The sequence below is a fragment of the Nycticebus coucang genome, chromosome 11 (assembly GCF_027406575.1).
Source record: "Nycticebus coucang isolate mNycCou1 chromosome 11, mNycCou1.pri, whole genome shotgun sequence".
NCBI lineage: Eukaryota > Metazoa > Chordata > Mammalia > Primates > Lorisidae > Nycticebus > Nycticebus coucang.
This window is the reverse complement of record NC_069790.1, coordinates 121175067-121699789: the sequence shown is the minus strand read 5'-3', so window position 1 is coordinate 121699789 and position 524723 is coordinate 121175067. Positions and strand designations below refer to the sequence as shown.

The 524723-nt window shown below is 46.8% G+C and overlaps 7 protein-coding genes, 2 long non-coding RNA genes, 1 other non-coding gene and 1 pseudogene across 26 annotated transcripts; 7 read left to right on the top strand and 4 right to left on the bottom strand.

Annotated features, from left to right (window-relative positions):
- Positions 1–4756: 4756 nt before the first annotated feature.
- On the top strand, positions 4757–9346 carry LOC128598823 (uncharacterized). Its single transcript, XR_008383711.1, has 3 exons — positions 4757–4894; positions 5439–5518; positions 6803–9346. It is a non-coding gene; the product is annotated as an uncharacterized LOC128598823 (long non-coding RNA).
- A 7488-nt stretch (positions 9347–16834) lies between these two features.
- Positions 16835–26337, top strand: LOC128560180 (uncharacterized). Of its 4 annotated transcripts, none has more exons than XR_008372898.1 (4): positions 16835–21346; positions 21787–23803; positions 24686–25682; positions 25989–26337. It is a non-coding gene; the product is annotated as an uncharacterized LOC128560180 (long non-coding RNA). The 4 variants fall into 4 exon arrangements; XR_008372896.1 differs by having other exon boundaries at positions 21787–24776; positions 25080–25682; XR_008372895.1 differs by having other exon boundaries at positions 21787–25682.
- Positions 26338–43680: 17343 nt separating this feature from the next.
- Positions 43681–309408, top strand: PRKAG2 (protein kinase AMP-activated non-catalytic subunit gamma 2). 8 transcript variants are annotated; one of them, XM_053609114.1, is made up of 17 exons: positions 43681–44269; positions 126745–126816; positions 131701–131980; positions 221104–221306; positions 248073–248142; positions 276954–277063; positions 286169–286250; positions 287599–287657; positions 290018–290063; positions 294366–294420; positions 295443–295569; positions 298350–298515; positions 298962–298999; positions 300327–300473; positions 304271–304364; positions 307427–307498; positions 308157–309408. In XM_053609114.1, exons 1-17 carry the CDS (start codon positions 44156–44158, stop codon positions 308186–308188), a joined length of 1767 nt encoding a protein of 588 aa, XP_053465089.1. In that variant the 5' UTR covers positions 43681–44155; the 3' UTR covers positions 308189–309408. The 8 variants fall into 8 exon arrangements, with proteins under 8 accessions (XP_053465089.1, XP_053465095.1, XP_053465088.1 ...); XM_053609113.1 differs by lacking the exon at positions 43681–44269 and adding an exon at positions 44704–45017 and having other exon boundaries at positions 276957–277063; XM_053609112.1 differs by lacking the exon at positions 43681–44269 and adding an exon at positions 44705–45017.
- On the bottom strand, positions 83403–83509 carry LOC128560501 (U6 spliceosomal RNA). The gene has a single exon (XR_008372999.1). It is a non-coding gene; the product is annotated as a U6 spliceosomal RNA (small nuclear RNA).
- On the bottom strand, positions 290197–294326 carry LOC128598574 (nuclear speckle splicing regulatory protein 1-like; annotated as a pseudogene). Its single transcript, XR_008383662.1, has one exon. The product of XR_008383662.1 is annotated as a nuclear speckle splicing regulatory protein 1-like (transcript).
- LOC128598422 (uncharacterized) lies at positions 309062–343127 on the bottom strand. The gene is made up of 6 exons (XM_053608752.1): positions 342945–343127; positions 342611–342712; positions 313712–313771; positions 312731–313537; positions 310837–310914; positions 309062–309663 (listed from the first exon to the last, which is right to left on the bottom strand). The coding sequence occupies exons 1-5, from the start codon at positions 343125–343127 to the stop codon at positions 310888–310890; spliced, it is 1179 nt and encodes a 392-aa protein (XP_053464727.1). The 3' UTR covers positions 309062–309663; positions 310837–310887.
- Positions 343128–343626: 499 nt separating this feature from the next.
- On the top strand, positions 343627–395061 carry RHEB (Ras homolog, mTORC1 binding). Its single transcript, XM_053609132.1, has 8 exons — positions 343627–344109; positions 368639–368710; positions 375653–375720; positions 384152–384234; positions 390099–390155; positions 390268–390315; positions 391273–391354; positions 394555–395061. Exons 1-8 carry the CDS (start codon positions 344058–344060, stop codon positions 394645–394647), a joined length of 555 nt encoding a protein of 184 aa, XP_053465107.1. The 5' UTR covers positions 343627–344057; the 3' UTR covers positions 394648–395061.
- Positions 395062–413538: 18477 nt separating this feature from the next.
- CRYGN (crystallin gamma N) lies at positions 413539–422293 on the top strand. Its single transcript, XM_053608751.1, has 5 exons — positions 413539–413559; positions 414355–414432; positions 415209–415457; positions 417344–417489; positions 422104–422293. The coding sequence occupies exons 1-5, from the start codon at positions 413539–413541 to the stop codon at positions 422237–422239; spliced, it is 630 nt and encodes a 209-aa protein (XP_053464726.1). The 3' UTR covers positions 422240–422293.
- Positions 422294–439770: 17477 nt separating this feature from the next.
- LOC128598576 (C-terminal-binding protein 2-like) lies at positions 439771–441087 on the top strand. Its single transcript, XM_053609124.1, has one exon. It carries the CDS (start codon positions 439771–439773, stop codon positions 441085–441087), a length of 1317 nt encoding a protein of 438 aa, XP_053465099.1.
- Positions 441088–444577: 3490 nt separating this feature from the next.
- On the top strand, positions 444578–467516 carry WDR86 (WD repeat domain 86). 6 transcript variants are annotated; one of them, XM_053609125.1, is made up of 7 exons: positions 444578–444685; positions 445306–445593; positions 453351–453492; positions 456563–456983; positions 461628–461763; positions 464940–465043; positions 465130–467516. In XM_053609125.1, exons 1-7 carry the CDS (start codon positions 444646–444648, stop codon positions 465292–465294), a joined length of 1296 nt encoding a protein of 431 aa, XP_053465100.1. In that variant the 5' UTR covers positions 444578–444645; the 3' UTR covers positions 465295–467516. The 6 variants fall into 6 exon arrangements, with proteins under 6 accessions (XP_053465100.1, XP_053465101.1, XP_053465105.1 ...); XM_053609127.1 differs by lacking the exon at positions 444578–444685 and adding an exon at positions 444998–445123; XM_053609128.1 differs by lacking the exon at positions 444578–444685 and adding an exon at positions 445019–445123 and having other exon boundaries at positions 445309–445593.
- Positions 467517–469115: 1599 nt separating this feature from the next.
- NUB1 (negative regulator of ubiquitin like proteins 1) lies at positions 469116–499956 on the bottom strand. Its single transcript, XM_053609111.1, has 15 exons — positions 499833–499956; positions 499230–499374; positions 495883–496000; positions 491905–492072; positions 489879–489937; positions 488825–488895; positions 487382–487656; positions 485310–485416; positions 478435–478621; positions 477611–477718; positions 476346–476498; positions 471694–471840; positions 470367–470462; positions 469582–469759; positions 469116–469350 (listed from the first exon to the last, which is right to left on the bottom strand). Exons 3-15 carry the CDS (start codon positions 495997–495999, stop codon positions 469172–469174), a joined length of 1845 nt encoding a protein of 614 aa, XP_053465086.1. The 5' UTR covers position 496000; positions 499230–499374; positions 499833–499956; the 3' UTR covers positions 469116–469171.
- Between the last annotated feature and the right edge of the window lie 24767 nt (positions 499957–524723).

The following is a 524723-nucleotide window of genomic DNA, read 5'->3' as shown; positions in this document are numbered from 1 at the left end:
GACAGTTCCTCAACCACAACAGACAGTGAGGAGCCCCTAGTGACCTTACACCCAGCTGGGCCCATTGGGCTTATTAGCATGTAATTAAACTTGCAAATTTTGACCCTTAGGCATTTTTTTCCGGAAGGTTTGAGGCAAAAAGGGACAGGTATTGTCACAAAATATAGACCAATACATTTGATTCCGACCCTGGACAACATTCTAGAAGAAACTTTTAAAAGACACAAATTATGATAATATTCACATAATGAAAAACTCTGTAATTATTATAAATTTTATTGTGAAGTCACATTAATGACTAGGAAGAACGTTTTCAGTATAGTGAGGTATAAAACTGAGGGCATAACAGTATGTATGGCAGTATCTTAATTTGGATGAAAAAGGCTGTAAGGGCATCTCTGACAATAGGGTGCAAGGGTCCAAGGCCATCTCTCTTCACTCCTGCTGTGGTCCAGCCTTTTCTTTTTCTTGTTTGCACTAAGTTGGGCCAGGCTTTCTCCCTCCTGTCCTGACCAGGCACTGGGAGAGAGCAGCTGGCTGCCTAGGTGATCTTTGGTCTCCACTCCTGCCTAGTCAGTTATGGTAACTTGGTGTAAACACGGGACTGGACCCACCTCTGTGATTTGGGGGATGGTCTTCAGGGAAAATGTAGAGTCATGAGTTAGCCACACACCTCCCCCACCCCACCCCCACGGTGATTGTTACAGAAAACTAGCAACACACAGTGAGAGAACAACAAGAGTGACCCAGATCTCACAAAACAGATGTCCACTCCTCAGGGTTCTGGGAGGAGATGGCTGACACTCACCAGTCAGGTAATTTGAGGAGAGATTAATAAAGACCCTGTTTATAAGGGTGTGGGCAGAGACGATGCAGAGCCCCGGAGTTGGTGACAATGAGCACTGTTGGAGCAGTGATGGGGACAGCTCCCAGAGCTGTAGGTGCTAAGGGCAGTGGCCAGGAACCCAGCCCAGCTGAGGTGGCCATGGTGGGGGATGGGAAGAACACATTCCTGACTCCCCTCTCCTGCCTTGGCCCACGCACTGGGTGTTGTGGCACACGCCTACAGTCCCAGCTACTCAGGAGGCTGAGGCAGGGGGATCACTTAAGCCCAAGAGTTTGAGGCTACAGTGAGCTATGATCACCCCACTGCTCTGCAGCCTGAGCAACAGCCTGAGCAACAACTCTGCAGCCTGAGCAACAGCCTGAGCAACAGAGTTGTCTCTAAAAACTTTAACAAATCTACCTCTTGGAAAAATCTTGATTCACCTGAGGAAATCTTGCCTAGTGAAAAATTTTTATATTTCAGGCTTAACTATCATAAAGCAAGTGAAGAGTTGGCAGGCCCTTAGAAATATTAGGCTGGGAGCACATCGTCACTGGTTTTGTGATGACAGTAAATTATTGGGACCCTGTTTCTGTTAACTGTGCCTAGCTCCTCGGCTCCTGCTCTCCTTCCCACCTCAGAGTGAATTGCAGACTCTCTAAGAGCTGGTGTTTCCAGTTGGCTCTTCCCCCAGATAAGCTTAGGTGTCTCCCAGGCCCCTCTTCCCTGGCAGGTTCACAATTCTGGCTTCTTGTCCTCCCAGCTCCTGCGCTGCTGGAAGGCCTGCTGGACTTCTTTGCAGCTGCTTCCACGTGGTTTCCTGGCTTCTTACCAGCCCCTGCAGGTAGGAGTTAGTAAATGCCTTGGAGCCTGGAAGGTGGATAGACGGTCAGGCTCACCTCCCTGGCCTCTGGATCTTGGTGCTTCCAATCCTGGCAATGAGAGTTAACTTTCTCTCCTCTACTGTTTTATTTCCCACCATTTGGGCTGGGGCAGAGGGGAGCCAAGTGGATCCTGCGTGCTGCCTTGGCTCATGGTCCTTCTCCTCCTCAGTCCCACCTGCCTCACCCACCCACTCAGGAGACAAGAGACTTTGTTACAACCAAACTGTCTTGCTCCAGCCCCTCAATTTCAACATGTGTGGGCTGCCACCTTCTGTCCTCCAGCTCACTCTCTCCTAAAATGTCCTATTCCCAGCTCTCAGCTGATGACTTCAGCAAAGTTGACAGATACAATGTGTGCAGTGAATTGAGAACTCATCATCCCCCAGCCTCAGTGCCCCCACATCCTGTGTGTCACCAGGCAGCTCTATAGCTTCTCTCTGTCCTCTGAGCTTTGGGACTTCAATGTCCTCTACTTGAACTTAGCTTTCATCTCTATCTCCATGCTACCTCCAGGTGACTGGCCTGGGTTGAATAGTGTCTCTCCAAAATTCCTGTCCACTAAAACTTTATTTGGAAATAGGGGCTTTGCAGATGTGATCAAGTTAAATGAGGTCAGAATGGGTGAGAGTGGGCCCTAAATCCAGTGACCAGTGTCCTTATGAGAAGAGACAGGTTTGGACATAGATACAGAGGAAAAGGCCACTTGACAATAGAGGCAAGATGGGAGCCATGCAGCTGTGAGCCAAGGGATACTGCTAAAGGTGCAAAAGATTGACAGAAGCTGGAAATGGCCAGGAAGGATTCTCTCCTTGAGCTTTCAGAGAGAGCATCATCCTGTTGACACTCCATCATGGACTTGTAGCTTCCAGAACTGTGAGAGACTAAATATGCCAGTGTGTGCTTTGTTATGGCAGTCACAGGAAACCAATGTGGTGATCCCATGACTTCATCTGCCATCTCTGCACCAGACAGGACTACAAACCTTGTATCTGAACTCCAGACAGGACTACAAACCATCTACTCCGTATCTTCCCTCGGATGCTAAAATACATCTCGAACATGACGTGTCCCAGAGAGAATTACTGAAATGCCCCTGAGTCTGCTCCCTGAAGACCTTCTTCTACTCAGGAAATGGAGCCCATGCAACTTCCCAGCCAAAACTCATGAGTCCTCTTGCTCTTCACCTCTACCATCTTTAATCCAGGTCACCAAAACCCCTGGCCTGGATTATCACCTACCTACTCATGGCCACTTCCTGGGTCCCAGCTTCTGCTTGTATCCCTGAGAATACAGGGCACCCCACATGCTGCTGCCGGGGGGGGGGGGTTGGTGAGGAGGTGGGGCTGTTCCACAGAGGAGATCAGGAGGTCCCTCCTGAGGCCTGGCAGCAGAAGCAACACCTGAGGACAGCAGGCCCTGCCCTGCCACCTCCTGCCATCCCCCCACCATCCTGGCTTTTTTTCCTCTGTCTCTTGCCCACGTTAAGCTGGTTCTGGCTACAGGGCTTGTGTAGGGGACAGTGCTCCTGTCCACTTGGGTGGCCTGGCAAATGTTAATTGAGCATCTCTTTGGACAGTAGCAGCTATTATTGTTGTAGTACTTATAATTCACAGACTGTTTTGCATACATTGCTTTCTTTTGAATCTTAAAGCAACACTTTGTCCTAAGAGTTGGTTATCTCCACTTGACAGATTAGGATCTTGACACTGCTTTGGAGAAAGGCAAGTGTGGCTCAGGAGACCCTCCCTATGCTCCTCAGACACCCACTTGGTTTGTTTTCATGGGAAGCTTTGGCCTTTGTCCCACCCCCAGTGGCTCCCTCCTCTTCACTCTGTCTCTTCTGGCCCATTTCTGACCACCAGGCTACAGCAGCATCTGTGTGCCAGGTTCCACGTATCCTCCTCACAGCCCTGCATGTGCCTCCCACAGTTCACGTGTTAATGCTATTAGTGTCTCCCTCTCCTGGAATGTTTCCCTGCGGCACCTCCACCCTCTAGGTCTGCGGTCCCCAACCCTCCGGCTGTGGACCAGTACCCATCTGTGGCCTGTTAGGAACGGGGCTGCACAGCAGAGGTGAGCAGCAGGTGAGTGATCGCAGCTTCACCTGTATTTTCAGCCACTCCCCATCTCTCACTAATTCTGCATTATGCTGAGTTGTATCGTTACTTCTTTATATGTTACAGTGTAATAATAATAGATGTAAAGCGTATGATAAAAGTAATGTGCTTGAATCATCCTAAAACCATCTCCCCCTAGCCCCTGTCTGCGGAAAAACTGTCTTCCATGAAACTGGTCCCTGGGGATTGCTGCTCTAGCTCATGGCCTCATGTCCTGGGCTGTTGGATCGAAGGTTCCTGGTGATTTATTTATTCACTAATGGACAGACCTCAGAGCCCATCATGAGCAAATAAAACAGAACCTACTTACCCATTGAACATACAGTTCAATTAGAGGAACAAGAAGAAAAAAACTGCTTACTAACACTGTGTTTACCCTGGACCCTGACATCAAAAAGTGGTGCTTTCTGAGAGCCTCTCACAGCCCAGGACTGCCCACAGTTCAGCTGCCCAGCTCATACTGTCTCCACCAGCACCAGGGATGGGTTAGAATCCAATAAGAATTCTTGTCCTGGGCGGCACCTGTGGCTCAAGGAGTAGGGCGCCGGTCCCATATGCCATAGGTGGCGGGTTCAAACCCAGCCCCGGCCAAAAACCACACACACACACACAAAAAGAATTCTTGTGCTATGAACAGACCATCTCTCCTAGGCTGAGCAGAGAAGCAGGGTCACTCCCTAGAATTTACAAGGTGCTTAATGTGTACACAGTACTTTGTTCTATTTTACTGGAGGTAGAAAGGTCTAGAGCAAACATAGACACACAGATATGAACCCTGAATCGGAAAACCTTGGGTCTGTTCCCAGGTTTGCTGCTGACTTATGGGAGTTTTGTAAAAAGGCCATTTGATTTCCTGATGCACATTGAGTGAAACTTTCCCTTGCTTTACTACACAGGGAAGTTGCAAAACCAAATGAGACTGTTTGTGAAATGTCTAAGATATTTATAACGGTGGGATGTGCTTTCGTTCCCCAGTGCAGGGATACTCTCCACTGAGAGGAGGAAGGAGGTAACTAACCAGGGTGGGACTTCAGCCTGGAGCGCCCTTGGCACCTTGTCACCTGGAGGTATAGGGCTCACTGTCATATTCCTCTGCCGGGACTGTCAGAAGGGCTGCCCGGTCCCTTACTTCTGACAACACTTCTGTAGCTGTCCCGACTCAAATATTTGGATACAGTCTTGGTGCATCCCTGTTTCTTTTTCTGTGCGAGTTGCCCTTCCTTTTCGCCTCACTCTGCTGGGCTTCTCTTTGCTGCATACCTGGACTTCTGATGCTGTCTCTGAAACAGGCCCCCTGTCTGCAGTTTATTCCTTCTCCATGTCCTGCATATCACCCCAGATGAATATTCCTAAAGTATATTTGGTGTGCTCCTCCCCTGCTCTAGAACTTTCTATGGGTCCCCATTTCTCAAAGATTAAAATCCAAACTTCTTAAGGATGACCCTAGTCTGGAAATGAGATTGCCTTTCCTACCAATCACATTCTAATTCCCCGTTTGGGGCCCTCTGCTACCTTCTATACGCCCTGTCCTCCCTGTGTTTACACTTCCTTCTCTTCTCAATGACTTTCCTCGGCTCCACCTGCATGATGTTGGTCCATTCTGTACTTCAGGGTCCAGCCATTGACAACTGCTGCCCAGTCTCAATTCTTCATGCACCCAGCTCCCTACAAGTCCTCTTGGAGTCCATCAGGTAAGTGCTGCCAGTTGTTACCGTGTGTGTGTGTTTTCTCCCCAGTGTGTTCATGGCTCTTCAGAAGGAGACATGCTGACTTGAACAGTATTTCATCACTTCTAAGGCACTCTTCATTTGTTTGTTTTTTTTTTGTTTGTTTGTTTTTTTTCAGTTTTTGGCCGGGGCTGGGTTTGAACCTGCCACCTCTGGCAAATGGGGCCGGCGCCCTGCCCCTTTGAGCCACAGGTGCCGCCTCTTCATTTGGCATTTTAAGAACTCTGAAATCAGGACACATCTTAAAATCCAATATATGTCATAGTTTGTGTCAGCATGTTTCTGTCTTGGCAGTGTCTGAAATAATGGCTCACATGCTGTCAGTCACCTCCTAGAACAGGTCTGGCACACAGCAGGTGATTTTCCCCAAGTCTTATTGATCATTTGCTGAGCCCAGTGCCTTCGGGAGGCCACACAGAAGCCGGCCCTGGGTGTCTGAGAGCCCACTCTGCAGCTGCTGTGCAGCCCCCAGGGCTCCACATGGAGTGAGAGGCAGGGGGGAGTGGGGCTCTCTCAGCACCTGCCTGCCCGAGACACCTCCTGGATCAGACACACGCTTGGACAGAGGTCACAGAGAAGGGACTGTGACACCCTAGTGTGGGAGACACATCACAGCAGGTAGGACAACACAGAAGGTGCAGCTAAGGGAGTGGGTTCCCCTAACAGATGGGTCCTTGGATTCAGACTGGTCCAGGAAGGCTGGAGGAACATGCTAGCAAGACACAGTGTGCGTGGTGCCTCTGTCTGTAGCTGTGATCACCATCAAAGTGTTCAGGGGGTGAATGAAGCCAGGGGACAGTCTGATAAGCAAAAGGCCTCGGGATGGATTCTTACTGTCTTAAAGGAGAACTCAGCAAATACAGGTTTAAGAAAGAAAAGTCCCCTGGTTCAGGGCTGTATGATGGCCTGAAAGGGCATCTGGCCCCTGTGGGGGGACAGCTCTCCTATCCTGGCGGGTGGGCCTGACTGTATGATGGATGTGACCTTCCTGTTTAAATGTGATGCCACATGAAATATAACTGGACAATAGGAGCTGTTATTTTCATGGTACTTGACGATTTACAGGTCACTTTCACAGCATTGCTTTCTTTTGAATCTTAAAGCAACACTTGTGGTAAGATGTTGTTATCTCCACTTGACAGATTAGGAACCGGAGGCTCAGAGAGGGAGCAGAGGAGAAAGGTGACTGTGGCTTAAACCCTCACTGTGCTGGGCACATCACACACCACATTTCATTTTTTTCCACAGGAAGCTGTCTTGGTGTTTGTTATCGCTGTGGTTCAGAGGAGGATGCTGAGGTTGGGGCAGTAAGTTATTTGCTTACTTGGCACGATGGACCCAGGGCCTGTACCCTGGAATTCAGACTCCTTTTAATCCTCTTTCACCCTTAGCATACGAGGCTACATACACTTGTTCTGGGGACACAGAGGTGCAACACAAATCATAAGACACCCTGCTCCCGGGTGATGGGTGTGGCCATTTAGGTCCAGTGGCTCTTCAGCTTCTTGGCTACACTTGGGACCTGGGAGCCAGCTGAGTGAGAGGCTGATCCCGGATATCCAGTTACCGTCTTCTCTCCTGGCCTCTTGTTGGCTCCCTGGCCGTGCTGCTTGAGGAAATGTATTTTTCAAGTCTGGAAGGAAGCCCCTATGTGCTTCCTACTTCTGGCCGAGCCATCTTGTCCACATCCCAGTGTTTTTGGGTTTCCAGAAAATACAGACACCAGAGGGGTTACTGACTCTCCCATCCCTCCCCTGAAGCAAAAAGTAAACAGATTTTCTGCTTAAAGGGGAGTGAGGTGAGGAGGGAGAGTGCTGCAGGTTGAACTGTGTCTTCCCAGAAGGAGGTGCTGAATTCCTAACCCCTAGGACCTCAGATTGTGTCCTTGTCTGGAAATGGGGTCACTGCAGGTGTAATTAGTGACAATGAGGTCCTCCTGGAGTAGGATGGGCCCTTAATCCATGACGACCAGTATCCTTGTGAAGACTGATGTGAGGATCAGCACACGGGGACGAAGGGATGACCCAAAGCCAAGGACTGCCAGGGCCTGCCGGCAACCACCAGAGGCTGGAAGGGGTGAGAAAAGATTGACTTAGGTTCCAGAGGGAGCGTGTCCCCGCTGACATATTGATGGGGGATTTGCGGGCTTCACAAGGAAGAGACAATACACTTCTGTTGTTTTAAGCCACCCAGCCTGCAGGGCTCTGTTGCGGCAGTTTGGGGAACTAATGCAAATAGGTATGTAAAAGCACAAATTATGCCTCGAAATACCTATCCTGAGTTTGGATTTTAGTCTTTGAGAAACCCATAGCAAGTTCTAGAGCAGGGGAGGAGCACACCAAGTATACTTTAGGAATATTTATTTGGGGGTGATATGCAGGACATGGAGAAGGAATAAACTGCAGACAGGGGGCCTTTTTAAGAGACAGCATCAGAAGTCCAGGTATGCAGCAAATCACCCCCACCCTTTAGTGAATCATGCACTAAAAAATGTCACTGAAGTTCCTAGTAGTTGGTTAGCAGAGAGGGGCTGGATTCAGACTGTGAAGAGGAGATGGGTATAAGGGCAAAGGGTTAGGGAAGAATTGGAGGTGGCTTTGGGATGACAACAGGGGTGTGCTTGAGGGGAGGTGCGGCAAAGAGGCTGGTTGGGCAGGCAGAGCCCTGAATGCTGGAGGTCTCTAGACTGACTGGTCTAGGCAATGGGGAACCAATTTAAGTCTTAAAGCTGAGAATTGTTATAGTGAAAGCAATTTAATATCATGTAGTGGAAAAAGTAAGAGCTGTGAAATTAGAACCAGGTTCCAATGTGAGTTTCACAACTCACTAGCTATGTGACTTACAGTAAGTTAGTTAACCTATATTGGTGAGTTCAGGGGACATGCATGGGTTGGTGATGGCATAGTCTTTGATCCTCTCAAAACTCCAAGTGAAAACAGGGTAACCAGATAGCAAAAAACAAAAACCCATGCACAATATTCACAGGATGATTAGGTGTCAAAGTATCTCCATAAGCCCCCCAAAATACTAGCAAGTGGTACAAATCACTAAAGCCACAGGGCCCATGTGGTGTTAGTATCTGTGGAAGAACATGTGGGAGTGAAGGGGCCTCTAACAGAACAACAGGCAGAGCCTGGCTGGTTGGTGTGAGAACTGAGGACAGTGGCTACAACGGGAAGGGGATACACTCATCCCAATAGGGAGAATAATATGAGGGTCCTGCTGCAAAACCTTTGGTGGGGGGGCACCTGTGGCTCAAAGGAGTAGGGCACTGGCCCCATATGCCAGAGGTGGTGGGTTCAAACCCAGCCTCAGCCAGAAACTCCAAAAAAACAAAACCCTTCAGGAACTGGATCAGTCCAACTTCTGAACTCTTGAAGCTGGCTCACTAGGGCCCCTGCCTGATAGGACCCCACGCTAAGAAGATGGGAACCAAAGATTTTATATCAAGCAAAAATTCTTTTAAGCATAAAGAGCACACATTTTTATCAGCATGGAAGAACTCAGGAAACATTGTTCTCTTGACCTTTTTAAAGGAATCTACAAGAGAATAAACTTCAGATGACTTAGTGTCTACAAATATTAACTTAAGAACTGGTGGCAAAAATTAAATATATAGTTACTTGTAAAGTTGTGATAAGTAAGGATTTAACGGAGAGAGATTAAAGATGGCAGCTGAGTAACAGCTTCCCTGCAACTGGGAACAGCCAGTCTGGGGAGACAAGACTCCAGGCATCTCTGGCCGGTGGTATCTGCCTATAATCATCCCTTTGAGGATACAGGGAGCCAGCAAGGGACTTCTGGACCCCAAGAGGAGGACAAAAACAGTGGAAAACTGGCAAGTGGTTGCGTGTGTTCCATCGACCTAATCACGCCGGCAACCGTAAGTACAAGCAGCAGTGAGACTGCAAACCGGAAAGGCCTTACCTGTGAACTGTTTCGTGTTCTTACACTTGGCACTCAGTTGAACTGCCTGGGGAGAGCTTGAGCAAGAGTGTGGAGAACTTTGGGCATTGTCTGGGGCTCCAGACTGAGCCACTGAGCTGGGCGCAGGAAGCCATTGTGAAAGAACTGCCCCGTAAAGCTCCGCCCTCAGGGTCTCAGAGCAAGGATTGGGCGGGTCAAAGTAACCTACTGACTGAGCAGCCTAAAGGCGCGGACTGAGCTGCCTTACAGCTTTAATCCCTAGGGGCAGAGTCTGCCGGTTTTGGCACACTGGAGCCTTGGGCTTTTGCCCTGGGTAGAGTGCCCTGACGTCACAGCTCATAGTAACCTCAAACTCCTGGGCTTGGCACCGCCCAGACCTCCATAAGAGCTGTGCAGCGACCCCCGACTGGTGACCCGCACAGAAATTCCAAAAATCCTTAATGAATACTACAAGAAACTCTACTCTCACAAATATGAAAATCTGAAAGAAATTGACCAATACCTGGAAGCACGCCACCTACCAAGACTTAGCCAGAACGAAGTGGAAATGTTGAACAGGCCTATATCAAGTTCTGAAATAGCATCAACTATACAAAATCTCCCTAAAAAGAAAAGCCCAGGACCAGATGGCTTTATGTCAGAATTCTACCAAACATTTAAAGAAGAACTAGTACCTATACTACTAAACCTCTTCCAAAATATAGAAAAAGAAAGAATATTACCCAGCACATTCTACGAAGCAAACATCACCTTGATTGTCTCCATTGCTCTTTAACATTGTAATGGAAGTTTTAGCCATTGCAATTAGGGAAGAAAAGGCAATCAAGGGTATCCACATAGGGTCAGAAGAGATCAAACTTTCACTCTTCGCAGATGATATGATCGTATATCTGGAAAACACTAGGGATTCTACTACAAAACTTTTAGAAGTGATCAAGGAATATAGCAATGTCTCAGGCTACAAAATCAACACCCATAAATCTATAGCCTTTATATATACCAGCAATAACCAAGCCGAATAAACAGTCAAGGACTCTATTCCTTTCACAGTAGTGCCAAAGAAGATGAAATATTTGGGAGTATACCTAACAAAGGATGTGAAAGATCTCTACAAAGAGAACAATGAAACTCTAAGAAAGAAATAGCCGAATACCATGCTCATGGCTGGGAAGAATCAACATTGTTAAAATGTCCATACTGCCCAAAGCAATATATAATTTTAATGCAATTCCTATTAAAGCTCCATTGTCATACTTTAAAGATCTTGAAAAAATACTTCGTTTTATATGGAATCAGAAAAAACCTCGAATAGCCAAAACATTACTGAGCAATAAAAACAAAGCAGGAGGAATTACGCTACCAGACCTGAGACTGTACTATAAATCCATAGTGATCAAAACAGCATGGTACTGGCACAAAAGCAGAGAAGTAGATGTCTGGAACAGAATAGAGGACCAAGAGATGGATCCAGCTACTTACCGTTATTTGATCTTTGACAAGCCAATTAAAAACATTCAGTGGGGAAAAGATTCCCTATTTAACAAATGGTGCTGTGTAAACTGGCTGGCAACCTGTAGAAGATTGAAACTGGCCCCACACCTTTCACTATTAACTAAGACAGACTCTCACTGGATAAAAGATTTAAACTTAAGACATGAAACTATAAAAATACTTGAAGAAAGTGCAGGGAAAACTCTTGAACAAATCAGCCTGGGTGAATATTTTATGAGGACTCCCCAGGCAATTGAAGCAGTATCAAAAATACATTACTGGGACCTGATCAAACTAAAAAGCTTCTGCACAGCCAAGAACATAGTGAGTAAAGCAAGCAGACAGCCCTCAGAATGGGAGAAAATATTTGCAGGTTACACCTCCGATAAAGGTCTAATAACCAGAATCCACAGAGAACTCAAACATATTAACAAAAAAAGAACACGTGACCCCATCTCACGGTGGGCAAGGGACTTGAAGAGAAATTTCTCTAAAGAAGACCGACGCAAGATCTACAAACACATGAAAAAAAGCTCATCATCCTTAACATCAGAGAAATGCAAATCAAAACTACTCTGAGATATCACCTAACCCCAGTAAGAGTAGCCCATATAACAAAATCCCCAAACCAGAAATGTTGGCGTGGATGTGGAGGAATGGGCACACTTCTACACTGCTGGTGGGAATGCCCACTAATACGTTCCTTCTGGTAGGATGTTTGGAGAACACTTAGAGACCTAAAAATAGACCTGCCATTTGATCCTATAATTCCTTTACTAGGTATATACCCAGAAGACCAAAAGTCACAATATAACAAAGACATCTGTACCAGAATGTTTATTGCAGCCCAATTCATAATTGCTAAGTCATGGAAGAAGCCCAAGTGCCCATCGACGCACTAATGGGCTAGCAAATTGTGGTGCATGTATACCATGGAATACTATGTGGCCTTAAAGAAAGATGGAGTCTTTACCTCTTTCATGTTTACATGGATGGAGCTGGAACATATTCTTCTTAGCAAAGTGTCTCAGGAATGGAAGAAAAAGTATCCAATGTACTCAGCCCTACTATGAAGCTAAATTATAGCTTTCACATGAAGACTATAACCCAACTATAGCTCAAGACTATGTGGAAAGGGCCAAGGAAGGGGAAGGGAGGGGGGAGGTTTCGGTGGAGGGAGAGTAATGGGTGGGGCCACATCTATGGTGCATCTTAGAATGGGTACAGGCGATTGCACTAATGTACACAGCTATGATTTAACAATAAAAAAAGTAAAAAAAAAAGTAAGGATTTAACTGGAGAGATTGTCATATTTGATGAATATATATGATCAGATAATACTATGTATACAGTATAATCACAACAAATAAAGGGCAAATGGAGATGGCATATGCATGAGTATTTATGGGATATTTTAATTCTATTAGGCTCCATGTCTTTGAGAAACAGGGTCTCAAAGAAAGAAGAAAGAAATGGAAGGAAGAAGATGCAGATGGAGCATAGAAGTGGCTAAAAACCCTGTCATTCCCCATTTGAATTGGAAAATCCTCTATGAACTCAAGCTACATCTCTAGCTTATCATTCTCATCAGTCTAGCGTTCATAGAGAATTTTTAATTTCAAATGGAGAACAACAGGGTTTTTACTTAGCCATTACTAGATACAGTAGGTATCATCTGTGTATGATTCGGATATCTAGGGGATAGATACAGATTGAGTAGGTTTTTGTAGATATTTATCTATACCTATTGGTTGTCTCTGTACATCTCTATATCCTGTTGGCTCTGTTTCTCAGGAGATCCCTGATGGATACAGGCATAAGGATTTCTGTAAACTTAATTTCACTTTATTCTGTGAATTGGAAGGAGTGGGCAAAGGCATCGTGGAGCATGATTACTCTTGGGCTTTAGCTCATTTGGGGAGGATTGCTTGGCAAGCTGCTTCAGCTTCTGGTGGGAAGGCTCAAGGGCAGACAGGAGGAGAGCCTCACTTTGTTACAACCCTGCTGCTCTCACGGTAACTAGTCCAGTCCTATGAGAGTGAGAACTCTCCCCAAAGACCCTAAATCAGGCACCCTCAAACTGCGATCCGCGGACCACATGAAGCGGTGTGAATTGTATTTGTTCCCTTTTTGTTTTTTACTTCAAAATAAGATATGGGCAGTGTGCATAGGAATTTGTTCTTTTTTTTTTTTTTTTTTTGCAGTTTTTGGCGAGGGCTGGGTTTGAACCCACCACCTCCGGCATATGGGGCCAGTGCCCTACTCCTTTGAGCCACAGGCGCTGCCCTCTTTTTTTTAAACTATAGTCCGGCCCTCGAACGGTCTGAGGGACAGTGAATTTGCCCCCTGTTTAAAAAGTTTGAGGACGCCTGCCCTAGACACACCACTTACCTGTTTATGAGGGATCTGCCCCAGCCAAAACACTTTCTAAAGGACACATCACCTCTCCACACTGTTATATTGGCAATTTAATGAGTTTTAATGGGGATGAACCACTTCCAAACCATAGCAGCCAGTTTGCCTGGAGCAGAGCTGAAATATTAGAGCCAATATCTGGGAAGGTGTATTTAAAATTCTTTCTTAAAATGTTGCCTTTTTGCACACTTAAAATACTCCTGGCCATAGTATTTGTAGCTTTCAGGATGAGAGCACTCCTTTAAGACAGTGCTTGAAATACTCAGCAAAAAGGGTGCTGCCTTGGAGTATGGGGCCCCATAGCCTACGCCAGAGGTGTCTTGTATTTCTTCAACACTCTGATTCTTCAAAGGAGGGAGTAAGGCTGTTCACTCAGAGCTGGAAATGACTTTCCAGGGGTCCTTTCTGCAGATTCATTTTAATGGAGGAGAAGTGCTTGTGTTCCCACTGGGATGTCTGTTTCATCTCCCTGGGCACCAGAAGTTTCATGCTCTCTCCTTCCCTCCCCAACCCACGTTGGAAGGAGTTGAAGATGCAGTGTCAGCCTGAGAAAGCTGCACCCCTCTCTGCCATGTTGTAACACATACATAAATGATATGAATAATTTTATATTGTAACCACACTACCAAATAACCATATAAGTTATACAGCATCCATAATTTAAAGTGTCACAATCATCCCCGACTACACAAATGTTTGAGGTTCGGTTGGCCCAACATCTTTCCTCATTACACACTTTCCCACCAAACCATGAATACCTTTTCTCTGATACTTAACCTTCTGAAGGAACTATAAAAGTATGCATTCAATAAAAAAGGGGTGGCGCCTGTGGCTCGAAGGGGTAGGGCGCTGGCCCCATATGCCGGAGGTGGTGGGTTCAAACCCGGCCCCAGCCAAAAACTGCAAAAAAAAAAGAAAAAGAAAAAAGTACACACTCTAATTTTTAAAAATCCTGTGAGGGTGCAGCCCCTGTGGCTCAGTGAGTAGGGTGCTGGCCCCATATACTGAGGGTGGTGGGTTTGAATCTGGCCCTGTCTAAACTGCAACAAAAAATAGCCGGGCATTGTGATGGGCTCCTATAGTCCCAGCTACTCAGGAGGCTGAGGCAAGAGAATCGCCTAAGCCCAAGAGCTGGAGTTTGCTGTGAGCTGTGACACAACAGCACTCTACTGAGGGAGACTCTGTCCTAAAAAAAAAAAAAAAATCCTGTGGGTATGACATGATTCGCCCTGTGCACATCAGATAATCTGCCTTGTTTTGTGAGTCAGATCTTTTCCCCCTTCATTTTCTAGCTGAGTTGTTATTGTATTTTCTAAAAGCTTAAGTTTGATGTATTTATTTTCCAGCCAGCCACTTATGAAATTACCTTACTAGTTCTGAGAGCTTTTTGGTCGATTTTAATGTCTTTACAAGGTAGGTGATTACATTATCTAACAGACAATCTTGACTCTTATTTCAATACTTAATAATTCTTCACCTACCCAAAATTTAATGAGAATACCTCCCTTGCTTCAATGACTTTGTGGGGTATTTTTTATTAGGTGAAGGAAATAACATTTGTTTACTGTTTCACTGTGAGTTTGTTTAACTCAGGGAAGAATGCTGGGTTTGGTACAGATGAAGCCTCTGTTGCTAGGAGGAATGGTGGACCTCAGACTATGAGTCTGTTATCAGCATGGAAGGGATTGAAGTCTGAGGATGGAGACAGGGGACCAGCCAGGTGGAGCCTCCAAGGAGAAGTTAATAGACAGCTATGTAAACTGGAATTCCAGGAAGAAAACACCAGAGAAAGAAAGAGAAACTAGATGAAAGAAAAAAAATAGTAAGAACATTTTTTAACTGGGGGAAGCCTCATCTTCAAATTGGAAAGAACCCCTGAGTCCTGATTAAATAAAAAACAAGTAAAAGAAGTTTTATCCTGGTCAAAGTTTTTAATCTTAAGGATAAAGAGGAAAAAATCCTATATCCACAAATGAAAAAAAATTGCCTATGAAGAGGAAAAAATCTAGGTATACATTAGACTTCTCTATAACATAAAATGCCAAATGGAGCCACATCCACAGAAGTTGAGGTCAGTAGATTGTCGTCTGTAATCTAAGACCACCAGGGTTACTCATCTGTAAAATGGCAGCCCAAAGACACTCTTAGATATACAGACCTGTGACTATGACAATCATCTTCTATTTCTGAAAAATTACTCAGCCAAAATCTCCAGGTATCAATGTTTATTATCAAGTGTTTATGCAGTTGTAATGAATTGTTTGTAAATAATGGTGTATGCATGGTAATAAAAGCTTTGATTGTACAGAAAGCATGAAATGGAAAGAAACATCTTTCTCCTTGTAATGCATTTATAGTCTCTGAGTTGGCCAATTTTCACAACTTTTGTTTTTGTTCTTCCTAACTATAAATATGCCTTATCCCTTTTTCCCCACTAATCGACTTTAGATAGGATTGCTATCACAAACGAGGCTTTAACAACCTTCTCTCCTTCTTTCCACCCCTTTCCAAGTTTTTTATTATATTTTTACTTGTAGTTTCTCCATTGATGACATCTGTACTATTAAAATGTAAAATAAACCAGAACATCTATTTTTGATTTATGAACTAGGCACACCTGTAGTTAAGCTTGGGGAAGTTACACTCACACTTCTCTCTACCTCCTCTCACCTTCCTATATCATCAGCTCCTTTTATAGTCAAGATTTATGGTATATGTATCCTATAGCTTTAAAAATCTTTGTCTATAGGTTAATTCTAAATATTAAACACCAATTTTATCAATCGGAGTTCATTTGCAAGTAAATTAGCCACCGTGGCTATTTTAAGCAGAAAAGGATTTACCAGAAGAAATGAGATGCTTCCAAACATGTCCAAAGGGCTGGCGCCTGGGGCTCTAAGTAGGGCTTTCAGGAAAGACTCCAGGGAAGGGAATTGAGAAGTGCTGTGGGCTGCAGGAAGCCAGTTCAGGTGTGACACAGGAATCAGGGAACTGTCCCTGCTGCATTTACTGGCTCCCTCACCATCCAGCAAGTTCTATATCAGATTAAAAAAAAGCTTTATGGGGTGGCGCCTGTGGCTCAGTGAGTGGGGCGCCATATACTGAGGGTGGCGGGTTCAGGAGGCTGAGGCAGGAGAATCGCAGGAGCCCAGGAGTTGGAGGTTGCTGTGAGTCCTGTGACGTCATGGCACTCTACCGAGGGCGGTAGAGTGAGACTCTGTCTCTACAAAAAAAATTAAAAAAGCTTCATACCTCGCCTCTCGGCATCATGATACTGTTAGCACTGCTTACAGAAAAACGGTAACAAAACGACCCAGTACCTCCATGACCAGGCTTGTCAGCAAAAAGAGCAGGAGCCAGACAAGTACACATTCGGGGCCCACTTCTGCCTTCTGCAAAGCACATCTAGAGCTCCAGCTGGGGGGTGTCTGGAGATGGAAGGTTTGCTGTCCAGCGTCTGCAGAACAGAGAGGAAGACTAGGAAAAAGGTGGAAACACAGCAAGAACCCCCCGACACACACACTAGGCCTGTGATTAGTGTTGACCAGGATGGAAGATGGGACACACCAGCAAGGAAATGGACTCGTCTGTCTGCTCCTGGTATTCCCAGGATTGAGCTCAAATGTAATCTCTCTCCTACGTCTTTCAAGTCCTCGAAAATCATGCAACATTTAAGTTTGCTTCTTTTTAGACTATGAGCTTCTCAGACAGACTTTTATTTTCCTGGAATTACCAATTGACTTTTTCGTGTGAATTTGACAAAATATAATTTGAGCACACCTTACCACTAGATCACTCAGCTTCCGAACAGTCCGTCATCTATGTACCCAACACATTCATCTGGAAGTCCTCTGAATTTCTGTTCTAATTTAGATCCTTGGAGCAATAACATTTTTAACTTCTAAGAACTTGTTCCTCTCCGATTGCTACTTTTATAACAACCTCTTCTTGTTCTGGGAACTAACATCTTGAATCTCCTGCGTAAAACCCGTCTGAAGTGGGAAAGCCCTCTTCTATCTCCTAATTCTTGTTTTCTCCTGGGTTACTTGTTTTACTGGTTCGCCTTGATCCATGCCTTCTGCACTATCGGTTTTTCTCAGATGCCTGGTAACTCTTGTCTGGTAAGATTTCTTAATGAAGAGCGAGGCTGGCTGACATGACGCTGGCACGTCTCTGAAACTGTCTGGACTTGCTGTCCTCCTGGGCCTCTCCAATGGGCACAGGCTGTGTGTGCCGGGGGGCAGGCTGCCCGTGGGGTCTTGGGTGGGGGATGGCAGCCTGATCTGTCCTCAGCAGCCGTGGGTGTCCCGTTCGTCTCGTCCTGGCAGTTCCCTTCTGCACCCTGAATGCTGCTGGCCTCAGTTGGTGCTCTAGGTCCTGTGGCTGCCATCACATGGTGGGGGGGGGGGGTTTGTTCCATGCCGTTCTCATATTCCTGGTGTTGCCAGAAATCCTGGGGTCCTTGCTGGCGTCTCTGCCTGCACCATCATACGGCCTCCTGTGTGTCTTTTTTTCCTCTTCCTGTAAAGATGTCAGCCATATTGGATTAGGGCCCATGCGAATCAAGTGTGACCTCATCTTACTCCCATCTGAAAAGACCCTATTTCCAATAAGCTCCCGCACACAGGTACTGGGATTTAGGCCTTCAATGTGTCTTTCTAGAGGATACAACTCAACCCACAACAGTCAGCTCCCTAGAGGTGGCCCCTGAGACAGGCATTCAAGTGCACATGATTATTCAGGAAAAACCTCTAAGGGAGTAAAAGAGGTGCAGGATGGTGTGAGGCTGTCTCAGGTGAAGCCGAACCTGGACCAGCCTTGGTTGGGGGAGGTGGTCTACAGAGTTGTCCAACCTTAGATTGAGACCTGGGCTTCGTTTCCTGTGCCAGTCAATCATTGCCCCACGTGGGGGAGTGTGATTTCCCCAGCAGGGTGGCTCTCATGGGCCCAGCACACATCTCTAGGGATTTTAGACGTAAGGCCATCAGCCTATTACTCTAAGCAGCACAAGGAGGGAAAGGGAATCTTTCCTTCTGGAACTCCTATAACATGTGCGTTTTACCTTCTTGTGCTTTTTGTCTCACTCTTGCATTTTCCATCTCTTTTTTGTTTTTCTGGGCTGCATTCTAAGTTCTTAATCCCCTGGTGCGAGTGTGTGTGTGCTTATGTTGGTGGGGGGTGGTCAATCCCCTCGTAGAAGAGGATCCCTTCTGCCTGCATTTTATAATCTTCAGTGTGAGGCACCTTCTCTTGACAGTGGTTTCCTCTGTGGGAGCCCAGAGTATCTGAACCGTGCGATGGAACCCACAGAGAAGTTTGCTTTTGTTTCTGCCATTAGGTTTTAGGGTTTTCTCTGGTCTGAGGCCAGTTTGTACATAGGTGTCAATTTCTTAGGTTCTTACATCATAAGGGTGACTTGGAGCACATGCTTCACCTACAGGACACTTAGGCTTTTTGTTTTTTTTAATCCATCCAGATCCTGATGTGGGAGCATCAGGGGACAGAACTCTGTCTTAGGAGAGAGAGAAGACTTCTGGGGATGCTCTGCACAGGGGTTCCACGTCAGCTCCCCATATCGTGCAGACCCTTTACTCCCTCCATGGCCCCGTGCGAGCTTTGAGACCCCTCCCCCGAGCAGGTGTGACCTCTCTCTGGCTCCCCGAAGCTGCTGTTTGGACCTTGATCCTTTTGGCTCTTGTTAATCTCTACTTTTTCTAGCATCTAAGGATTGCTCTTTCCTCCTTTTAGCTAGATGTTAAAATCATTTCTCATTATATTTTAATCCAGTATCTCTACCTGGAGATCTTCAATGGTTCTACCTATCATGTTTTTAAATCTGGAATTCTTTCCTTTAGAAGTTCATCAAAGTCTCTCATCTGCTGAAGTCCATACACGGTCTCCCTCCCCACCCCAATATTGGTGCTGTTAGGGATTTATTCCCGATTGTAATTCTTTTACTGCTAAGCCCATAGAATTTTGTCATGGAGAAAAGCTACACATATGCAACTGAGGTGTCTTAAACTGAGAGCTCATAAAGTTGTCTCAATTTCCTCCCAGGGACACTTAAGTTCATTCACTAGCACTCCACACAGCACTTCTGCTCAGAAACACCACGTTCTATTTGCTTTTATAGTTATTTAAAAGTTTACCTTGCTCCCCCCCCAAAAGGTTGTAAGCTATTTAATGTCAAAGCTTATATTTTATTTGTCTTTATATCTTCTGAGCATCTTGCCCAGTATCTTGCAAACATTGGGTATTTCACATGGAATAAGGGAGCTTGGTTAGACTCCAGCCCTGACCTTCCCATGTGACTTTGGGAAACTTATGCAACCTCTCTGAGCCAGTTTTCTTATCTATTAAATGGCAACAGTCAAACCTTTCCAGGACTGTTTTAAAAGTGAAATGAGATTGCGCATAGGAAGCACAGCCCCTCCCAGGCCTGTGCAAATATGTATAAACTCTCCCAGGTGGTTTATTTAATGCCTCTGCCAGTTGCCACGTTCTCCTTTCCCAGCAGTTTCCTACCTGAAATGTGGGGCAGGGACTTTTCTGGCAAATTGGTGAATCAGAACTTACAGCGGGGCTCTTTCTGTTGACATCAGCTGCAATCCTGAAAGGCTGAGGGCAAAACGGCCCCCAGACAGTTCGATGACTCGTCACTCAAAATCATCTTAAGAGTCTGAAAGAATTGAGATTAAAAAGGCTGAGAGAAAAATCTTTTTGGTGACAGCTGTCATGTTGACAAACCTGGGAGGGGTTGGGCAGAGGGAGCTGTGAAATGGACAGTGTTTTCCCTTCATTTCAGGCCTCATGAGAGGGCATTGAGAATAACACTCAGAGCTGGAGATTTGCCCTCTGGGGTGGAGGTGGGCAGAACGGGTACTATTGGTCCACCCTGTGGGTGTGACGCTTGGGGCAGGAGCCAGTATCACACAAAGCAGCCTGAGAGAGCCCGTCACCAGAAGCAGGTAGGTCTCTCACTGGCAGAGTCCCCTGGGAAGTGCTGGTGAGAACTCCCTGTGCCTCTCCTAGCAGGGGCTGCAGTACTGGCCATGAGGGCAGAGCCCTGTCTTCCAGCTCTGCGTCTCCCTGGCGTATGCTCTGGAAATTGCCCTCAGCCAAAGACGGCTGCCTCACCCAGCATCACGACCCCTCCTCAGGGACCACACCATCCAGTGCTGAGTCCACAAGGGGTCCTGGCAGGTGCCTGGCCTCTGTAGGGGTAACTCTGAGAGGCCCCCAGCTCCACAGCGTCTCACAGCACTGACCAAAGCCTCTGTGGCAGCTGCCTGGACCCCTCTGCCCAGCCTGCTGATCTCAGCCCTTGGCAGGACTGTTCCCAAGGGCATTTCTCACTACACCTTGGGCTCTCCAGCCTCAGTGGAGGTTTCCTGATGCTGTATCCCCCTGGAAACAGCTCTCTTCCCTCCCACCCTGCTTGGAGGGGTCCAAAACCATGAGTGAGCTTGGGAGGAAGAGAGAGAGACATGGGCCGGGGGAGCAGAGGGGCTGGCCATTCCCTGCCCACCCCAGGCTACACTGTGAAGGCTCCTGGGCTAGCTAGAGAGATGCCGTCATTCTGAATGAAGCTGAATTTGGACCGTTTCTTTTCTTCTTCTTTTCATCATTTTTTGTTTGTGCTACCCTTGGCATTTTTAACTTTTTTTGTTTTTCAGGTTAATGTGAGGGTACAAACAACTAGATTACAATATCTGCATTTGTTAGGTAGAGTAGTTGTGTGCGGCAGCCAGGAGGTGTCCACAGACCCTTACATTGTGCCCATTAAGTGAGAGCAGACCAATCCCCCTCCCCAAGTTTTGGCTGTTCCATGAGACTGAACGTCTTAGCTGTTGACATGAGGCTGCTCCTGTGACTAGTAGTGACTGAAGGATGAAGATGGTGATTCTGATCCAGCAGTACCCAGAGATGCTTTGGGGCCACCCATGTTTTCATCCAAGGGTAAGTAAACAACCAGGTCAGGTGGCTAAGGAAGGAACATGCCCCAAATGTCACGGGTCAGTGGCAGAGCCAGGGCCAACCCAAAGTCCTTCCTCTTCAACACGCTCCCTGATGTCTCCATGTGTCCCAGTCCAAACTAAATTTCCAGAACAATCCATGCTGTTTCATTTTTCAGTTTCTTCGTCTATATACTGTTCTTCCTGGTGCATTTATTAAATGGTCAGTAAATGTCGTGGGCAAAAGTGAGGTGGGTGTGGGCGTAAGGAAAGGGAAGAGGCAGGAGGGTGGGGGCAACCGAGGGAGCAATTGAGTGAGCAACTCAGTGGAGCGCTGGAGATGGTTCTGAGAAGGGCTGCGAAGATGCCCCCAGCCTTTCCTCTCGTGAAGGTGGAGCTCTGGCTGTCTAACGGGGATCCTGAGACCAACCTTTATGGTTTCAGCATTTCAGATTGAGGTTGAAAACTACATACAGCATGTCTGCCTCTGATGGACTTGAAACCAGCATTATCCAGCCGAGGTGGTTGTCATGGCAACGCAGGATTACCAGGGCTTGACTGGAAACAGGAGCAGCAGCCCAATCACTATTGGTCAGTACCTCTTTCGTTTCTTCCCTACACTGGATTTCCCTTACAGACAGGTAAGAATGAGAAACCCGGATGAGAAACCACTTTGGGCCAGCCACATTCATCGCCCGCAATCTAAATCATCATCTTGACTGGGACCAAGGGAAGAAATTTTGATACCACAGGCAGCTTATGACAGTGACCTAACAATGTGTGTGGTGCCCAGACATCCCAGGAACCCATGCCTTGCCTCCCCGGGCTCGATTTCATACCCTGCTGCATTAACAGTCTGGTGCCACACCCCCAACTTCCTGCCCTTACCTTGGGTTTGACTTCTCTAGAGTTTGCCCTTCCCTCTACCTGAGCCCCTTGAGAGTGGGGCTCGAAGAAATAGTTCCTAGGATGTCACAGGTCTTATAGTTCATCCTACAATTACTATTGTTGTTATTCTTTAACCTTACCCTGAAGGCTCAAGTCTCCTTCGTGAAGCACTCTCAGCACCTAATGTTAATAATCATAGTTTTAGAACTTAACACCTGCCTTCCTCCTTCACGGCTGCCCACAGTTCTGGGGCTGCACCACACTCCTTCATGCAATAAACCCTACCGACCACCTACTAAGGGCCAGGCAATGTACTAGATCCTGGACAAAACAGACGAGCATCTCTGCCCTCACGGGGCTTAACACCTCATGTGGAGCAGACAGTAAATACATATATAGGTAGGTCAGACAGTGTTTTAGACGATGACGTGTTAGAAAAATAAGCAAAGGAGGAGACAGGACAGTTAGGACAGAGAATTTGATTTTAAAGGGCGGTCCACGAAGGATGTGCTGAGAAGAGACTTTTAAGAGGAGAGCTTTGGCTCAGCGCCTGTAGCTCAAGTGGCTAAGGCACCAGCCACAGATACCAGAGCTGGCAGATTCGAATCCAGCCCAGGTCTGCCAAAAAACAAAGACAACTACAACCAAAAAATAGCCAGGCATTGTGGTGGGTGCCTGTGGTCCTAGCTACTTGGGAGATTGAGGCAAGGGAATTGCTTAAGCCCCAGAGTTGGAGGTTGCTGTGAGCTGTGATGCCACGGCAGTCTACCCAGGGCGACAGCTTGAGGCTCTGACTCAAAAAAAAAAAAAAAAAAAAGGAGCGCTTTGGGTATCCAGAAAAAGAGAGACCACCAGTGCAAAGGCCCTGAGGTAGGAGGGGATGGGCAGTGGAAGGCAAGGTCAGAGAGGAGTTGAGGGCAGCTTCAAAAGGCCTTGGAAGTCCTCATGGGGATGCCGGCTTTTCCATGAGCGAGATATGGAGTTTTTGGAGGGGTCTGGCAGAGAAGCCTTCTAATTGTTGCTTTGAGAGGAGATCAGAGAGGGGCAGAGGTGGAGGGAGAACCTGGCTACCAGGGGACAGCTGCTCCAGGCTGGCACAGAGAATGGGGTGAGGAGTGGCTTCTGGATGTGCCTGGGCACCACCACCACCACCTGGGTTTGCTGAAAATGAGAAGCAGCTATTCGGTCTTGGCTCCAGTGCCAGGAAGGCTGGAAGGGCACGGCAAGAGGGGAGGTGGAGGGGAAGGACGGGTATGGGGTATGGTGGGGGATAAGGACACAGTCTGGGGTGTTTATGAGACATCCAGGTGGGGATGTCAAGCAGGCATTTGGAGATTCAAGTCTGAAGTTCACGGAGAGACGTCCAGACTGGGCTGTCACCTCAGGAGTCATCACTGAAAAGGTGATTTATGAGGCCACAAAACTGGATGAGTGCAGCACGGGAGTGAGTTTACACAGAAGAGAAGAGGTCCAGGGCAGGACCCCAGGGCCACTGACCCCAGCAGGGGAAGGGGAACCTGAGACAGATGGAAGAAAACAGCACAAAGGAAAACCACAGAGTGATGTCAGGAAGGTGAGTGAGGAAAGGGCTTCAGGAAAGAGGGTGCTCAGTCCCCTGTGCTGCTGGGATGAGAAGCTGAGGCTGAGTCTGGGGGACGCTGCCAGGACAGACTGATTGGAGGCAGGTCTGGAGGAAAATCAGAGAAACTCCAGGGACAGTAAGGTTAGATGGCGCTTAGTAGGGGTGCTGCTGTAAAGGGAAGTGGAGAAAAGGGCAGGAGCTGGAGGGGGATGTGGGAGTCAAGGAGGAATTTGGGGTGTGGGAAAGGAGCAGCACGTGACTGAGCGGGGCTGTGGGTATCATCTGGGAAGGCACGTTCTCAGCCATGGCTGCACGTTGGAATCACCTGGGGAGCTTTAAGTCTCCCAAAGCCTGGATGGAACTTCACGTAAAATAAGTGAGCATCATTGGCAATGGTTCCCAAGGGGAAGAGCCACTGCATTAGAGAAGGAAACACAGATGGAGCCGGGAAGCCGGGTCGGGGAGGGCTGGGCTCCAGGGAAGAGAAGAGGGGGGCCTTTCCAGGGAGCGTGGGGTGGTTGCCTCTGTTGGTGGGAGAGAAAGCGGAGTCTTTGGGGGTTGATGCTGGTGGAGTGGGGGCCTGGAGAAAGGTCCCATCTGGTTGTGCCTTTTGTTAGAGAAATAGCACCACAGGGCATCCGTGAGCAGTGAGGAAGGGGAGGAGAGTCCTGGGAAGCAGGTCCTGGGGTGGGGGGTGTGGTCTGGGCAGCATAGGGGCCACTTAGTTTTGGGGTCAGTTGTCCAGAGTGAGGCTGCTCGGCCTGGCCCCTCACAGCTCCAGTGCTGGGCATCAGCCCTGCTCATTGCTGGGCGATCTCCCCACGTCGTTTACTCTTGTTGAGTCTCCATTTCTTCACCTATGAAATGTGACAGTACCTACCACTGAGAACAAGTCCCAGGTCAGAGCTGGATGCAAAGTGCCCAGAGCAAGAGCTGCCCCCAGCAGGCGGGCGTAAAGGGACTGGTAAGTTAGGGACCGTCTTCCTGCCTTCTCCCCTGTCCTGCTGTGGGACTGAGTTTTTCCCTTGGCATCCTCTAGGGAACACAGTACTTACATGCTGCCCATGTGGAAATTACACCTCGATAGATGCCTTCTGGGCTGAATAATTAACTACTTAGAGAGCATTTGTCTTTGTGTGAGTGATGATCGTGAGAACTCAGTGGAAGGCAAAAGCCAGGCAAAAGTGCCTGCCTGTTCCTCCAGCAGAGCTTCTTCCTCCACAATCCTCGCTGTTTTAAACACTCTGATTCTGATCTTTAACTGCAGAGTTATAAATAAAATGCGTGATTTGTACTTCTGCTGCCTAGAAGAAAAGAAATCGTGTGAGATTGTGTACAAGGAGAGGCACAGATACAACACAGCCATTCAGATGAAGATGAGAAATAGGTCTGGACACTGAATTGGGGCAGCACTCAAGCAGGGGGTACTGGGAATGGCCTGAGAGCCTGGGTGGGTTCACTGTACCCCCCCAAAGCCCACTAATGGGAAGGAGATGGGGGACCCATCCTACCCCTGGGCTAATAAGGAGCCACGTCCTGGGAAGGGGGCACCGAGCACCCATTCCAGATGGCAGGAGGACGGGAGGCCAGGCTTCAGGGGCCTGCCAGCACACCTTGTGAGGGGTTTGCCTGAAGTTGGGAGCCCTTCCTACATAAGGAGCCCCAAAGACCCCTTCGCTGCATAAGGAGTCCTCAAAACTGTGCGCGGAGAGGCCCCCCCCAGTGCCTGTGACTGGGCTGTGACTCCACTGCAGCTTCTACAGGTGGCAGGATCACCCAGGCCACACACCTCTCCTTCCTGTCCACATACCCCTGTGCTCCTGTGGATTCTCCACCTGCCCCAGGAGCTCTGAAGTGCCTGTCCCAGCAGGTATGACAAAGTGAACGGGACATCCCCACAAAAGACTCGTGTCCTTTGTTCTGTAGGCTCCTCTGGTGTGTGGGAGGTAGTGGTGACCGGAGATATACTTCATATTTATAGAGGGATTTGCCTGTGTCACACTGCTGTCTCATGTACTTCCTAGCTCCGTAGAGGCTGGCAGTGAGCAAGCCCTGCCCCGTGACTTTGAACAAGTTATCTTGAAAAAGGGAGGGAGCATGATAGTAGGGCCCCTGAGACTTCCCTGGGATCCTGCGACAGGATCACTATTCTGAACCCTTGACTCTTCCATCACAGGTCAGAACGTGCCTCCCCAGGCTGGCAGACAATGGGCGCCCCGCGTGCCATTGGCCGTAGTCCGGCTGCTCACACCCAGCAGCACCGGTAACACCATCCTGCCAAATGGCATGATGTGTCATGAGAACCTGGTGATTCTCCAGCCTTGATTGGGGAGGAGCTACTCTCTGTCTTAATTAAAACTGAAACTCAAAAGTTCGTGGGTACTAAACGTGGCTGTTAAAATGCTGAAAGCTGATAGTCTCCGATTTACATTTGTAATGGGTTCTCATGTTCCCTTTCTGTGGGTAACTTTCATGTGACATCATCTGGAATTTAATTACCAACCACTATTAAAGGACTTGGGGAATTTAAAGGGAATTTAAAGCTTGGATGGCTTTCACTTTGGGGCCCCACCCACATCTCACCTGTCATTCTCATAGCTTTTGCTTTGGTCTGTATAACGCTTGGCTGGTCAAGTGACAGCGGTCATGTCCTGAAGATGGAATGTCCTCTGAAACCTGTGAACAAGCCTTGCAGAGGTGTGGTCTGCTGGCGTGGTGAGGTGAAGTGGGGTTGGTCCTGTTTAGCTGGGTTTCTCTGAGACCTGCCCATGTGCAGGCTCGGGGCCTCTCTGTGCAGACCTTAAAAACCTCATGTTGGGGCTTGTTGTATGCTCGATGTCTGAGGTCTGAGACTAGTTAGCACCACAAATAAACAGTCAAGTCAGTCTTGGGAAATTGAAACAGAGTCAAACCTCTCGGCAAACAATAGGAGCAGTCGTTGCCTAAAATCCGCTCCTGGAGCAAGGTGAGTTTATAAGATAAATCCAGCAGGGCAGTTTATAATTAAGTGCTGGTGGGCATGGCAGAGACTAGGACTCCTGGGAGCTCAGCAGGGCAGAGGAGGGGGGAGAGCTGCAGCCCCAGGCAGGAGAGGGCTTGGATCTAAGGTATGGAGGGTCAGCCCAGAAAGGCCTGTGCATTTGTTTTCAGGCTGTTGTGATAAAGGTCTGCACACTGGTTGCCTTCAGACAATGGAACTACTTTTGTACAGTTCTGGAGGCCAGAAGCCTAAAATCAAGGTGTCCTCAGGGACAGGCTCCCTCTGAAGGTGTGAGGGCAGCAGCTTTCCTGGCTTTGTCCTACTGGCAGCCCTCAGTGTCCCTTGGCTTGCAGGTGTCTCATGCCAGCCTCTGCCTCCATCGTCCTCCTACGCTTCCTATGCTTGTGTCTGAGTCTGCTTTTTTCCCCTATGACCAGTCACTATGGATCAGAGTTCGCCTTCATCAGGTCTGACCTCATCTTGCTATGATTACACCCACAAAGACCCTATTTCCAAATAAAGTCCCATTCCCAGATACTGGGGGTAGGGCTTCAACATACCTTTTTTTTGCAGTTTTTGTCTGGGGCCGGGTTTGAACCTGCCACCTCAGGTATATGGGGCTGGCGCCCTACTCCTTTGAGTCACAGGCACCACCCTCACCATGCCTTTTTAGGGGACACAAATTAACCTATGACATGTATATGGCCAGAGAGGCCAGCCTGCCTGAGTCTCGAGGGGAGGCACTGCTGAGCGAGCAGCCCTGGGGACTGAGGCTGGTGGGTCTTGGAGGAGGGTGGCCACTCAGCTGTCTCCTAGAGAAGCGATGCAGTGTTGACTATGTTAATGGGTGGGGGAGATGCAGGGTGGAGGAGGTCATGGCCAGCCCAGGGGAGAATCCCTGAGCAGGCGTCAGTGGTCTGGCACCCTTGACTCACAGCCCAGAACTTCCCTTTGGTTTTTCACACTTTTCCCAGCTGTCCCCAGGCAGGGACGGGACCTGGTGATGTCCCAGAGAAGGCCCATTTCTTCCTTTCACAGGATCCTCTAACTCAGTGGTTCTCAACCTTCCTAATGCCGCGACCCTTTAATACAGTTCCTCATGTTGTGGTGACCCCCAACCATAAAATTATTTTCATTGCTACTTCATAACTGTAATTTTGCTACTGTTATGAATCCCAGTGTAAATATCTGATATGCAGGACGTATTTTCATTGTTACAAAGGGGTTGCGACCCACAGGTTGAGAACTGCTGCTCTAACTGAAGACTGTCTCAGAACCGAGCTACAGTCTAAGGCTTTTTCTACCCAATCCTTCCTTCCCCCCTCCACCAACGTCCTGCCCTTTCTCCCTTCATGGGCACTTCCAACATTTAATCTCCCTTATATCTAATCCCATCCTGGCATCTCCTTCTTCAAGGGTCCTAGCTACACAGACATAGCAGGAAGCGGGGGGACAGTGGAGCTATCTTTTGTCTGTACAATGAGAGGGTGAGAAAGAGGGACTGAGTGATTCCTGTGAGGTGAGGGTCTCAGCCTGGAGCAGACCCAACTTTTCAGTGATAGGGTAAAACTGTCTGGAGTGCTGTGGACACAGACTGGGACGTAGGGATCACACCTTGCCCTGTAGCAGAAATCTCAGCGGGATCACGTATGTGCCCACCAGTGATTTGCCCACTACAGATTTATTGACATTGGCATTTGGGAGTTTTTCTGGAAAAAAAAAAATGTTTTGCAAAAGCACTTCACAAGCTTGCCCTAAATTAATTTTTTAAAAAGGGAGTTCCACAATATTTTGAGCATAGGGAAAATCGTCAGAATAAATGCAGACCTTCCCAGCGACATGTTATAATGCCCTTGTTGGTATTGTTACATTCTCTCCCTCACTTTCCATGAAAGTAAATGGTAGCAGTGAATGTAAGGGGGAAGTGGCTGTGCAATCTCACGTAGCCCTAGAAGCACCATTTTGTGAATCTGAATTTTAAAATGGAAAGAGGTACCAGAGTCCAAACAAGTAAGAAACGGGTAAGAAAACACCAAGAGGAAAGTGGGTTCTTTTTCCTCCCTCCTCAGCCGTCCTCTCAGCCCAGAGTTATCTGGTTACAGTGCCCTGGGAGTTTAATCACAAATGAATTGAAGCTAAATTATGCCTGTCAAAGCAAATAACCAACATATGCTGATGGTTCTGAGTCTTGGTTCTGTAATCACTGATTTTTTTCTTGCCCAAATAACTTGAAAAATTACTAATGGACATTGCTAATCCCAGTCATTAGTAAGCTTTACTCAATTCCAAAGGAAACATTCTTTTCCTATAGAAGATTTACACACTCATGTTTCACCAGTTATTCATCTAAATCCCCAGAGTAACAAGAATATCCAACACCTTTGCTTTTCTTGTGCGGTGAAACAAGCCTGGCATCCCACAGCACTGGGAGGAGTCAGAAGGCCGCCCATCCGTACAGGGTGGGGTCTTAACAGCCACCAGACCTTCCATCCCCATAGGTGCTCAGAATGGGCTTGGTGGGGAAACTAAAGTTGCTCCCAGTTGGACACAGCTCCCACTTTGATGTTGTAGGCCAGGAGTGATCAGTGGCCAGGAGTGCAGGGCTTCCTGCAAGGAGGTGGGAGGTGTCCATGGGCAGAGGAGCAGGTTGCAACAGTTAAATAACAAATGTCCATATTAGCTACTAACTCTGCCTACACAGCATTTCTTTCCTTTGCTTCTCTCCTCCCTGCCCCCCTTTTATCCTCTCCTGCTTATTCCAGAAAGAATAAATGACAAGGGGACAAAAACCACAGGGCAGAAGGGCAGAAGATCCGCCCTTATTCTGACGATTTTCCCTATGCTCAAAATATTGTGGAACTCCCTTTGTAAAAAATTAATTTAGGGCAAGCTTGTGAAGGTAATTAAGTTAATTCAAAGTGAGCAGTTTATTAGTTAGAAGTCTTACACTGCAAGAGACAGAAATCCAACTCTATCTTTTTTTTTTTTTTTTTTTTTTGGTAGAGACAGAGTCTCACTTTATGGCCCTCTGTAGAGTGCCGTGGCCTCACACAGCTCACAGCAACCTCCAACTCCCGGGCTTAAGACAACAGGCGCCTGCCACAACGCCCGGCTATTTTTTTTGGTTGCAGTTCAGCCGGGGCCGGGTTTGAACCCGCCACCCTCGGGATATGGGGTGGCGCCTTACCGACTGAGCCACAGGCGTGGCCCAGAAATCCAACTCTATCTTAAGAAAACCAGAACTGTTCTCACCCCATGGGGAGAAGCAGAGGAAGGACTGGTTTCAGGGACAACTGGGATCAAGGCTTTGCTGTTCTTCCCATCTCTGAGCTCTGTACTAAGGCTTACAGGCTGGCTGACCCTGGAGCCTCTGAATAAGAATGCACAGGGATTTGTCAGTTCCAGTAAGAGTCCCAGGGAAGGGCTCCTATTGGCCACCCAAAACCACACGTCTAGGTGGGGGCAATTATGATTGGCTGAGCCCTGGGAAGCGGAATAATGGCATCTCCTACAGATCCAAATATTGCGCTAGGGGAGGTTAAGTTCCCCCAGAAGGAAGATAAAGTAATTAATGTACACCATATATGTGGCCATGTCAAGCCAGAAATGTGCACTTGCTATGTGTGGGGCATGGTGTGACTGATCTATGTTCTAGTCAGTTCTAGTGTCCAGAAGGTTCAAGAGCTCAGGAGAAAGACAACTATTCTCCATTTTAAGACCAAACTGAAATTTCTCTCTGGGGATCTTAGTATATGTCATTTCTTTCTTTTCTTTTTTTTTTTTTTTGAGAGACAGTGTCTCACTTTATGGCCCTCGGTAGAGTGCCGTGGCCTCACACGGCTCACAGCAACCTCCAACTCCTGGGCTTAAGCGATTCTCTTGCCTCAGCCTCCCAAGTAGCTGGGACTACAGGCGCCCGCCACAACACCCAGCTATTTTTTTGTTGCAGTTTGACCGGGGCCGGGTTTGAACCCGCCACCCTCCGTATACGGGGCCGGTGCCTTACCGACTGAGCCACAGGTGCCACCCAGTATATGTCATTTCTATGTTTCAAACTATCAAGTCCCCACTTTGTCCAGCAACCACTTAGACTGAGCCCTTCCCAGAAGGGTTTTAGACAGCTCTGGCTGGAACAATTCTAGATATAAATACCCTGTTTCCCCGAAAATAAGACAGTGTCTAATTGATTTTTGCTCCCAAAGATGTGCTAGGTCTTCTTTTCAGGGGATGTCTTATTTTTTCATGAAGAAGAATACGGTACGCAGTTATTGTTAAATGAAAATAAAGGAAATTTATAACCTGTATACAGTATGGTAGTTGTCAACACAAACCAGACAAACTGTGAATCCTACCTTCAGTCATCATGAGGGCGGCTGCGAGCATCAGGCGGTGTCACCAGAGACAGACCAGCACTCACCACCTTCGCCGCGTCCCGTCCGCTCTGATCCTCCTGTTCTTCTACACACACTGCGAAAGTCTCCTCCTCTCTCCCGCCCCGCGCTCACCGCTCACTCCGACCTCCGCTCAGCCTCCACACAGCGGTGACGTCAAGACTCCACGTAAGGTCACTGGTTGCTAGACGCCAGTCGGGGAGGCCCTAGTAACCAGTTTACGGTAAATTAATTTTCATTCCGAGACAGAGCCTGGGGGGGGCTTATTTTCGGGGGGATGCCTTATATTTCACCCAGAAGGAAACCTGTAAGTAGGTCTTATTTTTGGAGGATGTTTTATTTTTGGGGAAACACGGTAGTACTCTCCACCGTGTCCTTCCTGTTGGAGCCCTACACAAACAGCTGTGTCCCTTCTTCCTCCAGAGTCCCTGGGCAAAGCCCAGCACACTAAGCAGCTCCCTTCTCAAATCCCACGTGACCCCTCTTCTGCCTGAATAAGAATCGCTTCTTTGCGCCTGGTCCTGAGGGAGTCTTGAATTTACAGGCCTTGAACCCATCTTCAATAACCTGTAAGTCACTCAAGAAAGACTTAAAAAATCAGCAACTCTTATAGAAACCAGCACACCCACCATTACTTCTCATACAGCATAATCTCTCTTATGCAAGGATTGAGGATATTTGCAAATACCTTCAAATATGCGAATATGTTAATAATGGTCCAAATGAAAGCAAATATCACTTACATAAAATGGGAATGGTTAGTAGGCTGGCATGCCCTCCCCACATTCTCCTTCCATGGCATAGTGGGGGGCAGGGGCCCCTTCTCCACAGCCCACACCAGGGGTGACATTAGAGTCACCTGGCATCTGCAATCCTCTTGGTAGGAAAGAGAGAAGCAAAGTAAGTGATTGCTTTGTCTCTGGTTCTCAAAATACTTTCCAGGAGGATCAGAGGAAGGTGCAACCAGTGGATCTCAAACTCCACACACACAAACTCTCTTGAACCCCCCCTCCCCCATATTTCCCATCCAGAGCCTGGGGAAGGAACCCAGGAAACTCTGGGTCCCTCTGAAGCAAGTGCCTGAGGACCATTCTTAGAAACGCTGCTGCATCATGGGGTGCTGGGCCCCGGGCTGGCCTGGGTCCTGGGTACTGTGCTTCTAGGACATGTGCCGTCTTCTGGATGAGGGTGGCCTCTGGGTGCAGGCTGCATGGACTTCAGAGAGCAATAGAGCATGTGCCCAGGAAATTGGGGTCTTTCTACGGTTTTCCAAAATTCTGGAAAGCAAACAGCACCTGACCACACTACTGCTGTGTGTGTTTTTGGACTGACATTAATCGCTGCAGTCACCCCAGCAAGAGCTGAGCAGGTCTGGCTGCTGACCTTGCTTCTTCCTCCTCCTTCCTCACACCTCTTTGAAGCCTCAAGCCCCACCTCATTAGCAGTAGAGGAGCAGATCCCCCAGTGATAGCCCCAGGGCAACAACCAAAATTGCTCAGTCCTACTGCTACTCTGCAGGTGGCTGAAATTCCAACACTGGTAATTTATTCCCTTGTTCTAAACACTGTGAGTAAGCCTGGGAGGATAACGGACTAGGGTTTGCCAAAGAAACGGAGGTATTAGTGTGTATGTGTGTACGTATATTTGTGTGTGCATTTTATATACATATATGTGTGTACCCACACAGAGGAGAGCAAGGTAGATGAGACTGATTTACTTTAAGGACCACGAGCTTTGACTGGCTCATGTGGTTGTGGGGACTGGCAAGTCTGAAACTGAAGGACAGGCTGGAAAGTCAGGTGGGGGCTGAGGCTTCAGTTTGGGGTCAGAGGTAGCTGGAGGCAGAATTCTTTCTTCCTTGAAGATCCTAGTCTTGTCTTCCAAGGCCTTCAGAAGGCAACTTGCTTCATGGTTCCCAAATTTAAATATTAGTCTCATCTTAAAAAAATAACTGCACAGAAACATTTAGACCAGCTTTTGACTAAAAATCTGAGCATGAACCATCACAAAGAGCCCATTGAATCAGCACGTGGGGCATGATGCAGTCAGAAAAACCAGGCTCCAACCCGCCCTTGATGGTCGTCAGCCTTGTGGTCTTAGACAGAGTGTGAGTCACTCGGCCTTCTGAACCTTGTATTTGTGTGTGTGGGTATAAAATGGTTATTGTAAGAATTAAATGAGATCAGATCCATGAATGCACTGTGAAAACAGAAAATACTACATATTTTCCTGTCTGTGTGTCCCATGTGATCATTCCCAAGCTCCTATGGGGGACTGGGACAGCTGACTTGCTGTCAATAGGACGGGCATTTGACATAGTGCAGATGGTTTTTGTTGATTCATCACATAATACACACTCAATAAATATTTATTGCCTAAATTCAGGAAGAAAAGACAGCTGTTCCTTGTATTTGCCACACAATGTTGGTGTCCAACTCAGTTCTCCAAGAGCCCAGAACGAAAGGAATAGAGCATCTTCCCATCCTTGTGGACGGTCTGACGCTGAGGACCTAGAGACCACCCAGCCAGGCTGTCTGACCTCCCCGATGAGACAGGAGATGTTGAGGGAGGCATGTGCCAGCCGAGCCTGGCACGTGCATGTTCACTGATCAGGACCAGCATTCAGGTCTCCTGCTCAGCTTCAAAAGAAGGACAAAAATTACTGTAAAAGCACATCCTCTCTTCCACTGTTTCACATTTTCTAAAGTAAATGCCAGATGAGGCAGCACCTGTGGCTCAGTGGGTAGGGTGCCAGCCCCATATACCAGGGGTGGCAGGTTCAAACCCGGCCCCAGCCAAACTGCACCAAAAAAACAGCCAGGTGTTGTGGAGGGCGCCTGTAGGCCCAGCTACTTGGGAGGCTGAGGTAAGAGAATCACTTAAGCCCAAGAGCTGGAGGTTGCTGTGAGCTGTGATGCCACGGCACTCTACCAAGGGAGACAAAGACTCTAAAAAAAAGAAAAGAAACAAAGTAAATATCAGATGGATCAAAGATTTAAATGTAAAATGATTTATGTGCAAATTTTTTTTTAAAAAACCCATAACAAAATGCAGAAGTAAATATGGGAGAGATATTAAAAATAATTTTTAAGTAGGAAGAACTTCTTTACATATGACAGAAAACCTCAGGGAGCCATAAAAATACTAATAAAATAAACCATATGGAAACAAAAAGACCTGCATAGAAAAAGCACAATGAACAGTCAAAAAATAAATAATAAACAGGGAAGAAATATTTGTGACTCACATTTAGCTCTACCAAGCAGCTAATTTCTTTCATACTAAGTAGATAGAGAGCTTCTGTAAGAAGATGGGAAAATGACCTATAACCCAGTAGGGGAACAGACAAAAATCATAAACCATGCACAGAAAAGACAACGCAAAAGAAACACAAATGTACAAAAGATTGCAAAGTAAGAATATCATTTTCTTCATTTTTGTTTTTGAGACAAAGTCTCACCTGTAGCCCTGGGTAGAGTACTGTGGCATAATAGTTCACAGCAACCTCAAACTCTTAGGCTCAAGCCGTCCTCTTGCCTCAGCCTCCTAAGTAGCTGGGACTATAGGTGCCCACCACAATGCCTGGCTAGTTTTTCTATTTTTAGTAGAGACGGGGGTCTCGCTCCTGCTCAGGCTTGTCTCGAACTCTTGAGCTCAGGTGATCCTCCTGCCTCAGCCACCTGGAGTGCTAGGATTATAGGCACGAGCCACAGCCTGGCCACAAATATATAAAAAGATATTCATTCTCATTCATAACACAAGAAATGCACAGGAGAAGTACAAGACACTGTTTTCACCTGATAGATGGGCAAATAGCGAAAAGTCAGAAATAGGCTCGGTGCCTGTGGCTCAAGCAGCTAAGGCGCCAGCCACATACACCCGAGCTGGCGGGTTCGAATCCAGCCTGGGCCTACCAAACAACAATGACGGCTGCAACCAAAAAATAGCCGGGTGTTGTGGCGGGCGCCTGTAGTCCCAGCTACTTGGGAGATGAGGCAGGAGAATTGCTTGAGCCCAGGAGTTGGAGGCTGCTGTGAGCTGTGATGCCATAGCACTCTACCCAGGGCAACAGCTTGAGGCTCTATCTCAAAAAAAAAAAAAGGCAGAATTAAATTAGTGTCTGTGTATATATAGGGAGACAGGCACACTCACACATCAGAAAATGCAATTGCTCAGGAGAGAGGCTCCCTGCCTGCCACTGGGTCCCTTCCTGCCATGTGGTGGGCTGTCCCACTCCCACCCAGGCCAGTCAGTTTGATCCTGTGGCCTGTCCTTCTCTTGTTGCCATCATCAACTCCCTCCCCAGAATGTTACAGGGTCACTGGCTCATGAACACGCTGTAATATCCCCCATCTTGGCAACAGAGGCCCTCTCTTGACCTGTGTCTGCCTCAGCCTGCCACCCCATGTCTCTGCTTCCCTGTACGGCAAAGCTCCTAGGGACGGTCACCCACACTTCCCATGTCCCCTTGCCTCTGTCTCCTGAGCCCACGCCCACCAGGCTATTGCCCTCCCACTCTCCTGCTCCTGGAAGCTTACCAGTGGCCTCCCTGTCACCCAGTGCCATGGCCAACTGAGTCCTCTTCTAACTCACAGCTCCTTCCTTCTGGAGACCCCTCTCTCCTCAAAGTATGAACGCGGCTTTCTCCTGATTCTCTTATGACACTGTAGAGGCTTCGGGCTACAGTATTGGCCTTTCTCTTTGCTGTCTACACTCTTGCCCCCTGGCTTTAAACACTGTCCCCTGGCAGGCTTCTTGAATTTACTATGTCCCAAAGCAAACCTCTCATCCCTAGGCCTCCTTGCTTCTCCCACACTAGTAAATGGGGTCACTCCAGTTACTTAGGCTAAAAACTTTAGAGACAGATGTCACTTTATCTTTTCTCAGACCCTACATCCCATCTGTCAGCAATTTATGGGCATTCTGTCTTCTTCCAAACATATCCAGAAAGAACCACTGCCGGCCACCCTGCCTCTCCTTTGCTGCTCCGAGCCTCCCTCATCCATCCTTGTCACCTACACAACTAGCTTAGCAGCCAGGCTGATCCTCTGAAAACTTAAACCAGGAGTGTCATTCTGCTAGATGACATTCCTCAAAGTTGCCTCATCTCACACAGATACGTGTACAAGCTAAAGCCCCACCACTTTCTTTCTCACCCAACTTCCAACAGCCCAAGCCCCCACTTTCCATCTTCTAGGACTCTTATCCCCAGCTACCCCCATGGTCCACTTAGTCACATCCTTCAGATTTCTGTTCAAATGTCCAGTGGACTCTGGAGCCATGGTCAGGGCTGTCCGGTCTGGCTGTGGGGTGAGGGCCTTGGAGGAAGGACACACTGCCCACGAGGCTGCCCAAGGCCAGACAAAAGCAGCAGACACCCCTGGCTCTTGTCTTCCTCCAACCCTGTCACCCCCCATCCCACTCTCTGGCCATGCCTGTTGGAGTTCCTGGCAGTACAGAGCAGGGTAAGGCAGGGAGCGGATCTGAGACCAGAGACGGACAGCCACACAAATATAACCCCCCCATGCAAACAGACTGGGAAGTCGGTCTGTCCTGAGGGATTAGTTCCAATATCACGGTTCTCTGGAGACATGATCGTGAACGTCTTGGTGAACAATTCACAACAGTTTAATATGCAAAGGTAAAGAACAGACTTGGAGAGTATAGCCTTAGAGCGGGTCCCACGGAGGCCGACTCTCCTTGATGCTTTACGAGGACAGCTGTTCTCCTTGCGTCCTAACTGTAAGACTCAGGGACAAATATGCCAGCCTCAGTGCCAACCTCGGCGAAATACTGTGGGTTGGCATCGAGCCCTGCCCAGCCCTTCCCTGCCCACGGATATCCTTCAGTTCCCCAGAGAAACTCTGCATCCTTCCCTGGAAGGTGTTGGGAACCCCTCACAGGAAAAAGTTCTTTCACTCAGGTCAAAGAACAATGAAGTGTAATCATGCTTTATTTATTTATTTATTTATTTTTTGAGACAGAGTCTCACTATGTCACCCTGGGTAAACTGCTGTGGCATCACAGCTCACAGCTCACAGCAACCTCAAACTCTTGGGCTTAAACGATTCTCTTGCCTCAGCCTCCCAAACAGCTGGGGCTACAGGTGCCTGCCACAATGCCCAGCTATTTTTTTGTTGCAATTGTCATTGTTGTTTAGCTGGCCCAGGCTGGGTTTGAACCCGCCAGTCTCGGTGTATGTGGCTGGTGCCGTAACCACTGTGCTACAGGCACTGAGCCATCAAGCTTTATTTTTTGACCTTCAGAGTAAAAGGCTACAATCAGTGGAGGTAGGAAAGAACATGGCATGGCCTTTTGCACAGTGGTGCCACCGGGAGTATGTGCCACAATGACCTGGTGCACCCCCGTACTCCACAGTCCTACTTGGAAAGATTCTCTCCCCGTATTCTCTCTTCATGCAATCCTTAGAAGCTATATTTAGGGACATCTTATAAAAATATCTTTTGACCCACATGGTCCAAGGAGAGTTGTCAAAATCCTCTATGTCCTTGAGACCTACCCTGTGTGCTAAGCATCTCTGCGGGCTTTGTCTGTGCACCAAATGGGCACTTATTGATTATGGTATAAAGTGCCAGGGCACAAGGACAGAGATTGAGTCTGGCAAGGTCATGCATGGGTCCAGTGGACTCTGGAGCCATGGTCAGAGCTGCCCAACTAAAAGTTGGTTAGGCCCTTCCGGGAGGGACGCAGCTTCCTGAGAGTCAGGATGACACTGTGCCTCTCCCCTGGGGCTTGGAGAACAACAGGCCTACACCTAGGCACACCTAAACATCCAGATCACAAGCTGACACTTTGCTCTCCAAATGCTGCTGATCCCCAGGGCATAGCATGCAAATGTATTTTTTCTAGAGTCTGTCTGAAAAGCCACATCTGGCATTCTAGAGGAAGTATCAGCTGAAAGTCACCTGGATGGGTGGTGTTTGGCACTGCTAAGCCAGAGCTTCAGACAGACCCTCTCTTTCTGACCATAACTTAGGACCTTTGAGGCCAGTATAATTCCCCAAGTAGTATTATTTGTTCAGGAAATTATTACAAGTAATTTGCATTATTTAATCATATGCCAACATATGGGTGAGAGGGCATAAGTCAGTCAAGAGCCATATGTGGGTAACAGTGGTGTTCAAATATTCTCAAGGTTAACTGGTATGTTTATCACATGTTCAAAGCTATAACAAAGTTAAGAACCAACACACACAGAACTTTAGTCAAATTCTGCAACCCAGGAAGTCCAAACCTTCCACCCCAATGGGAGGTAGTGGCAGATCACTAGGACAAAAGTCACATGGGATACTCTGCAAAACAATTATGATGAAAGCAGCTGTTGGCAGAACCAAAGACTTTATCCCCAACTAATGCTGTTTACATGACTACAACCCTTAGTCAGGATGGGGGTATCACTGCTGGGATTATCCATTCTTTTTTTTCAGAACTCCCCACTGCACAGTGCTCCTGGTCACACACACCTGCTTGCTGAATATTATTCTGTAGAACTGCTGACTGGGTGCTTAGGCACAGAACTGGTTAAGATGCCAGGCTATTCTCTAGGGAGAAGATACCCATGGCAAATCATCCCTTGGGAGCACATTGCTGCAGTGTTCACCTTTGCCTTAATGCAAAGCACTTCTTGGGTTTTGTGATCAGAAATGCCTATGGCTAACTGGCTTTATGGATGAAAAGCGATCTGAAACACAGATAAAGGAGGTGGCTGGCATAGGTGCCCCTGAAAACTAAAACAGACCCAGAAAGAAACAGTCAGGAGATGTGCTGTCCCAAAGCAGTGTTCCTGCTGGCCCTGGGCCCCTGCCTCCACCTCTCTGCACGGATCAATATTAATGGCACCATCTGCACCAGGGAGCAAAAACTATCACAGGTTACACAATCATTGCCCAAACTTAAAGGAAATAAAAATGGGAAGGTGACTCTTTGCCCTGGTTTTCATGATTAGATAACACCCCTCATCTTGGTATTCAGTGTGTTATCAAAGCATTTGCAGAAAGTCCTGAGTCCAGACCTTGTTTAGTTTTTCCAAGAATTGTTTTTTTTCCCACATAATTAAGACACCGCTTTCCTGAGTATACATATCATTGTTCTCCCAACTCTGGGTCACACAGGGAAACAGATCAAGGCCATTGAGACGTTCTGTGGTGTGTCCAAGGTCACAAGAGTCTTGTCTGTCTTGAGCAAAGCATTTAAAAGAGGACAGGGCCACAGTCTTTATGTTTTCCCAGAAGGCACAGGCAATTAAGACCAGCAGACAGAGTGGAATCAAAGCACTTTCTAGCAACCTGGCTTCCAGTTCCTCCAGATGTAAGAGGGATGTGATAGTTCTTATAGGGGATTTTAACAAAAATTAGGTGTGATAATTAATGTGAAGTAACTAACATGGTGCCTGACATGTCACTGGTGATCCTGTGGAACATGCTGTCACCGAGCATGGGAACTCTGCAGACACAGATCACCAAGATTCCTTCTAACTGCAACATTCTGAGAGCCCAGGGCAAATGTGGACTTCAGACCCGTAAGGACAACCCCCAATTCTAAGACTTTCTAAGTCTAAGACAAGTAAGTTTGGAAAATTAGGTTACATGAAATTAAACACAAGTTTTCCCTTCATAAGCTGTCAACTGAAGATTTTCTTTATGTTAACACTTATGGTCTGTGTATTTCACTTCTCAACTGTGCTGCAGGCCCCGGGTATAGCATTTTAAATTATCATCTTGGGAAAAAAACGCTGCCCTGGCTGGGGGAGAGGTGGCACTGTTATGGCGGGCCAGTGTGTGGGATCCCGAACCCTGGCAGGTAATAGCATCAATATTGGCAGGGTACATCCCCCAAATAAGCAGGGGATGTCAGTCTGGGATGCTAAGCAATAAAAAGTCACATGTGTAGCATAAAACAGGGCTAATCATACCCTCATTAGATGTGCTAAACCATGTACAACATCTCAGCATCGTCACAGACTAGATGCTACATATTATTAACTTTCACCATCATCAGCCTGGGCTAACTATACCCAAGAAGGGAAGCCTTTTCAATATGCTCCCTTCCCCTGAGAAGCTCTATTCCAAACCATCTGTGGTGAAGGACCTGTGGGTTATTTGGGTGTTGCTTTGTTTTTAAATTCCATTTCATTGTGGAATGACACTTTTGTAAAATTCAATTAAAAAGAACTAGATAGCCGGGCATTGTGGCGGGCACCTGTAGTCCCAGCTACTTGGGAGGCTGAGGCAAGAGAATCTCTTAAGCCCAAGAGTTTGAGGTTGCTATGAGCTGTGACACCATGGCACTCTACCCAGGGTGACATAGTGACAATCTGTCTCAAACAACAACAACAAAAAACTAGAGCTATAAAATTACAAAGACATATATAATCAGGGTAAAATACAAGCCCCCATAAAAGAGACCTTGGAAATATTCTAAAGACCATCCTGTTTCTCTTGCAGATGGAGAAAGTGAGTGACTTCCTCTTGGTTGCATGGCTAATCAGTGGTAGCACTGGGGGTGGGCTCAAGTATCCCTCCTGGGGCATTCCAGGTAGTTCCCACCAAAGTCTGTGGTCCTGGTCAGGCTCTCTTTCTCGTCCTGACATTAATAGATGAGGGGGAATAAAGTTCTGGCCTTGGATGAAAAATTTTAGGGGGTTCCCAAAACTCAGACATCAAGGGAAATAATATTTTAATGCAGTATTTTTCTAAAAACCAGAATTTAACATAAAGACAGGATCAGTCGTAGTGCTGCATTATCTTTTTGATATTTTGTTTAGCACATATCTTACCTCGTTCATTTTGAAAAGAAGGACATATGTAGGGCATTCAGAAGCAATGGATATCAGGAGTCCCATGTGGGCACACCACATTTGGCTACCAGCCAACACAATGACGGGCATGCTTAGGTGGAGGGGAAGATGAGAGTTTTCACTTTTTTTTTTTTATTAAATCATAGCTTTGTACATTAATGTGATCATGGGGCACCACACACTGGTTTCATAGACTGTTTGACACATTTTCATCAAGGATGAGAGTTTTCAAAAAGTGCCTCAAAGCAAGACAAGTACTATGTTCCCTCCACTCTAAGACTCCACTGATTAGAAGACACATGATCAATTTATTAGCATCATTTTAGAAGAAAAAATGGCTAGTAAGTTTCTTCTGACATCATCTATAAGAATCACCCAGATTTCAGAAATATTATCATGTAGGACTGATTGTTTTTCCTCTGCTCTTACACCACAATCGCCAACATAATCAGAAAAACCAGGGAGTCCTGTCTCAGGCTGGTGAAAAGAGGGCAGGGGCAGGTCAGACAGAGGTGTCCTGTTTTCTGAGGCCTAAAGCTCCCCAATATTATAATAAAACACTGTAACAAGGAGTTATGGGCCAGGATCTGTGGACAAAAACATATGTGGATCTTTATTTCTATATCTCATCACAAGGACCAAAAAACAAAACAAAACACCCCCAAAATACCAAGCTCTTAAAATGCAGTAAAATGTTTATTGGGAAGCACTAAAGTCTGTACTCCAACAAAATAAGCCCAGAGAACACATTAAATTTATTGATGAATGACTTTACATATTAATATGCAAATCTATCGATAAAAGCACACATTAGAACCATTGCTAAAAATTGCCCCATAGAGCAAATATTCAGTTACTTCTCAAATGAGAAGTAACATTGTGCCCCCCTCTTGATTGCTTCCCTGGGAAGGCCCTGCCCAGTGGCTGCGCCTGGACACACACATCCCAGCCACCCACCACTTGCTCCCTTCTTATCATTTCTCCTTTCAAAGTCAGTTCTCATCAAATGCAGTGATTTATGCACTCTGGAAAATCATCATTTTAACAGGGATTAAAATTTTAAGCTAAAGAGATGACATAATGACAACGGAGAGTAATTTTCATTGGGTGAGGGTAGTATCCCTTCATCCTTTCAACTAAAAGTCTAACCTCTTCTATCTCTAACCAGTGTCTTGAACATTCTGTGGAATAAATCCCCTAACAAGGAGCCACCAGGGAAGACCAAGATATCCTACACCTGTGGGACTGGGATGGCTACTGGATTGCTGAACCCAGACAGGGACCCTCCAGCACATCTGCCCCTGTCAGCACTGCTCTGGGACTGTAGGCATCATCCAGGCTGGCTTCATTCTGGATTAGAGAGCAGGGGAGAAGGAGAAAGAATATTAACCCACTCCTGTGAACCACCAAGCCACCCACACTGTAGAGATTTTGCACAAGTTGCTGGAACAGGGAAAGATGGCTGAACCAAGCGCTGCTTCTCTCCCTGGGAGGCAGGCCCTTTTCCTACCAGGTGCTCCCTAAAGTGGGCTTACCATGCCTCTTCTAAGAACAGGGCCACAGCACAAAACTAAAGAGGAGTTAAGACCATCTCCCCACTGCCCCCCGACCTGTGTTTCCAAAACAACCCTGACCCCTTCATTTTCTTTCTGTAGTGGACTCCCTGCATTACTGATTACAGAAGCAGCTGACCTGACTCAGCATTCGGGTGGCTCAGGTGACCTTTGGGATCATCACATCCTCAGAAATTTGAGCGGGTGGGGGATAAGAGTCCGCGAAACCAGCACTCACCCTACGTCCAACCCTAGAACCACCGAGAGGCCATCAGGGGCCGCATCTAGGGGTGGAACCAGACCCCACCTCCATCCCTCTGAGGCTCTAGCCACTGGGCGGTGCCAGATCCTCTGCTGGCGGCCCCAAAGTGCCTCGGCAGCACGTGGCGCCCTTGCGCGGTTTTCGGGCCCTGTCCCTCACCTGCATCTTTCTGCAGTCTTAGGAACCCCGAGTGTTTCCAACGTGGGGACACGCACTTTATCGCGGATCCACTGCGTAACTCGATAAACCTGTAAAAAGCTGGGGGCGAAGGTTAAGCCCTCACTCACCCAGCGCCAGAGACCGCTGTCTGGGAGGGGCGTGATCCCAGAAGCCACGGTTTTCCTGCCAGCACGTGCCGGCCACCGCGCAGCCCGCCGAGAACGCGATTTCCACCGCTGGGGTGCGGGGTGCAGTGCCTGTGTACCGGGTAGGGCATGTACAGACACTGGGCCACGACGTGGATCAGAAATCGGCTCCGGGCGTGCCCCGAGCCGGCGCGGCAGCGGCGGACAGCGTGCGGGGACCCGAGCGGCGTTCGTGGCGGGGAGCGGGACAGCCGCGCCGCACGCCGCGCACTTCCTGTTCAAGGCGCGCCGCCTTCCACCGCGCGGCGCTCCAGGGGCCTGCGTCTGTGCCAGGCCCAGCCCTTGCCCAGCCCCGGGTGTCCCCCCGTGGCGGCGCGGCAAGGGGCGAAGAGCAGGCGCCTTGAGGTGCTGGGTCCGCGGGGCTCCGGCCACAGCCAGAGCGTGAGCTCGCAGCCCTGCCACGGCCCAATAGCTAGGAGGGCTCGCCCTTGCGCCTCCTCTCCCCCCGCCTCCCTCTCGCCCAGAAAAGAGGACGGACCTGGTTCCCGTCTCCAAGCTGGCTTATTCTGCGGCCGAGGATTATATTTATATACGAACTGTCCCGTTGTCGCAGAGGCTCCACTCGGGCACTGGCACCGGAGGGTGGTTTTCCAAATTACAGGTTTTAATTGCACCTGCCCTACAGATTACCTCTGGGAATCTGTGGGAGGAGCCAAGAACGTGGAAAATGTTGCTTCGCTTTGCAAAAGGAAGAAAACTTTGTCACCCAGCGGGAGACCTCGGCCACGCGTAACCGGGCGAGCGCAGAGCGGGGAGCGGCGCTGGCGGAGTTCGCATCGATGACTCCGTAGGAGAACGAGGACTCGAGCTACCTGTTCCACCCTCCCTCCCGCGGAAGTCCCCACGAGGTGTCTTCAGGGAGAAGGACAGTAAAAAAGAGCGCGCGGCCCCAGTCCGACGGCAGCGGCGGGGGGAGGGAAGGAGAGGACCGAATCCCAGGGACTAGTCACCCGGAATTAACTTCTGCTTAGAGTTATGGGAAGCGCGGCCATGGACACCAAGAAAAAGAAAGATGTTTCCAGCCCTGGCGGGAGCGGTGGCAAGAAAAACGCCAGCCAGAAGAGGCGTTCGCTGCGAGTGCATATTCCAGTGAGTCCCAGGCCCGCGGGTCGCCGCTCCCCAACCCTACGGTCGCTCCCGATCCCGGCGTCCAAACGGTTAACGCGGACGCCCCGCGCGCCGTGCGTGCCCCTCCTGTCACTTCGGCGGCTCGGCGGGTGGAAGGCAGGCCCGAGCCGGGCCACCGAGCCGGGGCTGGATCTCGTTCCCCAGCCGCGTGCAGCGGGGGCTGGGGCTGTGCGGGGCGGCTCCAGACGCGAGGGGGCGCGGGGCTCGCTGCCGGCAGGGCGCGGCGGGTGGGCGGCTGGGCGTGGCCCGGATCCCTCCGGGTGCGGGTGCGGGGGGCGGTGCGCTGTGTTGTTTTGCTGAAAAAGGACGGTGTGGACTGTGCTCCGGGGAGGTGGAGCCCGTGCGCCACTGCCGGAGACCGCGCTGAGGGAAGGGGAGGGGCGGGAGGTGGGGACAGCAGCCGGGCCGGGGACCTGTGTAGCTGCTCGCTGGACCTCCTCCCAATTTCCCTTGGGGTGTTTTTGGGTCTGGCTGGGACTCCGCTGCAGCCGCTCCTTTCGCGGTTCCCGGGAGCGTATTTCTGGCCTTCATGGTATTTGGGAGCTTGGGGTTTTCTAACCCGTGCAGGGCTGCGCTGACTTCAGCCCCAGCCACGCCGGCAACGTGCGCTTGGACTTTGGCGACTTCAGTGGGCCTGCGGCTTGACTTTGTCCAGCTGGAGAGACCGGTGGGCTGGGTCTGGTGTGCTGCCTTCAGATGGCCCTCCCAGGTAGCCCTTAGTCCCTTATATTTCCGGTAGGGGGATCGGGTAGGAGGACCTTTCCCGGAAGGGAGCCCCCAGCTGTGTCACACCTAGTGCCTCATCCCACCAAGTAAATGTTTGTACACACATAAAACACACACACACACACCCCACATACATAACGGATGGAATAGAAGGCTCCATGGATAATGTTGTTATGCTCTCTGTGCCGGACGGCGGGTCTAGGGGCAGGATGGGAGTCGCAGTGAGTCCCACCCTCCTGCAGGGCTGCCCGGACACCTCATTAAAGCTAATCCTCCCTACAGCGGTGCCTGGCCGCTGATTTTCCACTGTGAATCCCGCAGGAGCACTTTCCTCCTCCGTGTGTGCTGAGTGCAGCTCTTTCTTTTCGAGTTTCCCCAAAGTCCTCCAGTGTATGTGTATGAGAAGGTAGAGTCCAGGGATTGAGTCCTAGACGCTGCTGGGGAGCAGCCTGAAGTGGGAGCCTGGGCCAGCCCTTCCTGGGATGGAGAGCTCAGGACAGGCTAATGTGGACCCCTGGTTGTTGTGTGACCACTGTGGTGGTGGCGGAACAGTAGAGAATATGCGTTCTGTTTGAAAACTAAATATTCCTATTTATATCTCTCATGTAGGACATTTGAAAGGTACATTCCCAAATGAAAAGTTAGACATTGCCACTGCAAACCTCTTTTTGACAGTGGTCACTTTGAGTGAGCCATTTAACCAACCATTCGTCCCATTCATCAGCTGGAGAAAATGATACTCATTTTGCCTGCTTTACAGGGATGTTTAAATAAAATAATTTATGGGAAGGCATTTATAGATTTAAAGTGTTACATAGATGTATGGCCATTATACAGCCACCAGATTACCTAATTAAACGGAGAGGGATGGGCCATTTGGTATTGAGGCCAAATGGTGAGGCCAGTCCCAAATGCTGTGTGTGAGGGTGTGCTGTCCAGGGTGGTGCCAGTGGTGGTGTAAGACAAAAATCCAAAACCAGAAAAAGGATCGAGAGTCAGGCTGTGAACATTGAAAAACCATGTAATAGTTGAGATATTTGGACCACCCTTCTTGCTGCTAGTGGTGACTTTGGCAGCTTTTTACAACATTCCTGGCATGATCTAGCCCTTACCAAGTAGCATTCTTTCAGTTATTTAACAGCAGCTAACCGAGTGTGACTGTGTGCCCAGTGCTCTGGTTATGGTGAAATCTGGTTGGGGGTGTGTGGAGGAGAGGGACTCAGTCTAAGTCCTCACAGGGTTTATGGTGGTTGCTGGGACCAGGGAGTCCTCTCAGCTGCCAAATTGCCTATTGATAATTGTGCTGGGCTAGGTGAGAGTTACAACTGATCTGGGAAAATAAGGCTTCCGGTCAGATGCTAGCAGGTGAGCCAAGGTCGTAAGATGAGCAGTACAGAGAGCACCTGCTTTTGGAGGTGGAAGAAGGGGAGTGATGTGTTCAGAGAGACTTTAGACCCAGATGTGATAGGCAGGAGAGGGGCACTTGGGAGTGTGTAGAGTACTTCTAGCAGGGAACCAGCTTGAGCACCCCATGGGCCACCATGGAACCAGGGCTTTGGACAGCTGCTTCCAGGTACAGTGAAGAGCTGCTTCTCATGGAGACAGGAGTTTGCAAATCAGGATAATGGGAAGTGGACTGAGATGGGATCAAGCAGGGCCTTGACACAGGGTTGCCAGATTTAGTGACTAAAAATACAGGATGCTCAGGTAAGTTTGAATTCTAGATAAACAATAAGTAATTTTTTAGCATAAATATGTTCCACCCAATATTTGGGATATAGTTATACTAAAAAATAATAATTATTTATGTGAAATCCCAGTTTAACTGGATTGGTAATAGGCTCTGGGACTGAGGACTTCCTTGCAAAGAGATGGAGAAGCTATGGCAGAGGCTGTTGTGGCCTGCCCTTGAAGCCCAGGCCCAGCCTGAGGGAACCTGCAGCCTTAGCGGACAGCTTCTCACTTGTATCTTTCTCTTGCCTGAAAGAGTCCTGTCAGACCTCAGTAGGTGCTCAGCATAGTTCAGGGACCTCTGAAAGCACTGGATTGTGCCCAGAGGGGCATCACTCAGCCTAGGAAGGCTGTAGTTGTTGGGATAGCCCAGCCTCCTCATTCCTCGGAAGGACAGCTCTGATGTGGGCTCTGCAAAGTACCTTAGAGTCCCTCCCAGGGTCAGCCCTTGTTCTCCACAGCAGTGGCTCACTCATTAATGTCCCTTCCTGACTTTCCTGGCCAGTTCCTGTCTCACTTTACCCATTCCCTTACTGGCACTCTCTGAAATAAACTGCTGAACCTGAGTCCATGTCTGGGCATTGTTTTATATGCCTGGTGGGGGTGGGGCTGAACTAAGAAATTATTAAGGGTGATGAAAACAATGCTTCATGAGAATTACCCTGGGATGTGTGTGAAGTGGAGTTATGGGAAGATGGCTAGTATTGAGGGAGCCAATTCAAATGCTTTGGCAAGATTCCAAGGGTAAGGGTCTAGGAGGGCCTGAACAGTGGTCACCAGAGAGAAGCAGAGAAGGCAGACACAAGAAGGGACAGTGCTGAGCCCCTGTCTGGCTCATGGCTATGGAGACATGGCTTGAGTCAGCAGGAACTGATTTAGAGAGACATGGTATCGGACTGTTTTGGGGTGAGGTGGGGGGGAATGGTGAGTCCAGTCATAGGCCTGACTTGCCTGAGCTGGGGACAAGTACATCCATCCTCCTGCGTCAGAGAATTGTGGTGTCCAGGGAGTGCCATTGCCAAGGATATCTTGGACGCTAAGGAAATGCTCCTGAGACACTGTGGTTCTGGCAGTCCTGTGAGTAGTGTCATTTTGCGGCCCCCAGGGTCCAAGCAGATTGTTGAATTGGATCAAGTTTCTTTGGGGACATCAGCCTCTACCCTGTATTTAGTGTGTAAGCAGAACCATAGCCTAGTGTGGGAGGTATCACTGCAGACCCTGTCTCTCGGCTCTGATTATCTTTAACTGTCTTTCTTCCCTTCTTGCCAGGCACTAGAATAGAGGAATCCATTTTAGGGGATACCCTAAAATGGTTGATGGGTAGCAGGTGATGGAGACCCAGAAGTTTCCAGAAGTACTAAGCAATCTGTAAGGTGAATTTCCCTTCCCGGAAGCAGAAGATTGCCCTTGGGCCTACTGAGGACATGGCCTAGCTTGAGTTCAGCCTCTTTCTCAGGCATAGGTCTTGTCAGAGGAGAAGGGAGGACCCAAATGAGATGATAAGGAAGAGCTGAGAGCAGATTCCTTCTGGGGTCTGTGAGGCCAGGTGTGGTGCCTCATACCTATAATCCTAGCACTGTGGGAGGTGATTGCTTGAGGTCAGAAGTTAGAGACCAGCTGAGCAAGAGTGAGACCCTATCTCTACCAAAAATAGAAAAAATTAGGTGGGCATCCTGGTGCATGCTTGTAGTCCCAGCCCCTGGGAAGGCTGAGGCAGGAGGATAGCTTGAGCCCCAAAGTTGGAGGTTATAGTGAACTAGGGTGATGCCACTGTACTCTACTCAGGGAGTAAGACTCTATCTTGAAAATAAATAAATAAAAATAAATAAAAGCAGTGAGCGGGTGTAGTGTTTGATGTCATGGCTGGCTAGCACGCAGCCTTAGATCTGCTCCCAGCTTCCATGCCTCATGGAAAGCAGGGATAATGAAGGTGGTGGGAATGGTTTTGGAAGATAATTCATTGGAAGCATTATTTGTTGGAACCATTTCCTTGGAAGCACCCATAGTGGCTGGGACTATAAGCATGCACCAGGATGCCCACCTAATTTTTTGGAAGATAATTCTTTGGAAGCATAATTGGGAGTGGTGTTCAGAGAACAAGCGGGTTTTTTCTCCTTTTTGCCTAAGAAAGCAGCATCCCTCTAACCCCGGAATCCATATATCTAACACATGTGCTTTAATCAGTGACAGGTGGCTGGCATATCGTGGTTTACAAGCCAGTGGTGAAGTAGGAGGCCTAGGGCAGGGAGGGCTTGGTGAGAAGAATGCGAGGCCAGAGCCTGTGGGGACAGTGAGGCAGGCGGGGAGGGCTCAGGTGTTTGCTGCTGAGTGGGGCCTTTCTACATTGTACATGCGCCCCTGGCCTCCTTGGGAGAGGTGCTCCAGAAAACCTTCACAGTCTTGGAGATAGGCTAAAAATAGAGCCAAGAGGAACTAGCCAGTCACAGAAGGTTGTGAAGATAGGACTTGGGTGGGCCATTGACTCATGATGCCTTCTGCTGCTGGGTGGCCTTGGGGGAGGCCTCCTGCTGCCTGAGGCCTTGCACCTCTGTGCTGATGATGGGCCTAGACCTTTGCATCCAGCTCTTGCCTGGTAGCCTCTGTCCAGCCAGATGTGTCTTGCTCTGGCACTCCGGGAGTGACTTCCTGCCCCACGGGCATCCAGGACAGTCCTCTCTGCCTCAATACCATCGAAACACCCTGAATTAAAATCTCAGCCAAGGGAAAATGGAGGTGTCAGCTTTGATGTTGACTTTGGCCTTTGACCTTGATCCAGGTCAGTTTGTACCACACTGAGCAAGATTTGTTGGGTTAAGGTACAGGGCAGTGTGGTTCCTGGACTGGCTTAAGTGGAATCACCCAGTGTTTGTTTAAAATACAAAATCCTAAGACTCAGCAGGCCTGCTGAGTTGGAATCTCTTAAGAGGGTGGGATCTGTGAGTCTGTGTTTCTTTTAAGTTCTCCAGGTGATTCTTATGCCTGCTGGGGTTTCAAAACAAATGGTTTCCAGTCTGCCCAGTGTAAAACTCACCCATCTCTTCTATCCCCATGAGTTATTCCTTCTGTCTGTCCATCATCTTTCTGTACTTTTTCAGATGTCACTGTGAAGGGTATCCTTGGCTACTGGCTGTTCAACAAAGGCAGAATATTTCTGTCTTCCAAATAACAGTTATCACCTAGATCAGCCTCTAGCCAGAGCAGCCCAGGGAGCGAGCCTGACAGGCCCTGCCGTGGGATTTCTCAGTGGCTGCGCTGCTTGGTGAGGGGGCCCCAGAATTGCTCTGTGGTTCTAGGGTTTATTTATGGCATATTGCAAAGCCAGTGTCCTGGCTGTGAGATGGCTGACCAGCAAGGGGACATCCTGGGTAGCACTGGGCACCGTCCAGGGATGGCCTGCGGCAGGACCACACAGCCAGAGAGTAGATGCAGGATTCTCCTTCTTGGAAGACTCTATCTTGCGGAGGTGGCAGGGACATTGGGGGCAGCTCCCATGGGAACGGGTGCGGAGCAGGCCCAGCGCCAGGCCCTGCAGAACTGCATGTTGGGTGGCAGAGGCGTAACCCCAGAGCTGAATTCCTGTCACATCTTCTGATCCCTACTTCACTGATGGCCCAACTGAGAAAAACACCCTCCCCGTTCCATGGTGGGCTACACAGATACTTGCGATGGAGGTGACATCTGCACCTTCACGCTTGTGTGGCCACTACCCCTCACCCTACTCCTACGTGGGCCCAGTACTGGTTTGTGGGGAGTTTCAAGATTGTTGTATAAATGAGGTTCTAAGTACTGCAGAGTAGCCTAATGACGAGGGCAAATGCTTAAATCCTGGATATCATTTCACCCATTACTGAGGTGACATAACAAGCAGTGGCCTGACATAGTTTGTGGGTTCAATATTGCATCTTTTTTTTTTTTTTTTTGTAGAGATAGTCTCACTTTATCACCCTTGGTAGAGTGCCGTGGCCTCACACAGCTCACAGCAACCTCCAACTCCTGGGCTTCTTTTAGGGTCTCCAGGCTTTCCTATACCTTTCCCTGCCCCCCTCCAGTAAAGCCCAGCAAAACTCTGTCACTAGTCATCAGTCTGGGTTCACAATCTTTGACTGGGCTGAGTGCTAGAATGACTAAAAAAATCATTTGGAAGTCCTTTCGACTTGCTAACACCTCCTCATCTGGCTCTGACTTCGTTTATGTAACTTCTAAATCAGCTTGTATCTTCTAAAACCTTCAGAAAAATAAATGTGCTTTTAAAAGATGCTGTCTCTGGACCATTTGTTTTCTTTTACTTTTTCCATTTTGAGTTATTCAGCTCACTGCCGGGACTTCAGTCTTTAGGAACCTTTTTACTTTGGGGTTACAAAGGTTACTGAAGGGAGCCAGGGACACCGAAGAGATGGATGAGGGTCGGCTGTCCCCTTCTGCCCCAACCGCCCTCCCTTCTCAAGCACTGACCAGGATCACACACGGAATGCTGCTGTCTCCCATCCCTTTCAAGATAGTGGGCCTGCCCATCTTGATAACTGCCCAATTTTGATGTCTTTTAAAATGTGAAACAAACAAAGGCCTGTAAAGTGCTGAGCTGCTTAGTTGAAACAGAGTCTTGGATTTGCTTGGTTCATTAACCAGATTTGAGGGAATGGTCTTGTAGTAACCGGCAGCTCTGCCCTATAGCGGGAGAAGGACCCTCAGGTCCTGTTTGTTTTAGCCCTGCCTTGAAGTGGTTAATCAGAATCTCACTCATCTCTTTCTTCCACTACCTGCTTTGAAAATAATTTGATCTCCATCCTTTACTTCCTGTTGACAGGAAGCCCTCTCTGCCAACCCATAGCTTGTCATAGACCAATGGGGCGTCACCCAGGCTTTGGGGCTTCTACCAGGGCCTCTTGCTTTGATATACTCTGACCCTGCTGATGAGCGTACAACAAAGACCGGTTTGCTTTCGCCACCCCCAGGGTTCCAGACTCCTTTCCACAAGACAGAGGCTGGATCTGGTCCTCCCTGTGGGAAGCCCTGCCGCTCTGCTGTCTCTCTGCAGGGGGGAGCCCTGCGGGGTGGGTAGCACTGAGTGATCTTCAGTTGTGCTGGAGAGGTAGAGAGGAAGGACACAACAGGGTGAGGGGAGAATTTGGAAAATAGGCACAAACTTTTTGATTTGTAAATAAAGCAATGGAGAGCTGAAGAATTGCTGAGAATCATGTTTATAGTTCGACAGGGCAGTTGTGCTGGGACTAGGTCAACTCATCTGGGTACAAAGGTGCACAATGTTAGGGGTTGAATTGTATTCTCTGAAAGAATATGTTGAAGTCTTAGCCCCCCAATCTCATACCTGTGAATGCAACTTTAATTCCAAATGTAATTAAGGTGTAAATTAAGATGAGGTCATTAGGGTGGGCCAAACACCTGGTATCTTTATAAGAAGAGAGAAATTTTGACACAGAGACAGGTGAGAAGGCCCCGCCAAGACAGAGAAAGCTGGGAGCAATGTTGCCACAGGCCACGGAAGGTGGGGCCACCAAAAGGTGGGTGAGGTGAGGACGGATCCTTCCTTGGGGTTCCAGAGCAAGCCTGTGACATTTCAATGTCACACTTCTGGCCTCCAGAGTGAGGAGACAATACATCCTGTTGGTTTAGGCCAGACCCCAGTTTGCGGTGCTGTGTGTGGCTGCCTCAGGAACCTAATCGGCAAGGTCCCTGCCCCCCAGGGTCCCTGCCCTTCAGGTGTAGCTGGAGCAGCAGCCTTCCTTTTGATGGAGCTGCCGGGTGGGGGATGCAGTGTGTGTGTGTGGGGGGGGGTGGTGTTGCCAGCCACAGGAAGAAGTTACTGCTGTCCACTGTCCATGGCTTCTTTTTTTTTTTTATCGTTAAATCATAGCTGTGTGGTTTTTTTTTTGCTTTTTTTTTTTTTATTGTGTCCATGGCTTCTTGACTGCATTCTTCCCGATATCCGGGTCTTTGGTGTCATTCCCTCCCCTCCCTGCTGGAAATGGTACAGCGGGGCCGGGAGATAACTGAGGAGGTGGTGGAGTCTGGTGCGGCAGCTCTAGGACCCAGGCCTGCTCTCTGCCCCACAGCACCTCTTCTTGGCTCTGCTCTTCCCTTCTATGTAGCCACTGAGACTCAACATCCTGTGGCCAAGAGAACAGAGAGGTGAGGAATGCAGCTGTGACCTGTTCAGTTTCCAGAAGAGCAGCAGACAGGCCCCAAGCAGCTACTTGTCTGTCGGGCTATCGGGGAAATCTTCCACTGCGCCCCACCTGCTCTCAACATCAGCCATGCAGACATCCCTGGGGTCGAGGGCTTGAAGCTGTCACTTCTGCCCCATTCTGGTGTACAGCCTATTGAGTAATAAGCACCAGAGAGTGTTCTTTTCTGTGCAGTTTAGATACTGCTTAATGGGGAGTTGCATTCATGGCTATTCAATATTATTGATTGTTGGATACCATCAGGGTGGCACAGTTGTCATCAGATTTAGCTAATAGTGATGGAGCACTTGCTATTTGCCAGATGTGTGCTTTTATATAAGCTATCTCTTGTTATCTCTAAAACAGTCCAGAGAGGTTTCATTACTATTGTTATTAGTCTTGGTATCCTTATCACAGAGAAGACATTTAGACCATGTAAGGCTCACAGCCCTTCTCACCCTACCTGTCAAGAAAAATCTCTGCTGCATCTTAGTTGGGTGTTTGGTATCTCTGCTCCCTGAGTAGTCAGGCCATTTAGGGGTAGGGTGGATATGTCAGGGTGGGACAGAAGCCCCACAGGACAGTGCGACTCTCAGTGGTGTGTCTTTGGGGAGAGAGGTCAACCCTTCATTCTCTTTGTCTGGCATCTTTTTAGATGAAGGTCCTAGAAGGTTATTCTTTACTCTCCTCATCTCAAAAACAAATAGTGTGTCTTCTATCAACTCTTTGGCTCATTCTTCTTATTTTCTGTTTTTGTTTTTTAAATAATGGGCTATTGGATTAAGCACTAAACCAGGAATCAGGAAATCCTGGCTGGCTCCCCTGTCAGGTATCTGGGGGCTTCTTCTTCCAGAGTTACCCAACATTATCCACAGTTTGGGGTGTGCCAGGCATGGCGCAAGGCCCACAGGCATCATGGTGACCAAGCTGGACATGGCCCTTCCCCCATAAGACTGAGCCTCGGGCTTGCCATCACCCTGTCAACTCACTGCTGCTGCTACCAAAACACCAAAACCAAAGTGACTTATAACTATAAGATTTATTCTTCCTTACAATTCCCTAGGTCATTTGGGGAGTTCTTGTGGCCCAGGCTGGCTCGACTGAGCTCTGTGGTCAGCTGGTGGTTTGGCTAGGGCAGGAGGGCCCAGAACAGCCTCACTCACATGTCTGCCCACTGCCTGGTTGGCTCCATGCCAGCTGGGCCAAGGTGACAACTGGGCTGTGTATCCATCAGGCAGTCCAGGCAGCAGCAAGAGGGCAAGCCTGAAGCACAAGGGCTACTCAAGCCTCTGGCCACAGCCAGTCACACAGCTCAGAGTCCACGGACAGAACAACAGTCTCTGTATCTTTGTGGGAAGGGCTCAGGGTCACATTGCGGGGTCGTGAACCCAGGGCCCAGAGACAGACCAGTCAGCTAAGCTCTCCAGCTCTGCTTGCATATGTACACATTAACGTTGTGTAGTTAATAGTATCTAATTATGTTATGTATTGTTTAATGATAGATTATGTGTAATATGTAGAAGATGTGATATGTATACATTAAACAAGGGTTGGAATGTAGGTTTCTACTTGGGTGGAGCTTTGTCACAGGGACGGTGGCTTTTGAGGGGGTGAGGAGTGCATAGAGGTCAGTGGAGCTGGATCCTTCTAAACCTGGGCTTTTGATAGTGTCACCAGAATTCTCCTGTTTCTGCCACCAAAGATGAGTAAGTGTCCTGGGAGATATTCTTCCCTTGGGAAGCAGCTAGTGTCCAGAGAACAGAGGTTCCTTGTCCCCTCACCATTCTGCTTGTTAAGTGTATTTCAAGATTTCTGAAATGACCTTGGGCACAGGTAACAGAATATTCTCGGCTCAGAGACAGAGGGAAATGTCAGGCAGCGATACCAAACTGGCCTCGGCGAGGAACCTGGCCAGGTGACATCTGCGCTGGCCTGCTGGGTGCCGCTAGGTATGGCTGTGGCCTAGAGGACTGATGGTGGCTCCAGGGAGCCAGAGAGGATGGAAGCTATCTCCTGGGCCAGTACACAGCAAGGAGGTTTAAGAGGGACTAAGTGTTAGATCATTAAATATGAAGTATTTGACTTGAAGTCAAAAGTGTAGTTTATTTTGTCTCATACGACTAATAAAGTAAGCACCAAACTGTCGGCACTGTTCTACCATCTTAATGGTAGCTCGTTTATGCCAGCAGGGAAGAAGCCTGGAGAGCAAGTGGTGATGAAATTGCAAAAGACATTCTCAAAAGCTTGCTGAGAATTGAACATTTTTCCTTGCAAGAAGTGGTCCAAAGTCTGGAAGAAGTGGCAGTCAGTTGGTGCAAGGTCTGGTGACTATGGTGGATGACACAGTTTCCAAGTCCAGTTTCTCTAGTTGGAGCAGTGTTGTTTGTGTGAAATGTGGTCGAGCATTGTCTTACAAGAGGTTTGGCCTGTCTCTGTTGACCAAACTCAGCTGCTTGATTGCAAGCATCCTTATCATGTTGTCTGTTGGTTATAGTAGACCTCACGGTCCTAGACTGACCAGGTTTCATGAAGTCGTAGTGGATAATACCAGTTCTGGACCACCAGACAGATACCATTGGCCTTTTTTGATGATTATTTGCTTTTAGACTATGTTTCAGTGCTCCATCTTTATCTAACCAGTGTGTCAAAGGCTTGCAATTGTCAAAAAGAATCCGTTTCCCATCACATATAGCAATACAGTAAATGGTTCCCATTTATACTGTGACAGCAAAGCAGGCAAGCTCTGAGTTGTTTTCTCTTTGAACACTCATTTAATTCATGTGGAACCCATCTATCAGGCTTCCTGACTTTACTGATTTGTTTCAAATGCTCCAATACCACTGGAACAGTAATATCAAACCCTGCTGCTACGTCATGTATAGGGTGAGATGGACTCTCTTCCACTACAGCCTTCAGCTCGTCTTCATCCACCTTGGTCTTAGGTCACCCATGTGCCTCATTTTCAAGATTAAAATCACCAGAATGGAGCTTCTCAAATGGTCAATGTACTGTGTTCATTAGCCATATTCTTCCCAAATAGTTCATTGATATTTTGGCTGTCTATGCTCCATTGATTCCATGATGGAACTCATATTTGAAAATAGCACGATTTTTTTTGGCTCAGCGCCTCTAGCTCAGTGGCTAGGGCACCAGCCACATATACTGGAGCTGGCAGGTTTGAATCTAGCCTGGGCCTGCCAAACAACAATGACAACAGCAATAAAAAATAGCCGGGCATTGTGGCGGGCGCCTGTATGCCTAGCTACTTGGGAGGCTGAGGCAATAGAATTGCTTAAGCCTAAGAGTTTGAGATTGCAAAGACAGCACTCTACCCAGGGCGACAGCTTGAGACTCTGTCTCAAAAAAAACCAAAAACAAACAAACAACAACAAAAAAACACATTTTTGACTTACCCATGGTTTCACAAAAATTGCTCCAAAAAAAAAAAAAAAAGATTTGAAAGATAATCACAATCCAAAACATGCATTTGAAAAAATGAGGATGTACCTTTACAATAAAAGTAACATAAAAAGTGTCAAAATTAAATGTCAGAGATACCAACTGTCAAACTTAGAACTTGAGGAAATCAAGCATTTCATACTTAATAACCTAGTACCTGCTAAAGTCGCAGGGCTGCCAGTGGCAGAGCAAGTTTGGGCTCCGAGGTTTCCACTAGAGGAGTGACAGAAGAGAGGACACCCTCTCTGGCAGGCAAGTGTCCAGGTGACAGGTCAGTCCCATTCGTTCTTTTGTCTGCCAGAGATCAGGACACCATGTCCAAGCAGTTCTGGACGGCTGTTTGTACAGCTCAAAGCAAGGGCTGTGGGCAGTGCAGAGTGCATTCTCTGTCTTCCCTCTCCTGTCTTCTCCAGATGAGGCAGCACTGGTTTTCAGAAGGCTCACGTTGAAGTTCTGCAGGCTTGGCACATGGGTGCAGGGTTTACTGTGGCCAGATACAGCATGAAGTCAAGTGGATGTTCTTGGCTGTTTTCCTCCGTCAGTGGTGCTCTGGCCCTGAAATGATCTTTGTTACCTTCACCCGTAGGAGATTCCGGTTTTTATTATTTTTTTATTTTTTGAGACAGACTCTTACTTTGTCACCCTAGAGTGCTGTGGCTTCATAGTTCATAGCAACCTCAAACTCCTGGGCTCAAGCAATCCCTTTGTCTCAGCCTCCCAAGTAGCTGGGACTACAGGCACCTGCCACAACGCCTAGCTATTTTTTTAGAGACAGGGTCTCACCCTTGCTCAGGCTGGTCTCGAACTCCTGAGCTGCAGCAATCCACCCACCTCAGTGTCCTAGAGTGCTAGGATTACAGGCATGAGCCACCGTGCCCAGCCCTGCAAGTGATTCTCAGCCAAGGATCTTGTGCCTCCAGCTTTGGGCCCTCAGCAGTTGGGAAGGAAGGCAAGTGGGATTGGGCAGAGGAAGAGGTTGGGCTGTGACACACTCACAACAAAGGCCCCAGCTGTCTCTCCGGAACGTCCTGGGACTGGGATAGCCCTTCAAGTTGTCTCAGATTGCTGCAAGGGGCCAGGCTTCTGTACTCCCACACTGGCCCTGGGAAGGCAGATCCTTCTGCAGAGGGCAGGCCTTAGCCAGGGATTCAGCTGAGCGACGGTGGCCAGCCATACCCTGCATCCACGGCACCACCTCTCTGCATCTTATAGATTTAATTTTGATGTGTCCAGCCTGCATCCTTAATTAAGCCATGAGCTGCCTTAAGGATGGCATAAGTCTATAGCTTGTTGCATCCCAGTCTTGGGAAGCCCCCTCCCACACAGCCGACCCTAGCATTGGTGTTGATCAAGATGATGGTAAGGAAATGCAGAAGCCAAACCAACAGCGTGGGGAGGAAGGCCATGTGGCAGTCTTTGAGATGCCTAGTCAACTCCATGAACTGATTTAGAAAAATCTGGGTGAAATCAATTATTTACAAATCTTAGGGTAGCCACATATCCCAAAGAGAAAACGTTCAGATATGTCATGTTGGTTCAATTAAAGGGCAAATTTGGCTGGACACAGTGGCTCATGTCTATAGTCCTATGTACGCTGAGGACCATGTGAGCCCAGGAGTCCAAGGGGTAGAATTTATGTGCCACTCATCTTTATGGTCCCTCACACGCCCCATGCCGTGCATAGTAGATGCTCCCTAAATACCTCCTAGCTCCCACCGAGGAAAACAAACCCATCTCACCTTTAAAATCTCAAATTACAGGGACCCCAGAAGTGGGCCAAGGAATTATGACACTGCCTCTTCTAGCATCAGTGGCACCAGGCATCACATGGCGCAGGGCCACAGAGGAGGAGGACTTCCTATTCCCCTGAAACTTCCCTCTTTCTTCTTTGAAAGCAGGGGAGCAGGGAGAAGAGGAAGGGAAAGGGGCAACTTAGGATTTCAGAGTTGCCAGAGATTTGTGTACTTAAATGTCCACCAAGGCCCACCTAGTGCAATCCCTGAGCAAAGATCTTTATGCTACGCAGGTACTGAAAACAGCAGGAGGTTCCAGGTTACACATAAACAAAAGTCTAAAATAATCTCATATTTCCTAAAGCTATAAGAAGACAGTAGTTTCAACTGCCTTCTTACCAAAATCTTCATTAGCGCAGGAGAGCTTAGGGTCAGCTCCTGGAGCAGGTAGGGATTGGGCAGGGAGTGGGCTGAGGTGGAAGGAGAAGCTGAGCCACCACATGGCGCCTCAGTCCACCCTGCAAAGTTTCTCTGGGTTGTAGTAGGGGTTTGGGGCAGTGTTCATAGATGCAGCTGTCTGTGAGAAGGGCTGTGACCTTGGGCAAGGTGCTCCCTCGTCCTGGGCAGTCCTTCTGCAGCACTGTTGGCAGCCAGGGGTGGAAGGGTTGGAGGAGGCCGGGGTGTGTTTGTGTGTGTGTGTGTGTCCTGGCATGCTGGGCCCCTTACGGGACGGCCAGAGGAGCTAGACCCATTATTATTCGCATCCTCCAACCCATTCCTTCTTCCTGACGGGCAGCAACAGTTCAGCACTGCACAAGGTGGAGGGAACGGTAGTGCCTGCGTTCTGGTATTCCAGCGAGGTTCAGATGACTGTCAAGGTTAAGCTTGAAGGGAAAGGGACAGCCATGGTCGCTATAGCAAGAGCTGGTATTCTGGGCTGGCACACCTTCAGCACACATGGGTGTTAGACACACCCCACCCCGCCAGCCCCACAGCAGCCACGTGAGTCCCCATTCCACAGATGGGAACATCTATGCAGCTGAGACCACTGAGCGGGTGGGCACAGGCAGGCATCAAGTGGAGCCGTCTGGCACCCGAGCCCACACACTGCACCGCTGTGCCAAGCAGACAGATGGTGCCGGAGGCAGCGTGCACTGAGAACATGTGTGGAAGGAGGGGCTGTTTTATTTCCAACCACTTTCAAGGGCTAGTTACAGTCACATTAGTCTAAAACCTTTTCCCCCCTTCATATTGGTGCCTCTAGCTCTGGTGGGCCCACCTCGGGCACAGCTTCCACACCACCATCCTCCATATGCTGTCCATACACATCACTGGCCCCAGCATTTGCCTCCTTCCTTAGAGGTCCGGGATCCAGGAGCCAGAAGGAGAGAAAAAGTCCTGGGTGTCATCCAGCAAAATTCACTGACCTTCCCCAGCCCTGACCTCTGACACTGTCTGCCATCCGACACTAGGTATTTGCTGCTTTCTTGGCCCAGGACAGCCCTTGTATGCCAGCCACACCCTCAAGTTCACACTGGGCATTTGTTACAGCAATGATCAGCCGTTAGCCAACTGAGAATTGATGGGTCTTAGGATTTTTTTCTAATAATGCTTTCAAAAGTTATGCTGGCTTGTGTCTTTGGAGCCCTAAACGATACCTCCTTTTATATGAAGCTGAAAGAAAGACTTTGGGCTGCCCGCTCGTAGTTTGTCATCTGTTTTCCTTTTTTTTCTCTCTTCTTTTCACACTTTCTTCTGTCCTCTGCCCCATGTCTCTTCTCTGCCTTTATTTTGTCTCTTTAGAGCTGGATTTCACTGGGCTTGAAAGACCTGCCTTCTGACCCAGTTCTCTTCCCTGTGGTGGCCACAGTGGTCAGCAGGCCCAGGCATGGCACAGGTGTGGTGAGCCATGCTCTGGAGGGTCCGCCACTGATGCGTGCATGGTTGGCCTGTGTTTCTCAGACGTGGCGTTCACTGAGCACTCTCTCTGGTTCTGGGACTGTGCCTACCTCTTCCACACATTCTGTTATTGAGCTCATCATCACCTCTGCCTGGTGCCATTTTTATAGCCAGGAAAACAGGGACTTGGGTAGGATGAGTAGTTTTCCCGGTGGGCATAGCTGGTGAGGGTGAGGCCAGCATGTGAGCCCATGTGGCTGTCTCCAAAGTCCATGCTTGTTACCTGAAATATGTCTTTTCACTTCCTTCCACTTCTTCACTTCCTGACTGGGGGAAGTGAAGATACCTCCCCAGGAGGCCGTGGCTGGCCATGCCTGCACTGGCATCCTTGGTACTGAGGGCCTGGCTTCCCTCTTGCTGCATCTCACTCTGGCTGTGTGACCTTGGTCAAGCTCCTTGATGTCTCTGAACCTAAGTTGCTTCCTTTGTAAAATAGCAGTAAGAATATTGATCTGCAGGTTGTCACACAGAATTAAATGACATCATGAAAAGCTTAGCACGTAGCAAACAAGAGAATTACAATTTTTTTCTTTTTTTAATTTATTTATTATTAAATCGTAGCTGTGTACATTAATGCAATTATGGAGCACCATGCACTGGTTTTATAGACCGTTTGACATGTTTTCATCACACTGGTTAACATAGCTTTCCTGGCATTTTCTTAGTTATTGTGTTAAGACATTTATATTCTACATTAGTAAGTTTCACATGTACCCTTGTAAGATGCACCGCAGGTTTAATCCCACCTATCACCCTCCCTCCGCCCATCATCCCCCCTCCCTCCCCTTCCTCTCCCCATATTCTTAGGTTATAATTAGGTTATAGCTTTCATATGAAAGCTATAAATTAGTTTCATAGTAGGGCTGAGTACATTGGATACTTTTTCTTCCATTCTTGAGATACTTTGCTAAGAAGAATATGTTCCAGCTCCATCCATGTAAACATGAAAGAGGTAAAGTCTCCATCTTTCTTTAAGGCTGCATAATATTCCACGGTGTACATATACCACAATTTATTAATCCATTCGTGGATCGATGGGCACTTGGGCTTTTTCCATGACTTAGCAATTATGAATTGGGCTGCAATAACATTCTGGTACAAATATCTTTGTTATAATGTGATTTTTGGTCTTCTGGGTATATACCTAGTAGAGGAATTGTAGGATCGAATGGCAGGTCTATTTTTAGATCTCTAAGTGTTCTCCAAACATCTTTCCAAAAGGAATGTATTAATTTGCATTCCCACCAGCAGTACAGAAGTGTTCCCTTTTCTCCACATCCACACCAACATCTCTGGTCTTGGGATTTTGTGATATAGGCTAATCTTACTGGAGTTAGATGATATCTCAAAGTAGTTTTGATTTGCATTTCTCTGATGATTAAGGATGATGAGCATTTTTTCATATAGAATTACAATTGTTAAAAGGATCCTCTTTCTTTGTTGGAGAAATCCCAAGAGCAGAATGTATGGCCTGTATCTGGCAAAGTTGTGGGACTTGGGGGTTTTGTGTACTAACCTCACTTGAGCCTCTGCCTTACTTTCTTTTGCTCTTGCTACTGGTTTTCCTTCTTTGAAGATAGTTTATCTTCCTGCCTTGCAAGCATCCTTTTGGTAATGAAGACAGGGTGTAAATGAGTATGCCTGGAACTTAACAACTTCTTCTTAAGCAAGCAAGAAAAGCGGTCTCCCTTCATGGGATCCCTATGGTGTGGTTCTGGCTGGTTCCCTCCCTCCGGTTTCTGCCCCTAAATTCTTCCCTCGTGTTTCCCTCCACCCTCCCTCCTGCACACCTGCCTGCCTGTTGTCCCTCTGTTTGGCAAGGACATCTCATGTCCATTGCTGTGGGGGCCGGGTGGTTTATGTGGACAGTGTAGTGTGTGTGTGCATGGTGGTGTGGGTGGATAGTGTGACACATGGGTGGCACCCCCAGCCTCGGTCCTGGAGTGGAATCTGAAGCCACATGTGCTGGGCAGCGAGGCTGTCCCCTGCTCTGAATTGTCCTTCCTTTTGCCATGCTCCTGCCAAGCCCCCTGGCTCCATGGCTCCCTCAGTATCCCCTCCCTTGAGGTGGAGGTGTGAGAATCACAGGAGGTGTGCCCTGAAGACCAGGCACCCTGATTCTGTGGCTGTTATTGTGCCTTGTGCCCCAGGGCCTGGACCCAGATGCTGAGCTCCCGCCCCAGTGTAGCTGTGCACGTGGAGAGGATGTCATTCAAGCCTGCCCTCTCTGCGATGGCCTGTAACACTCGCCAAGCTCCCAGGCTTCGTGTGTCAGTGCACTGGGCGGCTGGGTTTCCACTGTCAGGCCCTGCAGGGACGTCACCAGCTTCCTTCCGCCCTAGGCTACCCCAAATCTGCCTGCATGTGTCTGTGATGTGCCAGAGGGAGCACCCAGTGGCACTCAGGGAGGACTATAGCCTGGGAAGAGGCTCCCCAGCCACGGGCCTGCCATGAAGCCCTGATGGCGGCTGAGGACCCCTGCACCCTCACAATTCACAGGCAGCGATCTGGGATGTGTGCTTCTTAAGTGCGGGCAGGTTATGTGTGCACCTGTGTGCACCAGTGTGGAGGGAGACATGTAGGTAGAGATACACAGACACTGTACAAGCTCCTTGGAAGGTCATTTTTCAGGTGATTTTTAGAGAAATAAACAGTAGCAGCTGGGGACAGAGGCCCACTGTCTGGCCCAGGTTGGACCCATCGTGGTGGAGTCACAGGGAGGAGGGTTGCTGGGGTGAAAGGAGGGCGTTTTGTCTTTGGGGTCTTGACTAGTTACCCCAGTGTCCCCAGGCCTGGCCCCGATGTTCCAGTTTTCCTCGTCTGTATGATAAGGATGGGCTGAGGCTCTGTCCTAGCATTTCAGTGGGAGGCAGAGGATGGTGTAGTAGAAAGAGCCTGGGTTTGGGATCAGGAATCTCCGGCTGAGCCGTCCCTGTCGTTTTCACTTTTCTGTGCCCTGTTTCCTTGGCAGGGAAAAGCAGTTGATCGTATCAGGTTATGAATGTGGAATATCCAACATGTGACTCTTTTTAATCTCAATAATTATAATGTTACAGGGTTCAAACCAAAATCCGACTCATCCATGACATAAACTTGTCAAAATTCACATGTGAAAATACATATTTAAGAGTCATTTTTAAACAGCTAAGTTTAAAAAATTGTCATTTCTTTTAAGGACAAGCCTGCCATTTTGACTCTTTCCCCTTTGCTGAGACCCACTGCTTTCTCTGCCCTTGTCTGGGCTCTCACTGGGTTAGACCTGCGGCTGCCCTCCATCCCTTCTTTAAGAGGCAGAGCTACGGGACAGCAAATTGCTGCCTTGCGTCCCCGTTGGCCTTGTCACAGTCATTGCCTACTTTGAAAACATTTAAGAGAAAAAGTTAATACCTCAGCATCCCAGGCTCCAAGCTCTGTGAGGGACACAGGAAACAGTGACCCGATACCGGGTCTGGAGACACAAGATTTATGCACAGAACTCTTGGGGATCCACTGGGCCAGCTGCGCCCCTTTGGAGGGTGGAATTACAGTTAGTCCAAGCTGGAACAGCCAGTCCTGGGGTGTCTGCAGCTGGGCTGGGCAGGGTCACTGTATAACCTGTGTGGGTCACAGGTGCCCCTTCCTCCCCAACTGCTGGTGAGTGGGGGTCATGGTGGTCATCAGGTAGAGGAGAGGGGTGAGCTGGGGGGAGGGGAGGGTGTGTCAGATCTGAGCCTGCTCTGGAGGGAAGGGGGCAGGGTTAGGGCAGACGGCCATGGGGACAGCATCCCGACACCCTCTTGTCTTTCTATAGGACAAGAGCACGCACAGGGGGCTGTGTTCCTGTAGGACCCGCAGGCATCTGGGATTTGGCTCTCTGTACTCCTGGGCCAGTTGCTTATCTACAAGCTGTGCTCTCTGCCTGTCCTGCGGCTTCTCAGGGCTCGTCCTAATTAACGCCCTTGCACCTGGCACTGGTCCAGGCTCTGGGAATGCCATAGCCGAGGGCATACGAACCCACTGCCCACCGAGCTTATGTTCATAAGAGTTCTGTCCCCTCCTGCCCCCAGGGAGCCCCCGAGCGCTATCTTAGTCTGTCCTGGCACCTCTCAGGGTACACAGGCTCTGTGTGGGAGTTCGCCCGGCATATACCATTGCTCATGCCTTCTTTGAACAATATTTATCGGTGGTTTGTGTCCAGGCAAGTGTTCTTCTAGGCATGGGGAGTAAGGGTGGAGGACACAGGCGCGAGCCTCTGTTTTCAGTCCTGGCCCTGCAGACAGCTCATCTGGCCCTGCAGCCTTGCTTCTGGCCCCCTTGAGTGTTGACTCACCCAGGGACAGGGCGTTGGAGGGGAGGGAGTGTGACCTGCGGGCTCAGGACTGAAGATGCTCATGGGTCACAGAGGGGTTGGTTGTAAATGAGGTGTCTGGCTGAGCTGGGTGGAGGGCTGTCCCTGAGGAGAAAGGCTGGGAAGCAGCATCTACTTCTGGTAGTTAAAGAGCTCACCAGAGGGCAGAGCCAGGGGCCCAGGAGTGTGCCCTGCTTGGTGTGAAGGGCTCATGGTTAACATCTTGACAGTGGTGATGAAACCGAAAGCCTGTGATTTTTGCTGAACAGGGGAATATGGAAATTTCCATTTGTAGCAGGCTCTGGGCAGACATCATCTGAAAGAACAGCTTACCCACTCTGAACTGTTGTAATGCATGTCTCAGAACCCAGGACCCAGGCACGGGGACCTACTGTTGCTTCTAGAAAAGGGGAAGCTGCCTGGTGAAAGCAGAAGCAATTTGTTGGCCAGAGGCCCCACAAACCGGGAAAATTCGTTCTTAGCAAAATGCCCAAGTGCATTTTGACAGCAGGAAAATTCACTCCAGTTCCGGAAAGTTGTGGTTTTGGCCTCTCATAGGAAGAGGCACCAATTCATTGTCACAACCAAGCTGAACTCTGGCACAAGCTGTGTTTCTTTTTTCTTTGCCTTGTGTGTGTTTGTTCTGTGATCTTTCCTTCCTGGACCATTAGGAAAATTGGATGACTCTTGTCTTGGGAGTGAGGATGGAAGTGACTTGTTTCTCAGCTAAAGAGGCTCAGGCATGGAGGAGACAGATCCCCCAGGAACTTGGAAGTTGGGATCCCTCTGTGGGCGCAGCCTTAGAGGACCAGTCACTGGCTTAAGGTCAAATTATGATAGCTCATTGTTGAAATCTTCTGTGTCATCAGACTTGGCTTTCAGTGAGGCCGTCAGCATCTCGGGGCAGGGTTCGGGGACTAGATCTTTGGCATTAAAATTGACACTGAGTTAAAACTCACTAAATTGAAGCAATTTGTCCAACTGCAAGCTGACACTGAGAGAACTGGTTTCTAGCCTTTGGTAGAAACCAGGGGAGGTGGGTTGTCAGTGGTGGGACACAGGGTACATATTTCCTGGACATGGTGGAGGTGGGGCGGGTGGGAAGGAGTGTAGGAGAACTTAGGGGTACTGGGATCCGTCCACCTGAGTGAAAGTGTAGGTTCAGGACTCCTGCACTGGGTGCGAGGTGGTGTTGGTTTGCCCAACACAGACAAGGACTGAGACTCAGTTTCCCACCTCCATGATGACAGGACTGCTACCAAATTAGGTTATTCTAAGGGACAGCATAGAACAAGTTACCCTTCTGTCTATTACTCATTTCTTCCCTTTCTAAGATGAGGTGATATCACAGTAGCTTATCAGTTACTTCCCAGTTTAATTCAGCAGGCAAATTTGATTACATTTTCTGGGGGGGGGAGCCCTCCAGTGGTTTCCACACCCCAGGCTTATCATGGAGCAGCTACCTGTTTGCACCCACTGCCCAGGGGCCTTGTGAAAACTCACTACAGTTTCCAAGTTCCCTTCTCTTACCCCAACTTGCGTTCAGGCCCCTCAGTTCGTGGGGATGTGGGTGCTCAGCCTCAGTGGAGCTGCTTGCCCAGGGCCTGCCCACTGCCCTCCTGAGACCGGGGTCCCCGTGCCTGGGCACCTGCAACCCTGCAGCGCCTCTGTAGGCACAGCTACAGAGCCCTGTGGCACACAGCAGAGTGCTGGGGGCCGAAGTGGGAGCTGGTTCTCCAGGCTGCAGGACACAAGTGAGAGCTGGTGTTCTGAGCTGAGTTGTGTCCTCAAAAAGATACATGGAAGTCCTTATCCCCAGAATAGGCTTTTACTTGAAAATACGGTCTTTGCAACTGCAGTTAGCTACAATGAGGTTATCCTGGAGTGGGGTGATCCAACCTGACTGCTGTCCTCACAAGAAGAGGGGAGGCAGGCACACGGGGAGTGGCCATGTGGCGGCACAGGTGGAACTGCGGCACAAGGATCCCCACAGGAGGCTGACCATCGCCAGCTGCAAGGGGCCGGGAAGGGTTTCCCTGCAGGTTTCAGAGGGAGCGCAGCCCTGCCCACACCCTGACCTTGGACTTCTGGCCTCTGGGGCTGTGAGATGTTGGATTTCTGCTGTTCTGAGCACCTCCATTTGTGGGACTTTGTTCCAGCAGCCCCAGGAAGTGAGTGCAGCACGGTTTCGCGTTTCTTTTCACTCTATCCTTTGCCGTCCTGTCCTTCTGGACATGGAGACAAATAGAGACATGGAGAGTTGACTGCGACCTTCCCCGTCAGTCACCCTGATATCACTTGGACTCTTGCAGAAGTGGGGGAAAGTTCCAGGAAAACGGCGTGTGGCTGGCATTGCTGTCACGCCCACGTGGGAGAGCCCAGGCCAACCTGAAACTTTCTCCAAAGAACCTTTACTAGAAAACCCTGTCCCCACCCAGCTGTGTCTCGAGGCCGTGGCGTGCCAGGGCAGGGGCAGCACGCCTCTGCTTGTCCCTCAGCCCTAGCACAAATAGAGTTCTTGTGGTTTCCACCATGGCCCTTTATTCTGGGATCACAACTTCCTAAACAGTAATTAACTTTCAGTCAGAACGCCCTGCAGAAGCCATTGGGAAGGGAGGGAGGCAGTAACCTGGGCCTGGGCCTGCCTGGGCCAGCTCTTGGGCTCAGCCAGCCCCACCCACCTTCCTCTCTTGCCTCACGGCCTTGTGGGCTGGGAGGATCACATGAGATGACGTACGGATGCTAATGAATTCCAACTTAAGTTTTAAAGTTCTTCAGTACCCTTCGTTTTGTTTTTTCATGTTTAGATAGATAAAAAGATGTGTGGTGTTTGTTGTTAGTCTGTCTGTGTATGCTGCTATAACAAAATACCGGAGACCAGGTAATTTAAAAATAATAGAAAATGATTTCTCACAGGTCTAGAGAATGGAAAGTCCACCATCAAGGTGCTAGCACATTTGTTGTCTGGTGAGGGCCTGGTCTCTGCTTCCAAAATGGCTCCCTTAACTCTGTATGCTTATGTGGCAGAAGGGGCAAAGGAGGCCCGGCCAGCTCCCTCCAGCCCCTTTATAAAAACACTAATCCCTGCCCTCACAGCCTGATCACCTCCCATCCCACCTCTTAACACTGTTGCGTTGGAATTTGAGTTTCACCATGAATTTTGGAGGGGACACAAACATTCAAACCATAGTAGTATTTATCCCCAGTTTCTTCTGCTCTAGGCATGAAGGCTGAATTAATCAGCCTGGTCTTTGCAGTTTGACCTCAGAGTCCAGGAGGGTAGGGTAGAGCGATCCCTGGGCTTTAGGGCCTCTGAGCCAAGGCAGTGGGGTGCTGGCAAATGTTGAACAACCAGTTCTCTAGAAAATCATCCCTGATTTGTAGTGTTGCTGATTGCTACAGTGTAATACTCCACCATGGAAGGTTTCAACATGACATCAGTTAATGGAGCTGGAAAGAGGCACCGAGTCAGCACCGGGGAGCCCGTGCGAGCTGTCGGCCTCACCTATCTGAATGGGTCCTCCCGGGTGCCAGCCTCAGAGGGGTGACCTCCTTCTCTTGGCCTGAAATCCCAGAGGAAAAGAGTATTATGTCTAGAAGAAAGAACCATTTACAAAGACCCGTATGCCTGGGCAGGGAGTGGGGCTGGGCCAGCACCCAGACCGCTCTGGGGCTTTGCCTCTTGGGTTTGCCCGATGAGCTCACTGTCCAGCTAGGAGAAAAAGGGATCTGAGTCTTCAGAGGTTGAGTAAAGGTCCAGGACAGGGGTAGGGACAAGCAGGTCAGGATCCAGCCTCAGTGGGGAGCTTCTCAGGGTCTCTGGCTTCAAGGGTACAAGTTTCTGGAGAGGGAGATTGAGGATCAAGAGCTCGGAGGCCACCCTCCTGTGAGAATGTGGCTTGACAAAAGGGGCAGAGCTGGTCATAGGAGAAGTCAGCTACGAGCGATCCAGGCGCTTCCTGACTGGCGTCTTTGCCCTGGCAGGACCCCATCGCCCCGCTAGCTAACCACACCCAGTCCATGGCCACAGGAAACCACCGGTGGCTCAGGCCTCCTTTTAGATGAATGGCCAAGGAGGAGTGTTTTTTCTAGCACTATCTCAGCCATACAGCCAGGCAGGTGTCTGGGTGTGGATGCTGCTGTGTGTTCAGAGTGACACTGGGTCCCAGGGCCAAAAGCTTCCTGTGAGGTCCCAGTGGAGTCACTAGGAGGTTCCACAACCATTTCTTCCCTTCCAGACACTCCCCCTGCTGTCACCACATTTACCTAGCAGCCCCAAAGCCACCTTGCACCCCATGCCATGTTTATTATTAAGAGCCTTGGTGATCTTGCTGACCACAATTTAATAGGCAGGTGGGGACTCACATTTGTATTTTAATGAGAGCTCCTTTGCTGAACGAGTGGCTCTCATTCCCAGCTGCAGGCTCTGGTGGGCCATTCCCCTCTGCAGTACAACCGAGTTGACAGAACAGTCCTGGAAAAGCCTAGAATCCGGTCATGGAAAAGTGTACTAGAACATGCTATTTGTTGAATCTTACAGTGATTGTAAGAGTAGCATTCGTTTTACAAAGATAACCATAAAAATACCCACCTGTGCACACAGAGAGAGGAACACACATCTACGTGTGCACACAGGGTCTGAAATGCTGTACGAATAAATAGCAGCGTGTGGAGAAGAGCCCCGGCTGGGCCAGGCATGTCAGCTCCTAGAAAGTGGCACCGTCAGGGGTGACTCCTGGGCCCTGTGTGAGCTGAGCTGTCAGGGTCCCCAGACCTGATGGTGGTCACTTTATGCCAGGCACTGTGATATTGTCTATTCTGTTTCTATTTCGTTTTTCAAAAACTTGAAACGAGTTTCTTATTCATTTGTGGGACGGGCTCGGAGTTTGAGAGCACTTCTCTGACAGCCTCCTCAGCGAGGCTGGTTTCTTACTCTCCTTTCTATCCTGTCCCTGTCCCTCAGATCCTGCTGCCCCTTCCATCGTGGGGGTGGAGGAAGCCGCTCTTACTTCCAGCCCACATGGCTTTCCAGAATGGAGAGGTTGTTAGAGATGACATAACCCAGTACACATACAATCTTCCCATTTCACAGAGCAAGCTGAGGCCCAGAGAGAGCACTGGCCTGATGGGGTGGGGGAGTCATCAATATTGAGGGGCTGGTCTCTGAGGATGCCCCGTGACCTCCAGACTCGTCCTCTTCCTCCATCCTACAGAGCGTAAGATGAGAGCGAACTGAGGCCCAAGGGCTTCCCAGACCCTCGGGAAAGGGCCGGAGGAAAGGACTCTAAATGCTTGCTTCCTCCCTGTGCTTCCCCTGCCTGCACCCCCCCCCCTTCTGCAACCCTGACTGGGAGTCAGGAGGCCCAGGAGGAGGCCTAGGAATCTGAATTCTTAAAAGCTTCCCAGTGATTCTTCTCCGTGGCCTCAGATGGGACATAGCCATGCGATTTCTTGCTGTCCCCTTCCCTAGTGTGCTTTCGATGGCTCCCACAAACTTCCTCCTCACACTCCCTGACCTTGCTCTGAGGACAATGGAGCCTTCTGCTGTGGATGGCAGAGGTAAGGAGGATGAAGACTTTCTGTCCGTCCGTTCTTAACTGAAGAACGGTTTTAGTCCACATGTTTTGAATTGGGTCCTAGTCTTCCTAATTTGAGTCAGCCAATTCCAAACAAATTGATTTTGTTAATTAGTTTGGTAATAAGTGCTCTGGAGTTCCTGCCTGAGCTTCCTTGGGAGGTGTGTTAGTCCCCTTGTGTTGCCATGGAGAAAATACCAGAGGCTGAGTAATTGATTAAGAAAAGAGGTTTATTGGGCTTGTGGTCCTGCAGACCGTACAAGGAGTGTGATGCCAGCACCTGCTTCAGGGAGTTTCCAATCAAGGCAGAAGGTGAAGGGGGAACAGGTGTGTCACCTGTCAAGCGTAGGACCAAGAGAGGGAGGAGGTGGTGCCAGCCTCCTTTCAACAACCAGCTCTTGTGTGAATCGACAAAGTGAGAACTCACTCTTTACCACCAAGCCATTTCTTAGGGATCCACCCCCTGACGCAGACTAATCCCACCAGGCCCCACCTTCAACACTGGGGATCAGATTTCTTTTTTTTTTTTTTATATATATATATATTTTTTTTTTTTATTAAATCATAACTGTATACATTGATATGATCATGGGGCATCATACACTCGCTTCATAAACCATTTGACACATTGTTATCACAGTGGTTAACATAGCCTTTCCGGCATTATCTCAGTTACTGTGCCAAAACATTTACATTCTACATTTACCAAGTTTCGCAAATACCCCTGTAATATGCACCACAGGTGTGATCCCACCGATCCCCCTCCCTCTACCCACCCCCCCCTTTCCCATTTCCCCCTATTGTTAAGTTGTAGCTGGGTTATAGCTTTCATGTGAGAGTCCCAAATTAGTTTCATAGTAGGGCTGTGTACATTGGGTACTTTTTCTTCCATTCTTGGGATACTTTACTAAGAAGAATATGTTCCAGCTCCATCCATGTAAACATGAAAGAGGTAAAGTCTCCATCTTTCTTTAAGGCTGCATAGTATTCCATGGTATACATATACCACAATTTATTAATCCATGCGTGGATCGATGGGCACTTGGGCTTTTTCCATGACTTAGCTATTATGAATTGGGCTGCAATAAACATTCTGGTACAAATATCTTTGTTATGTTGTGATTTTTTGGTCTTCTGGGTATATGCCCAGCAGAGGAATTACAGGATTGAATGGCAGATCTATTTTTAGATCTCTGAGTGTTCTCCATATATCTTTCCAAAAGGAATGTATTAATTTGCATTCCCACCAGCAGTGCAGAAGTGTTCCCTTTTCTCCGCATCCACGCCAACATCTCTGGTCTTGAGATTTTGTGATATAGGCTAGTCTCATTGGAGTTAGATGATATCTCAAAGTAGTTTTGATTTGCATTTCTCTGATGATTAAAGATGATGAGCATTTTCTCATATGTCTGAAGGCCGTGCGCCTGTCTTCTTCAGAGAAGTTTCTCTTCAAATCCCTTGCCCAGCCTGCGATGGGATCCCTTGTTTTTTTCTTGCTGATGCGTTTGAGTTCTCTGTGGATTCTGGTTATTAAACCTTTGTCAGAGATATACCCTGCAAATATCTTCTCCCATTCTGAGGGCTGTCTGCTTGCTCTGCTTACTGTGTTCTTAGCTGTGCAGAAGCTTTTTAGTTTGATCAAGTGCCAGTAGTGTATTTTTGAAGCTGCTTCAGTTGCCCGGGGGGTTCTCCTCATGAAATACTCACCCAGACCAATTTCTTCAAGGGTTTTCCCTGCATTCTCCTCTAGTATTTTTATAGTTTCATGTCTTAAGTTTAAATCTTTAATCCAATGAGAGTCTATCTTAGTTAATGGTGAAAGGTGTGGGTCCAATTTCAGTCTTCTGCAGGTTGCCAGCCAGTTCACCCAGCACCATTTGTTAAATAGGGAATCTTTTCCCCACTGAATGTTTTTAATTGGCTTGTCCAGCTAAACTGAGTTTCATCTATGATGGAGAAATTAAGTACTTCAATGACATTCATATGTTGAAAACATTTGCCATAAGTAAACCAGCTCTTCAGGATGTTCTCAGACCTATCCTCCACAATGACTAACCCAATCCTATACCACAAAAGTAAACTCACTCAGAAACTTCGGATCAAACTCCAACTTCCACACTGGCGAAAGGATTAAAAATGTCCACTGGACCTTTGAAAAACTCGATACTCAAAATTCCACCAGACTTATCAATACTCTCCATCAATGTGAATGGCTTAAACTGTCCTCTAAAGAGGCATAGGTTAGCTGACTGGATACAAAAACTCAAGCCAGATATTTGTTGCATACAAGAGTCACATCTCAACTTGAAAGACAAATACAGACTCAGGGTGAAAGGATAGTCATCCATATTTCAGGCAAATGGTAATCAGAAAAAAGCAGGTGTTGCAATTTTATTTGCAGATACAGTAGGCTTTAAACCATCAAAAGTAAGGAAGGACAAGAATAGTCACTTCATATTTGTTAAGGGTAATACTCAATATGATGAGATCTCAATTATTAATATCTATGCACCCAACCAGAATGCACCTCAATTTATAAGAGAAACTCTAACAGACATGAGTAACTTGATTTCCTCCAGCTCCATAATCGTTGGAGATTTCAACACTCCCTTGGCAGTGTTGGATCGATCCTCCAGAAAGAAGCTGAGCAAAGAAATCTTAGATTTAAACCTAACCATCCGATATTTAGATTTAGCAGACATCTACAGAACATTTCATCCCAACAAAACTGAATACACATACTTCTCATCAGCCCACGGAACTTACTCCAAAACTGACCACATTTTAGGTCACAAGTCTAACCTCAGTAAATTTAAAGGAATAGAAATTATTCCATGCATCTTCTCGGACCATCATGGAATAAAACTTGAATTGAGTAACAACAGGAATCTGCATACCCATACAAAAACATGGAAGTTAAATAACCTTATGCTGAATGATAGCTGGGTCAGAGATGAGATTAAGAAAGAAATCACAAATTTTTTGGAACAAAACGACAATGAAGACACAAACTATCAGAACCTCTGGGACACCGCAAAGGCAGTTCTAAGAGGGAAATTTATAGCACTGCAAGCCTTCCTCAAGAGAACGGAAAGAGAGGAAGTTAACAACTTAATGGGACATCTCACGCAACTGGAAAAGGAAGAACATTCCAACCCCAAACCCAGTAGAAGAAAAGAAATAACCAAAATTAGAGCAGAATTAAATGAAATTGAAAACAAAAGAATAATACAACAGATCAATAAATCAAAAAGCTGGTTTTTTGAAAAGGTCAATAAAATAGATAAACCTCTGGCCAACCTAATCTGGGGATCAGATTTCAACATGAGGTTTGCTTTTAGAAAACATCCAAACCGTAGGAGGAGGCCTTGCCCCAGCTGGGTAGAGACAGGGCTGTTTGACCCCTGATCCCAGAACATGCCCTTCAGATGTGCTTTGGGAAGGGAAGTGGAAGCAGAGATGTGTTCCTTCTTTTTGGGAACACGCCAACAAGGTATCATTTCAACTGTCCTCCACAAATTAGTGTGGGTTTTTTTTTTTGTTTTTTTTTTGGTAGAGACGGAGTCTCACTATACCGCCCTCGGTAGAGTGCCGTGGCGTCACACGGCTCACAGCAACCTCTAACTCTTGGGCTTACGCGATTCTCTTGCCTCAGCCTCCCGAGCAGCTGGGACCACAGGCGCCCGCCACAACGCCCGGCTATTTTTCCGTTGCAGTTTGGCCGGGGCTGGGTTTGAACCCGCCTCCCTCGGCATATGGGGCCGGTGCCCCACTCACTGAGCCACAGGTGCCACCCTAGTGTGGGTTTTTTTTTGTGTGTGTGTGTGTGACATGATTTATGAAACTTTGGGGAAAACAATGAACCCAACTAATTTGAATAACTTAGCAATAGCTATAGTGTGTGCTGCTGCAGCCTGACGGAATACTTTTCAACACCGTATTCCTTAGGAATGACGGGCCTACCAGTTCCTTACAAAAGCTACAGAACAGTTTCAGGAAATTACGACATGAAACACAGCTCCACTGCTTGGCTCCATTTGCTTTTTTTAGAAACAGAGTCTCACTTTATCACCCTTGGTAAAGTGCCCTGACATCACAGCTCACAGCAACCTCCAACTACTGGGTTTAGGTGATTCTCTTGCCTCAGCCTCCCAAGTAGCTGGGACTACAGGCACCTGCCTGCCACAACACCCAGCTATTTTTTTTGTTGCAGTTTGGCCAGGGCTGGGTTTGAACCCACTACCATCGGTATATGGGGCCGGCACCCTGCTCACTGAGCCACAGGCACCGCCCTCCATTTGCTTTTTCATATGCCGCCTTTATTCAGGTTCCAGCCATGTGGGCCTTTGAGTTTTGTCTCTGTGGACTGCGTGTCTGTACATAAGTTTACATCAAAATTTGTAGGTACACTGAGTCTTGGAACGCATAAATCCAAGCCCAGAAGTCTGTGCACACAGGCAGGTGTAGACGCATGTGTGTGCATGTTCCTGTGTGTGTTTCGGACGCCTCGAAGGTATGGGCTTCCAAACCTGCACAGATGCCCAGATTAGCGAGTCCCACTGCTGGGTCAGCCACCCTCCAGCAGGGCCAGGGCAGAATCGGACCTAATTTGGAACCCCAGTTTACCCACTTTCTGCCCTGAACACCTGTTTCCACCTGCATTCGGGAGATCAAAGAATGGTTCAGGAGGGACATTTTCAGATAGGGAGCTAGTCAGTGAGCTTCAATCATTTTTAGCAGCTAAACTAGTTTTTGGCCAGGACTGTGGGTGAACAGACTATACTTCTTTTGAAATTGACTTAATGTTCCCATTTGATGGATGAGGAGACAGAAGCTTAGTGAGGGCAGGTTCTCGCCAGGTGTGTGGCCTGGCACCTGGAACAGGCCAGCGGGGGCAGAAGTGCTGGGGCATCCCACGGGGCCTTGCTGGGGACTGGGTGCTTGGGTTCATGCTTCAGAGAGCACTGAACTGGCCGTTTGGGGAGGGCCTCCCACGCCTACTCTTGTTCCTGTCTCAGTGAACTGGCGGGAGCCACATGGCATCTGTAGGCAGGAGGCTGTGGTGGCTGGGGGTTGGGTAGGGGCTAGAACAGGTGCACAGTGAGTGGCCTTGGTAGCCAGGGCTGCTGGGCCAGTCTGGGGAATCTCAAGGTGGCTCCGCCTGGCCTGTTGCTGGCTTCTGGGTCCTGTGCACCTGTCCCCTGAGGGCTGCACTGCTCAGCTGCTTTATCAAACCACTCCGAGGGTCCCTGACAGTGTCTGGGAGGAGACAGATCTGCCCTCGCTTAGCCAAATAACTTAGATGAATGGTGTCTTCTTTCTAAATTCTACTTTTCTGACAAATGTAATAGAAAATGTAGTGCTTGCAAAGACTGGTGCGCGTTGAGGGTACCAGCACAGTCTCTCTTCTTTCCACGTCCCTGTATGCTGAAGCCCCGCCCCCCTGGCCAGGAGGAAGTCAAGTCTCTTCTAGAGCCCCATCCTCCTTATCCAAGAAGCCTTGGGCACATGTGCGCCTCCCAGGGAGGCATCTGCTCAGCTTCCACACCATGTCATGGGAAGGCGAGTCGCTGCCAGGTTGAGCTGGCTGGTCAGGTCCCTGCCAGGCTGCATGGAGGAATGACAGGCCTCTCTCCGAGCTCAGTGACACTGCAAGTGTGATCCCTTGAGGTCCAGCACCCTCAGGCTATGGACAGAACTATAGCCAGAAGCACCACATCCCAAACCAGGACCAGGACCAGGTCTTTACTACCTTCCTCCGCCAGAGGTTACAGGCCTGGGGCATTGTTTCCCTGATGTGCTCATTCCCTGTTGCAACCTCCCAGGGAGGTTGAAACGTACAGTGCCCGAAGTGTTTGGAATTATGGTGCTGCTGTTTGTGTACCTCTCGGGCACTGGCTGTGAGTTTGCTGACTGAAAAATAGCAGATTTCATGGACAGTTACCCTTGTCCTGCAGACCCGTAAGAGAATTCTACTTTGCCCGAGGTGCCAGGCCGCCCCGCCTCTCTCTCAAGTGGCATGTGATTTCTTCTATTTTCCTTTCTCCCTTTGGTCAGTGTCTGTACTTGGCTCAGGACTTAGAATATTAGTACTTTCCTGATTCTTGCAAAAAACCAAACAAACTATGTTTCTCCAAATAGCTTTTGGTGCAGGGAGCCCTGGTTGGGTGGGGTTGGGGACAGTGGAAGCACAGTGCGTTCCTGGGTGGCAGATTAGGAAATGGCCTGATTAATATGTCTGGCAGCTGCAAGTCTGGAAGAACCTGCTAACTTGGTGCTCTTGTCCGGTAAGTCAGGTGAGTCTTGTCCAGGAAGCCAGGATGACAGCCTGAGGCTGCCCAGGCAGGGTGCTGGGGGGCCTGGCCAAGTTCAGGGGACACCAGGCCTGGCCTCCTCAGAGTCCTTTCCATACCAGCCCTGCCCCCAGGACTGGTCTCTGCCCTTCTCTGATCTTTTTATCCAGAGAAATGCACCATTAGCACCCCATTGTGTTGCAGTGGGTGGGAACTCTTGGTTAGCTTTAGGAAATAATCCCTCCCTACTTGGAGACAAGCCGGAGGAGCCCAGGGATAAAGGGAAGTTAGCCAGCAGCAGTGACTAATAGGTCATTAGCCTCTTACAGGGGAATTATACAGGTGTTAAGGCTTACGATCCTAACTCTGCACCTTCTGCCAAGAAGGTGGAGGAAAGTGCTGAGGTTGGAATTTTACATTGGGAACATTCTAAACTCTGCTGTATCATTGCCCCCTTCCCCAACACAGCTTCTGATCTTTAAAAAGGTATTTATTTTAGCTATATGAAGTACAGCTAGGTCCATGCTAACCATTTCTCTACTTTTGCTGCTAAGCACTATAAATGCTCAGGGAAGGATGTTTGGATCCAGATGAGGAATGAACAACTTTTCCCTTTATTCCCGACACTGTTGGAGTTGGCCCTAATATGGAATTGAAGGCCATTTCCAAATACTTGTGATATAGTTGCTGGGCATAGTGCCAGGTGCCTCTAGTCATGGCCATGGGGAGGCTAAGACAGGAGGATGGCTGGCTTAAGCCAGGAGTTCGAGGCTGCAGTGAGCTATGATCACAGCACTGCGCTCCAGCCTGGGAGACAGAGCAACACCCTGTCTCTTAAAATATATATATATATATATATATATATTATTGGAAGAAAGTGAACTTTGTCTTCTCAGTTAAAAACCGCAAACCTAACTAATGTGCTTTCTGCTGTGATTGATCAGGGTGGATGGAGGTAAGCTGGGGCTGCCTGACTCACCCTCCGCCCTGGCTGCAGAACTTCATGCTTCATGTGATGTGGCTCTTCGTCCTCCCGTGTCCCTAGGTGGGGTGTCTCTCTGACAAGAGCGCCAGGAGGGCTGTGCAGGGGCATGGTGTGGTCTTGTAGACCTCACAAGCCCAGACAGGGCTGAGCTGAGATGAGGTTCAGGTTGAATTTAACAAATAGCAGCCTCAGCATTGGCTGGCCATTGTAGCAAACTGGCTGAGCTGGGCCTTTAACATCTGTAGAGTCACCTTATTCTGTTTCCACTTCTGTGGGTAATCCAAGAACTATACCGAGTCTCTCCTCAATGCTAAGTGAATTTGTCACAGGACCTGAACCGCTGAAAGGTAGAGAGGCTGCCGGGAAAAGAGGGCAGGGGCCCAGGGCTGGGTCCCACCTACACAGTTCTCTAGTCCAGGGGGAGCGGCTTGAGGACCCTGAGGACCAGCGTACACCCGTCCTGTGCCCTGCAAGATGGAAGGCCGAGGTACAGCTGGGGACAGCCTGGAGCCTGTACCCCAGCCTCCTCACAACATCCTTGGGGGTTGGGGAAGGGGCTTCACCCTGGGAAGGGGGCTGAGGCCTGAATCCCTAGAGATGGAGGTGCCAGCCTGGGCTCCAGCTTCCCTCCTTTTATTTTGTCACAGAATGAGAGGAATTGACCCTGGTTCTGCCAAGCTGGGCTAGAGCATTGCTGGGGAGAATCAGGGAAGATGCCCAGGGCTGCCGGCCCGGGGGAGGCTGCCACCTCACTCATTGGCACCTCTAGTGGTTGTCTGCCTGCTGGCCTGTGGCCTCTGTGGCAGAGTCAGCCTCAGGCTGGTGCTGGGGGTGGAGGTGGGCGGAAAGGGGGCTGACCCAGCCCCTGCTGGCCAGAGCCCCTCCGTCTCATGGGGAGAGACGGCATACACAGCCGAGGACCAAACTTATGGCCTGTGGGGGGGGGGGGCTGTTGTAGAAGTTCATTTTAACCACATCTCACTAGGTAAAACAAAACATGTTGTCTCGGGATGAGTTAGATGGTGTGATCTGCCCTGGGCCCTGTAAGTCCCCAAGGTTAGGTGCGTTTGCAGGCAGCTCAGACGGGTGCCTGGAGCAGCACCAGGGAAGCCCTGTTCTTGGGTGCCTCCACTGTGCCCCTGAGTGTGCCTGCACTGTGCCCCACTCACGAAATAGAAAGGCTGCCCTTTGCGGGACAGACTCGCTTTGGTCACAGTGAGCAGCCTGCTCTCCTGTCATGGCGCTGAGCCTCCCCGGTCACCCAGCAGCAGCATTAGCCGCTGGGCTGCCCAGAGAACCACTGGGGAGCTGCTGACACACAACATGCCCCATGCTGTCCACCCCAGACCAGTGGGAGCCCGAGGGTGGGGCCAGGGGTCTGGGCTCTGGTGGTCCTAGCCTGCAGCAGGGCCACGGTCACTCTCCTGTGAGTCTGTCCATGTAGCAGTACTGCACCGACTTTTAAAAAACACATCTAAGCAGGAGGTGTGTGCGGCACCCATCTGAATGTGTGCTCTGAGTTCAGCCATAGCATTTTTATTTGTTTTAAAAAGAGCTGTGTGCCTGGACAGAAAGTACTGCCTGGCTCAGCGCCGTAGTTCAATGGTTAGGGTGCCAGCCACATACACCGGGGCCGGAGGGTTCAAACCTGGCCCAGGGCCTGCTAAACAACAGTGACAACTACAAGAAAAAAATAGCCAGGCATTGTGCCGGGTGCAATGTCCCAGCTACTTGGGAGGCTGAGGCGAGAGAATCACTTAAGCCCAAGAATTTGAGGTTGCTGTGAGCTGTGATGCCACGGCACTCTACCGAGGGTGACATTGTGAGACTCTGTCTCCAAAATAAAAAAAAAGAAAAGAAAAGAAAAAGAAAAAGAAAGTGCTGCCCAACTGTAAGGCGCTGTGGCTGCATTATTGTCATCTGAAGGATCTGCAATTAAATTTATTTTAGTTCCTCTCCTGGAGCCAGGGCGACATGATCTCTGTGCAGCCACAGACAGAGCTGCGCCTCTCGTGCTGCGCCAAGGGCATGGTGCTCCCGGGCAGGCCTGCAGGCTCACAGCACCCGGGGGTGACTGCCTCAGAAGGGCGAGGGGGGGAGACAGAGAGAAAAGAATTGGTTAACAACTCCCAAGGGCACCATGTTAGGGATGAATTGTGTTCCCAAAAGATGTGTCTACTGACCTTACGTGGAGATGGGGTTGTTTCAGACATCGGCAGGCAAGCTGGGGTTCCTCGGGAGTAGGGTGGGACCTGGCACAGACACTCACTCCCGGAGAGGCCATGTGCAGATGAAGGCAGAGACTGGGGTGATGCTTCCACAAGCCACAGAGCACACAAGCCCGCTGCCTCCTTGATCTCAGACTTCTGGGCTCCAAACTGTGAAAGGAAACATGTCTGTTGTTTGAAGCCCCTGGTCTGCGGGGTGGTGCCCTGGCAGCCTGGGAGATACACACAGAAGAGCCCGGGAGGAGGCTGCACCTGCACCTTGATGTAGCCTCTGTCCCCCTTACTCCTCGGAGACCTTCAACTCCTCTGGGGCTCAGGAGACGCTTTCTAGGGTCCCCAAATTGCCTAAATTCTGGCAAATGGAGGTAATGCTTTGTGTTCAGCTGGTTTTCTTCACTCCTGCTCTGTGGAGCTGGGGCACTTAGTCCTACAACTCCCTCCCCAAGGGTACCCTACACAGTGCAGACCGGGAGTCCTGTGACTCTGCTGAAACAGAAGCACACGAAATGTCGTGTGTGGGTCAGTTGACAAAGAGATTGTAACTAGAGGCTCAAGGGAACCTACCCCTGGGTGTCCCGCTGTGGTTCAGTCCTCCCTAATTCAGTGTTGGTGATGACTTTTTAGCAGTGGTCCCCAACCTTTTTGGCATCAGGGACTGGTTTCATAGAAAACATTTTCCGCAGACCCAGGGAGGAGGCATTAGATTCTCATAAGGAACGTGAAACCTGGATCCCTCACAGTGTACAGCAGGGTTCGCGCTCTTTTGAGACTCTCAAGCCACTGATGTGACAGGAGGCTGGGCTCAGGACACGGTGAGGAAGCTTCATTCCTCACCCACCACTCACCTGCTGTGCAGCCCAGTCCCTAACAGGCCACAGACAGGTATCAGTTTGTGTCCCAGAGGTTAGGGACACAGAGTTTATAGAACATAACTGCCTTGGATAATGAGAATTGACTATAATTCATCATAGTACTTGATTTATCAAAAAACTGTGGCTCAGGTATCCTTGGGCGTACTTTCTCATGCTCCCGCCTGCTGCTGTCTTTCTCTTCCATTTTGTAACTTGGGACATTGGCACTAAGGTAAAGCGCTAAGGCTACAGAGTAGTCTTACTTCCTGGCAAAGGTAACTTCCAGGCATAGGTTCTGCTGGCCCTGCCTACCTGGCCCCCGCAGAGGCTGGGCCCCCAGGAAGGAGAGACAGGTCGTCAGGCAGAAGTGCTGGGAGCTTGCCCAGGCTCTCCGTGGGGATGGGATGCTTGTGCACAGGGCACTGGACATCCCATAGGACGTCCCTGCCCTCCCTGTCTGGGGAAGGCACAGTTGGGAGCCACGAACTTTCCCCTCACTAGGGACTAGTTCTTTGTACTGCTGTGTTCTGGGGCTTCCCTTGGCACCACTTTCCCCTGGGGCTATTGCTGAATGTATTGATCACAGGCAGTGTTATTTCTCCAAACTACCCCCACACATGTTTGAAAAGCACACTGGAGTCAGAAGGAGCTTGGCTGGTGCAGGGTGTGGGGGTGGGTTAGGACTACAGAGGTATCTGGGGCTCCCATGGGATGTGGGGGTCATGGCAGATACACATGCTGCCCTGCTGTGGCCCCCCTGCTTCCACCACAGAGTGGGTGACAACTAGTGCCTATAAAGCTGTCTCTTGCATACACCACTGTTTCAGGCTTCCTGGGGACCTCCCTGCCACTTCCCCTGTCTGCTGGCCTGTCCACTCTCCACTGAATAGCCTGTTAGAATTGGCAGTCACACTGTGCCTTGACACAGATCAGGGTGTCTTCCCTGATCTGTGCCCCCCACAACTACTTTCATTCTGATAAGACTTTCCATTTCAACATGAGTCTCTCTTGCTAGAATATAAGCTTCACAAAGGACTCTGTCTGTCACTTTATCTCCCACATCTGGTACACTGTAGGTGCTGGCACAGAGTGAATGCCAGCAACCACTCACGTTTCTTCTGCCCTCCTCTCCTGAGATGCCACCTGCGCCTCTAGCAAGGACATGGATGTGCTAAGAAGTCAGTCTTGGGTGGCAGGTGTGTGTGAGGGTCCTGCAACATGAGGTCAGGCACTGGCAGCTCCCTCTCAATCGGCTGAATTGGCCTCTAACTGCTTGCCTGGGATAAGGTCTCTGGCAGGCTTCCGTAAAATAAATGCCCTTTTATTAACTAGAGAAGACAGGGAAGACCCTGCCTCAGGGGTGAGCTCACCACTCTGTCCTTAGATGGCACCTGGAAAATAAAAGGGCGGCCCTCTGGGAATGGCCACAGAACCGGCATTTCCTTGAGGGTGTGGAGGCTTGTGCTGTGGGAGGGACCAGAGTGGGCCCCTCAGGGAGGTCAAGTGCCAGTATCTTCAGCCTCCTGGGGTCTCTGCTGCAAGCCAGGCTCATCCTTCCCACAGCTCCCCTGCGCTTTAGGCCTCTGCCCACGAGTAGCCCCCCCCCGTTGAGTCTCTACTACCGAGTGAGAGAGCCCACATTTGCCCCAACAAGCAGGTCTGGTAGGTGTGAATTTGCATCCACAAACTCAGTACAAGCAGTGTCAGCGAACTCCCTTCCTTCCTTCTTCCCTCTCTCAAATCCGTAACCCAGTTCCACCCTCCAGCTGACAGGAAATTCAGTTTTGAGTGTCCTGGGAGGGACCTACCCTTCCTCAGGCCCATGACTGGTGGCCCTTGCATTCCTACAGCCCAAGCTCTTGAGATACCTGTACCTCGGTGGGTCTGTTTCCCGGCTGGACCTGGGTTCGAGACTCCGGGTGGAGCCCGCTGTTGTGTGGGCTCATTCTCGTGGCCCCTCCTGAGAAGCTGCCTCCGGTTCCATTCTGGGCTCTGGGGATGTGTCCTCAGCACCTGGCCACAGTCTGCCCTCTGAGGAGCCCCAACCCCGAGTATGCGCAGGGGATGGGACACACGCCCTTGCCAGGTGTGGAGAATTGCCTGGGCGAGGCGTGAGCAGGACAGGAGCCAGCTCGGAGTAGGGGCAGGTCTGCGCAGGGGTGAAAGGCCCGTGGACCCTGTACCACCTTTCCGTGCCGCGTCAGTGTCTGCCTGCTGTGCACGCTGTTAAACCTACTTCACTGGCCAGCACAGGACCCTGCCGCGTGTCCCCATTAATCCACACCAAGGCGTCAGGGACCAGAAACTGCTTTCATGGGTCACATGTCAGTCATGCCAGGAGAGGGAGGCTATCTCTGAACCCAGAGGATGGAGTATGAGGTTGCTGTGAGTGAGGATGAAGATGCCACTGCTCTCCAGCTGGAGTGACAGAGTGTCTCAAAAAACAAAACACCCCAAACTCTGAAAGGCAGCTCTGCCTCTTTGTTCCCACTCCCCATGGCCTCTCTCCCCTTCCCACCCCTTTCCTCCCAAGCCCTGTAGGGAACTAATCTCTTTAGTTTCTGGGTTATTTTTCCTGTATTTGTTTTTTGCACTGAGCAGATGCATGTGTATTTTCTTTTATTCCCGTCTTTGTCACATGAAGGGTTGCGTACTGTAGATTATAGACACTGCCTTTTGCTTTTTCGTGTAATCGTAGATCTTGGAAAGTCAGTCCTGACAGATGTTTTGGGTTTTCTCTTCAGCTGTGTAGACTCCACGTATGGGTGTATTGTCCTTTCTCAACCATCTCTTGTATATTGACAATTAGGCTGTTTCTAATATTTTGTAATTATAAACACCACTACAAGAATAACCATGGGTGTGTAGGTATTTTTGTATTCTTGACAGTGTCCTTCGAAGCAAAAAGTTTCGATTTTGATGGAGTCCAGTGTCTCTACTTTTTTTGTTTGTTTGTTTGTTTGTTTGTTTACCAGGCCCTGACTGGGTTCGAACTTGCCACCCCCCATGCACAGGGCCGGTGCTCTACAATGTCTCTACTTTTGAAAAATATGGAACGCTTCATGAATTTGCGTGTCATCCTTGCGCAGGGGCCATGCAAATCTTCGCTGTATCGTTCCGATTTTAGCATGTGTGCTGCCGAAGCGAGCACCAGTGTCTCTACTTTGTTGTCTGTGATTTTAGTGTCCGAAGAATCCTCCCAACACAGCAAGTGAACACAGGTGTTGGCATTTTGATATTGATATCTTAGTGAAACAAAGACCCTTAAAAGGAGGGAAGAAGTGATGTGGCAAGGCTTGAAGGTTTCTTTTTTTTCCTTTTATTAAGTTATACACATAGATCATGAATACTTTTATGCATATGTGGGGTACAGTGTGTTGAGTTTTTTTTTTACAAATTTGGAGTGCTTAAATCAAACTAATGGCTTGTAGGTTTCTAAGGCTATGCACATTCCTTCCTTTCTCTTCTAAGTTTGCTTTGCCAGACTTTATAGCAGCATCACTTCAGAGCGATGGCTTTTAGGGTTGTTCTTTTTTTTTTTTTTTTTTAGTATATTAAAATATTCATTCTCTATTTCAGCAAATATTTGCTGAGTGTCTACTGTTTACCAAGAACTGTGCAAAGACATAAAACGGTGAATAAAATGTAGGCCCCACTTTCAAAGAGAGCCCTCCCCACCTCTGGTGGGCCAGGATTTGATATCTGCATCCCAGTATTCTTTCAAGACTCCTAAACTGCTGTCTGACCCCAGTGGCCTATGCCAGGGCTCTGTGGGATGGAGGTGCAGCTCTTCCTCACGGAAGGATGCAGACCCCTGCAAGGGCTGCACTCACTCCAGGGCCAACCTGGGATCAGGGCTCCCCTCGGATGGCAGGTGCTCACTGTGTCCTTCTGGGGTGAAGGGGGCCCCCGGTGTACTTGGACACACCTGTGGTCCCTTCTATGTTCCCCGACGAGATCAGACCCAAGGCTCAAGTTCACTTGGATCGTTCCCCTGGAAGGTTTCTACACTGGACACAGAAGGGTGAATCTGTGGCATCTGCTGGGAGGCTGGAACCAGGGCAGCTTCATAGAGTGTGGGTGGCCCTCTGGGGGCTGCCCTCAGGTACGTGCAGGGTCAGCACTGGAAGCCAGGCCAGGAGAAGCTACAGCAGTCCAGTGTTTGTCCTGGTAAAAACAACCGAAGGTCAACGGTCTGTAAGCTAGTGAATGACGCCCCATGATTATATCAATGTACACAGCTATGATTTAATAAAAACAAAAACAACCGAAGGTCATCTCAAGAAATGCAGGTTGGAATATGTGTTTGGAAAATGCATGTTTCTATCTGGGCTCTGGTATATTTTCTCTTTATGTGACGTGAGCATCCTATAACCCATTGTGTTTTCCTTCTTTCTTGGTCTAGAATCACCTGAGAAGCATTTAAAATGTAGTACCCACTGCACCCCAGATCAGTTACATTAGAAACTCTGAGACCTGGCATGGGATGGCGGTTTTGTAGACTCCCTGGGTGATGTCAGTGTATATCTGAGGCTGAGAGCCTGCACAACGGCGTCCTCTGCTTCTCCAGCTTCAGTTTTCCATCTGGAATTTTCTCTGAACCTGATTTCCACTGGCTGATGGTCAATCAAGGTGGCCTTTGTTTAAACGTGACATTTCCGTGACGTACATGTGCAATACAGGAAAACGTTCTGTTGAGTCAATGAATAAATGAATTCAGTTACTAAGGAGCAGGAGAAAGTGGGATTGTGATGGTGTTTTGTTGGTCTCAAAAGTGGTATTTTATGAAAAGTGCATTTGATTAGAAGAGGAAAAAATAAATGGACAATGTTAGGGAAATTTTATAAACGGCCTTCTAGATATTCTTCATATATTGGGGATATGTCAGCCCTGATTTTTATGTTTAACTTTTTTAAAATTGTTTTATTAGTATTATTATGTTTTGAGACAGAGTCTTACTTTGTCACCTTCAGTAGAGTGCTGTGGAGTCATAGCTCACAACAACCTCAAACTCTTGGGCGCAAGCTATTCTCTTGCCTCAGTCTCTGGAGTAGCTGGGACTACAGGCGCCTGCCACAACAGCCGGCATTTTTAGAGATGAGGTCTCATTCTGGCTCAGGCTGGTCTCAAACTCGTGAACTCAGGCAATCCACCCGCCTTCGCCTCCCAGAGTGCCAGGATTACAGGATTGAGCCACCGTGCCCGGCTTTTAACTTCCCTTTAAAACTTTTATTTTCACTTACAGTAACCTTTATTTTCATTTATAGTGATTCCTTTTTCTTAATACACAAGCACATCTTTAGCTCTCTTCTTATTCAATGATCAGGGTAAATTTTCACCTCATTAATGAAACCAAGAGAGAGGAAGGGAAAGGTGGGTGGGAATTTCCTTCTTGCCAAAGAGCTGGAAAATGGAAAGAGGACTTGGGTGAGATGAGTGGAGCCGGAAGTCGGGAGGGTGGCAGGGAGGGCAGGGTGGTGGTGGATGCACAGCCATGCACACCACCTGATGGGAAACGTCCTGTATCTGTGATGGTGACCAAGCTGCCCGAGTGTTCCGAGAGGGAGGGGTGTCTCAGCATGGGGGACTTTCTGTTTTAAAACCAGGACAGTCCTGGGCAAACCCAGACTAGTGGGTCACCTGGCTGCTGGCCAAGGGCCTGCTTGCTGCTCACTTACTGATTTTTGTTTGGAGGCAATTGGGGCCAGGAGAGGGTGAAGGAGTGTAAGGATGTGTCAGGAAGCTTGTTTTAGTGGTGACTTGGATTCGAAGCTCCAGGGTCTATAATGCTAGGTATACCTTCACCTACTGCTTTTATTTTTAGGAAAGCGTCAGCTGAGCCAACACCCAGCTCGGAGGGTTGGGAGGTGAGAGAAGAAATAGGCCTGAGGACCACTGCAGGCAGAGTGGGGCAGAAAGCTCCCTGTTCTGAGACAAAGCTTTGGCCTTTCAGACGTATCTCCAATGTATTCTTCCCACTGAGTAGGAATTACTCGAAGGGCAGGGACTGCCCGTCATCTTTGTGCCCTTGCTGCCCAGCACGCCTGTTGCATGGGGGGCTGGGAACCTGTGGCTTTAGGGAGAAATGTGGCTTTCTAGGTTGTTAAGTATGGCCTTTTGACTGAATCCAAACTTTGCAGAACAATTCCTTTTTATTGAAAGGGGTGCAGCAGAGAAATATGAAGCCTTTCTTGCCTCCTTTGGTACTTAAAAAAGAAGACTCTTCCCCACCCCTGTAACATATTAATAATCAGAGAATCATATAAGACGAATTTATTAAAAAATGTATCATGATGTATTTGGGTTTTGGGCTCAAACTCAAAGGCCCCTTCAATTCAAACTTGATTCAGATAGCAGTATCTGGGTAAGTAAGTGGAGAGAGGGAATGACTTTCTGAGGCACTCCGAGTTACACTGAGTTTACTTAGGATTAGGGAAGGGAAGGAGTCAGAAGAAAGACAGGAAGGGAGAAGGAGGGAGAAAAATATCGAGCAAGTCTCGTCTGAGTCACAACGGAATAACAGGTGACCCCAAATTCTCACTGGTGAGCAGTGATGGAGGTTAATTGGGTCTTGTGTCATCTGTCCACCACAGGCAGCTGCAGCTCTGCTCCACGCCCTGTTTATTTTGGGAACCCAGGGCTGAAGGAGTGGTGCCTGTCTGGGTCCTTGGTGTGAGGGGGGCAAGACAGCGGTGGTGTCAGACACAGCCCAGCTCTTAAAAGTCCCACTGGGGAGTGGCCCCAGCATTTGTGGGAAATGTAAGCCACGTGGCCTACTGGAAGACCACCAGGATGGCATCACAGCCTCATCGCAATTTAGAGCATGGCGGCCTCTGCTACTCTCAGGACTTCTTGCATTTTTCTGTAGTATCATCTTCCAGACTCCAACAGTCTAATCACACGCATATCTCCTTGGAATTTGGAGATCAGGACATAGGCAGAATAAAAGGAAGAGGGAAGAGCAAAGTAGAGTGAAGTGTGGCCCAAACTGGGATCTTTCATCCCAGCCAGTTACGAAGCTCCCTTCTAAGAAGCTTTCTAAGTCAAAGAATATCACAAAAGTCTGGACCAAGGGCAATTTACTGTCTGCCCTTGAATAACCAAAGTCCAAGTGATTGCTTCTCAGTTTGCTTTAAGTTAATAACTGATTCCTTCTTAAAGGAAAACCTCAGATTTCCCACTTCTCATTTCCCTTCTGAAAGGCACCTTCAATTTCGACTCCATGAATGAATGATACTGGGAATAACTGGGAACCTTGAGCCTGGCTTTTCCCCTTGCTTGTTTCTCCATGTCTGTAGGGAGGTGGTTGGGAGATACCTGTGGTTCTTACTTAGGGAATATTTCAGTCCTCCAGTTCTTAGCCCCAGGAAATTTTTTTTTTTTTGAGACAGAGTTTCAAGCCATTGCCCTCGGTAGAGTGCTATGGAATCACAGCTCACAGCAACCTCAAATTCTTGGTCTTAAGTGATTCTCTTGCCTCAGCCTCCCAAGTAGGGCCTGCCACAATGTCTGGCTATTTTGACTGTAGTTGTCATTGTTGTTTGGCTGGTCTGGGCTGGATTCGAACCCACCAGATCCAGTGTATGTGGCTGGGGCTCTTAGCCGCTATACAGATGCCAAGTCGCCCCAGAAAGTTTGATTCAGCCGTTCGTTCTTTCATTTTTTTATTTTTTTTGAGACAGTGTCACTTGGTCACCCTTGGTAGAGTGCCATGGCATCTTAGCTCCCAGCAGTCTCAAACTCTTGGGCTCAAGCGATTCTCTTGCCCCAGTCTCCCAAGTAACTGGGATTTCAGGCACCTGTCACAGCACCTGGCTATTTTTTTAGAGACAGGGTCTCACTCTTGCTCAGGCTGGTCTCGAACTCATGAGCTCAGGCAATCCACATGCCTTGGCCTCCCAGAGTGCTGGTATTACAGGCATGAGCCATTGAGCCTGGCCTGAAATTTTGATTCAGCAGTTCTTAAGTGGGATCTGTTTTTTTAAAAAGTGCCCCAGAGACTCCAGTGTTCCCTGAAGGTTAAGAGCTATTAGAGGAATGATTTAGCCAGGGATGGACCTGACCTCCTTCTAGCCCCCCTCTCTAGGAATGGCTCTGGACCCCATGTCCCTGGGCTCATCCTTAGTGAAGACTCAAGAAACAAACTGAGGGTGTCGTATCTTCCCAGCCCCCAATGGGGTGGAGTTGAGGAGTTTCCATAGGAGATGAGGTGCCGGACAGTCTGGGGAGCCAAGGCTGGCTAGGCAGAGGGGAGGTTTCAACTCCTTCCGTGCTACTTTCTTGCCCCTAGACCTACTTGGCAGAGAGATCCGCACCCACCACAGTGCCTGGCATACTATGAGCGCTCACGAATGGGGCCAAATTCAATAACCCCCATTTCAAAATAAGGTCACATTCTGAAGTGCTGGGAGTGAGGGCCCCAGCATGTCTTTTGAGGGGGGCATGTGATTCAATCCATCACAGCAGGAAAGAGTGTAATCTGTTCTAAGAGACTTCTTTTAAAATTGTTAAAATGGATGGAGTTCACTGGCTCATGCCTCTAATCCCAGTACTTTGGGAGACTGAGGTGGGAGGATCGCTGAAGGCTGAGAGTTGGAGACAAGCCTGGGCAACATAGTGAGGCCCCCGTCTCTACAAAAATAAAAAGGAAAATATAAAATAAAATCTTTAAAATGTTTAAAAGTTTAAGTTTTAGTGTTTATTCAATTTTCAGAAAAGTCTGTTGACATGAAAGCCAACAAAATTGGATACACGTTTTTCCTGTTCTTGCTGAGCTTCACAGAGAATGTCCCCAGGCAGCTTCTGGAGAGGGGCCACGCCTGGCCGGCCTGTGGGGAGGAGACTGGGAGGGGGTGCTGGGCCCTCAGCCCCACCCGCTGCACCACACCAGCTGTGGGCGTGGGGTGGGTGGAGGGCAGGAGGGAGCAGACACCCAGCTGCTGAGAGGCATTCCGAGACCTAGATGTTCATGGTGATACTGCCAGGCTTGGTGGCAATGCAGCTTCCCCAAGCTGATATAATGCTGGAGAGTTTTGTTTTGTTTTATTTTGTTTATTTTTTAAATCAGAGCTGAATATTTTCTGTTGTGAATTTATTGTGCAACCACCCCCCACAGCCATTTGTGAGAAGGAAGGAGTCTGACCCAGGGTGTCCACACAGGTTTGCTGCCGGGACTCCAGCGGTGTGTGCGGGCCGGGCTCAGGCCTTGTGGCCTGCTCACCCCTTCCCCTCAACTTACCCCTGGCTCTTGGCCTTCAGCCTTGCACAGTGCCACCTGTGTCAGCCCTGCCTTCTGCTCAGCCCAGCTCGGGCCCCCAGACCTTTGCTGCCCATTGACCACCTGAGTGTTCCAAGTCTTGTGGCTATGGCTGGCTCAGACCTTCCTCAGGGTCGGGCCCAGTTTTTATTCCTTTTTACTCCAGTATTTGTTGCTTTTGAAAAGTGAGTGCTCAGTTAGTGGTGGTCAGCTAGTTGATGGAAGCAGGCTGAGGTCACATGTCACTTGGCCCTCCTCCCTGACCCATTGCCCCTTTGAAGTCACCTCATCCTGGGCTAAAGGCTTCTGGGGTAAGCCCCGCCCCATCCAAATCATCATCCCACCCAGAGATGACTGCAGGTGTCTGTGTCTGGAACTCTCTATCATTTATTTTCGGCCAGTTTCTACTTGGCCTTAAGGTTCAGAGTCTCTGTGCTCTGTCCAGTGTCATAGGCGAGACCCCCACGTGGGATTCTCTAACACTTGCGTCACACATCCCCAGGGTGGGCTGTATTACCTCCCGGCTGGTTGGTTCATCAGCTCCCAGGCCTCATTAAACCTCTGTACAACTCAGAGAAGAATACAGATGTGCACGTTTGAGCCTGTGCGTCTATATGTGTGTGTGCATACGTGGATGTATATGTGTACACATGCACATACACACATACTGATTTAATCCTCACACTAACCCTGTGGGGTAGGCATGATGATCCTTAATCCCATTTGACAGATGAGGAAACACAGTGCTAGTAAACGGCAAAGCTGGAATTTTAACCAGTGGAAAAGTAGCCCCAGTGTATAAGGATGAGTGAAGACATTTTTGTCCTTCACAGTATGTTCAGGAAGAGCAATCCAATTTGTCTAAGAGAGGACCTGCTTGGGGGCATTGTCATAGAGGGCAATCTAGAAAAAAATTATGTGTTGATTTCCATTAAATTGGGGAGCCTCGTGCATGCTAAGCAACAGCTTGGCCACCTCCCACCAGGCAGCCCGGGGCCTTCTGTTCAGTGTGCCATTGAGGCGGTTTTAGGTCACGGACACTCAGAACTGGAGCACCTGCCCGAGAGTAGCTGGGCTTGCGCATCAGCCCATCCGCCTGCTGCTCGAGATGAGGCAAGCCCCGGCCCCGCCCTGGCTCCCAGCTTAGGAGGAAAGTAGAGCTGCTGCAAGCCTTCAGAGCCTTCCAGAAAGAACCTTGGTGATATGTGGAGGGACCAACGGAGCAGAATGCGCTAGGGCTTTACAAAATGTGTGGACTCTCCAATGTCTCTCTGGTTTTGCATAATTCTGCTTACTTTAGCCTTAGTCTTACTTCTTTTGTGAAGCTCTTCTTCTTCTTCTTCTTCTTCTTTTTTTTTAATTACTTTTCCCAAAGCATCCACTTGCTTCCGGAAACTTCTATGGTGGCTGCTGTGTATACTACATGACACTGCATTGATTCAGCCTGGTTATTCCTTGTCTCCACAACTTCTCACGAGGCTGGCTCTCTGCTATTTTTCTGTATCAAGTAACCCAGCGCGAGGCTGTACATAGTGGGGGTTCTACAAATACTTGTGCAGGGGAGGGGGCACTGAGAGACAGCAAGCACTCCGAGGACTGAGTGGGCACTCATGTTAAGGGAGCAGCCTGTCTTGGTTTTATGTAAATAAAAAATGAAAGAGGGAAAGGGGGGCTTCCCATGTGCCATGTTGTTTCTGGCATGCCGGCCCAGATCCTGGCTCTTGCTTCCCAGGTATGAGGAACTGTCTCCACTATCAGCCGATGATGGTGTGAGACACGTGCCCTCCAGAAGCTGCAGGAGCTGGAAGCCAAAGGATCCCATACCAGCGAGTCGGGAGAGTCTCTGTGACAGGTTGTGGGGCTGGGGTGGGCTCAAGAGCAGGTGAGGTTTGGCAGTACTTGAATGTGTTTTAGTTGCCCTAAACCCACCATTGCATCTTCTTATTTAAGAGGGTTCTAGCTGCCTGCGTGGACGGCAGGTCCTTCCTCCGCTCACTTCTGCTCCTAGGTTATGCACACACTGGGCTTGTTCAGACTGGAGTCACAGAAGCCACTGTGGGGTCATGTGAAAAATGGAGACAGGCCTTTCTCTTCCTCGTCAGGTGCATGGGGTGAAGACTGGGGCACCTGGGTCTCAGCACCCAGCTCCGTGAGCTTGGGCAGGACATTTCCTCGTTGTGTAGCGGAGGGGGCACCGAGAGACAGAGCAAGTGCTCCAAGGACTCCCTAGTTGGTCACATGTGATTTGAGTTTACGGATGGATCTGTTGGCTTATTTGATAGGGGTGGTTCCCTGATTCGGCAGGTGACATGCTCCAAACACAACTGCAGGTACCTGGGGTGCACACACAGCGCTTCTTTGGACAGAGGGACCCAGGACCCTGGCCTACATTCAAGGCCTAGGAGAGTCTGTGGCTGTAAGTGACTCTACCTGGGGTCTCTCGGGAGACCTTCAGGTAGTCAGAATTTGGCTTTGAAAGATGGAAAAACTGTTACCTTTAGGAAGTTTGAGGTTGTTTTTGTTTCCTGTCCATTAAACTCGGGGCGTAAGATCTTAATGACTGCAAATGTCTTTATAATGCGGGAGAACTGCTGGTTCTACCTGAATAGGGGTGCCTGGGGGAGGCTGGTGGCAAACTGTTTTCAGCTAATCTAATCTCAACCCAGCTGTTCAGTGGGCATCTAGTTACTTTGGCAACTATTGGCAGTCTCCAGTGACGGGAGGTGGATGAGGCTGTATGTCCCCAGTGCCTTGGGACTAGGTGGTCTGCTAAAATAAAGGGAAATTTTAGACTAGAGTTTGCCAGTCTCAGCAGATGATTTTAGGTGGCAGGTCCCACCGTTCTCGCAGCTCACTGCTTGCTGCTCAGAGGATGTCTCCCTGCTGCTTTCTGGCAATGCCCTGTGAACAGGACTCAAAAGTATTCTTAGGACAGGACTAGTCAACAGCACAGCTCAGTGGCAGGGTCCCCTGTGGGGAAGATGCAGGACCAATGGTGTCTGGACCTCCGGGACTGCAGCTGGGTGGGCTGCGGGGCCGGCCAGATGCTCTAGTTATTCCAGGGGCTGTAGCCTGCGCCATCCTCCTGACTTCAGCACTGAACCCTGAATGTTGCTCATGTCACTGGTGAAAAAGTGTTTCTAACTTTTCTTGAGCTGACACATAAGCCTTTTGCTGTGGACTTCAGGAAGAATGTTCTCCAATCGGACCAGCCCTCAGCCCTCCGTCCTAGTTGGGGTCTTTCGGAAGCAACCACACTGCCCGGGCACAGTACAGAGGGTTCGTGAGTAGAGGGGCACTGGCCTCGAGCTGTTGTAGGAATGGCGTGCCAAGTAATGTGCCACCCCATCAACATCCCACTGGGTCTGGGAGATTCCCAAAGGGTCGCCCAGCCAGCAAGGCCATGTCCCCTCACCCTGACTACCCAGCTGAGTGAAATGCAAATGTGGCCAGTGAAGCCAGGAGCCAGGCCCTGAGCCCAGGTGACCCCTCTGGCTTCAGTGCCTCCAGCTCTGCTGCCCTGGCCTCTGGCTTTCCTATGCACAGATCTTGCAGCCCCAGGGTTGCCAACTGTGAGAGCAGGGACATCGTGGCCACCTAAAAAAGGTGCTTGGGGTGGGATTAAAGGATTTTGGGGGCAGCCTCTCTCTGCTCGGGGCAGCAGCTGTGAGCTCTCGTACCAACACTCTGTGACCTGCATTTGTAGCCCTGTGCTGTGGCTGGCTCTGGACATGGGGTGGGGTGTGCTGCGTGGCGTTGCTGTGACCGTGCAGTCCCAGCAGTAGTACCGGCTCGCAGGCGGTGAGCTTGGCACGCAGCACTTGACTTTTAGGTTCATGGCTGAAGATGACATGGGATCTCGCAGGGATTTGTGCTGGATTCCTGGCTTGCTGAGAAATGGAACCCAGGTCTGTTATACAGGGGTAGGGCCAGAAGGCACCCGTTTCATCCGTGTATGCTCATGTGCTTCCAGGCTTCTGGGCCACTCACGCAGCCCAGGCAATACCAGGCATGGTTTAAGATTTCCTGTTGCATCTACCAGGTCCTTTGTAATTGTTTGAAATCCCTGTTTTGCTTTGTTACGTGATTTCCTACCACCTCCTGCGTGGCTCTGTCAGAACACTTGGTGATAGCAGGTGTTCTACACATTCCAGTGGAATTGGGCCCTTCCCTACTGCTGCGGAGATGGCGTCCTTCCCTTCAGAGGTTCTCAGAAGGACCCTAAGGAGGGAACTGCCAGCTTAGAGCATGTGAGCAGATTCCTCTTATTTTTAGTTATACAAGTAATAATCAAGGATGGGCAACAGAAAAACTAGACGATAGAAATAAGCAAACATAAATAAATAAGGGGGGGCCTGTTAGAATAGGGTGGTACAGAGCCAGCTTTGCAGGGGAAACAGCGATGACTGGATCCTCGCTCTGTGACGTACCTATTTCATAACCTTGGTGACTCAGCTTCTCTCAGCTTTGATTTCCTTATTGATCAAATAGACAATATCTTGTGCAGGTTGAGATGGCATTGGCACTAAAAATACAGTAAAAAATCAATTCTAGGAGAGGGGCTGGCAGTAACTGACAGCTGCCGGGGAAAGGCTGTTGGGGGTGGGGCGGACCTTCTAGTGGTGCGAGTTGCGGAGTCAGCAGGGCACTGCTAGGGGTGCCAAGAAGCCATGAGGACCAGCTGACCGCTCTGAGCAAGTCTGAGAGTGTGGAAGGGCGACCGTGGGCCCCCAATACGGAAGACTTAGCATTGGTTCTGCAAGGAGTATGGAGCCAGGGAGAGCTTTTTGGTTTGGCTTGGTTTGGTTACTGCTCTGGCTGTTTTGGTCTGGTGAGGGTGCCAAGAACAAGGCTTGGAAAACAGTGTGAGGAGGGTTAATGGGGGGGGGGGGCGATGAGTCAGAGGAGACGCCCTCAGGGAGGGTAGCTTTTCTTCTGCTCATTCCAAGCCCGGCACCAGGCACCAGCCTCGGTCTTCTGGCTTTGCCAGGTACCTGCCATCAGCAGGCCTCTGTCCTTGCAGACAGCTGAGGAGAGTCTGCAGGAAGCTGAGAGCCCGGAGGGTACAGGAACCACCTCCACACAGCTGAGAGGGTGGGAGAGGTTTGGAAGCAGCAGTGAGTGCAGATGAAGACAGTAACCATGCTTGCGGGTGGCAGCTTGCAAGCAGGAGCAGGGCTATTTTCCTTAATCTCCAGTGAAAGGTACCGGGTACCTCAGACGTGGCATCACCGCCCGCCAGAACTGCAGAGTCATCACACCCCGTGCATCACTCCGGGAACTTGCCTCCGAGTGGGGCAAACCTTTGCCTCCTTTGGATGGTCGCTTCCATGTCCCTGACATTTCCAGCTTTTCCAAGCAAAACTAATTAGGCTTTTTATCCTCAGCCTTGTTTGTGTGCTTTGGAATAAAGCATGCAGAAAATAAAACAAGCCCAGCTCACCCAGCAAGGCTAGTTCCAGAACCGGCAGGAGAAAATATTGAGATTGGCAAGATCTCAGGTCGACCACTGGCATCAGTGCCCAGGGGGCTGGCTGCGGGAGGCCGGCCATTCATGCGACACTGAATGGTGCCAACCTTCTATTAAACCCTGAGTTTATGCTAGCTCTGCCCTCCGGTTCCAGAATAATCCTGCACATCCCAAGCTGATGCATATGTTTGTCCAAATGCTTATTCGTCCATTATCCCAACAGCAGCCCTGGGAAGTGGACGGAGCAAGCATTTTCACTCAGATTGTTTTTTTTCAGAGGAAGAACTGAGGTTCAGAGAAATGACTGAGCCATGACTTGGACCTTCGTTGTTGTCACAAAGTATTAGCGCCAGGGTCTGTAAAGGACCTTGAGGTACATCATGGAGTAACTTGCTCATTCGACAGACAAGAAAAGAGAGTTCCAGCTCCAAGCGACTTTCTCAGGTAGCCAGGTGTTAGGGTGGCCAGAGCGAGGCCAGGCCTTGGGAGCTGCTGGTTCCCAGAGAGAACTGGCCCCGGTACACCATGCCTCTTTTTCTCCAGTCTCAGAATGGACTGTTGGAGGAACAGTGACTGCCTGTTACCCTCCTGGGCTGAAAATAGCCTTAAGAAAGCCACACACTTCCAACCTTGTTAGAAATCCCCCACAGCACCAGGCTGTGACTCTGTTGCCTTTTTGTTCCTGACCTTGGCAGACAGTTACGCCGTGTTCCTCCATCACCACTCTGCGGAGCCCTCCTGCCTGTGATGCCCACGTTTGTCTGCCTACCTTGAGCCGCCCTCAGCTGAACAACAAATCTGCCCTCTAAGTCATAGCCTTTGAATCCTTCAAAGAATCCTCCTCTTCTTGAATATCTTTAATGACAGGTCACTGACTATCTTTTAAAGCAATTTCCCCATTGCTGAAATGTTCAAGGCATTAGCAAGGTTGATTTAATAAGGAATATGGCAGGGATCTGAAATGAGAGACCCTCATTTTCTCCTAAGGATTCAAGTTCATTTTCTTCCCAATCAGCTTTTCACTGCATGGGTGTCCAACCTTTATTTTTTTATTTCCTTTGTGGCACACTGGAAGAGTAAGAGTTGTCTTGGACCACATGTTAACTATGTAAACACTAACAAAAGTTGATAAGCAAAAAACAAAATAAAAGATCGCATCATGCATTTTATGATATCAGGTACCACAGATAAGCACAAAAAATCCTGACAAAATTAGCACATGCCCTGTGGGGTCACAGGTTGGACACCCACTACGAGCATTGTTTTAAGTGTTTCCAGGGATGAGGTGGCCCAGCTGTTTGAAAGGCTTAGATAAGAGGATTCCTTGATACCAATAGTTCAAGACTAGGCTGGGCAACTGAGGGACATCCTCATCTCTACAAAAAAAAACTTAAAAAAAAAAACATTAGCCAGGCGTAGTGGCGTATACCTATACTCCTAGCTACTTGAGAGGGAGGCCAAGACAGGAGGATCGCATGAGCTTAGGAGTTTAAGGTTGCAGTGAGCTGTGATTGCCCCACTGCACTCCAGCTTGGGCAACAGAGTAAGATCCTGTCTCAGAAAAATAAAAAAATCAAAGAAGGTTTCTGGGATTTGTTTTAAATAGGTATGGTAAGATGAGCAGACACAGGGATGACTGTCATGAAGGGAGACAGTTGTGATACTCCTGGGTCTCTGGAAGTGGGAGGCTCCGTACACCATGCAGGGCCACGTGGGGGAACCCCTGTGGGGAGAGTGTCAGGAACCAGGGACGCGATGGGGAATGTGGGCAAGAGCCTTTGTTGAGGTTTCTGTGGATAATTTCAGGGACCTCTAGGGTGTCTCTAGCTGTGTGGTACCTGACCTGGGTAATTAGGGCAAGGGAATAAGACTGGACATAGGAGCCCCATAGAGGAGGTGGGTAAGGCTCTGGGTTAGTAGCTTGCACAAGGGAGCTCACAGGTGAGCTACTTTCCAGCTCTAGGACTTGGCTACCCTGGGAGGGGCAGTCCCTTGGGGTCAGCAAGGCTGCAGATGTCAAAGCCTCAGAAAACAGAAAACATAATACATGGTTAACACAGGCAGAGACCATGCCACCTGGGGGTGTGGGCCATCTGGAGCTGGGGGACCAGGCTGTGCAGCAGAGCCCTGGGGAAGCCACCATCATCTTTCTTGCCAGAGGAAAAACTGCATCCTTTATACTCCAAGGACAGGATCTCCAGGGAGTCCAGGTTGCCGAAACCAACAAGCTATTTTCCTCTGAAGTTGCCAGGCTTTGCAGTGTTGGTCAGAAGGCCTGGGAGCCACAGCGGTCACCTGCTGCATCACTGGCCCAGCTCCTGCCTGCTTTGGTCCTGCTGCCTGTCTTTTTAAAAGCTGCAGCCCAGCCCTCCCTCCCACTGACTGGCTGGCTGGCTGTGTGCTGAGGAGTTTCCTCCCCAGCAGCCCGACACAGGTGGGAATGACAGTTTGCTGCAGCCCTGTCAATGAGGGGGTCTGCCCGGGCTCTGCCTGCATTTTGAGCAGCAGACTGGCTGTGGCCAACAAGCCTGTCGCCTGCGCTCTCTCAGGCCAGCTCATGCTGTCTGCCAGCCGCTTGTTGCGCTGCTGTGGGGACGGGAAACACACCCAGTCCCGGCGCCCATCTGTTGCAGGCACGCAGTGGCAACAGCTCGGGGAGCAGCCGAACCCCAGACGCTGCCTGTGCTGAGGGGCTGGGCAACCCTTCACGGATGGGCCTTTCAAGTGAGTCGGCAGGATTTGTCAGAGCCGGGAGCACCGCTTGTCCCTGTCATCACTGGCATCCTGTCATCCAGCATCTTACAGTCCTGCACTACTTATTAGATCCAGGAAGAGGAGATCTGCAGGACCCCTTGGGGCTGAGTAAGCAGAGCTCTGGGAGCCCCCGTGCGTGGTGGCCGTGTGTCCCGGGTGTGCGCTGTTGTCCTCTGTGCTGCTTTGTCTCCTCGTGTGCAGGACGGATGCTGCGTTGTCGCTTTGTTCTACAGAAGCCTCTTATTACGTTAAATACCCCAAGGCTGAACAAAATGTTCCTTCCCTCCATCGGAGCTGTGTGTTTTCTCCTTACATAACTTTTTCCTGGTGATTTAAAGAGAATAAGTCATGGAGGTGGTGCGTGTGTGTGGATGTGTTCATCTGTGCTGAGTCTGACTTCCCTCCAGGCTGCCGGGGCCTGGCAGGACTGCCACAGGCCACGCCGGGTCCTGGGTGCCGGCCCCCCAACCTTCCTACCCTCCAACCTTCCTACCCTGGCTTAAAGTTCCCTTGCTGAAGCAAAATCTTAACGAAGTTGTCATTCTCTGCCTTTCCTTTTTCCATTTCTGAATCATCATTTATTAAATGCAACCAAAAAGGAGAACATTGGGGATGACATAGGGGCCTTTGGGTGTGGGCCACAGTGTCCTTGGGACTCTCTTGACCACATGCCCACTGGAGAGTGGCCTGGCCTCCTGCCATAGGGCAGAGCTTTCCAAAGCTTACTTGTTGTTCGTTTATCTTTGTATGTACATGGCAGACCCAGGAAAGGGAGAGGAGGGGGGACAAAGCAGGGGCAGGGAAAGATGATGGAAGATGGGAGAGGGCGCTGGGAGCCAGTGGCCCCATCCGGTGACTCTGCAACCACACGTAGAGCTGCAGGCTGGAAAGTGCTAGATTCAAGACAGCATGGCCTCCCCCACCTCGCCCTTCACTGACCCTGCGCCTGGCACATTGGCAAACCACTCAAGCCAGAGGCTGCACCAGTGGTGTCTGATTCAGGGTCCATGAGTTCCGGTGACTGCGAGTGGCCCACGGGCTTTATAATAGAAGCATGAGGCTTGACTCTGAGCATCAGAATTTATAATCCAGCTGCAGAGAAAGGTGATATTAAACAATTCAGGAATCATGAGCTATCAGGGAGGGCCTGAGAGGCAGTGGAGAGGCGTGGGGGCACAGCTAGGTTGCAGACATGAGGTCCCCTCTGAGTGCAAAAGAGGTCCCAAAACACGAGCAGAGAGAAATCCAGGGACCGTAGGTTTGGGTAGGTAGAGTCACGCAGGAGAGAGGAGGAGGGGCTTCTAGCCCAGGGAGCTTCGTAGGGCCATGATAAGCAAAGGAGTCAAACCGAGTCGGTGCCCTGAGGTGCCACTCCCCAGACAGCTCTGCCAGAGAGTCTGACTGCACATTGTGATGGGCCAGTCAAGGTCTAGGGGCTTCTTGACTTCATTGCTCCCCAGTTGGTGTGAGAAATCCCAGGACTAAGGTGGTATTTTTGGTTTGGATTCTTTTTTTTTTTTTTAAGCCCAGCATTAGATCCTGAAACAGGTGCAAATTCCTTTTTACAGAAGAGGAAACTGAGGGTGAAATGGTTAAATTTCACTGAGTGGACATGATTGACAATCTAGGATACTTAGTCTCCTTGGCTTGCCTAAAGTGACAGAGGGGTTGAAATGGGAAGAGAAGCCAAGTGTCCCAAGGTCAAACCCAGTCTTCTCAGTGGGGAGTAGCCTAGGAGGATGGAGGCTGGTAGACTGGGCTGGGTGGATCATCCCTTGGCCATGGGCTTTGTCCATTTGTTACACCCCCTGTCCAGCTTCTCTTTGGGCCCTGTCCCCAGGCTGGTATTTAAATCAACACTTCAGCAAGGCAAACTCTTGAGTCCCATGTACTAGTCACTGGCCTTTCCAAGAAGAGTAAAATGCTTGGTCCTGACCTCGGTTAAAGGTGCTGGGTAGCCAGACAGTCCTGGAGATGCTGGTACCAATTTTGGGTTCTCACTTCTGCTCAGCTGATAGCTAATGGAGCCCCCTTGGATTTATCCAACCTGCTCACTGCTGTCTTTCAAACTATAGACCTTTTTCTTCTTTTAAAAGTATTCAAGTTGCTCCTCTCACAAGACGCCACGGAGACCTGTCACACAGACAGCCTATAGCTAACATAGCTCAGTGCCTATACTTTTTGTTGTATGCATTAGTTTTTATAAACGTTTAGTTAGTTTTTGTAGGTTGATTCAATGGCTCACTCCCTGTGTAGTCAGCTAGGTTCTTAACTTCTTACCAGGACCATCTCCATATTACCTGTTCTTAGCTGTCTAAATTTCATATTTCAATAAATATTTATTGACTGCATTAGGCACCAGGCACCATGCTTGGCATTTTCATGGCTGTTAATTCTCATGACAATCCTGGGAAGTTTTCCTTCTTTTACACAAGGAAAGCGAGGCTCCATGAACTTGAATAATTTACAAGTTGAGATTGCATAGCTAGTAATGGCACACCAGAGTTCAAGCTCTGGCCCCCAGCACCTCCAAAGTCGTCCCTCCCATGGCACTGTGGGGGCCGTGTGGTGAGGGTCCAGCAGTGAAAACTTGTACCTGAACCTGTCATTGTGGTCATGGTGACTTGGCAGGAACCCAATTGGGGCCTCTAGGCAAGTGCCTTGCTTAAGGCTCGATGTCCCCCCAACCTCCTTAGGTTCCCAAGTCCAAGCAGGCTGCCCTGTGGCCTCAGCTCCCATGGCCGGAGTGGAGAGTGCTCACCTAGCTGCTCTGCATGCTTCCCAGCCAAGCTTTTGCAGCCTGAACAAAGCATCTTTCCAGAGAGCATGACACAGGACCCTAAGCCCTGCAAGGGGTTTATTTAGTGTGAGACTACAGGACTCTAACCCCAGTTACTAAAATTTGAGTTCAGAGAAAAATACTATTGAATCACAAGCACCCAATGCTTAAGAACCCAGCGATGTCCCCTCTTAACCCCCGAGGCCTTTGGCACAGCACTTGGGAGAGAGTGTTGTGTTGTTCACGGGCTGGGAGCCACAGGGGAGACTATTGTTTTCCTGAGGCGGATTTTCCTTCTGAAAATGGAGACCGTGATACCTGCCTCACAGGACCAAGGGCCAGTTCTCAGCACATAGTAGATGCTTAATAAGCAGTAAGCCCCTCTCTTCAGGTGGGTGTTCAGTTGTGGCCAGCCCCCTGGGGCAGCAGAACACCTTTCCAAAGCAGAGCCTTGAAGCAACTGAGTTTTCTGATAGAATTCTTGGGTCTTGTCACTGACTATACATCTGGCAGTTGAGGCGGAAGGGCTTTGGGTTCCACAGGGTCCCTGTGGTCCCTTAGTTGCCTCAGTCCCCACCAGCCCCCCTGCTCTCCACCTGTGCTTGTGGTAGTCAAGTCCCACACCTCTCTGTATATCACTTGGGGACAAGGTTGCCCTCAGGTATCCCTCTGTGCTTCTGCTGTCCTGAAGGTCACGGGGTAGGCTGGTAGGATTTCCCTGGAACTGTAAATCCCCCCTTCCCTTGGCACCTCCCACCTGAACTGTAGCCTGGGGGCCAGGGTAGGGAGAAAGCAGAAGAAAAGCAAAGCCAGACTTAGGTGTTTGTTTTGATTTTACTTTGCGGGTGACACACGTAGTGGCATTTTATTGTTTATCGTCTGCTTTTCAGGGAGTCTGCCATCTGCCTGGTAATAATGGCTGCGGCTTGTTAGGTTAGTCACCGTGAGGCAGAACCATGCTGTGCAGAGTCTGGAGAGTAGGATGCAGACACCCGTGGCCGTCTGGAGGTGCTGCTTTCACTGCCCACTGCCCGCTACAGCATTGGGAGCAGCAACTTGGTGGGGGAGGAGGGGTCCAGGCAGCCCGAGGTCTGGCCTCTGGACAGTGAAAGGCCATGAACGGGGATGCCTTATCTGCCTCCCACTCCGCTGCTTCCCTCTTTTTTGTGGTCAAGGTTCTCCTGTAGTTTGGGTGCTCCTAGGACAGAGTCTTACTGCTTCTTGGAGAGAGAGCCAGAAACAGAATCGGGGTCAGGGAGTGAGAAGGGGAAACACCAGCCTCAGAACGTTTTGTGGGGCTTTTCTTTTTATCATAATCTGACAGCTGACGCTTTGACCTTAAATGCGGATGTTCTCCTTACTTGCAAGGTTGCCTCATCACATTCGGAAGCAGAGTTGGGGCTCACATGTCAGCATTCGGGGTATTGGTATTCTGAGCCTTCCCTGGAAGGTCTGGGGCCCACCCAGACAGGGGAAGGGTGAACAGGGGTGGCTTGTGTTTGAGAGGAGATGGGAAAGAAACAAGATGTCATCCCCAGTGTAAGGATGGTGCATAAAACTCCACCTAACCAGGGGCCCGCAAGTGGCATCCTCCATAAGCCTTAGGAGATGCGGGGCTCGTGCTGTCTGTCCAGGAGAGGAGGGGTCTTCTTTGGGAGGAGAGCAAATCTGGCCCTCGACCCGTGGCTGTGGCTGTGGCTTTGACCCTGCTTGGCTCTGGGGCAGCTGAGGCAGGGGCTTTGACACTTTGCAAACACCGCAGCCATCAGAAGGTTAAATCCTGCCCTCCTGCTCTTCTTATCAAAGCAGGGAATGTGCTGAGCCATTTTTAGAAATATTTCACCAATAAGCATAAGCAGAGTGATCTCTGCTTATCCATAAAAGTAAGTGAATAATAGTCCTGTAACTGCTGTTCCCCAAGGTTTCCTGCTCAGCTTTGGGAAGGAAGCAAAGGTGAACTTGCTGGCAGCAGCACGTGCCCCAGTAAAGGGTGCTCAGTTTGGGCTGAGACCCCAGCACAGATTCCTATTTCAGAGTCGAGGGTGAGCTGGCAGGAATCTGGGGGTGTCCTTGGAGCAGGGTTGTGTTTGAGAGCAGGAATGATATTCGCAGCCACCCTGTGCTGAGAAGACGGTGAGAGAGACCGGCAAGCTGGTCCACATAGACTCCTCCATACAGGCCCGGTGGAGCTGCCATCGATCTTGGAATGAAGCCACAGTGATGCCCAGATGATGCTGGATCCCTTCCTGAGGCACAGGGCACGGGGCTGCAGATCCTGCACTCTTTTGAGGGTGGGTGGGTAGGTGGGAAGAGGCCCAGCTGGGATTCATCTGTTTTGAACAGAAACTCACTCAGATTCTGGAGCTCTCTAGTCCTTGGTGGCATTCACCCTTAATGTCAGGCTGAGCCCCAAGCCAGTCATTTGCCCAGAACCTGCCATGCCTGGCTCAGAGCCAGCTGCAGGCATCTGCCACCACCCACTCCCTCTGAGTCATACCACTCTCTTCTGCTCGAATCCCAGAGCCTTGAGACACGCTTGTCTTCACACACGAACTCCAGGGGGGTGACTGCAGAGAAGGGCGGGCCCTGGGGGCTCTGGGGGAGGCACCAGGGAGCATTGTGCTGCTCTCAGCCTGGCCCTAGGGTGCTCTGCCTGGTCACTCAGGATCACCTCAGAGATCCATTCCAGGCTTCCCCCAGGCCCCCCAAAGCCTGGCTGTGGCCTAGAGCCAGAGCCCTGGCACCCCCCCAACTCCCATGGTCACCAGGTTCAGCCTTGAGAAGAGACTTTAGAGGGAGGGGTGTTCTGAGGCCTCTGTTTTTTCCTGCTCACCCCTTCTTCCTTTTCAAAGCCCTATGTGGTCTATGGGGACCATTTCCCCACTTCTTCTAACCGGGAGAAAAGACTTCAGTGGCCAAAGCCACTCTCCAGCCTCACCTGCCACCTGCACCAGAATCTCCCTGTCACCCTAGACACTCCTGAGTCCTGCTCAGGCTTGCACATGGGCACCCCCAGGTTCACAGCAGCTTTGTTGGGGGAGGGAGCTCCTTTCCCCTGCTTTATTATCTGAATAGAAGATTAGGGAACTTCTTGTCACTGAGTCTAGCAGTTTCCCCCAAAATCACTTTCACTCAGGAAGAGAGATAAGGAAATTGTCATGCAGTTGCAAAAAATCCTTAGAGTATTTTTCAATAACCACAAATGCCCAGGTACTGTGGTTAATCCCCTATGCCTTATCTGGAAAGCTGTCAGAACACTAGAGTACTATCAGATATCACACGCACTTGACCGTGAAGCAAACCTGAGCATCACCCAGTGTCTGGCGCTGCAGGTGCTTTGGGGCTGGCGCTGCACTTTGAGAGTCTGGGATGCAGGGAGTAAGAATACCAGGTGGCTGTGGGCCTCATGTTTTAACATCCACCGCCTTGTGTGTGCTCAGGGGTCCCTGTACTTCTTCCTTGGCTGAAGGGAAAGGAGGGGGCTCCTCTTTCCCTTGAGTCTTGGGTCCCCACTGTGGCGCTTCCCAAACTGGCCTTCTCTGAGCACTTTTTCTGTTTGACCGCATCTCCATCTCATCCAAAATTAACTCTTCTCTCCCATAAGCTTTTAGGGTCATCTTTTGAGATTAGCTAACCCAATAGCCTGATAATTCAGAGGAGGGCTCATATTAATGGATTCTCTCTCCTAGTCACCTTTGAAATACTGCCTTAATCCACAAAAGGGGTCCAGGAAAAGGCAGGGTAAGCACTTATTAAGTTTGTGATATCTCACACTGCTGGGGATTTTCCTTTGGGAGAAACTGGGCTTTTGGAGTCTAACAAATCATTCTTCCTAGGTCTGTAGCAATGGTGCCTCCAAGCTGGTTCTGGAAGGTTACAAAGGCCCTTTCCAATCGTAGTCAAGGAAGAAGGGTCACTCCCTCTGCCCTGTCTGATAGGAGTACCAAGCCATGGTGATTTGGCACCAAGGGGCTACTTGAAACTGGAGAATTTTGCTAGAGAATAAAGTATAACTATCACTCACAGCACAGAAGCTTCCTAAAAATTGAACTCCTACTGCCTGAAAAACACATTCAATGTTCCAGGATTAATAATGTAGATGTTTTCCTCGCTTTCTGTGGATTGTTTGTTCTTCTCCTGCTCCGTGGGAATGGTTGACTGATCGCTTTCTGCTGGTTTTTTTTTTTTTTTGAGGTATAATTTGCATACAATGAAGCCCACCATTTTTAAGTGTACAGTAGGATGGATTGTAATAAATGTACACAGTCATGCCTCCACCACCAAACACATCATGATACAGAACGTTTGCATCACCTCCAGAAAGTCCCTGGGTCCCTTTGCAGTCCAGTCTTGCCCCATGTTAAGACTCTACTGGGTGGGTCGATGCCTTATCTCTGTCTTAGCTTTGTGTGCCCTGTTTTCCAGGCACAGTGTGGATACTTAATGGATGTTTAAGTGAACAAGTTCATCCATAGCTTTAACATACTATTTTTAAATACCTGCAAGACTCCTGTTTCCCTCCACTCATCCTAAGTTTTGAAAGGTTGTCTAAGAAGCATTTGTTAATTAATAATTTCCTCATTTAGTTGTTCCTAATACCAGCCTCCCTGATCAGCATCAGATAAACAACATAACCAGAGCTGATAACATTCCAGCCGCAAGCAGTGGCTGTGTTCTTGGCCACCTATGCTGTCGGTCGGGAGCGAATGTGTGGCTCTCTTCATTCTGTGAGTGCTGAGCTCACTGCAGAGAGATCACCACCTATATCACCTTCTGCTCCCCCCCCCTTTTGTAATTAATGAAGATGCAAGCTGTAGGAGCTTACCCAGAGAGCACTCCAAAAGGTTTTACAGGAGCTTCTCTATGTCCCTAACTTTGTCACCAAGGATTTGAATGTCTGTTCACTCTGCCTGCCTGAACTGCCCTTTTCACTTGTACATTTGGGATGGATCTTGGCAGATATGAGGGTGTGTTTGAATCTACCTCTTTCCTCTAGTCAAAGCTCTGAGAAAGAAGAGTCTATGGTCTACCCTCTGGGCTCAATAAAGCATCTTGCCCCTACAATCAGTCAAGTATTTTAAAGAACCAATTGGCATTTTTCAAATGATTACCGTCTGCCATAGTAATCTCTGTGCACGTTAATCATACGTATTATGTTTTATGTACTTCTTAGGTGTTAACTCATTTTTGGTAGGACGGTCTATGATTCTTTTTTTTGGATTAGTAAACAGAAATTAAGTAACTTTCATATGAGTGTTCTGGTCACCTATTGCTACGTAACACACCACCCCAGAACTTTACAATAAGATATGAAATCATGCCTCATGGATTGAGGAGTGGCCTGGCTCAGCTGAGGAGCTATCACTGGGGATTCCTCTGGTTTGAAGAGTTGGATGGCAGAGGAGCTGGGTACTTTCTAAAGGCTCCTTGGCATTCACATCTGGTGCCCGGGCCAGTTGGGCAGTGATTTCGCCACATGGCCGGGGCACGTGGTGGTCTTGCAGCGGTCAGATTTCTAATGTGGTGGCTGGTTTCACGTAGGGAGAGTGTTCCAGGAGATCCAGAGCAGCTGCAAGGCTCCTTGTCACCCAACCTCAGAAGTCGAGGGCTGGCACTTCTGCTGTCGAGCCCAAACTCAAGACTGGAGGCATAGACTCATTCCGTCAATGAGAGACATGGGCAACGGGGGGCGACATTCCTGGTGGCTGCCCCCACAGCAGCCTGCCACACATAGCCAGCAGTGTACACCGTGCCTCAGACATTTCTCCAGTGGCTTTCAAACTCGGTGAGCCTCGGTGAGGACATCGCGACCTGGCTGGATATACACACACAAGAGAAGTTTCCGGAGCATTGGTTCTATTCTATTAGCAAACTAAACCTGTTACTAAACCTGTTTGGCCTGAATTGCTGTTATGACCTATGTCCTTTCAGTTTGGGAAATCATGTCACACACAGGCACTTTGAGTGCTTGCTGTGTGCTCTGATGGGCCACACGGACTGAATAAAATGGATGTCAGTGGGTTACACAGCAGCCATTTCTCACACGTCTGGCAAAAGTCCAGAAGTTTGACATCAATAATCCATTGGTGAAGCAGCAGGGAAATAGACCGGCTCTGATGTCATGGCCAGGAGAGCAAAAAGGGCCACCCCTGAGGCTGGCACGTGGGGATATCCACAGACATGCGGACTGCACCTGGCCTGCAGGCAGCGACCACATGTCTGGGAACTTACCCTTGCAGGATGAAGTATGTGCAAACCTTACATTGCAATATTGATTATCTATAATGGCCAAGGATGGAAAAAGCCTGTGTCATCTACAGAAACCTGGTTAAACTAGAGCAGCAGTTCTCAATCTGTGGGTCGCGACCCCTTTTTAACAATGAAGATACATTGTGGCATTAGGAACGTTGAGAACCACTGAACTAGAGTGTTCCAGAAAAAGAATAAGCTGCGGATTCCTGAAAAAAAAAGTCTATGTGCTGATATTGAAAGATCTCCCAGCTATGTGGAGTGATAAGCAGGGTGCAGGGCAGAATACAGAAGATGACCCGGACCCTTAGCATCGGAGAGAGGGGACCTACTTTATATCTACACTTGCATAGAGAAACCCTAACTGCAGAGGCGACTAGAAGTGGTTCCTGGCGGGGGACATGGCAGGGCCAGGCTGAGCATGGAAGAAGGATTCTTCAATTATTTTTGTGCGGTTTTCACTTTTGAATCCTGTGAATTTCTTACTAAATTCAGTTCTTTTCTTACCAAAAAGAAAAAAAGTTGGTCAACATAGCTATTGCCTTCTGAGTACTTACAATCTGTACAGAGTAACATTTATATGAAAAAAGCAAATGGTACACTGACTCAATCCATACAAATACAAAGCATATAAACAAAACGTGTACCCCCTAACATTCTGAAGTAGAAATAAAATAAAGCAAAATAAAAATTAAAATAAATAAAAATAGCAAATGGGCAATATGCGAGTGAGTGGCTTTAAATTCTTAGCGGAGTAAGAGACCATTTTCAACTGGACTGTCAGAAAGTCAGTGTAAATTTGTGGGAATAGAGCTATTTTGGGAAGGATGAGTAGTACATAAATGGGGATGAGAAAAAGGGTGAGGTCAGTTCACCTGGGGGAGCACAGGATAAGCAACACGTCTCAGGTTGTGTGATGTAGGAGGCCTCTTTACTGGGAGAAAACTCCTTGCTGACTCCAGCTGTGCCCTTGAACTCCAGGGTGATGAATACCACCTTAAATTCCTGTCCAATCAAAGTATTGCAGATCATCACTGTGAAGGAATTCTGGCTTTCTGTTACCTAGAAAATTGTATATAAATAACCTCTTGGCTGGGCACACAGACGGCCAAGGGAGAACTGACCATGGAAACAGGGCAGTGTGTAGACCTAGAGGGGACAACGTGGGCCCCTGGGAATGTCCCCAGGGCAGCTCCAGTTCTCCCTCTGCCTGTGGAGTTTCCTTTTCTTCTTCATGGATCTTTCCAAGGATGAGCCGTTCTTCCAGATGGGAGAACAGATCTTTAAAAACAGATCTTTGGAAAATGTCAGCTCCTTTCAGCCATCCTGAAAGGTCACAGTCTGCTCACCATGGGCACATGGACCTGGGATGTGGTGCCCCATGCTGTGACAGTGGGGGAAGATGTCTCCAGGACCTCATCGACACAGGGCAGAGGGGTGTGATCCAGGAGCCTCTAGGATGCACTGATGAGGGCCATGAGTGAGCACAGGAGGGCTAGAAATGCTGGGCACAGACATCCTGAGGGACCCTCTGGCTCTCCAGATACCCCTCAGGACCTGCCCCAGAATCTTCTGTGCATTTTCAGTGAGAGAGAAAGATCCCAAACCACTCTTAACAGGGAGCGGATGACAAATGCTGAGGCCACATTTCTTCCTGGTCCCATCTAGAAGTTAGGCAGGCAGACACCTGGGCTTCCACCTGCATGAGAGGTGGGAGACCAGGACGCCTCAGGGACCAAGCCCTACTCACCAGAGGATCTCCCCTCTGTCCCAAGAGATGATTCCCCTCTGTCCCAAGAGATGACTTTGGGACTTTATTCCTGAAGTGGGAGAAGCAGGCTTTTTTCTTTTTCTTCCTTGAAAAAGCAAAGCCACAAACAACCCCCTGTTTTCTGCCTTCCCAGGGGAGCAGCAGCTGATCAGAAGTCTCTGCTCCTCTGGGGACTCTCAGCATTTTTCTTCCCTGTCCTTCTATAACAAGCCCATCCAGAACAGAATGGGTTTGCCAACAGCAGAAAACCAAAACTCAGGAAAACCTAGCGGACACTCTTGTTCGGATTCATTAGTACCATGTTTTGCAGCCTTGAAAATGTAAGTTATTCTGCACCTGCTTGGTCTCCCTGAATACCCAGCTGCCCGGTAGGCCTGGTGATGTGTCCTCAACTGCAGACCTCTGAGGCCACACTGTTACTCCAGCTGGTGTGTAAACTCTATCTGGAGCATGGAGGCAGGAGCCCTCAGCACATGGTCCTCACGCCCCTGCCTGGGAGCCGAGGGGCTGGGTCCTAGAGATGGGGACTTGTATGCTCAGGTCCTTCTCTTGGCTCACTTGTTGCCCAACCCTGGCATGGCGGATAATTTCTGAGCCTCCCTTGCCTCAGTTCTCTTCTCTGCCTGAACTCTGAGCCCTGGACCAGATCCCATCATGAGCCTGAACAGGGAGCCTGTCTGCTCCCCTATGTTCTGGAAGGACCCAGAACTGTGAACACTCTCATTCCCGGGTGGACCGATGACCAGGGGTGTCTCAAGAAACCCCAGGCAGGCCCTTGGTTACATCATGGGCCCCCTTTTGTCTCCTATGGTCAAGACCCGGTGTGGTGGGCCAGGCTTGGTCTGATGAGAGATTGGTTGGCAAATGGAATTGAGAACATCTCTGGCCATTGGGCACTATTCCTTTTTTTGGTAGGGGAGGACACAGTCTCACTCTGTGTCCTGGGTAGAGTTCTGTGGCATCATCGTAGCTGACAGCAACCTCAAACTCTTGGGCTCAAGTGATCCTCTTGCCTCCACCTCCCAAGTAGCTGGGACTACAGGCACCACCATGCTTGGCTAGTTTTTCTATTTTTAGTAGAGATGGTGTCTCACTCTTGCTCAGGCTGGTCTTGAACTCCTGAGTCCTCACCCACCTTGGCCTCTCAGAGTGCTAGAATTACAGGTGTGAGTCACTGCGCCTGGCTTTACTGTTACTTAAAAAAAAAAAAATAGCTTTTGTTCCAGCAGTTTTAGGTTTACAGAACAATTGAGCAGAAGGGACAGAGAGTCCCCATACCTCCCTTTCCCCTCCCATTTCCCCATTAATAGGTCTTGCGTCAGTGCAGGGCATTTGTTACTCTCCATGAGCCTTGACCGATAGGTCATTATTAACGAGGTCCATGGCTTGTATTAGGTTCACTGTTGGTGTTGCACATTCTGTGGATTGACAGATGTATGATGTCCTGTGTTCACCATCACAGGGTCCCACAGAGCAGTCTCGCTGCCCTGGACGTCCTCTGTGCTCCACCAACTCATCCTCCCTTCCTTACCCCCCTCCACTTACTCCCTGTGGGGTTTGTCCTGCTGTCGCCCTGGGACTGCCTGTGCCCCAAGGCCTGAATGCACAGTGCACCTGTCAGGGTGTGTATGAAGGCGTAGTGTAGTTATAGTCCTGGGAGGAGGGAAGGCTTTGGGGGAGCTCTAGGGACCGAGCCAAACCCTGCCATCACAGGTGGGGAAACGGAAGATCAGGGGTGAGAAGTGAGTGTGCAACTGACACAGCTGGGGAGGGGCAGAAATCTATATCCAGGCCCAACTCACAGCAAGGGCGCAGGCTCAGTTCATCTTCTTTGTAACAACAGAAACTAAATTAGTAAAAAGGCCTAAAATAAAAAATTTAAAAAGAGTCATGTGACCATGTTGAGTGTCATTAACCTGCCCCAAGAGGGATTCTGGCCCAGAATCACAGGAAGCACCTCATGCTCCCAACTGCCTCCATGTTCCACCTGGGAGCCCCCTGGAGTGTGGCCGGCAGACCTTGGAGGCCCCTCTCCTGCACCTGGCTGGTCTGTACGCACCTGCTGCAGTTTGGGTTTTGGCTGGCGGCACCTGGTGCCCCTCTATGCAGAGTGTCTGCCTACCTTCAATCCAAAGGAGGACACGACAGTTCCTATGGGTCCCAGAGGGAGTTCTTGGACCAGCTGTCCACCCTCATGGTTGTGATCACAGGGTAAAGAGTTCTGGGAAGTAACAAATTCACACAAAGTCAAGAAATGACAAGAGTCATTTGCAGCATGGGCTTTGTCCTGTCCCTGGAAAGAAGATGCAAAGGTGCCAACAGAGCCTGAATCAGAGGACGGCCCTGTGTCATTATGACTGACAGTCACTGTGTGCCCACGGCAATCAGACCTGAGCTGGGGACAGAAGATCATTGTCGTTATCAGCTCATGCAATGGAAACAAATGTGAGCTAGAAAGTCAGACCCGCTAGAAGGAGCTGGGCTACAAGCTGCAAGTAAGGATTTGGTTCTGGGTGAGTCACGACTCACCCGTGGCTTTGAGCAACGTGCCGAATCTCTTTGGGCATCTGTGACCCACCTCTATCTTAAGGGACTTGGAGGATTTCCGAGACCATGTCCACAGTATCATTCTATGACTGCTGGAGATGGGAGTGGGCACAGACGCTAACAGGGGCTGGGGTGGGTGGTCATCCCCAAGAGAATAACTGCTGGTCTAGTTCTGGGGTGGCCTGAGGAGGCTGGAGGTGGCAGGAGCTCCGTGGGCCAGAGAACTGGGGAGGGGCAGCTGGGGTGAGGGAAAGGTGAGGAAGTGAGGGGTTCCACATGCTCACGGTGGTAAGGAGGTATGATGCCACCTGTTCAGCTCTGTGCGTACTTCTGGGCCTCAGGGTACAAAAAGGGATCAGAGGGCTTCAGCCAGGAGAGGAAGCAGAGCTCAGCATCCTGCACATCTGGTGACATCTTGAAACAGAGGGCTACTCCCCTCTGTCCCTGAAATTCACCTGCACAATTTCAAATGTCATCTAATGCAAAACTGCTCAGGCTTTGTTATCTTCAATGCAGTGAAAAGTATATTTGATTCTACACAAGTGTGTGTGTGTGTGTGTGTGTGTGAATTGTTGAGACACAATCTATTGTTTACACAACAATAGATGCATTCTTATTTTATTCTGATTCAGTTTTTGGTGGCCGTGCAACCCACTAAATTGATTTCATAATGCACCAATGGGCTGGGACTGTTAGTTGGAAGAGCTGTGGCCAAATGCTCCTGGAGTAGCCAGTCACCCTGGGATGGAAGTGCAGGTGAACTAACAGCAGCACCTCTGTTCGCTGTGCTGCAGGCGTGAAGCCTGGCTTTCATTTTCTGTCCTTGGTATTTCCTTCTTCCTCTGAGCTCCTTGTGCCTTTTGATCTGCAACGTGCCTGGCACAGAGCAGGTGAGTGAAACAGCAAGAAGGGGTGGGAGGAATCCCTGGGCACCTGCAGGAAGTGTTTGGGAACACTCTTGATTTATGGCTGTATAAATACGGACATGGATGTTCTCAAAGCACTGAGCTGAAAACCATTGCAGACTTCAGCTCCAGGCCAAGTCCCAAAGCCACAGATAGGTGGGTGGGTGGAAGCAAAAAAGAGGTGTCCCTGAGCCCTGGTTTAAAGGTGCAGGTTCTTGCACAAGATCCTCTTTAGTGGAGCTGGGTGTGTCTCTGGGCCAGCCAGCGACTCTGTGACCTTACAAAAATGTTCCCTGGATGCCCAATTTTATTCTAGTTTGCGGTGTCCCTCCTGTGGTTTGTCTTCAGGCATAAACAAAGACCATCTGATTTTCCCCTGTGGCGGCCATGAGCAGGGCAGGTGGGAGGCTGGCTGTAGGGAGCCTTATATCTGACCCAGGAGGGGTCTGGGCAACAGGGGTCAGACCCAGGACATCTCCATGGTCCCCGTTGTTGGCTTTTCCCTCTAGGGTGTGGGAGGCCCTGAAGACTGGACATGCCACTGCGGCCAGCTGGCCGGGTGTGTGTGGACTCTTGTGTGCCTGACCCCATGTCCGGGGTCCCAGAGAGGGCTCAACATCACAGTGAGCTGGTGGCTTGGCATTTTATTTGTGGGTAAATAAACCCTCTGCAGAAGGCCGGAGCTGGACTTTTCAGACCCTGTCTTAGTAAAATCGTAGAATGGCAGAACCAAAAAGAGCCCTAAAAATTAAGGGCCATCTCTCCTCTTACAGACACCTCACTTACGCTGTCCATCCTTGTCTTCAGAAGGACTCAGCAACCCACGGTAGCCCACTGGGACATCACTTGTTTACTCCTCAGCTTATACCACTTTCCCAGTGGCAGTTATTTATTTATTTATTCATTTATCGAAACAGAGTCTCACTTTGATGCCCCGGGTAGAGTGCCGTGGTGTCATAGCTCTCAGCAACCTCCAACTCTTGAGCTCAAGTGATCCTCTTGCCTCAGCCTCCTGAGTAGCTGGGACTACAAGCACCTGCCACAGGCCTGGCTATTTTTAGAGGTGGGGTCTCACTCTTAGGCTGGTCTTGAACTCCTGAGCTCCAGAAATCCACCTACTTCAGCCTCCCAGAGTGCTAGGATTGCAGGGGTGAGCCACCACACCCAGCCCAGTGTCAGTTTTGTTAAGGGAAAGACAGAGTCTCCTTGGGGTCCCTGTGAATTTGGCACCATGGAGGAGTGAGTGACCAGAGGTGACTGAGATGTGGCTCTTACCGTCTACCTTCTGGCAGGGTGTGGAGGAAGGAAGGTGCTCAGGTATCGTCACACAGTGTGACGAGACTGTCCAGCTTCTGCCCAACATGTGGCATAAGAGCGACCCCCCCATTTTACAGGTGAGGCTGAAAGAGATTAGGCTGGAATGTGATTGTGGTACTTTTCTCAATCTGCTGTTCCCCTTCATGTGTTGTAAATGTTCTTCCATGACAGTAAAAATAGGCCATTTGTCCATTTCCTGTTTTTCACTAAATGCTGCCAGGATGGACAACCTTTCACATCCGTCTTGGTCCTCTTGTCCAGCTATTTCCTTTGGGTATTTCACTGGCCCTTGGCAAAGTGACAGCTTCTCAGTGTGGAGAGCCCATCTACCTTCTTGGGGGAGGTAGCCTTCCTCTGTGCTGGACTCTCCGCACTAGCTCAGCTGAGGGGCCCTGGGGGTCTGAGTTAGATGGGATCTGCAGAGAAATATAACAAAGAGGAAATGTATGCAAAAAAAAATATGTATCTATATCCTACTTTGTTCTTAATATCTATTAAAAAGATAATAATGTAATATGTTGGTTATATATTATATATATATATACTATATAATTAATGTGTTTAGATGCACATGCATGTTAACACATTTGAGAGGCGTGTTTCCAGAAGTTGCTCATGCATCTCTTTGCACTGGAAAGTCCTGAACTCGCTGGGCAGACTGGTAGTCTGGGGGCTCTGGTAGTGGGTCCTGCAGGCTCAAAGCAGAGTTTCTTTTTCTGGAAACTTCAGTTTTGCTCTTCAGGCCCTTGGCCGAGGAAATGGGGCCCGCCCACATTATGGAGGGTGGTCTGCTTTACTTAAAGCCCATTGGTTGTAGATAGTACTCACATCTGGATGAGTGTTTGATGGCATCAGTAAGTGCCATGGCCTTGCCAAGCCATGACGGAAGTGGGCAGTGGAGCCCCAAACTCCCTGTTCCATAACCACCACCCCTTCTCTGACTGGGGCCTGCAGCCTCCCCTCTTCTTGAGGGGAGCTGGTAGCTCATAGGGAGACAGCTGCATAGACTGTGTCCTGGAGCCACATGAGCTGACCCAGAGCCCTACAGCCTCCACCCAACCTGCCTCTCTGGGCAGTGCTCCTGCCGCATTCTCCATTCTTCCAGGGGACTCCAACAGGCTGGAGAAGACCCGGAGCTTCAGTGGTTAGTGGAGGCTGGACTCAGCCTGCCTGGGAGAGGCTGATCCAGGGTCTGTGCTTAGGAGGGGTGGGGAGAGGGCCCTGGGATGTGGGTGGGGCCCTCAGGCATCCACAGACCCACCTCTAGAGGCCAGGACAACCAACCCAGACATACCCTCGTTGCCACAGACAGGATCCCTCTGAGCTTCCATTCAGCTCTGCTGGAGCAAAGGCTGCTTTGATGGCAAGGAGAGGCCCAGCTGCCTCTCAGACGAGCAGCGCCAGGCCAGGAGCAGCCAGCCCTGTGAGATCCCCCTCTGGGACAGCCATGCAAGTCGCTAATCATCCTTTCTTCTGGCTTGGGAAAGGGATTAGGACAGCTCTCTAATTATAAAAGGGGGCAGCCAGTGTCTTTGCCTTTAACCCGGTTCCGGCCCAGTCGTGTGTGCAAGAATGCCCTTCCCCCTCTCCACAGGGTCAGCATCGAGTGCATCCTCATGACCCACAGAACAGTGACTCATGGTGTCACACCCACCACCCTGTGATCCAAAGGGCACAGTGGCTGCCTTTCACAGAGTGTGACACTGAGGCCCTGGGCCACTAAAGTGGCTTGCTACACATAAGATGTCATTGCAGAGCAATACGTCTTGGGGAGAATCAAGGTCTCCTGATCACGATGGCCTAGGGATTCTGTAGCAACTTGGTTTTGAGAAAACAAAAGAGTTTAATGTCTGGTGCTGTCTGGGTGGCATTTGGGCTGGATGAGGACCTGGGAATATCAGTGGGACAGGGAGGATCAGGCTGCCAGGCCAGGGTCTGTGGCCGTGCAGGGCAGGGCCAGGGCCAGGGAGGGGGCTTGAGCATGTGAATCAGGACCACCAGGTGGGGGCTGGTGGGGAAGAAAGAGTGGCCACAGGGTGAAAAATAGAGTTTTTTTTCATTTTTTGACATCAGGAAATCTCTTGACTGCAGTCAGAAATCATGATGTCCTCTGTGGAAAATGAATAATTCTGGAACTTCTCTGACAGTTAAGTTTAGGCTTTCCCTAATTTGGCCTCTGTCCCTCCCCTGTTGCCTAGTTCCAGTGATTCAGTATTTGTTCCTTATTTTTCTGAGAGTGGTTATATAACATGAATGTTTTTCAAAGGCTCCAACTGACCAAAGCCCTGGCCACCTCCCGCTACCCATCAGCAGTAAGAACTGCCCATTTGGTGGTGTTTAGGGATTGCGAAAGATGGGCCTATCTGCAGACGCCTCCCTCACACTCCCCACCTGAGGGGCTTGCCAAGGCCATCACCACGCAGGGTGAGCTGTGAGCATCAGTAATAGCTTAGACTCAGACACAGTCAGAGCTGCGTCAGCAGTGACCACAGGGTGGGCAAGGCAGGCAGGAGGGGTCTGGGCAGACCGCAGCTCTTTGGGCGCTGGTGCTGAGAAGGCCCCATGGCTCTCCCCACATGACACCTAGTGTTCATACTGACTTTGCACTAGCAGGTCCTTGAGATTGAGGGATCTGGGAAATCCACAGAGAAATTGGAAGGGTTAAAATCTGACGTAGATCAAGATCCACTTTGGACAGAAAGCCAGACAGGCAGCTGGGCCATGGCCACTTCACCTACGAAGTTCTGTGAAGGAAGCCAAGGAAACACCTCCGTTCCTCCACGGTGTGGCCCATGGTCATCCGTCCAAAGGTCCCACAGCTCTGGGGGCAGTGGAGTTCATCTGGTGGTTTGAGAGTGGGATAACATGACTTTGAACACTAAGATAGGAGATGAGAAGCTGCATTTTATCTGGAATCTAGCAGCATTCTTTTGAAACCTTCCTAATCCCACCCGATATTGTTCACTTCAGTGGATGAAAACAGAATTTGTAAGCGGAAAAAGCATCTTCAGAAATTACCTAGTTAAACCCTCTCATTTGACAGTTGAAAGACTGAAGTTCCAACATGTCCAAGGCCCCCCAGGTAGAAAATAACAGAGCTGGGGTTTGAACTCAGCCTTCTGGCTCTGTCTTTGTGAAGGTTGTGTTCTCACATGCCTTTGGGTTGTGGGGGCTCGTAGATGCTGACCCTCGACTCAACAGATACCCGGCCCAGGGTCCGTGCAAGTGGTGTCTTGCCCACTGCAGTCTTCCCAGCAGGAGCGCAGGATGAAAAGCACCCTAGATGTGTTCCTTTCTCGGTCAGAATCAAACAGGAATGTTCTACCATGACCCTGATGTTGACTCCCCCGAGTTTGCCCAGAGGTGGGAGCCATGGGCTCCGGACACTGGCAGCCTTTTTGTTTGCCCTGGATTTGCACTTTTGTCAGTCTTCTTTCTGGGGTGTCCCAGCTGCATCAACAAAGAAGTTCTGTAGGGCAAAGCCTCAGAAATGCAGAGAGGTCATAACTGCGACTGACTGATAAGCACTTAGATCCCACGGTCAGGCCTAAAACTTGGTGCAGCCTAAAATGACTCCCATCCTTCAAGATTTCACAAATCAGCTGAGTGTAAACATGAGAAAGTCCACTATCTTATGGGGAAATATGGGGATAAGTCGTGTATATAGGATTCTAAAGTATGCAACATGTAGATAGTGCTAGAATGCAAACTGACTGCGTTGGCCATGGGGTATTTTATACTTTTCAATTTACTGAAACATCAGCATGAATTACTTTTAGTTAAGAAGAGCTTAAAGAGAAAGTTAAGGCCTGGTACTGTGGCTCATGCCTGTAATCCTAGCACTCTGTGAGGAGCCCAAGGAGAGAGGATTGCTTGAGCTCAGGAGTTTGAGACTAGCTTGAGCAAGAGTGAGACTCTGTCTCTACTAAAAATAGAAAAATTAGCAGGGCAACCTGGTGTGCACCTGTAGTCCCAGCTACTCAGGAGGCTGAGGGATATGGATGCCTTGAGCCTTGGAGTTTAAGTTTGCAGTGAGCCATGATGGCACCACGGCAGTCTAGCCTGGGGTTGACAGCAAGTCTCTGTCTCAAAATAAAAAAAAAAAGAAAAGAAAAGAAAAAGAAAGCCCAGATGGCTTCACGTCAGAATTCTATCAAACCTTTAAAGTGGAATTAGTACCTATATTAATCAACCTGTTCCAAAATGTAGAAAAAGAAGGAAGACTACCCAACACGTTCTATGAAGTAAACATCACCCTGATTCCCAAACCAGGAAAAGACCCAACTAGAAAAGAAAATTATAGACCAATATCACTAATGAATATAGATGCAAAAATATTCAACAAGATCCTAACAAACAGAATCCAGCAACACATCAAACAAATTATACATCATGACCAAGTTGGTTTTATCCCAGGGGCTCAAGGCTGGTTCAATATACGTAAATCTATGAGTATAATTCAGCACATAAACAAATTAAAAAACAAAGACCGTATGATTCTCTCAATTGATGCAGAAAAAGCTTTTGATAATATCCAGCATCCCTTCATGATCAGAACACTTAAGAAAATTGGTATAGAAGGGACATTTCTTTTTTTTTTTTTTTTTTTTTTTTTTTTTTTTTTTTTTTTTTTTTTTTGTAGAGACAGAGTCTCACTTTATGGCCCTTGGTAGAGTGCCGTGGCCTCACACAGCTCACAGCAACCTCCAACTCCTGGGCTTAAGCGATTCTCTTGCCTCAGCCTCCCGAGCAGCTGGGACTACAGGCGCCCGCCACAACGCCCGGCTATTTTTTATTTTTTGTTGCAGTTTGGCCGGGGCTGGGTTTGAACCCGCCACCCTCGGCATATGGGGCCGGCGCCTTACCGACTGAGCCACAGGCGCCGCCCAGAAGGGACATTTCTTAAACTGATAGAGGCCATCTGCAGCAAACCCACAGCTAATATCGTATTGAATGGAGTTAAAATGAAATCATTTCCACTCAGATCAGAAACCAGACAAGGCTGCCCATTGTCTCCACTGCTCTTTAACATTGTAATGGAAGTTTTAGCCACCACAATTGGGAAGAAAAGGCTAGCAAGGGTATCCATATAGGGTCACACAAGAGATCAAACTTTTGCTCTTCACAGATGATATGTTTGTATATCTGGAAAACACCAGGGATTCTACTACAAAACTCTTAGAAGTGATCAAGGAATACAGCAGCGTCTCAGGTTACAAAATCAACATTCATAAATCGGTAGCCTTTATATATACCAACAATAGTCAAGCTGAAAAAACAGTTAAGAACTCTATTCCATTCACAGTAGTGCCAAAGAAGATGAAATATTTGGGAGTTTATCTAACAAAGGATGTGAAAGATCACTATAAAGAGAACTATGAAACTCTAAGAAAAGAAATAGCTGAAAATGTTAACAAATGGAAAAACATACCATGCTCATGGCTGGGAAGAATCAACATTGTTAAAATGTCCATACTATGCAAACCAATATACAATTTTAATGCAATCCTTATTAAAGCTCCACTGTCATACTTTAAGGATCTTGAAAAAGTAATGCTTCGTTTTATATGGAATCAGAAAAAACCTCAAATAGCCAAGACATTACTCAGAAATAAAAACAAAGCAGGAGGAATCACGCTACCAGACCTCAGACTATACTATAAATCGATAGTGATCAAAACAGCATGGTACTGACACAAAAACAGAAAGTAGATGTCTGGAACAGAATAGAGAACCAAGAGATGAATCCAGCTACTTACCGTTATTTGATCTTTGACAAGCCAATTAAAAACATCCAGTGGGGAAAAGATTCCCTATTTAACAAATGGTGCTGGGTGAACTGGCTGGCAATCTGTAGAAGACTGAAACTGGACCCACACCTTTCACCATTAACTAAGATAGACTGTCACTGGATTAAAGATTTAAACTTAAGACAAGAGACTATAAAAATCCTAGAAGAGAGTGCAGGGAAAACCCTTCAAGAAATCGGTCTGGGCAAGTATTTTATGAGGAGGACCCCCCGGGCAATTGAAGCAGCTTCAAAAATACACTACTGGGACCTGATTAAACTAAAAAGCTTCTGCACAGCCAAGAACACAGTAAGTAAAGCAAGCAGACAGCCCTCAGAATGGGAGAAGATATTTGCAGGTTATGTCTCAGACAAAGTTTTAATAACCAGAATCCACAGAGAACTCAAACGTATAAGCAAGAAAAGAACAAGTGATCCCATCGCAGGCTGGGCAAGGGATTTGAGGAGAAACTTCTCTGAAGAAGACAGGCGCATGGCCTACAGACGTATGAAAAAATGCTCATCATCTTTAATCATCAGAGAAATGCAAATTAAAACTACTTTGCGATATCATCTAACTCCAGTAAGATTAGCCTATATCACAAAATCCCAAGATCAGAGATGTTGGCGTGGATGTGGAGGAAAGAGAACACTTCTACACTGCTGGTGGGACTGCAAATTAATACATTCCTTTTGGAAAGATGTTTGGAGAACACTTAGAGATCTAAAAATAGATCTGCCATTCAATCCTCTAATTCCTCTACTAGGCATATACCCAGAAGACCAAAAATCACATCATAACAAAGATATTTGTACCAGAATGTTTATTGTAGTCCAATTCATAATTGCTAAGTCATGGAAAAAGCCCAAGTGCCCATCGATCCACGAATGGATTAATAAATTGTGGTATATGTACACTATGGAATATTATGCAGTCTTAAAGAAAGATGGAGACTTGACCTCTTTCATGTTTACATGGATGGAGCTGGAACATATTCTTCTTAGTAAAGAATCTCAAGAATGGAAGAATAAGTATCCAATGTACTCAGCCCTACTATGAAACTAATTTATGGCTTTCACATGAAAGCTATAACCCAGTTACAACCTAAGCACAGGGGGAAGGGGGAGAGGGAGGGGAGGGAGGGGGGAGGTGTGCAGAGGGTGATTGGTGGGATTACACCTGAGGTGCATCTTACAAGGGTACATGTGAAACTTAGTAAATGTGGAATGTAAATGTCTTAACACAATAACTAAGAAAATGATAGGAAGGCTATGTTAACCAGTGTGATGAAAATGTGTCAAAAGGTCTATAAAACCAGTGTTTGGTGCCCCATGATTGCATTAATGTACACAGCTATGATTTAATAAAAAATAAATAAACAAGTAAATAAAAAGGAAGTTATTAAACTAGCTTAGGAATGAATCGTGGAACTACCCTGTTTCCCCGAAAATAAGACAGTGTCTTATTTTCAGGGGTGCTCCCAAAGATGCGCTAGGTCTTATTGTCAGGGGACGTCTTATCTTTCCTGTAAGTAGTTCTTATTTTCGGAGGATGTATTATTTTCGGGGAAACAGGGTACGCAAGTCCTTATCCATTCACTCTTCCTCCTTCCCCTGAGGTTGCACTGTGTCAAGATATTCTTTTTTTTTTTTTTTTGTAGACAGAGTCTTACTATGTCACTCTTGGTAGAGTGCTGTGAAGTCACAGCTAACAGCAACCTCCAACTCTTGGGCTTAAGCGATTCTTTTGCCTCAGCCTCCCAAGTAACTGGGACTACCGGCGCTGGCCACAACAACTGGCTATTTTTCTTAGAGTCAGGTCTCGCTCTTGCTCAGGCTGATCTTGAACCTGTAAGCTCAGGCAATCCACCTGCATCAGCCTCCCAGAGTGCTAGGATTACAGACGTGAGCCACCGCACCTGGCCTTTTGCCTGGATTTCTAAAGGGAGAGGATACCTGAGCTGCTTTTAAGGTCAGCTTCCATCTCAGGAAATCCTTCAAGCCTGGTGGAGTTGGGGTGGGGGACTTTTCTCTTTTGTCCTGACGCTTTCCTGACAGGTGACTTTATCAGTCCAAATCCTGAAAATTCTCCAGACATGCAGATAGTCATCTCCAGAACATGTGGTCAAGGTCTAAAATGAATTGTGTGCAGCTGACGAAAATCAGAATGCGAAAGCTGTCTCTTGGCAGAAATCACGTCTTCAGCATTTCTCTGTCTCAGCATGGCCCTGTGGATGGTCCCTTAGTGTGAGGGCCCACCTGGCAGGGATCAGGGGGTGAAGGGATTTGGGGCAGGGAATGGATGACAGGCAGTGAGGAAGGCAGAAGTTTAAAATGTAGGAACCATGTGAATAGTGCAAGCACCAGGAGCTTGGGCATTCTGGAATGTCAGCTGAGCTAAGGGGCAGGTCCCAATAATTCTACAAGCTAATAGTTTCGTTGCCATAGTTGCCGTTAGAGATTTTCCCACACTGGGTCCCCAAGGTGCGTAATGTTTCTTGGTGAGCTCTGGGAGATGAGAGCCAAGATTAGGATAATGGAATGTGGAACAGGGAACCTTTCTGCAAGGCCAAGTCGGGCTGCTTGACTGCACAGGCACGCGCACCTGGGCTCCACAGCCGAATGATGCTTTCATGCTCGCGTTGGCCAGAAGTCGCTGTGTGAGCCTGCAGGCTACCTGAGCCAGGAGTAGGACCTGAGTCTGTTCTCGGCTCCTTCCAGAGCATCCGGCCATGAGTCACTTGACCTCCTTGGACCCGTCGCTGGAGCATGATGCTTCTCAGGGCTGCCATGTGAGGAAACACATGAGTGTTTGTGGAAAATCTGCTGTGGAAGCTGCCGGTGCTGGACAAACGTTAGAGGGTAATGATTATTTGAAACCAGGCAGGAATGTGCTCATTAAACGTGGCAATGAGAGACCCACCCTGCTTCCTCCTCGCTTCCCAGCAAATTGCAACTGCTTGGGCCCAGTTCCTGGCTGGCGCATTGGCACAGGCTCTGCAGCCCCCATGCCTGCTGCTGGGGTCAGAGGGCAATTGGCTGAGGAGTTCATCCAAACACACTTGCAACCCACTGCCTACTGGGGCACAGTGTGAGGCAGAGAACAGCAAGGTAGACAGCCTTCCCCTTGCCTTGATGGATTCAGAGCCTAGTTAGAAAAATAAACTGCTAAATCAGTGGTTCTCAACCTTCCTAATGCTGTGACCCTTTAATACAGTTCCTGTGGGTCACAACCCATAGGTTGAGAACTGCTGTGCTAGATGATTATAAACCACTGCAACAAGTCCTATAATAAAGATATGTCTAAAGTACTGCTGATGCAGGTGAGTGAGGAATTAATGCTGCCTGAGGGCCAGTCCAAGCCAGAGCAAATATTTGAACTGGGCTTTGCAGGATACATGGGAGTTCAGTCTGTGAGTTAAGTTGAAGGTCAGGGAGACCATGTGGTAAGCCCAGAGGAAGGACAGGGTTGGAGTGTTTGGAGAATTACACCAGGGTAGCTAATTCCTGCATCTCCATGGACCAGACTCCATGCTTGGGGCTGGGACATGACTCAGGGCTATCCCTGAGAGTTTGAGGGGCAACAGGGTCAGTTCATCAGAGAGGGTGGACAGTGTCTTAGAACTGAAGTGCTTGAAGAGTTGAGACAGTGTCCCAGACAGGTTGTCCACAGACACAGCCATGTTTAGAAAACCAGAAACAGTCTATCTGGGCTATTGCTAAGAGAATGAGCCAGGCACCGAGCACATCAGAAACAAGGCTGCAGAGGTCAGCTCATCCGTGGGGTCTGGACTGTAGCCTCCAGGGGGGTTAGTGGCCCTCAGACTGGGTTGCCTCACCCCACAGGCAGAGTCATCCCACCCAAGTGCCCCAGGTGAGTGAGAGGCAGGTCTGAGGATGAGGAAGTGAATGGCAGCAGAGAGGCTGGGTCTGTTGGCCACACAGCAGCCAGGCCTGGGGCTGTGGCTAAGGCTAGGGCAGAGCCACCAGGGCTTAGGGGAGGAGCTGGCATAACAAGGCTTACATTTTCAGCGGCCTGTCTTCAAGCAGAGACTTGGAGGACAGATTCAAACAGGGGAAGCTGAGAAGTCTGGAGCATAAGCAGGTGGCACAAGAGAGAATAGGCCAGAGAGGGTGCAGGTCTGGACCCCAGGGGTGAGGCAGGAGAGAATGGGTTGGAAGAAAGGCTAAGTACTCAGGAAACTACAGACATTGAAAGGAAATGAAATATGATACCAATGAAAACACATCCTATTTTATGAGTTGGAAGATGATGTTGTTAAGAGGTCAGTACTATCCAAATTGATCTATAGATTCAGTGTAATCTCTATCAAAGTCCCAATGACATTTTTTGCAAAAATAGAAAAATGAGTCTATCCTAAAATTCACATTGATTCTCAAGGGACCCCAAATGAAAAAAAAAAAAAATTAAAAAAAAAAAAGGAAAAAGTTGGAAGTCTCACATTTCCTGATTTCAAACTTACTATAAAGCTATGGTAATCAAAACAGTGTGGTATTGGCCTAACACACACACACACGCAGACTAATGGAACAGAATGGCAAGCCCAAAATAAACCCTCAGAGATATAGTCAAATGACTCTTGGTAAGGGGTGTCAAGGCCACTTGATGGGAAAAGGACAGTATTTTCAACAAATAGTGCTGGGGAAACTGGACATCCACATCAGAAGGGGATTAATTAGACCCTTACCTTATACCATACACCAACATTAACTCAAAATAGATCAAAGATCTAAATGTAAGAGCAAAAACTGTGAAATATAAAACTCTTAGGAGAAATCTTAGGGAAAAAGCTTCATGACATTGAATTTGGCAGTGATTGCTTGGATACAACACCAAAAGCACAGGCAACAAAAAATAGATAAATTGGACTACTTCGAGTCAAAGACTTCTGTGCATCAAAGGACATAGTCAACAGAGTGAAAAGGCTACCCACAGAATGGGAGAAAATATTTGCAAATCATGTATCTGATAAGGAGTTACTATCCAGAATATATAAAGAATTCTTACAAATTAACCATGAATAACCAGGTTAGAATGTGTGCCCAGATCTTGAGTAGAGACTGTTCCACAGAAGATATGCAAATGGCCAGTGAGCACACGGGAAGATGTTCAACATCACAAGTTATCAGGGAAATGCCAATCAGAATCACAGTGAGACACCACCTTACACCCATTAGGATGGCTATCCTAAAAAGCAACACAAGAAATTAACAAGTGTTGGTGAGGACTATGGAGAAATTAAAATGCTGTATACCATGGATAGTCACTGTGGAAAACCGTATGGGGGTTCCTCAAAAAATTTGCAGTAGAATTGTCTGATGTTCAGTAGTTCCACTTCTGGGTATATATTCTAAGGAATTGGAAGCAGAGCCTTGAAGAGGTGTTTGTATACCTATTGTATTAGTTATTGGGGGCTGTGGTAACAAAGTCCCATCGACTGGGTGGCTCAAACAAGACATACTTGTTTTCCTGGGCAGCGTCTGTGGCTCAGTGAGTAGGGCGCTGGCCCCGTATGCCGAGGGTGGCGGGTTCAAGCCCAGCCCCGGCCAAACTGCAACAAAAAAATAGCCGGGTGCTGTGGCGGGCGCCTGTAGTCCCAGCTACTCGGGAGGCTGAGACAAGAGAATCGCTTAAGCCCAGGAGTTGGAGGTTGCTGTGAGCTCTGTGATGCCACGGCACTCTACCGAGGGGCATAAAGTGAAACTCTGTCTCTACAAAAAAAAAAAAAAGAGATACTTGTTTTCCTACAATTCTGCACTTGATTTTAGCCAAAAGGCTGAGAAGCGATGTTTTCCTACAGTTCTGGAGGCTGGAAGTCTAAGATCAGGGTGTCAGCGGGGTTGGTTTTTCCGAGGCCCCTTTTCAACTTGGCTTGTAGGTGCCTGCCCCGCCTTCTCTGTCTTTATATGGTCTTCCTTCTGTGTGTGTTTGTGTCCTGCTCACACACACACACTCTCTCTCTCTCTCTTTTTTAGACAGAGTCTTGCTCTGTCACCCAGGCTACAGTGCCATGGCATCAGCCTGGGTTACTGCAGCTTCAAACTCCTGGGCTTACACGATCCTCTTGTCTCAGCCTCCCACGTAGCTGGGACTATAGGCACCCACTACAATGCCTGGCTAATTGTCCTATTTTTAGTAGAGAAGGGGATCTCACTTTTGCTCAGGCTGGTTTTAAACTTCTAATCTCAGTGATCCTCCTACCTCAGCCTCCGAGAGTGCTACAGGGTTACAGACAAGAACCACCTAATCTCTTAAAAGGACACCAGCCCTATTAAATTAGGGCCTACCCTAATGACCTCATTTTAACTTAATTACCTCTATGAAGACCTTTTCTCCAAATACAGTCACATTTTGAGGTCCTGGGGGCTAGGACTTCAATACATGGATATTTTGGTAGTGAAGGGGACAGAATTCAACCCAGAACACCTGTACCCACAGCAGCATGGTTCACAGTAGCCAAAATGTAGATTCACCCCGGCGTCTACTAGCTGAGGAGTAGATAAACAAAAGGTGTTATAGTCATAAAGTGGACTGTTGTTCAGGATTAGAAAGGAAGGCAATTCCTTCCTGCTGCAGCATGGATGAGCCTGGAAGACGGTATCCCCCGTGAAGTAAGCCAGTCACAAAAGAACAACCAAGTTCATGTGCCCCAGGTCACTGCAGTGACCATTCCCAGAGACAGAATGTAGAATGGCAACGTCAGGGGCTGAGGAGAGGGGGTGTCGGGGACCAGCATGGGCACAGAGTTCCAGTTTGGGGAGGTGAGAAAGTTCTGGAAATGGATGGTGCAATGCCGCACAGCAGCCTGAGTACATTCAGTGCCGCTGAACTTAAAATGGGTGCCAAGGCAAATTTTATGTTAGACATATTTTTACCACAACTTAAAAGTTAAAAAATAAGTTAACAGGAAAGGTTAAGGATGCAGGTTCTACGGGACTTGCGGTCGGGCAGGTGGGCGTCTGTCTGCTGTGGAGGTGTTTTCCCCGACGTTTCAGACATGATGAGTTTAGGGTGAGCTACTCCCGCCCTCCCCCGCCCCCCCCATCTTGTTCAGGTTCCCATCCCACGGTTTGGCCCAGCCACTGCCCCGTCACTGCCCTTTTTGCCCCCACCCTGTCATCTTCCCCAGTGGACACACACCCTGGTCCCACCTTCTGTGTCCTGGGATATGGTCCTATCCACATCTGCTCCCCAAACATCCGAGATGCGACCGTTCTCCCTCTTCTCTCTGCCTTCCTTCCTTGGTCTCTTTCCCTTCATTCCCCTTTCCCAGCTTCCTTCCTTCCTCCTTCCCTGGGGTGATGGCAGGTCACGTTGTGGCAGCTACTGGAAATTTGACTTCTCCCTCGGAAGGGAATGTGGAGGGTGGTCAGGATCTTGGGTGGGGGAGCAAATACACCTACCTCGCTCCTTAGTGGTTGCTTTGGAGGAGGAAGACAAAGGAAGGGGGGTGACACTCACTGAGGGCCGCGTGCAGCCCCTGGACCTGAGGCCCCCTCACTGACCACACGCTTGCTTTCTGTCCTAGGACCTGAGCGCCTTTGCCATGCCGCTGCTGGATGGGGACCTGGAGAGCTCAGAAAAGCTGTCCTCCCGTAAGGTAAGGCCTCCTTTCCCGAAAGTTCTCACAGCTCCCTGGAGGTGCTACCTAGGCAGGCAGAGCCTGAGACACACTTCCAGCTGTGCAGTCATCTGGGCTCTCACCTGAGCGCCCACCTGCACACATGCCTGTAGCCAACCCACCCTGATGCTCATCTTACGTGGCTGTGCCCTGCACACCTGCTGTGCTGTCCAGCTTCAGGGCCCCCCAGGCTTCACACCTTCAGTTCTCCTCACTCTGGGCTGACTATGGCTGCCCAGGTCATCCAAAGTGGGCAGGTGCAGGGGAGAATTGACAGTAACAAGGCCTGGTGCAGGTAGCCAAGGGGTGCTGAGAGTGTGGGCTGCTCAGATCACCATGGCTCTCAGCCGCCATCTCCTTGACAGATAGGAATGTGTCCTCTCACCTGCCCCCCAGGCTTTGGGCTCTCCTTTCCCCTCACCTTGCAACCCCTCCACACCACCCACAGTTCTGCACACCTTTTTCTTTTCTTCCCACTCATCCTTTCCTCTCTTTAGCTCATGGCTCCACCCCACCCCCCAGCATGTCTACAAGTCTGTTGGCTGAGAAGGATGCTGCGGTTGGGAGGAGTCTACGGCTTCAGGAGAGGGGTTGGGGTGGCCATGGCAGGGGAGCAAGAGGTCCCAGTGAGCCAGGGGTGGGGCAAGAGGTGCTCCCTGGCACCCTGCCACCCGCAGCCCTGCTGCAGGCCGTGCGTGGGGGGCTAGAGCAGTGGTACCACATGTAGGATCTGGGAGTGCCTGGGAGCAGGGCGGCAGTTCCGATGCTGGGAAACGCTGATCTGTGCTCTGAGCACTCTGAATTACATACACTGGGTCAGCAAGTTGGCCTGGGCCTATGGGGCTCAGTGGGCATCACACCCTGCTGCTCCCTGGCCTGAGCGAGCAGCCTTGTTAGAGCTGCTTTGCCAATCAGCAAAGACTGCCAGGAGGGCTTTGGGACCAGCAGAACAGTGGAGTGGCAGCAAGGACCTCCTGGTCTGGGCCTGTGCAAGGCTGTCGGTGGTGGCCCTGCAGGCCTGGGCCACCCTCCTGTGTGATTGGCATAGCCCTTTCCTTCTCGTGGAAACCCAGGAAGGCCCTGAGACTGTAGAACTTCACCCTGGCCCACCTGGCCACCCTCTGGGGGCTCCAGAGGGTTTCAGAGTAAAGTTGTTGCCCTGAATAAATCATATCTGAACAGAAAAGGGCCTTGGATGGAGGTGCTCCTGCCATCTGCATATGAGCTTGATGGTGGTAGTGACATCAGAGAAGGTGGGGACATGGGCATTACTGACCCCACTGGTCAGGCTGGGGCAAGGAGACCTGACTCACGAGAAGGAACCCCTCCTGCCGGGTGGTGGCTGGCCAGGTGGTGGAACAGCCTCAGGTGCTGAAGGTGACAGAGCAGCTGAGGACACACTCCCCCAAGAGGCGCTTGCTCTCTGCAGAGCATAAACTTCCTCCCTGAGTTGTCCCCTACCAAATTCTGTTCTTGGTTTTAGCTCCAGACCCAGCTGCACGCAGTGGAGAGCGGGTCAGAGGGTACTGACATCTGGCCCTTTCTGAGGATCTTATGAAGGGAAGTGAAAGAGTGACGGGAGAGAAAGAAAGGCAAGGCGGGGCACTCTAGAGTCCCTGCTGTCCCCAAGAAGGTGGGAGGACAGGCATCCCCCAGGAGACCCGGGATTTCTGAGGCACCATCTCATGGGATCCTCACGTACATAACTGACAGAGAGGGTGGCTGGCACGGGGCTCACGGGTGGGGTTGGGATGCTGCGTGGGCTCAGGCCACTAACTAGATGCACTCTCCACAGTGCCAAGGGGCACTCTGATGCCTCCTGGACCTGCATCCTAGGGACATTTCACCAGGCAGGCTGCAGACAGACACTGTGGACTGCCCCGCTCCCCTGCAGGGTGCCATCCCCACTCTGTCCGTTTTGTGGGACCCCCCCCAGTTCTCAGCTGCATCTTCCTTCTCCCTACACTGAACCCTGAGTGAGCTGGATGCCCCTGGACTCTGGAACTGGCCTCTGCACACCTGGGCTGAGAGTTGCCCCCATGCTGCCTGCCCCAGACCCTCCCCACCTCCTACTTCCTTTGTGCCATTCCCTCCTGGTGCTGGAGGTGTCTGATGTCCACTCTGTCAGTCCCTTGCTGATCCTGGGGCCACCCCTCCCACACCTAGCTTCAAAGGAAAGGGACAACATGTCTAAGGCTGGAGCCGCAGGCTCGGCCCAGGCCTCGGTTTCCTCTCTGGCAGCTGCATGACAAATGGCCCCATCTGCAAAGCTCTGCTCGGCAGGCGGCCTGAGTGTCCTCTGCCCATTAGCTCCCAGAGCCAGGCACACACTGGGAGCCACATCCCCATGCCAGGGTCACCCAGTCACATTTACCAAAGCACTATCCACATGGCTCAGCTGGTAGTGAGGGCTGCGGCCCTGCCCCTAGTGGCTTCACCCGGTGCCCACTGGTCTGCACTGCTGACACCGCAGGAAGCTAAGTGGCATTTCCCTCCACCTACTGTCTCACACTGGGGAGTGTGGCCAGGCCCTTGAGGCTCCTGTGGGAGGGACTGAGCAGGGCTGTTTTCAGGGGACAAGAGTGGAAATTCGGTTTTCTGGGGCTCCCTCCTTGGGTGTGATTGTGGTGCCTGGCTCCATTGGCCTGGGATTCTGCACAATGGAGTCCCAGTCAGATGAGTCCTGGGGTCCCCCTGGCCTCTGTGACTGGTTTACATGGCATGGGGTTCAGCCTCCCCCTGTGGTGGCCTCAGAGGGCAGCCTTCTGTCTCTGGGCACTGGGACCTCCCCAGCCCTGTCCATCGGACTGTCCAGAACCTAGCCAGCTTTCTGAGTCTGGGCCTCCGTGAGGGGTAGTTGTGTACCTCTGGACACTTTTGTGGGCATCATGCTCCTGGTGCTGTGGGCTTGCTGGCTGCTCCCCACACTCTCCTGGGGCCCCCAGGCTTCCCTGAACACCTTTGTCCCCTCCAGAAAACTGGATGTCAGCATGTGCCAAGGCAGAGGGTACAGTGGAGCAGGTCTTTGGGGCTCACCTTTTCAGGGCTCTCCCCCTCCCACATGGCCTCTCCCCCTCTTTTCCTTTCCCACTTCCCAAGTGAGTCCCTTGATCCCACCACTGGAAACAGAGCTGGGATGCAAACTCCAGCCTCCGTCCAGAGTTCTTGCTGGTCATACCACCTTGCTATGGGGCCATCCTCTGTTCCCTGTACCTGCTGTCCCCACCTCACACCCCCAAACATGACCACCACTGGAAGAGCCTCTTGTTTTTCAGTTTATTCTCTGGACTTACCCTGAGTCCCATGGGAAGGAGAGTGGGTCCCATGGGTAGGAGGGAGGGTGGCTAAATTGAATACTCAACAGTCTACAGGTTTTTTGTTTGAAGTAGTCATTAAAAAAAAAAAAAAAAAGAACTTGAACTTCCCTACAATGAAGAGAGCTTGAGTCACGTGCTCCTGGTGGCACCCTGTGCCCTTTGCCTGGAAAGCCCACTCAGCCGAGGGGTTGGCACAAGCCAGAGCCATCCCTGCAGCCCCATGTGACATGTGGCAGTGCCGTATCTTTAGTTGGAGACTCTATGAGGGATGTCGGACTCTGTGGCAAGCGGTCTCTGGTCACTGCAGGTGGTGTCTCCAAAGGCATCCTACCTTTTAGCGTACGTAAGCTCAGAGTTTGTTTGGGGTGCCCTCTAGTGCTGGAAGAACTTCTCCCAGCAGCCTCCCCAAAGTGGACCAGACAGAACTGGACGCAGAATGTGTGCCAGGACCCCTTCTCAGCACAGCCCTGGGCATCAAAGCACGGCGTGTCCAGGGTTTCCTCTCATTCTTGTCAGCATGAACCCTGTGCACAAGTTCCTTTCCCTTCTTGCTGCTGAACCAGGTATCTCCGGGGTCTTTTGGCTGCAGTGTTGCAAGTTCCCAGTGGGAAGGCGGCCACAGCGAGCCATGCCTGGTGTCATCACTGTGCTTTAGGTCCTGTGCCCTGGTCCGTGCACGTCACATGACATTCAGATAGTCCCACAAGGCGAAAGTACGACTGTCCTCATTTTACAGATGGGAAATCGAGGCTTAGCGACACTAAGTGACATGCCTGGGATGGCACAGCCAGACGCAGAGCAGGGCCACTCCAGCCTGCAGGCCGAGTGATCCTTACCCACACGGCAGGGGCACAGGCTCCTGGGCACACTGGTATTTCTCAGAGTCTGTGTGTCCTGTACCTTGTCCCATAGGTATGGGGTCTGATAATTTTTCGAGCTGTAACTATGATTTTAAGTCATGAACGAAGTGTCTCAGAGGTTTGGGGCTTCATTAACTTAACCTCCTCACCTCTGTCATTCAGCTGCAAAGGCAGGTTGGGAGTGGAAATTCCCCATCTCCTGGTGCCAGGGCCCCCCAGGATGGAGCCCTAGGCACTGTCTGTTCTGGTTTGTAGGGGTTTCTGCTTTTCCCTTGAGGTGGGCAAGATCACCATGTTCCCGGGTGGTCAGACCACTAGGAGGATAAACCTGAGGTCTTAAGGCAGAGCCACCTGTGGGTTAAGGAGAAGGCCATCTGTTTCGAGTCTTTGCCACTGCCTTCTTCCTGTCCTCCCCTTTGCCTCTAGGGAGCCCCTTTAGAGAGTGGGACAACGTGGCCTCAGGCCTTCAGGATGTGGTGCTAACCAGCCTGTGGTGGACTGGGGCAGGTGTCTCCAGCCTGCTCAGTGGCTACCTGTGTGGCAGCTTAGGGCTATTTCTGGGGCAGGGAGCTGTGGAGGGTCAGCCTGGTGAGAGGGATAATGATGGAAGGCCCCAGTGCAGGGCAGAGGTCAGAGTGTCCAAAGTGCGCTTGGAGTGACCCATCTGTTTGTCTGTCTTTCTGCAGGTGGACAGCCCCATCAGCTCGGGAAGCCCCTCCAAAGGGCTCTTCTCCAGAGGCCCCCAGGCCCGGCCCTCCAGCCCTGTGTCTGCTCCCGTGAGGCCCAAGACCAGCCCTGGCTCTCCCAAAACTGTGTTCCCGTTCTCCTACCAGGAGTCTCCTCCGCGCTCGCCACGCCGCATGAGCTTCAGTGGGATCTTCCGCTCCTCCTCCAAAGAGTCTTCACCCAACTCCAACCCCTCTACCTCTCCCGGCGGCATCAGGTTTTTCTCCCGCTCCAGAAAAAGTAAGACATTGATGCTATTGTTTCAGGTGGGTGCCACTCGGCTGCCGGGTGGCTGTGGGTGACATGGTGCTGAGTGCCAAGGTCTGTTTCTGCCCCATCTCCTCTCAAACAAATCAGAACACTGTCAGTTTCCACCCATCATTGTCTTCCTAACTGATCCATCACAGCCTAACCCTTCTGGAGCAGCCTGGTCTGTGGGGTTAGCTGTGAGCATCCTGATGCCCACAGTATGATTTGTCAGGAAAACCAAGTGATACTTTTGCCTCCAGCCTTCTCTGCAAACCTGCGGCATGGAGCTATGGTTAGGCCCATCCCGGGCCCCTCTCCCAGCTCTGGGCACCACCAGCATCCCTGGTGTTCCCCGGCTTGTAGATGTGTCTCTCAGATCTGTGCCTCCCCCATCACGTGTGCTCTCCTGTGTGTCTCTCTTCTTGCTAGGAGATCATATGAGGCCCTTCGGACTCCAGTGTGACCTCCTCTTAACCTAATTACATTTGCAACAACTCTGTTTCCCAAAACGGTCACATTTTAAGGTTCTGGGAAAAACATAAATTTGAGGGGACACTATGCAACCCAGTACTTAGGTTATGCAGGAAGGTCAAGGTTTACAACTCAGACCACCAGTCCAGATGTGGAGGACTTGTGGTGTGGCTGGTCAGCCTGTTGGGATCAGAGACATCTCCAGAAGCAGAAAGGAAGATACAGGAGGTCCGGGAGAGCCGCAGGTGGGTGCCGGGGAGCAGGACAGCCAGGCAGTCTTGATTCTAACAGCCCTCCCTCCCTGGAGAGGTGCTGGGCTCGAGGGGGCTGTCATAAGCAGCCAAAGGTTAGCCCTACAGACCCATTCCTGCCCATAGTGATGGCAGAGGTTCTGGGACCCCCAGGAATTTAACAATTGAGCAGCAGCTGTGCTGTTGATTTGGAAACCAGAGATGCCCAGGCAGGGCTCCAGCCACTCTACTGGACCAGCCTTGGACATTGTGCCCACATTTGAGGGTTTGAGCCCAGGAAACTCCCACTAGGCCAAACAGTCCCCAGGAGTGGACAGTGGCCCCACCCTGCTGAGCTGTGTCCCTCTCTGTGCCCGTGCCCCCAGGACCAGATTAGCCACTCAGTTAATTCTGACATTTCCACATGGCTTTGTGATCCGTGGATCCCCTCAGGGAGGCTCACTGTGGACTCAGACATGTATCCGCCAGGAAGTCCAGCAGAGCGCGAGTGGGTCTCCCACTCCTGGGCTCCTGAGCCTGCTTGGGACAGGAAGCCAGGTCTGTGCCTCTGTTCTTCCTCCAGGAGGGCTGGTGTGTTACAGTCCCCACATGGATGGAGAAGGTTTGTTACTCAGGGAGATTCTGTGTTTCTTCTTTCTATAGAAAGCAAATGAGGATTCTTGTGCTAGGCAGGGCAGCACTGAAGCTAACCATTCTCAAGACACTATGAGGCCGCGGGACGTCACACTTTCCCTTTAGTGCTTTCGCCTTAAGATGAGCCTTTCTTCTCCTTGTCTCCCATGTAAGTGCCATCCAGAGACTAGGAAAGGAAGTCAGGTGTGCCCCTATGCAGAGAGGCACGAGGCTTCTGTCTGTGGGGATGAAGACATGTCTGGTTGGAAAATTGTGACGTTGGGAAAATCAAATGTGCTGGACTTGGTGTTGAAAAGGTGGGGTTTCTACCTTCCAGAGCCCCCAGTAAGGGGCACACAGAGGCTTTGGAGAGGATGAGGGCGTTGCTGTGATGAGGGCTGGACCTAGTTAGGATGGGGCAGCCTTTCTGAGTGAGGACGGGATGGGTGTCTGAAGCAGGCACAGGAGGAGCTTGTGAGCTGGCTGCAGATGGGAGAGGCCGAGTCTTGGTAGGAGCTGTCTTCCTCCTGCAAACAGGGTGCAGAGTCCAGATTAGGGGGGAGAGGGGACGGGAAGGGGAGGAGGAGAGAAGAGGAGAGGGGAGAAGAGGAGGAAAGGGGAGGGGAGGAGGGCCCTTGCAAGCTGGGAGGTGGGAGTACCCAGGGCCCAGGGCAGCCTGGCGCAGGCTTCGTTCACCGTCTTCCTCTGTGTTTGGGGCTGCCTGCTCTGGACAGCAGCTGTTCCTTTAGAAACTGAGCCCCAGAAAGATCTCTGAAATCATGTCAGCTTCCTGAAGTACTTCTCCTTTTCATTGTCTTAGATTTTTTTTTTTTTATTGTTGGGGATTCAATGAGGGTACAATAAGCCAGGTTACACTGATTAGATGTTTTTTTTTTTAATTATTTTTTATTGAGATGGCGCCTGTGGCTCAGTGAGCAGGGCGCCGGCCCCATGTACCGAGGGTGGCGGGTTCAAACCCAGCCCCGGCCAAACTGCAACAAAAAGATAGCTGGGCGTTGTGGCGGGCGCCTGTAGTCCCAGCTGCTCGGGAGGCTGAGGCAAGAGAATCGCCTAAGCCCAGGAGTTGGAGGTTGCTGTGAGCTGTGTGATGCCACGGCACTCTACCGAGGGCAATAAAGTGAAACTCTGTCTCTACAAAAAAAAAAAAAAAAAAATTATTTTTTATTAAATCATAACTTTGTACATTGATGCCTTTATGGGGTTCAGGGTCCTGCTTCGAGTCTTAGATGTTATTTACAATTTTTAGATGTTCACTGTTTTTCAACTGTTACCTTTCAGTCCCTGACAGCCTCGCAGACTGACAGACAATTGGAGCTGGAAGGGGCTAGAAGGGAACCACTTACAGGGAGGGAAGCAGGTGCGTGTAACTGAACACATATGCATCCTGCATGCGTGTGTGTGTACACGTGCGTGCGTGTGCCTGCGTGTGTGATGTGGGCACTCACGCACACCCCTCTTCCTCTTTTATTTTTACAAAAGGACACATGTCAGACTGCGATGGCCTCTGAGTGCAGAATTAGGGCTGGATGAGTGGGCTGAAGAGAAACTTCCTTTTATCTGAGACATTCCAACTTTCTGAGGCGGTATTCGTTTATTGGTAACTAAAAGTGAATTTGTCTTGAAAACATGTTAAGCACCCAGCCCTGAGCTTTGGGGTAGTTGCGTGACATGGAGCAGAGGTAGTGGGTGTTGATGGAGCAGGAGAGAGAAGTCAGAGCCACCAAGAATGCCTGGAGCAGCGCCCAGCACTGGGCTCAGGCTGGCTGGTGGTGGGGAGTGGTGGTCAGGGAGAAGGAGCCGGGTGGAGAGGTTCAGGGCAGGATGGGATGCAGGTCTGAGGCTGATGGCGCTCTGGAATCCGGGAAGCCAAGCAGAAGGGAGTGTGGTGATGAGGGAGCTCAGTCTCGGACCTGGCTGGCTTTGCCCACGTCTACCTGGGCTGCTGCAGCTGGACCGGCTAGACCTTGGTGCCTGAAGCTCCCAAAGGCCTCGGTGCTCTATACACTGTTCTCCCAGCCCATGTCCCAGATGCATATGTGTCCTCAGCCACCAGAAACCTAAAGCTGCTGCCTCTTCAGTGAAGGGCCTGCACAGACCTCTCCCTAAACCTTGGGTGTGGTCCTTGAGCTTAGCGACTGGGGGCCTCTTTTTCCTAAGGCAGAAATGCAGGCAGCTGGGATGCAGGGATGTTGAGAGCATCACTGCATCTTCTTTACAGAGACAAGAAACCCTTTGCTGATAGTAACGATATAAATTTTCCTTTTTGTATACCAAAAACGTAAAGTAGAAATAGTGATTTTTAGCTTAAAGAAAAATATAAGGAATGACATAGTTGGAATGAAGATCAGGGAAAAAAATCATGAATGTGATCAGATTATTTTCTCTTCTTTTACAGTAGTAGAAATCAGATCTTAGAGCCTGTGGTAAGGAACAGAGGACAGCAGGTATTCTTGTGGACAACCTGTTGGGCAGGTGATTTGATCATACCTTGGCTCAATTTTCACAATAGTAAACGCATGGATCGGCGGCCCACAGTACTGCTTAGATCTTACGCTAAGGAGCCTGTGGTTGCATTAGAAAATGGTCCACACAAGACATTCACCTGGGTTGAAGCCCTACCCTCAGCTCTGCAGTGCTTAGAGTGGGGGCTGTTCAATAGAGCCCTTCCAGTGCTGACAGGCATCCCTACAGCTCCAGGTCAATGTCTTGAAACCTGACTTGTCTCCAACACTCATGCTGTTCATAATTCACTCTGCAAGAATCAAGCTCCCCAGAAAACCTGAGCACCCTCACTCTTGCCAGCATACCCCAACATGGCCTCTGTGGTTACAGCAGTGGCTGGGCACACTCTGGGGCCAGCAGGAGAGGTGCCCACCTTGTAGGATGGGGGTACAATCTTGGCCACATCAGCCCAGCACCCCCAGCCATTACAGCAGTCTGACCTGTTTGCCACAAATTTCAAGGTTAAACCTCCCCCCTGCCCCACATACCTGCAACGTCGTCACCGCCTTTGTGGTCCACGGACCAGTTTCCTAGGGCTGCCGTACAAAGTATCCCAGGGTGGATGGCTTCATTTATATCTCACAAGTCTGGAGGCTGTGAGTGTGAAATAAGGTGTCAGAGGGGCATGCTGCTTCTGAAGGCGCCCAGGAAGGGTGTGTTCCAGGCCACTCCCAGCTTCTGGGGTTGCCCACACACCCATGTGCTTCGGCCTGCAGACTCTAACTTCCGGCTTTGCCTTAGTGTCACTGCCTTCTCCCCGCTTGTGTTTCTTTCCTTTTCTTAAAAAGACACCAGTCAAATGAGATGACGAGCCCGCCCTACTCTGGTATGACCTCGCCTTAAGTAATTATGCCTGCAATGACTCTGTTTCCAAATAAGCTCACATTCTGAGGTTCTGGGGGACACCGTCCAAGCCAGCGCCGTCCCCGGCCAAGCACCCACTGCAGCCACGTTCCCCGAGCTGTTCTCTTGGGTGTTTACTTTTGCTTATCTTCTCTTTGTTTGACTGAGGCTGTTCTAGCCTCATTGCTGCTAAATGCAGTGAAGTGCTATGGATCATGCTGTCCACACTGGGGGGAGCGTACCCCACACAGAGCTGTCATGAAGGTCAGAGTGTGCTGGCACTCCAGGTCCTTCCAGGTGGGGGCAGCATTAGGATTGAGTAAGCATCATGACACAACAGCCAGGATAGGTGGGAAGAGCAAGGCTCAGGCATCCGTATTCTGCCCATGGGCTCTCCCAGGAAGCCCTGAAACGGTCAGCATTCAGGCCTTTCTCTGGGCCTGCAGGAGCAGCACAGCACCAGGAGGACGGAGGAGCAGGCAGAGGTGGTGCCAGCTGAGCATGGGGTACATGGCAGACAGCTTAAGTTCTTACACATTCTGGCTGTTCTGACCCTGAGGGTGGGGTGGAGAAAGGGTGTTTCTGCCCCTTGGTGAGCTCCTACAAGCAAAGGGCAGGCCAGGCTCCCCTCTGGCCTTCAAGCAAAAGAGAACTTGCAGCAAACACCAAATCTTTGGCTCCTCACAGCCATCCAGCTATGCCAAGTTTTAGTGACCTTCTGTCTACCACCAGGAATCCCCTAGAGGGTGACATGGATCCCACACGGCCCTGGTGGGGGAAGACTCCTCCACCAATTCTACCAGGCTCCGTCGTCAGCCCTGGCCATGGTGTTCTGGTCACCTGTGATGAGCTCTTTGGAGCACCCCTATATGTTCTGTGTCCGTGTTCCCCCCCAAAGACTGTACCTGCACAGACCAGCACCAACCCCGCTGTCCCGTCTGTGATGCTCATATGTGCCCATTCCACCTTCTGTAGCCACAAGTGGTGAGTGTCACCTGACTTCGCAGACTCTGCGATCTTTTCCAGGAGTCCTATCTTCTTCTAGCAAAAGAGACAGGCTTTTCTCCTGGGAGTACGTCCTGGGTAGGGAGTGCTGGGGAGTCTGTCCTCAGGATTCATTCTTCTGCTACAGCCAGGGAAAGCCATCGGGGTGGCCACAGACGCAGGAATCAGCCCTGCCTACCACAAACCCAGGTGGATGATGTGTAGACCATCTGTGGCGTGAGACCTTCCCATCCAGGCCATGCCCCAGCCCCCTAGGTCTCCCATCTGTGCTGTCAGCCCAAGGTGACTTACACGATCCAGGTGTAGTCTGCGTGTCCTTACAAAGTGCCTTAAATTCTTTGGAAAATAGAAGGCCATGAATTATGAGTCCATAAACTAATATGCTTTTGATACTGGGTGAAATTCATTCATTCCCATGGGGTCTACAGGCCACTCCACTTGACAGAACATTACAGAATTAAGTCGATCCTCTCACGCTATGGAAGCTTTGATGTTGGTCATTTTTACTCATAAAGCTCCATTGTCACCTCCCCTGGCATTTTTAGAACTCCCCCCTTTCATCGCTGGGCTCAGGATTTTATCTCCTGGTCTCCTTTCCACACCTGCCGGGACAAGGGAGAGTGAGCGTCTTGTTCAGACAGAGATGTGAACAGCATTGGTCTCTCAGGATATTTACGTCTCTGTTGGAAACAAAGACCTTCGTTTTGACTTAATCCCAAAGAATGATTTTCTGATTGGGAAATTGAACATCATAGCCCTTGTGACCCAGTCTCTGAATAGTCAGCCAGCCTCCGTGTGAACCCAATCCTGCTTACTCATCGCCAGGATGGGGCCCTGATGAGGGAGCCAGGCAGGTCATCTGAGCACCCACAAATTGAGCAGCGTCATGTAGGGTAGTTCCAAGAGAATATGAGGGAGAGTGGGGCACAAGTCCCCTCTCCTGGGGTGTGGTAGGCAGAGGAGGAACAAGCTTGCACCAGAAGCCAGGGAGGAAACTAGTCTTGAAACAAGGAAGTCTATATGTGTAGTCTGGACAATTCATTCTTCCCTAACAAGGGCCAGTGATTCCTCATGTCTTCAAAAGTCCTTTTTGAGAATTGCCTTCAGAATGTAATGCATCCTAGCGTAGAGCAGAGCACGGTAGGGAGTGTGTTTTCAACTTGGCCCTTCTTCCTTTTCCTTCCCTTTGAGTCCCCATGAGCAAAGTGTGTTGCAACAGAAAAGCTGGAGCCAGGAGAATGGGAGGATGCTGCCCATCTCAGACAAGCTCGTCAGCGTTGACTGGCTGCTGTGTTTAACGCATGGAGAACTTGGAACCAGCGCAGCGTTGACACATGGCCTCCAGAGCTGAGGGAGTTGTACTCCCGGCCCTGTGTGCATTTGCCTTCTGGCCAGCAGGGCCACCCCAAGCCCTTTCCCTCATGACTCTTCAACTTGGGATGGCAGTCAAAACTCTCAACAGCCAGGAAGGCCAAGGGTCTAACCCTCCTGCCCAGGAGTTTCCTGTTTGGTCACTCTGTGCTTGGTAGTGGGCTGTCAGGCATCCCAGGAGGGACAGTCAGAGGTGTCCGGCAGTGAGTTGTCACTGACTGGTGCACAAGTATTTCAGTATTTTTAATTGGCATGGCCTTCGTGGCACGTTGCTAACTGAACATTGGCCTTGCTAACACATTTTGCCCAGGCTCTTTTTAGCAAAAGACTCTTAGGAAAATCACAGGACCATTTGCTTTTCTCTCTGAATAGGTTTGTGTCAGAGGCAGTCCGTGGTCAGCAGAGTCTCTGCACAGACACGCAGAAGGGCCCTCAGCTGTGCTCCGCCCTGGCCAGGAGCTTCCGTGTCCCCCCACTCCTGGCAGGCATCTCCTCTGGGGAGTCTGTAGACATGTTAATGAGTACTTGGGCTGCAGCCATGCTGACTCACCTGTCCCCAGACAATCACCCGAGACCCGATTTGGAAGAGAATCACATGTAAAGCATCCAACAGGTGCCAAGTCCTGACAGCCCTGACATCTGGGAAGGAGAGGCTGGTTTCTGGAAGCAAACCCAGCCTTTCCAGTTTCCTTCCTTCCATGGCAGCTCCTCAGCCATGCCCTGTGAAGCATTTACATGTACAGCCAGCCCTCCTGCCCTGGTGGCTCTGTGTGGCTCCTCCCTGTGGGCTTCCTATCCTGCTTAGCATTTGCCTTCTGGCCAGCAGGGCCACCCCAAGCCCAGTGCAAGGCTGGCCATGAAGCTTGGAATCCTTCCCATGCCAGAGGCAGACCCAGGTCTGACCACTTAGGGTAGCTCATGGGCCCAGGGAGGACCCCAGCAGCAGAAAGTTGGCCATGAGAGAGTGCAGCTTGCAGCCCCCCACTTTGGCTCACATGTGACCCCTGGCCATTGGCGGGGGCAGGGAGAAGGGCCAGTGGGGTGGAGCCTGGTACTTGAGCTTCCTGGTCATATCATTGCTTTGGTCATCTTTGTCCTCTCCCATAAGGCAGAGGACACGCAGTGGACCTTTACAAAGGAACATAACAAAGGGCCACAAGGGAGCAAAGTAGTACAACTCCCTCAGCTCTGGAGGCCAGGAGTCCCCAGCCAAGGTGTGGGCGGGGCTGTCCCTCTAGGGGAGTCCTTCCTTGTCTCTAGCACCCAGTGCCCCAGTCTCTACCCACCTCGTCATCTCTCTGCCTCCACGCAGACTTCTTTTGAGGATGTCAGTCATACTGGACTAGGGACCCACCTTAATGACCTCATCTTAAATAATTACAGGGTGGGTAAGACTTGGACATAACACTTTGGGGGGGACACAATCAACCCAGTACAGTGACTGTGAGGATTAAATTGTCTTTTTAAAAAGTCTATCCAACAGTGCCAGACACACATTGTTTATCTCGCCCAATTCCCTAGCTAGCCCTGGCCTAATCACTGGACTTTAATTCCTACATGACCCCGGCATTCCTGACCCACGAACTTGATGCCAACCATGGGACCCTGTGCTGGCAGGCTGTCCGTTCCATCCTGGTCCTGAGCATCTGTTGTGTGCACAGCCTGCGGGGGCATCCGAGCACCTCTAGGAGCTACAGTGAGCACAATTTCAGATGACCCCATCTCCTTTTTCTGTGTGAATAAAACACTGGAGTACCAGGAAGAACCCCCAGCCCACACCAAAGTCTTCTGAAAGGATATAGTCACTTCTCACCCAGCCCTGTCTGAGGACAGGGGAAGCAGCTGCAGACTGAAGCCTGTGTTGGTCCCACTCCACTTCTGGCAATGAAGAGCAATGATCAAAATCCATTTCCGCTAACAGGGCTGGGGGTGAGGTGCTGCAGGAAGATCTGTTAAAAGGGGAAATTTTGGAGTAAATAAGGTTGGGTGGGAGATTGGGAGGGTGGTATGGAGGCAGGAAGTGAGGCCCAAACAAATTCCCTCCACAATTTGTACATGGTGACAAGAGATATGATCACCTCATTTAAAACAGAAGACAAAGGACAAGGAAGGAAGATTCCGGGTAAGTGATGTGGGACAGTAAAGGCAGCGTGTTCGGGCCAGCTGTAGTTCTGATACAGAACAACTCCACAGGGCCACCAGAGTGGCTGAGGTGACTTTGGGAGGGGGCACAGGAGATCACCTCTCCCGAGAGGCCAAAGGAGCCCAGAGACGACAGTGGGGTGTGCTCTGTGTGGAAGACTTCCTCCCGTCCATCCTTCCAGGCCTGGCCAGCGTTTCCTTCTCTCTGGATACCTTTCCTGGCCAGTCTGGCCCAGAATGACCTTGTCCCTCTCCACCTTCTCTACACATAACACCTGTGTTCTTGATTCAGAACACTGATCGTTTGCTGAGAAGACATAACCTATCTGATAATTGCAAGAAGGCCTGTGTTGTGCCCGGGCTGAATTCTGTCCCTCCAACATTCATATGTTGGAACCCTAACCCCCAGAACCTCTCAATGTGACGGCATATGTTAAAGACGCATTTAGTTAAGATGAGGGTCATGCTGGAATGGGCGGTCCCCTCCTGTATGTCATGGACAGGGGCACTCTTCAACCAGATGGCCTTCAAGCAAAGGTGGAAGTGCTGATCTGGAACCTTCCAGACAGAAGGCCGGAGCTGGGGTGGGCGCAGAAGCACAGACCAACTGCACCTGCCCCTGTGCGGGAAGGGAAGGGCAGCTGGTGGACAGGTGGCTGTGGAGTGCTGTTTTGGGGAGAGAGTGCAGGACGTCACTCTAAGGAGGAAAACGATGACAGAGCCAGGGAGAGCCCTGAGAGGCCTGGAGGCAGAGGACACACTTAGCGTACGTTAGCAAAAGCCTTGTCACACGTGACTGTCCCCGGCTGTCCTCAGCTTCTCTCTGCCCCAGTGAAGTAAGTCGGCAAGCAAGCTTATTTGGGCAAGCTCCCAACCAGATCTAAGCTGGGATCTGAGCTCTGCTTTCTGTAAATTCACTTTTTGTCCATGTTCTCTCAGCACTGCCCCTCCCAGCTTGAAGTTTTTGCTGAGTCCCTTCATGGTCTAAGATGCCCTGAGAGGCCCTTTGGGAGCAGCTGGTTGGCCTCCTCTGGATTCAGCATCTTGGGACAGCCAGTCAGCCCAGAGCCTACTAGAAGGAAGAAAGTAAATAGTAAATCTCTTCCACATTCAATACGAAGTAGCCTTAATATGTGCCCCTTCTCACCTTTATTTGCTGAATGTTGGTTACATCTGATTTCACCTATAAGAAAATGTGGGTGGGACATTAGGTCTGGGTCCCAGAGGTCCTGGGATCAGCAGAGAATTTCTGGGCCTTTTTCTGGCTGTGTGGCTGAGTGACCACTAGGGGGTGACACAGCCCCACACACTGAGCCTCCTCTCGCGAGCAGGGTAGCCTTGCCTAGGGGGAAGGAAGCAAGGACGATTCCGGGAATTGAACTTCAAATGTACCCCCCAGGCAGGAGACAGCTGATGCTACAGAGTAAACAGAGTACTCAGAGCTGACCAGGCCTTGGACAGGGCAGTCATCGAGCCCTGAAGACATTTACTTGGCTCCTGCTTCACCAAGTGCTAGGCCCCGGGTGGGGGTCAGCAGTGACTAAGCTAGTCCCCATGCTTGTGGGGACAACATTCTAGGGATAGACAAGAGAGAGGTGCTGTGGGTAGGAGAGTGTTGTGTGGTACCAAGTGCAACCAGGGAAAAGGATGAGCTTCATTGGAGTGCTGCTTATGTGGGATGTCAGCAAAGGCCTCTGAAACCAAGACCCTGGGCAGAGAGGGGCCAGGGGTCATCTCTGGCAGCAAGGCACATGGGCAGAGTGAAGATCAGTGCAGATGTCCTAAGGCAGTTGTCAGGGAGCACCTGGCGGCCTGAGGGCAGGGCCTTGCGGGTGGAGGTCAGGAGCCCAGGTTTCAATGGAGGATGCAGGAAGCCATCGGAGTTGACTGAGGGAATGACTTGCACTTCAGAGGCAACTGTGCGAGGAAGAGATGGTAGAGATGGAAGTGGGGGGCCAGAGAAGGGGTTGCCAAGATAGACCTAGAGATGAATTATGATGGTCTCCTGCCTTCTTGGAGACTTCCTTTCATCCTACCTTCTTCAGAAAGCCTTACCAGACTATGCCAGCCTTGAGCAATCTGCCAGGGCCCTGAAATGGAGCTGTTATTTTAGGCATCCTGCAGCCTGCGTTCTCTTGTGATGAGCTGTGCTGCCTTCTCTTTGAAAATCACCACTGAGCTTTTCACGCACTTGCCTCTTATTTCCCCAGGCTCTTACAGTTCTTGGCTCTTCACTCCCTGGGACCCGTCGGTGCTTCGGGGTACACAGATGGTTACCCCACGTGGGAAGAACACTTCATCTCCAGGGACCTCAGATCTCCCTGCTCTGTCTCCCTCCCTCTGTGAGCTCCCGGCTCCATCCTTTTCCCTCCTCTGTCAGATCACAGGTTCGGCAAATGTATCCAGGGCAGGCATTGTAGGAGTTAATGGTACACTCCCGGGGTAATTGACATGTCCAGAGTATAACTGAGAAGGAATTTCTAGTGTCAGACCAGATGCAGATACTTTTTTGGAATTGGTTGTCTTCCCAGAGCCCCACACTCATGCAGTGGTGGCTCTAGGGGAATGAGACAAGGTGAGCTTCTGACCAGATGGCTGGACCCCATGGAGCAAGAATTGGTGCCCTGTCATATGTGGACAGCAGTTCAAACCCAGCAAGCTTACTGAGAGGCAGCACTCTGGGCATTGGGACAGCATCTTTGTCTTGCTAGAAAAAAGGAGGTGAAAATCTGCTGAGCTGAACAGCCACCTCCTCTGATTATACCAAAGGCTACTCTAGGTCATGACCATAGTATCTGGTAGGACAAGTAAATAGCAAAAAGTGGAGGATATACCTGGTACCCAGGGTTTTTATGTTCATCAAGTGAAGAAAATTTATAGTACTGAGCTCCATTAGGGCAGAGTTTGAGAATTTCGGTGAGTGCAGCCCACAGTAAGAAATACATTTGATGCTGCAATATGGTGCATGCATACGACTAACCCATTTTTCAGGGAACAGTGTTACCCAGGACTAGGTACAATATTGTCTTTTTTATTCTTGCGGTATGCTTTGCCCGGCCCACACCCTTGATTTTACCACAGGGGAAGGGTAGAGGGATTGCAGTTTGGAAAATGTCACCATAGATGGTCCTAGAATAACAGGATGAGTGTAGAATGCCTGAGGTGAGTCTGGCTTGGGGAATTCTCATGGCTCAGAGAATCAGCTGTTGGAAGAAGTGCTGGTCTGGGCCTGAGACATGCAACAGAGGTGTCCCGTCGGTCTCCAAGGCTAGCCCACTGTTGCGTGACCGGAGACGCAAACAAACAGCAGCTTTGCCGTGGGTGTAAACTCGCTCCTGTAATTATTAAGTCAAGAAACAGACTACACGCACTTAGATGAGATGAAATGGTATGTAGCGAAAATCTTTATTCCAAATTTTGGTTTTATACTCTTCCAGTCACTACACACTTCATCTATTATCTATTAGCTGAAATTTAACTTGAAAGGAAATATTTATCATATCAATGCAATCACCTGTGTAGTAAATCTCTTCTTCTAAACAGTGACTAATTTCTGAGCAGGTCACAAAGATGAAAATAGCCACAGGGGAACAGAGTTAATAGGAGAATATCTTCAAGCGTTCACTCAGTTTACTCAGTACGAAGTAACAACTATGTCCTTCCCTCAGGGCAGAGCACCTATAGACCTCTGACAATATGTTGTTTTGTTTTGTTTTTTTTTTTTGTAGAGACAGAGTCTCACTTTATGGCCCTCGGTAGAGTGCCGTGGCCTCACACAGCTCACAGCAACCTCCAACTCCTGGGCCTAAGCGATTCTCTTGCCTCAGCCTCCCAAGTAGCTGGGACTACAGGCGCCCGCCACAACGCCCAGCTATTTTTTTTTTTTTGGTTGCAGTTCAGCCGGGACCAGGTTTGAACCCGCCACCCTCGGTATATGGGGCCGGCGCCTTACCGACTGAGCCACAGGCGCCGCCCGACAATATGTTGTTAACATATGTCAACCCTCTGGCCCGTATCTCTGAGGAAGGGCGTCATGCCCTTGGATGGGGTGTACAGCTTCAGAGAAGAGGCCTAAGGAATTTTACAACTCCAAAAAAGCCTAACTCTGTGAGTAACCCAGGGGGGTCCAAGCCTCTTAAGCCTCTGGAAGAAAAGCATGTCATTTTAAACTCACACTGAATTTACTTTGTGTGCTTGATGTAGGATATGTTTATTTCTAAATATTATCCTACACCCACAGCCAGGACTGAGGTCGTGTGGACTTTGAACATTCAAGCACACATCTCTGTTTCTAGTTAAATTAGATACTTGAATTGCACCTTGGACGGCCCCACCCCAGAGCAGGTCTGCCCCCTCTCAGGGGTTCTGTCTGCTTCTGTAGGGTGTTTGGGGATCTTCTGCAGAGGATCTGTCTTGAGAGCTTTTTAAAATTCGAATGTGCTTTCTGGAGAAGTTTATTTAACTTGGAAAACTTCAGGCCCTTTCACACCATGTCAGCATTGGATCACAGACAGCTCTTCCTTTATATCCCAGCAATTTGAGTTTATTTTTCAAATAAAAGTCTGTTTTCTCATTAAATGCCAAAGGTTTTGTACTTTGTAGAGAGGAATGAAGTTGAGTTTTTAAGACTTTAATTTAGAGTCTCCAAGTCTTCAATCTCCATGCCAAGGGCCTCCCGGGGCTGAGAAGAGCCCACTCCAGCTCGCCCCACAGAGCAAGTGCCAGGCGGTGGGGCGGCTGGTGGGCATCAATGGGCCCTTTGTACCTAGGGCCCTGCAGGCCCAAAGCGCTGAGGTCAGACTTGAGCTGTTTCTGTCCTGCCGCCTTTGGGCTGGCTCCTCCATGTTGCCGACACCTTCCGAATCTTCTCCTGAGGATGGCCGTGCACTTGCCATGCCGGTCAGCGTCCTGCCAGCAGACAGACCCCTCTTAGGCGCTTAACGCTGATGGAACTTTAGAGAAAGACTACATGGTTATAATCATGTGATTTTGTGTTTATAAAGGTGAGGGAAGAGTTGAGATGTCAAACAAGAGTCTGGGAAGCAGCCCAGAGATTAGTAACAAAAATCCTCCCCCACTCCTGGAGGGAGAAGGATGTGGGCCATGTGGGGAGCCCGGTGGGAGCTGGAACCGGAGCCACGGTTGGTCTGTCTGGCAGGAACAGAGCCAGAGGGTCTGCAGCTATGCCTGGGACACCAGCCAGGGGCCCCTCCCAGGAAGGGAGCCTGGGTGTGTAGCAGCAGGGGTCGGGGGTCAGGGCTCAGCTCCTGCCTACAGATAGCGAGGGAGGGTGAGGAGTGGACATGAGGTGAGCACACCCAGGCAGCACCACTGAGTCACTGCGTGTGCCAGAGCCATGAATGGAGCTGGTGCTTGGGATGCAATGGCAGATCCATCTGGGGCGCACCTCAGCCTTGCAGGACCAGGAGCCCTTCTATTTGAGTGCATCCAAGGCAGAGAGGTTCACAGTGAGACACTAGCCGCTCCTCTGTTCAAAGGAACCTGAGTGTCCTTCATCCTCAGAGGCACACGTGTGATGGGTGTCCTGTGAGTGCTGAGTGTGGCTGGAGGGCCAGCTCTGTCCTCCTCTTCCAGCAGGACCCTGGGCTGCCTGGCTGGGGCCGATGTTGGTTCGCATGATGATGTGACAGGAGGGGTGCCTGAGAGGAGGGAGGACCAGTAGGTGAGGGGAGGAGAGGCAGGGGAGAGGACGAAGGTGCCCCTGAAACAAAGGGGGTGCTCACTCCCTTGCTCGGAGAAGCCTCATCTAAAAGAAACATCCTGGGGAGTGATAGGAAAGCCTTCCCAGGATGTGGAGGAAGTGGTGAGCAGGAGCGTCCTCCTACAATACCAGCCCCAGATCTCGTGGGCTCCAGCCAGGCCTCGCCCTGCTGAGCTATCTCAGCAACTCTCACTCTGCTCACCCTCCCTCAGGCTCTGGTCTGAGTATGTGGGCAGGCACCCTCCCTCTAGGGCTGCCACTCATTTAGTTCTCTTCCCAGTACCAGAGTGGCCACTGGAAGGCAGGGAGACCAAGCAGAGCCTTGAAGATAGTGGGAACAGGCCAGATACCAGTGGGAGAAGGCCTGGGGGCAGCGACGTAGGGGGAGCTGTAAGCCCAGTCCTTCCTCAAGGCTGTGCCCAGAAAGAGGGCCCTGGCTCTGTCCCCAATGTTACCATAATCCAGAATTACTATCTGGTTTGCTCTAGCCTTTGACCAGCCAACACCAGCACCCTCAGTCCCAGGCTCACTCGCCCGCAGCAGAGCCTTCCAGAATGGGCCAGCTGATGAGGTCTGAATCCTGGGGCTGAGCAGACTCCAGAAAAACGTGACTCATCCTGCCTGCCCACAAAGAAAGGAAAAGTATTTGTGGTATCCAAGTTTCCTGAAAAGTTCAGCCAACGCATTGCAGAGCTATGTGGCCTGGCACCCGCTGTGTCCCTGGGGAGAGCGCGCCCTCTGGCGCCTGCTAGGCAGATGTCCTCGGGAAGGAGCCAGTGTCTGCGCCACCAGAGTCTGCGCCAGCCGGGCTGGGTAACACGTGTTTGGGGCAATTATTATTATTTGAGAGAATCCAAGGAAAAATTCCCAGAAGGGTCTCCTTTCTCTCCAGGAATCGTAAGCGTTCTCGAGCCTACTATGGGCCTGCTCAGGTGACAAGCCTGTCATAGGACACAGTAAGAGTGATGCTGAACAGCTCTGCATTCCTGCCCTGACCATTTTATTTCTAAACTCATTTGCGAAAATACCATTTTATTTTGACAATTTCACACTTCAGAAAAATTGCAAAAATAGCACAAAGAGTTCTCGTGTCCTCTTCACCCATATTCCATTTTACCGCATTTGCTTACATCTGGTCTTTCACACTCTGTACGTGCGTGTGTGTTTAGATGAACTCAGAACAGATGATGGTAAGTCGCAGGCATCATGTCCCTTTACCCCTAAATATTTCAGTGCATGTTTCATGAAAGCAAGGTCACATTCCTAACCGCAGTGTAATTACCCAAATCGGGCCAGCATCACTGATGCAGCTGCCGGCTTCAGCCGCGTTTTGCAGGTGGTCTTAGTAGCACCATTTCTTCTAAGAGGGATGCAGATTGTGCATTGTGCTTTGCTGTCCTTCCCCTTCGTCTCTGAGTCTGGAGCAGCTCCTCAGTCCTGTCTCGTCTTTCATGACCTTGGCATTTCCCAAGAGCACACAGGCCATTTGTGCAGCCTGCCCCTGGCTCTGGGTCTGTCTGACGTTTCCTTGTTCCCAGAGTCTGCTTTTGCTGCTGGGTCGGTGCTCCCGTGGGTGCTCCCCACCCCCACCTGCGCCTGGCATCCCAGCAGGGAGCACGTGACGCCGCCAACACCCTCCCGGTGGAGTTAACGCTCTGCACTTGCATAAAGTGCCTATTTTTCCCTTTGTCATCACTCACTATTTCAGGGGGAGCTACTTTGGAATCATGTAAACATCCGCTTTCTCGTCAAACTTTCACTTGCTAGTTTTAGCACGGATCAGTGATGATTCTTGCCTGGGTTACTGCTGTGGTGGTTACCAAGAGGTGGTTTTTCTAATTTTGTCACTCATTCTACATGAACTGGAGTTCTACCCAGAGGAAGAGCTTTTCCTTCTCTCTCTCTGTCTGTGTGTATGTATGTCTGGACTCATGGGTTTGTGCTCTGTTCTGTGGGTGGTGGTTGTCTATTTTGATGATCAGATTGTCTTCGGGCTGGTTCCTGTGCCCTGTGACTATCCCCGTTGTGCTTTTGGCACTTCCTGACGCCCAGACACATCTTGTGTTTATCTTGCCTCAGCCTTGGATTTAGCCATTTCTCTAAAGAGCTCTTGTTACTTTTCATGGCAAATAGGGCTTAGGTATGCTCCTTGCTCCTGGGTCTCACAGCTTCCAGTCCCTCTCAGCAGACATGTTGAAGACAACTGAAATGATCATCTGTAGGAGATCAGGGGAAGAAAATAAAGAATGTGTATCCACACAGTGAAGTAGCGTGTTAGCTGTAAAAAGCACGATCTCTTTGCATCGGTTCAAGAGACGTGAAAATGGCCTTGGACAGCAGCGTGAGCACACTTAGTTATCACTGCAGAGCCAGACTGTAGTGCAGTTTATCCATATGTCCCTCTAGTGTCCATATCAGTGGTTCTCAACCTTCCTAATGCCTCCTAATGCCGCAACGCTTTAATATAGTTCCTCATGTTGTGGTGACCTCCCAACCATAAAATTATTTGCATTGCTACTTCATAACTGTAATTTTGCTACTGTTATGAATCATAATGTAAATATCTGATATGCAGGATGTATTTTCATTGTTACAAAGGGGTCGCAACCCACGGGTTGAGAACCGCTGATCTATAGGTTTAATCATCTTTTTATCTTGATAAAATACAGGTAATATCAATTTACCACCTTATCATGTTGAAGCGTGTAATTCTGTTGTATTATGTGCATCACTGTATCGTGTAACCATCCCCAATATCTAGTCCCAAACTATCTTGTCACCCCAGACGGGTGTCCATTAGTCATCACTCCCTCCTTCCTGTCCCCACCGCTCCTGGCAAATGCCGATCTGCGTTTTTTCTCTGTAAGTCTATAGATATTCTGGGTATTTGGTATAAATGGACACATATGATATGTGACCTTGTGTCTCTGGCTTCTTTTACTTGGCCTATCGTTGTGAAGGTCCATCCACATTGTAGCATGCGTCAGTACTTATTATGGCCAAATAGTATCAGTTGCATGAATGTGCCACATTTTGGTTGTCTATTCATCCACTGACGGACATTTGGGTTGCCGCCACCTTAGGCTTTTGTGAGCAGGGCTGCCATGCACATTAGTATACAAGTTGTTTTGACCACTTATTTTCAGTTGTCTTGGGCGTTTGACTAGGAGTGAAGTTTCTAGCTCATATGGTAACTCTGTGTTTAATTTGCTGAGAAACGGCCACACTTTTCCACAGTCACCGTTTCCTATCCCCACCAGCAGCGTATGAAGTTTCCAGTTTCTCTGCACCCTGGCCAGCAGTTATTTCTCTTTTGTTTTCTAGTAGGACTATCCTCGTGGATGTGAAATGCGAGCTCGTTGTGGTTTTGATTCGCAGTTCCCTAATAAGGGTGAGCGTTTTTCCATGTATTTGTTTGCAATCTGTGTACCTTCTTTGGAGAAATGTTTAATCAAGTCTACTGCCGCCTTTTTAATTGGATAGTCTTTTTGTCGTGGAATCGTAGGAGGTCTTTATTATATTCTGGACACTAGACACTTCTTAGATATATGATTTGCAAATAGGTCCCCCCTTCTGTGAACTGTCTTTTCATTCTCTTCATAATGTTGTTTGTGTACGAAAATGTTTAATTTTGATGACAGCAAAAATACCAAAAATACCTTCCTGTGTTGCCCCTCAGTTTTTAGCCCACGGAGACACCCAGAGTGTCTGAAATGAAGGGGAGGAGGCAAGGGAGGTGGGTCCTTGGGGACCGCAGCTGTCTCATTCAAAGGAATGACTCTCACGGGAGAGAGAGTCACGATAGGCCGGTGGACAAGGGGACTGTGTCACTGCCCCTCCAATTGCCTGCTTGCCGCAGCAAAGGCTGACTCAGCCTGATGCCTTTAGTGAGGGGAGGGGAATCAGCACGCTCTCGGGAACATCCGGGTCAGTCTTGGTGAGATGATAATCAAGCGTTCTCTCTTGGCTGCAGTCTCTTCTGCTCTGCAGTGTGGCCAGATTATTTTTGGTCTCTCTTTTCCCCTAGAGACATCCGAAGAGCTCCTGGGCCTCTTGTGAGGAGAAGACTCAGCCTCTTCTTCCTCACCCTCTGATGTTCCAGAGGATAAGGCCAGCCTCCTGTTGCCTACAGGCCTGGGTTCTAGAACTGGTTTAGAATCTTAACTGTCTTTCACTGAGAGGAGCTTGGCATGAGTGTTCCCAGCGTCTTTCTCTGTCCAGGCAGAGACAGCTAAAGCCTCAATGACATGGCCGAGACCCTCTTTCCTCATGTGGCAGGGCCCAATGTTTTCTATTTTTATTTTAGCCTTTGCCAAAGAAACCTATTGAGAACGTACTTGCTGATGTTTTCTGCTATAGACACTAATCACCATTTACCAGATTTATTTGTTTTGTTTTCTCCACTTCACATTTGAATTTTCGGTGAAGTAGTTTAATCACATGGTTTACAAAAAAAGCAAACAATACAAAATAGTGTATTGCAAGCAGTAATCCCTGCCCTACTCCACCAAAATCCAAAAGGAACCATTGAAAATTATAAGTGTAGTCAACTCTCTTATGGTCTGTCAATGTTAAGCCTTGTATTTTGACATCCTGTTACAAGGAGTGATGAACTCACTCACTGTCCCACCCAGCATCTTCCAAACCCCCCCCCCGCTCTAATTAATTAATCCCTTTTATTATCCCTCAAAAGCCTTTCTGAATTTTTCTAATAACCCCTGTGACATATTAACAAAACATGTACTATTTATTGTTTATGTACCATAAGTATCTCTGTGCCTTGTATATAAAAAGTAAGTTTATTTGCCCCCCCTGCTCCCCCACAGAGCCAATTTTCACCCCTTTAGGGGTAATATCATGCCTTCTAAGAAGTCCGCTTTAAACAGAAAAGAATTTGAGGGGAGTAGTGTCAGTGAGTATCGTAACGTCTGATTCATTTGAGGGGAAGCCAGTCTGAATAAGTGTAAAATCTGAATTACAGAGTTTTTTAAATATCTTGCCAATCTCAGGAAATGAACCAGCCACATAAGTTAATTTTCTAGATATCTGGAACTGAAGTCATCAAGAACTAAAGCATAGATCTTTTTAAGTGTTAACTGAATTACACATTTTGAGGTTTTCTTATTCCCTGGATACCAAATATAAGTTCACCCTTTACAGATGCTTTTAGGTCCTTGTTAGACTACCCCACCTCACGTGACGTATCCAGCAAACCCTGAGTTATGGAGACTGTGTTCTGTGCCACCCAGGACTTCTGCCCACCCTCTGCCGGAGTTCTCAGACTTCCTGTCTCTGTCGGCTCCATGGCAGCCGTGTCTCTGTCTTGAATAGCATCCACCCTGTCCCATCACAATTTGCTGCTAAGAAACCAGTTTCTTTGTGTGTGTGGTTAAAAGAGAAAACTGTCAGTAGAAAAGTCCCTTGGCTCCTCATTCAAGTCCAAGTGCTGCCTGGCACCCTCTCCCGATGCTGCAGCCGCGGCCTCTGGACTCAGGCCTGGGGCCCAGGTGCAGACTTTGGAGCAGGTGCCTTTTGCTGCCTGAAGCTTCCCAAACTTTTCCACACAAAGTGCTGTGAGGCACACTGAATCCGAGCCAGTGGAGCTCACTGGGGGCTGCTTTAGGTACAGATGACAGCATTGTTCTCTGTAAAATGTTCTGAAGCTTATAGGATTTTTTTGCTATCCCATGTGATCCCCTTGAACCCCCTGCTAACCACCTTATCCTCCTGGGCTCAAGCGATTCTCCTGCCTCAGTCTCCTCGGTAGCTAGGATTACAGACAAACACCACTACATCTGGCTGATTGCCAGATTTTTTTAGGGGCCTTGTTGTATTGCCCAGTCTGGTCTTAAACCCTTGAGCTCAAGTGATCCTTCCATCTTGGCCTCTCAAGTGCTGGGATTGCCAGCGTGAGCACTGCGCCCAGCTGGTATATCTCACTACTATGAAGAAACAGACTGAAGGCAAACTTCTGCTGGTATCGGAAACTAGGGGGTTCCTAATGAGTGCAGCCTCAGAGTCCAGAAAATGGAAATCCCGCCTAGCTTTCTGGCAGGTGAGACTGTCAGGCCAGGCTCTGGCTATCCGCTGAGCCCAGGAGTTTCCCAGGGCTTCCCCTGCCAAGGCTGGCGTCCATTCCCATCTCTTTTTGGCATTTCTGAGGCATCAAGAGAGAATTAAACAAAAAGTCCATGTGGCTGGTTTTCGGCAACTCAAATCTGGTGTTTGGAAGCCTTTGCTCTGTGGCCTCTTTGAGCCCAGGGTCCACTGAACAACTGGAGGTGGTGGCCGGTTTATGTCATTCCTCACACTTGTCTGGGAGCCCTCGGCCAGGCACACTCTTAGGGAGACCTTGACAGGTGGGTACCTAGAGACCTCAGGGATGCCAGGGACCGGGAGAAGGGATCAGATGAGACCCCCACCGAGAGCCTTCCTCAGGGCATGAGATGCTCCTTCAAGATTTTAAGGATATCTTGGGATTTCATACTTTTGGGGTTCTGTGTTTTGGCATGCTTAAAATCTTTTCATTGTTTTTCATCTTTTCAGTCCTTTTCTGTGTTTTTAAAATCAAAATGCCCCTATTGTCTCTGCCAAGTCTCCATGGGTTTAGGTATCACTGGTGTGAGTTGAGCTGTTTGAGCTGAGGAGGTTTGTCTTTGCCAAAAAAATCACCCTCTTGTCACTCAGAGTCTCTAAACTCCAGTCCCCGTGGGCACCACGAGGTTGTGCGTGACTGTGAATGTCAGGCTGACTTGGTGCAGTGGCACAGGGGCCAGGTCTGGGGACGGTGCCTGCCCAGCTGCGGACTCATGAACACACCGGAGGAAGGCTGGGGAGGCCCCAGCGAGGCGCGAGGCAGCTCACTCAGAGTCAAGTGCAGCAGTGACCTTTAGAACTTTCCATGAAATATGACACAGTGTTTTGCAACCAGCAGGGAGCTCCAGCAAATATGCGAACCGCAGCTCCCAGGCAGAGGGGACCTGCGCCCTCTTACATAATGAGCTTTGCCTTGGACGGCCGCCGTCCAGGGATCTGGGTGCTTTTCAGGTACTGCCTCACGATGCCCACAGGTTCAGAATGAATTTTCGATTGGTGTGTCTTCATCTGCTTTTCTAACATTCCAGCGGCAGAAAAGAGGCAACCTGGGGTCCTCACTACCTGGTATGACGGAGCAGCAGGGCCAGTGTCCAACCCCAGCCCTCCCACAGGATCTTGGGCAAGTCACTGAGTGCCTGTGAGCCCTCATTTCTTTTAATTTCTTTTTTTTTTTTTTTTTTGTTATTTCAGGATATTACCGGGCTACACACACTTTGTTTACATAGTTTGCTTCTATGCATTTTAAGCCAAAGTCATAAGCGTGCCCTTTACCCAGAATATGTGCATCGCAGCAGGTAGGGGTGAGTCTACCCAGCCCCTCCTCCCTCCACCCACCTGCTCGTTTTCCCTTGAGGTTTACTTCCCTTTGTGCACACAGGTGTTGACTGACAAGTTCCGATTTAGTGAAGAGTATGTGTGGGGGTTGGTTTCCCATCTTCAGATACTTCACTGAGAAGAATGGTCTCCAGTTCCATCCAGGTTGTTATGAAAGATACCAGATCACCATTATTTTTTATGGTGAGCCTTAAAGTTAACCACAAAGTGCTATCACATCTGGGATGTCCGCTGACTGGGCCCCATGCCGCTGCTCCAAGTCAGCCTGACACTCTCAGTCACACAGGGCCTCGCGGTGCCCAAGGGAACTAGAGTTGAGAGACTCTCTGAGTGACAAAAAGTGATTTTTTTTTTCTTGGCAGAGACAAACTACCTCTGCGCAAACAGCTGGGTGGTACTCCATGGTGTACATATACCACATTTTGTTAACCCATTCGTGTGTTGATGGACACTGGGGTTGTTAACACATCTTTGCAATTGTGAATTGTGCATTGTGAATTTGTTTAATTCTCTCTCTATAAACAGTTGAGGGCAAATGTCTTTTTTTCCTTTGGGTAGATACCTAATAGCAGAATTGCTGGATCAAAAGATAGGTCTACTTTTAGTTCTTAAGGTATCTCCGCACTATTCCACAGAGGTTGTGCTAGTTTGCAGTCCCACCAACAGCGTGTAATGGTTCCTTTCTCTCCGCATCCGTCCCAGCATCTGTCGTTTGGGACTTGTTGATGTGAGACATTCTCACTGCCGTTAGGTGTGATCTGTACCTCGCTGTGAGTTTGACGTGCATTTCTCTGATGATTAGAGAGGCTGGGTGTTTTCTCATGTGTTAGTTGGCCGTTCGTCTCTATTCATTTGAGAAATGTTCATGTCTTTTGCCCGCTTTATAATGGGGTTGTTTGATGTTTTTCTTAATGATTTGCCTGAGTTCTTTGTAGGTTCTGGTTATCAGTCCTTTATCCGATGTAGAACATGCAAATATTTTTTCTGATTCTGTAGGTTGAGGTTGTCTATTTACACTGTTGATCATGTCCTTGGCTGTGCGGGAACTTTTTAAGTAAACTGAACAGTAACACCGCTTCTCTGCCTCAGCATGGGCGAGAACTAGGAACATGCTTTGGAGAGAATCAGCTGTGTACACAGGTGACTGTGCACGCAGTGGGGGCACCCCAGGCCCCTGCTCAGGCCGGGCAGTCCCGCTGCCCCTTCCCTGCCCCAACCGGGGCGAGAAGTGCCTGTCTCAAATGGTGAAGGTGCATGGAGGGAGGGTGGCTGAGACTTGGCCACTTTGCTCTCATCCAGATCCCTAGTGACAACCTCAGCTGCCCCCAACTCAGTACCGACAGTGGCTCATTGATGAGGGAGGTTCAAGGTCTTTTCTAAAATTTGGGTTTCATGTAGTTGGAAGTCCAGAGAAGAGTGTGGCCATCACAGCACTGAGCCTGTGGGTATTCTAAAGACTGCCTGGTGTGGGGAGCTGGGGCCTGTGGGCCTGATGGGGGCCTCTGCTCTCAGAACCCCCTGCTGCTGCACAACTGTGCATGCATGGGGTGGCATCAGATGTGGTGAATGAAACAGAGACCAAGACTCACACCATTGAGGTGACAGGCCTGGGTGGGGCTCCAGCCTGCAGTCTGGAATAGAGCCATGTTGAGGGACAACAGGCATCTTCATGCCTTAGTGCTTCCCTATGCTGAGGGGACATGGCCTCCTGGGCCACCAGCAGAGAACCTCTGGCAATTAAATGGTTTACTGGCATATTTTGGGTCACTGAGAGACTGTGCAAGCCCAGCATGGGGCACAGGGCCTGAGTGCCCTCCATCCCTGCACGCAGGACATGGGGGTCCTGGCGATCATTCTGCAATCCACCAGTCTGCTCTTTCCTTACCTCTGCCTGCAGCTTTACCATATGACAGACAGTCAGGCTTTTGCATGTTTTGCAGATGTGGGGAGCCTGGCACACCTAGCAAAACCTGATCATCAGGGTGAACTAGACCCATTCTGGCAGGGCATCTTATTGCCCTGCCCTCAGCAGGTGTACCTTGGGCTGGGTGTCAGCTTTGGCTGGCCAGGCTGGAGCCCTGTGCAAGGCTGGGAAGTGGTCAGCAGCCACCTCTCCTGGCTCCAGGACAGGCCATGCTACCCCTAGAGGACAGTAGAGCAGAGGGCAGCAACCCGGCCTACCTGAGTGGCCTGGAGGAACTCACTCAACAAGTGGATATTCTACCCCTCCATAGGGTGAGGTTCCTGCCTCAGGAGCTTCCAGTCTAGCCAGGGAGGGAATTAATAATAATTCTTACAAATGAAGCAAGCTAGTAGTATGAAATATCTCAAGGTAATTCTCTCCAACACCATGTTATTTGTCTAGTTGTCAAATGTAGGTTTATAGTTGAAAATCTGGAAGAACACCACCCCCCCCAAAAAAAAACCTACATAGAAGGAACACAATTTGAATTCAGTATAATTCCATCCCTCTCCAAATCTTATAAACCTGGCATCAGAATGGTGACCTGGAAGCTGTATCCTCGTGTTGTAGGTAGAAGCATTAAGAGGGGAGGGCATAGGCTGCACTGGCTTCTGGTCCTGTTCAAGGTTTGGGGCATGGCACCAATTGGGAGCATGAGCTTTAAAGTATGATCCAGAGAGGCCTGGGCCTTTTTTGTGTGTTCTTCCTTGGGAGCCATTAGTTCCTTCTTTTTTCAGCCCTTCCCTTAAAAAAAAAAAAAAAAAAAAAATTCCCGAGGTGGAGGGCATCGGAACATACTTCTGTGAGCTGAGTCACCGTCACATGAAGGGTTTCACCTCTGCTCACATGGGACCCTCGGCTGGTAGGACCTGCAGAAGGGAATGTCCAGTGCACTGTCCTCCTGGGAGTGTCATTTCTCCCCAGCCCACGAGTCAGATGTGCAGAAGCAGGGGCCCTCAGCCCTGGCACCTGTGATGTGAGTGTGCATTTCTAATTGGGTAAAAAGCATTGTCCCAGTTTGCGGAATTTCAGGCATGCGTGAATCCAACAGGAACACCCCAGGGGAAGCGCTTTCCAGGATGCTACTGCTTCAGCACCTCTGTATCCGGTGTCACCAGCAGCCCTCCTGGTAAAGCTGGCCCTGGGAAGAACATTTGGATCAGGGTACAAGCATTTGTTGGTGTGGTTGGGGTTTCTTGGGGAGCCTCCCTCCAACTCATGCAGGTTGCTGAGTTGGCCAGCATCTGGCTTTTCTGAAAGCTGTATTGAGCCTGCTACCCATCCCCTCCCACCCAGGGCCTTCCAGGGTCCACCCTGTTCACAGAGAACTGTTTTGGGTCCAAAACAACTTCTGGCTGGATTAGGCCAACTCCACTGGCTCTTTTCCTCAGTAAGGCAGTAGTGATCCAAATGATCCAACTAATAATCTCTTTCTTCTCTTTGCCTGAGTTGCCAGGTCCCCACTTCCCTCTACAAAAGCACTAGATGTTACTATTGAGGAAATTCATAGAGTGTGGCACCCAGAACTGGGCATCAACAATGAGTTCTGGTCTGCAGGGTAGGGGAAGCTCCCCCACTTCTGTGCTCAGCAACTCGTGACTGGGCTCCCCACTTGCCCGGTCTGTTCAGCAAGGTGGACTTTGAGGCAAACAAGACTTTTAAACATGGTTCTTCTTTTTGCTTTTAAATTTCCCAACCTGAAGATTAAAATTTTGAAGAATGTAGAAAGGAACTCTCCTTTCCAGATCCCTTCAGCCACAGTGATCCCCGGCACCCCCGTGGGAGTTTTTCTATGTGTATGAGAAGGGTAGTGCTGTGGAGTTAGATAAATGAGGGTTCAAGTCCACGTTGAACTTGGACTTGTCAGTGGTCTGATCCTCTAACTCTTAGTTATTCATCTTTAAATGAAATGGTATTAATTATACCCGCCCCTTTCACTTGTGGGAAGAATGAAATAAAAAAATAACTGTGGGGGTTTCCAGCACCTCACCTGGTATATGATAGGTGCTCGATGAATGGGAGTTATTGTTTTACTAATTAAAATATAGTTCTTAGAGGACAAGAATATCTTTGAATTATTTGTGGCACCTAATCCCTTCAGTCAACACATGTCCTGTGCGTTTGCTAGAAGTTTAATAACTACTTGTTGAATGAACAGCTATATAACTATTAAGCACAAAACCATTAAGCCTGCCCAAGTGGCTATTAATTTTCTGTACAAATTTAAACTAGTTCCTTTTAGACACAAAACTTTGAAATATTCTTTCTACCTATTGTATATGGTAGAAGAATATTACATTGGCTTAGACAGAAACTTTTCATTTTCCTTTTAATCAAACATGCGTCTTTCTTACTGGGATATTTGTCTATTTGTCTAGTGGTCCTTTCCTAGAGGTGTTTTGTTTTGTTATTTTCTTTTTACATGGGGTGACCATTTTAATTTTTTGTCAGAAGCTCATTTTTTTTGAAAGAGTCTCTCTATGTCACCCTCAGTAGAGTACTGTGGTGTCACAGCTCACAGCAACTTCAAACTCTTGGGCTTAAGTGATTCTCTTGCCTTAGCCTCCCAAGTAGCTGGAACTACAGGCGCCTGCCACAACGCCCGGCTATTTTTTGGTCGTACTTGTCATTATTGTTTGGCAGGCCCTGGCTGGGTTCAAACCTGCCAGCTCCGGTGTATGTGGCTGGCACCCTAGCCGTTGAGCTATAGGCACCGAGCCAGAAGCTGAATTTTTTTAAAAAGGAAATCCAAGACCAGGCGTGGTGGCTCACTCCTGTAATCCTAGCACTCTGGGAGGCCAAAACAGGTGGATTGCTTGAGCTCAGGAGTTCAAGAACAGCCTGAGCAAGAGCAAGACCCCATCTCTACTAAAAATAGAAAAACTATCTGGGCTTGTGGCAGGTACCTGTAGTCCCAGCTACTCAGGAAGCTGAGGCAAAAGGATAGCTTAAGCCCAAGAGTTTGAGGTTGCTATGAGCTATGATACCACAGCACTCTACCCAGGGCGACAGAATAAGACTCTGTCTCAAAAAAAAAGGAAATCCAAACATTAAGAGTTTGATCATAGTAAGCCTGGGCTACTGTATTTACCAACTGAGATAGTACATTGGTTTATAGGGTGCCTGGCTGGCAGAGGACATGCTGGCTGGAGGCCCAACTCAGCTTCCTCTTTTCCAGGCATAGGCACACAGACCTCAACCTCTTCCCTCTGCACCCACGGACAATGCACTCCAAGGTTTTTCATGCAGTTAGTATCACATAGCAGACTAACTCTGTCAGTGAGTGGTTTATACCTATAATACCTGCACTTTGGAAGGATGAGCCAGACGAACCGCTTGAAGCCAGAAGTTCAAGACCAGCCTGGGAAACATTGTAAAATCCTATCTCAACAAAAAATGTAAAAATTATTCAAGACCAGCCTAGGAAACATTGTAAGATCCTATCTCAACAAAAAATATAAAAATTAGCCAGATATGGTGGCACATGCCTGTGGTCCCAGCTGCTCAGGAGGCTGAGGCAGGAGGACTGCTTGAGTCCAAGAACTAGAGGCTGTAGTAAGCTATGACAGCACCACTGCCCTCTGGGCTGGGCCACAGAAAAAAATAAGATTATCTTTGTCTGTCCAACTCATTCACAGGTTCCTTAAGAGCAAGACTTGTTCTGTTTGGTTGTTCATGCTTCCTTGCTGCAACTATGTGATCACTGTATCTGTGGGTCAGTCTCAGCAGGAAAAAGGAAACAAGGATCTGAACACTGAACTTAGGCTCATTAGAGGAGAGATGAACAAAGAAACTTTTTGTTTTTTTGAGGCACTTTGTCACCCTTAGTAGAGTGCCGTGGCATTATAGCTCACAGCAACCTCAAACTCTTGGCCTCAAGGGATCCTCTTGCCTCAGCCTCCTGAGTAGCTGGAATTATAGCCACTACCCGCCATGACACCTGGCTAGTTTTTCTATTTTTTGTAGAGATGGGGTCTCGCTCTTGCTCAGGCTGGTCTCGAACTTCTGAGCTCAGGCAGTTCATCCTCCTTGGCCTCCCAGAGTGCTGGTTACAGGTGTGAGCCACCAGGCCTGGCCTAGAAACTACTTTCAAAGGTGTGGGCCTGCTGCCAGGGTGCCCCGGAGTGGTGCAGTGACTATCATTGCGGGTGAAAAGGTTTCTGGAAAGTAAGGGTTTCTGGACTAAGACAGAAGGCTGGGGGAAGGTGTGCCCCTTCTGATGAGGGATGACACATCTTACCCAGAGTGACCCCGTAGAGTGGTGGGAGGGATACAAAACCAAACCCAGCCTCAGCTCTCCCCTCCCACTGGGGCCTGCCGGGCTCCACTCGTGCAGCAGCCGGGGAGCAGTAGTGTGTGGATGGGGTGAGTCCAGCTGGAGCATCAGGGAGTAGCCTGCAGAGGGCTGGGGGGCCCAGGGGAGCTGTCCAGCACCTCCTACTATAATCCCTGCCCTCTGGGGCTCCCAGTCTTCCCTGTGGCAAGGGCTGCATAGACATATAGACCATAAAGTCTCTCAGGGAAGGGGCGGCAGAGGACTCGTGGGGAGGGTGTGATTTCTGAGTTGGCCCAGGAGCATTTCACAGGGTTTAACAGGCCAAGATGGAAACCAGGGCCATAGGAGATGAACAGTGTGCACGGAAGCTGGCAGATCAAAAATTTCTAAGGATGGAAACCAGAGCCGGGAGTTCATGTGGGGCCGTCGTGGACAACCTGAACATAATTTTAAGGGCTGGGTTGGCCTTAAAGGATTTCCGGGCCCTGTAGCATCCAGCATAGCATCAAGCAAACAGTTGTCACTCAAAAAGTCATTAGTTTGGTGGGAATGCTGTGAGAGAAGCTGGGACTGTGGATTCTTGATCCACTAAGCAATGGTATGACTATGGGGCCACTCAGGCCAGAGAGGGGCCGGGTCTCTAGGCACGTGTGGCAGATGGGCGCACCTGGCAAGAGGGGACATCACGTGCTGCTCTTCGGGTCAGTAGGGTCTGAAAGGTTAGGACCAGCCAGAGCCACACCTGAGCCCAGCAGGCTTCTAGAGAACTGGTGGGTATAGCCTTGGCTTCCTGCATGGTGGCCGAGGAAGGCCCCATGGCGATGGCAGATGTGGGACAGGAGCTGAGATTGCAGGGTTCCCTTTCCCTGGGCTGGAATCATCCACTTCCCTGCCTGGGCTGGGCTTGCCTGGCCGGAGCTCCCACGTGGAGACACTGCCCTTGCTGCTTATTCCTTCTCTACCTGTTGCCCTAGTGTGGGGGCTTCTTTGTCTCAAGGATCTACAGTGAGTGAACACTGGCAGTAATGACACTGAGCTCTGTGAGTGAAAGATACAAGAGAAAAGGTGTGAAAAGCAGAAGACTCGGGCAGGTGGCTGGACTGTCTGACTCCTGAGCAGAGGCACAGGCTTGAGCGGCATTGCCGATTCCAGGCGGGCTGTGGTTAATGCCAGTTACGCTTAGGAAACAGATGGCCTGCAGTTTTGAACGTTATCCCACCCTAATGGGCAGCCAGGAGAATCCAGGCTACTAATCTTCAGTTCGCGAGTTATTTAACTGGTCTGACGTAGCCTCGTCCTCATGTGAAGTGTCACTTGGGGACAGTCTGCACAGATTCCCTTACTGCTAGAAGTTCAGACTATTGGAACTAGATTAAATCTTAAAATGACCTGGTCTTTCACAGAGGGGAAAACTGAGGCCCAGAGATGGGAGGTGACTTTTTCAAGGTCACAGATCTGCTTAGTAGCAAAGCAGGTAACTAACTTCCTTTTATCTAGTGAAGATATAAGGAAAAAAGGTGAGGATTGTTTATGCTGTCTTGTGCTTCTAAAGAAGGTCTTTTTAGGTACAAAACACATACAAACTGAACGTTTTATTTTGTTTTATTAGATCAGAAGTTCAGCTTAGGTGTTGAGGACACTAGAAATGCCAGTCCTGGTTCTGCCATCAGCTGCAGGACCTTGGGCAAGTCACATCCCCATCCCCAGCCTCAGTTTCCCCACCTGTAAGGGAAGGGGGTTGGCCTCACTCCTCTCTGAAATCTCCTTCAGCTCTATCGTTCTGCAGTCCTCAGCAAGTCCAGAGATCAAATTACACACTGGCTAAAGTCTTCCGTTTAGTCCCAGTGAATTGTACCCCTCCTTAAAGACGACCTTACTGTTTTCATCAAGCTAGCTGAGCCAGGAGCCAAAGTAGCCTCAGCGATTTCCAGCCCGGGCACTTGTGGCTTCTTCACCAGGCAGCAGCCGGAGCCTTCTGACCCTGTGGGGCCCTGGAACCCATGAATCAAAATAGTTGTGTGATGTCATGTCACAATGGGAGAGTGTGCTCTGGCCAATTGGTGCCAAGAATTGCCCGTCCAGGGTGGTTTCCTTTTACAGTCTTGTTAAAGAGACATCATGCAGAGCTGCACGTGACTCGTGGGCTCGGGCTTCCTTTGCCTATTTGGTCTTCCCTCCTTTTTTAATTTTAAGGAGAGGGGAAAAAAAAACCTAAAGAGTATCAGTGAGCAGCTGACCTCAACTACATCAACAAATCCTCTGTGAAGTTGTGTCGGTGCTTCCGGCAGCTTCTTGCTTACTTAAGGACAGCCGGGCTGACACTCCAGCAGCTGTGCCCGGAGGTGCAGCTCCGCCAGGACTGCTGGGCTCCCTGGAGCCTCACAGGCGCCAGAGGAAGGACTGCGGTGGTGTTGCCCTGCGTGTGCCCGCAGCTGCCGGCCCGGAGGGTGACCCCCAGCCTGCGGTGGTCTGAAGGCCCCCCGGTTGAGGACACGCAGACTCATAGGCTGCCACCCTGAACTGCTGGGGAGCCGCAGTGGCCAGGGGGCCCGTGCCCGCATGCAGATGCCGCGTCCCTCCTGGCTCCCTGCCTTCTACGGCTTACACCAGTTCTGCAGGTCCTGAAATGCTCACCTGTCACCCCTCCTGTGACCACAGCTACCCATGAAGCGCTTTGGAAGTCTCAGGGGCAACAAGAAACACAAGGACCAAAACCGGAGCACGGAGAGGCGCCAGTCGGAGCCCCGTGGCCTGTTTGGTAGGACACTGCCCCTTCCCCGTCCTAGGATGGGCGGCGCCTGTGTGCACACCCTCCCCAGGGATGGCTGGTTTCAGTCTGGGTGTGATAGTAGGCAGTAGCTGGAGGAAAAGATGGAGAAGTGTCCCCTTAGGGATGGTGATGCTGCTGTCCTGGGCTGCCCCACATCACTATTTCTGAAGCTACTTTCTTTCTCTTGCCCCAGCGAGAGGTTAGTGGTCAACTGGATGGTCATTTAGGCAAAAATAATAGCTCAGAGGAAAAGAATGGATGGAAACTGTTGCTTTCAGCTGTTAAATGAAATGTGCATATGTATGTATGGAGGAAATTATTGTCAGAGGTCAGGAAGAAGGAATTCTGTTTCCCTTGGTTGTGCGGCTGAGTCCTCTGACAGGTCAAAGTTAATGTGGGCAGGGAAACACCTGCCTAATTTTGTGTCCCCTGGAGAAGAGCTTGCTTTGTGGTCTCCCTGGCTTCTGGGACATTCTTCCACGTGCAGGGATCGGGGCAGTGCAACTGGAACAGGTGGTGAAGCATCTGTGATTCAGTCTTTCCAGGGACCTGCAGACTTGGGGTGGGCTTTAATTCCATCTGCAGCCACACAGTGGATTCCAGAGCTTTCTTAGCTTCTCATCTGGTTAGGACCTGCCCATTCAAAATTAGATGGGAGATGCATTTATTAAGAATCAGAGTTAGCCCTTTCCTGGTGTTACTGCTCGCATGGCCTGGGAGATTCCTGCAGAGCCCATGATAAGGTGGAACCTCAGAGGCCCTACTCTAATGCCTCTGTGTATCAGCTTAGTCACACCAGCCTGGAAGACATGGCCCAGGGATGAGTCAAGGTGGGGGTCTGAGGGGCGCATGAGACTGTGTCCTCTTGAGTGGCTTGTGATGTGAAGTGGTAAAATGTCATCGTGATGAATAAGAGGGACATAACTGACAAAACAGCTAGGCAGTAAATGAAAGCTGGAATAGTAAGAAAAGAAAAAGGTAAATATAAAATCTGTGCATGTCTGTTGCTATGTCGGGTTCCCAGCACTTCTGGGCAGCCTCTGGTGGGCTATGAGTATTCAGGGGAGTGCAAGAGAAGAAGACAGTAGGTTGTGAGTTTAGGGGTTTTTCAATCTCATGAAGGAGAAAATCCCAGAAAACAGACTAGAGAGAAGCATCTAATTTACCAAGTACAAGGCGAATTTACACAGGAATAGGACGCCCAGCCCTGGCCAGGAGGGGAGGGATGGACTTCTTAGACATGGGAGTCATTGACGTGGTCTAAAAAGAAGACTCTTATTTTAAATAATGAAGTAATAAGCACTCATTTACTATAGAATTAGATCTGAACCTACTATTTAACTAAAAATCTGGTTTTGCTAATGGAGATGGACGAGTCTGTTATTAAAAGCCTATATTATATGCCAGACAGTGGTTTCTCCCTTTGCGTTTAAAAGTTGCTGTCATCCTTTCTCCTATCCCTCTGAGGTCAAAAATAATATTTACATCTCAAAACTTTCATAGGCGCTCATATGCAAATGCCAGGTCTGACCACAGGTTCAGGAAAATCAGCCCCTCCCCTCACCCCCCCAGCCCCCACTCCCGTCCTCTGGGATTTGATAGTAAGCAGACACTCTGCAGCCCCTGCCGAGGCCAGTCAGGAGGCTGGAGCCCAGGTGTCTGGGTGCACAGTACAGTAGAGCCTCTGTAAGTTGACCACCCAGGGACTGTAACAAACTGGTCAACATGTGGAAGTGGTCAACGTAAGGAACTAGGCCGACTGTATTGATGTGTACATATAGTGCATGTCTGGTCTATGGAAATTAGGTCGATTTGTGTAGGGAGGGGGTCAGCTATGGAGGATGTACTGCATATCTGACTCGAATCAGAGTCAAGGGCAGACTTGACAGCCTGAATGGGCAGCAAGAATCCCCAGATGGTGCAGGGCTGAGATACATTGAGTGAGGAAAACAGAGTGTCGAACAAGTCTTCACACCACCTCTGCCTCTCTGAACCTCATCCGTTTCTCAAGACCCAGCTTAACTCTCTGTAAAACCTGTTAGCTATCTGTGGCCTCCCGACTGCTTGAGAACAGGGGCTGTGTCTCCTCAGCCACTGTGCCCACCGCTCCAACTCAACAGCCTGGCAGTGTCTCAGGGACTCCAGAAACATGTCTCGGTGATGTGGCAGCAGGAAAATACTCTACCTGGGAGGTAGAAGGGTAGAGGAAGGATCTAGGAAGGGTCCAGGAAGGGTCATCTCAGGGTTCTGAGTTTTAGATGCCCCCTCCGCAGTGCCTGCTCCTCCGGGCAGCCATTCCTGGAGCTGGAAGAACTTCAGATGGGACCCCTGTGTGGGGGCTCCTGTGCAGCTCCTGGAAATGCCTTTCACTCATCCTCTGTTTCTCCCCATGTAAGACACACTTCAGCTGTTGGCAGGGACCCTCCCAGCCTCCTGGTTCTTCCAGGGCTGTGTTAGGCTCACCCAGGAACCACTGTCTCTTCCAATTTAATTCAGGGAGCAGCTGCTCCCCACAGGGACGAGATGTGCCTCGTTTCACCTAGCAGCTTGCCTGGGACTCCTCAGGTCAGGAGACACATCTTCTTTTTATACACGCACCACATGCATGCACACGTATCTTTACCCACACACATGCACATTCACACACATACATGTATTCACACATGCATGCGTGTACACTCACACATACATGTACACACATTCATGAGATACACTCACATATACGTAAACGCATACACACACAGCTGTCCCCAGAGCCTTGACTATCCAGAACAATAAAAAGAGGGAAGTAAGGCCCAGCAGACCAGCAGTCACTGAGTCCATTTGTATTTGCCCTTGGGTGGCATTTTCATCTGGAAGTTCACGTCAGCCTTGATAGAAGGCCTAGACGCACTGACTCACTCACTCACCTGTCCGGCTCTGCCTGCCCTGCTCCACCTGCACAGCACCAGGGAGCCTGCACCCTGCGCATAGGGGAAGCTTCTGCCTCCAGTTTCAGGCTCTGGGGCTAGACATGTGATCAGCTTGACTGAGCCTTTATTTCAGCCATTTGGTAAAGAGCAATCCAGATGATGTCTACAAAGAGTATGTGTCAATAATAATAAAAACGTAAAAAGATTAGGTTAGGAATGGATTATGCTAATCAGACAGAAGAGTCTATTCTCTGCAATGACAGGGGTGTAACTGAATAAAAACTAGAATCCTAAGAGGTCCTTTCTGGGGGCCAGCTAGAGACAGGCCTGTGTCAGGGTGTGAGTGAGGCAGGAGGCCACACCTTGGACCGCTCTGGCTCTCACTCTCTGCCTCCTGAGCCTGTGACTGTGTGACGACTTCTTGATTAGAACGTCAGCCTCCTTCATTGTCCACCCAGGTACAATTCAGGTCACCCCAGTACTGGCCGTAGCTCTCTCATCCCCTGTAAATTCAAGCAGAGCCCTTGGATGCGTGTGGCTCTAGGGGCAGCGTCAGGTGCCCTCAGTCCCAGCAGAGAGCAAGGCTGCAAAGTGACAAGTGACATCTGTGGTCTCTTTCTTCCAACCCTCATGGTTCTCATACTGCCTCTGGCTGCCCATCTGCTGGCCTGGATGCTGGTGTCCCAGTTTGGTTTCCTTAAAATATCCCAATTTTATGACAGAAATTTTCAAATGTATTCCGAAGTGGGAGGATAGTAGGATAGCATCCAGCTTCCAGGTGCCACCGAGACCAGTGTCCTGCCAATCCCACCTGTGTCTGTGGCTGGCCGCTGCAGGTACGCTCAGGAGCCGGTGGTCTGGAAGGGGTGGACCAAGGAAAAGGAGGAGATTTTTATTTTTATTTTATTTATTTTGTTTGTTTGTTTGTTTGTTTGTTTGTTTGCAGTTTTTGGCCAGGGCTGGGTTTGAACCCGCCACCTCGGCATATGGGGCCAGCACCCTACTCCATTGAGCCACAGGCGCCACCCAGGAGGGGATTTTTAAATTGTGGTAAAATGCACATAACACGAAGTTTACCATCTTTGCCATTTTGAAGTGCACAGTTCAGTGGTAGTAAGCTCATTTCTGGTGCTGCACGTCCATCACCACTGTCCATCTCCAGCTCTTCCATCATCCACCACTGAAACTGTGTCCCCATCAGACACTAACTCCCACTCCCCCTCCTCAGCCCTGGCAGCCACCATTCCACATCATTTGTGTCTGTGACTTTGACAACACTGGGGACCTCGCAGAAGTGGGGCCGTGAGGCGTTTATCTTTTGTGTTTGGCTTGTTTCAGTGGATGATCGTTGTAAGGCTGGTGGTGGAGACACTGGAGGCAGGACAAGGGGTGGCTCACTGGGCAGGGGTGGGGAGGTGGGGGCGCATCCCAGCGAAGGCGTGGGCAGTGGGAGGGCCACACGGACACCTGTGCTCCAGCCCAGCCCTGATGTGGGAGCCTAATGTTAGGGACACTAGGAGCAGCTTTCCTCTGGAGAGCCCAACTTCTGAGCAGAGAAGCTGGATGCTGGACATTTTCTGCTAGATAGCAGATGTCTAAAAGTATCAGAGGATAATAGGGCAAGATTGTAGAACCTGGTGGCAGGAATAAGGAAACAGGGTAAGAAGATTCATGTAAAGCAAGAAATTTAAAAAACAGTGACTCTATGAAACCAGCACATTGTATCCCTTGATTGCACTAATGTACACAGCTATGATTTAACAATTAAAAAAATAAAATAAAATAACAGAGAAGCCTCCCATGGCTTAGTGGCTCAGGGCTGGGGCGGGAAGCTAGGCTGGGTATTAGCCAGCCCCTGCCATTCTGTGGTCCACACCTGGGAGAAGATCTGTGGGTGGGTCCAGGAAGCCTTAGCACCCCAGGGTTATCATCTGGGCCTCCAACTTCTAGCTGGGATCCAGAGCTGGGTACAGTTAGAGCAAGATAATTCTGTCCTGCAGGAATAATTTGTCCTCTGGCGGATGAGAGGAATAAAGTATGCCAAGTCCAAATGCTCTTATGAGCAAATCACCATGCTTGCTCTCCGAGGGCCACGTGGCTTCTGCTGCCACTCAGCCAAGCGTGGTCCTGGGCACTGCTGGTCTCCAACAAGGATCCCATGATGTGGTGTGGTCCAGGGCAGAGCTCCTCCCAGTAAGGCCCCTGGTCAGACACTGCTTGGCCTGGACAAACCCAGTGAGGAAGGTCCCCGTGGCTGAGTGTGCAGTGGCCTATAGACAGAGGCTGGGCTGGTGTGCGGCTGGGCGTCCAGTTTCAGGTGCCCTGGACTGAGAGCAGAAGGAGGAAGGTCAAGAGTTCAAAGCAGACCCAGCAGGAAGGTTTGGTGAGACAGGTAACTGCAGTGCCTGGCCGGGCTACACTTGTGGCTGGAAGAGAGGACACACGTTGTCTGATCCCTGTGATTTCATAAACAAAGGACAATGAGTGGGAAAGTGACGAGGGCTGGGCTTAGCCTAGTTTCAGCCTTCCTGTTCTCCTGTCTAGAATCCAAATAATTTCTAGTTCCTTCCTTCTAGGAACCTGCAGTTTTGCTAGGAGATAAGCCTGAAATAAGCAGAGAAGGGCAGTGGGACTGCTGAATTGTGAGGGTCAGACTCTGAGGCCTAGTCTGTCTGTCTGTGCTTGGCGCCCCTGAGAGTGAGGCCTTGGGGAACCCCTTCAGGGAGGGCAGTTCTGAAGGTTTCTGAGAGGTTCTCCAGCAGTCAGCACTGAATGCACGTTTTCCTTGAAGCATTTATGGTGACAGATAATTTATTGAGTGAAGGTACATGTGTGTAAATATACGGAAACCTTTTAGTGTCTCCAAGTAAGGAGCAAAGAAAAGGGGAGGTGCCTGGCGTAGACAGTGGGGAGATGTGTTTTTAATAAATGTAGGTTTATTATCATTCGATGGGTGGGGCCTACAGATCAGGATATGGCTGCCATTAACAAGAGTGTTCCCCAGATTGCCGTGGGGTGGAGAACAGGGTGGTCCAGAGGCAGAGGGAGCGAGGGGAGGCAAAAGTGTAGGCAGAAGCCTTTGTCTGGTTTCTGTAGGAAAGAGAAGGCAGGGCAGGGGCCTTAGGGTTGCTGGCTGCATAATCTCCACAGGCTGGGGCCCTGGGGGCGCTGGGGCTGCCTGGGCACCTGGCCCCAGGATGATCCAGGGGAATACGGTCTCCTGGAGTATCAGAGTCTGGTAGAGAAGGTGGGTCCAAGCAAGGGCTTATCGATTACTTTGCATAAGAGAGATGGGCTCTCCCTTTTCCATCTCTAAGAATCAGCTGACCCCAGAGGACCAGTCTGCAAGGCCCTAGATTCCACAGCATCAAGAATACAGAAAATAGTTAATGCAAGAGTTTGCTCTCCCAGTTCTCACTGACTCACCCTTTAATTTCTAAGTGTTTCCCACTCACTTGGTGGGGCATCTGCCTTCCTCCCTCCAGGGAGAAGCCGATTGAGGTTCCAAGTAGGGCCAAGCTGCCTCCCAGCAGGTGGGGTCTAGGAGAAAGGGCTGGTGTCTTTGGACCCTCTCCTGGCCCTTCAACACCCACAGCTCTGGCTTCTCCATGACTCACTTCCCTCTGGGGATGTGTTTCGCAGCTGAGATGAGACCAGTTCCCTTTCTTTAAAGGACACCTCTGATACCAGAGGACCAAGGTAAAGTGCTGTCAGTTGCAGGCAGGGTTTGCCTCAGCTCCTTCTCCACTCCAGCTCCAGGCTGGAGAAAACGCCATTGTGGGTGTCAGTAGACAAATTCATGGCCTCACATTCCTCCCGCTGGTTGCTCTTGGAGGGGCTGAGGACAGTTGGCAAAGGGGCGGTGCTCTAAAAACACTCAGCTGCTGAGGATACTTACAGGCAGTGTTTCCCGGAGTTTGGGGCTCACCCAGTTGTAGCCTTATCTCTGGATGAAAGTGTCAGGAAGGTGTGGCCAGGCTGTGTCCAGGGCCCTTGAGGATGGGCATGGCCTGGGGAGCCCTCTGGAAATGCAGAGGAGACCTCTGATAGGGAGGCTCCTCCAAGCTGCTGCTGTCCTGACCTCTGCTGCTGGGTTCTTCCCGAGGTTCCTGCGCTGGCCCATCATCCTAACCCCAGCACCTAGACCCGTGTCCCACAGCAGGTGCTTTGTGGAAGGTAGAAGGAACCTTGGTTCCTCTCTGTGTCCACGAACACGTGGAGAGAGAGAACCACGGAGACAGGAGAGGAAGTAAGAGCTAGAGGAGCCAGTGAATGTCCCCCAGTCCTAGGCCAAGGAGAAGGGGCCCTGACAAGAGCTGGCCCTAAAGAGGGATTGGCCAGGCCTGGGAGGGAGGAGCAGGAAAGGTCCAAGAGGGGGACTGGAGGGCAGGAACAGCTCAGAGCCACTTCAGGAATTGCCCAGACTGCTCAGGTATGTTCTCTGTGGGCACCTGGACCAGCAGCATCCCTCTGTGGTATTGGGAGGAAACGCGATGGCTGTGGCTCCAGGAATTGCCTCTGCTCCTGACTTCCCTGGAAATAAGTCTGGGCCTTGGCAGGAGGAGCTCCCTCCCATAGAGGGGTCTGCCTGACTAGGGCTGGTTTGTGGGCAACAGATGAAAGAGAAAGTGGGTTTCCTCCCAAACAGCCAACAATGGGACCCTTGCAGCCACCCTTCTGCAGATTTCTATGGCCAGCATTTTCAGACCCTAATCCACCTCTGTGTGGTTTAGGTGTTGAGCATGGAGGCCTAGGTGCCAGTGCCCTTGAGGGGGTTGCAGGAAGCTCCCAGGATGACTGCTCTGGATCAGGCACTGAGAGGAGCCTCCAGCTCCACGGCTGACCTGGAAGATACAGTACAGAGACTGGGATTATGTCTGCCTTTCCTGCTGCCTTTCTCCTCCAGGTCCATTGCCCTGGCAGGTGTTTTCCAGACGCTTCCTGGACTTCCCAGAACCTGCAACTGTCCCACCCATTTTTTCAGTGAAACACTGACTCAAGGCAGCATCTGATCAGTCTGGAGGGCATCTCATTAAACACCTTGAAGTGGAGCTGATCCTCATTCTTCTCTCTGCTGGTGACTGCTGCCTGTGATTGCTAGTTGTTACCCATATTTATGTCCCTCATCTTCCTCAGTAACAAAATCCTAGTTTTCATTGTGTGGCAGTGCATGTGGCTTAGTAGGCCATGTGACCAAGTTGTTCAGCAAGCTGTGAGTGAAAATATTCAGACATATGGCAGAGCCTCTGTAAAGAAGGGGGAAGTAAATCTCCCTTTGTCACTTTTTCTTCCTCTTGCCTTGAATATAGATGTGATGGTTGGAGCTCTGGCAGCTATTATGGGCTCTGAGGCCACTGCTGAGAATGACAGGCATACACTGAGGATGGGGACAAATAAAGATTGAAGTCTGGGGTGCCCCTGTCAAGTTGCCACAAGATGCTTATCACGCATCTTTTATGTAAAAGAAAGTGAACCTTTCTCCATAAGCCCTTATTATTTTTATTTCTCTGTTAGATGCAGACAAACTTAATCCTAATTGACATAGCCTAGCACAGAACTTGATCCATATGAGGCACTTCATAATTTCTAGTTGATGGTTTGAGCTCCTCCCCAGGTGTAGACGTGACTCAGCTCCTTTCAGCTGGAGACAGAGAGGCATGGGGTGTGGGCTGCCCAGGGCTGGGACGAGGACTCTGTCTCTGAGGTCATCCTAGAGGCCTCTGTCCACCTCCACATTCCCTTGCGTGGTGTGTCTGCTATCTCGCAAACTGACTTTCAGAAAACTCTAATAATTCTAAATTTAGACTGAAAAAATTAGACCTGTTGATGCTTCAGTATACAAATAGGTCATTCTCTTGAAATTGCTGTTTCCCTTTTGTGGATTTTTAAGTATTACTTAGTTTGAGGAAAGCCCACCACTTAGAGGGGTGGACCATTTCAGCGGAGAGTGCACAGACTGCACAGAAGTGGCGGTGAGAGGTGGGCTCTTCGCCACTGGGCACGCTTCTTTCCTGCCGTGTGTGCTGCACACTGGCAGATCAGTCAGTCTGATGAGTGCATTTATTACGCCTGTACATCATGCCAGCCCCCACCATGTGGTGAAGACGCACTCAGGCAGGCTATCCAGTCGGAGGGTCAGGGGCCTGGCTCAGAGAGGGCCTTGGGCAGTGGCTGCTGGCGCTAGATGTCTGGGGTGGCAGGTGCTGGACCCTGTGGGTGAGGCTGGATTGGTGGAGACCTGGAGGCAGGAGACAGTCAAAGAAGAGTCCAGAGAGAGAGGACAGGGCCAGATTTTAGAAAACCTTGAATGCCAGGCTGGGGAGTGCAAGTGTGAGAAACTGGCCCTCTCTGAAGCAGGGTAGGGGTGTCCTGGGAGTGTGGCACACGGAGCAGGCTGAGGGCTACAGACTTTGCCATGTGTGGCCAAGAGCAGCTTGTCCTGAGTAAGCAGGCGTCTTGCAGGGGTCCGGCTGCACCATTTCCTTCTGCTCTGAGAAGGGGGCTGCAGGTGTTCCGAGGCCCTGAGGCAGGACTCTCCCACACCTCTGCCACTTGGCAATGGCCACCCCATCCTTGTGAGCTGCTGTGACTCCCCCACACAGAAGCCACATGTGGGGCACTGTGTCTCATTCTTGAGAGACAGATGTGGGAGGTAGGAGGCCACACAGCAGCCCCAGCAGGAGGGCCCTGGGCTAGAGAGAGCGCATTGCCCAGTGATGCAGAGGCAGCCAGATGGGGAAGGGAGGCTGGGGCAGGAGGGCGGCCTGGACCCTGAGTTCTAGCCTGGTGGGTGGGATGTCACCATCAGCTACCAGTGATGATGTCATATAGAGTAGCTTCTACGATGTTTTTACATTTGATAAAAGGCAGGTAAAGCAGGTGGTAGAGGTGGTGTTCCCTCTCACAGGGGCAAAATGGTCCCAGAGAGGCTAAGAGTTGTGTTAGTCACACGTGACAACTTGCAGCATAGACAGGTCTCTCAGCAGGTCATCTCCAGTTAGGGTGATGCCCTGGAGAGATGGGTGCCTGCCGGTGAACACCCGTCCCTCCCCTGCATCCACAGAGGGACACCTTCTCTCGCAGGGATGTGGTACCCACAGCCCCCTGGGGCCTCCCTGCTTCTTATTCCTGGTGGCTCAGCCTGGCCAGCCCTGCTTTTGGTCACAGAATAGCTACAGCTAATGGAAAGGAACAAAGGAGTGTCCTAGAGATGACCTCAGAGCAGCTGTGACCAGTGACCCTGAGGAGTGATATCTGGTTGGTGCCACAGAAAGAGGAGGTGACCAGTGCAGCTCCAGGCTGGCTCCTGAGGGCCAGGCATCCCCCAGTGTGCCCAGCCTGGAGTGTGATTAACCTCACCTTCCAGAGCCTTCCAGAGTCCACTCAGAGGCACCTTAGCTCTGGTCTCCTGCTATCCCAGCCTACCTTTCCCAGGCTCATCCCCCACTTCGGAGCTCCCATGGCTACTTCTGGACCATCTGGAATCCATTCCACCCTGGTGGCCTGGACGGGCGGTTCTGCCCTGTGCTCAGGACAGCCCTGAGGAGTTGGGTCCGGCCTTGTCTGGAGGTCCTGATCCCCATGAACATGTCTGCCTCAAACACCTGCGGTGGCTTTTAGTACCACCTTTTAGATACTTGACTACAAATGCAATGCTCCCTTTTAGTTACGGATGTCTAAGGCAAAGTTTACTAAATATAAGCACACAGGAAAGAGTACAGTCATCACTGGTAAATTTGCACACACTGAATGCACTTCTGTAGCTAGCATCTCAGAAGCCTCCCTTCTTACCCTTAAGGTCCGTGTTGTCTGGATTTGAACTTTACGTGACATTTCCTTGTCTGCCTTCTTTCACTTGTACGTGGTGAGATGCAGCCATGTTGGCACATGGGGCTGAAGTCCATCCACTTCCTTCACTGCAGGATGCTCCGTTGTCCCCACAGACCACGACTCATGCATCTGTCCAGTTGTTGCTGGACATTGGGGTTTCCGGGTTGGGGCTCTGACAAAGGGTGCTACTGTGTGCATTCTTGTACCTGGGTGTGACTTCCTGCTGCACTCATACTGGGACTGCCAGCGTAGGAGACGCACACGTACAGCCGCAGTAGTTAATGCGGTGGTGGCAGCTGTGAGTGTGTCCCGCCTGCCTGGCGATTCTATAAGCAGGTGCCATGTCTTCTCTTCCCTGTGCTCCCCGGTGCCTTGTACTGCACACCCAGCGCCCCCTGCCCCCACCCGCCCACTCTCCACTCGGCAGAAATGCGGGTGTTTTTTTCTCACCTTGTAGTTGAAGTTCAACATCCAGACCCAGCGAAGCCCCCAGCTTCCTGTGACAGACTGCCACGTCCTGATCTGCCTCTCCACTAGCAAGACTCAGGCTCAGCCTGTTAAGGCAACACAGTGATGATAGCAGGTGGGGAGCCCCGGGTGGGGAAGCTCCATCTTCCAAAGCCACATGCTTCCCTGGGCTCAGGGCTGGGATTCATTTATAACTGGGAACTATAGCAGGACCTGGTTTGTAACCACCAGCGGTCGCCATAGCAACTCCTTACTTACACCAGCCTCTACACTAAAAATAGATCACCTTCATCCCAGGATAGAAAAACCAAAGAAAATAGAAGTGGAGGAGGGCCCCCATTCAGCTACCGGCCCCCAGAGGGATTTGATGGCCTGGTTCACCTCTCCATCAGCAGAAAGGGCCTGGCAGGTGCAGCCCGCACTTCGAGCTACCTTGGAGCCCGGGACAACGAGGTCCCCCAAGCTCTAGCCTCATCTGTCTTCTCCTTCCTAGTCTAAACCATGGAATCTAATACTAAGTTATTATAAGCAACCTTATTTTATCTGGGGTTTTTTTGAAGTTTTTTAATATTAATTCATCTATGGGATTGTAAATATTTTCAAGGGCAGGGATTTAATTAGCGAGGTGGTATGAGAATTCCAAATCATGGCATATGAACAGGAGTTGAAAGACTCAGAAATGTTGGCATGGATGGGCGTGGACCTGCAGGGTGGGGTGTTTTCAAATATTTGGAGGGTTGACCTACTGAAGAGGGGTCACCTACTTTGTTTTTGCTTTCCATAGGAAGACAGAGCTTAGCTCCTCAGAAGGAAAAATAACCCCCACACATGATAATCTGTATATTAATACGTTTTATAGCATTTTTTAAATCATAAAAGTAAAATAACATTTCAAAAGGTCTAAAAGCTGGAAAAGCATTCAGGAAATGGCTGTTTGGGGAAGGAAGACAGTGCAGCGGGGACCCGGTTACTGCTGGACCACATCTTGGCTCTGGGACCAAGGCACCCCTCCACTTTGCCTGTGGGTCGGGGTGACAGTGATCTTCTTCCTCACCCTAGGAGGCGATGAAGACACAGTATGGTGAGGACCATCCTGAACACCTACGCTGCACACAGTGGGTGCCTTGCAGCTTCCCTTGCTCTGGGTGGGTTTTTAATCCTGAGATGGGAGATGTACTGAGTCACTCTCTGAGGTCCTGGCTCCAAGAATAAGCTGGGACAGAGTGCAGGTGCAGGTGAGACTGACCCCTAAGACTGAAATGAGACAGGTTAGGTCCTGGGACGGCCAGAGGGCACTAGGATTTGTACCTTTGGACCTGGGGAGCCCCTCTCTGCTCCAGTAGAGCCCTCTCTGCCCCGGAGCACATGGGGATACATCCAGTCCTTTTTCTTAGGCATTTGGTTTTACTATGATAAATATACATAATATGAAATTTACCACACTAGCTGTTTTTAAGTGCATAGTGGCATTAAGTACCTTCACATGTCATGCAGCCATCAGAACTTCATCTTCGGCGGTGCCCATACCTCAGTGGGTAAGGCGCCGGCCACATACACCAAGGGTGGGAGGTTCTAGCCCAGCCCCGGCCAGCTGAAACAACAATGAAAACTGCAACAAAAAGAAATGGCCGAGCATTGTGGCGGATGCCTGCAGTCTCAGCTGCTTGGGAGGCTGAGGCAGGAGAATTGCTTGAGCCCAAGAGTTTGAGGTTGCTGTGAGCTTTGACACCAAGGCACCCTACCAAGGGCGACAAAGTGAAATTCTGTCTCAAAAAAAAACAACAAAACTTCATCTTCCCGAATGGAAGCTCTGTTCCCATTAAATAGTGCCATCCCACCCCCTCCCTTAGCCCCTGACAACCTCCTTTCTACTTTCTGTCTCTACTTGTTTGCCTATTCAGGGCTCACACTGGGTGGAATCATACAGGGTTTGTCCTTTTGTCACTGTATTGTGTCACTGAGCATATCACCCTCAAGGTCCATCCATGTCATAGCACATGTTGGAATTCCCTACCTTTCTAAGGCTGAGGAACCCTCCGCTGTGTGTGAGGATACATTTGTTTATCCATCATCCCTCAGCAGGCACTTTCCCCTCTACATCCACTCTCTCCATCCCCGTGCCCAGCGGTAATGTCCTCGTGAGGCAGCCTTCTGCCTCTGGGCCAAGGATGGGGTACAGGGTGCTCACCTCACAAGCAGTAAAGATAATCAATGCACTTTGGGCCGAGATGGCCTCAAGACACCTATCATGTCCCAAGGAGGGTGCTGAGCCCGGAGCTCTGGTCTGGAGCGGTGGTACAGGCCCCTGTGGTCTGCCTGCTGTGAGACCTGGGGACACCGTGGAAGCCCAGGCTCTGGGGTGCTTTTTGGTCCCAGTATCACCCTGTGGAGGCCTTATGCCTCTTGGAACCCCGAAGCCTGGATAAGCTCCCCCATGCAGACAAGGCACAGAGACAGGTGAGCGGGAGCTGCTCTAGGTCAGCAGATATGCAGGCTCTGGAATCCTGGGCACACCCTGGGCAGGGACTGAGGGCACAGGGTCGTGAGGGAAGGGAGCAGTGAGGGTGCCCAAGAAGGCCGGGAGCTTCCAGGAGGGAGGCTGTTGGACTCAGACAAGCCCTGCCCTCTGAGAGCTTGCCTGGGTATCCCTATCCCAGGGGCCCTGGACAGCATGGCTCGTGGAGGCCTCCCTTCCTCAGGAAGTTTCAGGAGTCATTGCCTTCCCAGAGAGGGTGGAGGGGAGCAAGTGCAGTGTCAGACTCACCACAGAGACACTCACCGCAGGCTTACGAGGTGGCCCTCTTCACAGTCTGTCTGTGTGGTGGCTGACACATGGATCTCTGCCTCAGAAAGCTACAGGGGAAGGCGTGGATGGCTTGGGGAGATGGGAAAGCTCCTGCGGATTCGCCCTTTAAGGTCTACTCCCCCTCTGCACGTGCCCCTCCCTGGGTCAGAAATCCCAGTGGGACCTGCTGCCATGGACTAGGATCTTACTGCAGTGGGAATAATTGGGGCCCTGGGTGGCAGGGCCACATGACAACAGTCAGTCACCAAAGGCAGGTGGCAGGAGTGGTTACCGTCAGACTCGTAGTCTGGCTGGTGGAGACCTGTGGCAGGGGCTGATTGATTGTGGCCTTCCTGGAAATGAAACAGACACGGAGCCGCTGAATTCTGACAGCCTCTGCATAAGCAGAAGGGTTCTTAGTCAAGCGAACAGAAGTCTGACTTAAATCCTATAAACTGACAGCCCCAACCCCTGAGTCAATTTCCAGCCTTGAGCCAGTTTACAGACCCAGAGCCCCTAGAATGGACAGGACCCCAGCAGACTTCTGAAAATGTGTACTGTTTGTCTTCTCCCATCCTTCCCCCAAAGGACCTTTACGGGGCAACTGTGCACTGGGGTAAGGGAAATAAAGAGATTCCAGAGATGAGGGGGCAACTCCATGAGGCCCCTTGCATTACTGCGGCCCCCACTGGGGCGGGGCCTGTGAGGGAGCCTGAGACAGGGGCTCTCTAGCTCTCTCCTGGGAGGGGAGTGGGCAGCACGGGTACAGCCCCTCCCTTCGCAGGGGCAGAGGACCAGGCATGGCTGCAGGGCTGACTGGGCGACTGGGCTGGAAGAGGGAACCAGCTGCAGGGTGAAAGGAATTTGGGGCAGGGATAAATGTCACTTGATCAGAACTTGCTGGCCGCCTCTATCTAATCAGCCTCCCTCTGTGTTTGTAGCACATCCATAATAAGAAAGTGCCAGTGATGGCCTGCGGTTGGGTACTGGTGTTGAGCTGTCGCTGATGGCTGGGAGGTCGCAGCACACAAACCCGGAAGAACCCGGGCCATAGTCTTCATTTGTCCCCACCAGCACCTTGCTGTTATTTTGGGGTAGTAGACAGGATTCTATGCTGCCCCAACACCTGTCCAAGTCTAGCCCTGCTTTCTTCAGTGACAGATGGACCCCCAGGGGGAGACTCCTGGGGAGGGAGAAGGAAGGAGTGACCACCATCATGGTCACTTTGTTGGAGCAGGTTTTAATGTGGAGAAGAGAAGAGGAAAGGAAGCCAGGGAGGCTGTGTCTGGTGTCTGGAGAGGGAACGGTGGCAGGCTGTGGGTTGCGTGGGTGGGTAGGGTGGAGGCAGAAGAAGGGATTTTAAAACTGCTCCACAGCCTCAGTGGCTTCATCCAGCATTGGTCTTTCAGAGCCCACAAGCTGCAGGTGGAGAGTAGCATTTAGCTCTGCTCGAAGCAGACTGGTCCAAGCAAAGCGCTGGGGCTCCTCAGTGGGACACAGTCCTCAGCTGTGTGCACCGTGTGTGCAGATCTCAGGGCCAGAAGGCACCCCCAGCCCTCTCCTGGTCTCAAGTAGGTGAAATGTCATTGCACCCCTTTTACAAATGAGGCACCTGGGTGCAGAGTAAGTGATTTGCACACCCCATTTGGCTGAATATGCTATAGGTTTATAGATCAACTTCAGTCCCTAGAATGATTGTTTTGTTTAAATATATATACTATATACAACTGAATATGTATTACACGTGTGTGTTAAAACATTCAAAAAAGACCACAAGGTCTGTGGTAAAAAGTAACAGTTTGTGCCTGTGATCATTTCCCAGTATGGAGAAGGAAATGCCACCTCCTGTTCATGGCTGTCTGCTACTCCGCTGTGTAGCCAGTCCAGGAATTCCTTAGCCAGGCCTCTATGGCAAGAGCTGTTCTCAATCCTTTGCTGTATGAATTTTAAAGTGTTATAACAAATATTGTTGCACATATGATTTGTGCATATGTGTAAATATATCTGTGAACTAAATTCCTGGGATCCTGGGACTAAAATTGTTGGGTCCAGAGGTATATGTTGTCAAATCGGCCTTCACCGAGGCTGTACCAGTGCACATGCTCCCCGGTGCCAGCTGCAGCTCACTAATATACTGTGTTACCAAAACTTTGTGATCTTTGTCGATGGTAGTGATTTCAGAACCAAGTGACAATAGCATTGCTGTTAAAACAGCAGAGAAAATGTGCGTGCGAGGACACCAAGAGGTGCTGCAGGACCCACCCCCTGACCCCAATCCATGAATAGTCAGGGAATTCCAGTGGAACAGCCCTTCCCTGTCTCCTAAGGTACTAGAATATTTCTGCACATACCAGCCCACAGCCTTGCCCACCGTCCCCCATGAAGGGGCAGGGCGGGATTCTCTATCTCAGTTTCAGCCTGAACCACCACTGAGAGCTGAAGTGCCTGACCCCAGACAGCACCTGTGGACAGGGTTGGGCAGAAATAGGAGGCTGCCCAACTGCCCACAGTCCCTTCACAACTGTTAAGTGCTTTCAAGTCTCACCCTTGATTTAAGGCAATGGGAAGCTGTGGGCAGTGTTCTATGATCCAGCATCAGCTGTCTCAACCTTGAGCTCTCACCCTGCACTCAAGTTGAGCCCTGGGCTCCAGGTTGTCTGAATTACTTTGCTCTTCTCTAAACTCACCAATGCTCATGGTCTTTACTTTTGGCAGGTGCTGTTCCTTGTGTGAGAGTCACCCCCAGCCCCTGTAGGTGCTCCTCCAGAAGTATCCCTGTTAAGGGTGTTTGTCCCCACCAGCTCATTCATGACTCTTGCCTAATTTTTAATAGGGCTATTTATTCTTTTCTTACTGATTTATTTCAGTTCTTTCTGGATTCTGGATATTAGCCCTTTATTGGATATAATGTTTGTGACTGTTTTCTCCCATTCTGTAGGTTGTCTATTTACTCTGTTGATTATTTCCTTTGCTGAATGGACACTTTTTAATTCAATCAAATGCCATTTATTTTTGTTGTTGCTGTATTAGCTTTTTTGGGTCCTAGTCATAAATTCTTTTCCTAGGACAATGTCTAGAAGAGTTTTTCCTGGAGTTTTTCCAGTTTTCTCCTGGAATTTTTGTGATTTCATGCCTTACATTTAAGTCTTTTATCCTTCATGAGTTAATCTTTGTGAGTGGTGAGAGGTAGGGGTCCTGTTTCATTCTTGGGCACGTGGCACGTGCAGTTTTCCCTGCACCATTTATTAAAGAGGGTTTCTTTTCCCCAGTGTGTAGTGTTGTCTGCTTTGTCAAAGATCAGGTGGCTGCAGGCCATCTGGGTTCTCTGTTCTGTTCCACTGGTCTGTGTCTCTATTTCTGTGCCCATGCCATGCTGTTTTTATTACTATACCCTTGTAGTATAGTTTGAAGTCTAGTAATGTGATGCCTCCAGATTTGTTCTTTTAACTTTGGGTTGCTTTGGCTATTTGAGCTCTTTTCTGCATATTTCATAGATCTACTTTTCACTCCTTTTGAAAAATACATATAACTTGAGATATGTTGAGAAGCAGTTCACATACTATGCAATTCGCCCATTGAAGGTGCATCTTCAGTGTTTTTTTAGTATGATCACAGAGTTGTGACTCCATCTCCACAATCAGTTTTAGAGCATCTTAGTGCCCCAAGAAGAAGCCCTGTACCCTTTGGCCTTGACTCCTTATGTCCTCCCACCCCAACCCTGGCAATCACTAATATATGTTTCATCTGTATGGAGTTGTTTATTCTGGACATTTCCTATAAATGTAACCATTCGGTATGTGGCCTTTTATGACAGACTTCTTTCACTTATCATGTTTTCAAAATTTCTCACTCTTTACCTAAAGCATGGCAAGCAGGGCCATATCCAGGTATAAGGGATAATGAGCTAATATGGCCCCGAACATAGCTCCTTGGGAGGATGGGTGCCAGGGAAAACCAGACTGCAGCAGAATAAACCCTTTTATAAGGTAGCAAAGTCTTGGTCAGATCTGAGTCTATGTCCTTAGGAGAGGATGTCTGTGGGGGGGGGGGGGGAATAAACGAGAAAACCAAGCAGTGAGAAATACAGGTTAAGGCTTGCATGCTGCAGGTGCCAGGCCCAACTGCAGTCAGTATGCCAGGAGGATTTTGCAGTGGACCTGATAATAATGTGCAGGAAACAACTGCCAGCTTGAGACTTAATGGTGCAGCCATCGCTTGAGGATTTCTTGAGTTTGATGTATAGGAACGAGTAGTCAGGGAGGCCTGCAGGGAGGAGGTAGCCTTGAGCTGGGCCTTGAAGGAGTAGCAGGATCGGATTAGGCAGATAGGAGGAAAGAATCCAGGTCAGGAAGTATGTGTAGTATTTGCCCAGAGTCACCATGGGGACAGGGAGCCAGGGAACATTAAGGCCATTTATCAACTATGAAGCCCAATTGCATTTACGTGAAATTGGCCTAGATGTGCTTGATGGGGCATTCACTGACACTGTGAACACTCAGGGGCAAGGCTCTGCCCACTACAGACAACCTAAATTTACACTCAGATCTTATAGATGCCCACACTGCTGCTCCCTGGCCACCAGGGTGGAAGGTCCTTGAGGTCCATATGGATCCTAGCACACACTGCCCATGGTCGTGGGGGCAGGTATCAAAGGGATGTGGAGTGAGCGTGGGCAGGACGTGGCTCTGCCCTGGCGAGCATTGGCCAGTCACCCTGGAATCCTGCATAGGAGGCCCCTGAAGGAGAGTGTGCTGTCCTGGAGTTGCACGGAAACCCTGAACTGCTCCCCTGGCTATGGTGAGGCCCTGCCCTTGGCTTGCACTTGCTGGAGTTTAACTTCAGTCCTAAAAGGAAAGCAGCTCTGGAAAGTCAAAGGCAGGATGGGAATTTCTGAGCCACAGAGAGGGGAGAGAGGCCAAGCTTCAGGATACAAGACGCAGAGCTGATTGGCTGGGACTCAGGAAGGGACTGAGAGCCCTGGGTGGCCGCAGGGTTCTAGCTCCTGTGGCAGGAGGTGGCCATGCTGGTAGCTGAGGGAGGAGAGAAAACAGAGAGCCCAGGCTTTGCAGGAAGGACTGGGAATCTGCCAACGCCGAGGAGATGACATGGGTGGCCTTGGGTGTGCGCTGGCCTCAGAGGCTGCTTTGAAGGGGAAGTACACACCAGCTCTGTGGGTCCAGATGTCCTCCAGCCCTCTCAGCAGCCCACCCTCCCCTGAGTGATTTAACAGTCAGGGCATCTTGCAGGTGCAGGGCAGAGCTGTTTGTTCTCCAGATGGTTCCTGGGCTCGGTGTGGTCCATTTCTAGTCATGTTTCTTTAATGAGCTTATCTGTCTCTTAATCTGGACCACAGAGCCCAGAACCAAGACTTGGGTGCAGGCTTTCAATGTGGAAGGCGATCTTAGCAAGTGGCAGAAAGAGGGCGACAGAAGGGCAAGTTAGGGGTATTACCATGCTTACCAGGTAGCCATGGGGCATGGTCCTCGAGGTGCCCAGGAGGCTGGAGCCATTGCCCTATGTTGTTATTGTCCTTTGGCTGAAGATCACCCCTAGGGTCTTAACTCCTCTTACTTCAGCTGGGGGACTGTCCCCCCTAACTGAGCCCTGGGTCAACAAGCTCCTGCCTCACCACCTCAGAGACAGAGATCCCTTGTCTCCTCTGTCCTCCATGCCCTTGGTCCCCTTCTGCCATCTCTGCCCATCTGGATGGGGCTTTGGGGCCCAGTGTGTATCTTACCGCACTTGACATTGCTTTGTGTTCAAAATAGAGGGTCTTGGAGCTGGACTTCAGGGTGTCAAGGTCCATCTGAGTAATCTATTTTAAGAAAATAGTTTTCCCCAAATAGTAGTAAGAACACAGTCTGTGTCACGCCCACAAAGATTTAATTGCCTCTAGACCAACTTCCAGAGCTAGCAGCCTCCACCTGCTCTGGAAAGGGATGTGGTATAGCTGGATCAGACAGACTCTCCTATTTAGGGTGTTTCTTGGGTTGGAACTCACAGAAACTCTAACTCAGGCTGACTTGAATGACATTTTGTCTCAGAGCAAGAAGTCCACGGTGGGGCCACATTCTTTCTGTGCCCATCTGGGCTTCAGCTGCCTGCTCCCACCGTGGAATGGCAGTCCTTCCCTGATTCTCATCTGTCCACTGGAAATGGATCACACTGAGCCCAGGAATCATATGGAAAACAAACAGCTCCAGGCCAGTGCTAGAGGCCAGGTCCATCCGCACTCCTGTCTAGTCAGGGAAATACATCCCCTGGAGACCTGGCGGGACCCAGAACTGGGCCAGAGCTGCCCAGAGCCGGACTAGGGCAGAGCAAGCAAAACCAGTCAGGAGAATTCTGCAGGTGAGACACAGGCTGGGTAGTGGCTCCCAGCAAAAGAAGAGGGCCCAGCCAGTAGGCATGGTAGCCAAGTAAAGGTGTTACCTGGACAATACTAGTAGGATACCCAGAAAATTCAGGGGGACAAGGCAGAGCCCATATAGGTTCTGGTAAACCAGACAGGTCTGATAGTGCTCTATCACAGGACAAAAGGGACAGGGTCCTGTTGGTGGGTACAATACACCGAGCACAGGTTCTTCAAGAGACAGATACCAAAACGGGGTTCAGCATGCAAGAGCTTCATCTTCTGAGCTGCTGGGAAGAATGGAGGAGGAAGCAGGAGAAGACGGGGAAGTTTGCAGGGTGTTCTTTTTTTTTTTTTTTTGAGATGAAATGGCATGTAGCAAAATTCTTTATTCCAAGTTTTAGTTTTAACTCTTCCAGTCATGTACACACCTAATTTATTATCTATTAGTTTCATCATCTTATCTTCTTTTTTACATATCTGTAGTTTGCAGGGCATTCTGACACCTGTGGATGGAGCAGCGGGAAGGGGGACAGTGAGAACCCCAGATGATGGCACAAAATTCTGAGAAGGTATCAACCAGGTGGAAAGTTGCTCAGAGGAGTCCCACAGCCAGGGTAACAGGCTGATACTGGCTGTCACTGGCTGGGGGCAGCCTGGAGGGGCAGAGGGTGGGAGCTGGGAGCTTGGAGAACATGGCCTCTGTGTGAAGGGAGCAGCGTCGGGTGCCGTCCGGTTCCCCCAGCAAGGTCTGAGCATGGGTTTTTATAACCTCCAGCTTCCTTAAAGTCTACTATCCAAGTTAGAACTTATGTGAGAAATTGGGCCAGAACTGAGCATGCATGGGGCAAGGATGGGGGCAGCCCGGCTGCTCCTCTCTCTCCCTTCCTGTGGGGACTTTGCTGCTACACACTATTTCCATCACTGTGCTCGTGAACGATAAATCTCATCTCTCTGAGCAACTCGTGGGTGGGGACAGCGTCTCCTTCAGCACCCCATGGCCCTGAGTGTGGTACCTTGTTCTGTGGGTGGGGACAGCATCTCCTTCAGCACCCCATGGCCCTGAGTGTGGTACCTTGTTCTGTGGGTGGGGACAGCGTCTCCTTCAGCACCCCATGGCCCTGAGTGTGGTACCTTGTTCTTCAAAGTGCTCAGCTGACTCAGGAGAGTGGATGGGTGAGTCTGAACTTGGAGAGTGGGGGCCTCTGAGGATGGGAGAGCCCCGGCAAGATAGCAGGAAGGCAGAGCGAGATTGGCAGCCCTTCCAGTCCCTTCCTGGAAAGAGAGATGGTGCAAATTCTTAAACAGAAGGGGGAGGGGAGGCGGGGGCAGGCCTGTCTTCGGATCTGGTGAACAAGAACCAGAGGATCCCACTCAAAATCCAGAGAAGCCAGCCTTGGTCTTGGGGCCCAACCACCTGGTATCAGTTCTTAGCTGGTTGTAACAGACAAAAAAGTATACATATTAAAGGCTATTGAGTAGCTCACACAGTCCCCAGGATGCAGAGAATCAGGCTGTGTGGTCCCCAAGTGGTGCCCATGGTGACTCGTAGAGCAGGGATGGTGGAGGCCCATGCAGCCTGGACACAGACTCCAAAGTCCATGTGCTGGGCCCTGGGCACACCTGGAAGACTTCTGCCATGCTATGTACTGAATTGTGTCCCCAAAATTCATATGTAAGAACCATACAACCCCCAGGGAGACTTTATTTGGAGATAGGGCTTTTAGAAGGTAATAAGGGTATGAGAAGTCATGAGGGTGAAGCCCTAGTCTGATAGGACTGGGCCTTATAGGGAGAGGAAGAGATCTCCACCCCCGGCCCTCATGTCCCCGCTGGCTTGTGAAGGTGGCTGTCTGCAAGTTAGAGAGAGAGTGGTCACCAGAAACCAGTCATGCTGACACAAGGACCTCGGGCTGTCCAGGCTCCAGAACCATGAGGAATTAAGTTTCTGTTATTTAAGCTGCCAAGAGACTGCTCCCATGTGGGGACACTTCCTTGGTGGGTCACCAGGGCTCAGGATGGGTCATCAGCTTTATAGGCTAAAAAAACCTGCTGTTTTCAGCACAAGGAATTTATTTCCTGGTTCACAGAAACTTAGGTCCAAAGTTTTCTCATTTTAATTGGCAGAGTGGGCAAGTGTGTGGCCTGGCATGGCCACCCAGCGTGCTAGGAACCCTCCACCTTATTGGTGGGGCGGCACGGGAGCCAGACCAAAGCCTGCTGAGCAGTCCTTGGCGCACCCGGAGCCAGCGCAGCCCTGTTCCTGAGGGCCGTTCAGAGCATTCTGCTGTGTGTCCTTGGATGACCGCCTTTCCACGATTCTCTTCACCTGGAGTTTCTTCCAAACATTCAGCTTACTAAATTAGAGTGTTACTCTTGCCTCCCGGCAGGTGGCCTGGTCACCTTGAGTGGCATTGCAGGTGTTCCCAACTCTTCAGCCATGTAATTACAGTGTCTGGAGTAACTCTCGTCAAGGGCTAGCTGCATCCTCCCTTCATGTGTGCTGCCACGGCACTCTACCCAGGGCCACAGCTTGAGACTCTGTCTCAAAAAAAAACTCTATACGGGAAACCTCTTCCTTTTCCTTCTTTTGTTTCCCGGCATTCTTGTGGGGCAGATCACAGCTTCTCCCCTTCCTGCCAACACTCATTTCCCTAGAAGGCTCTGAAAGTGGAAGGTGTGAGGGTAGCATGTGCCTGTTCTGCCCCACACGTGCTTGGATGCTGAAGCAGCTACCTGGCTCAGATATTCCATGTTTTAGACCAGTGGTTCTCCACCTTCCTAATGCCGCGATGTATTTTCATTGTTAAAAAGGGGTTGCGACCCACAGGTTGAGAACCACTGTTTTAGAAAGTGCTTCCTTAGAGGAATTCAGGCCCCTGGCTGATGTAATTTTATTGATCTTATACTTTGCAAAATGAATCTCCGTGGAGCCACATTATTTGGTTGATTACGTCTAAGCCAGTTTTTACATCTAGTGATGGGAAAACACAGTCCCCCATCTTTCTTCATACGGGATAATTATGCATCTGTTAAGTGCAAGGTTGGGTCAAGTTCTGTGCATGTCAAACAGGGAAACAAGTTGTGATGAGTTGAGTGCCACTTGAGCGTGGAGCTGATGACACCAGGACTCATGAATTTAACCCGTGGCTAGACAAGGTGGGCTTTCTCTGTTAGGAGTCCTCACTCTGACCCCTTCCCAGCCCTCCACTTCTTAACAAATGCCCAGGATCATGAAGGAAGGACAAAGCATTATTTCCTGATGGTCTCTATCTGTTCATTTGGCAAACATCTATCTGACATCTAAAAATAAGTGCATTCACTCTTAGCCTCCTTTGATCTAAGTTTTCTTAATAAAGGACAGAGAACCTTAGATGTAGGACCACATCTGACCAATGGGGGCTAACAGAGACCTGTAAACTTCCTGGTTTGTGTATAGGTGTCAATAAATGTTGAAACTTCTTACATTTTTCTTATGGAGAATCTCAAGCACATACAAAAGAGAAAGGGTATGATAAAGCCCTACGTGTCTACTGGTCAACTCAGTGACTGTCCACCCAAGGCCAGCCTCACTTCATCTCTGCATACGCCCACCTCCTTTGTCCCTGGGATTATTTTAAAGCAAATCCCAGACATAGCATTTTATTTATAAATATAAAATTCCTTAAAAAAAAAAATCTTTCCTGGAATCCTAAGAGGCCATAGGCATGTTGCTCTGGGAGTAAGCGCCTCTGAGTATTACGAATGGCTCCCCTGCCTGCCTTCTGCCTCCTTCATCCCTTGAACTTTGGACCTCTGTCTTTTGTGTTTCTCCCCCTTTTTGCTCTTTGTCTTTCAGACATTGTCTCTCAATCTTCAGCACCACCCCCTTCCACCACCCCATCCTTTTTTCCCCTACTCTTTCTCCCTTTCTTGATCACAGCTCAAATTTGAATTTTTAAAAGATTTGCTTTTAACCAAGTAGAATTTAACATCGCTTATTCCTAATTTTAGAAGTAGATATTTAAGAATTTATTTCACTTTCCCTACTTAAAAGCTTGCTTTTTATTCATGTCACCCCTGGAATACTTTTTTTGCTCTGTCGGTCAGTGGTCCTAAATAGAAATAAGGGAAGCACTGCCCGACCACCGAGATGGATTAGAAGAGGGCCCTCCTTCTGGACGGGTCTGCCAGGCCTCCAGCTTGGTGTACGTTTCCCTCAGGGCGCAGAAATCAACGTGAGCTAAGCAGATGAGTAGCAGCATCAGATGTTTAGCGAGCATGGGCTGCTCGCCAGGCACTCTTCTGATTACCTTGTCTGTTCCTCATGACGACCCCGTGATGGTCACATTCTGATGGACACGCTGGCTTAGCTCTCCAGCAGTGAAGGCCACACCTTACTATCCATGAGAAGACTTTGGGAGAGTGCAGGGGAACAGTGCAGATTCTTGGACTCAAACCCCCAATTTGTGATAGACTTGGCCTAGAGTGGAGTCCAGGGATTTGAATTTTATTTTATTTTATTATTGGCACCATACACTGGTTTTATAGACCATTTGACATATTTTCATCACACTGGTTCACAAAGCCTTCCTGGCATTTTCGTAGTTATTGTGTTAATACATTTATATTCTACGTTTACTAAGTTTCACATGTATCCTTGTAAGATGTACCATAGGTGTAATCCCACCAATCACCCTCCCCCTGCCCATCCTCCCCCCTCCCTCCCCTCTTTCTCCCCCTTCCCCATATTCTTAGGTTATAACTGGGTTATAGCTTTCGTATGAAAGCCATAAATTAGTTTCATAGTAGGGCTGAGTACATTGATACTTTTTCTTCCATTCTTGAGATACTTTACTAAGAAGAATATGTTCAGGGATTTGCATTTTTAATAAGACTTCTAAGTGATCCTGATGTAGGTATGGTCATAGATATGCTAAAACACTGTCTTCATGGGTTAGTAGTTGTTGCAAAACTACAATTAATGGAAAAACAGAGTTCATGATTCAGTTCTGTCTACTTTTATATGTATTTAAATTTTTCCATACTAAAAAAAGTAAAAATGAGGTTGAGCAGGGGGCACTCTGGGAGGCGGAGGAGGGAAGATAGTTTGGGCTCAGGAGCTTGAAATCAGTCTGAGCAACATATTGAGACTGCACTGCTACTAAAAATAGAAAAGATTAGTTGGGCGTGCTGGCACATGCCTGTAGTCCCAGCTACTTGGGAGGCTGAAATAGGAGGATCGCTTAAACCTAGGAGTTTGAGGTTGCCATGAGTTGTGATCATGCCCCTGCACTCTAGCCTGGGGCAAAAGAGAGAGACTCTGTCTTAAAAAAAGAAGAAAAAAAAAGGCAATCAAAATACCGTATTACATACGTGTAAGAGACCTGGCACCATATCCTTTTTTTTTTTTTTGTGTAGAGACAGAGTCTCACTGTACCGCCCTCGGGTAGAGTGCCGTGGCGTCACATGGCTCACAGCAACCTCTAACTCTTGGGCTTACGCGATTCTCCTGCCTCAGCCTCCCGAGCAGCTGGGACTACAGGCGCGCGCCACAACACCTGGCTATTTTTCTGTTGCAGTCTGGCCAGGGCTAGGGTTTGAACCCACCACCCTCGGTATATGGGGCCGGCGCCCTACTCACTGAGCCACAGGCGCCGCCCTGGCACCATATCCTTTTAAAAACTGCTGATTCACAGCCTGGCTTTCAAGTCAGGGATGCGTCCTATGACATCAGAATTAAAGAAGAGAGTCTGCCTTTGGGGCGGGGAGCAGATCAGAGCAAAAGAAAACAAACTCCACAATTCCCGCCAACCGTTCCCAGAAGACAGTTTAATGATTTAGGTTTGTAAACTAGCATATCCAGTTTCCAAGACGTCAGCCTCCCAATTCCTTCTTCCCCAACCCCTGGCCCTTCTGGGCTTGTTGCCCTTCTCCCTCAGCGTCCTTGTCTCCCTGCCCACATTGGACAGCAACAATGTAAAGAGAAGTCAGAAGACAGAGGCTCTCTGGGTGTTTGTGGGGGACAGAGACGACACTGCAAACCCGCACACGCCCCCCTCCTCTTGGCCTGGCCTCTTTCCCCAAGCACACGGTGACGCTCCATGAAAATAGTTTGCTTCGGATGCTGGGAAATTGCCGAAAATATCCTGCACCCAAATGAGCGGTGGGAAATGTAGATGCCAGTGGAACAGAGCGTTTTTCTCCTTGGAAGCACCAAACTGAGTGCGGTCTCCTCCAGGCCGCTGAACTTCTGAGAAAGGCATGGCATACGTAGATGGAGCAGGAGAGAATTATTGTACCTTCCACATCCCCCAGCCCGGCCCCGGGGCACTGAGAGTGGGTGTGTCCACACCAGGTTCGGTCACTCCTATCTGCTCCCTTTTTGGTAGCTGGAGCCTAATTCTGACTGGGCCCCTCCAGAGTGTGTAGCCCCTAGGTCAGGCCAGTGGGCACTGGGGTCCTGGATGGTGTCAGCTCATGCAAGCCAGCAGGAGCAGTTCTGGTGACTGTGTCTCTCCCAGTGGGCCACAGTAAGGAATCTTGCAGTGCTGTCCCCATGATGACCATTTGTAGCCACGTGGGGCCTGAGAATAGGGTTAATTCCAGGGAGTGCTGCAGCAAGGTGCTGTGGTGGCCACCTGGTCTGATTCTCAGGTGGCCTCAGGCACCTGAACCCCTCCCAGAAGGGCGAGCCTGAGCCTGCCCCACTATTCACATACCTCAGGGCTCACGCAGGATCAGCAGCAGTGGAGATGACAGAAGGGCATGGGAGTGTAGGGGCCATGGGGGGCAGTGGATTGTGACACCACATGACATGCTGCAGAGACAGGCCTGGAGTCCCAGCTGGCACCTGATGCTCATCTACGCTGCCTCTGGGCAGCCACACCCTGACACTGGATGTGCACAGCTGCTCTGTCACCTGGGAGGCTTCTGGGGTAGCAGTGCCAAACCCAATCGGTGGCAGGCCACCAACACTAATCCGGTGTCCCCACATCCCTCAGGTCATTACCAGGCTGTGTCAGGGGAAAGTCCTCAGGTCTGGAGATTTCTAGATTGTAGAATAGAACCCTCGGGCTCTAAAGGCTGAGTGGGACAGGCTGGCAGCGCTAGAGAAACTTGTACCTCATGCACGCGCCTTCCCACAGTGACCCTAACAAGTAGTGAGCGGGACTCTTCATTCATCCAAAAATATTTATTAAATATCTACGGGTTGCTTAAACCTTCCTGTGCCTCAGTCTCATAATCTATAAAATGGAGAGAATATTGCCTACTTCTTAGATTTACGAGGATTAAATGAAGTAATAGATTTAAAGTGTTAAATCTATTTTTAAGCTACTTGATATTAACTCCTTGAATATTTTCTGGGGTGCATATACTCAAGGGTTCAATAATTACTCCAAGTACTGTTATTACTACTGCTATCCCTCGTTCCGTTATGCCTGTTACTATTACCACTGAGCCTAGTATGGTTAATACCCTAGGCCTACACTGTTAGTGCTCTAACCCTAGCATGGCTGGTGCTCTATCCCTAGCACTGTTAATACTCTACATCAAGCCCGTAGTGCTCTATGCTCACTGCAGGTAATACTCTGTGCCCAGTGCTCTTAGCACTCTGTGCCTGACAGTCTCAGTACTCGATGTCAAGGACTATTCTCGGGAAAGCAAGTCCCTGGCCTGAGGTGCAGGCAGAGCGTCTTAGATATCATTATGTGTGCATCTGTGTTATAGGTTGGGTAGTGGCAGGCTGAAAAAGGGAAATGAAGCAGAATAAGTGCACGGCACGTGAGGGTAGGTTAGGGGCGCCCTCTAAGATGGCTGAGTGAGGAGGCCTCACTTTGTGAGCAGCGCCCTGGAAGAGAGACACAAAGCGGGGTGCAGGTGGGGAGAGCAGGGAAAAGAGAACAGCGTGTGTGAAGGCCTGAGGTGGAAGCACCATTGTCATGGGGCCTGTGGGGTGACGATGGTAGGAAGTGAGTACGAGCCAGGTGACTAGGGCCAGCTCCTTAAGGTCTGTGGCCCCCAGTACCTCAAGTTTTCTTTGAACTGCGATGGGACCTTTGCAGATTTAGAGCAGAGAAGTGATGGGATCCTCTCTTCCTTTGAAGGCTCATGGAGCTTCTGGGGAGAGCATGGACGACAGAGGCAGCAGTGCAGAGGGGAGAAGAGGTGGTGAGGAACGTCGGCCAGGAGCTCAGAGCAGGCATGAGCACCAGGCCCCGGGCGGCCGGAGCGCAGGGGAGCCGCCTGCTGAGACGGAGGCGGTAGCAGGTGCAGCACTGAGAGTTCTGTTTAGGTCCTGAGGTGTAAGTGCCTCTTGCATATCCAGGTGCCTTTGTCATCTCTCCTCTTGGCACAGCTGAGCCTGAGCTCAGGGCAGAGGCAGCACCAAAAGGCCACTCATCTGTGGTACCTCGCTGGCTGCTCCACCAGGGACATGGCTCCTGAGACGCCCTCAGCTTCTGCTCTCTGGTCTTGGCTCACCCTGCCGGACTAGGTGGCTCTTTGAGGACTGCTGTAAATGCTTTTCCTCCTGAAAACCCTTCTGGAATGTAAAGTGACCATCGTGTCCTCCAGGCATTCAGTGTTACACAGAATCACACATGTCACTCAGTGTCATACAATGTCACATGTTATCCAGTGTCACGTAACTCAGTGTCACACAATGACACATGACATTCAGTGCTACACAGTGTCACACCATTTAATGTCACACGTCATTCCATATCACACAATGTCCTCAGTGTCATACAATGTCATACACATCACTCCTTGTCACATAGTATCACACATCCTGCTCAGTGTCACACACCACTTAATGTCACACATCACTCAATATGTCACATCATTCAATATCACACAATGTCCTTGATGTCACAGTGTTACCTACATGTCACACTCATGTCAGTCAATGTCACACATCACTTAGTGTCACAGTGTCACACATATCACTGTCACACAGTATACTCAATGTCACAGTGTTACGCACACCACTCAGTGTCACACAATGTCACTGAATGTCAAGCACACCACTCAGTGTCATATGATGTCACACAATATTTCATCACACACTGTCACACAGTATCATACACATCACTCACTGTCACACAGCATTATGGTTTCCGTCCACTTGTATTCTGGCCATCTCAAGAGACACTGCTCCCAGAGCTGAGGGAAGCTCTCCTGCTGGGCTCTGAGCCCAGTGTCATGGCTCCTCTGAGCCCCGTCTCATGGTATTGTCCAGCCTGTGCTGACCGTCTGGGAGGCCACCTCGCACTGTGGCCTCACACGGCACTTAACAGCTGCCTACTTCACAGAGGACACGCACAGTGACTCTGCTGTACTCAAGTTCCCTGTCCCAGTTTGTTACTGGACATTTTCTCATCCTACTTCTGGTCACATCCAGCATTGCCTGGATGACCCGGCATAGCAAGGGGAAACAAGGTCAGCCGTGTGGCCTCACTGACGGTACCAGGCGTGGCTGGCTGCGGTAGAGGACACTGCTGCTAACCCCAGCACCAGAGCATCCATGAGTCCTCTCTGACCAGAATCCCTGTCGGCCCGGCTGGCTCAGCATCTTCACGTCTGTGGTGACAGGCACACCCTTTTGCTGGGAGAAGGCTGTGGGACTACAACAGTGTTTGCACTCCCCGGAAGGGATTAGACACGTTTACATCATTATTCTCCCAAGTTTCTACTCTCTTCAGTGGCAGGAAGGTCTCAGGTTAGCGTAGGACCCAGGGGGACACAACACCTCACCAGTTTTGCTGAGGGCAGCCATGACACTGGCAGTTACTAGAATTCCAAGTTCATCAGTCAGGGCTCTCTAAGTCCAGTAAAAAGAAAAGAGAAAGAAAAAACTAATACTACCCATCCTACTTTTCCTTTGCAATATTTAACAGCTGGCTCTATGGAGCATCTGAGGTGAGAACTGGTCTGAGGGCTGGAGCCAAGGCAGTCCTGGGCTCGGGGGCAGCTGGGCATGTGACCCTGGGCGGTTCACTTCGCCTCCTCTGTGCTCACTTCCACAGCCGCATGCACTGAGGGGCCTTTCAGGGGTGGGGGGCTCTGCACGGTTTCCCTCTGTGCCCTCACCCTGTCCCTCTGGGCTTGGGATGAAATTTTTTGGCTAAACACTGACACTGTTCACCCTCGAGCTTTTCTAGCTTTAGGCTAGTGCAGGCTTTGGCCTGGACTTTATTGGCCCAGTGTCCATGGGGCGCCCAGGCACCTACAGTCCCCGACTCCTGTTCTTAGCCCCGCTGACCGGGCCTAGCTCCTTGGCCGGCCAGTTTAACTCACCCCTCAATCCTTTGTGTGTCCTTCGTTTGCCACTAAGGATGGGGTGGGGACACTTTGAGGGCCCAGGATTCTCTCAGGGTGCCTGTCAGGACACAGAGTCTCCGGGATGAGACGGTGGCATCGAGTGGCTACATTTGCTTAGAGAACTGAGGTGCTTTATTGAGCACCCCCCCAAAGGGAGAGCTGATGACTGGTGCCAGGAGGAGGCCTTTGCCTCATTTCCTCCAGACTCAGCAGCTCTAGCTTCTGGGCTTCGGAGAGTCTTGGGAAAAGCTAAAATGCAGGAGTGAGTGTTTCCAGGGACACCACTGAGTGGCCACATAGAGCAACAACATGTCGCCATCCTCCGTTTAGGAGGAGGGACCCCAGGGACCTGCGTCAGCACCTTAGCTACGCCACTCCATGGCTGCATGCTGGGACCACCAAGGACTGGCCTCGTTAGGGGTTGCCAGCCCATTTGGACACTGCCTTTAGTTGTCCTGCTGGTGAGCTGCTGTCCATCCGGGACAATGGCACCTCAAGTTTGGAAAGAGTCCGAGAGAGCAGGACTGGGTCTAGTGACATGACCCAGGTGCTGTCCGGGTGCCCTGACTTGTCCTCTGATCACCTGTTCTGTGTGCTGGGTGACTTTCGGTCCCTCTGTTGAGTTTTTCCTTCTGAAACAAAGTGCAGAGGTCAGTAAGGCTGGGCTGCCTAGGGTGCTACAGAGGGGGAAGGTGTCCTCTATGTCTGCGGTTCCCAACCCCCGGGTGTGGACTGGTACTGGTCTGTGGCCTGTTAGGAACCCAGCTACACAGTGGGGGGTGAGCTGAAAGTGCATGAGGGAAGCTTCGTCTGTATTTACAGCCACTCCCCATCACTCATGTCACTGCCTGAACTCCGCCCCCTGTCAGATCAGCTGCAGCATTGGAGTCTCATAGGAGTTTAAACCCTGTGCACTGGGTGCGGGGGGTGGGAGGGGGTCTAGGCTGTGGCTCCTTATGAGATTCTAATGCCTCTTGATCTGAGGTGGAGCTGAGGGGGTGATGCTAGTGCTGGGGAGCAGCTGCAAATACAGATAATTATTAGTGAGAGATTTGACCACACAGAAACGATAATAAAGCAATTGGCTGCAGACTCACATCAAAATCCTATCAGTGAGTGTCAAGTGACAATTAAGCTGCCTCTGCATTATGGTGAATTGTGTAATTATTTCATAATATATTACAAAGTAATAACAATAGAAATAAAGTGTACAATAAATGCAATGTGCTTGAATCATCCCAAAACCATCCTCCCCACCACCAGTCCTTGGAAAATTAGTTTCCATGAAACCAGTCCCTGGTGCCAAAAACGGTGGGGACTGCTGCTCTATGTGACTGAAGGCGGAATGGAACCCCTGAGGCTGAGCCAGGTGGGACTGAGAGGAACCATCTTCCCTGTCAGTATACACCTTTGGGAAGCCCTGTTCCCACCATTCCCTGGCCAGGCCAGCAGTCTCTGAGCTGAGATGCCCGGGGAACCACAGTGGCTGCAGGGCCAGGTTTGAGAAGTGGAAGCAATTGCTGGAACACAGTCTAGAGGCAGCCAGTACCAATCATTTGCTTAGTCTGCCGTTACTGCCACAACTCAGGCCTGGGCTGGGAGACAGCCAAAATGGGCTCGCAGCTTTCCTTTGAATACACTCCATGCAAGACAGTCAGAAGATTTAAGCCTGAAATTCTATAAACTTTAATTTGCATTTCATGTATGCGCCTTCTCGAAGCAGGAAGCAGGTCAGGATGGTTGCAGCTCTCACTCTGGCCTCCTGTGATCCCATTAGTGGGAGAGCTTGGTGTCTTCCTGGGACTCACTCTTCAAGGCAAGTCACTATCCCTCATGGGGAGATGCTCTGACCCTTAAGGACCCTTGTTTTATGGTCTAGGGAGAGACCAGTAAGGTTGGGTTGGACACCATGAGAATCTGACTGGTTAAGGGCAGAGCAAGGCGGGAGCCCGACCTCCTGCGCCTGGGTTTCTCACTGGTCGTTACCCCGACAAGCAAAGTTTCATTTCTGCTTTGTTGCTACCATGCACAGAGGCAGGAGGGGGTAGCAGTTAGGAGCCTGAATTCTAGAGCCAGGCTTCAGGGGTTGGCCAGAGCTCTGGCTCCCACCAGCTGTATGGCCCCAAGCATGTCGTGGTTTTCCCTGCAAAGAGGCACTGCCGTGCTGAGCCACACAGAGCCACGCGGGAGCTGTTAGTCCCCAGGACCCGACCTTTCACTCAGAGAAGGAGCCACCCGTTTCTGGCCTGCTTTACAGCAATCGCACAGTTTCACATAGTGTCCTTACATCTTTCCTTTGCCTTGATAAGCAGGACTAAAAAGACCTGGGCTCCGGGCTTGACATTCTGCCCTTAGTAACACTGAACTTGGGAGTTGACGGGGCATGGAGGGGTGAAATCACAAATGTGTGTAGGCATATCAAGTAAAAGGCAGCAAATGAGATGGCATTGGCCACGATGGGCCACTATGAGGCTTGGCCTGTCCATGAGATTTTCATTAGGGAAAACCAACTTCTAAAGGGAGATTTCAGGAAAGAAGTTGAGGCTCTTGCTCCTGGGTGGAGACCCTGGAGCCTAGACACATAAGCAGGGAGAGAGAAATTACTTCCAACCTTAGACAATGGTTGTGGGAGGACCTCAGCAAGCTGATCTTGGACAAATAGAATTGTCATCTTTCTGGGCCCTGTGAAAACTGACCGTACATGCACTAACATCTGCTGTCTGAAATGTCCCAGTGTCCCACTATGGCTGCCCACAGCCATTCACACAGCTACATCCTGTGTCCCCGTAACATAAGAAAGCAAATCAGGAGCTGGCCTGACAGGGACATGCGGCTCCCAAAAGTCAAGCTTCCAGACAGTGTGGGGTCCTCAGCTTTCCCTGTCACGCCTGGACAGAGACACGGCCCGCCACCCTGTGTTGACATGACGTGAAGAAGCCCCCAAACAATCTTGGGTATGCACCCACTCATGTATCATCTCATTACATAGCCGTCTTGTCCAAGAAGGAAGGCAGACAGACACAGCCCTCCCCAAGGAGTGACTGTCACAGTCTGCTGTCCCCAAGCCCAGTTCTGTGTGATGGACAGATGTTTTCAGACAGATGCCAGCTGTGCACCCAGCCTCCAATAATCCTGTTTGGGGCTTAGTGCTCTCCAGCCAGACTTCCCAGGAGGATTAACTTCCAACTCTCATCCATCTGTGGGTACGTGTTTTACAACCTGCTGGAGAAAAGGGAACAAACACCATAATCCCCTGTTTTCTGGGTGTTGCTCAGAAGGAAATGGGCTTTCTCTTATCAGGAGTGAAAGGAAACTGACCTTCCCAGCCAGCTCTGAGCCAGAGGGGTTTCCAAAGCAGGTCTGTCGTGAACGTTGCAGCTGAAAGTATTACCCTATTACATTTACATCTTATCAAGACGTGGAAAAATTCTTAATAACCTGCTAATCGTCAAAAATGTGCTCAGCACTTGGCTGGCAATTTCAGTGGTGACTCCTAGCAGATAGTATCTGATAGCCAGATAAAAACCTCACTCAGCTTAGGGCTTTTTGTCTCCTCTTACCAGAGCCACTGGGGATAAGGATGCTGAGACATTTTGAGGACACGCACTAAATGATAGACTTCGGGATTGGTTGCACTTGGGTTCAAACCCGGCGCACTGCTTACCAGCCCTACTCTTGCTGTGCTTCCCTGAGCAGTGATTGCTGGCTCTGTCCAAGGTTCGGCACCCCTGGGGTGCAGAGAGTCCTAGACGCCTACCCCCAGATGCTGTGTGTCCCTGAGACACGGAGGCTGGCACACAGTAGATACTCCTCAGATGCTCAAAGTCAGGCTCCTCCTCTCTCCTCCTTTTGCTCTGGTATCTTTTGTAATGAACAAATGCATCAGATAAAAAGCAGGCAGCAGTTGTGGTGAACAAGGTATAGAATGTTCGTACAGAATCATTCACAATAGCCCCAAAGGCAACTACCCCGATGCCCATTAGCAGTAGAGATGATGCCCACAGTGTAGTGGCTTTGTGGAATGCGCGTCCACAGCCTCTCGCAGCGGCAGGAGGAGCAGCAGAAGCCAGCCGCAGAGAATACAGGCAGCGCGGTTCCGCGTGTCTGAAGTACTGACGGGCAACCTTGCGGGTGATACCGGAATCCTCAGGCTGTCTACTTGAGGTGCAGGTGGGACCGTAACGTCCTTTTTCTTATTTGCATGCTGGGTACACAGAAGGGCTCACTCTATGCGCAGATTTATTGAGTTGTACACTTTTGATGTGTGCCCTTTTCTGTATTAGGCCTCAAATGAAACATTTTTCAAAACAGAAGTGGCAAGATGATATGGGAGGAAGTTCCCTGAGTTGAAGTCCTCAGTGGTAGGACTGAGGGGCTGAGGGAGCCATCGAGCTTCGGCCACGACTGCTGTCTGGGCGAAAGACACTGGTGGGGGGAGCACAGGTTATTTGGCCACTGGTAAAGTAAGCTGAAAACACACCGAGAAGCAGCCAGAGGAGTTTTGAAACAAGACGTTCATGCTCAGAGCAGCCGCAGTCTGCAGGGCAGTGCTTGTGGTGAGCAGAGGCTCCGCTCTCTCTTTTCGCTTCTTTGTCTCCAGCACCCACTAAGGAGTAAGTGGAGTGGGATGCCTGCCGGCGTTGAAGAAAGATGACACAGTTCAGTGACAGGTGCTGTGAGACACTGGAAGGGCAGCACACTGGAAGTCCTCCTGCCATCCATGTCCTTTCCTCTCTGGGTGGCAGGTCAGGGAGCCAAGCCCCAGGGAGTTTGGCTCAAGAGGGGACATGGTGGGAGTGGTGAGGATGAGGAAGACGCTGGCAGGCAGAATTGTGCCGCTGGCGGGTCAGCATTCACTTCACTTTGTTCTGGTCTCGGGACATAACCGAGCTCTGGCATCAGGACCTGTGGTCCTGAACTTGGGCCCTTCCCAGGAGACCTGTGGGTTCTGTGCTCCTGCTTCTTGCCCTCACCCCTCTGAAGGGGCTGTTCCTTTGGTAACAAATTAGTACTGAGGAGTTATTATCCAATAATTTGATGTGGTGCCTTCTCCTCAAAGTATTGTAACTTGGGACTCTTGGGACTATACCAGCCTCAGGAGTAAATTATTAACAGGTGTGGGTGAAATGTCACTGTTGGATTTGTATATATGCCCGGAGTGACACGGCAGTGCCCTGGAGGGCTCCCTGACAGCTGCACAAAGGGTAACAGTGATGAGCAGGTGGGGCTGGACCTGGCGACACCGGAGCAGGTTCATTCTGTGGGTGGATTCTCAGGTTCAGTGGAGGCCTGCGCCCAGCCCACCTGCTGTCAACATTGATGAAAGCCTAGATGTCACATCAGGGAGAAGAGGCCACACATGCCGTTTGATCTCCCTTTGACAATGAGGGTCCCATCTCTTTTCTGAAGGGGCTGACATGAGAGACATGGAGATGTGGTGGTGCTAAGCCAAGAACTTTTCCTGAAAAGCAAACTGTTAACCTTTACTTCCTATAAAGTGTGCTAGGAAGGAACATCGTCTGGCTGAACGTTCTGCAAGATGGGTGCGGCCATATCTATACTGTCTGCTGTGGTAGCCACTGGCCACGTGTGACAATCGAGCACCAGAAATACTGATAGTGCAGCTTATTAGGTCCTGGGGTGACTTAAAACAACATAAATTCCTTCTCTCAAAGTCCTGGAGGCCACAAGTCTGAGATCGAAGTGTCATAGGTTGGTTCCTGCTGTGGGCTCTGAGGGAGAATCCATCCCAGGGCTATCCCCTGGCTTCTGGTAGTTCTGGGCAATCCTGGGTCTTCCTTGGCTCGACGTGGACCCCTCTAGTCTCTGCCTCCATCTCCATCTTCACGTGGAGCCTCCCCTGCAGTCTGTGACCAGATTGCCCTTGTCTTATAAGGGAGCCAGCTGTCAGATTAAGGCCCACCCTAACTGAGTATGACCTCATCTTAACTAAATTCCATCTGTAATGATGCTGTTTCTAATAAGATCACATTCAGAGGTACCAGGAGTGATGATATCAGTGTATCTTTTTGATGAAAGACAACGTTCAACTCATAATGGTGACTAAGGAACTGCGCTTTCAATTTTAAATATAAATAGCCACATGTGGCCAGAGACTGCCACTTGGACAGCACAGCTGTAAACTGTGGATAGAGAATTTGGCTAACTCAGCAGTTACATCAGAGACACCTTGGCCTGTGACTTGGGCTGTGTCAGGTGCAATGAGGCTTCTCCAAGGGCAGCTGCTGAGCGCTGGGTGGAGCCGACTCCGGGTGCTTTGCATGAAGCTAGTTGCTGACTCAGTTGGCACATTAAGGCTGCTGTAACTCTCTGTGGTCTTGCCTGCATGGGAACCCCCAGGGTGCCCTGTGGCATCCCTGCTGATGTCCCCGGGCAGGCTGGATGGGCTCTGTGTGGACTTTTGGTCTCTGAATGGGCAGGACAGGCACCAAGGATTTTCAGGGCCCGGGAAGGCCAGGCCCTCCCTGAGTGGAGGAAGGTAAGGGAAATGTGGCCTGGCCACCCAGAGGAACCTCAAAACTGCCACCAGACTTCCCCTTCTCTGTGTGGCCCCGACAGTCCCATTCTTCACCTAGAACCCAGATGATTTCAAGAGCAGGTGGCTCACAGAGTGTGGGTCTGAGACCAGAAGCCTTGGCCACACCTGGAAACTTATTAGGAAAGCCGGTTTTGGGGACCTTCATCCCAACTAGCAGATCTGAATCTCTGGGTGTGAGGCTGGAAAGTGGACTGTAACAAACTGCCAAATAGCTCTGATTCTTGCTAAAATCCAGAACCTCTGGTGTAGGGCCCATTTGTCACCATGAGCCATCAGAGGGTCTCGTTAAAGGCAAGTTCAGGTCCTGCATGTCTGGGGTGGGCCCAAGAGGTCTGTGTGGCCGATAAGCTGAGTGACACCCAGACTCCTGGTCCCCAAGCCACACTCCAAGGAGCCAGAGCCTGCAACTCCAAACTCCCTGGAGGCTGGGACTCCGTGTGTTCACTGTCTCTGTGCCCAGCACAGAGCCCAGCTACAAAGTGCTTCTGTCCCATTCATCCAACTTAAAATATTTGGATGCTGGAAAGGGAGCGGCTAGAAGTCACCTCATATTCCCCCAGTGGGGGAAGAAAACACCATTTTACAATGACTTATTCAATGACCTGTTTCCTGTTAAATAATAAAACAAAAGCTACATTGCCCAGAGCTGTACTGCGAGATTTCAGGGGGGTGATGTCATTACCCTTATATGCAGCAGAGTATGGGCAGGTATGGGCGCCTCCTATCAGGCATTCTGGGGACACTGACGCGTGGCAGCCTCTGGCAGCAGGCCACGGTTCCCTCAGCCACCTTCTTGCTCCTCTCGGTCCCCAGCTTATCTCCATCCCAATCTTTCTCACAGACCAGCCTCTTCTGAGAACCACCCGCTGCCCCTCCGTGGGCCTGAGCACTTGGCTGGTCTCAGGCTCCTTGTCTTACCTGGCTTTCATGTATTTATGGGCATCTTTTCTTTTTCTAAAGAGGCATCTTCCTCGTATGCTCCCTCAAGTTGTATCTTTTGGGGTTCATACATTTCTCTCTCCCCTCAGTCATCTTACTTAGTTGCCTGGACCCTCCCACCCCCTTGCCATCCACCCTGCACAGTAGGTGCTCATTACCTCATTGATTAAGTGATTTATTTCAATGCAAAAGTAGTATGAAATAGCCCTTTGCTATTTTTTAACTAAAAAGTAAACATCCCAATGGGAAGGAGGAGCCTCCACAGCAAAGTGCTGGGGCTGCCCCATTGAGCACGGTGGGCCTGAGGCTTGCTGGCCCCTGGGAACCGCAGCTGCCCTTTGTGGGGTGGGGGCATTGAGGCAGAACTGGGCAAAACCTCATGGGTGTCCAGCCAGCAGTCGGCTTCTTCCCAACATCTGCTGGGACTCAGCCAACAGGCAGCTCAGGGAGGAAGGCAACCTTCGTGGGGGTTTCAGAAATATCACCGTAGTAACTGCAGCTGGGCCCTCATTGTGATGAGCACATTTGGTTTTCAATGGTCCCCTACTAACGTGCAGGTGGGCTTCTGCAGCGAACGTTACAGGGGCCAAAGAGATACACTTTGGGGCAGGGGTAGGGATCGGAGGACAAAGGGTGGCCTCAAACATTAGGGCATTCAGGGAAAACTAGAGTTTTTGGAAGGCTCTGCCAACTTGCATTTATTCCCTACACTCTCTGGCTGAGATTCAGATGAGCGTTTGAGCTGGTCAGCCACTCACATGCTGATGTGATGTGACCTGATTGTAGGGCCTTCTGGCAGGTGCCCTTTCTCAGGGATCCACCCTGCACTCCTGGGAGCCACAGAGGCGGTCACGGGGCCACATCCTAGGCTTCTAGACAGGTCTGCAAGGGGTCGATGCAGGTATTAATTGCACCCAGCCTCTTTGCCCTAACGTGGAGTCCCGCGAAAGCACATGTGGGGACAAAGGACAGGGAGTTTGAGATATGGTCCCAAGAAGCACAGGTGAGGGGTGGGAATGTAGGCTGGGAGGGCAAAAAGCTAATAAGAATACTGTAATAAACATGTGACAGGTGTGGACAGCTAGTGTTCAGCCTCCCAAGGGACTCTGTGAAGTGTCAGCTGAATGTTCCTGAGAATCACCCCCCTGCGGGACAGGGAGCCCTGGGGTGTATGTCCGCTCAGGGGGCTGGGGGCCTTCCACGCAGAGGGTCCTAGCCACCTGAGGCCGGAGCCAGGCCTCCTCCTCCACTTCTGTCTCCTCAGCTGTCCCTTCTCCAGACTCCTCTTCACATGTGTCTGTTTTTACCTAACTTGGAAGGACAGGAGAGGTCTGCCCAGCACTGACCTTGTCTGCAGCTGAGACTTGCTTTTTGCACTGGGTTTTTAAATCCAGGGCCCTGTGTTTTGAAAGTTTGATGATGATGGGTGGAAGGTAAAACCTTCCATAACCAGGGGTGTTGTCCTCTTAGCTGTGGGATATTTAGGCAAAAAAAAGAGGTCCTTGTTCTGAGTCAAAGGAAGGATGACAATGTCCTTTGGCTGAGTGATGCCGGCAGGCCTGGGCCTGCAGAGAAGGCCTGGCTCTGCTCCCTAAATGCCCCACTTTCTCACCCACCCCAGGCCTCAAGAGCAGTCACTGTGCCACACCTGTGATGAAGTCCTGTGCTGGCATTGCGTTACTGCTGATGCCACAGGTGACCATGAAAGTGGGACAGGCAGAGGCTGCTGCATGGTAGCAGTGAGAAGGCCCCTGGCTGAGCTGTCAGTGCCATGCTCTACATGTTAAAGAATAAGGGGCAGAAAGGAGGAGGCCGAGGAGGTGTGGGTGTGAGATGAGCAAAGCCTGGCTAGGCTCCAGGCAGCCTTGCAGGGTGGGGAGGAGGCACCATGTGAGTCTGAGCCTGGGGCCAAAGGGGCGTATGGGCATCTCCAGCAGGTGGCACTGGGCCCTATGCTGGCATCAGGCCCACCCTCAGACCCCTGAAGAGCAGGTGTCACCTATACATAGGTGGGGTCTGCTTCCTGCCCCCAGATGAGGACCAGGCTGCCCTTGCTGTGCTGCTAGGCTGGAGCCCATGGTGCCTATGGTTCTCACCTGTCCACAGGCCAGGAAGGCTGCACCTGGGCTAAGAACAAGGCCAGCTCTGGCCTACAGCGTCTGCTGAGACAGGATGAAGCACGAAGCCACCTGCTGTCCACTCAAGAGTTCAGAATTTATGTATCCCTTGCCTGACCGTTAAATCGAGGCTCAGAGTGTAAGTGGGTGGCACTCGTTAGTAGGGAGCTAAAGTGTGGTTCTGGTGTTCCCACCAAACATGTCCGACGAGGGCAGGGCCTGTGTCTCCTCCCGGTGTATTACCATCCCCTGACACAGAGTCCAGCACAACACAGGCACCCAATGGGCTCCTGAGTGACCATTCACGTGGGCAAATCCACAGAGTAGCTGTCACCAATGCCTGCTTCCATTTCGAGCACCTCCTCTCTGGAGTCTCTCGGGACAATTCACAGTAAGGTGCTTGCCTTTTCCTCCCCAAAAAGGGGACAGATATTTTTATCAAATGGCTTTCTTTGGAAAGAAAGTTGAAAAGTACCAAAGGTCAAAGTGACAGACTGTGTGCTTTTGTGACCACGTCAGAAGGAGCAGGTTTGAGCCATGATTGGAGGAACAGGTGACTGTTGCTTTAATTTACACAACACAGAGTCATCAGACTCTGCTGAGCTGCCGGCTCTGTGCCCAGGGACACACCCCCACTTCTCTCCTGTTATGTCACCACGGCAGCCCCACCAGGTGTCATGTAAATGTCACATTACCCTTGGCAGGGCTTCTGCGATAGCACATCGGAAACTTGGCGGCAATGCCCAGAGTGCCTGACGTCTCCCTGGTCTCCCTCCTGCCTCAGGCCTGCTGATCATTCCCGGTCCTGTGACCACAACCCAGAAGGAAGGAGCCAGCATTGGCACAGGTTAACAGATGGATTCTGACCAAGAGGCACTGGGGCAGCCCCAGGAGACGTGTAGGAGCAGTGTAGAGCATCAGATATCCTCTCCCTGTTCTGGGCGCTTTGCGTCCTGTGTGAGGGGTGCGAGGAAGCCGGCTGTATGTGCAGGCAGCAGCGAGCTGCTGTCCCACAGGAAAAGGGACAGGTTGACCGGGGACAGTTGGCAATGTCTTGAGAGAAACAAAGCCACAGCAAAGCAACAACAAAGCCAGGAGGGAAGGTTGGAAGGCACTCAGTGGTGGGTGGGTGGGTGTGTGTTTGTGTGTGTGTGTACACACAATGGAATATTCCATTCCACGTCAGGGGATTCTCACAGCTGCTACGGCATGCCTGGGCGAACCCTGAGGACATCATGTGGGGTGGAATGACCCGGGCACAAAAGGATAATACTATCTGATTCTCCTTGTGAGTTCTCAGAGTAGTCAAATTAATAGAGACAAGAAGTAGAATGGTGGTTACCGGGGGCAGGGAGGGCAATGGGGTATGACTGTTTCATGGGTACAGAGTTTCAGGTTTGCCAGAGGAGGAAGCTGTGACGATGGGTGGCAGTGAGGGCTGCCCAGGGGTGTGAGCACTTGGTGCACTGCACCGCACACTGACAAGTGGTCAAGATGGTGAGTTTTATGTTGTGTGCATTTTAACACAATTAACAAATAAATTTGATAAGAGATTAGACAGTTTTGATCAGCAAATTAGCTTATTCAGTATCTTAATCTATGTAGGCTGCTCACAAATGCCATAGACCGGGTGTCCTATAAACAGCAGAAATACACTGCGCACCAATATGGAGGCTAAAGTCCAAGATCAGGGGGCTGGCAGATTTAGCGTTTGGTGAGAGGCTTTTTCCTGATTGGTAGATGGAGCCATCTCACATGGTAGGAGGAACAAGGGTCCCGTCCTTTTTTTTGAGACAGGGTCTTGCTCTGTCACCCAGGCGAGAGTGTCGTGGCATCAACCTAGCTCAGAGTAACCTCATTCCTGGGCTCAAGGGATTCTCAGCCTCCCGAGCAGCTGGGACTACAGGCGCCCGCCACAACGCCTGGCTATTTTTTTGTTGTTGCAGTTTGGCCGGGGCTGGGTTTGAACCCACCACCCTCGGCATATGGGGCTGGCGCCCTACTCACTGAGCCACAGGCGCCGCCCCTAGGGCCCCTTTTCTAAGGGGACTGATCCCATTTATGAGAGCGCCACCCTCAAGACTGATCACCTCAAAGGCCATGCCTCCTAATATCATTTTCTTGGGGCTTAGGATTCACATATGAGTTTGGTGGGGACATTCAGTTCATAGGGTTCAGAAAGTTTTACTAATATTGCTTAGGCATTCATAAGTATTTGTTTACTCAGCATACAAATTTCTTTAAAAAGCAAATAAGACACCACAATTTTTTAAAATAAAGCTTTCCAGGTGACGCTGTGACACAGAACCCTGTCATGGGCACTGCCAGGGGAGGCCACAGGGCTGGAAGTGGGACATGGGAGGTATTTCCACTCCTGCAAAAGCCTCTGTGGGACAAGCAGCTACTTGGTACGGGCCTGGCACTTTCACCTTGGCTCTGTAACCCAGTATGCCCCCCTTCGGAGCACCCCCTGCTGGCCTTGTGGCCGGCTCAGGCTGCCCGGGCTATGCATCCTGGCCTACCCTAGGCAGCCAGACATTGTCAAGCTTTTCTGTGTACTGGACCTGTGCCAGTGACCCCTGAGGAGAAGACAGTGATCCATGGGCCTGTCCAAAGCTGTGGGTGCCAGCGCATCAAAGACATACAGGTACCAGAGGCCCCTGCCCTCGGCAGTGTGCTATAGGTGAAGCTGGGTGAGCCTGCTGGCCAGGGCCTCACGGGAGAGGGCTGCTGTCTCTTCCCTGCTCCCTGCCTAACCTTTCAGCTCTCTCCTGCCCCCTCCCACCTACCCAACAGTGGGACAGGAGGTACAGGCTGTGAGGGCACAGCTGGCCTCTGGGGTGGGGGGAGCAAGGTGCCTGGGTGACAGACCCAGGCCTGACTGCTCAGCCCCCAGGGCTCCCCAAGCAGGGATCTGACTCTTTCTCCTTGGCACCCCTCAGAGGCTCCGTTCTGTCTCCTTCAGGAGGTGACCTTTGGGCCAGAGGAAGAGGGCTTCCAGCTGCTATTTTTATTTGAGCAGATCTTAGGCCCCAGGGTTGAGGCAAGGCTTAGACGTCCACATCAGAATCCTGACTCTGACTGTCTCTCCTTCCAGGGGCCACCCCTACTGTCCCCCAATTCATGTTAGAGCACTTTATTTTTTTTTTTGGAGACAGAGTTTCAGGCTGTCACTGTGAGTAGAGTTTCATGGTGTCCTAGCTCACAGCAGCCTCAAACTCTTGGGCTCAAGTGATCCTCTTGCCTCCGTTTTTTTCTATTTTTAGTAGAGACAGGGGTCTCGCTTTTTGTGCTCAGGCTGGTCTCCAACTTGTGAGCTCAAGCAATTCCCTCCGCCTCAACCTCCCAGAGTGCTAGGATTACAGGCGTGAGCCACCTCGCCCAGCCATGTTAGAGCACTTTTTTAAAAGCCAGGATTATTGAGGTGTTATTTACATGCAGAAAAATTCACCCTTTTTAAAAAGTGTGTAGTTCTGCATGTTTTGACAAACACAAACAGTCGTATCATCGCCACCATCAAGACACAAAAGAGTTTCGTCTCTCCAAAAACTTCCTGCATACCCCTTCACAGTCAGCTTCTCCCCTCACCCTCACAAACACTCATCTTGTTTTTCTGTCCCCTATAGTTTTGCTTTCTCCAGAATGTCACATAAATGGAAAAATATAACTTACAGCCATGTCTGTCTGGCTTCTTTCTCTTAGCAAAATGCCCTTGGCATCCCTCCAGGTCATTGCATGTATCAGAGGCCCTTTCCTTTTTAGTACTGAGTAGTGTGCTACTGACATGCCAGTTTATTAACTCAGCCCATAAAGAGCATTTGAGTTGTTTCCAATCTGGGGCAATGTGAATAAAGGCCCTAAAAACATTTGCATTCTGGTTTTCTTGTGAACACATTTTCATATCTTCTAGGGGTGGCATTGCCAGGTTCTGTGGTAAATGCATATTTAACTCTGTGAGAAACAGTCAGACTAGTTTCCAAAATAGCAATACCATTTTGCATTTCCACCAGTGACGTGTGAGACTTCCTGTTGTTCCAAATTCTCACCAACACTTAGTATTGTCAGCTTTTTTTAGCTAGTCTAATAGCTGTATAGTGGTATCTCTTCATGGTTTTAATTGGCGTGTCCCTAGGGATCAATGATGCGTCCCTAGGGATCAATTTCTTATGCCTATTTGTCATCTGTGTATCTTTTCTGCTGAATTATCCGTCTAAATCTTCTGTCCACTTTTTTATTAAGGTTTTCCTATTACTGAGTGTCAAGAGTTCTTGATATATTCTAGATGCAAGTCCTCCATCGCATCTGGATTTTCAAACACAATCAGCCATCTGTATCCGCGGTTTCTGTATCCTTGGATTCAACCAAATGCAGATCAAAAATAGTCTCAAAAATCAATCAATCAAAATAAAACAATAATAAATAATAAAAATCAAAAGCAGGACAGTATAACAACTGTTTACATAGCCTTGACATTGCATTAGGTATTATAGGTAGTCTAGAGATGATGTAAGGTGGATGTGAGGAAGTGTGCAGGTTCTGTGCAAATACCACACCCATCTTTGGGTTTGGATGTCCTCAGTATGTTGGGGAGTGGGTCAATTCCTGGTACAAATCCCTGTAGGTGTCTCGGGCCCAGTGTGTTTCTCCTGGCCACTTGTTTCATTTTCTTAACAGTGTCTTCTGAAGAGCTTAAGTTTTAAATTTTGATGGACCCTAATTTATCTTCTCTGGGCCCTGCTTGTTGAGCACTTTATTGACCAAAGGTGTCCCACACAGCACCGCAAGGGTTTCTTGAGCAGGGACAGTGGCCCAGGCCCCTTGCTGGGCTGGAGGTGCAGCAGTAAATAGCCTCACTGCCGCTCACGCTTCACGGAGGAAACAAGATACATGAACCACCAGAGCATACTATTATTTTACAGTGTCAGAATGTGCAAAAGCGCTTAAAAACGAGGAACAATTCCCTTCAGAAGTAGTGAAGGCCTTCCAGAAGATAAGCTTGGCTAACATTAGATGCTAAAGCTGTGGAGTGAATCAGAAGATAAACGGGGGAAAAAACCACTTCCCACAGCACTGCGTTCACATATCATTTTTCACACCCCCATTCTAGAAACCCAGTGACACAGGTACCAAGGAGAACATGGTGTGAGGGATGTATGTGCTGCTCCCACAGCACCTTCCTAACAACTGCCCTGTTTGTGTCAAGTGACAGCATCTGGTGGCCTTCTGAAGGGTGGCCAGGATTAACCAGGTGTGAAGCTTCTGGGTGAGAACAGTGTGCAGAGAGGGGAGAGCAAGGCATCATGGGGATTTGCCAGTAGGTGAACTCTCTAGAGCAGGCGTCCTCAAACTTTTTAAATAGGGGGCCAATTCACTGTCCCTCAGACCGTTGGAGGGCCAGACTATAGTAAAAAAAAAAAAACAAAAAACTATGAACAAATTCCTATGCAACTGCACATATCTTATTTTGAAGTAAAAGACAAAACGGGAACAAATAAAATTCACACCACTTCATGTGGCCCGCAGGCCGCAGTTTGAGGATGCCTGACCTAGAGGGCAGTGGGGGACTTCCCAGCCTGAAATCATGCAAGCAGAGGGCTGAGTTCTCCCTCCCCAGAGAACCAGTTCTCCACGAGGGGTGACTGTGCAGCAGACATGGACACAAGAAACACTGGGAATTCCAGGCTCCCCAGCAAGGTGACCCCTTTCCCGGAGATCATCTTTCTATGTTTCCCCTCTATTAAAAACACAAGAAAAAATTCAGAGATGATGCTGTAATCTTTTATTATGGCCCTGAACTTCCAGAATTGTGGTGGTTGTTGCTATTAGGTAAATAGCTATTTACTTAATTGCTATTAAGTAAATCCTGGGTTTGGGATTCTGGAATGTCTTTGAAAGGATGCTGCCAATAGGTGTTTCCACAGTGACACAATCTCTTTTATTTGCAACCTTCCTTCCTTTCCTCTTCCTCATCCTTGGAGAACTGTACCCATTAGTCACCAGAGGCAGACAGCCAGCAGGGCTAGCTGTCCCTTTCATCATTGTGAATACAGATAGCTGAGAGCTGAGAACAGCACCACACAAGCCAGCTTGGGGGAAGAGGTGGCAGCCTGGACACCGTCCCAACCTCCCCACTGTCTCACTGGCACCTGACACTGGAGGGCCTGCCGGGCAGGTCAGATGATGTTGAGTCAACAGAGCCCCAGCAGAGACCTGCCGGGAGTCCCATGGCAGCCGGCTGCAGCCAGCACCCAGGGGGGAATGCTCACCCCTGGCTGCAGCTGCCACCTGGCCTCCTGGGAGGCTCAGGAGGAAGGGCAGAGCTGGGCAGGAAACATACTCACAGATGGCCTCCCCATGCCTAGCAGAGCCTCCTGCCCCTCTCTGCTGGACGTGGCTCTCAAATTGGGGGTTTGGGAAACTGCCCCTGTGGCCCACATGCCATCATGCCCAGTAGGGCAGTGTACCAGGAATTGGCTCAGGACATGCCTTGGGGAGGGGTCAGTAACTTAAAGCCCTCCCTACTTCATCCACAGCCCCTCTCTGGTCCCAAGTCCAGAGACATGAGGCTGGTTGAGCTGAGGGAGGACCCCCCCACACACCCCAGGCCAACCAGGGACCATTAGAGTACAGCTGGAGGCCACATTTCCTGAGCGGAGGGCTCCTGGCATCTGCATGGGTGGGGAGATCTTTCATCAAAGACTCAGAGCAGATTCAAATAGCCAAACTGCAGAAAGTATAGAAAAAATTCAAGGTACAATTCCAGAATTTTAAACCCATGTTCTGGAAACGTCAGTGTGACAAGGTGCCAGGAGGCATGGTCTTGATTTGGTTATCATGCTGATTTTCCCTCCTAATCTTCAGTCCCATTTTCTCTTTTTAAGGGTCCCTCAGAGATTTCTGAGTTTGAGGCTTCAGACTGCAGAGTGGGCACAGCTGTGTTAGAGTGAGAGTGAGGCCACCTGCGGGAATAAGAACTTGGGAAATGCTTTGGGGCCCCTTGGAACACAAGTTCTTAAAGCCTGACTCCTGGGGAAATAGAAGTGCCCTGAAGTTATTATACAGCATGTCCATAAAGTTCGTGTGCAATTTAAAATAGATGAACTTCATGGCCACGCTGTATGAGAGGGAGAGGGAAAGGGGGCAGGGGGAGACATTTGTGTATCCATGCTTCATTTATCAATTTCGTTAGATTATCAAAGCATCCCAGGACCCAGGAAAGTTTAAGAGCCACTTCTTCCCCAGTTTCTAAGGAAGATTCCACAGTGACTAACATAATAAACAAGTGGTCAACAACCAGGAATTTCCAAAAGGGCTGGCAACAGACTGAGTAGTGTCCGAGTCTGGCTGGTGACACGGGAGAGGAGCCCACTGTGGGGTTCCCTGCTCAGCGCAGGGACAAGCAGAACCCTGACTGACCAGGGCCTCTCTGGAAGAAGCATGCTTTGGGGCTTCTGGCCCCTCCACTTTGCCATGTCTCACCAGGGTTAATTCCAAGTTTACCCTCAAACCTGATCCGTTTTTTTTTCCATCATGGCCATACCTGTGTGTGTTCCAGCTGGCTTTGCTGGAACAGTTTGCCTGAATGATTCTGTGTTAGAAACAGGCATCTCAGAGAAATCAAGATTAAAGCTACTTTTCTGAACTTGCAGAGAAATCTAGTCCTGATCTAAGAACACACAGGTGCAGGGCAGGGCACCTGCGAGGTCCTGTCCCTCTGGCCAGTGCCAGAAAGCCTTTACCCTGCCCACTGGGCACCGTGGCATTAGTCTGAGGGTATGAAACTCCACGGGTCTCCTGCTGAATTGGTGTCCCTCCCTCATTCCTAGAAAATGATAGTCACCGTGCTGAGCAGGAAGGAAACCAGGTGCCACCTCACTTCCTCCTCTACCTCCTCCCTCTCCTCCCAAATCCAGTGTGCCGAGCCTTGGCCTTCCACCCCATACCCCAAACAGCCCGTGGGTAGGGCTGGCTGAAGAGCCCTGGTGGGAAGGAGGGCGGACACCAGAGAGGCAGCCCAGGGCAGGCAACCGACCCCGGGTGCTCACATAGCACAGTGAGGATGTGCACTCTTCCCCGCTCCCTACATAAACGGCCTCCTCCCTGGGTCCCCCAGGGAGTAAACCTCCCGGGGACAGGGCAGGAGTGCTGGGGTCCGAAGGCCCTGCTCCTGAGCTGGCTGTGAATCTTCAGCCGGACACCTCACCTCTCAGGGCCTGTGTGTCCTTGCCTAGAAATGAGGCTATGAGATACTTATCCCCTAAGCCCACTGCCATCCTGACCACCTGTGACTCTCTGAGGGTGGCTCTGCTGCTTCCATTACATTCAACAGATTTAATCTACACAGCACCAAACAATGCCTGTTCTTCTGTGATAAATCAGAGAGCTGAGGTACTAATACTTCCTCTTCATTGACAGGTCCTCAGCAAATTGCTTTTCACAAGCCATTTTATATGGAAGAGTCTGTTCTAACATCTCTCCCTCATAACACTGATGGGGTTTCCCCTGCCTGAGGACTGCCTGTTAGCGTCAACATCCTCACGCACAGGCGCTCTGCCTTTGGCTCTAGCGAAGTGCTGAGTGTTACGTTTTGGGTCCATGAAGCAGAACTCCCGCCTCCGGGTGAGCATGAAGAAGGTAGAACGGTCACAGCCAGAGCAGGCAACAGAGGCCAGTACCACACTGTCGGGAGCAACTGAATTCACCCCCCGAGAGATGCCCATTTTCTCCTCTGCCCCACCATTTCTGTTTTACCTTTTATTGCTGGTTTACCTGTGTGGATACCCGTGTGCTAGAGCCAGCCACTCAATACCTAGGCAAGAACGATACCAGGTGTGCAGAGCCCTGAAAAGCTGTTTTTTTTTTCCTGGATTCCTTCTGGAGAATAAGAACCCTAGAAAATCTCCTAAAAGACGTTTGTTTTAGGACAAGTTTTCACCTTATGTATTACCAAAATGCTTTGACTCCACAATGACTCAGATATTTTCCAACATATTTTGAATGGATTCAGATTGTAAAAGATTGTGAAACAGATTCTCAGAGCCCATAACCAAAACTTGCAGCCCCAAACCTTACTCCAAATTAATGCATCAGTTAAGAGGGAGCTCAGTGGCCCTGGAGCCAGAGCTCTGGTTTTAAAGCTTTTCACGCCAATCCTGAGGCAAGAGGCCAGAAACCACCCCTGGGGAGGGAATGTGCTGGAGTGGGGCAGGGAGGACCCCTGCAGGGTGAGGAACAGAGGATTCTGCAGCATTCAAAGCCAGGCCTCGAACCAGAAAGGAGCAGAGAGACGTGGGAGCGGAGGGGAGGACTGGCCCGGTGTCCAGGAATGATGACACCAGCAGCAGCCTCTGCATGAGGCCATCCCTGGCCACTGGAAGAGTGATTTCCATTCCGGACCGGGGGACTTGAACTCAGGAAGAAGAGAATGTGTTTCCTCAAATCAGGGAGCTCTGAGCAAGAGGGCTGTGGCCATGAAGAATGGGAACTGTGGGTTACTTTACAGTGGTTCTCAACCACTTAGGCCTCCTAACGCCGCGGCCCTTTAGTACAGTTCCTCATGTTGTGGTGACCCCCAACCATAAAATTATTTTCATTGCTACTTTATAACTGTGATTTTGCTACTGTTATGAATCGTAATGTAAATATCTGCTTTGCAGGATGTATTTTTGTTGTTACAAAGGAGTCCAACTGCTGCTTTAGAAGTTTCTTCTCTGTAAAAAGAGGAGTTGAATGAAATGAATGAATGATTCCAGAACTTGTCTGACCATCCATATCACCTGTAGAATGTTAGAAAGCTCAGATCCTAGGCTTTACCCCAGCCTCAATTACCCCAGCCTCACTCAATCAGAATCTTCCAGGCCTTAGGAGGACATGTAGTCACAAGGCCCCCACGTGAGTCTTACACCCCAGCCTGGTTTGGGAACTGCAATCTGGGAGTATCACAGTTGTCCCTGTGGCCTGGATACTCTCTGCTCAGTATGTTGGGTTCAACTCACTGGGGACAGAGAGCTGGGACAGCCCAGACCAAGGGTTTTGCACGAAACCTTCTCATCGGGCAGTGAAGACAGAAGGAGATACATGAGTCTGTCATCTAGTGAGCCAGATGTTAAAGATATTTGTAAAAAGCATATGATAAATGCCACCCCCTTTAAAAAGTTTTCTTTTAAAAATATAGATTGGTTGGGCGGCGCCTGTGGCTCAGTCAGTAAGGCACCGGCCCCATATACCGAGGGTGGCGGGTTCAAACCTGGCCCCGGCTGAACTGCAACCAAAAAATAGCTGGGCGTTGTGGCGGGCGCCTGTAGTCCCAGCTGCTCGGGAGGCTGAGGCAAGAGAATCGCTTAAGCCCAGGAGTTGGAGGTTGCTGTGAGCTGTGTGATGCCACGGCACTCTACCGAGGGCCATAAGGTGAGACTCTGTCTCTACAAAAAAAAAAAAAAATAGAGAAATTATTCAAAAAAATTAGGATCCCAAAGAGCTGTAGTTTATATGGGTCAATGTATCAATAGTTACCATGTTAGAAATTAAAACTAAGCAAATTTTAAAATAGTAATTCATTTACAAAGAACAATAATGAATGTATTACCTGTTAAAACAAATAACATAGGTTTTAAGAGTATAAAGGGGTCCTGAGACCAAAATTTGTCCATGAGCAGTGGTTTCTAAAGAAAAGCTAAGGGCAGACTGTCCCATGAGCACAGACCCCTTCCAGAGTCTGCATTCAGAAGGTTGAAGGATGTAGGGAATAAAATGGGACAGGCCAATAGGCTGTGGTCATTCTAGAATGCATCTCACCAAAGCAGGTGGTGGGGAAGTGGTCTGGAGGAATGCTCCTCAACTCAGACTCTGGGCTGAAGGGAATGGGGGCAAGTGGTCGAGGGCCCAGGCAGGTCTGCTCCATATAGGGGTTCCTGCCTTAGGTAAACCAAACAGTAGCCCTTCCCTGGGTGACAGAGGAAGTGAATTGGTATGGCGAAGTGGTGACATGGTGAAGTGCTGTTTAATGATCAGCTGTGTGGCACTTAGAACTTACCTTGGTGGCCTCCAACACTCTCAAATGTCTTAAACCATCGGTCTCTAAGCAGTGGAGAAGCAGTGACTAGCCTTGGTCTGGCCTTGACCCGCCCGAAGGTCTGTACTTTGGCCAACTATGATAGGGAGGACAGTGTGTTGCCAGTGGCCAGGACTGCCTAGAGGAAGACTCCCAACTTGCCAACATGGGGTAGGTTGGTATTTCTCACCTCCTTGTTGCACCACAGCAGAGGAACCATAGGTTTGCAGCTGGCCAGGGCTGAGCTCCAATTTGCATCTCAGGTGCATGGAACTCCTGCCCTCCTCAGGCAGGCAGCAGCCCGAGGCAGCTCAGCACACTCTGGGTGCTGACCGACAGGGTCTTTCTCCCTACGATCTCACCAACTACCGAGTCCAGACGGTGCCATTCAGTGGTCTCCGGTGCTTTGCTTTCTACACCTTAGTCAGCACAAAAGCCCACAGGCAGCTCAGACTTCCAAATAGTGTGCTGAGGTTCTGTCTGAGCTCAGGGGGGCTTAAGGGCCACGCCCAGACTTACCTGCTCCAGGGCCCGGTTCCTTCCCCTGTGGAGAGCTGAGTGTCCCACCCCTGCCTTCACCAGCCACCAGGTTCCTACAGGTGCCTCCCACTGCCCGAAGCCATTCTGGGGCCAGAGGGCCAGGCAGCTGCTGCAGCTCCACAGCCAGGCCCTGGGACCCCAAGCAGAAGAGGTGGTGAAAACAGAGGGGTGCAGCCATCTGGTTTACCCGCTCTGGGTTTTTGTGTTTTTTTTTTTTTGCCAAGGAAAAGAGTCAATTTGTTCAAGGGCCTGTGTCCAGTTAGCAGTGAGCCAGGCCTAGCACTTGGGTCTCCTAATGTGCAGGCCTCTATTTCCACCTGCATGCCATCCTGCTGCAGGCCAGTCCTCGCTTCCTTCCCATGGCACCTCTGATCTTTCTCCTCCCCATTCTCTCTAGACACAGCTCCTGCCAGCAGAGACAGGCTGTGTGAAGTCACCAGCCCTCGGCTCCCTGGAGTCTGGAGCCCCTTTCGTGGTGTTCTGTGTGGCTGCCAAGAGCGGCCTCTGCTCACTCACTGAGCCTGTTCTCTGAGCCTGGCTGCCGCCCCAGGAGAATCAAAGGCCTTGTTCACCCTCCAGGGCTGACGCAGTCCTGCACAAAGTCCCTAAGAAGAGGAGAAGGGGGAAGTCTTCTCAGGAGAAACTATATGGGGGAACCTGTCTGTCCTGTGGCCAGAGCCTTCTTGGGTTACTGTGGACATGGCCCGGTCTTGTCTGGGCCCTTAGGACGGCGCCTGAATTGTGGGCAGACTGTCTCCTCATCCAGGGTCAAGGCCCTGTTTCTCCTTCTGGTGGTTCTCTGCCACCTTCCCACTCCTCGGCCTCAGCCTCTCCTCCTCCTGAGCTCCCCTTGCAGTTGGGTCACAGCACTGGCACTCGATTGGTGCAGAGGGGCTGGTTTGTGTTTGTCCCACTTTCCGAAGCCAGACTGCAGGGTGGGCCTGCCCCTGGTTCATCTCCGCACACCCTTCCTCGGCACCCACAGCACAGGGCCCATAGCGCCTGGTAGATACTGCTGTGCTGATCTGCCTGTGGGTTTCCTAAAGTAGCTGAGCATGGCAGCTGACCTCATGATTGGGGAATAAATTGGTCTATTTAAAAATGATGCAGGATTGGGTCAGCAGTGCCCCCCTTCCCCCTTTATGGATGAATTGTGACACCAATATTAAAAAAGAAAGAAGTTTAGGAACTCATGTTTAACTGCCCTTCCCTTGCATAAGATGGTTCCCCCTGCTGACTGGACCACATAAGCACCAGTGAAGTCTCTCTGGGCATCATTGTCTTGGCTCTTTCTGGCTGGCATGGCAGAAAACCCGCTTTGCAGGAAGCCTATCCCTGCCCACCCATAGCCACACGCAGAGTCCCAAGCCCATGCAACCTCTCTGCCCTCCTTTTCTCTGAAGGCTCCCAGTGGGTTCCTTCCCAGCTCTCCTTCCTGGTGGCCTGTGAAACCCCACTTTCTGGAAAAGCATTTCACACAGCTGAAATGTGATTTTAAATCTTTGTGTTCTTTCTCTTGATATTCCAGTTTAATCATGGCAGAAAGAGTTTGGGATTTCAAGTCAGGGCAGTGGAGTTCAGGTGTGATTCCTGCCAATTACCCACTGATAAAGGCCCATGGATAAGTAACAACTGTCTCTAGTCATCAGTTTCTTCATCTGTTAAACATGGGGACAACTCTCCACACACACACACACACACACAGGGTGGCTGTGGAGGGCACTTGGAGCAGGAGAGCGGGAGCACTCTGTCAACAGGAAGGCTCTGCGCAAAACAGGTGCTGATGCTGCGACACTCTGCCCCCTTCAAAAAAATTCAGGTATCAGCCAGGCAGGGTGGCTCACGCCTCTAACCCTAGCATTCTAGGAGGCCAAGGTGGGAGGATCGCTTGAGCCCAGGAGTTCAAGACCAGCCTGTTAAAAATGTTCTCTATTAAAAATAGAAAAACTAGCTGATCGTTGTGTGGGGCACCTGTAGTCCCAGCTACTTGGGAGGCTGAGGCAGGACGATCACTTGAGCCCAGGAGCTATGATGACACCACTGCACTCCAGCCTAGGTCACAGAGTAAGACTGTTTGAAAAAAGTAAATAAATAAAATCAGATATCAGTGAAAAGAGAGGGCATTTATTTATTTATTTTTATTTTTATTTTTTTGAGAAAGAGTCTCACTCTGTTGCCCTGGGTTTTGTGTCCTCATCGTAGCTCACAGCAACCTCAGCCTCTCCAACCTCAAATGATCCTCCTGCCTCAGCCTCCCGAGTAGCTGGGACTACAGGCAGGTACCACCACACCCGTCTAGTTTTTTCTGTTTTTAGTAGAGGCAGGTACTTGCTTTTGTTCAGGTTCATCTAGAACTCCTGAGCTCCAGGGATCCTCCCACCTCAGCCTCCTGAGTGCTAGTGAGGTGTGAGCCACCACACCTTGGCCAAGAGGGCATATTTTTGATTGTAGGAAGATGCCATCCGCTACACAGATAATCCTAATGCTCACATGGTGAGTCTTGCCGTAGGGCTGGCATTTCACCTGCCCCTCCCCCCAAACCTACCCCCCACTCTGCAGTCCAGAGTGGCATCTCTTTTCCCCATGGGGGTCAGGAGGGATTAGGGAGGGGTTAGGGAGGCTCAGTGGAGAGATTGACACATGTTTTGAACTTGGAAAGATTGCAGTGAAAGGACAGTGGAGAATCATTTCATCCCAGCAGAAGCAAGGTGCTCCCAGCCCCAAATGGAAAGCCCACTCAAGCTTTCCAATTTTTTATGCATGATACATATATACATATATATAAATAACTTATTGTTATCAGTCTCAGGTTCAGAAACTTGTGGTAGGCCCTTTTCTTTCTTTTTTCTTTTTTTTTTTTTTTTGAGACAGAGTCTCAAGCTATTGCCCTAGGTGGAGTGCCATGGCGTCACAGTTCCCAGCAACCTCTAACTCTTGGGCTTAAGCCTCCCAAGTAGCTGGGACTATAGGCACCTGCCACAATGCCTGGCTAATTGTTGTTGTTGTCATTGTTGTTTAGCTGGCCTGGGTTGGGTTTGAACCCACCAGCCCCAGTGCATGTGGCTAGTGCCCTGATAATGTAATTTTCAAATGTATAACATGTTTATAGATGTGCCCTGTATTTAGTCTGCCTTGTTCCTATTTTGATTTTAGTTGAATCTCCTGCCCGCTTGCCAAAAGCTAGGATGTTTCAGGCCCATGTACAATTGAAAGCAGAGACATCCTTGAACTTTAAAGCATTGAACAAACTAGAAAATACAACATACCACATACTGAAGTGAAAAAAAGAAAAGAAAAGACCACTCAAGTCCTCCTTACACAGAGCAGGGCAGCCAGGCCCATGGAGGACTGGGCGTCATTGTCATCTGCATCTAGTCCCTCTGGCCTTCTGTAGGGATGGAGGGAAGCTGCTGAGCCGCAGTCGTAATGTCTTTAAATTATTTACACTGGAAAGATGAATATTCTGCATTCAAAGAACCAGCAAGGAGTTTCGCTGGCTATGAGGGCCCCTTACCTGGCAGCAACTGGGCTCCCTCCCTGAAGGTGTTGTCAGGGAACAGCAGCCAGAAGGGAGAGACCAAGAGATGGCAGCAGAGAGGGAGGGTAGGGCTCAGGAGGACCAGCCATGGCCCTAGGGCAGACACCTGCCACCGGCTGCTGGACCGGTGGGAGAGGGGCTTAAATTCAGCCTCAGCCAGCCTCTTGTCTCAAAAGCAGAACAGTGGCTGAAAAAAAGTAATTTTCTGAATAGACAATACACTCCCATGATAAAAAAAAAATTGAAAAAAATAGACAAGGATGTATGATGAAAGTTCTCTCTGCCGGTTGTTCCCTTCCCTGGAGACAGCCAGTGCTACCAGATCCTTCTAGAGATACTCTATAATCAGACAGACAGAATATAGATATGCTTTTTCTTTTTCTGAAACTACAAATGGTATCATTCCATGCACATGGCTCCGTGTTTGCTTTTGCACTCGCTGCTCTGTCTCGGAGATGAAAGAATGAGGTTTGTCATGTTCCATCAGGGGACCGTGGCTGCCTTGGGGCACCCCATGATCAATGTAGCCTCTTCCTCTTGACAATCATCTGTATCTCCAGGCTCTGCTTTTAAAAGCACCATGGTAATGAGTAACCATCCACTCGCAGCTAAACAATTACACAGATATGTCTGTGGAAGAAAGTCCCAGAAACCAAACTGTCTAGTGAAGAAGCAAGCATATTTGTAGTGTTAGTGGGTGTTGCCAAAAGGCTCCACAGAGACTCCTGTTTCCTCTGGGCCTTTCAAATCCTGCCTGGGTGCAGTTTGGGCCAGAAAGTGTGCTTGGGGAGTGAAGGCAGGGGCATGGAGGGCTGTCCTTGGTTGTGCCCCGAGTGAAGATGGACATGGCTGAGGAGGAGTTAGAGCCCACTAGGGCCAGCCCCACTCACACATGAAAACCCCAGGCCCCAGAGAGGTTTGCCTGAGCTGCTGTCACTGGTCCTTAGGATGTGGTGGCCCCTGACATATCCTATTCTGTCCTGCCCATCAGGGCCCCACACACCCATGGGAAGCAGGGGCACAGTCCCAGGAAGGGACCACTGATGGGCTGTGTGTCCCGTGGAGGAAGAGGCTGGACAGTATGGATGGGAGCATTCCCTACTTTACTCCCACGAGGGGAACCAGAGTGTTCAAGATGTGCTATGGGGACCAGAGCAGTGCCTTTGCTGAGGACTCTGCCTGCAAGAATCACTGAAGGACATGCCACTGCTCCACCCTGGGGGGGGTCCAAGGCCTGACCTATGACCCTCTCTGCAAACAAATCAGCCCAAGCGGCCTTCTTGTCCCCGTCCCCCAAGGAGCCCTTGAGAGGCCCTGGGCTTGCCTGCCCTCCTGGCTGTGTCCTTGGTCCTCATGGGGCTGTGGAAGAGTTGGAGCCTCCCTGCCCGCGGGCCCCTGTCTCTCCCAGCAGCTGCGGACCACACCGGGGGCTTGCAGCTCGCTCTCTCTCTCTCCTTCATCCTGGCCCACCTAGACGGAGGCTGGCTTCTTCAGACCTTTGGGGAAAGCCTTTTGTTATTCAAAAGATTTTGGGGCTTTGCTGTTAGGGGCCTTTTTGAGTTCCCTGAAAGCAGGAGAGCTGGAGCTTTCTGGTTTCTACTTCCTCCCAGAGCTTCCTTCCCCAGCAGCCCAGCGCTCTGAGCAGGGATTCCCACCAGCACCACTTCATGCCGTTAGGGAGCCTCCCTAGAAAGGAACACTGCTGCCTTGATAGCTCCCTAAACTCCCCGCAGAAAGGGTGCAGGGGAGGGAGAGAAGAGCTGCACAGACCTTGGCTTCCTCCCCGGCATTTATTGTCATGGTGGAGTCTCACTCCTGGGGACTTAGAGCAGCGACACTCACGCTGCACATTTTGTGGTAACAGCCCGTGTCACAGGGGTCTCCAGGTACATTGTCATTGTCACTTCTGCAGCGCTGACCTGTGTCTGTTGTGCATGCTGTGAACTTCCCGATGTCTGATCTCAGTACGGATGCAACCAGCACGTTTGCTCTTCACACCATGCCAGGGAGGGGAAGAGAGGAGGTCGGACGATGTGTGCTTGAATGGAGGAAAACAGCCTCCGGTGCGTGCATGCGTGTACGCCTCCACCCAGACACTTCTGACTTGTGAGCGTCCCCCATCTGCCTCTTGAGACATATTGACCCAAGTTGGATAACAAGGGCATTTCTGGACACAGATGATTCTAAGAGGCTAGAAATAGGGGTCTGAAACTTTTCTTAGCACTCAGAGTCAAATCACTTAGATTTTGCCATGTGAGGCTTTCGGCATCGGGCGTGGGAGAGCCCTTCTCTGCCTCCCTGCACCAGACCCCTCACCCCTCTGGCCTTTCTTCCCGCAGGCTCTGGCCTCTCCTCCTCTCCATCGACACCCACCCAAGTGACCAAGCAGCACACGTTTCCTCTGGAATCCTACAAGCACGAGCCGGAGCGCTTAGAGAATCGCATCTATACCTCCTCTTCCCCTCCTGACACAGGCCAGAGGTTCAGCCTGCCCTCCTGCCAGAGCCCGTCCAGGCCTCTGCCGGTGTCCCCAACTCACTATGTAAGTGTGGGCCCTGCGCCGGGTGGCGGTGGGGCGGGTGAGAGGGCTGCCCCCGGGCGGGAGCTGTTCGCACACAGCTGCAGCCACCACCGTGCTCTCCTGGCATTTGGGGTACATTTTATCACAAATCACAGGCTGAAGGGAAAAAACAGTGAGGGCACAGTGGGCAAGTAGAAATCAAATGGAAAGTGACAACATCTGGTCTATCTGGAACATGACCAGAAAAAGGAGTGTTTTGTTCCCTCAGCTTCTTCTTAAAAATCATCCATTAAAAGCTACATTAGAATTTACCTTGATTGGGATACCAAAGTAATTGAGCAAGGCAGAAAAAGTAAAACAAATAGAAATTTTATTCTTGAGTTTTAGGATTTAAAGTCTGGCATCATGCGACTTAGGACACTCTTGTTGAAGAGGGAGCCCCTCGAAGGGGAGTGGGACGGGGAGGCAGAGGCCACCGCAGCCTTCAGTCCACACCAGATAAGGAATTATTACAATGTTATAACCACTGAGTTTTGGGTGATTTGTCATGTACCAATAGATAATAGATAACGAATGCTCATTTCATAACATGTCCTGGGAAGTAGCATAACTCAGTGAATTGAGCAGTAAACTCCGGCGTTTGGGTTCTTTTAAAGTGAACTGTCTTGCCAGTGGCTCAATTGATGAGACCCCTATTTCTCCTGGTATGAATATTTGGGAGAGAATCAGTGACCAAAGAAAAAGAAAAAAGAAGGAAGAAAATCACCAACCAGTCTTTCAAGATTGTTACTTTGAATAACACCTTTTTTAAATTAGAGACGAGCACTTTAAAATCTATAAATATTTCAAATGACTTGCCGGTTAAGAAGCAGTGAAGGCTTTTATATGCACTGCTTTGTTTTTATAGGGTTTGCCATTTTAAAGATCAAGTTACAACCTAATAAGGTCTTGATGTTAAAGCTATCTGCCCAGAAATGGCAAACTCACAGTTCCATAGTCTGTGAGTCACAACAGATTAGAAACTTTAAAAATAGTTTAGAAAAAAAAAAAATTCACACAGGGTCAAGCAGTAGGAGCTGCAGGCAGAGAGGGCTGATTCACAGCAGGTGTGTGTGTGGTGGGGCCGGGTATCATGAGGGCCCCTGAGCTCACACAAGCGCCCTCTGTGTGTGGAGGTGATGGGCAGAGAGTATGGGTTCTCCTGGCTGTGGACTAGGGTATCCTGATGGCATTCCTCCTGTGCCCTGCACTGTTGGGAGTGTGGCTCAGTGAACACAAAGAGGGCAGAGCTCCAGTAAGAAACATAGATGGGGGAGCACTTGGCCCATCTTCCTGAGCAGGGGCCGAGGTGTTCAGGGTTCTTGTTCATTCCGTTCCCCAGGGTAGCTGAGCTCCACAGGAAATATTTTGGATCTTCTTAATATGATAAATGCCCTGCCTCTGCCACGTCTCCAGGGACCCATGAGGGCAGGCGCACTGCAGCGGCTGTGTCCCGAAGCCCTGGGCACTTGGCTGGCACTGAGCACTCAGAGACGGTTGAGGTAATTCCTAGCCTGAGTCTCCCCAACACAGAGAGGTTAAGTCCTGTGGAAGTAGAACCCTGGAGCTCCAGCAGCTGGGGGGAGTGTCCTGCCTTTGCACTTGCTGAGAAAGAAAACTAACAGGTAAAATATCTGCTTGTGCAGATAGATCCACAGGGCCCATGGCCACAGTCATCAGTCGCAGGGATATAAGAGTAGGGTAAAAAATAGAAATTTCCATTTGTGTGTTATTTTTCTCTATTGGTTGATAGGAGCTAACCCTTCTCTGGTGAAATCTGTGTCCCTTGATCATAACAAGGCCGCTTGATGATTCATCTCAAATTTTCCCACCCTAGAAGACCAACTTGCCTCTCCCTGCAAGTGGTAATGATTAAAATATTGGTGTCCTATCCTGCCTAGAGTTAATAGTGCTGGGAGGCAGAATGTGTGGTGATTACCTTTTTCCCAAAGTGGGACTGGCAATAAAGGGCATCCCAAGCTGTGCAACAGACCTTCACAGACCTGCAGTTCCTGTTTAAAGAACCATCATGATAAAACTGTCACCAATTTCTGTAACTCAGGGGCAGAAGCTAGCTGCAGAGCGTTGCTGAGTGAGTGTGAGACACCAGAGTATGGGCAGATAACGTACCCACATGTTCTATCTCTGCTCTATCACAGAGACTGGTGTGAATGAGAGGGCTAAGGCAAGGGCAGGGTGGGCAGGAAGGGCAATTCTTTTAAAAGGTGAGAGAGACTGGCCATGTTCATACGCTGATGGAAAGGTGCTCCGCAGCGGGGCCTCTGTTAAATGGGACTATAGCATATAGCTCATAGCATGGTTGCCAGGGTAACATGAGATAACTGCATAAAGTTACTCACCCAAAGGTTCAAGGTCTATCAAATGCTAAAGCCAAGATTTGAACCAAGGCAATTGGGCTCTGGAACCTGTGTTCTTAGCATGGTTTCATGTTACCCTTAGAGATGTCTAGGATTCTTGGCCTACCCAGCACACATGGACTTGGTGTCTTAGCTCATGTGCCTAATCCAGAATTGGCACTGAGCCCTGTAGGTGGAGTCTGGCCCAGCCTCTGGTTTTGTAATTAAAGTTTTATCAGCACATGGCCACACCCATTCATTTATCTATTGTCGGTGTCTGCCTCCATGCTGCAGTGGAGACTTGTGTGGCCTGCAAAGCCGAAAATGTTTCTAATCGAACTTTGTTTCCAAAAGTTTGCCAACCCTTGACTAATTCATGCCAGAGCATACCTTTATATTGTCGTCCAGCTAAATGTTGGAACAGCAGGTGCAAAGGGAGAGAATGAGTCTAGTCCCCTTGGTCTCACTCTAAAGGAGGTCTGAGAACCAGCCTGAAGGTTGACAAACTGGTAGACAGTCTCCAGTAGAGTTAGGACTTGAGATTATTCTCCTCACCCTCAGAGTGTTACAAAACTACAAAATCTGCTTTGGGACTGGACTGAGAAGATGTGGAGCAACATAAGTTAAGGTGGAATGCTCTTTGTTCTTCCCTTTCCTCTCCCAGAGCTAAAAAGTACACGGAACAGGTGAGCAGCATACACTTGTCATTGCCTGCCCTGGAGACGGCATTCAGAGGAGTGAGGGTGGCAGACTTGGATTTTACAGGATTACTCCAGTAACAGGCTAGAGCCTAGAATTCATGGGGGAAAGAGTAAGCAATAAGATAGCAAGGTACTGCCCATAGAGAAGTGGCAAAGGGCAGAAGTGGAGATTTGGAGGTAAGGTTCACTATAAAAGTGCATCTGAGATAAAATAGGTGGTACTCAGTCCGGTCCGGGTATGTGGCTTGTAGGAGGACTGTAGGGAACTCTCTAGTTCCTGGCATGAAAGGAAGAATGACAGTGTCATTAAATTGATAGAAAAATACAGGAAGGAGAAGTAGAGCTGGGATGAAGGATAAGTTCCACTGGGGGCACATTTTCTGTGATTCCCTTGGGACATGAAACAGAAATGGTGGAGACCTGGATATGTAAGTCTGGCGTGGCAAAGGAAAGGTTAGAAAAATGATTTTCTTTGTCCGTCGTGTTTACCAAGCAGTAAGTCAAAGAAATCAAGACTCTGAACACCTTCTATTATATAACTTCTGGTGCAGGGAAGAAAACAAACATAGCTTAATTCTAATAAGGGACACTTCTTTACCAATACAGTTATGTGAGAGCGCATTTTGGGGGCTGAACATTGAATGGTGGAAAAATTACTGTACCCATTCATGCATCCTTGATGGGCTTGTCTTGATTTGCATTTAGATGAGAATTCCTTCAGCTCAGAACCAGGATTGTCCTCTAACTCATAGCACTTAGAAAAGCATTAACTTTAGCTGGTGAATTATCATTGGTACAAGGGTGACACAAACCATAACACCAGTATTAATAGCATTTCCTTAATGACTCAGTAGAAATTAGCTGTTGCAATGGTGGAAAAGTTTAGAACAAGCCTCCTTGGCCATCTCTCTGAGAAGGGATCACATACCCTGTTAATGAATGACCGCCTTCTTACCCCGCAGTCAACCTGTTTCGGGGCTTGTGTGTTGTAATAATACTTTTCTCCGGCTCTTTTTGAGGCTTACTTAGCACAGAACTCTGCTCCATTGTTTAAGTTCTGAGTAGGAATAACAACCACTCATGTTAGGCATGGTTACTTAAGAAGTGGATTTTATCCAGAAAAACAATGCAGATTAAAGCAGGTGGTTCAATTAAAAGCTCTCTAAGGAATCACCCAGAGGAAATTCTAATATGATTTCCAGGGCTCTGCCAGTGATCTCCTCTTTGCACGCTATATCAAAAGCAAATTAAAAAGCCCACTGCTTATAGTAGTTCTTTCACAAATTAGTAAGACTATTCAACTATTGTGGTTTGGTCTGATTAAGCCATTCCATTTACATTCTTTGCATTTAATTTTTAAAATTAGGTAAGCTGCAGAGGTATTTGGTCTTCTCTTTTAAAAATAACATTCCCCTAAAACGAAAAAGTTCTGGAGCTTTGAGCTCAAAAGGTGTCTATTCCCAGAGATGCTGTTGTGTTTCTTTGTTTTATACATACATGCTCTGGTCACGTGTTTTGACTTGAAGACTATTCTTTTGAAATCTTAAGTCAATAACAGCTGATAAATTCCCCTTTGAGATTTTTTACCTTTGCACTTTTGAATTCCATAATGTTACTTGAATCAAACTACTGACCCAATACAGTCAAGTCGCCTTCCGTTCCTTAATCAGGAAACAATATTGAAGGAGAAGACACATTTTTGCTTTCTTTACACGTTCTGTCTCCGGTACTGGTATCCTTAGTACCTAAATCCTAACACAGAGATGTAATCCCCCAGAGATGTATGCCCAGCAAAATGTATTGATGGTTTAAGATACTTTCACATAAAACAAATGAAAGCATGAAGCTTAATTCATATTATCATCCTTCAAAAATGTTTAGTTATTTCCAGTTTTTCATGATTCATTGGATACCACATTTGTAGTTCTCTGTGGCTGTGATAAACATTGATGTCCTTAATTTTGTAAGCTTAACTGCAATGATAAAGCACGATAGAGTGCTGCTAAAATTTCCGGTTTAAAAAATTCAGACTGAGTTTTCAGTCATCATAGTTTATTCACTGACAGATGTTCCGGAGTTTCAAAAGTACATCATCATTAGCCAAATTGCTATTAATCAAATTTATAGAATTAAGTTTGTCTCCGACTGTTACCATATCACAGAGAAGTAATTGGATGGATTTTCGCCAAACGTTTGAGATGGTCTGACTCAAGATTTAGGCTACGTGGGGCGTGATAATAATTTAGCAGGGCTGACTATGTATGGACACTGTGATAGGTGCTTGATGTGTAATCAATGCTCCATTGTCTTCCTCTTGAAATTCTTAATTTTTAAACAAGGGGCCCTTCATTTTCTTTTCGTTCTGGGCCTGGCAAATTATGTAGCCAGTCTTGGAGTTTAATGCCTTGCTCAGGCCAGTATTAAGCCTGCGTAGTCTGTCAGAAGCCACACTTGTCTCCATTGCTAACCTGCCCTAGGAGAGTAAGTTCTTGTCCAGAACAGGCTGCTAAGCATCTGTAGGTTTCTTGTCTGTAGAGTCATGGTGTGTTTTAGGGAGCAGCAGTGGGGAGAAATTACTGATGGCTAATGATTCTTAGGGGGTAGTACCGAGTAGGTGATTTTAAAGAGGAAAATGGAAAAAGCAGTGCCTCCCGTGGCATACTCGTGGGACCAGACACCTCCACAGGGCTGCCCAGAGATGGGACACTCTTTACTTTCTCTTATTTTGGGTCCTTTAAGAGTAGAAAACGATTGCTATCCTTTTCCAAGGAAATTACAAATAAGCAGAAAAATAAACATCTAATGACCTGTTCACATAGTTCCTGAGTAATACCTACGATTTGGGCCCCTCACCTCAGGGCAACCTTTGGAATGTTTCGTTTTCAAGGGTGAATTCAACAACATATCCCGAGCTGCTTTGACACCTCCCCTCCTCCCATATTTCATCTCAATTTGCTGTCTCCAGCACTTTCTCTGATACCAGACAGAGCATAGTAAAAGCTTTGGGGGAGAATGACTTGTCCCTTCATGCTGCAGGTCCCCAGGGAGAGAACTCCTTTTCCTTCAATTCTAGGTAATCATTCTGCTCTGAAGCCTGAAGTGCTGCACTGCACCTGCCAAGTTCCAGCAGCTCAGCCCTCATCTCTGCCCTCCCTGTCTCATACCACACTAAACGTACTTCTTTGGACAAGTGATTAACACCTGAAATTTAACAAATTTATCACGGCATTTCCCCTTTATTCGTGCCTCACACAGGCCCTTTTTCACTTTTCCCTGATGCCCACAGTCTCTTCTCCATTTATTTCCTAATCTACCAATTATAAACTATTCTTATCTCTGCAATACTGCTCAGATTTGCTTACTTAATGTTTGTACACATTGTAAAGACATCTTCACTGTTCTCATTAATTCCTGGGTGTCTCACACCCAACCTTCTCTATTCTGCACAGATATTAAATTTTTTTATATTGTCCAAAGGGATTTGAGGATGTCCACAGTCACTTCTTTTATCCCGTCGTCTGAAGTCTAATCACCCCCCTTACCTCCCACTGGTCTCTTGCAGTCCTGCGTCCTATCCGCAAAAGCGTTCCCCTTTCCGCCAGAGCCCATCTAGGAAGGGGCTTCTCTTCTGTCACATCCACCATGCCAATGCCCTCCTTCCCTTGCTCCCTTCAAAATCTGTCTCCACACGTCTCTTTAGGAAGCCTTGCTGTCTAAGCATCCTTAGCAGCTGTGTACACTGTGCAGTTCATGGGTCTTTTAATTTAAACTACTTGGTAATTTTTTACAGTGTGACATATGCAGAAATCTGGTTTCCATAATTAGATCCTAACTTCCACCTAATTAGAATACAACCTCCCAGGGCAGTGCCTCAATCTGATGTAATACCCAAATGTCACCCAGGATGTCTTTGACTGCAAAGCGACAGAAAACTCCAACTCAAACTAGCATGAAGAACAAGTGTGCCTGTTGTCCTACCTACAGCTGCAGAGGCAGGCTCAGGCAAGATGGGACACAGGCTGCCCCAGGCTGTCACCAAAGACCCAAGGTCTTTTCCCTCTTAGCGGTGGCTTCACCTGAAGGCTGGTCCTCAGGAGCTGTCATGGCTACCTGTTTGTAGCAAGGATAGAGTGTGGGTGGGGGTGTGCGTCATGCATATGAGACCTGGCTCTGTCCAACCCTGAGTCCTCCCCTTCAGTCTAGGCTAGCTTGGGAGAGATTGTCACCATCGCAGTGCATGTAAGGGAAAGGTGTATACCACAACAAAAATCAGGTTATTCTAGGAAGGATGGTAGAGGGAGGAGCATGCATGCCAAGCAGGCAACCAGGAGTATCCCTGCAGCCTGGTGACGGTGTGCACGCACAGAGGGGATGAGCGGTGCAACTGAGCCTCAGGTAGCAAGTATCTATCTGTGTGTGTAGATACATATACTCATATATAATATTACATGTAACACAGTACATTTTACATTTGTGTCTGAATCAAGGAATAAATAAAATGATATGTTTAGATAACAATATACAAATAATACATTAAATACATAAATATAGTGAAAATTATGTAGTTGTCAGAGAATGACAAAGCAAAGAATGAAAAGTAAGAGACACTAGATGAAATGACTGTTTATGTCAAAAATTCTAAATAATCTATAAACAACCACTATGACGTACAAGTGAAGTTAGTAGGATCACAGGATATAGGGTTAATATAAAAAAATCAATTGATTTTTATATATTAGCACCAGCAAACAATTGGGAAATTAAGTTTTAAAACAAACAAAAAATTTTTTTGAGACAAAGTCTCATTTTGTCACCCTGGCATCATAGGTCACAGCAACCTCAAACTCTTGGGCTCAGGAGATCCTCTTGCCTCAGCCTCCTGAGTAGCTAGGACTACAGGTGCCTGCCACAATGCCTGGCTACTTTTCTTTTTTAGAGATGGGGGTCTCATTCTTTTTTTTTTTTTTTTTTTTGCAATTTTTGGCCAGGGCTGGGTTTGAACCTGGCACCTCCAAAATATGGGGCCAGCGCCCTACTCATTTGAGTCACAGGCACTGCCCCAGGGGTCTCATTCTTGCTCAGGCTGGTCTTAAACTCTTGAGCTCAAGCAGTCTACCTGCCTCAGCCTCCCAAAGTGCTAGGATTATAGGTGTGAGCTGCCATGCCTCGTTCTCAGAAACAACTTTATTTTAAAGAGCATCAGAAAAATATAACATACTTAGGAATAAATTTACCAAAAGATATATAAGACTTCTACACTAAAAACCATAAAAGATGGCTGAGAGAAACCAGAAAATACCTGAATAAATGGAGAGCAATGCTATGGTCATGGGTTAGTTGACTTAATATTGTCAAGATGTCAATTCTTCCCAAATTGATCTATAGGTCAAACACAATCCCAGCCAAAACTCCAATAGATGTTTTGTTGTTGTTGTTTTGAGACAAGGTGTTGCTCTGTTGCCTGGGCTAGAGTGCAGTGGCATCATCACAGCTCACTGCAACCTCAAACTCATGAGTTCAAGTAATCCTCCTGCCTCAGCCTTCTTAATATAAAAAGGGGTGCACCACCATGCTCAGATAATTTTTCTATTTTTTTGTAGAGACAGGGTCTCACTGTGTTGCTCAGGTTGGTGCAGAATTCCTGGCCTCAGGATCATCCCACCTCAGCTTCCCAAAGTGCCACAATTTCAGGTGTGAGCCTGCTGTACCTGGCTATGTTTTCTTTTTTAAAAATTCTAAAACATACAATTGACCTTGAACAATGTTAGGGTTACAGGGGCCAACCCCCCACATGTGAATTTTGACTCCCCAAAAACTTAACTGCTAATAGCCCACTATTGTCTGGCAACCTTACCAATAACATAAACAGTTGATAAACACATATTTTGTGTGTTATATGGGTGACATACTGTATTCTTATAATAAAGTAAGTTAGAGAAAAGAAAATATATTAAAAATCACAAGAAACTATATTTACTGTTCATTAAATGGAAGTGGATCATCATGAAAGTCTTCATCCTCCTTATCTTCATGCTGAATAGGCAGAGGAGGAAGAGGAAGGGGGGGTTGGTTTTTTTATCCAGAGACAGAAAAAATCTGAGTACAAGTAAATTCATGCTGTTCAGTCCCATATTATTCAAAAGTCAACTGTATGTGGAAACATAAAGGACTCATAGTATTCAAAGAAATTTTTAAAATGAAGGACAAAGTTGGAGAATGTTACTACCTTATCTCAAGGTAGAGCTATGGTAATGGAGCAGTGTGGTCAAGACGGAAGTATAGACACAGATCAATGGACAAAACAGAGTCCAGAAATAGACCCCCTCACATATGAGGTCTGTCCAGAAAGTATCCCACCATGGTTAATATATGAGACCCGTTTGCATGACATCCATGTCACCTGGCAGCCAAGGCAAGTGGTCTGGAATGCACTTGGCGTGAACACTGGCGCCTTCACTGTACCAGTCAGTGGGGTGCTAGATGCTGTTGAGTGAGCAGGTGCGCTGTGTGGCCATCTCATTCAAAATGACTGAGCGAGTAGCGCCACAAATCTGCATCAAATTTTGTGTTAAGCTTGAGCATTTCTCTGCGGAAACTATTCAGATGATTCAGAAGGCTTTCGGGGACAATGCAATGAGTGCAGTGCACGTAGAAGTATGGCACAGATGCTTCCAAGATGGTTGAGAAGCTGTTGAAAGCGATCCATGTAGGGCGGCACCTGTGGCTCAGTGAGTAAGGCACCGGCCCCATATACCGGAGGTGGTGGGTTCAAACCCAGCCCCGACAAAAAAAAAAAGAAGAAAGTGATCCATGCTCAGGAAGGCCTGGAACAAGCAGAACAGTAGAGAGTGCTGAACCTGTGTCGGCTGCAGTCAGCAAAGATCAGTCACTGCAGGACGAGGACTAGATGCTGGTCTGGGGATTCTAAAAACTTCCAGGATCAACACAGGATCTTTGCATGAAAGGAACATGTTATGGCAAAATGCATTCCAGGGCTTCTGCTACCAGAGAAGAAAGGACGTTGTGCTAAATTTGCTAATGACTCGCTTCAAACTGCTACCAGTGAGCCAGATTTCCTCGAGAAGGTCCTAACCAGAGATGAATCGTGGACCTACAGCTATGATCCAGAAACAGAGACCCAGTTGTCCTAACGGAAGTTGCCTGGTTCTCCACACCTGGAGAAGGCAGCACAAAGTCGCAGCAAGATCTAGACCACGTTGACTGTTTTCTTATTAGAAGGTGTTGTCCATCACCAGTGCTTGCCTCCAGGCCAAACAGTTAATAAGGAGCACGTGGTCCTACCTCAGTGGGCTTCCTGGTCTAGAGGGCAACTGGTGACTGGCAGCTTCGTCGTCATAAGGCATCACATCTCATGCATAGTTTTTGGTGAAACATCAAATCATGCAGGTGACTTGTCCCCTCTACAGCCCAGATTTGACACTCTGCAACTTCTGGCTTTTCTCTAAACTATAATAAAAGCACATTTGAAAGGGAAGATATTTCAGACCCTTGATGAGACTAAGGAAATTATGACAAGGCACTAAAGGCGATTCCAGCAAAAGATTTCGCAGAGTGTTTAAGGAGTGGAAGAAACAGTGGGAGAACTGTGTGAGGTCCCGAGGTACCTACTTTGAAGGGGACTGAGGCATCATTGTCCTATGTACAGTGCTTCCCGTATCTTGTATCTTCTTCAATAAATGTCTCTATTTTTCATATTACATGGATAGATTCTTTCCACACAGGCCTCGTATATAATCAGTTGATTTTAGATGAAGGTGCCAAGGCAATTCAATAGGGAAAATAGAAAATTTGCAACAAGCAATGTGGATTTCAGTATCGGGGGAAAAAAAGGAACCTCCACCCTTGCCACACATCATAATAGAAAATTAAATCAAAATGGAAATAGGCCTAAATGTAAATGTCAAAACGCACAATTTTTAGACGGGAACATTGAAGAAAATCCTCACAACCTTGGGAGGGAGGTAGAGGTTTCTTAGGACACAAAAACCATTAGCCATAAACAGGTAAATTGGATCTTACCAAATTTAAAACTTTTGTTGTTAGGAATATGAAAAGACAAGTGATGGAGGGGAGAAAATATTCACAATACCTGTATCTGATAAAGGACTTGTATGCTAAATATACTTCTGAATACTCATTGTATTATCTATTATTGAGTAACAAATTACCAACTTAGTGGCTTCAGTCATGTATTTATTATCTTACAGTTTCTGTGTGTGGAAAGTTCAACCACAGTTGAGCTCAGTTTTCTAAATCAGAGTCTTTTGTAAAGCTTGCAATAAAGATGCTGGTCAGGACCAGGGTTTCATCTGAAAGTTCAACTAGAAAAGTATCCATTTCCAAGCTCCTATGGGCGGTAGCAGTATTCAGTTCCTTGCAGACTGTTGGCCTTAGCTCACTGCTACATGGGCCTCTCCAACTTGGTAGCTTACTTCATCAAAGCCAGCAAGACAGTCTTCTAATAAGGCAGAAGCCACAATTGTACGAAGACAGAAGCCTACCCATGAAGGTGATATCCCATCCCCTGTGCTGTATTCTGTGGGTTGGAAGCAAGCCACTAGGTCCAGCTGATAGGCAAGTACGAGAACACCAGGAGCAGGGATCACTGGGGGGCCATCTCAAGGGTCTTCATGCCACACTCATACTCTTAAGAGGAACAAAAATCCAATCAAGATATGGGCAAGAGATTTATATAGTCACTTCACAAAAGAGGATGTATGAAAGGGTAATAAACACATTATTATAGAAGCTATCAGTCCTGAAGGCAATACGAATTACAACTACAATGAGAAACCATTACATACCCACTAGAATGACTAAAATGACCAAAAAATGAAAAAAAAAATTAAAGACATGCCAACAGCTGATGAGGACATGAAGCAACTAGAACTCTCATACCTTGTTGCAGGAATGCAAAATGGTCCAGCCAACATGCAGAACAGGCAGTTTCTTGTGTTAGACACACACCCACCTGATGACCCAGCCATTCTACAACTTGGTATTTACCCAGCAGAAACGATAGCACATTCATACAGAGACTTGACCACAAATATTCATACCTTTATTCACCATGGTCAAAAATTGGAAACGTCCCAAATGTTCATCAGCATGGGGATGAATAGACAAAATGTAGCATATCCGTAGAATGGAATTGCCACTTAGCAATACCAATGAACGAACTACTAGTGTATTCAACAAAATGAATGAATCACACAAATATTAAGTGAAGTGATCCAAGTGCAAAAAAGCATATGCCGTACGAGTCCATGTATATAAAATTTTGGAAAATATGTCACTATACTGACATTGCAACAAAAAATTGATCACGGGTTGTCTGGGACTACACACGGGACAAGGGACAAAACACAAAGAGTCGGGGGGGAGGTATGAGGAAACTTCAGGGTGACAGAAATGCTTGTATCTTAATTGTAAAGGTGCTTTCGATTTAAGGCCAGAGGTTCCATAGATTAGGGGATTAAAAAGGGATGAAGAACTGTTCACAGTGATCTGGCCAGTCATGGTGACTCAACCTGTAATCCCAGTGGGAGTTTTCAGAGGCTGACGTGGGCACCTCTTGAGCCCAAGAGTTTGAGACCAGCCCGAGCAACTCGAAGGCTCCATCTTCACCCAAAAAATAAAAGAGAGAGAGAATGTAAATATTTAGCTCCCAGTAAGTCATGTTAAACACAAAGCTCATATGAATAATGAAATATTTTGATGTAAAATAAATTTAGTAAAAAAAAAATTGTAAAATATTTGTTTAGTAGAAAAAAATTTGGATTTACTTGCCAAGGGCAGGAGACATACATATTTCAGATCCTGGCTAATAAACTCAGAACCCGAGTTTGGAGGGTAACAAGCTAAGCATGCTGACCCTAAGCACGTGTAGGGTTCCTCCTTCCTATCTTCTATGCCAGGCTCTAATCAGACCAAACCGCAATCATTCCATAGATATTTTATTAACCAGCTACATAGCAGGTTCCTGGCATGTACAAATATTAAGTAAATATTTGCTGAATCAAAGACTATCTTCAAAAGCTACCATTGTCTACTTTTTTGGAAATTGGAAGATAATTTAACAGAGAATCCAGACAAAGGCCTCTGGGGGTTAAACCGTTTTCCTCACCTCTTATTTAGTAACACTGCCTTTGAAACAGGTTTTCAACTGACTTGTTGAACTGTTGAAATTGGTTGCCACTCTCTGAAAAAATACGGTAGAATAAATTATCTCTAAAGGAAATCATAAATAAATGTTAAAGAGGAACTAACTTCATCATACAGCAACTGAAATTGTTACATAAATATCACCCTGAACAAAACCTTTTCCCCAGATATGTAGATTAAAGTAAATCAGAAGAATTAATAGTTACGGTGTTGAATATGTTATATTGTTGAGTGTTTTTTCAGATTTCTCCACCACTAGTGAAAGTCCATTGTTTTTACGTAACGGAAACTAACGTTGTAGGGTGGCGGCAAGAGCTGCAAAGTTCTGAGCCAGTCTTTGTGGCAGGATCTCAAGTGCTTCGGTGACTTCTACTCCTCCGATAGAGTCCATTAACGTAAAATTTGTGCTGCCATTATTTCTTTGCACACTCACTCTTTCCTTCATAATGTTAATTCCAACACTGAAGGGAAAGTGACTATAATCATTTCTAGACAGGAAATGAGGTCCAGGAAGGCATGATTAAATTGGATGAAATCACCTCCTCTCAATCCATTTATGCTGTTAAAGTCAACAATTTACCCACCAAGTTTTAACTGAGTTAGTAATGAACGATTCTTTTTCATCGAATATCTTTTGAATTCCTCCTAAGGGTCAGACATAGACAAAGCAAGATGGTACGACGAGTCTCCACTTCACAGAGCTTGTGGGATTTGGGGTGGGGGGCAAAAACCTACCTAATGGGTACCAGTGATGGCCACATGTATAGCCAGGACTCAAGCATTACAAAGTGACCCATGTAACCTAAAACAGTTGTTTCCCCTTAATTTTTGAAATTTTTAAAAATGGGAAAAAATAGAAAAGACACAAAAGTAAATTCCAACCCAAAGTGTTGAGTTCCACATAGAAGCATGTGGATTGAAAGGAGTAATTAACCAGACAAGTTATGAGATGTGATTAAGGATCAGGGAGGGAGGGGGAGTAGGGAGGGAATACTGATGATGAGTGCACTAGTCCTCGGTTCTGTAATTAGTCACATCATAGCTGGTATTAATTATAACTGCCTTCTTCCACTACCCATTCTGTATCCCCTTTGCTCTTAGGAAGCACCTCAGATGGTTGTGGTTCTTTACCTGGCCGCGTCACCCAAATCTTCACTCCTGAAGGGTCTTGGCCATTTGTAGTCTGCCTGGATTGGGTTGTTGTAATTTCTCATTGACGTGAAGCGGTTGTCCAGTTCACCCTGGTAATCCGGATCAATCACCCCAGCCAATGCTTTAACTCCTCCTTAACCAGCTGACTTAAAGGCAGAGGGAAGCCTGGAGTGGCAGGTGGCAGTCTTATGTTCCAGGCAGGGGAATCCTGGTTATGTCTCCTAGGGGACATTCCTCTCTCCAGAACTAAGACCTCTAGGCCAACAGGGCATAAATCATAGAAGCGGGAAGGGGATATGTTGCCAATAGGTCACTAGGGGTAATGGTGGTGCCACTCCCATTTTCCACCCCTTTACTCTGGCTGTGGGAGAAACCACACCACATATTGGAGGCAGAATCAAGGCATATCCAGCCTCCTGGATAACCTCACCCCTATGCTGCAAGGTGGTGCTGCCTTAGTTGGTGCTGTCACAGACTATTCAAAAGGCCATTTAATTTGTACCCATTGAAATGCAGAGGGAAAGAAAGGCCATCCTACCATGCCATCAAGCTGGCTGCGCAGGCTGGTGGGGAACACTGTAAAACCACTGAATCCCATGGGCATGAGCCTGATGCCACGCCCCTTCTGCCGTGACGTGAGCTCCCTTGTCAGAGCAGTGCTGTATGGATACCTGACAGCGGAGTAAGGCAGCCTGTAAGCCCTTGGAGGGAGATTTGGCAGAAACATTGCATATGGGGAAGGAGGGTCTATACCCAGGGCCAGTTAAGTTTCTGCTCCAGTAAGGACAAGCCACCCCCCTTTCCATGATGGAAGTGGTCCAATGTAACCAACCTGCCACCAGGTAGCCAGCTGATCACCCTGAGCGATGGTACCATAGCAGAGGCTCAGTGCTGGTGTCCACTGCTGGCAGGCTGGGCACTCAGTAGTAGCTATTGCCAGGTTGGCCTTGGTGACTGGCAGTCCATGTTGCTGAGCCCATGAATAACCTCCACCCCTGCCACCATGGCCTCTCTGTTCATGGGCCCATTGGACGATGACAGGGGAGGCTGGTGAGAGAGTCTGACTGGTATCCAGAGAATGGGTCATTATGTCTGCTTGATTATGAAAGTCCTCCTCTGCTGAAGTCATCCTTTGGAGAGCATTCACCTGAGACACAGTATCATCACATCTTTTGTCCACTCAGGGAGGTCCATTCACATGCCTCTTCAGCACATTTCTTTGTCACCAATTTTCCAATCATGTTTCTGAGCATCCCACCAAACCACTGGCACAGCCCTGAATCAGTACATAATCGCATATCTGGCCATTTCTCCTTCCAAGCAAAGTCAGGGGCCCTGTCCAAAGTTCTGCCCATTGAGAAGATGTCCCTTTAGCACTGTCCTTCAGGGATGCCCCAGAGGGTCTGTAGTGCTGCAGCTGTCTACTTTCTGATGGTGCAGAGCCACGTGTCACCCAGGCCCGAGTCTTCTCTCCCTCTGTCCACTGCTCGTGGGCATCCTCTGTGAGGCCACAGGTACAGCTGGGGGAGAGAGGGCAGCGTAGCAGGAGTGGGGACGTGGGCATTTGGGCCACTAGAAACTGTGCCTCTAGAACCTGCTCAGTCCTGGTCACATATGTCCCATGTCCCTGTGACAATGCAACACTGCTATGCATGCTCAGCTTCATGGCTTGGTGGATCAGATAACACCCAGTTCATGACAGATGCCTGAGGTCCCACGCTAACTTGGTGGCCCCAGAGCAGTTCAGGAGGTGTCTCTGGAAAGGAGAGGAGTTATCTGCAAAGGCTAGCAGGGCCTGGCTCAGAAGTCCTAACCCTGAGCTGTGATTCATCTAACGGGCCTGACACACAGGCTCCAGGCAGCATGCCCACCTGGCAGTGACATTTCCTGTACCACTGGGGTTGCTGGCCCACCTGGCAGAGTGGCCTGCGGCAGGACCTTCTCTTCTGGTCGCCACACTAGCAGCTTTTTGAGTCACTCTATAGCTGGCCCAGTGTCACACCCTGTGTGAGGCCAAATTGCCTCCAAAATCCAGATAGGCCTACTGAGCGCTGTGCCTCTCATTTGGCTATGGGACAGTCAGGTGTGACAACTTCTCCTTCACTTTAGAAGGGGTGTCTCAACAGGCCCCCCATGACTGAAGCCACAGAAATTTCACAGAAGCGGAAAGCCTGAGAACTGCAGTCACACTCAACTCCCACCCTGGGACCTGCAAGTGTCCAACCAGTGATTCTAGAATGGTCCCTGCTTCTCACTCACTACGTCCAGTCACCATAATGCCATCAGTGTAATGGGCCAGGGTGACTCTGAGGCAGAGAAAGGCAGCCAGATCCCTACACACCAGATTATGACACAGAGCTGGAGAGCCAGTGTGCCCCTGAGGCAGGACAGCAGGACGCTGCTGGCCTTACCAACTGCAAGCAAACTGCTTCCCGTGGGCCTTATGGACAGGGATGGAGAAAAGGGTGTTTGCCAGATCAGTAGCTGCAGGTACCAGAAAATGTGTTAATTTGCTCAAGCTGTGGAACCACATCTGGTACAGCAGCTGCGATTGAAGTCATGATCCGCTGCCACTCTCTGGGATCCAGCTGTCTTCTGCACAAGCCACACAGGAGAATTGAATGGGACTGTGGTGGGAATCACCATCCCTGCATCCTCCAAGTCCTCAAGAGTGGCACTACTCTCTGCAGTCCTTCTAGAGACGTTGCGTTGTTTGATTTACTGTTTTCCTGGGTAGGAGCAGCTGTAACGGCTTCCACCTGGCCTCTCTGTCCCTAATGGCCTTCACTGCACATGTTAGGAATCCAGTGTGGGGCTTCTGCTGCATATATCTGTGCGTTCAGGAACTGGGGAAAGGCCCACAGGATGGGTTCAGGAACCCACTGGACCCACCGTGAGTCAGACTTGAGCTAAAACTCCATTTATTACCTGACCTCCTGAGCCCCGTTCTAGCTGGAGGGTCACAGTGCCATTTCAGGTCCCTTGGAATCAAAGTTCTGAACCAGTGTCCAGTTTTCTGAGCAAGTTCTGAGCCAGTGTCCAGTCATCTCCCAAAGGTCTGATTATTTACCTTTCCCCAGTGGGCAGCTGCCCTGGTAAACGCTGTAAGGCCTCTCTGGGGATGGTCGGACTAAAGATGAGCAGTATAAAGTTTCGGCATTTTCGGGGGAAAGGACCCGGCTTCCCCTTCACTCAAGGGACTCTGAGTCTATAAACTGGCTCAAGTCTGGGAATTGTGAGGGACGGGCCATGAATCTGTTTTATGATTCTAGTTAGACTTTCAGTCACTTGGCCTGAAGGTTTTCTGCCTATACAGATCAAGTAAGAACTTAGTAAGCGGCCTACGTATTTCACATCTGGGACCATTGGGGTTAACTAGCCAACACCACAGGTCTCAGTAAGTCGGACGGCTCTGCCTGCTGCTTTGACTCTGCCGCCGTCATGGCACCCATCTGACCTTGTCATCGATGGCTGAGAGCCACACCTGGCCCCTGCCACCCAGGAGCCAATTATTCTAACTTTAAGTTTTCCAGTTGAGTGGCTGTGGTTCCCAGTGCAGGGTCCGGTGCACAGGGAAGAACAGTGAGGAGCTCCCTGGGGACTCTGGGGCTCCCTGCACAAATCCGTCCCTCCCGGTGTTTATGAAAGCTGTGTCTTCTGCATCCTCCCAGTGAGGTGAGACCAGCCCCCTCTGGCATTCCAGTCTCCCCAAGCCTTCGAATCCCTTCCTCTACAGAACCTGAAGAGACCTGGCATGTCCAGCCTGCTGGTGGTGGGCCGTCTTTTCACCCTTGTTTCCGCCAACCAGCCAAACTGTTAGCACCTACCAGACCCCCAGGCTGCAGCATTAATGCAGAATCTCTGCTTAAACGGCCCATATCAACAGAATTTGACATGATTCAACTTTCTTTTCCTCCCACCCCTGTCCTACACCCTTAGTATCTGTTCCCACACCTGTTCTTGGATTTCTGCTTATGTAAGTTAGAAAACTCAAGTAGCGGGCGGCGCCTGTGGCTCAGTGAATAGGGCACCGGCCTCATGTGCCGAGGGTGGCAGGTTCAAATCCAGCCCCAGCCAAACTGCAACAAAAAAAATAGCCGGGCTTTGTGGTGGGCACCTGTAGTCCCAGCTGCTCGGGAGGCTGAGGCAAGAGAATCACATAAGCCCAAGAGCTGGAGGTTGCTGTGAGCTGTGTGACGCCACGGCACTCTACCGAGGGCAGTAAAGTGAGACTCTGTCTCTAAAAAAAAAAAAAAAAAGAAAAAAGAAAACTCAAGTAGCTTTTTCGGGGTAAGGCACAACTGTTCATGGGCCAAAACTTTGTACCTCATCTTCAGGGTCCTGCTGGGACTTGAATCTAGTTATTAGTGTGGAAGCAAAGCGGGGTGGGAGTTGGGGGCAGATCCTGAGGAGAAATCAGCCTTGTTTTGCTTCCGCAGCTGCAGGGAAGGGGTGGGTGTCTTCACCATCTCCTAAGGCCATGCAGGGTACTCCCTCCGAAAGAGGTGGCAAGGGCTAGGGAGGCCACTTCTGCTAGAAAAAAAAACTCATCAGAATTTAGGAGCTCAGTGGCTCCACCCTCATCAGGATCTTCCCACACGTCTTTATCCCAATTTACAGGATCCCACCCTTCCTCCACCAATACCCTCACCTGCCAGCAGACACCCTGTGGGGCTGAGAGGTCAGCTTTCATTGTAATTCAGCAAATCGGTTTTCAGCAACATCAGCCCTGTGGCTGTAGGAGGGGAGATTCTGGCCCAGGACACACTGAGCAGCTCTTAGGCTATTTATGCAAAGGTAAAGCCAGAAATTTATGTATTTATTTATTTATTTATTTATTAAACCATAGCTGTGTACATTAGTATGATCGTGGGGCACCATCACTTGGTTCATAGATCGTTTGACACATTTTCATCACATTAGTTAACATAGCTTTTGTAGCATTTTCTTAGTTATTGTGCTAAGACCTTTACATTCCACATTTACTAGGATTCACATATACCCTTGTAAGATGCACCGCAGGTGTAAGCCCATTAATCCCCCTCCTTCCCCCTCCCTCCCCTCTCCCTCCCCTCCCTTTCCCCCTTCTCCCTATTCTTATTGTATTGTAACTGGGTTATAGCTTTCATGTGAAGGTCCTACATTAGTTTCATAATAAGGGTGAGTACATTGGGTACTTTTTCTTCCATTCTTGAGACACTTTACTAAGAAGAATATGTTCCAGCTCCATCCATGTAAACATGAAAGAGGTAAAGTCTCCATCTTTCTTTAAGGCTGCATAATATTCTATGGTGTACATATACCACAATTTATTGATCCATTTGTGGATCAATAGGCACTTGGGCTTTTTCCATGACTTAGCAATTATGAATAGGGCTGCAATAAATATTCTGTAAAGCCAGAAATTTAAATCCCTGAGCTCATCCTTTCCTTTCATCACTTCAACAACATTAGAAACAGCTGACCAACCTCATTAGATTTCTTAGCTTTCCACAAATGTCAGAAGGTATCATATGCAGAGTCACCTTGCTCCTCACAACCGGTTGATCAGAGGTATCACGTGCAGATTTTTGCATATCTCACACTATAGATTTTCAGTGCTCTCAGTACTATTAGTAGATGCCATATCATTCTTGAGTCTGATGTCTGGAATTAGACAGCCAATTCCAGAAATACCAAAACCAATTAAGAAAAAATATTTTTAAAAACTGTGTTCCTCTACAACCTCTCCTGGCACCAAAATCTGTATTAGGATTCTCAAGAAAGAGAGAGAAACAATAGAAGATGATAGATAGATAGATAGATATCTTCTCTTCTTTTGTTCTATCTGCACCCCCAACTGGAGAGTGCCCAGCCCTATTCAGGCAGATCTTCCCCACTCAGCACATACCAGCCTGCTCTGGAATTGCCCTCCCAGACACCCCCAGAAGTGACACTTTGCCCACCCTCCAGGTATTCCTAAATCCATGCAAGATGATACCTGAAATTAACCATCGCTGACACTCCAGCTACAGGGGAGCAAAGGGACTAGAAAGAGCAAGACCAGAGGGTCAGAAGCTGCCCCACTGGTCAATAGCATGGAAGCCTGAGCCAAGACAGCATAGGGGATGGAGACACTGGATTGCCTCACAAGAGCCTAAGATGACAAGATGGGAGGACTCAGGACACTTTACCATGGTCTGTGTTTCAATCATGTGTAGACAACTCAAATGGAAATGAGCAGGTGTGCAGAGCTCAGGGAGAAGGGCCGGGATGGAGGCCTGGATGTCCCAGGCACATGGGGGTGGGGGTGTGCTGAAGCCGTTTGGAGAGTGTGAGTGGGAGTTAAAAGAGAAGGCAGTGCAGCTCCTGTCCAGCCCGGAAGACTCACATCATGCTTTACTCTGTAGAGGATGTCCTTGCAGAGCAGAGAATGGCTCAGAGAAGCTAGCAGGATGCATAGAAGCTGCGGGTTCGGGACACTAAATTATTCAGGAGCTTCTTACCCCGTATTTGAGGCTGATTTATTTCCTGCAGTAGCTATTTAAGACTTTTTTTGAAGGGCAGAGCAAACTCATATCCGACCTCAGTGCATAAAGGAGTCCTTTCCTGGTGGTCGTTTGATGATGAAGTTTTCAGTCTGGAGTTTCCCCTTCATCCAAAATACTGTGTTTTGCTGCACCTGGGCACAATTACGTAAAACAAACATTAATAATTTAGTATTTTTCAATAACAAAAACTCTTACTTTCCAGGCATTCTCTCAATAACACTCAGTTCTGGGCCTTCTGTTCCCTCAGCCCCAGACTGGCTGCAGTGGCCTGCAGTAGACAGGACCTGGCTAGGAAAACCCAGCGCCTGTCTACTGCAACATGCTCATTTAGTTCTCCCCGGGGAAATCCATCTGGATTATCCAGAGGTTTGGGGGGTGGGTTTTGTCTGATTTTGCTGCATCAAACAAGCCTGGTGCTGACAGACTGAGAGAGCAGAAGGTGTCCTAAACGTAAGCCCCTCCTATGTCAAGTGGAAACCCTTGCCAGAGCCTTTCTCTCCCCTTGCCTCCCCCACTGGCTTTTCCCGGCTGCCTAAAATAGCTAGAATTAAGTCTGGCATAAGTCTGTTGAGCCTGTAAGAGAACATCACCATGAAAGGACAACTGATGACCATCAGCTTCAAATTATTCGTGCTGACAAATCCATCTCTCTTTTGACCCTGTGAACATTTAGGTACACACCTAAAAAGCTTTCGAAGCCCTCAAAGTTGACTGAGTGTGTTATCAAAAGCAATTTCATCTGTCTTTTTCTAGTGTTCTGTGACTCTCTTCCTCTCTAAGAAAGAGTGGATATCTTACTAACACAAAACCTGTGCAAAATATTCAACCTCACTAAATATTACATGAAAACATTTTTATTTTAGGCCACTCCCATCCACCCATTATCAGTGGAAGTAGTGTAACACATTAATTTGCTTCCATTTTTATTCTCTACCAACTTCTGTAGTGATGGTCAGGTCCTTTTAGTCTGTGGGCCACTCTTGCAGTGCTCCTGACAGACATACTCCCCTTGCCACCCACTTCCGCCTTCTCAAATCAAGCCATCAGAGTTTCAGGTGAAACTGGTGGTGCTTCTAATCACCAAACACTAACTAGGGATTTCTTTTTTTAATTACATTACGATAAGAAATACAGACTTTTAAAATAGGGTGAAAGACACTTCCACTGTGTACCACCAAACCTTTTTTTTTTTTTTGAGACAGAGTGTCACTGTGTCACCCTCGGTAGAGTGCTGTGGCATCACAGCTCACAGTAACCTTAAACTCTCGGGCTTAAGCGATTCTCTTGCTTCAGCCTCCCAAGTAGCTGGGACTGCAGGTGCCCACCACAATGCCCGACTATTTTTGATTGCAGTTGTCATTGTTGTTTAGCAGACCCACACCGGCCTTGAACCCACCAGCCTCGGTGTATGTGGCCCCACGGGGCCCTAAACACTGAGCTATGGGCACCAAGCCACCAAACATTTTTTTTTTTTTCAGATTGTGAATTAATTGTTTAATGTTTCTGTATTTTTTATTTCCAACTATTACAAGGGTACACATATTTTGGTTATATAATTTACATTTGTACATTTTTTTTTAAATCATAGCTGTGTACATTAATGCAATCATGGGGCACTATGCACTGGTTTTATATACAATTTGAAATATTTTCATCAAACTGGTTAACATAGCCTTCATGGCTTTTTCTTAGTTATTGTGTTAAGACATTTATATTTTACATTTAGTGAGTTTCACATGTACCCTTGTAAGATGCTCTGTAGGTGTGGTCCCACCACCCATCCTTCCACCCATCCTTCTCCCTCCCCTCCCTTCCCCCTTTCCCCATATTCTTGGGTTATAATTGGGTTATAGCTTTCATACAAAAGCTATAAATTAGTTTCATAGTAGGACTGAGTACATTGGACAAACTTTTTTTAAATTAAACTTTTAATTTTTAGATAATTGTATATTTCCCATACAGTTGTAAGAAGCAATACAGAGAGACTGTGTACCCATTTGTAACATCTTGCAAAACTATACAGTACAGGAGAAACTCTGATACATTGCTGGTGAAAATGTAAAATAGTATAGCCATGGTGGAAAACATTTTGACATTTTCTCAAAATATCAAGCATAGAGCTACCATAGGACCAGCAATTCTACTCCTGGGTATGTACTAGGAAGCACATGTCCATACAAACACTTACACGTGACTATCTACAGCAGCATTATTCATAATAGCCAAAAAGTGGAAACCCCCTAAAGGCCCATCAGCTGCTGAATGGATAAATGAAATGTGGAATATCCACATAATGGAATGTTATTAACCAACAAAAAAGTGAAATGCTGATGGATGTTACAACAAGGATAAATCTTGAAAACATTAAGCAGAAGCCAGTTACAAAAGACCATGTATTGAATGGTTCTATTATATGAAATGTCCAAAAGAGGCAAATCTATAAAGACAGTAAGTGGCTTAATGGTTTGCATAGGGATGAGTGTGGGGCTTGGGCAGGTGATAGGAAGTAACTGTTAATGGGTACAGGATTTCTCTTTGGGGTGATGAAAATGTTGCACAAAAGTGAATACACTGAAAATCACTGAATTGTACGCTTTAAATGGATGAGTGATTTTATGGTATCTGAATTATATGTCAATAAATATTTTAAGCAATTAATCCAAATTGTCATTTCCTCCACATAATTAAGTCAGCTTGGCTTGACCCACGGAGGGAAAAATATAGTATGATCTTACAAACAGAATGTTGACATCGATACAGTCAAGATACTGACCCCACTCCATCACCACAAAGACCTCCCATGTCACCCTTCTATAGCCACAGGCTGTTCTCCACTTCTGTAATTTTGTCATTTCAAGAGTGTAAGTAGGATGACTAGAATCATAACAGTATGTGTCCTTTTGGGATTGGCTTTTTGTACTCAACATAAAATTCCCTGGAGATTTATCCAGGTTGTCATCTATATCATAGTTATTCCTTTTGATTGCTGGGTAGTATTCCATTGTATACATGTACCATTGAATGACATCCGTTTTTTTCAGTTTGGGCTATTACAAATGAAGCTGTTATGAACATTCATGTATAGGATTTTGTGTAAATATAAGTTTTCATTCCCCTAGGATAAATGCCCAAGACTGCAACTTATGTGTTAAAGTTGCATGTTTAGTTTTATAAGAAACTACCAATTGTTTTCCAGACTGGTAGGTCCATTTTGCATTCCCACCAGCAATGCAGACATGATCTCATTTCTCTACATCCTCCCCAGGATTTGGTGTTCTTATCATTTATATTTTAACCATCCTAATGGGTCTGTAGTGATATCCCATTTTGGTTTTAAATTGCACTTAAATGGCTAATGATATTGAACATCTTTTCATGCATTTATCTGCCATCTATATCTTTTTTGTTTAAATGTCCCTTCATCTTTTGCCCACATTCTAACTGGATTGTTTTTTCTTTTTTTTGTAGAGTATTGAGAGCTCTTTGTGTATTCCAAGCAGTAATGTGTTGGCTGTGTGGTTTGCAAGTATTTTCTTGTACCCCGTAGCTTTTTTCATCCTCTTAGTCTTTCACAGAGCAAGTTCTTAATTTTCATGAGGTCCAATTTGTTTCTCTTTTCATGCATTGTATTATTGGTGTCAACTTTTGCCTAGCTCCAGGTCCTGAAGATTTTCTCCTAGTTTTGTTTTTATGTCTATGATCCAATGTGAACTAATTTTTGTATAAGATGCAAGGCTTGGGTTAAGGTTTATTTTTCTGTCTTTTGATGTCCAATACTTCAACACTTACTTTTGCACCTGTATCAAAAATTGGTTTGGCATATTTGCAAAGTTCTATATCTGGGTTTTCTATTTGTTTCTATTGATCATTATGTTTATTTCTCTGCCAATACGATCACCATACTGTACAGTAATTGAGTGGAATTCCCACTTCATTCTTTTTCAAGATTGTTGTAGATATTCTAGAGTTTGTGCTTTTCCCTATACATTTTAGACTATTCTAAGACCACAAAAACCTTAGGAATAAAAAAAAAAAAAAAAAAAAACCTTGGGAATTTGCTTGTAATTGCATTAAACCAAAAGATTAATGGGGGTGGAGGGTGGGGGGTGGACTGTCATCTTTTCTGTGTTGGGTCTTCCAGTTCTAGAGCATGGATGTCTCTCCACTTACTGGCGCTTTCATCCACATTTTGTGTTTTCAGCATTCAGATACTGTACATGTTTTCTTACAATTTATACCTAACCATTAATTATCTTTGCAATGACTGTGAATGGTATTATGTTTTTAATGTTCATTGTTAATATACGGAGGTGCTATTGATTTTGTGGTTGATCTTGTATTCTGTGACCTTGCTAGCTCCTGTTTTTGTAGATTCTTTGGCCTTTTATATGTAGATAACCACGCCACCATGGTTTTAATTTTTTCCCTTCCAATCTGTATTCCTTTTATTTCCTTTTCTTGCCTTATGGCAGGAACTAGAACTTCTAGAACTGTGTTTAGTAAGATTAGGAAGAAAGACATCCTTGCTTTGTTTCCAAATCCCTAGAAGGAAAACATTCTTTCACTATGAAGCATGACATAAGCTGTAGACGTTCACATCTTATAATATTACTTTTGTCTTCTTGTCCTCTCCCCACCCCTTTCCCTTTTTTAAGGGGAAGTTTTAAATTTAGGGATTGGCGCAACTGAGATGACAAAGCAAAAAGAAAGATTTCAGTACTTCCTCCTTCAGGCAAGAGAGATAGGACCAAGTTCCTTTAAGAGATAGGACCAAGTTCCTTTTAAGAGATTGGGGCCCTTCACAGCCCCAATCGGCGCTAGAGAGCTAATCGCAGGAACAGGGCCCTGGCGTCCTGCAGCCGTCTGGGGGTCCCTGTAGATGGCGCCGACACCGGCTACCAGGCGACAGGACTTCTGTCCCCTCGCCGGCCGCGCCGCCTGCCAACCTGAGCTGGCGACAGGAACATCCCAGATACCCAGATCCTGGTTGACAAGTGCGGCCAGGGCCAGACTCAGATTGTGTGAGCTTTCGGCAGCAGTTCCTCAAAGGATAAGATACCTACCTGGCCGTGAAGACAGGACGCAAATTAGGAGTCCCACGGCCGGAAAAACCTGATAGCGACAAAGTGCATGACAATACGTGTAACACAAGGAACAATTTTAAGGCGGACGAGATTAGGCGATTTAAATTTTTAAAAAAGGAAAAGGGAAGCGAGCAGCGACCCCTCGCCGCCGCCCCGTGCCCTCGGGCGTCCTGCGGCCTCCGGCCGGCGCCCGCCAGCCCGCCCCGCCGCGCGCCGAGCCCACACCTGCGCAGGTCCCGCTGCCGCCCGCCCGCGGGGCCGGGGGAGGCGAGCGCCGCGGAGCGCGGGCTGCGCGGCCGAGGCGGGTGAGCGCGCGGGCCGCGCCTAATGGCCGCTGGGAGGAGGTGGGCGGCGGCGGGAGGGGGCGCCCCGGGCCGCCCTGGCGCGCCGCTCCCGGCTCCCCGGCCCTGCCCACGCCGCCGCCTCGCGAGCTGCCTTTCAGGCGCAGGGGCGGGAAGTGCGGCGCCCAATGCGCGGAGGGACACGCAGGCCGGGGCCGCGCCCCCGGCAGCGGCGACGACGGCGACGGCGACGGCGGTGGTGGCCTCGGGCGGGTGGGCCGCGCACGCCCCGCCCCGGCCCGGCCCGGCCCGGCCCGGCCCGCCTGCGTCCGCCCGCCAGGCCCCTCCTCCCGGCGGCGCCGCGGAGCGAGGCCCGAGCGCTCGGCCGGCCGCGAGCCCGCCGGCCGGGGACGAGCGTCGCGGCTCATGCTGATCGCTGTCCTCCTCCTCCCCCTCAGGCGGCGCTGGCGGCGGCCCCCGGACCCGCGGAAGCCGGCATGCTGGAGAAATTGGAGTTCGAGGAAGAAGGTGAGTGCGCCTCCCGCCGCCCGGCGTGCGGGCGTTCCCACGGCGACCGCCCCCAGGAGGGGCGCGCGGGACCCCGCCCGGCGCCCGGGACCCCGGGATTCTGCCCGGCTGGTCTGGCCGCTGCCGGGCGCCGGCTGTGTCCTGCGGGAGCGTCGGGCCCCGGGTGGGGACGTGGGCGCCGGCGAGCTCGGATCTGCAAGGCACGCCGTGCCTTCCGGAGGGGACACGAGCTCGTCTTCCCGAGGGAGCCGGGCCACCCAGCATCCGCACCGATAGGCGGCCCTTTTGTCCTTACTAACCGAACTCGAATTGGAGCAAGGTGTCATGCCGTGCTAATTGTACATGTCACCGTACGCTCAGAGGTAACCCCAGATTACATCTACAGTCCATACCTTTAAATAACCCCATCTGGTCCCTCTATGTGTATTTGTGAAAATACACCAGTAGGGTGTGTCTTCTTCTTTAATAGGGAAAGTTAAATATGAGAGCCTGGAGCGGCTTGTTGAATTGGTTTTGAGTTCTAGCGACCCTTTTGCCCCATCATTCCTGTCGCTGCTCCTCTCACTTGGTTTTTCTTTTCCCTGTCCTGTTTTCTTCCATCTTACAGGTAAATGATCTGGATCTTATTTGCAGGCTGTTAAAAATTTGCCGAGGATAAGCTTGTTCTTTGGCAAAATTAATATTTAAAATGGAATGTGATGAACTATCACTAGGATCTTATTTTCAAGCCGTTAATATTTGAAGGAGATGTGCTAGTTCTTTGGCAGAATTAATATTTAAAATGGAATACGATGAGCACAAAGTCAAAAAAGAACTCAAGATGCTTGACAATTTGAGGACTTCAAAAGGCCTCACACCATCTTGTGTACTTCCATTATTTATTTAGTGACTTCTGTTTTTTTCCCAGAGTGTTGATAGACTAAAGCTCCGAAAACAAAGAATGTGCCATGTGGATGCTGTCCCTTGTGCCAACTTTACTTTAATACCTCTGTTCATTCACAATCAGGCAATTACTTCAATGAGCCTGCATAGCCAACATGAGAGCGTTAGCCCTATAAAATCAGTTGGTGCCTGATATTGTTTAGATTCACCGCAGCATTTCACAGACATGTTAGCTAGAAGATAATACGTGCATAGTAATTATCATTAAAAGTCTTTGTCCATATTTATAATTAATAAATGATGCATTTCAGAATTTTAGTGGACTTAATTTTCATTTTATCCTACTGAAAAATAATCCGTCTTAATTCGAATCCACCTCACTATTCCTCAATTTTATTATATTGCAGGCCAAATTTTGGGCACTACCCACAGAGTGAAATGGACTTTGACAGTAAATCACAGAGGTTTTCTTTGTCTCTGCTATTAGTGACAATAAGAATCTATTGCATTTACAGTTTTCTCAGATTTACTTGGAAACAAGAGGAGACTGGAGCTCAGGTTCACATCATACCTCCATTCATTTTTCTGTGTGATCTTGGATGTGTTACTTAACCTCTTTATGCCATTGGTTTCCTCATTTATGAAATAACATCAATATTAAATGAGGCCGTCTGTATCATGGTATTTAGTACAGTGTAAAGCCATTTTAATAAGCACTTCATAAATGTAGTTACTGTTAAATTGCTGAATTGCCATTAACCATTGTACTGCATTCATAAACTTCATTGTTTTTTGTTTGTTTGTTTGTTTGTTTGTTTAGAGATAGGGTCTTGCTCTATTGCCCAGGCTGTAGTCTAGTGGCCTGCTCGTGACTCACTGCACCCTTGAACTCCTGGGCTCAAGTGATCCTCCTGACATAGCTTCCCAAGTAGCTGGGACTATAAGTGTATGGTACTCCACCTGGCAAAATTTTTTTAATATTTTGTGGAAATTAGGGTCTCACTATGTTGCCTGAACTCCCAGAGCGCTCCAGTTATAGGCATGAGCCAGTGTGCCATACCTAAATTCATGGTCTTCTTAAGGTTTTTATTAGTGAATCTTAACACAGAGATTCTTCTCAACACAGATTTGATGTTTTTCTTTCCTACTTGAGATTTATTAATTTAATTGTTTGCATTTCTCAAAGCAGATATAGATTCTTTTTGTCTTTTCATTGTTCTGCCACTGTAACCAACTTAAAGTATTAAACCTAAGAATGTAGGAAAGGGAATTTCTCCTTTCACCCTTCTATTTTTATCTCTAATGCTGTCAGAACTTTAAACTCAGCACACTGAATCCCACAAATAACCCTGTCAAACTTTTCTAGATTTCTAAGGAGACAGCCTGTTAAGCAGTGCCTTGGAAGCTGAGCGGAGCTGGAGGGAGGAATAATGTTCGCCTGGTAGTCCAAAGTGCTGCTTTGTTTCTCCTCAACTGTCAATTGCTTATTCGCCCAAAATACAGGAAAATTGAATATCAAGCAGAATTTTACATTTATTTAGAAAGGAGGAGAGTCCCAATAGTAAGATATTACACCTTTAAATATCCTGTGAACTAATATATTAGTAGCCTAGGGAATAGGTAGCCACTGAATAAATCCTTGTTTCATTGTTAAACTTCTCTCCTACCCGGTTAATATCTTAGTTCCTGGCTTGGAGGCATGACTTAGACCAAGATACATTTGTTATACATGGAAACACATAATTACTAATATTTTTGTTACCAAAAATTTTTCTATTTCCTGATAAGGCATTACTGATACTGTATTTGTTAGAAACAACTTAGAGGCACTAGTGAAGTTGGGGACAAAGATGATCTACTTTGCCTCTTTGGGGTCACCTTTGGCTTGGGTTATGACACGAGCTCTCTGCACCTTTCTGCAGTCAGCCCTTCTTACCATCACAGTCTATCTGACAAGAAGGACCCTGTAAACTTTAGTAAAGTATGGGTTTGATGGCATCACTCCTTTACCACTTTCCTGAGTGCAGACTTCTCTTACCCTGAAGGCCCACCACCCCTCCCTTTCTGTGCAGTCACCAGAGGGCTTTTTACTAGGCAAATTCCGATTCTCTAGATCTGGATGGGACCTGAGACTGCGCACTTCTGCCCAGCCCTGGGGCGACCACCACCTCCAATTCTTAGACCCCTCTTTGAATAACAAGGCTCTAGGACCTGGACCAGCAATCTTTTTCCTGCAAGGGCAGAACAGTAAAATATTTTCTCCTTTGCAGGTAATGTGGTCTCAGCCTCTGTTGTAACTACTCAGATCACCCTTGCAGCAGGAAAGTAGAAAGCAGCTAAAGACCAGACACAAATCCAACCAGCAGGGCTGTGTTCTAGTAAAACTTTACTTATGAAAGGCCAGATCAGGTCTTCAGGGGAGTTTGCCAGACCCCTGCTCTGCAGCTCCTTCACCGAGTCGGGGCCTCGGGCTGCACATTCCCAGGACTGTACGCTGTGTGCACCCTGCCCCTCGGACAATACCGCAAGGCTCACCCTTTCTTTGAGGCATCCCCAAATACCTTGTGTACTTCTGTCACACAACGCCCCCTTCCCCGTGCCTCCTGTCATAGCTGGTATATAGTAGATGCTCAGCAGTGTTGTGGGATCTCAGTGATTCCATTACATGTTTGTAGTTACTTTATGGGGATATTCAGAGATTAAATGATTACGTAATAAAAACAGTGAGAAGTGTGCCTCACCCATAGGAATCACTAATTACTCCCTTACATTTATTTAAGGTTTGGTTTGGTTTGGTTTTTGAGACCGGGTCTCTCCTCTGTTGCCCAGGCTGGAGTGCAGTGGTGTCACCAGTGGTAGCTCATTGCTACCTAGCCTGCTGAGTAGATGGGACTACAGGTGCCTGCCAGCATGCCCAGCTAATTTGTTTTTATTTTTCGTAGAGATGGCGGCCTCACTGTGTTATCCAGGCTGGTCTGGAACTCCTAGCCTCAAGCAGTCCTCCCACTTCAGCCTGTCAAAGTGTTAAGATTACAGGCATGAACTACCATATTTGGCTGCTTTTTACATTTTTAATTGTTACCCCAGTGGTGTCTTTTCTGTGTTTGTCTTACCAGTGTTAACTGTCTTGAACTTATTTGCTGGGCGGGACCAAGTACGAAGTACTTGGTAAGCACCTAAACACAGCCTGTGAACACTTTTGAAAGTGAATGATCATTCAGCAGTTTTGTTTGGGACTAGCAAATCTGCTCCATTCCTGGTACTACTTCCTGAAGTCTGCGGCTGGTTGGAACTATCCGTGTGTTCCCAAGTGTCCCTCATGTCTTAGCTGCCATAGGGTCTCCAGCTACTGCTGGTTCCTGATATCTCACCGTGACAGCTTTCCCTGCTTAGCTGAGGGCCTCTTGCCAGTCCCTCCTCGTCCTCATAAATTGCTGCTTACTTCATTCCAGTCTCTCCACTCTGCCTTAACTGTTCCTTCTTCACTTGCCAAGTGTTTTCCCAAGAGGAATCCTCTTTCTAGAACTCCCCTCCACACTCACTTATTCTAGCAAGGCTGGTCATCAGGTTCCACTGAACAAAAATAGGTAACGGGCCACTTTTTGTGGGAGGGGGAATGCATTATTTTTCAGCCGAGAATCTTAAGATTTAGGCCCAGTTCAGAACGGAAGCACCTATACTTCTTGGGACAACCCATAAAGTCTCTTGGGGCTTTGTTTGTTTTATTATTGTTGTCACTGTGAGTTTTCTTATAGAACTAGGGGCTGGCATTTGGTGACCTTTTAATTTCCTTCTTCCTTAAAAATAGGACCCCAGGCCATGCACAGTGGCTCACACCTATAATCCCAGCACTTTGGGACACAGAGGCAGGAGGATTGCCTGAGCCCATGAGTTTGAGACCATAGCAAGACCCCATCTCTACAAAAAAATTTAAAACTTAGTCGGGCATGGTGACACACTCCATAGTCCCAGCTACTCAGGCAGCTGTGGCAGGAGCATCACTTGAGCCCAGGAGTTTGAGCCCGCAGTGAGCTATGGTGACACCACTGCACACTAGCCAGGGAGCAGAGTGAGACCCTGTCTCTAAAAAAGGAAAAAAATAATAAGACCACAAAGCAATCTACAGTTACTATGTAAACCAACAGATAAAGCAAAAATTTGCATTTACTCCTTCCTTCTTAAGTGAGAGAAATAATATTCTGAATGAACAAAGACTTGTTCTTGCTGGGGGCAAAATATCTTAGACATTACAGGGGTTTGTGACCCTCTAAGGGGCCACAGTATATGAGCAAACATCATCTCTCTATAATATTAAAATTTCATGGAAATAGGACAATTAGGGGGGAAAAAAGCACAAAAAGACTGGGGGAGGACAGGGAGAAGGATAATGAAAAAGAAGTTGAGACACTGCTCTAATTTACGCAAGGGAGACTTGCCTCCTTGTATCTGTGATACCCACTGAATTATGCCCTATCACTCTGACTCCGCAGCATCTTCTCAGAGAAGCTCTGCTCCAGTGTGAGGGCTCCTGAGTCCTCGTGGCAGAGATACTCAAGTGGCAGTTTTGTGATCGCGGCTTAGTTGCTTGATGCCTACTTGTGGTATTAGAAGGCCCTGAAGATCATGTTATCTAAACCGTACTTTCCCTACTGAGTTTACATGCTCGTCTTGAATAAGAGATAAATTGTTTCTAGCTAGGCATGCTGGCTCACACCTGTAATCCCAGCACTCTGGGAGGCCAAGGGGGATAGATCACTGAGCTCAGGAGTTTGAGACTAGCCTGAGCAAGAGCAAGACCCCGTCTCTACTAAAAATAGAAAAACTAACTCTGAGGCAGGAGTATAGCTTGAGCTCAGGAGTTTGACGTTGCTGTGAGCTATGACACTACAGTGCTCTACCCAGGTGATAGAGTGAGACTCTTGTCTCAAAAAAAAAAAAAAAACCAACTTGTTTCTTGATTAGGAGTACTTAAAATTTTATGAAATGTTGGTAATTAATTCCCCTCAAGCTAGCCCCATATGCACCATGCTACCCTTTTTCATAGGTTTTAGGTGCATATTTTAATCCCTCTGAGGCCAGGATGTGACTTGACGTTTGATGGCACAGAGTAGTGAGAGGGTTTGTCAACAGAACAGGAAAGATCCCTGACTGGTTTAAACAGAGAGGAAAATGAGTAGGGAGGAGATGGGGATGTCCAGAAGAGAGATCTGTCATCAGGCTTCACAGTAGCTGGAAGTAAGTTGAAAACCATCAGGAGCCAGAGCCATAGCTCTGGTCACCTGCCTGAGGCTCTGTGGCCTTCCCTCTCCAGGACTTGCTCTGCTCCCTGGTGGGGTTGTTGGAAAACAGCCTCTTGACACGGCTGCCACCCAGGTCAGACCCTGTCGGCCAATGGACCAGAGTTCCAGACTGAGGCTTTGACCCGCTCTGAGTTTACATTCTACCTGTGAGTTTTAAGGAGGGAGAACTATTGATTCTAGAAAGCCTTTGGAGTTTACTTGGGAAGCTGGAAGAATCTTTATGTCCTTTTTTCTATGGTTGTAATGGCAGCAGGTTCATATTAAGTCCAGTGAGGCAGTGTCCTGAATCCTGTAAGTTTCTCTAATCCTTGGGATAACCCTAAGAGGTAAGTATCTTATCATTCTTACTTTTAGAGGAGGGAGTTACAGCAAGAGGTTAAGTAGCTAAACTGATGCAACATACTTGGGAATGTGGGAACTGGGCCGCAGACAGAAAGTGTTGAACATCTGGAGCCCCTGCCCTGGGTGCAGTGCTCATGGCTGGCGTGAAGTGGTCAGCTCGGCAGCCCTGCTCTCCGCTTCCACCTCCCAGACCTCCTTATCTGGTTCCCATCCAAGCTGACTGGGGTTATCTTCATTTTGCAAGATCTGGCGAACCATGTGGACATCTATCAGTCCTCATCTTACTTTTAACTCCCAGCAATCGTCACAGAGATGACCTCTGCCCTCTTCTCAAACCATGCCATCAGTTTCTGTGACTCAGACTCCCAGTGTTCCTGTGTTTATTTCCTTGATAGTTGGTACTCGTCTGCTTTTCTTTGACAGCGGATTCCATGAGGTGTAGCTCACAGCCGTGCACCTGCCCTTCCTGCCTGAGTGCTAGACCTGGGGCTCCTCCCTGCTCCGCACGAGGCCCGCTGCTCCCTCTGCATGCCCCCAACCTGGACACTCACCTCTTTCCGGCTTTGAGACCATGGGGCGCCCTCTGTTTGCATCTCCTCCCCTCCTCCTTCCCTTTGTTTTGTACCAGGCTGGTTTGATAAATGGCCCCGCACCCACCTCGCTGTTGATACTGTTGGAGGGGTCGGTGCTGGCGCTGTCTCTTGCCCATGTCCAAGTCAGCAACTCCTCTCACTGTCACTTCTAAATGTTGGGCTCAGCACTCGTGGCTCAGTGGTTAGGGCACTGGCCACATACACCGGGGCTGGCAGGTTCTAACCTGGCCAGAGGTTGCTAAACAACAATGACAACTACAACAGAAAAATAGCTGGGCGCCTATAGTCCCAGCTATTTGGGAGGCTGAGGCCAAAGAATCACTTAAGCCCAAGAATTTGAGGTTGCTGTGAGCTGTGACGCCATGACACTCTACTAAGGATGGCAAAGTGAGACTCTGTCTCAAAAACAAACAAATAAATATCGACTCCCTACACCCATCCAGGCTGTTGTGCTCACCTTCCCAGGGGACTATTCAAACAGGTTGAGCCCTCCCAGCATCTACCTTGCCCTCTCCAAGCAATTTTCTGTGCTGCAATTAGAGATACAGAGATATTTTTTATAAACATCTGTCTAATCATGTCACTTCCGTAGCTAAAGCCTTCCTTGCTTTTCCTTGGCCTTTAGGCCCGAGCTCTGGTTTCTTAGCGCGTCTCTGAGGCACCCTGCCCGTTCTCCCTCCTCCCCAGCCTGATCTCCTCCTCTTCCCTCCTTGCATTTCCTCCACCATTTTGGCTGTCGGGCTCCTTAGATTGCCTTTTCCTCCAGGCCTCTCCCTGGGTCATCCTTCCCTCTCCTCTTGGCCGTCTACTGGTCTTCAAGTCTCAGGTTGAATGTCACTTCCTCAGGAAAACCTTTCTGGAAGCCTGGACAAGAGAGTCCCGTGCTGCCTCACGACCCCTTGCAGTTAGTGGGTGCAGTTAAGGGACGTGCACTTTACCACTCACCCATGAGCACTATGAGGATAGAAGCTAAAAGCCTGATATTTGCCAGGCCTGGAGGATGCTATGATGAATAAGAAGTAGTGTTCCGTAAACGCTTGTTACACAAATGAACATAGGGATTTTGAATCTTCAACTTTTACTCTGACACATAGGCTTAGTGTATTTCAGGTGGTTGTTAATACTTCTTACACAGAAATAAAGCATTTATATCTAAGAGATACAGAAATGAGAGGAAATCCACTTGCCACGTGAGTGATGCTCTAATCACAGGGCAATGCCCAGAACGTGTTTGGCGTGCTTGTAGACCCAGCTACTCAGGAGGCTGGAGGTGGAGATTACTGGAGGCCAGGAGTCAAAGCCAGCCTGGGCAGTGTAGTGTGACCCTGTCTCTTAAAGCAGGGATGGCCGGCAATGACGGAATAGAGAAATGGAGGAAGTAAAGGTGACGTCAGGATTTGTTACAGACAGTAATAAACTCCAAGGCGGCCGCGAGTGGATGGAACAGGATGGTTCTGGTATTGAAGGAAAAAGTCTTCTAGGCCTTTCTTTCATGGTGGTGAGTGTGCTTGTGCTAATGTTGGGGAAAAGGACCCTGATTGACTTGTGATAATAAAGAGGGAGGCTAATTTGGGGTGGGACTGATTTGGGAACCTGCTGGCTTTATTTTAGTCACTTTTTAATCTGTCTGATGTGCTGCTTTCTCTGTCCCCGTGTGAGCCGTTTCCAGTGTGTCTGAATCTGCGTGACATCACTGAGGTTTCTGGATGGCCTGCTGCTGATTGTCTTGTTTTATTTAGGTTGTACTTTGGTTGTGTGTAGCTAACAGTGTGTTGCTAATAATACATTGTTGTTTTCTAGACCATGTTCTACATTTTCTCTGAAATGGAGCGTGTAATCATTCCATGGAGACCTCGAGAATATGCACGCACATACTTTAATCTCTACGTTTGTGCCCTGTCTGGCTCTCACTTTTCACACTGATTTCTCTGACTTTGAAGCTTACGTGTACAGTGTGCCCCCCCATTTTAAATGCATGTGTAAAGCAGAGGCATAGCATTTAAGAGCATGAGTTGGACCCAGACTGGAGTCCCATTTCAGAAGTCTTAGTTGCCGTGAGACCTTTGATAAGTTATTTCAAGCTTTGGTTTCTTCATGTGTAACTTGGGAATCGTAATAGTACCTAGCCAGCAGGATTAATGTGGGTTCAGTAACATGACATAACTTTCACTGAAGTGCCTGGTCCATAGCACAGTCTCCGTAATTAGTAACTATGACGACGACTAGAAAGGACAGAAGTGGCAACTGAGCAAAAATGTAAAAGTTGAAGTCACTGCTAGTGCGTCAGGCAGCCCTGGCTGTTCACACTGTCAGACTTCCCCACATGGATTCACACGTGTGTGCCAAGTGTGGCTGGCAGTATTTGTGTGTGGGTGTTCCCCCTTCCTCAGACATGTCCTGCAGGAACCATGGCGTTATTCCCATCTTACAAATGAAGAAATTCAGACTCGAGGAGATCAATGTGCTCAAGGTCACAGGCAGGTGGTGACAGTTCTGATCTAGGCTTGGTGTGGATGTTGCCCTGTTCTTCCTTCTACGCGGCCTCCCATTTGAACTTGGACTACCTGCCTGCCACCTAGGATACTTGATGAAGGGACCCGAGCCTTCGTGCCTATGAGGGCATGGCCTGTTAGTGGCTTCTTGGAATGACTTTGCAAATTGTTTTGATTTGAATTAGTAATTTTTAAGAGTGCTTACAAATATTTTAAAAGCAATGACACACCATGTTAGGGCCCGCAACAGAAAGATCCATTGTATTGCTAAACCCCAAAGACGTGCACCATTAATGGACATACCAGAGCTAGGGCTGTGCTAAACTCCGATGGTTCAGAGTGAGTTGGAATAGCCTTTTGTCAGAAACCCAGACTGCAGGACACTTGTGGGGACTTGAGTGAAGGGCTCATCCTCCATTCACCTGAACAAATCATTGAGATGGTTTGCTGAATATATTCATTTATCTATTTTCCCTCCAAAAATCTACTGAAGTGACAGAAATCAATAATATCAAATACAGAAGTCTTACTCCATAAACAAAAGCTTAGTCCTTGGAGGCCATAAAGTGGATAAACTCTTGTCAAGTCTGTTCAAGAAAAAAAATGGGCAAAAATGCAACCATTAGCCATAAGAAAAGTTTCTTAACTGTAAATGTAGAGATGTTCAAAAATAATGTCAAAACTGGAATGTATCAAACTGTATCAGTGAATATTTAAAAACTTTTGAATCTTCTTTTTAATAAAGTTTACCAGTTTCTATTTCCCTAACTAGTTATCCTTTTCCTCAGTCACTGGGGAAGAAATTTAAAAGTAAATTGGATTGCCTTCCATACAGGTGATGCTCTAATGTGAGATGTGAACTATATCTCAGTAAATCTGGGTTTTTTTTCAAAAACAGCAATTAAAATGTCTCATTCTTCCTCCTCCGCTGCAAAAGAAGCGCAATGTTCGGCCTGATTCTATAAAACTTTTCAGGAACAGTTAATTCTATGACTATTTTAATTAATTTAGAGCCCAGGAAAAGATGGGAAACTTCCCAACTCATTCTGTGAGGCTAGCTTGATCCGAAGTCAAAACCAGAGGAAGTTAGCACACAAAGAAGAAAACAAATGATGAATCTTACGTATAAAAAAAGGGCAAAACTCCTAAATAAAGAGCAGCAAACTGAGCCATGCAGAGTGCTGAAAGCCTCATATTGTAGCCAAACAAGGCTTATTTTAGAAATACAAGTATTCTTCAGTATGTTATTATTTAAGAAATTTGACCGGTGTGGTGCGTGGTGCTCTATCCTGATCGCTTGAGGCAATCCCCTACCTGGGCGATATAGTAAAACCCCAGATACAGGAGAGAAACCTGGGCAATATAGCAGGACCCCCTATACAGGAGAGAAACCTATAATCATCTCAGTAGATAACTGAAATAGCAGTTAATAAAATTCAACGTATGTTCCTTTGTTTAAATCCTTAATAAGCTAGGGGTAGACTTTCTTTAGGTTTCTGAAAGTATACCGATCTCAGCCTGGGTCGGGGGACAGCTGTGCAATTCCTGGCAGGTTGAGTCCTCCTCATCCCAGTGCTTGAGACCAGAGAGTTTTGGATTTTTTCAGATTTAAGGATATTTGTGTGTATGTAATGAGGTATCTTAGGGAAGTGTTAACACAAAATTCATTTATGTTTCTTATACACATAGCCTGAAGGTAATTTCATGCAATGTTTTGGATAGTGTTGTGCACGAAACCAAGTTTGTGTACACTGAACCACAGAAAGCAGAGGTGTCGCTCTCTCAGCCCCCCTGTGGGCCCTCCCTGACTCCACCTCTGAATTTCTGCGCTTCTGATAAGCAATCATTTTCTTATACTTATTCACACATAAAGACTCAGTGGGGGGAAAAAGACATACCATAAATATAGTGAAAAAGTATTGTGTTCAGTGTAACTCATGGTGCCATGTCGACACTTGGGAGCTGTCCTGGTTAGGAGCACTCCAGCTGTGTCATAACGGCCAGGGTGTCCTTACCCTCCTGACTGGTGTGGTGCGTGGTGCTCTATCCTGGTGCACTAACCTTGCTTTGCTTAGCAATTGGGTTCTATTTCCTGACAAAGGAAACACTGGCTGTGGTAGATGCTTTAATTATACAGTGCCAAGAACTAAACAGAAAGCTGTTTGAAAACCCTGATGGGAAGAAACCACAGGTAATTGCAAGGTCACTGCTTTGTCTGTTGTGACTTTCCTTAGGCATTTATTGCAATTCCTTTGAAACTGACTGGGCAAACTGCTCTTGCTTGTGCTTTTTCTTCCTTGGTAAGTCTCTTCTGCCCCCTTATTTACAATAGAAGAGCGTCGAGTTTGCCTCCACACACATATGAAGCCAGATGCAAAAAGCATGGCAAAGGAAAAACCAAACGGACTTCGTTTACGCCCCTGCTTTACAATCACAAGTCCTGCAGGATTATAGTTAAAGTTGGCCTTGTAACTGTTTGTCTCTGAAAACTTTAGAAGGACTGATACAGGACTTTAATTTTTTTCTTTTCCATATACTTTTAACTTTCATATTACCTTTTTGGGGGCTTATTTCTTGCTCCAAATTTTTAAAGCAATTTTCCAAAAAGAGAAAATACTATGTAGATATAGCAACTTGTGTTTCTAAATGTAGAATAAAGTATAAAAGATAACATTTAAAGATAACACCAAAAATATTTTTCTTTGTGGAATTACAATGCAATTCTGCCTATTAAGTTAAAATTGTAGAAACTGGGAATAAGGAGTAAAGTTTTTCAGTTTGAGTTATTTTTAGTGAAATTTGGGCTAATGTGTAAATTTTATTTCAAAATGCCTTTCATTCATACACACTTAGCTCCTTAAGATAAGATTGGAATCTACAAGTCACTGTGTCCTGTAACTAAAGAATGAATGTATGCCTCGAAATCTCGTATTCAGTCATTGTAAGTAAAAGAGATAGTGGTTTGACTTGTAACTTGGCATCAGGTGCGTGGACATGCGGATGTGTGTGCGTGTGTGTCTGTGTTATTCCCCAAGCAGATCCTCTTCAGGTGTCAGCTGGACATTAGCTCCCCAAGGAGGCGCTGCCACTCCTTCTGAGACTCACACTGATTCGATCAGTCCCTCCGGCCCCAGCCCCTGTGGCTGTCCGTCCATTTGTGCTCTGAACGGCTAGCACTTCCCACATGATAAGGAGTGGGTGTTAGTAGCTGGCTGGGTTGTGGCAGCTCAGTGACGGGAGCCGGTCAGAGTGGGCACTTACTCTCCTCTGACTGGGCTCCATCAGCCTCCGCATTGCCCAGCTCAGTGGCCCACTGCAGGGTCCTGGGCCCAGGGAGACTGTTCTCTATCTACGAGAGGAGCAGCAGCCCAGTGGGGGATCAGGGCACTTACACGAAGCCACCTATCTGTCCCCTCGTTTTCTCCGCTGAGTCGGATGCCTCTGCAGCTGGTGGACTTGGCAGCCAGGGCCGGGGCCCCTCACTGCTGCCTTGTTCTGTTTGTCCTTCAGTCTCCTCTTTCCTGAATGTGGCCTCGCCCAGGCAGCGTCCTAGCACCTTTAACCCTGTGTCCCCTCTCTGAGCTCTCTGTCAAGAGGTGTGTGTACACCACCTGTGCCCCATCCCCGCTGTGTCTGTGCCACCCTCTGCCTGGCACCTTGAGTACCCTGTTTTCATGGACGAAGCCTTTTCTCATCCTCTTGCACCCCTCTTCACCCATCTTGCACCCCTGGCCTGGCTTGGCACCCATGACGGGAAGCTTGGAGACAGAGAAAAAGGCTTGTGCCTAAGAATACTCTTGAAAAGTGGACGCACTCATGAAATAGGAGAAAGACCACTCAGGAGAAGAGACAGGAGAGGTGGTCAGCAAAGCAGGGTCACCGTGGGAGCCAGCCGTGGTGGAGCCTCCTGGTCATGGGCATCCCCTGCACCGTTGCACAGGCTGCAGCACATTGCCTCTGCATGCCGTGCACCAGGAGGCCTCCCCCCGACAACACAGCAATCAAAAGTGTCCCAGATGTTACTGAGCATCCCTTGTAGGCAAGGTCACCGCATGGAGAACTGCTGGTGTGGAGGAAGGCAGCATTTGTGGTAGTGTGCACTTAATCAGAATTATCTTTTTTGATCCCCAAAGCTATCCTTTTGAGGTATCTACTTTTATTCTGATGTAAGGGTGAGGAAACTGAGGTTGAGAGGTGGTCGGCAGGAGGAGATCTGCAGATCGGCCACTAGAATTAGCTCCAGGAGGTTGGCCGGGCCAGGTCAATGGAATCAGTCTCAGGTCTGCTGGGACGGGGCCTAGGCCCCACCGAGATATTTGCTCTTGAAAGAGAGGCTGTGGGGTGGAGCTGAAAATGTCAGCGGGGTCAAGTGGAGATGTGTTTTTCTTCTTTTAGGAAGGAGCTCAGAGCAGAGCACCAGCTAAGGAAGGGTCAGAGGTGAGGGGTGAACAAATAAGGCAGGTGCTCAGAGAAGCACTGAGCTGGAATGTGGTGGTGAGAGCTCGCTCGATACTGGCCTCTACAGGTTGAATATCCCTTATCCGAAGCACTTGGAGCCAGAAATATGTTGGATGTTTTCAGATTTTGGAATATTCACATTATACTTACCAACTGAACATCCCAAACCCCAAAATTCAAAATCTGAAATGTTCAATGAACATTTCCTGTGAGTGTCATGTCAACATTCACAAAATTGCAGATTTTGGATTTCAGATTTTCATATCTGGAATGCTTAACTTGTATATATAAATGTTATTTTTGGAAAACAGCCTCATACCTCTTATTATTTCAAATAATAATTTCTGAAAACAAAGTTTAATAAGGCATTATTATGTAAGATACTGTATCAATTCAAACTGTCTCCATTTTCTGTCTGCCCAGTATGAGTCCACCAGGCAGCCCTCTCTGGAAGCCTCGGCAGGGTTTTCAGGCCCCTGGCGCCCTGTCCAGTGTGGCCAGTGGCGTGCCCAGCAGGAGGTCAGGGAGTTATTGCCCTTTGCTCCCTGGGAGGTTGCCTCTGCTGGGCAGGATTCCTCCACTGAAGGTCGCTTTCTCCACCAAGGCGGCTAACTCGACCTGATGATCTCTCCTGGGTTTTGTAGCCATTCCTCCCCTGCCCTTCAAGTGTGGGTCTGTTAACAACTCAAAGGCACTGTGCTGTTTCAGGGGGCTCCCCCTGCACCTGTGCTTTTGGAAGTGGTCCCATAGACAGCTGGCTGGGTGTTCACCTTTGAAGTGGAGCTGAGCACGGAGAGTACACAGGCAGGAGGTGAGTAAGCTGGGCAGGACCCTGGAAATGACACTTGCATAGAAATGGGGTGACAGGTGGGGATGGAGCCAGCTGATGGCAGCGCTTCCTGAACCCACTGAGGGGAAAGGACAGGTGGAAGCAGTTGGTTCCCTGTGGACAGCTGGGCTCCGTGCTTGGGATCTCTGGCTGCCTCATCCAGCCTACCACCTGCTCGACCCAGGGTCCCCGCAGGATGATTTTAGAGGTGCCAAGCCTGATACCTGAACTCTCTCTAACAAGGCATAAACCTTCCATTTCACAAATACAGATAAGGATTAAGGATTAAAATGCAGACAGCTGGTGAGAAGGAACTTGGTAGTCTACATTCACTCTGCAGTATGGACGACAACATCCAAACCCGAGCGCAGGGTCACCAGACTACAGGGCTTCTCCAGGGGAAGGTGCTGCAACGTGATTTGATTCTCTCCCTTCGCTTTGCACGTAACTTTAATGTCAAAAGGACCATTTTTAATAAAGTGCCTTTCTAATACTGTTATTCTTCAACAAAAGTGAGTACAAAGAGCAATGAAGTGAGTAAAATGTTCACCTTCCCAGAGACTGCTCTCTGTACCATCTTGATAATGTTCATGAAATCTAAGCGCCCAGCGTACACGTGACAGTCCCTTTCCCTGCCACTCCCTTAGCCTGTCATGTGGGGGCTGAGCACCAGACCCTCCGTCTGGGAGTCCCTTCTTCCCAGGCAGGCTCCTGTTTCTCGCTAGACTTCCATCACTTTCCCAGGTCATCAGCATTTCAGTTTCTTCAACACTTGCTCATTGAGCTTGAATCACCCCTAGAACACAGATTACAAAATCCAGTTGCTTAAACATTAAAGCTGAGGGGCAGGCCCTATAGTAGGCGACCTCCCCCACAGTGCCACCACCAGCACCACGGCCTTTATCCCAGCTGACCTCACACACTGCAGCTAGTCCTTGTTGGTAAAGGAAGGGATCTGTGTAGGCACGGTCTTTACAGACTGGGTAGAGGGCAGGAGAAGGATAACCAGGGTGCAAGGGCTGATCAGCCGCCACTTCTAGGCCCTCAGGGGTCCAGATGGAGCGCCCCTCCTGGCATTCCAGCCTCAGCACCCTGTTCACCACCCTCCAGGCATCTCTTCACTTCCCTCCTTTGCCTCAAAAAAAAAAAAAAAAAAAAAAAAAAGGCAGAGAATGTTGAGGATGCATTGTCACAGGTGTCTCTGGCCATCTTCACAAGTTTGAATTAAAAATATTCGTAACATTTTAGTGCACTGTGATCCTTGTAGACAGGCGAGTAAGCAGCAGTCCCAGTGAGTGTCCATGTGTTAAACGTGGAGCATCTGATGACTGTCCGTGGTGGTAACTGGTGATAACTGCAGTGGTAACTGGTGATAACTGCGGTGGTAACTGGTGGTAACTGCAGTGGTAACTGGTGGTAACTGCGGTGGTAACTGGTGGTAACTGCAGTGGTAACTGGTGATAACTGCGGTGGTAACTGGTGGTAACTGCGGTGGTAACTGGTGATAACTGCGGTGGTAACTGCCGTGGTAACTGGTGGTAACTGGTGATAACTGCGGTGGTAACTGCAGTGGTAACTGGTGATAACTGCGGTGGTAACTGGTGGTAACTGCGGTGGTAACTGGTGATAACTGCGGTGGTAACTGGTGGTAACTGGTGATAACTGCGGTGGTAACTGCAGTGGTAACTGGTGATAACTGCGGTGGTAACTGGTGGTAACTGCAGTGGTAACTGGTGATAACTGTGGTGGTAACTGGTGGTAACTGCGGTGGTAACTGGTGATAACTGCGGTGGTAACTGCCGTGGTAACTGGTGGTAACTGTGGTGGTAACTGGTGATAACTGCGGTGGTAACTGGTGGTAACTGCGGTGGTAACTGGTGATAACTGCGGTGGTAACTGGTAGTAACTGCGGTGGTAACTGGTGATAACTGTGGTGGTAACTGGTGATAACTGCGGTGGTAACTGCCGTGGTAACTGGTGGTAACTGCCGTGGTAACTGGTGATAACTACGGTGGTAACTGGTGATAACTGTGGTGGTAACTGCCGTGGTAACTGGTGGTAACTGCGGTGGTAACTGGTGGTAACTGCGGTGGTAACTGGTGATAACTGCGGTGGTAACTGGTGGTAACTGGTGATAACTGTGGTGGTAACTGCAGTGGTAACTGGTGGTAACTGGTGATAACTGTGGTGGTAACTGGTGGTAACTGCAGTGGTAACTGGTGATAACTGCGGTGGTAACTGGTGGTAACTGCGGTGGTAACTGGTGATAACTGCGGTGGTAACTGCCGTGGTAACTGGTGGTAACTGTGGTGGTAACTGGTGATAACTGCGGTGGTAACTGGTGGTAACTGCGGTGGTAACTGGTGATAACTGCGGTGGTAACTGGTAGTAACTGCGGTGGTAACTGGTGATAACTGTGGTGGTAACTGGTGATAACTGCGGTGGTAACTGCCGTGGTAACTGGTGGTAACTGCCGTGGTAACTGGTGATAACTACGGTGGTAACTGGTGATAACTGCCGTGGTAACTGGTGGTAACTGCGGTGGTAACTGGTGATAACTGCGGTGGTAACTGGTGATAACTGCAGTGGTAAGGCGTGCTGCCTGGTTGATAGGACTAGGTGTGTCAGGTGTGTGCAGTAGGCGACACATAAGTGCAGGAGGCCGGGGGAAGGGGAGTGTGGTGCAGGGATTGTGGATGTGGACCTAGCATTTGCTCGGGGCCCTCTTTCCTTCTCACATTAGAAGCTTCCCTTTCTAGTTGAGATCAACCTTTTCTGTAAAGTGAGGTAACTGTCCCCACAGGACTGGACCATAAGAAATAAGTGGAGCTTAGCGCTGGGCAGCAAAGGCCTTAACAAGTCCTGCTCCCGGGGGCTCCTGGTCCCCTCACTTTGTGGTGGTGAGATCAGCAAACAGTATTAGTGGTGAGAACACCTGAGGGCAGGTTGACGGAAACTGTCGAGTTGTATAGAGGTTATCATTCATAAGGTGGATATCTTGAAATCCATTTTGGGGTCACTGGTTTCCCATCCTGCTCTTAATTCAATTGAGGTTTGTAAGTAAAGCTATTTTTGACTCGGTGCCTGTGGCTTAAGCAGCTAAGGCGCCAGCCACATACACCTGAGCTGGCAGGTTCAAATCCAGCCCAGGCCCATCAAAGAATGACGGCTGCAACCAAAAAAATAGCCGGGCCTTGTGGCCGGTGCCTGGAGTCCCAGCTACTTGGGAGGCAGAGGCAGGAGACTCGCTTGATCAAGCCCAGGAGTTGGAGGTTGCTGTGAGCTGTGATGCCACAGCACTCTACCCAGGGCGACAGCTTGAGGCTCTGTCTCCAAAAAAAAGCTATTTCATACTGGTGTCTTGCTTCTGAATTATCCTTCTGTGTTTTTGTTAGACTAACAAATTATCATTGACAGTCTATCCTCTTCATATTCATATAATTAAGGCAAAGAAAACCAAAGAATCATCCCAACTTACACCACATTATTTACACATTCTTTCTTAATTAAAATTCTATGTAAATAGATTTCAGAAAAAGTAATTTATGACTATATTGATTATCTTTGAAACATGATTTGTTAAATTATTTGCTTCATTTGCATGTTTTTAAAAAATAAATATGTACATAGTAGTATGAACATTTTAAGATATTTTGCGGTCTTAGTATAATGTATTTTTTTGTCCAATACATTTAGAAAATGGCTTTAATAGAAAATATCTGTACAGACATTTTAAAGCTTTGGATCAATGCTGTCTCACTTTTTAAAAAATGAAAAGCCAGGAACGGTGACCCAACGTCATAGTCACAGCTACTGAGGAAGTTGAGGAAAAGGGGGTGCTTGAGCCCAGGAGTTCAAGGCCAGACTGGACCACATAGCAACATCCGCTCTCTAAAAAAAAGGGGGGCAATAAAAAATTACGTGGCATACTTCCATAAGTGCATTATTTCTCTGGCCAAAAAAAAAAAAAAAAAATTCTCCAATCCTTTAATTTTATAAAAGTATGTATAAAGAAAGTTTTTTAGTGGCTATTAAATGCAAATTCACCAGTATGCTTTTAGACCTGTGTCTTTCATTTGCTATCATTTTTCTTTCTCTGGACAAAAATTTAACATAGGACCTCAGGTCTATATTCCCTTCTGTCACATTTGACCTGGGAGTCTTTCAGTGACATATAATTTAGCAGGCAGTAACTTGAGCCTGGTAGCTGCAAGAAACTCTCCAGGTGCGTGGGATAATACAGAAGAGCAATCCACTGCGCCCAGAAGCTCAGTGTCAAGAAAGAGCACCTGCTGCCTCAAAGTGAGTTACTGTCGGAACTGGAGCCATTAACCAACCCCCAGAGAGGGGCTTGAAGGGAAGGTGTTAAGGGGAGGAAGTGACCTTTGAACTGAACTTTGAAGGTGTGTTGGTTTGCTGGGGCTGCCATAGCAAATTACCATAGACGTGGTGGCTTGGAACAACGGTGTATGCCTTGCGCTCAGAGCTCCGGAGGCCGCAAGTGGAGTTAGTTATCAGCAGGGGTGGTTCCCGTTGGGGGGTCTGGAGGAGAACACATTCCTCGCTTGTGGTGGTCATGGCAATCTCCAGTGTCCCTCGCGAGGCCTGTCAATGCATCGAGCCAATCTCTGCCTCTGTCTTCACGTGGCCTTCCCCTTTGTCCCAGTCTTCTCTCTCTTGTAAGCACACTCCTCTTTGGGCTTGGGGCACTCCCTAATCCAAGCTGATCTCATCTTGAGATCCTCCCCAGTTACATCTGCAAAGACCCGTACTGCAAATAAGGTCTCATTCTGCTGTTTCCAGAAGACATATCTTTGAGGCTGGATTAACGTTATTCAGCCCACTCCTGGAAGATAAGCAGGATGTCAGTTGCCCATGCTAGGACAGGGAGGAGAGAACCATGTGCCAAGGCGCAGGACAGGGACACATTCTCAACACTGCCCCTCCTTCAGTTCAGAAATTTCCTTAGAGAAGGAAATAGTGAAATCATCCCCATGTATGAAGTTCCTGGGCAATGTGGTAGGAGAGGAGGCCGGATGAGTGGTTTAGAGTTAGATTTCTGGAAGCCTTAAATGATGTGGGTGAGGACACATCAGAAATTACTAAGCTGAGGATGTTATCAGATCTGTTTTTAGAAAGAGAAATGTTTACTTCCATTTTCCTATTTGGTGTTTATAATTGTTAAACTTAGATGTTGCATTTTAAACATTTTGTTGTTAACCTTTATAAATCAGACCCTTTGATGTACACCTGCTACTTCCCGACCACTCCCTTGAATGACGTTGGGGCAACGTGCCAAGGGAACAGCAGGAAAATTCAGTGTCATTCCCCACACAGGTTCCTTCCTGTGGGAGACCAATAGCTTGAGTGCCAGTGTAATCCTCCGTAATTCTGCTTCTATCCAGTGTTGTGTGAAATAGCTAAAGCAGGAGCAGAACACTGTGATAGTATCTTAACCCCAGTTACCTTCTGAACATTGAGAGTTTGAACTTCTTGCCTGCTCAGGAATTTAAATAATGCATTCCAAACAACCTGTTGTTGAATAGTTTGAGTGGGTTGTTCAGTCAGTTGGGTTTTTGTTTTTGTTTTTTTGGTTTAACTCCATTTTACTCTTGTTTTCTATTTCAGTGAATGTTTTTTCACCAGCCACAATTTGAGACTTTGCTGTAATGTAAATGATAGAAATGGTGCCACTTATATTCAGAAAGTTTATATGAAGAGTAGAAAAGCAACACCAAAAAAGAGATTGTACAATATTTTACTGTATTTTCCTAAATTAAAATGTCACAAACCAAGAGAGAAGTTAACTGTTATCATACCAATAAGGACAAGCATTCTGTTTGTGACTGAATGGAGTCGGCAGTCAGGGAATGAACGGTGGGTGGATAAAATTTTAGCTAGTATGCTTCATTTTTCTTGAAACATTTACCAGAAAATGGTTGTTATCGATTTCCGTTGATTTGGAATAAAACATCAATGTATGTAATAAAACATCCATTAATAATCTTTATTCTAAATCAATAGAAATTTTATTATAATTTGTTTTAAATATTTAATATTTTTCTTTGGTCAGGTGTTTTACATTCTCTCTGGCTTTATACCATTTTTTATTGAGATAGGGTCTCACTCTGTCACCTAGGCTGGAGCGCAGTGGTACAATCACAGTTCACAGCAGCCTCCAACTCCTAGGCTGGAGTGATCCTCCTGCTTCAGCCCGCTGGGTAGCTGGGACTACAGGTGTGCACCACTGCAGCTGGCTACAGTTTTTAAAATGCAGATCTTCCCCCAAACCTATGATCCCAGTCTAACAGAGAGAAAACTAAAGACATTTCCATTCAGGAGCCAGCCCTGGCCAGCCCTCTTCAGAGCTGTGTCGCAACTTAGAGGAGCCCAAGGAGACTTGGCTGGCTGTCCTGTGGAATCCTGGTTGGGATCCAGGAACAGGAAAAAAAGACATTTAGGGTGGCGCCTGTAACTCAAAGGAGTAGGGCGCCAACCCCGTATACCGGAGGTGGTGGGTTCAAACCCAGCCCCAGCCAAAAACTGCAAAAAAAGAAAAAAGACATTTAGAAAAAACTGAGGAAATCTGAATAACATGGGACTTCTGTTAATAATTTGTTCATTAATGTCTTATTGGTTCATTAATTGTGACCACGGTACCATGCTGATGTAAGATGTGATGGGGGAAACACATCTCCAGCTGCCTGGAGGCCGCCCCCCCCCCACCCCTCAATGACAGTGCACACACACTCAGGAGATCCCAGAACCGTGCTCTCCACGCTACCTGGCTGACCAGGAGGCTGCCCATGTGGGAGGGCACCCCAGGGAGGACCCACAGCAAGTCATAGCCAGAAATGGTCTGAACTGGGATTGTGCGCCATACCCCAAACACAAGTGTAGCACATGTAGCCAGCTCTGCACAGCCTCTGAGCAGTCTCAGAGTATCACATCCAGATCGCCGGGTCTGTAGCAATACCAGTAGTGATTATGTAAGTAGACCTCTCTCCTGTATGGGATTTTTCAAAAAAATTCATGTGTGTGCTTGGCCATGAAGTAGGTGGAACATAACTCCACCCATTAAGTGGGGGCTCACCTAGTGACAGTTTTACAAAGACTGCAGTTTAGAAAGAGGGCAAGGAGAGACTTCACAGTGGAGACGCTTGACAAGTACGGCCTTAGCCAGGTGATCCAGTGATGAGTCATGAAGATTCTGAGCGCCCCATGTTTTGGGATGAGAATGGCGCTTTACTTTGGGCTCTTCCTTCCAAAGCTCCAGAACTCCAAGACTGAGGAGAACCCCAAGGACCGAGATCATTAGAAAGCCACCACACAGATCACATGTTAGCACCTGCCTGCTTGTGGTCCCAGCTGCTTGGGAAACTGAGGCAGGAGAATCTCTTGAGCCCAGGAGTTCAAAACCAGCCTGGGTTACATAGCAAGATCCTGTCTCAAGAAAAAAAAAAAAAAAAGAAAGAAAGAAGAAAAGAAAACCATTGTACAAATTGGAATTAAAGGACGTTCTATAGGTTACCTGCCCTGTCCTCCTCAAAACTGTCATAGTCACCACAAACAAGGAAGGCTGAGAAGCTGCCCATCTGGAGGAGTCTGAGGAGGCATGGACTGAATAAACAGGCCATTGAGGGTAGACCCTGGGCAAGTAAAAGGGAGATAGGGGAAAACTAAGGAAATCCTACCAAATGAGAACTTCAGGTAATAACAGTGTATCGGGGTTCGTTCATTATTTGTGACAAGGGTGGCATAGTAATGTAAGAAGTTAAATTTAGGGCAAACCTGTGCGGGTTATATGGGAACTGTTTTATCTTTGCACCTTTTTTGTAACTCTGAAACGCCACTTATTCAAAGTAAGATGTTATTTAAATATTTTAACAACCAACAAATTAAGTGACATCTAGCACAAACCTTACAGATTTTCAAAAATTCCATAGGTTTGAACATTCCCACTTTATAATATCTTAACATTCTATTCCACATATTCCTGTAGTGATATCAGCATCTGTAATATATGCACTCCTTTTCTGAAGTCTTGATTTAATTAATGAGCAAAACTATCTTGTGTAATTTCCTCTCTGCAGGATGGATTGTTAACTTTTTATTGTAGCTTCCCTCTTGATTTCATTCGTTTGAATTTTAGGACTATACATGCAGGAGGCAATTTGTAACTTAAATGTCAGTCACACATAAGGTTGACTGCTCTGATCTTTGGCTTTCGTATCTGCACGAGTCCCACACTCGAAGGGCTGCAAAGAAACTGCAGGTTCAACAGTGTGATAAAAATCAACCTTAGCAGGAATGGGAGAAATGGATCTGAACCACTGTTATCAGAGTGAACTGTCTTCCTGTTCTTTTCTGTGCAGGACCCCCATTTTCTGGTAGATAAATGTTTCAAGAAGAATGGAAGCACACTAGCTTAAACTATTTTCACCCATGCATTTATTCCCTGACTGCGATTCTATTCATTCACAAACAGCATGCTTGTCCTTGCTGGTGCTCCAGGCAGTGTGATGACAGCCAGCATCTCTCCTGGTTTGTAGTATGTATGAGGACAGCAGCCATATGGTCCCCTTCCCCATGGCGTCCCCACCCTGGCACGGTGGTAGCTGCTGGCAGCAGGTGCTGTTGCTGCCTCACCTGCCTGCTCCTGGTCTCATCCAGATTGTCGTCTTTCAACATCTCTGCCCACGGACATTTTTTGGCAGCTGGGCTTGTGGGCAGAAATGCCAGAAGTGATGTCACAGGAACAGCCCATAACCCAAAGGGCAGGAGGGGTCCCTGCACCATAGCTCTGGGGTCTCGCGGAGGTTCCTCCCTCGAAGCTTCACTCTAATGGCACAAAGCTGTGATCTGCTTACAGCCCAGCCCTTTTTATACCTTTTTCCTTTCCTATCTGAACTGCCTCTGGTCCCTGGGTCAGCTTTGGTAGGGACCCACACTAAGACAGTATGTAGTAAATATTATTGACTGAACTAATTTGTGGATTAGATGAGTAAGACCCTAGCATTCGAAGAAATTATCATCCAAGAAGGAAGAGAATATTAGAAATATACAATCACTATTCATGAGATAGAGATGATAATTAATGCAAAATAACAGATAAAATGCTACAAGCTTTCAGAAGAAGTCATTTTAGATTTCCTTCTCCTTTCCAAGTTAGGTCTGGTTATGTGGCCGTGTGATCTCAGGTGAAGGGTACTCACCCTCCACTAGTGTGTGAGCTCAGAGGCCAGAGGCTGGGCCGTTGTGTTCACTGGTATCTCCACACCTATGACAGGCCTGGGGCCACAGGAAGCCCCTCCCCAGTGTGTCAAGCACCAGGGTTCAGTGGGAAAAGTGGCTGGAGCTTGGGCCAGAGCCAAATCCCACTTGGGTCCCTTCCTCATTGTCTGACTTTGAGCACATGATGTAGCTTCTGCTAGCCTCAGTTTCCTCAAGAGGTAAAGTGAAGAAATTAAGGCACATTCCTCAAGGTTGTTACATAAACCAAATGCTGTAATTCATTGTAATCTTGGTTCCCTGTGAGGACTCAGATGTCTGCTGCTTTTGTTGGAAAAGATGGCATTTGAGATTGGGTTGTAACTGGACATGAAAAAGCAGAGAAGGACATTGATGTTAAAGCAAACGAGCAGGTGCAGAAGGGTGAGCTTGAGGACCGCAGAGGACTTAGCTGCCTGGACATGAAACCAGGAAGTGGGAGAGGAGGCTGCAGAGCAGGCAGATGTGGGGACTCAGCAAGGCTGGGCTCCGTGCCATAGCAGGAGGGGAGACATTGGGGCAGGAAGAGTCCAGGAGTGACTGGAATGGTGGAACTCTGGGAAGAGGGGGCAGGATTTAAGCCTGGGTGAGTACCTATCACCTGAGATCACAGCCCTAACTTGGAAAGGAGAAGGAAGTCTAAAATGACTTCTTCCAAAAGCTTATAGTATTTTATCTGTTACTTCACAATGTCCTGCCGGATAAGATGCAGTGGAAGGTATCATGGCTACAGAGCACTCTGGTGGGTGAGGAGGTGGGGCCTGGCCTCTCAGGTGGTGGAACTTACTTCCAGCCTTTTGTCTTTTCTCTAAAGCAGGTGGAAGCCATCAAAGTGTTTTCAGCTGGAGGGTGACACAATTAGGTTTGCATCTGTTGGAATGTTTTGGTTGCAGAGTGGAGGCTGCAGAAGAGAGCAAGCTGGGAAGGGATGGCTAAGAGAGCTAGGATGTCTGGGGTGGCCACACAGGCAGAGAGATGGGTGGCTGTCAGAGAGATCTAAATTCAACATGGTTGCAAAGGGGGGCCAAGGAAACTCCTGTATTTCCGCAGAACTGGCGGAGTGGTGGGGCCATGTAGTTTCCAAACAAATGTGCTGGAAACCCCACAGTGCACTGTCCTCATGTTTTCTTTACATTTTCAGTTTGATTTTATAGAGATTTAAACAATTAATTTAAAAGGCATTTATGTATTTGTCCATTTAGTTGCTATTTTCTTTGTTCTCTCATGTAGAAATGTTTGCATATAGCATTTGTGTAAATACAGCCTTAAATAAAAATGTTTTGTTTCTTATTGTTCATTGCCAGTGTATAGAAATACAGTAGCTTTGTTTTTGTCTTTATGTATTTGCATTTGCTTTGTTATAGTTACTTTTTTCCTTTAATTTACCTTATTTTTGTTGTTGTTGTTTTTTGTAGAGACAGAGTCTCACTTATGGCCCTCGGTAGAGTGCCGTGGCCTCACACAGCTCACAGCAACCTCCAGCTCCTGGGCTTAAGTGATTCTCTTGCCTCAGCCTCCCGAGTAGCTGGGACTACAGGCGCCCGCCACAACGCCCAGCTTACCTTATTGTTTTTAAGTTTTATTTTAGGCTGGCAAATAATTGTACATGTTTATGGGATATAATGTGGTATTTGATATATATATATCCAGTGTAATGACCAAATCAGAGTCATTAGCATATCCATCCCTCTAAACATTTATTATTTTTTGTGATAAGAACATTCAAAATTCTCTCTTCTCACTCTTCAGAAATACAGAATACATTCTTTTTTTTTTTGGCCGAGGCTAGGTTTGAACCAACTACCTCTGGCATATGGGGCCAGAGCCCTACTCCTACATTCTTGTTAACTACAGTTGGTCACCTGACCCCGCAGTAGAGCACCAGAGCTTATCCCTCCGGTGTGGCTGTAACTTTGTACCCACTGACCAGCCTCTCCCACCCTTCGCCCCCTCCCTCCCCAGCACCTGGTAACCACTGTTTACTCTCAACTTCTGTGAGACCAGCTTGTTTAGATTTCACATGAGTGAAATCATGTGGTATTTGTCTTTCTATGCCTGGCTTATTTCACTTAATATAGTGTCCTCCAGGTTAATCCATGTTGTCACATGGCAGGATTTCATTCTGTTCTATGGCTGAATAGTATTCCATTGTGTATATACACATTTCTTTATCCATTCATATATTGATGAATGCTTAGGTTGATTTCATGTCTTGGCTATTGCAAAGGGTGCTGCAAAGAACACGGGAGTGCAGATGTCTATTTGATACACTCATTTCATTTCCTTTGGGTATATACCCATCTGGGATTGCCAGATCATATGATAATTGTATTTTTAATTTTTTTTTTGTATTTTTAATTTTTTAAAGAACCTTCTTGTTTTCCTTAATGGCTGTTGATGAGAGTTTACATTCTCATAAACAGTATGTAAGGGTTCCCTTTTTCCACATCTTTGTCAACACTTGTTAATTTTTGACTTTTTTGACAGTAGTCATTCTAACTGGAGTGAAATGGTATCTCATTGTGGGTTTGATTTGCATTTCCCTGATAACTAGTAATGCTGAGCATTTTTTTCATGTACCTGTCCATTTATGTGTCTTGTTTTAAGAAGTATATAATTCAATTCTTTTGCACATTTTTAAATTAAATTATTTGGTTTTCATTTTCTTTTTTTTTTTTGCTGTTGCTTGAGTTACTTACATGTTTTGACTGTTAACCATTTGTCACTTGTACAGTTTGCAGTTACATTCTCCCATTCTGTAGGTTATCTTGCCTCTCCGTTGATTGCTTCCTTTGCTGTGCAGAAGCTTTTTAGTTTGATGTAATCCCATTTGTCTATTTTTGCTTTTGCTGCGTGTGTTTTTGAGGTCATATCCAAAACACTTCTGCCAAGACCAAGGTCGTGAAGCTTTTCCCTTATGTTTGCATCTGGGTGCTTGATTGTCTTGGATCTTACATGTAAGTCTTTAATCCATATGGAGATAGAGCTTTATTTTTCTGTATGTGAATATCCAGCACCATTTACTGAAGAGATAGTTCATAGCATCTTTGTTGAAAATCAATTGAATATAAACACATAGATATATTGCAGGGCTTTCTATTATGTTCCATTGTTCTGTTTGTTTAATTTTATGCCAGTGCCATGCTGTTTTGGTTACTATAGCTTTGTAGTATATTTTGAAATCAGAGTAGTGTGATGCCTTTCTTCCTTTTGTTCAAGATTGCCTTGGCTATTCAGGGTCTTTGTATTCCATACAAATTTTAGCGTTGTTTTTTCTATTTATTTATAGAAATTAGTCATTAGAATTTTGATACTGTGAATCTATGAATAGCTTTGTATAGTATGGACATTTTAACAATATTAATTCTTCCACTCCAAGAACACAGGATATCTATTCATTTATTTGTGTCTTCTTCCATTTCTTCCATCAGTATCTTATAGTTTTCATTGTAGAGATCTTTACTTCCTTGGTTAAATTTATTTCTAAGTATTTTATTTTTTGTAGCTTTTGTAGATGGGATTTTTAAAAATTTTTATTTCAGGGTGGTGTAGTACTTCATGCCTATAATCCCAGCACTTTGGAAAGCTGAAATGGAAGGATGACTAGAGCCCACGAGTTCAAGGCTACAGTGAGCTATGATTGCTCCACTGCATTCCAGCCTGGGCAACAGAGCAATACCCTGTTTCTAAAAGATGAATTTATGTATTTATTTCCTTATTTCTATTTCAGATAGTTGTGTATTGATTCTTACTATGTGGCCCTCGGTAGAGTGCCATGGCATCAGAGCTCACAGCAACCTCAGACTCTTGGGCTTAAGCGATTCTCTTGCCTCAGCCTCCCGAGTAGCTGGGACTAGAGGCACCCACCACAATGCCCAGCTATTTTTTTGTTGCAATTGTCATTGTTTAGCTGGCCTGGGCTGGGTTCGAACCTGCCAGCCTCGGTGTATGTGGCCAGCATCATAACCACTGTGCTACGGGTGCCGAGCCTGTGTATTGATTTTGTAGCCTCCAACTTTACTGAATTAGTTTTATTTCTAACAGTTTTGGGTGGAATCTTTAGAGGTTTCTATATATAAGATCATATTATTGGTAAACAGCAACAATTTAACTTTTTGTTTCTAATTTGGGTGCCTTTTCCTTCTTTCTCTTGCCTAATTGCTCTGGCTAGGCCTTCCGTACTGTACTGAATAGAAGTGGTGGTAATGGGCATCCTTGTTGCTTCCAGATCTTAAAGGGGAAGATTTCAACTTTTCCACATTCAGATAGCTTTGTTTTTGTGTTATTAACCTTGTACCCTATGAGCTGGCAAAAGTTGTTCTTTTTAGATCTGGGAACATTTTCTGGATTCTTTGGTGTTTTCTATGTAGAAAATCAGACTGTGTGCGGGTAAAGACAGTTTTCTTTTTCCCCTTTAGCATCTGTGCTATGCTTTCATTCTCCTCTTTGCCATATTGCGCCAGCAAGGACCTTCAGGGCGGCGCTGAATGGCATCAGCAAGAGCAGACGTCCTTGCCTCGTTCTTGTCCTTGAGAGGAAAACATTCCATATTTTAAGGCCATTAGTGTAGATTTATGTACATGCTCTTCTTCCAGTTGAGGAAGTTCTTGTTCATCACTGATATTTTGCCTTTTTTCCCTTCTAGCAGTAGAAGACTCAGAAAGTGGCGTTTACATGCGATTCATGAGGTCACACAAGTGTTACGACATCGTTCCAACCAGTTCAAAGCTTGTTGTCTTCGATACTACTTTACAAGTGAGTGTACTCAGTTTTCATGCATTTTTGGTGTGTTATTCAGATGGCTACTTTATATGTCAATTTAAATTCAGCAATACCAGGGGCATTTCCTGAGTCTTTTCTACGTATCAGACACTGTGCTGAGCTTTTGTCTGAATTCTCAATCTCTGTGGCAACCTTGTAAGGAACGTGCTATTAACTCTCCCTTTTCTACAGATATGGAAACTCAAATTTTAGAGTTTTTAGAACTTAGGTTACAACACTAAATTAACAAATTCTAGAGTTTAAGGACGTCATTCCCAGAACTGGTGTGTGATAGGATCTGGAATTTGAACACAGGCCTGTCTAGCGTGGGTTGGAGCCTACACCATTCTTCTTTAAACTGTACGGCCTCCCTCCGTATATCCAGATGTACTTTGTTAGTTATTTAGTAGAATATATTATAAATAGATTTGAAATAATATTGGTTAAAAAGATGAAAATTACTGAAATGAATAATCTCTTAAGAAAGAACTTTCATTTCGCACAAAATTTGGGCACGATCATCTTGGTGTTCACTTGTGCTTATTTTGCAGCTCACTTTGTAGCTGTGAATGTTGCTCACCAGTCACATAGGAAAAGTCCTAAATAACACACTCAACAACAACAAAAAAATTAAACAAGAAACACACTCAACATAATGATCAGACTACATTCAGCATAAAAAAATGTGTGTGTACAGACATGTATATGTGTATCTATACGTTTAGCGTATTATTCCTGTATAAATCATTACCTAATAGGATTGTCTTCAGTTGAGTCCCTCAGAAGAAGGTTCTGAGCTGGGAATTCACAGGTAAGTGGCTTAATAAAGGATGTGCTCCAAGCAGGAACCCTGGAGGGATGGGAGGAAGGACAGGGCAGGGGAAAAGCCCAGGGAGGTGTAGTGGAGGACAGTCTCGGCCTGACCTGGAGCCATCTGTTGCTGGTAAGGAACCTTGAGTGTACCCCATCCTCTGCATTGGTTGATCCACCCAGGCTCTCCCTGCTCTGTCCAGCCCCTCAGCTCCCCCCGCCCCTCTTTTTCCCCCAGCTGTGGTCTGCTTCTGCCCCTACACAGGGGCGGGCCCCCTGCAGGGCTCCCTGGTTCCAAGCCATTTTGCCTGCATCCAATGTCTACCCCACAGGATTTAACAGAAAGACAAGGATGGTTTTGCTTTTATTTACTTTCATTTTCCAGTGGTATCTTGTTAATGTATGGAAATACAGTTGATTTTTGTGAAGTGGTTTCCTTGGGCCAGGCAATCTTGAGGGTTTCTTTAAAACACTTAAGGTTTTCTTTGACACAAAGAAGGAGTCAGCCAAATACAACTCTGTGATAGGGAGGATGGTACATTTGAAGAAATGTAATCCTTACAGTTGTGACTATAAATTTTAATGGTAAAATAACTAGAAGTTCTGAATTCCCAAAATAGTAAAATAATTAGAATTCTGAATTCCCAAAAATAATACCACAAGCTCAACCTGATTCACCTGCACCCCCACCTCCCAGGAGGTTTACTTTTGGAAGTGCCACATCCCCCTGCCATTTCTGCCAACAGAACAGTAAGTGACAGCTGATTTTTACCTGGCTTCTCCTTTGCCATGCATTTGACTTTTGAATTTAAAATTTAGCCAAAATGAGCATTACGTGAAAAATGTGACATTTTATGGCTATCCAAAGTCTCTAATCCATAAACACCAATTCCCTAATTAATAGATGCTGTGCGCACATCATCTCCAGGAATTTTATCCTGGGAGGCACCAGCATTGGAAGGAGCAAAATCTTATTTCTCTGGAAATAAGAGGGGAAAATTCCTTGGTATCGGTTAATGCGAGTACAAGACATGCTTGAATGGGTGGTGCCTGTGGCTCAGTGAGTGGGGTGCTGGCCTCATATACTGAGGGTGGTGAGTTCAAGCCCAACCCCAGCCAAACTGCAACAATAAAAAAATTAAAAAAAGACATGCTTGAAAAGGGTGAATTGAGTGTTTTGTAGACACTGACTGTAGTGGCAGTCACTGACACACCCCCAAGAGCTAAGGAAGCAAACAGGAAAATAGTTACTTAACAGCAGCAGTCTGAACGCCTGTCACTAAGAGATTGCTTGAGTAAATCCTGGTATAGGGATGCAATAGGACACTGTGTCACCGTTAAGAAAGGGGGCAGAAAGCTTGCTGAGATTGTATTTATTTTTAATTCCGAAAGAAGTAAGCTATAGAAAAATGCATATAATAACCAAGTTATTCTGACAATAACTGGTCTGGGGACCAAAGCCAGCCATTTGTAAGGAAGCTGAGAAAGGAGCAGATAGGGCAGAGCCAACACTCAGACCAGAGCAAGGTGAGGGGTGCAGCCCCGTGAGGGGAAGAGCATCTCATGCCGGCATCCACATGTCCAGCTTCAGCTCCTGGGAGGCTGACTCAGTTTTTCCTACAGATAGGTTCCACAAAATTCTCTACATTTAATACTGAAATTATCCTAAGGACCAGTGTAGATGGTCTTCTGTCTCAGTCCTGATAAAGTAGAGATCACATAAACAACCGGAAATTCTGTTTTCTGGGGGCTGTCACCACCGGTTGTCCTCGAGCCACGCTGTGCCGAGCCAGCAGGTGACAGCTGAGCAGGGGAAACGCCTGCGAAGCAGCCCCCAGACACTGTGGGCGTGGATCGAGGGGGCGCCTGTGTCAGAGCAGCTTGTGTCACCTGCTCATGCGGCAGGCTTCCCTGTACTTCACGGCCTGGGCAAGCCCGTCTCCACCTACTGGGTGCACATCCATCGTGGCCTGGGGTTTGGGCAGCCTCCCTCCGGGGTGGGAGCTGGAGTTGCATGCTCACTCAGCACCTCACAGCCAATTGTTCAGTTTCTTCCGGGGCCCAGTAGTAATCTAGGAACCATCTCCAAAAGAAAAATAATTGTCTGTGAGAGAGAGCGTGGTTGCTTGGTGTCTTTAGAGCTGCCCAGTGCACTGGTCAAATTATCAGGTGCACATGTGGTACACGTTGCTTTCAAGAGACCTTCTGTGGTGTGGGATGCCAAGTGGTGTTCAGAGCATGAACCTGCATTTCACCTTGGAGGGGTCTCTGCAGCGCTCCAGCTCATTTGGAGGTGGCTGAGCCCTGACTCCTGTGGGGTCTGTCCCTCACCCTCTGGCCTACACATGTCACAGAGACATCTGAAATGCAGTGGGCCAGTGTGCAAAGCTGATCGGAGGAGGAGCCCTGAGACATGGGAAAATGTCTCCTTGCCAGTAAAGCACAGTGTCTGCGGGGCCTCGTAAGTCGGTGTGGAGAAAAAGAGTGTGTGTCTGGGTAGTGTCCTTATGTCCCCCAGGGTGTTCCATTGAGAGGAGCTGCGGCAGCTGTAAAGTCACAGGAATCCACAGTCCTTGAAGAGGCAGCCATGGGCGGAGCAAGTGGGTCTCTGGAGGGTGACACAGAGCCCCTGCTCTCAGGTCCTGCCTTGGGGCACCAACCTCTGTGCGTCCCCTGCTGGGTGTGCTTTGCTAGCCTGTAGCCCTGTGAGTCACAGAGCCTGTGGTAGATTCTGCCACCTATTGGGTTTGTCACTTCCAAACATATGCTCAGGAATGGAGAAAAGATGGGTGTGGTGGCATCTGTAGTCCTAGCGAGAGGGTCACTTGAACCTAGGAGCTCAAGACCAGCCTGGGCAACAAGCAAGAGCCTATCTCTAAAAATACATATAAATAAATAAAATAAAAAAATAAATATGTTTTTACTGAAGACTGAGGCAATTACCACAGTGTGGGACTTGCTGCACCACGTGATTCAAACTTGAGCTTAGACTCTGTCGCTCCGTGGCTGTAGCCCCCACCCACTTTGATCAGCAGTCTGTAGTGGCATGAGGGTTCTGGGGGTTCTAGGCATCAGTGTCCATTCAGAGCCTGTGTCCAGGAGCCCTCAAAAGCCTACATTTCCTCATGCAAATCCCTTTGGAAAAGGCTTGTAGGAGGAGGGACAGGGTGTGCGGGGGCCGTGCTGTGAGCTGCCTCTGTGGGTTTCTGTGGGCTGGCTTAGGGCCAGTTTGATGACACAGGCCAGGTTTGTGGCCCCTAAATGGAGTTTTCATTTTAGAAAGCTGTGCAGCTACTTAATTTTTAGGAATGTAGTAATCAGTCAGGCATCCTGACTGGTCATCCTGTGGGTCAGACCATTCTAACCATCACTCCTGGGTTACCCTTGACAGCCCACATGCCTGCCCTGTGATTGGTAGAAGCACCAGCGCTTGCTCTCTGCTATGAGGGCTTGTCATTCCCATCCACATCAGCGAGGCCGGCCTGTGCAACATGTCCTGCCATGTGCCTGGCCTGCCAGACATGGAGTAAGGGACACCCCTCACTCAGACATTCCTCAGATGCCCAGCAAGGGAGTGTCCTCTGGGCGTTGAGTGTGCAGTTTGCACGTGGTGACTCTGCCAGTGCCTGTCACCTGTCCCTATGCCTTCCCACTTCTTAACCTGTGTCGCCAGTATTCTGGCATCTCAGCATCATGAAACATGGGCTCGGCAATGCCCTGCATCTCAGTTAGTCACCCAGGCACGTGGAGAGAGCCATGGCCAGATGCCTGCGCTAAACGTTAAATGAGAAAATTCTGGGAAGTCCACGTATAGCAATAAATTGCATCAAATCCACTTTAAATTACTCCTCTTTGGCCTAACATTATTAGAACCCATTCCCACACATTCTTCCTAGGTTTCTGCAGATATAAGATGGCAAAATCTTACGGTTCTTCCTGTGTGTAATCTGTTTCCTCCTCGGCCACACACCTAGAATAGTGGGCTTACAGGCTATTTTACAAAACCATCTCTGTGTTAAAATTTTATTTTCCATCTTTACTTTATCTAATTATCACATTTGGTTATTTAAGAATCCTATTAAAATGTACGTTTCAAAATTGATAATAGTTTAAGAAAATTGCATCTCAGTTGAAAGAAATTTTCTAAGATACTCAAAATTCCTGAGGTTTTTTCTTACAAATTAGAACCAGATAGTTCCAGCCCTCTTTTCATCTTGTTTATTGGTTAACTGGCATAGGTATCCTGTGCCTTCTCCAGTTATGAAGAATTCTCCCAGTGTCATTTTAAATTGCTGCTCAGACAGCTTCCTGCACGCGTGGTTAGGAGAGCCGAGTCTTAGCCGGCAGCTGTAAGACCACATGTTCTTCAGTGTGGCCTTTGGAATCCAAATTTTACACAAATCCTTTTATTAATGGGCGCATCAGAGCAAGATAAAGCCTTTCTTACCTCCTTTGGTGCTTAAAAAAGAGCAGTCTTGAAATCAGAAGGCCACAGGTTCCCCACCCCTGTTTTATGGACAGAACTGACACTTCATGACGTGTGGTCAGCGGTTCATGTGGGTGGAATTAAATAGTGAGTCCTTCTCTGTCAGCTTCTGGTTTGGTCAGTATGGGAAGGAAAAGTAAAGCATTTGTTCTTTTTGGCTCTCCATACTGACTACTGTGCTGAATCTAACCCACACAGTAAACCAGCAAGGAAAGCATTGCCCATTTGATGACTATGAATGTTGAAGCTCGCAGAGCTGAGGAATGAGCCAGCACCGTGTAGCTAGGAGGTATCCCAGGAGCCCTCTCACCTGCAGAAGAGTTTCGGTGTTTGAGCATATCAGAAAGTGAGCTATGTCTTCCACATGTGTATTTGCAGCGTTCAGATAGTGTTGTGTGGTCATGCCTTTTTTGTGCTGTTTACAGTGGCCTTGAGACATGTATGCAGCTGCATCATTTATATGGGGCCAAGACCTTTTAGATAGCAGATTAGCCAGAGGAAGCAGGAATTTTTTTTTTATTCCGGTTCTGAAGTAACAGTCTTTGTATTTGAGTTTCATAAAACCCTGTTTATGTTGGTGCCATTTTATTTTTAAGCTTGAAGTTTGATGAGCTTCTCTAGCAGGAGTGTTTTCTTCTCTGCTGCACATGGGAGGAGGAGCTGTCCCGGGCCACATATTAAATACACAAACACTAACAAAAGCTGATGTGCCAAAAAAGAACCATCCATAATTTTCATGATATCCATCATCACAAATAAGCAAAGCAGTCCTCACATAACCCACATGCAGCCCGGGGGCATGAGGTTGGACGCCCCTGCAAGTGTACAAATGTTCTTTAAAATCTGCTGGATCTGTATATGTGATCTTGTACTTGTACAAGATAGAAACATAAAGCATCCAAATCAAATACCAGAATATTAGCGAACTAAACTAATAGCAGTACTTTTTTTTCTGTTTTTTTTAAATTACCACACAGTTTGACTAGGTATTCTTATTTGTAGATGTCCACTGTGCTCATTTACATCTTGAAGCTAACTGGTCCCCTAGATCAGCAGTCCCCAACCTTTTTTGGCACCAGAGACCAGTTTCATGGAAGACAGTTTTTCCATAGATGGGGTAGTGGGCATGGTTTCAGACGATTCAATCACATTGCATTTAGAGTGCATTTTACTTCTATGATTATTACATTGTAACATATAATGAAATAATTCTACAACTCAGCGTGATGCAGCATCAGTGGGAGCCCTTCGCTTATTTGCTTGTTTCCCTGAAACTAGATGGTCCCGGTGCTAACTCACCGCCTCAGCTCCACCTCAGATCTTCAGGTATTAAGAGTCTCATAAGGAGCCACAACCTAGATCCCACCCTTCTCCCCCAGCCTGGGCAGGTGCAGTTCCTTTAGTGTCTAGAATCTCTGCTGTATTCAGCCCACAGTACTGGGCTGGGTTAAGAAAAGTGTGTAAAATAATAGATGAGACACCCCCCCCTTCAGCAGTGCTCCTCCCCTCGTGCTGGTGAACCGTGCACATACACGAGTAATCCTGCATAAAGGCAAAGTGTGTCACAAAACAGATGCTGAATTCTTCATCCTGGAGTCTTCCTTAGGGTCCTGTGATTCTTACCCATTTCTTTTCGTTATTAAATTAACAAAGAGTTTGTCTATATAGTGAGAGAGAAAATAATCATTTTATTTTAGCTAAAAAAACTATCATAATATAACCTTTTTTTAAAAGAAATACACGTTTTACTATCTCAGCTCCTTAATATATCAATTTAAGTTTTCATTTATTTCCCTTCGATCTTTTCCATTTAAACACCTTTTATGTAAGTATCATAATGTATAATTTTACATTTTCACTGTCATTTACATTTCACTGCATTTTTCGCTGTCATAAAATTTTTTTATTTCATCATCTTCATAATTATACTATTTTAATTGTTATTTGATTGTTATTTAATTGTTATTTGATTGTCATTGGTTGGCTTGTATTTAACAGATTTCTTTTTGTTTGTGGGGGTGGATTTTCTTTTTAGTTTTCAAGATTAGACATAATGCCACGTAGGACATCTTTGATTCAGGAATCCCACTGCTAAAATAATTCAGAAGACAAAAAGCTGCTCCACAAATAGTATATTTTATGATATTTTTCTTTTTAGAGACAGGGTCTTACTCTGTAGCCCAGGCTGTTCTCTGTAACCTCAAACAAATGGGCTCAATAGATCCTCCTGCCTCAGCCTCAGAACAGCTGCAATTACAGAAGCATACCACCATGCTCAGCTAATTTTTTAATTTTTTTTTAGAGATAGGATCTCACTATGTTGCCCAGGCTGATCTTGAACTCCTGGACTCAAGTGATCCTCCCACCTTGGCCTCCCAAACAGCTGGGATTACAGACATGAGCCACTGCACCCAGCCTTAATTTTATGATTCTGGATATAAGCTGTGGTTCAAAATCTATTTTATCAGTCTATGGTGCCAATACCCTGTTTCCCCGAAAATAAGACAGTGTCTTATTTTAAGGTGTGCTCCCAAAGATGTGCTAGGTCTTATTTTCAGGGGATGTCTTATCTTTCCTGTAAGTAGGTCTTATTTTCAGAGGATGTCTTATTTTCGGGAAAACAGGGTAGTGGTTGCTTTGCATTAGGAACTGTAACTTAAAATAATTGGCATATTTAGCAGCTATAAATGATGCTTTAAATTTGTTTTCATTTGTGTTTCTTGGATTAACAATAAGATTGCATAATTTTTTCTCTGCTTACTTGCTATCTGATTATGGAGTATCATTTTCAGCACTGAGCTTTTGGCTATTAAAAAAGCATCAGATATGATAACTTACAGTATCTCAAAGGATATTTGTTATGGGTGTTAAATAAGACCATAAGTCTGAACAGTGCCCAAACCATCATATAGGCACACAGTGTGTGTTTGTCTCTAGAAGGTATAAATGTGTAAGTATATTGGTTTTTTTTTTTTTTTTTAAGAGCTGTGGCATTTTTTTGACAGCTCATAGCAGCCTCAACCTTTGGGCTTAAGCGATTCTCTTGCCTCAGCCTCCCAAGTAGCTGGGACTACAGGCTCCTGCTACAAGACCCAGGTATTTTTTTGTTGTAGTTGTCGTTGTTGTTTAGCAGGCCTGGGTTGGGTTTAAACCTGCCAGCCTCGGTGTATGTGGCAGGCGCCGTAACCACTGTGCTGCGGGTGCCAAGCCAGTATATTGTATTTTTCAGACCTTTTCTTTCTCTGTCTTAGAGAAATGAGAAAGTGTACCTGTTTGTCTCATTTTTGAACATATTAAAAAAATGTTATTTCGGGGCAGCACCTGTGGCTCAAGGAGTGAGGTGCCCGGTCCCATATGCCGGAGGTGGCGGGTTCAAACCCAGCCCCGGCCAAAAATCACACACAAAAAAAATGTTATTTCACATAATTTGATGCAACTTCAGTATTTTCAAATGAATTGATAACCACATATAGGAGAAATTAGACTTTGAAATTTAACTGTTTTATGTTTTAATTATATGAAATCTGTGTATAATAAGAGTCCTTAGATGCAATAAGAAAAAAAAATTGAAATTACTTTATTTCAGTTTTAAGAAATAATCTCTAAGCCCTGTATGCCTTTAAGTATAATAAAAAACGTTTTTTGATAATATTAATAAATTCCATTATTTTAAGGTTATCAAGCTTTCAAGACTGATCATTGAAGATAACTGATAAGATTTGGTGGACTGTGTTAATTGAAAGTGTTTTCTTCCTGACATACGGACTTCAAAGGCACATTACATTGCTCTTGTTTTTCTTCAGGTTAAAAAGGCCTTTTTTGCCTTGGTAGCGAATGGTGTCCGAGCAGCACCACTGTGGGAGAGCAAAAAACAGAGCTTTGTAGGTAAGCAATGTGGGCTTGGGGGACCTAAAATGAAAAACCTTAAAAGCAGAAAGCCTGAAGTATTGTAATAGGTGTTGGTTTGGAATTCACCCTAGTAAAGTTGTTACCAAATTATAGAACATTCTTGCTTTATGCACTGGGTGAGGCGGACTGCCGGTAAATTCAGAACACTGTTGTACTTTCATGGAGTTCCTTTTTCCTTTTTTTTCTTCTTTTTTTGGTTGAATATATTTTGATTTAGCAACTTATTTGGCTCTCTAAAGGAGCTTCTATGCCTTTGCCAACCCAGTGAACAAAATCCACATCGGATGCTGAAGTGGCACAAGTTGGCTGCCAGTCCTGGACAGCCTAGCATGCTGACCACCACCTGTGGCCCTCACAGTTCAACAGCAGACACCTTTTGTTTTTTGTTTATTTATTTATTTATTTATTTTTTGACACAGAGTTTTACTTTGTTGCCCTCGGTAGTGTCATGACGTCATAGCTCACAGCAACCTCAAACTCTAGGGCTTAAGCAATTCTCTTGCCTCAGCCTCCCAAGTAGCTGGGACTATAGGCGCCTGCCACCACCTCTGGCTTTTTTTAGAGATAAGGTCTCGCTGTGGGTCAAGCTGGCCTCAAACCTGAGAGCTCAGGCAATCCATCTGCCTTAGCCTCCCAGAACGCTAACATTATAGGCGTGAGCCACCGCGCCAGGCCTAGACACCTTTTTGATGGGCAAATGGGATGATCCAAACGTGATTGATACCTTTGCTAAATCATTGGTATACTATTAAAAATATTGTGTAGCTTTATTTAAACACCAATTCTCATCTTGTAAATCATAGTAGACAATGGTATTATCTCTTAGAATTCATGACATTATTTTGAAAATACCTTTATGACTGCCTCCCTTTCGAGGTTATAATTTCTCAGGGAAAAGGTTCCTTTCTTTTTCCTCTTTGTGACTGTTGTTAAAACTATTGCTTCTAGAATGCTTCTTGGGAAATAGTTCATGTGCCTGAAAGCGTCTTGTGTCTAAGGTTTATGGAATACTATATCTTGTATATTTCAAAGTACTGTAAATTATTTACATGGAGCTGCAATTCTTCTTTAATATTTTATAACAATTAGTAAGTTTTCCCTCATTGATTTGCCAAATACTGTGATTAATTCCATTGTACTTACATCTAGTCTGAGTAGACAATTAACACATTAGTAGTTTTAAATAATATATTAAACTCTACTTGGTATCTTCAAAGTATCTTTTTACAAGCTTTTCCAGTAAATAGTCTAGGTTCACTTGTCATTTGAAGTTTTTTCTTATGTTTTCCTAGTTTTATTTTTAACACATAATTCTTTGTTCCAGGGATGCTAACAATTACAGATTTCATAAATATACTACATAGATACTATAAATCACCTATGGTAAGTGGCAGCAATATTTATGTTAGTAATTGGAGCTGTGTGTTTGTGTGTGCTTAATGTGTGTGTTTAAAGATTGTGGGGGGGGGGATGGTTTTCTTTTTTGGTATGGGGGTGGTAGTGGAGGTTATTTCCAAATATATGTATTATGCAGGGAACTTCAGTATAAAGCTACTAATCCCATGTAGACAGCTAGCTTTACCCTAAGTTATTTATTTGAAGCTTGAAGAAAGATAAAATGAAATAGCTCCTTTAATTCAGCCTTCAGAATTCCTTGGATTAGTGGAATTCTAGGTGCTTATTTGTTATTCAGATATCTATAGTGTCACTGGATTTATGAGTTATCTTTTATCTTTTTTTTTGAGACATTCTCACTGTGTGGCCCTCAGTAGAGTGCTGTGTTCTCCTAGCTCACAGCAACCTCCAATTCTTGGGCTCAAGCCATTCTCTTGCCTCAGCCTCCCGAGTAACTGGGACTACAGATGCTTGCCACAACTCCTAGCTATTTTTAGAGATGGGGTCTCACTCTTGCTCAGACTGGTCTCAAACCCGTGAGCTCAGGCAATCCATCCGCCTCGGCCTCCCAGAGTGCTAGGATTACAGGCGTGAGCTACTGCGTCCAGCCTTAAGAGTTATCTTTTTTTTTTAAAGACAGAGTCTCAAGCTGTCACCCTGGGTAGAGTGCCATGACATCATAGCTCACAGCAATCTCCAACTCGGGCTCAGGTGATCCTCTTGCCTTAGTTTTTCTATTTTTAGTGGAGACAGGGTCTTGTTTTTGCTCAGGCTGGTCTCAAATTTATGAGCTCAAGCAATCCACCCACCTTAGCCTCCCAGAGTGCTGGGATTACAGGCACAAGCCACTTGTGAGTTACCTTTAATAGCATTTCAGGCATTGTAGTACTGAGAACCTGTTTTGAACTGTCACCACAGGAGACCACACCCCCCACCAAACTCTTCTCCCTGCGGTGCCCAGGGATGGCCTCTCTCAAGATGGGATGGCCACAGGGCTCACTGCCATGGGGCTATTGTCAGGGCAGAGCTTGATTCAGTTATCCTGGCAATTTTATAGCAAGAACTATATGAGCACTGTGATTTTTAAAGAAGAAAGAAACAGTAATTAAAATTGAAAAAAATTCAATTTTGACATTTTTCTACCAGTTAGAAAAAGACAGCTATTAGCTAATTGTAGTGGCAGAAATCCCTGGTCCAGGGAGTTCTCACGCCCATAATTACATGGTGACTCACACCTGTAATCCTAGTACTCTGAGAGGCCAAGGCAGGAGAATTCCTTGAGCTCAGGAGTTCGAGATCAGCCTGAGCAAGAGCAAGATCCCGTCTCTAGTGAAAACAGAAAAAAAATAGTCAGGGGTGGTGGCACATGCCCGTAGTCCCAGCTACTTGGGAGGCTAAGGCAAGAGGATCACTCAATTGAGCCCAGGAGTTTGAGGTTGCTGTGAGCTGTGATAACTGACACCACAGCACTCTAGCCCACACAAACAGAGCAAGACTGTCTCAAAAAAAGGACAAACATACTGTAAAACCTATCATTCTGCCTGCTTGGTTTTCTGTTTCTTTTATGAGGTGAGGAAGCAAAGAATTATATACTTTGTTTAACTAGTAATGTTTGGGGAATCCAAAAGGTATAGTTAATCCACCACATCCAGCTGGGTTTTTTCCCATTTTTTGTAGAGATTGATGGGGGTCTTGCTCTTGCTCAGGCTGATCTTGAACCCCTGGCTTCAAGCAGTCTTCCCACCTTGACCTTCCTAAGTCCTAGGATTACAGGGAAAAGCCACTGTGCCCAGCCAAAAATGAGTTTCTTCATAAGACGTACTCTTAGAAGGAGGTTTTTACGGAAGACTTTATAAATATGTATTTATTCCACATGAAGTTGGATTTCTTAAATATTACCAATGCAAGTGAATTCTGGTTTTCCTTGGTCATATCTTTGCTTTTGGACTAGCAAAATCAGCACAAGTATGATTTTTCAGAGGATAGATTTTGAAGCTGGGTATGGTAGTGCAGCTGTAGGCCCAGCTACTTGGGAGACTGAGGCAGGTAGATTGCTTGAGCACCGGAGTTGGAAGCTGCGGTGAGCCATGATGGTGCCACTGCACTCCAGCCTGGGCTACAAAGCAAGGTCTTGTTTCTAGGGCAAAAAAAAAGAATCAAAATAGCTAAAAAGCAGTATATGTTTATATAGCCCGAAGTTTTTCTTAATACTTGAAAATACATTTTTTCTTCCATGTTTTACTTCATTTTCTATTTATGAAAGCTATGCTTTTATCATTTTCCAAATATTTAATTACCCTGCATTGTATATGTTGACATTTATGAATAAGAATTTTTCTTATTTACAGGTACAGATTTATGAATTAGAGGAACATAAGATTGAAACATGGAGGGGTAAGCAATATTGGGTGTTAAAAATCTTTTAACATCAGGGAAAAATGTTATTCTTAGTATGTAAAATATGTTTTAATTTTGCAAATTCCTTCTCCTTATAAAATATTAATTAAAACATTCTATTTATTTCCATCTTAATTTCAGTAGTTTGCCATACTACTATAAATACTGTCCATTCTGTTTAATAGACGTGCAAAGCTTTATACCAGGGCTGGGAGTATGAAGATGAATGAGCTGAACAGACCCATGTTGCTGCCCCAAAGACACTGTTCACCACTAAGTATCACCCCCAGAAATTTGCCTTTGTATAGAAAATGCAACAAAGGCATGCCTAACTTTAACAAAAGCAAGCATCTGTTAAACTTAATTCATTACAAGTTATGGAGAAATACAGGAGAAGTGAATCTTGAACCTAGTTGATGATTTAGAACATAAAACACGGAGATAACGTAAAGAAAACATGGAGATAACTTAAAGATCATGTTCTTTTGTTTATTACATTCATTGAAATTCACCCTGTAAAATCACAATTTAATCAAGTAGTATGGCTATTTTCTGCAGTGGAACCATTTTCAAATTCTCATTTCATGATTGTGAGACACATCACAGTTGAGGGATTGAGGGAAGGTGGCAGTTGGTGGGAATTGCTGCAGACCCAGTCTGTCTGAAACGGCAGAGCCTTTGTGGGGTGTTCAGGGAAAAGCCCGGATGGAAATGAAGGGACCAACCAGAGGAGGAATGTTAACTTGAAATTGAGAAGTTTGGCTTTGCTTTCCATAATGGCTTTGTTAGGATAAGCATCCTTTGTAACTGGCTGTAAAATTGGAACATCCCTTGGAGTTCTCTAAAGCTCCTGGACACTTCTAATTGCGTAGGATTTAGAAGTTCCATTGAGTGATGTATTTGATTTATTATAGCTTTATCAAAGTGAACAAATTAAGTCAATGTGGGATCCATATGGCCTATTATAAAGTGATTATGGAACTTAACACCAAGACAGATACTCCTAACAAACTCTACAATAAAGTACTAGTAATATTAGACCAAGGTTTAAGTATGTTTAAATTTTGACATTACATGGTATTTGGTAATAATAACAACAGAAATATCTTTAAATGCCTTCTGCACAGAAACCTCAGAAAAACAGATTAATTATAGTTGGTATCTTTAGAAAAGAAAATTTATATGCTAGAAAGATTCTTTTTTTTTTTTAAATGTGTAAGCATATCACTATTTTTATTTTCACTTAAGCCACTATGCTGTGGGATAAAAGTTTAGACAATATATATGACCACATGTTATACTTTAATACAAATTTCAGAACATAAACCTCTAATATGCTCTACTTTATTGTCCAAATATACATATTTTTATCTGAAATACAATATTTACAAAACAGCTCCCTATAATAAAATCAACATTATTAGAAGAATTGTTTAAATTATTTTTAAATGGTTGTAGTGGAGCCAATTTTCCTCAGTTAAGTACCTACAGGGATTTAGCACACTCACAGTTCTTGAATACAACTAAGAATGTAGCACTGATAAGTAAATATTACATATAAATTCAGCCGAACATTCAAAAAAAAAAATTTCTGATTTCAGAAATATATTTAAAAATATCCTCCCGTCCACTGTTGTTACACTCCCTTTATTCTTTCACACAGCTAGTTCCAGGAGTTCACAGTTTTCTGTGCTTCCAGAGATCTTTCAAATGGGGCAGCCCTCAGTCGTCTTCTTTTTCAGTGTAGGTCTTTGCATTAACCCGTGCCATTGGCCTGGCCAAGCGCCTGTCTCTAGCTGACATTGCCGTTTCTTCCTTGTTTCGCTTTGCAGACTTGCTCACCACTTCAGGGGTTCCCTCCCGTCCTTTGTCCTTCTCTTGCCTGTCCTCTGTGAGTCTGTGTTTTGCTCCTGGGGATGTTTCACAACTAGAGGGTTTCTCCTGGTTTCCTTCTTTGTCCTTTTCCATGTTTCTCATTTTGTTGGACCTTTCTTGGTCATGATCCTTATCCTTTGCTCTAGAATTGGGGCTGCTTTCCTTTCTGGTGTGACTTTTTTCTGAAGATTGAACACTTACTCCTTGTTTTTCTCTATCTCTGTATTTATCATTATTTTCGTATCTTTCCCTCCTTCCTTTCACATATTCTTCCTTTTCTCTGCTTTTCTCTTCCTTCTCTCCTTTCTCACTGTGTCGTCATGAGCATTTCGCTGTCTATGTCTTTCTTGCTCTCTTGGGGAGTATTTCTCCCTGTCTTTCTCCCTTTTCCATCCTCTGTCACTTCTTTCTCTTTGGTCCCTTGCCCTCAGTTTATCTTCTTGTTCACGCCTCTTCCGGTGGGAATCTCCATGACTGGCCTCTCTGTGCCTATGAGAATCCTTCTCTTTCCGGTAATCACGGTCAGTGTAATGGTTCTCTGGGTCTCTGGACTGCCTCTCTTGGTGCTGACCTTGCCTTTTCTCATGTCCTCTTGACTTGCAATCTTTTGTGTATTGTTTGGCACCATGCCCTCTTTCTTCACTAGATGACCGTGAGTGTGTCTGAGTCCTGTGATGCTTGGGATCATCCTTCGAGGTCTCTGTGATCTTTTCCCGCCTGTAGTTCCGTTTCCTTTCTTCCATTTCATCACCCTCACTGCTCTTAGCATCAAAGTCACTGTCGGCATCTGGGTTTTCCTCTACTTTCATACCAGTTTCCAGAATGCACTTCTCCTGTGGTATGATGTTCTTTGAATTTACTTCATCAGAGTAACCCCTTGATTTCTCTTCCTTTATCCCAGACCTGGCTTCACGAAAACTGCACTTAGGTACTGCCTCTTCACCAACTGCCTGATTTAACAAGTGCCTATAAAATCCACTGAGATCTTTCTGCTTTGTTGCATCCAAACGTGCTTCTAGTGCAGCAACCCTCTTTTCTCTTTCTTCCTCTTCAGCTCTCTCTTGCAGTCTTTTCTTATAAGCCGATGTCACAAATGCCTCTTTATCATCAAATTCTCCCTTTTCTCATTCTCTCTGTATTTTCTTTTCCATTCTTTTTTCCTGTTCCTTTTTTCTAATTTCAACTGCTTTTAGTAAGTTGTGAATGTACTTCAGCTTTCGATCTTTTTCCAAAAGCAACTTGGGGTTACTTTCCTCCTTTTTTTTCTGCATTTCATCATAAATACTGTCATATTCATACACAGTGGAATCTTCTGCAAGGGCCTTCTGGATTTCCATTTTGGTCTGTTTCATGGCCTGTTTCTTAGCAGCTTCCCTCTGAAGACTTTCACTCACGGAGGTCTCATCATCATCATAGAATCATTTCCAAACACTGATGGTTTTTGCAAAACAGGGCGCAACTGCTGTGTTTTCTTTGGCAAAATAAGCCCATACTGCCTGCCCGGAAACGCCATCTTGCTCCCGTGTCCGCCTGCTAGAAAGATTCTTAAGATGCGGTTTTCATGGGCGGCACCTGTGTCTCAGTCAGTGGAGCACTGACCTCATATACCAAGGGTGGTGGGTTCAAACCCGGTCCCAGCCAAACTGCAACAACAACAACAAAAAAAAAAAATAGCTAGGCGTTGTGATGGGCGCCTGTAGTCCCAGCTACTCCTACTCGGGAGGCTGAGGCAAGAGAATCGCCTAAGCCCAGGAGTTGGAAGTCACTGTGAGCTGTGACACCACAGCACTCTACCGAGGGCAATAAAGTGAGACTCTGTCTCTTAAAAAAAAATAAAAAAGATGTGGTTTTCAGCACTAATTTGATAAGATAATACTTAAAAACAATGAAAGAACAAAGTTCATTATAACTGATTTTATCTTCTATCTTATGAAAATTAGTTTTAGAAGATTTTATAAATGTTTCATTCCTTGAGGGTAGTATTAACTTGATAGCAATCTAGTGACCCCTGCTGGTATTGCTCTTTTGTCTGATTTCTTGATTTTGTTTCCTGATTCTAAAAGCATCTATTGTTATATTGGGTTTTTTTTTTTTTAATTTACTTTTTCTTCAAAGGCAATATCCTGAAAACAGCTCGAAGGTTATTTAAAATATCAATAACTGGGGCGGCGCCTGTGGCTCAAGGAGTAGGGCCCCGGTCCCATATGCCGGAGGTGGCGGGTTCAAACCCAGCCCCGGCCAAAAAAAATATATATATATATCAATAACTGTAGTTAACAAAATAGTTTAGGCAAATTAAATTTCTTTGAGTTTTTTTTTTTTTAATCCTTCCAATATCAGGAAACTGTAGAGTATTTGAATTTATGTAATAACCACAAACAGCAAATATGTTACTAACTGCATATTTTCTTTCTATAAATACAGAGCTTTATTTACAAGAAACATTTAAGCCTTTAGTGAATATATCTCCAGATGCAAGGTAAACTTGTAGTTTTACTCTTTAAAAGCATTCATTCAGATTTATCTATTTTATTATTATAGTAGAAAGAAATGAACAAACTTGTTCTTTAATTGAGAAAGGGCCTGCCCCTTAATTCCAGATACACTGTACTAAATTCAGTAAATTTAGGGACAAGAGAAATCACAGCCATTGCTGGTGCAAAGGAATGTGGTCATAGCACGCAATCTTGCAAATCCAGGTCACCGTAGCAGAATTAATCTAGGGAGCAATGTTAAAATTGCCAATTCCTGAGCTTTATCACGGACCAGAGTAGCACCCAGGAATGTGCCTGTAAGCAACTCCCCCAGCAGTTCTGGTCCACATTGGCATTTAAAAGTCAGAAAATGAGTGTGTGTTAAACATTGGTTCAGAGGCGAGCAGAAGAATGAGCCGCCTTCTCTGCAACCTTGTGATGTGTCCTTTCTAATCGAAGCCACATCGGATGGCTCCGATACATTTCCACATTTGTATAAAGACTATTACAGAGAAAAAAAAATAAAGTATTTATTTTTATTGTTTTATTTCCAAGTCCTAACAAAAAGATACCCACACACACACACTCCCAAGCCTTCTTCCTGGAGTCAAGGAGGGGCACCAAGTAAAACAGAAATGCTGGCCCTGTAGAATCTTGCAGGCGGGCCCAGAGGCAGGGCCAGTGGCTGGCCGACTCCGGGCTCTGCCACTGCACTTTCCTGTTTACTGATACTAGTCTGTTAGTTTTCCTAAGGACTTAGATTTTTGTCATCTTCCACATAAAATCACTACGTGCACTATTTTAAAATTCCTTTTCTAGAGATTTGTGTATCTTGTACTCAACTTTGAGATACATTAACACAGATTGTGAAAAATCAAATAATTTGCTGAGACCTCTAATTTAAAACTTGGCCAAAACACCGTTATTTTTACATAAAAACGTTGTCTATGCTGTAGGGCAGGGGTGGTCCAAAGTTTTCTGATTTTTCTTTAAAGCCTCCTAACAACTTGAATGGCTTTTCCTGCAGCCTCTTCGATGCTGTGTACTCGTTGATCAAAAATAAAATCCACAGACTGCCAGTCATTGACCCTATCAGTGGGAATGCACTTTATATACTTACCCACAAAAGAATCCTCAAGTTCCTCCAGCTTTTTGTAAGTAGTTTCTAGTGTTTCTAAAGACATAGTTGCATTTTCTTTAACTAATTTACTTCAGGTAAATTGGCTCCTGATACCCTCAATAGAGAAAATTGTTACTTTTGAGATCTCCCTTTCTAAACTTCAGTTTCTCAACTTACTACTATTTGAATGGTGCATTTTCAAACTTTATTCCAGCTTAAAAAGCAATCACCTTTTAGTGCAAGTATGAAAATTATAAAAATGCTTGGCATTCTCTGTTTCAATTAAAGCATTTTATCACCTAACATATGAGGGGACAGAAAGCGATTTGCAAGTCAGCCTAGTTAAGAACTGTTGTGCAAGACGATTTGGCCCGAAAATTGCTTTGTGATGCTTTTATTGGTGTCTTGGTTTTAAAAACATGTTCCAAAAAATACCATCCCCAGGATTATCTTAATATAAACTGCAGCAGTGACAGAAAAAACAGAGCAAATAAGATTTTGGTGAGAGTATACCATGTTGGTCCACATTAGGTCTGTATTATCTGCAGGTTTTCTCAACTGCTTTTAAAATGAGCTGGTTTCATAATCACCCAGAACTTAGAACTCTTTGGTTGGCAGCATTAAAAGAAGCTCAGAAAGAATAGGGAGTTTCTGAGAGGGTTTTTATGTTTTCCTTTTAATTACATGCACTGAATTTGAAGTTCTGAGTAATCGCTCACATAGAAACAGTAAAGGAGGCATTAGTGGTTCTGAAGAGGTAATTTGAAGAGTCGTTTTTTAAAGACTGTAATATTAAATATCGACTTATAATTAACTTCCCCGTTTTCTTCTCCACAGCTCCACATTCTAAAATAAAATAGGGTACTAGTGCAATAGGTGCGGGGGGGGCAGGCAGCAACCTTGAGGGCCCTTTTGCTGACAGAAGCACAGAGGGCTTAGTCACTGAGAGAGGGTCCGGGTCAATCAAACCAGTCCTAGGTTTTAATAGTTTACTTAGGTAAACTTAGTAAACTTAGTTTACTTAGGCAGCACAATGTGGTTAAGTAAACGCTAAGAAAGAAGGTAGGAAAGAGAAGAGTAATTTACCAAAAATTACCAAAGCTGGAAGGTTAATAAAGAGACAATCTAGGAAAAAGCATTAGAGATGCCTCAGTATCGATACCAGACTTTACAGCTGGACCAAAGTGGCCATAGTAGTTGAGCTTTCACAGAAACACCAGGGCCATGTGGGGTTGCATATTCGGGCCCAAATGTGCCAGGCTTGTCGCTCATTTAATCACATTAAGGTGATAGTAATCATGCCAGCTGACTATTGCGTGTCCAGCACTTTTCTGAGCTCATCACTTTATCCCATCTTCACTACAACCCTATCTGGTAGGTATTTTTGTTAATCCTATTTCATAAGTGACATGACACTGAGGGGTGAGGACTCTTGCCAGCATTAGTGGCTCGTGAATGGTAGCACCAGCGTCCACACCCAGGGTTCCTCTGCTCCACCTGCCCCTCGACTGGCCTGTGAGGTGGGCGTTTGTACCTCCTTGAGCACGTGAGGTGCCTATCTCAGAAACATGACAAAGTCACCCAGATATCAGGTGGTAGATTTCAAACCCGGGAGTCTTTCTGACTCCCCAGCCCAGACCCTCTGCCCATGTGCTGCTGCAGGAAAAGGGATAGGAGAGTGGTTCCTTCTTGCTCAGAGCTACTTTAGAATTATCTCTTCTATAAAAAGTAGAGGAAATTGCCTCTGCCCAGTACTGCCTTATATTTGGGCCAATATGGTAATTAGAAGCATGCTACCAGAATATTCAGCTACATGTTTTCAGATAAAAATATAGAATTTAAATAAAGAAATTTCAGAGCCTGATTTTTTACTGAATTATGAGATCATTTTCTGAGGAAAAAGTAGCACTACCCATCAAGACATTTGAAAATGAGCCTAAGCATATCATATACAATGGGGAATTACCCTATATTGAGACAGACTAGATGACCTAATAGGTCTCTCTTTTTTTTTCTCTAAATTTCTAGGATTCTCATGATTTGAATATTGATGAACTCTTTGACTTGAACATTTTGTTTCTTCTAATTGTTCATCTTTTCCTGATAATTATAAGGTACACCAGGAAGATGGAATCAACTATACCCTTTATAAAAGGTGGATTTTTGAAACCATAGACCTTATTTTGTTATAGTCAAACATGATCCTACACTTTTCTCTTCTGACTTATCCCTCCTCCTTTAAAACAGCCCATGGGAAAAAAAGTTAATTTTTAAAGATTCTTTTAATTCTGATCAGCCGGCTTGTTCTTTGTTCGTAGTGGACAAAAATTAGAGTCCTCCAAGGAGAATTCAGGATGTAGAGATGGGTGGTATGAGGACTAGCTGAGCAGCTGCGCAGACAGCCAGCAGCAAATGTCTGGGTTCTTGATAACGATTACTTAATGTTGATAGCTGGACCAGGAATTTAACGTGAACAATTAAGATTAAAGATTCAGTTCTTGGTGGCTTACGGGTCTTCATTTCCCAAATAGACCTGTTGTTCCCTTCTTCTGCCCGTGCTTTTAGTGAGTGAAGAGGAGAAGGAAACAGTAGTCCAGTGTTACAACTTTGTAATATTTTACTAAGTAGTTATAGACGTACAAACCGATTTGAATAAAAGATACAATTCTTATATGTAATTTTGTCATATTAATTCGGTCATCCAAGTACACCGTTAGACTAATTTCCGGACGTAGTTTTCCACTCAAATCTGGACATTTGAACATTCAGGGGTATGATTTAGAACTCGAGCATCTGTGTTTCTCTTCTGTTCAGATGTCTGACATGCCAAAGCCTGCCTTCATGAAGCAGAACCTGGACGAGCTTGGGATTGGAACATACCACAACATTGCCTTCATCCACCCGGACACTCCCATCATCAAAGCCTTGAACATATTTGTGGAAAGACGAATATCAGCTTTGCCTGTTGTGGATGAGTCAGGTCTGTGTGTTTGGCCAGATCAGTTGAACAGAAACAACCATTTATCTCAGGGTGAAATTACTATGAAATGACCTGGCATATCAGATTGGGGGGGCTGGGGGATTTGGAAATTTACATATGGTGCATAAATTCAGCACCAAAGGTGCACACAGGATAAGAATTTTAAACTGGTTTACGTTCGTATTTCTATTAAGATATGATTTCATAGGGCGGCGCCTGTGGCTCAGGGGGTAGGGCGCCGGTCCCATATGCCGGAGGTGGCGGGTTCAAACCCAGCCCCGGCCAAATTAAAAAAAAAAAAAAAAAAACAAGATATGATTTCATGTCCATTTAAAAATAGACAAGATTATCTATCACCATTTAATCCTGTGTGATTACCTAATTAAAACTTAAGTGAGTTGCGTTTGGTCCTAAGATATTTTTCTAATATATATTTTTATTTTTAGGAAAAGTTGTAGATATTTATTCCAAATTTGATGTAATTGTAAGTATTTTTAATTTTGTTAAATTCATCGTCTAGAATGCATTTTGAAATGTATTCATTTCATCTGTTTTTATGTTTTTCTCGTTTCCTAACTTAATGATTCCTAACATTTTTGAGTCTGAGGATGTTATCAGAGAATTCCATAGACCCTTCATAGTAATTATACTTTTATTCTGCGTTGGTTTAACAGTGAATAATATATTAGTGGCAGTTTCTAATCCTTTGTCTTTTCAACATACGCATGTTTTATCCATCACTCCAGCATGTGTATGTATTTTAAATCATTGCGTTTCTACATGGGCGCCTCTTTCTTGTGCTTGGAGGCGTGCCTCAGTGCACACAGGACTTGGTGGCTCCCATGCTACGTGCCTCCCATTGCTAGCAGAAGGGGAATGACTGTTCTAAAGAAGACAAGGGAATAGACTCTGATAGCCCCAAACGTGCACACCATTTTTTTTTGCCACAATATTGACTCCTCTTCCATTAGCTTTGGCAGCTGACTCAATCTTTTTGATTCATTCTGTTCTGTTCAACATAATAGACATCGGGAAATATGTTTATTGATATTTTGGTTCAGTGGGACCCTCTAAATTAATCAGAGCCCTGAGAAGCTGTTAGGATCTGTAGGGCTGGACTTGTCAGGCCTGTTCTTCCTCCATGGTCACTTGATCCCAGTGGTCCCCTAAAGCCTTCCCAGCAAAACCTTGTTCCCTGGTGAGCTTGTTGAAAAAGTCTGTTGATGCAGGTTCTGTGTCCTGTGGCCTTGTTACCCTTAGCATCAGGGGTGTCCAACCTTTTTTTTCCTCTGTTGCACAGTGGAAGAATAAGAGTTGTCTTGGGCCACACAGTAAACATACAAACGTATTCACCAAAAGAAAAAAAAAAAAAGTCCATGCATAATTTTTCTGATATCTGACAAAAGAAACAAGATAACAAAAGAAAAGATAAAGAAATTCCTCAGAAAATCAGCATGCAGCCCACTGTCCAAATGCTGGACACCCCTTATACACGTTAGTCCACATCTCCAAAGATTTTATTCACGTTGGCATGAAGCATTAGAGGGTGAGAGTGGGAGAAAGCTTTGTGCTGTCAGAATTTAACACTGTTGCCTCATACTGCAGACATACCTCAGAATATCAGATCTTTAGTTACGCTTGACCAGCGACACAGCAGTACTGATGGCATATTGTAAGCTGAAACAAGAGAACTTGGGACGTGCAGTGGTACTGAATTAAAGTTTTTAAAAATCAGGTTGTCTTAAGCTTACTAATTTTGGCGATTAACGTGAATTGAAATGAAAGGCTGTAATTTATTCTCTTTATTACAGAATCTTGCTGCTGAGAAAACATACAATAACCTAGATATCACGGTGACCCAGGCCCTTCAGCACCGTTCGCAGTATTTTGAAGGTGTCGTGAAGTGCAATAAGCTGGAGATACTGGAGGCCATTGTGGACAGGATCGTCAGGGCAGAGGTGAGGCAGCTCCGAGACTGCTGTCCCCCGTCACACTGCAGCAGCTAGTAAGGGGATAGTGCCTGGGAAGCTCCAGTCACAGGAAAGGGCCCGCGAGGCTCCCTTCAGGCCAGCCAGTAGCATTCTGTCCCTGTCCCAGAACCTGGCATGCCACTTGGCACACAGTAGGAGATCCCTAAGGATTAGTTGAGTTTAATTGAATTTGTAAATCCTGATGTCCTAGTTGAATCAAATAAACTAGTAAGATACAGTCATAGTTTAAAAATATATACTTGAGAAAACAAAAAGCTACCTAGAAGCTTTAAGTTCCATTAGAACAGTGGTTCTCATTAGAACAATTCAGAGTTCAAAATGTGTAATGTGTATGATCTTAATAAAAGTGAGTGAAAAATCGGTAAAATAAAGCTTAAAGTAATTTTCTCTTTCCTCTTCGCTGCTTTAGATAAATAGTAAATGGTGTGGTAATTCTCCATCTCCCATCCCTCGCCATCCGCGTCCTCCTTCCTTGCTGATAGTTGGAGTTTGCCTTGTATGGCATGTCTAAATGAGCATACCTTTTCCCAATATCATTTAGTTTTTTTCTTGTTAGAGAAGAATAGGGATGTTATCTGGCATCACAGAGCTGTCCCTTTCAACAGCCCTGGTTTTTAGGAACCCACTCAGCTCCCCTTTGACTGCATGTTCGAGAATTCCGCCCCACTCTGTCGTGTCTGTGTTAACTGACCAGCTTCAGCTGGCACAGCTTTTAACATGTTTCACTACAGTCTTTCTCTTTTTTTCTACTCACATTTAATTTCTGTTGCTACTTGTTTCCCAGCGGGTTTTAATTGACTTAGGAATATGTCTTGACTTTTTTCTTCATTAAAATTCTTCCACAAGATGACTCCTTACAGAGGGACAAAAACCAGATTTTAGCGTTAATGTAGTTGGAAGGAGGCTATACCATATCAGTAGCGATTCCGTTTATTCATATGATGTGAACATAGCACTAACTTTTGATACCTCAGGCAAGGAACATATGTAAGATTAGACGCAGCTACAGATGACAAAATATTGTTGGTGACCATTTCTATCTGGTAAAATTACTTAATTCTCTGGGTGAGATGGTTTCCCGTGATCTTCACTAGTTTAAAAGGTAGTTATTTAATTACTATCACTGAATTTCTCTTATTTTGTTATTATCACTGAGTGTTAACAAAATGCATAGTGTAGAATATAAAGCATTCTCTGATTTTAGATACAAACCATCATTTTAGTTTACAATTATAGTTCATAAATAATTCTGTAGTATTATATCACAGGATTATTAAAGAACCTAAAAGTTTTTTTAGAGAAAGTTGTAAAAGAAATTTATGTGGGCTCAGTGCCCATAGCTCAGTGAGTAGGGCGCTGGCCACATACACTGACACTGGCAGGTTCAAGCCCAGCCCAGGCCTGCTAAGCAATGACAACTGCAACCAAAAAACAGCTGGGCGTTGTGGCAGGCGCCTATAGTCCCAGCTACTCTGGAGGCTGAGGCAAGAGAATCGCTTAAGCCCAAGAGTTTGAGGTTGCTATGAACTATGACACCAGGACACTCTACCGAGGGTGACATAGTAAGGCTCTGTTTCAAAAAAAAAAGAAAAAAATTTATGTGGATTGCTGTGAGAAGATGTCCAAGGGATTTGGGGTATTTTGGGGTTTGGTTTGGTTTCTACCTAAAACAAGCCATGATGTCAGAAACATCGCCAACACAGTATCATTAGAGACAAAATGTAAAAACAGAATTTCCCTCTCTCTTTCTGCCTCCTTCCTGTTTCCCCATTTTTTACTGGGGGTATAACTCTTCAGTACAGAGTGGATCTCCCTGGTAACCAGCGAGCATGTGGTTGGCACAGGCCTGAGTTCTAAAGCTTTTCGATCAGAACAGCAGTGATACACTCACTCCTTACCTGAGGCAAGGATGCTTTGTTAAAATAATTCCTCAGAATGTTCTCCATTTATGAAATATTTTAGAGTAGAAAAATAAGGATGAATGTAATCCATTTCACTTTATTATAGCTAATTTATCTACTTGGGTATCATTCTTTTTTTTTTTTTTATTTAAACTTCATAGAGAAAAGACACTCCAGAAAATAAAAAACCATCAAAGAACAGTAACCATATTTATTAGTTTCCATGCTCATTTAGACTTCGTTCCCATGTAAAACAAGTATCTGATAGTTTTTAGAAACCAAGATAAACTTTAAAAAGTTAAAACTGTTTTAAGGTAATATATACTGGACATGGTGGCTCACACCTGTAATCCCAGCACTCTGGGAGGCTAAGGTGGGAAGATAGCTTGAGCCGAGGAGTTCAAGACCAGTATGGACAACATAGCAACCCCATCTCTACAATAAAATTTTTTTTTTTTTTTTTTTTTTTTTTTGACCAGGGCCAGGTTCGTACCTGCCACCTCTGGTATATGGGGCCAGTGCCCTATTCCTTTGGGCCACAGGCACCGCTCTACAATAATTTTTTTTTTTTTTTAAAATAGCCAGGCAGGGCAGCCCCTGTGGCTCAGTGGGTAGGGGCATCAGCCCCATATACCGAAGGTGGCGGGTTCAAACCCGGCCCCGGCCCACTGCAACAAAAAATAGCCAGGCATTATGGCAGATGCCTGTAGTCCCAGCTACTCAGGAGACTGAGGCAAGAGAATTGCCTAAGCCCAAGAGTTGGAGGTTGTGAGCTGTAACACCACAGCACTCTACGGAGTGCGATAAAGTCGGAGGGCCATAAAGTGAGACTATGTCTCTAAAAAAAAAAAAAAAAATTAGCCAGGCAGCCCAGGCCCTGTGGCTTAAATCCTAGTACTCTGGGAAGCTAAAGCAGGAGGATCACTTGAGCTCAGGAGTTTGAAACCAGCCTGAGCAAGAGCTAGATCTGTCTCTAATAAATAACATTGTGGCAGGCACCTATAGTCTAGCTACTCAGGAAACAGGAGGATCATTTGAGCCCAGGAGTTTGAGGTTGCTGTAAGCTATGCTGACACCCTGGCACTCTACCCTGGAGGACAGAGTAAGACTCTGTCTTAAAGAAGAAAAAAAAAATTAGCCAAGCATAGTGACACACACCTGTAGTACCAGCTACTCAGGAGGCTAAGGTAGGAGAACCACTAGAGCCCAGGAGTTCAAAGCTGCTGTGAGCTATGATTCTACCCATGTACTCCAGCTTGAGTGACAGTGAGACCCTGTCTCTAAAAAGAATTAAAATTTTTTTTAAATGTTTAATTTTTAAAGAATATTATAGCTAAATTTTACTATTACTATTTTGAAATTTGAAAACTCAGCAGGACAGAGCTAGCTCATTTTTCTCAGAAGTTGTCAAGCAGATTAGCGGTGCATTTTAACATTAGAGCCAAAGATCTTTATGTGGCTCTATCCACTGTTGCTCCCTCTCATTTGTGGATATAGTCATCATTTAAGTGCATGAATGACATTTTTCCAGTGTCCTTTTCTTTGAGACTGTCTCATGCTGTTGTCCCACAGCTCACAGCAACCTCAAAGTCCTGGGCTCAAAAGAGCCTCTCACCTCAGCCTTCCAAGTAACTGGGACTATAGGCGCCCACCACAATACCCTGCTAGTTTTTCTGTTTTTAGTAGAAATGGAGTCTCACTCTTACTTAGGCTGATCTCAAACTCCTAAGCTCAAGCAAACCACCCGCCTCAGCCTCCCAGAGTACCGAGATTACAGGCGTGAGCCATCACTCCTGGCATAGTGTCCATTTTAAAACTTACTAGTTTACCTTTACATGTGACATGCTTTTCTCTTCTCTATAGGTCCATCGTCTAGTGGTGGTGAACGAAGCTGACAGTATCGTGGGCATTATTTCCCTGTCAGACATCCTGCAAGCCCTGATACTCACCCCAGCAGGTAGAGTGCTGAGAGCTGACCTGCGCAGTCAGAGGCTGGGAGGGTGGGCGGTAGCACAGTTAAGTGCTTGCATTTAAATAGCCCTTTCTCCACCATTATGTACACATCAAGGCTTTATATGCATTAATTGGTAAACCATTTCATTTCTATTTTAACATTGTAATGTTCTCCTCGGGTGAGAAAAGTTTATAGAAAGCATCTGGGGCGGCGCCTGTGGCTCAAGGAGTAGGGCGCCAGCCCCATATGCTGAGGGTGGCAGGTTCAAGCCAGGCCCCGGCCAAAACTGCAAAAAAAAAAAAAAAAAAAGCAAGCATCTGACATGGGAGTGGCCCCTCTGTGCCCAGGAACACCTGGATGATGGGGTACCCATTGCCATGTTCTTCATAACCTTTCCCATGAAAGAGTTAAGCTTTGCTTTATTGGAGGGCTACCAACCAGAAAACACAGAGGGACGTCCTTTGGGTTCTAGCTATTAAAACCTTCATCTTTCCCTTAGAAAAGAAGAAAGAAAGACATGTGTTCTGAGTATATAAAACAAAATACCTAAACACAATGTTTCTCCATTGATACCATATAGAAATTATAATAATTACCAAATGGAGCTGTGGCTAACCTCATTTTCTACCAGATTCACTTTGAGCAAGCTCTCAAGATCCCAGATGGTTAGACAGGAGCAGAGACAGGAAGAACTGGCTTTTCTCTGGTGTCACATCTTTGGCCTTCAGAGTTCTTAAGCTGCCAGCCTTACCTGCCTTCCTTTCCTTTCCTCTTCTTCCCATTCCTTCTCTCCCCAGCCCCAGTCAAGTAGGAATAACCCAGCCTTTGACAGGGCCACACAGCCCTAAGTCCAAGATACGAAGCTACGTAGCATGTCCTTTGAACTCTCAGAGGTCAGATATTAAATAATGCATATACTACAGTATTGATTTTCTTCAGTTCAGAAATCAAACTCAGCTAGGACTAGTTTTTATAATTAGTCTATAACCTAAAAATACCCACTCTAAAGAAAACTTCATCACCTGCAAAAAACATGTCTTACTCACCAAACAAGAATACCAAGAGATTGTTGGCTCAGCGCCTGTGGCTCAAGCAGCTAGGCGCCAGCCACATACACCTGAGCTGGTGGGTTTGCATCCAGCCCGGGCCCGCCAAACAATGATGGCTGCAACTAAAAAATAGCCGGGCGTTGTGGCAGCTGCCTGTAGACCCAGCTACTTGGGAGGCGAAGGCAGAAGAATTGCTTGAGCCCAGAAGTTGGAGGTTGCTGTGAGCTGTGATGCCACATTACTCTACCCAGGGCAACAGCTTGAGGCTCTGTCTCAAAAAAAACAAAAAGGAATACCAAGAGATTGCAGTAGAGTAGTGATTTTCACAAGTGCTCCTCAGAATGTTCAGTTTGGGGCCCCACCCCACATTTGCTGGATCAGAAATGCTAGAGATGGGGTCTGATGCAGTCATTTCCAACTTCAAGTGTCAAAGAACCTGAAACTCATAATAATCTTTATGATCACAAAATAGTAACTATATGAATGTAAGATTGTTGGTCTTATTATTTGTATACCTAAAACTGGAAATAATTCAAATATACATCAAAAGAAGGATAAATTAGGTATATTCATTCAATGGAATACAGCATTGAAAATGAACAATATAGGCTGGGAACAGTGGTTCACACCTGTAATCCTAGCACTTTTGAGAGGCTGAGAAAAGAGGATCCCTTGAACTTAGGAGTTTGAGACCAGCCTGAGCAAGAGTGAGACCCCTGTCTCTATTAAAAATAGAAAAATTAGCTGGGCATGGTGGCAGGCACCTGTAGTCCCAGCTACTTGAGAAGCTGAGGCAGGAGGATCACTTGAACCCAGGAGTCTGAGGCTGAGGCTATGGCCCTATAACCCAGGTAACTAGAGTGGGACTCTATCTGAAAGAAAGGGAGGAAGGGAAGGAAGAAAAAGAAGAAAGGAAATGAATACCCCTAGCTATATTCAACAGTGGAAGAATCTCACAAGTTTGTTGAGCAAAGGAAGCTGGACTAACCCATACAATGCTGCAACATGTATCTAACTTTCCAAGTAGCCATAACACTATAGCACCTTCATACCGTTAGGAAAAGGCCTCTTCTCTGGACAGATTTATCCCCTCAGGTACATAACTCGGCACCTTCAGAAAAAGATACCCTTTCCAGGTAGCCAGCTATGGACCAAGCACACAATTTATCCAGCAGAGTTAGGCTGACTTTCAGCTCCCATCTGTCCCTTTGGCCAAGATTCTTTGGTCACTACAAACTCAGGGTAAATAAGTGATTCATCCTCTTTTGCCTTGGTGTCTCAGTCCATAAGAATGAGAAGGTTGGACCAAATGAGTTCAAATTTCCATCCAGATTGGGTATTTCAAAAGTTCTGAGTAAGTTCAGTGCTCCTCCTGTCTCTTGGTACAGGGAAGAATCTATTTCCAACTGAAGTTTGAAACGTATGTTACCATAGAAATCATGCCATAAAGATAGGGAGGCTGGATTGGAACTCTTAATAGTACAGTGTATATAACACTGTTTGTTGAGGAAAAAAGCATTCTGTGCTCCTCATACCTCAGTTACAAGTGAACATTTGGTGTGCAATGCCCTTGGGACTCAGGCGAGGCCCGCTCCTGATCTTCGGCACTGGGCGTGTCCCTGTGTGCTCCAGGCAGCACCACAAGAGCAGCCAGCAAGGCAGCCAGCACTGTCGGTCCCCAGCTGGTTCCACCACAGGACAGCTGCTGAATGTGGCCAAGTTATTTCACCTGGGTTAGCCTCAGTTTCTTCTACAGAGTGAGCAGGCTGCTGAAGGTCCATTTCCCTCCTAAGATACCACAAGATGAAATGAAAAACTTGAGTGAAAGCTATTAGTGCACAGTAAAGCGCTGCCAGGTGGATATTTATGGAATGATCAGTAAGAGGCATTTTTTAGAAGTGTCCATGATCATGTGATTAAAAGATACTGGTGCTGATGGTTTTCACCAGATAATTGTCACAATTCACTCATTAAGGTTACTGGCTCAATAAGGAACATTTTCTCTTTTTCAAATAGCTTTCCACAAGAGTTCACTGTCGAATTCAGACTGTCCAAAGGAACTTAAGTATCTACGCAGGCATCTAATGAGTAAGCGATCTGATAACAGTAGCTGTAACTTTTTAGCCACTTATTCTAATAGATTCTTTTTTTTTCTTTTTTTTTTTTTGTGGTTTTTGGCCAGGGCTGGGTTTGAACCTGCCACTTCCGGCATATGGGATCAGTGCCCTACTCCTCGAGCCACAGGCACCGCCCTCTAATAGATTCTTAATCTCTTTTGAAAGTCTAATGTCTGTTGGAAAAAATAGAGAAAATACTATGATGAGAAAAATAGTTCTCCCTTCCAACCCATTTTGAAATGTCCTGGCCAGATACTTGCAGGTATTATGTGAAATTATCCTTAGAAATGTTATAATGATTTTTACATGTAATCTGCAAAACTGAATTACCTTATAGTCTCCAAAACATTATCTATACATTTCTTTTTAGATTTTTTTTAGCAATGGAACCTTTTTTTTTTCCTCTTCATTGAGTCTTACATATTTAGAATATAGATCAGGACTACAGGCCTGGAGAGTGGGAGAGGGCGTGGGGGGCTGGGGGCCACCTGTCTTTCCCACTCCTACCTTTTCCAAAGTCTCTGGGTCATTCACCCAAGGAACTGCTTGAAACAGGGTGCAACTACTGATGTAGAGAACCCTGCCGTCAGCAGGAGCATTGAAACTTTCCTTTTCCATCCCACTGACAGGTGCCAAACAAAGGGAGACGGAAACAGAATGACCACCGTGAATGTAGATGCCCTCATAAGAGAACTTGAACAAAGTTTCTGGGTCACATTTTGCCTCATGAACACTGGCTGCAATAGAACAGAGTAAAATGGTTAAGAATGTATATCGGGGTTTAATAATGGGTATTTTTTCCAGTGATGTTGAAACTAAACATAAAAAAGAAAGATTTTTATGTGCTTGAAGATTCAGGCTTGCATTAAAAGACTGTTTTCAGACCTTTGTCTGAAGGATTTTAAATGCTGTATGTCATTAAAGTGCACTGTGTCCTGAAATTTTTATTACTTTTCATTTCAAAGAATTCATTGGTGTCGGACAGGTGATGTGACATAAGGTGGGCGCACGGCGTGCTCGGATCTCAGTGCCTTATGTCCGGACACAGCAATACGCCATCACCCGCCCACTGCAGCTGGAGCGCACACGTGTGGAGCCATGCCGAGCTTGAGTGTGGAAGTCTTTGAACCTTTTACCAAATCAGTTTGTTTTCATTAGATTTGTCCAAAAGTTGTAATTTGAATATAAGTACTTTTAAAACTTTTAACAACACTTTTATGTTTAAGTGTTTTGTTCTAAGCTACTGTGTAAACAGGGCTGCTTTATAACAGCTTTATTTATTTTTACTTTCATCCAATTTTTACACCTCTTTTGGTGGTTAAACTTCACCAGATCCATTAATAAACTCTCAGTTGTTATTTTTAAATGGCAGATTTCTCACTACTTAAGTTGGGGGTTTTGGGGGGGTTTTTTTGCAGTTTTTGGCCAGGGCTGGGTTTGACCCCACCACCCCCGGCATATGGGGCTGGCGCCCTACCCCTTTGAGCCACAGGCGCCTCCCCACTACTTAAGTTGGGATCTGGAAAGGATATGATTTTTAAAATAGCCACCGTTGGGTTTTAAAAGCAGAGGTTTCTAAGAGCACGTGGGGAGACAGGCTGTGGTCAGGAAGAAGCCAAGTGCCGGGAAGATGTCTATTTTTTTCTTGTGTATTGAAATGTAAAATCATGATCTGTGTATGATTGCTGATGCGATTGTTTTTGTAAATTTCATTGTGGCATATACAGTATTGTCATCTGGTTGAAGAGAAACAATGTTTCTTGATGTAAGTGCTCTGAAAATGTTGACACTGTATATACATATGAGGATGGTTTGGTTTTTTGTTCTTTGGGTTTTTTTTTTTTTTTCAGATTGAAAAATTAAAATAAATCCTGCTATCTACCATTGTTTTAAAGTTATTCTTTAAAATACTTTATATTTCAGCACATATTAAAATCCTACATCCACTTTTCCGTTTAGATCTTTTTCTTCATATAAAGCAGCACATAAATTTTCATCTCCTTTTTTCCACCATCAGAATAAAAACCTTAAAAATTTAATCCATAAACTCTGTATCTCTCCATTATTAAATATGAACATATTTCATTAAACATTACCACAATTTTCTTGTGCTGAGGTATCAATTTTTTCATTTCCCTGTAGGCCAAAGAAGAGAGAGAGAACATAGGTGGGTGTTTTCCCCATAGAAACAAAAGTGGTTGTGATTTAAGCTAATGGTAACATTTGGGAGAAAGGAAAAAAGTCACAAAGCTGCTAACATTAACACAACACAGTTTTTTGTTGGTTTTGGGGTGTTTTGTTTTTTTTTTTTTTGTTTTTGAGACAGAGTCACCCTGGGTAGAGCTCAGAGCTCACAGCATCCTCAGACTCTCCTGGGCTTGAGCGGTCTTCTTGCGTCAGCCTTGTGAGCAGCTGGGACCACAGGCATGTATGACTATGTTCAACTAATTTATTTCTTCAGTAGAGACAAGATCTTGCTCTTGCTTTTGCTCAGGTTGGTCTCAAATCCCTGAGCTCAAGCTGTCCACCTTCTAGTACACTCTATGATGTTTGCACAATGGCACATTTCTGAATGCATCCTGGTCGGTAAGCAATACATGACTGTGACTACATAGCATATACAGCTATACACGTGATGTGGCATTGTATCTTTGCTTCCGAAATGGTTTGAGGGCCACTTAGACATATAATCGCCATGGCTCGGCTCAGTGAGTAGGGCACCAGCCACATACACCAAGGCTGGCAGGTTCGAGCCCAGCCCAGACCTGCTAAAACAAAAAATAGCCGGGCATTGTGGGGAGCGCCTGTACTCTGAGGCAAGAGAATCGCCTAAACCCAAGAGTTGGAGGTTGCTGTGAGCTGTGACATCACGGCACTCTACTAAGGGTGACACAGACTCTGTAAAAAAAAAAAAAAAATACAAAAGAGCCTTTTCTATTTCTATGAGGTGCACATCAGATCTCTGGTCTCCCATAAGTGTACTTTTGCAAGGTTTCTGAGCTGTGTAGACGTGTCAGGCACACCTAGTCTTGGAGAAGACCTTCTGCATGTGTGTCTTGGCTTTGGAGAAGCCTCTTCTCATTATTAGACTACAAGTCCTGCTATCCTCCTTTTTCCAACTAAAGGTTACCATTTGTTCCTAGAACATGATAAGAACTGGTTGTACTAAGTGCTCAGTGACTTTCTAAGAATAAGGAAAGGGGGCATTTTAAAGAAGGCCAAGTCTAATGAAAGGCCAAGTGTTCATTAATATTCACTGAAGGAAAGGTTTGAAGGGAATCTTAAATGATTTTAGGTATAAAAACCCACCTTAGAAATGCTTGCTGGACCAGTGAGCCTCAGACGTGTGTCCCAGCCTCATCAGTTGATGTTCTCGGGTCCTCTGTCCTGTGTGGAGAAGCCAGCAAGTGCCCTCAGCAGGCACCCCAGCCCACAGTCATGAGGAGCTGAGGGTGTCTCAGAGGATTGTTGTGAGCATTAAGTGGGTGATGAAAAAAAGCAAAAGCCTGTCAGATACCATGTCCTTTCTCAAAATTAAGGACATTCATTCTATTTAGTATTCTAATCTCTAGGGGGAGTTCATAATATAAATTTATTGAACTGATGAAATTTCTTACAATATTTTTTTTCAAAAAACATTTGCACAAGCAGTTAGTCTTCTAAATCAGTGGTTCCCAGGGGAGATTCTGTCCCCCAGGTACATCTGGCAATGTGGAGACATTTTTGGTTGTGAAGACTGGGGGCGGGGCATTGGGGTGTATATGCTGCAGGAGTCTGGTGGGTTGAAGCCAGGGATCCTGCTGAACACCCCACTGCACAGAACAGACCCCATAGCAAAGAGTTGTGAGGCCCAAAAGGTCAGTGTTAAGGTTACAACCCTTGCCCTAAACAATTAGAATCTTCTGGGTATTTTGGTGATACTTGTTATTTCGTGAGTCCACCTGTCTTTGGAAGAGAACTTTAGCAGCTAGCCTTTCTGGGAAAGGGAACAGTCGAAATAATCCACACAGAATTCCATATTTGCACCAAAAAGGGAATTTTGCTTTGTATAATTGCACTCTCAGGAGAAAATTCCTACCCATAGGGAAATACTTGAAGAGTAGTAAATTGTACTCAGTTATTCTACTTTTATAAAGAAACAAGCTCCAAAATTATTTTTCATACAAAATTCCCTGCAAAGGTGGCACATTTGTAAGTCTACACTATGCTTAAACCCTAAACTTGAACCCTAAACTTGAACTCCTAAACTTCTCTCTCCTTATGGATACTCACAGCCCCACTTATTTTTTGGACTAAACACATTACATGAAAGAATGTCCAACCTTTTGGCTTCTCTGCACCACATTGGAAGAATTGTCTCAGGCTACACATTAAATGTACAAACACTAACAAAAGCTGATGAGCAAGAAAATGGTATGTGTATAATTTTTGCGATATCCGCCACCCCAGATAAGCAAAAAAAGTCCTCATATAATCTGCAGGCGGCCCCCAGGCTGCAGGTTGGACACCCAAAGGGGCTCCACAGGGAGGTCTAGAAAAACAAATCAGGTACCCATCTAGACAGCTCTGAGAAGGAAGCACCGCTGCCCTCTGCCTAGGAAAGCCTTGCAGAGATATGAAAAGTCGCTGAAATCTTACCCTGATTTCAAGCCTGCATTTTCCCTCCCTGGGAATATTCCAACAAAATCCCCTGATTTCCTGCTCATTAGGGTGCACAGTCCTGGGCCTGTCCCCAGGGCCCTATAGTCAAAAAACAAGCCTATGAGGTTAAACATTTGAGAGCCGCAACCCCTTAGTTCGCATCTGTTCCTCCGTGCCTCCCTTGGTCACTCACCGGCACCTGTGCTCCCGTGACCGTTGGCAGAGCCGCGTCTGGGCAGCACCACGCCACCAACCAGCCACGCATCTCAGAGACCCAGGCGAACTCCTGTCACTTCCCACGGCCCCTCCCAGCCCTCACGCCAAGGCCGCACCAGCCGCGGCTTCCAGGCCTCCCTGGTGCCCTGAACCCCTACCCTCCACGTCGTCCCGAATACGGGTTTGTCCTCTGGAGAATCTGGCTTGTTCTGTTGCTTGTTTGCAAGATTTCATCAAAACCTCCAGGTTTCTGCTTCCCTGAGAACTCAGAGGAGCAGGCAACACCAGGCCCACTTCTCCACCCTGCTGCCCCTGAGACGGGTGCCCAAGTTGGGTAGGTGCTGACCTTGGCCCCAGCCGCCTCCCTCTCGCGCGACCTCCGGTCCCCGCCGGAACTCTGTGGCTCCCAGGGAGCGAGGCCGCAGGTGCACGCGGTTAAGGAGGGCTTCACGGATTCCTGCCTCCCTCCTTCCAAACTGCACCCTGTGGGAATATAAGAAACGCCCCAAAGCCGCGCCTTGAGCTTCTGGCCCACCACTACCCGAGTCACCCTTGCGGCCCGGTGGAAGCCTGCAGCGCGGGTGCCCCGAGGAGGCGTGAGAAGGGCCCCTGCCCGTGGCGCCCGCCCCGACCGTCCGTGCGCGCTGGACGCGCCCTCCGCAGCCCCGCGTGGCCTCCGCCGCCTGTCGCAGGTAGGGGACAGGGCGGCTGTCGGCAGGACCCCGCCTCCATCTCGGGCCGCCGAGCGCCAGGGTCGGCCTCTCGCCGCCCATCCGCCTCCGGGTTCACTCCCCAAACACAGCCGTCCTCGCCGCGCGCAGTCGGCGCCCGGGAAGGCGGGACTCTCGGCTTCGAGGCGCCCCGGAGGCGTCGCCTCCTCGCTCGGCCCCTGCTCCGTCTGCGGGTTCAGGCCGGTCCGGATCTGTTCGGGGCCCCGTGAAGTAACACTGGCGACTCCCCACACTGACAGACGCCGCCTTCCTCTGCGCCCCCCACCGCCTGCCGCGCGCCCGGCGCCAAGTGTCGCGGTCACTCCCCTCTCGCCTGTGACCGACTCCCAGCCTCTGGAGGCGGAGATTTCCTGCTTAGCGCTGCCAGGCATCACCAGGACACTGGAAAAAACCCTCACCTTGCTGAGCGTGCGTTTTCGCATCTGGAAAGTTGCAGAGAAGGAAAAATGTAAATGTGTGCGCACGCATACTGTTCGTTTGCGTAAGGACGCCTCATAAAGCCGAGGGACTAAAAAATAGTAAATGCCCTTGACATGGTGATCCCCTCCATCCTTCAAGGAGGGTGACAATATCCGATTCATCTCCTATCCTCTCACCCTGGCAAGGACCCGGCACAGCACGTGCCGGTGGCTGTCCGTTCGGTGTTTGGGGCCTGGCTGGCAAAGGCCAGAACATCCCCTAGGGTCACCAGGAGGCTGAAATGTCCGCTCACACGAAGCTTTGCCCTCTGTATTGCCAGTTTACTTGATACTTAGGCAGATGCCACATAATAAAGGGGGAAAAAATAAGGTAGAGCAATGTAAGGTCTAGATTCTAGAGCTTCACTGTTTCCTCTTCCCAGAATGTTCCCCCAGATATCAGCTAACTCTCTCACCTCCCTGAAGTCCTGTAGAAACCACACCTTGTTCTCGCCACAGACAATTAATAATTCTTACTAATAACAAATAAGAACACAAAGAAAAATAAAAGGAGGAGAAAAAGTTACAATCACTAAGAGGTTTTTCTTGCCAGGCACTCTGCCAGGTGCTTTGTATGTGTTTTTATTTTTATTAATTTTATTATATTTTATTTTTGAGGCCAGGTCTTGTTCTGTGGCCCAGGGTAGTTTCAGTGGTGTCATCACAACTCACTGCAGCCTCAAACTCCTGGGCTCAAGCAATCCCCCTGCCTCAGTCTCCCCAGTAGCTGGGACTACAAGTCAGAGCCACCACACCCAGCAATTTTGTCTGTTTGTTTGTTTTATTAGAGGTAGGGTCTCCCTATGTTACCCAAGCTGGTCTTAGAGTCCTGGTCTCAAGTGACCCTCCCATCTTTGTCCCCCCACCCCCAAGACACTGGGGTTATAGGAATGAGCCACAGTGCCAGCTCACAGTATCTTTTTTAATCTCCATACAATATCATGAAGTAGTCTTTATTATTAAAGTTGAGAATTTTTCCCAGTGTCTTGGTGGTGCCTGGCAGCGATAAGTTCATTTAGTTAACAGAAATGTTAACTAAAAGTTCATACTACTTCAGATTTGAGGTCTTTGAAACTGCCTAATTCCAAATCCTGTGCTCTTAATCCTATTTCTAAATGGCTATTATGAGTGAACTGTGTCCCCAAAAATGTTATGTTGAAGTCCTCACCTCCAGTTACCTAGGAATGTAACCTTATTTAGAAATTGGGTCTTTGAGGATGTAATAAAATTAAGATGAGGTAATTAAGGTGGGCTCTAATTTAATATGACTGGTGTCCTTATAAGAAAAGGAAAATTTGGACTTAGATGTTAGCCTGTTTTGTGCTGCTATAACAGAAGGCCCAAACTGAGCAGTTTTGAGCAATAGAAATGTATTTGGCTTATGGTACTGGAGGCTGGGAAGTCCAAGACGGAGGGGCTGCATCTGCTGAGAGCCTTTTTGCTGCATCACAACATGGCAGAAGGCACTGCATGGCAACAGGGCAAGAGGGGACTGGATGTGCTTTTGTAACAAACTCACTCGGGCGGCGCCTGTGGCTCAGTTGGTAGGGCGTGGGCCCCATATACCGAGGGTGGCAGGTTCAAACCCGGCCCCGGCCAAACTGCAACAAACTCACTCACCCATAAGGATATTAATCCATTCTGATCACCTCATAAAGGTCCCACATCTTAACACTCTTGCTGTGGTAGAGTAATCCTAGCACTCTGGGAGGCTGAGGTGGGTGGATTGCCTGAGCTCAGGAGTTCGAGATCAGCCTGAGCAACAGAAAGACCCCCCTCTCTAAAGTTTTCAACTCATAAACTTTGGGGGCTGTTCCATCCATAGCAGATGCCCAGAGAGAATACCATGTGACATCAGAGGCAGAGGTTGGAGTGATATGTCCACAAGCCAAGAAGCACCAAAATTGCCGCAACACCAAAAGCCAAGGGCACATGGAACAGATTCTCCCTTCAGAGGGAGTGTGACCCTGCTGACACCTTGATTTCAGACTTCTGGCCTCTACTACTGTGAAAGAATAAATTTCTGTTGTTTTAAGCTACCAAGTCTGTGATCATCCTCAGGGAGTGAACACAAATGCTTTCTTTGCAATCTATCTTACTGAAGTTTTTCTTCAGTACAAATTTAGTATTTTTACCCTTTTTTGCCATTAAGTGAGATCAAAGCCCAGATCTTAAAAATGGAGAAATCAGACCTAGGAAGCAGCAGAGTTGGCTGCCCATTAGTGCCTCTTCTCCCACCAGTGGGAGCCCATTTTTTCTTCCAAGGAGAACTTTATGTACCATGTCCCTATAGGGAAAAAAGGAAGTTGGAAGCAGAATTTAAGCTTCTCCTTCCTTGAGATTATCCATCTTAAATATATAATCAAAAAATAAGGGAATGGGTGCCAAGCTAAAAGAGCAAAGTCCTACACAGGAAAGGCTGGATGCCCTTGTTCTTTCACAAACTGTGACTTCATTTGCCTTTTAGGCTGATAGCTGAAGGGGGAAGGGGATCTACCAGTGCATCCTAGAAGGCATCAAATGTGCAGTCAGGGATGTCATCACGCACACCACACCTCACACACGCACACACACCCTGCATCTCTGAGGCTCAATTTCCAAGTCTGTAAAATGCAACAATAGGGCCTCCCTCTAAGGGGAGCTGGGAGCACAGTGTAAGGAACGAAGAGATGTTCACTGTTACTCCCTGAGGTGCACGTGGACTTGCTGCTGGGCGATCAGATGCAACAGAATCCACCTGTGCTATGCCCCCCTAGGAGATGCTTCTCTTATGCCCTCTATTTTATCTCATTTTTAAAAAGGAAGGAAGGGGCCTGGCAAGGTGGCTCACGCCTGTAATCCAAGCACTCTGGGAGGCCGAGGGGGTGGATTGCCCGAGGTCAGGAGTTGAAGACTAGCCCAAGCAAGAGGGAGACCCCATCTCTATTAAAAATAGAAAAAAAAAATAACAGAAGTGGGAGGGGGAAAGGGGAAGGACATTTGGTAGAAGGAAGGAGGACATGAGTGAGGCAGCATCTCCCCTAATGTGCACATTGTGAGGGTGTACAACACGCCCGTTGGGTGAGGGGCTCTTCTACAAATGGAGGGTAAATATTATAAAGATTTGTACCCTCATATTAATTTGAATAAAGTTATTTTTAAAAATACAATAAATTAAATTGCATGTAAGAAAAAAAAAAGAACTAGCCAGGCATGGTGGTAGGCACCTATAGTCCCAGCTACTCAGGAGGCTGAAGCAGGAGGATTGTTTGAATCCAGAGCTTGAGGTTGCTGTGAGCTAGGCTGACACCAGGGCACTCTAGTGTGGGGCAAGAGTGAGATTCTGTCTCAGAAAAATAAAATAGTTCAGTAATGCTGAGATTTGAATATTTACTAAATAGTTGACAGATTGAGGAATTACAGTGTTGGATATTTTTGTAAATGGAATCATGGTACGGTGGAAATGTTTTTGACATGTTCCATAATAAAAAGTTGTTTTTCACAACTGGACAAAAAAAAAAAAAAAAAAACTTTTATAGAAGTAAAGGTTTGCTTTCCTTTTCAAGTTACTATATCTTAACCCAGACATATTAATTGGGGTGGCGCCTGTGGCTCAGTGAGTAGGGCACGGGCCCCATATGCCGAGGGTGGTGGGTTCAGGCCCAGCCCCGGCCAAACTGCAACCAAAAAAATAGGCGGGCGTTGTGGCGGGCGCCTGTAGTCCCAGCTACTCGGGAGGCTGAGGCAGGAGAATCGCTTAAGCCCAGGAGCTGGAGGTTGCTGTGAGCCGTGTGGCGCCACGGCACTCTACCAAGGGCAGTAAAGTGAGACTCTGTCTCTACAAAAAAAAAAAAAGAAATGTGTCTGGTAGGAAAAATGTGACTGAAAGTTAAAAAAACGGGTACTTGAGATTTTTCAAATGGCAACAGAGATTCATTTCCTGGCATTTTGAAATGCATTCATTAGAAATAGGGCATGTACTATAATTAGCACATTGAAAAGAAAGTTAGTCACTCAAAAGTAACCATATTATAGATATCCGACATCTTAACAGAACACTTAGTGATGAATAATTTTAATGTGTTTGTTATGCTTGCACACCTAAAAGTGCAATTTATGCTATAAATTAGTTGACCCAAATGTTTTTTTTGTAGAGACAGAGTCTCACTGTACCGCCCTCTTGTAGAGTGCCATGGCGTCACACGGCTCACAGCAACCTCTAACTCTTGGGCTTACGCGATTCTCCTGCCTCAGCCTCCCGAGCAGCTGGGACTACAGGCGACCCAAATGTTTTTTTTAAAAAATAAGAATTTGTTGTTTTTGAGGAAGTGTAAATTTTTTTTTTTTTTTAAGAGGACAAGTACTTTTTTCTTTCTGAAACGAAATGAGATTCTCAGGGACCTGGGAAGGACCTTCTTGGAAAGTGACATGATAGCTGGGGACAGGAAGGGTAGCAGCCTCCCTCCAAACACTGCATTCCCTGGCTCTTCAAGTCTGTGGTCACTGAGTAAAAGAAAAGCTTCCCCCTCCTCCAGGGCCCAGCTCACACTCCCCCAACCCCCTTGCTTAGGTCCCTCTGACCCCAAAAGAGATAGCCAACGCACAACCCTACCGAACTCTCCCTGCCCATCAGTTCCTCCAGGCTTCCCTACTCACCTTCCAATCTGGATTTGTACATCATGCCAAACACCACCAGCCTCTCACACCCCTCTTTGCCTGAAAAACTCCCAGCCCCAGATGACCCCACCCACTGCCTCGCTTGACTTCACCTGTCACTTCCTCATTTGCTTATTTTTCCATTATCTATCACTAGTTCATCCCCCAAAACTCCTGGAAGAAAACAGGGAAAGCTTGACATCAGTCCAGAAATCAGTGATGATTTCTTGGATATGACTCCAAAAGAGCAAGCAAAAAAAGCAGAAATAGACAAATACATCCAACTACAAGACTTCCGCACAGCACAGGACACAATCAACAGAGTGAAAAGGCAACCTACGGACTGGGAGAAAATATCTGCAAATCATACATCTGATAAATGGTTAATATCTAAAATAGACGCGAAGCTCCTACAACTCAATAGCAGAAACAAAAAACTAATAACCTGATTCAAAAATGGTCTAAGGCAGCGGTTCTCTGTGGATCGCGACTCCTTTGGGGGTCAAACGACCCTTTCACAGGGGTCGCCTAAATACATCCTGCATGTCAGATATTTACATCACGATTCGTAACAGTAGCAAAATTACAGTTATGAAGTAGCAACGAAAATAATTTTATGGTTGGGGTTCACCACAACATGAGGAACTGTATTAAAGGGCCGTGGCGTTAGGAAGGTTGAGAACCACTGGTCTAAGGACATTTCTCCAAAAAAGACATACGAAAGGCCAACAGGTATATGAAGAAATGCTCAACATCACTAACCACCAGGGAAATGCAAATCAAAACCACAACAAAACATACTGCAGCAGGAGTCCCACTCCCGTGGCTATTATCGTAAAGACAAAGACAGCAAATGTTGGCAAGGGTGTAGGGGAAAGGGACCCCTTGTACACTGGTGGTGGGAAGGCTTAATGGTGCCCCTGCTATGGAAATTTTTTTAAATTATTAGCGTCCTCACGCTGAATTGAACCTCCAGTCTTCTGAGTTTCCCTTCTTCTCAGAGATGTCCCTTCTGCACCTCACCACCCTTCTGCTTCCATCTGAACCAATGACTTTTTCTAGACCTGCTGCCCACCCTGAGGCTGATGAATTTGGTTTGTCTTTTCCAAAACCAACATTTGCTTTATGGATAATATTTGCTTTTTTGCTTTCTATGCTTTTGATTTCCATTCTTTCTTTTCCTTCCCTTCTGCTTTCCTTGAGTGTATTCTGTCTTTGTCCTTGCTTCTTAAATAAGTAATGACGCTTATTAATGTTCAGCTTTTCCCCCCTAATGTAAGCATTTAAGGTTAAAAATTTCTTTTTCATAAATTTTGACTAGTAGTGCTTATTTGTAGCATTTTTATCATTCAGTTCTAAATATTTTCTAAGTTCCTTTTTTATTTTTGGGCCTGTAAATTATATAGAAGCAGATTTCCAGTTTTCTAAAAGTTTATGTTTCTCTTTCTACGTTTTGTTATTAACTTGATTTCTAAGTTAATGGCGACAGTCCAGGGATGGAAGACAGGAATCAATGAAAATTATTGTTCTCACCACCCCTGTCTTTCCTGCTTCTGAATTATGGATACCCCAACTCAGGCTGAAATCCCTCACTTCTAATGCCAGGCTTTGACCTTAACATGAACATGAATGGGAAGAATAGAAAGCATTGGGGTTTCTGATGTTCCCAATAATCATAAAGGAGTTCTCCCTTGTTTGGTGCCCCAATGTTCTGTACATTGGGAACAAAGTAACCCAGTAGGACTGGGGACTAGAGAGGGGTCTTCCTTTCTTTTGTAAAGTGGGAAGAGCTATGTGAGTTCTGGTACAGTCCTAAGCAGCTCCATCCAGGAAAGGGTGTATACAGGTAAGTTGAAAATCTAGAGGTTTATTTTCTTCATATTATCTGTTCTTATGTATGTCTTGAAAAGCTATTCCATACTCCCAGGGTACCTGTGTTCCTTTGTGAAGACCTCAAATTTTTAAAATGTAGACTAATACTATAAGAAACCACAAGGATTTTGTCCTCCCTCTGAGTACATGTCCTTGGTTTCTGCCAGCTGACTTAACACATACAGAAGGCTGAATGAGCGCCAAGAGTTTCATCCTGGGAAATCTGGATTAAATTGACCATTTTACAGAGATAATTTGAAACAAATTGGAAAATATCTGCCAACTTCGCTGAGCATCACAATCAAATAATGTTGAAAATTGGCTCTTTACCAACTTAGAGCTCACTGTGCTTCCAGAAGGATTGTACAGTGGTGGGTCCCAGTTACATTTAGAAGGCAGTTTCTAGAAATAGCCTTTGTAAGGAAAGGTGCTATGCTTTTCTGCAAGTGGGAAATGGCAATTTCCCTTTGGGGCAAGCAGGTGCTCAGTGCATCTTATGCAATGTTTGTAGATCTTTGATTTCTGACTGTTCAGCATGGGGACAAAATATGGGGTGGGACATCACAGACAGGGCCCTGGGAGATAGGCCCTGTGCTGCCTCCTCCCTATACTGCCTCCTCTCTAGGCTAGCTCCTCACATGACTGGGCCTGGGAGGGAGAGGCTAGTGGTTAAAGAGCTTGGCTAGAGGATTCTGAGAAGCAGAATAGCCTCAAAACCACACTGTGGGCGGCGCCTGTGGCTCAAAGGAGTACGGTGCTGGCCCCATATACTGGAGGTGGCGGGTTCAAACCTGGCCCTGGCCAAAAAAAAAAAAAAAAAAAAACACACTGTGTCGCTGTCTGGGACAGTCTGATCCCCAAAAGGGAGTTGAGGGAATGGCTGTTGCAATCTCAGCAACCTAAGAACAGAATTAGCATGCATTGTCATTTGAGTTTATTAAATATTAGTGGGAAAGGTAGAGACTGTGTTGCTTTTACTTTTAAAACTTGTTCTATGAAATTTAAATGATTATCCAGTTGGGTAAAAATATATGTTTATACCAAAATAATGACTGGCATGTACCTTTCTGGGAACCAACAACGTGTCTAACAATAGGAAGCCCAACCTCCACATGATGGGCAAATGAACAATCTGGGACAGGTCAACAGCCCTGAGTCTAATTTCTCTGCCTGTTCAGCAGAGATACCAAGTCATGCCTATCCTCATAGAATTGGTGTGAGGCTTAGTTGAGTTAATGCACATTAAAGCACTTGAAACCAAGTATAACTTGCTACTATTGTTGGAATATATTATGACACAGTCATACAATGTAGTACTACAGACATCCAAAATTGTGTTGTAGATGGATGCACATTTGCAAAAAAAAAGATAGTATTAAATGATATGAACAGTATGATTTCATTTTTGTAGACTATAAATACTGTATATAGAAATAAGATTTTAAAAAGTTTACAAATACAATAGTAGTTACCTCTAGGTAATGGAATTTCAAGTGATTCTTTATATTATTTCTTATCTGCATTTTTATTACACATGTTTACACAATAATAATTTTTTTAAAAATAATTTTACCAGTGAGTGCTTTAAGAGAAAGCCTGAATCTGAGAAAGTTTCTCATGGCTGCATGGAGCTACCCAATAACTGTGAGAAGTCTCCAGTGACTCTGCCAACACTTTACTCTGTTTGCAGCAAAATTATATAAAATGCAGGATAGGATTTCATGAGTGGAAAAAAAAATCACAAAACTAAAGGCTCAGCACCTGTGGCTCAAGCGGCCGAGGTGCCAGCCACATACACCTGAGCTGGAGGGTTTGAATCCAGCCTGGGCCCACCAAACAGCAATGACGGCTGCAGCCAAAAAAATAGCCAGGCATTGTGGTGGGCACCTGTAGTCCCAGCTACTTGGGAGGTGGAGGCAGGAGAATCTCTTGGGCCCAGGAGTTGGAGGTTGCTGTGAGCTGTGACTTCACCGTACTCTACCGAGGGCAACATAGTAAGACTCTGTCTCAAAAAAAAAAAAAAAATCACAAAACTAAAATGACAAAATGTTGGCACTTGTCATAATCGGCAATTCTTGTTTAGTAGAAATTTACATACATTATCCCCAAATGTAAAAGTATGGCCGTGCCCCCCACTTACCTGAGGGGGATACATTCCAAGACCCTCAGTGGATGGCTGAAACCACTGGATGAAACTCAGTGGGTGTGCTGAAGCCTGTATATATCAGGATCTTTGGATCTGCTAACTGAGATGAGTACCTAGTGACCCATGGGCAGGTCGTAGACACAGTGTGGAGACCCACATCTGGGGCAGAAGAAGTGGGACAGTAATTAGAAAATTACTTTTTCTAATCATACTACTCACAATGATGTGCAACTTAAGACTTATGAATTGTTTCTGGAATTTTCCATTTAATATGTTCAGACCACAAACACCCACTCTGCAGGGTAACTGAAACTGCAGGGGGTGAGAGCAGGGGCCCCTCCTGACTCAGTTAGCTATGGTCACGTGGCACAGAACATGACAATCTATGCAGAACAAATACATATATTCTAATTCCAATTTCATAGATTTAATTATCCTAATCCTTAATATTTCTCCAGGTTGTATGACTGGCTGGCCCACCACTTCTCCCTCTGTATGGGCTAAATATGACAGTGGCACCGACCAGCACTTCACCGAGCTCACAGGGCTACTGAGAGCCCCAGATAAGAACCAGTCAGTTCCATCAAGGAAGGCTTTTCTTGGAATCCCAGTTCCTGAGAGAAAGTTCTAGGCTGGTTACAGTAGAGACAGAGTTCTGTTGAAAAGAAGCAGAGACACTAAGGCAGCTCTGACCTGGCATAGCCGGGCGCACACACAGCACGGCCAGGACGGAAGTGCCGGGCACAGGGCACCACGCTCCTGCTCTGGTGCTGCTGCTCCTCAAGCCCCCGCCCCCCCATTGTGTTGCTATCTTTGCTCCGTGGCTCCTGCTGCCTCTTGGCGCCTGTCTCCCTGGGTGTCCTTTGGCTACACCCCACATCTTACATTCTGACTGTCCCAGAGGCTCTGACTGAGGAAGCGGATCACCGTGTGCTACAAATGGCCCTTCTGAGCAGAGCTCTGAGTCAGCCAGCTTGGGTGCCACTCTCTGATCCAGTCAGGATTGCAGAGTCACATGGCACTGAACCTGGATAATCTGTACAGAAAGAAACCCCCAGAAGAGTTCTAAGAGCATGAAAAGCCTTCTAAGAGCTCTCCCCAGAAAATAGCTCTATAACTAACTAGCAAGCACCAAACTTGATCTTCCTGGTGCAGCAAAAATAAACCTGTGATACGGACACGATGTACTAAATTTAATGAGCTGTATCTAATATTCACTGGAAGTTACTAATGAACTTCCTGTATCTCAGCAAACACTAGGATAAAGCTATACTTCAAATAAAGATCAGATATTTCAGTTCCAGAAGCAATGTACTGCTATGTTCTCTGCAGTAAAACATTGTTCAACCAGGGCATGAAACTTACTTTTGAAATTCTCATTTGAATATTTTTACCGTTAAGTGTATGGCATACCAAATGACAAAATTTTGAGATACAGACAGTTGACTAATTTTATTCTTGCATTAATCTTAGGAAGTGTAATCTTCATGGAAATTAACAACCAAAATTTCTTATACACAATAAATGAAAGCTGGTGTTTTTCTTGTAGTTCATCTGAGCACATCACTATTATAAAAAAGTATTCACCCCTCCCCACCCCTGTCTGACCTTGACCTTGGTCATGCTGGTATCTCACTAATATTGCAGGCTTATAAACCTAGCCCGGCTTTGCACAGCTCAGTGGAAGACCATTGTGCAGCATGCTGGAGTCAGACTGCTTTCTTCTTCCAGCCAAGAGCTGCCTCTGACGCCTTGTACTGGTTCCCCTCCAGCTGGCTGGGCTCCTCTCTCCTCCTCACTACTAGAGACAGCCCTCTTTTCTTCCAGGCTACCTCTTTTAAGGTCAAGTAGTAAGATGCCCTCCAACTTCAGAGGTGCTGAAGCATTTGATACTTCTTTCATGTTTGTGTTTTGTTTGGTTTGCTTTAATTTCAAATGATTTATGTAGCCAATCTTCCCTCCATCAAAATCAAAGAAAAGTTGGTCTTTACTTGGAATTGAAAGCTTTAACAAAAACCACATTAAAGAACAAGTGAACAAGAAAGGAACTACTGTTATGCAAGAGTTCATGGAAAAGTAAATATCATAGAATAATTTGAAAACAAGGCTGAGAGGAAGCCTCTTATTCAGCGTCAGGTCACATACCGTATGTCACATTGAGGACAGAATCAAATGTTTTATCCAGTCCCAGAAGAGAAAGGAGGAAAGGCAAGGGAAGGGGGCAAGGCAGCACCACCTCAGGTGTGAGCTACTCAGTCCTCACGGAGGCCCTGAGGTACAGAAAGGGGGAGCATATTGCCCAAAGTGGGCTGATGCTAAGTGGCAGAGCAGGAGTTTGAACCCACAGGTTCTCATTCTATACTGAAGTTACTGGCTTGGTGAGAGGCCATTTCTGGAATAAAACTGCCATACTAGTTAACTTTTTTCATGATGACTTAAGGGACAAAAGCTTTCTTGCTAAAGTCTAAGAGTATGAGCCAATTATATCTTGTCTTGTGGCAAATACCACCACCCCCTCCCCAAATTAGGTAATGCAGTGAGATTAGGATGTAGTCATCAGGTGTACAAGTCTAGTCGCTGATGCATAACAAAACTTTTTATAAAACGACAGAGTTCTGAGGAGATGTCACCCCTCTCCCAGACATTTTCTACATTGGTATTCGTCTTGCTTACTCCCATCTTGCCTTGTTTCCAAGGAAGTCACCTACGTGTCAATCCTGTCAGTATAGGATCACAGTGAGGCCTGCATGAAAGGATGGGATGGACCAGGATAAGCCTCACACCACAGGAAAGAACAACTTCAGAAACACGAGTTTCTGAATATAGATAGGACCACATTTGCAAAGAAATGAAAGTGCAAGTTTAAAACTATCTTATACTTTTGGGCAGCGCCTGTGGCTCAGTCTGTAGGGCGCAGGCCCCATATGCCAAGGGTGGCGGGTTCAAACCCAGCCCCGGCCAAACTGCAACAAAAAAATAGCCGGGCATTGTGGCAGGCGCCTGTAGTCCCAGCTACTCGGGAGGCTGAGGCAGGAGAATCGCCTAAGCCCAGGAGTTGGAGATTGCTGTGAGCTGTGTGAGGCCACGGCACTCTACCCGAGGGCCATAAAGTGAGACTCTGTCTCTACAAAAAAAAAAAAAAAAACTATCTTATACTTTTCAAACTGCTATATAACAAAGTACCATAGACTGTATGGCTTATAAACAACAGAAATTTTAATTCTCGGTTTTGGAGTCTGGAAGTCCAAGACCAGGTTGTCAGCACAGTTGTGTTTCATCCCCTTCTAGGACGTAGGGGGGTGAATGAGTTCTCCTTGTATCCTCACATGGTGGAAGGACGGTGGGTCAGCTCTTGGGCCTCTTATAAGGGCACTAATACCAATCACAGGGTGCCACCCTCATGACTCAATCACCTCACAGAGGCGTGGGGTTGGAAATTCAACTTACAAATTTTGTGAGGATACATACATTTAGTCCATAACAAAGACCAAACTGTATCTATTTTTATGACCGTATGAGTACACTGAATGGTTAAAGTGTACCTTAACTTCTATGTTACTTTCATCTATAAAACACATTGCTTTTTCTAAGACAAAAGTTATGTTTGGTATTTCTTTTATTCTTTTTTTTCTTTTTTTTGGTATTTTTGTTTGGTATTTCTTTTGAAAAAAATTACTCAAGTTATTAACTTAATAGTTAATTATCTTCTAGTTCCTTGACAGTTTACTTTAAAGAAAACATTTAAGCATTCAAGTCATTCTTAAGGAAATAAGGTTTGAAGTTCTTTGTGAAACATAAGGCAAGAATCAATGTAATAAATTAATACAGATAGAATAAATTTTATTTATCTCCTCCTAACACCTTTAATTTTCTATAAATCAAATCAATAAATACATATAGAAGGTCTGTGATAGTACCTTGCTAGAGAGATATGGAAAAATATAGGATTCATTGTGAAACAAAAGATGCAAGTAACAAAGACCTCGATTTTCTAAATTCTAGATAAAAGTCTTTCATCCCCCAAACTATCAGAACATTTCAAAGGCTATTCTCTTCATTATGCCTGTAAAAGTAACATGAACCAGTACCAAAATTCACTCAGTCTTAAAATGTAAAGTATTTGACCCATGGGTTATTTAAAACACTATTATTTAGTTCCCCAAAATTTCCCTCTCAAAACATTCCACTGTAAATATGCTAGTTAAAAAAAAAAAATCTCTGGACTCCATATTTCACTCCAGCTACCTTTCATTTTTCTTCCCCCCTTTCCATCAAAGCTCCAACAAAAGAGTGCCTGTGTGTGCAGCCTGTAATTCCTTTCCTGACCTCAGAACTCTACTCCAATCAGGTTTTTGGCCTCAGGAGTCCAGCAAAAGAGCTCACTCAAGATCATTGGTGACCTTCACATTGCCAACTTCAGCAACCATTTCTCAGCCTCATGTTACTTAATCTGCCAGCAGACTTTGCCAAGTCCCCATCCTCCACAGGGGTCCCCACTTGGTTCCCAGGACACCGCTCTCTGGGGTCCCTCTTCTTTACCAGCCCCATTTTCTAAGCTGTGTTTTAAGCCTTATGGAGACCTGGATTTAGAACTCACCCTCAGAATTCTTTGCTATCATACTTTCTCCCTTGGTGATCTCATCCAGCCTCATGGTTTTATATACCATTTTAGTTGCTGACAATTCCCAAAGTTATTTCTCTAGCCATCTATCTCTTCTGAACACTATACTCACATATCTGACTGCCATTTCACATCTCCATTTGGATTTCAGACAGGAATTTCTATAAACTCCTGATATTTCCCTCCACCCCTATCCCATCCCCAATAAAACCCCTGTTGCTTTCACTGTTTTCTAAACAAAGTTTAGTTTATTTGAAGATTTGGTTTCAATGGATGTATAATTTTTTTAAAAAGGATAACTCATAAATATAGAGGTCCCAAATGGAAAATAAATAACATCCTTCTAAATAACCCATGGGTCAAAGAAGAAATCAAAAGTAAAATTAGAAAGTATTCTGGATTGAATGAAATGAAAACACAGCATATCCAAATTTGTGAGATGCTACTAAAGCAATACTTAAAGGAAAAATTATAGCACTAAGGGCAGCGCCTGTGGCTCAGTGGGTAGGGCCCGGAGGGTGGCAGGTTCAATCCTGGCCCAGGCCAAACTGCAACAAAAAACAGCCAGGCATTGTGGCAGGTGCCTGTAGTCCCAGCTACTCGGGAGACTGAGGCAAGAGAATCGGCTAAGCTGAGGAGTTGGAGGTTGCTGTGAGCTGTGACGCCACAGCACTCTACGGAGGGTGACAAAGTGAAACTCTGTCTCTAAAAAAAAAAAAAAAATTATAGCACTAAATGCATATGTTATAAAGCAGAAAGCGCTAAGATAATAAATAACATCAGCCCCTACTTTAAGAGAAAGAGAAGAGCAAATAAACTCAAAATAAAGAGAACAGAGAAAAGAAAATAGAGCAGAAATAAGTGAAAAAGAAAACAAAGTAAAGTGAATGAAATCAAAAGCTGAATATTGGAGAAAAATAAAGTTGATGACAGTTTAGGCATCCTAATAAACAAAAAAAAGCAGAGAGGATACAAATTACCAAGATGAGGAATGAGACAGATATCATAAGAATAGATTTTACAGATACTAAAAGGGTAATGAACATTTATGCTAATAAATGTGACAACTTAAATGAAAAGAACAAATTCTTTCAAAGACAAGAACCATCAAAGCTTATTCAAGAAGAAATAGATAACTAGAATAGCCCTTACTTATTAAAAAGACATTAAATTTGTGGTTAAAAACCTTCTCACAAAGAAAATTCCAGGCCCAGATGGCATTACTGGGAAATTCTACCAAACATTTAAGGAAGAATTAATGTTAATTCTACACAAACTCTGAAAACTGAAAAGGAAGAAACATTTTCCAACTCATTCTATAACGCCCAGATCACCGTTATACAAAAATAAAAGACATTATCCCTCATGAATATAGGTGTAAAAAAATTCAAACAAATTTTTAGCAAATCTAATCCAACAATATATAAAAAGAATAATATAACATGACCAAGTGGGGTCATACATGAATAAAAGAATGTAAGGTTGGATTAACGTTTGAAAATTAATCACTGGCAGGGGTGTCCAACCTTTTTTTTTCCTCTGCTACACACTAGAAGAATAAGAGTCTTCTTCAACTTTTCATATCTAACAGCACAGATAAGCAAAAAAAAGTCCTCACAAAATTGGCATGTGCCCTATGGGCTCAGGTTAGACACTCCTGCGTGTAATTCATCATATAAAGAAACTAAAATAGAAAAACCATAACATCACCTCAATAAACTCAGAAAAACACTAGACGAAATTCAACCTCTATTCCTGATAAAGGATGTCTATGAAAGCCTATAGCTAATACCGTACTAAGTGGTAAAATTTGGACTACTTCTGCCCTAAGATGTAGAAAACGAGAATGTCTGCTCACTCCTTACATTCAGCATCACAGTGCAATAAGGAAAGAAAATGACAAAACAGTATCCTAAATGGAAAGTATAAAAAGTAAAAGGTTTATAATTATTTATGTAGATAGAATCTACAAAAGTTACTAAAACTAATAAGTGAGCTTAGTAAAGAATAAAAGATCAATAATGAAAAATGAATTGCATTTTTCTGTACTAGCAACAAGCAATCAAAAATCGAAAAATTTTTAAATTCCCATTTATAATAGCATCAAAATATGAAATACTTAGGGATAAATCTGTTAAGAATTATATACATATGTAACCTGTACACTGAATGAAGTTCTAAATATTGCTGAGAGAAATTAAAGAAGATTGCGTATAATTCAAGTGATCACTTGAGAGGCAAAGGCAGGAGGATCACTTGAAGACAAGAATTTGAGGTTGTAGTGAGCTATAATGTTGCCATTGTACTCTAGCCCAGGCAAAAAAGCAAAACCCTGCCTCAAAAAAAAAAAAAAAAAAATTAAAGACCTAAATAAATAGAGTTTGTTGATGGGTCAGAAGACTCGATTTTGTTAAAATATAAATTCCTCCCAAATTGATTTATAGCTTAAAAATAATACCAATCAAAATCCCAGCAGGCCTTTTTTATAGGAGAAAAATATATGATGTATAATCAAGAGAAATGTCATTCAATAAAAGCAGACCTGTGATAAGCCAGATGTTACGATGAGAGATGTTACTTTACAGATGTTACTTTAACTATGATAAGTACAAGACATTATAGAATATCCAGAAAATATGGGTATACTGGATAAAGCAATGAAAAAATTTTAGGAGAGATAGGAAACTGTAAAATAGAACCAAATATAAAGAAGTGAAAAGTATTATCATTCAGTTTGTTTTTTAAAAGTTACTGAACTACAAAAGGGAAAAATATTTAGAGAAAAAAATGAACAGAGCTTCACCGGTTGGCAGGACACTATCAAATGTTTAATACATATGACATTGGAGTCCCTGGATGACAGGAGAGAGAGAATGAACAGAAAAGACACCTTAAGAAATATTGACTGGAAAGTTTTCCACAAACTTAGAAGGCCAGCAAACCTCAAACAGCATGGAAGCCAAGAAAACTGCACACAGTCACTTTGTAGTCACACTCTGATCACCAAAGTTAAAATCCTAACGTCTGAGCAAGTAGGGTGAACACACACTAAGGGAACCATAAGATGACAGCTGATTTTTCATCAGAAAATAAAATGGAGGTCAGAAGAAAATGGAACAGCTTTAAAGTACACACACACGCAAACATAACATGTTTACCTAAAATTCTACATCCATTAAAAATATCTTTCTAGGAGTCTGGGGAGATAGGATTCCAGGCATCTCTGGCTGGTGGGAACTGCCTATCATCACTCCTATGAGGATACAGGGAGTCAGCGAGAGACTTCTGGACCCCAAGAGGAGGACTAAAACAGTGGAAAACCGGCAAGTGGTCGCGTGTGTTCAATCCGTCTAAACCCACCCACAACTGTAAGTTCAGTAGCAGCGAGACTGCAAACCAGAAAGGCCTTACCTGTGAACTGTTTTGATGTCCTTGGGCTTGGCACTGAGTTGAACTGCCCTGGGGAAGGCCTGAGCGGGAGTGCGGAGAACTTTGGCTGTTGTCTAGGGCCCCAGTCTGAGCCGCTGAGCCAGACGGAGCTAATGGTATTTGGCGGTGGGTCACACGGAACTATTGTTAGTGATCTGCCCCGGCAAGCTCCGCCCTCAGGGTCGCAGAGCTAGAAACCGGTGGGAGCTTGTAACCCAGCAACCAAGTAGCCTAAGGGTGGGGTCTGAGCCGCCTTGCAGCCCTAACCCTCAGGGGCAGAGTGAGACTGGTTTTGGCACACTGGGTAAGCGGATAGCCACTTCAGCAGTGATTCCAGCGAGAAAGCTGGGAAAGCTTCTGCTCAGCAAGTTTACAACTTCAAAGTGCCTTTTAAGTGGGCTGAAGAGAGATTTAGGGTGTCTACCTGCTGGGGTTTGAGAAATCAGCAGCCTCCAGTCGTATCAGAACTGTGACTAACATCTCATACCCCAGAAGACCACGTGTTGCCCAGACAATATTCAATAACATATACAAACTGCTTTGTTTTTGATTCCTTTTTCTTTCTCAACTTTTCTAGTTTAATTATAATTTCCCATTGCTGCCTTTTTTAATAACTACAACTTCATTTTTGCTAGTGTTTCTACCACTATCATTTGGTTTTTCACCCAATTGTATCCCCGTAAAGTTTTCTGTTTGCTTGTTTTGGTTTGATTTATAGCATTTTTGTCTTTCCTCTCTACTTGGTGGAGGTGGGGTACTGTGTCTGATCAGGTTAGCAAAGAGCTGCTGACCTCAAGGGAACCACCCAACTGGGCTCTCCCAGAAGGTGGGGTTTTTTAAGGTTGTGTCAAAGTACCCTAGTGTACACCTATATTGCCCTGTCTCCCTCTTTCTGTACCTCTCTTCTTTTTGTCAATATTCCTTATCCCCACCCCCTCTCCTTTCTCTATCTTTCTTTTTTTTCTTATCACTCAGTCCTCCTTTCTTTCATCCCTTTTTTGCTCCTCAACCTTCTCACCCTTCTGGTCCTATAACCCTTAGTCCACAGGAACAAGAACTTAAAGAGCAAGAGGAAGTGAAAGGAAAATTAGGGCAAAGAAACAGATAAAAGAAATCACTCATGAGGAAGAATCAGCAGAAAACTCCAGGCAACATGAAGAACCAGTCCAGAACAACCCCGCCAAGGGACCATGAGGTAGCTACTGCAGAGGATTCCACCTATACAGAAATGTTAGGAATGACAGAAAGGGAATTTAGAATACACATGTTGAAAACAATGAAAGAAATGATGGAAACAATGAAGGAAACTGCTAATAAAGTGGAAAATAACCAAAAGGAAATCCAAAAACAGAATCAAATCAGAGATGAACGATATGAAGAATATAAAAAGGATATAGCAGAGCTGAAGGAACTGAAACAGTCAATCAGGGAACTTAAAGATGCAATGGAAAGTATCAGCAACAGGTTAGACCAGGCAGAAGAAAGAATTTCAGAGGTAGAAGACAAAGTTCTTGAGATAACTCAGATAGTAAAAGAGGCAGAAAAGAAGAGAGAGAAAGCAGAACGTTCACTGTCAGAATTATGGGACTTTATGAAGCGTTCCAACATACGAGTTATAGGAATTCCAGAAGGGGAAGAAGAATGCCCCAGAGGAATGGAAGCCATACTAGAGAATATTATAAAAGAAAATTTCCCAAACATCACCAAAGATTCTGACACACTGCTTTCAGAGGGATATCGGACCCCAGGTCGCCTCAACTCTAACCGAGCTTCTCCAAGACACATTGTGATGAACCTGTCCAAAGTCAAGACAAAAGAAAAGATTCTGCAAGCTGCTAGGAGTAAGCGCCAGTTGACCTACAGGGGCAAATCCATCAGAGTGACCACAGACTTCTCTAATGAAACTTTCCAAGCAAGAAGACAATGGTCATCTACCTTTAATCTACTTAAACAGAACAATTTTCAGCCCAGAATTCTGTACCCTGCTAAGCTAAGCTTCAAAATTGACGGAGAAATCAAATCATTTACGGATATACAAACATTGAGGAAATTCACCACAACAAGACCAGCTCTACAGGAAATACTTCAACCTGCTCTGCACACTGACCACCACAATGGATCAGCAGCAAAGTAAGAACTCAGAAATCAAAGGACAGAACCTAACCTCCACACTGATGCAAAAGATAAAACTAAGCAATGGACTCTCACCAAATAAGACGAATAGAATACTACCACACTTATCAATTATCTCCATAAATGTTAATGGCTTGAATTCCCCACTGAAGAGACATAGATTGGCTGACTGGATTAAAAAACACAAGCCATCCATTTGCTGTCTGCAAGAAACACACCTGGCCTCAAAAGACAAATTAAAGCTCCGAGTCAAGGGTTGGAAGACAATTTTTCAGGCAAATGGAATTCAGAAGAAAAGAGGAGTTACAATCTTATTTTCAGATACATGTGGATTTAAAGCAACTAAAGTCAAAAAAGACAAAGATGGTCACTTTATATTGGTCAAGGGAAAAATACAACAAGAAGACATTTCCATTCTAAATATTTATGCACCCAATTTAAATGCTCCCAGATTCTTGAAGCAGACCTTACTCAGTCTGAGCAATATGATATCTGATAATACCATCATAACAGGGGACTTTAACACACCTCTTACAGAGCTGGACAGATCCTCTAAACAGAAATTAAACAAAGATATAAGAGATTTAAATGAGACCTTAGACCAACTATGCTTGATAGACGCATATAGAACACTCCACCCCAAAGACAAAGAATATACATTCTTCTCATCACCCCATGGAACATTCTCCAAAATTGATCATATCCTGGGACACAAAACAAATATCAACAGAATCAAAAGAATTGAAATTTTACCTTGTATCTTCTCAGACCATAAGGCACTAAAGGTGGAACTCAACTCTAATAAAAATGCTCGACCCCACCCAAAGGCATGGAAATTAAACAATCTTCTGTTGAATAACAGATGGGTGCAGGAAGAAATAAAACAGGAAATCATTAACTTCCTTGAGCATAACAACAATGAAGACACAAGCTACCAAAACCTCTGGGATACTGCAAAAGCTGTTTTGAGAGGAAAATTCATCGCTTTAGATGCCTACATTCGAAAAACAGAAAGAGAGCACATCAACAATCTCACAAGAGATCTTATGGAATTGGAAAAAGAAGAACAATCTAAGCCTAAACTCAGTAGAAGAAAAGAAATATCTAAAATCAAATCAGAGATCAATGAAATTGAAAACAAAAGAATCATTCAGAAAATTAATGAAACAAGGAGTTGGTTTTTTGAAAAAATAAATAAAATAGATAAACCATTGGCCAGACTAACTAGAAATAGAAAAGTAAAATCTCTAGTAACCTCCATCAGAAACGATAAAGGGGAAATAACAACTGATCCCACAGAGATACAAGAGATCATCTCTGAATACTACCAGAAACTCTATGCCCAGAAATTTGACAATGTGAAGGAAATGGATCAATATTTGGAGGGGGTGGGGCCTTAGTGTGTGTCACACTTTATGGGGGCAAGACATGATTGCAAGAGGGACTTTACCTAACAATTGCAATCAGTGTAACTGGCTTATTGTACCCTCAATGAATCCCCAACAATAAAAAAAAAAAAAAAAAAAAAATATTTGGAATCACACCCTCTCCCTAGACTTAGCCAGGAAGAAATAGACCTCCTGAACAGACCAATTTCAAGCACTGAGATCAAAGAAACAATAAAAAAGCTTCCAACTAAAAAATGCCCTGGTCCAGATGGCTTCACTCCAGAATTCTATCAAACCTTCAAGGAAGAGCTTATTCCTGTACTGCAGAAATTATTCCAAAAAACTGAGGAAGAAGGAATCTTCCCCAATATGAAGCAAACATCACCCTGATACCAAAACCAGGAAAAGACCCAAACAAAAAGGAGAACTTCAGACCAATCTCACTCATGAATATAGACGGAAAAATTCTCAACAAAATCCTAGCCAATAGATTACAGCTTATCATCAAAAAAGTCATTCATCATGATCAAGTAGGCTTTATCGCAGGGATGCAAGGCTGGTTTAACATACGCAAGTCCATAAACATTATCCACCATATTAACAGAGGCAAAAATAAAGATCACATGATCCTCTCAACAGATGCAGAAAAAGCATTTGATAAAATCCAGCATCCTTTTCTAATTAGAACACTGAAGAGTATAGGCATAGGTGGCACATTTCTAAAACTGATTGAAGCTATCTATGACAAACCCACAGCCAATATTTTACTGAATGGAGTAAAACTGAAAGCTTTTCCTCTTAGAACTGGAACCAGACAAGGTTGTCCTCTGTCACCTTTACTATTCAACATAGTGCTGGAAGTTCTAGCCAATACAATTAGGCAAGACAAGGAAATAAAGGGAATCCAAATGGGAGCAGAGGAGGTCAAACTCTCCCTCTTTGCTGACAACATGATCTTATACTTAGAGAACCCCAAAGACTCAACCACAAGACTCCTAGAAGTCATCAAAAAATACAGTAATGTTTCAGGATATAAAATCAATGTCCACAAGTCAGTAGCCTTTGTATACACCAATAACAGTCAAGATGAGAAGCTAATTAAGGACACAACTCCCTTCACCATAGTTTCAAAGAAAATGAAATACCTAGGAATATACCTAACGAAGGAGGTGAAGGACCTCTATAAAGAAAATTATGAAATCCTCAGAAAGGAAATAGCAGAGGATATTAACAAATGGAAGAACATACCATGCTCATGGATGGGAAGAATCAACATTGTTAAAATGTCTATACTTCCCAAAGCAATCTACCTATTCAATGCCATTCCTATCAAAGTACCTACATCGTACTTTCAAGATTTGGAAAAAATGATTCTGCGTTTTGTATGGAACCGGAAAAAACCCCGTATAGCTAAGGCAGTTCTTAGTAACAAAAATAAAGCTGGGGGCATCAGCATACCAGATTTTAGTCTGTACTACAAAGCCATAGTGCTCAAGACAGCATGGTACTGGCACAAAAACAGAGACATAGACACTTGGAATCGAATTGAACACCAAGAAATGAAACTAACATCTTACAACCACCTAATCTTCGATAAACCAAACAAGAACTTACCTTGGGGGAAAGACTCCCTATTCAATAAATGGTGTTGGGAGAACTGGATGTCTACATGTAAAAGACTGAAACTGGACCCACACCTTTACCCACTCACAAAAATTGACTCAAGATGGATAAAGGACTTAAATTTAAGGCATGAAAGAATAAAAATCCTCAAAGAAAGCATAGGAAAAACACTGGAAGATATTGGCCTGGGGGAAGACTTCATGAAGAAGACTGCCATGGCAATTGCAACAACAACAAAAGTAAACAAATGGGACTTCATTAAACTGAAAAGCTTCTGTACAGCTAAGGACACAATAACCAAAGCAAAGAGACAACCCACACAATGGGAAAGGATATTTGCATATTTTCAATCAGACAAAAGCTTGATAACCAGGAGCTATAGAGAACTCAAATTAATCCACATGAAAAAAGCCAACAATCCCGTATATCAATGGGCAAGAGACATGAATAGAACTTTCTCTAAAGACGACAGACGAATGGCTAACAAACACATGAAAAAATGTTCATCATCTCTATATATTAGAGAAATGCAAATCAAAACATCCCTGAGATATCATCTAACCCCAGTGAGAATGGCCCACATCACAAAATCTCAAAACTACAGATGCTGGCGTGGATGTGGAGAGAAGGGAACACTTTTACACTGCTGGTGGGACTGCAAACTAGTACAACCTTTCTGGAAGGAAGTATGGAGAAACCTCAAAGCACTCAACCTAGACCTCCCATTCGATCCTGCAATCCCATTACTGGGCATCTACCCAGAAGGAAAAAAATCCTTTTATCATAAGGACACTTGTACTAGACTGTTCATTGCAGCTCAATTTACAATCGCCAAAATGTGGAAAGAGCCTAAATGCCCACCAACCCAGGAATGGATTAACAAGCTGTGGTATAGGTATACCATGGAATACTATTCAGCCATTAAAAAAAATGGAGACTTTACATCCTTCGTATTAACCTGGAGGAAGTGGAAGACATTATTCTTAGTAAAGCATCACAAGAATGGAGAAGCATGAATCCTATGTACTCAATCTTGATATGAGGACAATTAATGACAATTAAGGTTATGGGGGGGAAGCAGAAAGAGGGATGGAGGGAGGGGGGTGGGGCCTTAGTGTGTGTCACACTTTATGGGGGCAAGACATGATTGCAAGAGGGACTTTACCTAACAATTGCAATCAGTGTAACTGGCTTATTGTACCCTCAATGAATCCCCAACAATAAAAAAAAAAAAGAGAAAAAAAAAACAAAAAAAACAAAAAAATATCTTTCTAAAAAGAAGAGGGCTAAGAGGGTAGCACAGGGAAGACTTTGTGATGTAATAGCTCTGCATCTTAATTGTACTTTTGGTTGCACAAGTCTACGTGTGTAATAAAATTGAATAGAAATACACCTTCATATACATACCATGAATGTATGTAAAATCGGTAAAATCTGAATAAGATCTGTGAATTGTACCAACTTCAGTCTTGGTTTTGAAATTGCATTATATTTATGTAAGATATTTCCATTAGGGAAATGGTACGGAGAACCTTTCTGTACTATTTCTGAAACTACATATTAATCTATAGTATTCAAAGTAAGAAGTTAAATGAAATAAAGACATTTTCAGATAAGTAAAATGAGAAAATGTTTCCAGGAGACTGCAAAAAATGCTAATGGAAATTCTTCAGGCAGAAGGGAAATGGGGTAGTGTAACTCCCTGCTCCTTAAGCGAGGGCTATGCATAGTGACTTCCTCCGAAAGAGAGTGGAAAAAGGGGTGGGGGAGTAACTTTACAGGGGAGAAACCTGACAAAACACTACCTCATCCATGTGATCAAGGTAACATCAATTGCAATAAGTCATGTTGACCTCAGGTACCTTTGAGGTGGTGTAATGAAAATGTACGTTACTCTGTCTCCCTCCAAAAACTCATATTCCCAGGCTAAATCTGAGAACAACATCAAACAAATCTCAATTGAGGAACATTGTTCAAAACATCTGACTATATTCATCAAAACTGTCAAAGTCATCTGAAGCCAAGAGGAGCCTAAAGAACACAAGCACTAAATCTAACATGATATTCTGGATGGGACCCTAGAGCTGAAAAAGGACAGTAGAGGAAAACTGAGGAAATGTGAATAATGTATGAATTTTAGCTAATAATAGTCAATATTAGTTAATTAAGTGTAACAAATGTACCACACTAATGTAACATGTTAATAATAGGGCTGTAGGAACTCTGTACTATCTTCATGATTTTTTCTGCATACCTCAAAGTGTTCTAAAAAATGTTTATTAAAAATTAAAATAGAAAGCCAAGCATAGTAGCTCACAGCTATAACCCTAGCCCTCTGGGGAGGCTACAGCAGGTGGATTGCTTAAGCTCAGGAGTTCAGAGACCAGCCTGAGCAAGAGCAAGACCCTGTCTCTACTGAAAATAGAAAAACTAGCCAGGTATTATGGTGGGCACCAGAAGTCCCAGCTACTTGGAAGGCTAAGGCAAAAGGATTGCTCAAACAGAAGAGTTTGAGATTGCTGTGACCTATGACGCCATAGAGTGAGATTCTGTCTCAAATTGGCTCAGTCGGTAAGGCGCCGGCCCCATATACCGAGGGTGGTGGGTTCAAACCCAGCCCCGGCTGAACTGCAACCAAAAAATAGCTGGGCGTTGTGGCGGGCGCCTGTAGTCCCAGCTGCTCGGGAGGCTGAGGCAAGAGAATCGCTTAAGCCCAGGAGTTGGAGGTTGCTGTGAGCTGTGTGAGGCCACGGCACTCTACCAAGGGCCATAAAGTAAGACTCTGTCTCTACAAAAAAAAAAAAAAAAATTAATTAATTAATTAAAAAAAAATAACAGAGAAACTTAAGAGAAATAGAAAACAATTGCAAGATATGTTTGGTATTTGGGTCCTGACTTTAACATAGTATAAAAAGAAAGCTATGAAACATCAGGAGAAATTTGAATAGTCTGGATAGTGCAGATTCCTCAATTGGTTTTGCTTGTTTCCTATATAAAAATTCCATGTTATATGTTATACCTGGTGGCATTAAGTCATCTTTCAGAAAATACTGAAACATTTATGAACAAAATGTATAATGTTTAGAATTTCAAGACAATCCGTGGATGGGTAGAGAAGCAGGTAAGGTATAGATGAAGATGAGACCAGTGACTCAAAAATGCTGAAGGTGATGGATCTGGGGGCTCGTTGTACAAACTGATATATGTTTAAAATCCCCCCCCCCAAAGGTGACAGAAAAATCTGTAAGGTCTTTATGTTTTAGATGCTTGGTTTTTGACATCTTGCTATTGGGCAGCGCCTGTGGCTCAGTGAGAGGGGCGCCGGCCCTATATGCCGAGGGTGGTGGGTTCAAACCCAGCCCCGGCCAAACTGCAACCAAAAAAATAGCCGGGCGTTGTGGCGGGCGCCTGTAGTCCCAGCTGCTCAGGAGGCTGAGGCAAGAGAATCGCGTAAGCCCAAGAGTTAGAGGTTGCTGTGAGCCGTGTGACGCCATGGCACTCTACCCCAGGGCGGTACAGTCAGACTGTCTCTACCAAAAAAAAAAAAAAAATATATATATATATATATAAATAAGGAATACTTACTATATCATTAGCAAGTATGGCAAAGGTGTAGTTACTAAAGACATAGTTACAATTTTTTATTTAAAAAAATAATAGTTCTAGGCTCAGCACCCGTAGCACAGTGGTTATGGCATCAGCCACATATACTGAGGCTGGTGGCTTCAAACCCAGCCTGGGCCAGCTAAACAACAATGACGACTGCAACAAAAAAAATAGCTGGGCATTGTGGTGGGCACCTGTGGTCCCAGCTACTTGGGAGGCTGAGGCAAGAGAATCGCTTAAGCCCAAGAGTTTGAGGTTGCTGTGAGCTGTGACATGACGGCACTAGGGCAACACAGTGAGACTGTCTCAAAAAAAGTTCTAATTTCTCTTCCTGCACACCTGTAGAATTTCCTGGACCCCAACCTGCTGGATAAAATCCAACACTGAGACAAATATTTCACATAGAATAATATGCATGTCCCTCAGAGGCCGATTGAACACTGTGACTGAATTCCACATCTAAGCCATATTTGAGGAATACATGTAATCCAAACTATACTGGCACAAGCACTCGCCTACTTTATTGCAAGGAACACCTCCTACTCTCCCTGAGCACCCTCTAGGTATCTTTGCACAGGTTCTTAGGTACAGATCCCATACGTCCTGCTCTAGCCATCTGGCCTGGCCATGGAACCCGAACCTCAGGAGGACTGCTCTGCTGGGCACAGCAGCCTTCGGCTGGTGAAACTCCTACTGGGAACATTCTGGCTCAGGTGTGGGAGGAGGCCAACTTCATTCGCAGCCCAGCAAAAGCCAGATTCCAACTTTTTTTTTTTTTTTTTTTTTTGAGACTGAGTCTCCTTCTATTGCCCAGGTAAGAGTGGCCTGGCTTCAGCCTGGCTCAAAGCAATCTCTAACTCCTGGGCTCAAGTGATCCTCCTGCCTCAGCCTCTCAAGTAGCCTAATTCTATTTTCAGTAGAGATGGGGTCTTGCTCTTACTCAGGCTGATATCAAACTCCTGATCTCACACAATCCACCCACCTCAGCCTCACACAGAGCTAAGATTACAGGTGTGAGCCACCACACCCAGCCCAGATTCAAATTTTTAATGAAATTTTATTCATTTATGTATTTATCCTCATTTATTCATGAGGATAGTTGATGTATCAGCTTCCTACAGCTGCTGTAACAAAGCATCACAAACCTAGTGACTTAAAACAACGGACATTTATTCTCTCACAGCTATAGAAGCCAGAAGTCTAAGGTCAAGGTTTTAGTAGGCCATGCTTCCTCTTAAGGCTCTAGGAGAGAATCCTTCCTCACCTCTTCCAGCTCTGGGTACCCCTAGGAGTTCCCTTGCTTAGGGCAGCTTCAACCCAATCCCTGTGTTGGTCTTTACAATAACCATCTTTTATGTCTGAGTCTCTTTCCTTCTTATAAGGACACCAGTCATACTGGATTAGGGCCCATCCTACTCCAGTGTGGTCTTATCTTAACTAATTACATCTGCAGTAGCTCTATTTCCAACTGAGGTCACATTCTCAGAGATATATATACTTTCAATGTATGCTTTTGGAGGTGGGGGAGACACAGTTCAACCCACAGGAGTTAAGAACAGTTTAAACTACCAAATGGCCCTAATCCTGTCTTCAGAATTTGCAGCTGAGACGACTCTCTCACATACAGCCCCCTTCATGGATTAGAGCTGCTCGCTCCACGGTCCCTCTTGTAGGAGCACTCCATACCTCAGACTTCAGACCAGACTTATCCCCTCAGAGGATCTGCACTTTTGACTCCCAACGAGATGACCACATACTAGCATAACTTCAGCATGTTGCCCCAAATCTGCATTCTTTGATTTTCAATAATACCTATGTGAGATACACAGCAGTCTGATTTGGCTTGTGCTAAGATTAACATGAATCTGGTTCTTTGCTCCAGTCTTCCCTCATCAAATATTTAAAAAACAAACACCACCACCACTCCTTAATGTCTATGTGCACTGGGGTCACCCTTTCCCGTGTAAAATAATTTCACAAATGTCTTTTTTTTTTTGAGACAGAGCCTCAAGCTGTTGCCCTGGGTAGAGTGCAGTGGCATCACAGCTCACAGCAACCTTCAACTCCTGGGCTCAAGTGATTCTCCTGCCTCCAGAAGCTCACCATAACCCCTGGCTATTTTCTGTTTGGCAGGCCCCGGCTGGATGCAAACCCACCAGCTCAGGTGTATGTGGCTGGCGCCTTAGCAGCTTGAGCCACAGGTGCCAAGGCCACAAATGTCTTTTTGATAAAAACAAGCCCTGCAGTAGTTTTTACTGTTACTTTAACTCAGTAGTAGAAAAAAAAAGTTTTGTATTTTTCTGGAAATTAAACAATCTTCGGAGGACAAGCTGCCTCGTGGCAACTGCTAAAAAGTAAGGTTAGTAAACATTTATTCCAATCACAAGAGCTACTATGGATACAAAAGCAAGTTCATTTCCTTCAACCAGAATACTGTCCCTGTTTCATTGCAGTCAGGTATTTGTACGTAAATTCATAAAATTAGTTCCTAGTATTTTAGGTAATCTCAGTCATTTCTTAAACCAAACAAATCATCCCCACTCATATATAAAGGTATCTTTCCAGCTCTTGGGTCTGACTGTAAAGGCTTTAAGGTAACTTAACAACTAGAAATTTTTTTGAATGACTTTGTCCTTTACAAATGTGCTACTCAATCTGGATTACTAACATTCTCAGGCTAGGGCAGTGCTTTCAAACTTTTTCAGGCAACCCACAGTAAGAAAGATATTTTACCTCTGGGAGGCTAAGGCAGATGGACTGCTTCAGGTCAGGAGCTCTAGACCAGCCTGAGCAAGAGCAAAACCCTGTCTCAACTAAAAATAGAAAAAACTAGCTGAGCATTGTGGCAGGCACCTATATAACCCACTACTTGAGAGGTTGAAGCCAGAGGATCCCTTGAGCCCAAGGGGTTTGAGGTTGCTGTGAGTTATGACGCCACAGCACTGTTCCCCAGAGTGACAAAGTGAGACACTGTCTCAAAAAAATAAATTAAATAAATATATTTTACAGTGGATCCCAGTACACAACATGTAGGTGGTATCCAAATCCACAAGATTAACATGCTATATTTTCTGAAGAATGCAGGTAGGGCACCGGCCCCATATACCAAGGGTGGTGGGTTCGAACCTGGCCCCGGCTAGCTAAAACAGCAATGAGAATTGCAACAAAAAATAGCCCAGCGTTGTGGCAGGTGCCTGTATTCCCAGCTACTCGGGAGGCTAAGGCAAGAGAATCACTTAAGCCCAAGAGTTGGAGGTTGCTGTGAGCTGTGATGCCACAGCACTCTACCAAGGGCAACAAAGTAAGACTCTGTCTCAAAAATAAATAAATAAATAAAAATATTTAAACAAATTATAAAGTAGAATGTAACATTTCCTTAAAATAAAACATAGAACTTCTATTCAATCTGTAGACCCCTGAGGATTCAAACGCACATCCCCCTTGTCCTAGGAAAAGGAGTCTGCCCTTGGCTCAGAGTCCCCATTCAGCAAGGCATAGCTACAGAACATCACTTCTAAATCTTCATACCCAGGAAGCCCAGGCCTGCCTCGGCTTCCCAGGGGTCGTTCCCCTCTAATGCTTACTGGAAAAAGGCAAAGGACCCGCATGCGCAAGTGGGGTCCCTGCAGGTGCACATTGCCAACCAGCCCCGGAATAGCAGGGGCAGACTCATAGTAGTAAGGTTTCTGCTTAATTAGCAAGCACCAAGCTCAAGAATTTCTACCAGGATGGACAAGTCTCCCTCGCCAGTCTCTCAGTAGCATCTGCACTTTCTCTGGCCTAACTTCCAACCTTACCTTCACGACAAGGCCTCCCAGGAGGCTTCCCTTCCTGCACTCCAATGTGCAATTCCTCTGCTGGCACCCTTGGGAAAATTAATCCCAGACTGGGGGTGGCCTCCCATTTGGGGTGCCCAACCCTGGGGACGGCTGCTTCATGCTGCCTGCCTGATTCAATCACACGTGTTCGAAAGACAAGCGGGCTCTTACAGGCCTGCTGCCGCACGGGCGCTGCTTCCTGTGGGGTGCGCCGAGCCCGCACGTCACGGGCTGACACCAGAACCGACGAGGCTCGCGGTGTTCTTAATGAAATTCCTAACATTCTGCTTTAACCCAGATTCCATTCTTCAGCTGCAGATGACGTCTAGTCACCACCTACATCCTCAAATCCAAACTTACTAACGCTAACACAGCAAAAGGGTAACGAGAAAACCTACACGGGCGAGGCCAGCAAAGCCACCTCCAGGCCACCACAGCCACACGCCCCGCGTTTTTTAGGAGCTCTGCGGGCGCTAGCCCGCCAACCGCTCAGCGTCCCGCCAATCATCGAACCTACTTGCCCCGCCCAGCGCCCCGCTCTGACAATCACAGGGGATGCATCTTCTCTCGCTCCGCCTATCCCGCCCGCCCCCCACTCATTGGAAGTTCAAACGTCCCCAGCGCCCAACTGCTAGATAGCCGCCGGGTGTGTATTTTTAGCTCCCGCGCGAACAGCTCCCCCCTCCACCCTGCCTTTTGGTGAAATCCAATGGGAAACGGAGTTTCCGCTGCGTCATCGCACTAATGGGCGGGAGCTGTCCAATCAGTATTCCGGGAGAAGTGGCGTAATTAAAAAGCGGCGGAAGAAGGTGGGAGGGTCATGACGCAGCGAGTTTCAGCCGTGACTTTTTCGGGGGCATCTCGGCGTCCCCTTTTTTCCCTTTAAAGTAAAACGTCGCCCTAACGCATCCCCCAGCACACTTTGGGGGTCGGAGGCGGCGGGCCGGGGCGGGGAGAGGGGCGGCGCTGACGTGCGCCGGGGGGCAGCCGCGGCGGGGCGGTCACGTGGGCGTGTTGTGGGGGGAAGGGCGCCGTCGCGCGGTCGGTTCCGGGCGGTTGAGAGCGCGCGAGCGAGCGAGAGGCAGCCGCGCCCGCCGCCGCCCCTCTCTGTATGCCGCTCTCCCCAGGCGCGGCTGCCGCGGATCGCAACAGCAGGAGCCGCCGCCGCCGCCGCGATTGATGTGGTTGAGCCGGGGCTGAGGAGGCCGCCAAGATGCCGCAGTCCAAGTCCCGGAAGATCGCGATCCTGGGCTACCGGTCTGTGGGTGAGTGGCCGGCAGCCGCGCGGCCTCCTAGTGCCCACGGGCCAGGGCCTCGCCTGGGCGCCTGGTGGCGGCCAGGCCTGTGAAGTTTGGAGCCGGCGCGGCCATGTGGCGGGAGGCTGGGAGGGCGGGGGCCGCACGTTTCGTAACCACCATTTTGAGCAGAGGTGGCGGCGGTCGGGGTGGTGGCGGTGCCGGGTCCCTGCCCTGGGCCGGGACAGACAGGTGGCGGCTGTGGGTGGGCGTGAAGGAGACTGTGGGCGCGGAAGACGCCGGACGCGGGGGACGCGGGGGCCACCGAGTGCCGAGGAGTCCCAGGTGTGTCTGGGGCGAGGAAGGCGGTGATGGGAAGAATTTGCCGCTCTGCCAGGACTGTGCTGCGAGGCACTCCCACGAGGAAGGAGTGACACCTGTCCCTCTCAGACCTTTTCGCTGCAAGGTCTTGTGGTCACGGCCACGGTCTTCCCTCACCCCGCCCCCCAATTGAATAAAGTCCATGGGGTTTTAACAAAGGAAATAGCACCTTGGGTTCTTTCCATCTGTGGTGAAGTTCAACCTTGTAAAGAAAACTAGGAACTTAAGGGACGTTTAGCTACTCAGGGCAAGTTCCCTGTCTAAGAAACCTAGGAAAGCCCCCCACCCCCACCCAAGGAGACCTTTTTGGAGACCCTCTGGATACTGCTGGCGGCCAAAATAGGAAGAGAGAGAAAAAGACATTTCTGATCTCTTGGTGTCCTATTTTCTTCGGGGAAAAATAAGGTCAGGTACTTGGAACCAGGCTATTGAAGTAATTCAAGTGTCTTTTTGTTTTCTTCTTTTCCTCCCAAAAGGTTGACATACATTTGAAACTGTTGTTGGCCTTATTGCTGAATTGGGGTGGGGTGGGAGGTGGACAGAGTGTCAGAAAACGGATTTTTTTCTAAGTCCTTTGAGAAAGCAGAATGATTGAACTTAACCATACTTCACGGTGAGGCTTTATTGCCTTTTGACAATCGGAAGCCTGGAGAAATTAGTTCATCTTTTCGTGGTGTTTTTAAGTAGGTGTGAAATGTGTATTTGATCACAGTGTAGGGGAATGAGGTAAAAAGGAAGGGTTTGGAGTCTCCGGCGATTGCGGAAGCAGCAGCAGTGACTACCTGGGAAAGCTTGCAACTGCCGCTCGTGGGATGCACGCCCGCGCTCGCTGTTCTGCTTCGGTGCCAGGGTCTGTGCTCTTTGACCAAGTCAGCTACAGTATGCTTACTCATCCTTTTACCATCTCTGTTAAGTCCTGGGGGGAAGTCGTGAAGGAAAGATCAAGGGCTGTCGGAGACTTACTTAGTTAAGGATTGCCAAGAGTGATAGGGGTTGCTCTTGTGTGATGTGGTGCCGAATCAGAGGGGTTAGATAGGTGACAGTCTTAACAGCTGCAGTGTAAAGTAACCATGCACCAACTTGAGTCTATTACAGTCAGTAACTGTCCGCTTTCTAGATGTCAATATGGAACCGGGATCCAGTCTTTTATTGGCAGCCTGCATCACCGTGCTCTTGCTTCCTTCTGTTTTATTTCCTTCTTTGCACTTGTGAGAGTGGACCATGGTATATCCTGGCTCTTCAGCGAGCCCTAGCTGATCAAGCACCTAGTGCCCACTAATTGAAGATTATAGTCTCTGAATAATTAAGTTACAATGAGAGTTCCTGATTTCATCCCAGGAGAATGACCTGAAGATCTGATTTCCTTATCCCTTTAAAATTTTGTAATGTTGGTTCTAGTCTTGACTGAGCAAGTCACTGTTTCACTAAAAAAATTCCTTATGTCCAGTTGAAGTCCATTCTGTTTTATCCTCTAACCAGTGTCCTCCTGGATTGTGAGATGTGACAACAACCCACCCTTTAGCCTTCCTTTCCCAGACATTTAAACTGCTGTTTATTAAATACTGTGCTAACTCAGTCTCTGGTGGAATGCAGAGTAACTACAGATTCTAAAGGATTTTGGAGTGATTAAGTTGCTCCCAATCTTGCATTTAATTTTAAAGTTGCACACCATTATTATGATCCAGGATACTGTAGTTTGTGGGATGTTTTTTAGGGGGTAGAGGTTAGTTTGTTGACACCAAGATTCTGGGTACTAGCCACTTTGCTGCAAATCATTCAGTATTCAGACTCAAGGGTTACTGACATGTTTGTTTGTAAATGCTATCATACTAGAGAAATTTGAGTACATATGTTTCCAGTTTGTGCTATTTTGTGATGTTAAGTAGTTTTGTCCTATTGAAGCAAGCAAAAGGTTTCACATCTAAAATATCTTATGTTAGTTTGACTAGTAGAATGCTTATTATGGGGACTTTGTCATGTCACAAACTTTATTTTAAAAGTTTTCCTTTTAAAATTTGCCATAAACCTACAAAATGTTATTTATGATTGCTTGCAAACTTTCTATTTTTTTTTTTTTTTTATTAAAACTGAGAGAACTGCCAAGAAGGAAAAAATAATTCTCAGGTAATTTGTACAAACCCTTCTCCCCCACCCCAAGTACTTTTCCTGTTATTTGCAGTGTTAAAGCTTTTAAGGACACGTCACCTATAACTCAGTCTGGCTTTCAGGGAGTGCTTTGTATTAATTGTCTTGGTGGTTGCCAAATGTACCAGCTTCCTTGCATTTCATTGTTTCCAATACAACAGAGTGCCCTGTGACAGTATAGATTAAAGTTGTAGTGGGTGAAGTAAACTATCTTTAGTACCTCATTAGTTCAAATCTTAATGCTGAGAGCTTTAGTAATCTAGTTTGCCATTAGACCATAATCAAAAAATGTTTGTCATATGTATGTAAGTCTCTCATATGTGGTTAACAGAAGGGATGAGATCAGAACCATGTGAAAACTCTTAACAGAAAATACAGCATTGTGCTTTGGTAATAGGTAGTTCAGCAATTGTATTCACATTGTTACTTCAAAATATCTTAGGTAGTGTTTGGATACTTCATAACATCAGATGTCATTGAATATTTTGTTGTTCCCAGTGGAATACAATCAAATTGTATTCTGACAATCTATTTTTAAATCACTATGTCTTTTTTTGACACATTTCATTGAAAAATTAAAAGGTAAAAACATTATTTGGCCTGTGTAATATCTTCCAGTATGTGAAATTGTATATTCAGGTGCTTAATAACATTCAGATGTTGTGTGATTGTGAGTGGGGGTAGTCCTATAGTGGCCACTTTGTACTGAAGCTTGAAATTACTGTTATTCAGTCTCATTCATTGTTCTGTACAAGAGGGTAATCAGAACTCAAATTTGTAATTTTTATTTTCCAGGGCCAAATGTTGTCTTGGTGTCGATGTGTTATGCTTACCTTCATCACCCCAAAAAGAAATACTGTATTCATTAACTCATTGCCCATCCTCCCTTCCCCACAGGCGCTGGCAACCACTAATCTTCTTTCTGTTTCAATGAATTAATTTATTCTGGACGTATCATATAAATGCGATCATTATATGTGGTCTTTTGTGACTGGCATCTTTCATTTAGTGTAAAGTTTTCAAGTTTCATTCATGTTGTATCATGTATCAATACTTTGTTCCTATTAATTGCTGATACTCCATTATATGAGTATACCACATTTTTTCCTATGCTTTTGTCAAGTGGGTATGTGGATTGTTATTTATATTATATATAATTTATATTATAAATAATAACTGTTCCTGAACGTTCCTGTACAAGCTTTTGTGTATATGTATGTCTTTATTTCTCTTGGGTATATTCCTAGGAGTAGAACTGTCAAACTGTTTTCCCGAGCAGCTCTACCATTTTATATTCCCAGTGTAACAGTAAATTTCGTGGCATCTTTACCAGCACTTCTTGTTGTCTTATCTTTTTGGTTTCAGCCATCCTCGTGGGTGTGAAGTGGTACCATTTATTGTTCGTAAATAATTTCTTCCATCTTTTCTTTTGGTGGTGACCCCTGAAGCAAAAATTTTTCATTTTGAAAGCCAATATATCTTGTTGTTGTTGTTGTTACTTGTGCTTTTGGTATCAGGAAACCGTTGCCTAATCCAAGGTCATGTAGATTACTACTATGTTTTCTTCTAGACATTTTATACTTTTAGCTCTCATGGTCTATGTAGTTAATATTTGTATGTAATAGGAGGGAAGGGTGCAACTTCATTGTTATGCATGAAGAAATCAAGTTGTCTCAGCCTCCTTTGTTAAAAGACATTCGTCATTGGATTTCCTCCCTGGTTGAAAATTGAGTGACCATAATTTTAAATGTTTGTTTCAGGACTCTCCTAGTCCATTAATCTATATGTCTGTCCTTATGCCAGTACCACCTTCTTGATTACTGTAATTTTGTAGTCAATTTCGAAATAGTGGGTCCTCTAATTTTATTCTTCTTCAAGATTGTTTTGGCTATTCTGAGTCCCTTGCATTTCCATAGAAGTTTTAGGGCTGGATTGCCAATTTCTGCCCAAAAAGCAACTGGGATTTTGATAAGAGTATTTTACCTTTTTGCAAGTGTTTTTATAAAAGCAGCTGGATTCTCACATCTGCTTTTGAGTTCATTCTGTTGTGATGTGTTATTTTAATGAAATATATGTTGAAAATCCAGCCTTGGCTTAGAAAAGGGAGGAATATTTTAATAGCATTTTCAGGTTACTCAGGGGTATTATTTGATAATTACCAAAGCTCCATAATTGATCCTTTCTTAAAGGTTACTTGTAGTATGCAATCTGAAATCTTATGGATGAACTCTGTTTCATTAAACTTCTTCAGTCTGTTTTGCACTTTGACTAGATCTTCACCGATGCTTGATTTTGTAATAGCATACACTGGTCATTTGGAAAATATTCACTATTATCACATCTTCCACATGTTGACATTTTAATACAAATATTTTAAAAGTTGCTTTTGCTAATATCACCGCCAATCTCAGAAAATTTTAAGTATTGGGACAATGGTAAGCTTATTGTGAGTGTGGTACAAGTTTTCCAAAATTCTAGTTTACCTTGAATTTGAATTTTTTTTGACAACATGCTACCAGTTTTTACTTGAATTGACAGTTTTGTTTCTTTAATTTCCAAGAATACCCACACTTGAGATAATGATAATTTGTCATCATTCTGATAAGTAAAAAAGGCATTCCACAGAAGTGGCTTATTGTACAAGTGCCATTCTTGGAGACAACCATGAATCATACTTCAATATGTAGTAGAGGTGTTTTATGTGTATATCCCATTTATCATAAACAACATTAAAAAGACTATCCATGGAACAAGATTTAATAAAATAATTTTTATCACTTTCTCAAGGACATTGTTAAGTAAAAACAGCCTCCCCATGGGATGCCTGGCAATGAAGAATGTACAGTAGCTTACCGCCCAGTATGTAACTCCTATTGTGATTGGTGCTAAAGGGTGCAATGCTAGCCATTTTACCTACCATTGCTTTTGGGCCTTTGGTACAAATGGGAACTAAATGGAAAAAGCACATTATGTCTTAATACTGTCGTGAAAATAATTTTGACCTAATGAGCTCCCTGAAAAGGTTCAGGGGTCCACAGACCTCCCTTCTGAAATATTGAACTGTAGTATGCTAGGATATTGACGCTCACTGTTGTGCAAAATTGGATTAAGAGTGGCTGCATCCTAGACACTGTTCACAGGTACAGGGATTTGGTTCCTACAATCTCAGAGGAGCCTCCTAGGAGAGGCCCTGCTGAGGCAGGGAAGAACTTTGGCGTGGTAGAGAGAACGGAAGGGCGCCTTGGGATGGCCAGAACATAATGAAGGTGGAAGTAGGAAATGAAGTTGGAAAGGTAGCCAGGAGCTGTATTATGCAGGGCCTTGTAGTAACTTTAGGAGTAATTGTTCATTCTGAGTAATAAGCAGTGAGTTACAAAAGGATTGTGAAAATTACGTTATCTGTATGCCTATGACTTGACCTCTTGGCCTTGTAGTGTATTTTGTGTAATATGGTTCAAATGGTTGGCCTCTCCAAATCTCATGCTGGAGTTTGATCCCCAAGGTTGAATGTGGAGTTTGGTAGAGTTGAGTGAGATCTCACTTGGTTGGTTCACACAAGAGCTGATTGTCTAAAGGAGCCTGGCATCACCTCCTCCGTCTCTTGGTCCTGCTATCATCAGGTGACACATCTGCTCCCCTTTCACTTTCTGCCTTGATTGGAAGTTCCCTGAAGCTCTCACCAGAAGCAGTTGCTGGCGCCACACTCCTTGTACAGTCTGCAGGACCATGAGCCAAGTAAACCTCTTTTCTTTATGAATTACTCAGCTTCAGGTATTTCCTTTACAGCAGCACAAAACAATGGACTAATAGAATACATTATATTTGGACCTGGTGATGGTGAGGCTCCTAGGAGTAGTAAAAATTGCAAAGGCTGGTAGGACATGAGGATGCAATATACTAATAATGTAGTTTTTAAATACATGTATCAGGATGAAAGTGTGGAGGGGAACATAAGTAAAAACAGCAACTTAGCAATGAGAATCAACACTGCTTTTTAGTTTAGTGTCCATGGCTGGATTGTTAAATAAATCAGAACTGAACTTGGAAATGATTGTGCAAGTAAAAGCATTTGAATTCCTTAGTGATCATACTTGAAAGAACCTTTATTCTTAGTTCTAGTTTATTATGAAGCATCAAGTGAAATCTTTACATTGAAGTCGGACTACTGTCAGAATGCAAACTGCTGAGTACTATAAACATAAATGCTTGATTGATTTAGAAATATGATTTATTATCTCAAATATAGAGGTCCTGGACTACTGTTATAGTATTTTAATTTTCTTAAATGTATATAGAGCTTCTGAAAAAAAAAATTCCTTATAGGATTGGAATTTTATATAGATGTGGTATTAGTTTACAGCAGGAAGTGGTAGAAGCCTTTCCATTTTGCTCCAAGAGCAAATTTAGAGCAGGGCAATCTGAGGATACTGATAAAATTAACTCATAAGTCTCCTGCTTGCTTAGTTTGTTTCTTAACTATAATATCATTGAGTCATGTCCCCTCCCCCATTTCTCTTTGTGTTGTACTGTTAGCAGGAAGATGACTCGGAATTTTTGAAACAAATTGATATTTTAACAAGGTATATAATCCTGCCTTTTACAAGATTGAGTCAAATGTTGACTGCATGATGGTATAGAATATAATTTGTGAATAGGAGCTGCAAGTATTGGCTCTTATATAGTTAATAAAGTTTTGTTAGATGAAAACGCTTTTCTGAGACTTGTGTGTCTTATGCATCTTGCTGGATCTAAATTAATAGGGCTGGGTGCACTGGCTCACGCCTGTAATCCTAACACTCTGGGAGGCTGAGGTGGGTGGATTACCTGAGCTCACAGGTTTGAGACCAGCCTGAGCCAGAGCCAGACTTGTCTCTGAAAACAGCTAGTTGTTGTGGCGGGCACCTGTAGTCCTAGCTACGTGGGAGGCGGAGGCAAGAGAATCACTTGAGCCCAAGAGTTGGAGGTTGCTGTGAGCTACGAGACCAAGGCACTCTACCGAGTGCAACAAAGTGAGACTCTGTCTCAAAAAAAAAAAAAAAGATCTAAAATTTGTTTTAAAAAGAACATTTTAAATCTTGGTTGTTCATATTTTGTATGAGTGGCTGAATAAAAACATAAATGGTAACACTTCAGCCCTGGTGGCTAACCTCCAAAGTGTGAATGAAAACAAGGAATTACCGATTCTTCTGCTGGGAGATTCCTTGAGTGTGATAAAGGGAATTTCTGACCTGGCTCCTATGGCCCTGTGTAAAGCAGGAAGAAGGAATGCTTGGTATTGGGAAAGCTAGGCAAAGATTTTGGGCCAGAGCATCACTAAGGTTGCTCCTGGAGGAGAGAAAGGAAGACAACAAAAATTCAAGCTGCCAAGACAGGGCAGTGGCTCGTGCCTGTCATCCGGCACTCTGGGAGGCCATCCGGAGGATCCTTGAGCTCAGGAATTGGAGACCAGCCTGAGTAAGAACAAGAACCCCATCTCTACTAAAAAGAGGAAAATTAGCTGGGCATTGTGGTGGGCACCTATACTCCCAACTACTTGCAAGACTGAGGCAGGAAGATTGTATGAGCCCAGGAGTTTGATGCTACAGTGATTAATGGTGACACCATGGCACTTGACCTGGGGGCTGCAGAGACACTTGTCTCAGGGGAAAAAAAAAGTTTTGTGTTTACATTTCAGAAAAAAAATCACCTGTATACATACGGATCGAGGGATCTGAACTATATTTCTAGGGATTTTAGCTGTTTTCATTGTGAATCAGCTTAGCTGGATTCATCACCAAAAGGGTAAAGCATTCTCTTCAGTTCTGGCGTTGAAACATTGACAACCCAGAGTAGTCTCTTGGCTTGGGAGTTCATGAGCTTTCCCTGAAATTGTGTGCATATTTTTCTGGATGGGGGAGTTTAGAGTTTTTATCAGTTATCCGGAAGGTTATTGGGCACTGAAACTACTGGTTGAAGAAGATAGTTTGTGAGTTTTTAAGTGTCACAGGTTACCCAAATGGATATTCATTAAACGTTTGAATTAATTAAGTCTACTTTGTACCAATCACAAAGGCTAGGCCAGTCGGGATCTTTGCCCTGAGGGAGCTTTACTTCAACCTAGTGAATGAGCCATAGGAAAGTTACTAATGCTGGCAATTGTGTTTTTAAAACATTTACTGATACGGGCACCGTGTTAAATAATGTACCTGTATTAACTCTTAATAGCCTTTACGCTATTGTGGTAGGTACAGTTTATTATCCCTATTTTGCAGATAAGAAAACCAAGAAACGTTAAGTGACTTGCCCGTGGTTGGTTATTAAGAGACAAAGCCAGGATTTGGAACTCAAGCATAGATTGCTATTTAAATACACTTGGGATAAATGCTTGACAAAAATAATGGAGAGCTAACTTGATGGTAGGTTGGAGACAGGAGTTAGACGCAGGCATCCTCAAACTTTTTAAACAGGGGGCCAATTCATTGTCCTTCAGACCATTGGAGGGCCAGACTATAGTTTAAAAAAAAAAAAACTATGAACAAATTCCTATGCACACTGCACATCTTATTTTGAAGTAAAAAAACAAAACGGGAACAAATACAATCACACCACCTCATGTGGCCCGCGGGCTGCAGTTTGAGGACCCCTGGGTTAGAGAGTTGTCTCTGAGGAAAAGGCAGCCTGGCTCTACTAGTGAATGAGGAGGAGATAAGATAGGAATGGGGAGAAAGTTAGGACTTACCTGTTTCCCAGCTGTCTATCAAAAACGGCTTTGTTAGCCCTGTTAAAAGTTTCAGATTTGGCTCAGAGCCCATAACTCAGTAGTTAGGGCGCTGGCCACATGCTGCGGGGCTGGTGGGTTCAAACCCGGCCCTGGCCTACTAAACAAAAAAAAAAGAAAGAAAGAATAGAAAAATAAGCTCGGCACTCGTAGCTCAGTGAGTAGGGCACCAGCCATATACACCAAAGCTGGCGGGTTCAAGCCAGGCCTACTAAACAGCAATGACAACTGCAAACAAAAAATAGCCGTGTGTTGTGGCAGGCACCTGTAGTCCCCCAGCTACTCAGGAGGCTGAGGCAAGAGAATCGCTTAAGCCCAAGAGTTTGAGGTTGCTGTGAGCTGTGATGCTACGGCACTCTACCAAGAGCAACATGGTGACATTCTGTCTCAAAAAACAAAGAAAAAGAAAAATAGCCAGGTGTTGTGGATGTCTGTAGTCCCAGCTACTAGGGAAGCTGAGGCGAGAGATTCGCTTGAGCCAAAGAGTTTGAGGTTGCTGTGAGCTGTGATGCCACAGAAGTCTACAGAGTGTGACAAAATGAGACTCTATCTCAATTAAAAAAAAAGTTTCCGACTTGTTTCAAGAAACATGGAAAGTCTCTGAAGGGGTTTAAGCAACAAATAAGATGATCTATAATAGAGACTGGCCAGCTTTTTCTGTAAGAGGCAAGATAGTAAATACCTGGGACCAATGTGTGTGGCTGTGTGCCAATAAAAGTATTTATGGATATAACACTTGAATTTCTTATGATTTTCATGTGTTGTGAAATACTATAGATTTTTCCCCACCAACCACTTAAAGGTGAAAAAAATGTTTTTTTAGCTCATAGGCTGTCCAGAAACAAAACAGGCTGTGGGCTACATTTGGTCCCTGTCTATTGTTTGCTGGTCCTGCCTTAGGTCCTCAAGAAGATTCCTTCTATTGCTCTGTGAAGTGAATGGGTCTGGTAAGGAGTGGAGATGAAAACAGCTGAGTATCATGGACAGGTTAGTATAGGGTGTAGCATAGGCAAAATAAGGAGGACACACATTTGAGATTTAATTAGAGGTGTGGGTGCTATTAAGGACAACCTTCAGATTTCTAGCATGAGTACCAGAGTAGGTGATGTTACCTTTGACTAAAAAGAACGGTAGAACAGGACCAGGGTTAGGGTTTGTGCCATGGTCATTTCCTCACCTGCCAGATGTACAACTTGCCCTGCTTTCTGACCACTGAGGCCCTAGCAACAACCTGCACAGCTTTCATGGTCCTGGGGACAGGCTGCTCTGGGGTCCTTACATCATCCAAAGGTGTGACCCAACATAGCCTCACATTTCAGGGTTGTTGCCCCAGAGATAAAGGAGGTTTAGGTCCTGGGTGGCCACATACACTCACATAGCCCACTCAGCTAGGCATGGTGCTGGGGACTCCTGTCTAACTACAAGGATGTTTCTGTGATTCCTGCTTAGTGGGAGGGGGAGTTGGGCACCATCTCTAGAACTTTTTGTTCTGCATAACTGCTACAAAATTGTGTGACTGTGTTTTACACACATATAATAATAAATTGCTTTCTTGATCTAACCATGTTTGTTGCTGAGCAGTATCTTAGAAATATTAGGCATTACATAAAATGAGCCTAACTTCAATTTTTCTAAAACTCTAGAGAAGACTTTCCAGAGCTAAATTTATACAAATAGGATGCTCCTGTTCCCTTAAACTATATATGGTAAAGCATCATTGTCCACATGTAATTATAGATTATTTCAGTAGCCACATTACACATATAAAAAGAAACAGGTAAGATGAAAATATCATTTCAACATGGTAATGAGTATTGTTGACATTTTTACTTTTTTTTGTTCATATTGAATCTTAGAAATCTTCTGTATATTTTAAACTATGACACATCCCAGTTAGGACTAACCACATTTCAGGGCTCATTGTTCAACTATAGCTGCTGGCCATTGTATTGTGTAGCCAGTAGTGAAGCAGTGCAGGTAAATGAAGAGCTTTGGAAGAAACAGTCTTTTTCTTTTTTTTTTTTTTTGAGACAGAACCTCAAGCTGTTGCCCTGGGTAGAGTGCTGTGGCATCACAGCTCACAGCAACTTCCAACTCCTGAGCTCAAGAGATTCTCCTGCCTCCGCCTCCCAAGTAGCTGGGACTATAGGCGCCCGCCACAATGCCCGGCTATTTTTTGGTTGCAGCTATCATCGTTGTTTGGAGGGCCCGGGCTGGATTCGAACCTGCCAGCTCAGGTGTATGTGGCTGGTGCCTTAGCCCCTTGAACCACAGATGCCGAGCCTTGTCAGACAAAGTCCCTCTTATAATTGTGTCCTGCCCCCAAGAGGTACGTCACACACTGTGACCCCTTCACTCCCCCTCTCTTTCCAATTCCCCATTCTTCCGCCCCCCCCACCATGAACTAGAATCAATTGTCCGCATACCAGAACTGAGGACGATTTTTTTTTTTTCTTTTTTGAGACAGAGTCTCAAGCTATGGCCCTGGGTGTGGTGGCATCACAGCTCACAGCAACCTCAAACTCTTGGTCTTAAGTGATTCTCTTGCCTCAGCCTCCTAAGTAGCTGGGACTACAGGCGCCCACCACAATGCCCAGCTATTTTTTATTGCAGTTGTCGTTGTTTAGCTGGCCCAGGCCTCATTTGAACCCAGCAGCCTGGTTATGGCTGGCGCCGTAACCACTGTGTTACGGGCACTGAGCCAGGACATTGGATTCTTGCTTCTCCATTCTTGTGATGCTTTATTAAAAAAATGTTTCAGCTCCCATCTAGGTTAATACAAAAGATGTATAGTCATCATCTTTTTTAGTGGCTGAACAGTTTTCCATGGTATAAGTATACCATAGGAAGAAACAGTCTGGGTATTTTATGTGTATGTGTGTGTATAGAGTGCTAACATAATTCACAGCAACCTCAAACTCTTGGGCTTAAGCCATCCTCTTGCCTCAGTTTTTCTATTATTTTTTTTTTTTTTTTTTTGAGACAAAGTCTCACTATGTCACCTTTGGTAGAGTGCCATGGAGTTACAGCTCACAGCAACCTCAAACTCTTGGGCTCAAGTGATTCTCTTACTTCAGCCTCTCAAGTAGCTGGAATTATAGGTGCCTGCCACAATGCCTGGCTATTTTTAGAAATGGGGTCTTGCACCTGTGAGCTCAGGCAATTCACCCCCCTCAGCCTCCTAGAGGGCTAGGACTATAGGCTTAAGCCATCACACCCAGCCAGGCTGAGTATTTTTAACTCTTTGTGCTGACTGATAAATATGCTTTACTTTATCTCATTTTCCTCATACTTTGTTAGTTACTAGTTTTGCTCAATATTAAGTTTGATGCTCTTTCATACAGTATTATGGTCACGTGGTATGCTGAAGGGGTTGTGTTGTAATTTGAGAATTTATCTTTTCCTCTCTTTTTTACCTTCACCTCCACCCCCAGCCTTTTTCCCAGTTTAGACCACAAATCTTGGAAAATAAAGTATTCATTGTTGCCAAACATTTAATATTTTGCAATTTGTCAGGTCTTACTATATTAAAAATCTTCAGGGAAACAGTTCCGTGGCCTTCCGGAGTAGCGCTTTTTTTACTTTAATGACGCTGGCAGTTAATAAAATTCATTTGTGGGTGGCGCCTGTGGCTCAAGGAGTAGGGCGCCGGTCCCATATGCTGGAGGTGGCGGGTTCAAACCTAGCCCCGGCCAAAAAATAATAATAAAATTCATTTAAGTCCTTCATGTTATATAATTAAACTTATTTCTTATTTTCCTCAATGGAATATATCTGGCAGCTATAATTGGCTATAAGTAGGTACTCAGTTAAGTATTCGAATGATTAATAATTTTATATACCAGTTTTACTTACTCTGCTTTGTCCTTGTCATAATAATTGCACCTTAATTTCTCTCCTTTTTTTCCTCTTCCAGCATCTATTTTTAAAATTGAGGGAAGGGTGTGAGATGATGTCAACCCTGATTAATTCATAGGATAAATGAGAGAATTCATGTGAAAATGTTTTGTAAATTCTGACAGTATTTCATTCGAATAATTAAAATTTGTGTGAAGGGTCTTGCATGCTCTCATCTGATTAAATGTTAGAGATGTGGGGATGGATATTCATATTAGAATCACATAAAGACTTTGTCAAAATACATAGGAACTCCTCATGTACCCCCTGTTAAGATGAAAATTCTGGGCTAAGTATGCTTTTTCAAAACACTTAGATATATATTATGTATACATATAATTATATACATATATATCTGATTCTGATACATATTACATAAATATATACACACACATATTACCCTGCTCAAAAAAGCAACAACCACCAATCCTACCATTGATGAAACTACACTTTTTTTTTTACTAAAATGAGTATATATAATTGTTAAGTGTATAATTAGTAATGTATATCGTGTTAGGAACACATTGTTAAAGAGACCTTTATACAGTTCGTTATTCCTGCCCTTTTAACAATGGTGATGTATTCATGTTTCAATCCATTTATAACCCAGATGATTCTGTAGTCTTTTCTGCTTTTTGCAAACCAGTCTTTTATTGACATCTACTTGTTGGTTTCCAATGAAGTACCCTCACAGAACTCCTGCCTTTGTCCTGTAACTATCTTGGACCTAACAGAATGGTGATGACAGGCGGGTTTCAGGATTTAAACCTTCAGAAGTAGGTAACTGCTGCTCTTGAGTTCCTGGGAGCCTCAGGTAATTTGCAAGACCTTAGGACTACAAGTGAGAACCACAGAGGACCTGGCTGAGCTCAGCCTTGGCTGTAGAAACAAACATGAGCAAGAGAAATAGTTTCAGTCACTAAACTTTGGGATGGTTTATAATGCAGCAATGGATAACTGAAACAGTAATTTCCTGTTTTAGGGATGTGTGTTTATTGTTATATTTGTTGATATTTTTATCATGTTTTGAGGCTTTAGCTGAAGTAGTTACTATATATCATCATTTTTAATTTCAGATTAACTTATTAGATACAATTATGAAAATACTTTTTTCTCCTAAGCTAATTTCTGCCTAAGAGCAGTTGCTAATAGTAGCACTACTATAATGAAATTTAGTAAGCTCTTATTACTTACTAGATGTTGTACATACATTTTCATTTAATCCTCACAACCACCATTATAATGTAGTTACTATTATCTCTAATTTATAGATGAGGAAACAGACTCAGGAAAACTGCATAATGTCACATAGCTAGTAATCACCATCCCACACTGCTTAGTTAAAAATGTAAATGTTTTGGGCAGCGCCTGTGGCTCAAGGAGTAGGGCGCCGGTCCCATATGCCAGAGGTGGCAGGTTCAAACCTAGCCCCGGCCGGAAAAAAAAAAAATGTAAATGTTTTATCTTCGGTTTTTTCATACTTTGTCTTCTTTTCTTAAATCAAGTTGTTGGGGCCTGGTTCGGTGGCTTATTCATGCCTATAGTGATGATTGTTTGAGGCCAGGAGTTGGAGCATCATAGCAAAATTCCATCTATACAAAAAAAATAAATAAAATTAGCTGGGCATGATGGCACACATCTGAGGTGGGAAGCTGAGGCAAGAGGATCACTGGAGCAAGGAGACCCTGTTTCAAAAAAAAGATTAAAAATAAGTGAAGAGTTGGACTGGGACAAATTTATTCACTGATGTAATCTCCATGCCAATCAAAGTACAAAACAGTTCCATGAATCCCAAAAAGTTTCTTTGTGCCCTTTTTAATTCCTCACATCCATTTATCTTTCCATCCTTACAAATTAGTTTTCCTTATTCTAAAATTTCACGTAAATTGAATCATACAATATAAAATTGTTCTGTCAATAGTGTAATGTTTCTGAGATTCATCCATGGCGTTCCATCTATAAACAGTTTTTTTTTTTTTACTGCAGAATAGTATTCCATTGTGTGGACGTGCCGGAATTCATTTGATCACTTGTTGGATTGATCTGTGGGTTGTTTTCAGTATTTAACTACTAAGAATAAAGAGGTTTTGAGCATTTTGCATATGTTCTTATGGCCAGATAGTTACTCATTTTGGGTAAATACATAGGAATAGGATTGCTGGGCCACATACATGTTCAGTATATAACTTTATGAGAAACTTACCAAACTGTTTTCCAAAGCATTTGTACCAACTTAGCACTTCTCCCAGCTAGTTGCTGCCTGCCCATCCTCACTTACACTTCATACTGACTATCTTTCTAACTTAAGCTGTTCTCATATGGCAGGTTGTGGATTCATTTGAATTTTCCCAGTAACTAATGGTGTTAAACATCTTTTCATATACCTATTGTTCATTTGAGTATCTTCATTTGTGAAGTACCTATTCAAGTCTTTTGCCTAATATGTTTATTACTGGATTCTTTTTACTGAGTCATATATTCTGAATAAAAGTCTTTTCTCAGAAAATGAATATTTTCTCCTAATCTGTAGCTTCATTTTTCATTTTGCTGTGTTTTAAAGCAAAATTAGTAATTTTGATGAAATCCAGTTTATTAATTTATGTTATAGTTTAGTCCTTTTGTATCACATAAGGAATCTTTGCCTACCTGAAGACCATAAAGATTTTTTCATGTCTTCTTCTAGAGGTTTCATAGTTGAGGTTTTACATTTTTGGTTTATAACCTATATTTTTTATCCTATACTTGTTTACAGAGTGCTTTTTTAAAATAACATCCTGTTGGTTTGACATTGTTTATCGGAAAATATTGTCCTTTCTCCCTTGAATTGCCTTTGCTGCTTTTTTTTTTTTTTTTTTTTTTTATTGTTGGGGATTCATTGAGGGTACAATAAGCCAGGTTACACTGATTGCAATTGTTAGGTAAAGTCCCTCTTGCAATCATGTCTTGCCCCCTAAAGTGTGACACACACCAAGGGCCTTTGCTGCTTTTTTGAAAATATGTTGATCATATGTATGTGTGGATCTTTTTTTTTTTTTTTTTTTTTTTTTTGTAGAGACAGAGTCTCACTTTATGGCCCTCGGTAGAGTGCCGTGGCCTCAAACAGCTCACAGCAACCTCCAACTCCTGGACTTAAACGATTCTCTTGCCTCAGCCTCCTGAGCAGCTGGGACTACAGGCGCCCGCCACAACGCCCAGCTATTTTTTGGTTACAGTTTGGCCGGGACCAGGTTTGAACCTGCCACCCTCGGTATATGGGGCCGGCGCCCTACCGACTGAGCCACAGGCGGATCTTATTTCTAGAGTCTAGGCATGAAGATGATTACCAATGGGGAGACCAGTGAGTTTTGAGGCAAAGCTGTTAGCTTGTGTCCATGGACATCATTGTCCCCTAAAGTGATGTTAAGGAGTTTGGAGTGAAGATGAAAGCAGTCCTTAGAATGGGTTGTGTCCTAGATAAATTACATCTGTTTCAGTGGAATACCCATTCTGAATGACTATTGATTAGTTGGTAGATGGAAAACCTGCACAGCTTCCCCATCATGTTGTTAGAGCAGTATGATGGTGGCTTGAGGTAGTAAAATTTTATCAAGAAAAGGAAAATTTATTAACTATCAATGGCTTGTATAGCAAGCTGGGACCCACCTTAGTGATTGCAGGCTCCATGGAAAGAGCTGTTTGGAGTTCTATACACAACTTTGAGGGGTACCAGCTGCTCCTTGGAAGTCTAAAATACTAAGTTTCAAGGCAGCTGCCTGGGTCTTCGTTCCTGGAGTGCTCTTGGTTGAAAAGTGACCAGATTCCCCAAAGTAGCAAGCATGAAACAAAAGTTCATTGGGAAAGAGAAAGATAGGTTTTATCAATGGAAAAGAAGTCACATTCTATAGAATAATTTAAAGAGATTTATTCTGAGGCAAATTTGAAGACTACCCAGAGCCGTGCCCAAGAGTCTTGAAAAAGTAGACTCTTTGTGGTGGGGTTACAGTTTGGTTTTATACATTTCAGGAAGACAGGAATTGCGGGTAGAGTTATTAATCAATATGTGGAAGGCATACGTTGTTTTGGCCCAAAAAGGTGGGACATCTCAAAGTGAGCGCTTACAGGTTATAGGTGGGTTTAAATTTTAAAGATTCTTCAGTTTTAACAGTTGGCTGAAAGAGTTAGGCTTTGTCTAAAAGACCAGTAATCAGCACAGAGGAATGCTTGAGTTAAGATAAGTGTCTGTGAATCAGAGACAAGCTACTGGCCGTATATTTGTTGTATAAATTGAGGACCTGCAGGTTAGTCCTGCATAGCCTTAGGCCTATTAAAGAGCTACAAAGGGTATGGGGGGCATGATGAGGTGTATCTGACCTCCTTTCTCATGGCTAGAAATTTAATTTTGGGGTATCTTCTTGGCCAAGAGGGGTCCAGTCAGTCATTCACTGAGAGCAGGGAACTGTAAAGGTTTTATTTTACTTCACAGATTCCACACTAATGGTGAATTACAGGTTTATCTTCCCAAGTGCAGAATAGAGACAAGACAGAATCAGACATTCTTCCACCTCCCTGGGACATCTGCATGATTGGTGCTTCCTTCCGTCTCTTTCTCTTCTAATATTTGCCTTATCTTTATAAAGTGTGGACTTTCCTGGGCCTTAAGGATGTAACTATTTTGTCTACCCATTCCCCTCTTGCCAACTCCCCTTTTGTGTATGCATAGGGACTATTCCTCCTAAAAAGTGAAACTTCCAAATTCCCCTGTGGAAAAATGGCTCTGTGGCTTTGTTTTTCCTAAGCATGTCCTCAAGTTAGGCTCCATATACCTTTGTTGATTGAGACTTTTGCCTCCATCGTTTATTTTGGGTTATGTTAATATATGCAATTAAATGAGTGATTTATGTTTGTATGTGGCTAAACATGTCTCGGCATGTGCTGCTTTTCTGTTTATAACATTTCTCCAAAGAGTTGATCTGAAGTTTTAGATTCTCCTCAGGAGTTACATATGTATAATCCTGGGAGCATAATTATTGCTGAAACATCTTCAGTAAATAGCTAGAGCTAGTGAACCTAAATGTGTTAAGGACAAAAGCCAAAGTGTCAGGTTCGACAATCTTGTTCTCAGTTCTTCGTACGCTCTTGGTGGAAGAATGACCACCCACCAAAAGCAAGGAAAGTATGAAATGAAGTTTATTGAGGGAGGAAGGGTAAAATAGGTTTACAGAGTGAGAGCAAGATTTGCCACACACAAACGGGCCCCTTGACGTAAAAAAGGCCTTGGTTAAGGTCTGGGGTCTTCCTGTCTGGACTGGACCTTCCTCGTGATTCAGATGTCATCATGGAACCACTTTGATAGATAGTTGGGAAGTATATGAACTGGGTCTTACTGCACATGCAGACCTCCAGTGAGCCTCTTTGAAAGCCCATTTGGGGGTGAACCACAATGTAGATTTCAGCCAATGACATAATTAGCCTTAAGGTTGTTCAAGGACACCTTCTAGACCCTGTTATACCTGTGCTGTTAGGCCTACAGCCAGGGAGTCCTCCACTTTCCTTATACCTGTGCTGTTAGGCCTACAGCCTGGGAGTCCTCCACTTTCTTTAGCAGTTGGTGCGCTAAGTTCTGGTTGGTAGGTCGATTTGTAAGCCATGCCCTCCTCTCACAGGTGTGAGCCATTGTTGGGGCAAGAACAAGGATCAAGGTAGGGCAGCACTGGGCTGGGATGCCCACACTTTGTCCTCCAGGAGAGCCAGAGGTCCTAACTCTACCTATCAAAATTAAATGTCTGAAGTTATTGAGAGGAAAATGAAAATTTGATCACAGTAAAGAACATAATTTGCTATAGATTGGCAATGCCTTTTTGTGGCTGCAAGCAAATTGCACACAAAACTTGATCAAAAGAGCTGAATTGTTTCTTCAGCAGTGCTCCTCAAAGCCAGAAATTATAATAACCAGAACTGAGAACACTTGAAATTTTAAGCAGTGGGACTGATTTGTGAAGATTAATTATCATTTAATACTGACTTGTAAAGATTTCAATACTTGACTAATAATTCTGCTTTTTAATGGAACCAGCAGAAAACAGCTGTGTCCTGTCAGCAAATGTAGCCTTCCCGTTCCTTCTCATTTAAATAATTAATGTTCTCCCCTTAGGGAAAGAGTCCCAGGGAGAAGAAACTCAAGGGAAATACAGTTTTTCTTCAGTCCCATCTCTGCTAATGAATAATACCTTTCTCCCTGGGGCCACCAGACTGAGCCTCTTGTGCCTTGAGGAATAAGCTTTTAAGTGTTGGTATCCTAGTTCACTGCTTGTGAATGCAGCAGTGCTTAGACTACATTGTCTGCTTTTGCCAGAATGATTAGATTCTTCAGTGAGCGTGCCAAATAATTTATGCCTTTTTTGTTTTTTATTAAATCATAGCTGTGTACATTAATGCGATCATGGGGCACCATACGCTGGTTTTATAGACCATTTGACACATTTTCATCACACTGGTTAACATAGCCTTTCTGGCATTTTCTTAGTTATTGTGTTAAGACACTTATATTCTACATTTACCAAGTTTGACATGTACCCTTGTAAGATGCACCGCAGGTGTAATCCCACCAATCACCCTCCCTCTGCCCATCCTCCCCCCTCCCTCCACTCCCTCTCCCCCTTCCCCATATTCTTAGGTTATAACTGGGTTATAGCTTTCATATGAAAGCCATAAATTAGTTTCATAGTAGGGCTGAGTACATTGGATATTTTTTCTTCCATTCTTGAGATACTTTACTAAGAAGAATATGTTCTAGCTCCATTCATGTAAACATAAAAGAGGTAAAGTCTCCATCTTTCTTTAAGGCTGCATAATTTATACCTTTTTATGATACAAATAGGGAACTCTTTAAATGTGTAACAATGATTGTATCTTTTAAATGTGATCCACTTGTTATCTATAACTCCATTTTTGGCACTTTATCTCATGCTGGCATGTTTAGTTGTATAACTTTTCAGAGTGAACGTGGCTCCCTAAATTTCAGATGGTAGTTCTTAGGGCTCCTCTCCTTTCACTCCTGCAGGCAGGCTGCTGAAACTTGCTCTTGCCAGTATAGAATTGTCTCATAACTCTTGGGGAGCTTATCACATGTATCATCACCTTCACCCCTTTGTTTCGATAGTTTTAGTCCAGTTCTACTTCCCAAAAAGTAACAAAAATATATTTAATCCCCCCCCCTTTTTGGTAATGAAAAATGTTTTCTTTCTTTCCCTTATTTCTATTTGTAAGAAAAAAACTAAAACCCTTATCTACCTACGTTAGGTAAGGGTATCAAAAACCCACCAGTCCCTGAAAGTATCCTCCAAAAACCCTTAAGAAGTTTCTTTTTAGGGCGGCGCCTGTGGCTCAAGGGGTAGGGCGCCGGTCCCATATGCCGGAGGTGGCGGGTTCAAACCTAGCCCCAGCCAAAAACCAAAACCAAAAACAAACAAACAAAAAAAAGTTTCTTTTTGTCTTCTTTCATTCTAATTAAACTAATTTGCTTCAAGCAGTAACATTCATTGCAAATAAGAATTTTATGCTTTTTAATTTTTTGACTTTTTAACGTAAGTTTTCCCTCTTTTCATTACATAAAATAGTTCTGCTATATTTTGAGTTAAATTCTTTGTGAGCTAACATATGTGTTTTCTTTTGAACACGGTCTGTTTGAATGTGTAAAGTTCCTGAAATACTATTGTATCCCTGTATCATAGGCAGGCCCATGATTGGGTACCAGTAAATACTACTTGAATTGTTTTCTTCATTTCTCTTGAACTATTTACTATTCCTTTATATAAAATTTGAGATCTTGTAGTATCAAAATGGATGAGGTTGACTTAAGGAGGTCTGAGCTTTAATTTTATTCATTTGTTCAGAAATCTGTCTGCAGTGTGTGGATGCTATGCTGGTCTCAGAGGGCTAATAAATGAAGGTCATTTCAGATAACATCAAATACCAGGGAGGAATGGAATCAGGTAGCTGTGGAGGTAACTGTTAGGGAATGGGTGCCGCTTTCAAGATGCTCTTGATGAGGTTTCTTCAGCTCAGCTCAGAAAGATGAAAATGAGTCATACATTCAGCGGTGGGGAGGGGGTATTGGCTGGAATAAGAGCCAGGACAGGCATGGACTTGGCAAGAGCAGAAAGGATAGGCTTGGAACCTGAGGGGTGGATGAGGAATGTTGGCAGATGAGGTCAGAGAAGTAGCCAGAGCGGAAAGGGGATGGTGTTATGTGAGCTTTGGTCAGGAGTTGGGAATTTTAACTGTAATGAAGATTTTAAGCAGAAGACTGACATTTAATTTTCAATTATGTAGGCTACTTTTTAAAGAATGATTTCAGGTTTTAGTACTTCCAGAGACATTCTGTACTATGTACTGAGCTGCTGGTGAGAAGCATTAGGTCTGCCAACTTCTGGACTTGTTTTTCTTTAATTTCAGGTTAATGTGAGGGTACAAACAACCAGGTCAAAATATTTGATTTTGTCAGGTAGAGTCCCTCTTGTGTTATGTCCCAGACTCAAAAGGTGTGCCAAACACCCCCACACCTTGCCCATTCATTGGGAGAATTCTTCTTCCCTCCTCCTCCCTTCCCCTCTCTGTCCCCTTCCCTTCCCTCTCCTCCCTCTCTCCTCCCTTTCCCTCTCTCTCCTCTTCCTCCCCTACTCTTCCCTTCCCCTTCCCTTCTCTCTCCTCTCTCTTCCTCTTCTCTATCCCTCTCCCCCCACTTAAACTGAAATAGTTCTGCTATATTTTGAAATGAGTTTTTCTCCTATGTGGGCATGCATTAAACTGTCTACTGGCTTCATATTAGAATTGGGTACATTGGATAATTGCTTTTCCGTTCTTGTGATACTTTACTAAGAAGAATGTGTTTCAACTCCATCCAGGATAATACAAAAGATATGAAGTCACTATCTTTTTTTATGGCTAAACGGACTTTCTTCTTGTCTCCCAGCAGCTCCTATTTTTAAGCCAGCTTTTGTTTTTTGTTGTTGTTGTTGTTTTGTTTTGTTTTGTTGTTAATGAAAGAGATAGAGTCTCTGTCACTTAGGCTGGAGTACAATGGTACCATCAGGGCTCAGTGCACCCTTGCTCCTGAGCTCAAGCAGTCCTCCTGCCTCTGCCTCCTAAGGACTATGCCTAGCTAAGAAGCCATCTTGCAGGGGTCCTCAACTTTTTAAACAGGGGGCCAGTTCACTGTCCCTCAGACCATTGGAGGGCCGGACTATAGTTTAAAAAAAAAAAAAAAACTATGAACAAATTCCTATGCACACTGCACATGCCTTATTTTGAAGTAAAAAAACAGGAACAAATACAATCACACCGCTGCATGTGGCCCTCGGACCGCAGTTTGAGGACCCCTGTAAGTGTATAGGAAATGCCTTTGGTGTGAAAATATTGTACCACCTGTGAACTGTATGGCTCCGTGGTTGAGGAGGGGAAAGTACTTGATTTGAACTCCAGAAAGGGGGAGGGTGGTGTTACAGTGGCTTTCTTTTCTCTTTCTCACTGCACAGCTGCAGTGATGGAAGTGAAGTGAAGGACGTCCAGCCGATAGAGCATGTATTTAATGTTCTGAGGATAGAAGAGAGAGAACGAAGGGTTTGGGGGTGAAATTAGGGAGGGACCACTTCTTTCCCAGGATAAAGTCACCTGCACTGTGTTTTATTAACAGAAAAGCCAAACAGTAAAATAATATAAAAAGATTTATTCTCAGCCAACATGAGTGAGTGAGGCCTGGAGTTATACAAACCCCAGAAGCACAGATTACTATTATGTTTTATATACTTCAGGGCTTATAAGAGTTGCAGGTAAAATCATAAATGAATACATGGCGGGTGGTATACATTGGTATAGACCAGAAAGGGAAGATATCCTCAAGTGGGGGCTTGCAGGTTGTGAATGGACTCAAGAGATTCTTCTGTTTTTTTTTTTTTGTTTGTTTGTTTGTTTGAGAGAATCTCACTATGTCACCCGCAGTAGAGTGCTGTGGCGTCATAGCTCACAGCAACCTCTAACTGTTGGGCTTAAGCAATTCTCTTGTCTCAGCCTCCAGAGTAGCCAGGACTACAGGTGCCTGCCACAACTCCCAGCCATTTTTTGTTGTTGTTGTTGTAGTTGTCATTGTCGTTTAGCAGACCCGAGCCGGATTCAAACCCACCAGCCCTGTGCATGTAGCTGTGGGCGCCGAGCCAGAGATTCTTAATCTGTAATTGGTTAAAGGAATAAAGTTTTATCTAAATTAAAAGTTTGGCATCCATAAAAAGGAATGTTTTAAGTTAAGTAAGCCTGCTAATCATAGAGCAAGGCGCAATACCTGCTGAAAGTAAATTGTTAAACAAAATTGATGGCCTGCAGCCACAACTTAGTCTTTGTCTTGCATGGCCTTAGATCTTGCTTATGATTTAGTATCTTACTGCCACAAAGAATCTGTTATGTCAGTCTTATTACCTCTGCTTCAACATTAATGCTGGTAAGTGGTGTCTAAACTCTAAAGGGAGATAATATAATAAGGCATATCCAACCTCCCTTTCTGCCTTTTCTGGAAACTCAGTTTTAAGATTTTCTTGGGGTCCATTGGCCAAGTGAGAGGGTTCATTAGTCAGTATGGGGGATTTAGAATGTTATTTTTAGTTTATAGTTGTGTATGGTTTCTTCATAGGACGTGCATTCTCTTCTAAATTCTTCCAGTACAAAGTTCAGGTGACAAATAGAAGGATGAGAAGTTAGGACTCTCTAGTTCTTGATTTGTTAGCATAATGAGCTCAGTTATTACTAATGATTTGATGAAATCCAAAAGATATCTTTAGTTGTCTAGGTACTGTTAATTAAGCCTTTGATACTGAATGACTGAGGTAGGATTCCTATCTTCTAAGAATTTTTAAAGTAAAAACTTTTGTGATTACTCTTTATAAAAGCTGTAACTGGTAACACTTCTAACAATCACATATGAAAGAACATGAAGAAACTAATTTTATTAATTAACATATTATATAGCTGAATTTCAAGGACAGGAGAATATTAGCTTACTTTTGACCTTATTTAAGAGTGGAAGCGTTTAATTTATAATAGGTTAATTGCTTAAAGTTCTCTCTTAAAAAGCAAATTAAATTTATTTCATTTTTTTGATAAATTGCTCACATGCTAACTAGCCTTTTGACTGCCAGTGCTTATACCTAAGTTCGTATTCAAACAAGATGCTGGGTTGGTGCGATGGGTACTTTTTGTTTCTGAGCTCTCTGCAGTCTAAGGTTTAAAAGGAATTTTCTGACCCTAATGCCTTTACTTTCTTCATCTATTAGTGATATTTTTAATAAAGCAGAATAATTAAAATTTTTTACCTTAATATGCCAATTCATTCTGAGCTATTGTTCTCTTTTGTAGGGAAATCCTCACTGACGATTCAATTTGTTGAAGGCCAATTTGTTGACTCCTACGATCCAACCATAGAAAACAGTAAGTATTGTTTTCAAGTACTTAAAAACTGAGAAGCGGGTGGCGCCTGTGGCTCAAAGGAGTAGGGCCCCAACCCTATATGCCAGAGGTGGCGGGTTCAAACCCAGCCCCGGCCAAAAAACATACACACAAAAAAAAGACTGAGAAGCTTCCTTTTGTGTACAAATAGCCATTGTGTATTCATGGATCTTTGATTACAGAGGTTAAAATCTATATCTGTCCCAGTTGAGGTCAAAGAAAACTCCCAAGAACTTTACCCACTTTATGCTGAAAGAGTTTTTATTCAGTGTCCACATCCACTGCTGGCTAGAAATTGTTATTCAGGTCAGTAGGAATCTGGTCCAGTATTCTGGCATCAGCCTCAAAACAGGAATAGAGAGTAGGTTTTTTTATCCCCTTCTCAGAAGTGGCACTTTTTAGGGATTCTAAGCTAGAAAGAATGAAAACACTACAGATCCCTTGTTTCTTGCTCTTATAGAACCAGTCATACACTCACCCCAATTTCTCCACAGCCTTCTTGCCCGTCCCAAAGACTTCAAAGAGCAACCCCATCTCTACTAAAAATAGAAAAACTAGCCAGGCGTTGTGGCCAGTGCCTATAGTCCCAGCTACTTGAGAGGCTGAAGCAAGAGAGAGAATGGCTTGAGCCTAAGAGTTTGAGGTTGCTGTAAGATGTGATGCCACTACAGTCTACCCAGGGTGACAGAGTGAGACTCTGTCTCAAAAAAAAAAAAAGACTTCAGAGAGAAATGGCCTAACCTGACCTTGCATTGGAGAGAGCAGTTGCTGCATTAAAAAGAATTTGGCTCAGAAAGCCTGTTGGCATTTCAGGCCATGTGCAGACAAAAGCAGGGAAGACCAGAACCAGCCAAAACCTTTAACTTTGTTCATTTTCAATCCATGGTTTCATAATCTTGAAGGATTCTAGGACCATAAGGCAAATCCCCCCCACCCTCCTTTGTTTTTAAGAAACAAGATCTTGCTCTATTGTCCTTGCTAGACTTGAACTCCTGGGCTGAAGCAATCCTCCTGAGTAGCCATACTCCTGCTGGGACTACAGGCATGTTCTCCAATGAAGAATGTGTCTTCGTGTTTCTCCAGCAAAGCTGTTCTTGGTTCAGGCAGTCTGAGAACTCCAGGAAGGTCCTGGAAGTAGTTTTGTCAGATTCTTGAAATCGGGACTTACCTAGGATTTGTCACCAGGAACATACATCCTTAAACATCAGATTCATCGAAATCTAATTGGCACATTAGACATTTAGACTGGAAGAGGACTTAACAGCTAGGTTCACAAACTTGTGATAACTAGATTCATAGACTTTACCTGCCTGAAACTTCCAAGAGAAGCATTTAAATGCTTTGACTCACACCAGGTAAGAGTGGTGTTAGCAAACTAGCCTATAGTCCCAAAAGATCTACCACCTGGTTGTGTATACCCCAAGAGCTAAGAAAGGTTTTTACATTTTTTAATACTTTTGGAAAATCCAAAGAAGAATAATATTTATAACATATGAAAAGTATATGAAATTCAGATTTTAACACCCACACAATTTTACTGGGATGCAGCCATGCTCATTCCTTTGCACCTTGTCTGTGGCTGCTTGTACCCTGCAGTGGCAGCATTATTGAATAGTTGCAGCAGAGACCATAAGTCCTGTGGAGCCTCAGATGTTTATTATCTGGCTGTTTACAGGAAAAGTTTGCCTACCCTTGGCTTAACATATTTGTCTGTTCTTTGTGTCTCAGTGTGCTGATGACAGAGAGGGAAACCTGTTGGTTGATAAAACTAATTCTGGAAAGACCCATGTTTCAGAGTAACCTCTATGGGTATCTGTCTGCAAGGAGGAGTCCTGGCTGCATCCCTGTGACTCATTTAGCTGGTCATTTATAGAATAGTAAACAGATTAAGAGAACTACTAGGTGGACAAGTTTGGTTAGCTATCTGCTCAAGTGAGAAGAAAACCATGATCTTGGCCTTTGTTACTGCACATAACAATTTAGGATTATATGTCCTTAAGATTAATTTGGGAATTTTATTCACGAAACCAACATAAGGTAGTTTACTTGGTAAATTCTGCCCATAAAAGTGTTTTTATTTTTAATTTTAATAATTGTACATCCTTATGCTATTTAAAAATGAGTTGACCCAGGCTCAGTTGCTGATGCTTGTAGTCCCAGCACTTTTAAGAGGCTAAGCTGAGAGAATGGCTTGAGGTCAGTTTAAGACCAGCCTGGGCAACATATGAGACCCATGTGTCCACCAAAACATTTTTTTTAATTATCCAGGCATGGTACATCCCAGTAGTCCTAGCTACTTGGGAGGTTGAGGAGGGAGGATCACTTGAGCCTAGGAGTTCAAGGCTGCAGTGAGCTATGATCATGCCACTAACTCTCTAAGCCTGGGTGACAGAGCAGGATGTCTTTTAAAAAAAAGAAAAGGAGGTCAGAGGAAAGTCGTGGTGTTGTGTAACAGTACTTTTTCTTTATACATAAATAATGGATCAGAAAAAGTCCAATTTATGTAACTTGATACTATCTCAGAGACAATGTGACATGACCCCTGCTTACAGCTGTCACCATTGTCTTTAATCATGTTTTAAACTGTTTCCTATTCTTAATGTTCAATAGCAAAGACTTAATCTCAAAAATGAATTCAGAGTATTTATTAAAGTCTGGAGGCAAGAGCAGAAATGAATATATGATTATATATATCCATTAAAAGTTCATGTTCAGACATTATATTCTATTTGCTGTACTTCTAATAGTCTAACACAGGAACCTTTATCGCTTCTTTTCCCTCACTATTTGGTAGAAAAGCATTGTTAAGCAATATCAGTGAAAGAAAGGAAATGGTTATCATGAACTTGTTGCTAACAACATAATTGGATGGTTTTGTGATTTTTTTTTTTTTTGTAAAGACAAGAGTCTCACTGTATTACCCTCGTAGAGTGCTGTGATGTCACACAGCTCACAGCAACCTCCAATTCCTGGGCTTACATGATTCTCTTGCCTCAGCCTCCCGAGTAACTGGGACTACAGGGGCCCGCCACAACACCCGGCTATTTTTTTGTTGCAATTTGGACAGGGCCAGGTATGAACCCCCCACCCTCAGTATATGGGGCCAACGCCCTACCCACTGAGCCACAGGTGCCATCATGGTTTTGTGATTTTAAAAATACATCTGGGCCTGGTGGTTTACACCTATAGTCCTAGCACTCTGTGAGGCTGAGTTGGGAAGATCACTTGAGCCCAGGAGTTGGAGACCAGCCTGAGCAAGAGTGAGACCCCATCTTTACTAAAAATAAAAAACTTAACTGGGATTCCTGGTGAGTGCCTGTAGTGTGAGCTATTCAGGAGGCTGAGGCAGGAGGATCACTTAAGCCTAGGAGTTTGAGGTTGCAGTGAACTGTGATGACACCGCTACACTCTACCTGGGGTAACAGACTCTGTTTAAAAAAAAAAAAAAAGGACTGTACAGATCTGGAATTAATTAGGTAATTATTTTACACTTAAATCTTTGTAAGAGTAGGCTATTTATAGCGAACATTCAAGTGGTGACAAATTCCTATGAAGTGTTATAAAAGCAAAAATTGTGGGATGGTGTCATCTTTAACAGTAGGAGCATAGGAAAATAACATCAATAAAACTACATTTTCCACCTTGGGTACATTTTTAGACCAGAAATACTGCTTATGCAAATGAATTTATTATCTACTGTTGTGTTAATCTGACAACTCATTGCAAGCTGAGTTAATGTGATGAAACTAAATTAGTGGTAGTTGATAATTGAAAAGCAAGAATAGCAGCAATTTGCAGCTTTTGCTATCTCAAGGTAGTACTATTGATGAATGATAAAGCTTCTTTCAGAAAATTGCGAAATTCCAATTAGGAGCTATGCAGCATTATCAAGCATGACCTTACCATGCTTTAGTAACACTAATCTTACTTTGCGAATACCGAATTTTAGAAACCTTTGTTACCTTGCTTATTACTAGTACACAGCTATTTGTCTACTTAGGGGAATTTCCGGATTTTAAATTGGAAGTGGATTCATTTCTCCAGTCATTGAGGAGAGAGGGCTTTCTCCTGTGTGAGGTGGAAACGAAAGGGCAGAGTAGAGCTCCTTCTTGCCGGTCACCTCTCTCATCACATTTCCTGTTTTTTTTCTATACTAACAAAAAAAATCTGTTTTCCCATTATAAACTGGAGGGTCTTTGCTTTCATGTTTCTTCTTACATGTAGGAAGATTTATGTCCTTTTTATGTACAAAGATATACACGAACTTTCATTAATACTTTGTTTCTATTGCATATTATATGAGAGTTCATCTCTTACCTCACTGGCCAGCACGTCTAAGTCTGGCTGAGTACTCTGCAGCTTTGACTTGGCGCTGGAGGGTGTGTCCCATGTGCAGGCCTTTTCTCTGCCCTTGTTCTCTAATGAGCTTCTCCTCTTTCTCCTCAATTTGCTATTGACTCACAAACGTTTGAAACCCCTCCTTGGAGCTCTGGGCTTTTTTATTTAACTGCCCTCTTTCCCCCTTGGATATTTAATCAGCATCACAAACATAACATACCAAAAACCCAACTTTGATTCCCTGCCTCTCCCACTCCCAGTGTTCTTCCCCAGTCTTTCCTATATTTGTAAATGGCAACTCTGTTCATTTTGCTGATTAACCAAAACCTTGGCATCATCCTTATTCCCCTGTTTCTCTCACACCCCATTTCCAATCAGTCAGAAAATCCTTTTGGTTCTACCAAAAAGCACATCCAGGATATCTACCCCTGTAAGTCAGCTGGCATCATCTGCCGTAGATCATGATAGTCACAACTTTGGTCACTATAGGTCTAATAGCCCTATGTCCATTTTTTTCTCTATTATTCACAGCATAGCTAGAGTGATCTTTTCTTGGTTTCCCATTACTTTCAGAATAAAAATCCAAAATTCTGGAAGTACTTTTGTCTCCTCTCCAACCTGCCCACTCACTGTTCTTTCTCAATTCAACTGCTTTGACTTTCTTGCTTTTTTCTCTTGATGTCTAACCTCTGCCTGGATGTCCTTCGCCCTGACAGAGTACCTGACAGGGCCTGTGGGGGCGCGTGTGTGTCGGTGTTCTTCCTTCACTGGGATCCAGGCTCACTGCATATCGGGGACTACCGCATCTCAGGCATCTAGAACAGTACCACTAGTGGGGATGGGCACTCAGGAAATAGTTCTTAATAATGCATACATGCTTGTGTGAATAAATGACTTTTTTTACTTATCTTGTCATAATGATTATGCTGTTTCATAACCATAGTTTCTTAGATCTAATCGAACATCACTTGTTTTATTGCTCACCAGTTTTTTTACATAGTTTTCATCAAATCTAAAATGCACTTTTTGGTCTTACCTGACTGAAGGTTTTCAAACAGCTATGTCATGACTGCCCCCTGTCTGACAGTGACCGAAAGCTCTGGCAGTTTAAGATCTTTCCCAAGTTCTGAAAGGTTACAGTGGAAAAAATACCTTAAAACTTGTTTTTAGAATTAGTGAAACAAGTATATTGGATATTCCCCATCTTGAAATGTTCTGATTCAGTTTTTCCCCTGATTAAACTTTTCCTTAAAGTGACAATTTCCAAAAAGGGTACAAGAATACTATAAAGTAGGCTGGGTGCAGTGGCTCACTCCTGTAATTCTAGCACTCTGGGAGGCCAAGGTGAATAGATCGCCTGAGCTCATGAGTTCGAGAACTGCCTAAAGCCAGAGCGAGACCTCATCTCTAAAAATAGCTGGCCATTGTGGGGGGTGCCTGTAGTCCCAGTTACTCAGAAGGCTGAGGCAGGAGAATTGCCTGAGCCCAAGAATTTGAGGTTGCTTTGGTTTATGACAAAATAAGGCTCTGTCTCAAAAAAAAAAAAGAATACTATAACGTGTGGCCAATGGCTTGCACAAACTATTCTGTAATCTTCCCTCATGTGACTTCTAGCACCCCGCTTGCATTAGAGAAATATGATGCTGCTGTGATTCTCTTTGATTATTGCTTCTCTTTCAGCTATCTTCATATAATTTAGATAAGATCTATTTGTCCTCCTTCTCACTTAAGAGTTTTCTTGCATAATTTCCATTCATCTGTTTTTGCTTTGCCTTTTGGCTGTGGACAGAGTGAAACCTCTCTCAGCTATGCAAGGAATAAAGCCTGCTGCTTGGCTAAATGCACAGAATGGCCAGCCAGGAGGTCAGAGGCTCTTTGTAAGTCAAGGTGGCTGCAGCTGGGTATGCAGAAGAAGTTCATTCCACTTCCTTGTCAGGGTTCCAGATGGCTATTTTCTATTCTGCTACTGTATTAGTAATTCTTACCTTTTTTTGGTCTATATTGGCTTGAAGTCTGTCTTCCTAGAATTCTGAATTGACTTTTCCAGAAGTTATTTGAGGCTGACTTTGTTTTTTCTCCTTGGGAAAAGAAGTTGTGACAAATTGCTTAGATCCTTACGCTAAGTGGGAATGATGGCTTCAACATAACAGCTGTTTCCTTCGTGTTTTATGTCAATGAAATTGTTAATGTTTTTATGAACTAAAAGTTCTTAGCACTTCTTAATACATACATATTAGCTCTTTGTGCTTTGGCAGCAGACTTCCTGTAAATTAACAGAAAATTAATTGTTTTTGGTTCATTCTAGACCTCATTTATTTATGTAATGTATTTCACTTTTTCATAAGAGGAAGGACTCACCACAGAGCACTCAGACCATTTTTATGGACTGTAAATTATTGCCTCGTTTCAGTTTTTTTGAAAAAGATTCAAGGTTTACCGGTGCTTGATTTTAGTCGGCCAATGTTTCTTCGTTAAGTAATGGAAATTGGGGAGAAGTCGTACAACCTAAAAGTTTGTTCTTTTTTTATTTCATGGGACCTTTTTGTTAGACTTTTAACTAACATTTAATTCCCTTTTTCTCTGTAGCTTTCACAAAGTTGATCACAGTAAATGGACAAGAATATCATCTTCAGCTTGTAGACACAGCTGGGCAAGTAAGTGACCTCTGGCATCTCAGAATCGTGTATAGCTTTTCTAATAGTCCTGGCTCTAGCCCTGATTTTTAAACACGACAGCTGTGCCATGAAAACCCTTCATGCTGTTCACAGATGGTCCCTGCATTAAATGGCTTGACCTATGGTTTCCCAACTCTATTGTGAGTTTATTGGGAGTATTGAATGCATTTTCAACTTAGGATATTTTCAGTTTGTAGTAGGCTTATTGGAACTTGATCCTATCATAAGTCAAAGGAACATCTGAATATCAATATGCTGTCTACTTCGTCTTTTCTAAGACAATTATTTAAATAACTTGTTTTTCTATTTTAGAATTATTTTAAACATATTCTTAACATTGTAAAAGTAATCATTTATTACACTAGCCCTCTAGTTCTAGTGCTAGTTTTCTATTTTCTAAACTTTAATTCTAGAATTAAAGATTAGAGAATCATTAGTGCTTTTTCTCCCCATGTATAATAATAATAATGTGTTCTCCTATATTAAGATCAAAAGTAAATCTTTTATAGGGGAAAGGAATGAGAAGGGCACAGGGCAGAAAGGAGCTGATTTCATCTTGTGAGGACTTGGACCTTAAACCACCAATTTGGTTAGAGTCTAAGATCCAATTTGAGTTGTGCCTTTAGTTTATATAATTAAATTATCTGGTGAATGGCTATGAGAGTGATGACTGGATTAGGGAATGCTGATTTGATTTACTAGACAGTAGGTAATTGCTGAAGGTTAAATTAGCCACCAAAAAAGGGTACTCATACGTTAAGTAATGCAACAGCAGTGTAGAATGCCACCAAAAAAGGGTACTCATACGTTAAGTAATGCAACAGCAGTGTAGAATGCCACCAAAAAAGGGTACTTACACGTTAGGTAATGCAACAGCAGTGTAGAATGCCACCAAAAAAGGGTACTCATACGTTAGGTAATGCAACAGCAGTGTAGAATGACTTGCCAGAGGGATTGACCGGAAGCAGGGTGGGAAAACAATGAGTACTTGGACCAAAGTCCCTTTTGACAGCTTAGCTGCCCCATTACTATTGTACGCAGTCCCGCCCTTAATAGAAACCATTCTGTCAGACTGAAGCAATCCTTATTCACCAGAGAGTGTGGAGCATACAGAAGCCGGGTTTCTGCTTACTCTTCTGCCTTTGTGTCTTGTGACTGACAAAGAATCAGACCAACAGGAAGGTGGGTGTGGCATGATCTGGTCTTCCATGTTAAATGAAAGACTTTTTTCCTAGAACCTGGGAACTGGAGTAGACTATGTAACATAACAGGTCCTATGGGTTTAGAGTGAATTCTGTCTACTTTATATTTTGAAATTAGTGTAGAAGGAAAGTGTGGCCCCTTGTGAAATAAGAAAACAGCTGTATTGAGACTAGGAGTGGTGGCTCACGCCTGTAATCCTAGCACTCTGGGAGGCTGAGGTGGGTGAATTGCTTGAGCTCTGGAGTTCCAGACCAGCCTGAGTAAGAGTGAGATTCCCATCTCTAAAAATATAGTCAGGTGTTATGGCGGGCACCTGTAGTCCCAGCTACTCAGGAGGGTGAGGCAAAAGAAGCACTTGAGCCCAAGAGTTTGAGGTTGCTGTGAGCTGTGACACCACAGCACTCTACCCAGGGTGACAGAGACTTGGTCTCTAAAACAAGAAAAAAGAAAATAACTGTATTGAGTGGTGTAAGCATTGGAGAAGACCATGGAGTTTGCATTTTGGATGCTTTGAAGAAAATAAAATAATTGTGTTTTTCTCTTTGAGCTTGTACACAGAGCTAGAACCTATGCCTCCTTCATCCACCCTACTCACTTCCACTTGACGGTCAGTATAATGTACTTTAGCAATCAGACATCTTCATTAGATCAGAATTATCTGGGGACTAGGGGACCAATAGAAGTCTCTCAGGGACCCATGACATAGATGGCACAGCTCATCTTAGAAGTTAATGGAGAAGAGCTGCAGGTGGGAAATTATGTTGGATTCTTAGAGTTTGTATCTTTCTTTCAGAGTTAACTGGCTAAGAAACCAAGGCATTTGGTGAGGGAAGAGAATGCTAGTAATAATTATGCTGGGACAATAGGTGTAAACCTAAGAGTCTCCTGGGCAAAGAAATGTAGCCATTCTGTTTGTAGTGTGACTCTGACACTGTCAAGATTTCAGTTTGCTTTTATTTGGAATCTTCAAGCTTCTAAAAAATGGAGGCAAGAATGTAAATTGAATAATCGCTTCCATGTAATCTTACTATACATTCTGTTTCAGGCCAACAGGGGAGGTAGTAATTGGTAGTTGTCTGGATGTGGGCTCTAGAGTCACACTTGCCTGGGTTTAAGGCCTGACATAGAGAAAGTAAAACCTCTCTGAGCCTCAGCACCTCATCTAGAAAATGGTGGTAACTGTGGTACCCACCTTCACGGGATTATTAGCTTTGAGGCCAAAGAGGATGTGCTTTTTTGTGGTAGAGCTTTGGTGCTACTAAGGCTGGACTGTTGGCTTAGCATGGTGATCCTGTTGACATTAACAGTGAATGGTGGAAGTGCAGGTGTTCTTAATAGTGGAGATCTGTCCATGAACATTTCTCTACAGAGAAAATTTCTTTATAGTGACTCTCTTTATCAAAGTAGAAGATGTGTTCCTCTGAGGTACTGTTTTGTTCTAAGGCATAAAGTGCACTCTGACCCATCAGACATTTTTAAATGTTTTAATGATAGAATAATACAAATAGTGAAACCAAAAGGGAGAAAATAATATGACTAGTAGAGGTCGTATTAGTGGGTATGTTGCAACGAGTTAAGAGTATTTAAAGAAATTTAGCTTGTTTGAAAAATTTGTTCTTATTGCAACTAATAGTTGTTGGTTATATTCACAGTAGGAGATAATAAAATAAAAGGTTATTTTAGTATTTAGAATTCATGATGGTAAAACACAGGCATCTCTTTCTGTTGTTTCAGAGTATTATGGGACAAATTCCTTCAAAAGTAATCTATGTAAATTTGTTCACTAACTCTTACACATTTTAGGAGTAGAATTACACACAGTAAATTGCTTTATTGTAATATGTGATAACACATACTTTTCACAGCTTAGTATTTATATCAGTGCATTTACACCACTGTGACATAATTGCCCAGCTAGGGATGATGAGGATGAATATGTTAAATACAAATTGATTCTTTTAGATTACGTGAAATAATTTTATTTTTGGCCTAATTTTGAGGTGAGAGCTTGTACCCTAAATGAATATGAGGGTAGGAATGTGAGGCTTCAGGGCATGGCGGCCAACGTCTTTGATCCCAGCTACTTAGTCCACTGAGGTCAGAAGATTGCTTTGAGGCTAGGAGTTTGAAAACAGCCTGGGCTGCACAGTGAAACTGTATCTCTTAAAAAATAAAAATGAATGTGAGGTAACAGAATTTAGCCTATTCTGCATTAATAATTAAATTCAGTGACAAGTCAGTGGCAATCATCAATTTTATAAGGTAGCCAAATTCATCTTTTTAAAAAGCTATTTTTAAAAAAAAGGGAATGTACATGATACTGAAGTGAAACAGGACAAAAAGTTAAGTAGTAAAACTTAATCTTTCCCACCCCTAGCTGTCTTAGTAGCACCGCCTACCAATTTCTAGTATATACTTCTAAGGTATTTTACACGTGTATATACAAATAGATTTTGAAGCTACTTTGGCTGTGTCATAAGCCTGCTACTGATCAGCAGTTTGTTGGCAGTCCTGCACCCCATCGGTCAGTGAGGGCCCATGTCCTTGCACCCTGACCATGCAGTATGTTATAAATCCTTAGATATTTGCCAATCTGATAAGTTTGAAAATCTGAAAAATAACATTCCAGTGTAATTTCAATATGCATTTTTCTTACGATTTTTCGTGGTTAAGGACATTTGCATTTTCTTCTTGCGAATTATCCTGTCAGTCCATATGTTATGCCATTTTCCCCCTTTTGGATGGTTAGTTTTTGTTGATTTGAGAGATTCCTTGATGTGTGAAGAAAATTACCATTTTATGTATGATCTGAGATGCAGGGTTTTGTTTTGTTTTCAATTTGTCTTTTGTTATAGTTTTTGTTTCAGAGGTTTTCAGCCTTGAAGAACTTTCTCATTTTCATGTAGTTGAATTTACTAATCTTTTTTTAATTGATTTTTTAAAAATTTTCCCATCAACTGTGTACATAGTTTTCATCTTTAAGTCTCTGCTTCCTCTGGAATACATTTTTGCCAAGGTATAAATTAGAGGTCCAGTTTAGCTATACACACCCAGGTGGCTCCATACTTGTCCTTATACATCTAGTTAAGGCTTTCTTTTTATCTTCAGTGATTGAAATGCCAATAGTATCATACATTTCATTCTCGTCTATTTGAGTCTTTCTAGATTTCACAGTCTGCTCCATTTATGAGTCAGTACAGCATTACTTGAATTACTATAGCTTTATGGTTTCCAGTCACCTGCCCCAACAATGACTATTGTTAGGAAGTATAGTTTCTTTTTTAGTAGTATCAGAATTATATTATATTATGTTTCTATATTAATTTAGTATTAGTCAATAGATATCCTGATGATTCTGCATATTTAAATGCTTTTTTGGGGGTATTTTAAGATTTTCTCCATATGATCATATGCTATTACTTTCTTACATTTGTTTTTAGGAATTTTATCGCCTGTTTTGGTTGCCATTACAGCTGAGGTCTTTCCCCTCATCATACCTCCTAGCTGCTTGTTTTTATACAGTACTTCTTAAACACCATTACTCTTTGATTTCCACATTTTCCCTCTAAGGTAAAGGTAATTTGAATTTTGGATCTACTATAAGTGAACTAGTGACTAAAATCACTTAGGATTTTATGTTTAATCTTATTATATCAAAGAAGTAATAGTAAAACTTAATTGTTTTTATTTTTATTAAAGAATCATAAGGTAATAATTCTGGGATGTCAGGAACAGTAGTTATAACTATACTGTGGGTTTGCAAGGTTAACATACTGCTGGTTAATCCACTGGTAACATGACATGATAGTAGTGCTTGGGACATGTGGTATGTTAACAATGACATTTCTAATAAGAAAAAAAAATGTTAGTAGGCCAAGCGCAGTGGCTTACACCTATGATCCTAGTGCTTTGAGAGGCCAAGGTAAAAGGATCTGCTTGAGGCCAGGACTTTGAGATCAGCCTGGGCAACATAGTGAGACTCTATCTCTATAAAAAAATTAAAAAATTAGGCCAGTGTAGTGATGGGTGGCCTATAGTCCAAGCTACTTGGGAGGTTGAGGATTGCTGGAGCTTAGGCCTTTGAGTTTGCACTGCTCTCTCAAAAAAAAAACAAAAAAAAAAAAAAACTTATACTAGACAATGACACATGCTAATAAAAATTGCATTGGCATAAGAACTTTTTGTATGCTTTAATAATTCTGTGTCTAAAGCCAAGTTTCAGAAAGAGACTAATACACTGTTGTGTAATATAAACCTTCATTTTTAATTACGCTAAAGTTGTTCAGTAAAGTAACTTTTTTGGTCCCCAGGAAGTCAGGATACACTGAATGAGCATAGTGCTTTGATTCCCCCCTCTGTCAAATGCTGGTGGCAGCCATCTAACAACCTGCAGACTGATGCTCAAACTATTGGGACTGACATGTAGAGAATAGGTTACATAATACTAGGTTAAACAAGAGATGTCCGATTTCCTTAAGTCCTAAACTTGATAGTTAGGGTCGCTGACATTTCACTTTGACACTTTCCTCTCTCTCTCTCTCTCTCTCTTTTTCTTTTTTTTTTTTTTTAATTGAAAGAGAGAAGAATTCTCTCTACATTCTTTCAAATGTACGTTTTGGCTTGTGATGATATTTCAGATTTTTTTTTTTTTTTTTTTTGTAGAGACAGAGTCTCACTTTATGGCCCTCAGTAGAGTGCCGTGGCCTCACACAGCTCACAGCAACCTCCAACTCCTGGGCTTAAGCGATTCTCTTGCCTCAGCCTCCCAAGTAGCTGGGACTACAGGCGCCTGCCACAACGCCTGGCTATTTTTTGGTTGCAGTTTGGCCAGGGCCGGGTTTGAACCCGCCACCCTCGGTGTATGGGGCCGGCGCCTCACCGACTGAGCCACAGGCACCACCATATTTCAGATTTTTTTTAGAACAATTTTTGTGAAACCATGGATAAGTCAAAAATTCGTGTTATTTTTGAATATGAGTTCCATCATGGAACCAATGCATTGCAGACAGCTCAACAAAGTGTTTGGCAAGGATGTGGCAGAAGAATGCATAGTATGGTGATAGTTTGATAAGTTCCATTCTGTTGATTTTAATCTTAAAAATGAGCCATGTGGGGTGGCACCTGTAGCTCAGTAGGTAGGATGCTGGCCCCATATACCGAGGGTGGCAGGTTCAAACCCGGCCTCAGCCAAACTGCAACAAAAAAAAATAGCCGGGCATTGTGGCAGGTGCCTGTATTCCCCAGCTACACAGGAGGCGGAGGGAAGAGAATCCCCTAAGCCCAAGGGTTGGAGGTTGCTGTGAGCTGTGATGCCACTGCACTCTACCGCGGGCAATAAAGTGAGACTCTGTCTCTACCAAAAAAAAAGAGCCATGTGGGCAACCTGAGACCAAGGTGGATTATGATGAGCTGAAAGCCGTAGTAGAAGTGAGTCTATCTCAACCTACACATGAGTTAGCAGCAGGGTTTGATGTTACTATTCCAGCAATATTGGACCATTTTGAAACAAATCAGCAAGGTAAAGAAGCTGGATAGATGGGTTCTCCATGAATTAAACAAGCATCAAAAGATAAGTTGCCTTGAAGTTTTCCTTTCTTTGCTGTCACAACATAAATGCAGATCATTTCTAAACTGTATTGTTACTTGTGATTAAAAAATGGATTATTTTTGACAATCACAAGTGTTTGGTGCACTGGTTGGATAAAGATGCAGTACCAAAACACAGTCCACAGCTGAGTATTCATTACAAAAAGCTAAAGTTGTCTGGTGGTCTGGCGCTACTATTACCCACTACAGTTTCATGAAACTTGGTCATTTGATTATGGCGATGTCTGCTGCAACCAACTGTATGACATGATGAGGATGCTTATGATCAAGCAGCTGAGATTGATCAACAGAAACAGGCCAAGACCCTAGCAAGACAATGCTCAACCACATGTTGCACAAACAACACTGCTCAAACTACAGAAGCTGGACTTAGAAGCTCTCTGTCATCCACCATATTCACCAGACCTTACTCTGAATGCCACATCTTCCAGTGGCTTTGGACCACTAGCTCTTCAGGCTTCTTCACTGCTGGCATACACAGGCTACTATTAAGATGGCAAAACCACGTCCACAGTTCAGGCACATACTTTGATTAATTGTACTCTGCTTGTTTGAGATATGATAAACTAAATGTTTAATTCAAAAATGAACATTTCAGATTTATTGACCTAATAATATGACAGTTTCAAATATGAAACTGCAGATATATGAAATAAACTAGTAGGATTTGTAAATTTCTTGTGAGCTCTAAGAGATTCTGGACTTCTCATCCATAAAAGAAAGGTGGTAGTACTTGTCCCTTGATGTAAGATCACAGAAGCAATCATTTTGCAATTTTTCTATCCTTTTCTCCCAGGAATTAATTATAGATGACATTAGCCCTGCCCTTAAACTTCCAGAACAGCCAGAGTTATTTTTCAGTATTGGTCTAAAGCATGTTATTACCTCCAATCCACTTAAATCTTCAGTGTGTGGGCCATGTTACTAGAATAATATTGTGATCCATTTTGTTTTCTTTGATTTACTGTGATTTCTTGAAGTAGCATGTAGTAGCCCATATAGCTTATGGGAAGGAGGAGTGAGAGTTTTAAGAAACACCTGTATAGCTTGGTAATGTAACACCTTGGTGAAAAGGACATGAGGAGGGATTTGGCTCACCTAACCAATATGAGAGCTTGTGAGACGAGAGCATCAGTGATTGGCCCTACACCTGCGGTGTTAAGAGCCACAGGAGTGTGTCTGTCAGAGGCTAGAGGAGACGGCAATTGAGAGCACGCATTCTATCACGGACACACTCACTCTGACTCTGTCGCTTCTCCTGCCTGAAGAATGCCTGCACAGTGTGTCTCTCTAAGAAAGACTGCTGAGATGTATTCTTCTTACTAAGACTGCTTTACTCCCTCAAATACTGTCTTTCTCTCTCTCTCTCTTCTGCTAAACAAATAGCCCTCAGGCACCTAAGAGCAATTGTTCCCAAGCAAAGTAGCCTAGTGGTTCACATCCAGAACCTAAATAAGCTGGCCAGAGACCTAGCCAGGCCCGGGCCCCTATAAGTGGCAACCACGAAGGGACCCCGATAGTAGCACATGAAAAACATTAAGTAAAGATAATTATTATGCTATATGAAGATTACTCAAATGTCATTTTTTTTCTTCCATAGGATGAATATTCCATCTTTCCTCAGACATACTCCATAGATATTAATGGTTATATTCTTGTGTATTCTGTTACATCAATCAAAAGGTAAGACTTCTGCCACTTGTTCTAGTTTATTGCTGTGCATAGATAGCATTAATCCTTTAAAGGGCTGTGCTTGGATTAGTAATGGTAGTGGTAGTAACAATTAGGGTTAAATATTAGGTTAAATGTTTTTTAGTGATTTTTCTTGTGGAGTAACCAGGTGGTTAAGAGTAAAACATGCCAGTTGTGTTCTGTTACACTGATGGAATGAAAAACTTTCTTACTTCAAGCTGCCTAGACAGATAATGATTAAACTTGATGTTTTTATGCTATTTGAAATGAGAAGTGCATGAATTGATTTTACTTTGTGTGTGTTCACCATATTAATGTGAGATAGACTTTCTAATACAATTTGGAGATTTCAGTTTGTTGACTATTTTATCCTTAACCATTTATGAAAGAAGACCTTTTAGCAGTACGGTCTCTCTTTACTATGTAAAAATAGAGCCACTGTGTTTATTGGTAAGAACGGATTCTGATTATTCTAGCCACATATTTCATATGTCATCATCTCTGTTATCAGGGCTTATTGCAGGTAGCATGTATTGTCACAAGGAGGAGTCTGTGATTAGAATAGCTGGCTGGTCTTTGAAGACTATGAAAATGTCAGTGCCAGTGGAGGGATGGGGGGTGGCAAACATCTAAGAAATGTGCCGGACATGTTAGGGAATTTGCTACTTTCTTGACTACATACACATCATTTCTTTATTACCTAGAACAGTCCCTTACCAGGGATGTTTTACTGCCCACTTTACATACAAACTGAATGCCCAAGGTTCATAGACAGTGTATTGACAGTGCTGGGGTTCAGATCTGTCTCTCCAGTTCCGCAGTCAGGGCCTGCATTATCCATTAGAACTTGCTGCAGGTAGCTAGTTAAACTGATTAAGAGACAACAAAATTTAAAAATTTAGTCCCTCAGTTCCACTAGCCACATTTCAGGTGCCCAAGAGCCCCGTGTAGCCAGTGGCCACCATCTTGGGCAGTGTCTGCTCCTTACCAGCACACACTCTATTGCTAGTGAAAATTCAATCAGCTTTTCTGTGACGTTTTCTTTCATGGCAAGGAAGCATATTTTACATACAATGTTTTAGGACTGTGCCATTCTTATAAACAGATTCCATACTGGCAGTCGCTGGGAATGCTCATGCCTGAACCAAAACTGAGTGTCAGATTCTGAAGGAAAATTGGGGAAATGTGAAAATTTCCCCAATTTTGAGGAAATGTGAAAGCCGGAGTGTAAGGTATCAGTTATCCTCAATGTAATTACCCCAGAAGCATAGATTCTGTTAATATCTTAGTGTATTTCTTTGTTTTAATGATTGCTTTAATGAACTTATATTTCCTCTCTGGGTGCAGTTTTATGTATTTTTTAATGTTTTTATATTTTTACTTACTATGTAATATACATGTTTCCATATTACCTACTATTTGAAAGTAGTAGTTTGCTATATAATATCCCTTGTTCAATGGTAGAAGGATACCTCTCTACCTATTTTGTGTATTTACATCTTTGTTACTAAAAGAATGCTTGGATTAGATTTGTATGCATGAAACCACTCTCCAGATATTATTTGGGGCTTGGTGTAATTTTTATTGACTTACAAGCACACTTTAAATAGTAAAACAATGATTTTCATATATATTTTTAAAATTTGTTTATATACGTAACTCGTATTCAGCTCTCATATGTTTGGTAAATTCCAAGATTTTCAGTTTACATGACTGCCATGTAATACTTTAACCAGAACAGATTTAATATATCAATAATCTGATGAATGTTGGAAGATCAGATTTATTTATAAATTCCCATGGTTTTACCAATTTTCCTAAAAACACTATTCTCAAAGGTCATTCCATTACTCTTAATTATAATTTTATTAGACAATGGTATGAATTGTTACTCTGAGGAATTAAAATAATGGGTAGAAAAATGTTCTTAATGCATTTTTTTAATCTCCCTTTTTTGGTGGGCACAAATTAGATGACATTCAAGAATCATGAAAATATAGTATTCGTCTCTGGGGAAATTGAAAAATACAAAAAGCTACATTTAAAAATATGAAAACTTGCTCCCTAAACGTCTTATATACTCGAGAATACTATGGCCTAATACAATGCAGAAAAGGCTTGCTGTGGTATCTAAGCAGTACCAATTTATTAATCAGAACTGTCTAACCTTTTCACTGAAGTTAGCTTCTACCTAAATTATAGCCATTGTTTATCATTTTATGAAATAAGACTTTCCTTTGTTTCATAAAGCTCCTGGAGAATTATTTCTTCTAACATAAAGCAAAAAACGCAGCCTATTTTATAGCTTCTAAGAATGGAAAAGAGCTTTTTCATTTGGCTTTTCATCCATCTCCACTGTCAAGTTGACATTGCAAAATCACATCACTTTGCAAACGTCTGGGTTTGTCAGCTATCAACATTTGATTCATCAGAAAGCTTATCTGAGGCAGGATAGTTACTTTAAAACATTGGTTAATGAAGAAAATGAGAAAGATGATACGAATCTCCAGGGTTTTATTTTAAAGCACAAATAGATATTCAGTCACTAATCTGACATCTTCAAATCATCATCTCTGAACGAGTTTACCCATCTTGTGTTGTCTGTATCCATAATGCATCAGCTGTGATTTCCAGTTCCGTGTCTGCAGAGTGAGATAATAGTCTGCATCTTAACTCTTTACAGATGAGTGTGATTTTTCCCACCAGTCTCTTTCCTTTATAAGGAGCACTGTTTTTGGTAGATCAAGCCACAATATTTAACTTTTAGTTTCCAGAGAAACAAAAACTCTGCATACTCATTTCAAAAGTTGATAAGATAAATTATGACTTTTCTGATGAATTTACTGGCATAAACAAGTTTGGGAACAAATGGATCCCATCTTCTGTAAATGCACTGTTAAGCTCGCACTACCTAAGACTGTTTCTTGGACATCTTTTTTAGCTACAGCACACAAATTATTACAGTGAAAATACACATATGACTGATATGTAATGCACTGTTTCTTTTGTAAAATGCTACTTTTTAAAAAACAAAAACCCACTAAATTGATAATTTTTTTTTTTTTTTAATACAAAGTCTCAGTTTATCACTCTTGGTAGAGTGCCTTGGTGTCACAACTCCCAGCAACCTCAAACTATTGGGCTCAAGTGATTCTCTTGCCTTAGCCTCTCAAGTAGCTGGAACTACAGACACCTGCCACAATGCCTGGCTATTTTTAGAGACAGGGGTCTGGCTCTGGCTCTGGCTCTGGCTCAGGCTGGTCTCAAACCTATGAGCTCAGGAACTCCCAGAGTGCTAGGATTACAGGTGTGAGCCACTGTGCCTGGCCAATAACATTTTCTAATGCTAGATTATGACTAGTAATTCAAGAACTGCTGGCTTCAACCTTTCAATCTGGCAACTCATTTAAGTAGGGTTGGCTAAGAAATTGTAATTTGACTATTACACTTTGGTCATAGTTCTATTCTGAAGATAAAATGACTCCTTAAAACTTTGGTGTAATAATAACCTTTTTTAAGTTCTTCCAGGTTTGCTTTGCACATTCGGTCCATTCTAAGATAGCCATAGCTCTCTGCTGTTTTAGAGAAACTTTTCTTTTTTAAATAAAATCTAAGTTTGCCCTTCTAAGATACTCTTATTGATCCTAATGTAGTCTGTTAGACCCACGAAGAACCAGTGCCCTTCTACTGTTCCCAGGCTGGTTCAGGTTGTCAGGATTTAGTTCTTTAGAGTTGTTGGGCCGTGGTTCTTAGTCCCTCACTGGCCAGAGGCCACCTCAGTTCTTTACCAGGGCAAGCACACAAGAGTTGGAGAATTTCCAACAAGACAAGTCAGTCTTTTATAACCTAACCTCAGAAGTGACATCCTATCTCTTTTACCGACTTTGTTCATTACAAGTCTTCTAGGGCCAGCCTTCACTCAGGGAGATTAACAAGGTATAGCTGCCAGGAGGCTGGGGAGCCCTGGGTCTTTCAGCTATTACTGTCTCACATAACTGGTTACTGTACCCTTTGCAAGAGGTCACATGGTTTTAGGAATAGGAGGTAGACAGGTACGGCCCATGGAGGGGAACTGTGGTTCTTTTTTTTTTTTTTTGTAGAAACAGAGTCTCACTTTGCCGCCTGTGGAGTGCCATGACGTCACACAGCTCACAGCAACCTCCAACTCCTGGGCTTACACAATTCTCTTGCCTCAGCCTCCCGAGCAGCTGGGACTACAGACGCCCGCCACAGCGCCCAGCTATTTTTTGGTTGCAGTTTGGCTGAGGCCGGGTTTGAACCCGCTGCCCTCGGTATATGGGGCCGGCACCCTACTCACTGAGCCACAGGCGCCACCCGGAACTGTGGTTCTATAATGGAACCCCGGGTACTGAGGGCACCCACATCCGGTGATTAACCCATTGTGAGCTGGAGAGGGAGAGTGTTAACTTTTATTTTTATCAAAGTAACAATGTACATGGTTTAAAATAGCACAGTGTGATTCATTCAGCAAGCTTACTTGTTGCGAAGCTTGAGATACAACAGCGAACAGAGCAGACAGATCCCTGTCTCTGTGGAGCTTATTTCTGGTGTGGGAGACAAACAGTGAAAAGATGAAGGTGTGAAGTAGTATGTCTGTGATAGTGCTAACCAGAAATATAAGGCAGGGGGAATTGTGTGACTGATGAGTGAACAGAAGAGGTCTGAGACTGACATGTGAGTAGATATGAAAAGAAGGGAAGGAACGTGTTTCAAGATCTTTAGGGAAAGAACATCATCATTTCAGGCACAAGTAGACAGATGCTTGTTAAATCAGGAGGCCGGTGCACTCCTGGGTAGGAGGAGGGAGAGAGTAGCAGGAAGTGGAATTGGAGATCGGGGTTGGAGTAGAGATGGTGGCCTTGCTTGGCAAGGACTGGAAGGGAAGGAGGCTATTGTGGAGATGCTGGTGCATGTGGTGTCAGCAATGGAGGGGGCAAGAAGTGGTCAGATTCTGAGTAGGCTTCGAAGGTAGAGTAAGTGGTGTGCAGGCAAACGTTTACGGTAGGTTTTTAGGTGAAGATAGGAATGGTTCGTGACAAGTGGTATAAACCCCAGCAGGCAGATTTCAGAACATTATTGTGGCACATTGTACTGCAGACTTGGGTCTAAGATACCCTTGGCTAGTATGAGCCACCTCTAACTTAGAGTCCTCAGCATATGGATTGGATTCAAAGCCTAGAGTTTGTCTTCACCCGAAGAATGCATGTACCTAGAAACGAAAAGGGGAGTGAGGCAAGTACTTGGGTGCTGTAGCTAATTCTGCAAATTTTAAATAGTTTATTTGTTGCTGGATGAATTGGGAGATTAAAATTTGTATCTAGGGCGGCGCCTGTGGCTCAGTGAGTAGGGCGCCGGTCCCATATGCCAGAGGTGGCGGGTTCAAACCCAGCCCCGGCCAAAAACCACAAAAAAAAAAAAAAAAAAATTGTATCTGTATCTTTCAGCCCAATATTAGACTTTCCTGTTTCAATATCTCACATACCTCACTTTGAATACTCTCAGTAAGAATTACCCAGCATCAAATACACATACTTGTGGAAAGAGTGGTAGGAAAAATAAAATTTTTTTGTGTTCAGTTTATGTTGAATTGGTGAATCTGTGACATTTTATAGTTCTATTATAATCATAAAAACTTCAGCATTAAAGCCGAGTGCAGTGGCTTCACTAACATTTTGGGAGGCCAAGGAGGATTGCTTGAGGCCAGGACTTTGAGACCAACGTATGTAACATAGGGAGACCCCATCTCTACGAAGTATTAACAATAAATTAAAATTTAACATAATAAAACATCAACATTAAAATGGTTGTCTAATTTCATACTTTTTGTTTTATAGTTTTGAAGTGATTAAAGTTATCCATGGCAAATTGCTGGATATGGTGGGGAAAGTGCAGTAAGTATAGTATAATTTTATCTCTTGTTAGATAAACATGTGATAGTAGTATCTTCTGAGCAATAAAAGTGGCACTGACTAGTTCATTTTGGATTTTTTTTCTTATAAATAGAATACCTATTATGTTGGTTGGGAATAAGAAAGACCTGCATATGGAAAGGTATGTAGCATTTAAATGATTGCTTTACAGAATCAAGTCCGAGGTGGTTTAGTCATTGGAGTGCCATTTTAAATTATTCTGATGGCAAGGTTATTGTGATTATAGCATTTCTCTTTTTTTTTTTTTTGCTGTTTTTGCCAGGGCTGGGTTTGAACCCACCACCCCTGGCATATGAGGCCAGCGCCTTATTCCTTTGAGCCACAGGCACCGCCTGATTATAGCATTTCTATTGAGAAATGTTATGGTTGTGCATAGCAGAAGCAAAACTTCAATATAAGTCTCACATTCCTCTAGAGAGAAATTTATAGGAAATTATCTTTAGGCTGTCTGTCATTTTGCATAAAGCAAACTCTTAAAAAAACAAAGGTAGGGCGGTGCCTGTGGCTCAAAGAAGTAGGGCACCAACCCCATATATCGGAAGTGGTGGGTTCAAACCCGGCCCCAGCCAAAAATTGCAAAAAAAAATAAAAAAAAAACAAAAGTAGCACACACTCATTAAGCAATACTCTTAGGGGCTGGAATTACAGTGATGAGCAAGAGAGGCAAGGATCTCATACCATGGAATTCGGTGACAGGAAAGAAATTCTTGCAGCCTGCACACAATGGACTTGAACTGTGAGCCCTTTCACAATTTCTCCAGGCCTTGTGTGCTTAAAACTTATCCAGAAAATAGCTGGTTGTTACCAACATTGGAGTAGTGGAAAGTACAGTCATGTTCTCTGAGCTGGAAGGGTTTGCTGGAGCATGGATAACCCCATAAGGCAATGTCTATTCCACTTCCCAACTCAGGCGTGATGAAAATGTTCCTGTGTTCCATTCTTGATGATGATGTTTAGTCAGAGCATGGTTCTGCTTCACAAGGAAAAATTGATCAAAGTGGAGCCTGTTTCGTAAATCAATTACAGATATTTTATATAATAAAGAGCAAAGTACTTTAATATTTTCTTTTTCCTTTAGGGTGATCAGTTATGAAGAAGGAAAAGCTTTGGCAGAATCTTGGAATGCAGCTTTTTTGGAATCTTCTGCTAAAGAAAATCAGGTACACATTTTCAAACCCCATCTCACATTGCTTTCTCATCAGCCACAGGTGTTACGCTCTCCTCTTGGTCAGCATTGACCTCTGTCTTTATCACTCCTGTTTAATTTTTAGCCTTCTACCATTTCTTTCTTTCTTTTCTTTTCTTTTTGTTTTAAGGTAGTCTCACTCACTATGTCGCCCTGGGTAGAGTGCCATGGCATCACAGCTCACAGCAACCTCAACCTCTTGGGCTTAAGCGATTCTCTGGCCTCCGCCTCCCAAGTAGCTGGGACTACAGGCGCCCGCCACAATGCCCAGCTTTTGTTGTTGTCGTTGTTGTTGCTGTTGTTGTTGTTGCAGTTGTCATTGTTGTTTAGCTGGCCCGAGCTGGGTTTGTACACACCAGCCTAGGTGTATGTGGCCGGCGCCCTACCCACTGAGCTACAGGCACTGCCCTTCTATCATTTCCAATACTGAGTACTGGGTTGCTTTGGGAAGATACTGTTTATGTTTTTATAAATTCAGTCAGTATTCTAGTTACCGTGGAACATTAGGACATTTGTGGTTAATAGAAGTTAATAGTAAAGAAAATACTGCCCTTTTTTGGACATACTATTTTTGTTTTTTATTAACAGCTGGTTACAGAAATAAGAGGAGACATGGGAAAGAAGCAAGAATTATCTTAAAACACTCTGGCAGTAATTGTGTAGCTGCCCCCCACCCTTTTCTGTGGGATGAAACTGAGTGAGATATATGTGTTATTTTTAACATAGAAGTGATTAAGAGCCATTCACTGGCATTTATTACCACTTTCAGCCCAGCAGATGTTAAAGGCATGTCCTCAGGAGGCTTCTGTTCCAGAGGCTTCAGACGATTTTCATTGTTTTAGTTTTGACCCGTGTTCTTTTACCCAGACTTAGGGCCTCTCCCTCCATTATTTCTCACCAGTATATTTCCCTTTGCTGCCCTTAACTTTCTGTACCTACTCATGAGATGGTGTCGACTCAGAAACTGTCAGAGAACCACCTACTATTGTGCAATAAGGCTCAGACAGAGCCCTTTGTGTGCCACCTGTGGTGTATGACTGGTTCTTTTCTGGTTTTTTCTCTCACCACATCCCTGTATGTTTCAGTCACACCAAACTACTCCCACTCCCAAATGGTGGGCACTTTCAGAATGCCTCATCTTTCCTCATTTCTTACTTATTAACGTTCATGTGAGTGTTTACGGTTTTGAAAGTGTGTTCAGCATGTGATCTTGTTTGAGCTGCATGAAGATTAATACACTTCCATTTCTCTGAGGAAACTCCCGTGCTGGCCTCTCCCAACCTGCTCAGCTCTTTCCCCACGATGGGAAGGCCCTGGTCTTTCAGGCCATGCATAGGTTTCCCCTTCCCATTGATCCTTTCTCAATTCATTTATCTTAAAACAACTGTCAACTGAAAGGAATAATAGTTTCTTTGTTTTCTTAATTCTGAGAAGCGAGGCAGTGTCATTTACTTTGATGTTTTCTATAACATTCAGCACAGCATCTGTGTATCTGGTAGATCATCTCTCAGCCCTGATAGCCAAATCTCTTTCTTCCTGTGTTCTCACGTGGAGTGATGCTGAACCTGTGTATGGTTCCCATGTTCCAGATAGCAAAGGATTTATCTGAATCAGTTCAGTTGGGGTAACAGTTGAGGCAGTAAACCTGGTTTTTTTGATTGAACCACACATTCATTGGGTACCTATGCTGTTCTTAGGCTCATCTAATCAAACCATCTCATTTTAGAAGTGAGGAAATTAAGGTCCAAACAGGTTAAGTGAATTCTGTAAGATCACTCTGAGCTTATGTGGTGTAAGAACTAGGACAAGTTTTAAATCTAACCCACATCTGTTCCTTTTTCCTCTACACCAGTGGTTCTCAACCTTCCTAATGCAACCCTTTAATACAGGTCCTGTGGGGTCGTCACCGGTTGAGAACCACTGCTCTACACAGTGCTCTCTAATCAGGTGACCTGAATCAGGCAAGAAGTCTGAGGCCTCGGTTTGGCTTTAGATGAATCAGGAGTGTAGACACCTTGTTCACACCCGTGGGAGCCCAGATTTGAGTGGGTGGGTCTGTTTGGTGCTCAGATACGTCGTGGTCTATTATGAATGTGTCTTCTGTTGGCCAGTGATATATAAGACAAGGTTTTCAACTCGGTGTGAGAATAGAGGGAAATTGGAGGAGAAAGGACAGGCTATGGCCTTTCTCTGGAGAGTGACAAGTTGAGGGGGTGTAGTTGGCTTACTGGGCAACACCGAGGGTCCATGCGAGGCTCCTGGTCATGGATGTAAAGTGGGCAGTCAGGGCATTGGCTGTGGCTTCAGGCACTGGGTGAATGGCAGTGGTAGAGAAGGGGTGTGAAGTTTAGGGACCCAGTGGTGGACCATGGGGTCTTAAGCTGGCTGAGGAAGAAAGTGAGAATAAGAAGCAGTTAAGGGACAAGGAAGATGGAATAGTGGGGTAAGTGAATCGGGTTCCCTGAGGCATTCAGGATATCTAGCCATAGTGGGCTGGGAAGATATGTGGTAGATAACTTGAAATTGGGGTGACAGAGGAGGGGTGGCTATAAATAATGAGATCTAGGCACTTCCTGATGGCATTTTCTCTGAGATCACAACGACTATATTTAAAGGACAAAGACTGACAGTTCTCATCCTCCTGCAGTATAAGAAAGGATTTCTTGTCCCCGGGGACCGTGGCTCCTCATTGTGGAGAACTGGTAGGGTTTGACCGTGGAGAGGAGAAGCCAGGGTGTTGGGGGAGGATATTGTGGGGATAGCAAGCTCAGGGTGACTTCCCTACTTGATGCCCCCTGGTGTCAGGGATATCAGAGAAGGAAGGGGCTACCAGGGAGGCTGCTTCTCAAGGGAAATTAAAGCTAGGCAGCAGAGGGGTCCGTGGAAAGCCAGAGGACACTGGGGGAGGGTACTGGAGACTGGGACAGGAGGTGCTGGGTGGAGGCCAGGAATGGTAACTCCTTGGGCTCTTTGTGGTGACCAGGGGAAGGGGGTCAGAGGCACAATATGAGGTTAGATGTGGTCTGGAGTCAGGTGTGGGGTGTGCCTCACTGGGAGGGCCCTGAAGTTCTGGCTGTATCAGAATTCTTCAGCAGGAGGGCCTCCATGGTGAGTTGGTTGTCAGAGCTTTGCTTTCAGACTGGCAGTGTGATTGGCTTTGTCTTTCTTTTCCAGACTGCGGTTGATGTTTTTAGAAGGATAATTTTGGAGGCAGAAAAAATTGATGGGGCAGCTTCACAAGGAAAGTCTTCATGCTCAGTGATGTAATCCTACTGCGGAACCTGAGGACACTGGGAATACACTCTACCTGAAGCAGCAGACTGCCCGTGATCCTTTAAGATAAACTATGCTACTTTTCTCTTCTGTTAACCTGAAAGATATCATTTGGGTCAGAGCTTCCTACCCTTTCCCCTTTCAGATTATGTTAAACTCTGACTCTGTCCAAATGAGTTCACTCCATTTTCAAATTTTGAGCAATCATATTTTCAATTTATATATTGTATTTCTTAATATTATGACCAAGAATTTTATTGACATTAATTTTTCAGCGTAGTTTGATGTTTAAAATAATGTAATCATCAAAATGATACATTGTTACACTACTATTAACTAGGCTTCAATATATCAGTGTTTATTTCATTGTGTTAAATGTATACTTGTAAATAAAATAGCTGCAAACCTTAGTCCTCATTTGTGTCATTCGATCGGGCTTTTCAAGAAGAACCTTTCCTTCCTGAGAGTTTCCTTACTGCCTTCAGGAAGGCTCCAAGGTAGTTTCCAGAAACCAGTGAGGAGGCATGGGAGCCCTTGCAGACTGACCTCTCTGCTGATGGGTGATGAGGTGGGTGATAGTTGGCAGAAGCTGAGTGACCTTGGGAGTCTGAGGGAAGTTACTGCACAATAATTAGTGTTTTCTCTCTTGTGCTCAAAACCCTAACCTTCACCTGAAATACCTGATGGCAGTGAGGGCCGCGGTGGTCACTAGCAGAGCATTCTCGTCCCCTCTTGCATGTCTTGTTACACAAGTTGAGGAAAAGGAGCTCTTAAAAGACATACTTTTTGTCCTTCCTTGTAGCTTGATGTCCATGTCGGACAGGGCATGATTTAGGGAATAGATTAGCTTGAAGTCATCTCAAAACGTCGCGTACTGAAAGGACAGGGTAGGTTCCCAGGACGTGTTCAGTGCTGTGGCTCCGTGAGGCTTGGAGGAGCAGCATCTTTGGAGGGGGGATTGAAATTGTTAGTGGCTGTTGCCTTGTCAGTTGAGCAGCATTTTTTAAATTATGCCCCTTCCCAGTTAAAATTTTTTTTTTTTTAGAGACAGTCTCACTTTCTCACCCTCTGTAGAGTGCTTTAGTGTCACAGCTCATAGCAACCTCAAACTCCTAGGCTTAGGCGATTCTCTTGCCTCAGTGCCCGGCTACCAGTTAAAATTTCAGAGCCATTTCTAATATTTAAGCAAATGTTACAATTGATTTTAATAATAAAATAATTTTGCTTTGCAACTGATTTTTTTAATGAAAATTATACACTTAGAACATGCTTTTATTTAGCAACTTTGATATTTTTTTTTTTCATTTATCATTCTAGGACAAAATTCAAGCCTTAGAATACATCCAGTAATTTTTAAATAAACAAAAATAGTGACAACATGATATTGTTACTTATTAATAGGGTCTTTTACAATTAAAACCTTTATCAGTACTAAGTATGTGGGGCCATGTAAAATATGACTCTAGTTCATCCAGTCACTGCTTTTATTTATTTATTTTTTTTATTAAATCATAGCTGTGTACATAAATACGATCATGGGGCACCATGTACTGGTTTTATAGACCATTTGACATATTTTGATCACACTGGTTAACATAGCCTTCCTGGGAGTCACCGCTTTTATTTAAGAGACTTTTGTCTCTTAGAAAAATTATAAAAGGTAATTATTTCCTAGGGTACATAAAGGTAGTCTTAAGATTCATTGAAATACAGGGAATACAAAACTAGCGATACATTTGAAAGTATATTGCAGCTCAAAATTAAATTTTAAAATAATAAAAGATTGCTAAAATTGTCCATCCACTCTAGCCTCTCACCAGTCTGGGGTCTCTCCACTGGCTCACTAGAGGTACCCTCACCTCCCCGTCACCAAGTCCAGTAGTTGTTTTCTGGTTTATTGACCTCTCAGCAACCTGTCACACAGTCTGTCCCTTGTCCATCTGTGTCCTAATGCCACACTATGGTTTCTTCCCGGCTCACTGCTACCCCGTAGTCTCCTTGACTCTTCCCTGTTGAACCTGTCAGTGGGCCCTCTTCCTACCTCCACCCTTTCTTGATTTATCCAGTCACAGCTTTAGCTCTGCGCAGCCAAAAGATAGAAAAATTTATCTCCCACCTTGACCTCTGGGCTCCAGTCACGTCCTTTTTTTTTTGAGACAAAGTCTCATTTTGTCACCCTAAGTAGAGTGCCTTAGGATCACAGCTCACAGCAACCTCAAACTCTTGAGCTCAAGCGATCCTCTTGCCTCAGCCTCCCAAGTAGCTGGGACCACAGGTGTCTGCCACAATGCCCAGCTATTTTTAGAAACGAGGCCTCGCTCTTGCCCAGGCTGGTCTCAAACTCATCATCTCAAGTGATCCACCCACTTCGGCCTCTTGAGTGCTGGGATTACAGGCATGAGCCACTGTGCCCGGCCGTCCAGGCAGGTCTTGACAGATTCTCTCCTTGAATGTCTTTTAGCCCACTCAAGCTCATTATATCCAAAGTGGGCTTCTTGATTTTCTTCAACTACCTGGTTCTCTCCTAGAATTAACTATTTCTGGAAATGACACCATTGTTCACTAGCTACCTACCAAAGCTAGAAACTTGGGAGCCATCCTTTATTTCTTCCTTCATATTCCCCATTCAATCCATCAAGTCTGTGCTTTCAAGAATATGCCTTGCATTTTGTCCATTTCTATCTCCACTGCTTCCTGCTTGCAGTAGCACACCCTCTAAACCAAGTCCCAGCTGCAGCCAAAGCCAACTTGTCTAAATTATGAATTGTATCATGTTGTTAAAATCTTCCAATACTGTGCCAAAGTCCAGACTTCCTGCCCACGAGGCCCAGTGCAACCTCTCTCACCCTGGAGGCACCTAGGCTGGCTTTCTGCTGGGACCATCAATTAATAACAGCTTCGCAGCCCCCGGTCTCATCATCTCCCAGAGGTCCAGAACACCACCTCTCTACTGAATCTCTGAGCCATCATGTTTTGTCACATGGTATACAGCAGGCCTGTCACTTGTGACCTTTTCTGTTCCTTGTATTGAGTATATTGTGTGTTACTCTTACTAGATGGGCTGGAGCAGGGACTGTCTGTTTTAGGCACCTCTGCTTTTCTGCTCCTGCCAGCACCAGGGTTGTGTACTTTGTACATGCCATTTTACTTTGTGGTTTCTTTCACTATATATATATATATATTTTTTATTTGAAATACAACTTTATTCTGATTCTAAACGAAAAGGAATGGTAATGACAATGACAAGATTTCACCACTGGATATTGTGATGTGACTATAGCAGTCTTGTATTTGAAACTCAAGAAGGAATTGACTGCGTTCCAAACAGCTAAATATGCAGGTCCAAACAATGAAGGTTATTTTTTTTAAACTGCCACATTCACTCCAAAGCCCATTCATCTCCTTCATCACTATATTTTTTTAGTTATTAGTGGTTGCTCTGAGAACTACAGGTAACAGCTTATTATAACACTCTAGTTCAGATTAATGCCAACTAAATTTCAGTAGTGCACACCCGGCTCCTATCCACAGCACCATCCCCCCATTCATGCTGCTGTTGGCATACAAATGACATTCTTCTCTACCATCTTCCTATAGACACAGGTTTGTAATTGCTTTGTTAAGTTGCCTTTTAATCAACTGGAGGTGTTACTATTAAAAAAAAAAACATTTATATTGTCTTTCCTATTGCCTATATGGTCACCTTAACAGGTGCTGTATTTCCTCACTTGGATTCCAATTACTGATCAGGGCCCTTTTCTCTGAACCTCAAGGACTCCACTGGTATTTCTTGTAGGGCAGGTCTGCCAGTGATAAATTCCCTGGGAATATCTTCCTTCCATTTGTCAGGAAAGACAGTCTTGCTGGGTATAGAAATCTCAGTAGAGAGTTTCACTTTCAGCACTTTTCCCACTGAGCTTGTTCAGGTCCTTGGCAGCACTCAGCCTGCTGGCCATCTGTGTTTCCAGGAACGTGTTCGCTTCTCAGGGCTCCCAGTGCATCTCATTTCCCAATTTTTTCTTGTAAGTTTTTTGTTAGCTTGTTTGCCCGAGTGTCAACCAAACTGCTGCTGATTGTTTTTGACGAACTCACCCAGTGCCAAGTCAGGCTGCAAACAAGCCTGGCAGGTGGATTTTCCAGGGATCCACTAGACAGGGCAAATTAGGACACTCCTCTGTGAACTGAGAAAGAGTTCCGAGCCCACCTTGCCCCTGCAGGAGCTGCTGGAGCTGCTGGGTTTTATAGCAGCGGTTCTCAACCTGTGGGTCGCGACCCCTTTCACAGGGGTCACCTAAATACATCCTACATATCAGATATTGACATTACGATTCGTAACAGTGTAAAATTACAGTTATGAAGTAGCAACGAAAATATGGTTGGGGGTCACCACAACATGAGGAACTGTATAGAAGGGTCACGGCATTAGGAAGGTTAAGAGCCACTTACAGGATGGCTGTTCTTGGTTCCAAAGCTCTCAGGGAACTGAGGGGCAGAGGGCTAGGAATAGAGCAGATAAAAGCACAACACTCACTGTTTTGACATCCAGCCGGCTTTCTTACACACTCCTTGGATTGTTGCAAGCCTTTAGTTAATTCCCAGAGTTCAAAAATAGTTAAAAATTTTGGACAGTTTTTCCTAGTGTTCTCACTGGGTTCTCAAAGGTCCTTACAATGCTGTTTCCAGTGGCATCTCACCTGATGGATAAATGAATGGAAGAGCCCTTCCCTTCATACAGGCTCTTCTGAATTTGACCTATCCCTATGCTGTGCGATTCAAATTCCCACCATTCACAATGCATATGATGCCATTTGACCTTCAGTTATGGGTACATCTCTCCACTCCTAACGAGGAAGGGGGCACTTCTGCAAGGTGCCCTCTGCCCTTAATGAAGTTACTCAGATGACCCAGAATAAGCTGCTACCTTTTAGAGGATTATCCAGCACCAATCCTTGTAGGGCTTTGGATTTCCCAAGAGACATCTGCGCCCCGAGTCTGAAAAGTGTGCCTACTGCTGCCCCAGGGTGGAGAGGAAGGTGCTGCTTGCTGGAGGCCTGGGTGGCCCATGGTGACTGCCTGGCCACCTGTCTGCAGCAGCCCAACTTGGGAATGGAGAACCTTGCAGCAGGGCCCAAGCATCCTGCCACCTTCCCTCCACCAAGCGGGAAAGTTTTATGTTTTTGAAACAGTCTCACTCTGCCACCCTGGGTAGAGTGCAGTGGTGTCATAGCTCACAGCAACCTTAAACTTTTGGGTTCAAATGATTCTCTAAGCCTCCTGAGTAGTTGGGACTACAAGCACCCACCACAACACCTGACTACTCTTTTCTATTTTCAATAGAGACGGGGTCCCGCTCTTGCGCAGGCTGATCTCAAACAATCCTCCAGCTTCAGCCTCCCAGAGTGCTGGAATTATAGGCATGAGCCACCGTGCCCAGCTGAAAAAAGAAAAGCTTGCATTTACCAAAGAATCACAAAATGTGTGTGTTTCCTATCCTTATGACCATGCCCCACCTTGGGTAACATCCCAGAGGGAAACAACATGGCTGGGCAAAGTCTACGGAAATTAGAACTGGGAAGACTCAGCTCCAACCCCAACATGCTTGTTTCCACCATGCATGAACCCAGTCCTGACCTGATACCCAGATAGCCACAGGCAGCCTCAATTCAGCAGGTCACTTGTCTAAGACTTGGGATGTTCCAGTTCTGGTCCCAACTCTGTGCACCTTTGGGCAACTCCCTTAGACTCTGTAGTCTTTTTTATTTCCTTCATCCATAAAATGTACCTTTGCCAGAGATTATTGTGTTGTGATGGCCAAAAGTGTGAAAACCTTGGGTGTTTCCAAAGCCTTATAAAAACGCCAAACCTTGATCCTGGGTGTGGCTGTGTTGGCCTCAGTCCACCATCCTGAGATCTTTCACCTGGTGTCAGGGTCCCGCCACTTTCTGAAGCTTGACGATTTTCCACAACTGTGTATTTCCAGCGTCAGTACCGCGGGCGACTCCGGGATTCCTGCAGTGCTGTCTCTTGTCCCTGGGCTACACATGCACCATGGCAACGGGGGTCATCATGAAATATTCCTACAAGCAAATTTACTAAATCTGAGGCGAAACATCTCATTCCATTCTGGCCCAAAGTACCAACGTACCAGGAACATGACGATCTACTAAGCAGCACCACCCTGCGACAAGAGCAGCAGATCTGTTGTGGCTCATGTGCACACCTGCTGTGGGTGGCTGTCCTGCATTACTCCGAGTCCTCAGAGCCCAGCTATGCCAGCCCAGTCCAGCCGAATGGCAGCTCCTCAGACTGTGTCCTCATCAGTGGGGAGAGCCGACGCGTCCACTCAGCTTCTGAGTGATGGGAGGACAGTCCAGACGCAGCTCATGGGGACCCCCAGCTCCTTCACTGATACTACCTGGGGAATGGTCTCAGATTATATATTTTAAGGTATGCAGTTTTGCAAAGAACAGCACAGGATTCTGGAAATATTGTGGCCTCAGAAATCAAGACCTTTCACCCAGTTTCTCCTGCCACTCAGCAGGGAGGTGCCTTTTTCTCCAGTCCACCACTGTCGGGTCAGCAAAGAATCCCAGTGTGTCAACACAGTGACCTGCCTTGTCTTTACGGTAAGGTGAATATGTCCTGAACTTTACCCTAAAAGGGCTTCAGCTGAAGGACAGCCCGAGGTTACAGCTGGAACAGCTGCAAAGGTCACATTCCTCAGCGCTGACATTGGGGTTTTTATTCACTCCAAGGCTGAACCTTTCCTGGGTCTGTTGGGGCTTCTGCTCTGCTGGTTCCCAAACACTGGCTGAGTCAGAGTCTCCTGGAGACTTGTCAATGCAATGGCATCTGCTCCCCCAGGCCCAGGGTGGGGCCCAGGACAGCGAGAGACTTTTGTGTTTCTCCCAAGTCCCACGGACTCAGGGAGCATGGGCAGGGAGGACGTCATTGCAGGACTTCAGAGCACCATGGACAGCCAACTGCCCCGGTTTGCCTGGAATTGTGGGGGCCTCGTGTTGAATTGTATCACCTAAAACGATAGTGTGGGCAGTGCCTGTGGCTCAGAGGAGTAGGCATCAGCCCCATATGCCTGAGGTGGCGGGTTCAAACCCAGCCCCAGCCAAAAAAACTACAAAAAAAATAAAACGATAGCGTGAAGCCCTAATGCTCAGCACCTGTGAATGTGACCCTATTTGGAAATAGGGCTTTACTAATTGGAATCCAGCTAAAATGAGGATGTACTGGATGACGGTGGGCCCTAATTCAGTGACTGGTGTGTGTATAAGAAGAACACATTTGGATGCAGTGACAGACATGCACAGGGGAGACTATGCCAGGAAGACGGTGGCAGAGATTGGAAAGATGCAGCTGCAAACCGAGGGGCACCTGAGCTCACCAGCAAGCCCAGACACTGAAACAGAGGTGGGCACGCTCTGAGCCTCCCCAAAGGAACCGGTTCTGCTGACAGCCTGGCTTCACACTTCAGGCCTTCAGACCAGCACGGGAGTAAATCTCTAGTGTGTTAAGTCACCAGTCCATGGCACTTCATTGTAACACCAAAGCAGCAGCCACAGTGTGGGGCTTCACGTTTGAAACCAGGACAGTACCTACAAACCAGAATAAGGAAGCTAAATAACAGGTGGAGGACAGGCAGCCAGAACTCTCAAGTTGACAAAGGAGGAGACCTATGTCAGAGAAGCATGACCTGCCAACAGTCGCCCTAGGACCCACATTAGGACCCGTTTCCTGACAGTGGGCCATGGTCCCAGTTGGTTGGCACACATATGCCCATATATGCACACATCCGCCCATGTTGGCAGCCCTGTGACGGTTACCCAGGGGTGGGTGTTGTTTAGTCCAGACTCAGCAAGTCTGGGGCAGAGTCCTAGAATTAAAACTTCTAATAAGTTCAAGGCGATTATGTTGCTAGGTATGGACCACCCAACCTGGATGACATAAGCCCCTCCGGAAGGTGTGGCCGCCGCCTGCAAAGCTGCAGTCTGCTGAACAGCCAGGTCCTGGGGTCCACATTGCTGGATTCATTTTTATTTTCCCATCTGCTAAATGAAGACACATTTGAACTCATTAGGTTGTTGCCAATTCTGCCTGTTTCTTGAGCTGGATTAAGGGGTTCCACTGCAAAAATAAAAATTTCCCAACTTTTAACCAAAACTTTATCACTTCCCAGACTCCTTACATTTTCCAGGTGCATGGCAAAGGGAGCCCTGAGAGGGCAGCTGCCCAGGCGAGGAAAGGGGGCTGGCATGGTTGAGCACCTGCTCTGCCTGGTACCTCCACATCTGAGGAATCAGTGAGTGACAGAGATAAGATGTGCTCAAGGCCCCTGAGTACCTAGGACTCCAGCCAGAGCAAATCAACAGCCAGGTCCTCAGAGTACCCAGTCCAGAATGCAGGCTCCATGGCTTCTGGAATTTAGAGTTATGGAACTGGAGGCCTTGGTGTAGTGAGGGCTTTTTCTCTGTTTCTACAGATCCCAGCTTTGAGAGGAGTTGGACTGGCCTCTCTGACTCCCTGGCCCTACCACCTGCCAGATGGGTTCTCAGGCTCCAGAACTACCTTTCCTACCTCCTGGCACCTGGGGGGCAGGGGAGGGGTGGTGCCTGGCTCACAGCCCCACCTGTGTCTCTTTCTGAGGGTGCCAGCAGCTGGCCTTGTGGGCCTGTACATCACTCACTTAGAGATATTCCTCTGTCTTTTGCTGCCTCCTGAGAGGACTTGGATTTGAAGAGTATTATGGTTTGAATATGTACCCCCAAATGTACATGTCAACATGTAATCACCAATGTGATAGGTTTTGGGGTTGGGGGAAGGGTTTGTATTTTTTGTTTGTTTGTTTTTTGAGACAGAGTCATTGGGTTGCCCTGGCTAGAGTGTCATGGCCTCAGCCTAGCTCACAGCAACCTCAAATTCCTGGGCTCAAGTGAGGAGCCTCCTGCCTCAGCCTCCTGAGTAGCTGGGACTATAAGTACCTGCCACAATGCCCAGCTAATTTTTCTGTTTTTAGTAGAGATGGGGTCTCACTCTTGCTCAGGCTGGTATCAAACACCTGAACTCAGGAGATCCTCCTGCCTTAGCCTCCCAGAGTGCTGGGATTACAGATGCGAGCCACTGCGCCCAGCTGTCAATGATGGTAAGAAAACAGTGTTAGCTAGTATTCTTCTTTTTCTCTTGAAGAAGAGAAAAGCTCTCTCTCCCCCAACTTTATTTTTGTAATATATAGTTTTAATTTTTCTGTTTGTAAGAACACTTTTAAAAGACTGTAACTAAAGGTGGCTCACTCACCTGGGAGGCTGAGGTGGGAAGATCCCTTGAGCTTAGAAGTTTGAGATCTGCTTGAGCAAGAGCAAGACCCTACTAAAAATATAAAAATTAGTCAGGTGTGGTGCCAGGCCCCTATAGCCCTAGCTACTCAGGGGGCTGACGCAGGAGGATGGCTTCAGCTCAGGAGTTTGAGGTTGCTGTGAGCTATGATGACAGCACTATACTATAGCCTGGGCAACAGAGTAAAAGTCTATCTCAACAAACAAACAAAAAGACTAGAACTAGTTAGTTAAACTTACTGACATGTTTCCTCACTAATTGCACTGTCTCTCAAATCCCATACCTTCCATCTGGGTTCCTGCCTCTTTATGTTGAAGTTCATCTTTCAACTATGCGGTTAGTGATGCCCTGTGGGTGGTAAACACTTCGTCTTTACCTGTCTGAAGTGGTTTTGTTTTGTCCTTACTCTTGCTCAGTAAGAGTTAGCAGAAAATCTGGACGTATACTGCATTATTCACAATAGTTAAAACATGGCTGCAACCCAAGTATACATCTACAGTTGAACAGACAAGCAAACTGTGGTCCACAAAATGGAATATTATTCAGCCTTACAAAGAAAAGAAATTCTGACACATCCTACAAGATGAAGGAAACTTAAGGCCCTTGTGCTGTAACATAAGCCAGGCACAAGTGAGCAACTGCCTAACTCCACTTACATGAAGTACCAGAGCCATCAAATTCCTAGAGAAAGAAATAGATACAGAGAGGGCTGGGGATGGTAGTCCCACCTTCCCTTCTTGGTGCTGCCTGTCCCCAGGGCTATTTCTCCATTCAGATACTCTCATTGCTGTGGGATAAGGTGAGGACAGGTCTCCTGCCAGGGAAGCCAAGATGGTGAGGAGGCTGGTTGTCCACCTCCATCTCGCTGTCATCAGTTTAGGAATGATAAGTTAGCTGGGGAAAATTTTCCCGTGTGCTTGGTGCTGAGCAGAATGGCGGGAGAGGCATTGTGGAAGGGGAAATCTGATTTTCTTATCACACACTCAGAGTTTTTTCACTTGTCTGTGGTCCTGAGAACTGTTTCGCCTTCACATTTGAGTTCTGGGATATTTCTGGTGATAATCTCTGGGGTGTGTGTGTGTGTGTTTGGTTTTCTGGGGATAGGGTAGTGAAGCCAGCTTGCCTCTGTGCTGACATTTTGGAACTAGAAGTCTTGATGAGTTCTGACCAAGTTATACACCTGGGTATCCACCACTACAATCAAAATAGTGAACATTTCTCTCACTCCAGACAGTCCCCTTGTGTTCTTTCTTAAAATCTCTATCTTTGCCGCCACCACCTTTGTACCAGGCAGACACTGATCTGCTTCTGTCACCAAAGCGTCCTATGTCTTGACTAGATTTTCATCCACAGAACCACCCCATGTGCGGTCTTCTGGCTCCTTCTGCCAGAGATTTACCTGTGCCACTGTGTGAATCAGCAGTGTGTTTCTTCTTACCGCTGAGTGGTATTCTATTGTTCGGATGAACCACAGTCGGTTTACCACTCAACTGCTTTCAACCCGGCGTCATCCTGGATAAAGCTGCTGTGATGACGCGGGCAGGTCTTTGTGTGCACACTCTTGTTTCTCTTGTGCAAATACCTAGGAGTAGAATTCCCAGTCATGTGGTAAGTGTATCTCAACTTTACAGAAAACTAAAGTAACTGCACCATTTTCCATTTCTATTGGCAGTGCATGAGTGTTCCCTTTCCCCTACACTGTCACCAACATTTGGGACTGTCCACTTTTCTTATCTGTGCTAGTCTAAGGGAGGCATACTGATGTTTTGGTGTGCTTTTAATTTGCATTTTGAGGATCAATTTTTAATTTTATTAATTTTATTGTTTTAGGGACAGACTCTCACTTTATCACCCTCGGTAGAGTGCCGTGGCGTCACAGCTAACAGCAACCTCCAAGGGGCTTAGGCAATTCTCTTGCCTGAGTCTCCTAAGTAGCTGGGACTACAGGCACCCACCACAATGCCCGGCTGTGAGGAGCAATTTTAAAAGATGCATGTATTTCAAGCCTTTGAGTCATTAGATTGGGAAGTATTGAAGACTTACGGTGAAGGAGAGAGAACCAAAGCAAGGTCTAAAAGAACATGCAGCAGGAAATATCTGTAAGAGGTTAAGGATGTGAATTGTGGATTCGAATCTCAGTTCCACTGTTTACTTGCTGTGTGACCTTTGGCAAGTTAAGCATTTACTCTGTGCCTCACTTTTCACATTTTTAAGATGGGGATAGGATCATTGGGCTTAATGAGAGTCATTATTTTTCCTGCCCCTATTATTGAATCCATTGTAATTCTAGATCCTTCCCCAACACCTTCCAGGGTGGGGGTTGGGGGTTGGGAGTGTTTATTGTAACTACCACTAGGGGACAGGCTTCAGCACCTTTCTTTTACCCAAACCATGCTGTCTTTGAGGGTGGGAGATCCAGCCTTTCCTTCCCAGATCTGATCCGATAACCCCTGTAATCCTCTGGACCTATTCTAGGAAGAAGACAGAGGCTCTCAGTAGTAGATTTGTAATAGGGCAGATCCAAGGAGCCCGGGAGTGGGGGCTGACCTCGAGCAAAGGCCCTAGTCCACAGGCCCGTCGGAAGGGCACAGATTTGGCCTAAAGGGGCGCTTTCCCACTCTTCCTTGCAGACCCCAGCGGCCAGTACATCCAGGGGCCCGAGCTCAGCCCCCAGGCAGCTATTGAGCTTCCTGGGACCCTCGCTGCGCTGCCCTCGGACACCCGCAGAGCCGCGCCTGACCCCGCCGACTACGGTGCTCCGGTACCTCGGTTCGCTCGTCCGTTCATGCACGCGCTGGTCAGCATCTCCAGGGCTGACCAGGGCAGCCGCCGACTCCCCGCATCCTGCTCCCCGAGGTGCCCGAAGGCAGAGGCCAGGAAGGTGCGGGTCCTGCCGGGGAGACCCTGGAGCCAGGTGTCCGGCTGCGGGAGCGGCTCCGGTGAACTTGCGCTCCCCTCGCAGAGCAGCCAGCAGCGAGGCGTCCCTCCTCGCGTCCTGTTTCCGCGTAGCCTCAGTTAACTCCAGGATCAAACGAGCCTGGCGGCGCTGCAATCCCGAAATTGGATGCGCGTGCAGCCAGCTCTCTCCCACCCCTGGGCTCTTGTAGGGCAAGTGTTTCCAACTCCATTTGTTTGTAAGCCTCAGAGCCGCCTCCTCCACGGGTGCCTGCTGCCACCTGTGGGCCGGCCTCACCTGCGCACTGATAGGCAAGTGGGGATCCCTAAGCCCTGGGGACCCAGTTCAGGATTTTGTGCTTCCTCCAGTTCCCGCAGGTGAGGTCCGAGGGTGCCACAATTCAGGGGCGCCCCTGTTATGGTTGGGCGCTTCTGAATTCTGCTTTTTCCCAAGAGCAAAAGGGGAGCTATTGAGGTAGAAAAGTGGCACGATGGGATTTTAGATTTATTTTTATTTATTATTATTTATTTATTTATTTATTTATTGCAGTTGTTGGCCAGGCCCGGGTTTGAACCCTCCACCTCCGGTATATGGGGCCAGTGCCCTACTCCTTTGAGCCACAGGCACCGCCCTAGATTTTTTTTTTTTTTTGAGACAGAGTCTCACTATGCTGCCCTCAGTAGAGTGCAATGAAATCACAGCTCACAGCAACCTCAAACTCTTGGGCTTAAGTGATTCTCTTGCCTCAGCCTCCCAAGTACCTGGGACTACAGGTGCCTACCACAATGCCCAGCTATTTTTTTTTTTTGTTGTTGTAGTTGTTTAGCAGGCCTCAGGCCGGTTGGAACCTGCCAGCCCCCATGTATGTGGCCAGCTCCCTAACTACTGAGCTACAGGTGCAGACCTGGGATTTTAGATTTTAAAAGATTATTCAGAGTGGCGCCTGTGGCTCAGTGAGTAGGGCACCAGCCCCATATACCGAGGGTGGCGGGTTCAAACCCAGCCCCTGCTCAGCTGCAACCAAAAAATAGCTGGGTGTTGTGGCAGGCTCCTGTAGTCCCAGCTGCTCGGGAGGCTGAGGCAGGAGAATCACTGAAGCCCAAGAGCTAGAGGTTGCTGTGAGTCCTGTGACATCATGGCACTCTACTGAAGGCGGTAAAGTGAGACTCTGTCTCTACAAAAAATAAAAAATAAAAATAAATAAAAAAAAACATTATTCGGATTGGAGAGGGACACCCAGGAGCCTCAACTGTTGGTAATGTTTTATTTCTTAAGCTGGAAGGTAAATTTGCTGATGTTGACCTTTTTGTCTTCTGAAATAATTCACAATTACTTCAATTGAGAGACAGAGGTAGGCCCTCCTGGCTGTGAGTGGGGTGCGGGTGGGGGGCCCAGAGCAGAACCAAGCTGGGTGGCCCCTGCAGCAATCCTGGTAGGGCTGATGGCACTGGAGCAGGTGCCAGGGACAGGACCTGGGAACTGTATGCTGAGCTGGAGGCAATGGTAATACAGCAGCCCTGTCTCTCCAAACACAGCCCCCTCCCCAGCACTGGGCCACTCTACCCCCCAGGGGAAAGGGCCCCCCAACATTCCTGGAGCTCCAGGTAGAGGGCTGGGAGGGCCTCATTACCCACTCACTTCACTTTTTAATGAAGTAGTGTGAGTTTGGGAGTTTGAACTTACACTATTCTGTGCTCTGTAAATTCCCATCAGAAAAACCAAAAAAAAAAAAAAATGGGTCCAGGCCAGTGAGTCTTTACACTGAACACACGTCAGGGAATAGACAAGTCAACACACACACCAAACAAAGGAACAGGTTAACGCACACAACAAAGGAATAGACAACAGTTAATACACAGGACTGGAGAACAGGTTAACACACACACTCAACAGAGGAATGGACAACAGATTAACACACACAGCAAAAGAACACATCAGAGGTTAAAACACATTGCCATCATTAAGCCTCAGAAAAATGGGCAAAGGCTATTAATGAGCATGTTATAAATGAGCAAATCCCAATGGACCATGTGCATATGAAGAGATGTGGAGCAGCTGGCCCTGAGTCCCAGCCCCATGGTCGGACCCATCTGTCAACAAGGCCACTTGGAGAGCCTCTGAGTGTCTGGTGGCATTGAAGGCAAGCCCACACTTTACCCAGCAAACTTACCCTGAAGTGTACACCTCCAAGGCTGTAGGATTGGCCAGAATGCACTTGGAAGTTTGTAGGGTGTGTCCACGTGTCAGAACGCCAGAGGATGGATGGGCAGGACCCCGGACACTGGACATCCCACAAGATGCTCTGAGGAATGGCCCCACGGCTTTATCTGGAAACACAGTATTTTTTGCATGATTTTAATAGACACTGAATATTTCCTAGTACACAATTTACTAGATAAGTAGATGGAAGATTTTACTTAGTCTTCTGGGGAACTCTACAAAGACTTGTTCATTCACTATTTCAAAAACTAGTGTCACTAACAACAAAAAACAAATTGCAGAAGGATACAGACAATGTGTCTACACGGTAAAAATTTCTATTATTTACAGGTACAGGCAAAGTAAAAATATGAAAACACAAAAAGATTTAATAAACACAAAAATCGGGACAGTGAATGTCCTATCCTCATATGTAATGATTTCTTTTTTTAAGAAAAAAAAAAAACAATCCATCCAATATAAACATGGAAAAATGTTAAGATTTAACATCCCTCTTGTGGGGTGTTACTGTACCTTACGTTGTTCTCTAGACTTCTCCATGCTCTAAATTAGCTAAAAAGACAAAACAAAAACAAGAGTCTGGAAAAGGAAGGCAGGCAAATGGGTGATGGATCAGGATGATTCAAAACTCCTTAAAACTCTCCAAGGCTGAGCAACTGCTGGTAGTGCTAAGGTTATGTTTCATTGAGGTTTTCTTTAAACCAGGACATTTTTAGCCTTGCTTCATCTACAACTGGCCTTTTGTCCCCAGGAGCAGTCATATGTGGCTCACCTACCTCAAGGTACATTTTAACAGCGCTTTATGGAAGATGACTCAATGGTGAGGCTTGGAGCCTCTGGCATTTGGGTATTATGTAGCAATTTGGAGCAGGGATTCAACTAGGGAACAAACAGATAATATGGATGTAGCAGACTCCTCCTCTGGTAACTGAATTGTAATGAAAATCCCAGGTGAGAATTGAAACATTGAACTGATAATGGAGAATGGAGGTGAAAGTTACAGAAATCCTATCCACCTGTTCATTTTGACCAGTTCTTTGAGTGAAGCTCGTGGCTGGGCAGTTTTTCATGTAAACTTTAAAGAAAATGTGCCAAATCACTGCTTCTGTTTTGAATTCTGTTCACATCACCTTTGTGGATTGTCTGTTTGCTCTGCTCTGGTACAATCAGGCAAACACAAGTCAAAAATAAGAAGCTGTTAAAACAAGAGTGAAATACCACTACATACCTACTCGAGGGGCCCAAATCCAAAACACTGACAGCACCAAACACTGGAGAGAATGCGAAACAACAAGAACTCTCACTCATGGCTGGTGGGACCGCAGAACGTACAGCCACCTTGGACAATGGTTTGGCAGTTTCTTACAAAGCTAACACGCCCCTAAACGTGATCCAGCAAGTGCATTCCTTAGTATATACTCAAAGGAGCTGAAAACTTACATCCACACAAAAACTTCTGTTTATAGCAGCATTCTTCATAATTGCCAAAACTTGGAAGCAGCCAAGCTGTCCTTCAGTAGGTGAATGGACAACCGAACTGTGGTCCATCCAGATAATGGAAAATATTCACCACTAAGTATTCAGCACTAAGAAATGAACTGCCAGGCACAAAAAGACATAGAGGAATCTTAAATGCAAACTAAGTAAACATAGCCAATCTGAAAGACTTAGTTCTTTTTGAGTTGCAACAGCAGAAACCCACAAACTAAGTAATTTTATAATGAACAGAAATTTGTTGGCTTATGGTTGTCGGGGCTGGACAATCCAAGATGAGGTGCTGGCACCCTGGCAAGGGCCTTCTCACTTCATCATTGGAAGGTGGCAGGACAAGAGAGAGCAAGGGACCCGACTCACAGCCAGAAGCCCTTTTATGATGGGCATTAATTCGTTCATGAGGGTGCAGCCCTCATGACGTACATACTTCCCTTTAGGCCCCACCATCATTGTTACATGGGGGTTAAGTTTCCAACACATGGTTTTTGGAGGATACATTCAAACCATGACAGCTATATACCGTAAGATTCCAAGTATATGGCATCCTGGAAAAGGCAAAACTATGAAGACAGGGAAAAAAAAGATCGGTGGTTGCCAGGGGATGGGGGGAGTGAGGGATGAACAGATGGAGCCAGAGGATTTTTAGGGCAGTGAAAATACTCCGTATGGTGCTGTAATGATGGGTTCATGACATTATACTGCAGGGGTGGCAGAACTCCTTATGTCGACATGACAAGAAAAGGGCGCATAGATTTATTTAATGCAAGTTTTATGTGGCACAGGAACATGTGGAGGAAAGGAAGACCCAAAGGAGAAGTTAGAGTCAAACACACACTAAATTAGACAAAGAAAAGCAAAAGAAAGCAGCTACATTATGTGAGAAGCTTAAAAGATAAGAGTTATTTTAACAACTGTCTGTACAGAGTTCTCTGCGTCTCAACATCCTACCCGGTGTCCCTATGTGTTATGTGGGTCCCCTGGTTGTTACAAATGCCCGCTCTGGTGCAGGATACACTTGGGGGGGGGAGGGCAAGCTTGCGGGGGGTTGCTGGAGCTTCTTGGGAAATCTTTCTACTTAGTTTCGCTGTGAACCTAAAACTGCTCTAAATAAAAGTCTCTCTATTTTTAAAAGGCTTAATTTCCCCTGTTGAAAATAAAGGAAGCATCTTTCTTTTCCTCTCTTTTCTTGCAGATTTCTGTCTTTGACCTTTCTAGATGTGTGTAAATCTTTTTAATGGTTAAACAGGCCTCTTGCAAGTCTAACAACTCAGCAAAGCTCCCTGGGGAGCTGGGACCATCTCCCTGATGTAAGGATATCAAAGAAGACAGCAGCCCTCCCCCCCACTCCAAAGGCTTTTCTTGCATCATAAAGATAGGAGAAAATGAGCGAGTTTATCCTGAAAACGTGAACATCACGGGCTGCTTCTCCTTGACCCCGTGAACAGGCAGCACATTCTCCAACCCCGAATGAGCCGGTTGCTGGGATGCGCATTAGACTCTGGTTTAATGCTTCTTCCATAATAAAATTGTTTTCTTTCTCTTCTACCTTTGTGGAGAGGCCTTCTGGGCTGGCAGGAAATTTTGTTTTTAATTTTATGTCCCTACTAGGGCCCATGTCCAGAGACAAAGTTGGAGTGTGTGGTTTGGTGAGTGTGGGCCCCTGTGGAGGCCCCTTTGGGTGGGAAAAGGGGTGGGAGGGGAGCGAAGGCTGACCTTGGGTTCAAGGGTGACTTGGGGTTCTAGTCTAGCCCCAGCTGCTCCTAGAGTCACATGTCTCCCTTCTCCTGACCCTGAAGTGTGTCATCTGTGAAATGGTGAGAAAAATATACTTTCTGGAGAGTGGAGGAGCAGCCCACACTGCCCCAAGCTCCTCCCCCTCTGCAGGGACTTCGTGGAGCCCCCTGGGCTTCTCCTTTGATCTCAGAGCCGGGCCCCCACTCCATCCTGGTCGCTTGTATTAACATTGGGCCCACCACCTGCTCCTGGTTGCTTGTGTTCACCCCACCGCTGGGGACTACACACCCTGAGGGGGTCGATGTTTACTCTGCTCATTACACAGACCTCAAGAACTTCTGTGTCCTGGGAAATTCTCCCCCCACAGTGAGGCTGCATGATTCTGGAAACCGATCCCTGTCATCCAGGGTGGTCCGGACTAGGTAACAGAGAGGCAGGGGTGCAGAGCACTGTGGCCTCTCAGCTGGGGGCAGTGAGTCAGGGCCTGGGGCACCTTGGCAGGATCTTCAAGGGGAGAGACAGAGGAACAGCGTCTCAGAGAGGAAGGATGGCAGGGACAAAGCAGGAGGGGGAGACTGGCCTAGAGTACGAGGGGCTGCCCAGGGCTTGGGTGATGTTGCTGCAGAAAACCCAGGGCAGGGGCGTGGAGCTAAGACCAGAGGCATAGGCTGTCTTCTCTGCCCCAGGGAAGCTTGGGCTCCATTCCTGTCCAGAGAAACAAGTTGGCGCCACTGTGGGACTGCATGTAGCAGGATGAGGGGGGAGTGCACTGGGAGGTCAGAGCAGCCCTAAGGGGCAGAGCAGCGCTGGGAAAGAAAGTCTGCAGACCACCGGGACTGTCACCCCCTACCCTTCTCTGGCCAGTGACTGTGGCCCTGACTCAGCAGGGGACAGCGGGGTCTGGTCGGCTGGAGGAGAGGCGTCATGGAGGGAAGGGGTCTTATACCCTGCCTCAGGTTGACGAAGCAACCTCTCAGATCACTCGGAGACTTGGGCAGGGGCCCGGACCGACGTGCAGGTGCCCCAGGGTGGCCGCTGGTCGTCCCAGCAGCCGGGCGGCCCCTCGCGGGCTTAGCACGCCCGACAGCACTAACGCGCGCTGGGGCAGGCCAAGCAAATCTTTTGTCCGGGGCGGCGCTGAGCCAGCAGGGTGCCTGGCGGTATAAACGCCACCCGCGGGGACGGCCAGGCGCACCATGGCGCAGCGCTCGGGGAAGGTGAGTGCCGCCCTCGCCACTGCCCACCGCGGGGAACCCGGCGCGGGGCGGGGATTGGAGGGGGCTTGAGGGGACCCGACCATCGCCCCTTATGCGCAGACATGGTGGGAGGGGCAACTGTTGACAAACCCAAGCAAAGTTGGTTTAATTTCTTAATAAAATGGGCGGTTTTGCAGTCGGTGGAGCTCCACACCCTCTCTGGTGTGGGTGAGTAGGAAGGGGTCCAGCCCACGTGCCCTCCTCTGGGGTCCCAGCCCCTCCTGCCAAGAGTTAGGAGCAGGGAGGGTGGGCAGACCTGTTCACTCCCTTGAGCTGGGGGAACCTTGGCTTGTCCCCAGCCCGGCCCTGCTGCAGGCCTCTCCTTTGCCCAAGGCTGGTGTAAAGGCAGCTTTTCTTTCCTCAGGATCTCTTCAGGGGCACTTGGGGCTGCAAAATGTTGATTTTTTTTTTGAGGGACCTTCCAATACTTTGGGTGACCAGGTCTCCCCGAATGACTAGGAGGCCCTTGAACAGACGGGTCTCATGCAGGAAAGGAGTCCCCCTTCTCCAGCATCCCTATCCCAGGTATTCTGAAAGCCTGAGGTCTCCAGAGACCACATTAGAGCAGGTGTGGGTGATACCATGGCCCTGTTGGTCTGCATGGGCCAGGTCGCACTCCAGTGACTAACAGCCCCCATAGGTCAGCAGTACAGCCCGGGGGATGTTTGTCTACCTCTGCGCCCAAGCAAAGCAGCAAAGCTTCCGCACTCTGCATATCCCGGTGGTTAAAGCTCAATGGCCATGCCGACTCCACAGGGCCTGGAAGGGCAGGGCTGCCACGTTATCCTGAGAGGACTGGAAACACTGGTGGAGCACAAATATGACAGTTCCTGGGTAGCAGGAGTGTCCTTAGACAGGGTCCTCCTAGGGCCACAATCTTGAAACTGAAAGAGTTATTGAATAGTTGGTATTTTAGGTTCCACTTCAGGAAGTGAGTTTTGGGGATTGTTATTGCTTCATGTGCTAAGTTTGGGGACCAGGACAACCTGTTGGTGATGCCTTCCTCCCTCTGAACTACTGATGGGTCTGACACATGTCTGATACCCAAAGGAGTGGCCTACAAAACAAAGAGGGACAGGGTGACACTTACAAAGCCCTCTTTTGAGAACACTAATCCAGGGCTCTGCCATGACATGACTTCGGCAGATTCAGCCTCTCCAGTTAAGGAGGCCCCAAAACAGGAGCTTGACTTTCTGCAAAAGAAATGTGGAGTTATGGTGATGAGGCTGGGGGTGGAGTTTGTTCTTTTGAAAACATTTCCTTTAACGTTATTATGGGTGTTATGTTATAACAGTAAACAAAAATGAGTTTTAAAAATGTAGTGGAAGTTTGAAAAGAGCCCATTGGCAAGTGGGCACTTACATGAAGGGGAAATTCCGTCCCCAAATAGCTGCTAGAATTTTTCTGCTCCACTGTGAGTTCCTACAGGTGGGGAGGGCCGGGAGCTATGTCTGGCACCAGCCCCACAGCAGGTAGTGCTGTGCATCTACAGTGTGCAGCAGGGTGGGGCTTTTAGGGGCCTGAGAGTTCAGGGTCGGTTGAGGGTGCTGAGCCTCCAAAACCAAAGGAGGGAAGCCCCGGACCCTGAGCTCTCTAACTGGCCCTTCTAGATCACTCTCTATGAGGGCAAGCACTTCACGGGGCGGAAGCTGGAGGTCTTCGGGGACTGTGACAACTTCCAGGACCGAGGCTTTATGAACCGAGTGAACTCCATCCGAGTAGAGAGTGGAGCCTGGGTCTGCTTTGATCACCCTGACTTCCGGGGCCAGCAGTTCATCCTGGAGCATGGTGACTACCCTGACTTCTTCCGCTGGAACGGCCACAATGACCACATGGGCTCCTGTCGGCCTGTAGGAATGGTGAGTGGACCACTCCCCTGAGGACAAAGGTGTTTTCTGCTGGAATGGCCAAGGGCCAGGCCTGGCAGGCATGGGACAAGGAATCAGGGAGTGTGGGCCTTTCAGTTGTAAGGTCTCTATGATGAGAAAAGGACCTGCCAGAGCCACCCTCACAAGTGTGAGACGGTGTTGGGAGGGCCAAGTTCAGGGGACGGGGTGGAAGTGCTCTGCAGAGTTCTCATGCATGTGTCAGGAAACCACTGTTGAAAATAGTATGGGTTGGGCGGCACCTGTGGCTCAGTGAGTAGGGCGCCGGCCCTATATACCGAAGGTGGTGAGTTTGAACTCGGCCCTGGCTAAATTGCAACAACAACAACAAAAATAGCTGGGCATTGTGGTGGTCACCTGTAGTCCCAGTTACTCAGGAGGTTGAGGCAAGAGAATCACCTAAGGCCTAGAGCTGGAGGTTGCTGTGAGCTGTGACACCACAGCACTCTACCGAGAGCAACAAAGTGAGACTCTGTCTCTAAGAAAAGGAAAAGAAAATAGTATAGGTTTGGATTTGCAACTGGATGGGGAGCACTCAGCTAAAGTACAGTGGACTTGAGTCTGGTGTGTCCATTGGCAAAGGCGATCTTGTAGCACCTTCCAGAGCTTTCTGTGCTTCTTATGGAAGAAGCTGAAGTATCACTGGCCAGTGGAAAACCTGGAGGCAGGATTACTGGAGTTACACAGGGGCTGCCATCCCACAGGGTGACCAGATTGTGCAGATGAGAGGGGTTGCTTTCCATGCCCAAGGATTGTTTCTGTCTTGATGCCCCTAGGGTGGGATTTGAGGAATGGGGTTCCCCCAAGTCACAAGTACTAACTGACCTACTGTAAATTCTGGAGCTTCAGGTAGGAAATGGCTGATTCCTGAGGCCAGGGTCGAGCAGCTGCCATCAGAGAATCTTGGCCTTGTCCTTTTCCCCTGGATTCCTGGGCCAGGCAGTTCTGAACATCTGAGGAACCCTGAAGAAAAGGCCTCTGTGGGGGCTCCCTCTCTTTTCCACATTGGTTGCAAAACCAGCTGGGCTTTGACATCTCAAGTCATATGAATGCTTTCTTAGTGTTTCTGCCAGGCCACAGATATTTGGGAAAATGGAATTAAAATGCTGAGCCCTGGATCCTGCATAATGCTGTTATCTGAAAAACATACTGGGTACCTTTGGAAGGCTGTGCTCTTAAAAGCTGTCCTTCAGGCCAGCTGTGACGCAGACCCACGGGCTTCTGCTGGAGTCAGGAGCTGGCTACCCCCTCTGTCTTTTAGAAACACAGAGAATCACACGGGGAGGCGTATGTACTGATCCTAGTGAACCATGTTGTCAAGGCCAGCAGGGGGTTCAGCAAATGAGGTTTATTATTTGTTTTAGATTTTTGGCTCATGTTTTAATAAAAGGTTCTATTACAGTTTTAAAATATTATCATTTGAAGTTTTGCCTGTGGCCTACAGCCCAGGACAGAGAAGTCAGAGCCTGGTGTTGATATGCCCGGGGCAGGAGCGCCCCAGGGGGGAGCCCAGCGACCACTGGCCTGCTGTCAGTCATGCTTGTCCTTTCAATACTTGTCCTTGAATACTTTAGCTGTAAAAAGACGGGATTGGACTAGTTCAGTGGCTTTGAAACATTTTAAAGCAATTGAATCCTGTTATCCAACCACATCTCAATGGAAGAACAAACATGGTGCTGGGTCCAAGTGTGTGTGTTGGGCTGAGGGCACTCGCAGGTCTCCCGACTCAGCCCCAGAACTCTTAGGTGTCTGAACCCTGGGTGACTAGAAGCTCCTTCCTGCATGGGGCTCTTGCTTGTGGGGAGGGAAACTCAGAGCATTTTCCTTCTGTTCTTCTTCCACTTGCTTGGCTCTTGGAGCATGGGGAACATTTCCGCCTAGAAATCTTTGAGGGCTGCAACTTCACGGGCCAGTGCCTGGAGTTGATAGAAGACTGCCCCTTCCTCCAGAGCCGGGGCTGGGCCAAGAACTGTGTCAACGCCATCAAAGTGTATGGAGATGGAGCGTGAGTAACCACCCCGAGGCTGCACCCCCAGGCCCAGTGGGGCCCTTCACAGCCAGGTGTGGGGGTCCTGTCCAGCATAGGGCTGGAACATAGGGCAGGCAGCATGCCCGGCATAGACTAGTTTTCTTGAACCAGGGGAAACCTGCTCACCCAGAGGTCCCAGAGGCTTCAGGGGGTGGAAAGGCTCTCAGTGGACCCACCTGCTCTGAGGTGGGTGGGCCTGCCAACCCTGCCACCTCCTACACTGCAGAGCTGACCCCCAAACTGGACCTGTCTGCAAACCCCCACCATACTGACTTCCCCGAGAAGATAGACCTTCGGTAGCTCACTCTGGTGGGCAGAGAATAGCTGGAGGGATTTTGCCCAGGCCCAGAGGGCTTATCTACACTGCTCCAGAGCAGCTGTCAGAATTGGGTGGATAGGCCAGGCATGGTGGCTCATGCCTGTTATCCTAGCACTCTGGAAGGCCAAGGTGGGCTGATTGCTTGAGCTCAGGAGTTCAAGACCAGCCTTAATAAGAGCGAGACCCCATCTCTACTAAAAACAAAAAAATTAGTGGGGTTCTGTGGTAGGCGCCTATAGTCCCAGCTACTTGGGAGGCTGAGGCAAGAGGATCACTTGAGCCCTGGAGTTTGAGGTCACTGTGATGCCACAGCACTCAATCCTCAACCCCAGGGGAACAGAATGAGACTCTGTCTCAAAAAAACAAAACAGAGGCTGCGCCTGTGGCTCAGTGAGTAGGGCACCGGCCCCATATACCAAGGGTGGTGGGTTCAAACCCATCCCTGGCCAAACTGCAACAAAAAAATAGCCAGGCCTCATGGCGGGTGCCTGTGGTCCCAGCTACTTGGGAGGCTGAGGCAAGAGGATCACCTAAGCCCAAGAGTTTGAGGTTGCTGTGAGCTGTGACGCTACAGCACTCTAGAGGGAGACAAAATAAGACTCTGTCTAAAAAAAAGAAAAGAAAAGAAACAAGGACCTGGTGCTTGCCTGTGCTTCTGCTGCCCCTGGACACTCAGGTTTCCTTCTGTCAGCCAAGGGCAGCCCACATTGCCCCATGTACTCCCCTGTGTAAAGCTTTACCCGACCACTTCCAAGTTAGCCATCTCTTTTCATCCTCTGGACCATGCAGGGTAAAAATCATCACACCCATTTTATGGAGGAGCAAGCTGAGACTCAGATCAACTGGCCTGGTGTGTGAGCGGCACAGCTAGACTTCAGCTAAGTCTGTCCCTGTTCTAGAGCTAGTTCCCCATTTTCCAGGCCTCAGTCCCCTCCTCTCAAGAGAAGAGCCCCTACGGGGCATGATTGGCCCAGGAGCCTGGCTCTGTCTAAACAGCTAAGGAACCATTTTCCTTCTATGTTCTGGAGTTCAGGGTCAGGGAACTTCACAAAGGCATTTGAACAAGCTGAGGGACTGAGGAGAGAAAAACCCTGAACTGAGGCAGAGCCACTGTTGGCCTCCCTACCCATGGGTTCCACGTGGTGGATTCAACCAGCCATGCGTTGAACATGTCTTTCTAAAAATTTCTCGTCATCCTGTAGTCCCAGCTACTTGGGAAGCTGAGGTGAGAAAATTGCTTAAGCCCAAGAGTTAGAGGTTGCTGTTGAACTGTGATGCCACAGCACTCTACTGAGGCGACATAGTGAAACTCTGTCTCAAAAAAAAAAAATAAATAAATTTCTTGTCATCATTCCCTAAACAATAAAGTAAAACAACTATGTAGAACTTCTGTAAGTTGACCATCCAAGGGACTATGACAAATTCATCAACACACAGAGGTGGTCAAAATAAGGAACTAGGCTTACTGTACTGATACGTCTGGTGCATGTCCAGTCTGTGAAAATTAGGTCCACTTAAGGAGGTGGTCAGTGTAGAGAGGTGGTCAGCTATAATGTTCTATTGTATTTATGTAGCATTAGGTATTATAAGTAATCTAGAGACAATTTAATGTACAGTAAGTTCTCACTTAACGTTGTGGATGGTTTTTGGATACTGCAAACTTAAGTGAAAAAAAGGTATGGCAGCTCCTCCACTAATATCCTTTGGTTCAACATCATTTCATTATAAAGTTAATAAGAAAAAATAGTTTTGTTATACATCATTTTGCTTAAAGTTGAAGTTTCCAAGAACCTATTGACAACGTTAAGTGAGGACTTGTTGTATAGGAGGGATGTGTGTAGGTGATATGTAAATATTGTGCCATTTTACATCAGGGATGTGAGCCTCCAGCGATTTGGGTATCCGTGGGAGGTCCTAGAACCAATCCCCCATGGACACCAATCACACCAGGCCACCTTGCCCTGGGTGGCCCGACCTTGGCTCCCTTCTTGGTATTTCTCTGTCACTCTGGCCCACTCCAGGATTCCATTTCTCATCTGTCTTTCTTCTGCCTATTTCTCTGCCTTTTTGAAATTCTACATCTGCACTACATTGATGGCACTTGGGAATCCAGGAGTAGATTCCCAAAACAATTTTCCTTGGAAAACTTGCTAGCTAAACTGTGTCTCATCAGGCCAAAGTCACATGGACTTTTCCATTCCTTTCATATGGAAGAGGTCTGAGACCCAAGACACACTCCTCCATCACCCCCATGGGAGAGTCAGTGGCTTGTTTAGAGAAAGACGTGGAAGATAGAAGCTAATGTTTTCAACTGCAGGGGTGTTTGGCTCCTTGAATCCCCACCCTCCCTGTGAGGAGCTGCTGAGCAGGGTGTTACTGAGGCTGGTAACAACATGTGAGGGTCCCCAGTGTGCTCAGCCTCTGACTCCTATGGGGACTTTAACTCTTCAAAGAAAACTTAAGCTCTTGCCAAGGAGAAGCTGCCCAGATGGTGACACCCCTGGATCCCCTGGATCTGGATAGTCACATGTCCAGGAGCCCTTTCCTGGGGTCTAGTGTGGGGGGAACATGAGGCAGGAGCCTTCCGCTACCTCCCTCTGAGTCAGCTCACCGATGACCGATGGCCTCTGATGTGTCCTGGAGGGTACTTAGAGGGAAATGCACTCGACATTTCTGCCCTCCTCACTTCCTGTCCCCAGGGAGGGCACAATGCTGCTGTGGACAGGCCGTGCCCTTCCTCTCTTTCTTTTTCCTTTCCTTTCCTTTTGACTGGTTCTTGCTCATCACCAGGCCAGGCCGAGTGCAGTGGTGCCATCATAGACCATTATGGCCCTGAACTCCTGAGCTCAACCCATCCTCTTGCCTCAGCCTCCTCAGTAGCTGGGACTACAGACACATGACACCAGGCCTGGCTAACTTTTTAATTTTTATTTTCTGTAGAAATGAGGTCTTGCTATGTTGCCCAGGCTGGTCTCTAATTTCTGGCCTCAAGTGATCCTCTATCCTCAGCCTCCTAAAGTGTTGAGATTACAGGCTGAACCACTGTTCCAGGCCCCTCCTTTTCCTGTGTCCTCCCAACAGCCACAGTCAGGACAGGGGAGGGAAGGTTTGCTAGGGATAGCCAACTGATTCCCTGTCCTGTCCTTTTGGGGACACCTGTGTGAGCTCCATGGAAATGGCCCAGGATACTACTTGGAGTATTCCCTGCCCTTCCCATGGTAAGGAGGGGTTGGCTTAAGCCTGAGGGTCCACTAAGGCCCCAGCTGTGGCTGTAAGTGTGGATGTAGGGAGGCCTTGAGTGGGAGAGCCCTGAGTGTGAGATTGCCTTGGACGGGACCAGGCCTATCTTAGCTCCCTACTCACTCCCATCCTCCACCTCTTTTCATTCTTGTCCCTGACCCTTGAAGCAGCAGATAGTACGAGACACTAGGTGTAACGAGCCACACTTGTCTCTGAAATGATAAAGGAAGGACAGGGGTTGTGCCAGCCCCTGCTCCCCAGCTGTCCTGGGGTTTCTTCCCTGGACACACTTCCCTTCCATGGCAGAGGCCACGCTTCCTCCTAGTGTCCTCTCCTCTCTCCCCTAGACCTTCCTGGTTACCTGTGCTGGCCCCTTGGTCTTCTGGGAGGTGGTAGGCCACACTCTCTTCTGCCCCCACCATCACCCGCCTCCCAGGACCTCCACAAGACTCGTCCTATTTCTGCTGTCTGGGTTGTTGGTGCTGGGCAGGCACTCAGAGCTGTGTAGGGACCCCATGGGGACTCCGGTGTCCTGCCCTCTGCCCATTTCCCACTGGTGTGCAGCCCCGGAAAGGCAGGAGAGGGCAGGAACTATGTCCTTCTGACTGACTTTGGCCCCTCCCATGCCTGACACAGTGCTGGACACACAGCAGGAAGGTGGCAGCATTGGCTGGGTGAGTGACAAGCTGTAATTGGTGCCCAGCCTGTGCAAGGCGGTCCTTTCAGGGAACAGGAGTGGCCAGGGGCGGTCAATGGCAGCAGAAGCACATCCTGCAATCCCTTCGGGCTTTGCCATGGACTGACTGAAAAAATGGGCAGCTTCTGGGCATCTCCCACACAAAACGCATCACTCCCCAGCTCTGATGGAACACGAGGGTGGAGGTTGGGGGAGGACGTCAGCCAAGGGCAGGGCCTGGGCCCCTTATGGTGCCCAGAGTGAAGGGGACCGCTCCAGGGCAGGAGGGGTGCGTGCTGGCCCTCCTCTCCAGAGCCGGGTTGCAGCCACCTGACCACCCTTCCTCCGCCTCCAGGTGGGTCCTGTACGAGGAGCCCAACTACCGCGGCCGCATGTACTTGGTGGAGAGGGGCGACTTCCGCAGCTTTTCCGACTGGGAGGCCCACAGCGCCCGCGTGCAGTCGCTCCGCAAGGTGGTCAACTTCTTCTAGCCGGCCCGGCGCAGCCCTGGGGACAGGAGGGGACCCAGGGCCTGGGGCCTTGGGACCGTGGGCAATAAAAGTCCTGACAGCGGAGCGCTGGGCTCCTCGGAGTGCTTCCTCGGCCCGCGCCGCCCCGGGGTAGGGGCGCCCCAGGCGAGGGCAGCTGGGGACCACGCAGGGCACGGAGGCGGACCCCCTGCGTCTGCCATTGGAGAAGCCCTTGTCAGAGTGGGGAATGAAGGGCCCCAGAGACGCGGCACAGGGCGCCTTCTCTTGCTCCGGGACCCTAGGACCAGAGAGGGGCGGTGACGCGGAGGTGACTCGGAGGTGGGTGGGGACAAAGCGGGAGCGCAGGCACCGGGTGGGCGGGAGAGGCCAGGAGGTCAGTCCTCTCGGGCCACCAGACGAGCTTCTCCGACTCTGGATTCTTATCCTCTCGGCTTCTCTCGGCCTCGGAGTTTCTAATGGAGGCCCCTCTGCAAAGGATGGAGCCAGGGCAGCCTCCATCCCTGTCAGGTTGTCCTGTGGGAGAGGGAGAGAAATTGGGTTGTCAGGGTGGGGTTGCATGAACTCGCGGGAAGCGGGTCAGGCGCCCTGGGTTCCCTCTGCACCTTCACCCTGGGTCCCACCAGATTCCCGTTTCCAGACGGGTTCCCGGAACGCGTAAAGGGGGGGAGGGGGGAAGTGTCCACGCCCAGCCAAGCTCCAGTGAGAGGACAGTTCCCTGGAGGGGGAACTTGCTGGTCCCTGGGTGGCCCAGGGAACTCCCCTCAAGGGCCCCCTGATGGAGACTACAGATGTCGGTGGGCTGTCCTCTGAGGACGCCTCAGCCATGGGGGTGTCCTCTGTGCCTGAGGACTGGGCCTGGGAACCCAAGGATGCCTGCTCCGGCCTCCCCACTCTCGCAGTCCTCACACACCTTGTTCCAGTTCCTTGAGAAGGTGAAGGGGATCCCGACTGGAAAGCCCCCCTCCATGCCGCCCACTCTCCTCAAGACCCCCAGGGGAAAATACCTAAACCCTGTGATTAAGACTTGAGCCAGAAATGAGACAAGCTGACAGGCTTAGGGGGTGGGCAAGGGAACCCAGAGTTGTGGGAGGGAAAGCAAGGGCTCCTGGAGGAAAAGCAAACATGGCAGGGACAGGGACTAGATTCTGCTGCAGGGCCTGAGTTGGAGGGGAGGGGATGGCTGTGAAGGCCCCTGTGTGGGGGGTTACCTTTTCCCAGTTCCAGGGGTATCCCCCAGCCTGCTTCTGGTCCCCCACTGACAGAGAAATGGAAAAGGAGGATGGAAGCCTGCAGGGGGCTCACACCTGTAATCCTAGCATCCTGGGAGGCTGAGCAGGCTGAGGTGGGTGGAAGGCGTGAGTTCAGGAGTTCAAAACCAGCTTGAGCAAAACTGAGACCCCCATCTCTTAAAAAAACAGCTGGGCACTGTGGTGGATGCCAGTAGTCCCAGCTACATGGGAGGCTGAGGCAAGAGGATCTCTTGAGCCCAAGCATTTGAGGTTGCTGTGAGCTATGACTCCATCGCATTCCACGGAGGACGACAAACTTGAAACTCTGTCTCAAAAAAAAAGAAAAGAAAAAGAAAGGGAAGATAATTAAGAGTCACCCCATTCACCCAGAACAGTGTCCCCACCAAGACCTGGGCAACAAAGATGTAGGACCCTGTGAATGCTGTGGGACTCCTAACCCTGGCCACCCCAGAACAAGCAAAAGCTGAGTCAAGATAAGACACAACTAGGTGACCATGCCTTGATGGGGTCTACAAAAGTCATACCCTTACCCAAATGCCCCCTGCCTGTAAACATGGAGAACAGAGCCTCAGAAGCCACTGAGCGGAGGACTGCTATGGGAGCAGCTCCCTCCTGTCAGACCTCCCTCCTGCTGAAGGCTCAGACCAAGGACTGAACAACACTACAAGAAAACTAACCATGACCAGCCACCTTTCCTGGGTTGAAATCTCAGGGCCTGGAGCAAACCCTGACATTTAAACGTACCATTAGTGTTTCTGCTTCAGGAAGAGGGTTCATATAAAATCATGCCCTTGTTTTTCATTTCTCTGCCTGTTTGTCTGGGGAAGTGGAGCTTTCCCTGCAGGCATATCTCCCCACCCGTGTCCACCTCCAAACCTCCTTGAACAGCAATGTCCAGCTGGCCTCGGGCCTCTAGGATGGCTCACTCCTCTGCCACTGTTGATGATGAGGACCCTAACAAGCACTCACTGAGCATTGATTTTTGTGCCGGCTCTGCAGTAGGTGGACCATGTACAATAACGCCAAGGTTATGTATGATACATTTATTATCACCGGTGTACAAATGAACAGAGCTGGACACAGACAGGTGAAGCGCCTGGTCCCAGGTCCCACAACAGTCAGTGTGCAAACCCAGCTCTGCCTGATCCTGCTCTGTGCATTTGTGTATGGAGACGGACTTATGGCAGGCACTCGGGGTCAGCCAGAAGCCTTTCCAGGCCTCAGCTCCTGCTCTGCGAAGTGAGCGCAATCATATCTGTTGTATTGACTGTATACACTTGTAATAGGCAAATAACCCATGAGAAGGTGCCATGCGAGCATTAGAGAAGCAGGGAGGGACAGCTGCAGTTGCACAGAAGAGGTTAGTCTGAGCCTCACTCGCTCACTCACTGGGATATGACTTTGGACAAAGCACTGCCCTGTGCCTCAGTGGGGATAATAACACCACTCCTCTTGTGGGGAATTATTAATAATTCCCAGGGGAGGAAATGAGAAACACTGGTCCTGCCAACTTGGTCCAGTTCCCTGAGAGTCAGGGAAGCAGCCAGGCCTAGCAGCCTTTCCCAGTAGTTCCAGAGGTTTCTCCTGAATCTTCTAGTCTCCCCAGCTGAGGAACTGCAGCATCTCATTAACTGGTGATTTAATGCTTCTCCATGTGGCTTTGTGCTCCTAGGTGACCTCCCCCTCACCCCAACCCCCTGGTCCCTAATCTGTCAGCAAATCTGCTTTTTGTCTGAAAGAAGAAAAACAAGATTCCCACCAAAGTACTTGTGGGCAGACTTGTAATTTATCTGAAGTCAGTCCAGGGGGTCGATGGCCCGAGGATGAGAGCCTCTCAGAGCCAGCATGCCTCGCATATTTCTGTCTCCCTCTGTGGTTTGGAAAGCCGGGCCTTTCACAGAGCCATGCCTTTGTGTCCTTGGCCCTGGGACCCCTGCCCCACCAGCTCCCTGATGACCAGGGACTCACATGGGCTATTTATCAGGCCAGGCTGACCACAGGAAAAACATCCCTTTGAAGTTCCACCCATTTTCAGGTGTTCCTCCTGCCAAGTGGGGCCAAGAAGTCTCTGTTCCCCATTCCCCTCCTGGGCCTACTGTCTCTCACTCCCTCTTGCCCTGGTGGCCACCACATTCTTGGCTGGAACCAGCCCATCTCACCTCTTCACTCATTCAGAGCAGTTCCTCTCAAGAAGCCCAATCAAAACCTGTTGAATGAGTTTGAGCCCCCCAGGAATGCCAATTCCCCCAACCCCAAACCAAAACAAACAAAAATTTGTTGAATGAGACCATTTACAAAATTTATCTCTAAGAGCTTCAGTTGGGGAGGATGGTATTACTGTGAGACAGATGGCTGCAATGCTAGTGGGCTAAGGCCATGGAGCTGCACGCCAGGCCTGGGGAAGGAAGGAAGTTTTGTGTTGTGTCTTTTGTCACAATAAAAGAAAAGTTTAGCTCCTTGTTGCTGGGTTGCTCAGAGGTTATTTGGTTTCGACCCTCGCTGATCCTGGGGGACTCCGTGGGTCTCATCTACCTGACACACGCCCCACACCTGCCTCTTCCTGAAGCCACTGTCACCTCCTCTGACCAGGAGGGGAGAACAGCCCAGGACACCACTTTCCATACACACTCCGCCCTGGCAGCCAGGGTCTAGGGACAGCTGTGAGTTAGGGGGAGTGACTCCAAGCACAGCCTGTGAAGCCTGCCCTGTACAACAAACATTTTGTAAACAGCCCTTAGAGTCCTTGCTGCCTGTGGCTAGGTCTGCTCTGGAATCCAGGATTTAAAACAATCCTGTGGAGTTCAGCTGCCTCCCTTCCATACATCTGATCTGTGCGTATGGGGGGTGGGGCGGGCCCCCGCCTGTGGCCTGCAGCCCCTTGTTCAGGGTTTGGGGCAAGCTGAAGAGTCAGTGCTGGTGACCTTGCTCCTAGTCATGGTCCACTCTGCCCAGGGACCTCCAGGACTATACTCCCTGGTGGAAGCAGGGGCAGGGACAGAGGTACAGTATAGGGGTGGGGTGGGGTGAGCCATTTACTTGGTGAAGGGATCCATTTTCACCTGGAAGAGGGACGGCTTGGAGAATTGCTCTGGCCAGGGTTCTAAGCTGGTCCTGGGCATGGGTAGCATCTTAGCAGCTGGGCTGGATCATTTGCTCTGGGCTGAGGAGTCGTCTCCTGGCCACCTCTCCCTCAGAGGTAGAGTGGTCAATCTTGAGGCTCAGGAAAGCTGTCCCTGGGTGTCAGGCCCAGAGAGCAAGACACTTGTCCACTTCACAGGTATGCCCAGCCTACCCCAAACCACATGGGCAGACATGTGGGGCAGTAGGAAGGGGCACTGTCTAGGGGTCTGTCAGTGGAAATCCTTCCATGAGGCTGGACACAGGCAGGGAGTCTGCCAGAGCCAGGGTTGCCCCTTGAGGTGGCAGCAGACCTGCACCCAGAGAGTTGCTCAAGTGCCACTTTACACACAGGATGTGGGCTTCAAGCCAGGGAAGGTGCCATCTCTCTCAAAAAGCAAGATCTGGGGACAGCACCTGTGGCTCAAAGGAGTAGGGCGCTGGTCCCATATGCCAGAGGTGGCGGGTTCGAATCCAGCCCTGGCCAAAAACTGCAAAAAAAAAAACCAAACAAAAAACCAAAAAACCCAAAAACAAAAACAATAAAAAAGCAAAATCTGAAAAGTATATGACGAAATCCTTGGGGCAGAGGGGACTTAGAAAAGGGTAGTGGAAAACAAGGTGAGGTGTCTTACCACAAGTCCCATGTCTGTGCTGGAGCGGACCCCCCCCCACCAGAGCACAGCAAGCAGGATACAGGGCAGTTCCATAAGCCGCAGGGTCCAAAAGTTTGAAAAAACCTAGTTTTCCAGAAACAGCATAGCAATTCCTGGGACTGCAGCCAGGGAGAGATTTCTTCCATGGTCCTGGGCCCCATGCTGTTGGTTCATGAGGTATGTCTTCAACATCATCCCTCCTGCAGAGAAAAGAACACTTTTCCTAGGATCTTTGCTAGTATATCACATAGGATGAGGTCAATGGCATTACGCCAAAGTAAATTTTTGTGGGAGAGAAGATTTTAACATCACTCATTTACATGTGAAGATTTTGCTGATTTTAAGTGACTCTAACTTGTTATTAAAGCCGGGCCTGGCAATAATCTGCCATCAGCAGATACCAACAACACAGTTATTGAATGACCACCATGTCCCATTTTTACATATAATGAAGTGGATGTATTACTTTCTCATTTTTACAGTTGAAGAGCTGGATCTAAAAGACTATAGTAACTTGCCTAAATTGATACCATAAATGGCCAGAGAGGCCAGTGGGCCAGGCCTTCTGACCCTGGAACTGTACACAACCCCTGCACGTCAACCCTGCAACAATGGCCTACACATCTGTCTGACTGAAACACATCACAGATACAACTAACAGCTATGTTGGTCATTAAATAGTCCTCGCCCTCACCACTGAGGGGAACATCAGTATTTTCTATTTTATTTTACTTTAAAACAATGCTGACCTGAACCCCACTAAGTTAATTTCACAACACCCTCCTGGGTCTTAGCTGTCCAGTTTGAAAAACACTACACTGATAGTGGAAACAAATTCTAAGAGGAAATAGCCTACACTGATGATTAGCTGCTCCTTCCCTTGCCTGTCATCATCAAAGCATCTGGAAAAGTCAATGGCTCTTTTCTCTGCCCTCTCAAGCCATGGGACATAGCTCTGGTCACTGAAATGAAAGCTGAATATTTTTTTTTTTTTTTTTTGGAGACAGAGTCTCACTATGTCACCCTTGGTAGAGTGCCATGGCATTGCAGCTCACAGCAACCTCAAACTCTTAGGCTTAAGCGATTCTCTTGCCTCAGCCTCCCAAGTAGCTGACTTACAGGTGCCCACCACAACGCCTGGCTATTTTTTGTTGCAGTGGTCATTGTTTAGCTGGCCCAGGCCTGGTTTAAACCTGCCAGCCTCGGTGTATGCAGCTGGTGCCATAACCACTGTGCTACGGGCACCAAGCCATTAAAGCTGAAGACTTGTATAAGGACTTCTGAGAAAGCTTTTCTTTCTTAATTAAAAAGCCTCTTCCCATTCAAAAGCTTTCTGCTTTGAATGATATGATGCCAGGAGCTCTGGCAACCTTCCTGTAACTATGAGAGAAAAGCAAAGGGAATTGGGGAGACGGTGGCTGCAAGCTCACTGAATGCTACACTAGCATCAGTAGACACCCTTCTTGTTCTGTTAGAGAAATGGACCCCCATTCGTTTTGCCAAAACCTTTAGTTAAGTTTTCTGTTACTTGCAGCTGAAAGCATTCCTAGCTGACAACATAAGAACAATGGGGGAAAAAAAACAAAATAAAACCACTTCAAACAGTTAGATAGTTCCTTGCACTTAGGAGTGCTAAAATAGGTTTTTTACAATTAATTTTTTTTTGAGACAGAGTTTCACTATGTCACCCTTGGTAAAGTGCTGTGGCATCATAGCTCACAGCAACCTCAAACTCTTGGACTCAAGCGATTCTCTTGCCTCAGCCTCCCAAGTAGCTGGGACTACAGATGTTATGACACCTGGCTATTTTTTGGTTGCAGTTGTCAATGTTGTTTAACTGGCTTGGGCTGAGTGCGAACCTGCCACCCTTGGCGTATGTGGCTGGTGCCATAACCACTGTGCTACAGGAGCCAAGCCTTGATTTTGAATTTATCTATGATCTCCTCATCTTATCTGGTGTGCTCCAAACTACTGGCCAGTGGTGCTTGGGCCACTGCATACATGAGGAAGGTGCTCCAAGCTCATGTTCATTGTGTGGGTGCCTTGCTTCTCCCTGCCAAGACAGCTTGTCTGTGACCTTGTAGCACTGTGAGTAGTAACCTTGGGTATGTGCAATGCTTCTTCAATTCATACTCCCAATCCAACCTTCATTAAAGTATTGCTGCAAACTAATTTGCTCCCAACAAAACTACTGCCGTTCCCTGAGTCCTTAAAACTTACTGCCAAAGGTAAATCTATCACAGGATACCTGAATACATAAACACATCCTGCTCAGGGAAATGATTTTCATATTTTTCTATCATGAGACAAACCCAGATTCTTTGGAAGAGCGTTTTGTGGGATATGGGGGCTGAAAACACTGGCCTAGAATGCCACATTTGGGGTAGGTCTTTTCAGTAGAAAAAATGTGAAAGATTTTCAGAAGATTAGGCAAAATGCTTCAAGTGGGAAACTACAGAGCAGCTGTTTAGGGAAGGAATGGGCAGAATGTTTGCCTGCCACAATAATGAGCCTCTGTACTAATTTCCAAGGATACCTGTGTCGTCAGTTGCATTTGATGCTCACCTGTCAGGTGAGCAGGTAAGTATTGCTCCTGCTTGACAAATAAATTGAGGCCCCGAGGCACAGAGGACTTTGCTTGAGGTTGTACATCAGCCTCCGCTGTGCAGTCCAGCCTGCGCCAGAGAATTGGTGCTGCCTTTGTTAACCCTGAATCCCTTCCTCTGGGCAATGGCTCTACCACCCTCCCCTGGGTTCTGATATGCTCTGCCCTCGACTTCCTGCCATAGGCTGGGCTCATTTGATACTTCCCTGGAATCTGAATCTTACGCAGAGACACAAAGGGACCCAAAATAGCTGGAGCCTGGAGCTCAGTCTCTCCTTGCACACCAGAAACCCTAGCCAGAAATTTCTACTAAGCAGAAAATTGAAGCCCACAGGCCACTAGAGAAATCTAGGATATTTGGGATTGGTTACTGGTATCTAGATGGGGAGGAAGTAGTTAAATTCCTGTTTATAATCTGGGAGAATGGTGCCGTGGGTTGATACTACGAATCTGTGTTGAAGCCTAGCTCCAGTAAGTCAGGATATGACTTTACTGCAGCATGCTCAGTAAGTCAGAATGAGGTCTGTCTCAGTGTGCTCAGGCTGCCATAACCAGAGTCTGAGCGGCTTAAATACTCGCATTTCTATTCTCACAGTTATGGATGTCAGGAAGTCCAAGATGAAGGTGCAGGCCAGTTTGGTGAGGGCTGTCTTCCTAAGTTGCAATTGGCTGCCTTCTTGCTGTATCCTCAAGTAGCAGAGAGGGAGTGAGATCTCTCTCTCTTTCTAATAAGGCTACCAATTCTGTAGGGTTAGGGCCCCACCCTTATGACTTCATTTAATCTTAATCAGCTACTCAAAGCCCTATTTCCAGATATAGTCACAGTGGGACATGATTCAGTCCATAGAAAGATCACACTGGAATAACGTGGGCCCTTAATCCAGTATGATTGACATCCTTATAAGAAGCATAAAAAATGTGGACAGAGACACACACAGGGAGCCGCCACATGAAGATAAAGGCAAAGAGCCCAGTGATGCTTCCACAGGCCAGGGAATTCCAAAAATTGCCACCTTGGAAGCTGAGAGAGAGCCCTGGAACTGGTGCTTCACAATCCTCAGAGGAAACCAGCCCTGCTGGCACCCTGGTGTGCACTGAGGGCTGTATACTTGCTACTATAATTTTGCGTGTGTGTGTGAGACAGGGTCTCACTCTGCTGCAGAGACTGGAGTGCTATGGTGCAATCACAGCTCACTGCAACTCCCAGGCTCAAGCAGTTCTTTTTACTTCAGCCTCCTAAATAGCTGGGACTATAGCCATATACTACTATGCCTGGCTAATTTTTTTTTAAATTTTTGTAAGGATAGGTTCTCACTGTGTTGCCTAGGCTGGTCTCAAACTCCTGGCCTCAAGTGATTCTCCCACCTTGGCATCCCAAGGTTGCTGGTATTACAGGTGTGAGCCACTATGGCCAATAAAATAATTTTTAAAGATGCAAAATGCAGACTGGATGAGGTGGCTCACGCCTGTAATCCTAGCACTCAGGGAGATGGTGGATTGCTTAAGCTCAGGAGTTCAAGACCAGCCTGAGCAAGAACAAGACCCCATCTCTACTAAAAATAGAAAAACTGAGGCAAGAAGATCTCTGGAGCCCAAGAGTTTGAGGTTGCTACAAGTTATGATGATGCCACAGCACTCTACCCAGGGCAAAAGAGTTAGACTCTGTCTCAAAAAAAAAAAAAACAAAACAAAAGAATGCAGGTGCCTTGATAGATAGTTGCTTCTGACAGTACAACAAGATTGAATCTTACAAAGTTCATCTCCAGGTGTACAGTGGAACTTGAGGCCTTTCTGTGATTAGGCTAAAATATCATTAGAAAAGGAGTTAAAGACTGATTCTGTAAAATTCTTCATGTTACATCTCTCTCTCCTCTAAATGATAACACACAGTCATATCCACAAACTTATCAGAGCTTTATGGAGGATTTAAGGCCTAAACACAAAAAGAATTAGACCCGAACCATTCAAATAAGGATATTGGGAGGATTTGGAAGATTTGGAGAATCCCAGATCCATCCAGTCCTTGGAAACACCCCCTCCCACCTGAGGAAGGTGCTCCTCTCCCACAGGGGAAAGTTGGCTCTTCCCTTCATGCCCTCCCCTCTCCGCTGCCTGCCCGGTGGCAGGGGCTCAGCATGCGTGGCTTGGACTAGAGGGAGAAATGCAGAAACAATGAGAGACACCCGGAGACACTGCAGGAGCTCACTGATTCACGTTGCCGGAAATCTGGAGAATGTTTGTGGAAATGGATCGTGAGGGTTTTTGGCTAAAGCAGGAGGAACAGGATTCTGGCTGGGATGAAAGGTCTTGGTAAAATAGTTCCACACTCTCTGTACTGGGGGAAGGGGGAATGCTGTCTCTGTTTTAATAATTTGCTGGTGCAAACCTGATGGCATTGAAATGACCTGAAAAGGCTAATGGAGGAACTGGCATGAGTGTGGGGGCAGGACACTGAATTGAGTCCATTCCTGTGCACCACGCACCCCATACCCATCAGGAGGGACCTTAGGACAAATTCATGGGACTCTCCTACCCTCATCCTTGCCACGGGAATAAACTAGTGACAGAAGTTCCAGAATCTTTAAAAAGGCTCTGCTGGCTGCCGTGCAATGCTAGTGGGAAGGGCAGTGATGGAACTGGGTCCCCATCTCTGAGGGGCCTTCCCTGCAGGAAGCTTAGCAGAGCTCAGATGTCAGGGAGTCATCTTCCCAGATCTCAGGCCGTGGGTGATTGACAGGGATCCTCCAAATTAAACCAGTAATCCACTAATGTCCCCTTTATTCATAGCCTCTGGAAGGTTGAGAGAGGCTGACCACCAGCATGCTAGAGAAGCACAGCCTGTTGGAAATTCCTGGCCCTGGGCCAGTGCACAGACCCAGCATCCTCCCAGTGGGGATCCAGGCATCCTGAGCAAAGCCACTACCATAATATCCCGAGTGCATCCTGTGACTTTTGGCTTTTAAATAACAGATTTTGGCCATTTCCTCAGAAAAATAAGCATTGGGAAAGTAACTTCTTGAACTTTTAAAGGATCCAAAACACCTAGGGTCCTAGGGTCTGCCACAGGAGCGAGTCTTTTTGAGGATGAACAGCAGAAGGCGGTGGGGTGGCGAGTGTTATGCTTGTAGCAGGAACCACCTTTACTTCCAGGCCAAAAGGTGTTGCTGTTGCCTAGTGACGGCTTGGGATCAAATGATATGGGTGTGGGATCAAATCCACCCTCTCACTAACGGTGTGAACCTGGGAGAGCTGCTCAATTTCTCTGTCTCCATTTCCCCACTAACAAGAAGAGGATGTTAATTGTGCCTTTTCCAAAAGAGGTTCAGCTCATGAAGATATTTAAAGAACTTAGAACAGGGTCTAACACATGCTAAGTGATAAATATTGCTGTTATGATTCTGATTATTAACACACCCAGCAGTAAGGGCTAAAGAACACTAACATTACTATGTACAGGCAGGGCCACCAAGGACTCAGGCCTCTCAGGAATAAAGGTTTGGGTCACCCCACTTGGCCAAGAATCTCAGCTGGAAGATATGGGTCACAGAAGCTGGGGGAATGTTAACATGTAATGGGAACAGGAAACCAGACACAGTGTTATAGGAATAAGGATGGTGGCCTCTGTACTTCTTGGCTTGCTGTATCATTAACGTTATTAAAATTGTCTTCTCTTTGTAAGTGATGAGGGTTTTTAGTGTCTGATGTTATCTGTTAGCCCAGATGTTGCAGAATATTAAACCAGTGCCTACATGGGAAAGGAACATTCCTCAGAGTTCTTGGGCTCAGGGACCAGTGAGCCTATCATATCACTTTAGAGTCTGGAAAACGGGGTGGGTCTTTGGATTGTCACCCACTGGGACGAGAACAGCATGTTTTTAATTCACTTGGGACCATTGCATTGTGAAGCGGGGCACTTCTGGGAAGTGTTTGCGTGTGAGCAGGAAGCCAAAGGCAGACCATAGTAGTGAATGATCTGCCAGTTCTCCTGATTAGATGGCTGTGATTCTGAAGAGGCTGCAGCCCTGGGGTCCTGCTCCCAAGCAAATTAAACTGAAAGAAAGGCAATTAAATCGTCTCTCCTAAGAAGCTGAAGCTGATGTGAGCTGGTCACTCAGCAGCGTCACAGAGAGGAGCGCCATCAGGTTCCAGCTGCTGAGACCTAGGCATTTTCCTCACATGTACCCTCCTTCAGTCTGGACATTCCCCTCTACCTGTCCTCACTCTTTTCCTGTAAATCCACTTTTCTTGCTTAAATTCACTACATTTCTTTCTCTGCAAAGACTCCTGACTGATTCCCACTCTCTCCCCCTTTCTTCTCCCAGCAAAATAAAGTCAGGTGTAGAGCTGGTGGCTCAGCTGGTTGCCCTTGGTAGGATGAAGAACCTGAGTGCTAATTAGGTGTGGGTTCTGGGTGCACACGAACAGGCAAATGCATCGTTTTGTGGGCAGCTAGAAATCTCCCAGAGTGAGTGAAAACAGACACTCACAGACTGGATTCCCTCCTGCACCCTCCTAGTCACTCACACTCACACTCTTACACATACTCACCCATATGCTCACACCCACACCCATACTCACAGACTCTTACAGAGACACGCACCCACACTCTCACACATACTCACACACGCACAGCTTTCACACCCACACACATCTACTCACTCACACTAACATTCACTCTCACATCCCCATCCACTCCCCACACTCACACACTCTCACACACTCATACATTCTCATGCCCACACACTCACACTCTCACACTCATACTCACTCTCTATCTCACACACGCACACCTTTCTCCCTCTCACCAGAATGCCTTACTACATCAAGAGCAAAAAGTCCTTCATAAGACAAGTGATGGCCCTGTACAGAATGTCCCAGATCCTGGGCTGGCCAGGAGACCAGCTGGCTGTCAGCTTGCTCGTCTTCATCCTCAGAGAAAGGCACTGAGGTTGGTGCACACAATTCCCCATGAATTTTCATGGAAGGAGCTCTTGCTAGACCTTTGCCCAAGATCCTCCTACCTCAGCCTCTCCAGTAGCTAGGAGTACAGGGGCCTGCCACCACATCCAGCTAACTAAAAAAAAATTTTTTTTTAGTGATGGGATTTTACTCTGTTCTCCCCAGGTGGTCTCGAACTCCCGGCCTCAAGCAAGCCTTCTGCTTTGGCCTCCCAAAGTGCTGGCATTACAGGCGTGAGATACTGCACCTCGTCAAAAACTCCTTCCAGCCTGTTCTGGAAGCCCTGTCATCCTTATAAACTATCTTTTTCCCATGGGCTTATGGTGGCCAGTCCAGAAGGCCTGATTTTACCTCCTTATAAGCTGCTCCAGCCAAGATGCTGGTAAAGAGTATCTTGGGTGGGTTAGTTGCAGGTGGTTAGAATTGCAGAGTTGGCCTGAAATTGTAAACCAAAGGCAGCAGCTGCCTGCGCATGCAGTAAAGAGGATGGAGAAAGTTCTGCTGTCCCCAAATATGCCTCCCTCTGCTGAAAATCCATGAGTATGGGGAAGCTTATCCCTCCCATCCCAGCAGGGAAGGGGAGGTCAGGAATTCTGCTCCAAGAAGCCTCAGGAGGGATTCCCAGAGCAGGACCCTGGAGGAAGAGGCAGCAGCCAGCCGAGGGCAGGGTCTTTTTACTCGCTGCTCTTGGGTTTCCTCCTCAGCATGTGACATAGCCTGAGGCTGGAAGGAAGTCCTACCCAGGGGGACTCTGAGCACTACCCAGAGTGGAGGGAAGGAGGCGAAACTAATGCACTTTGCTTTTGTTGTTAATGGCTTTACAGAGGTGTAACCGACACACCACAGACTGCACGTATTTAAGGTATAGATGTGAACACATTTTGACACGGGCACACGCAGTTGAGAGAGTGAACACAACCCTCTTGGCAAAACACAGCCGACTCCACAAAAGCTCCCTCTGTTCCTGTGCAATCCCCACCCCTGCCACCCGTTCTGTTCCCCTCACCCCAAACACTGGTCTGCTTTCTGTTACTAGGGATTAGCTCTGGGCCTGGCATCCTTCAGTCAGATAAGGACCCCGAGATCCATCCGCGTTATTGCACCAGCGCTTCGTTCCTGTTCACTGCAGAGGAGCATTAGTTGTCTGTTCACCGCTGATGGACGCTTGGGTTGTTTCCAGCTTGTGGCTATTGGAAATAAAGCTGTTGTGGAAACTCACGTGTAAGTCTTCACTTACACGTGACACACACAACTAAAGGCAGCAGTGGACACACACTTACATGTCCCTGGATAGACAGGAATGGACAAGTCATGGGGTACGAGCATGTTTAATTCCTTAAGAAACTGTCAAACTCTTTTTCAATGTGGTGGTGCCATTTTACAGTCTCACCACCCGAGCTATGTGAGAGTTGCTCAGTATTCTTGCCTGTAAGACATCTTCACACGATCATTTTAGCCTTTCTAACAGGCCTGTGGCCTCTCATTGTGCATGTGCCTAATGACAGTGAAGCTGAGCACCTTCTCCTGGGCCTGTCAGGACAGGACCTTGTGTAGCTCTCCAGGGCTCGCTCTTCTCTGGTATGTTATCCTGCCAGCTCCTGTCACTTTGTCCTCCCCAGCAACTCAGCTGTGTCCTCAACTCAGGAAACTCGCTGGGCTTCCTGTTCAATGGTCTGGAAATTCCCTGTAGGCAGTAAACTGGCCAATCATAGGTCACCTCAGTTTGTCCCGGTCTCTCAGGGATCGCCGTCCTTCATTGCCTGATGTCTGATGGCTTGAAGACAATTGTTTCCTATATTTTGTGTGTTTCAGATAGGAGACATGAGGGTCAGTAGGTCCTTATTACTTGTAACATCGTGGCCAGAGTGGGAATCAAGGCTAAAATACTTTGAAAGCTTTCTCAAAATTGCATTCCCTTTGTCTGTTAGCCTCTGACACTTCTCTGAAGTTGCCAGGAAGAGCTACAGTGAAAAGTCAGAGGGATGTGATAGTCACCAGCTGGCTTGTTCTGTACAGAACAGCCCTGCCCTTACTAACACAGCTCTGGTCAGAGACCTAGGAAAGGCCCAGACATTCCAGTCCTAGATGTCAGAGGACCATGGAGAATCCTATGTTTGTCCCAGCTCTGGACCTCCCTCTGTGCCCAGGGAGAGCCTCCAAGTGACAACTCCTGCTCCAAACAGCCTGGTTCCTGCCTTGAGTGGACAGCAACTAGAGGCAGCAGCCAGGTGTGGCCAGGACAAAAGAGGTTTTCTTAACATGAGAAGGAGATCTGTTTTTCTAATGCTGTGTCCTTTTTAATTTGAACCTGACTGGAATGGACAGTGACCCCTTAGAGTCAGATTGAGAGAATGCTGTCCTGGGTATGAGGACATGTAAGGTGCCGGGAGCCCTGTGAGCTAACTCACCATGGGGCCTAGAGTCTGCGGGACCCAGAGACCAGGAGACTCAGAGACAGAGGGATCCAGAGACTGGGGGGGTGCAGAGACCGGGATGTCACAAGACTTTACGGCTCAGAGACTTGAGGGGGCTCTCTTCATATCTAGTGCTGACCCCAGCCCCCTCTGGCCTCTGAGAACACTGACAGTGTGGGACACATGTATAAATACGGGTTCATATGTCCATGTATTATTCTCCAAACATATGACTTTAATTCTCTGATCATTGTTCTCAAAACACTGATAACACTACTAATAATATAGGGGCTTCAAGAAGGCTTTTTAAAAGTGGCACAGTAGTTTTATGTGTGTGTAGTAAAATACACACAACATTTACCATCATAACCATTTTATTTTATTTTATTATTTTTTGAGACAGAATCTCACTATGTCACCCTCGGTAGCGTGCCATGGCGTCATAGCTCACAGCAACCTCAAACTCTTGGGCTAAAGCAGTGGTTCTCAACCTGTGGGTCTCGACCCACAGGAACTGTATTAAAGGGCCACAGCATTAGGAAGGTTGAGAACCACTGGGCTAAAGGGATTCTCTTGCCTTAGCCTCCCAAGTAGCTGGGTCTACAGGTGCCGGCCACAATGCCCGGCTAGTTTTTGTTGCAGTTGTCATTGTTGTTTAGCTGGACCAGGTCGCCAACTTCGGTGTATGTGGCTGGCACCCATAACCACTGTGCTACAGGTGCTAAGCCCATCATAACCATTAAAAAATGTACAATTTGATGGCATTAAGCACATTGACAGTGTTAGACAACCATCACCACTGCCTCGTTACCAAACTTTGGCATTATCCTAAATGGAAGCCCAGTACCCAGTAAGCAGTCCCTCCCGGCACCACTCCTCCAAGCTCCTGGCAGCCACAGATCTGCTTTCCACCTGCACGATTTGTGTTCTGGGTATTTGAAATAAAGGGAGTCATATGATATTTGTCCTTTTGTGTCTGCTCCTTTCACTTAGCATAAAGTTTGCTAAGTCCATCTATGTGTATCCATCTATGGGGATCAGTACTTAATTCCTCTTATAGCTGTGTACAATTTCATTGTACGAATACAGCACATTTTGCTTAGCTTCTCATCTGTTTATAGACACCTCTGGGCTAGTGTGAATAGGGCTACTAGGAACATTCATTTTCAAAGTTTTGTTTGAACACTTGTTTTCAATTTGGGGGGTATATGCCTAGAATTACTGGGTCATAGGGCAATTCTGTGTTTAACCTTATTAAGAAACCCAGCAAACTATCTTCCAAAGCAGCTGCACCGTTTTGCGTTACTATGCAGTGTTTCAGGGTTCTGATGTCTCCTCATCCTTGCCAACACTCGTGATTTTCCAATTTAAAAATGATGGCCATTCTAGTAGATGAGAGGTGCTATTTCATTGTGTGTGTGGTTTTTAAAGAAACATCTTGCCAGTGCCAAAACAACCTATTTATGTGAGGAATAGATATATACAAGAATACTGTCATTTAGGAGGAAATGTTTTATTATGAGCATTTTATTTATAGAATAAATAAAGGAATAGATATATAAAAGAATACTGTCATTTAAGAGGAAATCTTTTATTATGAACATTTTATTTATAGTTTTACTGTATATTTATCATGACTTGAATTGTGTATACCATTCAAATAAGGTTAAAAGTGGTTATTTCTGATTTATATTCAATATTGAAATAATCTCAAATTATTAAATTTAATTTAGATTAAATAATCTCGATTTAATCTAAATTAAACTGCCCTATATGCTGTATTTACATCCATAATGATATATGTAACATTCCAAGGGGTACAAAATAAAAATCCAAATATTGGACAAAAAAATCCCAGGGGTCATATTTACTTGCTGTGTTACCTCCAAAGTTACTTAATCATTCTATAACTAATTTTCTCCATCCTGTTAGATGGCAATACAATGTTATTTAATGGTACAGTTGTTGGGAGGATTAAATGAGATATAATTGTAGCATATAGCATGAATTCAATAAATACTAGTGCTGTGAGTTGAGTGTGTTGTGTGTCACCAAAATTTGTACGTTGAAACCTTAATCAACTATATGGGTGTTGATTAAGGAGGTGGGGCCTTTGGGAAATAATTAGGTCAGGAGGCTGGAGCCCTCATGATGGGATTAGTATCCTTATAAAAAGACACACCAGGTTTTAAGGTGACTCAGAAGCGGCCTGGAGGAGCGAGGGACCGAACCGGAAGTCACGCCGCGCTAAGGGGGCGCCGCACAGCCGCGGCCGCCACCGCCACCGCCACCTGCAGGGTGGGCGCCTTCCACCGACGACGCGGTCGCCTGGGACCAGGGTTTCATCACCTTAAGTGAAGCTGTATTTCCTTAAAAAGGCAGACAGCCCACCGTGTGAACCATAGAGCTTGTGGACTGATTTATATCGGGATCATAGGGGCGTAAAGCACGAAGACTCCCGCGAGTTCCCCTAAGTCCTTAGAGGAGTGCTTTGCCATTTGAATCTGAGAGTTGCAAAGTTCCATAAAGAATGGCCCTGGTGGATGATCACCAAGTCAAGAGACGGCGCTTGGACAGAATTTGCGAAGGCAGCCGCCCGCAGATCGTCACCGGCCTCCTGCACCCCCGGCCCCTGGTGGCGCTGTTGGACGGCCGCGACTGCGCAGTGGAGAGGCTGATCCTGAAGGACCTGGCCACCGTGGCCTTCTGTGACGCCCAGTCTACTCAGGAGATCCATGAGAAGGTGTTAAACGAGGCTGTGGGCGCCATGATGTACCACACCCTCACCCTCACCAGGGAGGACCTGGAGAAGTTCAAGGCCCTGCGAGTGATCGTGCTGATAGGCAGTGGCTACGACAACGTGGACGTCAAGGCTGCCGGTGAGCTCGGGATTGCTGTGTGCAACGTCCCGTCCGCAGCAGTGGAAGAGACGGCCGATTCCACCATCTGCCACATTCTCAACCTGTACCGGAGAAACACGTGGCTGTCCCAGGCGCTGCGGGAGGGCATGCGGATACAGAGTGTGGAGCAGATCCGAGAGGTGGCCTCGGGAGCAGCACGCATTCGCGGGGAGACACTAGGCCTCATCGGCTTTGGTCGCACGGGGCAAGCGGTTGCTGTTCGAGCCAAGGCCTTTGGATTCAGCGTCGTATTTTATGACCCCTACTTGCAAGATGGGATAGAGCGGTCCCTGGGTGTGCAGAGGGTCTATACTCTACAGGACTTGCTGTATCAAAGCGACTGCGTCTCCTTGCACTGCAATCTCAATGAACACAACCACCACCTCATTAATGACTTTACTATAAAGCAGATGAGGCAAGGAGCATTCCTCGTGAATGTGGCCTGTGGGGGCCTGGTGGATGAGAAAGCCTTAGCCCAGGCCCTCAAGGAGGGCAGGATACGAGGGGCGGCCCTCGACGTGCATGAATCGGAGCCCTTTAGCTTTGCTCAGGGTCCACTGAAGGATGCACCAAACCTCATCTGTACTCCCCACACGGCCTGGTACAGTGAGCAGGCCTCACTGGAGATGAGGGAGGCTGCTGCCACAGAGATCCGCCGGGCAATCACAGGTTGCATCCCAGAAAGCTTACGAAACTGTGTGAACAAGGAACTCTTTGTCACCTCAGTTCCTTGGTCAGTAATAGGCCAACAAGCAATTCCTCCCCAGCTCAATGGTGCCACATACAGATACCCACAAGGTATCATGGGCGTGGCTCCAGGAGGACTGCCTGCAGCCATGGAAGGGATCATCCCTGGAGGCATCCGGGTGAGTCACAACCTCCCTTCAGTGGCACACTCTTCCCAAGTGCCCTCTCCCAACCAGCCCACAAAACTCGGGGACAATTGAGTAATAGCAGAGGATGCTGATGCCGGAAGGGTTGTATCTGCCTAATCCATGACCAGACTCAAGAAAGCTGACAATTACTTCATGTGATAGTTTAATTGAAAATCAAAACTTCATACAAGTCCGTCAGTATGAAAAGTGGGTCCATTCAAGACACAAAGGTACTCATGTTTTGATTTTAATTTACCCCAAAGAAAAATTGGCTTGCTCAAGGAAGAAAAGTGACTCTTGAAACCTTTTTTGCCAGTAATCTAACAATTGTGATATTTACAAAGTGTTGTAAAATAATTAACAGCAGCCATTTCCATAGGTTAAGAACTTTATGTTGATTTAATGGATTTTCCTTCTCAAATACCATTAAACCCTTTATATTAAAAAAAAAAAAAAGAGAGGACGGCGCCTGTGGCTCAGTGAGTAGGGCGCGGGCCCCATATGCCGAGGGTGGCAGGTTCACACCCAGCCCCGGCCAAACTGCAACAAAAAAATAGCCGGGCGTTGTGGCGGGCGCCTGTAGTCCCAGCTACTCCGGAGGCTGAGGCAAGAGAATCGCGTAAGCCCAAGAGTTAGAGGTTGCTGTGAGCCGTGTAACGCCACGGCACTCTACCAAGGGCAGTACAGTGAGACTCTGTCTCTACAAAAAAAAAAAAAAGAGAGAGATACCAGAAAGCTTACTTTCTCTGTGCTCTCCTCTGTGAAGATAAAAAGAGAAAAGGGCTGTCTGCAAACCCAGAAGCAGACTCTTGGCAGATACACTGCTAGTACCTTGATCTTTTTTTTTTATTTATTAATTTATTTATTTTTGTTGTTGTTGCAGTTTGGCCGGGGCTGGGTTTGAACCCGCCACCCTCGGCATATGGGGCTGGTGCCCTACTCACTGAGCCACAGGCGCCACCCCCAGTACCTTGATCTTTAACTTCCCAGTCCCCAGACCTGTGGAGAAACAAATGTTTGTTGTATTCTGTTACATGTGTAGCAACGAACTAAGATAGGTAACACTGTTATTGTCATTTTCTTTGTATTTATTAAACAGGCATGTGCTTTTCCTCAGAACTTTCATTTTATAAATGAGGAACTGGACATGGATTTAGAAACCTGACTAGATTCACTAGTAAAAATTAAGGACGGGTTTCAATCTAGGTTTGCGTGTTGCCAAAGACTTTACTGTTTAACCTTTTACCAGGCTATATTTTATAATTACTATTTCATTTGTATGGAAATATATTTTAAAATGGTTGGAAATAATTCGTTATTGTTAGGTATTTAAAACTTGCAGTTATTATTATTTTGTGTAGAGACAGAGTCTCACTTTATCGCCCTTGGTAGAGTGCCCTGGTGTCACAGCACACAGCAACCTCCAAGTAATAAAATGTCATTTTTGAATATTTATTATAAAAGTAAAAGAAAAGGAGGCAACAGACAACTGGTGGGATATTTGACATTGTATCTGAGAAACTGATGCATCAATATATGGTTCGACGGAAGTGGTTGCAATTCTCTGTGAGTTCTCAAGATGCTCATCAGACATTTTGGTCCTAATTTAACTCTTAACATGCTTCATTCTTAAAAAAACAGTTGCACATAAATGTAGGTGCTGCTAAAAAGTGCTGACATGAATAAGACATGATTGTGAAGCAAAAGATATTTGTCTCTGGGAAAATAAAACCTATAAAAGTCCAGTAAAGAGACATAATTGAATTTGTTTCAGCTGCATGTCAGATTGTAGCTCTATGCATTACATTTGAAAATTGGCAGGCAACATATTTATGTCAAATGAAAATGGAGTCTCAAATGCACCAAAATATTATTTTCCAGAAATCCTCAAGGCTGCATGTTTTTTGCTGTTCACAGGACTATATTTAGCTAATGTGTCAAAATGCATAAAATTGTTTGCCTTAATTTGAACTTGACATATTTCAGTTTTATATGGACTGCTGTTACAATTTCAAACATTGTATTGATAAGTTGATTTCACCTTGAAGACACACATTTAACTCACTTAAGTGGTTAAATCCACTAAACATGCTACATCTGTAAGCCAGCTTTCATCAGCAAGTTCTGGCACACATTTAGTTTTTGATACCACAAAAGACTTGATAATATGTCACAAATCATAAAATGTTAACATTTGTCCTTGATTAAGGACACCTTTTTTTTTTTTTGAGACAGAGTCTCACTATGTTGCCCTTGGTAGAGTGTCGTGGCATCACAGCTCACAGCAACCCCAAACTCTTGGGCTTAAGCAATTCTCTTGCCTCAGCCTCCCAGTAGCTGGGACTACAGGTGATGGCCACAATGCCTGGCTGTTTTTTTGCTGCAGTTGTCATTGTTGTTTAGCAGGCCCTGGCCAAACTATAAAAGAGAAGGGAGGAAAGTCTGGCTGAGGACACCATCTGTAATTGGCACCCCCTCCACCAGGGAGCCACTTTGTGCCAAACCAAGGAGGAGAGGGGCAAGAACAAAACATCTACCAACTTGGAAAGAGGAAGTTGGGAGAGATAAGCCTGTGTGGCTGGTAGGCTCAGAGATGTGTGCTGGGGTCTGAGGGTGGAGGAACTAGAGGGCATGTGAGAACAGCCAAGGTTAACCCCACCAAGTCTATGACCCTCCCTCTTAGTCTGCCTGGGCTGGACGTCTGTAGAATTTGGATTTCCAGGGACAACAGACACCTGGTTTTCCTTGACCTCTATCCCACCCCCAGAACATCAGGGTCCCCTCTGGCTCTCCCCCAGTTAAACCACCTTGGTCTCCTTGCCCCCCACACTCTCCTTCCCAACCTTCTCTTCCCTCTGTCCTCACCTGGGGACCACATCTGGATGGCCAGCTACCCATCAGTCTTCATTCCTGAATGTTGCAATGGCCCCTTGAAGCTCACAGGTCTCCAGGTGAACTAATGATCAGCATGTGGGGGATTAAACAGCATCCTCAGCCACCACCTCCCAGCCTTTCCCCAAGAGGATTTACAAATTTGAGAGGAAAGAATGGATTTCTCTGATTAGTCTACTCAAGAAATAAAGGTCCAGTGCCCTGTGGAACCCATTATGGGGTTTTCTTTTGGAGTTTGGACACAGCGAGCTCGGCCTGGTCATCCTGGAGCCGGCTGGCTCTCCAAAAAACCCCACTTCTTGCTCTACACCCTGGATTCTTGCAAGAGTCCCAGAAAATTCGCAAAGTCCTGCTACTTTTAGGACGTAGAGGATCCGTGTGTGTGTGTGTGTGGGGGGGGGTAACCTTTCCAGCTCCCGAGCGAAGTCGTCGGGAACTGCTCTAATGAAAACCAGCAGCCAGGGCGCTCCAGGAGGGCTCCGGGCAGGCGCGGTGGAGGTTCCCGCAGAGACCTCGTGGGATGGTCAGAGGCTAGCGCCGAACCCAGCGAAACCCGCAGCAGCTGAACCTGACCTCTGGCGGCCGGGGCTCGCACCCCACCCCCACACTGGCGACGGCACGGCCGGCCCTCCCTCTCCCGGGCCGTTCCCAGCAGGGGCGGACCCGGGGCTTATCGGCTGCTGCTTTCATCTGGGGGACCGCTCTGCGGTTCCCGAAAGCCCCTCTGGCAGGGTCCTAATGTCTAGGCGCAGAGGAGGACCTGACGTGCCCTGTAGGGGTGAACAACGATTTTGCTCCACCCGGACCCTGCCATCTGCCTTCTCCTCCTTCGTGCCTTAGCTCTGGGGGCCGGGGTGGGTGGCGGAGGGCAGAACCGGGAGACGCAGCCCGGACAGCCGGGGAGGTAGCGCAAGGAGCAGTCCCCCGGACCCGTACGGGGGGGCTGTGGCCGGAGGCGCCGGGAGTGCGGGGTGGGGGCTGGAGCGCAGCCGGAGAAGTGGGAGGGGACAGGTTGAGGGATGGTCTCTGAGGAGGAGCTAGACTGGCGGGTTTTGTTCCGCTCTCGGCCGCCGGGAGCGCGCGGCGCGGGTCAGGCACGGCGTGCTGGGCGCGGGGCGCTCGGTTCTCGTGTTTCTCTCTCGGTCCTGGCCCCGTGGGCACGAGAAGAGGCTGTGCACCCCGAGACACCGTTGTCCGGCTCGCCGGTGGGGTGCAGGTCCGACGAGGCGGTGCTGGGAAGGGGTGGTTTGCGCCCACGCGTCTAGGACTGCCCCAATGGGGGTAGGGGTCCTCAGCGGGCCGCCCCCCGCAACGCCGTCCCGCGCCCTGCTGGCGCACAGGGAGGCTGGTAGGCGGCGAGGAACTACGGTCTGTTGACCCCTCCGCGTGCCTCCGCAGCAGCCGACTGTCCCGGCTCCCGGCGATGGCCTCGGGCCGCCACCTCACAAAGCCGCCCCGCGGACCCCAAGACGTCCCTCCCTAGCGGTGCGCGGCTCCTCCTCACCTCCATCCTGGCCCGTGGGATGGGGGGCAGCGGATCGGCCCTGAGGGTCTGCGATGACCACCGCGGGGGCATCAACTGGCTGAGCCTGAGCCCCGACGGGCAGCGCCTGCTGACGGGCAGTGAGGACGGCACGGCCCGACTCTGGAGCACCGCGGACGGCCAGTGTTGTGCGCTCCTGCAAGGTAGACCGCCCCCGCCCCGCTCCCAGTGCTCTTCTCTGCGGCTCACCTGCCCAGAGGGCGGACCTCAGTCCTTGCGCATGCTGACCCTTTTCTAAAAGCCCATCCCCAGCCGGCTGGTGGGAGAGTGCCCAGCGGCTGGCCGCTGAGAGCTCGGTGGGGGCTGTGTAACTGGGGCGGGTGCTGGGGTGGGATGTGGCTGCAGAGCTCGATGGGGCCGGGGTCGAGAGGCCGAGGGGCGTCCACTGTGGAAGCGAAGATTATTTGTCTTCTGGCTACAGGAAATCTACCATGCCTCTAATTTTAACAAACAAAAAGAAGTCGCACCTGTACCCATTCTAAGCAGCGCTTTCCTTGTCACTTTGGCCTTGAAGTCTTGGCCAGCGTTTCCTCTTTAGGACCATGGCGGTAAAGAAGGGATTTGTTAAGGGCCGGCTGTGCTGAGAAGTGTGCCATCCTCACACTCTTACCCCATATACGGATTTGGAAACTGAGGCCGCGGGTTAAGTAACTGGCCCAGGGTCTCACAGGCAGTGTGTGGGGGGCAGGGTTGAATTTGAGTGTCCCCCCCCAACCCCCCGCGCCCCCAATCGCACCACCTTGCCCAGCTCTCTAGGGTATCTTATATGCTGCAAAAGGCAGGGGTGTGGGGCAGGATTGATCCAAGTTTCTTAAAAGGGGATTGTTAAATCTGTTTAGCATATTTGAAGACAGGGTGAACTCTCAGGCCTAGCACACATCTCCTATTGTGTTAGGAAGCAGTTCTGTATGCCCACGTCTCTTGGTTTCTATTTGGGTACTGTGCTCACTCTGGAGGGCACTGTACCGTGGGTGCATCCGACCCTGTGCCCATCCCGCGTCTGCACTGATGCAATGGGAGGTCCCTTTCAGCTCTGGTCCTGGTATTGCCAGATTTGCACCACAGTCCCCTGATGAGGCACGAGGCTTTCTACCCTGGGTACAGTTGTTTATCATAACTGGCTTCTTTGCCTTTGCCATAATCAGCACATCCTAGGTGGCCTGGCAGCTTACGTAGGATATTAGCCTTTATATTGGCTGAGACTGACACTATTGGTTTTAAATAAAACAATTAAAACAGATATTACAAAGAGCAATAGGGATGAATTTTGGAATACTGGTTACTTGGGATAATACTGGTTGCTGTGGGTAATAGAGAGTTGGCCCCAAACTAACACACATGCTCCCAACCAAGAACCATTGCAGGCACTGAGAGTCACCAACTCGGAATAGAAGATCTGAGTCTGTTAGAAATTTTAATCCAACTTGTATCTGTTTTCAAAACCTCACTTGGCGGGGCTTCAGAAATGCAGATTCCCCAGACTCAGACTCCAGGGATCCCCCAGGAGCAGGATTCTAGAACTGGCATTTCTAGCAAGCTTCTGGGTGGACCTGATGCACGGCTGGCCCCTGCCCCCAGGCCGGGGACCCACTTTGGCAGCCCATTCAGCAGGTGGGTTTTCTCTCCAGTGAAACTCCTGGCTTTCCCAGCCTGGCTGTGGCCTGGGGGGCATCTGGCTTTGCCCCATGGCAGCTCAGAGCCCCACGGACCCTCCAGGGCCTGCACTTCCTTCACACCCACTTTGATGGCCCTCACAGCAGCTTGTCCCCTTTAGGCACCAGCACCCACTTTCTAATGAAATGGGCCTGACCTTCTACCCTAGCTGAGGGCCACCCCCACTCAATTGGAAAACTGTCAAGTTAAAGAACTGTTGCCCATTTCTGCCAGGATTGTTTTTGCTGTTATAAGGATTGGCATTTCAAGAATTTTCTAGGTCAGACAAAGGTAGCCTTTCTTTATCTGCAGATTGCACTAAAAAAGTCATCTTGAGTGTGCAATAATCCTTCTGTGTGTCCTCCCCCCCAACCAGAAGGTCTTACTAGCTTCTCCCTCCTGTAGGACTTTTTGAAATGAAATGTTAATAAAATGTCTTAACTGTACATTTATGTACATCATTATTGTGTGATGAAACTCACGACTCTGAGCTACAACTGATTGACACCCGTTTACGGGTAAGAGTGGGAAATTCAGTTGCAACATGTAGAGGGTTCTCAGCGTTTTCTGGGTGCTACCCCGTGTGGGCTGGATTGCATCATTAACATCCTCCGAGGTACCATGCAGTCACAGGACTTGTTCAACTGGAGGTCACATGACTGGTTGATGGCAGAAAGGGCTTCTAACTGCTGTGAGTCTGCTGCTTTTTCCCGGGGCCCTTCTGCAGGGGAGATTGTGCCCTGGCCCCACTGTTGATCTTGGCAGTGCTGGTCCCTTGAGGTGTCCCCATCCAGAGCTCTTTGCACTCCTGTTGGGTGCTAGCTTCTTGTGTAGGCAGCCATGGGCCCACAGACGCCTCCAAATAGAGGCCTGTGGTTGACCAGTGGCCGAATTGATGACTCATACAGGGATTTTCCTCTGAAGATGAGCTTCTTGCTTTGTTCACATCAGCAGAAACAATTAGGGGACCAGAGGCTTGGGCAGAGCAGTGGAATGCCAGGGAAGAGCAAGGTGGTTCCCTGTGGAATGGGGCTTGGTGGCACGCTGCTGCTCTTGGGGGCCCTGTGAGAGTGACCGTGACTGGAGGACGGGGACTCCCTCTCTGTGAACACATCACTTTTTAAACATGGAATTGGCTTTCCAATACAGCTGTTGAGTTCACAGTGGAAAAGAAGGCATAGCTGCCAGTTGTTCTGTAGAAGGAAGAATTCCTGGGTGTTTTTATCCCAGCCCCTCTTCCTTACTTTTATCCACTGATGTTTTAGTGGGGGCACTTTATTGGGCCAATGGGAAGAGTGACATTTTCCAAAGTGGTGGCTCCTGTCCTGTTCTGTTCTTATGAGCCAGCCTAGAAGTTGCAGCCAACTGTGGCTATTCTACAAGCTTCCTCATCTTCTAACATGACTGGAGGGGGTTAATTCTGTGGAAACTGCACTTTCCCATTTCCTGGGTGCCTGTGCCATGGAGGGGGAGGGTGCCTTTGGCAAGGGAGGTGCCTACCTGCCAGAATGACCCCTACTGGCCACCAGTGAGCAGGGCAGGCCACCTGTCACTTAACTTCATATGCCTCGATTTCTTCATCTGTAAATTGGGAGTGATTACAGTGGGTAACCTACCCTCATAATCTTAAACTGGGCATGATAACAGTGTCACCTAGCCTTGTGAGGTCATGATGGCGATTAAATCAGTTAACAAGCACATCGTATCACTTGTTTTATCATTCACACCTACATCCTGCCAGCTTTGAGTCACTAACGAGATCTCATGGGCACCACACATGACAAAATTGGAGGCTCTTCCTCTTCTGCTTCGCAAAGATGTGGATGAGTAAACTGAGGCTCAGGAGGCCAATGCACCTACCCACATTCACACTGGCAGAGCAGGACCTGTGTGGAGCCAGTGGTCTTCCCTCCTGGGCCAGTCTCCCCGTCACCTGGCTGTCAGGCTGTCTATGCCAGGTGCCTGTGCTGGCATCAGAGATGTGAGAGTTTCGGATTTGCCCCAGGGAACTTGCAGATTAGATTGGGAGAGGAGAATGGCCAGTCAGCTGAGGAGCTGTGTGCAGTTGAATTTCTGACAAGCAAGAAATCTATGTGAGCAGGCGAACTTGGGGTTCCCCACTTGGCAATGGGGGACTGGGACTGGAACTTGGAAAGGAAGGCAAAAGAGCCACAGGGAGGGTGGTGGCTAGCAGGAGGAGACTGGGCTGGAAGGAACAGGTCCCGTTGTACACCAGTGACAAGAGCTGCAGGCAGCCTTGTGGGTAGGTAGCTCCAGGCAGGAGAAGAAGTTCAGGAAGCCGGGGCTGCATGGTCTTAGTTCAGAGTGGGGGTTTGCAGTCTCCAGTGGCTGTGTCAGTGTCTGTTGAAAAGGGCCACACCTTCAGTCCTGTGGGCCCAGATGTCACCAGCTTCAGGGTTGCTCAGAGAATGTATTGCAAGGGAGCACCTTTGGTCAGGGTCAGGTAAGAAGAGTTTAGTAAAAGGATACCCTGCAGAATGTGGGCAGAGCATAAGGGCATCACAGTGCCTATTGCTGGCACCAGCAAGCTGTCACCTCTCCCAGATATTGCTGATGCCATCACTGCATGGGGAATTACCTGTGGAAGGGGCTTCCTCCCAGGTCTGTGACCCTGGTTAAAGGGCCACAGCCAGCCCAAGGGGCCCTGTGGGTTGGGGCTGGAGAATAGTGTCCTGACCTAGATTCTGCAAGGCTCCCAGGTGTCTGAATCCATTGGGAAGTGGAGTCTGTTGCTTTTGCCCGGGGCTCTTCTGCAGACCCAACTTCACTTTGAGTCCATGCAGGCAGTTGGGTTGCAGGGTGGGGAGAGCAGTGTGGGAAACAAGAAGGGAACTGGGTGGGGGAGCAGATGAAGTCTCAGCTGCAAATGTGGCTCTGGCAGCCCTTTCCACAGGCAAAGTAAACCAAGCAAGTGTCACCATCCCTGCCACCCTGTGGCTGTTAGGATGGTCTAGTGCTGTGCTGGCCAAAGCTGAGCACTTTGGGAGGGAAAGGGCCAGGGTCTTCATGCTGATTCTAAGGCGCTGGGGCCCCTGCCCCCACCCTCGGAGACAGAGAGGGTAGGGGGAGCAGAAACTCCGCGGGGTGTGTGGCTGCTACCTTGGCAGGAAACCCTGGAGCCTCAGTGTGTTCTTTTGAACATAATAACTGCATCTTATCTGTATTCTTCATCCCTTCGAAAATATTTATTTTGAGTTTGACATTTTTGCTTATTCTGCACAATTCCAACAGCAGAAGGCCGAGCGCTGTGGGTCCCTGGAGGTGCAGTGAGCCCTCCCTCTTCCCTCTGGGGTCAGGGTCGGGGCATTGGCTCTGTGGGTGGCAGGCCTGGTTCCATCCCTGGCCCTGGGGTGTCCCCTGCAGGCCTTGGGTCAGTGGAGGCCTATCTAGTGTTCTGTGGGACAGGGGTGATGGGGGTTGGTGGCACTTGCGAGGGACTTGCTCCAAAGTGTCCCCTGGGCCCTCTGCTGGCAGGGCTTTGACCTGTGACTCACTTGGGTGTGTTTTCAGATGTGGGGTGAGTGCTTGGAGACACAGAGGAGGGGGCCTGTGGGCAGCAGAGCCTCTGACCGCCGCGGAGGCCTCAGCAGGCTCAGTGCCAGGCCCTGCAGAGGGCAGAGGGTGTGGGGTCACCTGGCTCAGGCTCAGACAAGAGTTTTTCTAAATTGAAAAACTTAACTTCCTTTCATTACGGCCTCATCTTCTCAAGTCTTTGTCTCTATGAATCTCTCTTTTTGTAGAGTCTCTGTACATATCTTTCTTGTTCTACACACCTCAGGGCTTCAGTGTCCCCAGCCCCACTGAACAGAAGTGCCGCAGCTCTCTAGCTACAATCGGCTTTTAAGCGCTTTTCTTGGCTTGATTTCTAACTCTGTCCTGCACTTTGCCTTCCCGCATTGTTGTGGGCTTGGGGAAGGAGGGTCTGAGTTAGCCTCTCTTGGCCTCAGCTGGTGTCAGTCCCATAGAGTGACACCCACACAGGCCAGCAGGTGCCCAGCATGTGAGTGCTACAACACATCTTCCATCCTGGGTGTCCCCAGCTGTCATGAGGAGTCGGGGAGGGAGGTGTCCGCGTTGGTCTGTGCTGCGCTTTCCTGGAGGCAGTGAGGAGGGTGGGAGAGTTCGCGTCCCAGAGTTTGTTGACAATCTTAAAGTCTGTGTAAACTCTTTGGGGTTGGCAGAAACCAAGCCTATGCTTTGACAAACACATTTTGCCCTCTGTGTTCACGCTGACGTGTATTATAAGGAAAACATAATCTGCAGCTTCTTCAAGTGTTTACTTAATTCGAACATTGTTTTCTTAGAGGCCTGGTATATGCTCTCCAAGAAGACTGAAAAACTTTTTAACTCTGTTTCTTAGAACCCAGGAAGTTGAGTTCTTCCAAGAGTAACTAAGCTAAGCTTAAACCTAGGACAAAAAAAAAAGGGGGGGAGGAATTGGCTTGAAACTACCCAGGAGATTCTAAATCCCCGTCTGCCTGATCCCAGGCATCTAAATGAAATTTTAAAATTCTATCAAAATGCTTAATGTATCAAGTACATCCCCCAAATGTGTGGATGTTTAAATTAATCAGTTCTCCCATCTTTAAAATGGCTTTTCTAACATTACTTTGATTCTGTTGATTTTCTGATCCCCAAATCCCTGTTAGATCCAGTTGGCCTTTGGCACACCCAGGTTCTGTCTCCATGGGTTCTACCCACTGCAGATGGAAGATATTCAGGGAGAAAAAATTCCACAAAGTCCCAGACAGCAGAATTTGAATTTGCTGCTCACCGGGCACTGTGGCAGATTGCCTGGATTGCAGTGATGTATATCCGGGGTAACAAGCAATCCAGACATGACTCAGAGCATTCAGAAGGACGTGTGCAGGGTACATGCAGACACTATACCACAGGGACTGCAGCACCTGTGGATCTGGTGTCTGCTGTGGGTCCTGGACCCAGTCCCCCGTGGCTACTGAGGACAACTGTATGCGCAGCTTCACTTTGCTGTGGGAAGTTGTGTCTGAGTGGAAACATTCTTACCTGCAGGTGACCCTGAGGGCTTTTCCAAAGCTGTTAAGTCACACCCGGGGCACGAACATTGGTCTTGAAGGGGGGCAATAGTCAGGACCTTAGCAGCCAGAGGGGTCACTCAGGTGCCAGCTCCCCAGACGTTTAGGCCTTGGCCCTGGAACATTTGGCCTTGTCAGCCATTTCCATCAAGCATCTGTTTTCTAGCTTAGGGGCTCCCAGAGAATGACAGTGACAGCTGCCCTGCACAAGTGTGTGCCACTTGCTCTCTCAACTGCTCCTCTTCCCCACAGGCCCCAGTTAGACCCCTCCGCACTCCTCAGCACCCACCTGCTGTCCACCGGGGGGCCAGTCAGCCAAGTGTCTGTGCTGCTGGGCTGGGAGCTAACCTTTGAAGGCAGGACTGTGTCTTACTCATCTGCCAGTGCCCCGGGGCTGCTGTGCCTTGAAACAACTGACGTTACCCCCTGCACAGTTCTGGAGGCCAGAAGCCCTCAGTTGTGTCACTGGGTGGCAGCTGAAGTGTCAATAGGGCTACGCTTCCTTGGAAAATGTAGGGAACAGTCAGTTCCTGGCCTCTTCCTTGGCGGTGGCCACATCCGTCCCTGCCTCCACCTTCAAATCTCCCCGTCTCTTCTCTCATGAAGACACTCGTGATTGCATTTGAGGCCCAGCTGGGTAATTGAGGATAATCTTGCCCAATCAAGAGCCTCAGCTTAGTCACATCTGCCAAGACCCTTTCCCAAGTAAGGTAACATTGACCTGACATCTTTGGGGGCTGTTATTCCACCTATCACAGTATCTCTCCCCAGACGTAAGAAAAGGCCAGCACCCAGCACCCCCTGCATGGCTGCCGCTGCCCCTCAGTCTGTGTGTCACCCGGTGACGTAGGGCACGCGGCAAGGAGGGACCTGGCACCCTGGCTGTGGGACCACACCCTTGGCCCCTCTGCTCCCTGCCTCCGCAACGTTGGGTGTTGAACACAACAGCTGAACAGGTGGAAGGAGACTAAAAGGTGATGGTGAAGGAGGAGCAGGAGGGAGAGGTGGAAGGCGGGCAGAGGGCTTGGGGCTTGCTCCCGGCCCCCCGCACCTCCCGAGACTCTCCCAGACCTAAGTCCTTTAAAGAGGACCTGCCTCTGCCTTCTCCCCTTTCCATGAGTTCAGTGCTGGTGTCCCTGCTGTGCTCACACACCACCCCGCCTTGTCTGCAGGGCATGAAAGCTACGTGACCTTCTGCCAGCTGGAGGACGAAGCTGCCTTCACATGCAGTGCCGACTGCACCATCAGGAGGTGGGACGTGCTGACCGGGCAGTGTCTGCAGGTGTACCGAGGACACACGTCCATTGTGAACAGGTCGGCCTGGGTCCCTGGGAGACAGAGATGTGGGGCTCCTGCCCTTGAGGACCTTAGGTTCTTGGGGAAGTGTTCTAGCACACAGCCAAGGAAGAAGGCAGAGTGCCCACTGCCCAGATGCAGATGGGATGGAGGTGGGGTGGGGCAGGCTCTGGGACACCCAGCTGGGTCTGTGCTTCCCATTGGGGGCACAACTGCCCCTGCCAGGGGCAGGCAGAGGCACTGGCGCCCACAGCTCCTTCTGGTGGGACACATCCCAGGGGAACCTGCTGGGTAGACACCAGGCTGGAGACCAGGTGTTTGGGGGGGTGGGATGGGGTTGTTCCAAAGAAGGAGTCGAGGATGTTTTTAAACCTCTTTTTTCTGTGTGGCTGTTGGAAAAAGTTGGAAAAACTTTTCTTTTCCTTACTGAATTTGGGTCTAAGCTGAGCAATGGAAACTTCTTTGCTGATCAGATCAGTTTGACAGCTTTTTGGGGGGTGGGGAGAGAGACAGAGTCTCGCTTTGTTGCCCTCAGTAGAGTGCCGTGGCATCGTAGTTACAGCAACCTCAAACTCATTGGGCTCAAGCCATTCTCTTGCCTCAGCCTCCCGAATAGCTGGGACTACAGGCAGCTGCCACAACCCCCAGCTATTTTTAGGGACGGGCAGGCAATCCACCACCTCAGCCTCCTAAGTGCTAGGATTACAGGTGTGAGCCACTGCTCCCAGCCCAGTTTGACAGTTTTATATAATTTGTGCTGGTCACCTCAGACTCCTGAGGGAATGTCTGCTGTAGGGGGCATCGCCCCCCCCACCAGGCTCATTGATGGAAGGGCACTGCCTGAGAGGCTGATCCCAGTAAGGGAAGGGTTGTGTGGCACTTGGAGAGCACAGAGGAAGAGATATGCCCCTCTGGAAGGGATGCTGCCATGTGACCTTTAATGGAACTGACCGACTTCATGGGCCCATGGGTGGAAAAGGTGGGCTGGACCCTCATCCCAACTCCCTGGTGGAGCAGGTGCTGCAGCCGGGACAGCTAACCAACAGGTCAAGAAATGCACCGATGTCCCCCAGGGAGAAAAACACAGAGACCTACAGATTCAGTGAGTGGAATCTGGAGGTACCAAGCAGGGAGCCAGGTCTTTGTCCCCCATGGCCACAGGAGTACCTGCCTGCAGGCTGACAAGGTGGCAGAGAAGGGGCTAGGGTGAGACGGCAGGGCTCAGGGCTCCACTGGCCTCGTCCTGCCAGCCGCTTTGACCTTTCTGTGCTTCTCTCACACGCCTGCACAGAGATACACATACACACAAACACAGTCACACCTGTGCACACGCCACATATACACACACACACTCACACTCTATACACATTCATTATTTTCCACTGGTAGCTGTTCTAGACCCATAGATCTGGGCAAACATTTGCATGACTAACTACGATCACAGATGTGTGGGACCCCAGGAGGCTGTGAAACTTACTTCTCCCAGTGCTCTCAGAGCTGGGCTGGGTGTGCTGTTGCTGCAGGGGTCTGGCATCCCTGCCTTTTCATGCCAGACATACTCAGGCAGGACCCTCCCTCCTCCGTACCCCATGGCCTCCCCTTCCTGCACAATGCCCAGCATCAAGAGTTACTTTCCTTTAAAAATACACATCTCTTGGAAATTTGGGTCTCATGGAAGAAGCCGGTCAGAAGAGAGAGTTGGTATTTTAATGACATCTGTGTCATCAAGTGACTTGCAGGAAATGAGGATGACCGTCTGGGGACCCTGCAGAGGTGAGAGGCAGCAGGTTTGTCTCTTGAGTGGGTCTCTTGTCCATACCAGGCTCTGGCAAGGCCTCCTAAGAGGGAGCCACCAGGCCGGCCATGGTCCTGATTGCCCCCACTAGCAGGGATGCCTGGGCCTCAGCCATCTGTGGCCTCCCCTCCTGAGGGCACAGGGCTTCTTGACAAGAGTGTGTGAACACGGCTTGGTGCACGTAGCTGAGCGGCTAGGGTGCCAGCAGCGTACACTGGAGCTGGTGGATTCAAACCTGGCCCAGGACTGCCAAACTACAATGACAACTACAACCAAAAAATAGCTGGGCATTGTGGTGGGTGCTCAGCTACTTGGGAGGCTGAGGCAAGAGAATTGCTTAAACCCAAGAGTTTGAGGTTGCTGTGAGCTGTGATGCCACAGCACTCTATTCTACTTGGGGTAGAGTAGGAAAAAAAAGTGTGTGAACAGACCCTGGGAAATTATGACATAGAGGTATTTCCCTGGGGAGAAGTTCTTAGCTTTCATCAAAATTAGTGTAAGAGTTGTGAATATTCACCGTGAGGGAGCCTTGGCCCCCCAGGGTTGGCGAATTCTACTGAATGGACAGACCCTCTTAGCTCCCCTAGCCTGAGTTCTTGGGGGTCCCTGGGCCCAGTTGTGTGCCTAGAAGCCCATTAGGGCTGGAACCCTGGTGGTGACTGGTGCTGGAGTGTCATCCACAAATATCAGGCCATGAGGGGTTTGTTGTGAGAGTTAACAGCAAGCAACCCACCCCGCTGCACCTGATGTGACTTCATCCCCACTGTGCCCTCAGAAGTCACCCATGGGCACCCCTGGGCATTCCTCATGCCCTCTACCTCTTAGGGCTCCCTGAAGGGCCCCTGCCAAGCCACTGGAATCTGCCCTGTTCCCTGGGTGACCAACACAAGTTCCGGGGCCACTTTGCCCTGGACTTTCCCTTTTTAGGCTGAAAGCCCTGAGCACCCCCACCCACTGCTGACCCCTCTGCTTCCCACTGCTGACCCCTCCGTCCATGCTGTTCATGGAGCAGTAGCTGTGGTACAGTGTGGGAAGGACTGAAATGTCTGAGCTGGTCCCTCTATAGGTATAGGCCAGATGAAGAGGGTGAGTTGGGGGTGAGGGGCTGGGGTGACTTCCTGGATCCAGAGGTCCTTTTAGCTGGACCTCAGAAGGTGAGAGTGGCGACCAGGAAGAAGGGAGAGGCTCTTCCAGCTACAGTAGGGCGTTCCAGCTCCCTACCCATATGGAGGCCATTTGGGGCCTGGCAGCCCCCTGTGTTCTGACCCCTGACACTTCCTCTCTTGCCACTAGGATCCTGGTTGCCAACAACCAGCTCTTCAGCAGCTCCTATGACCGGACGGCTCGTGTCTGGAGCGTGGAGAAGGAGCAGATGTCCCGGGAGTTCCGGGGCCACCGTAACTGCGTGCTAACTCTAGCCTACTCTGCGCCCTGGGATCTCCCTGGTGCTCCCTGCTCAGAGGAGGCTGTGGCTGGGGGCCTTCTGGTGACGGGCAGCACAGATGGCACGGCCAAGGTGTGGCAGGTGGCCAGTGGCTGCTGCCATCAGACGCTGCGGGGCCATACAGGTGCAGTGCTGTGCCTTGTGTTGGACACGCCCAGCCGTACAGCCTTCACAGGCAGCACTGATGCCACCGTCCGCACCTGGGACATCCTGAGTGGGGAGCAGCTTCGGGTGTTTCGGGAGCACCAGGGCTCCATCATCTGTCTGGAGGTGAGACTGTCCTGGCTGCCACCCAGCTTCCAGGGGAGCCCCAGGTCACCTCTGAGCTGCCACCCTGCCCCAGTGTATTAGTTAGGTCTGCTGCGTAACAAAGCACCACAGAGTGGGGGGCCTGAACAACAGATACTGACGGTCTCCTAGTCCTAGAGTCTGGAAGCACAAGATCAGGATGTCTGGCAGGGTCCGTCCCTCCTGAGGCCTCTCTCCTGGGCCTGCAGATGGCCATCTTCTCCCTGTGTCCTCACATGGGTGTCCCTCTGTGTGTATCTGTGTCTTAATCTCTTCTTATAAGAACATGAGTCAGATTGGATTAGGGCCTTCTCATGTGATCTTACTGTAACTTAAATGCCTCTTTAAGACCCTATTTCAAATAAGGTCACATTCATAAGTATGGGGAGTGGGGCTGACACAATTCAGCCCCCCACACCCAGCTTCTGGCTCTGCAGGGCAGAGCTGGGCCAGACCCTCCTGAGGAGCCCAGAGCAGATGTTGACTGTTCTCCTGTGTTGGTCTTTGCACTGCTGAGGACTGGCAACTTCCTGGACTCTGTCCTCATGGCCTAGGGTCTGGAAAGTATCCCCATCTTGGGATTTATTCAGCATGTGGCTCTGTAGTAGAATGGCCCTGTGGGAGGTGGGGCTGCTGCCCTGGCACCACCACCTTACTTTCCTCATGTGTATGGTGAGGATTACATACCCACAACCCCCTCTAGATCTAAAAACGTCCCCGGGCGGCGCCTGTGGCTCAGTGAGTAGGGCGCCGGCCCCATATGCCGAGGGTGACGGGTTCAAACCCAGCCCCGGCCAAACTGCAACAAAAAAATAGCCGGGCGTTGTGGCGGGCGCCTGTAGTCCCAGCTGCTCGGGAGGCTGAGTCAAGAGAATCGCGTAAGCCCAAGAGTTAGAGGTTGCTGTGAGCCGTGTGATGCCACGGCACTCTACCGAGGGCGGTACAGTGAGACTCTGTCTCTACAAAAAAAATAAAAATAAAAAAAATAAAAACGTCCCCAAACATAAAAAGTTTTTTTCTTAAGTGTGGCACCAAAACTCCTTTGGCACTGAGCAGGTGGGATACTGTTTGTAGTTTGATTTTCCAAGCTCACAGGGACTCTCATGCCTTTACTGTGGACACATAGATGTCTTTGTAAAATCTAAAACATCCCGAAACACATCCGGCCCCGAGGTTTTGGATTAGGGATTGTGCTTATGAAATGCCCCCATCCGAGGGGTTGTGAGGATTTGGTGACTTGCTAGAAGACGGATGGGCCCTCACGAGCATTGTGGTCTTTGCTGCAGTGGTTATTAAGGATCTAGTGGGTGTGCCTGACTGGGGTCCCTGCCAGGCATGTTAGGATCTGGGTGTCCCTGGCTTGGACCCAGGCCGGCTCCCCCTTTGCAGCTCCTGGGGTGGGACACATTGCTTGGCAGCCTGATGCTTAGTGAGGCCACAGGCAAAGCAAAGGGGTGGGCTCCGGGCAACAGGGGCTGAGTCCGGTGCTGTCTCAAGCAGGTACCCGGGTTTTCCTATGCTGCGTCCACTGGAGGCCCTGTGTGGGGTTCTGGGGCTAAAGGGCAGCCCTGGGGCTCCATGACCAGTGAAGTAGGGAAGGGCTTCTTCGTCTTGCCGGGGTGACCTCTGGCCTCTTTGTGAGCCCAGAAGCACCCAGAGCCCGGCGGTGCTGAGTGGGCTACACATATCCCATTGTTCCATCTCAAGTCCTGCTGGGGGACTCAGGGACTGGCAGGGCGGGAGCTGGGCAGGCCTCTGGTCTCTAATCCCAGCATCACTGGTCACACTTGCAGAGAGGCAGATGTCCCTTCTGCCGTCTGAGGGTTTCCAGTTGGGCCTGAAATCTGAGTCCATATGGAGCAGATTAACAGGAGAAAAGTTTTTCCACCCATAGGGGCCATCACAGGAGAACCAGCACCAACGTAGGTGGACAAAGAGTAAATTGTGGACACATGACAAGACAAAGGGGCCTGGGCTGGGGCAGGCAGCTGGGGAAGGGACTCTCGGATCAGGGTCAGTTTAACGAGGCCTGTCCGTGCAGGTGTCCCTCACCCTCAGCAGCTCCCTGTCTCTGTGCTGAGAACATCTCTGCTTCTTTCACCCTTGCGGAACCCTTCGGATTTGGAGAGGTGGGAAGAGGCACGAAAAGGAGGGCAAGGAAGGATGCAGCAGACGCCTGGTGACTGCCCAGGGAGGTGTCTGTGTGGACAGCGGCATCAGAGCCTCACCTCTGGTGGCGGTCAGAGAGCAGAAGTCTGTCTTCTGCACTAGACCTGGGGTGAGGCCAGGGTGGACACATGTATCCATCGGACATAGCGGAGCTGGGGGTGGCTGAGAGGCCAGGGCAAAGCCAACCCCTGGGGTGGGGAGAGTGTGCTCTCAAGTGGGGTTCTTTCGTGTGTGGGTACTCAGTGTGGGGTGCTTCTGGGTAGGGTTCTCAGTCGAAGATGGTCTTATATGCGGATGCTCCCGGGAGGGTGCCGCTGCCATAACCCCTAAGTTCCAGGATGGAGCCTAGTCAGGGAGGGAGGCTCCTGTTCCCTGACAGGGGCCGGGTGCTGGGCCGGGCTGGGTGCTGGTCAAGATGTCTGAGGAGTCTGGAGTGGGGAAGCCCATGAGGACAGGATCTTGCTGGCCAGCTTGGTGAGCACATGGTCAGAACAGGTAGAGGGGGCCAGGCCTGGCCGTGGAGCCTCAGGATGCAGCATGTGGCTAAACCCTGGGTCAGAGTTGGGACAGCTGGGAGGTCCATTCTGGGGAAACACATTGGTTCACACGTTATCTTGGGCTCAGAACTGTCAGGGAGCTGTTGCTGGCACTATACCCTAAATTGGGCGTCTGACGGGGTCGGCAGCACAAAGGCTGCTCAGGCTTCTGCGTAAAGAGCAGCTGGCACCACATTCGGCACACGGCAGGGTATTTGGTTCATTGGTTGTCCAGTTAATTAGTTAACTGTTAAGTGACACCTATTTCACTCAATTGCTGGATCAATTAGGGAAGCCTCTGTCACACAGAGTGGTTGGAGGTAGGGGGGTGTCAGCCTCATGGCAGGGTGGCAGGGCCCAAGGAGGAGGGGTTTCTCTGCACGTTGGATTCTAGATTCTAGGTGGATGTGGGTTTATTTTGTTTCCTGACATTTCTCTAATTTAGCACCTTCATTTTAACCCCTGGGGAAGCATGCTTGTGTCTGGCCTTGCCCTCTTCTAAGGTCCCCTTTGTCCCCACCACATGGGGATGGTGCCTCTTCCCATCTCTGCTGATCTACCTCTGGAGAGCGCTGTGGAGAGCATATGTTGCTTACCCATCACTGGAGGATGGACGGGCTGCTTCCATCTGCCAGCTATTATGGGTGGTCTGCCAGGATCCAGCGCATCCTGCCTCAGTCCTCACAGGCAGGAACCTGGGAGGGGAATTGCTGAGTCACTCGGTAATCCTCTGTGCAGCTTTTTAAGGAATGTCAGAACTAAATGCCCCTTAAGCCGGGTATAGAGAAAAGGTCCTCTCAACCCCACATTCAGGATACTGCTGGGACCCAGGGCACTGAGCCTTTGTGATTGGGAGTCCCTGTATACTGTGCCCAGGATAGAAAGAAAAGATGAGCTGGGCTGCTTGGAGCCCTGTTGGCTGGGATTTGATAGGGACATAATAAGGGGGAATTGAGTCTACCATGGGAACTGAAGTGGAAGGTGGCCCAGAGTCTGGCTATGATGGGCAGGTTAGGAGGGAGGAGTTCGGGATGTCGGCAGCCAGTGTGGACTGACCGTGGGCCATTGCCTGCTCTCTGTAAGAGAAAAGACCTGTGTGCCTCATCTCCCATTTCCTGGGTCCTGGGCCCCCAGCAGTGGTCCTCTGGGGGCCTCTCGGGGATCACAGACTGCTGCTGTCTCCTGTGCCACTGCACCAGGTCATTGCACCAAGAAGCCTGCCTGTCCCTGGCTTCTTGTCCCTGTCTTTGCTGACCAGAGCTGCTGGCTGGGAATACTCTTGATAGGGTGGTATTTAGTCTGGGGCTGGTACTCATGTCCATCTTGGCGAGGGCCGCGTCCTTACCTCCTGTGAGATGGAGAAGCTTCAGCAGCTGGGGAGAGCCTGTGTGCGGAGCTCCTGGCAGCCAGCTGCAGCCCTGCAGAAGCCTGCCTCACACTCTTCCCAGACATTCTCTCTCCTATCTGTCCTGCAAACAGAAGCTTGTGCAGCTCATTTCTGGACCCCTTTTCACAACCAGACAATAGAAGTGAATGATGGAGGTTGTTCATGCAGTATCTGCAACCTTTTTGTGCCCTGGAGGAAGGGGCTGTCAGTGTCCTTCTTCACGGGCTCAGCAGCAGAGGGCCAGAGAGCCAGGGTCTCTGCCAGGACAAAGTGAGGACTGATGGCAGGTCTGCAGGGCGGCCCACTTGCCCCCTGACCTCGAGGAAAGGAGGTGTTGCCTGTTTGGGGGTGCTGATGAGTGGTTGGGTGGGCCCTAGGACAGGGTCACTCTGCTTCATCCCCGATTTAATCCCTGAGACCCGCATGTGCACTTGTACCTGTTATAGAGATAGGTCTGGGGACTTCTGAGCCATCCGTGCTGCAGGCCTCCAGTGCCCTGAGGTGGGCCAACCCTCCTTATTTCCCTCCTCCCAGCTCGTGAACCGGCTCATTTACTCGGGCAGCGCGGACAGGACTGTCAAGTGCTGGCTGGCAGATACAGGGGAGCACGTGTGCACATTCGCGGCCCACAGACACAGTGTGAGCACCCTCAAGTACCATGCGGGCACCTGTAAGTGACCTGTCCCAGCACTGCCCTCTCTGCTCTGGCCTGCCCACCTTGCTACCACCACTCCCACCCAAATCCTGGCTCTTCCTCTCCACCTCCTTACTTTGCGCATGCTTTTCCCTCAATGAGCCTCTGCTGCTGCTCAGGATTTGCAGCGCCCAATGGCAGCAGCTGTTCCTTCTCCATGAACCTGCTCTTCCAGCTGTTTTCCAAAGAAGGTCCAAGTAAAGGTTTTCCCCCACCTCCCAAAAAATACTCACTCTGGCTCGGCACCTGTGGCTCAAGCAGCTAAGGCGCCAGCCACATACACCTGAGCTGGCAGGTTTGAATCCAGCCCGGGCCGCCAAACAACAATGGTGGCTGCAACCAAAAAAAAAACAAACAAAAAAAAAACAAATAGCTGGGCATTGTGGCAGGCGCCTGTAGTCCCAGCTACTTAGGAGGCAGAGGCAGGAGAATCGCTTGAGCCCAGGAGTTGGAGGTTGCTGTGAGCTGTGATGCCACAGCACTCTACCCAGGGCAACAGCTTGAGGCTCTGTCTCAAAAAAACAAACAAACAAAAAAACTTACTCGATGAGAACATGAGGAGACCTGAGTGTTTGGAGGCTATTGGGTCAAAAGCACATATCAAAGATTCATTCTGATATTCGAGGTGAGACAGTGACACCCACTTAATCCAGCCAGACTTGAGGACTTGGCTTCAATTGGCCCTTGGTTTGACTACAGATGAGAAAGAAATATCCATATAACAGTGGTTTAAGTGAGTAGTGGTTTATTCTTCTCTCAGGTAGAAGGAGATCAGAGGCTGGCAGTCTAGGCAGGAATAGGTGGCTCTAGATGGTCATCAGGAGCCCAGATTCCTTCTATGATTTTGCTTCATCATCCCCAGCACGTATCTTCTACCTTTAAAGGAGCCTCATGGTTCAAGACAGCTGCTAGAACTCCAGCCATCTTTTCATGTTTTAAGCAGGCAGGAAGAAAAGGAGGAAAGGGCAAAAGAATGCATCGTCTGGTTGATTTGGCCCCTTTAAGGTCTTTCCTGGAAGCCTCACTCCACGGCTTCTGCATACCTCTCTGACCCCTCTGTCTGCAAGAGAGACTGAACCATCAACTCTTTTACCTGAGGACATTGCCACCAAGACTGAGTCAAGGTTATTTTGGAAAGAAAAAATGGCTTGTTGGGCAGGCAACAGGCTGATCTCAAATTGTAACACACCTGGGCCTTGCCAGCTCTGTGTGGCTTGCTTAACTCATTTACATACCAGACAGCCAGAAAACAGATGTGGGGGGAACAAGCCCCAATCTCACCATACTCCTCAGGACTGTGGCTCTCGGGTTCCTGAGTCACTTTTTCCAGAACATTCCCCAGCTTCATGCTGTGCCATTGCCCCTCCCTTCCTCTTCAATTTGAACCCCCCCCACCCCCCAAGGTGCTGGACCTCAGGGTGTGTCCCTAGTTTTGGGAGGGAGGGGACAGAATGACAAGATTTAAGGTGAATGTGGAGTTCTGAAAATAAGAGCCTGGCATGCCCTCGGGGTTTAGCATCTGACACAGGGCTGTTATTTCTTTCTTTCTGCGTCCAACCCTGCAAGTGTGATTAGGATGCTGTCTTTTTGGGACTTCTAATTGAACTTGAAGAACAGTCCACTCTCAGGCTCCTGCTGGCAGCCACCTAGAGCGCCTCTCCTGGCAGCAGTTGGCACTGCACCTGTAGCTGAACAGAGTCCTCTTGGTCTTTGCCAACAAGGGCCATGTCCACAGCTGAGTTTTCCAGGGAAAGGCAGTGAAAGAGCCTGAGAGATTCAGAAATGACACTTTCCCTTCAGGGCTACAGTCACCCTGTAGTTTTAACAGAAAGGCTAAGAATAGGCAGGGAAGGAAGGAAGTGGAGTAAGAAACAACTACTGGAGGCCAGGGAGGTACTTGAGCCCTGGGGTGCTTCTGCGAGGGGCAGGTCCGTGCCACCAGTGGTGCTGGGACTCACTTACTGATGGCTAGTGAGAGTTGATGCATAACTAGCCCCATCCTTGTCTTCCAGATGGGCTGCACTTTCTCCCCAGGGCCCCCAGCAGGCTTCTGCCCTGTTCATTAACAGTAGTTACCCCCCCCACCCCATGGCTTCCTTTCTCCCCATCCCCTCCCTGTTCCCTTGCCCTGAGGGTGCTTCCTGGAATGCCCACCTCAGGTCAGCATTCTCAGGGCAGTCCCCTGACCAGCAGCAGTAGCTAACCTCTAACTGGTTAGAAATGCAGATTCTCAGGGCAGCGCCTGTGGCTCAGTGAGTAGGGCCCCGGTCCCATATACCAAGGGTGGCGGGTTCAAACCTGGCCCCAACCAAATTGCAACAAAAAATACCTGGGCATTGTGGCGGGCGCCTGTAGTTCCAGCTACTCTGGAGGCTGAGGCAAGAGAATCGCCTAAGCCCAGGAGTTGGAGGTTGCTGTGAGCTGTGTGACTCCATGGCACTCTACTGAGGGTGATAAAGTGAGACTCTGTCTCTACAACAAAAAAAAAAAAAAAAGAAGAAGAAGAAGAAGAAATGGAGATTTTTCAGGGCTCACCTGCTAAACTAGAGACTCTGGGTCATGGCCCAACAATCTATGTCCCAATGAACCCTCCAGGTGCCTGCTGAGAGCAAAATTTGGCAAACTCTTATAAATGTAGGAAAAGCCCTAGGAGAGGCAGAGCCTAACAGGGTGCCCTGTTAGGGGTTCACGGGCTGTGCTCGCACACCTCAGAGGGCCTGGGTTTTGTTTCCAGAACCAAATCCATCTCAGGAGGGGGAGGGGAAGGCCCTCCAGGACAAACTGGTTATCCCCGCGCAGAGAAGCAGCTCATCAAAGAGGGCATGAGAGTGGGGACTTGGGCCTGAGAGGTATCCAGGAGGGACAGCACAGGCTGACCTGAAGGCGGAAGGCGTGGCTGCCACAGGCCCTGCATGGCCGTCTGCAGACTTCGGTATTCTGACCCCGCAGGATGTGGCAAGGTAACGAAGGTGACCCTGGTTCTTTTCAGGGCGCTACCTGCCTACTTCCCATTGAGTCTTAGGCCTCTCCGGTGAGACAAGCGGACGAGGAAAGAGAGTCCTGGGGGTGCCCGGGGTCGCGCCGCTCTTGCGCGCCCCAGCAGAAGGCGGGGGCGGGCCGGGAGCGCGCAGCGAACCCCTGTGTATCCACAGTGTTCACGGGCAGCGGGGACGCCTGCGCCCGCGCCTTCGACGCGCAGTCGGGACAGCTGCAGAGGGTGTTCCGGGGCCACGCCTTCGTCATCAATTGCCTGCAGGTAGGCGCCGGCCGGGCCACCGTCCCGTCGCCCCCAGGAGACGTCGGGGCGGGGCGGGGCGCAGGCTGAGCGGCCGCCCCCCGCAGGTGCACGGCCAGGTGCTCTACACGGCCTCGCATGACGGCGCGCTGCGCCTCTGGGACGTGCGCGGCCTACCGACCCCGCGCCCCGCGCTGCCCAAGCGCGGCCTCCCGCGCCTCTTCAGCAACAAGGTGGGCTGCGCCGCCGCCGCGCCCCTGCCGCCGGCCTGAGCCCGGCCCGCCGCCTTCCACCGACTGAGACGGCGACAGCAGCCAGCCCGTCGGCCCCCTACCTCCGAGGCAGGAGCCGGCTTTCCTTGCCCCCAGGCGTTTAGGGACTTTCAAACCCTCTCCTGAGAGTTCTTGCCCTCGGGCACCTTCCCGTCCTCTCTTAGCCAAATGGCACCTGGTCCTCTCCGCCGCCGGAGGAGGGAGGAGGGAGGCTACGGCGCCTTGTCACCCTGTGATCTTGGGACTCCCCAACTCTCAAGGTCTCAGGGCTGACAGCCCAAGCTGTCCAAGCCTCATAGTTTAGACCTTTGCTGCTGAGAAGAAATGAGGACTTTTTACAAAAGCCACGGTCACAACGACCCTCACAAAGAACTGAAATACACATCCTTAAAAGTGTTCTGGACTTTGTCCTGTTTTGTTTTGCAAACTTGGTCTCAGCTTCCTTTCTAGGGGTCCGGGAGCCTGGGTGGCTGGACACCACTGCCACCTCTCCTGTGGGTGAGATACAGGCCTGCCACCTGTGTCATTCATGTGGGGAGTGACTCGGGTGATGGATGGGACCCCTGTCTTAGAGCAGGCCTCTTCTTCAGGGTCTGGAGCACAAGGGCTGGCAGCAGCCCCCTGACCTTAGGCACAGGAGCTAGCTCTGTGCCAGCATGCCACCAGGCATGCACCAGGGCTGCTGAGCACCCCAGCAGGGAGCCCTGTGCTTAGGTGCTTAAGTGGGGAGCAGGGTTCAGGGCAGGAGGGATCCTGGGGAGCCTCCCCAGCACCCACGGCAGCATCTGAAGGGGACACTCTTCAAGTCCTTGGTTGCTGCTTTCTGCATCCAGGGTGGCCTGTGCTGGGCTGGGCCCTGGTGCAGGAAGAGAAGCCCCAGAGAACACTGCGGCTGAGAGCTCAGCCTCTGGCCACAGGAACAGCTCCTGGGCAGAAGCAGCCCTCTGCACTTTGTCACCTTGCTATAGAAGATGTTTTATCAGCTAGGGCTGCTGCCTGGCAGGGCCCAGCTGCTCTTCAGGGTGCCCAGGCCTGACAGTGATCTACTCCTCCAGCCAATGCACAGGTGCAGGGTGCACCTTGCTTCCTGGGCAGCAGTGAGGGTTGTGCACGTTTGATTCTGCTCTAGGCCAAACCTCTAAACCCTGGGACCCAAGTGCTCCCCCTGCCCCCGAAAACAGGCTTTTCATAGGGCTGGGTGGGACTTAAGCACACACACAGACCTGTGGGGTGGCCCGGTCCTGCTGCGTCTGCGGGGACGGGTATGCCCAACAACAAACCGAAGTGACACTCAAGAAGTACTGGCTGAGAGAACCACCCTGAGCGCTGCCTGTGAGCCCTGCTGAAGGGGGCACGTTCTGGGCCTATCCAGGTATTGACACCCTCAGACCCTCCTGGGCCCACAGCTGGTGCTCACTGATGCTAATGGGCAAGCTGCTTTCTCACCTCAGCAACTCCTAGGCCCCCACTTACCCGGCTGCAGCAGAGACTAGAACGCACGCCCAGCTACTGCATTTCTCTGCTGTGTGTATTCAGCATAACACTTTGGGTGATTTTATTTCCACAGCACAGAGACTTGACTTTATGTTGAGGGCATACAGATGAGCAGATGTTTGTTATCTCCTTGGTGCCCATGAGCCTGAGAGATGTGGTAAGTGCAGTATTCAGATCCCCTGCACCCAGACTCTGTCCCTTCCAGCCACACCACAATCGCCTCACTATAAAGGAAGAAACCAGGTGTCTGTCTTTGATAAATCTCTTCAGCTAGGGGACAGAGGACCAGAACTATCCTTTGGAAGAAAATGAGGACAGGGCATAGCAGTGTCACCAGAGCTCCAAGCAGACAGTTCCATAAGCAAAGGGATCAACATTGAGGACAGCTGACTGCACCCCACACAGCATGGTGTAGCCCTCACCTACCCTCCTGGGTGCCCACTCCTGCCCCCAGGCCTCCATTGGCAATAAGCTTGCCTTCCAGGATGGACTCAGCAACCATCCGTCCTCATCCATCTCGCCCCCACCTCTGGTGGGTCCAGAACCACCCTGAGACCTTGTGAATATGTCGCACTCAGCCTGTCCTAACCCCACTCAGTACTTTGTTTTGATCCCAGATCCAGAGTGTTTTCCTTTCTCCTGTGACTCTACGATGGCCTCTGTCTCTCCAGCCTAGCATGCTCCCTCCCACTCCGCCACTGCCCATCCTGTTTCATAAGACCTAAGGCGCAGGCCCCCACAGCAGCCATGCATGGATGTACTATACACCCAGAACTGCCCACCTCCACCGCTGCATGAGAACAGGGCCCTGCCAGCGTGTGTGGTGCCTCCCTAGTCTTTTCTGTGATTAAAAACAGTTGGGACATTAGAAACCTGCCTAAAACCAAGCTTCAGACAATGGCCTGTTAGCCAAGAGCTTCAGTTCAGGCCCCACATTTGAGTCTCACATTGTCTCATGAGGCCAAGACACCCCATTACCTTGGCTTGCCAGCCACTCCCAACGCCACCCTAACAGGTGCAGTTCACCCCCTCCTGAGGTGCTCCTCCTGTGATCCACCCAAGTCCTGCCTTTCACACGGGGTCTTTCTGTGCCGTGTGAGGGTGCTCATTCCATTTCCTCACAAAACTCAGTGAACACCTTGGAATAGAAATGAAGCTCTAGGCGACCCAGACTTTTTCGACATTTGACACAATTGAGTAGCTTATTGCAAATTTAGGCTGACAACTGAATATATTTTCCACCTTTTATTTCCATTGGTATCCATTTTAAAAGAATGACAAGATTCCTGACGGTCCAAGCCAAACTTCATGAAAAAGTTGGAGCAATTCAGCCAGCCCCTGATAGCAACAGGTGGCCCACTCTGCCACCAGTCAGAGGAGCCTCCAGTGCCTTCTGGAAAGGAGGAAGAATCTCAGATCACATCCAGCTGCTGCTGCCAGTCCTAGGGGAGGGCTTTCCATTCACACATATCTACAGAGGAATGCATGGCGCAGTGAGAATGGGTATTTGAGTCAATAAAAGGCTAACTATGTATCTTTAGAAACAGTCTTATCACATAACAAAAAACCCCACAAGAAATGTGGAGAAAATGTAAACACAGAGGTCTCTTAGCTAGCAGTGAGGTGAGTATGACAGCAGTCTAAAAATGTTAATTAAAAATAAGTTGCTTTGGTTAGCATTTAAAACTTTCCTATTTACTAAAATAGTTTTTGTAATGAGTAATTCTGCATACATATAAAGCCTGACTTTCAACTGCAACTTTTCAAGTCCATATTGTACTGAACTAGGAGCATAAAAAATACTGATGTTTCAGGCTGAAGGCATCTGCTACAACCCGGGATGGCGGCTAAGGCCTAAGCCCCCTTTTATGCCAGAGCACTTGGAATGAAAATCTAAAGGATGGTTTGGGGAATGGCACTGAGGGTGGCACAGGAAGACATGGGGCTCGCACAGCGAAGACAGCATCACGGGAAGGAGGAAAACAGCTGGAAGCAGGCACACGAGGGCGGGAAAGCTGGGCAAAATGAGGAGGAGGGTCTGGATGCCCTCCCTCCTCCCCATTACCCTCTCCTGGACCTTCCCCAGACAGCATCCCCCTTGTTGGCAACAAGCCCCTGGCGAAAAAACCAGGCAGGGGACCTGGTTTAGGGCTGCAGAGCAGGAAGCAGGAGGGGAAGAGCCCGAGCCAGGACAGTGGAGCTCCTTCCCTAAGATCATCCATTAAGGACCAGGACACCTGGCCCCTGCTGCTGCTCCTATACCCTAAGAGGATGCACTCGGAGCAAAATCAGGTAAAAAGTAAAAAGAACAAAAGATCTGCATTAAACTTTTCATAATGATAGCGTTTATAAGCAGCAACTTATACTTATTTCTGTTCATTATTTAGTTTTTCTTTGTTGCCAACTTTATGTTTTCTACATAGGATAGGTACTCTGCAATAATAATTTCTTCATCTTCCAGAGTTGAGTCTAGATAATCTTCCTCATGTTCTGGAATATCTTCCAGGATCTCATTGACGGCCTCTGTCTCCATGTCTTCGTCTGTCGAGGCACTAGAGGTTCCTACAATAAATTATCATAGCAATGCGTTATGTAAGGGGAATAATCCTTGGGATGACTGCATGGCCAAGGTCAACAGCACACTATGCCTCCTGCTGGCCACACTGTCCAGGCAGCCGGGCAGACGCCCTTCTATGTGTCCACGTCAACTGCAGCCCAGGGCACAGGCTCCCCTGTCGGCTTCCAAGGCTGTGGAAGTGGACACTCTGCTTTCCACGTGGCACTGAGACCTACCTGCAGAATCTGAAGGGGATGTGGATGGTGTTGACGAAGAGTCTTCTGCCGAGAGCCGCAGGTCAGGAGGGAGGCTGCCCCCGTTGTGAGCAAGGGTCTGCGCTGCCAGCTGGACGTTACCTCGGAACACTCTCAGTGCAGCTTTGGCCACTGTGGCGTCAAAGCCCATGTACACCAGCTAGGGGAGGGCACAGGGAGGGGACGCTGTGATGCTGACCTCCAAAGCTCCTGTCACCCACAGACACAGCTGGACAGCCAGGTCTTGTTGCTAAGAACTCACAGCATGCAGACCATAAGTCACACAGCAGCAGCAGCCTGAGTGTGGGGGGTATGGAGCCACCTGGGAGAAGTCCTGGAAGACTTGAGTTGAATGGGTCAGTATGCAGTTATATCAGGAGAGATGACCACCTTGGGGGCTGAGAGCAAAGTTGCACACTGGCCTACTTGTTAGTTAAGTAGCCACAGTGTACCAGGCACACTAACGCGTGTGTCGGGGGGGGGCGATGTGGATGCAGCCATCGCTTGGCACATGAAGCTGCATGAGTTTACAGGACACAGCAACATCTTTTTAGGTGACAAGGCAGGGAAATGAGGCTGATGTTAACGGCAGGCTGAGGTAGACGGTACCGCACAGAAAAGGAGGTGGCGCCACACAAGGAAGAATTCGGGATGTTTTCTCATTTTCTCTGTTCTCTGCGCCTGGGCTGCTGCCTGGTTCACCCCTTACCCCAGCTGACCCCACCCAAAGCTGCACAGGCAGGGGGCACAAAGGCACTGTCACTCACTTGGTCAATGTTTTCCTGGGCAGGGCTTTCTTGATGGTTGCTGGTTTCAGGATCGGAATCATTTAACCACCACATCTGGGGATTACTGAGCAGAATCTAGAATACACAAGAATGCCCTTAATTCATCATGGACAGCCTTTCACTCAGTCAGAGACTGCAGCTCTTGTGTGCTGGGCAGACCAGCCTGGCCTTGGCTACTTACAGGACAAATAAGTAAGGACAATGAAGTGGGACTACACAAAGGTCACCCTGAGGCAGAGAAGGTGTCCCAACCCAGGCTGGGGTTCACCAGCAGCTTCCGGGCAAAGGGGAGGTCAGAGCTGAGGACCTCTCTTTTCCAGCAAGCAGGAGGGGCCGCAGCATCCACAGAAGCAGGAAAGCAGGCCTGAGGCCATGAGCAGTTGCATGCAGCTCCCTTAGCAGCTCAGGGCTGCCCAGTCTGCCCAGGGCCCTCTACCCTGAAAGCATTAGGCAGGTGGGTAGAATTCCTTTAACCCTTGACATCTTCATGGCACAATACTCAATCTTTACCTTCAGAAGTCCTGCTGAGGAATGTCCCTTCTAGCACTAACCCCTCCTGTGGCTAAAGCTGCTCACATAGTCCAGACTATCTCTGAGCCTCATCTGTCCCTTTAGATAGAATTTCCTGCCCCTTTTATATTTTCTTCAACATAAAAAATTACACTAGCTATCCAAACAACATTTTTAAATTTAGGGCGTACATATGTATAAATAAAGGCTGTGGCATCTTCCAAAGAAAGGGACAGGAAGAAAAGGCAAAGGTAAGGAGGGCCCCCTCGGTGTGGCCGCCTCACAAGGGCACAAGATGATGCCCCTCACCTGGCCGCTCTACCCCGCCACCCTCCTCCACACCTGCTGTCACTTCTGAGGATTTCTCTGAAAAGCCCTTTAGCCAACATGTGCCATGGGTTAAATATATAAAATTGGATATTTGAATTAAATTTAATACTAAAAAATTACAGTAAAACTTTAATTATGAAAATTACACCTGTTTATGTTAAACTCGTTCTGTTGCACATGGAAACCCTACACAAAGTCCTACCTGTGGCCTCTGCCACCAGTGTGGACAGGAGCCAGTCCTGAGCCAGGAGGCCTGGGCAGGCACCGGGCATGGGGCTGGAGCACAGCAGAGAGCTGAGCCTCAGATCCACGCAAGGATTAGGAGGAAGGCCCACAGGAGTGGTCTTCATGAAGTTGAAGTATGTGGAGAGCCGCAGAGGCAGTGTGACTGGCCCAGACTCTGGGGCTGGGCAGGATGCCACCCACTGCTCAGGGGCAAGGCCGGAGGCCCCTGAGGGGCTGTTACCTTCAGGGCCTCATCCAGGTTGCCACTGGCCTGGTGAAGCGCCTGCTTGGCCGCGTGCGTGGAGTAGCCCATGCCCTTCAGAGAGTTGATGTTCTCCAGGCAGCGTCTTTTCTTCTCTTTTTCTTCTTTCCTTATTTGGGCCAATTCCTTTAGGAAAACAGCAAAGTCTCACTGAATTAGGGACTGAGCTTAGCAGAAAGCCTCCCAATGCTCTGTAGGATTCTCAGGGTTGCCAGGCAAAGCAGAAAACCAAACCAAAGAAGAGGGGTCCTCTCTCCACCTGTCCTTGCCCAGCCAGACAGCGGGAGAGCCTAAGGGCTGAGAGCCATGGGCACCACTCCAAGGGCAGGCAGTGGGAGCAGAGGCTTCAGCCTCACTCTCCAGCATCAGAGGGGCCATGCTGAACCCAGAGAACTCTCACTACAGACGGACAGAGAGGATAGATCCTCTTTCTGAACTGGTGGGAACACTTCCCAGTCTTGACTCTTCTGAAGGTTCATGTTCAAATGTGGCTTTGGAGTGAGGGGTGAGGGGCAGGGCCAGGGCTCCAATGCTGCTGCTGACCCACCCACTGCACTCTGGGGCTTCTGGACTCATCGGCTCATTTAGAAGCCACAAGATGTGTGCAGGGATAGAAGCCACCTAAGGCCATGGTTCTTTTTGTTTTGTTTTGTTTTGAGACAGAGTCTCTGTTGTCCTTGGTGGAGTGCTATAGCATCACAGCTCACAGCAAACTCAAACTCCTGGGTTTAAGCAATTCTCTTGTCTCAGCCTCCCAAGTAGCTGGTACTATAGGCGCCCACCTCAACACCTGGCTATTTTTTTTTTAGAGACAGGGTCTTGCTGTTGCTCAGGCTGATCTTGAACTTGTGCGTTCAGGCAATCCACTGCCTTGGCCTCCCAAGTGCTGGGATTACATGTGTGAACCACTGAGCCTGGCAGGGCCATGGTTCTTAGCCCAGTTTCTCAGACAACCTCAGAGGGTTCTAGTCTCTTTCTCTCTCCCAGCCAGCCCGCTCAGGAAAGTTCCAAAATTGTTTTACAAGCTGGAAAAAACACCCATAAATATGTCATTTAGAAAAAGGGATTTTCCTGCTTAGAAAAACAAAAAGCAAGTGTGAAAACCAACACATTTCATCCAACCTCATCATCTTGCCAGGGGACAGCAATCTTTGGAGAAAGTGATACCACATTCTCCCAGGGAGACTAGCCCCACTGCCAGTGGGCCCGAGAGCAAGCTGCCTCTCCTTCCAGAAGCCTGCTCAGCCAGGCAACAGCTGACTCTCTGCTTTCTTCCTTCATCGCTAAACAGTGGCCTCATCTCTTAGGAAAAAAAAGGAAATATCACCATGGAACCAAAAATTCCCACAAAGCCAACAGCAGGATCAGGCAGGACAGCGTGGCTACTGGAAACACCTCCAGGGATGAAGGCTTAGACAAGCCCACCAGTACGCTACCCAAGTAACCAGGCATCCTCTGCCTCCACTTCCTCTGCACCAGGCCTGTCTCCACAACCTACTATGTCCTAACTGCCTCTTTGTGGCCAGACTCCTCTGGTTCCAACCCTTTCTGCACAGCGCAGTGGGCTCCACCATCTCACTCACCTACTCAAAAGCCTGCAGTGGTGCCCTACTCCCTCCCTAACTGGGTGCCAGGTCAGTGCCTCATTCTGACAGCCAGGGCTCCAGACTCCTGGGACCTACTAATGCCCCCAAACTGCCCTTACCCTGCCACACTGTCTCAACCACAAGGCCAGCTAAGCTTCTCCACAGCACTCGCGTCTCCACTTCTACTTGCACACACACCCCTGCAAATGCCTTTACTGGACCCACTCTCTGCTTTTAATTACAGCTTCTTCCATTTCTATTTCAAAAGACTAATTAGCACGTGTAACATTCAAGCACAGAGTGGCAGCCAGGAGACACAGCCATACCAAGGTGGAACCTCAAAGAATAATCTTCCTTTTCTTACAAATGGTTAAGTCAGTTTTCTTTTAATCATGAGAAAATTATTTTCTTTATTATTAAATCATAGCTGTGTACATTAATGCAATCATGGGAGAGAAAATTATTTTCTGATATTTCTCTTTATACTAGAAAGCGATAGAATGATAAGATGGACCAAATAAGTGACAATGAGCCTGCCTTGAAATCAATCATGGATGCAATGAGGTCAGATCTCAGGTAGGAGGTGCTGTATGGTTGAGACAAACTGGAAACCTCGCAGGCAGCCTGGCAGCACTTCTCATGATCTGCTTCTAAGTTTCAGTTTCTTTTGAGAGGAGAAGCTGGCCCGTAGTCAGGGCCATGTTGTACAGAAAGTGCAGACTTTTCAGAATTATGCACTCAGACCTAGAGCCTCAGGAACTGAGAGCAGACTCCTCTCTCTCATCTTAAGCTTCTGCAGGAGCACAGGTTCTGTGGGACACTGTGTTTGTTGTCCCAATATCCAGTCTACCCCTCCCTAGGTGTGCCAGGCTGATTTGGCTCCCAGATAGGTCCTGAGTGGTCTAAGCTAAGGAGGGTAACCCCATATCCAATCAGATCTTGGCATTCCCCTGGACGCAGTGATTGGTTCAAGGATGGCCAATCAGTGAGAAGCTCAGGACTTTCACTGAGGATTCTAGGACAGACTGTGGCTCTTGCTGTGATGAGATGACACTGATGACATGGGGCGGGAGCTGAGAGTCAGACACTAGGTCCTCAGTGACACTGGTCAGCCACTCAAGCAGCTAACCCGGAGACCCATCCCACTTCTGCACATTTTACAATTAAGTAGGCTAACAAATCCCACCATTGCCACACCTTCTGTTATTGTTTAGGCCACCCTGAATTGTTTTCTCTGTTGCTTTCAACCAAAAGCATCCCAACACACATCTGGAAGGTACAGTCAGCAGGGTCAACTGCCCTGAACAACTGTTGTTGTAGCAGGTACAGAGTGAGCAAGGTCAAATGCCCTGGACACACTGCTGTTTTTCGCCTGCATTTTCTCCAAGGGTTTTATAACTTAATTCAGAAAGGTATACATGATATGACTCCACTATCCTTTAAAAGGCAGTCTCTGAGCCACAGTTTCCCCCATTGGTAAAATGAGAATTATCGGTTCATAGGTGGTCACAGGCAGAACAAAATGACATGACTGTGAGACTCTGATCAACTGTAAAGTGTTATACCATGATAAGAATTATTTTTCAAATGATCTCCTTTTAAAACACTGGCTTTCCAAGTGCTGATACATTCTTATTGGTAATCAAATAACAGTAAAGTGACAAATGCACTATCAGCAGGGTTCACTTTTCTGTTAGTGCTGAATTAGACTGCACAATTGCAAACACACAGAACTTAGCTTCTCCAAGTCTCTGTCTTTATCTACTCACTGATTTCTTTTATTTATTTATTTTTATATTAAGTCATACACACATAGATCATGAATACATTTATGCGTATGTGGGCTACAATGTGTTGTTTTTTTATACAATTTGACATACTTACATCAAACCAATCAACATAGCTTTCACCTCATTTATACTCACTGATTTCTATAGCAAAACCCAATGGACCATGATAAGGAGAGCAGTCGAGTGCAGACTGGGGGAGAGGGAGAAAAGGGGAATTAACACAGCTGGTGTTGTGAAAGGAGAAACCTGAACAGCGTGCTGACTGGTCACCATGTAACCAACCCATAACTACTCCCAGCCAACAACAGGCAGGCAAATGACCACTAGGCTTTCCTGACCCCTTCCAAATACCCCTAAGGCTATTTTTGTTCCCTTCAGGATTATCCTGGTGTTTAGCAAAAATATAGAGCATATACATGTGAAGATCCCAGAGATTTCTATGGCTGGAGTTTACAGCTAGAAAGACCTGTGAGATAATCCAATGCCAACTTCTTGTTTTGGGAAGAAAAAAAATGATTCTACTACTAATATCCCATCATCAACTGTCTCTGGACCTCAGTTCATTATAAAAGTAACATATTGTATGTGATATGGTTCCTTCCAACTCCAAAATTCTAAAGTTTTCAGGCAGCACCTGTGGCTGAAAAAAGTAGGGTGCCAGCCCCATATGCCAGAGGTGGGTTCAAACCCAGCCCCAGCCAAAAACAAACAAAAAACCCCCCAAAAACTAAAGTTTTATTTAATGTACTTATTTTAAATGACTAGATTTTTACCTGTACTTTCATAATATGTTATTCACTTCTATCATTTGACTCGCGTTTCTACGCAAGAATATAATCCAATTCTAATAATGGCCCCATGGAAAAACACAGCCTCCTTTTAAAATGACTTCTAGAAATACACTAGGGGGTGTGTGAGAGAGAGAGAGAGGGAGAAAGAGATGTGGATGGAGGGAGGTGAAGAGAGAGGAGATGGTTTGTATAATCTGCCTCCACAGCAGAAAAGAAAACTAAGGAAACCGTATTGTCTAAAAAATGATATAATTAAAAAAGACAAGTTTCTCCGTCCTTCCAATATGGAGTGATAGAGTTTCTTGTCATTAGTACTCCTAGGGGATTACCTTTGTTTGTTCTTTTGTACCCAAGATTGCTGAGGCATTTTGGAAACAAGCCTGCCACTGCCTCAAGTTTCCCAACCTTGAAACCTGAGGCACAGGCCTCAACCGAGCACTGCTGAGCCCATGGGAAGAGGGTACCTCTCTGCGGTTGGTAATGTGAGTAGCTGCATGATCCACGTTCCCATCACATGCCCTCAGGCCAAGCCGGGCTTCCTGGGCAGTAAATCCCAACTGCAACAAGTTGTGAACTTTTGATGGATCAATATATAGCTCTTTAAAGAGCTGACGTGCCTAGAGACACGGAGAAATATAAGAATCACATAACTATAGCAACATTAAAGCTTAACACGAGGCTAAAGCTTAAAAGAAACCATACTGTACTCAACATGAATTGAGATGCATCAGATTTTACATAAAAAAAAAATCTGACCTGGTATTAATTAGAAGTAGAAACACACAACACTATCTCTGCTCAGATAACTAATCCATAATATAACATAAGTGACAAGCTAGGTGTTGTGGAAGTGACTGGTATCCAGTATCCCTTTCATTTTTATAATAAAAGCCCCTGAGTTTGGGGCTGGGTGTGGTGGCTCACACTTATAATGCCAGCACTTTGGGAGAGAAGCCAAGATGGGAGGATTGCTTGAGGCCAGGAGTTCAAGACCAGCCTAGGCAACACTGTGAGACCCTATTTCTACAAAAAAAAAAAAAAAAAAGTAAAAAATTAGCCAGGTGTGGTGGCACACACCTGTAGTCCAAGGTACTTGGAAGGATGAGGCAGGAGGATCCCATGAACCCAGTAGTTTTAAGGCTAAAGTGAACTATGATCATGCCACTGCTCTCCCAGCTAGGTGTAAGAGTCTGTCTCCCAACCCCCTAAAATCCCCTGATTTTGAGGCGTTCACGTGACACTTCTCAGCCTCCCTCACAGTTAGGTGTAGCCAGATAGTTAAATCTAGGCCAAATATATGTAGCTGAAGTGTCGGGTGCAACTTCTGGGCCATCTCTCTCCAGATGACCCAGAAGTTACACCCAACTTCTTGCTCTGGATGACCTCTCTTGCCCCCTCTGCTGGCTGGAAGAGGCACTGACAGGAGCAATCTGGGACCTACATGTGGAGGCTGGCTGGCCTGCTCCACCACCCTGGCCTGCTCCCTCTGGACTTCAAGATGAAAGACATAAACTTCTATCCAATTAAAGCCACTGTCTTTTTGAAGTTTCCTTATCACAGCATCTTGCCTGCACCCTAACAAATACATATACGTTTATGCTATATGTGAGGGGGTGGGAATAGCAGAGGCACATTTCTCACAAGTCACAAATTACTGAGTTGATAAAATACTTAATTTCTAGGGATTGAAAAAAGCAGGTGCAAAGGGCTACAACTTTACTTTTCTTACCTTATTGAGATACTCACAAGCTTCTTCACCATTTCCACTGTGATAATTTCGAATACCTTGAAGCAAGTAGAGTCTTAAAAACAATACCTTCTCTTTCCCACAATTTCCCTAAAATTATTGAGGGAAAGAAGAGATAAAACTGTCTTATTTCTAATTATAGTTTTGTAATACTCATATCTGTAATTCCCTTTGTCTCCATAGAGGTAAAATGCCAGTACTAAAATATCTGTAGTTTTACTACTACTGATGGCAAAAGTGAAGCCCCCAAGTGCAATGGTGTCAGAGCACCTGCCTCCAGACATCCAGAGCTGCAGCCCTCTCAGGTGGCAGAGAAATATGCCTGAGATATTCTGCACAAGAAGGATTTTGATGACATGTGGAAATCATAGAAAAATCCTTACTCAAATCACAGCTTTTGAGTTGTGACTCATTCAAAAGAACTGTTACTATTGAAGTGTCTATTTGCTGCAATTACAATCTTACAAATTAGACTCTACTGAACATAAGTCACCAGCTGTCTCCTGGTCAGGGAAATCATCGGTGGCGTTCTGTGACTAGAAAACTGTGTTCCTTTGGACCAAATGTTTATCTACCAAAGAAATAGCCAGATTTGTAAAACATTTAACACTTTATAGAAGTATACTTTAAAAGAACATAGTGCATACTACCACTACATATATGTGTGTATATATATATATATATAGATAGATAGATAGATAGATAGATAGATACCCTTTTGGCTGCAGTCTAAATACTTAAAGAAAAATGAACAAAAATTTGAGAAATGGACTCAACAATACAAAGAACAAATTATAGTAACATACTTTTATGTGGACCAGTCTCTGATGATTTTCTCCGTAGCAATTTTTAAAGCATTTCTGGGCCAAGTTTAATTTTTTTTCAGCATCATCAAGGCATTCCAGTTGTTCCAAGCGGAAGTAACACCACACTATATCCAGCTGGAGCACTGCGTAGTTATCCACTGTGTCCAGCAGCTCTCTGCAGCACTCACTGCAAGAGAAGAGAGACGGCACTGCAGACAAGCAGCATGAGAAACCTTTTTGTGAATTACTGGAATTATCTTCCAGGTTTCTGGTGTATGTGCAGAGGCTGACTGCTCTAAGAGAGAGATCCCAACATTTACAAAGCTGTATTAATAACCTGAATCCTTCCAGTGGGGAGAAAAAAAGGAATTAGGGATCAGGAAGAGCAACTCACCACCACCTGCCTAAGGACAGACAGATACACCCTTGCTATGTGGGTGAGGCCTTACAGGGAACACAATTGGGAGCCCCTGTATCAGAATCCCCAACAAACGTGGGGAGACCATGCTCTAAAGCAGTAGCTTCTGACCCTGACTGTAAATTGGAATAATCCACATAAGAGGAATTATCTTTCTTTTTTTTTTGAGACATACTGATGCTGGGACCCCACCTAGACCAATTATAACAGAAATTTCTGGGGTGGGCCCTGAATGCTGTATTTATGAAATCTCTCTAGGTGATTCTGACAAACAGCCAAGGTTGAAAACACTATTTTATTTTATTTTATTTTTATTTTTTTTATTTTTGTAGAGACAGAGTCTCACTTTATGGCCCTTGGTAGAGTGCCGTGGCATCACACAGCTCACGGCAACCTCCAACTCCTGGGCTTAAGTGATTCTCTTGCCTCAGCCTCCCAAGTAGCTGGGACTACAGGCACCCACCACAATGCCCGGCTATTTTTTGGTTGCAATTCAGCAGAGGCCGGGTTTGAACCCGCCACCCTCGGTATATGGGGCCGGAGCCCCACCAACTGAGCCACAGGCACCGCCCGAAAACACTGCTTTAAAGACACCCTCCCCCCAAAAAAATCACTACTAATTATAAATGTCTCAACTGATGTAGGTTCTGAGGGCATTCATGTTCAACCACATTCAAGCTGGGGAAGAGGAACAACTCAAAAGTGCTAGGCTCTAAAGGCCTAGCTGACTTCTGAGGGCCCATGTGCCAGCCAAACCCAGTCCCAGGGAAAGGAAGGCAAACAGAAGCCAGTGTGGTCCAAGAGGAATGTTGACAAAGACAGTCATCAAAATTATTTATTTTGATTTTAAGTTGGGCTTATGTTAAAAATTCATAATGCAGGCGGGGCACCGTGGCTCATGACCGTAATCTTAGCAGGTAGGTGGACTGCCTGAGCTCAGGAGTTCAAGACCAGCCTGAGCAAGAGACCCCATCTCTATTAAAAATAGAAAAAGAAAAAACTAGCCAGGCGTTGTGACAGGTGTCTGTAGTCCCAGCTACTGAGGAGGCTGAAGCAAGAGGATCTCTGAACCCGAGAGACTGAGGTTGCTGTGAGCTATGATGACACCATAGCACTCTAACCTAGGGCAACAGAGTAAAACTCTGTCTCAAAAAAAAAAAATTCATAATGCTAATCTAAATCTCAAGTCTTTAGTAAGAAAGAACATTTGGAACTAAGCGTTAAACACCAACTAATAAAATTACAAATCCACATGCTCTCAGCTTCTCATCTTGCCTATTAAAATATGATGTTTTGGGGAAAAAAAGCAAAACCCAAAGGACTTTTGTCATTTATTCTTTAAAACAGTAGTCTCTTAGGAGAGAGAGCCCACACAGACAGTCCAGTGGGAGTAGGCAAGGGCAAGAAAAATGTATCAGAGCAGTATCTTAACGTTTATTTTTGTCTTTCTTTTAACATTTCTAGTTTTGGTTAATGTTTGAGAACAAGTGCACCATATTGTATGCACATGTGCGTGTGTGCGTGAGCGAACACACACACACAGAGGTGCACGCTGGGTGAGAGCAATTTCTCCAAACCCATTCAGCTTAAGAACTTTACGTGAGAGAAGAGGAAGCCCTTTACAGACCGTGGCCTCACGCTCAAACTGAGATTTCCTCATCTGCCCCTGGACATATTCTCGTTTTGCGACAGAAGACTATCCTGCCACTCAGGAAAGCCAGGGGGTCACTTTTATCACCTCTTTAACTTCTTACACGTGTGCTCAAGCAGGCTTTCTCATGCTTAGCACACATTAAGAGCAAGAACAGAAATGGCCTCATTTCAATTAAACACAAAATCAATGTATGTTTATTTTAAGTTTGACCCAGGACTGAGTATTTGTGAAGAAAAAATCCCCCAAAACTCAAAGCACAGGTCTCCTATTAGAGAGGGATGTTTCATCCTTTTAGTTTTTAGAAATAAGCACCTATGTATGATAATGCTAGGCCTATATCTGAACTGTCACTTAGAAAAAATAAAAGTTTTTTAAAGCTGGGTATAAAACTGTGTTTTTAGAGTATATTTTTATTAAAATTGGTTTATGATTTTAGTAGCTTTAATATTCAACACTGTCAATAAATTTTATGTTGAAAATATTAGTCAAAGTAAAGAATAATTCAAGAAAGGTAAGCTAAATTTCTTTTTTTTTCAAGTAAAGTTAGCTAAAAGTCATTTTTAGTTTATTACTGGTTTTAAGGAATTGCATTATAGTGTGCCTTGGTGTAGTTTTTTCTTATTTCTTGTACATGATGTTCATTAAAATTCTGATATTTGAGGGGGTTTTTTTGTTTGTTTTTAGAGACAGTCTCACTTTATCACCCTCGGTAGAGTGCTGTGGCATCACAGCTCATAGCAACCTTTAATTCCTGGGCTTAGGCGATTCTCTTGCCTCAGCCTCCAGAGAAGCTGGGACTACAGGCGCCCGCCACAACGCCCAGCTATTTTTTTTTTTGTCCTTGTTGCAGTTTGGGCAGGGCCGGGTTTGAACCCACCACCCTTGGTATATGGGGCCAGTGCCCTACCCACTGAGCCACAGGTGCCACCCTAAGGGTTTATAATTTTCATAAAACTAGGAAAAATTCTGTTATTTCTTTAAATATTTTTTCTGTCTCAACCTGCCTTCTTTTTCAGGGACTCCAATTACATATGTGTTAGTCTGCGTGAAGTCCCGCTGCTTGCAGATTCTCTGTTCATTTTTTTTTTTCAGTCTTTTTTGTTTCATGTTAATTTCTAGTGACTTATCTTCACATTCACTAACTTCTTCTGTAGTGTCTGTTCTCTACTCAATCTCACCCAATATACTTTTCAATTCACTGTATTTTTTAATCTCTTAAATTCCACTGTAGGTTTCTGAATATCTCCCATGTCTTTATGACATGCTGAATCCTTCCTCAATCAACAAAAGGAATACAGTTGGTGTTTTAATGTCTTTGTTTACTAATTCTGTGTTCTGTGTCACTTCTGATTCTATTTCTATTGATTGATTTTTCTGCTTGTTTTCGTTACAGGTTGTATTTTCTTACTTCTTTACATGCTTAATTTGTTTATTTATTTATTTAGATACAGAGTCTCACTTTGTTGCCCTTGGGAGAGTGCCATGGTGTCACAGCTCACAGCAACCTCAAACTCTTGGACTCAAGTGATCCTCTTGCCTCAGCTTCCCAAGTAGCTGAGACTTTAGGCATCTAAAGCCTAAAGCCCGACTAGTTTTTGGAGGTGGGTTAGTTCAGGCTGGTATCAAACTCCTGAGGAGTTCGAGACCAGCCTGAACCAACCCACCTCCAAAACTGAGCTCAAGGAGTTCGAGACCTCCTTTATTTTATTTTATTTTATTTTATTTTTTTATACAGAGTCTCACTTTGTTGCCCTCAGGAGAGTCCCATGGTGTCACAGATCACAGTAACTTCTAACTCTTGGCTCAAGTGATCCTCTTGCCTCAGCTTCCAGAGTAGCTAGGGAAGCCCAACTAGTTTTGGAGGTGAATTGGCTCAGGCTGGTCTTGAACTCCTGAGCTCAAGCAATCCACCCACCTCAGCCTCCCAGAGTGCTAGGATTACTGGTGTGAGCCACTGCACCTGGCCTCACATGCCTAATTTTTAACTGGACACTGGATATTTCTGTATTACCAAATTATTGAGCATTGTTGTTTTTGTTTTGTTTTGTTTTTTTGTAGAGACAGTCTCACTGTACGGCCCTCGGGTAGAGTGCCGTGGCGTCACACGGCTCACAGCAACCTCTACTCTTGGGCTTACGCGATTCTCTTGCCTCAGCCTCCCCAGCAGCTGGGACTACAGGTGCCCGCCACAACGCCTGGCTATTTTTTATTGCAGTTTGGCCGGGGCTGGATTCGAACCCGCCACCCTGGGCATATGGGGCCAGCGCCCCACTCACTGAGCCACAGGCGCCGCCCTTATTGAGCATTGTTAAGGATACACTCGAATTACTTGAGGATACTGTTCAAGGACAGCTTTTAAGCTCTGTTAGGTAGGATGAGAGCAGCCTCTAGGGCTAATTTTGCCCTAGTACTGAGACAATACCTTCCCAATGCTCTCTGATGCCCTATGATTACAAAGATCCCTGCTCAGACTGGTGAAACTATTTCTGACCCTCTATGAACTCTCAGGTTTGTTTTGCTTTTTTAAGTGGTACACTGCCCATCCCTGGGTAGTTTCTGCACACGTGTGCTGATCATCACTCAGCAGACGACTCAAAGGGATCCTTGGCGCTCTCTGATGCACTCCCTCTGGTAGCTCTCTCCTCCCATCTCCTCGGCCTCCCAGATCTCCAACTGCATCTCCTCAGTCCAGGGGAGCACAAGGGCTCTGCCTGGGTTTGCCTTTCCTGCTCTGCAGCTGGAAACTTCTCCAGGCAGTGAGCTCCCCTCATCTGTTTCCTCATCTCATGGTCACTGACCTGTACTATCAAGAAGCCACTGCTCCACACACTTTGCCCAGTTTTTTAGTTCCTTCAGGTGAGAGGGCAAATCCAGTCCCTATTACTCCATCTTGGCTGAAAGCAGAGCTCACATTGCTAGCTTTAAGTAGGGAAAGAATTTATACTCCAAGATGTGTAAGAGAAAGTTGTGACAGAACTCCTAGCATACTTGGAGGTAGGAAAAAAAAATCAAATAGGGAAAAAAAGGGGAATTGATATTTCCTCCACCTGTATTACTGACTTGTATTCCAGTTGATCTCCTTCATTAAAAGGGGGAAATCATACAAAAAGTATGCTAATAAGTGGCCAGAAAACACAGATCCTCGGGAAAAAAAAAATTCTGTACTCAGAAAGGCAGTGATAATGATTATGTCTATTACCCTGTTTCCCCGAAAATAAGACATCCTCCGAAAATAAGACCTACTCGCAGGAAAGCTAAGACGTCCCCTGAAAATAAGACCTAGCGCGTCTTTGGAAGCACACCTTAAAATCAGACACTGTCTTATTTTCGGGGAAACAGGGTGCTTACAGAATATGTTAATGTACCACAAACTGACAACATATTTTATTCAGAGGTTCCCTGAGACCCGAAAATTATTTCAAGGATTTGTTAAGGCAAAAAGATTGACAGAGGATCACACAGATGAATTAAAATCAACTGTCTTGATAACTGCTGACGCTGGATTATATGAGAGCTCATGACACTAGCCTCTATTTTTATATAGATAGTACTTGAAATTTTCCATAATAAGAAATCAGAAACAATTATGAAGGGGAATAAAAAAGTAACCTAAATTTTAAGGACCCAACTTACAGAATCCACTGCAGCAGAGGAAAATGAAAGTGACATCCAGAAAGCAGCAGAGACCCCAGAGGCACCAGCACTCATTTTTGGCTTTTCTTAGCTTCTTTTCTTAACTTTGCTTTCTTAGCTTCTTAGCTCTCCCCTCCCAAATATGTGAGACACTAAATTCCTTCTTTATGTTAAAATTGGGATTTGTTCACTTAGAACCCAAAAGCACTGACCAAGGCAGCTGGCAAACTGTAAATGTCTGTCTTCATCTTGAAGTATACAATACCATCTTGGGAATTCATCAAAATAGAAAAGAAACTAACATTAAAGTTAACTTTTGATCATTTCAAAAATCGAGTCTACTTTTCAAATGTTTAATATGCCTATCTCCTATTAAGAGGAAAAAGGACTCTGAGAAATTGCTGATTCCTGGTGCAGGGCATGAAATGCCAAAAATGAGGCTGGAATATCTTTGGGCTTCAGAGGTCAGAGAACACAAAGTCCACCAGAATCAGGTCAAAGGACACAGGACACATGCCAGCCCAATATGGCCAATTTAAGCACAGAAGTTTAAAATACATTAAACGTATTAAAATTCAAGAGTCAATATATTGGTCCTTAAAAAAAAGAAAATGAAGACCTCTTTGGTCACCTTTAGTGGATGCTAGTGAAGCAGCTCATTTATTCTGAAAATAAGAAGAAAGGAATCAAATATCGTATCGTCTTTTCCTATACAAATCCTACCTCAGCATAACCAAATAGCTGATGACTAAAAGTATTCTTTCAGAAGAATTTCAGCAATAAATGCAAAAGGAATAACAGGACACCCCCAATTTGCAGCCCCTAATGAAGCAACGAATTTCGGGAACAACCAGAAACGCCTACACCAAAACCCTCAGGTTGAGAGCTGACAGACAACTTCATAAGGAATCGTCCTGGCTGGTAACACACTGCAAAAATAAATAAACAAATAAAACAAAAAAGGACGTATGTTTACAAAATTCTTTAGGGAAGAGATCAATTACAAACGCAAAGAGAAGAAATAACTCTCAAATTAACTTCTCTTTTACATCAATCACCATGTTGGGTGAAAATCTAAATTGGCCTGAAGTACACAGAGGGTGGCAGTGTTGTGTACAAGCTGGGCCATCTTCCTTAAAACTGGTATTTGCTACATACAAAAATGCCTACCAGAAATATTTGTCAGCATCCAACAGACATGGCAGGGCTATTCCATATTCTTTTCTTTTCAGGAAAGCTCTGCCCTTTTCATGATATCCCATAGCTAACATAAGGGCCTAGGAAAAAAAACATGAATTAAAAAAAATCATTTTAAAATATAATAAAACATAATAAAACAAAATATATTAAAAGCATATTAATTATTTTTTAAAAATTAGAACAAAGTATAAAAACAAAAAACAAGATCCCAACTCAATCTAAAAGACAAAATTGAGGAAAATATAATTAAAAATTTAATTCATTTAAACCCTAAGCCAAGCATACTATTTAATGTGGCTGACATGGTCATAGCCAGCGACTGGCCCTTTGTTTTAATCAGTGTATTTTAGTATTTGCTAATCTAGATCTATTTCTAGTGTTCTGTAAGACTAAACATATACAAAGCCAGCAATGCTTGTATCTTTTTTTAAAAAAGAACATTCATTTCACTTTCTATTTGTAATCACCAAGTTTTTTCTAAAGAATCTGTCAACTCTAGTATTTCCAAAACAATTCTTAAAAGGTGATACAAATTTTTTGAATTTTTTTTTTTTTTTTTTTTTTTAGATTTAGACTTGAATTTATTTTGTTTGAGACAGAGTCTCAAGCTGTCACCCTGGGTAGAGTGCCGTAGCGTCACAGCTCACAGCAACCCCAGACTCTTGGGCTTAAGTGATTCTCTTGCCTCAGCCTCCCAAGTAGCTGACGGCTCTCTCATCACTACAGGCACCCGCCACAATGCCTGACTATCTGTTGTTGTTGTTGCAGTTGTCATTGTTGTTTTAGCAGGCCTGGGCCAGGTTTGAACCCGCCAGCCCCGGTGTACGTGGCTGGCACCCTACCCACTGAGCTACAGGCACTGCCCTAGACTTAAATTTTTATATAATTCAGTCTTACAAAGGTCCACAATGATCTGATGTCGTCAATTAATGGAGGATAACACCGGGCAAATAATCAGCCACAGTTCAAAAATAAACACGAACTTCAGATTGTATATGAAACCAGTACATTGTACCCCTTGATTGCACTAATGTACACAGCTTGATATAACAATAAAAATAAAATAAAATAAACATGAACCACAAAGATCTCTTATTAAAGCTCAAACTTTAATCCTTAATTAAAAACAATTCACCCCTGTATCCTGGAGTTGATAAATGACACAGATACCAACCACTCAGAATCAAAAGAAAAAACAAAACAAACAAAAAAAACAGAATTCACATAGTGAAACCCACTTGAAAGTGTCCTTCAAAACAGAAAAATTAAATTAACCTGACTCATTAGCATTGGAACTCTTCATTGTAAGGAGCTACTGGACCCTTGCTGAAGAGATTGATCTCAGGGTCCAAGCTGTAGAATGGTCCTGTAAAGACGCCCTTGGATATTTGAAGATTAAAGCCCTTTCACACCTACTCCAAATTATAGACTAGGAGAAGCGGCTGTGAGATGAGAGAGACATCAGAATCACCTGCAGATTTTCCCCAAACTACATATACGGTGCCCCCATCATTATCCTAATGCAGGCGTCCTCAAACTTTTTTAAACAGGGGACCAATTCGCTGTCCCTCAGACCGTTGGAGGGCCGGCCTATAGTTTAAAAAAAAAAAAAAAAACTATAACCAAATTCCTATGCACACTGCACATATCTTATTTTGAAGTAAAAAAACAAAACGGGAACAAATACAATCACACTGCTTTATGTGGCCCGCGGGCCGCAGTTTGAGGACCCCTGTCCTGATGCATCTCTTAGGGGTGTGGGCCACCAATAAAATAAGCCAAATCAAAACCACTGCCACAGGAAGCCACTTAGACTGAAGGTGAAGGGTCACGTCACTTGGGTATGTTGAAAGACGCCAGGACAGCGAGGTTAAGACAATTTATACTAACGCGCTGGAAGTTACACGGTGAGACTCATCACACTGATATGTTCTCTGTCTACAAGGCTGGAGACAGAAAACTTTTTCTAACCTTTACAACATTCCAAGATATAATAATTATAACAGATCTAAGATGAGCCACACATTTCTTGTAGTACTTACTTTTCTTTCTGATGGGGGAATTCTGATTGATCTGCCTGTCTGGTTAGCTATGTCTAAGTACGGTGTAGTCTCTGAATCCACCACCATCTCGGCTCTCTCTGCCAGTATCTCTAGTCCTCTTTTAGTCCTCTGAATTCGTTTTTCTTTCAGTTCAGCCTCATTTTGTTCCTCTCCCTCCACCTGGAAGTTTTTCCTCACATCCTCTTCAGATTGTTTCAGTTCAAGCACCATTGCTTTTACGTTGTGAGTCACTCCTTGTTCTTCAAGTGTTTTCCCTGTAAAAATGAGAACTGCACGTATTAAAAGAGCCTTTATGTTTACTAGGCAACACACTATTTTCTACACCAAACGGAATTCTTAGATTGCATTAACATTTGTGAACTCCACACCACATAATCAGTGAGAATGTGCTTACATTTGGTTGCGTAACTAGTTACTATTAAGCAGTGGTTAAAATCAGCCAATGACAACAGAGCCAACTAAATTCATCTTTTCCAATTTTCTTAATTCTTGCCATAGGACCAAACTGAAGCAACGAAAACTTGAGTTTTTAAATAAGGGAGAATACTGTGCTAGACAATATAAAAGGAAAATGAGAAAGTGCAACACAAATCTTCCTACATTCTAGGTGGAAAAACAATAAACCCAAGGCTGGGCGTGGTGGCTCACTCCTGTAATCCTAGCACTCTGAGAGGCCAAGGCGGGTGGACAGCTTGAGCTCACCAACTGAGACCAGCCTGAGCAAAAAGCAAGACCCTGTTTCTACTAAAAAAATCGAAAAACTGAGGCAAGAGGATTGCTTGAACCTAAGACTTAGAGGTTGCTGTGAGCTATGATGTCACAGCACTCTACCCAGGGCGACAGCTTGAGATTCTTTCTCAAAAAAAAAAAAAAAAAAAAGATGATGATAATAAACCCAGTACAGAACAACAGACAAAAAGCCACCGCACAGCCATGTGTGGTGAGAAGTAATCTACTGTCATGGTTAAAATCAGAGGCCCGGGGCTCCATCCTTCAACTCTGTGGCCCACAGGGCCTTTCTCAGTCCCTCAAATTCATCTCCTGTCACTGTGCCATGAAGCTCTCAGTTTGGAGTGTTCCCCACACAGCTCTCTGTTGTCCTCACACAGTTTACACTCTTCTCCTAGGGGAGAAGCCGCTGCAGCCCTGTCTTACACTCAGCACACCCGACTTCCACTCTCCAACATCTCATCTGACCTGTACTGAGCGTCTTTCTTCCCACCAGCACAGCGTACACAATGAATATTTACTGAAAAAGCTGTTTTCTGATGTACATTTTTACTTTAGTAAATTTCTAAATCATTTTTAGATTACAAATGTAATAAAGCTACACATTTTTGAATAGAGAAAGAATGAGAATAAAATGGAAAGCCATCATTTATTAGTTTGACTGAAAAATTCTACTTACTTTCCCATACATACCTAGTTGAAGCTGTTTCTTGTTTATGACAATTTTGATATAATTTTCCTGAAATCCAAAGGTTTCAGCTATTCTGTAAAATAAAACCAGTGAAAACTATAGGAAACAAATTTGTTATTTATTATCATTAAAAAGATTTTAATCAATACAGCTAGTTTAAGCATTATACTCAGAAACACCCAGGATTTCAATCTACTGACTCATAAACATCACTGGACAGTAAAGCCAGCTTACTAGACGCTATCTGAAACTGTGCAGGAGACAGGTCCTCTTTTAAACTCTGTTTTACCACCTGTCTCTTCATAAGACCACAATGCTACAGATCCATTTGACTAGGAGGGCTGGCTCCACATCAGGAAAAACCCCACGCCCCATATCTGTTGTGTCCCTGGAGCATCCTGTACCAGTGGGGTGCCATGGGCCCTCTCCTCACGCATGCTGAGTGAACGATGCTTCCTGAATCCATCCCTAACAGCCCTGACGTAGACTAAAGAGTAGGGCGACAGAAATCAGCCAAAGAGACGCACTGACTGGCTAGTCTGGAAGCGCTAAAACACCTACTGTCTAAAAACAAACAAGTAGATAAAATGGCTGACCAGATCTCGAAGTGAGGATGCCACTAATACGTGACAGGAAGATATTATTTCTTTTTAAGATGAGGCAATAGCCTGAAATGGGCTAAAACAGTTTGCTAAACAACACATCAAGCTATTAGTGCACTTGGGGACAGAATTCAAAACTAACAATCTGGTGAACGTCAGGCTCTTACTTATATCACTCGTTCATTCAAATGTACAGAGAGGACCCACTACATGGCAGGCACAGAGTCTCACCTGCTCCAAAGTTATACTAGGAAATGTGAGGTTTGCAAGTGTTGAGTTTTCACTTTGCCACTTACTTGCCAGTGTGAACCCAAGTCCTTTAACCTCAAAGTCTCAATTTTCTCTTCTATAAAATGAAGATAACACCTGGGCTCTCTTATAGGATGGTCACAGAGGATCAAATAAGACAATGTAAAAAGAGCCAGAGCACCTAGGACACAGCACACATACTTACTTAGACCTCAGCTCTCTGCCAGTGATGTGCAATCGAGTTTCCAACAAGTTTTTCCTATCCTGTGAAAATCAGACAAAATTATTGTACTTGGACTTAACACTTTTTGGAGATATTACCCTGTCTATAAAATCAGAAAAGGTAATATCAGAGGATGTAAACTGAGGCCACTGGTTAGGGACTAACATGCTGCCTACATTAAGGAGAAGCCTATGGGACACAGCAAGGCTGACTCTGGGCTCTGAATGTCCTCGGGGACAGCAGCATGACACCACCAGGGAGGGTTACTCAGTGGGGTCTGTCTCACGGCTGGCCATCTTCATAATCAAATTTCAGATTATGATCAAATTTCCACCATCCCTCACAGTAATACCATATCCTGCACCCCCCATTCTCTGCCCTTTTTCCCCCAGTCCCTGGAAACCACTAATCTATATATTTTGTCTCCACAGATGTGTCTATTCTGGACATTTCATATAAATGAGATCATACGGTCTTTTGCGCCTGGCTTCTTTCACTAAGCAAAATGTTTTTGAAGATCACCCATGTTATAGACCTATCAGTACTTCCTTCCTTTGTACTGTTGAATGACTAGTATTCTGTGGTACAGGTATGCCACATTTATTTATCCATTCACCCATTAATGGCCATTTAGGTTGCACCCACCTTTTGACCACTGTGAATAGTGCTACTCTGAGCATTCACATAGTTTTTACATACATACTTTTATTTCTTCTGAGAACTATTAACAGTGATCAGCCCTGAGAGGCTGGCCACCTTATAGTTCCCCGCATGGTACCACTTCGGGACGTGAACTACTGATGTGAACATCTCAAGAAATGAGATGAGGTGGTCTCATCCTGCCATTTAACCACTGCTTGAGCACCCAGCAGACTGCCCTCTGACTAGGATAGGAAAAGGAGGAATTCCTGGGCAGTGCCTGTGGCTCAGTGAGTAGGGTGCTGGCCCCATATACCAAGGGTGGGAGGTTCGAACCCAGCCCCCATCAAACTGCAACAAAAAAATAGCTGGGTATTGTGGCGGGCTCCTGTAATCCCAGCTACTCAGGAGGCTGAGGCAAGAGAATCGCCTAAGCCCAGGAACTGGAGGTTGCTGTGAGCTGTGACGCTATGGCACTCTACTGAGGGCAAAAAAGTGAGACTCTATCTCTTAAAAAAAAAAAAAGAAAAAAAAGTAGGAATTCCTTGTGCTATGTTGTGCTAGAAAACCTGAAGTCCTTGTTTATTTCTGCATTATTTCCAACCATTTAAACTTAAGACAGGGTAAGAACATAACATAGAGTTCCATGAAGTTTTGGAGGTCCAAGAGGAACAAGTCTATCTTGGAAACGTTCTGGGTTAAGAATCCTTAACATTGGCTCGGTGCCTGTAGCTCAGTGGGTAGTGCGCCGGCCACATATACGGAAGCTGGGGGGTTCAACCCCAGCCAGGGCCTGCTAAACAATGACAACTGCAACAACAACAACAACAACAACAACAACAAAATAGCCAGGCATTGTAGCGGGCACCTGTAGTCCTAGCTACTTGGGAGACTAAGGCAAGAGAATCACTTAAGCCCAAGAGTTTGAGGTTGCTACGAGCTGTGATGCCATGACACTCTACCGAGGGCAATACAGTGAGACTCTCAAAAAAAAAGAATCCTTAACATTAATTTTCTTTTTGAGATGGGCTCTCCCTGTATTGCCGAGGCTGGACTGTAGTGGCTATTCATAGGCACAGTCATTGCACACTACAGCCTTGAACTCCTAGGCTCAAGTGATCCTCCCACCTCAGCCTCCCAAGTAGCTGGGACTACAGGTTCTCACCACTACGCCTGGCCTTTCTTTTTCTTTTTTTCCATAACATTAACTTTTAAACTGATAAATGTATAACACGTAAATAAATTTTAACTTTGGATTGTAACTCTGTCTCAAAAATAAAAAAAGAACAATTCACATAAAAGAACAATTTATTTGCTCATATCACTAACTAGGCATTAGTACGCAAGCAAATATGGAGAAATTACTCACTTTTCTTAGTCTTGGTGGTAAAAACACCTCGATTGTAGCGATTCCTGTTGTTTTGTAATTTTCATTTCCTGTTCCACGTTCAATTGCTTTGCAACGTATTTCTTCTATTATCTTTTCTACTTCATTTTCACAGCATTCTAGCTTGTCAGAGTACTTCTTAGCAAGGTCCTATGAAGAAAAATCAGAAAAATGCAGATAAATACTACACCGAGTCAAACAAAAGGGCAACATACAAAAAAGGGGCAGAGGACGCTCAGGCAGGCAACTCCGCTGAGTGGAGGTTACCCCGTCACACTGCAGCCTACGCTGTGGCCGATTAGCCACACAGGCTCCACAGGAAAGTGAAAAGAAGTGGAAACCTGAGGGGAAAAAGAGGACAGGCTATGACTTATGTGACTGTAATACATTAAAAAATTATTTTAAGGAATAGTGAAATGTTCAACTCCACTGGAGGGAAAAGGGGGGGAAAGGAGAAAACATTCTCATTTTTCAATTTTGTAACAACAAGTCAGGTTAGACCTAAATAACTTTTTTAATGGAAAATTCTGAACCACGCCTGGCTATTTTTTGGTTATAGTTGTCATTATTTGGCATGCCCAGCTGGATTCATTATTATGAATTATTAAATTATTTGCCAGGGAGAGCTTCAGAATTCAGAAAGAAAACTTAGAAGATTTAAGGGACCTCAAGAGAAGGATGCAAACCAGTTAATTACTTGGAGTGAAGTAATTTTCTTTCCTCCTCAAAAGAATACAGGTTGAGTATCCCAAATCTGAAAATCCCAAATCTTCAAAACCCAGAACTTTTTGAGTACCCATATGATGCTCAAAGTATATGTTCATTGGAGTATTTTCAATTTCAAATTTTTGTATTAGGGATACTCAACTAGTAAGTACAATGTAAATATTTCAAAGTCCGAAAAAAGCTAAAATCCAAAACACTATGGTCCTAAGCATTTTAAGGACCAGATAAGGAATACTCAAACTGTGTTTGTATTTGGGGCTGAATATCCAATGAAACATCTCATAAAATAGTAAACACTCCCTAAAACCCTGAAGTTGAAGGTTTCATTAAGTTCACAAGGCAATACTATGTAGCACTTAAAAATGATGATAAAGGAGCTATCATGATAGATGATGTATATAAAGCTATAATATAAAACAGAAATCAGAGTATTTTATTTTTAAAACAATATACATCTATTTATAATACTTCTTGTTTAAAAATAGTGTTTCACTCTGCTGCACAAGCCAGGGTGCAGTGGCTATTCAGAGGTGAGACTGTAGAGCACTACAGCTTCAAATTCCCTGCCTCAAATGATCTTCCCGCATCAGCCTTCTGATTAGCTGGGACTACAGGCATTTGCCACCTGGCCTGGTAATACTTCGTTTTTGTTTGTTTGTTTTGAGACAGAGCCTCAAGCTATAGCCCTGGGTAGAGTGCTGTGGCATCACAGCTCACAGCAACCTCCAACTCCTGGGCTAAAGTGATTCTCTTGCCTCAGCCTCCCGAGTAGCTGGGACCATCGGTGCCAGCCACAACACCCGGCTATTTTTTGGTTATAGTTGTCATTATTTGGCAGGCCTAGCCGGATTCAAACCCACCAGCTGTGGTGTATGTGGTAGGCGCCTTAGCCACTTGAGCTACAGGTGCCACCCCATTTTTTTTTTTTTTTTAAGAAACAGACTCTCGGGGCGGTGCCTGTGGCTCAAAGGAGTAGGGCTCTGGCCCCATATACTTGAGGGGCTGGGTTTAAAAAAGAAATAGACTCTCACTGTTGCCCAGACCCGAGAGCGGTGGTATGATCATAGCTCACTGTGGCCTCCAAGCTGGACTAAAGTGATCCTCCTTTCTCAGTCTCCTGAGTATAGCTGGGCCTATAAGTGCAAGCCACCATTCCCAGTTAATTTTTTAAATTCTTTTGTAGAGATAGGGGTCTCACTATGTCGCCCAGGCTGGTCTTGAACTCTTGGCCTCAAGCAATCCTCAACCTTGGCTTCCCAAAGTGCTGAGATTATAGGCATGAACCACCATATCCATCCTTTTTTTTTTTTTTTTGAGACAGGGTTTCATTCTGTCGCCTGGGCTCAAGTACAGCTATTACCAGACATCATTACAGCTCATTGTAACCTCAAACTCCGGGGCTTAAGCAATTCTCTCACCTCAGTCTGGCCCTACAGGTGCATGTCACCATGGCCAGCTAATTTTTTATTTTTGGTAGAAATAAGGTCCTTTTCTTGCTCAAGTGGTCTCAAACTCCTGATCTCAAATAATTCTCTTACCTTGGCCTCCCAGAGTGCTAGGATTATTGGCATTAGCCACCATGCCAGGCCTCAGCCTTTTGAAAATACTTTTTTAAATGGTCACATAGGAAAAGACTAGAAGAATACACCAATATTGGTTATGTTTAACATGTTTTTAGAAATATATTCTTTATAATTTTTGCATTTAATTATATATATGCTTGTTAAACTCAGGGGTATATAATATAAAAAGTATATACAATACTTTTTAAAAATCAGCTTTTTAAAATTTTCTAGGAAACACAATTTACCTAATGAGGTTTTCTTTTTCCTCCTGACACCAACTAATTCTGACATCAATTGGGTGTCCTACAACTCAACTCAATTCAGACTCTACCCAGCATTAGCAGTAGATGCTACAGTTTTAAAGGTTCAGGCTCCCAAAATACTCTCACTTTGGGGACCAGTTACCAAGTACCTGGTCCCCAGGTCACCCACATTCCTCTCCAACTTGCTACACAGTTGAGGGTTCCCACAAGCCAGGAAAGCCAGGTTCCATGACTTTCTATAACTTACAGAACTCAGGAAAATGCTATCCTTACTATTATAGTTTATTTTAAAGGATATAAATGAACACTCAGAAGAAGAGGTGAGGTGAAGTCTGGAAGGTCCTAAGCATAGGAGACTCTGTCCCTCTGGCATAGAGTGTGCCACCCATCCAGCCATATGGAAATATGTATTCACCAATCTGAAGCTCCCCAAAGGCCATCACTTAAGGGTCTTTAAAGAGGTTTCATTATACAGGCATGATTGATTAAATCACTGGCTGCTGGTGATCAGCTCAATCTCAATCCAGTCCCTCTTCCTCCCTAGAGGCTGGAGGGTAGGGCTGAAAGTTCTATATATCTAAATCAAGGCTTGGTGGACCAGCCCCATCCTGAAGCTAACTAGCCCCATTAGACCAAAAGATGCTCCTGTCATCCTTACCACTCAGGAAATTTCAAGGGTTTCAGAGCCAGGAACCAGAGAAAAAGATCAAATTTCTTTCCTACTACGCTACGTCTAATTCCTGAGCCAAGAGAGACTACAACAAGAAAATTCAGAAGCAAGGTCAGAAAGTAAGTTGTAAAAAAATAAAGTGTTGCCAGCCAGAAACAGGAGAGACAAAGAACTAAGACTCTGACATAGCTTATTACCTCCCAAATACATCACTTAGTACCCCTATGATAATCTTTAGTTCCTGATAAATGTTACATCATGTTCAGGATATTCAGACTAAGAGATATTCAGATTCGCTCTTGCTCAGCCATTCCTGGCTGAATAATTTTATGTAATACTGTGAAATTTCATGGCTGGGCATGGTGATACGTGCCTGTAGTCTCAGCTACTCCGGAGGCTGAGGCAGGAGGAATGCTTGAGCCCAGGAGTTTGAGGTTGCTGTGAGCTATAATAATGCCACTGTACATTAGCCCAGGTTAACAGAGCAAGATTGTCTCAGGGAAAAAAAAATAGTATATGCCTGAAAAATGAGATAACATGCTCATATGAAAATATTAGTAAACAAAAATAAGCTTGTCAATTCCTAGCAAACAGTGGGTACCTGCTCACTAGTAATGCTTTTGGTTATGCCAACAGTTTATATGATCATGCCTGGCAATTTCTGGTAACGTCAGAAATCTTTTTACCAAGGAGATTTATAACACTGTTAATTATTTATGTCTCAAAAGAAAAATACCTTCAATGCTAAGCCAAGTTCTTTATTTTCATCTGTATATGGAGGTTTCCAAAGTTGAATCCTGTCTTCCCTTAAAAACTGAGTTAGTTTTGCTTGAAGATATTTCTTTTGTGCCATCCTTGAAAGCAAAACAGTACAATAAGATCCATATTTCAAAATGTTTTATAACTTATCTATACATTGGTGTTTTGTAGAGTAAACAGCTCGACTCCACCCCTTCCTCTGCAGTTTAAACTAAATTACTCAGGTTTTAATGAGTTCCAGACTTCTCTAAAACACACACACATACATGACTTTGTTGCCCTTGGTAGAGTACCATGACATCGTAGCTCACAGCAACCTCAAACGCTTGGGCTCAAGTGATTCTCTTGCCTCAGTCACCTGAGTAGTTGAGACTACAGGTGCCCACCACAATGCCTGACTATTTTTTAGAGACAGGGTCTCGCTCTTGCTCAGGCTGGCTTTTTTATTTGTTTTATTTTCTTTCTTTCTTTTTTTTTTTTGTAGTTGAGAGTGAGTCTCACTATGTTGCCCTCGGTAGACTGCCGTGGAGTCACAGCTCACAGCAACCTCAAACCCTAGGGCTTAAGCGATTCTCTTGCCTCAGCCTCCCAAGTAGCTGGGACTACAGGAGCCTGCCACAATGCCTGGCTATTTTTTGTTGCAGTTGTCATTGTTTAGCTGGCCCGGGCCAGACTGGAACCCACCAGCCTCAGTGTATGTGGCTGGCGCCTTAACCACTGTGCTTTTTTATTTCTTAAACTGGCATTATTCTCTGATCTAAGAGAAAAGAGAAAATTAAAGATAGGATTCCCCCTGGCTTGGTGCCTGTAGCTCAGAGGTTAGGGCACCAGCCTCATACACTGAGGCAGCTGGGTTTGAACCCAGCCCGAGCCTGCTAAACAGCAATGACAACTGCAACAACAAAAAAATAGCTAGGCATTGTGGTGGGCACCTGTACTCCCAGCTACTTGGGAGGCTGAAGAGAATTGAGTAAGCCCAAGAGTTAGAGGTTGCTGTGAGCTGTGATGCCAGGTTACTCTATCGAAGGCAACATAGTGAGACTTAGTCTCAAAAAAAAAAATAAATAAATAAAATGAAGATAGGATCCCCCAAACAGTGAACTTTTTTAAGTAACTCAATATAGAGCTTGCAAATTCTCTCATATTTTGCTTACTTTAACGCAAAAGACCAACCACCCCCATAGTTAAACATAAAGAAAAGCTAGCTTGAACTATAAACTATCAATAGTAAACATTCTCTGTCTCTGAATTTTTTTTTTTTTTTTTGAGACAGAGCCTCAAGCTGTCGCCGTAGGCTGAGTGCTGTAGCAACACAGCTCACAGCAACCTCCAACTCCTGGGCTCAAGTGAGTCTCTGAGGCACCTCCCAAGTAGCTGGGGCTATAGGCACCCGCCACAGTGCCCGGCTATTTTTTGGTTGCAGCCGTCATTGTTGTTTGGCGGGCCCAGGCTGGATTCGAACCCACCAGCTCAGTTGTACGTGGCTGGCGCCTTAGCCACTTGAGCCACAGGTGCCGAACCTGTCTCTGAATTTTTTAATTAAAGAAGTCTATACTACTAGAAAAGTTTTGCAACGTATAATAACAGCGCAGTACCACATCTACATATACTATTTGAATCTAACACTGGTTGGATTGTCATTTTACAGCTAAGAAAACCCAGTCTCCAGGTTGGTGAAAGGACTTAAACAATGTCACAAAAGTAGGCCCCAGCGTAACTTGCACTCAGGCTTCTGCCTACAACACTGGACTCTGTACTTTGTCATGGAACCTCTTGCTACCTGTCTGTCCTATGTATGTAATTTCCCAGAGAAGCACATGCTACAAGTGGAGTCGCCTACTCATCCTCACCAAAACAGCAATTCAAAGGCATGTGTGAGGTTACTAAGAGATATAAAGCAGCTGGCAGGTATAGTGCAGCCACATCAGATAAGTATTAAGAAAAGCAAAAAGTCACTAGCTCCTGAATGATGAAAACAAGTTCTAGAAAGTGAAATATAAATATACATGTCTATACAAATGTATATGAGTCAATATAACCCAGATAAATAACTTTCATTTTTCTTTTGAGGACATCCTCCCAAACCCAATTCACCTGATTTTTAAACCATATTTGGTGACTTAACTGTATTCCATACACAAATACTTTTTAAAAGAAAGTTCAAATCTATTTGATGTCAGAAATATGGTAATTAGGATAGGGAGGAAAAATAGATGAAGGAATAAATAGTCAAGGAGGGCGCTGTGTGTATCTTGGGTGACCCATGAGAGAGTCCTAGATTTTCAAGCACAAATTGCTTATCGCAACAAAGCACATTAGTATTTACGAGTATTAGTGCTTCAGACACAAATAGCTTAAAAGGCCATTTTACATACTAATAAATCTTCAGAATAAACCATCACAGCGGCCCCACTGGGTGTGAACAATTTTATGGGCAGTTTACTGGAGCTGAGCAATTTGAAAGACTGATATAGTAGCTCTCAGAAACCCTATCCAAGCCACTAATTGACAAAAGAACCAAGGGATGGCACAAATCTACTCTGTGTTAGACACTCCAGGGAGCAAATCAATAGCTCCGGGATCTACTAGGTAAGACTGAATGTTTAAAAAAAATTGAGACGCTGTCTTTAAACTTACAAACTTCAGTTACATGCAACGGAATAGTGAGGACACATTTTAAATCAAGTCAAAAGAAAACAGATTATTAAGTTTTCAATTTTAATTGGAGAAAAGAAAGTTTTCAAGCATGCCATACAACCAATGTTCCACATCACAATCAAGAAAAGACGAAATTACTTGACATTACTGCTCCAAACTGGAAGTGAAACGTTGTAAATCAATCTTTTAAAATTTTCACTTTCACTTTTGTAATGAATCAAATGACGCTACCTTGAGCCAGAGCTTTTCAACTACGCATACATACATATATTCACAATACATTTTCTTTCAGAAAAATACAGAGGAAAAGAAAAGATTCTTGTATTAAAAAGTAAAAGAAAGAGGTGAGAAATACAGAATCAGGTCAAGATTTGAAAAAAATCAAATGTTCATGAAACAGCAAAGAAAATCTGGCTTTGCTTGCAAATAAATCCCAAATGGTGTATTTGGAGTGTTATGATTCAAGCATTTTGTTTGGCTACTTTGATTCATTTTTTTACAAACATACTTATTCTTGTCTCCCCAAAATACAACCCTCAATCTTTTTGTAACATACTCCACTATCCCCGCCCAACCCAGCGCAAACCTAAGGGCTCCCGAACCGCCAGTGCATCCAGAAACCCGGCCCAGCCCGGCTCCTGCCAGTCTGCGCGCAAGGCCGCTCACCTCGCCGCTGTCGCCGCGCCCCGCCAGGCGGAGAGAAGTGTCCAGCCGCGCTGGGAACCCAGGCGCCCAGCCGAACCCCTTAGGCCGGGTCCAGGAGGCTTGGCTGCCGCCTCGTCACCTGCGCCACCACCGCTCCTGCTGCGACCTGCCGAGTGCCCGGATGAGGCAGCGGTGGCCGCCGTTTGTTTTCATTCCGGGTAAGGCCGGCCCCGCCCCCGCCGCCGCTGCCCGGAAGGAGATTGTGGGCGGGGCCAAACGAGAAGTGTTAGGAGTGGGCGAGGGTCGTGGGCGGGGCAAAGATGGGACGTGGCGAGAACCCTGCGGGACCTACTGCTATGGGGCGTGGGCGTGGCGTGGCGGGGTGGGGCGTGGCGTGGGCGTGGCTCGGGTGGTGGTGCCGAAGGGGCTCCAGGCTCAGGCCTCAGGGACTTCCCCACCCGGTGTCGACCACTACCTCCCCTGGGCCCAGTTTGCCCGGTGTCGGAGAAATCGAATCTGGCTTATGTTTCTCCAGAAACCTTGAAAGAGGCCAGGGGCATTGCGGGAAGACGCGTTTCCCGCGGGCAAGGGTCTTGCCCTCCCACGGCCGGTGTGTCCCCATACCTCGCTCCTTGGGCTGGGCTGGACCCTCAAAACCCGCTCTCCAGAGTCTCACCAGGGACTTCCCCTCCGGGTGAAAGCAGGCAGCTTCCGCAAATGCCTGCCCCCTTGCCTAGCACTGTTCTCGCGGCGCTGGCGCTGCCACTACTGGGAACCACAGTGTCGTGGAGAGCTGCCTGCTGCCCAGGCGCTCTGCCCAGCGCTGTGGCAGATACAGGAACTGTGGAAGTTTAGTTATTATCGCTAATCTCTTACTGTGCCTAATGATACATTTAACTTTATCTTAGATGTGTATGCATAGGAAAAAACATGGCATATATAGAGTTAGGCACCATCCTCAGGTTCAGACATCCTCTGGGGGCTGGGAACAGATACCCACGTAGGAGAGAAGACTATAGTAGCTTTGAAACAACCAATCCGCTTTCTCCTCCACTTTTCTGCTTTCTTCAGACCTTTTCTGTCTAGAAAACCCACCTTTTCTGCTCAGCTTGTGAGAACACTTTGTCTACATTTTCAGAGGCGATGTAACCCTGATTCGTGAATCATTCCTAAAAGCCAATTAGATCTTTATGTTGTAATTCTGTCTTGTGACAAACAGATATTAAATAATTGCTGCAAGGTTGGAGGACCAAGAGACTTTTCTGATAACACTTTTTCTGAGGACTTTCTCTGACATGAGTGACAAAGATAGTTTCAATTTTACTTTTTATTTCCTTAGTCCATCACTAAATTGAATATTCACTCTTGGGTGAGTTAGACCAAGGTTTCCACTAACGACAAGAAAAGCCAGAAAGCAAAGTCAGAAAACATCAGCTGTATTTGAAAGGAGTGAAGAACTGCTGAGGCGTGGGGCCGGCTTGCTATTCCAGAGAGGGGAGACTCTTCCAGGGGTGAGCTAATGTTTACAGCTACTCCTATTAATATCTGTGGGTATTTGCCAATTCTGGACACTTCTGTGAGGCTAAGAATCCAGGCTTTGAGCCTACAGAAGGCCACTGATGGGGACAGAAAACCAACAGAGCTTTTGTCAGAAACCAAGAGGGGATTTCCAAGGACGTTTGCTGAATTCTAGGCTTGTATGGGCAAGAAACTGCATCTTAAGTGGAAAGCCACTATAACGCTAAGGATGGACATTATGGACTTGCAAAATGAAGATTCAAGTTTCAGATATGCTGGGGGGTGGGGTAGGGTAGAGGTGGGTTGCTGCAAAGCATAAGCCAGGCTTCCAGTTTGAAACTGGAGGCACAGAGGTAGCCAGAGCCCCACAAGAACTTCACCCTAGCCTTGGGGTACAGTCCCTGATAGGATTGAAGTTATTGCCCACTCCTTTCTTTGGGAAGGTAGAGGAAAGGGAAAATTTCCTCCCTGGAGGATGATAACATTTGAAGCCTCTACAACTTTTTACAAGCTTGGCATCTCATAAAAAAATTACTAAATAGGGCGGTGCCTGTGGCTCAAAAGAGTAGGGTGCCAACCCCATATACCGGAAGTGGTGGGTTCAAACCCAGTCCCGGCCAAAAACTGCAAAAAAAAAAAAAAAAAAAAAATTACTAAATACACATAAATACACACAGAGACAATAGAAACAGACCCACAGATGATCCAGATACTGGAGTCACTTGACTTTTAAATAATTATAATTGGCCTCCTTGTCTTTTCTTTGTTACAACCATGAGGGCCTGTTCACTGTCTATGGTGAGCATACCTTGCTCTGTCAGCCTATACGTTGCTATTACTCTGTAAAACTATCTTTCTCTTTCTCAACACACTGTTTCATTCTTGGTTTACTTTTTGGTCACTTTTTGACCAACAGCACTTTAAGAACTGAGGAGTCAAGCAGCCGCCTGAAACCCTGACATTTTAGGAGAAAGGCAACTGCACTGAAACCCAACATTTTAGATTTCCAAGAAGCAGCTGATACCCCTCAAAGTTGTGTACAGTTGGCCAGGGTGGTGGCTCACGCCTGTAATCCTAGCACTCTGAGAGGCTGAGGCGGGTGGATTGCCTAAACTCAGGAGCTCGAGACCAGCCTGAGCAAAGCAAGACTCCATCTCTACAAAATAGAAAAAAACTACACATGCGTTGTGGCAGGTGCCTGTAGTCCCAGCTACTTGGGAGGCTGAGACAAGAGCTTGAGCCCAGGAGTTTGAGGTTGATGTGAGCTATGATGCCATGGCACTGAACGTCAGGGCAACTGAGTGAGACACTGTCTCAAAAAACAAAAACAAAAACAAAAAAAGTTATGTATAGTTAATAAACCTTCCTCTTTTTGCCAGAAAAAATAAAATAACTATAATTAATATGTTCAAGAAAACAAGAAAAGGTAGAGAATTTTACTTGAGTGTTAATCTCTATAAAAATAAGTTAAATGATGGGCGGCGCCTGTGGCTCAGTCGGTGGGGCACCGACCCCATATACCAAGGGTGGCGGGTTCGAACCCAGCCCTGGCCAAACTGCAACAAAAAAATAGCTGGGCGTTGTGGTGAGTGCCTGTGGTCACAGCTACTTGGGAGGCTGAGACAAGAGAATTGCCTAAGCCCAGGAGCTGGAGGTTGCTGTGAGCTGTAAGGCGATAAAGTGAGACTCTGTCTCTACAAAAAAAAAAAGAAAGAAAGAAAAGAAAATACATAGCTTTATTTAGAACACAAGGATGGTAGAAACTTCTGATTTTATCTTAATTGTCATGCATATGATTTATAATTATTTTCTGTAATCAAGTTACAAAAAAGCAAAAATAATTTTTTTCTGGCATTCCACAAAGATTTCTCAGATGATAAGCCTACAGCAATGATGAGCTACATTCTTGCTTCCATGGTCACCTTAGTTTTTAGTCATCTTTTAGCTTAAAATCATGTAATTTTGTATATCAAATTCTTTTTAACATTAAAAATGGTTTAAGCAGTTAAGTGTGGTGGCTCACTCCTATAATGCTAACTCTCTGGAGGCCCAGGTGGGAGGATTCCTTGAGCTGAGGAGTTTGAGACCAACTTGAGCAAAGTGAGACACTGTCTCAACTAAAGGTAGAAAAATTAGCTGGGCATGGTGATAGGCACTTGTAGTCCAAGCTACTCTGGAGACTGAAGCAGGAGGATCACTTGAGCCCAGGAATTTGAGGTTGCTGTGAGCTGGGCTGGTGTGTGCTGTCAGCTGGCTCTAGCCTGGGCAACAGAGCAAGACTCTGTTTCAAAAAAAAAAAAAAAAAAATGGTTTAAGAAATACAACACAGATTATCCTGAACTTAATTTGCCAGTAATAACATGGTTTTATTTACATTCTCATTTTTCTTCTTATTTCTTTATTTTGTCAGAGTTTGACACAAGACCTAAGGCACCTGGGTTAAAAATGGGGATGAACATATGTCAGAGACTCAAAACCAGAACACAGAACTTGACTATGACTGTTCACTGTCTATGGTGAGCATACCTTGCTCTGTCAGCCTATACATTGCTATTACAGTCACAAGCTGACTACTTGCTTCCAGAATGATTCTACCTGACTTACAGGTGAGCAGGCCAGGCCTTTTCTCACAGTCAGTATGGCAACAGGAGTTCATGACCTTCTCTGAGATAAAGCATCTTAGCCCAAGTTTCCTGGGAATCAGAGGATTCCTCTGATCAGTTTTTTCATAACTTCTCTTAGTTTCTATCATCTGCAAGGCAGATTGAAATAATGGATTTCCAGGGCGGCGCCTGTGGCTCAGTCGGTAAGGCGCCGGCCCCATATACCGAGGGTGGCAGGTTCAAACCCGGCCCCGGCTGAACTGCAACCAAAAAATAGCCGGGCGTTGTGGCAGGTGCCTGTAGTCCCAGCTACTCAGGAGGCTGAGGCAAGAGAATAGCTTAAGCCCAGGAGTTGGAGGTTGCTGTGAGCTGTGTGATGCCAGGGCACTCTACCAAGGGCCATAAAGTGAGACCCTGTCTCTACAAAAAAAAAAAAAAAAAAAGAAATAATGGATTTCCAGTCAAATGGGAACAAATTTTCCTCACCACTTGCTTTATTTTTCTGGTCTTTCCATGTTATTTTTTTATCTAGGTAAAATGATGAATAAAATGACTGTATCTCCAAACAAAGTGTTAAAAAGAATCATTCATGATACTTGTTAACATGGTAAGGCCCTTTATTCTGGGGACCGCAACAGGGTCTTGCAGTGGAGGGCAGAGTGAGGGACAAGTGGGGGTTTGTAATCAAGGAGCTGCAAGTGGGTCAGGGGATGAGAAGTGACTAAGATAAAGACATCAAGGATCGGGTCTGGTAGGAGGCTTGCTGCAGGCAGGCCAGGGTGATCAAAGTAAGATGGGGGACTTTCTCCAAACTGACTTAGCAATGGTACAGGATTCCCCTACTCAGGGATGGACAGGGGCTCCCCCATTCTCTAGGCCCAGGTGAGCTCAGAAATCAGACCCACATTTCCTGGCACAAACAGGCTGTCTTTTCCAGACTACATCCTCTGGGCTCTAACAAGATGAGGAACAAAAGCAGCCTGAGACGTTTTTGGGGTGTGGTTCCACTTTGAGTGGGAAGCACACACCCTAATCCCTTCTCTAAAAACTGAAAAGACCTAAAGCCCCAGGGGAGGGACTGCATTCAACTTTGAAAGGGTATTTTTCCACCTACCAAATCCTAGCCAAAATGTAATTCTCCAGACAATATATGCCCCTAGAGAAAGGGCCCATGTGAGAGATTTCCAACTTGGGTCTTCCTCTTTGCCAGAGGCTCTGGTGCTTTTTTATTGCTTCAGTCTTCCTTTCTGTCTAATAAAATCCTGTCTTACCATTGATCTGCGATCCATGGGTTCATTCTTTGAATCCCAGAGACTAAGGACCTACTGAGGAAGAAATTCCCATATCAGGAAGACTCTTGCTTAAACTGGATTCTATAAAGACAGAGAAACTCAAAGTCGAGCCTGGTCAAAGAAGACTCAGAAGGCTGACCAGAGTTTTGGTCAAAAGACAGAGTCTTTGTCAAGAGTTCCTTAGTAAAACTGAGAACTCTCATTAAGTATGATGTAAAAAAAAAAAAAAAAAAAATTGATAACCCACCAGACCGAAAGTATGAATCATCTTTCAAATTCCCCCAAAATTCCAGTTTATAACCACTCCCTGGAAATTCCCGCTTGTAAATAGGAAAGCCAAGAATGAACTTACTTTCTTTTTAAGTCTACTTCCCCGCCTATAAATATTAGCTTACCACACAACCCAATGCATGTGCAGTCCTCCCTCAGCTTCCGTTGGGGATCCATTCCAGGACCTCCCACAGACATCAAAATCCGCATACGCTCAAGTGCCTGACAGAAAATGATGCAGTGTTTTTGCATCTAACCTACGCACATCCTCCTGGGTACAATAAATCATCTCCAGGTCACATATAAATCCTAATGCATCATTTCATTTATGTGGATTCAACATAGTACTTGGCACATGGCAAATTTCAGTTTTGCTTTTTAGAACTTCATAGGATTTTTGTTTTCTGGATATTTTTGATCTGCAGTTGATTGAATCTGTGGGTGCAGAAGGCATGGACACAGAGGGCTGATCTGAGGAACTGTCAAAATTACCTGTTACTTTTCACTTTTCTAACCAGAATTGGTAACATTCAGCATTAAATTCCACTGTTGTGCAGACAGTGTTTAAGGATTTTCTGGTTTTCCTCCAGCAGAAGGGAAATCTCTTAAGTAGAAGTTCCATGGTTCTGGGCAGTGCCTGTGGCTCAGTGGGTAGGACACTGGCCCCATATACCAAGGGTGGAGGGTTTGAACCCGGCCCAAGCCAAACTGCAACAAAAAAATAGCCAGGCGTTATGGTGGGCGCCGGTAGTCCCAGCTACTTAGGAGACTGAGGCAGGAGAATCTCCTAAGCCCAGGAGTTGGAGGTTGCTGTGAGCTGTGACAGCACAGCACTCTACTGAGGGCGATAAAGTGAGACTCTGTCTCTCTAAAAAAAAAAAAAAAGAAAAAGAAGAAGTTACGTGGTTCTTTATCACCAAAAGCCCCTGCCAGGCTCCTGTCTAGTGCCCAAGAGTCAGTAAAAACCCGAACCCAGGGGCTTTACCACTGTTTAATTCTTCTGTGCTGCTAGGAAAACAGTATGCAATTCAGCCCACTAAGCCCTTCTTGGATCAAAGCAGCAGCCTTCCAACTAGGATGTTCGTTCACCTTGGAACTGCTGTCCTCAAACCCCACAGTTCCATGTTTGTAGTTGAGAGTTGTTTATGGGGCTCTGTCCAAGGGTCCAGAAGATTCAGCAGCTCCTCACCCAGCTAAAGAGTCATCCTTGGGGAGAAGAGGCTCCCTGCTCAGAAGTCCCCCCTCTTTGCTTTCCCCAGACACCACAGTCCCGGATAAACCATTTCCATTGTATTGTCACAGACTCTCACCCTGGGTTGTTGAAGTGATCTTCCTGCCTCAGCCTCCAGAGTAGCTGGGACTACCGGGACAGGCCACAACACTCAGCTAATGTACATATTTTTTATTTTTATTGAGACCAGGAGTATGAGAATAGCCTGGACAGCACAGAGAGACCTCATCTCTATAAAAAAACTTTTAACGTTAGCCAGGTGTGGTGGTATGTGCCTGCAGTCCCAGCTACTCCAGAGGCTGAAGTGGGAGGATTGCTTGAGCCCAGGAGTTCCAGGCTGCAGTGAGCTGTGATTGAGAAGGACCAAAAAAAAAAAAAAAGGGCTTCAAGGGGGATGGGAGGAAAGCCTAGCCTGCTAAATAAGGAAGTCTGGAGGGCCCATAGAAACATTATAGGAACACTGTAACTTGATTGATCATGCATGTCCTGCTCAGGGTACTGTATACCACAAAGAACTGAAATATTGGTAAAATCAACAGTTAAATCAACACTCAGCACTTCTCACCAAAAAAGGGAAAAGAATGTGGGTATGAGGTAACCTAGGTAATCAATGACCCATAGAAAGGACAAAGGTCCCTGGAGGCACAGAGATACCAATGAAAGAGCTACACAATTTCAAGTGGAGATAAAGGGGATATTTATACCTCTAGGTTGCCTTTGTGTGCATCTTTTTCTTTCTTCTCACTTGTGAGAGGGACCCACTTCCAACTCTCTTTGGAAGTGCTCTAAGCTTTCCCTTTGTTCTTAAAATTTCTCTTTGTTATACCAAAGTTGCCTTTGCTTTCTATTCACACAGCCTGTGCTGCTCCAGTTTTACTTTCAGTTTCTACACACTTTTGCTTTCAGCTGTGCCTCAATTGAACTTACTAGTTCTGCTGAGTAATCGGACCAGGCCAACTTGGTTTGGGAAACTGGGACCCCTGACTCTCAAAGGTGATCATGCCGCTCCTCTCTAGCCTAGGTGATAGAGAGCAAGACTCTGTCTCAGAAAAAAAGAAAACAGCTTTATTTTTCTTCTTTAAAAGGAGTCCAGAGCTGATGCCACTACTCAAGGATGTCTCTTTTAATCTTCCTTCTGTAGAAAAACATCTGTACTTCAGTTGAAAACCATGCATTGTGTACAGCAAGTCCTCCCACCTGCCATCAGAAGCAGGTTCTGATTCTAGGCACCTGTTTCACACCTCTGCAATCTATTGTGGGTAATTAAGAGCAAAACAAAATTCTTCTCTATGGGGAGTGCCTGTGGCTCAAAGGAGTAGGGCCCTGGCCCTATATGCCAGAGGTGGTGGGTTCTAAACCCAGCCCCAGCCAAAAACTGCAAAAAAAAAAATTCTTCTCTATAGATAAAACAAATTCTGCTCTTCAGGTGGAGGTTCAGTCATCTCCCTTCTGGCTGTGGGGAGAAACTAACTTAGCTCCACTTGCCATGCATATCAACATTCATTTTGATGGAGTCAAATAGAACCGACCCACCCAGGAAGAAATAAGTACATGAATGTCCCACCCAGGAAAGAGTAAATGTGCCCATCCCTACCCCTCCCACCCTTTAAATTCCCATCCACCGCCTGTAGTCCCAGCTGCTCGGGAGGCTGAGGCAAGAGAATCGCGTAAGCCCAAGAGTTAGAGGTTGCTGTGAGCCGTGTGACGCCACGGCACTCTACCCGAGGGCAGTACAGTGAGACTCTGTCTCTACAAAAAAAAACAAAAATAAAATAAATTCCCATCCACCCTAATCCACGTGCTGACTTCCTTCTCCACCTCAGGTCACCCACACCCAGATAGAAATAAAGGCCACGTTGCCCACACAGAACCTGGACTCTGATTTCCTTTCGTTCATGTTTTGGAATAATCTTTTATTTTTGGTCTTTACCCAGGATGGGAAGAAGCCCCCTCAAGGGGCCAAAATATACCCCATCAGACCCAACTAGACTAACTCTTGTTCTGACTAAATGAAGGGAAACTGGGGGGGGGGGATCCCCTCTAACCCCTGCCCCAAATTCATCCATTTAATGGTGAGGTGAGCATTTGTCTAGAGTCCCTTTCTGAACTTTTTTAACTTTCCTTTCCTTTTCCCCACTCCAACTCCTCTTTCCCTCTCCTTCCATCTCTGGGCCTCTTAAACAATCATATATATGGGCAGTGCTTGTGGCTCAAGGAGTAGGGTGCTGGCCCCATATACAGGCGGTGGTGGGTTCAAACCCAGCCCCAGCCAAAAACTGCAAAACAAACAAACAAACAAAACAGTCGTGTATAGCCCCACTCTAAACTTTTTAAACTTTTCTTCCCTTTTCCCACTCTGAGCCGAAAAATTCCGGTGGTCCGTGTCTAACTCCGGCAAGTCAGACTCACCCGTCCAGTGCCTCGTGTGTGAGAATGCCCTCCTGGGGGCCTGGGCCACTCTTCTGGCTGGTTAAAGGTCACATGCAAAGGCCTGAACCTCCCTGACCCCAGCCTCAACCACTTTTTTCCTGCTAGTTAAAGGTCACACACGGAGATCTGGTAACCTCCCTGACCCCAGCCTCGGCCACCTACCAGTCATGGACCAACCCTGGTGAGTCAGACTCGCCCATCCAGTGCCTTGCGTGTGGGGACATCCTCCCGTGGACCTGCGTTACTTTTCTCTGGCTGGTTGAAGGTCACACACAGAGGCCTTGTAACCTCACTGACCCCAGCCTCAGCCGCCTCCATCCTCCTCCTCTTCACAAGCTCTCTTTACATTCTCATTTATTTATTTAAATAAAAAAAAATTGTATTTACTTAGAAGCATTCAGAATGTCAACAAAACAGCTGCAACTTTTTTTTTGCAATTACAGAGTGGTATTCAGTTAACAGAACAACAATTATTTCGTATAAGCTGCACCAGAGAGACAACTGAAGATGAAAAAACTACCATCCCCATATATAACTAATTTGTGCTGTGCACCAACAAGAACCTGCTTTAAATTTCCATGCCAATTTACAACCCCCAGACTGTAGCAGGCAAGGTTAGTGGCTGTTGAAAATACCACCAGGACAGGGCTATCTAAAGACACATTCAGTAGTGTGTTAACTATACAAAAAAAGACACTGCACAGTTTAAAAACAAATCTTATACAGCCTTACATTTCAATTTTTTTCTTTAAAAGGAGTGAGTTGTGTACAGGGGGGGTTAAATGCTTTATAGACAAGAAAAAAAACTGCGCTAGAACCAACTTATTCATCATCATCTTCTTCTTCATCTTCCTCCTCCTCTTCATCCTCCTCATCTTCCTCCTCTTCCTTCTTTCTCTTGCTTTTTTCAGCCTTGACGACTCCCTTTTTCACTGCATCAGGCTTTCCTTTAGCTCGGTCTGCAGCCATATCCTTTTCGTATTTTTCCTTCAGCTTTGCAGCCTTCTTTTCATCAGCTGCTTGTCCTCCGCAGCAGTGTTATTCCACATCTCCCCCAGCTTCTTTGCAACATCACCAATGGACAGGCCGGGATGTTCTCCTTGGATTTTTGGGTGATACTCAGAACAAGGAAAAGGCCGAAGGAGGGCTCTTGGGTGCATTGGGATCCTTGAACTTCTTTTTTGTTTCCCCTTTAGGAGGGATGTAGGTTTTCATTTCTCTTTCATATTAGGCCTTGTCCACCTTTGCCACATCTTTAAATTTTCCTTTCTCTTTAGCAGACATGGTCTTCCGCCTCTCTGAGCACTTCTTAGAAACTCTGAGAAGTTGACCGAAGCATCTGGGTGCTGCTTCTTGTGCTCCTCCCGACAAGTTGGCACAAAGAATGCATAGGATGACATTTTGCCTCTCGCCTTCTTAGGATCTCCTTTGCCCGTGTTTAGTTATTTTTCCTCAGCGAGGCACAGAGTCACCCAGTGCCCATCTGGCTCTCACTTGCCCCGGCGCTGTCTCTGTGGAGCTCAATGTACTGCAATGGCTGTGAGAGCGGGAGCCAGACGCAGCCTCCTCACTCTTCTCCGCTCTGTAACATTCTACATTCTCATTTATTTTTAACCTCATTTATTTTTTTTACCTCCAGTTTCATATATGGGGACTGCTCAGTCACAAATTCCCCCCTTCTTCACCTTCAAGCTGTCTTTTAACTCACCTCAAGCTTCTACAGCTCCATCTTGACCTTAAACTTAAATGCCTCATCTTTTTCTGTAATACTGCTTGGCCTATGTACAAACTAGACAAAGGCCTGGAAATGGCACCTTTGACCTCAATAATTAGTGTCAGAAATTAGGCAAATGGTCAGAGATTCCCTACATCCAGGCCTTTCTCCTCCTCCAAAACATTCTTTTTTCTGTGTTTTATGAACCTCTCAGAGTTTCCTTGTGTGGGTCAAATCAGCTTCCTCTGACCCATCTGAATCTCCACTGTCTTCTTTCTTTTCTTTTCTTAGACAGAGCCTCAAGCTATCGCCCTGGGTAGAGTGCTGTGGCATCATAGCTCACAGCAACCTCCAACTCCTGGGCTCAAGCGATTCTCTTGCCTCAGCCTCCCAAGTAGCTGGGACTACAGGTGCCTGCCACACACTCAGCTATTTTTTGGTTGTAGTTGTCATTGTTGTTTGGCAGGCCCAGGCTGGATTTGAATCCACTGGCTTTGGTGTATGTGGCTGGCGCCTTAGCCACTTGAGCAACAGGCACTGAGGCCACTGTCTTCTTCCTACCTGGCAGACAACCTCCCCCTTCTGGCACTCCACAGCCCCTCTTCCCTCAACCTCATTCCTATCCGCAGAATTCCACCCCATACCCCCTCTCACCACCCCCCCACCCGCCTTCTGCCCCACGTGATAGAGAAAAAATGGCAGAATTGGGAGAGAAAAGAAACCTGGTGGACCCAATTTCCCCACCCTGTACTAGGTCTGGCCATACCTTAGGGCATCTCCAGATCACCACAACCTCTCTACCCCCTCTGAGAGGTTGCATGAACAGAAGGCATCGTCAGGGTTCATGCCCCCTTTTCTCTCTCAGACCTGCCCACATAAGTCAGAGACTAGGTTCCTTCTCTACAGGTCACACAAAATACTCAACAATTCAGATATCGCAACCATGAGATATCTAACCCAACCACATGATCTAATCTGGCATCATTTATATGTCATCCTCACCTCCACCCTAATTTTGGAGGAGAGACAGCAGGTCTGGACCCTGGCCCAGATTCACTCAGAAAACCGCTAGACCAGAACCTGCCTAAGGGCACTAGAGCCTTTCCCTGGGAAGACCCCAGTTGGAATTACCAAACTGACGCTCCTGGGGTCCACCTCCATAACCACATGGAGTGTCTCTTAGAGGGACCAAAGAAAGCAGCCCAGAAGGCCGTCAATTATGACAAACTAAAAGAAATAACCCAGAAATGGGATGAAAATCCTGCCCCGTTTTTAGCCCATCTTAATGAAGCCCTCTGCTGCTACACTACCCTATCACTGGAGAGCGACAAGGGCAGACTCATTATTAACATGCATTTTACCTCTCAGTCTGCACCGATATCCATAAAAAACTCCAAAGATTCCACCAGGACCCTCAGACCCCCCAGTGAGATCTCATTGACCTGGCCTTCAGGGTGCCGCAGCACCTCTCAGAACTCCAGTTATTGGCTTCTGCCATTAGACAAAACCCAGTTACTTCTCAAAACTCCTTGGGGTACTCTGCAAAAACAAAATCTCCCCGGAGACTGTATTTTAAATGCAGTGGGCCAGTACACTGGGCAAAGCAGTGCCAGAATCCAAATCCTCCCCTCAAGCCATACCCAGCCTGCAGAGGTCCTCACTGGAAGTCTGACTGCCCAGGTCCCTTCAGTGGATCTGGTTTGCAGCCACTCCCAGGACCCAGCGGAATTTCCCGACCTTGTGGGCCTAGCTGCTGAAGAGTGACGATCCCCTAGACCAGGGGTCCTCAAACTATGGCCCGCGGGCCACATGCGGCCGCCGAGGACATTAATCCGCCCGCTGGGTGTTTTTGCCACAGCTGCCTATCCTGCTTACTAGCCGACTTGTCCTGCCCGGGCTGCAGCGCTCGTGTGGAATGTGCACCAACTCTCGGACTCCAACTCCGACTCCATTCCTTCTCTCTGTCTCTCCCTGCAGGGTGCTAGTGCCATCATGCTTAGCAACCCACTGGGATGTGCCCCACACTCTCCAATTCCCCTCCTACTCTCCAACTCGGCTCCTTCTCTCTGTCTCTCCCCACCCCTCCTCTCTGTCTCTCGACTCCTCATCTCAGTCTCTGGTGTAATCAGAGGAGTCACCAGGTTGCCTGTGCAGAGCCTGCTGCTGCCTAAGGACCGAGGTAAGAACAAGTTAGGATTTTTTTTTTTGCAGTTAGTAGGGCCTTTTTTTTGCAGTTAAGGGGGGCCTTTTTTTTCTGAAGTTAGGAAGTCCTTTTTTTTTGTAGAGACAGAGTCTCACTGTACCGCCCTCGGGTAGAGTGCCGTGGCGTCACACAGCTTACAGCAACCTCTAACTCTTGGGCTTACGCGATTCTCTTGTCTCAGCCTCCCGAGCAGCTGGGACTACAGGCGCCCACCACAATGTCCGGCTATTTTTTTTGTTGTTGGAGTTTGGCCGGGGCTGGGTTTGAACCCGCCACCCTCGGCATATGGGGCCGGCACCCTACTCACTGAGCCACAGGTGCTGCCCAGGAGGTCTTTTTTTTTTTGCGATAGGGGGCACCTTTCTTTGAAGTTAGAGCCTTTTTTTTGAAGTTAGGAAAGCCTTTTTTTTTTTAAGTTGGTTAGTTGGTTGGGGGTAGTTTCTAGGGGGGTTGTATCACAGTGATAATGCAAATAGTCAGCGCTCAATGCTAATGAAAATTGTCAGTGCTCAGAGGTAATGCAAATGGTCAGAGCTCAGAGGTAATGCAAATGGTCAGTGCTCAGTGGTTATGATAATTGTTAGTGCTCAGTGTTAATGCAAATTGTCAGCAGTCAGTGTTATTACAAAGGGTCAGTGGTCAGTGTTAATGCAAATGGTCAGTGCTCAGTGTTATCGCACAGAGGCCCCAAACTGGTAATCTGCCTAGGGCCCCATGGGAACTTAATCCGGCTCTGCAGACAGCCGAGGAGTAGGAAACCCAATTTAATTGCCAGTAAGTGCATTTATATTCTGATTGCTATTCAGTTGTGTATAATGTTGTATGTTGTGTGCTGTGTAAGCCCCGGTTCACACTGTTGCGATCTCTGAGCAGTGTGAGTTCAGCCATATGCTTGTACGGCTGAGCTTGCATTAGATTTGGTAGAAAAAAAGCGTATGTACCTTCTTTTTTCCTGCAGTAGAATCTGATCACATAGGTTTTCTCACCCATGAGATCAGATTCCTGTGCGAGTTCACAGATCGCAGTGCGGTTCGCACAGGATAGTGTGAACTGGAAAGGTGGTAGAGGAACCGGCTCTGTAATCATGCCTGTTCCCACACTGCACCAGTGTGAGCCTGAGGTAAAAGTGGAGTTCCACCCTATGGGCACTGAAATGGTGTGGACTGGCAAGGCTGCATTGATGGGCACTGATCAGACTGCATTGATGGGCAGTGCAGTCTATATGTCTCTATGTGGGCAAAGTTATTGCTGGTATATTGTTTTTGGAGCACTGTATATATATGTTGGTATTTTACTAATAGCAATTTGGAATCCCTAGGAAACAATGATATCAAGAAAGAGAAAAATTGACTCGGAGTGTAGGATATTCAAAGAACAGTGGACTTATGATTACTTTTTCATGCAGTACAAGGAAAGAGCTGTGTGTTTGATATGCCAGAATATAGTGTCTGTGTTCAAAGAATATAATTTGCGTCGACATTATGAAACTCAACATAAAGATAAATATGATAGTTTGGTCAGAGAAATGAGAAAAGATAAAATATTAAAACTGAAATATACATTGACAACTCAGCAAAATACTTTTGTGAAGCAGAAACAGATAAATACTTCATCACTGTGAGCAAGTTTTCAAGTTGCCAAGATAATAGCGTGCACTGGCAGACCATTCGTGGAATTTGAATTTATTAAAGAATGCCTTATTTTTTTTTTTTTTTTATAGAGACAGAGTCTCACTCTATGGCCCTCGGTAGAGTGCCGTGGCCTCACACAGCTCATAGCAACCTCCAACTCCTGGGCTTAAGTGATTCTCTTGCCTCAGCCTTCTGAGTAGCTGGGACTACAGGCGCCCACCACAATGCCCGGCTATTTTTTGGTTGCAGTTTGGCCGGGGCCGGGTTTGAACCCGCCACCTGGGTATATGGGGCTGGCGCCTTCCCAACTGAGCCACAGGCGCTGCCCAAGAATGCCTTCTTTCTGTTGCCAAAGAGATGTGTCCAGAGAAGGCCGATTTTTTAGTACAGTGAGTCTTTCAGGACCCTCAATTACATGAAGGATTGAAGAAATGGGAGACAATTTGCATCAGCATTTGCAAAACTCTGCAAAAAACCTGTCCTATTTTTCCTTGGCACTTGACGAAAGTAATGATGTTTGTGATTCTGCACAACTTCTAATTTTTATTCGTGGTATCAATTTGTGGTCACAGAAGAGCTTGCTGCACTGCAAAGCATCAAAGGAACAACTACAGGACAGGATATTTATGAAAAGGTTTGCCAAACTGTGAATAGTTTGGAGCTGGACTGGGCAAAACTAGCCAGCGTGATAACTGATGGTGCTCCTAGCATGGTGGGGTCTAAAAAAGGAGTAATTGCTCGCATTAACCAAGAGATGGACAAACATAACCATTCTCATCCAATAGCCATACACTGCCTCATCCACCAACAAGCGTTGTGTAGTAAATCACTGAAGTGGGATTCTGTTATGAAAACTGTGGTATCCTGTGTTAACTTCATTAGAGGTAATACACTAAACCACAGACAATTCCAGGAATTTCTGTCTGAGCTAAATGTTGCCTGTGAAGATGTTCCGTACCACACAGAAGTCCATTGGCTGAGTCGAGGGAGAATTTTGAAACATTTCTATGACCTACTTCCACAGATTACAGCCTTTCTGCTTTCAAAAAACAAGTACCAGAGCTCAATGATGCAGAATGGAAATGGCACCTGGCCTTTCTGATGGATGTAACAGAGCTACTCAATGATTTCAATGTGCAACTTCAAGGAAAGGGGAACCTCATCTGTGGTATGCAATCACATGTGAAAGCATTTGAAAAATTAGGCCTCCTCATCAAACAAGTGAAAGAGGAAAATTTCTGCCATCTCCCCACAACTCAAAATCTGTTGGCAGAAAATCCATCGGTTGCATTCCCAAATAAAACATGTGTGGATTCACTGGAAAAGTTGCAAAAGGAGTTCCGATTTAGATTTAAAGAGCTTCATCTCCAGGAACAGGACATACAGCTTTTCCAAAACCCATTTTCTATTGACTTTGAAAATATGGATACGATTTACCAAATGGAACTGGCTGAACTACAGAATAGTGACTCTCTGAAAGATGCATTCAAGTCAAGCAGCCTTCCTAATTTCTATGCATCTTTCCCCTCTGAGACATATTCTAATCTCAAGAACCATGCACTCAAAATGGCAACCATCTTTGGTAGCACTTATGTCTGTGAACAAACTTTTTCCAGAATGAAACATCTGAAATCTCCAACCAGATCTAGACTAACTGATGCACACTTGCATCACTTGTTACAACTAGCAGTGACAAATATGAACCCGGACATTGACCATCTCATTAGCCAAAAGCAGGCCCATAGTTCCCATGAAATACTGATAAGTTTGTTGATTTAACTTTACTTGTTCTTCATTTTAAATATTGTATTTGTTCCCATTTTTTTTTTTTACTTCAAAATAAGATATGTGCAGTGTGCATAGGAATTTGTTCATAGTTTTTGTTTTTTTTAACTATAGTCTGGCCCTCCAACAGTCTGAGGGACAGTGAACTGGCCCCCTGTTTAAAAAGTTTGAGGACCCCTTCCCTAGATAATCATGAGTACTTTTGCTAGTGGAAGATAAGACAATCTCTTTTCTGATAGACACGAGGACAACTTGTTCCATGCTGCCATCTTATAAAGGTCCTCTAAAATGGAGATCTCGGTGGTGGGAATTGATGGTAATTTACTGTGCCCTCACGCTACTCCAACCTTGAGAAGCTCGAATCATGGCCTCCTTTGTTATTTTCTATAATAGGGCCACTAATTATAATCTTTCTCATTCTCAGTTTCAGACCAGTAAATCTTCCACCTCATCTCCCAATTTATTGACCAGGCAGTCACCCAAAAAACAACTGCTCATATCCTCACCCTACGTGGATATCAACCAGTTCAGACTGAAGATCCAAGAACTTTCCTGTAAACATCACTCCCGTCTCCCTCCCATTTTCCTTACAGGCAGTCCACACTGCCCCTCACCTGCAGGAAGCAAAGAGATACTAAGCCCATCATCCCACCTCCTTATAATAGACTAAAAAGACCGGAATGATAGAGTCAAATAGAACCAGCCTTCCCAGAAAGAAATGAGTATATGAATGTCCCACCCAGGAAAGAGTAAACGTGTCAATTCCTACCCCTCCGACCCTTTAAATTCCCATCCACCTTAACTCACATGCTGACTTCCTTCTCCAACTCAGCTACATTGCCCACACAGAACTTGGACTCCTATTTCCTTTACACAGAACTTGGACTCCTATTTCCTTTCATTCACATTTTGGAATAATCTTCTATTTTTAGTCTTTGACCTCTCACCTTTCCTCTACATGAACTTGTGCTTCTTGACTCTACTTTTAAGCTGGTATAGTATCTGCCTGGTTCCCCCACAAGTTAAATAAAATCCTTAACACATTGTTCATTTTTATATGTGAAAGGGAGTCATGATTTTACTGTTTTCCCAAAACGTCTAATGTTTCTATGCCATGGCCAAAAAATGGCAGCCGCACCTTCAGGCATTGTGTTTGAGGCCCAGACTAGAAGAAGGACAAAAAATGGAAAGCAGGTGCCAACTAAATCTTTTCATGGGGGGTGAGACAGGGTCTCACTTTGTCACCCAGGCTGGAGAAGCTGGGGTGAGTGCAGTGGCATGATCATAACTCGCTACAGTCTCAAACTCCATGGCTCAATCAATCCTCCTGCCTCCATCTCCCAAGTAGCTCAAACTACAGGTATGAGCCACCAAGTCCAGCTAATTTTTTACTTTTTGTAGAGAGGAAGTCCCCCTGTGTTGCCCAGGCTGGTCTTGAACTCCTGGCCTCAAGCAATCCTCCTGCTTCAGCCCTGCAAAGTGCTGAGATTATGAGTCCTGAGCCACCACTACTGGCCAGTCTGCCCATATTTATCAGGAAAACAGTAGCTTGTCTGGAAGCCCTCCTCCTTAGAATTCCTCTCACATTTGACTGCCTAGAAAAAAATGTCACATGCCTACTTCTAATCGTAAGGGATCTTGGGAAATCATTGCCTGTCTCATAAAATAAAACCAAACATGGCAATCTGTGAGAAAGAAGAGAATGGACACTGAGTAGGCAACTGGCAGCATCTGGGCCACAAGAACACTTGGCAGGCAGAGGCTTAGGCTGATGGCCTCCCTCACTGTGTGCCTGCCTCCCCATGCTGCCTCCTCACCACCCTTGCTCACTCACCATTCACTGAAGCTAATTACCACACTCTGCAGCCTAAGCAGTCACCACCCTCAGGTAGCAGCTGCTGAGTGAGGTTCCCCCAGAGGATGGTACCACGAGGCTTTGGCGGTGGCTAGGAAAGAGGGCAGCTCCCCTTTCTTCCCACTGCACTGGCCGAGGCCTGTACGTGTGCATGTCCCTGCAGTGTCCAGGCATGAGGCTAGCCCAAGAGAGACTTGCTGGCTATCTTGGCAATACTGTTTGACAGTTTTTAAATCTTTTTCTTTTTCTTTTTCATTTTAGAGACAGGGCCTTGCTCCATCACCCAGATTGGAGTGCAGTAGTGTGTTCATAGTTCACTGAAACCTCCAACTCCTAGCCCCAGGAAATCCTTCTACATCGGCTTCCTGAGTAATTGGGACTACAGGCCTCCACCACCATGCTCAGCTAATTTTTAAAGTTTTGGTAGATATGAGATCTTGCTCTGTTGCCCAGGCTGGTCTCAAACTCCTGGGCTCAAGCGATCCTTGCACCTCGTCCTCCCAAAGTGGTGGGATTACAGGTATGAGCCTCCACACTGGGCCTATTTTTTCATTATTAAAATATTTTTTCATTAGATTGGACATGATAGCTGACACTGGTAATCCTAGCTCTCTGGGAAGCCAAGGCAGGTGGATTGCGTGAGCTCAGGAGTTTGAGACCAGCCTGAGCAAGAGAGAGACCCCGTCTCTACTAAAAAAAAAAAAAAAAGAAAGAAAGAAAAACTAGCAGATTATGATGGTGGTTTCCTGTAGACTTACCTACTCAGGAAGCTGAGGCAGGAGGATTGTCCAAACCCAAGAGTTTGAGGTTGTTGTTTGCTATAATGCCATGGCACCCTACCTATGGTAACAGAGTGACTCCATCTATTTGGGGCAGCACCCATAGCTCAGTGGGTAGGGCACCAGCCACGTGCACCAGGGCTGGTGGGTTCAAACCCAGCCAGGGTCTGCTAAAACAAAAAAATAGCCAGGCATTGTGGCGGGAGCCTATAGTCCCAATTACTTAGGAGGCTGAGGCAAAAGAATCACTTAAGCCCAAGAGTTTGAGGTTGCTGTGAGCTGTGATGCCATGGGACTCTACCAAGAGCCAAAAAGTGAGACTCTGTCTCAATTAAAAAAAAAAATTTTTTTTTTGGCTTGGTGCCCATAGCACAGTCGTTACGGCACCAGCCACATGCACCGAGGCTGGCAGGTTTGAACCTGGCCCAGGCCAGCTAAACGAAGAAAACTGCAACAAAAAATAGCTGGGCGTTGTGGCAGGTGCCTATAGTCCCAGCTATTTGGGAGATTGAGGCAAGAGAATCATGTAAGCCCAAGAGTTTGAGGTTGCTGTGAGCTATGACGCTATGGCACTCTACCGAGGGTGACATAGTGAAACTCCATATAAAAAAAAAAGAAAGAAAAGAAAAGAAAAAAATGAAATTAACATGTGTACCCCCAAAATATGTATAACTATTATGTATCAATAAAAAATGTCTTACAGGCTCAGCACCTATAGCACAGTGGTTATAGTGCCAGCCACATTACGCCCAGGCTGGCGGGTTCAAACTCAGCCTGGGCCAGCTAAACAACAATGACAACTGCAACAAAAAATAAAAATACCCAGGCATTGTGGCAGGTGCCTGTAGTACCAGCTACTTGGGAGGCTGAGGCAAGAGAGTCGCTTGAGCCCAAGTGTTTGAGGTTGCTGTGAGCTGTGATGCCACAGCACTTTACTGAGGGCAACGAAGTGAGACTCTGACTCACACAGGGTGTGTGATAAGGAGACACACCCAGCAGGACTGAACAGAGAGGTGCACATCACTGTGACAAGTACTGGGCAGGTGTAAATTTCTGGTATGCCTACTAGGCACATTGAGAGGATGTTGTAGATCCTGTATACATGGCAGGGGAGGTGTGAGGCCCCCAGTGGTGCTAAGGCCCCAACAGTACTGTTAGCTGGGACATAAGAGTTAGCTTGGGGTCCACAAAGAAGACACTTTTCTCTTGGCAGCTCGAGATGTGTAATAGCATGGGACCGGGTGGTTGTTTGATTACATAGGAAGCCTTGACTGGTCAGAGATTGATAATTAACGTAACACTCTGTAAAGGTGACATAAAAGTCACTTGGGTTAACTCTCTCTAATTTCAAAGAAAAACATTGTTGTGGATTTTGTCATGGTAACTGTCCCCCAGTTTTATACAGGGTGTCCATCAAGTTCATGTTACTATTTTAAATTGCACATAAACTTTATGGACATTGTGTGTGATTATGTGTGTGTGTGCATATCTGTATGTTCTTATTTATGTTTTTAAGAAAGGTTATATTTTATTTTATTTTTAAGACAGAGTCTCACTATGTGAGCCCTCGGTAGAGTGCTATGGCGTCACAGCTCACAGCAACCTCAAACTCTTGGACTTAAGAGATTCTCTTGCCTCAGCCTCCCAAGAAGTTGGGACTACAGGTGCCTGCCACAACGCCCAACAGCTATTTTTGTTGTTGTTGTTGTAGTTGTCATTGTTCTTTGGCAGGCCTGGGCTGGATTCAAACCCATCAGTGGCCAGAGCCCCAGCTGCTGAGCTATAGACACCGAGTCAAGAAAGGTTATTTCTTAAAGTTTTAGGGAAGCACTTACCCCTATTGAATAAGATGGGAACTCCTGTTTTACATAGGTTTCCCTGCCAAGCAAAAATCTGACATATTCATTGCAGTGTGAACTAAATATATTCATACATTTTCATCTCTGTGGAAAGGCAGATGTCCACTTTTTGAGAAATCATTACAGTCCAAGTTAATCTAACTAAGAAGGTAGAGGGTGCATCACTTTAACCATAGCCTGTGTCCTCTCTGTCCCTTATGGCTCATGAGTCCCCATTAGGTATTGAGGGTAGTTTATTTAGGGACATTGTTACCTTAACTATGTGTGTGTCCTAAAGATCTTTTATTATAGACCAAACATCTGGTCAATCCTTGGGGACCTCTTTGACATGTCATCTGTTTTCCCTTGGGAGCCCCCTCCCTGGGATATTAATCTGGCTGTTCTCAAAACAACTCAAGTTAGTATGACATAGGAACACATCTGTCTGTCCATGTCAGAAAGTCCCTGGGACGTGGATTAGCTTCTATCTCAAGAAAACCTACTTGTGGCTTGGTGCCTGTATCTCAGTGGTTAGGGTGCCGGCCACATACACCCAGGCTGGCAAGTTTGAAGCCAGCCCAGGCCCACTAACCAACAATGACAACTGCAACAAAAAAATAATCTCCCAGCTACTCGGGAGGCTAAGGCAAAAGAATCGCTTCAGCCCAGGAGTTGGAAGTTGCTGTGAGCTGTCATGCTATGGCACTCTACCGAGCGAGGTAATAAGACTCTGACTCAAAAAAGAAAAAAAAAAAAAAGAAAAGAAAAAAGAAAGAAAGAAAATGTACCTGTAAGGTCTTGATCAGCCCCATTCCCATGTTAATGCAGCATGACAACTTAGGCCTGCTTGACTCAATAAGACCAAAACAGCCAAAATAGCCTGGCTGTATCCACCACCCACCCTGCTCTTGTCTAACTAACTGCCTAACATTTCTCCTCTGATTTGCAGAGTGCAATTCTTTGGGAAATGGGCTACTAATTGCTTCTCACTAAAAAGGGGGCTGTGTGAGCCAAGGCCTCTGAAATCAGCTCCTTGTTAGGGTGGGAGTGTGTGTCCTTCCAGAAGCCCACGGTCAATGGGATGCAGTTGTTCCCGAGCATGGCCGTTTTCATACAGCTGGGTACATTGTAGTTGTAGATGTTGATACCCAGTGGTGATCAGCATCTGCAAGTGGACAGCCTCTTGGGAAGAAGAGGGTGGGAAGAAATAAATCTTGTTATACAGTTGAAAATACAGAGTTTGAAAGTTAAAATTGCTCGATATCTGGCACTCTTCCCCTGACCACCTTTTAATAAACAGAGGGGAAGAAATCAAGTCTTGGAAATACAATGTAAGTTTAAAGAAGCCATTTGTTAAAGATATGCCCAGCTACCATAAAAGCCAGACACAATAGTGTTAATTAGGAAAGAAAATCAGCTGGTGTTTGAAAAAGTAAAGAAGATACTTTTTCTTTCTCTTTAGTTTCAGATGTGTAACTGACCTTGGACCTTTTACTGAGTGCTAGTACCTTATCTCAAGCAGCTCTTTTTAATCTATTTATCTATCTATTTACTTTTATTTATTTTTTTCAGTTTTCAAAAATAAATTTATTATAAACATTTGCCCAATTAATTGTTTTTATCAAAATTTAGTATTATGGGATCATGTCCTGTCTTCTTCACAAATGTGAGAAAGTCTGCAGGACTCAATCCCATGGTTGCAGCATTGGGCATTGGAGGAAAGTATACCTTTTCATGTCCACCTTCCAGAAAAGCTGAATCCAGACAAATTTCACATTTCCATCATCACAGAAGAGTGCCAAGGGTGTGACACAGCCTTGACCAACTTTCAGTTTTTCTATCATGGATGTTTTATCAGCAAACCGAAGATTTCCACTCCCAACACCTGCTTAGCAAGCTCATTTAGATTAATTTGTCTGTCATGAAGAACCGTCACCAGCCAATAGCTTTTTTTCTTTTTATCTTTAAGAAATAAGTTCTTGGGTGGCGCCTGTGGCTCAAAGGAGTAGGGCGTCGGCCCCATATGCCAGAGGTGGCGGGTTCAAACCCAGCCCCGGCCAAAAACTGCAAAAAAAATTAAAAAATAAAAAAACTGGATTGTAAGACATTAAGCTAGCCAAAAAAAAAAAAGAAAGAAGTTCTTACTATGTGCTCCTTTCAAATGCTGGACATGTGGCATCATTTCTTCAACTGTAAATACCTCAGCCTCCCAAGTAGCTGGGAATACAGGGATCCACCACAATGTTCATCTAGTTTTTCTGTTTTTAGTAGAGACAAGGTCTCATTCTTGCTTAGGCTGGTCTTGAACTCCTGAGCTCAAGCAATCCACCTGCCTAGGCCTCCCAGAGTGCTAGGATTACAAGCGTGAGCCACCACTCATCACCCCAGAGAAGTAATCTGCCTCCTAGAAAAAAAAGGGACTCTCAGAGGTGATTAACCACGCGCTGCGAAGCAGGGAGGAGGCCGCGGAGTGAAGCTGCACGTATCCCTGCATGCGTGCCGCGGGGTGTACACCTCAAGAGAGCCCCATCATTGGCTGCGACTTCAGCCAGGCTGAGTTCCTATTTATTTATTTTTTGAGACAGAGTCTTACTTTGTTGCCCTTGATAGAGTGCCATAGTGTCACAGCTCACAGCTACCTTCAACTCTTGAGCACAAGTGATCCTCTTGCCTCAGCCTCCCAAGTAGCGGGGAGTACAGACCCCCAGCACAAAGCCCAGATATTTTTTAGAGAGGAGGTCTCACTCTTGCTCAGGCTGGTCTTGAACTCCTGAGCTCAGGCAATCCACCAACTTTGGCCTCCCAGAGTGCTAAGATTACAGGTGTGAGTCACCCGCCCAGCCCCTCGAGTAATTCTTTGAAGAGATAATCTTCATGCTGTCTAGAATTTCTGGCCTTTCTATAAATAAAAGTGAAGCTGTTGCTCTCTCATCCCCTTCTCTGTTTATGTGACAGGTGGATGGACTCCTTGGTCTGGCAACAGCCTGAGGTGTGGGAGTTTTGAACATTTACAAACTTTACCATTGCCCCATGAGGGGTCCCTCCTGTGCAGAAAAGGACCCCTACTCTGTGGAGCAGGATCTATTGTCTGTCGCTCTGTCACTAGTTGACTTGCTCTCAGTTTATTTCCTGTGGGAAGCCAAGAACCCACTCGGTGAGCTCAGGGGAACTTCCTCCCGCCATTGGGACATCCCCTGCATCTCGGGGATTCTATGACAATGAGAGAGAAAGGGAAAAAGATGTGGCTGGAGACAGGCTGTTTCTAATTACTCATTATTTATAATGTTGTGATTTTTTTTTTTTTTTGAGACAGGTGTCACTATGTCGCCCTCCATAGAGTGCTATGGTGTCTCAGCTCACAGCAACCTCCAACTCTTGGGCTTAAGTGATTCTCCTGCCTCAGCCTCCCAAATAGCTGGGACTACCGGCACCTGCCACAATGCCTGACTATTTTTTTGTTGCAGTTGTCATTGTTGGTAGCAGGCCCAGGCCGGGCTCAAAGCCACCAGCCTCGGTATATGTGGCCAGCGCATTAACCACTGAGCTACAGGCACCAAGCCTATGTTGACCATCTTTGATGTAGATGTTTTTAATATACTTTAGAGCAGGCATCCTCAAACTTTTTAAACAGGGGACCAATTCACTGTCCCTCAGACCGTTGGAGGGCCGGACTATAGTAAAAAAAACAAGCAATGTACAAATTCCTATGCATATTGCACATACCTTATTTTGAAGTAAAAAAACAAAACGAGAACAAATACAATCACACCACCTCATGTGGGCCGCGGGCCACAGTTTGAGGACCCCTGCTTTAGAGTGTTGGTCATTCTGTTTTGTTTTGTTTTATTTAGTGATATTCCTAGAAGTTAAGTGACTGGATCAAAAGGTACAGATCTTTATACTCACTAATAAATTGTTTTCTGTACCCCTTATCAGAATTAGATATTAGCAATAGAGCCAAGCACAGGGACCCATCCCAAATAGAACTGAGCACAGGGACACAGAAATGAGTGTGCAAGCCCCACCCAGAAAGGAATGAGGGCACCAGCCCCCAGACCCTTCCGTTCCCACCCCACCTTAACCCTCACATTGATTTCCTTTTGGAACTGAACCCACTGGCACCCTAGTGAATAAAGGCCACGGGGCCCACAGGGAACATGGATTCCATTTCCTTTCGTTCACATCTTGGAATAACCTCTCATTTTTGGTATTGAAAACCCAGGACAGAGAGAAGCCTCCATCGGAGGCTGAGATACACCCCAGGGGACCCATTCTCAGCTAGATGGACTCTTGTTCTGACCAAATGAAGGGGATGGGAAGACTCCTCCGATCCCGGCCTGGCGTCCATCCATTTATTAGCGAGGTG

Bases quoted from the DNA above. Each gene is read 5' to 3' on its own strand.
- LOC128598422 (XM_053608752.1), bottom strand. From the start codon at position 343,127: ATGTTAGGAATTTCATTAAGAACACCGCGAGCCTCGTCGGTTCTGGTG. The intron at 342,713-342,944 runs GTTGGGCACCCC...CTAATTAAGCAG, and splicing joins ATGAAGCAGCCGTCCCCAGG to AAACCTTACTACTATGAGTC. The intron at 313,538-313,711 runs GTGAGAGGATAG...GCAACTTTCCAG, and splicing joins TGTGCCGGGTCCTTGCCAGG to ATGCGAAAACGCACGCTCAG.
- PRKAG2 (XM_053609112.1), top strand. From the start codon at position 44,838: ATGGTATTTGGGAGCTTGGGGTTTTCTAACCCGTGCAGGGCTGCGCTG. The intron at 45,018-126,744 runs GTAGCCCTTAGT...TTTCTGTCCTAG, and splicing joins CCTTCAGATGGCCCTCCCAG to GACCTGAGCGCCTTTGCCAT. The intron at 307,499-308,156 runs GTAAGCGATCTG...TCCCACTGACAG, and splicing joins TCTACGCAGGCATCTAATGA to GTGCCAAACAAAGGGAGACG.
- LOC128598576 (XM_053609124.1), top strand. From the start codon at position 439,771: ATGGCCCTGGTGGATGATCACCAAGTCAAGAGACGGCGCTTGGACAGA.
- WDR86 (XM_053609125.1), top strand. From the start codon at position 444,646: ATGTCTAGGCGCAGAGGAGGACCTGACGTGCCCTGTAGGG. The intron at 445,594-453,350 runs GTAGACCGCCCC...CCTTGTCTGCAG, and splicing joins GTGTTGTGCGCTCCTGCAAG to GGCATGAAAGCTACGTGACC. The intron at 456,984-461,627 runs GTGAGACTGTCC...CCCTCCTCCCAG, and splicing joins GCTCCATCATCTGTCTGGAG to CTCGTGAACCGGCTCATTTA.
- CRYGN (XM_053608751.1), top strand. From the start codon at position 413,539: ATGGCGCAGCGCTCGGGGAAG. The intron at 414,433-415,208 runs GTAGCAGGAGTG...TGGCCCTTCTAG, and splicing joins ACAAATATGACAGTTCCTGG to ATCACTCTCTATGAGGGCAA. The intron at 417,490-422,103 runs GTGAGTAACCAC...CTCCGCCTCCAG, and splicing joins AAAGTGTATGGAGATGGAGC to GTGGGTCCTGTACGAGGAGC.
- NUB1 (XM_053609111.1), bottom strand. From the start codon at position 495,999: ATGGCACAAAAGAAATATCTTCAAGCAAAACTAACTCAGTTTTTAAGG. The intron at 488,896-489,878 runs GTAAGTATGTGT...TTTATTTTACAG, and splicing joins GGCAGAGAGCTGAGGTCTAA to AATAGCTGAAACCTTTGGAT. The intron at 487,657-488,824 runs GTATGTATGGGA...TCATTTTTACAG, and splicing joins CAAGAAACAGCTTCAACTAG to GGAAAACACTTGAAGAACAA.
- RHEB (XM_053609132.1), top strand. From the start codon at position 344,058: ATGCCGCAGTCCAAGTCCCGGAAGATCGCGATCCTGGGCTACCGGTCT. The intron at 344,110-368,638 runs GTGAGTGGCCGG...TCTCTTTTGTAG, and splicing joins CCTGGGCTACCGGTCTGTGG to GGAAATCCTCACTGACGATT. The intron at 390,316-391,272 runs GTATGTAGCATT...TTTTTCCTTTAG, and splicing joins AAAGACCTGCATATGGAAAG to GGTGATCAGTTATGAAGAAG.